This window comes from Cryptomeria japonica, chromosome 8, assembly GCF_030272615.1.
Source record: "Cryptomeria japonica chromosome 8, Sugi_1.0, whole genome shotgun sequence".
In the NCBI taxonomy this organism is placed as follows: domain Eukaryota; kingdom Viridiplantae; phylum Streptophyta; class Pinopsida; order Cupressales; family Cupressaceae; genus Cryptomeria; species Cryptomeria japonica.
This window is the reverse complement of record NC_081412.1, coordinates 481,937,683-482,514,398: the sequence shown is the minus strand read 5'-3', so window position 1 is coordinate 482,514,398 and position 576,716 is coordinate 481,937,683. Positions and strand designations below refer to the sequence as shown.

The following is a 576,716-nucleotide window of genomic DNA, read 5'->3' as shown; positions in this document are numbered from 1 at the left end:
TCACCACCCGAGCCTACCCATCCTCTCCACCCTCCCTCTGCGGTGCAACCCTCCTCTCTCCAACTGCTCCCCTCCTCCTCCGTCGGCCTCTGCCACCATCATCTCCATCATCATCCCCATCCCCATCACCATCTCCATCTAGTAGCTCTCCTGGATCCGTCAGGCGTGGGAATGGATGCTCGGCCTAGTATGCTGTGTACTCGCCATCCATGCCAGCATCCTTGATCTCCGACCACATGTCCCAGGGTAGGGGCATCATCTCTACAAGCTGTGTAACAGCCTGATCATATGATAATAGGGGCCCAAACTAAGCCTGATCTCTCACAGTCCGTGCATACATGCCTGAGCCCCGTGGCATCTGCTGAATCCTGCCAAACTGCCTGCCAACCCTGTCTACTAGTTGCCTCTCTAGCACATAGGGTGTACGCCCAATCAGGTACCTGCTCTGGAAGGTGTAGGGAAGCTCTACCGCATCATCTTCCCACTGCTTGCATCCCAGGTATGGCCTCCATATGACCATGTCAATATCATCAATCACCCGCCGCCAGTGCTCTAACCTGCCAATCCATGGCTGCGATGTGATCATGTCGTATAAGTGAACAAAACTGCATCTATGACCTCTGCCTCTGAAGTGTATCGGTCTCGTCACTGACAGATGCTCATAGGCCCACACCTGTAACAATGTTACCCCGCAACCCAATCCCATTGATTCGTGGTACACAAATTGATGCAGCTCATAGTAGAGGTGTGCCAGCACACATGGTCCCCAAGCATATCTGGTGTGCTGTGTCACTAGTGTCTCCAGTGCACCTCCCCAGCCTACAACCAACCCTCATGTCGCTCTATCTGGACACAAGAACCCACTGATTGCTCCTCCTATCATTGCTGGCAGCGCTAACCCTGTAGCTGTCATAGTATCCCAAGCCACATGTCCAACCCTCATCTCCAGTCCTGGGTCCTGGAACACTCATCTCAGGACCTCCCTATCTCCGTCTTGATCGTAGGGAATCAACTCCCCATCAATCTGTATCCTCAAGATCCTGTATACATCCTCTAGGGTGACTGTCATCTCACCCATCGACAAATGAAAAGTGCAAGTCTCTGAGTGCCATCTCTCAGCTAAAGCAGTCAGCAGTCCCATGTTCACCCAAAACTCAAGCACATACAGAATATGTCTCAGACCCATAGCCTCAATAGCGCTCGGTCCTCGAAGGCCAGCTCAGGTCGCAATCTCTGTGTCGACGGGAATCTCTCCCGTGACTCCAACATAGGCAAATACTCCTGCAGTCAAGCAAATCAATCATGTCAGTCATCGTGGCATTCAATGTTCATCACAAAATGCTACTTTTTATCTAAGTGCATCTGGCTATCTATCCTAGTGACACTCACTGTTCATCACAAAGTGTTGCTATCTATCCTCGTGACACTCACTGTTCATCACAAAGTGTTGCTATTTATCCTAGTAGTACTCCCTATTCAACACAAAGTACTATGTGTGTGACACTTACTGTTCATCACATTTGCACTCCCTGTTCATCACAAAGTGCTGCTCATATTTTAGTACTCCCTGTTCATCACAAAGTACTATATCTTGGTACTCACTGTTCATCACAAAGTGCCTTGATCTATCCTATCTTAGGGCCTCTGCTTGAGTGAATCCTCTTGAGTAGTTTCTTAATTGACAACATATGTTCTATCACAGAATTGTGAATCTTGGCCCTATTTGCAATCCTAGTCTTCCCTAGAGGACCTGCTTGAGTGTATCCTCTCAGCAGCTTATCCAATCGACAGCGTATGTTCATCACAGAACTGCCGATTTGACCTAGAAGACAAAAATTCACATTTTTGGACATAAACGCGCTTTCCTGACATAAACACGCATTTATTACATTACCTAGTATGCATTAATGACAACAATAAATGCATCAAAGTACAAGGAGGTTTTGTGGTACTTACTGGCTCTCCTGCCTCTGCTGGCCTCTGGAATCGGCGAACGCGGTCGAATCTGTGAACGAAAGCCATCACTGTTGACTGCTACTGCTCTCTTTTCGCTCTGCACTCTGCTCTTGTGGATGTGTAGATGACAATGAGGATGTATTTTCCCCCGTGGTCTATCTTATAGACTACCCTAGCCCTAGCCCTCGTTTCTTGAGTCAACCTTCATTATCCCATGACTCTATCACTTTATCCGGTCAGTCCATTCTAGCCTCTCATTCTTATCGAGAGATTGTCTGCGATCTTTTCAGACATTTTCATCCAATCTCTCGAGGGGGCATATCATTCCCATCTTGGGGCAACTCTGTATTAGTTCATATTATCTTCTTTCAAACAACGCGACAAGCCGCATTGTCTCAAAGAGGGGCAAAATGTAGACACCCAAAATTGTCCAGTCTAATTAAATAAATATTTTATTTATTTAATTATCTAAGCTTAGTTCTTCTATTAATTAAATAAATCTTTATTTATTTAATTAATTCATTTATCCTCTTCTAGCCTTATTTCTCATTTAAATAAATACATTTATTTATTTAAATTATCCTTTTCCTAAATTAAATAGATATCTTATTTATTTAATTGATCCCACTTCTTCTATTAATTAAATAAATATTTATTTATTTAATTAATTCATTAACCTTTTCTACCCATGACACATGTCATTCATCTCTTAATTCATACACTACCTACCCCTTTCATTATTTTATTATTTCTTTTACCTACCCTCTAATCATAGCCGACCTCCTTTTACACCTCTCAATCTTATCCCTCCATTTCATATTGTGTCTTCTATATAAGGAGATGTTTCCTTCATTATCAAACCCTAATCAATCATCTTAAGGACTTGACTACACTACGATCCTACTTGCAACCACATTCCGTTCTTTGTTGAGCTCTTGTGCACATAAAATCTGAGAGCAAATATATCAAGCAAGATCAATGGAGATAGGAAGAATGGAGATCAAAACCCTATTGGACAAGTGATGGTATAATCTTTGTGATTTCATTTGATTTGCATTGTCTTAGGTAATCTTCATATGTTATGGTGGATCTTTGTTGTTGTTAGGCTAGGGTTTTGTGGTTGAATTCATTTAGCCTTTCAATATCGTTATTATTGTTATCCATTTTCACCATATACAATGATTATAAATGAACTGACACAAATTGCACCAGTACAAAATGTAGACCCATTCACACTAGCATCATCGGAAAACTCAACAGTGATTGAAGAACAACAACATGTGAATGTAAATCAGAACAAACCCAGGTATGTAAGATTGAATCATTTAGAGAATCAGATAATTGGAAACAAGAATCAAGGTGTTATGACTAGAGGAAGACTGACAAATGAAGAGGTATGTTTAATTTCTCAAGTTGAGCCAACATCTGTTATTGAAGCATGTCAGGATGAACATTGGATAAAAGCAATGGAAGATGAATTAAAATAAATTGAAAAGAACAACACTTGGACATTGGTTCCCCGACCTAAAGGCAAATTTGTAATTGGAACCAAATGGGTATATAGAAATAAACTTAATGAAGATGGCGAAGTAATCAAGAACAAAGCAAGATTAGTTTGTAAAGGTTATTCACAGAAAGAAGAAATTGATTATAATGAAACCTTTGCATCGGTAGCCAAAATTGAGGCAATTAGACTATTTCTTGCATTTGCAGCTCATAAGAACTATAAAGTTTATCAGATGGATGTAAAATGTGCATTTTTGAATGGAGATCTTGAGGAGGAAGTTTACATTGAACAACCTGATGGATTTTCTTTGACAAATAATAAGTATATGGTTTGCAGGTTAAGGAAAGATTTATATGGATTGAAGCAAGCTCGCAGAGCTTGGTATGCTAGATTGGATAAACATCTTTTGAAGCTTGGTTACACAAAAGGTAATGCTGACAACCATTTGTATTACAAAGATACCAATGATGATATTTTGGTTATTGAAGTATTTGTATATGATATCATTTTTGGAGGTGAAGATGGATTATGTAAGGACTTTGCTAACAAGATGCAATTTTTTTTTGAAATGTCTATGATTGGAAAGATAATTTTTTTTCTAGGTTTGCAGATTTCACAAACAGATAAAGGTATATTCATATGTCAAACAAAGTACTTGAAGAAACTTTTGAAGAAATTTGGTATGGAAAATTCCAAACCGGTAAGTACTCCTATGACTACAACTGATAAATTGAGGATGATTCAGCTCCTATTAATCCAACAAGATACAAATCTATGATTGGAGGTTTACTGTATTTGACACAAACAAGACCTTATATAATGAATGCAGTATGCATTGTATCTAGATTTCAAAGCAATCCTAAAGAAAATCATGAATTGAAAGTTAAAAGGATTTTCCGGTACCTACAAGGCACAACAAATCTTGGTTTATGGTATCCTAAAGATGAAAATTTTGATTTATGTGCATACACCGATGCAAATTGGGCAAAAGATGTAGATGATAGAAAGAGTACCACTGACAGTGCATTCTTTCTTGGCAGAAGATTGATTTCATGGATAAGCAAGAAGCAAACTTGTACATCATTATCAACAACAAAATTAGAATATGTTGCAGCAGCAACTAATTGTACCCAAGTATTATGGATTAAGCAAATGTTGAAGGATATAAAGGTAAAATGCAAAGAACCAATAATCATTTATTGTGATAATTCAACAACAATTGATATATCAAAGAACCCGGTATTTCACTCTAAGACAAAGCATGTTTCTATTAAGTATAATTTTCTGAAAGAGAATTTTGAAGCAAATGAAGTGAAATTGGTTTATGTGAATACTGAAGAGAAAATTGCCTATATCTTTACAAAGCCTTTGCCTAAGGAAACATTTGAATATCTCAGAGAGAAGCTTGGGGTAATTTCCCCACCAACAGAGACTTAGATGTTGAAGATTGGCATCAAACCGACAAGGACTAACAGAAAAATCTTGTTCTGGCTTTGATGGAGGAGAACTACTTCTCAGGGGGAGTAGTTGGCAGAATGTTATGTTTTGTTTCTTAACTGCTTTGACATTTGATGTCAAAGGGGGAGAGATATCTATGGAAAAAATTTGTATTTGGGAGAGATGATCATTCTACTTGGAGAGATATACTCTTTTGGATATATGTATTTTTGGTATTGGTTTATGTTTTTGTTACAAAACTTTGTATCGATCTACCTTTGGGAGATTGTTGGTCTATTAGTTTTTGGCATTCTGTTTTTGGCACTTAAGATGTTTTTCCATCTAGTGTTGCTATCAATGCCAAAGGGGGAGATTGTTGGTATTATGGATGACTTCTTCATGTTTTGCATTGGTTTTGTCATTGATGTCAACACTTGTCTTCTTGGAGGTTTACATTATGTTCACCGGTAGGGTTAGTGGCTTATGCACAGTCATCGGTATGTGTTCACCAACAAGTTATATTGTTCACCGACAACGATGATGACTTGTTATCATCTGGAGATCATTTGGTTATGTCAAAGACATGGATTGGATGTTTGGATTTGGTATTTTTCTTATTATCGGGTTGACAGATTTGCCTTTACTGACATATAGGTCTAGGTTATGAATTGGTACTCCAGATCAACACGACACATTATGGAGATTGTTTATTGATTGGTTATTGTGGTAAATGTATTGAGCCGACATGTTGTATCGCATCAAGACTTATTTGTAATTGATTTAATTGTAATATCTTTAGTGAGCTAAGCTATACATTTGGTGTTAGGTTTTGTATAAATGATTGTAAGATCTTGTTGAAGATCGGGATATAGATATAGTATGAGTGTATTCGAATATTGAAGAGCGAAAATAAGCAGATCCTTGTGTGAATCACGCAGACATTATTTGAAGGTTGAAGGAAGGTTATGAAGGTGTTTTGACACTCATGTTCAGAGCTTAACCAGTACTGAATCCAACGTTGGAGATGCTATTTTGAGCAGTACATTGTCATTGGATTTAACCATCCAATTGTGTAATCAGTGTGACTCCTTTTTTTTGATTGAGCAGTGAGCTCTAGGCAGTTGGCCTTTCTGCTTTTGCAAACCCCATTTGTATACACATACTATCTGCAGTAGTATCATTTGATTGTGGGTAAGGTTTCCTACCATGGTTTTTCCCTTATCGGGTTTCCACATAAAAATCTCTGTGTTATGTGTTGTGGACATTGTTTCTCTTTATGTTTTATGCATTAAGTTAAACCGGTATTGCTATAAATGTTAATCTATTTTACCGGCACTTAAGTTTGTTTTACCGACATTTAAGTTTAATTTGGAATAATTTGCATTTGGATTACAATTTATTGACAACTGGTTCACAGCTGATTCAACCCCCCCCCTTCCCAGTTGTCCTTCCTGGGACGTAACATAAGTGCCATTCTTTCACTTCCCCTGCCAACACACAAGAAAGACCTACAAAGCTTCCTGGGTAGGATCAATTTCGTAAGAAGCTTCATCCCATATATTGCTGATTTATTGAAACCCCTAACCTCTATGTTAAAAAAAAATATTTCATTGAGCTAGTAAAAAGAGGGAAAAAGGAGTTTTGAGCTTATTAAAGAAGCACTTGCAGCTGCTTCTACTTTGATGAATCCATATTTTTCTAAAGATTTTTCATTATATGCATATGGGGGAATTGATAATATTTCAGCTATGTTAGTTCAGGAAAATGAGCAGGGATTAGAGCAGCCCTTAGCTTTTTTCAGTCAAGGCCTTAAAGAATATGAAGAAAAATATTCCTTTGTTGAAAAGCATGTGCTTGCTATTATCAGAAGTTTAAAGAAATTTATACACATGATTTCTAACAACATGATTAACTTGCTGGTTGCTCATCCTTCAGTGAAGGAGTTTATGTTGAGAAAGGACCTAAACGGTAAGAGAGCCGGTTGGATCACAAAAGTGATGGAGTATGATGTGCATATTAAGGTAACCAAGATCATCAGAGGTAAGGGATTATGTGAAAAACTTGTTGATCACATACAGGACAACGAGTAACAAATTGAAGAAGATTTCCTAATTCATGAAAATGAATAAGAACCTAATATAGCAACACCTCCTATAAGTTGGGTTCAGGAAATGATGCATTATCTTCAGACTGGTGAGTGCCCTAACAGATTGAATAATGAAAAAAGAAGGTATTTTAGGCTTAAAGCAATCCCTTATGTCATTTAGGATGGGATTTTATTTGGAAAATATTTTAATGGGGTATTCTTAAGATGCATAGATTCAGATCAGACTGATAGAATATTAGAAGAGTTTCATAATGGACTAGCTGGTGGTCATTTTGCACCTAGAACTACAACACTAAAAATCATGAAGGAGGGGTACTTCTGGCCTGATTTACATAAAGATGCTTATGCTTGGGTAAGAAAGTGCAAGAATTGTGTAATTTTTGTAGGAAAGTAGAAAATGACAGCTTTACTCTTGCAACATGTTCAGGTTGAACAACCATTCATGAAATGGGGCCTTTATTTTATCGGAGTCATCAATCCACCTTCAAGTTCTGGGCATAAGTGGATCCTAACAACCACTGACTACTTTACTAAGTGGACTGAAGCTGTGGCCTTGAAGGAAACAAATGAGAGTGCAGTCCTAAATTTCTATCAAGACTTAGTAGCAAGGTTCGACATCCCTGATTCTATTGTTTTAGATAATGCATTGGCTTTTGTAGGATTTAAAATAACTGATTGGGCTATTTATAACAACATATTTTTAAGCACTTCATACAAATATTGCCCTCAAGGTAAAGGATAGGCTGAGTCCATGAATAAGAAGTTGATTAGGATAATCAAGAGGAAAATAGAGGACAATAAGAGGAATTGGCACACTCAGCTGAAGCATGCATTATGGGCTAATAGAATCACCCCCAAGAGAGCTACAAGTATATCTCCATATGTTCTTGTTTATGGTAAAGAGGGAAGACTTCCAATTTCAGTTGAATTACCTATATTAACTCTAATAAGAGAGCTAGAAATGTTGCAAGAGGAACCTATGCAAATCAGGTTGGTAGAACTAATGGAGTTGGAAGAGGTAAGAAAACAAGCATTACTAGCCATTGAAAACCACCAAGCTCAAATGAAGAAAACATTTGATAGAAGAGCAACTTTAAGGGTTTTCAATGGGGGAGATTTAGTTCTGAAATGGGATGAACTGAAGGGCAAGCCTGGAAAGCACACTAAATTTGATGCAATATGGTATGATCCCTATGACATTACTGAGAAAAAACAACATAATTCTTTTCAGCTCTAAAAGATGAATGGTGAAGTCCTTCCAATCCCAGTTAATGGGATTGATCTCAAATATTGCCTTTGAGATTTTTTTTTAGAAGCTAATAAGTGCTGAGGCACATTTGTTTTCTGTTAGTTATTTTGAGTTTCAAGAATTGCTCATGCTCATGTTCGTGGTCTTTGTTTTAGACAAGACCATCTATAGTTTCCCAGTATTCTGTTCTATTTTACTATCATATTGTTAGAGCAGTTGAGTTTCAAGAAGTTTCATTAAAAAGAGGGTTGAGAATGACTCTGTAATCCCAATGGATAAGCCATGACTGGTCTTTAGTGTTTAGTAGGCAAACACTTCACAAAGGTCACCAATTTGTTGCCTATTTTCATCACAACTCAAATAGGTAGAGTTGGAATTCATTCACATTCTACAGATCTAAAAGGTACACAATTTGTTTTTCATCATTATTGCCATTTTGAGTTTTATGCAAATACATAAAAAGAAGAATATTCAACATTTGCATAAATTCTGTATTTTGTATTCATAATGTAAAATTCAGAGTCCCACACAAGTCGTGAGATTAGCCGCATTTGATTCATGATGCATGAAACAAGTAATTAATACATTTGATAAATGTAAATGGTATAGCTAACTGTAATGGAAAAAATAGAAGGGAAGTGTTCCATCATTTCCTATGTGATGATATCCACACTTTTGTCTTCCTTTAGTGGTGGTTGTGCATCTATAGGAAAATAGCTCCAGGTTCTCCAAGTCCTGCAAAATGAATAAAAGATATAGGGTTAGAGAAAAACTCTAAACAATGATGAAACAAATACAATCTGCACTTCTACATCACAATTAGACATATCACATACAATCATCAGAGACATCCATTAAGTGTTCAGTCATTAGGTTCAAAAGGAAGAAGAAAAGCACAAAGGTCACCGAAGCTTTCAGCTTAGTCATTGGTGCAGGAGCACCTCATCCTTTCAAGGGCCCATATGTGGGGCATGATTTAGTTTTTTTTTTTTTTTTGTTCAAATAAGGTCTATTTAGACCCAACATGATGTAATAAGGCCAATAGTGCCAATAAAATGTAAAGGTTGAGTCAGTTGAGTCATATGTCCTGAAAATTGTCAAATTGCTCACATAGGGCCTAGTGGTCAAAACAAGTCAAAATGGAAATATCAAGGTTGTGGGGAGTATTTTGTGTAATTTTAAATGTTAGAACATTTTATTTAACCTATTTTGGGTATTGGATGATCAAGAAGTACAATAAACCAAAATTTGTCAAAAAGCAAGAAATGATGTCAATGCAACTTTTCAAAGTTGCTTGACAACATTTTGCAAAAAGGTTAGTTTTGGGTGGTTATAGTGGTTGGTCGGTTGGGAATCCTTATAAATATATAAATATGGTGAAAACACTCCTCAAAAGAGGTAATTTTTTAAATTGAAGTTTTTGGCAAGATTAGTAAATGGTTTCCTTGCACATTTTGTGTTTTTTTCCTGAACTTTCCTCACATTCAGTCTGCAATTTGTTAGCTTTCACCATTGATATGCATTGAAGGTTCATTAAAATGGTTTGAGGGTTTAATAATATTAAATTACCTTTCATTTCCTTCAGGTTTCATTTCATTTGGTATTGTTTTGGCAAAGATACAATAAGTTTTCTAAAAATTGTCAAAACCCAGAACTGAGGCAAACCGAGACAAAGATAATGCTATATCTTTTTGTTCCTGGTTGATCAAGCCACAAAAATTGGTGGAAACATGTAATATTATGTATATTATCATTCCATTATTGTTTTAGGGTTCTATGATAGGTTTTCTCATGGTTTGAGGGATGAAAGTGACTGAAAACTTGCCTCAGGAAGGTTTGACTGTCATAAGAAAATACAGTCCCAATACAGGGTCAATATCTCAATATTTAACTGTTGGATCTTTCTGATTTTTTAATATGTTCTTCAAGCCCAAATTTTTTAGAGTCCCATCAGAGGGATCTATAAAATATGTCCAATTTAAAACGTTATTCATCTCTGAGTGCGCATGTGTCAAAGAGACCAGTAAGTTCTCTTTTAACAGTAATCTTTTGTACATGTTGAGGGTTGGATTAGAGGACATGGTGTTTGATAATTAAGGGTTGATATGAGTTTTGAGAGGGTGTTTGGAAGTCTCAAGGCCCTGTATAAATTTATGGTATCCTTCAAACAAACTTAAACTCCCTTGGTTTATGACTGTCCTCTATGCCAATAAACCTATCCTAGTTGGTCTAGAAGGTATGATTGAGTTCATAGGCAAGAGCAATATGTGTGGAGTTTATTAAATATTATGGAAAACCTTCATAAGGGGAAGTATTTAATCATTGTGAAACCTCAACAATGTGAAGTAGATTCCTAAAAGGTGTAGGGCTTGTGTGTGTGGGTGTGGATGCTCTGCATCAAAGCAAGGGAGTAGTTCTTATTTAAGGTTGAAGGGAGTGAGACAAGATGCCTCCAAAGAATGCAGGTACAACAAAGGAGATCCAAGAATTGAAGGAGAAGAACATAAGGTTACAAGAGTCTTATAATGCCCTCTTAGCAAGGCTTGAAGCCTTGGAGACTAGTCGGAGAAGAAATGTTGATGCAGGGAATGTTAGTGAAGAAGAGGAAGGAGATGAAGAGTTCCATGAGGCAAAGGAAGAAACTAAAGAGAAGATAGACCCTAAAGAACAAAGAACACTCAGACTTCTTAAGGCAGTAAAAGGACACAAGTACAAGGTAAGGGGTGATATACCAATGTATGATGGTAGTTTGAAAGAGGAAGAACTTTTGGATTGGATAGCAACAATGGATGCTTATTTTGATGGAGAAGGCATACCTAATGAACAAAAGGTCAGATTGGCAAAGACAAAACTCAAGGGGCATGCACTCCTATGGTGGGATCATGAAGAAGATGATAGAAGAAAGAGAGGAAAGACCAAGGTTACTTCTTGGGATCGGATGGTGGCTAAACTAAAAGGTAATTTCCTTCCTAAAGACTATGAAATTCAATTGTATAAGAGATTGCAAGGGTTAAGGCAAAAGGAACAAGATGTTAAGGCATATATTGATGAATTTTTAAAGTTGAGTATAAGGTCTGGTAGAGAAGAAGATGAAGTTGTTAAGTTGCTAGATACCTAGGAGGTTTGAGATTTAATATTCAAGATGAGTTGGTTGTGGCTAACCCCATTAATGTCAAGGAATGCTATCAATTAGCTCTCAAGGTGGAAGAAAAGATTAAGAGGAGACAAGATAAGGCTGCAAGAGGTAGAGGCAATAACAATGGCAGGGGTAGAGGATATTTCCTTCACATAAACCAAACAATGAGGAAGAAGGTGAAGTAAATAAAGGTAAAGAACAATCATTTTCTGATTTTAGAGGTGGTTTTGGTGGTAATAGAGGTAGATTTGGTAGGGGTTTTAACCAATTTTTAGGGAGATGTTACAACTGTAATTAGTATGGGCATCCTTCTTTCAAATGTCTTGAGAAGGGAGCAGCAGCATCATCATCCTCTAGAAGGGTTGCATATGCTCAAGAGGAAGAGGTTAGTGATAGTCCAAAGGCAATTGTGTGTATGAGAGAAGTTGGTGAGTGTTTGATGGTAAAGAAGTCCCCGTTGAAGACGTCAACACGACATGAACCCATTCAAAGGAGAAACCTCTTTAGGACAAAGTGTAAGTGCAAAGGTAAAGTTTTCACTTTGGTTGTTGATTCAGGTTCAAGTGATAATATGGTTTCAAATGAAATGGTTGAGAAATTGTAATTAGAGAGGATACCTCATAAGAATCCATATAAAGTATCTTGGGTTAATGATGATATTAGTTTGTTGGTTAAAGAGGAGGCAAGAGTTCATTTTCAGGTTGGTGAATACAAGGAAAGTGTTCTATGTGATGTTTTACCCATGGAGTGTAGCCATATCTTACTTGGTAGACCATGGCAATATGACAACTATACACTCTACAATGGTAGGGAGAACACTTATACTCTTGAGAATAATGGAGTACAATATACATTGTTTCCCATGAGTGAGGATGTTAAGGGTAAAGGTAAGATTGTGATATTTGGTAAGAAGACATTGGTTCAAGCCAAGGAAATTGAAACAAAACCTACACAAGAGAAGGTAGACCACAAGGATAGCATAGGGGTAATGATTGGTTATATTTGGTGTCCTACTAAACCCACTCAGATCAGTACACCTATTATGAAAAGTGATCCAAATCAGAGTGTTCTAGAGAAGCCACATGAACCAAGCCAACCGGTTCAAGTTTCTACACATGCACATACCGGTTGCCTACCAATGGGAAAGTTCTTTTCTGATCCTTATTGTGTGAATTGGATTGCAGGTTCTTATCCTTTTTTTGTTGTAGGATATCAGATGATTCAAGGTCCCTTTCATGATGGATACTCATGGGGCATGAGTTCTTTTCCAAGGGGAGTATGGTGCAGGAGCACCTCATCCTTTCAAGGGCCCATATGTGGGCAATGATTTAGTTTGTTTTTGTTTTGTTCAAATAAGGTCTATTTAGAACCAACATGATGTAATAAGGCCAATCGTGCCAATAAAATGTTAAGGTTGAGTCAGTTGAGTCATATGTCCTGAAAATTGTCAAATTGCTCACATAGGGCCTAGTGGTCAAAACAAGTCAAAATGGCAATATCAAGGTTGTGGGGAGTATTTTGTGTCATTTTTAATGTTAGAACATTTTATTTAACCTATTTTGGGTATTGGATGATCAAGAAGTACAATAAACCAAAATTTGTCAAAAAGCAAGAAATGATGTCAATGCAACTTTTCAAAGTTGCTTGACAACATTTGCAAAAAGGTTAGTTTTGGGTGGTTATAGTTGGTTGGTCGGTTGGGAATCCTTATAACTCTATAAATATGGTGAAAACACTCCTCAAAAGAGGTAATTTTTGAAATTGAAGTTTTTGGCAATAATAGTAAATGGTTTCCTTGCACATTCTGTGTTTTTTCCTGAACTTTCCTCACATTCAGTTTGCAATTTGTTAGTTTTCACCATTGCTATGCATTGAAGGTTAATTAACATGGTTTGAGGGTTTAATAATATTAAATTACCTTTCATTTACTTTAGGTTTCATGTCATTTGGTATTGTTTTGGCAAAGATACAATAAGTTTTCTAAAAATTGTCAAAACCCAGAACTGAGGCAAACCGAGACAAAGATAATGCTATATATTTTTTTTCCTGGTTGATCAAGCCACAAAAATTGGTGGAAACATGTAATATTATGTATATTATCATTCCATTATTTTTTTAGGGTTCCATGATAGGTTTTCTTGTGGTTTGAGGCATGAAAGTGACTGAAAACCTGCCTCAGGAAGGTTTGACTGTCATAAGAAAATACAGTCCCAATATGGGGTCAATATCTCAATATTTAACTGTTGGATCTTTCTGATTTTTTTATATGTTCTTCATACCCAATTTTTCTAGAGTCCCACTAGAGGGATATTCAAAATATTTCCAATTGAAAAAGTTATTCATCTCTGAGTGCGCATGTGTCAAAGAGACCAGTAAGTTCTTGTTTAACAGTAATCTTTTGTACATGTTGAGGGTTGGATCAGAGTACATGGTGTTTGATAATTAAGGGTTGATATGAGTTTTGAGAGGGTGTGTGGAAGTCTCAAGTCCCTATAGAAATTTATGGTATCCTTCAAACAAACTTAAACTCCCTTGGTTTATGACTGTCCTCAATGCCAAGAAACCTATCCTAGTTGGTCTAGAAGGTATGATTGAGTTCATAGGCAAGATCAATATGTGTGGAGTTTATTAAATATTATGGAAAAACTTCATAAGGGGAAATATTTAATCATTATGAAACCTCAACAATGTGAAGTAGATTCCTAAAAGGTGTAGGGCTTGTGTGTGTGGGTGTGGATGCTCTGCATCAGTCATGTTTTGCTAACTTGTTTGTTCACTGTGTAGGTATAGGAGAAGCCTTATTATTGATTTCAGATTATGCATGTGGGATAAAATGGGCCCCCACAAGGGTTGAGACCAGTGTGCAAGTCACCACTCACAGGGTGACATAAGTGATCCAAACAGAAAGAGCTCCATTGTTGCATAAATTGTCATTCAATGACAATGGGAACTGAGCATACAACAACAATACATGCAACAAAGGAGATGGAAGCCATGTCTGAAAAACACTAATGCCATAATAGAGGCGATAACACAATACAACATGTCACTATCAAAAAGATACATGAGAGCATAACTGCAACTATAGGAGAATAAAAATACAGTCATAGGACACTTTGCTATGATAATGCGACATTCATGAATCATTATGAATAAAAATATGAAGGTGCATGGTATCCAAAGACATACAGTGAGTAGAGAAGTAGAGTCTTTTTCATAAAGAACACAATCCATTAACAATGAAAGAAGGATTGCAATAATGAATGACATTCATTGAAAGAACATAGATATATTCATACATAGTTACAACAGATGCATAATATAGTGGAGAGTATAAAGCTATGGAGTGTTTTTAGAACAACAATAAGTTATAATCACAAAAGACACATGAAATGATAAAGTATTATGGATATCCATGAGCATCATAAGTGTAGTGTTACCAGAAGTACAATCATTGCAGCCTTTTTGATATTCGAAATGTTTAGCCATACATAATGGCAAGAAAACATGAAAGAGAATTTCATCATAATTTTAGACTTGTGAACAATAGAGACATGTATTTCTAACAAAGCAGTAAAAAGGATATTCAACATTGCCTAGATTTTCAGATTAATGTTGAAATCCAAAATGAGATCTATATCATGTTGTGTATCATCTATACAAGGTATCAATGCCAGAATAATGTAAACAGTATTGTTGTTATTATGTGAGAAAATCGGCAAATGATTACAACTGAGAAAGCAACGACAAAAGATAGAATAAGTGGTAACCCTTTTTGGGTTCCTAAAGAAAAAGTAAATCAAAATCACAGTGCCTTGGCCATAGGGTTTGGACTATAATATATGCTACTCAATCATAGGAAAAAAATGTAAGTTCAAGCCGAAAAGCTGAAACCCTTCTTAGGGTTTTTTTGAAGAAGAAAAATAATAACACAAATCTTTTCTTTCATAATAGAGGAACCCAAAAATCAAGAAAATATAGATCTATATGCATGTCGTGCCATTTGCACAGTCATATTGTTAGAAAAGCATGAAGGAGACCAAAAATAATTGCATGTACAACTAAAAATAACACTAAAGGATGCAATGCGCAGGGTACCTATCAAAAAGAGCCAGTTTGGGGTACATGCTAAAGATTGAAACTCATCATGAGGGGGAGTTATCATGCAGTTTGGGGTCAGATTTGAGCTTAAGTGGAGTTTTGGATGAGTTTTTCTCATGATTTGGAGGTGTTAGTGCTTGAGTTTGAGTACCACATGGGTCAACCTTCAGTTGACCAAGAGTTTGAGCTAAGTTACACACATTTTTGCATGATTTGAAGCCTATTTTCATGGCTTTTTATTTCTGCTCGTGGATCAGTTTTGGAGAGATATTTTCAGTGGGAGTTCATCTTCAGTTGATTTGGAGTCATATTTTCTTTGCCTTTTGGAATGCTTTTTGTATTAAGTGGAAAAATGTTTATCTTTTTTCACTGGTTCTGGATTATTATTCTCATGCTTTTTGCAGAGAATTCTTCTTGTAGCTTATATTTGCAGTTTATGACAGATTATGGAATAAAATCCTCATCTTTTGCCTTACATTTTTGAGTTCATCATTTTATGTATGATTGAGAGTTGTTTTTATTGTGTTATTGATTAATGACCTTTAAAATTCCGTCTCATTCATAAAATCATAGGTTGTGCTTTGTGATTGATTAATTCTTCTATTGATCATGAAATTTTTTCCTTTCCTTTCAAGTTATTGAATTAAAGATCCTATGCATGAAACATTTATGTGTTGTGAATAAGAGATTATTTTGTGCAAATTGGTGGTTTAATAGGAAAAATGTCTCCATACAATCAACAGTGGCCTAAGCCTTATTGATGGTGAATGGTGGAACACACAAATCTGTCTATTACTCTTTGCATTTGGAAATCAAAGCAAGTGATTCAAGGCAGGTATTTGGGAACTATTGTGAGAAGATGAACATAACACAACCAAAGAGGTGAATACATGACAATTACGTGCTAACGTACCAAATTTAAGAACATATGAAGCTTATAATTTTAAAGATTTGAAATGAAGTGAAAGGCTGCATTTCCAACTACTAGTAACTGGGTTTTTACACAATTTTTTATTTTGATAGGGATTATAAAAGAGGAATAATTCAAGGTAAATAAAATGCACATAAAAGTGGATTCTTGTCAAATATTTGATGAAATGTCAAATATGGCATATTGGCAGTTAGAGCATTTTGAGGGTAAAATGTTAAATGGTAAACTCTGCAAAGAAATTTCAAATGTCTAGAGAGATTAAATTTTTGATGAATATGCATGATTAAGGGGATTTGAAATGCTAGCTAGGTCTTTTTTAACCAAACATGAAAATTTTCACTAGTAATTTGGTAATTTTAGCAGTTTAAAGTGGTTGTTAATTTGAGGTGAAATGTTTCACAAGAAAGCAAAAGGAGAAAATCTAATTTTATGTGCAAGTAAAGACAAAATAGTGATATAAGAAAGTTCTCAGTTGTAAATCAGTGGTGGTAGAAGAAGATGAATCATAGTAAAGACAAATGAAGGGGAACCAAACGGTGGAAAAGCATGTCTAATTTATTTTGTTTAAATATTTGATTTCCTTGTTTTTTATCAGTCATATTTGGGTTAGGTTTTGATTTAAAAATGAATTTTTCCTATCTAAGTTATGCCTAGACTATAGAGGCAAGTTTTGTAAGTTTTGTAAGTGATTGTGAAAATAGTTTTTGGACAAAACTTTGTCTTTGTATAGGTGTTGTAGCTTAGGGTGTAGGATGAAGTTTTTGATTTTGTAAATGAATGATTGTTGTAGTAACTTTCTTTACTAGAATACAAAATGGAATTCATATTCTATTTGGTTGTGTCTAAAATGTACAGTCACCATATTTTGAAATGAAATTGATTAAGGGTGTTTTTATTTCATCTCTATAAATATTAGTACAATGTTTTAGTTTGTTCCTTGCTTATTTTCAAGGAAGAGATTAAAATTTCTTTGAATAACACATTAAAATGGTAAATTGTATGTGGAGGATCTAAAATAAGAGTTGTAGTACATCCAATAATTAGGGGGTATCGTTGTAAGGTATCAATAGTTATAACCCACTAGTTAAGAGTTAAATTGCTAGGGTAGTCCATTTGCTTGTTGAGAACTGACTCTACAGTCCTAAGAAGGTACCGATATAGGGAAATTATGTCCATTATTCAAAACCATTCTTAGATGATACATAATTTACTACAGTTTTTATCTTTTATTAGTTAGTTATAGTTAGTGTGTTCTCTATGCAAGAAAATGAAGATTACCCAATATCTAAGTGATCATTGATTTTATCTTTCATATCTCTTGGCATGTATGGGAGAGAATTATCTATTATGTAATACCTTTCTTTGTATGTGAATGAATCAATTGGTATCATAAAAAAGATTAACCCCTAGGTCCTACCCCTAGGTGCTAGAGAGATTGAAGTGTAGAGGAGGTGTGTTTATTATCCATCTCATGTTCGTTGGCCAATTTTGGCATTAAATCCGAGTATGAGAAAGTGGCCATCCTCTAGGGTTTAATGGCCTGTTGATTTGGGAACCAATAGATTGGTGACTCCATTGGGGATTCAGTGACATCTATGAGAAAAGAGTAAAGAATTTGATGAATCTAGACATTTGGTTCAAATTTGTGAATGCCTTCATATTTTGAAATTTTTTTTGTTGTAGCATACTGCAAGATTGTAGAAATGATGGTGCTATGTTAGTAGAGAGAAGTCAGAAATAAGTATGCATGGTGAATAAGTTCCAACATCTTAAATATTTTATCCTCTATGAAGAGAGGTGGCGACTCTGTTTGAAAGATCCTAAAGAAGACTTTAGACTTGAAAAATCTCCAGTCAGAAAAACAAGTAGATAATAGCTACAACTTGCTTCCAGGTATTTTACTTGTTTTATTTTTCAAAGAAGGATGATATTATGTATGGAGGTTACTTGCATGAAATATATCGAAAATAAATTTCTTCCCTTACCAAGTGAAGTTAGCACTAATAGAAACGGGAAGATTAAACATAAGATTTCAAAGTTTTATATTACTTCATTGCAACCTATATATTATGTTGAAAAAGTATGGTTTTTTTTTGAATGTTCTCATTAAAGAGATATTAGGCATAAACAAATCTAATTGTGCATTGTAATTGCCTAACGTCATGTTGTAAAAGGAATTAGAGCTATGAATGAGTGAATGTAAAGATGATATGAAATATTTGTAAAAGGAAATCAAGATGTATTACCAACATATGTATCTCAATGGGATTCCAAATGTAACAATGCAAATATAACAACCTTAGTCATGTCCACTAATAAGATTGTATGTTTTGGAAAAGTACAACTCTCTGAATTTTTATAACATTCAGGGTTTTCTAAATGAATTGCCTCTTGATATTAGGGAGCATGGGCATAAATTCTATCCAAAAGGTATTTTGAATCTATAATTATGCATTTAGAGTCATTTTGTGATTTTGTGGAGGACTTCCATATTTATGTATAGTATGTAGTTATGAATCTTTGTGTGTGGTCTCTGAAAGATGATATCAAAGAGTGGTTTAATGGTTTGCCCATGCAATGTATACCTCCATGGAAAGAACTCAAAATACTTTTTATAGATCAATTTGGTGAAGATATTGAGGATTACTTACTAATACTTAGGCCTCTATACATTCTAAAGAGTGAATGGATATTACATGAGAAATATAAATGTGTGTAAAAGGTTGATAATGCATATATCCCTGTTGTTCCAGTTTATCCACCTCAACATCTTGTACACCATAGTGAGATGCATGCAAGTTATGAGTAGAATACAAGTAATGTAGATCATATGATGTATGATAAAGCACTATTTTACATTAGAAGGTGTGAATATGAATCACCGTATTCATTATATACAAGGTTCGTGGATGCACTCATAAAAATCCCTAAAGGTTTCAGACCTACAAAATTTGATTGTATTAATTTGTTTTGTAAAATGTATGAGCTAGGTTTGAGCACCTTGCATAAAAGGCTAAAGCCTAAGAGTCTTGATGAGATACATGGTTGAAAATGGATTATTGACAAGGTCAGAGAAAATATTACAAAAAATGTCACATCTTAAAATGTTAAAAGCTCTTGTCCTTGGAGTGCTGATAACACTTTTAATATTCCTTGTTAAGAGAAAGGTGATAAGATAATGCATGATGAGGATATGTCTGAAAATGAAGTTTCCTCTTGCATCAATGAAAACAATATTTATAATCAACATACAAACATGATATGTTTGTGAAGTAAATGATTGTGTTGATAATATTGATATATTTGATTTCTCATTACAAGTTAGTGTTGATATCAGCCAGTAAAAGTGAATGTCTAAACATTCATTTTGTGGATCCTCAACATAATTTAAGGATTGATGAATTTAAGTATGATGCTAATTTCAATAAATGTGAACCTAAATGTTTGTTTATGAATTATGAATGCAATCTGTTATCCCATGAAGAAGAAACTGGATAGTCCCTACGAAATTTTGTTCAAATTTGTACTTCAACTCTCTAAGCTTATTTTTCGAGGCATTTATTCGCCTTGTTAGTCTTTCAGGATCTTTGTAGTTGTTTCCCATTCCTAGTTTTGGTGGTTAATTCGGAAAAATAACTCAAAGTTGTCTTCTTATGTTTTTAAGTCTTTTGGTTTGAAATCAGAGTTTAAATCGGAAATTGCACACTCTTTTTTGTCTTTTAGTGCAAAGTCGAAGTCTAAGTCTAACATTGCATCTTTCTAGCCTTTTTAGGTGCAATTCGGACCTATAAGTTTGATTTACACCACTTTGGTCTTCTTTGTACAAATCGGACTTATAGGTCTGAAATGCACCTTTTGTGTTTTCATGTGCACCATGATATATTTCGGGTTTGTAAACCCAAAACACACATATTGATGAATTTTGGGTTTACAAACCCGAAAATTCATATTTATTTCGCATGTTTAGGGGCATTTAATGGTCTAAGTCTTTGTTTTCATTTTGATTTTTATCTTCTTTTTAGTCTTCTCTTCGGTTTCTTTAATCATGTTTTGCTCTTGATCTTCAAGGGTTTGTATTTTTAGAGAGCTTTGGGGCTAGAGATTTTTGTATCTTCCTCTCATTGATGTAAGTTTCTTTATCTCTTTTTCCTTGCTTTCATTATTTCTCTCACCCGATTGCTTAGGTTTTCATGATTTTCATGTCAGTTTCAAAACACCATTCTTTTGGGTGTATGTTAGGAATTCAATTCTATCATACACCAAATTGTAATTTGTTATAGTGTATGGCGGGGTATAATCCCCAACATACACTATCTTTGAATTACTGTTTGCCAAATTAACATCCTACATGATAGGGTGGATGTCGAGGTCGTAACCCCGACATACACCATGTTTTATATGGTGGATGTCAGGGCTATGACCTTGACATTGTTGTTTTTTTGTAAACTTAGTTGTTGGTATATGGTGGGGTCACGACCCTAGCCTACACCAAAGGCTTTCCATTTGGTGCATGTTGGGGTCGCGACCCTGCCCTACATCAATATTGATGTTCACAATTTTTTGCACAAAACTCATTTCTTGTGGTGTGTGGTGGGGTTGTAACCCTGATCTACACCATGGTTCTTCCTTTGTGGTGTATGGTGGGGTTACAAACCTGACATGCACCAAGCCCAATGACACCTCTTTGCTATGGTGTAAATTGGGTTTGTAAATCCAATTGCCACCATTACTTTTTGTTTGACCTTCCCTAGGTGCAAATTGGGTTTACAAACCCGATTTACACCAATATGTTCTAAAAATATTTCCCAATGGAAATAAAACTTATAAGTTTGAAATGCATCTTTTTTGAGCCACACCTATGTTAGGTGTAAATCGGGTTTGTAATCCTGATTTGCACCAAATGCACACACATGTAAATCGAGATTACAAACCTAATTTACACCCAAAGGCATTTTTGATCTATCATTAAGTTAGGGTTTTTGAAACCCTAATAAGGTGATTCTGATGAGCTAAGCATGGTGGTGATCTTTTTCAAATATTGCAATTGAGATCACAGGAAAATGATGGAGCCATCACCAAGCAAAAAATCTATGAAGTTCAAGAAGAAAGACCCTCGTTTGGTTTTCCCATCTTCATCTGTGTCATCTAATATTGACAACATCAAAGATATAGAGATAGGACACATAGATCTTGAAGAATTCCTAAAGAGATTCAAAGAGCCACCAGAGTACTACAAAATGGAGGCATCCATTAACAGTGGTATTCATTTGGTTGTGGCTTTCCCAATGTCAGCATAGAATCCTGAGTTTGTGTTAGCATTAGCTAACATATATGATCTAGTAAGAAGGGCCATCAAGGACACATAGGGCAATAATACTCTCATCAAGTTGGATGAGGATTTATTTGGTACTATCTTCAAGTGCCCAAACATTGATAAATATGCCAATATTGACATGCGGTCAACACAAGCATACTATGACATAAATTCAGATAAATGCAGGAGAAATATCAAAGATAATTGGTTGAAGACTCCAAGGCCAACTCTTGCAAGATGGCCTAAGACTATACATTAGAGTGACTTCATTGAGGAGGTAAATGATTTGTTTACTCTTCTCAGTAGAGTAAAGGAACTTCCTATTTTAGATACCTATCATGATTGGAATCATGTATCAATACATCCATATCATCCGACAAAACAAGAAAAAGATCTATTGGGGTGAGCAAATAAGTGATGCTTTGTGCGAGCAACTAACCAAAGTTCCTACTATTTTGAAGTTCTATATGACTTCATACCTAGTCTATGCACAGCCTCGATGAGGCATTTTCGAGGATTATTTACCGCTTCATTTTAGGAGAGCGAATGATGCTTTCTATTATCATTATATGTGAATTTTTGATAAAGAACTTTAGAAGAAGAGAGTGTCAGATGAAGCTTGGAATGTGGTGATGTATGTTATTACAATTTCCCACTTTTACTTATCTTAGAGTAGGATGCTATGATGATGAACCCTTCATGATTCCTAGGTACCCATCAGTTAAAATTATGCTCATGGAGTTGGCTTGTCAGATGGTTGCAGTGCATAAATGCCAGTCAGGTTCACACAAGCCTGGTTTCAAGTTCTCTCTCACTATTGGGAGATATTCAATCAATTCCATCTACAAATCCAAAGCCATAGATGAAGAGATAAGAAGGCTAACAATGAGGTACTTCAAAGTTAAGAAATATTTTGACTACATTGGTATGAAGAACAAGCTAAAGAAAAGATACACTCATGTTCACCATGTAGAGGATATTTGGATTGATTCTAGAACATAAGAAGATATCATTTAAAGGCTTGACTACTACCACCTTACTATGGAACAAAGTGAGAACCTAATCTTGCTGATGTCCCCAAGGATCTTGAAGATGATGGAAACATTCTAGATCTAGTGTACGAAAATAATAAGATTGTGGGTTCACCTTTACCTCTCATTCAATGGTACCAGAAGGAAAACACTTCAATAAGGACAAGGTTTTAGAATATTCTTGCCAATACCAATGCATGGTTGACACAGAAAGGGATCTAGTTAAAACCTTTCCAACCGGATCAGAGGATGATACTGTAGGACTAGTTAGAAAAAACTTCTCAGTTGAGAACTAAGAACAGGCAGGATCCAACAACCTCAAAGGATCCTAAATTAGAATTCATTGTTGGAAAGGGTAAGATAAGATTCACGGGGAATCTTTGGCTCAGGATATTCAAACATAGGATGAAGTTGAAGAAGAATTGAGTGAGGAAGAGAAAGAGCAAGAAGATGAGGAAGAATTAGTGAAATAACAAGAAGAGTATGACGAGGAGGGGTTACCAAAGCCTCCTAGTACTTCCCAATTTGAAAAGACACAAGAAATCATTCCTCCCACATCTTATGATACTCTAGGTACATCTCCCCCTCTAGCTTCACTTTCTAATCCTATTCCTTTTGTTTCCACAATTTGTTATGTGTCTGAGAATCTTTGTGTAGTGATTCATACCATTCATTCCTCAACAACCAGTGAGTCAACTCTAGATACCCCACAGGATAACATTGAGAATATATTCCTCCCAAATTTGTCTGAAGTGTCCTATTTTATGTTAGAATATTTTGATAAATTCATGTCAGAAATTGAGCTTCCTCCCAAGGTTTCAGTTGTTGTGAACCCACCTACAATAGTAACCTCTACTCCTATTGTGACCACAAACATACAAAATCAAGAAATTTCATCTCAAGTGCTAACCATAGGAGTACAAGATGATACACCTTTACCACCCTGGCTAGTCTCCAATAACCCCAAGAGAAAGAAACATGCCATCTCCCCAGATGACTTTGACTTTAGCCAATTAGTTCTTGTAAAGCCTAAGGTTATAAAGAAGGCTAAGACCTTATATAGGGTAAAGGTGGATAAGTCAAAGAACAAGTATGTAGAAATGGTAGTGCCTCCAGATAAATATATAGACAAGATTCAACTCACATATTACATTATTAACATGATTGAATTGGGTAACAAAACTCATGAAGAAACTATAGAAGATGCTCAATCATCTTTTGATAATCTTGTGGTAGGGTATAATGAGGAAAAAATCAAGAAAGACAAATTAAAGAAATGGGTGGAACAACTCACCAATGTGTTAATCAAAATAACAAAGTCTTCAGAGGTAATTGAATCAGTCACTTCATCAGTTGATGAATAGGTCATCAAGTAGGCTAAGCAAGTCAGTTCACAAGGAAGATCAGTTGGTGAATGGATGGATAGGATGCTGAGCCAAGGAACACATCTCTTATATTCTGCAGTTTCTCTAATAAAAAATCTAGAGGGTGTCAAGTCTGAGATAGATAAAAAATTGGATCTATTCTCATAGGAATTGGAAACACAAGAGAAGAACTTCAACTCATGGTTGAAGTTAGAAGATTTTCAATTAGATGTTTTGGTTGATAATGTCATTCTTCCTTCAAGGGACATGTACATTGAACAAAGAGAAGAATTAGAACATCAATTAACACCCTGGAAATTCTTATTAAGGATATGAGAAAGGCCTAGAGAGAATGTAATGACAAAGGTAAGGAAATCATTGAGAAGATATTGACACTTCTTTATACAGTCCTTGATGGAAATCAAAAGCCTCATCATGAAGATGTTATCGTCAAAGAGTTTAGCTTACTCGTAGGAGAGGAGGTTGACAAAGATTTTTTCTCAATATATTTCATTGATAAGCTAATATATATTCCAGCTAATCTGGATAGCTTGGCTTCTCTTTTAAAGAAACACAAAAGATGCTATACTAGCCTTGAAGAATCTATCACTTGGGTCAAGGTTATCATGAGCCATGCTAAGGGACGTGATGAAGAACAAATGAAGATTTCTTTGCAAAAGTTTAAGGAATTCATGAAGCAAGATCATAATGGAGTGTTTGGCAACACTTAGTAGTTTTAATTTTTCTCAAGTTGTAGGTGCATTTTTGCAGTTAGAATTTGACACTTCAAGTGTCATTTTGTATTCATGTTTTTGCATCTAGAATATGTAGAAGTGCTAAGTCAAGTAGGACTCATTTTTTGACTTAGTCCTAGTTTGTTGTAGCTTTCCTAGATTTTCTCATTGCACCTCACATATATATATGAGGTTGCTCATTGTAACTATCATCTTTAATTTTAGGCAACAAAACTTTGTCGAAGTGAAAAGCAAAGTGAGACTTTGAGTTCATATTGCTATTTCACAAATTTGATCAAATAAGAAGACATATTTGGCATTCAAACTTTGTGTTGAATACATTGTGGTATATGGTGAGAATGTTCTTATGTCCTTCTTGTTGTCAAAATCTTGTTTTGATCAAATAAAAACATTGCAGAGAATAGTATTAAAGAGTAGAACAAATTTTGTCTTGTAAACTTGGTGTTACAATTCAACGTTTGTGAAATAGAGTTAGTAAAGATATAAGCAATTGAGACTTTGAGCTTCTTTTTTTTATTTCAAGTAAAGATGATCAAAATTCTAATTAGATACAAATACGAAGAATTTGTTCTTTGTCTTGTTATCTTGGTAAATATCGTTGGTTACAAAAGTTATTTGTAAAAGGTTGATAGGATTATAGTGATTGTAAGACTTTGTGCTTGAACACTATTTTCTCGTCTCGGAGAAGCAATAGAGGACTTTGCGCCTTTATGAAAACTTTGTTTCTCTTTATTTGTATTTTTCATTAGCATACTTTTGAATTATTACATATTAGTTTCAAAGTTGTATTAGTCACTATTGCTCCAAATTGTAATTTATTTTCTAAAAAAAGAGTTCTAAAAGAATAACATTTGCTCTAAAAGAGAGAATAAGATGATGTAATGCCCAAATTTAGATTAAGGTTCATAGTTAAAGTTGTGTTCTAAGTAGAGAAGAGTAGTAAGCAAAAAGGGGGAGCCTTCCCTTATAATTAGGACATATTTAATCTCGCATACTAGGTTGAAACCATAATTTTGTGAACTTTGCCAGTTTACAAAATTTTTACCCAACACAATCATAAGATTGTTTCAATGATGTTTGTCTTAGAAAATGATGCAATGACATAAATGTGGATGAGGTCACATACTCATAGTTGTATGAAAATGATTCATATGATCTTGATCATAATATTAGCAATGAAATTGGTTATAACCCTAATGTTCTTGATTGTTATAAATATAAAAAAGAGAATGAAATGTTGGTTTCCCATTATGAGGATACCGAGGTTCATGATATTGGGAGTGATGTTGATGTTGCAAATATGCTAGATCATGCATGGAGAAACTAAATGATGAAGTTAATGGTGATGAAGAATATGGTTGTTTCCTTTCTTATGTTGATTGTCATGATAGAGAAGAAATGGACATGTTTGTTTTGAGTGAAGAATGCATTGATACAAATACTAGAAAAGATACATATGCAATTGTGAGTGATCAAATTTGCTGATATAATTAGGATTTATTGTGTGAATCAGTTGATTATGAAAAAAGGTTGAAAAATCTTTCCATATATTCCTCAATTGAATTTGTTAGCTTTAAAAATATCAAAGAAGGTCAACATGTTGCTTAGTCTAGTGATGATATTTTGAATTTTTAACTACAACCTCTTATTAATGATAGTAAAAATGAATGTATAAATGATCAGTTTAATGATTATGAAAATGATTTGTATACTGAAAAAATTTCCTTGTGATGTTGATCATATTAGCTTTAAGTTAGATGTTCTTGAAAGGGTCAAGGTTAAAGATGAGGCAAATCTCTATAGTGATACATTGCAAGAGATAAGTGGTGGTTTGAGAATTGAATCATATTTTATTACTAAACTAGGGATGAGTGTGTTTATGCAAGTGTGGGATTTTGATGAAATTGAAACCTTGCATGAAAGTTATATTTCCTTTTTATTACATAAATGATTGTAATATAGATTAATTTCAATTAAAATATATTGAACATGTAATAGTATGATTGAGTTAGATTTTACAAATGTATGCCATTACCAATGTGATATCATTCAACTGCAAGAGATGCCTGTGTATGGCAACTTTCTTTTTGATGGACCTAAAAGTTGTTTGTATAGTGTGCAACAAAATGATTATGAAGGCTTCATGTTTAGTATAAATACTAATGATGAAATCAAATTTCATGACACTAGTTGTATGGTGACATATGACTGTTTTGAGTTTTAAGTTCAATTGGATGGCCTTTTGGTGAAACATCACAATGAGATAGATAACAAAAAATATTACACTTAGTATGAATATGTATTGTTTTATGAGTGTAATATATGATCTCCACATGATAAAATACCTGAGATATTTCAGTTTGTACTTGATTTTAAAATGCAGGTTGATAGAGATTATATTGCAAGTGCTAAGATTATTGTTATGTTAGGAGATGTAAGAGATAATGTGTCTGGTTAGACAAATTATAGTAGTGTTTTTAGATCAGATTTGGTGCAATTATATGAGAATCGAGTCTTTGACAGAGGCAAATACATGTTATTTAGTTTTAGTGGCTCAAGGTCACCAAATGAAGTTTGGATATTTCAGTTTCAGTTCAGGCAGTTTAAAGCAGATGTAGAACTGTTCTTGATGGAGTAGGCACTTGGTCTACATCTTAGGGGTTTTTGAAATCTCTCCATGCTGCATTGAAGTATGCGTCCCTAAACATGAGCCATTATTGGCACCTGGAAATTTGACACACGTTGCAGTGCTTGGGTTGTCAAAATCAAAATGCGAGTCAGTATTCGTCTTCGCTAAATCTACCTGAGTAGCCAAATTTGATGACTCAAAATTTGTGATGTAAAACCCGTTGGTGAAAATTTTATTAAGACACATGTAAGTATTACTGTTTAGTTTCATTGTTCTAGGGTGAGTGTTGACATGCTTTTTAATCCATTTGCGATTGTTGACAACATTATTGGAGTCCCAATTTTTTAAAAAAAATTTGCAAATCGAAAGGCAACCCATTTGTTATTTTGGCCCCAATAGTCTGTAGTTTCAGTTTGATAGCAATTTGAGTCCACATAGTTTAAAAATGTTTTTTTATAGTCAGGGCCCTCGTCGACAAGGCCCGTTTACAAAGGAGGTCTCTAGATTCGATTTGTTGTGCAAATTATGATCATCTACCCATGTTTTAAATAATTGATTATGTCTCTCGACAAAGTTTCATTGTCTTAGGACACCCCCTATTCTTATGGTGAAATTTCACCATTTGTCCTAGAGGAGAAATTAAATTAATTATTTTAAACCAAATATTATTAAAATATTTTATGGTTTAAATATTATTTAAAAATAATTTTTTATGATTTTTGTATTTGGGAAAGTCAAATCAGGTGTGGGTTGACATGGAGGATAAATAAGTTTTTTCAAAAATTAGGCTTTAATAAAATCGAAGATAAAGTGATTTTTTTTTAAGTCAAACTTTTAAGTTTGTCTTTGCCTCTTGCACTCTTACAAGGGAGATATGAGCAAACCAAAAGTTGGGCGCCTCTTCCTTCTTCTTTTTCTAGTGTTTGGATAGTGTTGGGGGTGTTTTGGGTGTCACTCTTTGTTGCTCATTGCTTTATCTATTGGCATTGTTTTTGGATCATTTTTTGCACTGTTTTGGGTGCCATTATTGATTGCAAATGGTGGGATTATTTTCTCTCACGTGTGCAAGATTTAGGAAAGGTTTTGGAGCTATTTGCAAGGATACACGTGCTATCTTAACCTCTTAAAACTTGCCTAGGACCTTTTCAAAGCCTGGAAGGATGTTTTAGTGATGTTTTGGATGAATTATTGTTGCTAGTAATATAAAAATGTCTCAATACAATCAATAATGGTCCAATCCTTTTCTCAATTGTGAATGGTGAAAAACATAAATATGTCTATTATTGTTCACATTCAAAATTCAAAGAAAGTTATTCAACGCAGGTAGTTGGTGATGAATAATGATGAACTACTAAGGTCCTAACCAGTATTGAGAGGGGGGGTTGAATCAGTACACACAAAAACTTGCTCCTATGCTTTGACAAATCAAAAAATAGATAATCAATTGTCTTCACCACTGTACTTAACCATAGCAATATCGGTTAAATAGAAATACTTCAGACAACATTCAACAGATCTCAAATCTTGATAGCTACTTCACCAGTTTAATCATGCATGAGTTGTACCGATAAAAACCACAACCATTAAATAATGTATACATATCTAAGTTAATCAAAAACCACACAATCATCACATGAAAAACTCACAACCCATAACACACAGATTTTTCACGTGGAAACCCAAATAGGAAAAACCACGGTGGGGATGAATACCCACAAGCTTGTTTGTGAACTCCACTCTGTTAGGAGCCTAGTTAAGTTAAAGAATTTACAATAAAGATTCTGTTAGGAACCGATCCGGTTAAGGATCACCTGGTTAAGGGATTGCTATATACCCTGTTAAAGGTTGAAACCATGTTAAGAGTTACCTCGCTAGAGGATTTAAAAAACTCAATAAACTTGAGCCACCTAGTTAGAGGATTTATAACAAAGCCCGTTAAAGCTACCCAGTCAAGGGATTTACCTTCTCTTGAAATGGTTAGAAGACAATAGGTACAACTCCGATATGATAACAACACTCCTTGCTAAGGCAGATCCTTTTCAGTTCCTCTCTTCTGCAATCACACTCTGTAGATTCCTCACTCTGGTTTGGCAAGTATCAAATCTCCAATATGCGGACACAAACACAACTTTTTCCAACCACTACAATAACAAAACTCATCGACCTTATAGACAATATTTAGGTTGGTAGCATAAACCCTAAACCCTAAACATTTTAGATTTACAATTACAAGTGGTCCAATCCTGACCGTCAAATACATTACATAGAATGAAATGATCTAAAACAGATCTCAAGTCATTCTGCATCGTCCAATCTTCACTGCATCTGGAAAATAGTAACCCATCACGCGCTTTTCATATATCGTTAAGAAAAACACACATTCCCGAGGTAGACATTCAATGCATTCGATCTTCATGCGCAAGATCCTCAAAGAAATCCTTCACGTGCACACATCAGATGTGGCATCTTGATCCTTATGCTTGATCTTAACTAACTCATCACAAAACATCATTGGTTGTACCACACAAGACAAACTAGAAACCCTAAAGCTGAACTGAGACTACCAACCGGTAGTCACACTTAGTGAGCCCCGACACCGGTCCACTCATATGATTGACCATAACCGCTTCCGATCTTCATTCTAGTGCATACTGGTTCACCTGCTTGAGCACTTATTGACATCAATGACAACATACATTATCACCGCTTCATCATATGTGAACAATCTCCCCCTTTGACAATGATGACAATACTCAATGTATCATTGCTCAGTATCTACACCATCCTCAATAACATATACCAGTTCAACTTGAAAGATCACCACCACCACTTGGACTGGTCAGTGTGCACTCAACCATATATCCTTTCCCCCATATATCTTCATCATCAGATATCTTCTCCCCCTTTGACAACAATGCCAAAGTGGAGGCACAAGCTTCCAAACTCCACTATGTTGCTCCCCCTATGGAGTACCATCCTTCAACACATCAATCTTGTAAGATTTGACATGGTAGTACCTGACTGATGTGGAGCACACATCTTTAATTTACTTCATGAAGGGGCAAAACCCCTAATTCACCTCTCAAATAGGTAAATGTAGTCTTCGGTAAGGGCTTAGTGAATATGTCTGCTAGTTGGTCCTTACTGGAAACATGTTCTAATACAACCTCCTTATTATAAACCTTTTCTCTCAAGAAATGATACTTGAGCTCAATATGCTTTGTCCTAGCATGCAATACCGGATTTTTGGAAATATTGATTGCACTAGTATTATCACAGAAAATACTCACCGGTTCAGATACAGTCACTTTGAAGCCATCCAATACATGCTTCATCTAGATTACCTAAGTATAGTTCATAAATGCTACCACATACTCCGCTTCAGCTGTAGACTGGGAAATATACCTCTGCTTCTTACTCGTCCATGAGACTAGTCTTCCACCAAGAAAGAACGCTCCATCGGTTGTGCTCTTCCGGTCGTCCACATTACTTGCCCAATCTGCATCGGTAAACACTTTTGAGATCAAATTTGCCATTGTATGGATACCACAATCCATAATCAACTGTCTCTTTCAGGTATCTAAGAATCCTCTTTATCGCTACCAAGTGGGATTCTCTTGGACTCTTCTGAAAATGGGCTATTATGCCCATTGCATGAGCAATATCTAGTCTAATGTGCACCACATAGTGCAACTTACCAATCATTGACCGATACTCCTTCTCATTCACCAACGATGTATCATCCTCCTTTGTTAATTTGCAGTCGGTCACCATCGGTGTTCCAACCGGTTTGCTCTCCTCCATGCCAAAGGTCTTCAATACCTCTTTGATATATTTGGACTGGGTAATGAAGATATCCTCTTTCATCTGTTGAATCTGTAGACCAATGAAAAACTTTATCTATCCAATCAGAGACATCTCAAACTCCTTTTTCATCACATCTACAAATGCATGACTCATATCATCATCTCCACCGAAGATTATATCATCTACAAATACTTCACATATCAGAATCTGATCACCTTCAGATTTCAAGTAGATGTTGTTGTCCTCACTTGTTCTTTGAAATCCTATCTTCACAAGGTGAGAGTGTAACTATTCGTACCATGCCCTTAGCGCCTATTTCAATCCATACAAGGCCTTGTGTAATCTGCACACCATGCCACTATCTTCCCTCAAATCAAACCCATCTGGTTGCTCAATATACACTTCTTCCTCCAAGGTTCCATTCAAGAAGGCGAACTTCACATCCATCTGGTATACCTTAAATCTCTTGAATGCTGCAAATTCTAGTAGCATTCAGACACCTTCCAGTCTAGCCACTGGGGAAAAGGTTTCTCCATAGTCTTCTCCTTCTTCCTGAGCATATCCCTTGCATACAAGTCTTTCCTTGTTCCTTACCACTGTGCCTTCTTCATTTAATGTATTCTTGAAGACCCATTTGGTACCTATGACATTCTTGTGTTCCGGTCTGGGTACCAAGGACCATGTTACATTCTTCTCTATCTGGTCCAACTCCTCTTCCATTGCCTTTATGCAGTCTTCATCGATAAGTGCCTCTCTAGTGGTCTTAGGCTCAAATTCTGAAATCATGCAAGAATTTTCTTTCACCTTTCTCCTTGGAAGTATTCCTACATCTTTGTCTCCTATGATTTGCTTTGGATCATGATGCAGTCTTACATACCTAGGAATGACTGTAGTTGGTTCAACTTGCTTTTCCTCTTCTTTTTCCACTTCATCTTCTTCTTCACCTACTGAAGCTTCTACCAGTACAGAAACACTGAGGTCTTTGTAGTGTTTGTCACTTGTTTCTTTCTTAACCAGTTCCTAGAAGGCTAAACCCGGTTCATCTTCCATTTTCTTGCTGCCAGTTTCCTTAGGCTTCTCAGGGGATTCATCAACCCTGACATTGATACTCTCAAAAATCTTCTGAGTCCTCTTGTTGTAGCACTTGAGAGCTTTGCTTTTAGTGGAACATCCTAGAAATATTCCTTCATCACACTTAGCATCAAACTTGTTCAGGTGCTCACCTCTCTTGATATAGCATTTACTCCCAAACACTTTGAAATAACTCACATTGGGAGTTATCCCATTCCAGTACTCATAGGGGGTTTTGTCTTTACCTTTCTTAATGAGTACTTAGTTCATGGTATAGATTGCAGTGCTCACTGCTTCTCTCCAAAATGTGTGAGCTACATTTCCTTGGATCAACATAGTTCTGGCCACTTCAACCACAGTCCTATTATTTCTTTTTGCTATGCCATTCTGCTGTGGTGTCCTTGGGGCAGACAATTGTCTCTTAATCCCATTCTCCTCGCAGCACTTATTGAATTCATCAGAAGTGAATTCACCTCCCTGATCGGTTCTTAGGCATTTTATCCTTTTGCCACTCTCCTTCTCCACCAATGCTCTAAAGGCTTTGAAATTTCTAAATGCCTCAGATTTGTCTTTCAAGAATGTGACCCACATCATTCTTGAGAAATCATCGGTAAGAATCATGAAGTACCGATCTCCCTGAATGCTTCTAGTTTTCATCGGACCACACAAATTGGTGTGCACTAGATCAAGTAAGTTCTCTGCTGAAAAGGACTTACCTTTGAATGTTGAGGAAGACATCTTCGCAAGTCGACATTCTCTGCACAAAGCATTCTTCGGTTTGTTTAGCAAAGGCAATCCTCTTACTGCCTTGATCTTACTAGCCTTTACAATATTGTCAAAATTTATATGACAAAGTCTCCTATGCCATATCCAATTGTCATCAAATTTTTCCATCAGGCATTGACTAATCTTGGCATTCAGTTGAAATAGGTTTCCTCTGGTCTGCTTACCGGTGACAATAAGCTCACCACTCTTTCCAATTATTCTGCAGATTCCACCTTTGAAATCCAGAATGAGTCCTTTGTTGTTCAGCTGAGCAACACTCAAAAGGTTTTTGCTTAAGGCTTTCCACCCAGTAGACATCATCCACACTACTCTTTCCATTCAGTGAGATGGATTATTTTTCTTTCACCATGCATGGTGCATCATTTCCAAACCAGACAACACCACCATCATATTCTTCAAGAGTCAGAAACTTTCTCCGATCACCGGTCATGTGGTGAGAACACTTGCTATCAATGATCCACTCGTTTGAGTTATCAATATGTGAGACAAGGGCTTTCTGGTCAGACAAATCTTCCTTGACAACCAGAAACACTATGTCCTTATTCTCTTCATCCATAGATTCCTCATCGGTAACACCTTCATCCACTGTAACAAGACAATTTCTCCTACCTACTCCTTTATACTTCCTAAACCTCTCTGGTTTATCCTTATTGTCATTGTTAGGACAATTAACAGCTATATGTCCTATCTTATTGCAGGAAAAACACTTCAGAGGAAGCTTACCTCTGTATTTTTTGGTGCCTTTTGGAAGTCTCTTGGCAAGAAGTGCTTCAAACTCCATCAGAATCTCCTCATCGTCCGTATCTCTGCTTGGCCTAGATTCATAATTGGTACTGACCTCTTTTCCTTTCCTAGTCGGTGCAGAGAAAGAAGATGCTCTAAGGCTGGCTCGGTCTTCTAAACACTACCATCATAGCCATTCAATTTATATGCAGTCAACTTTGAAATAATAGAGTCTAAAGATACCTTAGTTTTGTCGATAGACCTTAGCTCCTGAATAGGGGCAACCCTGATTGCATAGACTGGTAAAAGTGATCTCAAAACTTTACTGACAATAGTGGCATCATCAATTGTTCCACCGGTGCTCTTGATCTCTCCAACCATTGTCTTGATTCTTATGCCATACTATTGAATGGTCTCTCCTTCAACCATCCTCATATCTTCAAACTTTCCTCTAAGGATTTATTCCTTAGCCTGCTTGACATGTTCATCACTGCCATAAATGGATTCCAGTTTGTCCCACACATCTTTCAAATTGTCCTTATCTTGTAAATCAATGAACTCTACATCAGACATGCTGCTAATAAGGGCTTCCATGACTTGTCCATTTTCTTGTATCTCTCTTTTCTGATCATCAATTAGAATCAGAGGGGATTACCTAGGCATTCTCCACATAGTTCCAGTGTTGTGCACCCAAAATCTTGATGTATATCTTCATTCTATCCTTCCATATTTTAAAGTTATCCCTATTGAACTTAGGACCTTCCCTCTTCATCATTAAAGCATGATATTTTGCCTCAAGCGGTTAAGCTTATATCACCGAGAACCTAGATGTGCTCTGATACCAATTGATGAATAATGATGACTACTAAGGTCCTAACCAGTACTGAGAGGGGGGGGGGGTGAATCAACACACACAAAAACTTGCTCCTATACTTTGACAAATCAAAACACAGATAACAGGTTGTCTTCACCACTGTACTTAACCATAGCAATACCGGTTAAACAGAAATACTTCAGACAACATTCAACAAATCTCAAATCTTGATAACTACTTCACCAGTTTAATCATGCATGAGTTATACCAATAAAAACCACAACCATTAGACAATGCATGCATATCTAACTTAATCAAAAACCACTCAATCATCACATGAAAAACTCACAACCCATAACACACAGATTTTTCACGTGGAAACCCAAATGGGAAAAACCACGGTAGGGATGAATACCCACAAGCTTGTTTGTGAACTCTTTGAAGTTCGCTCTGTTAGGAGCCTAGTTCGGTTAAAGACTTTACAATAAAGGTTTTGTTAGGAACCGATCTGGTTAAGGATCACCCAGTTAAGGGATGGCTATATACCCTGTTAAAGGTTGAAACCCTGTTAAGAGTTACCTCGCTAGAGGATTTAAAAAACTCAATAAAATTGAGCCATCTGGTTAGAGGATTTACAACAAATCCTGTTAAAGCTACCCGATCAAGGGATTTACCTACTATTGAAATGGTTAGAAGACAACAGGTAAAACTCTGATCTAATAACAACACTCCTTGCTAAGGCAGATCCTTTTCAGTTCCTCTCTTCTGCAATCACACTCTGCAGATTCCTCACTTTGGTTTGGCAAGTATCAAATCTCCAATATGCGGACACAAACACAAATTTTGCCAACCACAACGATAACAAAACTCATTGACCTTATAGACAACATTTAGGTCAGTAGCATAAGCCCTAAACCCTAAACATTTTAGGTTTACAATTACAAGCGGTCCAATCCTAACCGTTAAATACATTACATAGAATGAAACGATCTAAAAAAGATCTCAAGTCATTCTGCATCATCCAGTCTTCACTGCATCTAGAAAACAGTAACCCATCACACGCTTTTTAGATACCGTTAAGAAAAACACACATTCCCAAGGTAGACATTCAATGCATTCAATCTTCACGTGCAAGATCCTCAAAGAAATCCTTCATGTGCACACAACAGATGTGTCATCTTGATCCTTATCCTTGTTCTTAACTAACTGATCACAAAACATCATTGGTTGCACCATACAAGCCAAACCAGAAACCCTAGAGCTGAACTAAGACTACCAACCGGTAGTCACACTTAGTGAACCCCGACACCGGTCCACTCATCCGATTGACCATAACCACTTCTGATCTTCATTCCAGTGCATACCGGTTCACCTGCTTGAGCACTTATTAACATCAATGACAACATACATTATCACCGGTTCATCATATGCCAACAGTTGGAAGCTATTGTGAGAAGGTGAACATTTCACAAAAAAAGAGGTGAATACATTACAATTACTCGCTAAAGTGCCAAATTTAAGAACAAAGGAAGCTTCTGATTTTAAAGAATTCAAATATAGTAAATGGCTTTATTTCTATCTACCAGTAACTAGGTTTTTACACTCAATTTTTTATTTTGACAAAGATTATAAAATAGGAAGAATTCAAGGGAAATAAAATGCACATAAAAGTGGATTCTTGCGATTTATTTAATGAAATGTCAAATATGTCATATTAGCAATTAGAGCATTTTGAGGGCAAAATGTTAAATGCTAAAGTTTGTAAATAAATTTCAAATGTCAAAAGAGTTTAAATATTTGATAAATATGCATGATTAAGGGGATTTAAAATTTACATTATGATTTACGATATTTAAGTGGGGAATAAAGTACTTTAAAATTTAAAATAGGATAGAACCCCAAATAATGTTAAAATGACATAGTAGAAAGCACAGTAAAGGAAGGGGCCCAAAGAGGAGTGTGAAATTGTAAGGGGTTACAATTTATGACTTACACTTGAAATATGCCCAAAATTGTTAGACTAATGAAAAATAATATTAAAATCAAACAATGGTGTAATAATTTGTTTGCTAACAAAGTTATTTCTTCTTTTCAAATCCTTTATAAAATCCACAACCTTATTACCAAAATGATTGCAATTAAAATAATTTCTGTAAAAGGAATGATTAAACCTAGTATTGTACTCTTGTCATCTCGAAGCTTTTTTTTTTGAATCTCCTATTTTGTCTATGCACTTGAGTTAAACCATTATTTTCATTCTTGCTCTCCTTGGTTGTCACAACTTGTTCAAGTTTTGAACTTTAAGATCCATTCTCTTCCAAACTCTAACCAACCGACTTCATAGTATGCTCAACTACCTTCTCCTTTTGTATTTCTACAAAACCAATTCCCATTTTGATATGTGGCAATCATTGACTTTCAATTATCTAACCCAAGATCTCAATGCTTTTCTCAAACTTCAACTTTAGTTTACTATTTGTTTTTTCTATATCTTTTATAAGTGACACAATCTCGACCTCAAGTTTTCCACAGTCCTTATCTCTTGTCAATGACCTCCTATCATAACTTGTTCACTTCAATTTTCTTCTTCCACATGAATCTTTAGGTCAATGACTATATTTTTTGCCTTCTCAATATTTTGATCCAACTTGTCTTTAGATTTTACTTCTTTAATGATCCTCTTCTTCAACCTCTTGATCTCTTTGTCAGTGCAAAGAAATTCTTCCACAAGATCTTCCTCCTCCTCCTCCTCATAATCATGATTATTTTCAAACTTCATTCATAGATATTTTTCTAATTCATTCTAGGAAGTGCCTTGGTCATCATCATCAGATGAATGAATTTCCTCTTTAGTGAAGAAACTCTTTTGATTCTTTTGAAACTTCTTTCCTTTGTGAAATGACTTCTTCCCATTATTTTGATCATAATTGTGAGAATCTTTGTATGGACATTTAGCCATAAACTATCCCACTTCACCACAATCAAAATATTTTAAAGGTAACTTACCTTTATACTTTCTAGAACCTCTCTACAATTTTTGACAAAGTTTGCTTCCTCCAGATCTGGTTTGTCATCTTAATCTAAATCTTCTTGCTTCTTGAACACTTTGAATGCAACTTGTTTCCTTGAGAGATTTTTAGCATCAATCCTCATCCCATAAGAAATTAAAATGATATAAAACTCTTCCATCGGTATTTTATCCAAATATTTATCTTCAACAACAGATACCTTCACATCATTTTCAAATTCATTTCTTCAACAAGTTGTTTGATAGAGTTGACAACTTAATCAAACTAAAGTAGGAATGTAGCAATATTCCCCTCTTCCTTCATTTCTTCACTCTAAAATTGACTTTGGTAGGTCTAGAGATTTTCATATTTGACATTTCCATCTTCTTAATACATGTTGTGCAACTTAACCCATACTTCCTTTGCTATCTTGCAATGCATAATCTTCACACACTTAGAGTTGATAAACCACATAAAATAGCATTCATTTCCTTCTTGGAGGACTATCAGGAATTTCATAACTATCGACAAGTGATTGCGAAACATCAAACCTTAGGACCATCAAATATGCTTCCAACCTTACAATCGAAAATGTTGAAGTTTCTAAGCTCTGATACCATGTTAAATTTTCAAAGCTGTGATACCACATTGAATTTTGCAACACAAGCCTGCAAGTTCAAATGGAAAACATGAACACCTTCCACAAATGAGACACAAATGAGAAATGCACAAATGAATGCTATATCAATCAAAAGAAAAGAATATAGAATTATAGGTTGAGTTACAATTGTATAATGAGGTTCTTATAAAGGAAGCACAAAGCTAAATTTAGGAGAACTAAAGTGCAAGCATGAGGAGCTAAATAAAGCTCAACTCTAGCTAAAGTAGATGCACAAAAGCTAAATTAGATGTACAACTAAAATAAGCACTCCTAAGTAAACTTGAGCAAAAAAGGAAAAATGCATAATTAATTGTAAAAAAGAAACTAATAGCTAAATATGCTCTAACATCCCCCCTTAAGTGACACTTAGGGTGAGAAAAAAAATCTAAATGCATAAATGTAGAGATAGGTCTTGACAACAAAAGGCCTGATTAGGTACCCATGTACATACCAATGAAGTCTCTCTAAGTAGGGAAAAGGAGAAAAACCACTTGGGAAAAAACCCCTCTCCAAAAGCGAGAGATGCAATACATGAAAAGAAACATGGTCTGCAAAAAGGAATGAAGAACTAAGAAGTGTCCAAGAAAATGTCCCAAAAGAATAGCAACACAAAGAAAATCCTCAAAGCACAAAGAAGCTATAGACAACTATTGAATTATAACTACTATAGATTTGAATGAAGAACCTCCTCTGAAACCAAGATTATGATCAAGATAAAGAAGATAACAATCTACATGAGTTCCCCTAATGACACTAATCGAACAATCAAATGGAAAACAAAGGCAAAAACATCTATCAATTGAAGATATAGATGACACATGAATCTGTAAGAGTAACCCCAACAAAACTACTCAACCATGCAAGAAAAAATTGGTAGTAAAAAATACAAGTGCCTATAGTCTGAAGAACACTGATCAACATCAAAAGATGGAAGGTCTCCTCCAAGACAAAACCAATGAAGCATTAGCACCAATGGTAGAAACCCCTCCCCTCTATAATGCTAATAAGGGAGAGGCATGATAGATCCACTAAAACTATGTGTCACCATGAAGTGCATGAAGGAGAATCTAAATGTGCTCAAGAAAGTACCTGTAACTAAAAAAGGGCATGTAACCAATGCTCACATGCATGGGACAAGAATCATTGGGATTCGATGTCGTCATGGAGGGACACTAACCAAACAAATGTGTGATGGCAAAACAAAAGGCACTATACAACCCCCCATGGCACTTTATAATACAGTGCATGTAAAATATAAGGCAAAACGTAATGTGCAATATTCCCAAAAAACCATACATAAGAGTTGCACTTTATCTCAGTGTGTTTGCACCATAGAAGTGCTTAAAGAGGATGCTCAAAATGCCCAAATAGGGAATAATTCTGCAAATACATGTAGGACAACCCAAGAGAAGCCATCCACTAAAAACTAAAAGATTATAAGAGCCAAAATGACCAAGTAATCAACCATGAAGTGAAAAAATAAAAGAATGAATAAAAATCACCTAGAGAAAAATCTAGAAAATATAATAGTTGATCTAAATAGGTGACTCTAAGAGCTTTTCAATGTTTGTGTGGAAGTTAAAAAATGAAGTTCGTTTACCCAATTTATGGCCCCAGAAGTGCAAAAAACAAGACTGACTTTGGAGGCCTATAGCAGACACCTAGAGTAGAATTTGATAAAAATACTACCATGTACAATCCAATACCGAAATGGGATTTCTGAAGATATGTGGAAGTTAAAAAGCGAGGCTTGTACGATCAAGTTATGAGCAAAAAACCGAACAATGCTTTTTAGGCCTTAGAGGGTCAAATTGGTCAAACTGGTCAAAGTCAACCTACAGACTTGGCGCTAACATGGTGCTGATTGTACCTACCTGTGTGGAAAAATATTTGTGGAATATTCCAAAAATAAAATTCATTTATCATAAAAGACAAGTCCCCTTCGATGCTAGAATATTCTCAAAGATTCTCTCTTTCTTAGAAAATTAGAGCAACTCCAAACTTAGGAACCACTAAATTAAGGAATTGCCAAAAATTATAAGTTAAAAAAAACTTTAAAAAAAGTTGATGTCAATAGACAAAAAAGATGCATGTACTTACATTAGACTTGCGTACCCTTGTACTTTGCATTAAAGTAGCCCCCTTTGAAAATCAACCTCTCTTTTCTTGACTTTTGCAACAAAATATTTATGTAATTTTTTCTCAAAAAAATAAACTTTGCAAAAAGTCAATGGCTTTTTTTTTGGGCTCAAACTTGAGAGGAATTAATGGCACTACTAGTACCGATGTGTATGTATGGTACGAAAATACCGTATGTGCTGGAACCTCGGTAAATGAACCACAAAAAAATTTCACCAATTTTTTTTGATCTTCAATTTTGACGATTTTGATAGGCAATCTTAAGGTTTTTGGGCCTTTTGAGCACGATGATGACCTTTGTTTTGCCCCAAACTGACCATATTTTTCAGCTACCCTTGGGACTTGCCTTGAAAAATGTATCCTTAGCCAATTTGACTCCAAATTTCAACTACTCAGATTTTGACGAAATGATAGTCAATCGTAGGGTTTTTGACGTTGTGGACATGATTGTGATGACCATTTTGCTCCAAAGTTGATAAAAAATTAGCCCACAACCAAATCCACAAAAAAAGAAAATTTGGGACCCTGCAATGCTTCTTAATAAAGAAGCCCTCAAAACTTGAGAAGGGGCTTGCTGAATCCACACTCTAATACCATGTTGAAGTTTAAAAATACTGATACCATGTTAAATTTTTAAATCTCTAATACCATGTTGAATTTTGCAACACAAGCCTGCAAGATCAAACAACAAATAAGAACACCTTCCGCAAATGAGAGTTGCACAAATGAATGCTATATTACTCAAAAACAAAGAATACAAAATTATAGGATGAGTTACAATTGTACAATGAGGTGCTTATAAAGAAAGCATATAGCTAAATTTAGGGGAACTAAAGTGCAAGCATGAGGAGCTAAATAAAGCTCAACTCTAGATAAACTACATGCACAAAAGCTAAATTAGATGCACAACTAAAATAAGCGCTCCTAAGTGAACTTAAGCAAAAATGAAAAAAAGCATAACTAGTTGTAAAAAAACAACTAATAGCTAAATATGATCTAACACAAAAATCATAATTAGATCCATCAAAAAGTGGTGCCTCATTTCAAGATACATTCTTGAGCAACAAAGGTGCACCATCCCAGATCTACCTCAAGCTATTAGGATTCTTCCAAGGAACTTAGCTCTGATACCAATTAAAGGACACAATATACTAAGGGGGGGTGAATAAATATATGCCAATTTCAAACTCATTCAACAATAATTACCATTAATAACTTCTCCAAGAATCAAGACCAAACTCACATCCAAATCATTACAATATTTATTGGATCTTAGTTTATCATTAGTGCAACTAAGTGAGTAGTAAACACATTCACAAATCAACACATAAGAACGCTAGATATATATGGAAACCAAAAGGAAAAAATCATGGTGAAAATAGCTACTTAAATCTACTACCCAAATCCAGCCTCACAAAAATAATGCATCACTTACAATATGAAGTAGGCACCAACCTATCAAAAAAATCAATCTAGAATTACGTTTGCATGCACCGACCTGTAGGAGACATCAATCCCCTACTCCAATACCTAAGCACGAACTCAGCAAGTGAGACACCAATCCCATTGGAATACAAAAGTTATGAATTGTAGACCTTCAAACTAAATACACATCTGTATTATTATTTGAACAACCTTCATAATACTCTCTCTTAGTATATATGATCTTTTGATGAAACTGCACAATGATTGGGATGCAATTCACATAACATCACCCTCATACTTCATGTTAATCATTCAATTATTGGATATTACATTAATATGGACACACACACACACAAAATAAACTTAGAGAAAAAATATATTTGAGCTACAATGATTATTACATTCACATGCCAACCTAAGAAAAGACTAATGCATTTTCAAGTCGACCACAAACATAAACCTTCACCAAATGTGTAATAGGCTAGGTCCAAAAGTCCACACATTTCTCCAGAAGAAAGAATATACTATGTGTTATCCATTGTAGCCTTATTAGGTCCCAATGGTCATCCACATACTATATTTGGTGTGCACACATTACAATCCTCTAGTGCATCAATTCAAAACAACAACCCAACCGACCAACAAGCATAGTGATCATTTTGTCACTTCTAACTTTTTGTCCAAAGAAGATAAACTCTTAAAACTCTTGAATCTAACACAACATATGTAGACATGCTCTCCTTATAACTCTCAAGTGTGGTAGAATGTGAAACCGAACAAGTTGCTAGTGTAAACACATTATTTGAGGAAAAAACCTTAGTAACATACCGTAGTTACTTTTGGATCACCTTCAACACCTAGAATGGATGCAATATGATATTAAAATCATACTACAATTGAATTCCCCAACATAGATTGTCATTGTACTTATAGATTGTCAGTGCAATCCTTCCAAAACTCAAATGCTTAGGCATGGTTATGACAAGAATTATGATACCTATGCCTATACACCTATATGCTAATTTGACCCTATAGTGAGCTCCTTTGACATCATGTACAATTACATTTAAATATGTTGATTCCTCTATCATAATTTTGACACACCTCTTACATCATTGACAACATATTATACCTTTTCATCAAGTTTCCATATGGGGTTAAACTCTTTGACGCTATACACTTTCTTTCTACTAAACTGCTTTGTCAAAACGTGACAATGAAAAAAATTTCTTACATACTTTTTTATTTCCTCATTGATGTTTTAACACTCTTACAAGTTTACATTGTATTTACTCATTTGTTTGTTATTTTGTTTCATTCATATGTTCCTCCTTCAACTTAATACCTTCTCCAATCACCATTATGCACCAATGATGGTTCTCCATATTTTGAGTCTTTTTTCAATATTTTGGCATCCAATCAATCACCTATGTAAGAAAAAACATATTTTAACCAAAAGGATCTCATATGGAGGTTAAGTTTTTTTAATTCGAGGTAGTGTATGACTATTTATTTTTGGGTTCTTTCTAACTACTTCCATTTGTGTTTCAATTATATTGCTTCCACAAACTTCACACTCATAAAGGATAACCAACATGTCACATTAGCCAAAAAGGTTTTTCTTAGTTTTACAATCCCTAATCTAGCATTCCTAGATCTATCATATAGTTTGTGTAATTAATATTGGCCTCTAGTAATCTTTTTGCACTACATGTCTTCTAACTAAGTTTGTTGTGGAAATTGATCTCGAGGACTTATCAATAGGGAAAGCAAGTTTCAAACCAAAATACTCAATTTAATAGTTCATGGTGTTACTTTGAGGCATATCATTGAAATGTTTAAATCAAATAATAGGAATCTTGTTGTTTTGTGGACTTAAAAAAAATCCTTTGACACAATTCCTAAGAGTAAGTTATAGAGAAAAATGAAGGATACTGACATACCAAAACAATATTGAGTGATAATTCATAGTCTTAATGAGGAGGTTCAAGTAAAAATTAGGAGTCAAGTCATCCTCTTAGAAATATTTGGGAGTGACATTGGGGTTAGGAAAGGATGCTCACTATTCCCTATAATATATGTTTGTATATCAACAAATTAGAAGAATAATTAAATCTGCAAGAAAGGGATGATATTCTTTTGGGAAAGTATGTTTTAAATATTCTTTTGTATGCTTATGATCTCATTTTGATTGCAAGTTCCACTAAGGGCTACAAAATCACTTAAAGGCCTTGGAGCACTCTAGCAAGGAGGTAGGTATGTGAATTAACACTAGCAAGACCAAGACCAAGATCATAGACTTTTTAAATCAAAAGAGAGAAAAAGAAAATATCTTAACTTCCATTTTGAAGGGGATATCTTAGAAGTAACAAAATATAAATATATTTAGATACACTTCAACAACAAGCTTTATTGGAAAATTTGCAAAAGGGAGAGAATTTGGGAGGTCAGAAAGCACTTTTTACTTACAAAAGAAAAGCAAGTACTAAGTTATGGGATTAGAAAATTATTTGAATTCTATATGTGTAAATAAAGGGATAGAAACATTTCCTCAACAAATTGGAGATAAATAAAGAGGATTACAAAATGCTTCATCACAAGAAAATTCATAATAAAAGCTTCAGTTCCTTATGAGCTTCTTCTAGCAAAAATAGATACCTTCCCTATTGAAGCAATTGATATGGTTCATCTCTTAGGATATCTAAAACATTTAACAAATGGATGTAAATAGATAACCGAAGATTGACACCAAATTTTTTTTGAATGAGGGAAAAAAGATAAATGAAATAAAATATGAAATGAATGAACAAATGAACATCAATTTGACAATAGCAATGCAATAAAGATATTTGTTATGGATAAATTTTACAAGTTTTTATGGAAAAATGAGTTAATGAGAAAAAGGAATTATTATCTTGATACATCACAAAGGATCACCATCAAAAGGTTTATATAGGGGCAAATATCGCTTGGAGAGAAAAGATGTTCATAATTGAATGAATAATGAAATTATACATTTACTTAATTTTTGCACAACCATTAATCTGATTTCAAACTTACAAAAATAAAAAATATTAGTATAATTCCTACTTTTACTTCATAATCATTATATTTTAATTTATTAGAAAAAACAATGAAGGCATATAGTTTAAACACTTGTTTTAATGCATATATCAGGTTTGCTTTTACATCCATGATTTATATCCAAATAAACATGTTATACAAGATATAGATTCCTAAATATAGTTTCAATAAAATAATTTAACTTTGACATTTTCATAAACTAGAAAGATTATAAAGTGAGTCTAACTTTAAGTACAAATCTAATAAATCATGGAATGAACTTGCAACTTTACTAACTCTTTAGCAATAGTAAATCATTTATTCTAATCATAAAAAATAATTCATGATTCTATATACTCTTTTCTTTCAATACAATAGTAATTATTTAGCTTAAGCATTAATAACAATGAGATTTCTTATAAGCAAGTTTCCTTTCATGTATTTAATTCTATGGATTCAAGTTCAACATATGATACTCTGTACATTCATTTTTTCTTTCACATAAATTTTGAAATAAGACACAATCTCAATTCTTTTTCTTAATTTTTTTTTGCAACAACAGTCTATCTCATATTAATGTCACTTTATAAACTTTTCAACGTTTAAAGGAATGTCAATCTTCCATTGACAAATATCTAGCAAACAAATACATTAATAGAGAAAAATAGGTTCCAATAGGAGCTCACCTCCCAACCATAGGGGTGGAAACAACCCACCCCCAAGCTTTAGGGAAAGGTGCAACCCGGTTCTTCATACAAACAACAATCAATACATTTTTTTTTGCGATTTAAACACACACACTAATAATAATATATAACATCACTTAGCTGATAACATTACACCCAATCACTATGAGAAATCTTTAGGAATTTGTCTCTTAGGGAAGGTCGGGGGCACATCTTAATGAATGGGATAATTTTTTTTTCAAATCTACATATCACCATACAATTTACATAATATCTCCAATCAAATCTCTATATCAAGAGAAGAATGCTCATAATCTATAACATAATAGCTTGGGTACTCATATCCACCATGCCATAATAGTGCCAAACCCAACTCCCACAATACAACGAGGATCTCCAAATCCAAATGGAAAAGGGATCATTCACACATTAACAAATAAGACACAACAAAAAAACTCAATTCATAATATTGAGTGAAAATTTTGTAAACTGATGAAAGCTCACAAAATGTGTGTTTCACGACAACACACAAAATGATATCTTTTAGAAGGCAAGATATAATCCCTCCTAATTATAAGGGAAGATTTCCCTTTGTTATGTTACTACTTATCAAGTTGCCATTAGTTTCATGTCAAAGTTATACTATATACTCTAGTCGGTTACTACTACCGAAATATTCAGTTGGTATGCACAGTCTAGTCGGTTACAGAAGAAAGTAGTCTCAAAGCGTAGTATACACTGAGCTATCTACTGAGTATCATTCCATGTCTACTGAGCAACAAAGATGACACACCGAGTTGATATACACCGAGTTAAACGTGTTACCAGATTCATTGAACCTGGACATACATATGAAAACGTGTTACAAGATCAAGGAACATCTAACTATTATCACATTGGAAATTGCACTTAAAGATTGTGTATGATTTTGAGGTCATCTAACCAATGGAATATCTTGCATGGTTATTCATTCGATAAATCATATTTGTAAGATCGAAGCAATGAATGGATCACCGACATAAGAGATCTATTTATACAACATGAGTTAAGAATTAACTAGGTGTGTGCATGAGTGTAAGAAGACTATTACAAAGACATAGAGGTCACCGAGAAGGTTTTTAGAGAATAGTTAAAGAACAGAGTAAACAAAAGGGTTTACCGAGTTACTATATGGGTTACCGAGGTATGCTATAAGCAAGGTAATCATATTCTGAGCACATAGAATCTGCTATAACATTCCAGATGTAAAGTTGTAGATATTTGTAATGATTTTATTGTAATATTTTGAAGTTGTAAGAGAAACCTTTAATAGTGTAAAAGACTCTAATCAAGTCTTTAAATTGTAAAGCCTCTAACCAGGTGCAACATTTAGTTTAAGTGTTGTAAAATCCTTTAGCAAGGTAGATCTAATAGATCTTATTACTCCTAACAGGGTAAGCTATCAGTTATAGCTAAACATGTAGCTCTAACCGAGCACTCTTTATTATTGCAGTAGTGAAGTTGTGGGTGCCATCCCCACCGCAGTTTTTCTCTCTAACCAAGAGTTTCTGCGTAACCAAAACATATGTGTTATGGAGTGAATCATGTATGATTGTTATCTATTTGTTTTAGCTTTATATTATGTTACTGCACTATTCGGTTTATGCATAACAATAAAGTTCTTATTGAAGAAAAGTTTTGAAGTACTGATTCACCCCTCCCCTCTCAGTACATTAGCTTTCCATATTGGGCCTAATATGTTACTGCAACTATTTTCTATTTTTTCCTACCTACTAACTTTACACTAATCCAAGGTACAATAACATCTTAGTTCTCTTCTTTTAGAACCGGTTTTATCTAATTCTCTTGTAAGAATAGACTTTTCCTCAATCTTTAAATAACTTGAAAACTTGCAGTAATATTATACTAACTAACTTGGAAAGTAAAGTGTCCATGAAAGAAAAAAGTCTTCCGTTACTTTCCTTTTCTGAAAATGACATAGGGACAAGATTTTGCATACTTAAGAACTCAAATATTCTTTCTATGTACTAAAACTCCTATCAACCACTATAACCCAAATATATTGTTAGTTCAAAGACTAATTAATATATTGAAAGATATTATACTCTAACCAAATAGTCCATATAGCACAAAGACTTTACTTCTTATCCTTTAAATGAAACTCAATAGATAAATTGTAAAAGCTCAAAGACTTAAAGCAATCTTATCTCAACTAATTCCCAATTTCTGAATTTCCAAAGCAACTCAAAGATTACTTGTAAAGACTCAAAAGTTCTTCAATATTCAACACCAATGACTATAACCAACTTTAATCATTAAAGAACACATGATACCAATGACATAAGAACATTAATACCACATAAAATATTGAACTTAAAACAAAGTTTGAATGCCAAGTTTATCTCCTTCTTGATTAAATTGCAAATTAACAAAAATAACACAAAGTCTCAATTTGCTTTTCATTTGGGTAGAGTTTTGTTGCATAAACATAGATCGAAAAAAGATCCTTATTACAATAATAACCCTCATATATATAGAAGAGGGGTGCAACATGAAAATAGGAAATTATAACTAATCCTAAGACTAAGTCAAAAGAAGAATTCAAATTGACTTAGGACTTGTGCACTCAATAGGTGCACAAGAGAAAATAGAAAAGGACACGTGAGGTGTCGATGGATAAAATGAAATGCCACTGGGAAAAACATGAAAATGACTAAGTGTCATTTTTCCTTAAGCTGAATTTCGCTTCTAGAACTCCTCAAACTTCTGAAAAAGCATTCTTCATTTAAATTCTATCAGTTCGCTAGGTATTGCTAGTGATGGCTTTGAACCTGGTGATGGAATATTCCAAGTTAGTGCAATACTTCTTGTGCTTCCTTAAAATAGTATCCAAAAAATCCAAAACGAACTAGAGATCAACTAATTTATCAATTGAGAATAAAGAGAAATCCTCCCTATCAACTTCAGTAGTCATGATCAAGCTAAACTCTTTGATGATTTCATCCATATTTAACACCATTTCATTCTCATCAAGTAAGGCACATGGAATCTTAGAGATTTTTGTTGTATTCTCTCTCTTCTTTTTGACACATTCTTTAAGGTCCTTCCTCATATTCTTGACTAGGTGCTCAAGAAAATTCATCTCGTGTTCCAAGGCCTCTCATGCTCAATTTACATGCCCCATGAAGGAAGGACACCATTTTGGATGAGATCATCCGAATCATAATCTTTAAAGTTCAACCAGGCTTCAAAATCCTTCTCTTGTGTTTCAAGCTCCTGGGAAAAGACTTCTATGGTGTTATCTATCTCTGCCCTCATTGCATCAAGGTTACTGACGATGGTGTAGGCTGAACCTAAGAGTCGTGTGCTTTGACTCAATACCCAATCCATCTATTATCCTACATCTCTACTTCATGATGTTGCTTGCTCAACCCGTTTAACAACCTGTTTGTCTAAGGATGAAGCTACTGGTTCAACAAATTTTGAAGACTTGGTCACTTTAATAAGAATTGAGGTGATTTTCTTAATTTGTTCTTTGAGTTGATATTTCTTGACCTTATCTTCACCGTACCTTACAACAAGATCTTCCAAAGCTGATTTGGCATCACCTGAAGCAGAATCATGAGTTTGTTTTCCCAAATCAATCCTTTGAATGACATAGTCTGAATCTTGGACTTGACAATTAACTACATCTGGAGGAGGAACAACAACCTCAAAATACTTGTTACTATTCTTGTAAACCTCTACCCTTGACAAAGTATTAGCTTTCTTAATAGTCTTGGGTTTGACATGAACAAGTTGGCTGAAACTAAAATCTTCAGGAGAGATAGCTTGCTTCTTTCTCTTTGGCGCATTAGACATGAACCAAGGTGGTAAAGTCAAATCATCATTTTCACCTGCTCTCACATCCTAAGAGGGATCGATAGAATCCTGAATGGTGGTGGTTACTATAAGTGATATTATTGTAACAAAATGGGAAAGATTTTCAAGGGATGACTTGTTAGATCTAGGAGCCAACTCATTCATGAATTTATCAAAATCATCCATCATAGTTGCAGACACTTCAGACAAAGAAGGAAAATATGAGAAGACATTCTCAATATTGTCATGAGGAGTGTCTAGGTCAGACTCACTAGCACTAGTGGAAGATACATGGATAACATTTGAAGGAGAAACACAAGTAACTACTAGGGGCTCAGGCTCAGAAGTAGAAATAGGAACCTATAACATATATGAAGAAGGAAATACCTGAGGTAAAGATTCATTTGCTTGTAACAACTCTTCATCATTAAGTCCACCTTGTTCTCGATCATCTTATTTCTCTTCTTCCAATTGATCAACATCAATCAGTTCTTCATCAGGATGCTCATCCTCCTCTTGTTCATTTGGTGCTTCAAACTCTTGTGTCTCATGAACATTAGAGGCCGATGGCTCTCCTTGAGCTTTTCCTTTCTTAGTTCCAATTGTGAATTTCAATTTGGGAGTTTTGGCTAGAGTAGTGGGATCATGTCTATTCTTGGTTCTAATTTATGATCTTCTTCCCTTTGGGCTAGTAGTTTCATCATTGGAACTAGAAGAGAAGGGTCTCATTGAAACACCATGTAGGGTCAGCCATATATTGGTATTTATAAGAATACTTTGGAACCACTCCCTGATGGAAATACATTCCGTTTGCGACTATTGAATGAGAGGCAAAGGAGTAGAAGAAACCTTGTTCTTCTCATATGTAGGATCTGAGATATCCCCATCTTCCTCAAGATCATCGGGAACGTCAACGAGACCAAAGTTTTCAATTTGCTCAATTATCAACCGACAATAGTCAAGTTTCTCACATCATGCTTGGATCTACAATCAACCCAAACATCCTCAATTCAATGCACATGAACATATGCCTTCTTCAACTTATTTCTCATTCCTCTACAAATAAAAGTCCTTTCTATCCTTGAAGAACCTCATGGTAACTCTCCTCATCTCCTCTTCCATTGCTATGACTTTAAAGATAGAATTGATGGAATATCTACCAATGGTAGGGGATAATTTTAAACCTATTTTATGAGAACTTGTTTGGGCCTCATGTGCTACATTCATTTGACAAGCTAACTCCATCAATACAATCTTATCAGAGGGATAACTAGGGAGCATGAAAGGATCACTAGTGAGGCAACCAACCCTGAGGTATGTGAAGGTTGGAAATTGGAGAAACATGCATCCATATTGGTTCACCACCTCCCAAGAATAATTAGATACCCTTTTATTGTATAGGTTCTTATTCAACATAACCATGTAATAACCAAAGAATGCATCATTTACTCTCCGAAAATGACTATAAATATTCTGAAGAATCAACTGGGAATAATATTTATGTACCTCAATCTACCTCCTATCACCAGTTCTAGACAATCCAGGGAAATGTCTCATTGAAGTTGTAGCGTGCACCAAGTATGAGGTCATGTAATACTTGAGTGTGATAGGTACCTTGGACAACTGCTCACAAATAGCATCAATGATCTATTTTCCCCAAAATATTTTCTCTTTGTTTTGTCCGATCACATGGATGTACTGATACATCCATTTATAGAAGGTATTATAGGTGGGAAGTCCTTTAACTCTACTCAAGATAGTTATCAAATTATTGATTTATTCAATGAAGTCACATCTGGGAAGAATTTCTGGCCATCTTGCAATGGTATGTCTCAAGGTCTTCAACCAATTATCATTCATGTTCTTTCTACACTTGTTAGAATTTCTATCAAAATAAGCTATAGATGATTGTATTGTAATATCAAAATATTCCTCAATACTGGGACACTTAAAGATTGGATCAAATAATTCCTCATCAAGTTTGATCGATATCTTCCTAGTTTCATCCTTTACACTTTTACTGACTAGATCAAAATGATTTGCAATTGCTACAACAAACTCAAGATTTTGAGTAGACATTCAAAAAGCAACAACCAGATGAATTCCACTGTTGATAACAGCTTCCATGTTACAATATGAAGGTGGTTTCTCAATTCTCTTAAGAAACTTGAATATGTCAACATTACCTATCTATGTATCTCTTATGTGATCAATGTTTGAATTGACTGAAGAGGACGTAAAGATCGGATGAGGATTATGCTTCTTGAATTTTATCCCTCTTGCTTGGGGAAACCTCAATCATTTTTATAATGATAACACTGAGAAAAAGAAAATCATCAGTATTATAATAATACATTTGATCAATCCTTTTATTCATCTGAATTGAGCAATTTTGAGAAAATATTACATTTGAAACCATTAGGGTTTCCAAAACCCTCTTTGATAACTTGATATTTCTTGAGTAAATTGGATATAAAATATCAATTGACATGTGTGAAATAAGTGAATTTCAACTTTATAGGATTGAAAAATTCACCTATTAAAAAGTGTAGATCAAGGTGTAATTAGGGTTTATAAGCCATAATTGCACTTAAGAAAAAACAAACATAAGTGTAATCACAAGGTAGGTGTTGGGCAGGGTTAAAAACCTGCTGAACACCTTTAGGAACAAAGCTAGTGCAATTCAGGTGGAGGGCGGGGTTACGAACCCGCCGAACACCTCAAAGAAAAAAAGATGGATAGTTGGTGGTTGGCAGAGTTACAAACCCACCAAACACCAAGTTCGGCAACATGAAAAGCAATGAAACAAGACGATGGTGGTGGATGGGGTCACAAACCCACCGTGCACCACAGTGTGGTGTGTGGCGGGTCGACATCGCCACCCAACACCATAGGGTGGTATCACAAGTAAAAATAAATGGAGGTGGTGGTGGTCGGGGTTGCTGACCCAACACACACCATAATATGGTGTGTGATGGGCCGACAACCCTGCCCAACACCACAGTAGGTAGTAATAAACAATAAAACGCATGGAAGGATTAAAGTGTGGGGGGAAATTCGTAGACCCACCACACACCACAATGTTGTGTGTGATGGGCCTATGGCCTTGCACCACACTGCATTGATTTGGCATAAATTGGCTTTAAAAAGAGATGTCGTCTGGGACCATTAACTCAGATGACAACTTTTAAGAAAGATGTCATTCAGACTAGTGATCCCATACGACATCACTGTGATATGAATTGAATTAAAAAATAAAGCATTCAAAAATAAACAAAGGATTTTTAAAACCCTAAAAATTGAGAAGAATAACATACCTGGATAGGGATTTGATGAAGTCTCCTCTCCTAGCTTCGAACAAGATTAAAATGTAATGAATGCATATTAAAATGACAAAGGGGGATTTAATAAACCAAGTAAAAACACTCCTATTCGAATTAATCAATCGAGTAATTAATAATTGAAGTATATTAAATATGTGTAAATCGGGTTTGTAAACCCGATTTGCACCTAAATGACACACTTGGTGTAAATCGGGTTTACAAACATGATTTGCACCTAAATTGCATGAAAGTGAAAAAGGAAAATTAAGTGATAAAAATATGCCAATGACAATAATAATGTCTCGTAAAGTGTGCAATAAGCATCAAAACCACAAAAAAGCACAAATTTGTGGGGTACCCTCAGATTTTCAAAAAATGAAAATCAAGGATAACACATAATTTCTCCATAACCCAAACACATATGAACATGCGATTTCTACACAATTACATTTTTTGAAAAATAAAGTAATATAACCATAAGGGTGAGAATCAACTACATGTTAGTGTCTTCTACTTGTCGATTTGCTACAATCCTTCCTTCTTTCCTTGCTCCCTTTCTTTCCTTCTCTCCAACATTTTCACTCCAAATTTTTTTTGCCAAAAAGTCCCTTCCAAATTTTCAATCATTCTTTTATAGAATAAGAGTAGAGATCTCTCATGAAAGGAGATGGTGACACATGTCACAAATCCTTTCTATCTAACCTCTAAGGTGGAGGTTTGGAGAGGAGCTAATTCTCTCACTCCCTAGACACCCACCTAGCTCTCTCTCTCTCTCTCACACACACACACACACACACACACACACACAAGTGTGCTTCCACTCATCACTTGGCCCAAGATTTTATTTCCTCGAACCTCTTGGGAGGGAGGGGGTTGGGATGGAATATTATCCATCTCGACCACCTCAAAACCCGCAGGGAAATAAAAACCAAATTTAAAAAGGGTCAAAAATAAAAATTAATTAATAGGGCCCACAAAAAAACCCTAACCCTACCTATATGGCCTAGTGGTTGTTTTTCATTTTCAAGGGGTGATTTGGTCCATAAAGACACTTGTGAATGGTTGTATAATTGAGCACAGATAAACAAAATATCATAGACAAATCACATCACATATTTACAAATGAAAAAATATATACAACATAAAAGAAATGGGTCTTAACCTTTCCAAATAGGTTAGAACTATCTTCACCAGTATAACATAATTAGGGTTTCACCTTGTCCCCAAATGCCCATTGGTATTGGCTTGCACACTTAAAAGAAGATGTTAGTACATCACAAGTTATATATAGTCGAAGCACATGCATGAAACATAATAAAACACATTATATCACATATGTACTAACTATTAAATTCCATCAATTTATAGTAATCATCATCAAAATATATGATTGGAAACTACATCAAAACATAGTATAATAGAACTATATCTCAAATCAGTACATGTCACAAGAAATATCGATGACAAATATCATCCAGAATATGGTTTTGTAAATCTCACCATGAGATCACTGTATGAATATTATGAGCTGGAGAAGAAAGTAGCATAAAGTAACACATGCCCTCATAATATCCATAACATGAAATAAAATGGTTCATAAATCAACACATAAACACTAATGGTCCATACTCAACACATAAACATTACACCATAGTAAAATGCTATAAATAAAATGTAATTGAAGGTGGGGTCTCACATCCTCTCCACTACAAATGGGCTTCCTCCTATAAGTCCCCAAATAAATGAGGGCATTGTGTCCTCATTTGGGAGGTATTATCCCGAGTAGTTGTTGTATCATCATAACTATCCCATTGGACCTTTACATGGTCCGATGTGAGCCCACAAAGAACTAGGGACCTTCACATTAAGAGACGGGTTGGCTCCAATGCCAACTGCTCTCTCTGCTACACTTGTAATGAAGTCCAACCAAACACATGATAACTATCATGAATATATCATCTCAACACAAAAACATAAAATACATTGTAGATGCATGAAAGGCTAGTTGGCAAGGCTAGACGATAAGCAAATCCTCTTAAGGATTTCAAATAGTCCCACAAACCGAGGTGCTATCTTAGAGCCTTTTCCATAATGGATAAGTCTCTTTATTTGGTAAAACTGTCAAGAAAACTTGATCTCCCATAGTGAAGCTATGATCTACCCTCTTAGAATCTACATATTTCTTGTATGTCTTATACCTCATGGAGTCTTTGTCTAATCAAATTAATTTTCCTCTGCATCTCTTGTACCATCTTAGAACTAATAGAAACTCTATCCTCAATTTGGTTTTAACTTAGGGGAGTCCTACAAATTTTGGCATAAAGAGCTTAGTATGGGGCCATGTCAAGGGAACAATGATAGTTGTTATATAAAAAATCAACCAAACTAAGATACTCTTCCAATATAGGCTATTGGTCCATCGCATACATCCTGAGTGTGTCCTCTAATATTTGATTCACCCTCTCTATTTTTCTATCGGTCTTAGGGTGATATGTCCTACTAAAATGAAGTTGGGTACCCATGACCTATTGCAATGCTATCTAAAATTTTGAAGTGAACATTGGATTTGTATTAGAGATAATCTAATTGGGCACTCCATGAATTCTAACAATGTCCTCAAGAAAAAAATGAGCCACTATTGGTGATGTATATGTAGACCTAATTCGTGAAAAATGTGCAACCTTGGTTAATGTGTCCATTTTAACCATGGTGTCTAGAAGACATATGCAACTCAATTATGAAATTCAATAGAAATGGTATCCCATTTCAATTATAGTATCAAGTGAGGTTGTAGTAAACCTTCCAAATGATGATTCTCTGCCTTCACTCTCTAACACTTAAAACATTTGGTGTCAAACTTGTCTATGTCATGATGCATACCAGCCCAATGATACAACTGTCAAAGATTAGCATGCATATTCTTAACCCTAGGGTGTGCTTCATAATGTTCTCAATGAGCCTCGATCATAATAAATGTACGGATGTTGATGATGTTGAAATTGGGAAAACTAATTATTGAACTTTAAAATCCCAACCATAAGCCAAGATTCAAGAGTAAAATCCACCATCATGCCAATGAAGTCCATCCCAATGAATACAAATGCAAACTAAATATCAAATAAATACACAAAAACAAATGAATTCAATGGATTATCACTCCATTTCCCTCCCATATACCAAGATCTTGCATTGGATACTTCGGTGCTCTCAAATTTGCAAGCACATATGCACAAGAAGTTATGGAGAACGAAGATTAGCTGTTTGATAAGAAAAATGATTTGAAAATATGCAATGTATATGAATTCTCAAAACAACATTACAATGTCCAAGTTTCAAGAAGCGAGAGAGAAGAAAAAATGAGAGGGGGGATGGATTTATAAGCATGTCCATGGGTGGATTCAAGTTTGGGAAGAATGTGAGATTATTGGATGAGATAGAGAGATACGTTATTTATCCCACATTGGTTGGGTAGACGAGATTTGATGGGCGTGGAAGGAGATAAATAGGATTGTTTATGAAGTGGTAGGGATTAAATGCATTAAGTAAATAATGGATATTAAAGGAGAACAAATTTATCAAAGAGAATAGAAAAGAGTTTAATAAAATAAATTAATTAGATAAACATTAATATCTATTTAATTAATAGAGTAATTAAGATTATTATGAGGAATTTTTTTTATGTGTCTATAGATGTCACCATGATGGGGAACATAAATAATCCTTGATGACACAATAATCCAACTGAATCAAGAGTATACCTTGAAAATTTACCCTTAAGTTCTCTATGTATATAAATCTATTATTAACCCTCATTGAACCACTAATCATGAGGCAACTATTAAAGAATACTAGACTTCAAATATGTACAATGGTAATCATCATCACCTTGCGTTATCGCCTACTCAATGCATCAATGACCACATTCTCCTTACCTTTGATGTATCACACATCAAAGTTGTACTCACACAAAAACTCCATCCTTCACCATTGTTGAGCATTAAGGTCGAGTTGCATGAAGATATACTCGAGGCTATAATGGTTTGATTGTAACTCAATGTGATGACCAATAAGAAAGTGTCTCCATTTGGTGAGTGCATGAACTATAACCACAAGCTCCGAGTCATTGGTAGGATAGTTAAGCTCATGGGACCTGAGATTACATGACTCATAGGCTATCACCCTACCCTCTTGCATCAAAATTTGAAATTTTAAACTCTAAGGTTGGATAGAATAGGAGCACTAGCGAGTTACAACTTGAGAGTCTGGAATACTCTCATGCACTTCTCTATCCATATAAAATTATTTCCTTTTCTCTAAATGAAGTGATGGGTGCACTATCTGAGAGAATTGGACTCAATAAACCTCTAATAATACCCTACTAGACCCATAAAAATCCTAAACTTTGATACATTAGTGGGTGCTGGCTAGTCCACTATAGATCGAATCTTTGATGGATCTATAGAGATGCCATCACTAGATATAATGTGCCCAAGGTATTGTATCTCCATCTGCAAGAAGGAACATTTATCCAAGTTAGCATAAAGATGATACCTCTTAACCTATCATAAATGGTCTTCATGCTCCTCTATAGTTTGAGAATATACTATATTGCCATCTAGAAATATCACCATGAACCAGCTCAAATGGGCATGGAATACCCTTTTCATGAAGCCCCTGAACACATCAAAGGCATTAGTCAACCCAAAGGGTATCACAATAGAAACATAATGACCATAATATGTCCTAGATTTCTACCTCCACAAACTTGAACTAATGATAACTCGACTTAAGGTCAAACTTAGAGAATAATATGGCTCCTTTATTCTATTAAAAATTCATCTATCCTAGGGAACAGGTAATGATTCTTAATCATTATTTTGTTTTGCTACTAGTAATCAATAGAAAAATAAAGGGATCCATCCTTCTTATTATTCAAGATCACAAGTGCAACCCAAGGGGATATGCTAGGATGAATGTGCACCTTCTCCAAAAGCTCCTCCAACTAAATCTTGAGCTTATTAAGCTCCTATGTAGTCATCCTACAAGGTAATCTCAAAATTGGTTGCACTCCAGGAACCAAGTCAATATAGAAATCAACTTGCATCTTAGGTGGTAACCCTGGTAACTCTGAATGAAATACATCTGTAAACTTGAAAATAATATAATAATAATCCAAGGAAACCTCTATCACATCCTCTGAAGACTCCAATAATTTATCACTAACCGTGATAAAAAATAACTGGCACCCCTTCTGCATACACCTCTTAAGCTACAAGACAAAGATCATATGAATTGGCCTTTGAACTCCTGAAATCTCTTTTACTGCTAAACCAAGGTCATGCAAACATTCTATCCTATTATGACAAAAATCTTTTAGCTTGATGTGCATCAAACCAGTCCATGCCCAACACAATGTCATATGGACCCAAATAAGTCATTTGGAGATAAACTAAATTAAGCCCAAACAATAATCAACATCCTCTAACTGTTGTATACATTGGTATCTTAGCCTTAGAGGATAGCTCTACCTCCTACCTATCATCTTGACTATTTTCCACTAGACTGCTATAATCCACTAAGTAAGGAGACATAAAAACATTTGATGCTCTTTAATCAAATAAAATAGTAGTAGAGACACCATTGACCATACCTTGCACCTCAATGATGGTATCCTGATGGTTGGATTGGTGGTTATCAATCACTGCAAATACATGGTGGGACTTTCCCACATCATCGATAGTCTTTTTTGACATTATCGCATGCTACACACTCCCAAAGCTCCGTAGGTACTTGTGTGCCAAATGTCTAGTGGCACCACAAACAAAAACATGGTCCTCTAGACTAAACTTGGATTGATAGAGCCTTGCTATTTTGAGACATATTCAACCTTATTGATCCACTAAATTCTCCATGATGGAGTGGTTGTCCCCTAGGCAGAGGTGAAACCTATTTTTGTGAGCTTTTATCCCTATGGGGACCTTGTGCTTCCCATAGTCTACTCTGAGAGCCCTGTTGTTACCTAGGCCTCTAGCTCTAATGCTATGATTGTTGTCTAGATGATCTAAATTGCCTTTTTGAGGGATGTTGGGGTGTATAAAAAGAATTACCATGATGTCCTTGATTGTGGTTCTTGAACCACTATCTAGCCTCATGATATTTCTCATGAATCTCCTCTGCAATGTAGGCCTTGTCAATTGCCACTCAAGGACTCTTAAGTTCTTCCATATGAATTGGACCCGATATGCTTGAGTTGAGACCGTGACAAAATGGTTAATGAGTTCTTGTCTTGATAGTAGTCCACATACTGCAATTACTACACGTGTGATGAAAAATGTGCGTGTGAATACAAAGGATAAAAGATAAACTAACTGACCAAAACAAGCAGAAGACATCATGCACCTCAAGATTGAAATGGTAAAATCAAAGCAAAAACACAAAGAAAATCTATGCAAACCCCAAATCCTTGCTTCGATTCAATTATTTCATGATTGGATGTGTGCTCATGATGTTGATTTGGATGCTCGATTGTGCTCCATGATTTGATGAAGATGATAATGCAAATGAAAATGGATGTGTGAGTGTGAGTAGTGATTTCGATAGAGTAACGATGCATTGAATGAATAGTGGATTCTTTGCATAATAAATGGAGGGTTTATATAGAAGATGAGAGGAGGGATAGGGGGTGTGAAGAGGAGACACTTGTCCTCAAAGGGGACAAGTGGCTCAACTAGAGGGGAAGGAGTGACATATGTCTCTAAGGACACATGTCCATTTTGGGCAAAGCTACCCAAAATAGGATATTTTCCCCCAAAAGGGGGAGGTTAGGATGGATAGGGTTGGTTAGAACCCTAGGGTTAGGACAAGGGTTAGGTTAAGGTTAGGATCCATGTGCTCAAATAGGATTTGAGTCTAATTAATTAATTAAATTAATTAATTCATGGGGGTTTTGGATAAAGGGATATTTAAATAATTAAAGGTAATTAATCAAATGGGATGGCTAAAAGGGAATTAATTAACTAGGTTAATTAATTAGGAGGAAATGGGTTGGGGTTAATTAATTAATTAATTAATCAAAAGCACAGGATCGGGGATTAATTAATTGGAAGAACAGAATAGGGAAATTAATTAATTAGAGGAAAGGGATTTAAATTTGATTAAATTAATTAACCAAATTTAGGTGTCTACATTTTGCCCCTCTTCATGGTGGCGCTAAGATAGCATCGATGTGAAGAAAATTAAAACACCTGAGAGTGAGGAAGCGAAAAAAATGCCCCAATCCCAACTGAGAACGAAGGACGAGGGAAGGGGTGCCCCCTGGAGAGGGTGCATGGGAAAAAGGGGTCCAAATGACGTCTAAAAAAAGACAACTCCAACCAACGAAAAGAAAGGGGACAAAAAATTGAACAAGCAGGCGAAAACAACACCTTAAAAGGAGGCTCGAGGAAGATGAAAACAACATCCCAAACGGAGGCTCCAGGAAGGAGATACTCAAACCCGAATCGAGAAGGAAGAAAACTGGGGGATCGAAAGAGGGGGCCGGAAGAGGGGACCAGTGGGAGTGCAGCCTTGTCAGAGCGGGGACGCAACTTGCAAACGCGAGGGTGCAACCCTGTTGGTGCAGGGGTGTCACCCCACAAATGCGGGTGCACAACCCCGTAAGGGCGAGGGTGCCACCTTGCCTTGCAGCATGGGGGTACCACCCTGCCTCGCGGGGGCACAACCTCGCAAGGGTGGGGGTGCCACCCTGCCTGCATGGGGGCTCCACTTCGCAAGGGCGGGGGTGCCAACCCGCTGGCATGGGGGCACAATCCCACAAGAGTAGGGGCGCAACCCCGTCGGTGCGGGGGCAGAACCCCACAAGAGCAAGGGGCAACCTCACCGGCGCAAGGGCGCAACCCCGCAGATGAAGGGTCCAGCCGAAAGAAGGAAGAAAAGAAAAGAATAGAGAGAGGGAAAAATAAATTTTTCCCTGTGGGCAGACGAGGTCTCGCAAAGGGGAGACCACTAGACAAGCCGATGAATTTTTTTTTTTCGTCGAAGAAGGGAAAGCAAATTGCAGAAAAGGCGAACGGGGGGACCCGAAAAGATGTTGTTGGCAAGAGCATGTGCACATCCCAAAAATGAATGGAGGGAGTGAATGCAAAAGGATATGCGATGGACATGGGGATGATATGGATGAAATGATCATGGAGCGTGAACACCTGCAAAACTGGACGCAATGCAATGAGCACTTATTTTGATTTAGCAATGTCTGTGAGTCACCAAGGTATAAGGAACCAGGGTGGAATTTCACAGCCAATGCATGGACTAACACATATAAACAAACACATAGGCTAATCTAGCACCACACAGAGTTACAGAGACCCTACAAGCAATGGTGCTAGAAGAACACTAAGCAGAAGATATGCCCCAATGTAACGTGAAATGACATAGATCGCATGAGGGTACAATAAGAGACACATCCAAAAGACACACCAAGAAAAACCAAAAGCAACAAGATCCCGTCCCGAGCCTTGCTATTCCTAGTGCACCATGATATAAATTATCGTGGCGACCAAGAGGAAATATAGCCCTCAGGAGCTTAAAAAAAGATAAACAAAGATAAAAAAGAATTAAAGCCAACATGAGTGTCTCAAATGTCTTTTGCCAAAAGGATGACTGATGGGATGAGGATTTGATGATGTCTGACTTGAGGAATGATACATCCTGCATAGACAGATGATGGGTGTTGGTGAGAAGGATACATCTCGGAACAACACCAGGATGAAAAATTAACGGTGGGACGACAAAAGGTATCTGATACGATCATGATGACAAAGATGCTCAAAGATATTTTAAAATAACCAGCTAATAGGATATGATCTTGAAGGACAGGACCGATGGACACCTATGTACAATGACACCTATATACAATATGTACAAGAGATATGGATGATGGAAGAAGATACCGGGATAGGCATGATTTTTCCCTAGTCAAGAGGAAAAGCAATGAGAGATTGAGGACAAATATTGTGAAGGAGACATCCCGACGATGATGAGAGGATTGCGATCAAGGCTTGAGAACAAGACCAAGGATGCGATTGGATGATCGAATGAATGGTGTAGACACCCAAAATTGTCATGATCAATTAAATAAATATTTTATTTATTTAATTATCTAAGCCTAATTCTTCTATTAATTAAATAAATTTTTATTTATTTAATTAATTCATTTATCCTCTTCTAGCCTTATTTCTCATTTAAATAAATACATTTATTTATTTAAATTACCCTTTTCTAAATTAAATAAATATTTAATTTATTTAATTATCCCACTTCTACTATTAATTAAATAAATCTTTATTTATTTAATTAATTCATTATCTTTTTCTACACATGACACATGTCATTCATCTCTTAACTCATACACTACCTACCTCTTTCATTATTTTGGTATTTCTTTTACCTACCCTCTAATCCTAGCCGACCTCCTTTTACACCTCTCAATCTTATCCCTCCATTTCATATTGTGTCTTCTATTTAAGGAGATGCCTTCTTCATTATCAAACTCTAATCACTCAGCCTAATCGACAATTTGGAGGACTCGACTACACTACGATCCTACTTGCAACCACATTCCGTTCTTTGTTGAGCTCTTGTGCATATAAAAATCTGAGAGCAAATATATATCAAGCAAGATCAATGGAGATAGGAAGAATGGAGATCCAAACCCTATTGGACATGTGATGGTATAATCTTTGTGATTTCATTTGATTTGCATTGTCTTAGGTAATCTTCATAAGTTATGGTGGACTTTTGTTGATTGTTAGGCTAGGATTTTGTGGTTGAATTCATTTAGCCTTTCAATATTGTTATTATTGTTATCCATTTTCACCATAAACATTTTGCCACACCCCGTGGGACATGGATTTTTCTTAGATCTGTGTTTTTTGCAGATTTTTCTAACCCTATATTGCTATTTTGTAAAACAATTTGGAGAATAACCTTGTGCAGCTAGGGTTTTGGACACAAAATCAAGATCTTGGAGAGATTCGATCATATCTCACAAACGGCTAAGAAATTTTGCACCAAATTGTTTTTGTAGGTTGAAGAAAGTATCAGGAGCTCTCAATCCAAAATTCAGAATTTTTGGAGCATATTTTCATTTTCTAGGAATTTTTAATGATTTTTCATAAAAAATTAATTTTGAGAGCAAATGAGAGAATTTTTTGGATTTTATTATATTTTTGGAAACCTCTCATAATTATACATAGGATCTATTCTTTGTGATTTTAATTTTGATGCAAAATATTTCCCTAAAAATCAGATCTTTAAAAATTAGGGTTTTTCCTTATTTTGATCAGATCTCACAAACAGTTTCGAATTTTGACATAAATTTTTTTGTGCAAGTCAGGAAACATATCAAAAAGATTTAGTAAAAATTTTAGATTTTTTGGATCTATTTTGCATTTTGTATGAATTTTTTATGATTTTTCATAAAAAAATTTTGAGAGAAAATTAGCGAATTTTTCGGATTTTCTTACATTTTTGGAAATCTCTCAGAATTATACACAGGATCTATTCTTTTTTATTTTAATTTTTATGCAAAATCTTTCCTCAAAAATCAGATCTTTTAAAATTAGGGTTTTGCATTACTTTACTCATATCTCACAAACTGCTTGGATTTGTTGCAGAAAATTTTTTGTGCAAGTTTGGAAGAGCATCAAGACTCTCCAGTAAAAATTTCAGATTTTTTGGATCGATTTTGCATTTTATATGAATTTTTTATGATTTTTCATAAAAAATTAATTTTTGGAGCAAATTAGCAATTTTTTTGGATTTTCTTACATTTCTGGAAATCTCTTGAAATTTTACAGGTGGCCTTTTTTTATGATGAATCGGATCTTTGAATTGGTCAACAAAACGCATTGTTGAAGGCCCCTATTTCACAAAGTCTTTTGGATCTAAAATTTACCTAACTTGTGTGCTTGCAGGAAGGGGTGATTATTTCAAACAATCCAAACTACTAATAAATCTTTGTTGCAGGTCCTTGGCAAGGGTTTTTTGGATTTTTATTGTGTGCCTTGTTTTCATAGACTAGCAAACACTTCAATTGGTGCACTAAAATTGAATCATTGTCTTTTGTGTCTTGAGCAATAGGCGCTTTTTGTTTAATCTTTAGAGGGCCTGTCTTCCCGTGTGGTCATTAGGACTACTAGTGAGAAGAGAATGACCCAAGTGGTAGCGAGGAAAACCCACCTCATCCGAACCACTATAATCAAATGTATTCATGGTAAAAACTATGAATAACGTGTGCTGATTAGTTCATACCGACACTATGTCTCCCCATAAACCCGTTTGATCAAATTTATTTGATCAGTTGTAGGGCGTAACCCCTACCGGCTGGGAGCCTTCTGTATTTACAGAGCTGAAAGTGCCGCATGTATGGCCACACGAGCGGATGCCCTTACTAGCACCTTTTTGTTTTAGAAGCACAAATCCTTCTAGTTGTTGGGGCAGGAGGTCGGACCTCTGGTAGCGGCCCACACACATACGGTTCTTAGTAGAGATACAAAGTTCACCATGGGGAGTTTTCATGGGGACTGATGCTTGGCTGACCCGAGAAGTGAGTGCCGAGGGTGGAGCCAGTGAGGTCAAGCATCTAAGTATCCGCTCTGAATAGCGTAGCCTCGGGGGTAAAACCCCATGTGGGATCAACAACTATTGTCTTGGCCAGCCATAAGAATTGTGCTTGACTTATTTTAAACATTCAAAATATTCAAGACCAAACAACAAAACATTGTGTCTTTTGTGTTTTCAAGTGTATGCAAAACAATTTTACATCAAACAACACACTTTCTTGGAGTCATTTTGAAGTCTAAACACTTGCAAACATTGAGTCCTCAACAACATTGTGTCCTCTTGTCACAAAAAATAGTTAAACATTCAGATTTGGTCACAACCAACAACTTCACAAATTGGAAAAATTTTACAGTCCAGCAAACAAAAGAAATCAGTTTCGGAATACTTGAGCTTCCTAGGTTGTTTCTTCAGGTTTCATCTAGCATTCAACCTGTCTTTGGGTCTCACACAGCCCATCATTGCTTTACATCTCTCATTACATTCACAATTTTCTAAACTTGAGTCAAAAGGTCACTTGCTTGTCCTCACCATACTTTGTCAACACACTACATACAACTACACTTTGCTAAGTGGTCCCTCATCAAGGTTTCTTACCTTTGGGTCTCATTTGGTCTTACTTAGAGTCAAGGTCAACTTACCTCATCAAGAGAAACTATCCTCTCTTTGGAAGTCACACCTACTCTACTACATACATACTTGGTCTTACACTTTGGACATTTGCAAGTACACCTTAGATTCATTTACACTCCATACAACTCTTGGTCTTCCATACTCTTTCCATTTTCATCTAGTCTCTCACATCTTGGTCAATACCTAGTTCATGGTTGAAACCCGTCTTCAAAAATCTAGGAGAGAAACTAAAGAAGCTCAAGAGTCCGCAAACATGAGTTCTTATGAGTATGACAATGATTTATTTTTCAATCCTGAGCACACTACATTGCCTGACATGGATGTTTATAGAAACATTCCAAATGTGGAAAACGCAGACACTACAAACAACAATGCTACACACAATGACAATGTGGACAACTTTTCAATACATTCAACAGATGTAGAAGAATCCATTACGAATACCCATTTCAATAGATTGGTTGAAGAAATAATGAGGAGGGATAGACAGTACTTTTTACACATGATGGCACAAAGTGGAGCCAAGATACCTCATGATTTTGACATGTCTCAACTTATGGAAAACCGACCTTTGCAACAAACTCACTCCAACATGGATCAAAGGAGACCTAATAGTGGAGGAAATAGAGGACCACATATGGTACCTGAATCACCATCAGCATTGCTTCAAAAACCAGAAGTCCCACATACACATGCTCAAACATATGATACTTACCTTCAAAGACCATTATGGAAACCTTATGCAGATAGATATGCTCAATCACATGCTCAAGCTATGGATCAATCAAAACAAGTGGACATTCAAAGGCATACTCAAAATTTGGACACAAGGAAACCTCATGTCAAATTTGGGGGCAACACAATAGAACATGACATGCCTATAGAATATGGTATACATGCACAAAATAGATATGGGGTTCCTCAACATGAAGCTATACCAAGTGCTCCATATATGCCGCATCAATATAGACCTCCATATGGACATGTCTACGATCAATATCATCCATACATGCAACAAGCTCCTCCTCAAATGGGTGTTTCAAACACGGGGTATGTTACAAGAAATAGATCTCCTCCCAAGAGCAATTTGGAGCAACAAATCAGAGATTTACAAAAGAAAATGGAGGACATGAGTACACCAAAACCAACATACACTATGAGAGATATATGTCCTTATCCATTTGATAAGAGCATCCCAATGCCTCCATTTCCTGCACACTTTGTGACACCAAAATTTGATAAGTATAGAGGAAAAGGAGACCCCAAGGCACACATAAGACAATTTTTCACAGCTTGCATTGAGGTAGCAGCAGAAGAAACATATTTGATGAGGTTGTTCCCGCAGAGCTTAGGCGATCAAGCTATGGAATGGTTTTCTCAATTACCTCTCGGTATTAAGTCATGGGGCGACTTAGCAGAGGCATTCATTCAGCATTTCTCCTACAAAATAGAAACAGATATCTCAGTCACTACTTTGTGCAATACTAAGCAAAAAGAGGGAGAATCTTTTGCGTCATTTTTACAAAGATGGAGAAATCTAGCCAGCAGATGCTCTTGCGAAATCCCACAGAAACAAATGGTAGAAATGTTCACTCAAAACGTTAACAAGGATATTGGCTATGATCTAAGGAAAGCTTGTTTGTCCACCTTCAAGGATGTTATTGAAAAGGGCTTAGCAACAGAAAAGGTCCTAATTGAACAAGGAGTCATCAAGCTATTCAGGGAAAACAAAGATGACTTTAAAGGAAAAGACAAGCCAAGATTTTGGAATAAAAACAAGAACACAGTCAACGATGGCGTTGTTGATGCCAATACAGTGAGACCCAAGTTCATCTTTTCAGGATCAAGTTATACAAACAATCAAGTGAATACTCAAACAACTTCCAGATCACGAAGGAAGTACACTCCATTGGGAGAACCACTTGAATCAGTCTTCAAAAAGCTAGTGGCAAACAAAGTGATCACAGTTCCAGATTTTCCTCCATATGAACCAAAGGTCAAACCAAATTGGTGGAATGATGATGAGTATTGTGAATTTCATAAGAGCAAGGGTCATAAGACAGGAAATTACCATCGACTGAAGAACATCGTGCAAGATCTCATTGATAGAGGTGACATTGAGATTGAGGGACATTCATCTAATCAAGAACATGAGATGTTTAAGGAGCCATTCCCAAAGCATGACAAAGGAAAAGCCCAAGTCATAGATGATCAGGCCAACTATACTAGAGCACCTTACAACTATGACTCAACCATCAATCACATCTCAATGGACAATCATATCTCTACTATTACCATCAAGAACAAAAATCCTGAGAATCCTCCTCAGAGACCCAAGATTGTTCTAAGAGGTGTGGGATCTTCGTCCGAGTCTACCTCTGAATGTCATGTAACAACTCGTCGAGGTAAAATTACTTTGCCAGGTGCCTCCACTAAAAACACCTCTTCTTCATCTACTAAACCTGAGTATGACCTTGTAGAACAGTTAGGGAGGACACCCGCGCTCATCTCCATCCTTGAGCTCTTACGCATATCCCCTGCTCATAAGGCTATTCTTGACAAAATCTTGAGAGACACCGCCGTTCCTACCGATCTGAACGTGGACCAGTTTCAAGCCATGGTGGGATATCTTTCCATTCCACATTCCCTTACATTCACAGAAACCGATGACGCCTCCATAAGTCAGCCACATAATGCACCATTACATATTGAAGCCTTCATACACAAGCATCGAATAAAGCGAGTCCTGATAGATGGAGGAGCTGGTCTAAACATTTGTACGTTGAGCACCATTAAACAATTGGGATGTTTCGATAAAGCTGTGAATTCTACAAATCAAATCACCATCAAGGCCTATGATGATGAAGAGCGCTCGTCCAAAGGCACAGTCACCTTACCTCTAAGAATTGGGCCAGTTACAAAGGATGTGGTTTGTCAGGTCCTGGATCTAGATCTCACATACAATATATTGCTAGGATGTCCTTGGATTCATGAAATGAGGGTAGTCCCATCAACATATCATCAATGCATTAAGTTTCCTCATAATGGAGTCGAGGTAATAGTCAACGGTGATCCAAATCCATTCATATATTGCAATAACCTGAGATCACATACTGAGACCATCATTCCCAGTAATCGTGAAGCTGTTCCTTCTTCGACATACATTGACCCTGAGTCATTGAAACCTTCGACATCAAAACAAGGTGAACTTAAAGGCAAATTTCAAGACAAAGGCATGGGAGAATACACTCTAAATCAGACAATGTATTTACGACAAGTCGTGAGCTCTCCAAAAGAATATGGAAGGCCACATCCTAACAAACAAATCTCCATCATGGCATTCAAATGGGATCCTACTACCTTTCAAAGATGGGGCGAACTGGAAGAGGAAAATTTATACAAAATGCTTTACAAAGACATTGAAGAGGACACACATGATCAGATCAATATACCTTGTGAGAACTATGGCAAAGGCTTCAAGATTCTACAAAGATTCGGGTATGATGGAAAAAGCCCTCTTGGGTTACGCAAAGAAGGCGTCATGGAACCCTTACAACCTAAATTGACTGTAAGAAGGGAACGCTCAAAGGGACTTGGTTTTCTGACTTCCAAAATACACACTAAAAGGACAGAAGAGGCATCGCAAAGCAAAGTTGCCAAAGTTCAACAAGAAGATTACTATTCCACAGATTCCAACGAATGGGAATGGGGTTCAGACAAATCCTCCAGTGACTATGAGCTCACCGAGACATTCAGAGAGCTAGATGAACCAACAGAAGAAGAGGAATTTTACAAAAAATTCAGAGTTGGTCAAGAAACAACTCATAGGGATTTCCCACAGTCTTCGTTTCAAGGTCTTAGGTTGAAATCACATAGGATGAGGGCACCTGTCCCAGAATGCGCTACTAGTGACGACAATTTGGATTCTCTCACGATCGAAACTGACGACGAGAGTGCCATCGATGACCTCGACGATTGCCTCGATATACCCGAATATAACCATATCTTCACTCTTAGCCCCGCAAACTCTGAAAACATTAAAGGCCTTCCCCTTGTTCACCACCAACTCATTGACTGGGATTATGAAGGACCAACACAATTTGACACATTTCAAAATGACGAAGCTATTATCGACTATCTGGGCATACGAGATGATCTTCCCCCTGGGGACCACAAAGCAGGATACACCATAGAACTCAACAACGTGGCATATTTTGGTGAGGGTGTCGGACCTTCTAGTCGCAAAAATGTGAAAATAAGAACAAAACAAGGGTCTTATGGCGAAAACCACACCGTGGCGCTCTCTGACTCCAAAAAAGTAAAAAGAAAGGGCGTATTTGAGGGCGAAAACCTCTCTGAGGCACCCGAAGATGGAAGGCTCGACATTCTCCTAGCATCATATGAGGAAAAATCATCCATGTTGGTAGAGGAGACTATCAAAACAAACATTGGTACAGAAGAAGTTCCACACAACATATTCCTGGCTCAATCCTTGACAGAGTCCGAAAGGGGAAAATTCATAAGCTTCTTCAAGGAACGACAAGTCAACTTTGCATGGTCATACGCTGATATGCCTGGACTGGATCCGGATTTGGTAATGCATCATTTGACAGTCAAACCGGGGGCAAAGCCAGTGAAACATAAATTAAGGAAAATGCATCCACAAGTGGCATTACTAGTCAAAGCAGAGCTGGAGAAATTACTGGATGTCGGATTCATACGCCCAATTGATTATCCCAAATGGATCTCCAATTTAGTACCTGTCAGTAAACCAGATCGCAGCATCAGAATATGTACAAATTTCAGAGACATCAACAAAGCTTGTCCGAAAGATGACTTCCCATTACCAAATATCGACTTGATTGTTGATCTCATAGCAGGTCACGAAATGTTATCTTTAATGGATGGGTTTTCTGGTTATAATCAAATCAGGATTGCACCCGAGGATCAACACAAAACATCATTCACTTGTCCGTGGGGAACTTTCTGTTGGAATGTCATGCCCTTTGGGCTAAAAAATGCAGGTGCTACATATCAAAGAACGATGACCACTATCTTTCATGATCTCATGCACATAACCGTGGAAGATTATGTTGATGATCTCTTAGGTAAATCAATAGACAGAGATACACATTTGGACATGCTTTCAGTCATCTTTGATTGGTTGGAAAAATACAAGGTAAGATTAAACCCCAAGAAATGTGTCTTTGGAGTAACCTCCGGGAAGCTCCTAGGATTCATTGTGTCCAAAAGAGGAATCGAAGCCGATCCAGCAAAAGTCAAGGCTATCTTGGACATGCTGCCACCGAGGAATATCAGTCAACTCCGATCCTTACAAGGGAGACTCCAGTCCATACGAAGATTCATAGCACAACTTGCAGATAAGTGTAATCCTTTCCAGCACTTGCTACATAAAAACATCAAGTTCAAATGGGACGAAAACTGTCAACAAGCCTTTCAGACGCTCAAAGACTATCTTTTGAATCCGCCAGTTTTGATGCCACCAATTCCAGATCAACCTTTGTTATTATACATATTAGCTACTCCAATAACACTGGGGGCACTCCTAGCACAACAAATAGTTGACGGCAAGGAACAAGCAGTATACTATATCAGTCGCACATTGGTAGGATATGAGCTAAACTACACACCGATCGAGCGTGCATGTCTCGCTGTGGTCTTTGCTTCGCAAAAATTATGACATTATATGCTCACTCACAAAACTAAGTTGATTGCAAGAATTGATCCATTAAAATATCTTCTCAACAAAGCTACACTTACTGGGCGGCTGGCCAAATGGGTAATGATCTTGAGTGAGTTCGACATTGAGTATGTGGACAGAAAAGCAATAAAAGGACAAGCAATCACGGATCAATTAGCAGATGCTCCCATGATAGATGATGCTCCTCTAAATTCAGAATTTCCAGATGAATCCATTCTAACAATATCACATGCAAAGCTATGGCAATTATATTTTGATGGTTCATACACACAGCATGGGGCAGGAGCTGGCATTCTCTTTATAACTCCTCAAGGCGATTTTATACCAAAATCATACCACTTATCATTTCCTTGCACTAACAATATAGCGGAATATGAGGCATTAACAACTGGATTAAGAATTGCAGTTCAATGGAAGATCCAAGAACTTCGTGTTTTTGGGGATTCTCAACTGGTCATCCGTCAAGCAATCGATGATTACCACACAAAAGATAAAAAACTAATGCCTTATAAACAACTGGTAGATGATTTGAAACAACACTTCATAAAGATAGATTTTGAGCAGATACCAAGAGAACAGAATCGCGTCGCAGATGCCATGGCTACAATTGCTTCACTAATTGATCTACCTCAGAATGAGACCTGCTATGAGTTCTTGATAGACAACCTGTTGGTTCCCTCATACGAGATCACTCCTACTGAAATGATATGCGTTGTTGGTCCTGAATCCCAGTTATATGGTTCCATATTCACATACCTTCGCGACAATATCTTGCCTCCTGATCTATCAAACAACCAATGCCGCACTTTCATTCGCCAATCTTCTCGATACATCATTCTAGCTGATATCCTATACCGACGAGGTCTAGATGGCACTCTTCTTAGATGTTTAGAAAGCGACGAAGCTCAGATTGCGTTACGGGAAGTGCATGAAGGGATATGTGGTCCGAATACTAGTGGTCCTACCTTGGCCAAGAAACTCATTAGGACTGGATATTACTGGCCTACTATGGAAAGAGATTCATATCAGTTTGTCAAGAAATGTAAGCAATGTCAAATTCATGGAGACCTCATACATGCACCAGCACAAGAACTACAACCACTTGCATCTCCTTGGCCCTTTTGTTAGTGGGGACTCGATCTCATAGGCAAGATTCACCCTCGTTCCTCTAATGGTCATAAATTCATTATCACAGCCACAGAGTATTTTACAAAATGGATTGAAGCCATGCCTCTCACACAAGTCACTAGAAAACAAATTGCTACTTTCATCCTGAACTACATCATTTGCCGATATGGTATTCCCAATTCCATTATCATTGATAACGGGCGTCCCTTAAAAAATCAGGATGTTCGTGAACTCTGTGGGCGCTTCCATATCTCCCATCGTTTCTCCACACCATATTACCCCCAAGGTAATGGCCAAGCTGAGGCGTCCAATAAAACAATTCTTAAAATCCTCAAAAAGACAGTCGACGACGCTGGCCGTAACTGGCACATCCAACTCAATCCTGCACTTTGGGCCTACCGCACAAGTGTCCGCACACCTATAGGAGCTACACCCTACTCATTTATCTATGGCGCTGAAGCCATCTTGCCTATTGAGGTCGAGTTACCTTCTTTATGGGTCTCTTTGTGAAACATCATCAACGATGAAGACTACAGGGTCTCCCGCTTACAAGAACTAGAACTGTTGGATGAACGGAGACAAACTGCTTTTAATCATCTTAAGGCTTACCAACAGCGAATAAGTCACAGCTACAATCACAAGGTCAAGCCTCGCACATTTGAGGTAGGTGACTTGGTTCTCAGAGAAAACCCCAAGAATCAGCAAGACAGAGATAAGAAGGGCAAGTTCGAACCAAACTGGCTTGGTCCTTACATCATCACAGCGGTATATGGATCTGGGGCATATCAGCTCTCAACTACAGAAGGTGAACCTTTGGAGGATCCTATCAACAACATGCACCTTTGCCGGTTCTACACATAGCTCATCAGAGTATCCTAATTCAAAAAATACAAAAAAATTATAAAACAAAAAAATCGTTACTTGGTGAAAACCTGGCAAACAGGCGCCTTGTGACACAAAAAACATTGAAAAATAAAAAAAGTAAAGAGAAATAATTTCGTCCAACGGTGAAAACCACTTCGGTGGCGCCCTGGGCAAGTACCATGGTGAAAACTGGGTCACCAGCGCCATGTGTAGAGACATTGCTCCTCCCTCCTTCTGGATTCTCTTTCATCCTTCACTTTGCACACACTCACAACCTATTCACTCATAATAAGCTTACCTATTCCCATCATGGCTTGTTATTGATCTACCTGAGATTGGTTAGCCATTCATAATAACCTCCCTTTTCACTCCCTTTCCATCCATAATAAATCAGCTCCTATCTGTGACTAAGGCAATTCCTACGTCTAGTGATGGGTGTGGAACTATGAACATCACATGTTTCGAGGAGTACAGTTTGTTCCAGCTTTCTTTAGTCTATCTGTGCACAATCCGCAATAAAGCAACATTTGCATCACAGATCCGCAATAAAGTTTCATCTTCTCCGCAATAAAGTATTAGTTTCATGGATTCAGTCAGTTTCAGATGAGACACAGCAGCAACAATGGGCCTCAACAAAATCAAATCTTTCAACAGACTCAGACAACATATGGTTCAGTGTTAATCTATCCTTTTTGTGAAAGTGAACATTGTGACCACAATCAAACATGACTTATACAAGTGACAAGAGACACTAAACTTGAGGACTACAGTGGATGTTGGTGTCGAGTCTTGGTTTTCTTTTGATTTTATCTTTTGGTGACATGTCTTTTAGCTTTTCCAGGATGTCTTTGACTAGAGATTCTATCTCCAGGATGTCTTTGACTAGAAAGGTGAGGATGGGGTATCATCACCTATTTTGTTTGCTGTCTGTGGATTGTCTTTTAGTAATGCTATGACTTGTCCAAGGATATGAGGACACTGTGAGTCTAGTATGAACTGGGGCATTCCTTGTTTGTGACTGTCTTATCTCCATGCAAACAGGTACAATGACTTTCTGGGTCGAACATATGCCTCGATTGTCATAACCTATTTTGCCATAATAAAGCTCAATGATGATAATGCACAAGAATCTCTTTCACGTTCATATCTTCTGTCTTCCATCCCCCTTTCTTGATTGACTTCCATTGTCCTTCTCGAGTCCGCGTAGCCCGCTATCACATGACTGAGTATAATGACACACCAAAAACACTTGCATTTCATATAGTTACACCTGCATCACCACATATAAGTATTTCATACATACAAAACATCCTACACACAACACCAGTTAGCACAATTTACATTTGCATTATCATATTCATCCGCATTACATATATTCACATTTGCATCATGCATCACATATAAAACATAAAAGAACAAAAATATTGCATTGTGTCATATACATATTTGCATCCATATCATAAGCATCACATAAGAACATATCATCACATAGGTACACATGCATATAGCTGCCGCAAAAATGAATCATCTCTCATATATAATCAAATGTGTCATGATACAATGATGTCAAAAGAATCATATGGCTACAAAATCACCTGCAGGTGTCTACAATACAAAAATGGTACATATACTGATACAAGGGAGCCCTCTATGGCTATGATGAACTCCCTCCCTCGGAGTCGCCTGGCCTCGACGGACGCTGAGCTATAGAAGGACCCGCTCCAGGATCACCCTGCCTGTCTGGTGGTGGTGGAGGACCCATGACCCCACCACTAGATGCCTGCCTCCTCCGACTCCCTCCCGTAGCCGTCGCTGTGCGTGATGGTCTATGGAAGCTCCTCGCCCGCTGATCCGCTGGCACTGCACCATAGTACAGGTCCCTCCAGTAGGCGATCTCCTCTCCGGCTCGCAGCACATATGCGTAGCCTGCTCCTGTGTCCTCCGCCACCTGTCTCCCTGCCCTCAGCGCGGTCTCAGCCTCAGTATAGCACTGAATCGCCTGATCCCTCTCCCACTCAGTATCCCTGAGCCTGGTCCTGAGTCGGTCCCTCTCCCGCTCCAGATCCTGGATCTCATTTGCCTAGCCCTGGCAGATCTCCCTGAGCTCAATCAGCTCATCCTCCTCTGGATCCCCACCCTCTGCCCCTGCCTGTGGCTCTCCCTCTGCGGGTGCCTGTACCTGTGCTGGTCCCTGTACCTGTGTTGGTGCCTGAATGGGTACCTGTCTCTGTCCATGCCTAGGTCCCTGTCCCTCTCTCTGATCCTGCACCTGTGCCTGTACTGGCTCCTGTCCCTGTCTCGGTCCCTGTGCTCTAGGACCCTGTGCTGCTGGTACCTGCAGGGGCAATCCACGGTGACCCCTCACCACCTGGGCTGGTCCCTCCTGTCCCCCCTCCCTCTGAGGTGCCACTCTCCTCTCCCCCACTACTCCCCTCCGCCTCCACCGGCCTCTGCCTCCATCGCCTCCACCATCCTCATCATCATCTCCTCCAACCTCTCCCTCCAGCAGCTCTCCCGGATCTGTCAACTGTGGAAATGGATGCTCTGCCCAGTAAGCTGTATACTCTGCATCCATGCCTGCATCCTCAATCTCCGGCCACATATCCGAGGGTAGGGGCATCATCTCTGCCAGCTGTGTAATGGCCTGATCATAGGACAACAACGGTCCGAACTGCGCCTAATCCCTGACTGTACGGGCATACATACCCGAGCCTCGTGGCATCCTCTGGATCCTGCCAAACTGTCTGCCTACCCTGTCCACAAGTTGTCTCTCCAGTATGTAAGGCGTCTGCCCAATCAGATATCTGCTCCTGAATGTATAAGGCAGCTCCACTGTGTCATCCTCCCACTCCTCGCACCCCAGGTACGGCCTCCAGATGACCACATCAATGTCATCTATCACATGCCTCCAGTGCTCTAACCTGCCAATCTGAGGCTGTGAAGTGATCATATCGTAAAGATGAACAAAACTCCGTCCATGACCCCTGCCTCTGAAATGTATCAGCTGTGTGATAGGCAGATGCTCGTATGCCCACACCTGTAGCAGTGTCACTCTGCAACCCAAGCCAACTGATCCATGATAGACGAACTGGTGAAGCTCATAATACAGATGTGCCAAGACACATGGACCCCATGCATACCTGGTGTGCTCAGTCACCAATATCTCCAGTGCTCCTCCCCAGCCCACTGCCAACCCCCGTGTCGCCCTGTCCGGACACAGGAACCCACTGATGGCTCCTCCGATCACAGCTGGCAAAGCTAACCCTGTCGCGGTCATGGTATCCCATGCCACATGCCCTGCTCTCATCTCCAGCCCGGGATCCTGAAATACCCGTCTCAGCGCCTCTCTGTCTCCATCTCGATCGTATGGGATCAGCTCTCCATCGATCGGTATGTGCAAAATCCTGTATACATCCTCAAGGGTCACTGTCATCTCCCTCATCGGCAAGTGGAAAGTGCAAGTCTCGGAGTGCCATCTCTCCGCCAGTGCAGTCAACAAACCCATGTTTGCCCGAAACTCAGGCACATACAGTACATGTCTAAGGCCCATCTCCTCAATCGCAGCTCTATCCTGAAACGACAACTCTGGTCGCAGTCTCTGTGTAGATGGGAATCTCTCCCGTGACTCTAGCATCGGCAGATACTCCTGCAGTCACATAATCAATCATGTCAGTTATCGTGGCATTCATTGTTTATCACAAAATGCTACTCGCTATCTAAATGCATATTGCTATCTATCTTAGTAGTTCTCCCTGTTCATCACAAAGTACTACGTGTGTGACATTCTCTGTTCATCACAAAGTGTTACTCACATTTAGCACTCCCTGTTCATCACAAAGTGCTGCTCACACTCTGGGTACTCCCTGTTCATCACAAAGTACTCTATCGTGGTACTCCCTATTCATCACAAAGTGCCTTGATCTATCCCAGTCTTCCTAGAGGACCTGTTTGAGTGTATCCTCTCAACAGCTTATCCAATCGACAACGTATGTTCCTCACAGAACTACCGATTTGACCTAGAAGACTGAAAACTTGCATTTTCTGACATAAACGCGCTTTAAACTCATAAACGTGCTTCTTGACTGCACAAATGCGCTTCTGCAACGCAGACGCGCCTTTTGAACATAAACGTGCCTACATTATGCACAAACGCGATTTTGGAACCTAAACGCCCCTATAGGGCATAAATGCGTCTGAACTGCACAGACGCGGCCGCATTCAACGCAAACGCGGTCCCATACGTAAACGCGCCTAGAACTGACACAGACGTGCTTGGCGGACACAGACGCACCTGACACCGACACAGACGCGGTTGCACGTTTTTGCACTTTTTTTGTGCCCTATTCCTAAGCGCATTTATTGCTAGCTAGCATGCATTAATGACAAAATTAAATGCGTCAAAGTATGAGGAGGTTTGGTGGTACTTACCAGCTCTCCTGCCTCTGCTGGCCTCTGAAATCGGCGAACGCGATCGAATCTGTGTACGAAAGCCATCGCTGCTGACTGCTGCTGCTCTTTTCTCGCTCTGCACTTTGATCTCGTGAAGGGTGTGGATGACAATGAGGATGTATTTTCCCCCGTGGTCTATCTTATAGACTACCCCTAGCCTTCGTTTCCCGAGTCAGTCTTCTTTATCCCGTGACTTTGTCACTTTATCCGGTCAGTCCATTCTAGCCTCTCTTTCTTATCGAGAGATTGTCTGCAATCTTTTCAGACATTTTCATCCAATCTCTCGAGGGGGCATATCATTCCCATTCTGGGGCAACTCTGTATCAGTTCATCTTATCTTCTTTGAAACAACGCGACAAGCCACATTGTCTCAAAGAGGGGCAAAATGTAGACACCCAAAATTGTCATGATCAATTAAATAAATATTTTATTTATTTAATTATCTAAGCCTAATTCTTCTATTAATTAAATAAATTTTTATTTATTTAATTAATTCATTTATCCTCTTCTAGCCTTATTTCTCATTTAAATAAATACATTTATTTATTTAAATTACCCTTTTCTAAATTAAATAAATATTTAATTTATTTAATTATCCCACTTCTACTATTAATTAAATAAATCTTTATTTATTTAATTAATTCATTATCTTTTTCTACACATGACACATGTCATTCATCTCTTAACTCATACACTACCTACCTCTTTCATTATTTTGGTATTTCTTTTACCTACCCTCTAATCCTAGCCGACCTCCTTTTACACCTCTCAATCTTATCCCTCCATTTCATATTGTGTCTTCTATTTAAGGAGATGCCTTCTTCATTATCAAACTCTAATCACTCAGCCTAATCAACAATTTGGAGGACTCAACTACACTACGATCCTACTTGCAACCACATTCCGTTCTTTGTTGAGCTCTTGTGCATATAAAAATCTGAGAGCAAATATATATCAAGCAAGATCAATGGAGATAGGAAGAATGGAGATCCAAACCCTATTGGACATGTGATGGTATAATCTTTGTGATTTCATTTGATTTGCATTGTCTTAGGTAATCTTCATATGTTATGGTGGATCTTTGTTGATTGTTAGGCTAGGATTTTGTGGTTGAATTCATTTAGCCTTTCAATATTGTTATTATTGTTATCCATTTTCACCATACACAAATGGTATCCGATAACTGAGGAAGATGGATAGGATTTGCATGAGATGATGGATTGTGAGGAGCAGATGGATCGAGGGAATGCAGGTACCATGGAATACCACGCTGAAAAGATGCAGATGCGATGGAAATGCAATTGGGAGGTTGTCGAGAGCTAGATACCAATGACAAGGGATGAAAGAGGTAGATGGGAAGATATGAGAGGACACATGAAAGGATGAAGAATAGGATGAAAAATATGGAGATGGAAGTACTATGGAAGTGGTTGGGAGATGAAAGGATGAGGGATGAAGGGATGATGGGGAGAGGAACATGTTATGGATGAAGGGATGGAGGAACTAGGAGGTCTAGGGATGGGTGGATGGATGAATAAGATAAGATATGGAGGAAACAAAAGATAAGGATTTCTGGATGAAAGGATATGATAAGATGACTGACATGAGGATAAGAAGTTGAGGAATGTGGATGGAAGATATGGTGATAAATGGATAAGGACCATGAAGGTATGAGGAAGGATTATACAAATGGCAGTAAGGATGAATGAATGACCAACCTGATAGGGACATGGAGGCTAAGAGGTGTCCAAAGCATGTATATATAGGGACCTTTTCTTTCTTCTAGATCCAAGGGAGGATGAAGGAAGCGAACTGGATAAGATATGATGGGTATGGTAGGTAGATGGAAATAGAGCATGAAATGGCTAGATGGCTAGCAAAACTTGCCCCCAAGCATGGAGAGAAAAAATGATAAGGAGAATTATGCATGACGCCTATTTGCTAGGTTTTCATCATGGTACTTGTCCAAGGCGTCTGTTTGCCAAGTTTTAACCGTTGGACGAATTTTTCTCTTCTTGTTTTTTTTTTTTTGGTATTTTCTGATTTTGGGAGGAAAATCATGGATGGAAATAGATGAGGATAAATGGATTTGGAGGATAGGTGATAAGGGAGATGGATGAAGGACTTAAGCATCAAGTTTCATATCAAGGTAGTAGGAGCCCATTTGGAGTGATCACTGGATGTTGGTACAAATTTATTAGGAAAGAGTGGATTATGCAAAGTCTTGGATTAGATGGTTTTGATGGGGAATGCATGTAGTGTAAGGGATATGGTATTGGCAAGTCTTTGGATGGAAAGAGGGAAAGTGCGTGTGATGGGGGGATGTTGTCAGGACCAACATTGGCACATGTTGCAGAGGATGTGGGATGAGTGGAGGGGAGGTGGATGTAGCATGTGGATATGATGGAAGAATTATGATAGGTAGCTTTGGGACATAGGGACCCAGAATAGATTTAGGAGATGAAGGGGAAGCATTTTTAGCTTGTGGGATAGCAACTTTGGATGCATTGTTTCTTTTTGCTTTGGGATCCACATTGTTTTTTCTTTTTCTTTAGTGGGCCTTTGGGGCCTTTGGGATTTATTGCATTTTTGTATCAGCTTTTGCACTATTGGAACATGTCTTTTTGAGTGGACATGCTCATCTTTATATTGTTGGGAATGTTTATCTTTATGCATTTTTGATTTGGCATCCAAATTTCTGCTAGTAGCCTTGGAAGGAGTGTGCAGAGGTGTAGGAGATGGAGGATTTATGGATGAAATGATGGATGTACGATGTTGGATGGAATGTGAGGACATGTGCTTTTGTTGATCCTGACTAGGAATGAAAGGAATAGGATGTTTATGATGGGTGATGGAGATAGTATATTTGCGCATGGAGGGACGAGTAGGAAAAGATGGAGAATGAGATTTTGGGATATAAGGGCCCAAAATGGATTTAGCATGCAAAGGACATATGAAGGTAGATTTTGGGATATAGGGACCTAAAATGGATTTAGAAGATGGAGGAAGATGGATGGTTGTTTTAGCTTTATATGATAGAGGAGGCATAATGGCGATAAATGATTTGGAGGAACAATGGGAAGATGAGATGGTAGGTTTGGAAGCATACATGGATTTTGTATTAGTTGTACCAACATTTTTATTTGAAGCACCTTGGGATATGTAATCGAGACCATGAGATTCTAGATGTGCTTTGACATGGATGGGCTCCGAAATACCTTGCTCATGTAGGCCTAAGCCTTTACCTTTATAGTTCATTTTTTTGAGCTTTTTTTCTAAAGTAGGATACTTGTTCTTTGGGTCAGAAGATGTGAGTCCTTTGTTAGATAGAGGAAAATGGGTGGTGTATATGAGACATTCTTCTGCTGCGAACAAACTGCCATGGATGAATGTAAGTGAACCAAGGGGATAAAGTGATGGTGGTGGGATGGTTTGGATAGGAGGAAAAGGAGGATCAAGAAGTGAAGTACATGGGATGGGAGGATCTTGACTAGGAATAAGGGATGATAGGGGATCTTGAGATGAAGGGGATGGAATGGTAGGATATTGACTTGGCTACAGGGATGATAAGGGATCTTGATTTGGATCAATAATTTTTTCAACATGCTTTGGAACAAGATCTTTTCATGAGGGAATTGGTGTGGATGGTGTGACAAGAGATGAGTGGGTGGAATCTTCAGAGGGAATGGATGGAACGATGGAAGATTCAATGACATGGGTGAATGGACAAGATGAGAGATTCTTCAATTGGGATAGATGGAGTAGATTTCAAAGGATGGGGAGTTTCTCAACTGGGATAGATGGAAGGACGAGAGGTTCTTCAGCTAGGATAGATGGAGTGGATGGAAGGACGAGAGCTTCTTAAACTGGGAGAGATGGAGTGGATGAAAGGATGAGTGGATCATCAACTGGGGAAGATTGGTTGGATGGAAGGATGAGAGGTTCTTCAATTAGGATAGATGGAGTAGATGGAAGGATGGTAGATTCATCAACTGGGAGAGATTGAGTGGATGGAAGGATGGGAGATTCATCAATTGGGAGAGATGGAGTGGATGGAAGGATGAGAGGTTCTTCAATTGGGAGAGATAGAGTGGATGGAAGGATGAGGGGTTTCTTGGATTGAGTTTGAATGACTGTAGGAGTAGGTGATGGGGATTGTGAGGGAAGAATCTCAATGGATGAAAGGTCTTTGACGATGGTAGGAAGTGGGAGAGGAATGATAGATGTGGGAGTTGGAAGGGAAGCTGGTGGATTGAGATAACATGCGGTGGATGGTGGAGGATTGAGATGAGATGAAGGATTGCGAATGGTACCATGTTCTTGTTCATGAATGTTCATCACAACAATGTGCAAAGGTGGTGCCTATAGATAATTGAATCACAATCGTAAAACAATAGGTTGTGATGCTACTTGAGGTTGATGTTTCGGGGCACTGATTGGATGGGTGGGGGCGTAGATGATAATGGCATTGTGTAATTCATGCCCCCAGTCATAACTTGTGTGACAAATGATGGGAGCTTAGAATTAGACAAAGGATTGAGATAGGATGGAAGATTATAATCAGATGGAGAATTTAGATAGGATAGAAGATTAGAATTGGATGGAGAAGTGAGATAAGATGGGAGATTAGAACTGGATGGAGAAGTGAGATAAGATGGGAGATTAGAACTGGATGGAGATTTGAGATAAGATGGAAGATTAGAACTGGAAGGAGAAGTGAGATAAGATGGGATATTAGAATTGGATAGAGAATTTAGATAAGATGGACGATTAGAAGTGGATGGAGAAGTGAGATAAGATGGGAGATTATAACTAGATGGATAAGTTAGATACGATGGGAGATTAGAATTGGATGGAGAAGTGAGATAAGATTGCGACGTGACTTGGAGATCTGTCTCATTAGGTTGATCAGCCATACCCTCGTCATCATCAACATGGGATGAAGTGGAAAAAAATGAGGAATGATAATACTCATCATAGTAGGATTGAGGGATGACTTGGATATATGTGTCATCAAGTTGCTCAACCATACCTTCATCGTCATCAACATAGGGTGAACAAGAAGAAAATGAAGGGCAACCAAACTCATCATAATAGAATTACGACATGACGATTAGTTGATGAGTTGGAGAGATGAAAGATGAGAAAGGGTGATAGACCAGAGACCAAGATGAGATGGGGACTGACTTTGCAGATGTTGGACAAAGGATGAAATTTGATGTTCAATTTCAGATATTTGATGATCAACCTCTAACTTAGGAAGAAGGAAATGATGATGAGAATTGGGACACAAGATATGACGATGGACGATAATCCTGATGCTGGGAGATATGAGACATAAAGTGATCTAATCGAAAATTGGTAGCATCTAGATGCGAATGGGACACAATGAGCAAATAGCGTGTGAAGCCAAAAACCAAAGGATACTAATCGAACAAGAATCTAGAGACTCACAAACAACATAACACCTAGACCAAGGACATCTAGGACCAGAGAAACACACAAATAAATATATCAACTGATGATAATCCAAATATTTCTACCACAATGCGGACAACATAACGGTAGCGTAACAACATCGAAAGACCAAGATCATAAAAAGATAGATCCTGAAAGATGGTAGATCAAGAAGTTTCTAAGACAATGCAGATAGTATAACAACAACATTGACTTCTAAGGAAAAGACCACGCAAGATAAGTCGTAACTACTGAAAGATCAAGAAATGTCTAGCACAATGCAGACAACATAACAACAGTTTAACAACGTCTAAGACCAAGGTCAAACAAGGTGAACTTTGAATGCTGATAGCTTAAGGATAATCTGACACAAAACAAACAACAGTTTGACAATGTAACAACATCTAAGTTTCTAGACCATAAAAGATATATGCTAACTGCCAAGCTATCAAGAAGTGTATAATGTAATGTGAACAACATAATGATAGTGCAAATAGACGTCTAAGGACAAGATCATAAAAGATAGACTCTAACTGATGGGGAAATGTAAGATCGTAAATCAACGAAGTGAAAATCCGACAACATAACAAGACCAAACTAACCAAAGAGGACAAGACAAAGCAAACTCACTAGGACACGGGTGCAAACCCGCTAGAACAAGATAGACAAGACTGATAAAATGTTTGGACAACATATCAACACCAAAAACACAAACCCGTTGTTTCAAGGTACAAATCCGTTGTGTAATGGAGCAAATCCGCTGGAACAAGGTGCAAGCTTTCTTGAACAACACAATAGAGAGTATCAAAAGTGAACCCGCTAGAACAAGACTAAAAAATAGCTAGAGAAAACCAGCTAGAATAAAGAGCAAACCCACTAAAACAAAGAGAAAACCCGCTGGTTGAGAAAATGACAGTGACTATGCTAAGTATGTCAATTCTGGATCAAAGTTGAAAACATTCCCGCTAATATAAGACTGCAAACCTGTTGTTATAGACCACATACCCACTAGAACTAACTTCAAACCTGCTAGACTGATATTTTGACAAAGGACTTGACACCAACCACATAAATCATGAAGAGATGACCATAAAATATAAAAAATCAATTAAGCACAACCCTGTGGATAGTCAAATGACAGTATGTGTTAAATCTCCTTGCCATGAATACCACATCCAACCCGATAGATAGAATCCTGATAGCACCGACTCTACCCTCGACACACACTTCTCGGGCATGCCAAGCTTCAAATTCCTGGGTAATCACTTCCCAATGAATTTTCTATCTCAAATTAGGGGGTACATGAGGAGTTTCTTCGGTATGCGCATATCACAACACTCAAGTCAACACATAGAAGGATTTTTGGATGCTAAAAAACAATTGGCTCGTAGTGGGGGAACTTTTAGGGTGAATCAGGTAGTCATACATGTGGTGGCTAACTCATTTAATAGATATACCAGCCCGTAGAACACAGATTTTACACATCTACCACATAAGCACCAGAGGATTTTGACTTGCATCAAGACCACAAAGGTATTTGCATAATGATACTGAGGAAAACTATCGGTATAACATAGCATTACCAGTTAATTTATAGCATTCACTAAAATCATAAATATTTATATAGCGGACCGAAAGAAAGTACCGCTTGGGTCATTCTCCCCTCACTCGGCCTTATAGGCTACTCGGGGGGACATGCCCTCCTACTTAGAAAGTAAAATCGCGCATCGCTAACACTTTTCTCTTGCACCTACGACCATGAGAGCCAGATGGAGAGGATAGTGTGTGTATATGGTGAAAATGGATAACAATAATAATGATATTGAAAGGCTAAATGAATTCAACCACAAAACCCTAGCCTAACAACAACAAAGATCCACCATAACATATGAAGATTACCTAAGACAATGCAAATCAAACGAAATCACAAAGATTATACCATCACATGTCCAATAGGGTTTGGATCTCCATTCTTCCTATCTCCATTGATCTTGCTTGATATATTTGCTCTCAGATTTTATGTGCACAAGAGCTCAACAAAGAATGGAATGTGGTTGCAAGTAGGATCGTAGTGTAGTCCAGTGTATAAAAGATGATTCATTAGGATCATTAGGGTTTGATAATGAAGGAAGCATCTCCTTATATAGAAGACACTATAAGAAATGGAGGGATAAGATTGAGAGGTGTAAAAGGTCGACTATGATTAGAGGGTAGGTAAAAGAAATAATAAAATAATGAAAGGGGTAGGTAGTGTATGAATTAAGAGATGAATGGCATGTGTCATAGGTAGAAAAGGTTAATGAATTAATTAAATAAATAAAGATTTATATAATTAATAGAAGAAGTGGGATCAATTAAATAAATAAAATATTTATTTAATTTAGGAAAAGGATAATTTAAATAAATAAATGTATTTATTTAAATGAGAAATAAGGCTAGAAGAGGATAAATGAATTAATTAAATAAATAAAGATTTATTTAATTAATAGAAGAATTAAGCTTAGATAATTAAATAAATAAAATATTTATTTAATTAGACTGGACAATTTTGGGTGTCTACATTTTGCCCCTCTTTGAGACAATGTGGCTTGTCGCGTTGTTTCAAAGAAGATAATATGAACTGATACAGAGTTGCCCCAAGATGGGAATGATATGCCCCCTCGAGAGATTGGATGAAAATGTTTGAAAAGATTGCAGACAATCTCTCGATAAGAAAGACAGGATAGAATGGACTAATCGGATAAAGTGACAGAGTCACGGGTTAATGAAGACTGATTCGGGAGGCGAGGGCTAGGGCTAGGGTAGTCTATAAGATAGACCATGGGGGAAAATACATCCTCATTGTCATCTACACATCCACGAGATTAGAGTGCAGAGAGAGAAAAGAGCAGCAACAGTCAGCAGCGATGGCTTTTGTTCACAGATTCGACCGCGTTCGCCGATTCCAAAGGCCAGCAGAGGCAGGAGAGCCGGTGAGTACCACAAAACCTCCTCGTACTTTGATGCATTTATTGTTGTCATTAATGCATGCTAGGTAATGTAATAAATGCATGTTTATGTCAAGAAAACGCGTTTGTGTCCAAAAATGTGAATTTTTGTCTTCGAGGTCAAATCGGCAGTTCTGTGATGAACATACGCTGTCGATTGGATAAGCTGCTGAGAGGATACACTCAAGCAGGTCCTCTAGGAAAGACTAGGATAGATCGAGACACTTTGTGATGAACAGCGAGTACCAAGATATAGAACTTTGTGATGAACAGGGAGTACTAAAATATGAGCAACACTTTGTGATGAACAGTGAGTGCAAATGTGAGCAACACTTTGTGATGAACAGGGAGTGCCAAACACGTAGTACTTTGTGATGAACAGGGAGTACCACTAGGATAGAAGCAACACTTTGTGATGAACAGTGAGTGTCACTAGGACTGAGATGATTGATTTGTGTGACTGCAGGAGTATTTGCCTATGCTGGAGTCATGGGAGAGATTCCCATCAACTCAGAGGTTGCGACCTGAGTTGACAGCCGAGGACCGAGCTACGATTGAGGCTATGGGATTGAGACATATTCTGTATGTGCCTAAGTTTCGGGCAAACATGGGGTTGCTGACTGCACTGACAGAAAGGTGGCACTCTGAGACTTGCACTTTTCATTTGCCGATGGGGGAGATGACAGTCACCCTGGAGGATGTATACAGGATTCTGCAGATACCGATCGATGGGGAGCTGATTTCGTACGATTGAGAGGGAGACAGGGATTCCCTTAGACGAGTGTTTCAGGATCCGGGACTAGAGATGAGGGTGGGACATGTGGCATGGGATACCATGACATGGACAGGATTAACACTACCAATAGTGTTGGCAGGAGTTATCAGTGGGTTCCTATGTCTGGATAGGGTGACACAAGGATTGGCTGTAGCCATATGTATTTTGACATCATTGTATCATGACACTTATGATTTTGATATATATATGAGATGATTCATCTTTGCGGTAGCTATATGCATGTGTACCTATGTGATGAGATGTTCTTATGTGATGCTTATGATATAGATGCAAATATGTACATGATGCAATGCAATATTTTTGTTCTTTTATGTTTTACATGTGTATGCAAATGTAATTGTGAATGTATGTAATGTAGATGAATATGATAATGCAAAATGATTATTGTGCTAATAGGTGTTGTGTGCAGGACGTGATGCAGTTGTGATATCTATATGTATGTATGAAATGATTATATGTGGTAATGTAGGTGCAACTACATGAAATGCAAATGTTTTTGGTGTGTCATTATACTCAGTCATGTGATAGCAGGCTACGCGGACTCGAGAAGGATGATGGAAGTCAATCAAGAAAGGGGGATGAAAGACAGAAGATATGAAAGTGAAAGAGCTTCTTGTGTGTTATCATCATTAAGCTTTATTATTGCAAGTAGGCTATGACAATCGAGACATATGTTAGACCCAGAAAGTCATTGTACCCGTTTGCATGGAGATAAGACATTCACAAACAAGGAATGCCCTAGTTCAGACTTGACTCTCAGTGTCCTCATATCCTTGGACAAGTCATAGCATTACTAAGAGACAATCCATAGATAGCAAATACAAATAGGTGATGATACCCCATCCTCGCCTTTCTAGTCAGAGACATCCTGGAGATAGAATCTCTAGTCAAAGACATCTCGGAAAAGCTAAAAGACATGTCACCAAAAAAAAGATGAAATCAAAAGAAAACCAAGACTCGACACCAACATCCACTGTAGTCCTCAAATTTAGTGTCTCTTGTCACTTGTATAAGTCTTATTTGATTGTGGTCACAATGTTTACTTTCACAGAAAGGATAGATAGCACTGAACCATATGTTGTCTGAGTCTGTTGAAAGATTTGATTTGTTGAAGCCCATTGTTGCTGCTATGTCTCATCTGAAACTGACTAAATCCATGAAACGAATACTTTATTGTGGAGAAGATGAAACTTTATTGCGGATCTGTGATGCAAATGTTGCTTTATTGCAGATTGTGCGCGGATAGACTGAAGGAAGCTGGAAGAAACTGTACTCCTCGAAACATGTGATGTTCTTAGTTCCACACCCATCACTAGATGTAGGATTTGCCTTAGCCAGAGATAGGATTTGATTTATTATGGATGGAAAGGGAGGTGAAAAGGGAGGTTTATTATGAATGGCTAACCAATCTTGGGTAGATCAATAACAAGCCATGATGGGAATGGGTAAGTTTATTATGGATGAATTGGTCATGAGTGTGTGCAAAGTGAAGTGATGAAAAAGAATCCTAAAGGAGGGAGGAGCAATGTCTCTACACATGGCACTGGTGACCCAGTTTTCACCATGGTACTTGCCCAGGGTGCCACCGAAGTGGTTTTCACCATTGGACGAAATTATTTCTTTTTACTTTTTTCAATTTTTCAATGTTTTTTTTTTGTGTCACAAGGCGCCTATTTGCCAGGTTTTCACCAAGTAATGATTTTTATATTTTAAGATTTTTTTGTATTTTTTGAATTAGGATACTCTGAAGAGCTATGTGTAAAACCTGCGAAGGTGCATGTTGTTGATAGGATCCTCCAAAGGTTCACCTTCTGTAGTTGAGAGCTGATGTGCCCCAGATCCATATGCTGCTATAATGACATAAGGACCAAGCCAATTTGGTTGGAACTTGCCCTTCTTCTCTCTGTCTTGCTGATTTTTGGGATTTTCTCTAAGAACCAAGTCACCTACCTCAAATGTGTGAGGCTTTACCTTGTGATTGTAGTTGCATTGTTCCTTGACTGAATGATGTGTAGCTTGATTGAATGTCTTCCTCGATGAAGGAACTGAAATAGAATTACTAGTGTGTGGACTACACAGGCCCGTATGCGTGTCACCTGAAGAAGTTTGGGCATCCTTGATAACAAAGTCTTTCAAGGAAGCTCCATTAAAGGTCCATGATGTATCACCAGAAGGGAAAGGATGTGTGGAACAAGTAGATGAGTGATGAAGGCTTATGATTGCGAAAAGAAGTGAAAGTAGGATAGCATGATGGAGACTTAGGATCAACAAGTAAACTTTTTGACTTGCAATTGTAGAATTTTTGCCCCCAGTTATTTTGATATTAGGGGAGATCAACTCTTGCTCTTTTTCTTTCATTGGATTTTTATCCTTGACCTTGATTTTTGCAGAGTTCAATAGCTTTTTATTTTGATTTGGACTAAAGGACTTTCCTTTAGTTTTGACTTTTAGATTTTTCTTTTCAAAGCTTGATTTTTCATCCCCAATGAGTAAGGGCTTTTGTAATTCTTGTTGATCCAAGTCTGGGAGTGGAGAGGAAATGGAATGAGTGGATGATATGGTAAAGCTATGTGAGTTCTTAAGAGGGCTGGCGATACGCTCAATAGATTCTTCACTAGAATGACTCTTAGGACTATTGATATCAAGAGTTGCTTGCACCACTGGAGGAGATTTGCATTCAGACTCAGTAGCCACAACACTAGGTGGTTCACACCCAATTCCTTGTAAATTGTTTATAGATTGTTCCTGTCGATTGAATACCTTAGGAGATAATGGGATTTGATCAACATGAAAGATATACTCACCACATCCCATGTCTTTAATCTTGAAATTTTCTTTGATCTATGCTTGTTTTGATGTAGAAGCTTTCAATGATTCTGGATCCACATATGTTGATGAAGGAATAGCCTCTTGATTAGCTAGAATTGTTATTTCTGATTTAGGTCGCAGATTATTGCAATATATGGATGGGTTAGGATTAGCTTTGACGGTCACTTCAACTCCATTGTGTGGGAACTTGATACATCGATGATATGTTGAGGGAATAGCTCTCATTTCATGAATCCATGGACGTCCTAGCAATATGTTGTATGTGAGATCCAGGTCAAGTACTTGACAAACCACATCCTTTGTAGCTGGACCAACTTTGAGAGGTAAGGTGATTGTGCCCTTGGATGAACGTTCTTCATCATCATATGCCTTGATGGTAATTTTGTTTGTAGAATTCATAGCTTTATCAGAATATCCCAATTGTTTAATAGTACTCAATGTACAAATGTTTAGACCTGCTCCTCCATCTATCAGAACTCATTTTATTCGATGTTTGTGTATGAAGGCTTCAATGTGTAAAGGTGCATTATGTGGCTGACTTACGAAGGCGTCATCGGCTTCAGTGAATGTAAGAGAGTGTGGAATGGAAAGGTATCCTACCATGGCTTGAAACTGGTCCACGTTCAAATCAGTAGGAACGACAATTTCTCTCAAGGTTTTGTCAAGAATGGCTTTATGTGCGGGGGATATGCGTAAGAGCTCAAGGATGGAGATGAGCGCGGGTGTCTTCCCTAACTATTCTACAAGGTCATACTTAGGCTTGGTTGATGAGGAAGTGGTGTTTTTAGTTGGAGTACCTTGCAAGGTGAATTTACCTTGACGAGTTGTAACATGACATTCAGAGGTACGTTCGGAAGAAGATCCAACACCTTTTAGGACAATCTTGGGTCTTTGGGTAGAATTCTCAAGGTTTTTGTCCTTGATGATAATGGTAGAGACGTAATTGTCCATCGAAATGTGATTGATAGTTGAATCATAGTTATAGGTTGCTCTGGTATAGTTGGTTTGGTCATCTGTGGCTTTAGCTTTTCCCTTGTCATGCTTTGGGAATGGCTCCTTAAACATTTCATGTTCTTGATTGGATGCGTGTCCTTCAATCTCAATGTCACCTCTATCAATGAGATCTTGTATGATGTTCTTCAGTCGATGGCAATTTCCTGTCTTATGACCCTTGCTCTTATGAAATTCACAATATTCATCATCATTCCACCAATTTGGTTTAACCTTTGGCTCATATGGAGGAAAATCTGGAATTGTGATTACTTTGTTTGCCACTAGCTTCTTGAAAACTGACTCAAGTGGTTCTCCCAATGGAGTATACTTCCTTCGTGATTTAGAAGTTGTTTGAGTATTCACTTGATTTGATCCAGAAAAAATGAATTTGGGTCGCACTGTATTGGCATCAACAACACCATCATTGACTATGTTCTTGTTTTTATTCCAAAATCTTGGTTTGTCTTTTCCTTTAAAGTCATCTTTGTTTTCCTTGAATATCTTAATGACTCCTTGTTCAATTAGGACCTTTTCTGTCGCTAAGCCTTTTTCAATGACGTCCTTGAAGGTGGACAAAAAAGCTTTCCTTAAGTCATAACCAATCTCTTTGTTAACATTTTGGGTGAACATCTCTACCATTTGTTTTTGTGGAATTTCACAAGAGCATCTGCTAGCTAGATTTCTCCATCTTTGTAAGAATGATGCAAAAGATTCTCCATCCCTTTGCTTGGTGTTACACAAAGTAGTGAGTGATATGTCTGTCTCTATGTTGTAGGAGAAATGTTGGATAAATGCCTCTGCTAGATCACCCCATGACTTAATACCAGGTGGGAGTTGGGAGAACCATTCCATAGCTTGATCACCTAAGCTTTGTGGGAATAATCTCATCAAATATGTCTCTTCTGCTGCTACCACAATGCAAGCTGTGAAAAATTGTCTTATGTGTGCCTTAGGATCCCCTTTTCCTCTATACTTATCAAATTTAGGCGTCACAAAGTGTGTAGGAAAAGGAGGCATTGGAATGCTCTTGTCAAATGGATAAGGACATATGTCTCTCATTGTGTATGTTGGCTTCGGTGTATTTATGTCCTCCATTTTCTTTTGTAAGTCCCTGATTTGTTGCTCCAAATTGTTCTTAGGTGGAGATCGACTTCTTGGACCATGCCCCATGCTTGAGGCACCAATTGGAGGAGGAGCATGTTGCATATATGGATGATATTGATCATACACATGTTCATATGGAGGAGGTCTATAGTGATGTTGCATATATGGACCACTTGGTATAGATTCATGTTGAGGAACGAAATATCTATTTTATCCATGTATACCATACTCTACAGGCATGTCATGTTCTAATGTGTTGCCCCCAAATTTGACACGGGGTTTCCTTGTGTCCAAATTTTGAGCATGCCTTTGAATATCCAATTGCTTTGGTGGTTGATCCTTAGCGTTGATATGTGATTGAGCATATTTCTCTACATAAGACTTCCATAATGGTCTGCGATGCTGAGTATCATATGCTTGACCATGTGTATGTGGGACCTCTGGTTTTTGAAACAAAGATGATGGTGATTCAGGTACCATATGTGGTCCTCTATTGCCTCCACTATTAGGTCTCCTTTGATCCATGTTGGAGTGAGGTTGTTGCAAAGGTCGATTTTCCATTATTTGAGACATGTCAAAATCATGAGGTATCTTGGCTCCACTTTGTGCCATCATTTGTAAGAAGTATTGTCTATCCCTCCTCATTATTTCCTCAACCAATCGATTGAAATGGGGATTCATAATGGATTCTTCCACATCTGCTGAATGTACTGAAAAGTTGTCCATATCATCATTGTGTGTAGCATTGTTGTTTGTAGTGTCCATGTTCTCAACGTTTGGAATGTTTCTATAGGCATCCATGTCAGGTAATGTAGTATGATCAGAATTGAAAAAGATATCATTGTCATACTCATAAGAACTCATGTTTGCGGACTCTTGAGCCTCTTTAGTTTTTCTCCTAGATTTTTGAAGGCGGGTTTCAACCATGAACTAGGTATTGACCAAGATGTGTGAGACTAGATGAAAATGGAAAAAGTATGGAAGACTAAGAGTTGGATGGAATGTAAATGAATCTGAAGTGTACTTGCAATGTCCAAAGTGTAAGACCAAGTATATATGTAGTAGAGTAGGTGTGGCTTCCAAAGAGAGGATAGTTTCTCTTGATGAGGTAAGTTGACCTTGACTCTAAGTAAGACCAAATGAGACCCAAAGGTGATAGACCTTGATGAGGGACCACTTAGCAAAATGTTGTTGTATGTAGTGTGTTGACAAAGTATGATGAGGACAAGCAAGTGACCTTTTGACTCAAGTTTAGACAAATGTGAATGTAATGTGAGGTGTAAAGCAATGATGGAATTTGTGAGACCCAAAGACAGGTTGAAAGCTAAATGAAAACCTGGAGAAACAACCTAGGAAGCTCAAGAATTCCGAAACTGATTGCTCTTGTTTGTTGGACTGTAAAATTTTTTCAATTTGTGAAGTTGTTGGTTGTGACCAAATCTAAATGTTTGACTATTTTTCGTGACAAGAGGACACAATGTTGATGAGGACTCAATGTTTGCAAGTGTTTAGACTCAAATGACTCAAAGAAAAGTGTGTTGTTTGATGTAAAAATGTTTTGCATACACTTGAAGACACAAAAGACACAATGTTTTGTTGTTTGGTCTTGAATGTTTTGAATGTTTAAAATAAGTCAAGCACAATTCTTATGGCTGGCCAAGACAATAGTTGTTGATCCCACATGAGGTTTTACCCTCGAGGCTACACTATTCAGAGTGGATACTTAGATGTTTGACCTCATTGGCTCCACCCTCGGCACTCACTTCTCAGGTCAGCCAAGCATCAGTCCCCACGAAAACTCCCCGTGGCAAACTTTGTATCTCTACTAAGAACCGTATGTGTGTGGGCCGCTACTAGAGGTCCGACCTCCTGCCTCAACAACTAGAAGGATTTTGGCTTCTATAACAAAAAGGTGCTAGTAAGGGCATCCGCTCGTGTGGCCATACATGTGGCACTTTCAGCTCTGTAAATATAGAAGACTCCCAGCCAGTAGGGGTTACGCCCTACAACTGATGAAATAAATTTGATCAAACGGGTTTATGGGGAGACATAGTGTCGGTATGAACTAATCAGCACACGTTATCCATAGTTTTCACCATGAATAGAGTTGTTTATAGTGGTTTGGAAGAGGTGGGTTTTCCTCGCTACCACTTGGGTCGTTCTCTTCTCACTAGTAGTCCTAATGACCACACAGGAAGATAGACCCTCTAAAGATTAAACAAAAAGAGCCTATTGCTCAAGACACAAAAGACAATGATTCAATTTTAGTGCACCAATTGAAGTGTTTTCTAGTCTATGAAAACAAGGCACACAATAAAAATCCAAAAACCCTTGCCAAGGACCTGCAACAAAGATTTATTAGTAGTTTGGATTGTTTCAAATGATCACCCCTTCCTGCAAGCACACAAGTTAGGTAAATTTTAAATCCAAAAGACTTTGTGAAATAGGGGCCTTCAATAATGCGTTTTGTTGACCAATTCAAAGATCTGATTCATCATAAAAAAAAAGACCACCTGTAAAATTCAAGAGATTTCCAGAAATGTAAGAAAATCCAAAAAATTTGCTAATTTGCTCCAAAAATTATTTTTTTATGAAAAATCATAAAAATTTCATATAAAATGAAAAATCGATCCAAAAAATTTGAAATTTTTACTGGAGAGTCCTGATGGTCTTCCAAACTTGCACAAAAAATTTTCTGCCACAAATCCAAGCAGTTTGTGAGATATGAGTAAAATAATGCAAAACCCTAATTTTCAAAGATCTGATTTTTGTGGAATGATTCTACATCGAATTTAAAATTAAAAAGAATGGATCCTATGTATAATTCAGAGATATTTCCAAAAATGTAAGAAAATCTGACAAATTCACTAATTTTCTCTCAAAATTAATTTTTTATGAAAAATCATAAAAAATTCATATAAATTGAAAAAATGATCCAAAAAATTTGAAATTTTTACTGAATGCTTCTAATACTTTTCCTGACCTGTACAAAAAATTTTATGTTAAAATTTAGAGCCGTTTGTGAGATCGGATCAAAATAAAGAAAAACCCTAATTTGTAAAGATCTAATTTTTAGGGAAATATTTTGTATCAAAATTAAAATCACAAAGAACAGATCCTATTTATAATTATGAGAGATTTCCAAAAATGTAAGAAAATCTGAAAAATTCTCTCATTTGCTCTCAAAATTAATTTTTTAATGAAAAATCATAAAAAATTCATAGAAAATGAAAATGTGCTCCAAAAATTCTGAATTTTTTATTGAGAGCTCCTGATACTTTCTTCAACCTGCAAAAAACTTTTGGTGCAAAATTTCCTATCCGTTTGTGAGATATGATCGAATCTCTCCAAGATCTTGATGTTGTGTCCAAAACCCTAGCTGCACAAGGTTATTCTCCAAATTGTTTTACAAAATAGCAATATAGGGTTAGAAAAATCTGCAAAAAAACACAGATCTAAGAAAAATCCATGTCCCACGGGGCGTGCCAAAATGTATATGGTGAAAATGGACAACAGTAATAACGATATTGAAAGGCTAAATGAATTCAACCACAAAACCCTAGCCTAACAACAACAAAGATCCACCATAACATATGAAGATTACCTTAGACAATGCAAATCAAACGAAATCACAAAGATTATACCATCACATGTCCAATAGGGTTTGGATCTCCATTCTTCCTATCTCCATTGATCTTGCTTGATATATTTGCTCTCAGATTTTATGTGCACAAGAGCTCAACAAAGAACGAAATGTGGTTGCAAGTAGGATCGTAGTGTAGTCCAGTGTATAAAAGATGATTCATTAGGATCATTAGGGTTTGATAATGAAGGAAGCATCTCCTTATATAGAAGACACTATAAGAAATGGAGGGATAAGATTGAGAGGTGTAAAAGGTCGGCTATGATTAGAGGGTAGGTAAAAGAAATAATAAAATAATGAAAGGGGTAGGTAGCGTATGAATTAAGAGATGAATGGCATGTGTCATAGGTAGAAAAGGTTAATGAATTAATTAAATAAATAAAGATTTATATAATTAATAGAAGAAGTGGGATCAATTAAATAAATAAAATATTTATTTAATTTAGGAAAAGGATAATTTAAATAAATAAATGTATTTATTTAAATGAGAAATAAGGCTAGAAGAGGATAAATGAATTAATTAAATAAATAAAGATTTATTTAATTAATAGAAGAATTAAGCTTAGATAATTAAATAAATAAAATATTTATTTAATTAGACTGGACAATTTTGGGTGTCTACAGTGTGTGTTAGCAGTAGGACCACTCTATAGATGCACAAGCGTGCAAGACACAAAAAGACATGGGGTTCATTTCTTTACTTGAATTAAAGTGTGCCTAATTACTCAAAAGACATAACATGTTCATTCCCTTAATTGAATTGAAGTATGCCTAATTATGCAATAAGACACAAAACAAAGAAGGAAATGAAACAAATGAAATGAGCAAATTTGTTCCAACAAAACTCCACTTTCTTTAGCGGTCCTACAAGCAAAAATGTCAGTGTTTAAATGCTTAGGGGTTTTCTTATAGCCCACAATGCTGCACAAACATTAGCAAAACCATCCAACAACACACAAATTAGCTGATTGGTACTAAAATAAAAATATGGAAAATCATGTAAATGATAATTAGTGATCTCGCTACTGTGTGGCGCAAACACCCTGTTTCAAGACGCAAACTTGCTGGTTTAAGCGAACCCGCTAGTTGTCTAAAACGTGTCCTGTTGTTTGTCTAAAATGCTAACACACAAGTTAGCTGATTTGTACAAAAATAATATTCAGGAAAATCATATAAATGATAATTAGCGATCCTGCTACTTTGTGGCACAAACCCATTAGTTTAAGCGAACCCGCTGGTGCAAGGATGTGACCCCGTTGGTGCAAGAACGCGAACCTTGGTGCAAGATAGCGAACCCGCTAGTGTAAGAAAGCGAACCCACTGGTGCAAGAACACGAACCCACTGGTGTAAGATAACGAACCCGCTGGTGCAAGATAACGAACTTGTTGGTACAAGATGGCGAACCTGTTGGTGCAAGAACATGAACTCGTTGTTTCACAGATAAAAGCCAATTATCATTTATAAAAACCTGAAACTTAGAATGAAACTTTTACCTTCCGTACAAAACTGATGATGGCGATCCCACTGTCATATGAAAATGATAATAGTGATCCTGCGGTTTCAGGGCGCAAACCTGCTGTTTCAAGGTGCAAACCCATTGTTTCAGGGTACAAACCTGCTGTTTCATGAAATCGTGGGATTGAAAAAATAGGCTTTCTTTGTGGTGGAAATCAACTTGTAGATCCACTTTTTTGCCTGCAAGTGCTCAAAATCTGCAATGAAAAAGCACTAAAACAACAAATAAATTTTAGAATGACCCGTGAAGTGGTCCCACCGGACGTGCCAAAATGTGTGTGATGAAAAATGTGCGTGCGAATACAAAAGATAAAAGATAAACTAATTAACCAAAACAAACACAAGACATCATGCACCTCAAGATTGAAATGGTAAAATCAAAGCAAAAACACAAAGAAAAGCTATGCAAACCACAAATCCTTCCTTTGATTCGATTATTTAGTGATTGGATGTGTGGTCATGACATCGATTTAGATGTTTGATTGTGCTCCATGATTTGATGAAGATGATAATGCAAATGAAAATGGATGTGCGAGTGTGAGTAGTGATTTCGGTAGAGTAATGATGCGTTAAATGAATAGTGGATGCTTTGCATAAGAAATGGAGGGTTTATATAGAAGATGAGAGGAAGGATAGAGGGTGTGAAGAGGAGACACTTTTCCTCAAAGGGGACAAGTGGCTCAACTAGAGGGGAAGGAGTGCCATTTGTCCCTAATGACACATGTCCATTTTGGGCAAAGCCACCCAAAATAAGATATTTTCCCCCAAAAGGGGGAAAAGAGGTTAGGATGGATAGGATTGGTTAGAACCCTAGGGTTAGGACAAGAGTTAGGTTAAGGGTATGAGCCATGTGCTCAAATAGGATTTTAGTCTAATTAATTAATTGAATTAATTAATTCATGAGTGTTTTGGATAAAGGGACATTTAATTAATTAAAGCTAATTAATCAAATGGGATGGAAAAAAGGGGATTAATTAACTAGGTTAATTAATTAGGAGGAAATGGGTTGGGGGTTAATTAATTAATTAGAAGGATATGATCCAGGATTAATTAATTGGAAGAACAAAATAGGGAAACTAATTAATTAAATTAATTAATTAGAGGAAAGAGATTTAAATTTGATTAAATTAAATAACTAAATTTAGGTGTCTACACTACAGATTATGGAACTCATCGATTTGATGCCGATGAAAGTGCTCAGAGATATATCTCTCCCTAAATCACTCCAAGAAAGTAGACCATGTAAGAGTGTCCAATGATAGGTTATGCTTCTACTCCTCTTGGTGCCACCAGGTAGAAGTGGTATTCCTCAATAAATGAACAACCACATGTGCCTTTACATTACTGTCATAAGTGTGAAGGCCAAAACATCTCTCCAAACTCAAAATCCATGCCTTTGCCTCTACTCCATTAGTGGTCTTGGAAAATTGGGGTGGCTTAAGTCACATAAGCTCTGTAACAAAGTTACTTGGGTCCTTTTGTCCTTGTATTGGCTGATCCACTGGACCTGAACATGGTGGTGGTAGGTGCACCAAATCCTCAACTCCTTCCTCACATTGAGCCTGAGAAAATTTCAAACTCCTATTACATTGTTGATGACTAGATATGTGCTCCCTATGTGATAGAGGTGCCTAGTTCTCTTCTTGATTACCTTGTTGTTGCTGCTCCTGATATTCCTCCTAATGAGCCTCCCAACAAGCTCTTGCAATTGGGGTTAACATCTGCTCAATGACACCCAATAGATTCTACAAGGCCTGAAGTATATGTGGGCCTAGTTCTTGTTCTCCTAGGACTTAGTTTTTCTCCACCCGTTGTGGTCCATCTTGATTCTGTTGACCACTCCATCCTCTCAAAGCCCTACCTTGGTCAAGTCCTCTCCTAGTGGGAGGAACCATCTATATAAAGGAAAAATGAAAGTGAAATACTTAACTAATAAAATAATCAATTAGTTAAACAAACAACCTTCTAAGGTGTGACCCATAGAGCCAAGTGTTGAAAACCTAGCTCTAATACATAATGTCATGCCCACATTTCACATGGTGGAAAACGTGACACAACCTAAACTCACCTACAATTTTTTTGATTAAAAACCTCAAATAGAACTCAAATGAAACACAATTTGATTTTTGAAGTAATACAAAATTTCCTACAACTAGTTTGGACACCTAGTGGTGCACTCTTGGCATCATCATTAGCTCATCACCTCAAAGGCTAGGAGCCATAATTAAATTATATAGGCTTAAGATCCTTTTGTATTATGCCCTAACGATGGTAGGGATCCTAAAAAGTAGATAATAGAATAATTATTTTGTTAGGGAAAATTTTATTTAAGCAATTTTTTTCCAACTTATATACATATTGTGAAACAATCCTCTTGACGATTTCAAATAAACATTTCCATAATAAGAATATACATTTGCATTACCAATATAATTACCTAGATTAATGAAATCAATAAGCAATATCTTAATGAAATCAATAAGCAATATCTTAATTAATACTTACAAATTCTTAATTTTATTTTTGTACATTTTTTCTATCCTATGGTTAATCATTTTATTCATCAATTGCTTTTTCCTAAGGCTAAGGATGGATAGGCCTATTAATGGATCTTGATGGGCTAAACCATTTGACAAAGAGAATGTAGAAGTCGTATGGGAACCACCAAATTATGAGTGGATCAAAATCAATTTTGATGGGGTCTCCAAAAAGAACCTAAGGTTATAGGGGTTTGGATGTATCACCCAAGATTGGTATGATAGCACTTTAGCATGGAGCTCTCAATGGATGGATGAGGGGGAAAATTAACAAGGTAGAAGCGAAAGTGGCCTTGCTCGTCGTTGAACTAGCAAGCAAACTTTCAGCGAACAACATTCACTTCGATGGTACTCTTAGATTATAGTCAACACTTTAATCAAAGGAGAGATGTCTATTTTGAAATTAAATAAGATTATTCATATTATAAAAAGTCGGCTCTCCAATTTTCAAAATTTTAAAATAACCCACAATCAGATGGTGAGAAATACAGAAGTCGACGTGTTGTCCAAGTGGCTGGTAGGTCTCACGTTGGATAGAGAGCAGGTGATATGGGATGATCTCAGGGATGTCCCTTTTGAAATCAATGACATACAAAGTATAGAGACATTAATATGAAGGGACGAGAGTCGTTGCTCTCGCATTGCCCAAGTAAATAGCCATGTGAGGAGTAAATATGAGAAGTTGGTGGGCATTTTTTTCATTCAGTGGGCTTTCAACGAACAAGTTTAGTAGGGCATCGTCGAGCATAGAACCATGAAAGACAACTTTTCATTCTAGACAACAAAACAAATGATTTCATTCTAGGGAAGGGTCTGGGATGAGAGGCTTCACAATGTATTCAAGTTAGAGAATCCCATGTTCTTACAAATGGTAAAATGATGCTCGGTGATGAATTTCTGAAAGCAGAATATAGGTATCATTCCAATATCAACATTTCTTCTCTATTTCTTGTCTGGTGCCTTGAATTAGGCAACAAAGAAGATGCCCATTGGTTGACGAATTAGTGTGTCAAGGATGAGTGGTGCTGGGGAGTTGGTACCTTTGTTGCAATTTCCAGAGCAGGGTAGGTTTTTGTTGCTCCAGGTGGCGATTGGCTTCATGTGGTAGAGGCCACTTATCCACTGCACCCTTTCTTCATATGGAGTGCTGACAGTGATATGGAGGATTGCAGGGCAGAGGTCCAAATTGGGTGGAGCAATTTTAAGAAGTATATCCAGGAGATGGATGCTGAGGAGAATTTGGGTGGCGCTGCAGGAAGGAAGGTTGCAAGGAATCAATTTAAGTTCGAAAAGTGTGACTACTGGGATGAGAGACTGAAGGAGAAGAACAAGGAGAAAGCCAAATAGAGTCCTCAACTGTGTTCGCATTTTTTGTTAAATATATGTCACTACTGACATTATATGGGTGGGTAAATTTTGTGGTATAGATGATAGGGTAATATTTGATGGTGGGTGTTCTAGTTTTCTAAATTCAAAGCTGGACTACATTGTATATTTTGTGATTAAGGGTATATATTTGTTAATAAAAAATTGATGTTGTGATTAGGTGAAGGAGCAATTGTCATAGTTTTTGTTGATACGAATGTAAGTTTTTGTAAATAGGGTTTGTGGTTATATTTATTTCTTTAAATGTATCCAAACATAAATTTTCATTAATTTTAACTTCAAATTCAAATTCTTTTAATTTAGTTATTTCCTAACTAACCAAAGTCAATAACCCACTTTCTTAAAAAGCCAAATTCTTTTTAAAAAACCACAACTTAAATCCCATGGGAGGAGCATTAAATTTCAAACCTTGGATTCTTTTAAACTCCACCCCTAGATTTTAGGACTCCTTCAAACCTTAACAATTCTTATGAAGGCAAACAAGATAGATTTTCTTACACATTTAATCTTTTATTTTGTTTTCTTCCTTTTTGTGCATATAGGGTTGAAGAAGAGGATGGTTTCTTCAACTCATCCATGGTTACCACTTCATTGAGCTCATCAAGGAATATGTGTCCGTTTCCAAGATTTTTATTGAATGTAATAATGTAGGTATTAGGTGGAAAAGAAATCTCTAGATTTGATTTTTTCAATAATGTTTAAGGGTAAATCTAAATTTATTGTTGTGATAAGATTTTTTTTTTAGATTTGTGGTATAAAATTGAGTGCATAAGAATGGGGTTTAAGTTTGTATTTGTATATAAATATTTTTTTTAAAATTATAAATAAATTTAAATGCATTTTATTTTTGTGGAGCCGCCACCCCCCACTTGAAGGAGGTCATAGTGGAGGCTACACGCCCTTTGGGAGGGGCCATTGCACCCTCCATGGGGAGGCTATGACCTCCTTCATGGATGACATAGTCCTCCAAAGGTTGCATCCCCTTCTTATTTTGTTAAATATTTTTGTTTATATATATATATATACATATACATATACATATTAATACTGTTATATTCATATCTATATACCACCGTTACTAATATGTATAGCAATAAATTATATGCATATGAGATCACACACACATACATTTATATGTTTGTAAACACATACACACATACATATTGAGAGTACACAAAAGAAATGACATAACTTTAATATTTAACTAATTATGTATGATATGTATAGATAATAAAATGACTTAGGTTTTAAATTTAATGAATGATGAAATTATGCATTTATCTAATTTCTGCACAACCATTAATCAGATTTGAAACTTGCAAAAATAAAAAATCACTAGTATAATTCTTACTTTACTTCACAATCATTCCATTTTAATTTATTAGAAAAATGAATGAAGGCATATAGTTTAAACAATTGACTGAAATGCAATTTTTTTTTTATATAAATCAGATTTACTTTTACATCCATGATTTATTTTCAAGTAGACATGTAATGCATGACATAGATTCCTAAATATATTTTTAATAAAATAATTTAACTTTAACATATATTTTTTATAAACTAGAAAGAATATGAAGTAAATCTAACTCTAAATATATATCTAATAAATCATATAATGAACTTGCAACTTTACTAACTCTTTAACAACAATAAATCTTTTATTCTAACCATTCATTTAAACTTTATTTTATTTCATTTATGTAAGCAAACAAATAATACATGATTCTACATGCACTTTTCTTTCAATGCAATAGTAATTATGCATCTTAAGAATTATCAATAACTAGACTTCTTATAAGCAAGTTTCCTCTCATGTATTTAATTCTATAGATCCAAGTTCAACATATGATACTCTTTTACATTTATTTTCTCTTTCACATAAATTTTACAATAAGATACTAGTTAAATTCTTTTTTTTTGGCAATAAAGATCTATCCCACATTGATGTGCACTTAAAAAAATTTTAACTTTCAAAGGAATGCTAATATTCTACCAACAAATCTGCAAAAAATAAATACATGAATGGAGAAAAATAGGTGCTTATAGGAGCTCGCCTCCTAGCCATAGGGATGAAAAATAACTCATCCTTGAGCTTGGGGGCAAGGTGCAACCTGATTATTCATATACACATACAAGAATATCACTATTGGAATCAATGAACATTGAGAGTGGGGGGGGGGGTGTAAATCAATGTTTTACAATAAAAAAACTTATTAAGCTGATTCTTAAACCACTGGATGCATAAGAATGAAAGTAAAGTGCAAAAACATAAAGCAAACAACCATACAACCATAACGCTAATATTTTCACATGGAAACTCGAAAAGGGAAAAACCACAGTGGGATTTTAACCCACAATATTATTATACTATGGCTATAAGTATGATAATATTACATAAGGGGAATGCACTTGCATTCAAGCACACTGCCTAGAGCTCAATGCTCAATTACATAAGAGGGAAACAACCCCATAGGACTCACTTTCCTATAAATGAGATACATGAGTAATTACAATGTCTGAACTGTAATATAGAATCTACAAATGCCAAAGATCAATCCTGGTTAAGCACAATCTGACTGTCAAATGCTACTCTGCCTTTATGCCTTGTTCTGTTGCATGGTCATCTACCAAAGCACCAATTCTGCATTCTGATGCTTATTCACATACCATATATCCACATTCGCATATTCCATCCCTAAAATGATCATCTGGACTGACATTATATATCCACAGTGCCAACAAAATAGATCTCATCCAAGTCAGCTTCACAAGACTGCAAAATATGAAATGTGTAGTGACTTGTCAGCTCATAAATCCATATGCTAACCTAAATAGTATGGAAACAAGCTTCATATACGTCAGCACAATCATCTTGAATTTGACAACAACCATCAAAATCATACCATGTATTTCGGTTCACACGTTACACCATCAAACCCAAAGAGAACTCTGTTCTTCCAGGATCACCAGATACCAGAGCTTTAATCATGTTCATGAATCAACACCAGAGGTCAAGAATACAAAACTAAGCTACCTCGAACATCCAATCATATATCTCTAATACCGCAACCAAAACTATACAATCGGAAATGAGTTATACTCAATGAATCTGCACATTGTGTTCCACTGTCCAAACTTATGCTTGATGAATAACCAAAACTCCTTAAGTCTTCCAGTAACTCAAATCTGCATACACTGGATAAGATTTATTAACTGAGTTGCCATCAATGACAACTCTTGATCAATCTCCATGCATCAATATTCACTGGTATAATGTCTCTTGTCAACAATCTCCCTTTGGCATTGATGGAAACATTGTGAAAAATGAACTCAAGAACTCAAAACTGCAAAACTCCGAAAATAGCTCCCCCTAAGAATATGCCTCATTTTTCACCGCACTCTCTCTCCCTTTGACATCAATGACAAAGGTAGGAATCCACCAAAACTTATGAAGGATATGTACAATGACTCGCAGAAATTTAAAAATATCTGCATAAGTTGTCTTTGGGGACTTCAGATACTCATTCCATCCTCTGAGAAAACAATCCAATTTTTTTATCAAAGTGCTAAACACATAGGCATGTACTTCAATGCCTTTGAGATTTGGGGGTACAACCTTACCCAGAGCACTCACTGCATCCTGCTGGCTATCGAGTAAAGTGTCTAACTGGGGAGTGATAAGACTCCTCAAATCACCTACTCTGCTTATAGTCCAATCCCTTTCCTGATGCAAGCTCTTGATTTTGTCAGTTAGGTCCATAACTTGAGCTTCAAGACTATTGGCAAAACTTGAATGAGGGGCAAAATATTATGAAATTGCAGCTAACCGCCCTTTATATTCCTTAATCTTCCTGTCAATGTCTAAAGTAAATTTTGGCAAAATAAGACATGGCTTATATATCTTACTACCTTCATCTAAAGAATCCTCAATACTCTTCACCATAGTTTACAAAACAACCCTATCACCCTCAACTGTTTTAAAAAATGATTGCAATCTCATTACATTAAATCTATTCAAAACTGTTATATCTACCGCTTTCTTCAAGGACACGAAATGAGAATCAACTGGATGTAGCATATTCCTAAGCTTACCAGAGGATGCATCAGCTGTATCCTACTTGAATATAGGAAAAATCTTCTCTAAAACATCAGTAGCAAGAGTTATCAGCTCCTTGTCTTTTGAGTGGGATTTGAGCAATTCCTCACTTGCCTTAGCTTGGGCAAGGGTAACTAACTTTAGTGTTTGGATGGGAGTTAGAGAGCTTAAATCAATCAACCCATGAGAGAAGTCATATTAAACTGTAGCAATCTGCTTCCCCTTATTGGATACAGTGGCTCTTGCCTCATCAAACTTCTCTCCTCTCTTTTCATTCTCCGTATTTGCATTCTTTTCACCCTTCTCACCATCATCTTCTTCCTTTTCCCCATCAACTGCCTCCTCAACTGTCTTTTCTGAAACAACTTCTATTACCAAGGGATCCTACACAACTTCACCAAAGTCATCAATATTAGCATTATCAAGATTATCAACTGCAACTGTGGTCTGTTCATTTGGTTGCCCTGTCGGAATGGACTTATCAGATGATTGATTTTTTTACTTATCAGGAACAACTGCATGCACTTCCAAAACAAACGCATCTTGTGATTCCTCTCCCAATTGAGTGTCATCATGTGTCAGATTCACATCATTTCAATGATCTATCAAAAAATGTCTCAAAATTTTCTTAGTCTCTTTTGTCACTTCATCTATTTTGACGAGCATAAGTTTATTGACCCTCTTCTTGCTTCAGAATCTTTCCTTTGCAAGATTTAATAATCTAACAACTTCATCTTTAGAAATGACACAGGATAAATTTATTAATACACACTCCTTTATTCTTTCATCCTCTAAATTTGTTGTATGCCTCCTTGCATCCAAAATGTCATACAGGCATTTGGGGATCATGGATAACAATTCTATTAATGCCTTAATATAAATATCCATGTACTGAACAACTACTTCCTCTAAAGCTCTGTGATCTTTATCATCAAAATTTTCATAGTATATAGGTACATTTTTCAAGTTACCGTCCTTGAGTACCTCATTAATTATTTCTTTCAAAGTTATTGGGGGCACAACTTCATATGTACCTTCAACTTTTCCGGATTTTAGAGCTTCATCCAATTCTGACTTCTGATTTTTGCTTGCTCTAGCTCTACTAAATGGTCAGCTTCAGCTCCTGGCTTCTTTAATGGCTGGGCTCCACCGAAATGTGGCTTCTTCACTACTCTAGCATAAATGGTTGTCTTCTTTACTTCTCTGACCTCTTCATCAAATTTAGTTTCTTCCTCTGCAACTACAAATTTCCTTGTTGGCTTCTCTTTCTTTCTCTTCTTTTCTCCACTAGTTGATGTTGTTTATGGTTTGGTTGGAGGAACAAGCTTTTGCACACTAGAGGTAGGTGCAAACTCACTCTATCATGGCTTGGTCTGCTTTTGAGGAGTGGAGACAAGTTTAGTCTTGGAATTCACCATGTCTTCCTCCTTTTGTATGTTTTTCTCCCTAGCCCTTTGCACAACTTCTTTGGTTATTCCCATATTCTCTACAAGCTATTCAACTTCCTTTTTGACTTTTCTCTTCCTTTCCGGTTCAGTAAATTTCTTGTGCAAGTCAAGATCCTTCTCTTTGTATGTACCAAACCTTTCTTCTTTCTCATCTATCGGCTGACTCAACAGGTGTTGAGAATATGCATCAAGTGTATTTGCATTTACCTCATACCCCATGGGCATGATCCAAGCAGTCCTCGATTCGAATGCTTCCATATGCCATTGATCCTTATCAATCATGAAGCAAACAATTTTCTCGTATTTCTCTACAATCTCTTTTGGGATCCTCTCTCTGCTTTGCATAATGGCTTGAAACAATTTAAAGTAACCCCACAAAGCAGTTTTTTGAGCTACTATGTCACCCAATCCTTCTAAACCTTCCTTTCTTTGGACTGCCACCGATTTATCATAAGCCCACTGAATCTTTCCAATACCGGGGATCTCATTTAAGAAATAAAGTGTTAAACAAATAATCAGAGAACCAAATTTGAAAACATGCTTCTTTTCCTGTTTTATCTTCTTTATGTTGCTCATCAATTCACTAAGAAGCACTTCACACAAGTCATACCTTTTATCCTCAAGCATTTGATAAGTTGCAAATATAGCAGTGCCAGATATCGAGTTATGTCTGCTGGACTAGTAGAATTTGTATCCTAGGACCATTGAGGCAAATCTCACATCAAACTCAACAATATCACTAACAATCATAGACTTGGATCCGGTTACCTCCATTACAATAGTGTTCTTTACATGCCTAAGTCTAGGGATCTCACTGGTTGCATTCAAAAATGTAACTGCTTGAATGACTTGCTTTGTGATTTTGTGAGGTCTATCTAGCCATATAAATTCATCGTAAATTCGACTCAGAACATATCTCACCCCTTCGGGCTCATCAAACACCGGGAAATGAACAAACTGAATAAAACCCTTATCTTGCAATGCCTTGAAGTTAGATTTCAGATTCCCAAATCATCCATCATGTGTTTAGTGTAAAGTGACAACATATCCGCATTACCCAATTCCTCAATGTTGCAATGTATGTATGCTCTAAAATTTTCATTATGCAATACACCGTAGGGTACAAAGGAAAACGCTCCGTTCGGATCGTATTCAATCGACTTAAATGGGTGTTTCTTAAACATGGGCCTCACTCTCTCAATGATTTCAACGACAAGTGGAGTTGTGATGCCAGAAGATGATGCCATTTCAAAAAATAGGGTATGAACAAATAGATCGTAAATGGATAAATACCTTTTCAATCTCAACCAGATGCAAGGAGTCACTATTGGATCACTCTTAAGCTTTGATTTCTCTGCAAGATCTCAGTCGCTTTGTTGCTCTACTCTCTCTCTTCATTCTCACTATGAAGAATGAATAGAAGAATTCCTTTTATCTTCTGAAACCCTAGCTTTTAGTTGTAATAAATGCATAACCCTAAATGCTTTCTGGATACCTCATTTTTGCTGAATTCATTCATCGGAATCTCAAACTGCCATGAAATATTCCATATATTATCTACATAACTGATCTTGATCTTTTGCAACCTTTTGCAACTGGTTATAGATATCTAAGAGGGGGTTTTAAGGATTTGCATGATAAGCTTTCCCCCTAAGGGATTTGGCCTCGGAATCAGGTGTGGAGCCATTCTAAACATTTGAATCTTCCTTCTTAACCCACATCTTCTTATGCTGATCTCTAATCTCTTCCACCTTAGCTTTTTCCTTTTCTTCTGATTTGTTATTGTTCACCAGACTATTGTTGCTCATGTTCTCGCTTCTTCTGAATTTTGCATATGTGACCAGATTTTTTACATGCATAACAAAAAACATTTCTCTACATAGGCCTAAAATTCATCTGATTTTGTCTCATCCTACATTGGTTAGAAATGTGTCCATACATTCCATAGGCATACCATCTCTTTTTCTGAAAATTATTCATCATTCTGCACATATTTGACTTATGACCAAAGTTGTTGCATTTGAAACATTGACCGGTAAAGGTAGAACCATTATTCATCATCCTATTATTCATCTTATTTCTGCATTGACTTGCCATATGACTGAATTTACCATAAACAAAACATTTGCCATTGAATTTATAGGCATTAAGATGTCTTACTGAAGATTCCTTATTGTTCTGATAATTGCTTTTTCCAGAACCAGAGGATTCTCCCTTCTCATATTCAGGCCTCACATGCATCTCCCATATCTCTAACTTTCCAACATCTCATCTAACCGGGCTGAGCTAGCTTTGAATTTTTCTTTGTACTCATTAGCAATAGAAAGCTCATCTCTCAGAATTATGATCTGCCTTTCAAGTTCTTGTCCATCATTCTTGCATTGCACTAATTCAAGTTTCAACTGATCATTCTCATAGTTCAACCTACAACATTCATCTAATCTATCCTTCAATGACTAAGTCATATTTTCTTCATTCTTCTTCTCGTCTTCAATCTCCTTTGTCAGCTTCATCACAATGGATTGCATCTCATTCTTCAGGACTGCATTCTCTCTAACAAGCTTCTCACATTCATCTATCTTGTCTTGTAGGGCTTGATTGCCAATGCTTTGTTCTTCTTTCTCCTTCAATTTATCCATCAGTTCCTTTCTCTTCTCTCTTGATGTGCTCAGTTATTCCTTTAGAGTTTCAATGAATTTTTTAGCTGCTTCTAGACTTCTCCTCAGGCTACTCTTCTCTTTCATAGTTGCATAAAGATCTTCAAGTGCCATAGTAAGTTGCCTCTGCAAACCAGAATCCATTGATTCAATCTTTCGGATCTTCCTCAAGCTGCTAGGATTCTTCCAAGGAACTAAGCTCTGATACCAATTGTTAGAATCAATGAACATTGAGAGGGGGGGTGAATCAGTGTTTTACAATGGACAAACTTATTAAGATGATTCTTAAACCACCAGATGCATAAGAATGAAAGTAAAGTGCATAAACATAACTTGCAAACAACCACACAACCATAACATCAATATTTTTACATGGAAACCTGGAAAGGTAAAAACTATGGTGGGATTTGAACCCACAATATTATTATACTATGACCAGAAGTATGATAATATTACATAAGGAGAATTCACTTGCATTCAGGCACACTGCCTAGAGCTCACTGCTCAATTACATAAGAGGGAAACAACCCTGGATGACTCACTATCCTACAAATGAGATACATGAGTAATTATAATGTCTGAATTGGAATATAGCATCTACAAATACCAAAGATCAGTTTTGGTTAAGCACAATCTGACTGTCAAATGCTACTCTGCCTTTTTGCCTTGTTCTGCTGCATAGTCATGTACCAGAGAACCAATTCTGCAATTTGATGGTTATTCACATACCATATATCCACATTCGCATATTCCATCCCTAAAACAATCATCTGGATAGACATTATTTATCCGCACCAACAAAATAGATCTCATCCAAGTTAGCTTCGCAAAACTGCAAAATATGAAATGTGTAGTGACTTGTCGGCTCATAAATCAATATGCTGACCTAAAAAATATGGAAACAAGATTCATACACATTGGTACAATCATCTCTAACTTGACAACAACCACCGAAATCATCCCACATATTCTAGTTCACATGTTACACCATCAAACCCAAAGATAATTCTATTCTTTTGGGATCACCGGATATCAGACCTTTAATCACGCTCATGAATCAACACCGGAGGTCAAGAATACGAAGTAAGCTACCTCGAACATCTAATCATCTATCTCTAGCCAAAACTATACAACCAAAAATGAGCTATACTCAATGAATCTACACACTGTGTTCCACCATCCAGACTTATGCCTAATGAATAACCAAAACTATTGAAGTCTTCCGGTAACTCAAATCTGCATACAACGGATAGGATTTATTTACTGAGTTGCCATCAATGACAACCCTTGATCAATCTCCATGCATCAATCTTCACCGGTACAACGTCTCTTGCCAACAATCACATCACTTGGTTGATCACATTAAACCCAATCAATATGGAAATCTTTAGGAATTTCTCTCTTAGGGAAGGTTGGGGGCACATCTTAATGGATGGAATATAATATATATATTTTTTAAATCCACATATCACCATAAAATTTATGTAACATCTCTAATCAAATATCCATCACAATATCAAGAGAAGGGATACTCATAACCCATAACATAATAGCTTGGGTACTTATACCCACCATGCCATAAGAGTTCCACACCCAACTCCTGCAATACAACCAGTATCTCCAATTCCAAATGAAAGAGGGATTACTTGCACACAAACAAATACGACATAAAAGAAAACTCAATTCACAATTTTCCCATAACCAAACATATATGAACATGATATTTCTACACAAATACATTTTTCATAAAATAAAAGTAATATAAACACAAGGGTGAGAGTCACCTACATGGTAGTATTTTCTACTTGATGATTTTCTACAATCCATCCTTCCTTCCTTGCTCCCTTTCTTGCCATCTCTCCAAAAAATTCTCTCCTCCAAATTTTTCTTTCCAAAAAGTCCCCTCCAATTTTTCAATCATTCTTTTATAGAATGAGAGTAGAGAGCTCCCATGGAAGGAGATGGTGACACATGTCACAATCCCTTTCCATCTAAACTCCAAGATGGAGGGTTGAAGAGGATCTACTTCTCTCACTCGCTAGACACCGACCTAGCTATCCCTCTCTCTCTCTCTCTCAAGTGTCCTTCCACTCACCACTTATCCCAAGATTTGATTTCTTCCTACCTCTTGAGAGAGAGGGGGTTGGGATGGAATCTTATCCATCCAACCACCTGAAAACCCGTAGGAAAATGAAAACCAAATTTTAAAAGGGTAAAAAATCATAGAAATTAATTAATAGGGCCCCCAAAACACCCCTAATGCCAACCAATATGGCCTAGGGATTGTTTCCCATCTCCAAGGGGTGATTTGGTCCATAAAAACACCTATGAATGGCCGTATAATCCAACATAGGTAAACTGGATATCATAGATGAATCACACCACATAGTTACAAAAGAAAACACATTCACAAAAAAAACAAAGGAGTCCTATCTTTTCCATATAGTTTATAACCGTCTTCATTAAGGTAACATAATTAGGATTGCACCTTGTCCCCAAGTGCCCATTGGAAATGACCTACACACTTAAATGAAGATTTCAATATATCATAAGTCATATATAGCTGAATTACATTCATAAAATAATTAAATTACATCAAATTATACTAATCGTTATTAAAAGAAATGATTGGAAATTGCATCAGAATGTAGAATGATAGAACTATATCTCAAATCAATACACGTTACAAGAAATTTCCATGACAAATATTATCCAGAATATGGTATCATAAAGCTCACCATGAGATCACTATATGAACATCATGAGATGAAGAACTTAGTAACATAAAATAACACTTGTCCTCATAATGCACATAACATGAAATAATATGGTCCATAACTCAACACATAAACACTAATGGTCCATAGTCAACACATAAACATTCCACCATAGTAAAATACTATAACTAGAATGTAATTGAAGAATGGGTATCACATCATGTATAGAGGAGTGCATCAACACATGTGAAAGTGATATATGTTGGTCACCTATTGTTTCAAATTTTAATGAGGATACTGCTAATTATGAAGCTTTCCTCTTTGAAGTCCAAGCCTCTTATGTTATGGATAATTATATACTTTAATTGGAGTCCTATATGCGGTTCCAACATATAAGTGACAATATTGCTAAGAAACAACACATATGTGTAAAGAAGAAGATTACCATGTTGTAACCCAACTTGACAATGTACCTAAGATTGAGATATTCGAATTTGGAATGAAAGGTGATTTCCTTCCTTGTGTTGAATAGGGTTGTATTTAGGTATACTTTTCCTTTCCATGTGATTTAGAGGTGTTTTATTTTTCCTTGTTACATATGACGAGGTCAACAAGTATAACAAGGTTGAAGAATTTTATGATGGACATTTACTTTTATCCAGAAATGATGATATTAACCTAGATTTGATTTTTCTATCCCTTGTTTGCAAGCATACATAATATATAATGGAATATGTCCTACACCTATTATTTGTGGATTTCCTATAGTAAAAAAGTTAATCATGAAGAGACTCTTTTGTTTTTTGGGTAGTTCTTTCAAGTTGATGCATCTAGAAAAAAACCACTTGTTGCAGTTGGGTGGTGGATATACTTTCAATTTTAGGGAGATTAGCTCATTTGACAAGCCCATCATTGATAGAGGTAAGTGATTGTAGTATTTTATCCATTTATTTGTGTCATGGATCTTCTTGTAGGGTCTAATTTGCAATAACATTTATGAGTTTTGTAAATACAACCATCCCTTCCAATTCCTTTATACCATCATGTCATTGGTTGTAAGTTGTCTTGTACATAATCCATTGTTGTGTTGTCCTTGTGTACATGTTTTTTTTGTTTTTCCTCTTAGTTAACCTCTCAGAGATAGTCAAATTATTGTTGTGACTACAAGTGTGTCCCCAAATAGAGCCACTGTTGAGACCCACTTCAAAAAATTACACAATTAGCTAAATTCTTGCCTTATTTTTTCCATTAGTTATACACAATTTGAGAAATATTTAATAGGACTCTTTGTTGAGAATACTAAAAACCATAAAATTCTAATTTTGGAAGTATTTTCAATTTTATAAGTGCTATCTGTTCGGAGGTTCTAGGGTTCTTGAACCTCTCAAACCTCTAACAAATATCCAGATAAGATGATAATTTATAAGGAGCAACGATGTTCCTAAACCCTTAGAACCTCCAACATAGTTCAAAATTTGTTGAAATATTTGATAAAGGCATAAGAAAGACCAAATTTAAAGTATTAGTGAGTTAATTAATTATTGAACTCACCAAAAGTATGAAATGGATGAAGTTGGAGGAAATAAATGACTAAGGGTAAGAATGTCAAATATTTCTAGAATTCTCAAACTTTTGGACATGATTTAAAAGGTGATAAATTTTTTGGCATTGAAAAAGAATAAACTAAAAATAGATAGGGTTTGAAAGTATGTTGATGAGTTCAAGAGTTCCTAAACTCATCAACATGGTTCAAAGATGGCCAAAATCATTAACGAAGATAGGGTTTCATGGAGTTTCAAAGTGTCCAAAATCATTGATGAAGAGTTTATATGAAGGAAAAATAGATATCGGAGATGACATAAGGATAAAACCATGTTTATCCCTTAGGCCATGCATTACATCATATCACTAGATTATTGAATACATAACAAGTTGTCATATTTTCTTACCACTATCATATGCTACAAGAATTTTTTCTTCAGAATAGTCTTTGAAAAAACATGATATGAAAGACCTTGAAAAATAATTCTTTGCAATCTTGTCTTAGATGTCAAGTGACATACAGATGATAATCCAAGATTGCAATGCTACAAAAGATAGTTGAAATTATTTGAAGAAGTATGAATGTCTGTCAATGCAATAATTTTGAGATCTAAGATCTAACATTTTGCAATGATGGAATAGTATCTTATGAGAAAAATACTTAAAAAACAATGTAGTTTATCTTATTTTGTTCTTAAATGCGTGCATAATATCATTAAATATTGGTTTTTAGATTATCCTACATATTATGACCTTTGGTTTCTAGATTACCTTATTAGCTATACATTCTAGCATGGATATTTTATTAGTATATTTGTGAAAAAAGGAAGTGTACTTGTAGATGATAATCAAAATTGTTCCGTGAAACTATGACCAATGTTGAGGAGTTGAATGCATAATGCTCAACTTGCATTTAAGAAGTTTTGCAGTGATGGATGTAGCTTCTAAATAGAATTCAAAGATATGGGAATTCCAATTGCTTGCATCAAGTTTGGAATATTTCATGGTTCCTATGTGGGTTTATGGGTTATAATCTTAGTATTTGCACTATAAAAATACCTTAGGGACAATGTGGAGTGTGAGAATCCTAAGAAGGATAATCATCTTGAAAAATAGGAGGATAGTGAAAAGAGGGATCTATAGTTCAAAGAAGATAGTTATATGACGATGATAGCCCATTAGGGACAATTATGGTTTGTTTTTGAAGGTATATTGTGATCACATATATGTGAAAATGACAATCAAGAAAATAGTGCATTAAAATATTCCATGAGAAAATAGTCATGAAGGGAAGTGTTAAAAAAATATCCATGAGCAACAGAGGCAAGGACAACATAGATAATGTTGAAGAGAGTATAGGGTGTCATAGAGAGATGATAGTCATCCCATACTAGGGTTATTTGTTGGCCATAATAGTGAAATTAACTTATGCATGTCATCATAGGTAAAGGGAAATTGAGTGATAAAGAACAATGAAAGATCACATAATCATTCCAAGAGGCCAAGTATAGATGATAACAATAAATAAAGAAAAGTAGGGTAGTGTATTGTGGCATGATAAACCAAATGACAATACTAGATAAAGAGATCACATGTTTTCATTAGATGATAGTACAAACCTAAGAGGATTGAGCCTAGGACAATCTTAGAGGTCAACAAAGGATTTTTTGATGACAAAGGGTAACATGACAATCTTTAAGGAATTCAAGATTATATGATAGTCATGGTAGGGTAAAATGAAGAGTAAGACATGACAATCTAACCAAGGGAAACCAAATAGATGAATTCATGCATGACAAAGTATAACCATAATGAAAGAGAGAATAGTCATGTAAGCAGTGTTTGCTGTTGCAAAAGGACAAGTTTTGTGAATAATGATCCATAGAGCATCAAACCATGGTGTCTAGTAGTGAACATGGTAGTTTAGTCATAATAATGAACAATTGATAGTCCCATAATTGTAATAGTTACCACACAAATATCCCATAGAGACCTTGTCATGATAGTAATATTAACAAAAAATAGTGTTGTGACAACGAATAAGAATCGTTCAAAAGACAAATAAAAGGATAGTAAGTGTGGTTCTTTGGGAAAAGACAAATCATGACAATATAATAAGGAGATAAGAGGGTGAAAGAACAAACATGTGCTACACTTAGGCTAGCTAAAATATTTCTATTGAAATATTTTTGGTGGGGAATGTTCTGATCTAAATTATTGAAGTCAAAGCCACGTGGCTTGTATATAGCCCACAAGGTTTTAGGTGAAAGGGTTTTATCTGAAACCCAAATTCATATTTTTCCCGTTGTAGAATTTGGGTTAGTGCAAAATTTACTTTTATAGTTTTGCCTAGAACTATCTATATGGTTGCCTAGTTGGCAACCACCTCATTATTTTTTATATTTATTTGAAACTTTCCACTTTAATTGAACATTTATTCAGTCCAGATGGATTATTTCAAAAAAATGAAAATACCCTTTTGTAGATCTTGGAGTAAAGAATATGAACATGTAATTTTTTTTATGTTTTGATTATTTTTAATATGATTTTTTCCTAAAATATTGCAAGTAGGTTATTAAAATAAATATGGGGATTAGAAATTAAAAGAAAAATATTAAACCATATTAAAATATTTTGCAAAGTAAATGGTGCATTATAGGAGAGAATCTTCTCCAAAAATGTATAATTGGTTTTTTGATAATGATAAAATATTAGACACAAATTGACGCTAAATGAAAACTAGCAATTTCTTGTAAGTTTGACTTTAAAATATTATTATGAAAAAAATATACATCAAAAATCAATTTTGTTTCCATACAATATATGTTAATGTTAAATATTTGAAATATAAAAATTAGAGAAAAGTAAATTTGTTTTCATTTTTACTTGCATACACAAAGATAAAAAATTCCAACGACATTATAAATTGGTAACCATACTACAAAACTATTTCCCCACCCTAAAATCCAAAAATATTGAGGAGGTAGACTTCTATATTTTTTCCCTGGCTTCATAATCATTATATTTATACATTAAACCCTAAAATCCCAAAGTGGTATATAAAGGTTGAGTTTATTCTTCTAAAATAAAAAATCTTGATAAAAATAGGGAAGTTGATTTTATTTGTATCTTCATATTTGTTCAAAGAAAAACTATAAGATTACATTTGGGTGTTAGTTGAGATAGAACTATTCTATATAGGTGTCAAAATATGTAGCTACAATTAAATTAATTATTACAATCAAGGATTGGTTGCATGGAGCATTTATTATGAGTACAAAATTTGGATACAAATCTTAATAGGCTTTAATTAATGTAATGAACAATCATTTATTATGACAAAAAAACATCAAAATCAACACAATTTTTTTCTCTAACATGAATTAAATATATTCAAATCAAATAATTAAATACACATAATTAAGTAATCAATATTATTCTCAATAATAAATAAAATCATATTGCATTTGAATTCATTGGAATATACATGCACCTATTTGTCAACATAGCAAACAACTTTAGATCACATGGATTTTACATTCCTTTTAGTATATATATGAATAAAAATATTTTTTCCTTCTTGAAAACGTCTTTGATCATCTTTAGCTGCATGAGGGAAAACCTCATTCAAATGCTTTATCTCCAACAAATTAACAATCCCCTGCACATCTTCCAATTTGAAGTGGCCCTATCTTTCATGGGGGCAATAGATAAAGGAGTATGCAACCATATCATGCCATTTGAGAATTAATATACATACAATCTATGATACAACCATATATACCCTCTAGCTAATTATGATAACTTTGATTGGATGCAACCTCTTAGACACAATGAATAAAGAATGCAAGCAACATTTACATTACTTTGGAAAAAGTTTTAAATATAAAAAATCACATTCCTCTATGGATATGTTCATTATAGTTCACACATCTCTTTATCAAATTCGTCATTAGATGACATTAGTGTAATTACACGAACACATTGGTAGATCAGAAAGATAATTTCATCAATTTGGTGAAAAAAATCCAAAACTAATTGTAGATCCTCTATATGCTAGGACTAGTACAGTCCCATGTATCTTTTTAGCTTGCAAAAATTTGTTGCATTTTGGTTAGCTAGAACTAATAATATACTCCATCCTCTGATTAAGCCTATACAATTAATTATGAATGCACACACATGTGTGTATGGATATTTATTCATACACCTATATAATTTGTTATACACTTTTTTACACCATTATTGTCAATAATCCCCCTTTTTCCTAAAATAAAAAATTTCATTCCAAATTTAAAACTTAAAGTATGCTTTAACACATAACATCAACAATAGATTAATCTTAAGTATAAAAAATGAAATATCTTAAAAAAATTGAAACAAATTTTCTTTTACATTCTCTCTTCACTTTACATAGTTTCTCATAGTATTAAACTTGCTTAGTTGGCTAACCTATTATTCCTTTTATTTGTAAGTAAAAACCAAGTCTTCCAATTTATACTACATGTCATGTGAACATGTCTATGTGTGTATGTGTATTTATACTTATATTTACATTTACACGCACTCACATAATTCATGCTTGATTTATATATTGTTAATCAATGTCTTATATGTATTTAGTTCAATAATTATATATTGCAGTTATTCTCAATATTGACATAGCAAGATATTTTAGGAAAATAAAATGGAAAACATAAATATTTAGCATAATTATCATAAAGCAATCGTAAATTAAATAGGAAATAACAAAGTATGAGTACTAAACTGCAATTACAACAAAGAGGTACTTAATATGAATCATGTATGAAAAACTTTATCCACTCAGTGATATTATAACAAAGAGGTGATTATCATGAAATATGATACTTTGAATTACACCATAATTGGAGATATGCATGACTAAGTGTATGCACTCAAGTATACTAGAGTGCTAATAAATAAATAAGACAATATATATTCTCTTGGCTACACTAGAGTGATGATAAAATATATTTGATAGGGCCTTTATAATCAAAATTATTATAACAAGCATAGATATCCACTACTTCTCTTTATGGTGGCCGGGCCAAGAAGAACAACAATTTTGTTTTCTTAAAAAATTATTAGACTAGCTATTCATACTATATGAAATCAGCATACTACACTTCACTAATTTTGAACAAAAAGGTAAAAAGTTATTGGTTAGGTTGATTGGCTTCAAAAATTAATATATTATAAGGCCAACTTGCATATAGACATCTTCAAAAGAATAGAAATTATCCTTGCACTCTTATGGAAAATAAAAGTAGACGTGTCGTTGGCATCTTCATCAATAAATAATTTTTTTCATGGCAATTTTATGGACTTTAAGAACTAATGATTTCATGACCTACGATTTCCTCTATGACTTGCTCTTTCTCTCAACAACCAATATAAAATATGGTATATTTTAATTTACTATGGGAAAAAGGTTAAATGAATTTTTGGACATTTTATATTATGTACATATTGCATTTGTATGAATATTTATACATGTGCATATACACCTATATGCATGCATTCATATTTAGACATAAGGCATGATTGGTAAATAAAAGCCACAAGAGGTATTAAATATGAAGCCAATAAAATGGCGCTACAAATAATTTTTACTAACAACTGCAAAAAAGGTAATAAAAGAGATTTCATAGAGTCAAGGTAATGGCTCATACAACATCACATACTACAACAATGTCACAAAAAAACTCTTATTTCCTTATATACCTATTTTCTTTTGTAAAAAATATTTAAACAATTCTAGGTACATGAAACATATTCTAGCCAAATAAATAAGAGAGAAATCGACACCTACAATTCAGTGTTCTTTCCCAACTTTTCTTCCCTTTGTGCTCTCTCTCTCTCTCTCTCTCTCTCTCTCTCTCACTCACAGAGAGAGAGAGAGAGAGAGAGAGAGAGAGAGAGAGAGAGAGAGAGAGAGAGAGAGAGAGAGAGAGAGAGAGAGAGAGAGAGAGAGAGAGAGAGAGAGAGAGAGAGAGAGAGAGAGAGAGAGAGAGAGAGAGAGAGAGAGAGAGAGTCTTCTATTAATAACATTACCCCCATTCAATTTCTTTTATTCTCCTTTTATACATTAAAATGACATGCCATTTCTTCCCTCTAGTGAAGTTATGACTCCACTCTAATTTTAGTTGCCTTTGCCTCTTTTTTGGGAAATGATATGGAGTGATGATGGATACAACAAGATGTTGCAATAAGTATCAAGGTGAGACTATTTTTCACATACATTTTTTATATTTACACAACATCATTTATATTATTTGTACAATATCCTTAATTAAAATTAAACTTTTCCATTTATTAAAAAACTTAAACAAAAGCACAAACTCTTCTTCTGAACCATTCACCTACTCATTTGGTAACTAAAATAGGATAATCATGAAATGACACAATAACATATCTAATTTTGTAACGAAAATGCAATCAGACATTGACAAATACAAAACATTGCATAGAACTAATAATTCTAATAATGATAACATCTTGTGTGCGTATGTGGATATCTAATTCTCAATGGCATGGTACATTGACAAAGATGAAACATTGCATAAAGCCAATAGTTTTAATAATGATAACATCTTATGTGCATATGTGGATATCTAATTCTCAATGGCATGGTATGATTACTCATTGTCTTGATCTACCACACTCTCTCCAATCATATCTCCCTCCTCTATGGGAGGGGATTTTTTCCCCTATGATTTACCACATCATCACAAAGGAGTTAGTCCATAAATCATAATCATGTCATAAGATAATTAATAAACAAAAATCACGTTAATGATTATTTGCAAAATCATTCCCAATTCTTATAGTATTACATTGACATCTATAACTAATCTTGCAATGAATCATAAATTTACATTGAAATGTTCAACACAATAGAACTATAGATTTTCACATTTTAAATCTATATTTTTCATACATGAAAAAAATACCACAAAAGATACTCTATCGAAACATTTAACAATGATGCATGATAGTTGATAGCTAAAATTACAACTCTAGAGATGCTATCTTGCTTAAATCTTAGCTATAATCTTATACCCAATTTTATTATGTTGTCATCTCTAATATTAATAAAGATATTAAGAGCATTGAATATTATAAGAGTTGGCTATCATGAAGATATCCACACAAGATCTAAGAGGGCCAATGGAAAGCACAATCAAATGAAAAGATCAATACAACAAGAATGAACTATATTCCTATCAATGAATGCAAATATATGATGAATTATCAATTGAGATTACAAAGGTAACCCCTTAGTTATATAGGCCAAGATGAGACATAGGATATCATAAAATTATGAAAACGTCTTTTACGAAATGATGCATATTAAAGTAATAATCATTTTATATATACCGTTAGTGAACTTAAGTGATAAGGTGTGAAAGGACCTAATAGTGGAACAAGTAAGGTAATGCCTTTATACACACCAAAAAATATTACAAACAATGAAAATCCATCACATTTCATTGACATAGAGTATTTTTTTTCCTTATGTTCAAAATAGTTCATTTACAAGTACTAATGTGTTTAATGTAGACATGGAGTGAGACAATTGCGAATGTTCTTGGGAAATCAAATTAGCATTTAAGGGTTTGAGTATAATAGAGTTTTGGTTTGGAACAAGCTAAGAGTGGCAAAGGTTATAATGCTAATATCAATACTATAATAAGGTAAACCCGAAAATATTCAAATGCAAGGGGACTCCATGTTTGACTTATTTAATTAGCTTAATTTTAGATAAAGTTTCTCATGATTATTTATCAAGAAAGTATACAAAATAGAATACATTGTCACAGGATCACTTTTTAAGATAGGGGATTGTTGGTGACCTACCACTAGATTAGTGAGAAATGATTTTTTTCTTCAAACTAGGGTTTCTTTAGGTTATGGAGGATTTTTTCAATAATGATTGATCAAAATTTTCTCACATAAGTGAAGTCAAGTAACATGTTAAATTAGTCCAATTATAGCTCTCACATCCTACCAAGGAGCTTGTGAAGGATGGTTTATTACATCCAAATGAGTGTCAAATTTTAGCTATGTTTGCCCAACACCAATAATTGGTAAAAAATTATTATGTATATAGGGATTGCATTATGTAAATAAAGTAAACTTTGTATGAAATATACCCAACTAAAACCCTTAAAAAATCTCATATCTTAGTGTTGAGCTAAAAAATATTGCTTTCCTTTGTTAACATTTGACATTCTATTTGTAATGCCCCGCCAGAAACCCTAAAGGAAAACCACACTACAAGGCAACTAAAGGGTACAATATTTTTTTAAAAAAAAGAGTAAGTTCATTAATATCACATTGCACATATAATAACACAAGCGAAATTCTAACATTGACATCATAAAGGGTTACCAACGAAGATTACTTCGAACTAAAATAACACCACAATGTTAATTTAATTATCCATCTAATTAGGGAAACTCAAATACAATAATTAAATCAACTCATAAACTGATTTCCACATTGAAAGATTTAAAGGGTTACTATATATTTACTTCCAATGATTCATTGACACATAAGAAGAAAGATAACTGAAATAACAAACATTTCATTGAATTAAAATTACAACATTCAATAATTACATGGCTTCAATAGTACAAATGAAGTACAGAGGTTACAATGCCAAGGTTACATAGTTTATTGATACAATGACCACATGGTCTCAAATATACAATAATCTCGAACATGAGCTGATACAAGAATCACGAACCAAGGAACACCAACGAAGCCGATCCTCGCATGAAGGTAAGAATATAGATATCCGATGGGAAGTGGCACTACCACCGGACCATGTGATCCAAAAATGGAACCACCCCACCGTGCTAGGAGATAGCAGAAGACCCTCAAGCAAGCAATAAGACAAGTACAACAGTACAACATGACTCCACAGAACTCAAGTGACTCAACTCACAAAACACTAGTGACCCTAAAGAGAGAGTGTCATCACATGGCTTAAGATGGTTACCCTAGGTAGATCTCCATAGGTCTCGACCCCCATCCTGGGTTATCCTAGTAACCTTTCCCAAACCCCCGACTCCATCCAAGTATCATGTGGACCTTACCAACCCTTCGTGAGGACAAAGTGGTAAGTATACCATTCCAGGCCTTCTCACAACATCTTGAGCCTAAACAAGCACTCAACCATGTGCGAGGTACAATATCTTAATTAACATTATAACTACTCACCCCCTGATCAATTATTAGGTTATCACTTATTAACTGACTTTCGAGGGGTTATCCTGCCATCCTCTTTGGGTGTGGCCCCCGCCCAAAAGCCACTCTCTCATAGGACACTAATAGGAAAGGTCTCTCTATGAGAACTCTATGGCGAAACTGACAACCATATCTAATCCCGACAAACCATAGGTGAAGGATACACAATCGCTAACCCAGGATTGACCATTTAGAAAACATAACACACAATGGTTCATATCAACAGGGTTATACAATGACACTTGACTAAGTTATAAAAACAACCTTTATGACAAGACAATAACTCAAAATTAGATTACAACGAAATATGCTTTTACCGAAGAATACCCTTTATTCTAAAGATCCTATAACAGGTAATCTTTTTAAAACAGTAAAAAGCATTAATTACTTGCAAATGCAGATATTTCAGAAAAGCAGAAAATACATCTCATTGATAAAAGAAAAGCATAATTGTCATTTGATCAATAAGGCTAAATTAAGCACATAAAAATTAACCTTCTAATGTATTTCCAAGAATAAATATAGAATCTAAAAATATAAGCTTTTCTGGAAATAACCAAATTCTGAATTAATTATATATATATATATATATATTTTACATAACATAAATTAATAAAAAACTATTTTTTTCATTAATGCCAAAGGCACACAAACCAGGGAGCCAATTAAATGTGTTCAAGTTGTTTTATCTGCTACCCTACGGTAGCATGTACTACCGTAGGTAGTACTGCTACCTTACGGTAGCAGGTGCTACGGTCGGTAGCACTGCTACCGACTCCCTCCCCAAAACCCCATTTTTATATATATATTTTAAAAAAATTTAAGAATTAAATTTTAATAAATGCCCAGATTAAATAGATAGGTAAAAATTTCACAAGCACCCTTAATTTTTTTAAAGAAAAGTATTCACAGAGAATAAATAAAAATATCAATTTTTACAAAATGTAAAGATCCATTTTCACAGAGATTTAAAAATCAATTTTCATTGGGATTAATTTTTTTTTTTTTTTTTTTACAGAGATTTAAAAATCACTATACACAGATATTAAAAAAAATCAATGCATCTCCACTCTACTCCATTTTTATTTACACAAATATCTTCCATAATCCAATATTTTTCTTCACCCAATTTTTAATAAATTTCTTCAACTAGGAAGAACACAAAAATTGCATAACACACAGAGAAATTTTGCCAGCATAACCTCCTATAATTTTCACAATGCCCAAAACTAAATCATACAGGAAAGAACCAATAAACATGAGAATCTCCACAACAGAGATTGGAGATTCAAACAAACTAAGTTATTTTTATTTAAAAAAGACAAAAACTAGACAAAGCAACCCAACTTGTGAAGCTTTCCTAGAAGATACACGTGGATGAGCTCAGTCCTGCAACAGGGTTTCTAAGCCAATCCCTCTTCCAACAATCCTCTGGTAATTTCTTCTTCAACAAAATATTGCTTCCAAAATAATTTCTTTCTCCCAAAAATCTCTCCTCTTCCCGTGCACCCCCAGGAATGAAAATTAAAATATATTTAACCTAAACTTCTAGGTTGAAAAATATATTTTCATAAAAACATAATATTAAATTTATTAATAAAAGGAATATTCTTTTCTTTCCTAATTTTCCAAAAAAGATAAATAGAATGAACTAACAAAAAACATTATTTGTTTTTTTTGTTTTTCTTTTCTTTTCTCATGTCAACTAATTAACTTTTTCAAAAAGAAATTAAGGCAATAATTTAACTCTATTTTATTTTTAAAAACTAGAGATCAATAAATGCAATTGATTTAAAATTATGTAATGCAATTTTATTAAGTCATTGTCTGTATATGAAAATGCCTCTGCGTGCGAAAAAGCGATGCAATGCATTGACATCCTTTTTAGAGCGTTCTTATCCGCCATGGGGAAATTACAGAGGCTTTGCAAATCGATTTGCTGTTTTGGCTTATAACTTTGGGATTGAGGATCTTGGTAGGGTCATTTCGCGGACCCGCGATCAGGAGGCCTTCTTTGCAAAAACAAAATACTCTCTGGTTAATGAGGTTAGGGCTCACCCTCCTCTTTACAAGGGTTGGGATCAGGACTAGCATTTGGTGAGCTGTAGAAATAAAAGAGCTTTAAGGCAACCAAACGGCCACAAACGGATTTCCAATAATTGTAGGGAGGAGGGTTTTGTAAAACCTAACCAGTCAAAGAGATCCTCTGCTTACCAAACTATCCCTCCATGAAAATCTCTGGATAAATTATCAGAGGATGTAGAAACCCCTGGCTGTCACAATTCTAAGGAAGTCAAGCACCCAATGTTAGATCTACCTTCAAATTCCCCAGCTACCCCTAACGGGTTGGTCATTGAAATTGATAATTATACCCAGGCCAGGTATCAAATGCATTGCAATGACATAATGATCTTTGCTCGGTGGAAAGGTTGGGGGATCCCATTTGAACAAATTGCCAATTGGGTGTTGTCCTCCTTCAATAACCAGGTAAAAATTGACATCCTTCTTGATAATTTATTAGCTATTGAATGTGGTAATAAGAGTCTGAGAAATTCATTGCTAAACGGGGATATATTATCATTTAAGGGTCTAGGGTTTGATTGCTAGGATTGGCAACCTCTCTTTCTCCCATCTCAATTCAATTCCTGCATGGTTAACAGAGTAATTTCACTTGATAAATTTCCTGTAGAATTGCGAAATAATGACTTTTTAAGAATAATAGGCAACAAAATAGATAAATTTGTAGAAGTCAAAAAATCAGCTCTAAGCTTCTTTAACCAACTCTTAATCGTTAATATGAATATTAACATTAAATCTTTAGAGCCTATAACTCTGAAATGCGATAAATCTTGTTTAACCCTAGAATTACCCTTTTATAATGGTCCCTTTGAAGATTCTAAGACAAGGAAGATCCCCTTCGAGAAACCCTTCCCTGAATCGTTGCTTAAGTCTAATGGCGCACCATTTAGATTCGTGGAAGGAGGGGGTTTCACCCTAGAGGGCTATAAGATTGATATTAACCCTAATCAACTCACCACGGACCGATTTCCTCATAGCTCCCCTGTTAAGCCCCCTCATTCCCCTCTTCCTCCACTACTCACTATAAACTCACCTATAGCTAACTCTCTTCTCAAGGATCGAGATTTGGAAGAAGGTGAAATCAATGAGGTTATCCCTTAGAAAGAGCAGCTCAGTCTGACAAATATGTCATCATCTAGCTCTCTCATCCCTCCAAAGAAGCTGAGTCCCTTGGGGTCTCCCCCTTTAATTAAACTAATTATCCCTAAGCAATTAGCAGTAATGAATAAGCTTTCCCTAGATCCAGGAATGGTATCCTTGCAGGATCATCCAATCTCTCTAGCCTCAAGATTGGAGGGCTTTGAGGAGGCAGAGGCTCGCCCTCCACCTTTGAAGGCTATTTTTGATTCAATTGTATAATCTGAGAGTGATCGAGTGGCTAGGGAAGTTAACATCATTGCCAATTTTTTAGGGGAAGTCGTAAACGACCTCATGGATCAATTGGTTGCTAAAATTTGTGATGATGAGGAGTTGGAAAGACAAAGGGATCTCTTAATCAAAATCTAGTGGATGTTACTAGAGTCGACCTAGAAACAAATGAATTATTTATAGTATTAGATAACTTAGAAAATGATAACCCAAATACTCTAGGCATTCTCAGCTCTGATAGAAGTAAGGACTCTCCTGACTGTGCTAAACACAGTAAGAGAAGAGGTAGGAGATCCCTTGCTAAACTAAGATCAAAGGATGGAGATGCCAAGGGTCAGTCTAAAATAACTACTCTTTTTAATGCAGGGGAGGGGAAGTTCCTCCCCACAGAGCCATGAAAATCATAACATGGAATGTTAGGGGTCTGAATGCCCCTAATAAACAACACATATTAAAGCGTTGCATCTCTGATTCTAAACCAGATATAATGTTAATCCAAGAAACCAAAATGAACTCCTCTGAGATAGCCCTTTTCGAGAAAAAACTAGGCGTTAGACAGCTAAAGCACTTCCTTGCTATAGGGGCCTCTGGGGACTTAGCCATCATTTGGGACTCTAGATTCATCTCGTTTACACCTTTAGAGATTAAGAAAAATTGGATGGGAGGAGAAGTAGTAAGTTATAAAAATAACCTAAGATTCAAATTGATTAATGTTTACGGTCCTATCCAAAATAGGGATAAGGCTAGGGTGTCGGTGGAATTGGAGTCTTTCCTCAGAAGTTTCCCAAATGATGTATGCATCATTGGGGGAGATTTCAATTCTATCACTAAGGTAGTAGACAAAAGAGGAGGTAGCAACAAACTTCCTCCAACGGCTGTAGATTTCAATCATTGGATCAATAGGAACTCCCTGTTGGAAATCCAGACAATAGATAATGCCTTCACTTGGAACAACAAAAGGCTTGGTTTCTGTAACATTGCTGAGAAACTAGATAGGTTCTTTATCCATGGAGGGCTCTTGGAGCTTAACTTTACCCTGAAGGCAGAACCCCTCCCTTTAGCAGGATCTGACCATTTCCCACTCCAACTAATCTTATTATCTGACCACTCCCCTAAAAAATGTCCCTTCAAATTTGAGAGCATGTGGTTCAGAGATGATAACTTTTTAAACTTAATTGAGAATTGGTGGAGAAGCTCTATTTTCTTTGGTTCGAAGATGTTTATTATCACAAGCAAGTTAAAGCTTATCAAAAGGAAGCTCTTAGAATGGAACATGACTAATTTTGGAAATATTTTCGATAAAAAAATCCTAATAGAAAATGATCTTAAGAATGTTAACATTGAGGTTCTTGAGAAGGGGATGGATGAACATCTCTTCCTCAAAGAAAATGCTCTACCCTCTGAATATGAAAAGATACTCTCAAATGAAGAGATCTTTTGGAAACAAAAATCAAGGGAGACTTGGTTGAGTGATGGGGACCGAAATACTAAGTTTTTCCATAATAGTACCAAGCAGAGGAGATGGGTCAATCGAATTTCTAAAATTAAGAATTGCCAGGGTTCTATCTTGTCTGAACTGGATGATGTTGCCTCTGAGGCAGCAAGGTTTTTTGATAAAATCTTAAACAATATTGAAGGCTCCAACCTTAGAGGCCAACTCAATATTACCAAGAATCTTCCAAAACTCATTAATGATGACCACAACAAAATCCTGTCAAAGAAATTCTCTGAGGAGGAGGTTAAATCTGTCCTTATGAAGATGGATCCCGACAAGGCCTCGGGCTCGGATGGCTTCCCCACTAGCTTTTTCCAAAAATGTTGGGGTTTTATGGGGACAGAGATCACGGATGCCTTAGAAGGTATTAGGAACTCTGGTAAGATTCTCAAAGAAATCAACAATACCTTCTTAGCTCTCATCCCCAAAAAAGAGAATCCTAAAAGCTTTAATGACTTCAGACCCATAGCCCTCTACAACACTCTGTACAAACTCTTAACCAAAACCCTAGCAACCAGACTCCAGAATCTTCTCCCCATTATCATTAGTGAAGAACAAACCAACTTCATAGTAGATAGATCAATCTATGATGGGGTTATTATAGCCCAAGAGGCCATTCATTCGGTCCAACTCAATAGAGCCCCAAGTATGCTAGTCAAATTAGACATAAGCAAAGCTTACGACAAAGTTGATTGGCACTTCCTATGCAAATTCTTGGAGGCCTTTGGATTTTCCAAATCCTGGATCAACCTAATCTTTGAATGTATATCCACCCCCAAATTCTTGGTCTTGGTTAATGGTTCCCTGAAAGGTTTCTTTAGTAGCTCAAGAGGGCTCAGGCAAGGCGATCCTATGTCCCCCTTCCTCTTCATCATCATGGATGAAGCCCTAGGTAGATCCATCTCTAAGGCCAAAGAGGAAGGTGGGATCCAAGGAATCCCCATTACCAGCGGCCTCCCTCCCTTTACGCACCAGCAATTTGTTGATGACACGATGCTTTTTGGGTAGGGAAGTGTAAGGGAAGCGAACGCCTTCAAAGGCATCTTTAATTCCTATATGCTAGCCTCGGGTCAAGAGGTGAATCTAGCCAAGTCTACAGTTTTTATGTTCAACACAGACCCCTCCTTAGGAAAAGTGATCAACAATGTCCTGGAGATTAGTGAAGGAACTCTTCTTTGCAAATACCTAGGCATTCCCCTTGACAAGGGTAGAAGACCCTCAAAATTATGGGACAACTTGGTGGATAAAATCAAGTCCAGGATTAACACTTGGAAAGGAAAATGGCTCTCATCTGTAGGTAGAGAAACCTTGGTTAGTTTGGTCTTGTCAGCTATGCCCATTTACCAGCTCTCCTGTCAACATTTATCTTCTTTTAAACTTGCAGAGCTCAACAAGCATCTCAGGACTTTCTTTTGGCAAGGTGCTAATGACAATCATAAAATATCACTCATATCCTGGGACAAGATATGCAAACCTAAAGAAGAAGGAGGAGTTGGCATTAAAAACCTTCATGATTAGGGCAAAGCCTTGGGTGCCAAGTTGGTCTGGAGGATGTTTAGAACCCCCCACCTCAAATGGGCTCGCTTGCTACACCACAAATACCTTAATGGGGGGAATCCTATCCAAATATTCAAAAAAACCAACCCTCCCAGAGGGTCCTGTCTATGGAATTTTATGTTAGACTGCAGGAGGATTAGCTCTGACAGACTTACTTGGAACCTGGGGTCTGGGGATAAAGCTCTTTTCTGGTCAAATTCATGGGGTGGATATAAGGCTATTGATAATATCCATGACTTTGGTGCTACTCGAATCCTTATTGAAACTCATAGAGGACCCCTGTTAAACAACTATATCTCCCCTTAAGAGGATGGGGCTGGTTGGCAGTGGATCGAGAAGGAAGATGAGGATATCTCGGTAAGGGATAAACAAAAAATTATGGCAATTCTTAAATCAAGGAACATTGCCTTAGGTCAGGTTGAGGACAAGCTCGTCTGGGATGGCTCCCTAAGAGGAGAATACAACTCCAAGGATGGGTACTCTCTCATCTCCAAATCGTTTATAAGACCTATGACTGAGCTTCCCTTGAAACTTTGCTAGGATAAATATTGTTTGCCTAAGGCAGGTATCTTCTCCTGGCTTGTGGTTCAAAACAAGCTCCTAACTACGGACAAATTTAGAAGAATGGGGTATGAGGGCCCTAGTAGATGTCCTCTTTGCGAGGCTGATGAGGAAGACACCAATCATATCCTCCTCAACTGCCCCTTTGCTCACAAATGTTGGATCTGGTTCACCAACAAACTTGAATGGTCTGTAGCCTTCCCCCACACCATCTTTGGAATGCTCAAGGCATGGCCTCTCCTCAGGCATGGCTGTCTCTTTGAAGGTTTATGGAAAACTCTTCCTTCTTCCATTATGTGGGAACTATGGAAGGAGAGAAATAGACATCTCTTTAAGAATGAAAAACTAGAGGTTCCCAGAATCATTAACAGGATAGAGTCAGCTATCACTGAGCTCATGAACAACCAACTGTCATTAGGAACATTGAAGAATGCCTCTATCACTTATTGGGATGAAAAGATGATGAAATGTTGGGAAGGCTTATCCTTTCCTCCCTTTGTAGGAGATGGTCCTATTGCTAGTCTTCGATCAAGGGAGGCATGCAGATGGTAGCCCCCAGGCAAAGGTTGGATGAAGCTAAACTTTGATGGGGAATCCCATGGCAACCCAGGGCAAGCAGGGGTAGGATGTGTTGTTCATAATTGGGAAGGCAAGGAACTAGCAACCCTTGCCTCTTCGGTTGACATCAACACCAACAATTGGGCGAAACTTATGGCCCTGGTGGAGGGTCTGCATTTATGCAGGAAACTAGGAGTTAAGAACTTGGAAATTGAAGGAGATTCGACTATAATTGTCAATGCTCTGAGGAAAGGTAGTATGCCTAATTGGAGACTAAATAATTTGCTGTCAAAAGCTCTTGACTTATGCAGAGATCTTGAAAGGTTCACAGTCAATCATATTTATAGGGAGGGCAATAAAAGAGCGGATGAGTTGGCCAACTTGGGAGCCGTTGGCATCAATCTCCTGTCTGTGCCACCTTAAGGAAACCCCCTCTTTTATTTTCGTGTCCTAAGTGGTCATTAGCATGTTCCTCCTTTCATCCCCTTATGTTTCTCTTGCCCAGACTCTGTTTTAACCTCCTTATTTATTCCTCTTCCTGCCCCCTGTATTTTTGTTAGATTCTCAGACAAACATTCAGTTGAAATATTGGCTTCTCAACATATAACCGTTAACTAACACTTTTATTTTGAATATCACTTCGATCAAGTATTTCCTTCATTCATCGATATACTATTTTCGGTCGCTAGGGCTGTCTCCTCACCACTTCCTATTTGATATCCATCGGGTTTTTATATCGATGAAACCATGGGCTTCGGTGACCTCCTTTATTTTTCCACCGAAATACTTCTTCCATCGATATGACTATGGCCCGTTGATGAATGATCTATTGTCTCACCGAAGCCTTTCTTTATCCTCTCTTGTCGTCTTCCACCAATAAAGTTGTATCGGTGAAACAACGCATATCGAAGACATTCCTTTTAGCCTCCTCAAAACCTATCTCCTCATCGATATCTTTTATCAATGTATCTGCCTTTTGTCTGATCGACCTTATTCTTTTGTTGAGAACATTTCTTTCAGTGAGTCCCTTTGCACCGATGGTATTATCTCCTTGAAGACCTTTTCCCGTCGATGAAAACCATCTCCACTTTCCTCGATATCTTTTATCGATGGAATTACTATCTTCGATGAGTCCTTTCTGAAGTTCATCAGTGTTTCCTTTCTTTCGATACCCTTTTTTTTGATGAGACATCGTTGGGTCTCATGTCGAAGAAACCTTGGGCTTTGGTAACTTCCTTTATCCTTCCATCGATACACTTTTTTTATCGACATCACTACAATCCTTCGATGAATGGGTCTATTGTTTCATCGAGGCCATCTTTCTTTTGATGATTTGCTTCCACTATCATCTTTCATCGATGAGCTCATTAGTAATCTTCCTCGATAAAGTTGCATCGGTAAAACCACACACATCGGTAACATGCCTTTTCGCCTCCTCGAAACTCATATTCTTATCGATATCTTTTATCGATGTAGCTTCCTTTTGTTTGATCGAGATCATTCTTTCGATAAGAACGCTTCTTTTTGTAAGTTTCCTTCATGTTGCGTCGATGGTATTATTTCCTCGGTAGCCTTTTCCCGTCGATGAAAACCATCTCTGCTTTCTTTGATATCCTCTTTTGATGGAATCAATGCTTTCGATAAGTCCCTCTTAGGTTCATCGGTGTTCCCTTTCCTTCAATACCCTTTTTATATCGATGAAACTCTCTTATGTTTTATTGACCTTTTATCTTTTGATGAAACTGTCACTGTCAGCCAATAACTTTAGTATCTCTTCGACACCCTTCTTTTCTCGAACAGTCCTATCGATGAAACCTTCCCTAGTTTCTTCAATCTTATCATTTTGGTAGAACTATCTTCTTTGGTGAATTCATTACATGTCCTACCGATACCGTAGTTTCTTCGGTAGCCTTGCTTCATTGACAGAACCTCCTTTGGTTTCTTCGATATACCTTCTATCGATGAAAAAAAAATGCTTTCAATAAGTCCCTTATAAACTTCATCGAGGCCCAAGTCTATTCGATAAATCATCTTATCGATGAAACATCGATAGGTTTCTTTGATTCAATAGGTGTACCATTTCGGTAAAACTAGACATTTCGGTGAGAGGTTAGTGTGTACATTTGATGGATTTGGTTTGGGCGATAACTTTTAGGATTCTAATGTCAGTGGAAGTTTCAAGGGTTCTATCAAAACTCTTAAGGGCATGCTTGATTTACTTAAAGCTTTCCCATGACACTCAATTAGGGCCTTGAAGGCTCTCGAACCATTTTATTTAGGATGGTAGCTCCCAACGACCTCTCTGTAGAAATATTTATGGAATTTGCCTCATTAATATTTATTGAGTTTATGCTCTTCGATGGGTAATCTCTCTCGCATTTTGTTTCTGGAGATTTTTTGAGACTAATATTTTGAGCTGTGTATCCTAACAGGGTGACCATCCAGGCAGGTATGATATATTGTATAAGTTGACCTATTCGGTTTTCTTTTTCCTAAAATTCTGGTGAAAGATTTTCTTAAGATTTTGTGCAGCATAAGGAGCAGAGCATATTTAACCATGTGTTTCAAGAATAGCAAGAACTGTCACCCACAAATGACAACATCACCCCAAGAGATGGGCAATCTGCTGCTCAACTTTACATAGAGGATTTCTAAATACAATCTTCATTATTTTGGACAAGTCCCCTTTGTGATCTTGTACCTCCATTTTGTATTGCATTCTTCATTTTTCTTATCCTTGAGGGATCTGGGTTAGACTAGAGGTTTTCTTCCCTCCATTCTTTCCTATCGATGCCCACACCGAATGGAGGTCTAAATGTAAATCTATCTATTTTTTAAATTAATAAAATTCTTTGGCCTTGGCCTTTTATTGATCAAAAAAATAAATAAATGCAATTGATTTAATTTATTTTCTACTAAATTTAAATACAATTGCAAACCAAATTTAATTACTTCATTTAATTAATTAAATCCATAATCACAAACGCATAATAGTACATAATTTAAATATACCAACTATGCAATGACGTTATGAACTTAAATAAATAAACCAATCCACAAGGGCACGCAAACTGAGCAACCCCAAATGAAGACTCTGAAAAAGTCAAACAAGCTAAACTCGAAGATCGAACCAACAGGAAGGACAACTAACTGACAACACTCACAAGAGTGTAACAGAGGTAAAATTAGGGTCAACTAGTATCTCCTCCACTCCCATCGAACAAATAAGGCACGCTTAGACCGTACCTACCCGGTACTTGTACCTGCAATGTCCTGCATCATCGAACCATGCATGTATGTATGTATATATATATATATATATATATATATATAATACACAACATACACACCGACGAAGGAGAATTGTGACGTTCCTTGTCTCACTGGAGTGAGTGAAGGAAAATCATCCCCTCGCATCCAATACACTTGCAAACACGCAACATATAATTTACACATCGCATAGATAAGGTGAAGTGTTAGTACATAGCAATAATCCCTAAAATACCACAATTCACAAGTACTGAAATACTGTAAATAAAGCATGCATCCCATATCCAGATAAAGCATGAAATAATGTCATATAAGTCTGAATAACACATAATGGTAATGTATCCACTGAAAGTAAACAATAGCAAAATATGAGTCTAATAAGTTCAATCGAGGAGGGGTACTACACTATTTTTCAAAAGTCTATTGCTCTTTTTGCATTGACATTTAATAAAAAACTAGTTATATGCTAAGTGTTTTCATTGTGTTAAGTCTCGTTGATGTGTTATGCCCTTGGTGCATTGGCACACTAGTGAAAATTGAGATTAAATCATTTTATGTTGTAGTTGTCTATGTAAATTGGGAGGTATTAGTGAGCACACTAAAAGGAAACAAAGGTGAAAAATATGTTGCCTACATGAATCTATGTGAGGAGGTATGTGCATAAATTAATTTGTACCATACAACAACAATAAAATTGTAAGACTTGTCTTTGAAGAAAGCCACCCAAGATCTAGAGGCCTAATGGAAAGAACGAGAACAAGAGAGAAATAATATGACAAGAATAAACTGTATTCCAGTCAATAATGCATTAGAATTGATTAATGGAATTGAATAGTACATAAGATATTTCTTGGTTAAATAGGCCAAGGTGAAACATAGGACTGTTGAAGGTCTCGACAACTGAGAGGGGGGGTGAATCAATTGTCAATAAATTTTTTAATTCTTCCACAGATCTAGAAAAACCAACTTATAGATTATTTAACATGAACAGATGTAAAATTTGTTGAATATTCAGGCAACTTAGAGGGGGGGGAGGGGGGTGAATCAGTTGACATCAAAGATTAATTTTAAGCTTAATTGTCAAATCCATAATGATTAGAAAAAATAATAAAACAAATAAACACCAAAGCACATGCACATGACCGATCAGAAACTAGAGACACCATAATTTACATGGAAAACCTAAGAAGGGAAAAACCACAAAGAATACTAATTCTCTATATATAACACCGGTTAAGGTGATTTTTATAAAAGGGTAGCTCACTACCAAGAGGGCTCACTACCTAGAAAAAGGCTCACTGTTGAAGAAGAAAGAAAGATAAAGAGAATACACCACTGAAACACGATTTGCACATACAAAAATGCTTCTAGTAACAATTTGCAACACAACTCTAACACATCAACTGGAGTCTTTCAATCTCGCATTTCTTCAACACAAAAATCGATACTTCCACTCATCCAAATCAACCTCTATATATACTGTCTCTGGAAAAATATGATCCTTAATATCGGCCAAGACAAAGATCCAAAATAGGTCTCCACTAAACATTTTGGTGGTGCAAAGGAATGAGAATTAGACCTCATCACAAAATTCCTCATCAAACATATCAACATGCTACACACTTCGCCAAAGCTGGACCCAAAATATCATCCATACGCTACACAATTGTCATAGAATGATTTCGACTTCTGGACCAATATCTTGACTTCCGAGTTAAACCAGACCTAAGAATAGTACTGAATAATACTAGCAACACATCTTTCAAAAATACAAGTCATTCAAGAATTTCGGGAAACCTCCAAATGCACAACACCATCTCATACATATGCTGCTACTTAACATACCACATCTGGACCTAATTCAGACCACACGATTTGACATCAATGTCAACATATAACATAATGCTAACAATCTCCCCCTTTGTCATTGATTGCAACATCCATCAAGACAAAAAAATCATACAAGCATATACAAACATTATACTGTCTCTCCCCCTTTGACAACAATGACAAAGGCAGGCAAAATTCCCCCTAAGAAATTCACTCCCGATCCCCTTGAGAGAAAGCATCCAAGCATCAGTCCAGTGCGGGTTGCTCACTAGATCAATGCACATTAGTTCAAATTGGAACGAGGTAATACCCCTAACTTCTGCCGAAGATACTCAAAAGTATCTTGCACAACACCTTAGTGAATATATTTGTAATCTACTCTTTTGTAGGTACATACTCAAGTCTGACTTTATTATCCAACACTTTTTCCCTCAAGAAGTGGTACCTGATAGTATATGCTTTGTTCTAGAATGTTGTATTGGATTATTTGAAATATTTATTGTACTAGTATTGTCACACATGATTGAAATAGGGTCATCAAACTTTACACCAATGTCCTTCAAAGTCTACTTCATCCATAGGATCTAAGTGCAACAAGAAGATGCTGCAATGTATTATGCTTCTACTATAGATAGAGACACTGAGTCTTTCTTCTTACTTGACGAAGCAACCAACCGAGAGCCAAGGAAGAATGCTCCTCTACTTGTACTTTTCCTATCATCAACACTTCTGGTCCAATCTATATTTGTATAGGTTGTCAGGGTAAAATATGAGCTCATGGGATACCACAAACCAAAATATTTTGTGCCTTTAAGATATATGAAAATCCTTTTTTACTACCACAACATATGATTCTTTTTGTTCTTGCTGAAATCTGGCAGCCAAACATACTGCATACATGATATCCGATCTGGTACCAATCAAATATAACAGTCCTCCTATCATTGATCTATACTGACTCACACCTACCTTAGGAGATTTATCATCTTCGGTTAACTTGCATCTCGTGGTCATAGGTATACACACTAGTTTGGAATTCTCCAACCCAAACTTCTTTAACAATTCTTTGATGTACTTAGACTAAGAAATGAATATTCCTTTGTCATTCTGATTAAATTGCAAGTCGAGGAAGAAATTTAACTCACCAATTAAGGACATCTCAAATTCTTTCTACATCTCAGTAGGAAATCTTTTGCACATACCTTCATTTCCTTCAAATATTATATCATCAACATACACTACCATAATTAAGATTTTATGTTATTCAGTTCTGAAGTATAAGTTGTTGTCAGCCGAACCTTTCTGAAATCTTTGTTCAATTGGATACCTGTCTAATCTTCCATACTAGGCTCTAGGGGATTGTTTCAGTCCATAAAAAGCCTTTTTCAGTCTGCAAAAAATGTTTGGATCATCTCTTAACTTGAAACCTTCTGGGTTTTCAATGTAAAATTCTCTCAATTCTCCATTCAATAATGTTGATTTCACATCCATCTGATAAACCTTGAAGTCCTTAAAAGTTGCAAACACCAAGAACATCCTAATTGCCTCCATCCAAGCAACTGGGGCATAAGTCTCATCAAAGTCAATGCCTTCAATCTGTGTATATCCTTTTAAAACCAACCTTGCCTTGTTTCTTACAACCTTACCATCTTCATCCAACTTGTTCCAGAATACCCATTTAGTTCCAGTCACATTCTTGTCTTCTGGTCTGCTAACTAATTCCATGTCTGATTTTCTCAGTCTGATCCAATTCCTCTTTCATTGCCTTCATCCAGTTCTAATCATTACAAGATTCTTCTACTATCTTTGTTTTAGATAGTAAACATAACAATACTTGTTCTTGAGTTGCTTTTCTTCTTGTGATGACACCCTTTCTCTTATCTCCAATAATCTGATCTTCTGAATGATCCTTTTGAACATACCTTGGGGTTTTGGATGTAGATGTCGGAGCATCTTGATCATTCTTTTCTTCACTTTTGTTTTCTTCTTCCTTTTTCTTTTCTCTAGATTCATCAGATTCATATCCTGCTGCTATTTTAGAGTCTTTTGAGGTACTTTCATCAACTCTCATATTTTCACTTTCAAAAATCTTATTCAACCTTTTGTTGTAACACCTGTATGCTTTTCTCTTTGTTGAGTAATCCAATAATATAAATTCATCTTCTCTGTTGTCGAACTTTCCAAGATTATCCTCATCTCTCTGAATATAGAATTTTCTTCCAAATACCTTGAAATATTTCACTGTCGGAGTTCTACCATACCAAAGTTCATAAGATGCCTTCACATATTTACTTCGGTAGTAATCAGTACAAAATTATGTTAAGAGTATATGCTGCTGTGTAAATTGCTTCTCTCTAGTAAATTTCTGGTAATTCTGTTCCTTTTATCATAGTTCTAGCTGCCTCTTGTATAGTCTGGTTCATTTTTTCCACTACACCACTCTGTTGCGGTGTACGAGACATTGATAACTGTCTTCTAATGCCATGTTTATCACAGAGTAATTGAACTCATAAAAATAAATTCTCCTCCTCTGTCAGATCTTAAACACTTGATTTTTCTATCAACCTCATTCTCAACCTTAGCTTTGAATATCTTGAACTTCTCTAATGCCTCAGACTTCTCTCTTAAAAATGCAACCCAAGTCATCCTAGAATAATAATCAATCAGTAACATGAAATACCTTTAACCTTGCAAGCTCCTTGTTCTGGTCGGACCACATAGATCTATGTGAATTGCAATGCTTGCCAAAATACCCTAGAGAGATATATCCAACTATCTAACAAATAGAGATAATTTTTTTTAAACATCTACTAATGCAACATAGATAACTCATACTCAAATACAATTATCTATTCATCTAATAGATACACATCTAATCAATTAACATAAACAAATGAATATATTACACAAGCGGAAATATACATAACTCAACATATATCATTCTTCCCTAGGGTATCTCAACGCCATTACTTAAGTAACATAAACATACATCATCACATTCACTATTCACATACAACTCTACTTAAACATTCCTTTCTATCATTATCCATTTCACATTAGACCATTAAAGTATATTTTAGAAACACCAATACCAAATGCTCCTAATCCCTTTTACATTTAACATCAAGTCATTAATAATCATAAAACCTACAATCTGCTTAATCCATTTCCTTTCTAGAATGTTCAATTATCCATCATGATGCCAATGAATAATCTTAACCAAAGACAAATAAAACTAAGTAACCAATTAACCAATTAAGAACATGTACTTCAATTCATCCAAATATAATCAAATGGCATCTTTTTATTCAATCATGCATACACTTCCTTATTCATAAGAACCATATCCATGTTACATAATAGATCTAACAATGATTACAACCACATGCCCTATTACATCATTCTCTCTACCTAAGGTTACAAGATCATCTTACATCAAATACATAGCTCAATTCACCAATACAATTATTTCATAGTCTTTTATTACAAATACCATACGAATCATAATACATCAATCTGCCACAAAAACCATCCATATGTTGAAGAGATTAGAATCCAATCCACGCTCAAGACATCCAATGAAGAACATCCCAATGGAAGAAGGAATCAAACCACTTGACCATGTGGAACCAAAGGAGCCAACCCCCGTGCTAGGAGATGACACAAGGTCCCACTCACACTCTAGACCTAGGCTGACATCTAAAAACCGAAGAGACTATAACAATACTAGAATCTCAACTATAAAGCAACCACATAAAAATAAGCCAAATCACATCACAAGGCTAATCATAAAACATCGAAACTCCCAAAGACATAACAACAATCAAGGTATAAGGAACAAGGACACATGTAGGGAAAGAGTGTCATCACATGCTATCCTCACATAGAACGGAATAATGCCACAACCTGATAGACATGTCACTGATTCTATCCTCACAAATAAGAGATAATACCAACCCTGATAGACATGTGGAGCCATCTCAACCTATGATAGAATCAAGGGAGAATGACTTACCATCTGTATGATCTTCCCATTCTCATCGCGAGTCTCCAATCAAGGGCCATGAGGTGGGGCACCAATATCCATTTCATTATCTTGTCAGGTGAATCCTAATTACCCAACCCAACTAGTTAATTATTATGGTTATCAATTATTTAAATTGAGAGAAAACCCCAACGTGTTCCTGGTGGTCTAGACTACAAGCATCCTTACAAGGAACCTCTTGATAGCCTATTCTCTTCTGACCCCGACCATCACATGGAATCCCACTCTCCCTAACCATGTTCCAAAACCTTAGGGTTACACAAAACATAATAAAAACAAGGAAGCCCAACAACATGTCAAGAAGGTATCCATATTACATACACAATAAGAGCAATAACCAAATGCTAAAATACCAACTTATAACCAAGAGCCTCAATAATAATCAACACAACAATAAACAAGAGTAAGGAATGAATTCCTTCTTACTCAGCCATGAGCAATATTAGATCCTCAACAACGATCTCACTGGAGCCATACAATCCATCCTCTACAACAAGAAAATTTACTTCTTGCTGGAGCTAGCACAACATCCTCAACAACAAGGCACCAAATCTCTTGCTGGAGCTCAAAACCATAATTAAAATAGCCAATACTGAACAAAATATAACTCTGTGAAAATCAGGAACTTCAACAAAAGCCTTTGGTATAAAATAGAATAGAGAAAATCAGCTCAAAATACCAAAATTATTAAAATACTACTGCCATAGTAGATTGACATTTTCACAGAATAGAATAGCACATTTGATAGTTACATTAACTCTTTTGTCCAATGGTATAGCACTTTTTCTAGACAAAACAACGCTTTTGCCTAATACAATAACACATACAACAAATATAATAGTGATTCCACCACTCAGAATGGTGCTTTCGACAATCATAACAGTGCATATCCAAGGGAGAATAGCACATATGATAAGAGTAATAGCGCTTCTATAGTTTTAGCGCATTCACGCTGAGACTCATAAAAACGGACTAACAAAGTTACAACATCTCAGAGAAATCGTTGAGGCTTGAACATGTCACAAGAACCATTTAATTGGGAACGTGAAAACAATAGTAAGCCAAGAAAATTTTACAGACATCAAATGGAAAATCGAACATAGAATACTAATCTCAAAAGCACAATACGACTCTGACATTACACAAAAAGCTGATGCCCACACAAAAATAGGTAGAACTTCCAAACTCACAAAATATTGACCCCTCTTTAAGCGAACAAACATTTAAGATGCATAGATAGTGTAAAATTACACTTCAACATTTCTCAGATGAAACCACAAGGCCATTCACAACAACATTCAACCAACACACGGAATATGTATATATATAAGTTTTCCCAAAAACCTTATAATATAACTTTGATAATATAATATTTAATAATTTCTCCCAGAGTACTCCCACAAACAATCTTTATTCATGCACAAAGCATACAATCTTTCCAGAACAAAAATGTAGAGAAGAGAAAATGCGACCGACCTGGAAAAATAGAAGTGATGACAAAATGAAACTGACGAAGCACAACCAATTTCTAGGAAGCTCCAATCCAACACAAAACCAAGATCAAGCTCCAAACAAATCAGAATTCCAATAGTGCATAAATTTTTCTCAAAAAGACAACCCTGACAATCGCATAGGAAAGCAAATAAATAATAATACATTCAAAAAACTACACAACAAAATCAGCCAATCAAAATAATGCAAAATACTATATTCCATACCAACCCCCTTTCCAAATTCAAGGCAAGAATATAAAATAATATTATTCACTTACCCCAAATCTCAACCAATAGAAATATATAGTAGGTAAGATTTATATAATATTTGAATCACCCAAATAGTAAGAAGAGGAATACAATAATATAAATAACTAATAATTAAATAAACATATGGGTAAAATAAAGAAATACCCAATTATATATAAAATCATAACAACATAAAATCATAAATAATCAAACAATAAATAAATATCAAATAATCATTAAATCAACAAATGAATACTAAAGCGCCAAATAAATATAAACCAAGACTTAATAAACATTAATCAAATAACATTAATAAATATTAAACCTAAAAAATAAATCATCCAATAATAATTAAATAACCAGACTATATAATAAATCAATTGTAACATTAATAAACTATATTAATCAAATATTAATTAAATAAATAATCAATACTCACAACACCTCAATGCAACTCGACATTAGGTCGAACATCATAACACAAGATTCTAACTATTGACTCAAGCCATGACACCGACTGACATGGATGACAACTTAAGCTTAGAGTGTGTAGAGGAAACTCATGCCATCTCCAACAACTTGCCATTGGGATAAAGACACACTCAAACTTGCGGAACTAGGTGGAGTCAATGTCTGGTACCTGCAATCCTGCAACCACCAATAACCACGAGAGAATATATACAATAACATATATCATAAATGATCAGACAAGTGAAGAGAATCACGACATCATATCATGCTCGCAGTGAGAGATATGACATCATTGCTATCACGAATACAATATGAAGACAATCACAACCATCACAACATCCATTCAATCAATGTAATTAAGGAATAGGGTAAGCATAATCAAGATGTCATCACAATCACATAGTCAATATAATCCATTATAAATAATGAGCACATATACATCAACAAATGTAAGTCCATCATCATAATATCCAATATATGTTATCATCCATGTGTGTCATCAAATAACATTTGTCCATATAAATGTCTAGCATCATGAAAATAAATTCTGAGATATAAATAGAGTCATAAGCATAAATCAAAACATCATCAAAGAGTCTAAATAAGTCTACCAGAATTTAGATAATGGGAGCTTCCCACATTCAAAATGATCAATTGAATATACTATTTGATTATGGGATCTTCCTAGCAAGGTCTATGTAAGAAGGATTAGATAATTTTGAGAAATGAGAGATCAATAAATCTTTTAGATGGTACTCGCGTCTCTCCCTCATATACCTCCATTTGATGTCTAATGAATGGGATAGTAAGCTAGTAGTGGAGTTAGTGTCAAAAGAGTTGCCCAAGGGGATGCTTAATCATATCTAATTATGGACTCTATTTAAATAGGAAAAACCTCAATTCCAATTATTGCATATTTAAGGAATACTTTGCGAATTCCTTATTGGAGATATTGAAGTTTGAAAGACATAGAATAACTAGGGAGGTCCAAGACTTGCATTGAAATAAGGCTTAATAGGAGGCTTGTTGAGAAACAAGGTGAAACTACTACAGTAATATCTTCTACAACGTGTCTACAAATCTGAAATATGTTTCTTTATCTAAGATTACCATAAAATAATACTTTGTAGATGCATAAATTATAAGTACCAATAAAATAAAAAACCATATAGACATAGGTTTTACATGGAGAAACCATTTAAAAAAATCCAAAAGAGAAAGAGGACAATTATGTATTAATCTTGAATGTACATGATACAATATCAACTCACTGCCACTTTGCACTTTGATAGCACTTTGAGAAGAACTATGTTACTCTAAAAAATTATATGAAACCACCATCTCATACATCCAATGTACAAGAAAGGAGATAATCCAAAACCACAAATGGTTTTACCAAAACAATGGATACCAAAATCATGTATGATGTAGAAACCCCATGCCCACCTTGGAGAGTATATTTTGTGAATAGTAAAAGCAACAAATAACTTTACATGGGTGTCAAATGGGCTCAATTAATGAGTCCTCAAATAAAAATTATAACCACAAATGTATCTTTAACCAAGAACTCCTTGGTGACTCACATCATCAAGTCTAGTGCTCCATTTTGGAGTCCATCAACTCAAGTGGGTCACATCTATTATAACAAGATCCTCTACTTCTTCTATTTCTTAGGAATGGGAAAGTGTCTTAAATGATCTTAAAGTCAACCATAATCATCACTGTTGTGCTCCACCCCCTTCATGAATGCAAAAGACAATAAATTGCAAGAATGCAGGGGAATAAATATTACGAATTATTCTTCCAATTACACCCTATATGTCAAGTACATAGGTTCTAAGGGTATTTATTGCAAGGTAAATGACACCTTAATCCTAACTTTCTCCCACTTCAAATTATACATTATGAATACATTCAAAGAAAATGTAAATTATGAAAATAAGTATAAGAACCAAGGTCCATGACCTTCTTGCACTAAGAGAAGCTATCCATACACATCGGCTTTGTGATGAAATTTGTAAAATTTTCTTGAGTTTCAACCTTCTATAACACGATCTTACCATTTTCTACCATTTATTCCATAGAGATATTGAACATCAACATTCTTGGTAAGAGCATGTTACATGGGACTCCTAGACAAACTAATAGCACTCTTAACTATCACAACCAATTCTAACAACCTTGCAATCAAAACCAATACTTGCATTAAGTGTTTATAACCAAATTACCTCTTTAGAGGTATGTGTACTAGTCATATACTCTACTTTTGTAGTGGATAAAGAAACTTCGAACTTCATTTTACTCATCCAACTCACTACACCACCAAGCAAAGAAAACACAACCACTAGTGGACCTTCAACTATCCAAGTCACCTACCTAATTTACCTCCAAAAGACCCTATATGTCCAATGGATTATTATCATTAATAAGTCATGATAACACAACTAATATTTATACATCCTAGGCGAATACCTAGAAACCCTTATAACATAAGTCTAATGCTCCTTACCAAGTTTAGATGTAAACTTGCTCAAAACTCTTCTCTCTTGGGTAATATTTGGTCTATTGTCTTGCAATTATTGATAGTTATATTATTCAATATCTAAAGGTTTCTCTTGATGTTGTAAGAGATTCTGGATGATTTATCATAAGATCAATTTTAAATTGCATATCATTATCCACCAATTTAGCATTGATCTAAGATTTGATTGTTATCTATTAGTTTGACATTGATTGGTCTTAGAGTAATTTACCCAGTTGACATTGATTATATATGCTTGCTATTTTCTAGTGGTATTGATCATATCTACATATTTATCTTTAATTTTAAACTTGATGATTTGTGGCTATAAGTTCTAAAATCAATTATTTATTGGCCATATTTGAATTTCCATATGCTCCCACCTTGCCTTTATCAAGATGAGCATCAAGATCTTGTGTTGATTTTAAAACTTGGTTAATTATATATTCATGCCAAGGGACACTATAATAGATGCTATGCTTGAGATACTAATTATATCAAAAAAATAAAACAAACTTACTAATTATGTTGTTGGGTTTTGCAAACCCTACCTTGCATATGTATGGGTTTTATTTGGGGTATAGTTTAGGGTCGGGATGACTTTGATTTCTTAGGGTTCATCCTAGGCACCCTAGGTCCCCTATGGGTCCTTCATAGGGACCTATAAGTAACCCAAGGTGTCTAGGGTGTAGTTCCTTATGGGTGGACCTAAGAAAACTTGAGTTTGACCCATAAATTGCTAGTCCAAATTAAAAAAAAAATAAAAAAAATAAAAAAATAAAACCCCATCTCTAGTTTCCTCCTATAGTGAGGGAGCTTAACCTCTTTTGCCTTATTTCACAAACACAGGTAAGTGAAACATTATTTTTACCTATGTAAGGAATTATAGTGCACAACATAGAATAATGCAATAAATAATAAATAACATATTAATGTTAATTTATTATGTTAGTTTTTAGTTATGGGTTAGTCAGTAGTTAATGGTTTGGGTGGTTAATAAATTGAATGGATTTATAAAGCCATAGAATGTAATCATTTGAGAGTTGAAAATGAATGATTAATTTGTGGTATTAGAGTCTTGTGCTCTTTGTTTCTAATTTACAATATTGTTTCTAATTTTCAATATTGTATTAGAAAATGTGCCTTGTGATTTGTTTCTCTTTTATTCACTTTTCTTTCCTTCAAAGTGGTGCATATAATGATCAAGCAGTGCAAACCACATGCAACAACCATTATTATTTATCCACCATTCTCGTATTTTGTTATCAAAGTTGTAGTGCAAACCATGTACAAATCTACTAGCATTCATCATCCATCTACATTTGGTTTCTCTACTCTCTCCATTTTGTTCATTGTTTTCACATTTTTTCATTCCAGTTTGTTCATTTTCATATAAAAATCTAAAAAGTAATAATTATGCATTTAAAAATGCAAAAAACTAAGGTCTTGCGAAAAAGTGCAAGGTTAAGGTGGTTGAGAAGAGGTTTTTTATCTTTCAGTTACGAGGTTTTATTTGTTTCAATATTGGCATGAATTTTGTATGTTGCTCTTTGATGGATAGTTAGACCATGTAAAGGAGGAATTATGTTATCAGTAGGCACTATTCTAGTGTTGGTGATTTTTATGATTTTAAAATGATAGTTTAATACAATGTCACTAAAATTGATATAAATTTCTCATTTCTCAACAAAACTTAGAAAATCAAAATGTTTTGGAAAGTTGTTAAAATAAGCACAAAATCTAAAATGTATTTAAGAATAATATTAACATTTAATTCATATTTTGATGCGAAGACAAACATTTGAATATTATTGCTAGTTTAATTTATTTTATTTTTATGGAGCCGTAAGGATGTAATAGATTTTGTATTTACACATTATAATAGGATGAATTACTAGTATAAATCAACATCTAAAGAAACAAATTCATTGAAGGGGGACAAATATGAGTCAGGCCAATTGTTGAAACTGCAACACTAGAATAAAATCTTGACGTAAACACTAAAGGGAGGCATTAGGAGTTATGGTGCATGATATAAAATAACGAAATAATTAATAAATTCATGTTAATTTTAATTTGTTATATGTTAGTTTTTAGTTAGTTATTAGTTAGAAGTTACTAGTTTGGGTGGTTAATAAGTTGAATTGATTGAGAAAGCCATATAATGTAATCATTTGAGACTTGAAGATGAATGAAAAATTTGTGGCGTTAGTCTTGTAATATTTGTTTCTATTTTTCAATAGCCTCCAAGTTGCCATTTCTATGTTTTAAAAGTTGCTAAAAGAGAAAAATGTACACCAATCTAAGAAAGAGTTGCTTGGAGAAGATTTATCTATCAAAAGTGAGCGAGCCTTGTAATTTTTGTTGTTTTGTTGTATTTTTATAAAATGACTACTAGTTGTAATTTAGTTGCTTGACATGCAAAGAATTCATATAAATTTGTTGCAAAGTCACCTCTTTCACAAAATAAAACCAGGATCGAACAACTTCTTGGTGGTGGGGATTGTTGTTGGTGTTGTAATGAATGTGTGACTGAGTATAAGAGCTTGTATATTCAAGTGAAAAGTCACATCCACACTATTAATGGATTAGGAATAAATTTTCTCAGGGCAAAGAAAAAAGTTACCAAAGCAACAAATAATGGGATACATCAAAGAACAAGAAGGTGCCAAAATGGTAAATAATAGATCAAAATAAAGAGTGTGTTCTTTTTTCAATAAATGATCATAGAAACCTCCTACTATTCTTAACACAACCTACTGACCTGCATCCTTTCATGCCACCTTCTTTTTGAGAAAAGAACACTCCCTTTTTTTTATTATAGAAGAGGTTCATTGAAGAATATATTCAAGATCAAGGAAGAGGTTGTACGTTGGTATTATTTATTGTATTATTGGAAATATGATTCCTTTAAACCTTATTAATCACCATATTGGTAGGATATGGTGACAACACTCATCAATACACTTGTTGATTACATTAGTTTTGGGTATAAAAAGATGTAGCATAAAACTTTTGTAGAGGTATCGTTGACAACAATCAAGGATATATAGCTTGAAATTAGCATGTCTTATTTTTTTATGGACGAATAGATTTTAAATAACATACTACTAATCGATGTCATTGTAGTCTCCTTTAAAAGAGCGATGCTTTTTAAGGAATTAGATTGTGAGGGCCAAGTAAAAAATGCAACTTTTATCGTCAACATTTTCATACAATATAATGAGATGGTAGGCCCTGAAAAACATTAACCAAGTCATAGCAAACAATGCTAAAAAATGTAGAGGAATTGATTCAATAGTTGAGTATACATATAGACATTTTTCTGGAACACCATGTGATGTCACTTAATTTTATATTAGAAAATATCAATATGTAGATTGAGTGGTTTAATGAAGTCCATAGAAGGCCAAAAATTAAAATGTTTGGGACAAATCATTATATATCACAAGCCATCTTCAAGGTCTTCTTTAACTTATAGTTGTTGAGATAATTTTATTTTTCAATATATTATTTAAATTTTAAATTTTTTAATGTTACCTACCTTTTAATATTTTAATTTTATTTATTTTTTGCACTATGCTAAGTTGTCAAAATCAATTTGCACCACACAATCATTTTGAGACAAGTTGTGAAGATGTAAAAGGTGTCATGCCCAAACTTTTGAGCACAAACGGAATAATTTTTTTTTTAAATATAACCTAATGAAGCTAAGTTTATTAAAATAATGTAGTATCAAGTCTTGTCTTAACTACGTTTGAATTCTTCTTCAACTAAAGTTAATTTAAACAACTATATTAAGTAAGCGGGATAATCTAAATTACATGCGGAAAATTAACTCTCCAAAGAATTTATTATTATCTCATCGATTAATAAATAATAAATTCATTTAAGCAAAAACCCCTAAATTAATTGACAAGAGATATTATTACTCTCAATTAATCTTTTTAGTTATAGTAGGAATTAATTAAATTAACTCTGGCAATTGGATTTTTTAAATCCCATGAATTATTTTAACAATAATTATAATGTGTCTAAAATTCGACTAAAGGGCTAAATAAATCCATAATAAAATTTGCCCTATAAAGTTTATTCTCGACAAGCCTAAATTTAGGTGAACTAAAAAATAATCCCCTATGGCCAAAATAACTTACGAAGTCATTATAAACTTCCTAAAAGATTAAACTCCAAAATAATTTAAAATTTAAAACATCATATTTAAACATTTATATAACATATGTATAAAATATGAATGGTTAAATAAAACAATTAAACTCAAGTTAATTTTATACATTCATATTTTAAACTATATATATATATATATATATATATATATATATATATATATATATATATATATATATATATATATATATATATATATATATATATATATATTCTATAAACACATATATTTATACATGAGGATATTTATTTTCTAAACAAACATTATTATAAAAGTATCCATGTAACCTAATTAAAAATGTTATTAAATATCTTGCAATCTATATTTTTTTTCTTTACCACTTCAAAACTACCCTAACCCGAACCGGGTTAGGGTTTTACGTTTTTGTGCAGGGCCGAAGTGGGAGACTGGGCGGAGGGGTTTTAGAGCGGCTGCAGGGTTTAATGAAGGTGCGGTGAGGGGAGGTCATGAGGGGCTCCCCGCAGGGACGGCCGTAGCCGTGCCTGTAGGTCATGACCCACAGTGGCGGCCTTAGCCACCGCTGTGGGACGCGGTCCGTAGCATGGCTGTCGCCGCTGTCGAGGGGCGCCGCCCATAGGGGTAGATTTAGTTTCAAATTTAACTAAATATGAATTTATTTTCTTTGCTTTCTAAAATTATACAAAAATTAACAAAGTATGGACAACATGGAAATAGAGGCAAAATTTCTTTTATTTACTTTAAACAATCTGTTTATTTTTTTTTTTCTTCCTAAAATCACATAAAGTGGGTTTTCAAAACTAACGGATTTAAATGAAGCATTTTTTTTCTATTGACAATCCAGATGCTAACTTTAGAGATAGACTGCTAATTTTAGATTTATTTTTTGCGATAAATAAAAGGAAAAATGACAGAATTTAATAAACTATATTTAGCAACTACATTAATCTAAAATTATTTAAATTAACCTTAGAGACAGGCATGTTAAATCTATTAAACCATGATATGTATTTGGGAATAAATGATTAGGACTAAATGCTTAATTTTCTCTTACTAACATGCAAGCTTACTACTTTACTCATTTCCATTATTTCAATATGCATAAAGAAATAAACTAAACTTTTATTTTCAGAAATAACATGCATACAACGAATATTATTTCAATAACTATAGGAACTTAATCCAAAAATAAACATTTCATTTTTGCAGTAATAGCTTAATAAAAATAATGCATTTCTTTAAAGCATATTTAAAATACAATATAGTCAACATTACAAATGGGTGAGATACCCATCTAGTCTCTCATTTCTATTAAATGAGGACTTTAAACAAAATGAATACATTTCTTTTTCAAATAAATACAACATATAGCTTTTCTTTTACATTGCTGCAACTAAAATATAAAATATCCCATTCCCTAATCTTTTTCTGCAAATCAAGTAAATCCAGCAACTCCTAACTTGTCTTTTTCTTTTCTTTCCAAGCAACCTGCAAATAAATCATGAGGCTATGACCATGGAGAGCTCACCTCCCAGCCTAGGTTTTCTAGAAGCCACCCCTGAGCTTGGAGAACCAAGCCCTAGACAGGTTACACACAGACAAACACAACAAGCAAGGGAAAACATACAACAAACACTTTCCCAACCAAAGCTACACTTCATCACCAAATGTGATGTTTTTACATGGGTGGTAGTGGACCAAATACCCTGAGGAGACTGCAAGAATAGTAGATCACAAAGCCATCTCATGGCAACAAAGATATATCATAAGTTCATTAACCCTACATCTTTATGCCCCCCCAAGGCATTCATGCCATACTTTCTCTCCTTATGACCTCCAAATGCATAAACCAGGCCATGCAGCAAGGGTCACATATACACCCCTTGAGATCACTCTCATAATGAGAGCCTCTCACTCGAGGGCTATCAAACTCCTACCACCCACAAGACCATCCTACTCTCCCAAGAGTAGAAGGCCTTGGTTACTCCCAAATCACAAGAAAATGCATAAAAGAAGTAACAGATAGGTCACATAATAATTTTCGCAAAGGAAAATACAAGAAACCAACTTTTACATACAAACAATCTTTCCAACATAAACATGCAACGTAAAAAGAAACAAAAGGAGAAGATGAACCAACCTTCAATCTGCCCAAAGGTTTGCTAGAACTAGTTTGAGGATGAGCAACCCAATTCCAAAACTATTTTTTTCAAAATTGCATGATCTCCAAAAATAGAGAGTGGGTGATTACCCACAGAGTCTCTAATCCTTGCCTAAAAAGACCTCAGTGAGAGTTCTCACAGGTTACTAAAACTGAAAAAGGAAAAAGTAAGAAAAAGTGGGAAAAAAAAATCTCACATCAAAAAGGAAGGTTATCTAACCTAGATGACACCTTCTAAATTGAATTTTCGCTCACCTTAGGAAACCCACTTTTTGAGGTGACTAAACAGTCACATGGGAGTAGTCACATGCCTAAAAATACTCCTAACCCATAGGTATACTTTATAGGCCTTAGGAAAAACTTTTAAACTACCCCTAGGAGTCCATTTGACCCCTTAGAAACCCATTTGAAGTTAACTTTCGGGTCAAACCTGAGTTGACCACTCCAAAGACTCTCTACCCAAGGAAAATTTGGGAGCACATTCAAATGTTTGAAAAGGCTATGGTTAAAACAACTTCTTCCAAGAGACAAGTCAAAAATCAAGACACAAATCAACACGTGTCAAGTGACACAATAAAATACATTACAAAATTACACATAGAAATTGTCTCTTGTTGGATTTAAATAAATCAATAAATAAAATTTAACACACATGCATCATTTACTATTACAAATAAAATACGATACATACGGGGTGTTGTCTCTCCAAATAGACAACCCCTGGTTTTACGAACGTACATAGGTATAGGTTTGGTTCTCCATAATATTTCCATGGTCACATAGATAATTTTTCTACGCATCTCAATTACACATTAGTACTTCCAAATAACCTCATATAAAATTAAACACATGAATAAGAATACACGTCAAACACTCTGCATACAATTGACATTAAACAAAATCAATATATCTTATATCAAAATAAATCCACATAAGTAATTATCATAATCCTCATAATTTTGATTCATACATAAGACATGCATCCTATTTCTATCATCATAGTAAAGTCCTGCAAATCCAATAATGACATATATCATCACAAAGTTATCCTATTATAGAATCATATAGAGTTCTATATCTATAATGCATAGAAATGAAACATCAATATATATAAATGTTATCCAAATCATGGAATTTTATAAGTTCTAAATCCATAATGCATAAAAATAAAGCATCCGTAATAGTCTCAACATGAAAATCACTGAAATGCTAGGATAAGTCGGTGTAGGGCCTCACAAAAGGCATTGAGAACTATGGTCATCAATACTTTATAGAGTGCATGGAGGAAGTCAAATAAAAAAAAACCCAAAAGTCAAAGCATTAGTTAATGGATGACAAGCTCACATGGAATATGTTTTAAATTTTATTGAGCCCATCATCTTTATGAATAGGTATGCTAATATAGATTGCCCATATTTGGATGAAATTATTGATGTCATGGAATCCTTAACTGAAAATATAAGAACCATGATAGAAGCCAAGAAGCATGATTGCATTGAAATATTTTTAAGAAGGCCGCAAAAGATCATTTTTGATTGTTGGAACAAGATGGTCATGCCCTTGCATCTCTTAGCATTTAATATGACACCATATAGAGATAAAAGGTTTGTTGTTGGCTACAAGATTGCATTTAGAAAATTATTCTTAAATGTAAATTTATAGATTGTTGTCTTGAGTGAGTTTGGCCACTTAACATTCTAAAATAATCATAATGTTTACACTATTTAATACAATCATATATAATATGCTCATAACAAGAGATACATACATACATGGTCAAAGCTCTATTTTTTTTGCAACCTCTCGCAATAAAAGTTGCTCAAGTAGCATATCTTTTTATGTTTTAACTTTCTCATTTTTTAATTATTATAATTTATGTTTTGTAATTGTCAATGTTGTATGCAAATCTAATAGATTGCGAGTTCTTTTTCAATTGAGCAAAATTGAAGTACATATTCCTTTATTCACTCAATTAAGTGCAATTGATTGAGTGTGAAATAATTAAAAAAAATGATCTTCGTGCACCCCATTTTATATTTCTTGTCAAATAAGAGAATTATAATGGTAGGGTGATGAAGAATTGAGATCTAGCTCTTGAGTGTGCCGACTTAGATGACATAGTTGGATAGCTTGCCCAAGTCTCTAATGAGACAACTTCTACATATAATAAGATTAATGAGAGTCACATTATAGTTGATTGTGGTTTATATACAATTAAACTAAATGCTAACATTAAAGCTCTCAATTAAGAGTATCATGAAAATTATTAAATATTGGTTGTATTTTTTTGCAAAGGGTCTCTTTTTTGGTCTAGTTTATCACATATCTCTGTAGCCCGGTTTCATGTGACCTAGGTTGATATATCAAAGGCAATCATGTGGCTTCTTTTGTAATTTTGTAAACTTCGTATGTAAATATTATTCTATAATCAATATAAATATTCAAGCTTATAACCTTTTACCAAAAAATAAATATTGGTTGTAATTTTTATTTGTATTTACATTTGACAAATCACTAAATTATCATATTATAAATTTATGAGTATTTTCTTGTTTCCAAATTATAAGGTATTTAAATATTTCATTTATCGACAATTATACGTATCAACTTCTTATTATATATATAAGGCTATACCTATATACAAGGAGAAAAAATGTTATATTGGTGTACCTAGAACGACCCTAAACTTGTACCCATCTCCGCACTTACACTGACAATTTCATACTATTAAATTCAATAAATCATAATCTAATAACTTCATGGTTTTGAGGTTCTGGATCAAGATAAGGATAGGGTCCCTGATGGAACTGCTCTTTTAGGTTCCAATGGTGGATTGCCTTTGATCCAGTCCCCACTCTCTCCTGTATCTCCTTTTAATACTCCCGTAAAGAGGGGTCGTAAACCTAAACATGTTAAGACCCAGCTAGAAATTGATGCGGGTATCCAATCAACTCTTCTTTCTCCTTTGGACTCTTCCAAAAGGAAGAGGAAAAAGAATCCTTTTAGTCCGCCGGTTACAAGAGCCTTGGCTTCTAAAAGGAGTCTCCAGAAGCTACATGTCAATGGATCTAGGATGTTTCAAATAGTTAAGAAATTGGCTTTTCTTAAAGGCAAGATTAGAGATTGGAATACTTGGGGAAAAGGCTAGGATTCAGGAGGAAATTGAGCAAATTAACGAGGTTATTTTGGTTTCGGGTATGGATTCTTTGTCCTATGATAGGCTTAAATGTTTGAAAGCCCAATTTGAGGAAGTTTTGGCCCGGGAAGAATCTTATTGGAGGCAGAAATCTAGGGATCTATGGTTATCAGAAGGTGATAGGAATACTAAGTTTTTTCACTCTTCAAATAAGCTAAAGAGGCAGTGTAATAGAATTTCTTGTATTCATGATTCCGATGGGAATTGTCTATCTAATGATGGTGAAATTGCTTCAGAGGTTGTTACATTTTTTAAGTCTTTGCTGTCTACTGAGTCAATCTCTTTAGATAATAATTTTGTTAATTCAGTCCCTCCTCTTATTAATAAGGATGATAATAAGATGCTTATGGCTCCTTTTACTATTGACGAATTAAGAGAGGTGATCTTTTCCATGCATCAGGAGAAGGCTCCGGGGCCGGATGGGTTCACGACTTTGTTTTTTCAGAAATGTTGGGACTTTGTGGGGAATGATGTTTTATTAGCCCTTGAAGAGTCTAGGCGGAATATAACTATTTTGAAAGAGCTAAACACTACTCTTATTGCCATTATTCCTAAGGTGGACAATCCTAACTCTTTCTCTGATTTTCATCCTATTGCTCTTTATAATACTTTGTATAAAAATGATTACTAAGACAATTTCAGTTAGGTTGGCTAAGCTCCTTCCTAGGATTGTGTCTATCGATCAGGGTGGTTTTGTTCCTGTAAGGGAGACTTCAGAGGGTGCAATTGTTGCACATGAGATTCTATATTCCATTTCACTTCAAAAGACTCAGACTATGATTCTTAAACTTGATATGCTTAAAGCGTATGATCAGGTTGACTAGCATTCCTTAGTTTCTGTTCTGAATCGCTTTGGGTTTGCTTATAGTTGGGTTAAATGGGTCCTTTCCTGCATTTCTTTTGCTCGTTTTTCAGTTTTTCTTAATGGTTCTCCTACTATTTTTTTCTCTTCCTCTCGAGGGGTTAGGCAAGGGGACCCTCTTTCCCCCTTTTTGTTTATACTTCTAGCTGAGGCTTTAAGTAGGGCTATTTCTGATGCTAGATCTTCAGGTCCATGGAGTGGTATTAAAATTGATGGGTATCCTACTTCGCAATCCCATTGTCTTTTTGCGGATGATACTCTCTTATTTGGTTCAGCCTCTCTGGTAGAGGCCAGAGTTATCAAAAAGATTATAGATGACTACTCTTCCTTTTCTGGGTAGAAAGTTAATAGTCTTAAATCAAAGGTGTTTTTTCTAAATGTTTCCCCTCTGGTTAAGAAACGATTGACTCGTTTTTGGGGTTTTCAAGTGGGTTCCTTCCCTTGTAAGTATTTAGGCATTCCTTTTTTTGTTGGTTCAGATAAGACAATGTTTTGGGATAAAGTGGTTCATGCGATATCTTCTAGAATTTCTTCTTGGAATCATAAATGGCTCACTTTAGCTGGTAAAATTCTTCTGATTAAGTCAGTGCTTAATGCCATTCCTATTTATTTGATCTCTGTTTTGAAAACTCCTCCCAAGGTTGTTCATGATCTCAAAGTGTCTTTAAGATCCTTTCTTTGGAATGATAACATTGGGGGTAAAAAGAAGATTCCTCTTTTAGCTTGGGATAGGGTGTGTCTTCCTAAGGAGTTGGGGGGGTCGGGTATCAAAGACTTAGTTTCTCAAAACAAAGCCTTGGGGGCTAAATTTATCTGGAAACTATAAATGGACCCTTTTAGTAAATGGGCTTCCATTATGTTTGCTAAGTATTTGAGGGGGGCTCCTAGAGAATAGCTTTTCACAGCCTCATCTCTCTCGAAAGGATCAACTTTTTGAAATTTTATTGTTAGTTGCACATTGGTTATCCTTCCTCACCTCTCTTGGGTAGTTCATAATGGGAAGAAGGCTCGGTTTTGGGATGAAGTTTGGAATGGTCATGCTGCCTTATCTTCCATTTGGGATTGGTCTCCTTTGTCTGATATCCTTTTTGGTCTCTGGGGTGTTTTTATTGCTGACAATTATAATATTGATACTTCGGGTCCTTATCTTGTTTTTTGATGGAAATCTATTGATTTTTTGCCCATTAGTAAAGACCTCAAAGTTGCTTATGAATAGGAGCTTGAAAAGAGATTTCTTGTGTTTCAAGATTGGGATGATGCTTTGGTTTGGACTAGGAGTGCTTCAGGTTCTTATTTTGTAAAGGAGGGGTACAAGGTCTTGTCTCATTCCTCTTCTTTCTCCCCTTGGCCTTCTTAGCTCTTTTGGCATTCGACTTGTCTTCCTAAAACTGGTTCTTTTGCTTGGCTCACAGTTCAAGATAGAGTCTCACTGGGATGAGATTAGATAGGCTTGGGATTATTGCGGTCTTTTCTTGTGTGTTTTGTGGTTTCTATATGGAATCCATGGATCATGTTTTTCTGCATTGCCCGTTTGCTTTGGATTGTTGGTACTGGTTGTTTGGTATGCTTGGATGGTCTTCTGCCATTGGTCCTAATTTATTGTCTCATTTTTTGGCTTGGTCTTTGTTGTATTCATCATCATTTTACTCCTCTTTGGGTTGTTGCTCCTTCTATTGTCATTTGGAACATCTAGCTTGAGAGGAACTCTTCAATTTTCAAGCATAAATCAACTTCATTGTTGGATGTGCTTGATAGGATTCAATCCTCCATTTCTGAGGTGGTGCTTTCTTACATTTATAAAAAATTGGATCATTTGTGCTCATTTTCTCATTGGGATAATTGGGTGACATGGAAATGGAAATCACTTCGAGTCATTCCATCTTATGGGGCTGTAGCATCAGGCTCATCCTCTCTTGCCAAGCATAGGCTTGCTAAATGGTCTCCTCCGCAATTCTCATTTAAATTAAATTTTGATGGGGCTGCTAAGGGTAATCTGGGAAAGTCGGGGATTGGAGCTGTTCTTTTTTATCACAATTTTAAGATTGTCAAAGCTGTGTAAATTTATCGGTGTTGGTTCCAACAATTCTGCTGAATTTCATGCTTTATCTTTTGGTCTAGATTAAGCCATCTCTTTGGGCATTAAGGATATTATCATTGAAGGGGTTTCAATGTTGGTCTTTCAATCGGTCTCTAATAAGAAATGTGTTTCCTGGCACTTACAATACCTTTTAGATCGAATTTTTGCTCAATTGAAGTTTTTTACTACTTTTACTATATCTCGTTGCTATAGGGAAATAAATTGTATTGCTGATTATCTTGCTAATAACGCTGTAGTTGAAAGTGTTTAGTATTTGGAAGTCTCCCCTTGGGATATTCCCTCTTCTTGCATTAGTGTTCTTTTTTAAGTTTTCCTTTGGTTGAAGTTTGGGATCAAGGGTCTCTTGTTTGATTTAGTATGGCAGGTGTATTCTAATCTTTGATGGGTTGATCTTTTCTTTGGTTGGTTGGTTTTCCTTTTTGATTGTTTGCGATCTGTGACTTTCATCACATTTCTTGTTGGTTGTGGATTTTCTTTCGTGTATTACATTAGGGAGGGTGTTGTCTGGCCTTATGACAACATTTTTGTTGATGGCATACTCGGTAAGTATTTCCTCAACGAGTAAGGAGGGTCATGGAGCTTCATCCATACGGTTTGTATCTTGTTTGTCAAGTCGGATTTAGTTTATCTTTCTCAGGCTTTGATGCCCTCACACTTGGTTATTATTATTAGTGGGCACTTTGTTCTGCAGGTTGGCTGTTTTTGTTTTGGTTATCATGGTGGGAAGCTTTCCTTATCTTCATCACATTAAGGAGGATGGTAACTTTCTTTGATGATGACATTTACGACAAGTTCTGCTTTTTTGAATGTGGTGGGTGCTTGAACTTCATCTGTGTGGCAAATTGGGTTTATTTGGTTAATCATAGTTTTGACGCTTGGGGTTTATCTGGTTAATCATAGATTTGTTGCCCGCACACGCTCTTATTTCATCTATTCATTATTATGAGTTGGCATTTCTTTAGCTTGATTCGCAATTGGCTACTTGATTTGGTAATCATGGTGTGATAAGCCTGAGTAAGTTGGCTTGCGACAACTTTTTCGTGATGTTGTATCGGTCAATCATTTTTTTGGCAGCTATCTTTATCATGGTTTGCAGTCTGCTTGCTTGATTGAGTAATTATGTTTGGTTGTGCTTTGTTCATTCCCTTGGCAAGTGAGTTTTGTAATTATGCTTCAATATGTTGGTTCTTTTGTGTTGTATCGTGCTTTGCCATGGTTGTATTCATGATGGTCTCTCTCACTTGGTTTGGCTTATATACGAGCTTTGGTTGTTCTTTTTCCATGCTTTTCTCTCCTTTATTCTGGCGGCTCTTCTCATATGTTAAGATGATCTGCTTCATTTGAATGATTTTGTTAAGGCTTGGAAGATGGTGGTTGTCTTCGGGGCCTTGAAAATTGCAGGTGGTTTGGTATATGTGGTGGTTTCTCATCTCTCTTTTGCTAACTTGGCTATTTCTATGAGCTATTCTTTGGCTTGGCCTCATTTTGGTTCCATCAGGTTTACAACATCCCCTCCTTATATGGATTATCCTGTGTTTGCTTATTTTTTTTGTCTTGGCAGGCTCACTTGTAGTGGTTTCTCTTCTTGTTCTTTGTCTCATGCTAATCAGTGGCTTGGAGACTTGTTCTTTATAGGCAGGGGTGGTTCGTGGTCGACTTTTTTGTTGTTGATTTTTCAGTTTTTTGGTGGATGCTGACTTTCCTAATGATTAGAATGGCAGGTTATGCTTGTATGCCTCTCATGGCAACTTCTTTTGTGTCTAATGAAAATATTATGTAATATGGGATGGGATTTTGGTGGAATGTGCCCATGAGGCTTTTGTAATGGGTAGGTAGGCTTTGTGATTTTTGAGCAATACTGAAAGGTTTTCTTATTGGTTCTTTCCCTTCAGTGCTCATTGAATCGGATACCTTGTTAAAAAAAAAAATTATATATTAATATATTTCTGTGGTATATCCACTTTTATTAAAAAAAAAAAATACTTTAACTGAATTTGTATTTTCTATATTGACTCTCTTTTAATGTGCTATAATAATTGCATACAACTATTAATTTAATTTAACACATTGTGAATAGCGTGAATACATAAATAAAATTTAAGTACAGTAAAGGTGAGTAGTTTTAGTCATTGACCAAGCTGGCTATCAATTTGGCATATAAGATCCCTTTTAGAGTCCAAGAGGAAGATCCTGTTTTGACTTGACTTTACAATTTCTCAAATTTTGTAATCCTACATTTTGAACTCATGACCAAGTTCAGGGTAAACCCAACCTTTGCTATAAGATGGAAGTGATGATGTGCCAAATTAATGAGCTTTGTATGGAATGGTGGAAGTATTTACCTCTCATTGTTAAGAATATTTCTTTTATATGAACAAAATGAGTGCTCCAATAGTGATAATTGCACTGTATGTGCATTTCAAAGTTACATATTTTTATGTTTAGTTTACTAATGTATGTGCTGAGCTCCAGTCTTGTGCAAGTGCATAGTTCTTTTCTTTTGCATTTGCTTTCAAGGTGTACATTATGGTCTCACGGTATCAAACATAACAAGCCCTCATAAGAACTAATATTGCTTTAGCTTGAGAGCAGTAGAAAGTCTCCAAAATGTCTAGTTGAAGCATAAACCATTAACCCAACTCTATGTTGCTCTCAAGGGAAGTGACTAGCAGCAACCTACGAACATTTTCAAAATTTATCTTAATCAATTTTTCATGGCAAAGGAACGATTATGTTCATCAATGAACAATTTTTTCACATTGTTCATTAGTTTCATTGGCAAAAGAATTGTCACACTTTCATCTACGATACTTCTAAATCTTATTTACGGTTCTTTTGGCACAAGAATGCTTGCATACTCTTGCTTGGATATTTGTGAATTTGGCTCAAACCTATCTTTAGCAGAAAAAAAGTGTTAGGTTGAGTATCTCATGGCAAATATGTATAAAAAAGAGTGCCTACCAAATGATATGAAAGATGTGTCAATCATCATTTTCTTAGTTGATATTATGTCAGTGTAGAGTAAGGAAGAGAAAGAAAATTTGCTGATACAAAATCAACTATCCACAAAAGTTGAAGTAGATAAACAAGTTCCTCACAGAGTTAGCCCCCACCCGTCAAAAAGTCTTTAATACTTTGGGAAAACCCATCAAATGTGAAGAAGGCATCTAGTCTGCAGAAAAATTAGACCTTGCAAGTGAGATAAATAAGCATAAAACAAGAAATACATAATTTAATAGCCATTGAAAAAGTCAGGGACACATAAGATAAATAATACAATACCGCCAAACTTTTGTTGCAGAATATAAATAAACATTTTGTTTCCTGTACCGACACTGTAGTCGTCTTAAAGAAAATTATATGCCGTGGCTAGATTTGAAACCCATAAAACTTTATCTTAAATATAAAGGTTTCATTTATATCTATAAGAAATCTCTTGGATCAGTAACAAATCCAGTGAGAGCTGATGCTGCTGCTGTGTATGGAGAAGCCAAATAGATTTGACCCTCCTTATGACCCATTCTCCCAGGAAAGTTCCGATTTGTAGTGGAAACACAAACCTGTGGAAAACCATCATTCACAAACAGTCAGCACACTCAAAAAATAAGACCCTTCAAATCATGTAGACATTTCAAGAAAACAAAGGAAAACTAGAAAAGTTGACAAAGCTTCAATGAATTCAATAATGAGAACATAACAAACAGAAAAATTTATTCTACTTTTAACTAATTTGAGGGCTTTGTTGCCCTTAAACAGAAATATCCACTCATTAAGAAATATATGACAGAAATTTGTCTTTGAATTTTCACAATGGATGATGTAATACGATAACACTGTCCACTAGAAATCCAATTTCTGTATCCATAGTAACACTTATTTAATTATTCTATGTTTTATCCCTATCAATGGACTAAGAAATCCAAATATTAGCTGCAGATGTGGTATGCAGTTTGTATCCCCTCATTTATTCAAGTCACACGTTAGTAGATTGTCTTCAACTGTTTTTCAAAATTTAGGCAAGAAGGTAGGACAAATATTGTAAAATTTAAAAATTGTAAATAACTATATTTTGCATCAAGCATCTTCTTGGTCAATATTACATTTCATCATGCATAGTTACAAAAATTGGTAAAAAATAACAATAAATTGCTATTAATCAGCAGTCTATTCTGCCACCAAATTTTTTGCCAAAAAATCTTGAGTTTTGAATTAAATGGTCAAATTGATTTTTTGGTCAATAAGTGTAATTAAATCATCCTGCATTTTTCTTGATTCAATTTCTGGGTCATTTTCCTCATTTTTGTAGCACTTATTCCAAGGCAGTTTCAAACAACAAAAGTTGACAGTTTGACCACATTTCACGGAGCAACTATTGAAAACTATAAGAGCATACAAAATTCTAGATTACAACATGATTGCAAGAGAATACAAAAAATATATTTACTGATTTCATGGGATCTATTTTACATTGTTTGCATTAGCTTTATAAAAGCCTCTTCCATCAACCACCCTGCAACTACCTCGAGGGAAATTCCCACACACTACCACAACCAACAACATAATACGAGCAACATCATTAAATAATAATAAAAACGAACATGATCATTTTATTTATAGACTATATTAACTACAAGTACAGATGTAAAATTAATTCCAACAGCAACATCACATTCGACCAGATCAACTCTACTGTCAGTAGCTTCACATCTTGTACCCACTTAAAAGGGTTTTTAATTTTTTTTAAAGTTATTATTCATTTTAAACCTTACTTTTACCCAAACCCTAATCATAGACCTAAAATTTTTCCAAGGTTTGGGTTAAGGTTCAGATTTAATTAAACTGTATGCTCTAACCCTAACCTTAAACCTTGAAATTTTTACAATTTACAGCTATAAGAATTTTCTACAAGTATTAAGCACCCTAACCCTAACCCAGAACAATAATTAAGATTTAAGTAGGAATATATTTTCTGTATGCTGCAGTGCACTCTAACTCTAGACCTTGAAATTTGTTTTTAGTTTAGGGTTAAGGATTTTTAAAGGTTAAAATCAGGGTTGGGAATTTTTTTATGCTTTAGCACATCTAACCCTAACCGACACCATGAATTGTTTCAAGGTTAGAACTAAATAATTTAAATTATTTTTAACATGTATGTAATTCTTGCTAAGTTGTAAAAGCAAATCTATTATGAAAATCTAGCACATAAAGAATACCAAGATATTCATTAATAAAATAAGAAGCAAAAGATTTCTTATATATGATATTATGATTACAAGTACATAAGACAACCCATGTTATGAATGTGGGACAAATTAAAAAAAATACTAAAGAGAAATATAAGATAAAGTATATCCCATAGTTGGAACAACATTGTTAAATTCTACAACTAAGGCTAATCAACTATTGCTAGATAATAATTACTTTAAGACCCCTTTAATATTCAATTGACGCAGGGACTTCACGGGGTCATAACTTTTGACTCGGTTGTCCGATTGGACTGAAATTTTACGTGGACGTAGATCTTGAGGAGTGATTGAATTGCCGACAAACCAAGTTCGGTAGGGCCCCCAAAACTTCAAATTTTTAGGGCCGAATTCCTTCATCTAAGGCCTCAAAATTGGCTTTTACTCTTTTTTTCGGTTTTTTAGAAAGTTGGTTTTTTAGTTAATTTTGAGCTCGTTATCTTTTTGAGATTAGAAAGTTGTTTTTTTGTGTCGTAGGAATGTTTTCTAGATTTCTAGAAGATTTCATGATTTTTGGGATAGATTTGAAAATTTCCTTAAATGGCAATTTTCAAATTTTGTAAAAATCTGCCCAAAAAGGAAATTTTTGGTGATTGTTTAAAATAGGGGCTTTTTCATTGTAATGGCAGAATGGTTGGAGTTGCAGAAGAATAATGAAGAACATTTGATCTAGACTTGTGTTTATTTCTGATTATTCTTTGTTATATTGGTTATGTTTTAACTAGCTACATCATCTGGTATCAGAGCAAGAAGATGGTTGGGAGAGGAAGAGGAAGAGGTCTTGCTCAGATGCATAGAGACATGCAAAACCTCCAAAGGCAGGTTGTAGAGCTCACGAATATAATGGAAAATCAGAGACTAAGGCAAAGGGAAGATAATTCTGATGAAGGTTCGGATGAAGGAGATACAGATCAGTTTGAAGAGTTTGAAGAAGAACCAGTAAATCATGGAAATTTTGAAGAGAGGATGCTTAAGGCAATAGAAGGGAAGAATGAAGGAATTAAAGTTGAAGTTTCAAAATATGCAGGTAGTATTAAACTAGAGGAGCTGATTGATTGGTTGAATGAGATGGAGAAATTTTTTGAGTGGAAATCTATGACAGAGGAAAAAAAAGTTAAGTTTGCATGCATTGAGTTAAAGGGTCATGCAATGATTTGGTGGGATCATCTACAAAAGGAGCGAACAAGGAAAAGAAAAGAGAAGATCAAAACCTGGAGCAAGATGGAAAAGAAATTAAGAGAAAAATTTTTGCCTTTAGACTATGCACAAACTCTGTTTCGCAGATTTCAAAATCTGAAGCAAAACTTATCTACTGTATAAGATTACACAGATGAATTTTACCAGTTGTCCATTCAGGTTGAGCATCAAGAATCTGATGAACAAATGGCTGCTAGGTATGTAAATGGATTGAAGTTTTCAATTCAGGATGAATTAAGCATGCACCGGATCGACAGTATGGAAGAGGCCTATCAGCTAGCTCTAAAGGCAAAAGAAAAGCAAAACAGACAGTATTTTCAAAGGAATAGAGGAAGAAGGGGTACTTCATCTCCTTCACGTGGCGGTTCAAGTTATGGTAGGGGAGATTCATCCCAAGGAGTAGAGAAGCAAGATGATACCCGCCCAGAATCCTCTAATCTACAATGAGGACGAGGGTTTCAAAGAGGAAGAGGTTATGGTGGCGGTAGAGGATGGGAAAGCCAAAGGAGACCATTCACTTGTTTTAGGTGTGGGGAAGAAGGCCATTGAGCATTTGAGTGCTCAAATTTTAACATGCTAGATAGAAATCAAGGAGGACCGTCCAGGGTGATTTTAGCTAAATCTGAAAATGATGGAGCAGATTTAGAAGTTCTCCCAGATGTAGGAGAAAACCTCATGATAAGGATAACCTTGATAATCCCAGAGAAGGAGAAAACACAAATTCAAAGCTTTGATGACTCATGGCTTCGAACCAATATTTTTCGAACTAGATGCACCTCAGGAGGAAAGGTATGTCAAGTTATTATTGACAGCGGTAGTTGTGAGAATATGGTTTCCAGAGAGATGGTAGATAAGTTGAATTTACAGTGTGAGAAACGTCCTCACCCTTACCGTATTGCATGGTTTAAGAAGGGGAATGAAGTTACTGTTGATAAGAGGTGCCTGATCAAGTTTTCTATAGGCAAAACTTACAAAGATGAGGTCTGGTGTGATGTCATCCCAATGGATGCATGTCATGTATTATTGGGGAGGCCTTGGCAATATGACAGAAAGGTCATGCATGATGGGGAAAGGAATACATATACATTTTGGAAGGAGGGATCGAAAGTCATCTTATTACCCCTTAAGGATGTAGGGGAAGCTAAGAATATGTTGTTTGAAAGAGAGCTTGTTAAGGAGATGAAGGTGACAGGATTCTGTTATGCATTAATGGTACAAAAGGAGGAAGGAGGAGGGATACCAATACCTGCTGAAGTAGCAAAGGTACTCAAAGAATATAGTGATGTTATACTTGATGAGCTACCTGATGGTCTTCCACCGAAGCGAGATATTCAACATCATCTTGATCTAATTCCGGGAGCATCTTTACCTAATCAGGTAGCATATAGGATGAGCCCTACACAACATGTAGAACTCAACAAGCAGGTGATGGAGCTTATGAAAAAAGGTGTTGTGCGAGAAAGCGTGAGTCCATGTGCTGTACCAGCATTATTAACACCAAAGAAAGATGGTACATGGATGATGTGCATAGATAGCCGCGCAATCAATAGAATTACCATCAAATACCGGTTCCCTATACCTCGCTTGGATGACATGATGGATGTTCTTGCATGGGCTCAGTATTTCAGTAAAATTGATTTGAGAAGTGGGTATCACCAAATTCGGATCTGAGAAGGGGATGAATGGAAGATTGCTTTCAAGACTAGAGATGGATTATATGAGTGAATGGTGATGCCATTTGGGTTGTCTAATGCGCCCAGTACCTTCATGCGATTGATAAATATAGTACTTCGACCTTACATTGGTAAGTTGGTTGTAGTTTATTTTGATGACATTTTAATTTTTAGTAAGAGCAAAGAGGAGCACTTGCAGCATTTGCGGATCGTATTGGATGTGTTGAGGAAACAACAACTTTATGCAAACCTGAAAAAGTGTAGTTTTATGCAAGAGAGTCTGGTATTTCTGGGATTTATTGTTTCTGCAGAAGGTATCAAGATGGATTTAGAGAAGGTTAGAGCAATTCTAGAATGGCCTCGTCCTAAGAGCATAACAGAGGTAAGAAGTTTTCATAGTCTGGCTACATTTTATCGAAAGTTTATTCGAAATTTTAGCAGTATTGTTGCACCCATAACAGATTGTACCAAAGGAAAGGAATTCATGTGGACCAATGAGGCTGAAGAAAGTTTCAAGTTTCTAAAGAAGAAGGTAACAAAAGCTCCCATATTAGCATTACCAGACTTCGAAAAAGTTTTTGAAGTTGATTGTGATGCCTCACATGCAGGTATTGGAGCTGTTCTTAGCCAAGCAGGTAAACCAATTGCCTTTTTTAGTGAAAAGTTGAATGAGGCAAGGAAGAACTATTCCACATATGATCTAGAGTTTTATGCACTTGTGTAAGCCTTGCGACATTGGATGCATTATTTAGTGCCAAAGGAATTTGTCTTGTTCACACATCACATCGCATTAAAATATCTGAACACACAAAAGAAGTCGAGTAGTAGACATGTAAAATGGGTTTCATTCTTACAAGGATATACATTTGTTTTGAAACACAAATCAAGAAAGCAAAACCAAGTTGCAGATGCATTGAGTAGATGCGTTGTACTTCTAACAACAATGGAGAATGAGGTAGTTGGTTTTGATGCAATCAAAGATTTGTATGAGTCTGACAATGACTTCTGGGAGATTGTGGAATAGTTGAAGAACCCAATAGCTGGACATATGTCTGATATTCAAGATGAATACTTTATGCAAGATGGCTATCTCTTCAAAGGGAAACAATTATGCATTCCGGTTGGTTCCATGAGGGAGAATATCATCAGGGAATTTCATAGCAGTGGTTTGGCTGGACATTTTGGCAAGGATAAGACAATAGCCTTAATCGAAGATAAATACTATTGGCCAAAGATGAAACGAGATGTCACCAGATATGTGGCACGGAGTAGGATCTGTCAGGTTGTTAAAGGACACTCACATAATACAGGGTTGTACATGCCACTTCTCGTACCTCTAGAACCATGGACAGATTTGAGCATGGACTTTGTTTTGGGATTGCCAAATACACAACGACGTAATGATTCTAGTTTTGTGGTTGTTGACAGATTTAGTAAAATGGTTCATTTTATTGCTTGTAAGAAAACTAGTGATGCAACACGAGTGGCCGAATTATTTTTTTCAGAAGTTGTTAGGTTGCATGGTGTGCCAAAAACCATTGTCTCTGATAGCGATACAAAGTTCTAAAGTCATTTTTGGCGAACTTTATGGAAGAAAATGGGGACTAAGTTGCGGTTTAGCAGTGCCTATCACCCTCAAACTGATGGGCAAACAGAGGTAGTCAATCGTAGTTTGGGAAACCTGCTAAGGTGCATTGTTGGAGAGAAGCCCAAGCAGTGGGATTTGGCATTGCCCCAAGCAGAGTTTGCTTACAACAGCTTAGTGAATAGATCTACAGGTAAATCCCCATTTCAAATTGTTTATGGTAGGAATCCTAAGGGTGTTCTAGATTTGGTGCAGTTGCCCCCTGGCGAAAGAATCAGTGATGATGTAGTAGCATTTGCAGAACACCTTCACCAATTGCAAGAAGAGGTGAGACATAAGTTGCAGGAAAGTAATGCGAAGTACAAATCTATAGTCGATGTTGGTCGACAACATCATGTCTTTAAGGAAGGTGATTTAGTGATGGTTTATCTCATGAAAGAGAGGTTTCCTACAGGCACATACCACAAGTTGAAATATAAGAAAGTTGGTCCTTGCAGGGTTCTCAAGAAGATCAATGACAATGCTTATCAGGTCGATCTACCACCTGATCTTGATATCTCTCCTGTATTTAATATTTCTGATCTATACACATTTCATGGTTACATTCATGATGATGGCGGTGAGGAGGAAGTAGATTGGTAGCAGACACTCCCTAGTAAGAAACGGCAGAAGATTGCACAGATTCTTGACAAGAAGACTGTTCGCACTCGGCAAGGAGAATACCATAGATACTTGGTACAGTGGGATGGATTAGCACTAGCAGAGAGCACATGGATTACAGAGTGGGAATTGCAGCAGTTGGATCGAGGTCTGTGGCAGCAATTTGAGGACACCCACTTGCAAAAGCTGCGTTCTTTTCAACCAGAGGAGAATGATGCAGGGACTTCACGGGGTCATAACTTTTGACTCGGTTGTCTAATTGGGTTGAAATTTTATGTGGACGTAGATCTTGAGGAGTTGATTGAATTGCGGACTGAAACAAGTTCGGTAGGGCCCCCAAAATTTCAAATTTTCAGGGCCGAATTCCTTCATCTAAGGCCTCAAAATTGGCTTTTACTCTTTTTTTCGGTTTTTTAGAAAGTTGGTTTTTTAGTTAATTTTGAGCTCATTATCTTTTTGAGATTAGAAAATTGTTTTTTTTGTGTCGTAGGAATGTTTTTTAGATTTCTAGAAGATTTCATGATTTTTGGGATAGATTTGAAAATTTCCTTAAATGGCAATTTTCGGATTTCGTAAAAATCTGCCCAAAAAGGAAAATTTTGGTGATTGTTTAAAATAGGGACTTTTTCATTGTAATGGCAAAATGGTTGGAGTTGCAGAAGAATAATGAAGAACATTTGATCTAGACTTGTGTTTATTTTTTATTATTCTTTGTTGTATTGGTTATGTTTTAACTGGTAAATCATCAATCTACTAATACACCAAGCTTATCCCAAAATTTTACAAATTTGTCAAGACCTAAATACTTGGTAAGAATGTTTGCATTTTGGCTCTCTGTTGGACAATGTTGCAACAAAACAAATTGACCTTCTATAAGTTGTTTGATGAAGTGACAATGTATTTCCACATGTTTGGTACACTCATGGAAGGTTGGATTCTTGGAAAGTTTGAGCACCCCTTGATTGTAATAGAGCAAGGGTGAAGGCTCAATTTGTGGCATCTTTGTGTCTATCAACATCCTTTTGAGCCAAATTGCACCATGTTGCTTTTACTGCTACTCAATATTTTTCTTTAGTTGAGGAAAGAGCTACTGCATGTTACTTTTTGTTGGTCCATGTGATTGCACCTATGCAAAGGCTGAAAATATATCCAAAAGTGGGTTTTCTGTTATTCATAGAACCTACCCAATTTGAAATTGTAGATCCACACAGCCTAGCATCTTTTCTTTTGTTGTACAAAATGCCAAAGTCAAGTGTCCTTTTCACATATCTCAACATTCTCTTTGTTGCAGTCCAATGTTCTATCTTTGGTGTCGTCATGAATCTGAAAATGAAACTCATAGAATAGCTTAAATTAGGTCTAGTGACTATAAGATATATTAAAGACCCCACTAGTTTCCTGTAAGCTAGCTCATTAATTGTCTTAGAGTTAGTTTTGGCTGAAATCTTTAGTCCTTTCTCCATAGGTGTAGATGAGATTTTCTAATCTGTCATTCTATGTTCGTCAAGCAAACTCATAGCAATTGAATTGTGAGACAAAAATGTTGCTAACTGTTTGCCAAACTTCTACACCAAGGGAGTAATGTAAGAGGCCTAGATTAATCATGTCAAAAGCTTTACTCATTAGAGTTGATGTATCCAATAGAACGTGCCTCACTAGCTATAATAATGATTTCATCTACATACATGGTTAGTAGAATGAGACCATTACCTATAATTTTGAGTATAGATTAGAATCTAGAAGAATTCGTTGGAACCCCCTATTAAACCAAAAACCTATCAATTTTGATATATCATGCATTGGATGCCTACTTTAGGCCACAAAGAGATTTCTTCAATTGGCATACAAGATGCTCCTTCTCTATAACCTGAAAATCCTATGGTTATACATGTAGACTTCTTCCTACAAATCTTCACTAAGAAAGACACTCTTCATAGCCATTTGATGGATTGTCCAACCAAACTAAGCTACCATGACTAGGCCTAATTAAATGGTTCTCATCTTTGTTGTAGGAGCAAACATTTCCTCATAGTCAATCCATTCTCTCTTTATGAACCCTTTTGTGACCAATGGTGCTTTGCACTTGTCTATTGTACCATCTATCTTGTACTTGACCTTTTACGCCGATTTGTAGGCAATGGGTTTCTTCCTGGGTGGAAATTTGTGAGGTCCCAAGTCTTGTTTTCATATGACTTATGTTCAATTGCCATGGCCTTTTCCCATTCAAGTTTTCCTTTTGCCTCCTCAAACACTTGTGGCTCATAATCACCTTGAATATTGGTCATTAAGTTGACTATGTTCCTCTTGGTCTTGCCTCTCAATCATTTGACATACTTGAACATCTCTAATTGTACTACACCATCACTTTGGTTTCTTCTTAGTATCCTCTTCATCCAAATCAATGTTGTCACCATGACTTGGGCTACGTATATCTATAAATTTTGAATGCTGATTTAGGTTGTCATTAATAGATTTGGGGACTTTATATACTTGGGAGAGTCCACATGTTCAAAATCCTCCCCCCTTCAAATGGAGCTACCTGAAGCTGAACACTTGAATCCTTAGCCACAACATACTATATTTTCGTAGTTTTGAACTTTGGAGAAGTTTGCAAAAGACTAGCTTCTTCATAAACCACAACATCTTGGCTGAAGGTCAACGATTAGTGTCAACATCAACTAACCTAAAGGCCTTATGACTCTTGTTTTACCCTATGATCATCAATTTTTTATTCTTCGGATCTAACTTGGTTCTCTTCTCATTTAGAATCCGGGCATAGGCAATGGAAACAAAAACCTTAAGATGAATGACTTTGGTTTTTCTTCTGAACCATGCTTCCTAAGGGTTCTTTCGCTTCATTGCCTATGTTGAAGATCTGTTTAGTAAATATACTATTGTAAATATTGCCTCAGCACAAAACCACTTGGGAACACTCATATTCTCCATCATACATCAATCCATCTCCATGATTGTGCAATTTTGCCTCTAAACCACTACATTCTATTTTTGAACTGTCTTTTTATACAATGTCACAAAATTTGCAAATTTCTTTTGAACAAAATTCTCCATTATCAGATCTAAGATTGGCCATGTAACAACCCGAGTGTTTTTCTACTAATGCTTTGAACTTTTGAAATTCATTAAATATGTCTGATTTCATTTTCAAAAAATACATGGACATTTGCCAACTATAATCATCAACAAACTAAATAAAATACTTAGCCCTAGTGACACGTGTTCATTGGGCCACAAACATTTGCATGAACTATTTGAAGGACTCTCTTGGCTCTCCAAACTTGTCCGTCATCCAATGGAGATTTGTGCTACTTCGCTACTTGACAAGCTTTGCAAACACCTTGTATCTATTGTTGGATGTTAGGAAGTCCGTCTATCAAATTCTCTTGGGCCAACTAAAAGAGATAAGATTATTAAGATTCCATACCACTAATTTCAAAGTGTACTAACGTTTGATGCACTCTTGGTAGCCAATGCATGCTCCCTAATCTATCCAATGTCAATCAGTTTGTATAGTCCATGATCTTCCACACTAAGATCAATAGTCTTCTTGGTCTCTTTGTCAACAATGTAGCATTTGTGGTTGCTATAGATGACATCGAGATTGGGGTAATATCTCATAATTTGACTCATTAAGAGTAGATTAAGCTCAATTGCCAACTCATAGTACACATTAAGAAGTAAAATTTTCCCTCTAGAAGATATTTGCACATTCCCTCTACTGACCTGTAATGTCCCCACTTGATTCCTAAAAGCAAGCCTACCAAGGATGTAATGTCCCCATTTTGCGAGCATCAGAGTTTGTAAGAATTAGCCTATCATTTGACCCTCGTAGGCTAATAATTATTGATAGAGGGCCTCGTGTGGCAGTTACTTGGTGATTAGAGACATTACTCTTCAGCTGGATTCAGGTTTTGGCCTTTGCACAGGTTTTTTGACTCAGTTCCACATACTTACTATTTATAGTAAGTCACTATTCAGGGTTTCTATTTTTAGGCAGGCATCCAATCACATGGAAAACGGGGAGAGTCGACTCCTGGCTCAGACGGTTTAGCAATTAGACAAGTACATCAAGAGATATTAAAGTTTAAGTGACTTAAGTGATTTATTTAATATTTTAATATTATTATAAAGTTCTAAAGTAACTTTATAATAATAAAGTCACTTTAATATAATAAAGTGCGTTAAGTGAATAATTTAATGTGGGAATAAATCTTTTATCCCACATTGGCCAGGAAGGTGTTTGAGCTCTCTTAAGGAAAGAATAAAAGGAAAGGCAAGAGTTCATTCTCGATATCCAGTTGATGAATCGTATTTTGATTGATTTTTATTGTGGAGCCTAGGGCTTTCGCAATTTTCTTCTTTGATCATAGGAAACGAAAACTTCCTATTGATAGCAATTTTGAAGGTGTGAAATAACACCTGAATTATTGCAGTTGTGGGAAAGAATAATTCAGTTCTTTCATTTGTGCAAATTGGTGAAGTTTTCTACAAGGGTTTGAAGTTTATTGTTGAAGAACATTTATAGTTGGTTGTGAATCATCCTTATTTGGCAACAAATTATTCAAGGTTTTAAGAGCAGATTGCAAGTTTGTTCTTGCTGCTACAGTGCGCGTGAACAGTGCGCATGAACAGTGCGCTACAGTGCCATGAACAGTGCGCATGAACAGTGCCGTGAATAGTGCGCTACAGTGCCGTGAACAGTGCACATGAACAGTGCGCTATAGTAGTTGGAGTTCTATAGAAGGGGATTTAGAGAGGTTGAACAGCTATATATATGTGACAAGGGATTTGCATATGAGGAGAATCAAACCAATATATCAAGGCAGCCATTGAAATACCAGGTTTTCTATCTATGGTCATTGTATTAGAAAATCATTACTTCATTGCATCATTTTCTATTATGATTATATCATGAAATATTTGGAGGTTGCATATGTTTAATGGAAATATAATTTGCATATTCCACATTCATGGTAACATTCAACGTTGATCAGCCATTTAGCTTTCATGCCAATTGTTTGCTTAAATGCCTAATGGCTGTAGGTGTACTTTGGGATGCATGACAAGTGTTTGTCTTAATGTCAACTAGCTGTACTAGTTAATTTCAGTCATTACATATGTGTGGAAAGGTCTAAAACAACTAGTATATCATTTCTATAACAACTTTGCATTGTTAGAAGCTTTCCATAACTTCATTTGCAGCCTACAAACCCAAAGAAGACAAATAAATAATTCACTACAGCGGCTTCAAACATTGTATGCCAAATGTTTGACAATATTCCTTGGTGTTCATATAAGCAAAACAGGGTCAAATTAGCCAAGGGATATTACAAAGGACAATTCCATCCACCCAAGACATACCGAATCAGGGGCGTTACACACATCAAATAGTTAAGTTTAAGTTATCGCTGACCAAGAAGGAAGACTCAAGTCCGATCAAGGGTTAATTAATTAGTTAATGGTATTATTAATAAACAGAATAAGCCTGATTAAAGATATGTTTGATTAAACTGTTTGAAAGAGACATGATGGAAGAGATACAACTCCTCACATCATGCCCACTCAAAAGATATAAGAGGAGGTTTGTTCAACCAGAAGGGCATGGAAGACTTTATTTTATCATTAAATCCTAACTGTGAATAGCTCTACACAAGCAGCAGGTTACATATATGGAAGAATTGTAAATTGGAATATAATTACTCAGATTGGAAGTGCTCTTTAGAGCATACGAACCAGTCAGGTAAGGGTGGCATATGATCCACCTATTACAAGGCTAAGGACGCACAAGCTCATGGAGAATAGTCAGACAAGGCATCAAGGAAACCACAGGAGTATAAGGATCTATTCAGGAACATTGATTCAGATAGAGGCATAGCCTCTCACACAGACAAATGCATGGTCTTAAAGATATAATTCAGGAACAGTGATTCTCAAACCATTAATCAAATCAGACTGCATTATTTCAAACAGAGCTTTAGAATTTATATCAGATTTGGCCTCATCCAATATAAGAGGAATGGCATTATTATTGATTACATAATCATTCTATCTTCTTCTATTAATATCTAAGTCTTCAACAATCAAGACTGTTGTTAATCAATTCAATTTAGAATCTGTTTTAAGTAAGTCGAAGGTGACAAAGTTGATATCCATATCCATACAACTTGATCTAAAGCTATTAGTTCCTTGCCATATTGGATATCTAAATCTCTGAGATTATAGGCAGAATTTAAGTGTCTCACAAGGGACATTACATGACCACCATGTATTCCCCATCGTTGAAGTTCACTAAAATCAGTGCAAGGAGTGCACTCCTCGAACCAATCTTGCTTATTGATGAAGTGACATGATGCTCTTGAATCTATAAACCATGCAGATCATTTGGATTAATCTGTTGGTTTTTGGCTATGAAAGCATAAAGGTAGACTCCTCATCTGCATGCTTTGCAATATGAGCTTTTTGTTGAGGCCCTCTTTGGTTAGATTCTTGAGCAACCAACCTTTTTTCATGTTGTTTCTTCATATGATCCATCTTACCACAATAATGATGCGATGTTCTTTAGATTCTGTTGCATTCTCATTGCTACCCTACCCATTCTTCTATGACCATTTTTCTTTGCCCTTGTATTTGGCTGCAAAGGCCTATTCTACACCCTTTGTCTCATTGCTATTATTGAACTATTTCTTCCATCTGCTGTTGTAAGAGATTATTGCATAGCTCTTCAAACTTCAGATCAACATTCGTAGACGTAATATTTAGGTTATCAAAAGTGTTTGTAAGCACATAGAAATCTTTTTAGCATGATTAACACCATATCTTCCTCTTCCATTTTTTGACCAATGGCTGATAATCAATATTTGATGTTCTTGATCTTGAGTAAATGCTCTTGCAATTAATCTTTCTCATCCGTCGTGATTGAATATAACATATTCTTCAATAAGAAGGCTCTATCCTTGTTTGAAGTCTCATGCAAATTTCATAGATACTTCCAAATTATAGTTGAATTCCAGTCTACACTTAAAGAAGCATTTCATCCATCACAAACAATTTAAATGACATGATTTCTTCTCTATCACATAAATCAAATTTATGGTGGTCTTTATCTGCAATTCTTGGACAAGAATCTTTATTAAGGACAATATTTGTGAAGCATCTGCACTTGAAAATAGTTAACACACGTTGCTTCCATGTATTATAATTTATACTAGAGAATCTTTAGTTGTATTACAACATGATGCTAGGTAATGAGTCCATTTGTATTGGTCTTCCCTCTTGCAACCTATAGTCTTGGAGTAAGAAAAAATATCTCCTTGCAAATCTATGCCCTAGCCCACCAAAGAAAACAATTAGAAATTCACGTGCTCAAGCCCATAGAAAAAAAAAAACACTAGAAAATTACGTGCCTTGGCCCACAACCTAAAAGAAAATGGATTTGGTCCACAATTTTCCAAAAAACCCTTGATTTTTGTTGAAAAACCCTCACACGAACTTTGATAACAAGTGAAAAATTCAAAGAAAGAAAATAGCCAAAATGCTAGTAGTATTTGATGAGATTTTCATCACTATATTAAAATATTACTAAATTTTGGCCTTGAAAATTGCCATGATTTTGCTAAAAAAATGCCTTGCTTTTCCAAAAAATGAATCCCAATCTTCTACGTAAAAACTACCCATGCAATTTGCCAAAAAAGCTCACAATTTTGTTTTTATTTCCTTGATTTCATATAGATTTGACACATGGATCCTTCTTTTGGATTTTTATTGTGCTGTGTTAGAGATCCCTCAATATATCTTTGTTGGCACCAAGCCTTATATGTCTTCACACTTTCACAAACTTTGTGGCTCTAGTTAAGCTTTGATATCATATTATGGAAATTGAGCACACGAAGATTATCAAGATATTTATTGATAAAATAAGAAGCAATTTTTTTTAATATAAGATTACAAGTATAGATGACAACCTACATTATGAATTTGGAATAAATAAAAAAGAACATACTAAAGAGAAATAAACAATCAAGAATATTCTAAAGTTAGAATGAATTTATTAAAGCCTATGACTAAAAACTAATTGACCATTACTAAATAACACAAAACTGCATAGGTTGAAAACACACTCTTCCTTCTCATCTCTATTTCTTCTTCTAATGATATGCCATACTAAGTTAGATTCCCCATAAAGGGTCTTGTGGATTGAAAAGTTATGACTCCAATAACTAAACATTAGATAAATAGGAGACCCTTAAATACCATATCTTTCAATGCCACTCTAAGTTCTCTCATAGCCCATTGCTCTTCTATATCAGTCTCTTCAATATATCATTAGGTACATCTAAAGGTTTGGTATATTGAGAGAATTGATCTTTTGTATGCTATCTTTACGGTATATAGGGAAGTGCAATATATTAGACAGTTTGACTTACCAAAGATATAGGCATATCGAAAGGGGGGAGCGATAGGGTTGGAGCAATAAAGGTTTCTTCTAGTAGTTAGAAAGTGTTGTGATGTTTTCACACATCGCTCCATTGCATATGGGGACCCCCACTTTTTTTTGCTTTCTAGGATAGTTGTAGAGTTGTGTAGCTATTAGCTTTTATTTGGAAGAAGTGCGAAGTTGAAAATCAAAAAATTGGCCAAGGCATAAAAATGATCTAGGCTTCCAGTGCTTTCACAGCCCCCTTCCAGTGCTTTCGCACCCCCCTTCCATTGCTTTCACACCCTCCTTCCATTATTCTCGCACCCCCTTCCATTCTCATGGACACCTCCTTCCAATGATATTGGCACCCCTTGTCAATCATTGCGATGAAATAGGAAGGAAAGCAAGAAATTTAATCAAGTCAAGATTGATTATGGAATGAAAGATGACGATGTTTTACGATGCGAGATGTTATGAATAAAGAGCCACAATGCATGTGATGCATTCAATGACACTAAGCTTGCACGATGAAATTTTGTGATATGATCAATGCGAGTTGTAAGTTCAATGAAGAATTCAAGTGATAGATGTAAGGCATTTAATATGAGAGGCAAAGTAAAATGAATTCGTTTTTCCAAGATACCACAGTTTTGAATAAGTTGCTTTCATTTACAAACTAAAATCGACAGCTATGCAAACATTAAATGAAGCCGACTAGCTGGTTTTAAATGCATCGTATTAAAGGAAAGTCATCTAACAGCCCGTGGTGAGGTATTGCAAGCAATTTATATTGATCATTTCATTTGATCAATATTGCCTTTGCTAAAAAGCAGCGATTCAAATATCAGCAAGTGTGACAGAGAATACATTCATTCTTGGCCACAATTTGGATCAAGGCCAGGCACAATTAGACAGCGAATTGCCTGCAAGGCAGCGAGTTTGTTATAGAGGCTGCGCTATTATAACTGTGGACACCATCCTATCCCTTGCAAGCGACTTGAATTGAAAAGCGATCATATCAGACATATCGAACTGTATGCATCAAAGTCTAGAGATTTTCATTTGTGATCAAGCACTTTCAAAATCAGTGCATTGCCTTCCAGCGATCCTCCTTTCATCAGTGATATGCATCAGTAGTGAATTTGACTACCAGTGATCCCCACTCAAACACTTTGAAGCAAATACACTCTTTTGACATCAAATTTCAATTAAACAGTAAACGCGATTAATGAGGGTGGCGAATTTGATCAAGACTTCAAGCGAATTACCTCTTCTTTGGTATCGATTTAGAAGGACAGAGCAGTGATTTGGATCATCAAGTGCAGCGAATTTGTGCAAGGCCTTGAATCCAGTCATCATTAAGTCAGTGAATTGCCTTTATTAATCATCGAATTTGTTATAGGAGGCTGTGACATTGTTGTATTAGGGACTAGAGAATTCTATTCTTGATCAAATCGTTCAAAGCGAAAGCAATCTTTGCCAGCGATTTTCAGGCCCAAGGGGATTGGTAGAGGAAGTGAATTTAATCATTAGGGGAGAGGGACCAGTAGTCGTTAGGGCTAACTTCGTCAACATGTAGCTGTCACATGGAATATTGTAAGACCTCTGTTTTTTTTTAGAAATGTAAAATGGACACTTAACTATCTACAACTAAGGTTTGAAGATGTGACTCATCATGCAACTCCTCAAAATAACACGTCTACTGCGAAGTGTCCAAAAAATGACTTTTTAAAGATTCAACCAAAACTTAAACTAAAAATGTCTAGTAATTGAAAAATATATGTCATTTCTTATTAGTAAAATATCATATTTTTATTTAGAGTATAACTTATATGCAACATAAATGGACCAAATACATATTAGTAACCATAAATATTTGTTATCTCTAACTTGTAAATCCAACATAAATGGATCAATAGTTGAACAAAAAAGAAAATTTGTTGTTATAGAAAAAACTTATTATTATATAAAATACAACTCATATCCAACACAAATGGACCAATAGTTGAACACTAAAACTTGTTGAAAATCCTTCTCATTTCATGGAAAAATACAAGGTATTTTTTGTGCTCACCTTTTATTTTTGTGATGGGACAAACTATTAATATGAAATACTTCAATGAATATACATTGCTACCCCAATAGTTGTACACATAGGAATACTATTTTTTCACCATGACAACAATACTTGCTTAAGCAAGTATTTTATTTTATTGAATGACCATCTTATTTTTTCAATGACACTTTTTTTTTTTTTTTAAAACCATGCCTGGTAAACTTTTTAACGTGACCGGTGACGCTGGCAAGACACACCCTCCGGCTCCACGTGAACGCTTTTGACCTGGAGCTATGAACTAGTGAGGCCACAAACGGGGGACCTCATCCCCACACTTCACTTGTTCAAATCCGCAAGCACAACGACCCAGCGAAGGCACAATGCCTTGCGAGCACAGTGGCCCAGCAGGGATTTGAACCTTGGTGGCCGCTTCACCAACGAAGTGTTTTAACCGAGACACTACATGTCCGAAGACTTTTTCAATGACACACTTATAGTGGATAGTTATGATATTTTATTTCAAACAAAAAACTATTTATTTCACTTGTTAATGAATGTATATTTTAACTTTTTATATAACATTTACAGGTTCTCATGTGTTCAACTATAGGTCTATTTTGACCAACATTTGGTCTTTTTTTCAATTTACATGTGGACTATTTATTTATAATATATAGTATAAATTTGTGGTAAGATTGGATGTTATGAGCACAATTGCTATAACGACTATTGGACCCTGTTCAACTACTGGTCCCTCTCCCCTATATCTAGTCATTAATCAATTTCAGCCTTAGCAAGGTTTATTTAGTATATTGTGATCATCTTTTGAGCATTTACAGAGATTTATCATTAGGAAAGGTGATCATTTTCATGATAAAGGTTTGATATCATTCTTAGGGTGATGGATCCTAGCCTAGACTATCAGGTTGTTTGCAAGAAAATATCATTTCATAAAACTAACTTGAGCATTTCTCATAGGTGCAAAATGGCTGGAGCTGTAAAGTACCAATTTTTGGAGAAGAATCGATTAATTAATTTAATTAGTTAAGTTGCCCAAATAATTATTATTTTTCATGGATAGCTTAATTAATTATTTTAATTAATAATATTAAGTTAATTATTTATAAAGTTATCAAATAAATTAAAAAATTAAAGATGACTTTATATTTAATTAAATTAATAAAGTGACTAATTAAAAAAATATATCATAAAGTCACTTCTAGAAGCTTCTAGATGTTGGGGTGAAAAAGAATTGAAGGAGATCAAGTTGAGCTTCAAGGCAGCCAGGAGTTGATAATTGAATTGATTGGATTTGTAGAACCAGGAGGTTTCTGCAGAAGAGTCTCTTTGAGAACGAAAACTCCCATAGATAGCATAATTGAGGGAGTGAAAGACCTTCCGAGGGGTTCCAGCTGAGAGTGGGAGACAAATCAGTCTTCCATTTAGAGCTCATTGAGTTGCTATATTTCCATGGTGGATGCATTCATGGTATTTTCAGATTTTCAGATTGAGTGCCCATTGTGTATCGATTTTGATTGGAGGAATAAGGTGATCCTATTGAAGAGCATTTTGATGTGAATTTGTGTGTTTGCTGTTAGGAATTACAGGTCTGAAGCAAGTTCATATTCTTTCCTCCTAACCTACAATTTGGGTCATATTTCACCAATAAGGCATCAAATCTTCCTACTAAGGCCAGCGATAATCTTGGAGGAGTTAGGCAATTCTTTTGAGACATTTTTGAGGGTGCATTGTGGAAAAATCAGTGCTATATCAGTCTAAGACAAAATCGTGGTAGTCAGCCTTCAGCCTCGATTTTGCTCATAACTCATCCATTTGGCATCAAATCTCATCAATAAAGACAGCGCTACACTTGTGAAGGAAAGGCGAACATTTTTGGAAAGGAGATTGAGGACTAGTAGCTGATCCTTCATTCATGATCAGACCTCCATGAACAGCAGGGGCGATATTGGGAACACTTCATTTTGATGATGGAATTGGCTCAACAAATAGGATATTGATTGCTTCTTTATCCTTACATCAAGGCGTCTCAACCAGGTTCATTTTGGTGTTGATTTCAATGAATGTTTGATGATATTTATGTATGAAGTCATGGCTCTCTTTGTACTCAGAAAATTATGAGTCAATAATAGGTTGAGTTTGGGTCATTATATTATCATTGTAAGGACTTATTGGAACATCCTTTTGAATGAAAGAGAAGAAATAAGGTTGCATTCATATTTCATTTTTGTCTGAGGTCTCATGCCAACTGTTTGTCAAAATGACAGCAAGCTGTTGGTGTATGTAAGTGTGACTAAAGTAGCATAGAACTCTATAATTTAGTAGCAAATGCATCTTTGGTAATTGTCCAATTTATTAGGAGTCATTTATGGTTGATCATTTAGGAGAAGTATGTGTTTGATGACCTCCATATCACATTGAAATTTTTTGAGACACTCTGTCAGCATAACACGCAAACACCAAACAGCATAACACGCAGATTGAAGAGTCAAGTTTTCAGTAAATATTCCTTGTTTTTCAGTCAATTCACTACAAGGGATATTTCAGGAGCAAGGTGAACTCTTATCTAGAAGGGCATCACACTTCAAGTCTCTATAAGACGGCTGATAGGATCATCATCAAAAGCAATCAGTGTAAAAAGCAACTCTCAACATCAAGCGTTCAAGGTGGAAATTTTCACAATCTTGAATTTCCTTTGGAAATCCAATAATCATTGTCAATATAGCCAAACAAAAGCTCTAGAATGCAAGTAATTAAGACAAGAGATGACTTCAGAAGAGTTAATCAAAGTTAGAGATTCAACATGAGCAAAGTAATCATCACATTAGGAGCTTGGAAATGTTGAGTATCAAGAGATATGCTTCATTAATTCACACACTTGCGATGAGTTACAAAGATCGATCAAGATGAGGTGGCGCCTAGTCATCACTTATCCAATCATATCATTTTAAGCTAACACGTCCAAATTCAATGAACTTGACTCATCCATCAAAGAAAATAACCATCACATTGGCACAGATTTGATGTACGTACCGCCATCATCTATTGGTTGAATTTTCTAGAAAGGACATGTGTCCCATCAAATGTAATTTTGTCATTGGTCAAGCATTAAATGCTTTGCAATAGGATTTCTATCTTTCGATCTTGGCCATTGATTGTGAATCAATCTAAGCCACTGAATTGTAATGAGAGCACTATATAAGGCTTCACTTCTTCATTTGTAAAGGTTAATACATAGCTATCAATAAGTTAGCAACTAGAGTAGGAAGGGAAGGCAAAGATTGTTGCCAAATTATTGTTGCAAAAGCCATTTAAACTTCATTGCAGACATGGTGAATTCTATATGTTGATTCAACAATTTGCATGGTCTCTATTGTCATTTTATGACACCCTGGGTCCATCAGTGAGAACCCATCAAAGATATGTTCCATGGCCAGCGCTGCCCCAGTTGATCAAGGAGAAAGGTAGTGGATTTATGAAGTGTGAAGTGTTGCTGCCTCTCTCAATTCCCCGGAACCTCGAGGTTTCGAGGTTCTTGCCTTTCCTTGTCTCCTCTTCTGTTCCTCGGAACTCCAAAACCTTGAGGTTCCGAAGTTCCTTCCCTTTGCCTTCTCTTCTTCCCTTTCCCAGAACCCCGAGTTCCATAGTTCCTCCCTTTCCTTCCTCCTTCTCTTTAGTTCCCCGAAACTCTGGAACCCCGAGGTTCCGAAGTTCCTTTCCCTTGCCGTCTTCGGAACTCTTGAACCCCGAGGTTCAGAACTTCCTTCCTTAGCCATTTCTTTCTTTCCTGGAACTCTGGAACCCTGAGGTTCCAAAGTTCCTTCCTTGCTGCCTTTTCCCTCTTCCTCGGAACTCCGGAACCCCGAGTTTCCAAAGTTCCTTTCCCTTAGCCCCTTCTTCCAGTTCCTCAGAACTCCGGAACCTCGAGGTTCCGAAGTTCCTTTGCTAGGTCTCCCCTTTTCTTTTTGCTTGGTCTCTTCTTCCCTTTCCCAGAACCCCGAGGTTCCGAAGTTCTCCTTCCCTTTCCCTAGAACTCCGGAACCCTGAGGTTTCGAAGTTCCTTCCTTGCCTTCCCCACTTCAGGAATCCGAGTTTCCGAAGTCCTCAGACTTCTTTCCGACTGGCAAAAATTCTGGATGGCGTGATCAACACTCAAAGCTTTAAATGCTCCGACGACTTTTGTGACTTGTACACCTTCTTTTGTGGAGCCACAGGGGTGCATTTAATGTTTTTGGCAGGATTTCCATCAAGAGAGGTACAGGGCCATGCTTGTCATGGTAACTTATGTCATGTCTGCATGCTTTGACTTTGGAAGGTCAATCAATCCACCCTTCTCAGGATTACATTTCCAGGGTATGGCTAGGTTGCTTGCATGTATAGAAAGTCAAGTGCATGCACTTCCCTGCACACACAAGGGTCATGATCACTCTTGTAACCAATTTTCTATATAAAGGTTGTTAAGCCTCATTGTAAAGGGTTCTCTCCTTGTTGGCTTGAGCTATTCTATGCTCTTTCATTTCTCTTGTATTTATCTGTAGCGTCCTAAAATTGCGACAATTGCAATTTCGACTGCATTTGGGTCTTCACGATGGCGATGCAACACGGAACCTGAATGGAGACCCCGAAACTTGTTCATGACATCAAAAACTGCATTTCTCAGCACCCTGGCCTGATCCTCCTTGCACCCTGCTGTCCCTGGAGGTGGGACCATGGCGCCCAGCGCCCTAGTCCCTGGCCCTATTTTGGGCCCGGTCTCTTATGGGGCTTCGGGTCTTTTAGTTTGCAAATTGGAAAATAATCTTCCTAGGTCGGCCTAAGGTCGGAAAAATCAGTCTATCAACCCTAATTGGCAAGTATATAAACTACATTTCCTCTCCCATTTTGGTAGAGGGAAATAGGCGCAAGCAATATTCAAACATTCAAGCATTCAAGCATTCCTTCAAGCAATTGAGCATTCTAAGTCTCCATTCAAGGCTAAGTGTTGCATTCAAGACAAGGATTCAACCATTGAAGAGGAGATCACTTACAACATACAACGTACTACATACATTACACCTTCGCATGTAAGAATACAAACATTCTTACAACAAGGTATCAGTACTTGTTTACATTACAAACATTTACATTTACAGCATTCTCATTTCTTGGTTAATTCCAAAACCGGGGTTTGACCTAAAGGCAAACCCCTCATCCCTAACCCCCCCAATCGTCCTCTCTTTTCTGTGTGTAGGTTGCAGGTACGCGGCTGTAATTGAAGATCTGGAATCCTTGTGTAGAGACGAACTGATCCCCCTTCGTTTCGCGGATTTTTCGGAGGACCGTGTGCACGCCGGGCGCCATCGTCCCGTCAACTTTCGCTCAAATTTGCAGAACAGCACCGTCTCGACATTTTACTACTAATTCCAGGTCCGCAGCTTCATCCTGTATCCCTATCTCTGTTTATAAGCGAATCTTTCCTGCTTTACATGCATTCCCAGTTCAATCTTTCTATCTACATTTCTTTACAAAAGAGGGTATCCTTGATGTCTTAACCCTTGAAACTCATTCAAAATCCAATCTTGCATTGCGTGGGATTGGATCTTGTGGGTTTCAACCCCTCTTTTGAATGTAAAGTATCTCCTAAGTGAAAACCATCAACCCTAGGGACTCTCCCTTCTCTCTCCTTGGAGTTGGGGAGGGGAGAACTACTAGGGTTCGATTTTTCCGCTTTACATTTTGGTGAACCCGACGTGAACATCCTCATTCTAATTATTCATGGTTAGATCTGAAAATTTTGTTTCCTTAATTACATTTCCATGTTTGATCTTTTGCAAATTTTAGAGGCTAATTGCATAAAAACCCTAAAATTTTCTTTTTAGTAATTAAACTTGTGAAATGTTTAATTGTTAATGCTTGTTTCAGATCTACCCTTCTATTACAAATTGTCAATTCATATTTGTGCTTTAATTCTGAAAATTAAGTGGTTAAATGTCAAAACCCTAATTTTTAAGACCTTCTTGATTCAACCTTTGACTGATAATTTCACTAATCAAAACACCTCCAAATCGGCTGTAACTTTGGATTCCGCAATAAAATCACAATATCTTTCATCCCTGAAAATTTGGAAAAAAGTTGCGAGGACCGTGTGCACCCCGAGCGCCATCGCCCCCGACATTTTTTCCGAGATTTCGGGAGCGAGATCTTACTGTATTTTTCTGCTAAAATCCAGAATTTTGGCTGATTTTATCAATTTTAACACTTTCAAAATTAAAGTCAAAGTTGGTCTAGCGATTGCTTGGATTGAGGCTTCTAATCATTCAAAAATTGTTGAAATTAAAATTCATGTCAAAATTGTGTTTCTTACAGTCCTAAATCTGAAAAGTGTGTTAGCATTCATCCGAAATTTTAGTGCTTTATTCAAATTTTTGCAGTTTGTGACTTTTGAAATTAAGTGTTTAATTGCAACAACCTTGATTTCCACTTTCAAATTCGAATTTTGCACGAAATCGAGTCAACTTTTAAATTTCAAAGCCTGCATTGCTTTCAGTATTCCCTCTAAAATCATAAAATTCAAAATTTCAGTTTCCCTCTCTTTTTCAAAATTCAAATTTTACATTTTTCAACAATCTTGGTAGGGTTCAATTTCGAGATTGCAACTTTAATTTGGCCTATCTACAGATCGTAAAATCACTCAATTTTTTCAGATTAGCTTTAAAATCATCATAACTTTCATCCCTGAAAATTTTGAAAAAAGTTGCGAGGACCGTGTGCACTCCGTTCGCCACAGTCCCGGACATTTTTTCCGAAATTTCGGGAGATTGTCCTGATTGCATTTAACAGCTTAAATCTAGGAGATTGGCTGGTTTTATTGAAATTTGCTACCTCTAAAATTCAAAATCTTCTCTCTCTCTTTTGTGCATGAGTTTTACAACAAAAAGCCCTTCTTACACTATTCCCGTTAGATGAAGCCTTAGAATTAAGTCTTTCCAAGGTGTAATTACTGAGGAGATGGAACCTAATTTGAATGGCCTATTTAACGAGGACATGGGTAATTCCTCTAATCCTCTTAATGATGAAGAAGCTCTCCATGAGGTTTCTGTAGAACAACTTTCGAAATTGGATAACCAATTTGATGATTTTCGACAATGGATGTCTCAAGAATACCCTGATAGCGAAGCTCTTTCATTAATTGAGGGTCTAAAACGTATGGTTCAAAGTGATAAGAATGGAATTGATATTTTGCGTGGTATTGCACACATTGTGGATTCGAATGTGATGCCTATGAAAAGTTGTGCCGAAACCTTAGGTTATACACAACCTCCTACTCAAGTTAATCATTCTATCCCTTTGAGGACTCCTATTGCTAGTATACCTACTTTTACATCAAACATAATGACTACTTCAATACAAGACATTCCCCCTATGATCACCAGTCATGGGGGCAATCCCTCTTCTTCAATTAACCCTCTTCCTTCAATGAGTGTTCCTATTATATCTCCACAAATGAACATGACGCAAGGGGGCAATTCGTTTAATCATTCCATTCCTCCTTGTAGTGTTCCTCCTTTCCAATCATCTCCTATGACTAACTATCATAGTGTCCCACCACCTTACTCTCTACCTTCTTTCAATAACATAACACCTCCATCACAATCTAACACGTCTAATATGAACTCTTCGACTGAAGCGACCATTAACAATCTTGCACAAACTGTCTCTTCTTTACAGCAACAAATTGCCTCTATGAATCAATCTAAGTTTAGTGTGCCCACATTTGATGTTGCGAGCCCACTTTCTCTTGACATTGGTCGAGCTATCCCCCCTAAACATGTTGAAATTCCACATTTGGAGCTTTATAATGGTAAGGGTGATCCTCTAACACATGTTAAGACCTTTCAAACAATATGTACCGATTTTGCTTATGACCAAAGGTTGCTTGCAAAACTGTTTACTAGAATATTAAGAGATAAAGCCCTACAATGGTATTACTCGTTGCCTTCCTATTCTATTTCTTCTTTCGAACAACTTGCAAATGCTTTCATTCAACAATTTCAGAACAATATAAGTCCTAAAGTTACTTTGATTGATTTAATGCATTGTAAACAAGGTGTTAAAGAAAAAGTGACTGATTTCATTGGTAGATATAAGCATTTGTATGCTCAAATTTCTTTTCCAGTACCTGACAATGACATTCAAAGAATCTTTATTTCTAATTTACAAAAAGATATTAGAGAAAAACTCTTGTTTTCTGAGTTTACTTATTTCCAAAAGTTGTGCGCAACTCTTCACAATTATCAACTGACTGTGAGTCAAATGGAACAAGCAAATCCTATGGCTCCGAGTGATAAGGGTGATAGTAGTCAACAACAATTTGGGAAGTTTAAACCGAACAGAGAGTCAACTAAATTCAATGAAAACATCATCAACAACAATGTGAATGCAGCATCAGGCGTGCCTCCTATTTCTAAGTTTTTCAAGAAAGAAAGAAAGTTTACTCCTTTGAATGAATCATTGCATAGTATTATGAATAAGTTATTGGAACAAAATGTGCTTACTCTTCCTCCTATAAGGCAAATAGATCCTGCAAAGATTAATTCACCCTATTTTGATAACAAATCTTTTTGTCAATTTCATCGTCATCCTGGGCATGAGACTGAAAAATGTTTTGCTTTAAAGGGTAAAATTCAAGATTTGATTGATAATAATACTATCTCTGTTTCTGGTGTGAATGATAAAGGCAACAAATCTGTAGCTCCCCCAAACCAAAATCTTCAGATTTTTACTGATCCATTGCCTTCTCATACCTCTAATGCGATTGATACTAATGATTCCTCTGTCTCACCTGATGATCTTGTGTCTATGACTCCGAATGTGATTAACTTTGTGGAACAGCAGAAAATCCCTAAAGAACCTTCCATCACATTTGATTCCAGTGAGACTATCAGGGCACCTGATGGTCCTTTATATATAGTTGCAAAAGTCAAGAATACACCTTGCCGTGGAGTGCTTATTGATCCTTCTTGTATGGTTAATGTCATTACTGAAGAATTTCTTTTTACTTTGCAATTGAATCAAGTGATCTATGACGAAACAAATGTGGTTGTGAAACTATTTGATGCATTTTCTTCTCCTGCAATTGGTTCTATTACATTACCTATTGAGGTCCATAACAAACCCCTTGATGTGGACTTTGCTATTATTCCATCGTCCGAACAATTTCGTGTGAAGCTAGGCTATCCTTGGCTATCTTCCATGAAAGCTATTGCTTCTCCTATTCACAAGTGTTTGAAATTTCCCCATAATGGTGAAGTTGTTACTATCAATCATAGTCTCTTTAAACCAGCTGAAAGAACTTCTAGCGTTCCTATTGATTACTTTTGGCCTAAACAATTCCAATCTCTTCCTCCGCGAAGTGATCATCTTTTCAAATCTTATCAAAAGTGGAAAAAAGACATGATCCTATCTCTAAGTGAACCTAGAACACCCAAACTTGACATTCCTATTATTCTTGAGAAGGAAGTTCTTCCTTTGAAAGATAAAACTAATGTCTTTCCTCAAGAAGATTCCCAACCCATCCCTATGGATGTGACTATGCCTATATCTAATAAACTTCCTAAAAGTAGACCTATACCTCCTCGTCATGATGGGCTTGGTCTCCTTCCTAAACCAAATATTCCTCCCTTATATGGAGCAGTTCCTCCTCCTTCCTCTTATGGAGAGAAGAGAGCTTCCTCTTCTCCTATTGTTCAACCTAAGAGACCACAACCTAAACACCCAAGTGATAAGGATGAGAACATTCCTCCTCCTCACTCTCCTCAACTTCCTACTAAGACTAGACGAAATCGTTCTGCACGTGAACGCCGATGAAAGCGTCGTCTTAGAGCTCAGGCAGCTGCTTCTCAAACTTTGCAATCCCCAAAAACACATCAGCCAGTATTATTTCATTTTCTCCTCAGCCGACAATTGAGCCAAAATCTCCTAAACATAAGATGCATGATGGTCTTGATCCTGTGCGAGTTAAAGATCCTATTTTTCTAAATCTTGATGATGATATAGATGAAAATGTTATTCATGATGAAAATGTTACTCCTGTTCATTCTGACAGTGAATATGAATATGTTGATGTTGATAACCATTTATCTAACGCATTTTCTAAAGCACTTATCCTAGCTCCTAGACAAGAACACCGTGGCTTGGGATATGAACATAGCCCTTGTTTGGATCTTGTGATAGCTCCATCTGCTGTGTTAGATGTTCCTCCTCTAGCGTGTTTCCTACCTTCCCGAAATACTGATCAGCAAGATCGGGGGGTAGATGACGTGCTAGACTAGTTCATTAGCATAGCAGATTCTCTCCTCCTCTCTTGATCTTTTGTTACTTCTTCTATGTGTTATTCTCATTCTTCTATTTGTTGTCCTTAGTGTTGTCTACTTGAGGACGATGCAAAACATTGAGATCTCTTTTGGTCTCTCTCATGTTGACTCAAAAGACACGTGTTCCCTTCTTCTAGGTGACCTTCCTTGATTGGGGAATGAAGAACAATTATGCATACATACATATGATATACATGAATTATCATACAGCATACTGACCCCGAGGAAAGCGAAGTCACCTTGTGCGTTGTGTTTTGTGTCTATTATCCTTGGGCTTATCTCACACTTGGGGGCTAAATCCTTGTGATAACGTGCTCCTTTCCCTTCTAATTTCTTATATGTATCACTACCTTAAAGCAATCACCCCCGGTGAGGCGTGTGCGATCGCTTTAACGTAGGGGGGCATAAATCCCGTTCATATCTCTCCAAGATACTTGAAAATTTCAATCGAAGTCGTAAGATCCTTAGTCCACTGGGGGCTTGGTGTATCTTGCCTCCTTGACGTGGTGAAAGTTTTTCAATGTTGTTTCCTTGTACTTTACCGGAAGTATGAGCGTACGCTTATACTCCTGCTAAAGTGGGGGCTAAATGTAGCGTCCTAAAATTGCGACACTTGCAATTTTGACTGCATTTGGGTCTTCACGATGGCGATGCAACACGGAACCTGAATGGAGACCCCGAAACTTGTTCATGACATCAAAAACTGCATTTCTCAGCACCCTGGCCTGATCCTCCTTGCACCCTGGCCTGTCCCTGGAGGTGGGACCATGGCGCCCAGCGCCCTGGTCCCTGGCCCTATTTTGGGCCCGGTCTCTTATGGGGCTTCGGGTCTTTTAGTTTGCAAATTGGAAAATAATCTTCCTAGGTCGGCCTAAGGTCGGAAAAATCAGTCTATCAACCCTAATTGGCAAGTATATAAACTACATTTCCTCTCCCATTTTGGTAGAGGGAAATAGGCGAAAACAATATTCAAACATTCAAGCATTCAAGCATTCCTTCAAGCAATTGAGCATCCTAAGTCTCCATTCAAGGCTAAGTGTTGCATTCAAGACAAGGATTCAACCATTGAAGAGGAGATCACTTACAACATACAACATACAACATACTACATACATTACACCTTCGCATGTAAGAATACAAACATTCTTACAACAAGGTATCAGTACTTGTTTACATTACAAACATTTACATTTATAGCATTCTCATTTCTTGGTTAATTCCAAAACCGGGGTTTGACCTAAAGGCAAACCCCTCATCCCTAACCCCCCCAATCGTCCTCTCTTTTCTGTGTGTAGGTTGCAGGTACGCGGCTGTAATTGAAGATCTGGAATCCTTGTGCAGAGACGAACTGATCCCCCTTCGTTTCACGGATTTTTCGGAGGACCGTGTGCACGCCGGGCGCCATCTTCCCGTCAACTTTCGCTCAAATTTGCAGAACAGCACCGTCTCGACATTTTACTGCTAATTCCAGGTCCGCAGCTTCATCCTGTATCCCTATCTCTGTTTATAAGCGAATCTTTCCTACTTTACATGCATTCCCAGTTCAATCTTTCTATCTACATTTCTTTACAAAAGAGGGTATCCTTGATGTCTTAACCCTTGAAACTCATTCAGAATCCAATCTTGCATTGCGTGGGATTGGATCTTGTGGGTTTCAACCCCTCTTTTGAATGTAAAGTATCTCCTAAGTGAAAACCATCAACCCTAGGGACTCTCCCTTCTCTCTCCTTGGAGTTGGGGAGGGGAGAACTACTAGGGTTCGATTTTTCCGCTTTACATTATCTTGCATTTTTGCAACTGTAAGTTTGGCCATTGGCCTTATAATGAATTGAAATCACCATTCATGCCTTCCTTCAACTTATGTATGCTGTGTATGTTCCTAACCTTCATCATAGGTGTATGTTTTGTGGCTCTTCTCTCATATATGTTGTGTTAACTTATTTCTGAGTGTGACTTGTGGGAAACTTTCTCCCCTCTTGACATTCAGCGATTTCTAACCTCCATACATGCATTGGGGTCACCCATACAACTGAAGTTTGTGCATCTCTTGGGTATTTCAGTTGATTCTGTGTCATTTCGCGTAGGGAAAGAATTAATCTCTTCTTGGTGCATCACCTCTTTTTATTTTAAGAATTTCTCTCTTCTCTTTTCCTCTACAAGTTGTTAGGATAGGCTTAGGAGTAAGTTTTGAAGTGTTGAGTTGGTTCAACACCTGCACCTGGATTGAGAAGGAAGTCAACCTTCTTCGGAGATTCAACCCCCTTGCGCAAGGTCCGACACTTCGGGTTGTTTCCATGTTTCACAAGGTTGCTGAGTTGATAGCTCAACAAGGGTGCAAGCTTTTGTAATAACAGTCTCTACTTCTCAATTTTATTTTCATGTTATTTAGATGAATGGAAGACTTTGTGTATGACCAATGGTGAAATTCGTACATCCATACTACTAAAACCTTGCCGATGGTAAAGTGCCTTGCGTGGTCAACTAGAATCATTTAGCTTAAGCTTAACTTCAATTATCGCTTCTTCATTCATCTGCATCAACTTGATGGTGTCTATGCTTGTGGTGATGATTTGAAAATCATAAAGCTATCCTTAGGAGATTGCACTAGCCTTATGGAGATGTTCGTTGCATGTTGAAGCAAGACTTAGTTGAATTTCATCAAAGATTGTCCTTTGCTCTTACATTCTTAGAGTTCGAATAGCCTTCTAAACCTTATCGTTTTTCCTTTTTTTTAAATTCCATGTTCTAGTATCATTCCAGAATTCAAGCATTCAACGTAAGTCCACCTTGTGATCCTAGCAATATCACATCATATACAATTGAGTCTATCCAAGAGCACGTCAAGACCTAACATTCAAGAACCTTGGGGTCATCCCACTTGATCACGTAGCTTAACATTTGGGAGTCTTTTTTCGAGTGAGGATAGAATACTTAGTATTTTATTCTGTGTTGCATAGTGCGTAAAAACACCATCAACAAAAAGGAAAATTTTAAAACAATTGAAATCTTCAACCTTGATGTTTTGGAGGATTATGTCATCATGTTGTATGAAAGACTTTGCATAGACATATAGCCAAGTCATCTCTAATACAAATCCCAATGGTAATTTTTGCAGTCTTAAATGCGATTAAGGCATTTGCCAAAGATATGAGACCATGATGTGAAACCTTGCAAACATTTCCCTCTAGTTGTCACCCAGGTTTATGGATATCAAACAAATAATTAAAGGAATTAATGAGCTCCAAAAGGATTGTAATTTGGAGCCAAGATACCCTAGGATACATGAAGAAGGATTTCAGAGTGATGAAGACTTTCTCAGTGATTTCAGGAGCCCTAATATCATGGAGATTCAACAAGATGATAGCACTTGGGAAAATCATCAAGATTGCAATTTCATTGGGTTTGAAAAGAAAATTTTGCATGATGATACCTCCCATTTTGGATGAATATTTATCTTTTGATAATCTCATTTATGACTCTTCTTAAATCAAGAAACAAATATGGTGACAATAGCAAGGTATGGGATCCAAGTGATTGTTTGGGGTAACGCAAGTGAATTTCAAAGTAGAGGGATGGTGAGGTGTGCTCATCTTTTTTCCTTTAGCCCACATGCAAATAATTTAACCATGTTGTCGATGGCAAATAAGAGTGACAAATAAAAGATTTTGTAGAACACTTTGGTATGAGGTGTTTCTTTCTATAGAAGAGTCCAAATTTTGTGATTAACTCGTATTGGCAAATTATTTTGGGACTCCAGAAATGAATTTAGGAGAACTTTGCATTGATATTCTAGTGTTAATTAGAGTGGTGCAGCGAAAGCATGCTATAGTGTTCTTGAGGTTAATTTGGGATCCTAGAATCTTAGAAGATTTTGTAATGGACACCCTAGAATGCCCAAAAACTAAACCAACTGCTGATAGGAATTTAGTCAAACAGTTTGCATCCAACTCCTTATTTCTTCGTTTAATGTTTAAACCTCTTCTGGCTTCGGAAATGAAATGTTTGTTTGTTTTTAAGTCTTTGCATAGGTTTAAAATCACATAACATGAACTAGAAGGAAATTACAATAATATGCAACATGAAGATTGAACTACTGCTGATATGATATTATTTCTAGAATTAATAAAGTCAAATACATAGCAGATTTTTCAACTCACTAAATACTCCAACATTTTTGACATAATGTTCCAACAATGACTTCCCATCTTGCTGCTATAGTAACATGAATAGTGCCGTGCTACAGTAACATGAATAGTGTCGTGCTACAGTAGCGTGAATAGTGTCATGCTACAGTAACGTGAATAATGTTGCGCTACAGTGCTGCTATAGTATTAATTAGTCTTCAATCACTCCAATATCTTCATAAAATCATCCCTTCAGAATGGCATAAGCATTGGTCAAGAAGTGAAGAAGGTATGAGCAAAACACCAAATCTGGCTGTAGCTGGAGATGCACCCAATCTGCCTGTTAATGAAGCTGATAGCAATGGATTCCAAAGGCCAAACCCCAAGGGAATGATGTCTAGAATGTCACAAGAGAGGATAGACGTCCTCTAATGCCAAGAACGGATCTGCAACTCACACATCAATTTCTTTTCATATTCAGCATGTTGAATGAAGCCACAAAAGCTTCCTTTTATTCTTTCTCCAAGGGTCGACCCAACTCACTTGAGAAATGTGGGATAAAAAATGTGCAATATAAAACATATTAAAATATTCACTTATGTCTCCCTTGGGTGCCCCTTTGATTTGCACACATCTCCATAAAATAAATATTAGAGTACCACTTTAATATTTTACAATTAAATTAAATGTTACTTTAATAACACTTCAGGCATTAAAATATATTAGCAATCGGACTCCGAATAGTGCGAGTGATAGCTCGTCGGAAAGCTCTTGCCAAGGAGTATCGAATCCAATCACCAAAACTAGCCTCCGTTGTGTCCTGCTGACTTACTAAAAATAGTAAGTATGCCTGAAACTAAGTAAATCAACTCCGTTTTGGCCCAAACTGGAAATGACTAGGCCAAAACACTCCAGGATCCCCTTAAACCCTTCGTTAGCCCTCGGGACAATGTAGAGCTAGGCTAACGCACATACACTTGGTCAACTGCTAAAGTGGGGACATTACAGTCTGCCCCCCTTGAAATTGCTTGTCCTCAAGCAATCTCAGTCCAGCCTGTTGTATCACTTGCTCATTCTCCCATGTAGCATCTTCCTCCGGCAGGTCTCTCCATTTGACCAAATACTCCTTCACTATCTTGTTTCTAAGTTTCCTCTCTCTGGTGTCCAAAATAGCCTCAAGTACTAACACGAGTTTCCCCTCCTCATCCAAAGGGGGTAAATCTGCAGAAGGTACTACACTCTGACCAATGGCTTTCTTAAGCCTAGACACATGAAATACATTGTGTACCCGACTGCCATCTGGAAGCTCAAGCTCATAGGCGACTTCGCCCACTCTACGAATCACCCTGGAGGGACCATAAAATCTAGGCTTCAACTTCTCTGCTCCGCTCCTTTTGAGCGATGACTACCTATATGGCTGTAGCCTCAAATACACCATGTCCCCCACCTCGAAACTGCGCTCTACCCTATGTTGGTCAGCATACAACTTCTGTTGATTTTAAGCCTACTGTATATTCTCCTTGAGCGCTCTTAGGATATCTTGACTATCCTGCAACAGATCCTTGGCTTTGGGCACTCTGCTGTCCCCCAAAGCCAAATCCATGAAACTTGGTGCTTCATACCCATACAATGCCATAAATGGAGTCATCCTGATGGTCATGTGATATGTGGTATTGTAACAATACTCCCCCATGTGTAACCACCTGACCCAAGCTCTCTGCTGCGCAGTCACATAGTTCCGTAAATAACCTTTCACCCATTTATTTACTATCTCCGTCTGCCCATCTGTCTGAGGATGGTAGCTCATACTAGGTGTAAGATCTGTACTGCACAGCCTGAATAACTCCTGCCAAAAGGCGCTCATGAACTTGCTATCCCTGTCACTAACAATAAATCTCGGTAGCCCATGCAACCTAGAAATCTCTGAAGAACAAATCTGCCACCTAAGTTGTTGTGTAAGAAGAAGGAATAGCAAAGAAGTGAGCAAACTTCGTCAATCTGTCTACCACCACATAAATGCAATCTCTTCCCTGCACTCGTGGTAAACTAGTGATGAAGTCCATAGAAATGCTTTCCCATTTCCTGTCCAGAATGGGCAGGGGCTGTAGTAAACCTGTGCTCTCCCTTATTCTGCTGACAAACTGCACACTCACTGACATACCTCTGAACATCATCCTTGAGCCCTGTCCATGAGAACTGCTCTCGGATCTGCCTGTAGGTCTTGAAGACCCCTGGATGCCTAGCTATAGGCACATCATGAAATGCCCTCAGTATCGCCTCTCTCAACTGTGATGATGGAATCAAATAAACCCTGTCCTGAAATCTAATCAATCCATCTATCACCTCATAGCGATCATCCTGTATAGTACCTGAAATCAAACCAGAAGCCCAAGTATCTCCAAGATACTCTGCTATAATCTTATCCCTCCAATCTCTTGTAATCTTTGCAAGAGCACAAATGTGAGGTCTTCTAGATAAGGCATCAGCTACTACATTCTTCTTCCCTTTGACAAACTCAATGTCAAAGTCATAAGCCTGCAATTTACTGACCCACTTCTGCTGCCTGTCATTCAAGTCTCATTGGCTCATGAAATACTTTATGCTATTGTGATCCGTCTTGATCACAAACTTCCCTCCAACCAAGTAGGATCGGAATTTGGCCAAGGCATACATGATGGCCAACATCTCACGATCATAAATAGAATAGCTCCTCTCCACACCTCGGAGCTTCCTACTCTCAAAAGCGATGGGGTGCTTCTCCTGCATCAATACTGCTCCAATCCCATCACCCGATGCATCACAATGAAGCTCAAAAGGCTTCGTGAAGTCTGGTAAAGATAGGACTGGACATGAAGACATCACCTGCTTGAAATGCTCAAAACACCTCTGTGCTGCCCCTGTCCACACGAAGGCCCCCTTCTTAGTAAGATCTGTCAAGGGAGCAGCTGTCTGAGAAAACCCCTTAACAAACCTCCTATAAAAACCACATAAGCCAAAGAACCCCTTAAGCTGAGTAAGGTTCGTAGGCGTGGGCCAATCAACAATAGCTCTAATCTTTTTTAGGATCCACCCGAACTCCCTTTGCACTGATAATATGACCAAGGTACAAAAGCTCTGTCATCCCGAACTCACACTTAGACTCCTTGGCATACAGTGACTCTCTCTCCAAGATAGATAGCACCTCCTCAAGATGCTGCAAATGCTCCTCCCATGTCTTGCTAAAGACCAAAATATCGTCAAAGAAAATGAAAACGAATCTCCTCAAATGCCCCCTGAACACCTGGTTCATGCAACTCTGAAAAGTAGTAGGAGCATTGGTTAGCCCAAATGGCATAACTAGAAACTCGAAATGATCATAGTGACACCAAAAAGCTGTCTTCTCAATGTCCTCTGCCCTCATACTGATCTGATGATACCCTGATCTCAAATCTTTGTGAAGAAGCATGCCCCATGTAGCTCATCTATCAGCTCATCTATCCTCGGAATGGGGTACCTGTTCTTAATGGTTTTCTTGTTCAAGGCCCTATAGTCAATGCACATGCGCATTGTTCCATCCTTCTTAACCAAAACAATTGCTGAAGCAAAAGGGCTTTTGCTTGGCCTAATGTGCCCCATCTCCAACAACTCCTTGATGGATTTCTCTATCTCATCCTTGTGTTTCTTTGGATGACGATAGGGCGTGATCATAATGGGCTTAGCCCCCTCTTCTAACTCAGTGACGTGCTCTATCCCCCTATCTGGAGGAACGCCATGTGGAATACTGCCAAATACCTTGGCATGTCTATCAAGGATGTCCTGCATATCAGGCGGATGACTCTTAACCTGTGGCTCTGGTGATGTTGGCATAATCAAGCACTCCGTTGCCCACTCAACATCATCATGTCTGAACAACCTCTCCATCCTCCTCAAAGAAACTACCCTACAACTGCCATCTGATAATCCTCTGAGTACCACGGTCCTGTCCTCATGCTGGAACCTCATCTCTACTCTCTCCATGTTGAGAGTAAACTCTCTCAACGATGCCATCCAAGTCATCCCTAAGATAACGTCATAATCACCCATGTCCACAACATAGAACTCATCCTGGAGCTCATAACCATCTCCCAATCTAATGCGAAGATTTGTAATCTTCTGTGTGCATAGTAACTTGTGACCACTAGCTACCATGACTCGGAATCCTAAATGTTCTTCAGTTTGCCACCCTCTCCTAGCCACTAACTGTGAATCTATGAAACTATGTGTGGCCCCAGTGTCCAACAAAGCAACCACCTTCTGTCCCTGTATGGTGCCACGCAGCTTAAAAGTAATTGCCTTTTGAGCCCCTGTCAATCTAGCTAGGGACTTCTCATTCCTTGAACCCTCCTCAGTGGCACTGCTCTCACCCTCAGACTTTGATTGCTGCTCCTCATCTTCAAACTGTGACTCCTCAGCAGAGAAGTATTCCATCTGGTTGGCCTTAGCCTTCAAAGGACACTTGTGAGATAAATCCCACGGTTCCCTACACTGAAAACATAGTTTTTTCCGCCTCAACTCGTTCAGGGTCTCATCGTCTAACCTCTTTGATTCTTTTTTCTAAGGCTGAGAATCCTTATGTAGAGGTTTCTTATCCTTATCCCTCTTGAAGTGTGGATCCTTAGGAGTGAACTTACTCCTAGAAGCGGAAGGTGCAAGATCTCTCGCCTTCCGAATGGCATCTTGCAATGTGAGGGGATCATGTCCCTTCACCCAACCACGAAGAGGCTCTGACAATCCATCCACAAACAATACAATCAACCTCCTCTCTGAAATGTCTGTAACCAACACTGATTGACTCTGGAAATCTGAGATGTAACTGTCGATAGGACTCCACTGTCTCAACTGAGCTAACTCCTTGAAATGGAGTTCTGGATCCTTTGTATCAAACCTGTCAATCAACCTCTCAGTGAACTCTGCGTATGTGTCTATCTGATTATGGCCCAATGTGACCATACCATGGTGCCACCACTCGTGTGCACTCCCATCCAAGTGCAATGCAGCATACTTAATTGCATCCTCCGCAAGCATGGGATTAAGCTGGAAATAAGTATCTAATTTCTGGACCCATGTCCGTGCTGAAGCCTTCCCTGTACCATCATAGTATGGAATAGACAACTTTCCCAACTTCTTCCTCATCTCATGATTCTATTGTCGGTTTCCTCTCATGGGCATATTCTTGAGTCTAACATCCATATATTCCCTGAATGTCATCTCAGCCTGTAACTCAGGGCTAGAGTCCCTCCAATCATCCATAATCATATCTTGAATCTCTTGTTGTGTAGGACTGGCATTATTCTGGTCATTCTGTCTCGGAGGAAATTGTGGCATGAGTGGTCTCGTAGTAGAAGAACCTGCTCTATCATATGTCCTGGTTCCCCTGTTAACCGATGCGTCTCCATTACCTCCATTACCCTGTCCACCTCCCTGGTTAGCATTATTACCTTGATTGGTATTATTACCTTGGTTGCCATTATTGCCTTGATCTGCTCTCGTCAAATGTTGTGTAATGGCTATAGCCATCTGCTGCAATGTAGCTTGGAGCTCCCTCTGACCCCTAGCAAGATCACTGAGCATCTCCCTAGTGCTAGGTTCTCCCCTTTCCCCATCTCTGTCACCCATGGCTGGTGCTGAAAAAGGGTCACCCTCCTCTTCAATCTCTGGTGAATTCTGTAAGTTTAGGTTTGACCTGTTTCTCCTCAAGTAATACTGATGTGCTGGACGCATGAAACCCTCACAGGATGGCAGGAAAAACAAGCTCTGATACCACTATAATGGACACCCTAGAATGCCCAAAAACTAAACCAACTGCTGATAGGAATTTAGTCAAACAGTTTGCATCCAACTCCTTATTTCTCCGTTTAATGTTTAAACCTCTTATGGCTTCGGAAAAGAAATGTTTGTTTGTTTTTAAGTCTTTGCATAGGTTTAAAATCACATAACATTAACTAGAAGGAAATTACAATAATATGCAACATGAACATTGAACTACTGCTGATATGATATTATTTCCAGAATTAATAAAGTCAAATACATAGCAGATTTTTCAGCTCACTAAATACTCCAGCATTTTTGACATAATGTTCCAACAATGACTTCCCATCTTGCTGCTACAGTAACATGAATAGTGCTGCGCTACAGTAGCGTGAATAGTGTCGTGCTACAGTAACGTGAATAGTGTTGCGTTACAGTATTAATTAGTCTTCAATCACTCCAATATCTTCATAAAATCATCCCTTCAGAATGGCATAAGCATTGGTCAAGAAGTGAAGAAGGTATGAGCAAAACACCAAATCTGGCTGTAGCTGGAGATGCACCCAATCTGCCTGTTAATGAAGCTGATAGCAATGGATTCCAAAGGCCAAACCCCAAGGGAATGATGTCTAGAATGTCACAAGAGAGGATAGACGTCCTCTAATGCCAAGAACGGATCTGCAACTCACACATCAATTTCTTTTCATATTCAGCATGTTGAATGAAGCCACAAAAGCTTCCTTTTATTCTTTCTCCAAGGGTCGACCCAACTCACTTGAGAAATGTGGGATAAAAAATGTGCAATATAAAACATATTAAAATATTCACTTATGTCTCCCTTGGGTGCCCCTTTGATTTGCACACATCTCCATAAAATAAATATTAGAGTACCACTTTAATATTTTACAATTAAATTAAATGTTACTTTAATAACACTTCAGGCATTAAAATATATTAGCAATCGGACTCCGAATAGTGCGAGTGATAGCTCGTCGGAAAGCTCTTGCCAAGGAGTATCGAATCCAATCACCAAAACTAGCCTCCGTTGTGTCCTGCTGACTTACTAAAAATAGTAAGTATGCCTGAAACTAAGTAAATCAACTCCGTTTTGGCCCAAACTGGAAATGACTAGGCCAAAACACTCTAGGATCCCCTTAAATCCTTCGTTAGCCCTCGGGACCATGTAGAGCTAGGCTAATGCACATACACTTGGTCAACTGCTAAAGTGGGGACATTACAGATTTCATCTAGGATTAGTCAAGCATTGAGTTGTGATTTCTTGGGGACAAGCAATCTTTGGGGAGGGAAGACTATGATGTCCCCTTTTTATAGCCTTTTAGTATCTTTAAGGACTCTAACTTTCTTGGAGAGCGCTAGTCTTTTGGGATTAGAGTTTCAACAATGGTAGCGAGTTCTAGAGATCAAGGTGAGCACCATGGTAATTTTTTAGTATAATTTTGACATTTTCGATGCATTCCAAACTTCTTTGAGAAACATTCTATTTTTGGAAGGTATCAATTTTTATTAAGTTGGATCTCCAATGAGCTTCTATGTATGTTGGTCCATTCATTATTCACCTTTGGGCTATTTTTGTATTTTTCACAACTCTATGTGTATGTGTAGATTGATGAGAGCAAATAATGTTGCATTTTATGCCATATTCTAGCCTATTTCTTGCACCCTCATACCCATTTCCACATTCCATTCCCATTCCATACCATTTTGTCACCTTTATGTTGCATATGGTTACGTATATATAAGAGGTATTTAATATAGTTTTGAGATTAAATTATGAAAATTAAATATTGATCGTCTTTACTAATAAGCATTTTTATTTCAAGTCTTGGAGAATATATTTTGCAGCATGCTGAGGAAAGGAGAAGAATGGAGATTTCCTACAAACTTCCTGTCACCTTCTTCACCACAATACAACTTGTGCTTACTATTGTAGTTTCCAGTTTCCATGATTGGAGCATAAGTTTCCTGCTTATATTCTCTAGCCGCATGGATGTATTTCATGTGCCAGTAGTATCACTTGTGCAACCCGTTATTTCATATATGTTGAACCAAGTCGCCACTTCAGCACATAGAAGTTTCTATTAATTGTTTTATTACTGCCACGTCAGATTCCATTTGTAGGAGCTAATTGAGGAGAACCCATAATGTATGTTACAACTGTTTGGAAGAAACTGAAATCTTCCTATTTTCTTTTTTTTTGTTTGATGTTATAACCGACTGTTGTTATAACAAATTTGTTTTTAATCCCCGGACAATAGTAAAGGTCTCACGTAGACCATTGTATTATTTAGTATGTTGGTTGCAGGCAAAAACCAGTAATGTATTCTTGTACACATTTATTAGAGCTGCGTATATAGAAGTAGTGTAAAGTAGATTTTTTGCAGGCAGATTTATGTATGCAGATTATTGTATGCCGATTACTGTGTATCTTCAGATAAATAAAAGGGTATTTTCATGATCATCGCAGCGTAAGAAAGTCATTCCATTTTATCACCAGGGAACTAAGGAGGCAGGGCCCACTTCTTGGGATGTCTGGTGACTATATAGTTTAGTAGTGTGTTTATTTCTGTTTTTGATTGAATGTTGTTTTTGTATCATTTGCAAGCATGGTTTGTGGTTTATTTGAATTTTGCAATCATTTTAAGTTGCCGTTGTTTCTGTTGCCAGGAAGTGACAGTTCCTGTCACTAAATTTATTTTAAATTGTTGTAGGTTTATTTTTCATAGCTGCATTCATAACCACTCATCTCACGACTTTCACCCCTTTGTGGCATACAACCCCGACACCTTTTGCAAGTTTACGTCCCGGATTGACAAGTAGACCAAGCTGAATCTAGTGATTAATTCCTCTAATTTCTTTACCCTAGTGTTGGCCTATCACAGATTAGTTAAAAATATTAAATAATTAAAATTCAAGTTGTCAAAAGGTAAATTAAAAGACATCTTATATTAATTATTCATAAAGATGAATTTTAAGTGACTAAAGTGTTGGAAAAATTTATAATAAAATTAAAAAAAGTAATTTAAAATTATAATTATTGGAAAGTTTCAAGAATGCTTATAAAAAGGGAATTGGAGGCGAAGGAATTCATTTTGAGCATCTGATATACTATTGAAACCTCAATTGTGGAGTAGAGTACATTTCTTTCGTCGTAGGACAAAAACCTTGAGGCGATTACTTTTGATGGTGAAAGATTCCTCCCTAGCCAATATTGTGTGATTAAATCAAGGTCACAATTTGTGTAAAAAAAATTTAAAGGCAGATTCGGTTAGAGTTCATGATTATGTTGAAGGTTCAAGAGAACAAGGGATTGTTGGTAATGAAATATCTTTCCAAGAGATGTATTACCACAAGTAATAAATTTATAAAAGTTTTGTAAGAAAATATAAATTTATAAGCGTTGTGTGTGCAAGAATTGAATGAATTAATATATATATATATATATATATATATCAACTAGAAATTTTTCTAATTGTACCCCTTTTTAGAATGTTCAAAGAAGCCGTACATTTCTAAATCCCACATAAAGGGATTCAAGTTTGGAAAAGGCTTATAAGCCTAAAATACTACTAGCCAAAGCATTTGAGTGAAGTAATAAAGTCAATGCAAAAAATAAAAGGAAGATGAACATATAATAAGTTTGTCGTATAGCCTATGAGACTGCCACAACACTATGTCAAGGGTCCGTACCATAGTTGAAAAATTCAGACTCGGCAATAACTCAGCAGGCCCAAAAATTTTAAAAACTTTGGACTTGGCAAAAACTTGTCAATAACTCAACAAATTTATCGAACATTTTATATACATAAATGTTTAAAAATATTCTTCAAAAACACAAATATTACTAAATTTGTTGTTTCCATCATATATCAATAAAAATTAGACTTTAATACATACCATAGGGAAAAAAACAAGTTCAACTCTAAATGAGTTAAAATGCCACTTCCACTAGCTATGTCATATGTAGAAGTTGTCTCATCTAAATGATTTTTGGCAAGTTGTGCAATAATAATGTCTAAGTAGGTACACAAAAAAGTTATATCCCAGTTACTTATCACCCCGTCATTGTAATCAAGTTTTTTATTTGATAGATTCCAATAACTAGTGGGGATTTGTGTAGTGACTCACCCCAATCTGGAAATCTGATTTTCTGTTTAAGCTCTTCTTTTTCTGATTTTTTTTGTGTTTTTTGATGATTTTGCTGATTTTTTATGAGTTTTTCAATTTCTGATTTTTTTGGTTTTTTGCTTGTTTTTTTTGATGAAAATGAAATACAAAATAAAGAATGCAGAAAGGAAATGGTACCGCAAGAACACACAAATAATGGATGATTTCATAAGCCTTTACTGAGATAATTGGTCAGTTACATACTCAAAACAGCACGTACAGGTCTGATACAAATCTGGGACAGCAATTTGGTCACATTGAGCCTAATTTATCACCAATGATTGCTTCCCCTAGGTCTGATCTGCATATGCAGACTTATATAAATTCTGATCCACTGTTGAAACCCTCAAAGTCCCACCTACCAGCTAAGTTTTTGCTGCAAATGCACAAAGGAAAGTACAGCTGGCTGGGAATTGGTAGGAATACTAGATAATGGTGCTAAAACAGTCCATATCTGCAAAATACTTCTTTAAACTTGCTCTCCACACTTTCTGATCTTTGATTTTCCCACCAACAAATCTGAAAATGGAGTTCTTCCAGTAAACCTGTTAATGGTGACCTGTGAGAATACCCTTGGGTGATCTGTCACACCTGTTGGCACTCAATCCTCTAAGAATTTTCGTTCTCAAAGACTGATTTTTTTCCAGCTGGAACCCTTGTCTCCATAAGAAGCCAAACTACACAAATTTCAATGGCAAGAATGAAGAAATGAAACCTCCAATGTTACTTTATTTCCTCCCAAACCCTAATCGATCCATTTAGGGTTGCAAAAAAATTGAGTTTATAAAGCCTTCTAAGGCTGGTTGTACCTCTTTTTGAGGCCCCTTATTAATCATTAAGTTGTTTTTAAAAACAACTCTTTATGTCTCCTAGGACCGTACCCTCATGGTGGCCCCCTTATAAGTTTATTAAATTTTATAAAGTAACTTTATTTAATAAAACACTATTAATTTAATTAAAAATATTAAAGTCATTACTTTGATATTTCATTTTTATTTTGAAACCATCACCCAACCTCTCCAACTGAAAACTGATGTTGCAAATGGTCCCAAGGTGATGTCTGAATGAAGTAGGCCAATTGCCAGTCTCCTTCCAAAAAATAGGGATTCTCCTAAAAACTAGGAGATTGTCTCTGATCATCTAGAATGGCTTATAAAGCACCCTACAAGGCTCCACAAGCTTCGAGGGGGTCAGGCGAACTGCCAGTTTCCTCCTTAACAATAGGATCTCTCCTAAAAAATACAAGATTGGCCCTAAGCTCTTGAAATGCCTCCCAAACCTCCCCAAAGGATCACAAGACCCCTAAATGGGCTCCCTATCCATTGTATTAACCTACGAGACCCTTGGTGATAGGCCAACATTGCTAGAAACCAACTGCTCTTAGGAAGGGGACATTATAGTCTGCCCTCCCCGAGATTGCTTGCCCTCAAGCAACCTCAATTCAGGATGCTATAGAATCTGCTCGCTCTCCCATGTTGCATCCTCCATTGAAAGATCCTTCCACTTCACCAAATACTCCTTAGTAACCCTCCTCCCCAATCTTCTCTCTCGGGATCAATAATGGCCTCAGGGACAAGAATCAATTTCCCCTCCTCATCGAGGGCTGGTAGAATTGTAGGAGGGATTACATTATGCTCAATTGCCTTCTTGAGGTGAGACACATGGAAGACATTATGTACTTGACTGTCTGTTGACAACTCTAACTCGTAAGCCACCTCAGCAAAGCATTTGATGATCCTGAATGGTCCATAATAATGTGGCTTAAAATTCTTTGCTCCACTCTTTCTAAGAGTGGACTGTTGGTAAGGGTGTAGCATAAGGTATACCATATCACCAACCTCGAATGAACGCTCAACCCTTGTTTGCCACTACGACTGATAAATTAAATACAAGAAATATAATGTACAAGACAATGCATACCAGACATAGCAGCAAAATATAACTTTATTCGCACATGCAATTATTACAGAGGAGAAGACCGGAGATTACAATAGATCCGACTATACCATACCACCTTCCTTGGCGGTACTCGACATATTTAAAGGACCCGATGGTTGCCGAGAGGTACACAACTGTCAACCAACTGACACATAACTACTTGAGAGTGACGACCCACTTAATACAATTAATTAATACATCGTCCGATAACAAATATTATCAAACATAACAATAGACAATTTAGGTCGACTACATCATCCCCCCCAAAAGAAAAAAGTCGTTTTCCAGACAACAAGTAAACATCGAGTAATATCTAGAAAGACTAATGACAAGGGTGTAGGCAATGACTTGTATTGGACAACCCCAACTTGCAGTGTACTTGCCAAATCAAATGGGGGTTTGGGGGCAATGCACCCAACGGGGTCAAGGGGCAGCGCTCTGTTGACGTATCTAAAGTAGCATCGCTGCAAACTCCACTCAGCCAACGTAGAATAGAATGTACTCGCTGAGTATCCTATCCTCTCTTGAGATAAGGAAATCCCTAATGCTAGTTTTGTTGATCAAAGGGGACGACCTCAAGGTTTTGATTGTCAGGTCTTGACTACGGGATTACTCAGTGGTTTGATGTGTTTTGCTGGAAACACAAAGGGGACTTACAGTGAGATGAACAACTTTCAGGTGAGTTCCCTAAAATTTTACAGTCTTGTTATCGGTTGATTTCAGTTGGATTGATACTAATTCAGTTGGATTGTGGTTTCTTCTTAGTAAAAAAAGGAAAAAAGAGGGATAGGGAAAAGAGATATAGAAAATTTGACTAATTAACTAAGATAGCATGTTCAAGAAAAATAGACAGACACCTCCAAATAACCAGATTTAACACTATCAGCTATTTAAGCACAATGTTTGTAAGAATCTAGTGCGATCTTCAAGGAAAACTAGATTTTCATGCTATTAAACATAAATTCAGAATTTTAACATTCATTCACTAACTGTTTAATAACCCAACTGAGCATATAAGACGGTCCAGATTAACCATGCGAAGGGAATGACAATCAGTCAGTCCTTAATGGTATGAACAACGAGGATTCTATCAGATGTTTATCCTAAAAATGCTATTGAAAAATAAAAGACATAACAAAATAATTTAAATGGTGAAGAAGGAGACCATGCACTCACAAAGAAATGAAAACAGCCTTAATTTTCCATTAATCTTGTGTAAATTTCGCCAGAGCTTCAGCAACAATCCTTGAACTTCTTACAAAAATAAGGGAAAACCAATCCCTTTAAATAGATTTCCAAAAAATAGATGAATGGCCAAGATTCAAACTAAACAAGTGGCCCAGATTCATTTGTACAAAAAGGTACCCATACCCATAAATAGAAGGTAAATATCAGCAACCACCCAAAGGGGAGCAATAACTACCTAAAAAAGGTAATTAAAAACTATCCATAACAACTCAAAAAGTGCACATGCACAGAGTTTAAAGTTTACAGCTGACTTGGCAGTCAAATATGAACTTTTGACCAAAAAGTGCTTTTTCAAATTTAAAAGAAAATGCATTTTATGAAAGCACTTTTTCTTTTCCAGTTGCACATCCCTTTACTAAAAATTGATCCTCGCCATGCAAACACTCTTTCCAAAGGTCCCGACCTGCTGCACGTTCTTCATGAACATACTCTTGAAACCTGATGCATAGCTGGAACAACACCGTGAACTAAGGCATAGGGGGGTGACGTATTTTATACTGCATGCCTTCCAGATGACGATCTACGTGCTTTAAACCATCTTGCCAGCTGGACCGATTAGCCTCAAAACGCAAAATGTCTAAATGTAATTTACCGGCAAAATCTAGATCCTCAGTGGAGTAGGCGATCTTATCCGTTCTCAATCTTTCCTCCCAGTCTGGTTGCACTACGTCATCAGACAGATCATTCTTCCAACCCAAAACCATTGATCGGATGTTTGTCTTGCCGATCATTCTTCCAACCCAAAACCATTGATTGGAGGATTGTCTTGCCGAGTTCCTCCATGTTCTTCAAAATTTGGTCACATTCCGCCTGCTCTTTGTCAATGGTTTCTCTTGTCGCGCTCTTCATGGTGATGATCTAGTACCATTCTTTAAAAATGTTGATGTCGTGGGGGTCTAGGATGGCGGGCAATGTAGGAATCTGTGCTTGGGTCTAGAAAAGAGCCCTTATGAGAGGAAGAGTTGTAGCGACTACCTCATGAACTTTGAGGCACTCCCGCTTCACCTCGAGCAGTTTGACCAAAATGGTCTCTCAATAGTGGGCCATTTCCTTTACCTCTTCAATGATTTGCTCTCCCCTCTCTTTAATGCTTCGCATCCATTTCTTGACGACCTTGGTGGTATCTCGTACTCCTTCAAATTTAGTGGTGGTCCTTTGCGCCAATGCTGTAGGGGGAATATGGGATTTGGGGGCATTATGCAATGGTCTTAGTAGTTGATCAATGTACCCCTCGGCCTGCTCAACACGAACTCGATACATGTCTTTTTCAGCCGTTATCTCTTCGAGTTGCCTGAGCATGTTTTGCATGGAGTGCTTGAACTCCTCCCTTTCCTGTTCCTTGGTGGCTCATCCGATTGGGACGGTTGTGATGCTATAATCAGCCAGTGTAACTTGATCTGCTGGCTTATCGGCAGGTGGGGTGGCGATATGGAGGGTACGGTTCCTTTGTTCATCCTTGGTTATTCGGGAATATGCTTTAGGCTTTTTCTTCCCTTTGGACTTTGCTTCGCCTATGCGTGAGAAAATGTCCTCCAAGTCGATGGGTGACTTGGTGGCTGCCTTCCGCTAAGCTCGAGCAACTAACCAATCTTGAGGTATAGTTTGCCCTGATGCTATGGCTAAATTCCCACTCTGTCATCCTTGGCAGTACTATGCAATTGCAATTCATGGCGGCTCCCCTGGGTGGGTTCACGCAATTCAACCCCCTGAGTGGACGAAATTTCTCCTTCCTCAACTTTATTCTCAGGTTCGGCAGACTCAATGACCCTCACCTCTATATTTAGCTTGTCTTGTTCAGGAGGATCATCAGCTCCGAATGCATCAACATCGCTCTAGGAAGGCGGAGCAGGTTTATAATCTAGTTCAATTACATCATCAGATGAACTGGGGTCTTTTGATGATGAAGTGACCTCTGGTCTCCTAATAGGGATCTTCTCCCTTCTTGTCCTTTTAGATGTCCGAGTCTCTCTGCTGGCTTTAGCTTTCTTCCTTCTTTCGGGGTTTTCAACCTCTTCCTTTGGTGCACTCGAGGTTCCCTCATCTTCAAAGGACTGAGAATCAAGGCTACCCATCATATGGTAGGTGAATTGGACTCCCTCATGAACTAGCCGCTCAATATGCTGGTGCAACCACTGATCAGTGTACCTTCCTGGGGCTGCCATGACTACCTCAAAATCAGTGATTGGATCTTGTGACCAATCGATGCTTGGCAAGAGATGTCTTACTGCCTCAAATTCCCGGACTTGTAAGCAATTTCCAGAATCCGTTAATTGATCCGAGATCCAATGGTATTCATAAAGTCACATTTGCTACACACCTATCCTTGAATATTCGCGCCGTCGGACCTCATAGTCATCAGAGCAATTCTTCCAATAATCTTCAACTGATTCCTTTGCTCTGTAGCGCCTGTCGTAGGCTCTCTTCGCCAGATTGTCATGATCGAAACATTTCCTTGGGAAATGTTCCTGTAAGCCATAGGAGGCTAACTCAGCAAGGGATTCTTCGGCATGAGCCGAATTCTTCAAATGGACATCGAGGTTACCTATAATCATAGGGAAGGCGAATCTGGACTGCTTCTTGTCTCTGAGTAAACTGTTCACCGGACGTACCTGCCTTGCAATTTCCAGAAGAACTATTTTGTCGGTTGGATATCGTGGAAGTTGGAAAGGAGCACCTTCAAAGCGAGCTATTCGGATGTAGGAGAATCTTGGGAACTGGATGAACCAGGCGTCGTACCTCTGTACCGGCATGGTAGCTTGCTCTGAGAGCATTATGTGTAGTTCCTGTTGACGTGTATTTTGTACACAATCATACACAGAATAAAATACCAATAGGTATCTTATCCTCTCTTGAGAAAATAGTCTCTAACTGCTGAAGATCTGCAAAAAGGATCAGTTAGATGGACTCCAAGGTTCTTTTAGTGGGGTCTCCACGTGTGGACAAGCTTTTTAGTGGTATGATGTGATTTGCTGTTTCCTCCAAGGCATCTTACGGATTCCAAAGGCTCGAAGATTCTACTAAACTAAAGGAACTTTTCAAAAAAAAAAAGCAAAAGATAGGGTTTAAGGAAGTCTAATCTAGCCTAACCCTATGAATGACTTAGCATGAATGAGATTTGGCAAGACTCAACCAACTTCAATTTTGCCATAAGATAACAACTCAATTGAAATTAGTGCGATCTTCTAAGGTAATAATGATGTTCAATGCATCAAAGACCAAGGACACTACTACGAAGGTACATATCCTAGGTATGAAAATGCTTGAAGGTTGGGGACTCAAACTGTTCTCCAGTCGACCACGCAAGGCGTTCCTACAATCAGCAAGAAGCTAGTGGTTTGGATAGCGAATCCTACCAAATATCAAATGTCACACTTAGTCTTTCAAATTAACAAACTACTTTGATTGAGCGTGATTCAAGTACATCCAACAACCATGAAGATAACTTAAGAAATTTGCAACAAAACACCATAACTTCAATATTTTATTGATTTCCAAGTCATCATATACAACAATTGCTTGAATTTCTCTCTTCAAGACTCAATCTTGCTACAAAATGAAATTGCTTCTAATTCTAATCTCTCTATTTCACTCCTATCTGACTATTCGACTATTAACTATTCACTATTACCAAATGAAATGAAAAATGGGGGTATAAATAGCATCCCCAGTTACAATGAAAGGTCCAGATTGAAAGTAAATCAACGGACAAGATCATGACACCTAAACCCTAATTAGGGTTTGTTACAAATGACCTCCTTTTTACTGAACAATATTAAATACATAGCCAAATATTAAATTCGGCACAAAAATCTAGGAGGTATCAACCAATGAGAAATAAGATGTCATGTCATCTGTAACAACCTTTCATCTAGAATCTTATTCCCTTTCCAATTCTCTTTCTTAGCATATGCAATGAATTTTGTCACGATTCCTTCGATTTCTGTGATTGGAATCTCGGGAAGATTCTTGATACTCTCTTCTAAGTGGATGACCTGATCGAATGCATCTAGAAGAGCTGCGTCCCAAGTAGGTTCAAGTTCCTTAGTTCTATCAATCAGGAGCATGGTGGCATACATCTGATCATACTGCTCATCTGTAACATCTGCGTCCTTGCGAAAGATGATCTTGATTCTATCCTCAAATTCTTGTATATCCACATCTGTCTCGACCTCGATCCTTCTGCCAAGAATGGTACGAAGTACCTCAAATACTCTGTCCTGGATCGGATTGATCACCTCCTCAACTTGACCACATCTAACACTGATGTCCTCGAAGAGAACACTCTTTATATGGAGTAAGGTTGACCACTGAAACAAACTGTGAGAATCACCTTCTAAGATCCTCTCCTACGTTAAAATTCTTCTGGATGTGTGTCTTATTACTTTCAAGACAGGGACGACAACGTCCTTGGTATGGGCAAATGCAGCTACTGTTGCCATCAATCTGTGGATTATCTCAAGAACTTGGATAGCCTGATGAATGATCTTCGACATCCTTGTAACAAATTCTATGGCCACTGTATGAGATCTATCCATCCAACTACATGTACGCTGGACCAGGTTCCTCAATCTTTCTGCTTCATTGATCGATTGAAGGGGCAATGCCTGCACTGGTGATCTAACTGGATCCTGACGTCCCAAAGGTTCATTGATGTGACTGAAATATGTCCTCCATGCACCGACCTCTCTCTCAAGCTTTCTATTCTTTTCCACCTCTTCTCTAAACTTGTCCTTCAATGCCTCAAATGTGTCGATGGCATCATCTAAAGTCTGCTCTGCTGTGGATGGTCCTAACTCAAAAGTCTGTATATCATAATCCTCTGCTAGGATCTCACCCTCATATTTATCTGCTGCCGGTGTAGCTATCTGCAGTTTTCGGGATCCAGTCTCATCTCGAATCATCTTGGACATCTTTGTAGCCTTCTTCTTCTCTGTTGTCATATGTGAACGCCCAACAAGGCTCTCTAAATCAATTGCACTGTCCTCGTCCTCAATTACGATCACCTTAGTCAATCTTTCCTTCAACCAATCTGGGATATTCGATCTTGTCTCTTGAACTTGAATTTCTTTATGTACTATTTCTTCTTGTCTGGGAGGAGATGTTACTTCATTATCCTCTTCTAACTCATAATCTTGGAGAGATCCATCTGATGAAACATGCTGTGCCTGTCCTTCCTCCTGTCTGTCATTCTGTACCATCGACTCCATGGACTCTTCTACTCGAATTGTACTATTCTCTGGTCTAGAAGAAGTACCTGGTACTTGATCTTTGTTGGCCCCTTGCTTTTTCTTGGAAGGCTCTTTCTTTTCTGATCTTTCCTTTCTCTTCGAACCTCTTGAATGGAGATTGCCCTCACTGGCACATCGAAGGTTACCTTCACCTGAATTCCTAGGATTAGGATTGCCTTCACTAACACTGGCTCCACCTTCGGCTGGTTTTTTTTCCGAAGTAAAAGACATAGCTATGCCTTGTTCTCTCAACTTCTGATGCTGGACGTCTACCCATCTGCGAGTACAAGACAAGACTGGTGCCATCAAATCATCTAAATCCACGACCTCGGGCTCATTCCAATTCAAACTTATTGTTTTGCTTTCTCTATCATATGAGGACTGGATGTGCCTGCCATTGTCCTGAGCTTGGTCGGCCACTCTGTAAATCCTACATTTCCTGATGAAATCCAAAGGCAATCTAGAATGTATCTTACGTTTCACTTCAAGATCATCTAGGAGGTTCATCATAAAATCTTCAATTTGGTGCTCATGTCTAAATCTTCTACCGACCGTCTCCTCTAAATGTCCATGTGGATCAAAGCTCTCTCTCCAAGCAAAAGATGAAAAAGAATACAAGGCTAACTCCTTCTCTGCGTCATCCATGGCTAAGACATTAGGACATACCTCAACTGAATTACCCAAAATAATAGGTACCTGGACTCCATTCTGATGTCTGTGTCTGAATGCCTTCACATATGTTGCCAATTGCCTTGTTACTTCAAGTAACACAATTCTGTCTGTCGGATACCTCGGCAACATGTATGGAGGTAAAGGACATCCATGCACTCTAATGTAAGTGAACTTGGGAAACTGAATGAACCAAGCACCGTACCTCTTGATGAACTCCTGGGCATCCTGAGATAATCTGTTGTGAATCCCTCCTTGCAACGTCCTTGTGATGTTCATCATGAAAGTATCATTGACTAACTTGTAGTTTTTCCCTGGCGGATGATGCAAGTAGGTATAGGATTCACAAGCTCTGACCTCGCCGGGTCCTCTTCCAATCACTCCTCTGTGAGGTAGTCCTGCGTATTCAACGCTCCTGATTAAGGCATAGATGACGTATGAACTCATGTGGAAGGACTTAGTAGCCCTGAGTCTTCTCAACTGTACGTCTAAGCAATGGCTAATTATTCTAGCCCAATGTATCGTACCCTTTCCTTGAACAATCACCTGGATGAAGTAAAACATCCATTTCTCAAAATAGAAGGCATGAGGTGCTCCTGTAACTCTGTTGAGCATGGTAATCAAATCTCTGTACTCCTCCTGGAAATCAATCCGGTGCGGTGTGTTACGTACCTTGCTTAGACGGGGACGACTCTTGAGTAGCCAGTTCTTGTTGATTATGCTTAGGCAAGCATCTGGATCATCATCGTACACTAATCTGGCTCCTTCAATGCTCTTGTATATCATGTCCCTGTGCTCTGGAAGATGGAAGGCTTCACTTATGGCTTCCTCTGAAAGGTACGCCAAAGTGTTTCCCTCATTGGACACAATTGTCCTGGACTGTGGATTGTAGTGACGGGCACACTCGATCATCAACTCGTGGCACTGAATAGCTGGAGGAAAACCGGCCGCCTTAATGATGCCACTCTCTATTATTCTCCGGGCGACAGGTGATGGCTTGCCGATGTAAGGGACCTCTCGGAACTTCTTCGTGCTAAAGTTCCCCAAGTTGGTATCTCCAATGTTGCTCCACTTCGACACGATCTTGGTCTCCACTTCTTCGGTCTTCTGATCTTCTTTCATGAGAGCTGAGCGGCTGGTGGATGCTCCCGCCTTCGGGGTCGCCATACCTACACAACTTTTCATTATAAGAAATAGATTTTGCAAAAAATAACGTAAATAAGAGAGATAAATTTTTTTAGGAAACATCATGATAAGTCTCTAGAGTTATCATTTCCTAAAATAAACGATTGAGCTAAGAGAAATTCAAAAATCAAAATTTCAAAACTTGAAATATGACGATGAATGAATAAAGCAATAACAATTAAAATCGCCATACCTCGATACAGAGCTAACTCTAGAATGCAAAAACAAAATTTGCCTAGGCAAAATTTGAGGTATAAAATAGTCTTCAATGTGGTCTCCTCAAAATTGACTTTGCCACCCTTGGAGTGAACGTGATCTTCAAGTATCGCCTTAGACGTGGTCTTAAATGATCTTCAAATTTGTCCTTGACAAATCGCTCAAACAAATCCTCCAAGTCTTTAGCAAATTCGCCTTAATGTATCCTCAAGTTTGCACTAGGTGTGGTCTTCAAATTCGCACCACCCTTGATAACTAAGCGCCACCCTTGGTTTGAATTTGCACCACCTTTGAACACACTTCGCACTATATTCGCCTCTTCTCAATTAGCATGAAGAAAGGTAAAAATGATTATGTGAAAATGAAATCTCTCACCCTTCATATATAGCGCGCTCATCCTTTCACCCCTTAGGCCGACTCGCTTAATAAAACCATTTTTTAAATGATTTGCAATAAAATAACAAGGCCGACTTGCTTAATTGGGCGCTTCAAATCGATTTTTATTAATTAATTAATTAATTATTAATGCCTTGCGTTTTTTAAATGTGAATTTCGATTTTTAAATAAAGGCAAAAAATAATTAATAAAAGATAACGCCATATTAAATGCTAAATAAAATGGATATTCAATTTTTAAATTGATTTAGCATTTGAGGAAAATTCGAATTGCTCACTTGGCGCCAAAATTGGAAAAAGGAAGGGACGTACCTCATCGCTCTGGTCCCTTGGAGAAGGACAGGAGTGATCCATGATTTTGGTCTTGATTTTGCATTTCTTACGTCCAACTCCTTCATCTTCGCGTTGAAAATCGATCATCATGATGAGTCCTTCGAATTTGATCATCTTGCATGCGTACTTAAATGCCTTTTGAGTGTTCATCGCCCTTGTCCCTTGGAGAGGGACAGGAGCGATCTCCTTGTTTCCACGTCCATCATGCATCTTTGTTCCTCGATCTTTCATTGTTAGCGAATAACATCTATGCTCATTCCTTTTGCGCTTATTCCGTTTGTCTTCATTATGTGTTTGGACGTATTAAAGGGACCATCGCCCTTGTCCCTTGGAGAGGGACAGGAGCGATCCACGTTTTCTCCTTAACCTTGGCAACTTTACACTTTGATCCCCTTTGCGATGTCCTTCAAACGTCGTCCTTCACCTTACCTAACTTCACTTAGCTTTGATCTTGAAGGAACGTAAGTATTTTGATAAGATCGCCTTGGTCCTTGTCCAAAGGACAGGAGCGATGTGAGTCTTTAGCATGACTAGCAACGTTTGGACGTTCAAAACTCTTGCATGTTATCTTCAAATGATGCCATGGACCTTGCATAACCTTGTGAATCTTTAACTTAGCACGCACTTGGAACAAAACGAGGAATCCAAAGCAAATCGCCCTGGTCCCTTGGAGAGGGACAGGAGCGATATGGTCCATATGTTCATTTTGGTGATTACTTTACGTTTGAAATCTTCATGCATCACCTTTCTATCTATCCATGGACCCTCCAAGACGTTGCGAACCCTTGATCTTACGTAAATCTTGCATAAAATGGCCAATATATCCAACATCGCCCTGGTCCCCTCCTGAGGGACAGGAGCGATCTAGGCTATAGGGTGCGAATTTCATCATTGTGACGACCTTTTAATGTTTGTGCTTGCTAAAGACGTCTTGAAGTGTCCCTCGCCACCTTGTCTTGACTTGTATCGACCTTGAACTTGCATAGGAAGTAACATCCCCACTGTATCGCCCTGGTCCCTTGGAGAGGGACAGGAGCGATCCTTCTTTTGTAGCCTTTATCTCACTTTGCCAGGTTCCAAGTTTATATTCAACGGACTCGTCCTTCCTCACTCCATTCGTCCATGCCTTGACATCATCTATAACTTTGCAAGAAAATCATTTATATCAAAAATCGCTCTGGTCCCTTCCTGAGGGACAAGAGCGAACTAGGCATTTAGCACTGTTATGGACGTCCCAAAAATCTTCAATTTATATTCAACGCATTTATCTCATGTCTTTCCTTGTTTTTGAACGTAAACTTGCCTTGACCTTTGTCTGGATTTTGCATAATGAAGGAAATCGCTCTGGTCCCTTGGAGAGGGACAGGAGCTATAAGGTATTTCGCCCTAGTCCCTTGGAGAGGGACAGGAGCGATTTGGTCAATATAGGTCATTCTCCTTCGTTTTTGCATCTCAAATTATATTCATTTGGCAAAGCATCTTCTTTTGGACGTCCTTAAATCATTAAGTCATCAAAATTTTGCAAGGACAAGGTGAAATTTGAATTGTAGCTCCGGTCCTTCACTGAGGGATAGGAGCGATTTTCCTCCTGGAGGCATTTCTGTGCTCATGAAAATCTTCAATTTATATTCAATGGAAAGATATCGCCGTTCTCCATCACTTCCAACTTGAAATTTGTCTGGACTCTGCAGGGATGATGAGATATTTGAAAATGAGCTCCCGTCCTTCACTGAGGGACAGGAGCGATTTTGCTCCTACAGGCCAAGATAACATGATTTTTCACATTTTAACACTTCACGAGGCGAAAACAAATCAATTCCAATGCCCAGGATCAAAATCAAAAAAAGTCAAAATTTGGTCAAAATATTCAATCAGACAAAAATTCACATTTGACTGTCAACACTTATACAAATTTAAAGCTCTGCATCAACATTCCAATTGAAAATTAGACCATTTTGGCGAATTCATTGCATTCAAAATTTGCATCCTAGAAAAGGAAGCTCAAAAGCTCTCAAAAATGACTGGATTTTGGCTTGACAAGACAAAATTTAAAACCCTAAGGTTTGACCCTAAATCCAGACGGCTAACTAACTAACAAAATCCTAAAAACGAAAGCAAAAGCGAGCGAAAAACAAGCAAAAAGAGGGGGTCCCCATTTGCGATGGGGCGATGTGTGAAATGGTCACAACAGTTCCCCTTGCATCAGCCTGACCAAGCGCATTGTGAAGGCATCATTAACACGCTCATACTGACCAACTGCATAAGTGGGGCTGTTCTTTTCCCTTTGATCTATGTCCTGATAATGTAATTGTGGGTAGCAATCATACACCTTCACCTGATTGGGCCCATTCCCAATTTCACCCTTCATGATTAAATCTGGCAGTGGCTGGTTTCGGGCAAACATATAGACTAGATAGGATGTCATGGTGAAGTACTGTTTCTCTTCAAGTTCGACCAACTGGGTATTGATGTTGTCACTTATGATCTGGGCCCAGTCGAACTTGGATTTCCCAACGAAGACCTGCTCTGTAAAGTAGAACATCCGCTCTTCAAAGTAGTTAGATTGGGGGAGTCCCATAACCCTGCTGAGCAATGTGACCGTATCTCCATGCTCATTGTGAAAGTCGCTTCTGGGGGTCTTTTTACCAATTTTGATGCTTGGAGGTCTTCTCTCTTTATACCATTCCTCATTTATTAATGTCTTGCATTTGGCAGGGTTCGTATCATATACCACTTGCGCTTCATCTATAGTTGTTGCTATGGGGTTGTTCAGGAAGGGGATATCAAATGCGTCGCCAATGGCCTCAGAAGTGAAGTCAGCTAGGACCATATTCTCAAGGAGTACCAATCTGGTGTTTGGTTGGTAATGTCGGGCAGCCTCTACTACCAGCTCATAATTTTGCACTGACGAGGGAAATCCTGCTGCTTGGGCAATACCACTTTACATCATCCGCCTAGGCCTGCCATAGGCGTTAGGGGAGAAAACTCTGTCTCTGAAATCTTGAATATCAATGTGGCCTAGGTCAGTATCTCCTACACTTTCCCATATGCTCTGGACCTTTGATTCCCTCAGTCCTCCTCTCTGATATTGATATTTCATCTTTTCGACTCTGCGAGGGATATCTGATTTGGATGCTCAGGATGTTTTGGCTGCACCAGGTGTCTTTGAGGACTCTACCGCAGATTTAGGCATCTATCTTGCACAGCCAGATGCGGATTACGAGATGAGATAAAGGAAACAAAATGGGTTAGATAAAAGGAATACATTAGCACACAAGGATTAATTTGAAAACCGAATTTGAAGAAAGCAGGATACTTCAACTAAAGAGCTTGATTGATTTGAACATGAACATTATGAAGCTCTTTGATTACAAATTTACTTATTCAGCTGTAGTTCAAGGACTTAGGTGATTTCGATTGCTAAATTTGCACTTAGACATTTTAAGATCAATTGTCAAAATGGATGAGGTTTAAGATTCCCTAAGTCCGAAAATACATTTCTGGTTAACTCCTAGGAACAGACTCTGATTTTAATTGCTTTGCCTAATGCCTTTCAAATGGGAAAAGATGAGGTTTAAAGACCTAATCATTTAATCAATTTTGCAAAAACACATCTATCCAATTTTGCATGCATTTTAAATGATTCTAAGAGAGACAAAGCAAACTTACCTGACAAAATACGATGTCAATCCGCACAATCTGGCCTATAGGAATGATTTCCTTTGAAATTTGAAAATGCCCCTCTTATTCCCTATGCTTTTGAAAAGACAAATGCACAGCTTGGAAATTTGGAATGGGAGGGTTTTTGCAATTTCAAATTTTAACGGTTAACTCTATGTCTCTTATTTTGCGCCTAAATTTGGAGAAGAATGCAGTTTTAAGGACTTAGACTTAGCGATTTTTTACCTTGATTGGAATTCAGCGATTTCACTTCTGCTGCAAGCTCTTACTTTGCGATTTTAATGGCAAACTTTGGGGGTTGCAATGTTTTCAAACTTTAACCTCTGCGTTCTTCCTCTATGGCGTCAAACTTGGGCATTTTTACAGCTCTCAGCAAACTTCAAACTCTCGCGATTTTACCTTTGGTGTTAAAAAATGGGTTTGTGATCTCTTGAAAACCTTCAAACTCAGCGATTTTTAAATGGCGATATAGCTCTCCTTTGAAAAATTCAAACTTCTGCACGATTTTTCCTTCACGCGAACTTCGACAGACTCAATAGCGATTGCAAGGTTTATAACTTTAGTGTGATCTTAACCCTATGCGAACTTCGGCAAATGAGGGGTTTGTGAAAACTTTGGCAATTTGGATCTTGCAAACTCTACTCTTTTTCGCGATTTTACCTTACTTCGGGATTTTGGACGTGGTTGCAAGGTTTATAAACAAACTGCGATTTTCCTTTCACGCAAACTTCGGCGGAATAGAGCACTTTGACAACTCTTTTAAAACACTTCGCAATTTACCCTTAGGCAGCGAAAATCGGGGTTTGGAAGGTTTACGCAAACTTTAACCTCGCGATCTTACCTTTTAGTGCGAACTTCGACATTTGGAGATGGTTTGAAAACTTTTTAACTTTTGGCACTTACCCTCTATAATGCGATTTTCGACGTCTGGAGTCTCTTTTTTTAACTTTGTCAAAAATCGCGATTTATCCTCTAGATGCCGAATTTCGGCTATCTTAGCCACTTTGCAAACTTAAAACTTTTGCCATTTCACTCTCCGTTAGCAAAAATCGGGACTTTAGGTGGTTTTGAAAACTTTAAAATTTATAAAAATTGCGATTTTGCCTTTTGGCTCAAACTTCGGCGATTTTACTTGGTTTGAAAGCTTTATGAATTTTAGAAAACTTTTGACACTTATCCCCTAGAATGCGAATTTCGGCGTTTTTGGCAAGTTCGCAAACTTTCATTTTCTTGCAATTTTCCATTACTGGCGAATTTCGGGGATTTCACCCATTTTGTAAACTTCTTATAAACCTTTGCAATTTTCCCCCTTAGTGCGAATTTCGGGATTTTGGGAGGTTTTGTCAACTTTTGACACTTTAACAATTTTTTCTCCCTTCTATATCCTTTGGTGAAAATCGGCACTTTGGGTACTTTAGTGACCTTTAGACATTTCATTTTTTTTTTTGGAATTTTGCAAGCTTCTGCCATTTCTCACCTAACTCAGGCGATTTTACAAGTTTAAACGATCTCTTGGAATTTTAACACCCGAATGTTAAACTCACCTTGCGGATTCCCAAGCTTTCGCTCATGACATCATCATCTCCTGGACTGATTACGGGCCTGCTCAAAAAAGGATGCGAGACACCCTGTGTAGAACTCAATAGGGTGAAGGCGAAAAGACCAAAAAAGAAGGGGGACCCTATCGGCGACAGGGAGCGTGTGCAGCGCACAACACGCTCTTCGTGGGGTCAAAGGGCACATGATTTTCGTGATTTTTTACGACACCAAAAGCAATACTAACTAGGTCAAAAAATCGAGATTTTGTAGAGTTAACCCATGGCTCAAGTGGCATTTTCACATACGGCTTGCAACTTTGACTCACTTGCTGCCTTGACTCATCCCTCACGTATGGGCTTGACTGCTTTTCTACATACGGTTTAGTGGTTCTGTATGATGTTGTATTGTACGGTGTTTGGGATTGACGTCGTACTGAACATGTCTTTCATGTTCTCCACGTCCTTTCCATACGACCTTTTGTGAACTATCCCCACATACGGTTTTCGCTTCATGTCGTACGAACTTCTTCAATTGCCATTCTTCTTACGGATTTTCTTCCTTTCGAAACTGTACATGCTTCTCCAATCGGCGTACGGACTCCTTGTACGGATTTGTATCTTCATGGCGTTGTTTTGCTTCATGTCGTATGAACTTCTTCAGTTACCATTCCTCGTACGGATTTGCTCCCTTTGGAAACTATACATGCTTCTCTAATCGACATGCGGACTTCTTCAGATGCCATGAAAACTCCTTCTATGGTTTTGTCCGTACGGACTTCTCTTCCTGTACGGTGTACAAATGAATCCGTTGGTATGCTTGTACATGTGTTTGTACAGTGGATGGCATATGCCATTTTGATCGTATGGTGGATGACGTAAGTTGTTGTGTCTGTATGGTGGATGGTGTACGCTGCTGTTGTGTCTGTATGATGCATGACATACGTTGTTGTTGTGTTCGTACGGTGAATGACATATGCCGCTGTTGTACTTGTATGGTGAATGACCTACTCCTTGCATGATCCCTTCTTGCCTTCTGCTGTTGTGCTCGTACGATGAGTGATCTACTCCCTATACGACCCCTTCCTACCTTCCGTACGGTGTGTTGTCCTCATTTTTGTTTCCAAAAATGAAGGACCACTACATGAAATTTTTGTGAAAAAATGAAAACTTTTACTCTATGGCATGTTTCCTGAGGCAGAATTTCGACTAATCCTTGGACTGGCTTAATCCTCAATCCATCCTCGAACTGCGTTTCGAATGTCGTCAAATTCTGGGTTCGTTTGCTATGTCTTTACTTCAATTTTGGGTTTTAAAAACCCGACTGCAGGTGGAGAATTTTCTTCAAACTACAAGTTTTAATGATATTCATTGTTTTGGTTGTTGTAGGGGAATTTTTAGCTTATTACATGTGCACTTTTATTAAAAGATGTTACTTGCAATTTCTTTTAAATTTCCCTTTCTTGTTTTTGTCTTTTTTATTGTTTTTAGTCTTGTTTAGTTAAAATAGGGATTTTTTGGCTCAATTACAAGTAAACTTGCAGTTTAGTCTAAAAACGCCTACTTTAATGGTTTTTACATGTAATAGGGATTTTAAATCCCCATTACATATGTGCAAGTATTTCTAAACTTGTTGTAGGGATTTTATTTCCCTTTTACAAGTAATTAAAACTTGTATTCCTCTCTAAAAAACCCGATTTTGCCTTGCAAGTGCATTTTTGACAATTTTAAACTTGTCATTTGTCTAAAAAATCCCGATTTTGGCTTGGTAAGTGAAAAAGTGAATTTTAAACTTGCTATTTGTCTTAAAAATCCCGATTTTACCTTGTCAGTGGAAAAAGTGAAATTGAAACTTGTTTTTCTCTCCCAAAAACCCGATTTTCATTCCCTTATGCAAAATCGAACTTGTCTTTTATTCCAAGAAACCCGAAATGCAAGGAAAAACGGTTTTTGACCATTTCAAGGCAATTTTTGTGGAGAAATTGTTGTAGGAAGGCATTTTGGCTTGCATCCTATTTTCATATTCTTGGACACCTTTCACGCCATAAGAAGGTTGCATTGACTGTTTTTTTGCCCTAGATCAGTAATCACGTTTTTCTTTAATGCCACATTTTGGTTGATTAAATCTCCAACAAGCTGCAATCTCCTAAATCATTTTGCCCTCTCTCACCTAGGCGTGGAGTTTGGGAGGATTTTTGAGCTATTTATTGATGCCATTGAAGATGCAAATGGTTGCCACGTTTTTCTCCACTTGATTCCTTTGGCCATGTTTTGCAAACACTTGTCACCATTTCTTCTACTCCTCCTTAGGCGTTTTGTTCCAATCCTCTTGGGTGTGCTCTCTCATTGGCATTTTGGTTCTCCAAGTTTGGAATTGCTGCTACATTTATCAATTTGGGGCATTTTTTGCAAAAACGTATTAAGGGTTTGGCATTGCTGATTGCTTCTCTTAATTGGTTTTCCTTCTTTCCAAAAATTGGATGCATTTTTGGAGAAGCATTTGCATTTTCAAGAAAGGTATGTTCTCTTTCCATTCTTTCCTTCTTTTTGTTATTTTCTTGTTCTCTTGGTTTTCTTTCTTAGTTGCATTTTTGGCACGTGTTGTTCTTCCCCCAAATATCGGTTTTTGTGAGAGAAATCTTCCCGTTGGTATGCAATTTTCGAATTGCATTGTTTTTCCCAAAATTCCCTCTTTACTTGTATTCGGGATTTTTAATCCCGAATACAAGTTCGCTGGAAATTCTTGTTCTTCCCCTACGGTTAAAGAATTTAACCATTTTTGGTTGAAATTCCAAGTTGAAAATTGTAAAATACCTCTCCCTTGCAAATTTGGGTTTTGAAAACCGGATTACATGTTGAAGAGTTCTTCCCATTTTCATGAAAATAACTTTCCCGGATTTTCCCATTTCTATCCATCCATGTTCCCCATATCCATACTTTCCATTCCCGTCATTTTCCGCAAGTCAAAATCTCATTTTTCGTCCATTTCTCCATTTGCGAATTTACAAGTGTACTTGTAATCGGGTTTTAAAACCCTGATTGCATGTATGTCCTTTCCAACTTGTATACTTGCGAAAATTCTCCCAAGATCCGAAATTGGTCAAAGTCAAGATTTTCCCATTTCTACATATTTCCCCTCTTCCTCTCACAAAATCGTAAAGCTCACGAATCAAACTTTTACCCATTTGGAGAAGGAAGAATGATATTTGCAGCTGACTATGATGTTGCTTAACTCTTTTAAGTCTTCATCACAGTATCCTAGGTTCACAATCAATGTCAGATTTGCTGGCATCTCCAACTCCAAAGAAGATGAAATACAAATATGACAAATACTAGAACGAGGTTGCACCTTCCCAGGTTTCTTCTCCTTTGGATCGCATCAGAGACACAGAAATAGGGCACGTTGATATGTCAGAATTCGTCAAAAGGGTAGAAGATCCACAGGATAATAACTTGCAGCGGCTATTGGACAGCCATATTCACCATGCATCATCTTTCCCGGTGGCTGCCCTAGAACCTGAGTTCGTTCTTGCATGTGCCCATCATTTTGACAAAGAGTCAAGAGTCATCAAAAATGATGATGGCGAAGCTATAATCCGTCTTGATGCAGATATGATCGAGAAGGTTTTCAGAATACCTCCTGCACCTGTTTATATGGAAATCTCCAAAGAAAGTGCAGCAGAGTATTATGTGAAGAGGGAAAAAGATTGCAAGCGACACATCAATAGGTGGATCCAAGAGCCACGAGCCTCCTTCTCAAGGTGGGCGAAGTTGTACTGCTGCGATTTCAAATGGGAGATTGGAAACACCATAACCCTCCTCAGTAGGATGATGGGCCTTGAGCATTCCAATGTCTTTGAGCCATGGATGTACCAGTTTATCATGTTCATACGGCAGTCTCATCACATTTCATGGGGAGAAGTCATTAGGGATGCCTTGTGCGAACAACTTGCAGTAGTTCCTATCACCATGACCTTCTTCATGAATTCATATTTGGTATACTTAGCAGCATCACTTAGACACTTTCCAGGTCTTTCTACCAAGGGTGATCGCTCACTTATACCAGTTTGGGAATATTACGACCAGTTGCCATTGAGACCCAACAGACTGCATTTCAAAAGAGTCCAAGATGCATTCTTCAGATATTTCATGTGCCAGTTTGATAGAAATCTCAAGAACAAGAGAGTATCAGATGAGGCATGGGGTAAGGTGTGCGACTATGGATGTTTGTTTCTGCAGTTTCCCACCTTCACCTATATGAGGATTGGATGCTATGATGGTCAGCCATACATGCTTCCCAGATACCCAACTGATAAGATCATTCTTATGGAGTTGGGAAGACAGATCATGGCTATTCACACTTTTTAGTCTGCTAAGCACAAGGTTGGAATGGGGATCTCTACCATAAACCCATTGAAAATTGGTTGGTACTCCCTTGTCACATCTGTGAAGGCTAAGGCCATGGAGACTGAATTGCAAGAAATCAAGCTTAAAAGGTTTAAACCTAGAGCTGATTTTGATTATAGGGGTATGAAGGAGAAGATCAAGAAATCTTTTGTGCATGTTCATCGCATTGAAGACATTTGGGTAGATCTCTGCACAGAAGATGAAGTTCTAAAGATGGATTACTGCAGGCTCACTGTTGAGCAAATGGTTGATTTGAACTTGGTGGATATCCCACAAGGGATGATTGATGACGGGCATATACTTGATCCTAAATACACTTCATGGAGGGTTGAGGAAGCTCCACTTCCTTTGATCCAATGGTCGCACAAAGAGTGCATATCCATCCTTGACAGATTCCAGCCTATCTTGGCCAACACCAACTCATGGCTGAAAAGTAATGCTGTTAGACTTATAAAAATCAAGGTTGGTAAAGAAGATGATTCTACGGGGCCTCTTGGATTGAAATCTGAGATTCAGTTTGACAACAAGGAGGGTGCTTCATCTTCGGGCACAAGGATCAAGTTGTGTGTCAGTCGTGCACTAGTGCTTCCTCTTGAGGAGACGACTGTTCATGGGAAGGAAAAATCACGATTCAATGTACAGGTAATTGATTTGGATAATCCAGAAGATGGGCAGCAATCTGATGATGCTCCCAAATCTCAAGTTTCAGACTCACCTCATGAGATCATTCCACCAGTTTCTATTGATACACCTCTTTCTCCTCTTGATTTGCTTGTGGAAGAGTCTCCTCAAAATGCAATTCCCATTTCAGCATACGAGCCATCTCCTGATCATCAACAAGAGGGTGTGTTGAAAGTTCCTGAGAATATTCCTACTTGCATTCAGTTATCAGAAATTGATATTTCTACTTCTGGTTTTGAAGAATTCATGAGGCAATCTTTATGCCCGTTAGTAACTGAGTAAACCGTGGTCGCTGTCCAAACAGATATTCCTCCCAGGATGACCATGATGATTCAAATAGAAACTGCTTCTCCTTTGCCTATGGCTGTGATTGGAGGGGAGTTGATGACTTTGCCTCCATGGCTTAGTTCTTTTACCCCGAAAAGGGAGAAGCAAGAAATCTCACCTGATGCCTTTGATTACCAGCAACTCAAACAATCTAGATCCAAAGTTGCTAAGAAGGCCAAGACTATCTCCAGAGTAACTGTTGATAGTAACAAGATGAAGGTAGTTGAAATTGTGGAACCTATTGCAGATAAGCCACTTGATGAAATGTCAGCTGGTGATTATAAGGTTACAAGGATAGAGTTGGGCAAGCAAACGCATGAGGTCATTAAACATGATGCTCAGTTTTCTGTTGCTTCACTGGTGCAAAGGTGTGATGACCTTCTAGCAAATAAGGACAAGCTAGAAGAGGAAAATCGACAACTTATGGCAGCCGTTCATAAAATTACAAAACCTGCTGCTAAAGGGAGTAACTACATAGGTTCTTCTGGTTCCCAAGAATCAATTCGTGGAGTGGAAAGAGCTGCTCAGAAAGTACAAGCACTGGATTCCTGGGTTGATCAACTTCATGATCAATGTGTACAGGTAATGAAAGACATTTTTCAGATAATGTCTAAGTTGGAGATTGTTGAGGAGAAACTGGATCAAACTTCTAATACTTTAAAAAAGAATCTGGAAAGTGTTGAAGAAAGTTTGACAATCTGGCATACCATGCCCCAACAACAGTTGAGTGTTCTATATGAGCACGCCATCATCTCTTCCAGGGTCATGTACTTGGAATTTGAAGAACTCCTAGAAAACAAGACCCTTGTTCTTGAATCCCTCATTGAGGAGATCGGTGATGCAAGGAGATTCCGGGGTGAAGTTTTCCGAGATATTGTCTCACATTGTGAAAGGGCCTCTTGCAACACAGTAAGTCAGGATGGAGAGCTGATTCCAGAAGAAGAAGTTCTTGCTGATTTACAGATGAGGATTCATATTGAATGGAGGAGCGAACAATTCTCGACAGCTTCAATTCAAGCATTGATGAAACACCAAGCCTTTCTACATGAAATCCACTCTATCCTGGATAAAAACAATTTTGTGCTCCTCCGCTGTCACGACACTATTGTGAAGACTATGGTTGTTGCCAAGAACACCCATGAACCGAATCCCGATGAACTACAAGCGAGCATCCAGAAATTTCAAGGATTTGTGTCTTCACAAAATGCAACTTAAGTGTTTTTCAACACTTAGTTGAATTTTCCTTCTTTTGTAATCTTTAGTTGTATTTTAGTTTTGACAAGTTACATGTAAAAGTATTTCTTGTAAAAAGCGAGTTACACATTACTTGCACTTTTGTAATTACATGTAAGGCAACTACAAGTTGTGTCCGATTAGGACTGTAGTTGGAATAAGTCTTAGTTAGTTGGAATAACTCTTAGTTAGTTAATGAAGTCTCAGTTAGTTATTGAATGAGTCTTGGTGGTTGAGAGAATCTCTCAAGTTAGTTAGGATCCTCCCACCTTTTTCTCAAGGCTCCTCTTCTATAAATACTTGAGGGGTCTATTGTAATTTTTATCTTTTGGAAAGCAAGCAAAAACTCTGCCAAATTTACAGCAAGAAGTCTTTGAGCTTATGTATGTGAATTGAAGGTTTTGAAGAATAATAAAGAAGGATTACTCAAATTTTGAGTCTTTGAGCTACATGTTTGAGTTTGAATCTTTTTATTTCTTCTATGCAAAGTGTGTCTAAAGGAGCTTAGTCCAATCTGATTTGAAGTCTTTGAGTTGCAAGTAGAGAAGATTAATTAAAATAGGAAAATCTCTTGAAGAAGCAGCAAGTCTTTGAGCTTGTGTCTATTCTTGAGGAAAAATTACTGTTTGATAAGAAATATCAGCAAGTCTTTGAGCTTGCATTAGTTCTTGTTTTTGTGTTGAAAGAATAGATTATTCCAGTCTTTGAGCTTGCATTAGTTCTTGTTTTTTATTCATTGTAAAATTTAATATAGCAAAGGGTAGATAGGATTTCCAATAGTCAAGTCTTTGAGCTTGATATTGCTGTCCCGTCCCGAAGGAAGTGACGGAAGTCTTTGCGCTTTCAGGAAACTTCATTTCCTTTCTCTCATTTCACTTGAAAGTAGTTACTGCTGTTCATATTCAATCGCTATCCTTTTCTGTGAAGAGAAAAGGATATTGTCTTTCTTGAAGAAAGAAGAAAGACTGCTGTACCATCCTGTTTTTATTTCAGTTTTAGTTAGATAGGGGGAGCCTTCCCTTAATTAGGAGAGTTTTTACTCGTGTGCTATGGTTGAAACCACAATTTTGTATATTTCCCCAAGTGTACAAAATTTTCAACCAACACGGTGTACAGAAGTAGCCTTGTGACCAATCTTCGTGCTTTCCATACGGTGTACAGACTTCCTGTATAGTGTTCTTGTCTTTGCCTGTACGGTTCCTTTTGTTTAATTTTTTCTCTCAATTCCATATTTTTTAACAATATACTTGCATATGATTTGACTCCATACGGGTATGATTTCCTTTTGTGCAAGGTCCCTTGTTCGTATTGCCTCTGATCTTCCTTCATGGGTATTTTCCTTCCACTTTCCATCTTCGTACTACCAAATCTATCATCCATAACTTTACATGCTTCCATGGGTTGCTCTTCACTGAGAGTTGTAGCTTCAAGGAAATTACATGGCGAAAATACCTCATAGTTTTCCATTTGCCAATGGAATAGTCCATTCAAGAAACTCGTCTCATCTTTAGAGCAATCTTACAGTTCGAGCACCCCTTCATCGTTAGGTTCCATGCCCTTCCTCCCTTCCTCCATACCTAGCTCTCTACCCTCGAACTCTGAGTCAGAGATGCCATTTCTTTACTCATCGTCTAATTCCTCAAGTCGAGGACGTACCTCCTCCCATCACTCTCAATCGAGAGTGTGTTCCACTTCCAATTATGATTCGACTTGGCCGTAATCAACCATCCTCTCCCAAGGAGTGCGCCGTAGACCTTCTTCTGCGATGGAATGACTACGAAGTCCAAGAAAAATTGTTGTGTCCCAATCATTACATTTTGTGCCATCAATGTTCCCAATGGTTCAATGTCATGCTGGTCAACACATACCAAGTGGAAGGTTGACAGCCATAGTGTTGGCTTTCCCAAACATTTCCAAGTGTCCTCTGACAACACATTAATCCCTGAGCCCTTGTCGAAAATGGTGTTTGCCAACTTTTGGCCCGTTATTTCCATCTCGACAACAACCGGCTTCCTCTCGATGCTCACCGTCAACAACATTGGATCATTAGCCTCATTCCCTTCAGGTGGTGGTTTTGCCATCAGTTCCTCCTCTTGTGGCTTACATTGCTTCTAGATGGCCGTGTTGTCACTGTCTGTGTTGGCAATTGCCATTCTCAGTTGTGGCATAGTTTGAAGGAGGCCTGCCACATTGATGGGTATGGTTGTCTATAGCACCTGCCGAACTATGTTCTTCTCTGACTCCCACAATGACGTACCTGCAGTTCCATTGAGGGTTACTTGTTCCTTCGCCAGCACTTGTTCTACTTCGGCTCTACCTTTTCGGAATCGTTCCTTCTCCATACAAGAGTCCGAATACATCCCCTTCTTTGTCTATGCTCTTGTGATTGGCAAAACTACATCCTCTTGTTCCTCCATGTCCAACATATTAATACCCTTCTGCTTCAAGCAAATGGTGTCTTCATGGTGACCTTGTCCACACCATTTGTACAATATTTGTACGTTGTCTTTCTTGTTATAGCAGTCTCTTGCAAAGTGTCCCCATTCGCTACATTGTCGGCACTATATGATAGGACGTTCTCTGGAGTCGTATTGTATTTGATTTCGCCCTCGTTGATTTCCATTGCCGCTAGGCGATACATTTTGTGGTTTCGATGGGCTAGATTCTTCCTATGTGAAGAGTACTTGTGTACTTCTAGTCTTCAAATTATATGGACACTCCACCCATCACCTGGCAAATCTCACAAAACATCTGTTTAGGACAATTACCTTTCGTGTTCCCCTCCCTTTTACATTCAGTACACCATAGTTCATTACTTTCTTTACTGGTTCCTTTCTTGGCCTTCAACTCTTTCATCATTCTAAACATATCCCGTCGAAGGGCTCATACGATTTCGGATTCTTCATCGGTGCTCTTGTTATTGTTGATCCTCCTCTTCCCCTGAGAGGAGGTTTTGTTTTCACTCTCGATGTGCATCGCCAGATTGTAAAAATCAGTGTACGAGGACGAAGGCACTGCTTTCATCTTCTTCCGCAGTGAAGGGATCAATCCCTCAGTGAACCACCTCTTCTTCAACCCGTCAGCTGGCTGGTTCTCCATCTTGTTTAATAACTCTTTGAGCCTACGGTTATAAGAGCGTACACTCTCATTTTTACCTTGCTTGGTATTATAGATTTTTGCTACAATCTCATTGTCATCCCTCGAGAGTTTGAACTCTTCTTCAAACGCCTTCTTTAGATCAATCCATCTCGCCTTGCACTTGGCATTGAGGTCTGTGTACTGGTCAATGGCAATTCCCATAAGGGTGGCGGGAAATGCCTTCAACCAATAGTCTTGGTCATTTAGGCCATTCGCCTCCCATATCATTATACATGTTTTGCAATGCCGTACGGGATCCTCCGATCCATCCCTTGTAAATTTAGGGATTTTTTGCTTCTCCTGGGTGTTCATCATTGTTTTCACTCGAAAGATACCATAGGGATCTTCGGCTCAGTTCCTCGACGAGGGACAACTTCTGACAAATTGGTTTCTCTCCTACTTACTCCCTTGTGTACCGGACTTGGGGGACTGTTCTGATTGCTACGTTCTGGTGCTTTCCCTGCACTCTCGGCCATGCACGCGTCCTCTACACATCCCCAACACTCGGGGTACTTCTAGGTGTGCCAGACCTGGGTGGACTGTTCGACCGCCACGTTCTGATGCTTTCCTTGCACTCTCGGCCACGCGCGTGTTTTGTACATGTCCACCTCCAGCGTGCCAACACTCCGGGTACTTCTAGGCTTTGACTTGTTCTTGTGCTCCCTCCGATTGAGGATCGACAAAACACCTAAATGCTTGGTCTTGACCACCCTATGGCCTTTTCTCACCTTTATTGGGGCCTACGGACATGAATCACTCAAGGCTGACCCAATTTCTTTTAAGGCAACAACGCCAAAATTTTTACCGCTACGAGCCTACGACTGATAAATTAAATACAGGAAATAATAATGTACATGATAATGCATACCAGACACAACAGTAAAATATATCTTTATTCGTGCATGCAATTATTAGAGAGAAGACCAGAGATGGCTGACCAAGGATTACAATAGATCCGACTATACCGTACTACCTTCCTTGGCGGTACTCGACATATTTAAAGGACCCGACAGTTGCCGGGAGGTACACAACCGTCAACCAACCGACAGATAACTACCCGAGAGTGATAACCCACTTAATTCAATTAATTAATACATCGACAGATAACAAATATTATCAAACATAACAATAGGCAATTTATGCCGACTACAACCCTGCGTTGATCTGCATACTATTTCTGTTGATTCTGTGCCTTTTGGATGTTCTACTTCAAGGACCTCATGATATTTTGGCTGTCCTGCAATAGGTCCTTGCACTAGGCACTCTCTTGTTGCCAAATAGCAAATCCAAAAAGTTGGGTGCATCATACCCATATAGCGCCATGAATGGTGACATCTAGATGGACATGTGGTAGGTCATATTGTAGCAATACTCGCAAAAAATGGAGCCACCTACCCCATGCCTTCTGCTGACCCGATATATAATTTCGAAGGTATCCCTCCACCCACTTGTTGACAATCTTTGTCTACCTGTCAGTTTGGGGGTGGTAATTGGTGCTCGGGGTGAGCTCGGTGCCACTGAGTGTAAACAACTCTTGCCAAAAGTGACTCATGAACCTGCTGTCCCTGTCACTGACTATGCTCCTCAGCAACCCATGAAGTCTGAATACCTCCCCGAAGAACAAATCTGCCACCTCTACCATTGTATATGTAGTGGTGATCGAAAGAAAGTGTGCAAATGTCATAACCCCTCTTTGGACATTGGATTATTGTGATTAAATAAATACGATAATTAAAACATTTATTAATTAACATTTAATAATATGGGAAAATCGTCTCATTTATGAGACTTCACGATTTTCCTCTAAAGTGAGAGGGTTATTATAACCCCACATCCTAGTGATGTAATTAATACTAGTTTTTGTGATTCTTCATCATAATAATAAATTATCATTTATTATGTAATTAATTATTGATGTTAATAGTAGTATTAATCATTCATTAAAATAAAAATAAATTAATAAAATAATCATAGAAACTAAATACAAATATATAAATATATAATTAAAGCAAGATATGTTATCACAATATCATATTGAATACGATTCTTGGACTAAGGAATGAGGAAAAAAGGTGCGATTAAAGATTATGGAGGCAATCCGATTATTAGTAATTAGTTAAGGCTAAGATTGCTTGGTTAATTATTTGCAAAAGATGTGATGATAAAGCCATAACTCTTCGTATCACACCCCCATCGGTGGGTATGTAAGGGAATGGGGATTAATATATTTGATACACAGCGGGGTGCTAAGACAGGGAACGAAGGTGGTGTATCCACCATTCTCCAAGGCCTTTTAAGAAGGATTAAGCAAGCATGAATAACATCCACCCATATCGCATGGGCACAAAGATCAAGATCAGACACAGAAGCATACTGAGACATATCCTCTCCTTCAATCATCATATGGTCATATGGAGATAAGACTAGAAGAACAATCAGACATTATACTCAAATATATGATTGCTCAAATGCATGGTCATAAGCATGGTATTCCAGAAAAGCGATCAGACACAAGTACTAGGAGCAGAACCGTAACTGTGTGCAAATACATTTATATAGGAATTCAATCGATTTCATAAGTATCCACAACATTTATAATGATATATCGGCTCAGTCCACCTGTATGCACAATGACACTCCAGTCATCACGGATAAGAGTGAAAAGTAATTCAGATTCTGAAATAGAACACCCAGGTAAGTTATGCTAAACTCTAACCAAATGAAATATTAATGGCACAAAAGGATGTTATTGAATCAAACATAAGAAATAATAATCAGGCATATTATATCAAGACTATATATATACATTTCTCACCAATAACTTCATAAAATATATGGTATATATTAACGTGTCATACTAAATTTATAACAGTAATGCACAGGAATGTGTTTAATACGTATGCTTAATATATAGGAAGTCTAATAATGATTGAATGCAGAATATTGGGAGTAATATTAATACAGATTGCAACACGTATGACAGTCTTTCTTAATTTCTTAAATAGTGGCAGACCAGATCTGACGCATGGTCAGATCTGTTTGTCCTTACCCCCCACAAGATATATTATTGCTTTTTAGGTAGGGATGGTATTATTAATTTATATATTTGGTAATTAGAAGATACATAAATATTGGATAAGATAATTCAATTCCTTTATTTATATTCAGGTCCGAAAAGGATAATAGATTTATCTATATAATAATTGATAGTAAGATATTGGCAGTATTGGTGGCATGCACGGTGATGTATTCAATATGATGAGTAAGATTGGAAGCTCGATAATGATCATATGCACTTGCAGAATTCAATAATAGTATAAATATAGATATTAATATAATAATTATTATAATATCTTTTAGAAACTGTTATGCAGAAATGCAAAACAATTCATATAACGAGTTATTAATAAATATGTAAATGTTTTATAATGAATCAGAATAAAATCAATTATGTAGTATGGTAAATTAGCAAGTACTTGATAGACAAAGGAAAGAAAGAAAATCATAGATTTGATTCACATTAAGATAGACTTGTCTCTTAATCAAGTTAGTTCAAGTCATAAGTACATAGAAATAGATTAATTATGGTTATAACAGGTCTAAAGCTAGTAGGGGACATTACAGCAAACTTCGTAAGCCTATCCACCACAACATAGATGCAATCTTTGCCTTGGGCTTTGGGCAAGCCCGTGATAAAATCCATCGAGATACACTTCCACTTCCTACTTGGAATGGGTAGGGGTTGCAATAAATCTGCTAGAGAAGTGTGTTGTTTATTCTACTGAGAAGTAGGACACTCACGCACATATTTAAGGACCTTTGATTTGAGCCCCTTCCAAGTGAGCCTGTCTCGTATCTGCTGATATGTCTTGAAGTAACTTGGGTGTTTGGCCATAGGTCCTTAGCATTCTCTGCAAAAATCAACCCTTGCCAATCATCTGCAATCTTCCCAATAGAGCATAAATGGGTTCTCCTCAATAGGGCATCAACAACAATGTTCTTCTTGCCCTTCATATAAGCAATGTCAAAATCGTAAGCCTATAGCTTACTCGCCCACTTTTGCTGACGGTCATTGAGGTCCCGTTGATTAAGGAAATGTTTTAGGCTGTTATGATCCATCTTAACCACAAATTTGCTCCCAACCAAATATTGCCTAAATTTAGCCAATGCATGCATAATGGCTAACATCTCCTTGTCGTATATGTTGTACCTCTTCTTTGGCCCCCTCAATTTCCGACTCTCAAATGCTATAGGGTGTTTGTCCTGCATTAATACTGCACGAATCCCCTCTCCTGAGGCATCACACTATTGCTCAAATGGTCTCGTGAAATCGGGTAAAGAAAGAACTGGGCATGAGCTCATCAACTACTTAAATTGATCAAAACATTGTTGTGCCCGCTCTGTCCAAATGAAGGCCCCCTTCTTCGTCAAGTTTGTGAGAGGTGTTGGCCGTTGTGAGAACCCCTTGACGAAGCGTTTGTAGAAACCACACAGCCCAAAGAATCCCCTAAGTTGGGTGAGATTCTTGGGTGGAGGTCAATTAACGATAGCCTAGATCTTATCTGGATCAACCCTGACTTCCTCTAAGTTGATAATATGCCCCAAGTAGAGAAACTCTATCATCCCAAACTCACACTTGGACTCCTTGGAATACAAGGACTCCTCTCCAAAATGCCTAGCACGTCCTCTAGGTGTCTCAAATGCTCCTACCAAGTCCAACTGAATACCAAAATATCATTGAAGAAGATCAAAACGAACCTCCTCAACTGATGCTGGAAGACCCTGCTCATGTAGGATTGGAATGTGGTTGGTGCGTTGGTTAATGCACATGCAAAGAGTCCCATCCTTCTTCTTGACCAATACAACTGTTGATGAAAATGGACTTTTACTAGGCCGAATGTGACCCATCTCATGTAGCTCCTTAATTGTTTTCTCTATTTCATCCTTGAGCCGCTTAGGGGGCCTGTATGGGTAATGATGACCGGCTTGGCACCCTCCAACTCAATAATATGCTCTATGTCGATGTCTGCAGGTCGACCAGGTGGTATATCACTAAACACTTTATTGTGTTTAGTTAAGATTGTCTAGATGTCCAAAGGATAATCCCACTTCGACCGCTCCACTGCTATAGGCATTAAAAAACACTATGCAACCCACTCTACCTGATCATGTCTAATCAACCTCTCCATCCTCCTCAAAGAAACCATACAAAGACTCCATCTACCATCCCTCTCAACACGTGTTTCCTGCCATTTACCTCAAACTGCATCTCCATAGTGTGCATGTGTAGGTAAAACTCCTCAATCATATGAAGCCACTTCATGCCCAACACAATGTCCATTTCTCCCATACTCACCACATAATAGTTAGCTTGGAACACATAGTCATTCAACTGGAGAGACAAGTTGGGAATCATTCTATTGGACGAGAGAGAGAACCATTGGCAAATTTCACTCTAAAACCATCAAATTCCTCAGTCTTAAGCCCTCTTCAGGCCACTAACCCCTCATCGATGAAGTTATGTGTAGCACCCATATCCAACAGAGTGATTACACGTTGTCCACCAAGAACCCCCCGAATCCTAAAAGAACCCTCTAGCTAAATTTTAGAGAGTTTTGCAATGGGTCTATCATCCTCCTATTCCTTCCCCGACTCCTTGGATGGACTTTCTGCTTCACTTTCACTTGTTTCAATTTGCTGATAAGAATTTTCAGAATTAGTCTCATCAGTTGAATAGAAGTCCATCTTGTTTGCTTTCCCTTTTAAAAGGCACTTATGTTTGAGATCCCATGGTTCCTTGCAATTGAAACAAATGTTCTTACATCTCAAGTCATTTAGTGTCTCATCATCAAGTTTTTAGAACGTTTTCTTTTGCTGGTCAGAATCTTTGTGAAAGTATTTCTTGTCCTTATTACTTGAGAATGGCTTGGATGAGAACTTGCTCTTAGGGGCAGCAAGTTCCATACTCCTAGCCTTCTTCATGGCCTCTTGTAAGGTCGGTGGATCAAAGACCAACCATGTAGAGGCTTTGAAAGCCACCCAGTGAAAAGAACTTTCAACCGCCTCTCTGAAATGTCACATACCATCACAAAAACCTCTAAAAATCAGCAATGTAAACCTCCAAGGATCTAGCTGCTTGAGCTAGGCAAGCTCCCTAAAATACATCTCAAGATCCTTCTGGTCAAAACGATCAATGAGTTTATTAGTGAACTCATCATAGGAGGTGATCGAGCGATGACCCAAAGTGATCAAATTGTGGTACCACCACTCATGAGCCATGCCATCCAGGTGCAAGGTAGCAAACTTAATCGCCTCCTCCTCTATCATGGGTCTCAAAGATAAGTAGTTGTCGAGCTTATGCACCCAAGCCCGAGCTATACATTAGTCTCCCCCGTCATAGTGTGGCAAGGTTAAGTTGCCCACAATGTGCTGAAAATCCCTATGACCATGCGAAGCCCTATGATCTGTTCTATCAACTGAGCTTGCTCTGAGTCTTTTATGTCCTATGAATTGATCAAGGGTCAATAACTCCCTGACCTCCGGTGGCAGGGCCATGTACTCCATATAATGTTGTCGGATCTTTTCTGCTATAGAGATCTATGGTTCAAGCCCTCAGCCTTGCCGAGTGGGTGACTCCTCACGCTGGTTGAAGATAGGTTGTAGAGGTCTCCGAATTGAACCGGTAGTGGTAGTGTGCTCTTTGAAGCCACCATTCTGTCCACTCTCACCCTATGTCCTGCTAGTCTCACCAGTATAGGTGGTGTGCTGAGGCTGGTCCCACTGCTAAGGGTAATGCTTGGACATTTGTCCTAATAACTGAGACATCATATCCATCATCATGTCAAATTTCCTCTCAATCCTAGTGTTAGGGCTGATTGACATAGCCCTTTCCATTTCCTTCTCGGCCATGGTACCTCTACTAGCCTCACTGCTACTAGAATCAGCCCTGTGAATCCCAATAATACCACAAATTGTCTCACCCTCTGAAACCTGGGGTGGTTGCCATTGGATGTGATACTCTTCTCTAGTGTAAGTATGCAGCTCTTTGTCACACATCCAAACCCCTAATTAACAGGACGGTAGGAAGTTCTGTGCTCTGATACCACTATAGTGACTCAGCCCAATCCGGAAATCTGATTTTCTGATTTTTCTTTTTAAGCTCCCCTTTTTCTGATTTTTTTGTGTTGTTGATGTTTTTGCTGACTTTTTTTTAGTTTTACGATTTCTGATTTTTTTGTTGGGGTTTTTTAATGAAAATGAAATACAAAATAAAGAATGCAAAAAGGAAATGGTACCTCAAGAACACACAAATAATGGATGAATTTCATAAGCCTTTATTGAGATAATTGACCAATTACATACCCAGAACAGCAGGTATAGGTCTGATACAAATCTGGGACAGCAAATTGGTCACATTGAGCCTGATTTATCACCAACGATTGCTTCTCCTAGGTCTGATCTGCATATTCAGACTTATATAAAGTCTGATCCACTATTGAAAGCCTCAAACTCCCACCTACCAGGTTTTTGCTGCAAATAAAGGAAAGTACGGCTGGCTGGGAATTGGCAAGAATGCTGGATAATGGTGCTAAAAGAGTCTAGATCTGCAAAATACTTCTTTAAACCTGCTCTCCACACTTGCTGATCTCTGATTTTCCCACCAACAAATCTGAAAATGGAGACCTTCCAGTAAACATGTTAATGGTGACCTATGAGAATACCCTTGGGTGATCTTTCACACCTGTAGGCACTCAATCCTTTGAGAATTTTCGTTCTCAAAGACTGATTTTTTTCCACCTGGAACCCTTGTCTCCATAAGAAGCCAAACTTCACAAATTTTGATGGCAAGAATGAAGAATTGAAACCTCCAATGTTAATTTATTTGCTCCCAAACCCTAATCGATCCATTTAGGGTTGCAAAAGATTTTAATTTATTAATTTTTATTGCCTTCTAAGGCTGGTCGTACCTTTTCACAAACAGGGACCCCCCCGGTTTGTGCCTTTCTGTCTTTGCAGAAGAGGAAGGGGATATGAAGGGTCAAGTTAGTGAGTGATGGAGTCTGGAATGTCATCTTGATCTCCAAATGCCCTGAAATTTGGCTAAGTCTGGAATGTCCTGACCCTGAAATTTGGCTAAGTCTGGAATGTCTTGATCCTGAAATTTGACTAAGTCTGGAAAACTGAGGAATCCTCCAAAAACTAGAATTTGCAATATAACTCCTGGAGTTCCAAAACCACTCTCAAACATCCTGAAAGTATATATGGATTCTTATACTTAAATGTTATATTCCATAAAATGATCCTTCGGCGAGACCTTGACAAACTCGCCCAAGTGCCCAAGCTCGCACTTCTTGAGGAAAAAGCTTAAAATGCCCAATTTTGGACCTTGGGGCGAAAACTGAAAAAATGCGAAATGTTGCAAAAACTGGGTTTAGGTCCGAATTTCACTTAAAAATGCCCAATTTCGGACCTAGAAGCTAAAACTGGAAAATGTCAAAAAGTTGCAAAAAGACCCCAGAGGTCCGAATTTCACTTAAGTCCTCCAATTTCGGACCCTGGGGCTAAAATGTGAAAAGGTTCAAAAGTTGCCAAAAGACCCTTTAGGTCCGAAAATCACTTAAGTTGCCCAATTTCGAAACTTGGGGCCAAAATTCGAAATTTTGATAAAGTTGCAAAAAGTCCAAACACTCTGAAATTTGCAAAAGGTGGGTTTAGGTCCGAAATTCACTTAAGTTGACAAAACTGGCTAAAGGTCCAAAAAGTGAAAAATTTGTAAAACAACCCCAAATGGTCCGAAAATGCTTTCTAAATCTTGCAAAAAGACCCTTATGGTCCGAAATTCACTTAAAATGCCCAATTTCGGACCCTGGGGCTGAAATTCAAAGTTGTGCAAATTTGCAAAAAGTGTTAAATGGTCCGAAAATGCCTCTAGTTTGCTAAAAACACTTAACACTCCGAAATTTGCAAAAGGTGGGTTTAGGTTCGAAAATCTCTAGCTCGCCAAAACACCAAACATCCGAAATTTGCAAAACACATCGAAAGGTCCGAAGTTTTTTACGAAAGACATTTAGGTCCGAAAACTTTTCTAACTTGCAAACATGTTTAATGCTCCGAAAATCTTCAAAATCCCAAAAGCGTGGAAAGGTCCAAATTTATCTTTAAAACTGCGAAATTGCCCAGAGGGCCAAATTTCGGACCCTAAGGGCAAAATAAAAACTTGTTGAAATTGGCAAAAAACAGGAAACATCCAAAGTTCGCAATTTCCTTGTGAGTGCCGAAAATCGCTAAAAAGGGAGTATTGCGGGAGAGTTAAGTTAAAGAGTTTAAAATTTGCGAAATCGCCAAAACCTCTCCAAGGTCCAAAATTTGCCATAGTGCCCAGAATCGCGACGCACAAGCCCAAATATAGGGAATTCGAAATTGATAAACCCTCACCCATTATCCGAAATTCACCAGAAAGGGCATGAGTGTTAGGATTTTGAAATTTGTAGAAGCTCTTCAAACCTCCAGAATCACGCTTAAGAAGTTTTCAAAACGCCATAAACCCATTCAAACGCACAAGACTCCAAAGGTAAAATCACGCAGAAGTAAATCGCCCAAACACTATCAAGACCAAGGATCAAATTTCACATTCGAAGAGAAAGGAGAAGCATTTTCAAGATACATCTCACAAAAAGCTTCTCAAGCCACACGTTGTAATTAAATTTAATGTTTGTTAAATTAAATTATTTAATTTTTCAAATTGATTTAATGAAATGAAATTGGTTGATTGATTGCAGGACATCATTGGAGAACCAGGAGAAAGACCTGAAACGCAAATCGAAGAAGGATCGCAATCAAGGCCAGGCGCTGAAGACTGGAAAAGAAAAGATGCAAGAGCGTGAGAACAACCGAGCATTGGGAACCGTGCCACTGAACAAAGATGAAGTCCACCGACGAGATTGAAGGCAAAAAGCAAAAGAACACTCATGTCTATGCATTCTCAAGAAAGTGCACAGCTGGATTTAAGTCCAGAAATTCAGTTTTAAAACTGAAACTGCTTTATTGTAAACTACCTGTGGGTCCCGCACAAGATATTTTTGTGGATAACTATTCCCAACCACCAAGAAGATTGGATAGACCTGAATTAAAGCCAAATAGTGGCAGGTAGTTGAGATAGTTGCTAGTTGAATAACTGAGAATTAACTCGGCATGGGTTAAAGCTGCCAGCTTCTGGAAGGCAGATCAAGACGCTTGGATGCAGTCCATCCTAGCCTTTGATTCAAAATTGTAATATCTATAAAAGGCAGAGGCCTTTCTTCTGTAAAGAGTTAGATAGTTAGATGGTTAGATAGTTAGAGATTGTTAAATAGTTAGACTCTAGTGAGAGAGTTAGATTTTAGAGTTAGAATAGGTTAGATTTTAAGCAGTATCATAGAGATGCTGCAGAAATTGTTGTAATAGGCAGCTGAAATCAATATATAGACATTGATTTGGTGTTTATTGTCTTGTTTTTATCCTGTTTGCATGGTTTCTCTCAGCATTTTAGATAGATCTTTCTATTTTGGGTGTGCAGGTATTTGATAGATTCAGGCTCATACCATTGAGGATATATTGATTGTGTATCCTTTTGTATGCTTAACCTGAGCCTTTAATTGTGCTTAGTACAATTGCAGGTGTCCGTCTGAGTTGCGCCAAAATTGGGTGCTTAGCCGTGCGTCTTGTTGTGACATTTTCACACATCGCCCCATTGCAAATGGGGACCCATGTTTTTTTGCTTTTTAGGGTTTGTTTTCTAGGTCTTTTAGGGTTTTGTTAGCTGGCCTTTGCATTTTGAGTGCTGTCGGGGAGATCAATAGGATAGCAGGTCCTGCTGGAGTGAAGTCCTGATCCTGAAATTTGGCTAAGTCTGGAATGTCCTGATCTTGAAATTTGGCTAAGTCTGGAATGTCCTGATCCTGAAATTTGACTAAGTCTGGAAACTGAAAAACCTCAAAAAACTAGATTTTGCAATATAACTCCTGGAGGTCTGAAACCACTCTCAAACATCCTGAAAGTATATATGGAATATAACTTAAAGTATATTCCATAAAAATTATACTGATAGAGAGTTCAAAAAGTCAAATTTCGCTCCTGTCCTTCATTGAGGATCCAGAGCGAATTTCACTCATGTCCCTCTCCCAGGGACCAAGGCAAAGCGCTCCTGTCCCTCACCAAGGGTCCAGGGCGAAAAGGCTTATTTGAGTCATTCCTGACCTTGTTTGGTCAAATTGAAACATCAAAGACACAATGAAGGACGAAATGAGCATGATAGACCATCTAGACTTGACAATGAAATGATGAAGTTTTTTGCCTAGAAGGTCAAATTTGCTCCTGTCCCTCACTGAAGGACCAGAGCGCTTTTCTTTATATGCACAATTTTAGACCTTTTTTGGACATTAACTTTTATTCATAGCATGAAGTAAGGTGAAATCTTCCCTAGCAAAGGAGATTTGAGATGAAAATTGTAGTGATTTGGCCTTGAGGACAAAAATCGCTCCTGTCCCTCACTCAAGGACCGGAGCTTGAATTCCGAATTTGCATTATCCTCGCAAGATTTAAGTGATTTCGCGATTTGAAGAGGTCAAAAGAAGTATGTTTTGGCCGTTGAATATAACTTGAATAGGCCACAAAGGAGAGAATCAACCCAAGTTGCACTAGGCGCTCCTGTCCCTCTCCAAGGGACCAGAGCGATTTTCTCACAAGACAAACTTCGGGCAAAGGCAAAGCAAGTTTTATGTTTGAAATGAATGAAAAGGGGTGTGATTGGTACAATGAAGATAATTTCGAAGGCTCATAGTTGCAAAATCGCTCCTGTCCCTCTCCAAGGGACCAGAGCGAAATCTTCAAAATGCCTAAGTGCCTAACATTTTGAAATGCTATTTCTTGTTGCCAGGACTCAAGATGAAGTGGGGAGTGATGTTCTAGGTCTAGAAAGTAATTCGAGGTTGATATGATCAAGAGTTTGTGCAATGAACCAAAAGTTGCTCCTGTCCCTCACCAAGGGACCAGGGCGAAAATACCTTAAGGCAAGCTCCTTCCAAAGATCACATGAATTGAACTTAAAGTTCCAGATAAAATGCCATTTTGAACGTCAAGGATGAGGTTTTGAACGTAAAAAAATGAAGGATGGAGGACAAAAATGCAGGAGCGCTCCCGTCCCTCTCCAAGGGACCAGAGCGAAGTTATCAAAATTCATTATTTTTTGCCTTATTTTAGCAAATCGCACTAGATGCCAAGTTCGCCAAAAAAATTCGAAATATTTTTAAAAATTCTAATTAAATTGGCATTTAATGAAAATCGCATAGCATTTAATAATTAATTTTGAGCCTTGGAAAATCGTTTTTTTTTTTATTAATTGAGGCATTTTGAAATTAATTATTATTAATTTAAAATTTAAAAGAAGAGCGCTTGAGGTATCATTTTTTATTGCTTAATTAAGTCGGCCTCTTCCTTTTTAGTTTTATTTTATTTTTTTGGCTTATTTTGTCAAGTCGGCCTATGGGAAATGAAATGGTGAGCGCTCTATATATTTGGGGTGTGTTTTTTTTTCATTATCCAAGTCATTCACTCATTATTTCAAAGTGCGATTTGGAGGGCAAAGAAGAAGTGCGAAAGCTGGCCTATTTGGAGCGAATTTTCCTCAAGTGTTGAGGACTTAAGGTGGTGGAGTTGATGCTTGTGAAGACTAAAGGAGGCGCACTTTGCTAAAGGGAGTCTTGATCTACATTTTGCCTAGCGAATTCTCCTATTTTTGCATCATTTTTTTTAGAATTAATTCCCAAGTGGATGTATGGCGTAATCACCTTGGCACCATTTTTGAAGATTTAAATTTTGCTTTGAAAATCCTAAATTAGGAAATGATAACTCAAGATTTATCATGAAGTTTCCTAATTAAAATCTTGAATCTTCCTTTTAAAGTTTAATTTTTAGATTTCAAGATATATTACTAATTTTGAAATATTGTGTAGGTATCAAGATGGCGACTCCAAGCTCGAAAGATCTACAAGTCGGAAGACTCTCCTCAAGGAAAATCAAGCCAAATCAAGGACGATCAAGCAAGGACAAGGGCGACCTCCTCCAACCTAGCATCGACAAGGACGGCCTTCTTTGGACTAACGTCATCAAGGGCGACTTTTCCAATCCAGTATTCCAAGGCGAGGTACATCAATCATCCTGCACATCAAGGACACAAGAAGTTAGAACAAGGGTTCGTTGAAGAAGCAGATAGTTCCAGATGAATTAATTAAAGCTAGCTTCTCAACAACATCAAGTTGAGTATCTACCAAGTTACAAGTGTCAGACGAGGTGGCATCCTAGTCATCACTTCTCCAATCAGTGTGGTCCACCTCAGCATTTCCAGATTCAATGTACCTAACTCATGGAAGGTGGCACAAACTCCGATGTACCTACCCCAGCTATCCATTGGTTGAATTTTCTAGAGAGGACATGTGTCCAAGCAATACAATTTTATCATTGGTCAAGCATTAAATGTTATGTAATGGTTGTAACAAACCCTAATTAGGGTTTTCATTGTTGAATTTTGGCCATTGATCTCGAATTGATCTAAGCCATCGAATTGTATTGAGGGCACTATATAAGCCCTGGCATTTCATTTTGTAAAAATAGTTAGAATATAGATAGAAAGCAATAGAATAGAGTTAGTGAATAGAGAGTAGTTAGAAGGTGATTAGCTAGTTGATAGAATAGCAATTAGAGTAGAGTAGAGAGAGAAGGCAAAGATTGTTGCCAAGATGTTGTTGTAAAAGACTTGTAACTTCATTGAAGAAATGGTGAAAGACTCGACAATTTGCATGGTCTTTATACTTCTCATGTTTGATTTCATGTTATTAGATGAGTGGAAGAAATGTGCTTGATTGATGGTGGAATTCGTATATCCATACTACTAGCAGTTTGTTGATTGCAGACTTGCCTTGTGTAGTCAACTCATTCAGCTTAAGCTTAACTTCAATTGTCGCTTCTTCATTGATATGCATCAACCTGATGGTGTCTATGCCTGCAGTGATGATTTGAACATCATAAAGCTTTCCTTCGAAGATCGCACTAACCTTGTGGAGATGGTCCTGTGATGTCAAAACAAGACTTAGTTAGAATTTCATCAAAGATCATTCATTGTTTTTACATTCTTAGTGTTAGGATTAGATCCTTTCCTCGCCCTCATCTTTTTCCTTTTTTTTCAAATCAAAGTTAGTAAGAGCCTGTGTTCCAACAATATTCAAAGCAGATCAGACATTCAATCATCAAATGTAAGTCCCCTTGTGATTCCAGCAAATCACATCATACCACAGAGAGCTTATCCACACGTAGAGATCCTACATACAAGAACCTTGAAGTCATCCCGATTGAACGTTTTCGCGATATCTTCAGCATTCGGAGACTTTATTCAAAAGAGGATAAGGTACCCTTGGGTATTTTATTCTGTGTTTGATAGTGTACAAAATACACATCAACACGTCTCCAGTCTGAAAATCTTCCAAGTCCCTTTGAAGATTGCACCATTCCTGTGAGGTTGTGAGCTATTCTGGCCAAGCAGGAATTGGTTATGTTGAATCCATCTACCCGCATATCCGTGTTGTTAGTTTTAGATCTCCTAAACCTTTCATTTTGCTCTTTATTGCGTAATTTGAGAATCACAGCAGACCAGTTTGTTGCAAATCGTAAGTCCCCTTGTGTTTCTAGCAAAAACACATCAAACCACTAAGTAGTCCCGCAATCAAGACCTGACAAAAGAAACCTTGAGGTCGTCCCTTTTGATCAAACCAAAAACAGCATTAGGGACTTCCTTATCTCAAGAGAGAATAGGATACTTAGTTGGTCATTCTATTCTGTGTTGGCCGTATGGAGTTTGCAGCAATGCGACTTCAAACACGTCAACAGAACCCCAGTGATAGGCTAACCTTGCTAGAAACCAACTGCTCTTAGGAAGGGGAGATTACAATTTGGGAGTGGGGAACCCAATGAGGTTGAGGGGTAGTCTTCCCCATGGGGTTCTAGAGGCAATGCCCCCAACAAGGTCAAGGGCCAATGCACCTTGTGGAGGTTTGGGAGAAATGCCCTCAACGAGGTCAAGGGCAGCTCCCCTGGTGGGGGTTTGGAGGCAATGCCCCCAACAAGGTCAAGGTGCAGCACCCCTCGTGGGGTCCGTGGGTAGCCAAGCCCAAATAAGGCATTTGAAACCTTTACCACCGATGAAAATCACATTTTTTTTACTCTAAGCAAGAAAAAAAAATATTTGCAAGTTTTATATCAAAAAATTGCTACAGGTTTTTCAAAAACAAGTTGGAGAGTTTTTGGGTGAGTAACTTGCTTGACGTTTTGAATCGAGAGTACTTGGAAGTCAAAAGAGTGTTTGGAAAGTTTTTCAACACTGGTACGTAGCAATACTTGTGATCGCACAACATTGAAGGAGAGTTTATTGTGAGAAAGGTTGTTTATTGGCTCATGTGGCATCTGCTAATTGAGGTCAGAAACTTGGTTTTGAGTAATGGTGATTAATTTATTTCTATTGTTGTATGAAAATTCTGATTATATTATTTTATATAAAAAATTCTCAGAGTTTGATAAAAAAATATCTTCTATTAACATAATTTAATAATCTTTGTGAAATGAAGTTGCATTCAACAGTTGGGGATTGAGAAAATATTTTCTGCTATAACTATTTTGACATTGTGCCAAAATATGACTACATGTAAACTGTTTGATGAAATGCCCATGCAATAAAAATTGTGCAAATTGCAATTTTGATGAAAAATTCCCCACACTTAGAAGGACCATGTTTGGGATTGGTTCTATTCCCTCCCACACAACTCCAATCATTCTTTCGATGAGTTGGCCCATGCCTTTATGCAACACTTTCAGGTCAAGATTGGCTTGCAAGTAAATTTCATAAACTAGTACACTATAGGTATAATAGAGTGTCAACAAAAGAATAACAAATTTTGTGGTCTACTACCAATCTATCCTTTCTTAAATCTCTTATTATCTTCCTAACAAGTAAAAATGTGTATTTATAGGTAATCTATTGCCCCTATCCAAGATAATACTTTGCTTCAAAATATACATCTTTTCCTAAACTATAAATACAAGAATATAAGATTTGGCTATGGAATTAGCCACCTTAGAACAAGGAGCTTCAATGAAAGCACAAAGAAACCAACAATGAGAATAATTTTATTCTATTAAAGGATGCAAATGATACAAGACTCTAGATTGGTTTGGATTGGACTGCTTGGATGAGAGCTACAAGCGGGGATACACCACCAAGAGATGCAAATGTACAACCAATGTGGGATAATAAGGGATGCAGTCACATATGTACACAACATCTCCACCAAACTAGGATGTACAAGGCACATGATGCAAGTACAACCTACCTCAATAGATACCTACCTAAACAAGCTTATTCTATGATAGTTGCACATGATGCAATAAATTTATTAAACTAGATGCAAAAATAAAATAATGCATTAATCTAGCCCCTTTTTTTATTATCAGTTTTCTTACATTCCCAATTCCAATCCAAGCCATCTGCAAATTTCTTTTTCATATATTCTTATTTCCAATCTATTCCAAATCATGCCAATTTCTTTTATTTTCCCCTCAAACTAGGTTGACTTATAATGGAGAGGATAGATATTATAAATGACTCTTTATTTTCTACATACTTTTATTTTGTCATAACAAACATTTACATATTTTCCTTGTGCATTTCCCTTATAGATAAGGAGCACATATTAGAAACAAAGATAGGGGCATAACCACATATATCCATTTTCAGAATCCTCAAAATTTCAATTATTTTAAGCAATTTACTTTAGCATATTATACAATATAGTGTCATAAGCCTACTTAAGTAGGAACAAAATGTAGAGTAAAAAAATACACACTCTGCAATTCGTACTCTATGTAACACATTCATTTTGGTGTCCATTTATCCAAATCTTCAGCCCTTCACTACTTGTCACGATGCCAAGTACCCCAACACTCATCAATTTTTTATTTTTGTGCATTCTACTAAATTTGTTTAATGCCTATACCATCTTGGATGCTTAACACAATTGCAGTAGTGAAATATTAATCACTTTAGTCATGATAGTGTTTGTAGTATTTGAATTTTGAACCATTTTAAAATGATCAAAAGTCAAAACCTATGACATTTTTTCTTTTTAGAGTAACATTCATTCACATTGACTTGTTAGATTAGCAATTCCAACCCTTAACCTCTTCATTTAGTAAACTTCTCTTCTCAATTTCAAGAGTTTTATAAAATTTTGAGGCAGCAATTTGTTGAAGTAATTCTCTAGATTCTAAATATTCCAGCCTATTCTCATGAACATCTCCTTGTGAAGCTATCATTTCCTTTCTTTCGATACCATTCCTCTATAGTTTGCTTCCATTACCCTTATTGCTTTGTTACTTAATTGCTCCCATTATTCTCATGTTATTGCTTCAGTATTCCTACAACTCCCTTTTAATCGCCACCCTAACAACTCCTTCAAAAACTAAACATGTAGCCTTACACCATATATATACATGTTCTTTTAATTATTCCTATATAGTTTTAGTAATACATTATTAAAAATGTTTTCTTTATCTGTATTTTGGATTCATTCATACAGTCTATTTGTTTTCCTCTTCAAGGACCATGTGGCAGGTCATGAAAAAGAGAAGCTAAGAAATGCCGCACTCTCTCACTCACAGAAAAAACAAAAAATAAATTATCATTCATATGAGTTCATTAACAAATGTCCAGCAAATATAAATCACAGACCTGAGGTTCATTCACGCGGGCATACGTATCTCTAGGCCCCCCCATGCAAGCTCCACAGTTAGGACTTGCTGGGGTATCACAACCTGCATCCTCAAAAATCTGGGCACAGGTCTTGCCATTGGCTCCTGGTACAGGAATAGTATAGAGATCCATCCACACCTGTGCCAATAAAATCGCAGGCAAAAGTATACCTTCAGTATAGAGTTATTATAAAGAAAATAACTGAATTGTTAATATAAGACATTACAAACCTTTTGAGTGGCAGGTACTAAAAAGGTCGGCACTTTGACCTTTTGTCCCTGGGACAAAAATAGAAATTGATTAAGCCAGAAAGATGAGGATACAAAGGCTAATATATAATATAATAACAAGTACAATATATAAAATATTAACCTCATTATCCAAATTCAGCCCAATTAAATATAGGATCTCAGATTTGAAATGTGTCAAAGACTAAAACCATCCTACATACTTATGCATACATATGTACACAATCACATGCATGTGTGCACACAAATTCACACACTTGGATATGTATACATTCATGTGTATACATAGTCTATGCATTCACGTACATAGGGAAAGAAGTTCAAGAGATGAGTATGGTCAAAAACACATTCAAATACAAAAGAAATAAAGTTCAAGAGACAAATATGGTTGAAAACAATTTGCAATTTGTCCAAAGCTAACTTCCTTCTAAGCTATATTCCAAGCCGAGATTCTGACACTGACTGCAAAGTTTACACATTCTAACACAATTATAAAATAGTAATAAAGATACAAAAGTGATGTGGGTACCTGCTCACAAGCCATTTTAGAGTACATTTACTGAAATCAACAGTTCTTCTAGACAACATCAACCAAAAAGCCTTTACCACATACTAAGGTGGAATATCTGCTCTATTATTATTAAAAATCAAATGGCAAAATAATTATGGGAAAGTATGAATGTTCCCGTTCACAAAACATTCTATAGTACAAACTTGAGAAAGACACAGTTACAAGACTATTAACATTCTTCCTGGAGATAAATTTTCCACTTCTAGAGGTGATTCAAGATGACACAAAAATGCACACTATGTAGTTCTATAGCTCTCCTAAAACAAACTTTACAATTTGTGGGATCCCTCATTAGTGTGCCACGAAGGATGAAAGATGGAACACAATAAATGTAACTTCTAAAACTTACAAGTCTTCGTAGATCAAATTTAATATTTCATGGATAAAATTTTAATCTTTTTCTAATTTTCTGTGATGTTAAATTTCTTGTAGAGATCTTTAAATTTAGGAAACATAACTTATTATACTTTATAGAGAATAAAAGATATTTCATTTCTCATTGAAAAGAAATTTGAAAACATAGCCAAATTACAAAAAGTAGACATGATATACAATAAAATTTGTCCACAGTTATTTAAATGATTTTGTAGCATTTACCTTATGTAGTACACCTACTCCGTATTTTGAAATTCAAAAAGATCTGATAGCACTATATGTTAAAATAGAATTAGTCATGGTTTAAATCTTTTCCTGATCTATGTTAAAACCTCAGATGTTGTGTTAATCATATAATAAATATATAAAAAACCTTATTTTCAAATGCTGGAAGCAAGACTAACAATTTATACAGATTTATAACCTACCGAAGAAGAAAAAAGTTTAGCAACAGACAAAAAGTCTTCTGTCTTTCCACCAGTGCATGAACCAATGTAGACTCTATCTATCTTAACATGCCTGCATTCCCTTGCTAATGCACGATTGTCAGGTGAGTGAGGCTGTACCACCAGTTATAAAGAATAAGTTAACTCCAGTGTGGACAAGACCAAAGGCAATAATAAAAAGAAACAAAAAATATTTGTGAATTCCTGTAAATGGGAGGATAGAACAATATTGATGAACTTAATTACCCACGAGTCCATAAAAGAACAAAATGTGCATGTCATTATATTATCATATGAATTTTAACATGATTGATTTCAAATTATACTTGACGTGAATGCTCTCTCATGGCAGCACACAAATGGTTCTCACAAAAAATAACAGCTCACCTTTGCAACTAACGGTTCTAATTTGGAAACATCAAACCTATATTCTTTGAAATATCTGCAAGAAATAGATGCAATATACGAGTAAACATTAATTCTGACCTTAGATCAAACACATTCCAAGAAAAAATAAAATTGGAAGTTATGAACTTCAAGAACATAAAATACACCATAGCAGCTGATGAAAATACAGCCTAGTAATAATACTAACATAAAATAATTGCTATACACATGGGTCCGTTAAACATGTAAACGGGAAGGAAAATCAACTATCTGCAATCACATAATATCATTGATATTTGAAATTTGAATAATAATAATCAGAATTATTTCCAGCCATACCAGTGTCATTGATTGGAGATACTATTAGAGTGTGAATCATAAGACCACTCCTAGCCTGAGAGTATGAATCATAAGACTAGTCATAGCCTGAATGGCTGGAGTCTAGCATACTAAACACGCCATGACCCGGACAAGATGATATTTCTTGTGTATTGCATGTCAACATATCCTGGTCTAAGATAACAATCAATTTTAAACCATTCTCTAAAATAGTGTGTATAAGACCCACCTATAGCTTATAAGCATTTCAGGTATCATTCCCAGAGTGAAAGGCAACGAAATTGGAAGTTGGAACAGATATATAGAAATGTGTACAGGCACAATGAATGAGTAGAATTTGATCATATTAAACAAGGGAGATAGATTCGTGTAAACACACAACCGCCATTAGGATCTATGGGTAGATCACACCCCAATCAATAGGGAGATTAAACAAGGGAGATAGATTCGTGTAAACACACAACCGCCATTAGGATTTATGGGTAGATCACACCCCAATCAATAGGGAGATAGGGTCTCATGGAACTTTGATTTTGAAGGATAAATATGTGATCATACAGGATTGAAGCAGCTCGGACTAACTCTATATCTGCTCACCAATCTGAATTTCCTATCATCTGGATAGGCTCTGTTGGAAGAAACATAACAGACAATTCAAAAGCTTTTAAAACTTTAGTTTTAATTTTCTGTAATTATTTGAGAGACTTCAAGGTCGAAATAGTGTGTATCTTTCATATTTCAATGATGATGCTTAGTGAGAAGCTTCATCCTCTATATTGTGTTTGAATATCATTCTGCAATCTCGTGATTATCATTTACTTACCTCCATTTTAAGCTCAGAATTTTCTTGTTGATGTTATTGATATTAGTTACTATGTGTGTGTTTATGAGCAAGTATTGAGGTTAAATCTGGTTTGGCATCTAATAAGCCCATTTACCTTTCCAAATTCTCTTATATTCCCTTTCCCTTATAATTTCCCAAATTATTTCAAGATAGGGGAGATGGCATAAATCTGGAGTTTGCTTCATAGGAATCTCATATTCTGAAGTTTTCCATCCTGGTAAATAAACTGTGAGGCACATTTAGATGAATCAGATAGTAAGGCTATTTTTAGATGTCAACACAACTATAGTTTTAAAATTCATAGTGTTCCACGGAAACACGTCCCCCCTCCTCAAGCCCACGTCTCTGTGATGGGGAGACACGGACATGGCGTCTCCTGCCGTTCTGCCACCGCCTCTACCATTGGTGCTCCACCGGAGATGCAGAGATGTCTCCAAGGAGTCTTGGAGACGCCATAGCGTCTCCAAGACTCCTTGGAGACATCTCTGCATCTCCGGTGGAGCACCAATGGTAGAGGCGGTGGCAGAACGGCAGGAGACGCCATGTCTTGGAGATGTCATAGCATCTCCAAGACTCCTTGGGAGACGTCTAGGCGTCTCTTGAGGGGTGGGGAGATGTGCAGGAGTCTCCCGTCCAAACATGTCAAAAAGCGTTTGAAATTTGTATTTTTTTAATTTATTTTGAGCAATTTTGGGGGGTAACCCTACTTTGAAGTGGGCCCCACCCCTTCCCCGAATGCAATACAAAACCCCTAAAACTATTGATTTCATTCACATTTCTAATTCTGATTTTTTTACCAGCTAGCTGAAGAAGAGGAGAAAAAACTTAGAAAAGAGTGATTGAAGGAGTGAAAAGAGTGAGTGCAAGTGTAGGAGGCATGAGGAGCAAGAAGAAGAGGAGGAAGAGGATTCTACAACATTTTGGAGAGATTGTTCAAACACAAGGTAGGTTATTTCCTGTTTTTGTTTGTTTTATTTTTTGATTTTCAATTTCTTTATTGTTTAAACTTGTTTTTTTTCATTCATTTCAAAATCAGATTTGATGTTGAATCTTGAGGGCAAAATGATGAATGAATCATTTCATCATTTTGCCCTCAAGATTCAACATCAAATTTTAAATTTTGTTCTCAAAATTGAAATTTCAAATTTATATTATTTGTTAAACTAGGCTGAAGTTACATGTGATGAACACAAGTGGGCCGCTGAGAGGGGGTGAATCAGTGGTAATAAAAAAACTTGAACTTTCTTAAGAGATTAAAACCTTAACAATTAAGATAATAAACCTATGAGCGGAGATATTCAACCACATTAACACACACACATAAAATGCAAGCCCATAACACAAGATGTACGAGGAAAACCCAATGTGGGAAGAACTTCGGTGAGAATAGCTGCTGGAGTCTACTACTCCAATCCAGCCTCACAAATGAAACTGATTACAATGTTAAGGGCACCAACCCAAGGAGCACCTACTCAAAGGAGCACCTACCCCTGGCTTTAAGGGCACCAACCCAAAGGAGCACCAACCCCTGATTTGAGCACCCACTCAGATGACTTACAATGATTAAATATTCAGATTACAAATAAGCACCTTATTACAAATGAAATTTTGTAACACCTTACTGCTGCCCTGAGATAATATCTCACTAATGCTTCATCTCTGCCTTCTTGTCTCTTCAACAACTCTCTTTATTCTACACACTTTGTGTGACTAACCTGCTCTATTATCTGCCACAACACACATCTCTTTGGTTTGTGATCTTTTCTCTTTGTCTTTTGCTGTCAACCCCTTTTGCCAACCTTCTGTCCTCTGCTCTCCTCTGCACACTGCTCTCTGGTTGCAGCTCAATCAATCCTCTTCATCACAGTGTATATAACTCACTGTGTTATATACTTAGGCTCTGCACTCTCTGGTTTTTCTGCAACTCTATATTTCTCCTCTTTTGCTCTGCAACTTTCTTCAATTTGCAACCCTGCAGCTACCTCTATCCACTTTTGTGTCTACACTATTGGCTTTTCTGAATGCTCTATCTCAATTCAATACTCTCTATTCTCTACGTCTGATAAAAGCCTTCTTTTCCTTTTTCTTTTTACCATAGCTGAATAACCTTCTCTATTTTGACCACCGTCCACTTCTTCCTCTATCAGCTCAACTGTCTCATCTACCACTATCAAATCTCATTAAACCTTCTCTGTTCAGTCAGCTCTGTACATGCAAGATTTTCATTTTTGCCTACTCAACAATCACACCTACCCCCTGGCAAATCTCATCATTCACGGCATGTACAAGATTTTCCCTCCAAATTAGAATTTAAAAATAATTATTCTCGAGCTCCCGAGAAATCCCATCTACATATTGATTTGATCCTCTATACAGATTTCTTAAATAGGTAGCTGCCATTAATAAACTTATCCCTTTTGTCTCTTGATTTTTCCTCTGCGTACAGATTACATCTCTGATACTAGATTACTATGTTTAGTAATCTTTGACCTGATTTTTTTCCTCGAGCTCCAAAAATGCTCTGCAATTGGGTCGCTATAAATGCTCTTCATCTCCTCTCAGAACAACTCTGATTGGATAGACAACAACTTCATTTACGTCCACCATCTCTGCAACCAAAGGACTGTAATCTGTTCTGCATGTGCCACGACATCAGTATCTCCTTCTGAGTTACTGAGTCAGCCACGGTCAACCTCCCCAAGCGGACACTTCAACAATTTGGTTGCGTCTATGGCTTCAAAATCTTCGTTTAGGTCAAATTTTTCAATTGGGCAAATTTCGCTGAGACTCTATGCAGCTATACCGAACTAAACCCCTGCGTGGTATCACAATCCCCTTGGCGGTTTGTATGAACCATCATGCAAAACCGCGACAACAAATATCCCTTTTTGCTATATCGCTGGCGGTTTTCTCACGAATCAGCGAAGTCACTAACATCTCTCCCCGTGGTCACGTTTTCTTTCACACCGTGGTCAATCTTTGTCGATGTGACAGTTTCCGTGTCACATCGACATTGGTATATCTCTATGAGTTTAACTAGCCGACAAGAAGCCAAGTGAGTCATAGCGAAAGACCAAGTCATACCAACAGAGAAAAGCTTCATCGGCCAGACATTTTTCTCATTACACCGAAAAGAAACTTATATCAGCAAGACAGGATGAGAGTCATATCGAACTTGGAAAATCGGCATAACAAAGGGGGTTCTATATAAACCGAAACCGGTCATATCGAAAACCAATGTCTCACCGATCAAGAAGATACATCGCCAGGACATGTCCGTTGTCACACCGAAAAAGGGATTGTTAGGGGTCAATAACACATGTTAGTTTATAGTTGGTTTGGGTGTTTATGTTTTGTTATGTATGAGTTGCCGAGAGGTTCCCGTGGGGTAGTTGGTAGTGAGTGACGGTTGGCAACTTGGCCAACCGTCGAGTCTATATATGGTATGGATGGAACCTCGGCAGATTATGATTGTACTGGCATAATTAAGAATCCAATAAAGATATTATTATTTTGCCATAACTGTTCTGTAATTGTTATTTATGCTTTAATATATGTTAATGTTATTGTGATATAAATTGTTGGTACGTGTGGAATATCTCTGTTTATTTGTGAGTTTACCAGCCTCACCGTAAGGACTAAACATTTTGGCGTCGTTGCTTGTACGAACCTGGAGATAACTATGGCTGCAAGCGGAAGGAATTAATGGGCCGACCATTTAACCAACAATTAACTGTCGTAGACAGTGACACACATGAAGAAAGTACCACGGAAGAGGCACGAGAGGATCAGTTGACGACAAACTTGGTAGAGTTGTGGGACGTGTCGGTCATGCAGTACGTGCAGAGGGAGGCTCAGGAGAGAGCCATCTCTGAAGGCATGGTACGTGGTGAACACACTGTCAACACTCCCGTCTTTGATCTGCTCATAAGTATTCCAAGGTTGCTCGCCAAAAATCTGATTGCACTCCAAGACCAAAGAGAGGAAACTGCACAGGAACTCCATCACCAACAAGTACTCCAAAGGTACGAAGAGCAGAACTGTAGGGGGGAAGAGGAAAGGGATCCAAGCTGACGCCGTACCCCTGACACTTAATGCCCCCCTACAGCCCAACAAAGACAAACGTACCACTACCACCAAGGGAACCGTATGGAGATCCCTCCGCATAAAAGAACAGGTCGAGCGGAGACAACGGCTAAGGGAAGTTGTTGATTCAAGGAGCTCTGAGGAACGTAGCAGAAGTCGGAGTGTGAGTCGGAGTCGTAGTCGGGAGAGACAAAGACCGTGTATGTGGAAGGGGTTGGAGGAGGTCGCCAGGAACCTGCCACTTCCAAACGTAGCGGAGGAGGATCTCGCCGACCAGGCCCCACACTTGACGTCGAGTGAAGAAGGCTTCGAAGCCGAGTCGCAGCGCAGCTCGTTGGAGTATTCTGAACAAGGGGAGGAGGCAGTACGGGATTTGCACGAAGAGATCGCCAATATTTTTGAAACGACATTATCCCGCATCAGGAATTTGTCATTGACGAAGGAAACCAAAATATGAGGGTCAGATCTTGAAACCCCGGGAAGGAGGGACTATAGGAGTGAGGGTGACCAAAGCCCTGCAGACAAGGATCCAATCAGGTCAAACGCGTACGGTACCTTCCAGACATATAACACCTTCCAAGCATATAATAACTTCCAAGTGCTGCATAAAACCCTCTAGACAAAAACAATGGCACACACTCCACAGAAACAGAAGCTTCCGAAATTCATGGGCGACGGGTCGAAGGACCTTGTACGACATTGTAAAACATGCATGACCATTTGGGAGGCAAATGGCCAAGACGACCAGGATTACTGGTTGAAGGCATTTCCGGCCACCCTACAAGGAATAGCAATCGACTGGTATACGGAACTGGATGCCCAATATAAAACATCATGGAACAACCTGAAGAAGGCTTTCCAAGAGGAGTTTAAACTCCTACGGAATGACAATGAAATCGTGGTGGAGATTTACAATACCAAGCAGGGAAAAAGTTGAAGTGTGCGAGCCTATAACAGAAGGCTAAGGGAACTGGTCAACAAAATGGAGAACCAGCCGACTGATGGCCTGAAGAAGAGATGGTTTGTTGAACGATGGGTACTATCCCTCAGACGAAAGATGAAGGTGGTCCCTCCGCCCTCGTATGACGAAGCATACAACCGCGCGATGGATATTGATAGTGAAAATAAGACATCCCGAGGGAAGCGTCGGGTGAATGATGGTGATAGTACAGATAAAGACAACGATGGGGAATCCAAGACCGTACAAGCACTCCGAAGGGATATGATGAGGATGATGAAAGAACTAAAGGCCGACAAAGAAAATGGCAAGGAAGGAAAGGAACTATGGTGCACCGACTGTAAGATAGAAGGGCACACTAAGGGGAGTTGCCCTCGAAAAGCCTTATGTGACATTTGCCAAGTAATGGGACATTCCATTAAGGAATACCCGTACAACTTGAAAGCACGGAGCACCCAAGTGCTCTACGCCCAACCCAACCAAGTCACACTGCCAGTGACACCTCTGAAGCCGACAACAAACCCGAACGCCTCTCCTGGAGGGTACCGAAACAACCGACGGGGTAACAACAGGTCCAACAATAACACACCGAGGAGTAGAATTCAGTACGATGCAAAAGGACGACCCATGATCCAATGTCGGAAATGCAACGAATGGGGTCACTTTGTGCAGGAATGTCAAAATGGAGATAATGTGGGGAGTTTGCTGTGCAAATGGTGCGGTTCAGGAAATCATGAGGACACAGAGTGTCCAAAGCAAAAAGGGGTGAATATGCTGGAGGTAAAAGAACCAGAGGAAGGTGTACTGGCAATCACAAGATTGCAAAACAAGAAAGCCACGTATCCTGACCCTCGCATGGAGAAGGAAAGACTCCAGGAAGCCAGGGCAGACATTGAACGTGTGATGGCAGAAGAATGGAGGGCCTCGCATATGGCTGCAAGTACCCCACTTCGGTTGGGACCAAAAAAAACTAGCATTAAGCAAATGTTACAGACCACTATACCCGTATGACTATTCGACCTCCTATAGACCATGCCGCAGTTGAGGATGGCCTTGACAAATGCAGTCGGTGACACCACCTCTGACCAGGAACACCGAACGACGATAAAACAATCTAGTACGACTTCGGTGGCGGAACCTGGTACGGATGCCATAGATCCTATGCTGCTCACCGTAAGCATTGGACGGAAACCTGCTGTGGTAAAGATGGAGATAATGGGGCAGAAGCTCACAAACACCATTGTGGATGAGGGGTCTGGAGTCAACGTGCTATCAAAAGAAACTTGGAGGGGTCTTGGCAAGCCTACCCTCTAGCCACCAACATTCCACCTCGTCGGTGCAGATCACCACGGCATCAAAACCCTCGGGACTCTCATGGCACAAAAGGTGGTGATCGGGACACAACAATTCCTTCTAGACTTCGTAGTCATCCCACTGGAGAGAAAAGCATACGACGCCCTCCTTGAAAGGAGATGGCTGATCATGGCTAGAGCCAATCATAACTGGAAGAAGAATACACTCTCAATCGAGAGTGAAGGTCATAAGTATGTGATTGACTTGAGGAACCGGGTCGTCAGTGAAGAGCTTGTGTCGTCTGACTCCTACTCAGAGGACTCAAACACATGGGAGTGGGGTTCCGAAGGAGATAGAGGGAGGGAACCCAATGAGTAAGGAGTGCTGGAACTAGACAGATGCTCTGAAGATGGAACTAGTTCATTGGCCGGACTCTTCCATTGGCAAATGGAGGACTACAAGGTCTTCCACCCAGAGTGCCACGTGCTGCAAATATGCGAGATTGGGGAATCAAGTGGCAGTACAGAAGAGCAGTCATTTCCCCCGAAGTACGGTAGGTACCAGGAAGGGATGGCACAGGTGGATGACACACCAGCTCACTGGTTTGAACCAGACAAACCTATCAAGTACGAGGAAAGGGATGTGAAAAAAGTCAATCTAGGCAAGGACGAGGACCTGCAGGTGATACTCGTAGGGGATGATTGGAACCCCGTACTGAAGGCAGTGGCCTTTAGGATATTCCTGGAGTACAAGGACGTATTTGCCTGGACCTACAAGGATTTGAAGGGAGTACCTCTAGAACTGTGCTTGTACCGCATATCCCTCGTACCAGGAGCCCAACCCGTAGGGAGGAGACCGTACAGAACGAACAAGAACTACGCGGACAAGGTGAATGAGGAAATCAACAAAATGTTGGAGGCCGGGATCATATTTAAGATGGAGATAGGTGATTGGGTCTCCCCAATAGTCATTTCTCTCAAGGAAGAGGCTAACCAAATAAGGATATGCGTAGACTTCAGGTACCTAAATGCAGTAACAATCAAAGACCCATTTCCAATCCCATTCACGAACATCTTGGAAGAAGTAGTTGGGCACAAGATATACACGTTTCTGGATGGGTTCTCGTGATACAATCAGATAAGTATTGCGGAAGATGATAAACTAAAGACTACATTCGTTGTGGAAGAGGGGGTGTACGCCTACAATTGCATGCCCTTCGTAGGGAACTTCAGGGCGTTCTTGAATGACTGGTCTATTTTCAGTGATCGGGACACTCATCTGAAGGCACTCGGAGAATGTATGGAGAGGTGTTGAAAAGCTAGGCTAGCTCTTAACCCGAAGAAGTGCAGGTTTATGGTACTGTAGGGAAAGCTCCTTGGCCACATTGTTTGTAAAGAAGGCCTAATGACAGACCCAGATAAGATAGGGGTGATCATCAACATGGAGAATCCGATGAATGTAACAGGGTGAAGTCATTCTTAGGCCACATTGGCTACTACTGGAGATTCATCAAAGGCTTTGCACAAGCCTCTAGACACGCTGACAAGGAAGGGAGAATCGTTCGTATGGGGTACAGAGCGGGAAAGAGCCTTCAAGGAACTGAAGGATCGGCTAGTGAGTGCACCGATACTGGTGTACCTGTATTGGAATAAAGAGTTTCAGGTACATGTCGATGCCTCCAACTTCGCATTGATGCTACCCTCACGCAAGTGGGGACGCAAGGACTGGATCACCTCGTTTTTTTTGCCAGCCGACTTTTGTCAAGGGCCGAATGAAATTACAACACAACGGAGAGGGAGGCACTCGAGATGGTGTACATGGTACAAAAGTTTCGCCACTACCTGTTGGCTACTCCGTTCACGTTTTACGTGGACCATCAAGGACTAATGTACTTGGTGAATAAACTGATCATCCAAGGTCAAGTAAGCAGATGGTTGTTGCTCTTGCAAGAATTCACCTTCACCATTATTGTGCGGCCAAGGAAGTCCCATGTGATAGCCAATCAACTATTAAGGATCAAGTCAGGAGAGCCGGTCGAAGGAGTGAACGAGGACTTTCCGGATGCACACTTGTTCCAGATTGCAGTACTACCATCATGGTACAAGAAGATCGACCAATACCTCTCTACTTCCACATTCCCAAAGGAGATGCCTCCGAGGGAACGGCAGAAGTTGGCACTAAAGAGTAAGACTTTCCAACTAATCAATGGCCAGAACCCTAGAAGGAAATCTCGATTCATTATGCAAAACTCCCACCAGAACATCCTTGAAAACTACGAGAACTCCTCCTAGATAATAGGAAACCTTAATTTCCACTTCCAGTTAGCCTACGGGCCTCCAAGAAAGCTAATGGCCACTGAGTTGCTTACTACTGAGAAGGGGACATTATAGTCCGCCCTCCCCGAAATTGTTTGTCCTCAAGCAATCGCAAGCTGGGATGCTGCAAGATCTCCTCATTCTCCCAGGTAGCATCCTCCACAGGTAAGTTCTTCCACTTCACCAAATACTCTTTAATTGTCCTTCTCCTCAAAGAGCGTTCTCGTGAGTCAATGATCTCCTTCAGAATCAATACCAACTATCCTTCCTCATCTAAGGGAGGTAAATCTGAAGAAGCTACAACATTGTGTCCAAGCGCCTTCTTGAGGCATGACACGTGGAAACCATTATGAACTCTGCTACTCTCTGGTAGCTCCAACTCGTAAGCCACTGCACCAACCTTCCTAGTAACTCTGAATGGTCCATAGAAACGTGGCTTGAGCTTCTTTGCTCCACTCTTCTTGAGAGAAGATTGTCTAAAAGGCTGAAGTCTAAGGTAGACCATGTCTCCAACTTCAAATGATCTCTCTACACACTACTGATCAGCGTACAGCTTCTGTTGATCCTGTGCAAATTGGAGGTTGTTCTTTAAAGCCTTCAAAATATCACGACACTACTGCACCATATTCCTAGCTTGAGAGGCTCTACTATCACCAAACATCAAATCAGTAAAGCTAGGGGCCTTGTAACCATACAATGCCATGAAAGGAGACATCCTAATGGACATGTGATATGAGGAATTGTAGCAATATTCCCCTAGATGTAGCCATCTCACCCATGCCTTCTACTGTTCCGAAACATAATTTCTGAGATAGCCTTCCAACCATTTGTTTACAATTTTTGTTTGTCCATCAGTTTGTGGGTGGTAGCTTGTGCTTGGAGTAAGCACTGTGCCACACAAACTGAAAATCTCCTACCAAAAGGTGCTTAGGAACTTGTTGTCCCTATCACTTACAATATTCTTGGGTAGCCCATGCAATCTAAACACTTCACGGAAGAACACATCAGCCACTTGAGCTAGTGATGGCGAAGAAATGAGAAAACTTGGTTAATCTATCCACCACCACGTAAATGTAGTCCTTACCATGAGCCTTTGGCAGCCCCGTGATGACATACATCGAAATACTTTCCCACTTTTGGTTGGGAATAGGCAGAGGTTGCAACAAACCAGCAAGTAGAGTGTGCTCATTTTTGTCAATCTAACAAGTATGACTCCTTGATGTAGTTCAACACTTCATTTTTTAGCCCCTTCCAAGTGAACCTCTCATGAATCTACTAATAGGTCTTGAAATAACCTTGATGACCAACAAGGGGAATGTCATGGAAAATCTGTAGAATCTTCTTTTTGAGCTGAGATTCAAGTAACAGAACGATTCTACCCTTGTAAAGTATCAAACCATCAATCACCTTGTACCTTTCATCTTGAAAAGTACCCTCAATAATGCTGGTTGCAAACTGATTTTTGGCATAATCAGCAAGCAATAAGTCTTTCCAATCAGCAGTAAGCTCACACAAAGAGCTCAAATGGGGCCTTCTTGAAAGTGCATCAACCACAATGTTGTTTTTGCCTTTGACATACTCGATGTCAAAATCGTAAGCTTGTAAATTACTTGCCCATTTCTGTTGTCTTTGATTCAAATCCTTCTGCTGCATAAAGTGTTTGAGGCTATTGTTGACGTCTCTAAAGTCGCGGAAAAGTCGCGGAACTATGACCTCATCCGGCCAACGCTGAATAGAATGCTAAGTATCCTATCCTCTCTTGAGATAAGGAAATCCCTAATGCAGTGTTAAATTGACCAATGAGGAATGACCTCAAGGTTTCGGTTGTCAAGTCTTGACTGCAAGATTACTCAACGGTTGATGTGTTTTGCTGGAAACACAAAGGATACTTACGGTTAGACAGAGTTGGTTTCGCATAGGTTCCCTAAAATCTTACAGTCCTATTTCATCTTATTTGCTTTTAATTGATGCTACTTCAGCTTGACTTGGGGGTTTCTTTTTAATAAAAAAGGGAAAAAGAGGGGGATAAGGATAAAGAGTAAGTAAGAACAGCTAGCTAACTTAACTAAGACAGCATATTTGAACACATAGACGGAAATCTTAAAATAACTAGAAATTACTTTGCCAGCTAATTAGCACAACTAGGTAAAAACCAGTGCAATCATCTAGGAATTTTGAATTTTCAAGCTGCTAAATACAAATGCTGGACTCTTACACCCATTCATTCAAATCTAACAAACGAACTTAGCACAAAATTGGGCTCAGACTAACCATACGGAGGATATAATAATCACCTATTTCCTAATGGTGTGAACCAAGATTTCCATCAAATACATGCATAAACAAACTGTCTAAAAAGTAAATATAGTTGCAGAAATATAAAATAGATGGAGAGGAGCTCAAAATTTACAATAGCTTTGGTAGTTAGGAAAGAACTTTATGTCTGAAAAGTGCATTTTAGATTTAAACAAAACATAAACTTTTAGGAAAGCACTTTTCCCTTCCCGAGGTAGACTCTTTTAGGAAAGCACTTTTCCCTTCCCGAGGTAGACTCTTTTTTCACAAATTCGACCTTGTCGCACAAGTATTCTCCCCAGATATCCCGATCCACTAAACGTTCTACCCGAACGTAGTGCTGGAATCTTAGGCACAACTCGAACAGTTTGGTTGCTTGTGCAATAGGAGGATTAAACATTTTATATTGAATACCCTCTAGGAGGCTATCTACATTCTCCAGCTCTTCTCTCCAGTATGATTTATGATTCCCAAAACACAATATATTTGCCTGCAGCCCACTAGCAAATTCCAGGTCCTCCATGGAGGTGACCTTGGTTTTCAGCATCTCCTCCCACTGTGGTTGTACCTCATTATCTATCATACTACTTTTCCAGCCAGGGACCAATGATCTAAGGATCTTTTCACCAAGATCCTTCACGTTTGACAAAGCGTCATCGCACTTATCTTGCACTTTGTTGATATTATCCTTCATGTCATTCTTCATGTTGAGAATCCAATACCATTCCTTGAAGGTATTGACATCATAGGGATCTAGGATAATATCAAGTGTGGGGATTTGAGTGCAGGTCCAAAATAGCGCCCTTATGAGGGGTAATGCCTTGGCAATCGCCTCATGAGCATTATAACATTCTTTCCTCAGCTTACACATTTTGATAAGAGTGGATTCCCTATGGAGAGCCATTTCTCGCACATCTTTGAAGATTTGCTCTCCCTTTTGCTTAATGCCTTGAATCCATTCCCTGACGGCCTTGGCGGTATCACACACTCCGTCAAATTCAGCTGTGGTCCTTTGTGTTAATGCCAATGGGGGAACATGGGATTCAGCGGCATGTTGCAGTGGCCTCAGCAAGTGGTCTATGTACCCTTCAACTTGCTCAACACGAGCCCAGTACATATCTCTCTCAGAGGTCATTTCGTCGAGTTGTCTAAGCATATTCTGCACGGAATCTCTGAACTCTTCCCTGTCCTGCTCTTTGGTGGCTCGCCCTATTGGGATGGTCGCAACACTGTAATCAGCTAATGCAATCTGATCTGCTGGCTTATCTGTAGGTGGGGTGGCAATATGAGTCGTGTGGTTCCTTTGCTCATCCTTAGTGATCCTGGGCTTTTTCTTACCTTTGGATTTTATTTCTCCTATGCGAGAGAAGATATCCCCCAAGTTAATAGGTGGTTTGACAGCTGCCTTTCACTGTGCACGAGCAATTAGCCAGTCTTGAGGGATGGTCTGTCCAAATGTAATTGTCAGATTCCCACTCTGTTCTTTGGAGGCTTCGGCTAGCTCACTGCCTACCTGCAATTGATCGGTCATAGAAAGAATGGATGCAATATCCAATCCCTTACTCATGGCTGAGTTCTCTCCTACCTCGTTGAACAACTACCAGGTATCCTCCTGTGATGGTTGCTATTCGGTTTTGTCGGGTTCCTGAGTCTCATCCCCCTTTTGTTCTCCCTCAACAGTGGTGTCATCCTTGCTGCCACTATTCAATTGCAATTCATGCCTACCTCCCTATGTGAGCTCATGCTTACCAGTCTCGTGATCAGGTGCAATCTCTCCCTCTTCAGCTTGATTTCTAGGTTCATCGGAGCCAACGACCCTTACCTCTGCTTCTTGCTTACTTTGTGTCTGAGGATTATTTGCCTCGAATGCATCAATATCACTCTGTGAAGACGGAGCGGGTATGTAGTTAAGTTCAACAACATCATCCTCCAAACTGAGATCCCTGGATGATGAACTAACCTCCGGCCTCCTGATGGGGATCTTTTCTCTCCTTGTTCTTTTTGATGTTCGAGTCCTTCAATTGGCTCTTGCTTTCTTCCTCTTCTTTTCAGGTTTCTCAACCTCTTCCTTTGGTGCACTTGAGGTTCCTTCATCCTCTGAAGACTGGGAATCGAGACTACACATTAGATTGCACGTAAATTGGGTCCCTTCATGGGTCAGTCTCTCGATTTGTTGGGATAGCCAGTAATCGATATACCTCCTTGGAGCTTCCATAACTGCCTCAAAATGTGTGATTGGGTCTTGAGTCCAATCAATGCCTGGCAAGAGGTTCTTAACTGCCTCAAATTCTCGGACTTGCAAGCAATTAACATAATCCGTTACTTGATCTAGGACCTGGCAGTACTCATAAAGCCGCATTTGTTGAACACTCGGCCTAGAATATTCACGCCGTCGGACCTCAACGTCATTGGAACAGTTGCTCCAATAATCCTCTATTGATGCCTTGGCCCTGTAGTGCCTGCCATAGGCTCTCTTTGCCAATTTATCACGATCGAAGCACTTGCTAGGGAAATGTTCTTGTAGGCCATAGGACACCAATTCAGCAAACAACTCCTCAGCTTGCACCAAATTTTTGAAATGAGCATCAAGGGTACCCAAAATCATGGGGAAGGTGAACCCGGATTGCTTCTTATCTATGAGTAGACTACCTGCTAGATGTGCCTGTCTTGCAACTTCCATGAGGACTATTTTGTCTGATGGATAGCGTGGAAGTCGAAATGGTGTTCCCTCGAAGCCTGCTATTCTGATGTAAGTGAACCTAGGAAACTGGATAAACCACGCACCATATTTCCGGATCAAAATGATAGCCTGTTCTAAGAGCCTTATATGTAATCCTCCTTGCATTAATCTGACCAAGCGCATTGTAAAGGCATTATTGACATTCTCATACTGACCAATTGCGTAGGCGATGTTATTCTTTTCCCTTTGAGCAACGTCATAATAATGCAGTTGAGGGTAGCATTCGTACACCTTCACCTGATTCGGCCCATTCCCGATCTCACCTTTCTTGATTAACCTTGTCAGTGGCTGGTGTCGGGCAAATATGTAGACCAAGTAGGAAGTCATGGTAAAGTACTTCTTTTCTTCAAGCTCAATCAGCTGCGAATGGATATTGTCGCTGATGATCTAAGCTCAATCGAACTTAGACTTCCCAGCGAAGACCTGCTCAGTAAAGTAGAACACCCATTCCTCAAAAAGATTAGATTGAGGAAGTCCCATGACCCGGTTAAGTAAGGTGACCATATCACCATACTCGTTATGAAAATCACTTCTAGGGGTCTTTTTACTGATTCTAATGCTTGGGGGTCTTCTTTCTTTGTACCATTCTTTGTTTATCAACGTTTTGCATTTAGCAAGATTCATGTCATAAGCGACCTGCACTTCATCAATAGTTGTAGCAATAGTATTATCTAGAAATGGGATATCAAATGCCTCCCCAATGGCTTCAGGTGTTAAATCAGCTAGGACCATCCCCTCTAGCACCACTACTCTGGTTTCTGGCTGATAATGTCTAGCAACCTCAACCATTAATTCATAATTCTGCACAGCCAGAGGGAAACCAGTTGCTTGAGCAATACCACTCTCCATCATTCGTCTGGGCCTATCATAGGTGTTTGGAGAGTATACCCTGTTCCTGAAATCTTGGATGTCTATTTGGCCCAAATCTGTGTCACCTATGTTCTCCCATACACTCTGGACCTTCGACTCCCTAACTCCTCCCCTTTGGTATTGGTACTTCATTTTCTCACCCTTGCGGGGAATGTCAGACTTAGAAACCCGAGACGTTCCGGTTGCACCAAGTGTCTTTGAGGATTCAACCGGCGATCTAGGCATCTATCCTGCACAATCGAACATGGATTACGAGACGAGATGAAGAAACAAAATGGGTTACCCAAAACAAAGGACGACGTTAGCGCTTAAAACCAATGATCAACGAAAACATCGAATTTTTAAAAAGCATGACGTTTCACTACAGAGTCTAATCACTTGGAAACTAAATACTTTTTTGAAGCAGAAAATTACGTTGGTTTCGTTTAAATTTCGTTGCTTGGAGCGGGTTTCAAAAATGCTACTTCCAATTGATTATGGTGGCAAGAGCAAATGTTCTAGCCTCAACTCAAGGTTCGAATGCTTTGATGATTGCCAATCTAAAATGCACTTGGAAAAGAGTTTTGCCTAAGTTTAGATTTAAATTTTCAAAATTTCTCTGTCTGAAATTCCATTTCAACAGTTAATTTCCCTAGCTAGTTGTTGCTGCATGCTATGTTTAATGCTTTGTAAAATCATAACCTACAAAACTTCACTCTCTCATCCACTCTCCATCCCCTGTTTAAACATTATGACCAATTTTGCACAAATTAATGACTGAAAGGAGAGAATCGAATCTTACCTGGCGGATTGCCCAACGTAGAATGATCTTCGGCCAAAAACGACCTTTTGCAAATTGCGTAGCAAAAAAAATGCCCCCCTCTTTGTGCGATTTCTTGAAACTTCGGAGACTTGGGCGGTTTTGCAAAATCTTTGTAGGTTAAGCGCCTTTCCTTTTTTTTCTTTGACGTGACTTCGACCTGCAAGGGCCTTGTGCGAGTTTGGCCTTGCAAGGAGAGTCCTCTTTAAAATTTTAACACCTTACTCTCCCTAACTTGCATTCACGGGATGGAGGGCTCTTGCAAGATTCTGAAGTAAATTGCCTATCACGCGATTTTCGGGCTGGAGGGACTCTGCAAAAAGCAAAAGTTGAAAACGCCCCTACTTCACGCGATTTCGAGCTGGAAGAGGCTCTTGCCAAGTTCGAAGTTAAAACGCTTTACCATGACTCCATTTTCGGGCTAAACAGGCTTTTGTAGAGTTTATGTTAGACGATTTTCACATCATGCGATTTTCGAATTGTGAATGCCTTTCGCAAAGTTTTATGAAACGCCTTACCTCATCACACGATTTTCGGCTTGTGAATGCCTTTCGCAAAGTTTTATGAAACGCCTTACCTCATCATGCGATTTTCGGCTTGTGAATGTCTTTTGAAAAGTTTTTTGTTAAACGTTTCACCTTATCACGCGATTTTCGGCTTGTGAATGCCTTTTGAAAAGTTTTTTGTTAAATGCTTCAGCTTATCACGCGATTTTTGGCTAAAAGGGGTTTTTGAAAAGTTTAAGTGAATAACGCCGTATTAAAAAAATCACACGAGGCCCAAATTTCGGGCTGAAAGAGGCATTTGAAAATGTCTAAAGTTAAATGCTTTTTTCATATTTCACATTTTTGGCTTGAAGAAGGTTTTTGAAAAGTTCTATAATGCCTTACCTTCATTTTCGAGTTAAGGGGGACTTTTGAAAAGTCATAAAGTTAACGTTTTTCACATTATTCTCCATTTTCGGGCTAAAAGCCCCTTTTGCAAACTTTATAAAAATAACCTTACTTCTCATTTTAGCGATTTTCGGGCTAGAAGGGTCTTTTGCAAACGCCTTTAAGTTTTAACGCTTTTCACATGATTTACAAAATTCGGCCTAAAGTGGCCATTTGACAAGTTTTAAAGTTAAGCGTTTTACCTTCTATTCTCCATTTTCGGCCCAAGGAAGGCTTTTGAAAAGTTTCCATGTTAAATGCTTTTTTGAAAAGTTCACGCAAGGCCCTATTATCAGGCTGGGAAGGTTTTTTTTTTTTAAATGTTTTCAGTTAAAGCTAATTTTGGCCTGAAAGGCCTTTTTGAAATACTCATGGATAACTAACATTTTTGCCTATTTAGCCAATTTTCAAACCTATGCAAAAAATAGTCTCCCTTTTGAGAATTCTGAACATTAAAATTATGAGACTCTCTGCAAATTCACCCCTTGGCCCTACAACTTAAATTAACAGACGCCCCATCTCCTTGTACGGTTCATGATTCAACCCTCTCATCCCGGACGGGGTCATGCCTGACCTTTGATACGAACTCCTCAGGACTTGAGGAACCGGGCAGGCTCACTCTCCTGCAGGATCATTTCTTCATACTACTACCTGTTGCATCTCCATGGTGAATAGAAATCAAAATCCCACACCAGGGGCGAAACGAAAACCAAGAAAAGAAAAGGGGGGACCCTGTCGACGACGGGGAGTGTGTGCAAGCCACAACAGCTATTATGATCAGTTTTGACAACGAATTTGCTACCCACCAAGTATTGCCTGAACTTGGCTAATGCATGCATGATTGCAAGCATTTCTTTGTCATAGATGGAGTAAGTTCTTTCAGCTTCTCTTAATTTTTTGCTCTCAAACACAATAGGGTGTTTCTCTTGCATCAAAACAACACCAACTCCTCCTGATGCGTCACATTGTAACTCAAAAGGCTTGGTAAAGTCTAGTAGAGCCAGAATAGGGCACGAGCTCATAATATCTTTGAACTTATTAGGCACCACTTGTGCTTTTCCTGACCATACAAAAGATCCTTTCTTAGTGAGGTTGGTGAGGGGGGCAGCCAACTGAGAATAACCCTTCACAAACTTTCTGTAAAAACCACATAGGCCCAAGAACCCCTTCAGATGTGTCAAGTTCTCAGGTAGAGGCCAATCAACAATTGCGTTGATCTTTTCAAGGTCAACCTTGACTCCCAATGCACTGATGATGTGATCAAGGTAAAGTAGTTCTCTCATTCCAAATTCACATTTGGACTCCTTAGCGAACAAAGATTCTGACTCCAGTATACTGAGCACTTCATCCAAGTGCAACAAGTGCTCTTCCCAGGTCTTGATGAAGATGAGCATGTCATAAAAAAATATTAACACAAACTTCCTTAGCTATTTCCGAAAGATCTTATTCATGCAAGATTGGAATGTTGCAAGAGCGTTAGTCAAGCCAAAGGGCATGACTAGGAATTCAAAATGCCCAAAGTGGCACCTGAATGCAGTCTTCTCAACATCTAACTCCCTCATGCAAATCTAGTGATAGCCGGATCTAAGATCAATCTTTGAAAAGTAGACAGCACCATGTAGCTCATCAATCCTAGGAATAGATACTGATTTTTGATGGTCTTTTGATTGAGAGCTCGGTAATCCACGCACATGCGCATGGTCCCATCCTTCTTCTTTACTAAAACCACTGCTGAAGCAAAGGGGCTCTTACTCGGCCTAATGTATCCCATATCCAGAAGCTCCTTTATTACTTTCTCTATCTCATCCTTCTGCTTCTTTGGGTACTGGTATGGAGTAGTGATGACCGACTTAGCTCCTTCTAATTCAATGATATGCTTGGTCCCTCTCTCAAGAGGTCTTCCAGGGGCCATATTTTCAAAGACCTTGCTCCTTTTAGTGATCAACGCTTGAATGTCAACAAGATAGTTTCTCTTCTCATCAAGTGGATTGGATGGCATCATCAAGCATTTTGCTGCCCACTCCACTTGGTCATGTCAGATCAGCGGCTCCATTCTCTTTATTGGTACAATCCGAAGGCCTCCATTAGACATCCCTCTTAGCACCACTCTCTTCCCTTCGGACATAAACTTCAGCTCCATTGTTTGCAGATTTAAAGTGATCTCACCAAGAGATCGCAGCCACTGAATGCCAAGAACTGCATCATCAATTCCTCCAATGCTCACCACAAAGAAGTCATCCTTGACTTCATAGTTTCCCAACTTCAGAGACATGTTGGAAACCTTTCGGTTGCAAGAGATAGTTGAACCATCAACTACCATAACTTTGAATCCATCAACCTCTTCAATTATCAAGCCTCTTTTGTCCACAATCCTTTCATCAATGAAATTGTGAGTCGCTCTAGTATCTATGAGGGCAATAACTCAGTGCTCTCTAAGCACTCCACGGACTCTGAATGACTCATTTTTATGAATGCTAGAGAGTTGAGCAACTACACCCCTATCTTCTTGGTCACTTTCAGGCCCTTCTGGAGCCTCTTCATAGTTACTTCCCTTCGAATCAAGTAGTTGTTCTGAAATTTCAGAATCTGATCCATTAGCTGAATATGCCTCCATTTGACGAACATTACTCTTCCCATGGCATCTATGACCCGAGGCCCAAGGTTCTCTGCAGGAATAACACAAATTCTTCCTTTGGAGCTCTTGACGGAGCTCATCATCCATCCGAGAAGGAAACTTCTTAAGGCTGATTAGAAAATTTCTTCTTGTCTTTACGAAATGAAAAAGGCTTCGACTGAAATTTGGACTTAGGGGCAGCCAACTCCATTCTCCTAGATTTTTTGATAGCTTTAGCCAAGGTGGGTGGATCAAAGGCTTTAACCCAACCTTTCAATGGTTTCTCAAGTCCTTCACTGAATAGAACCACCAACCTCTTTTCAGAAATACTACTAACCATAACTGAGAGGGTTTGAAACTCAGTTATGTAAGCATCTAAAAAGCCCTACAATTTGAGTTGTGCAAGCTCTCTAAACTTCACCTCCGCATCCTTGGTATCAAATCTTTCAATCAACTTGTTGGTGAATTCAGCATAGGTATTGATCGAGGTATGGCCAAGGGTGACCAACCCATGGTACCACCACTCGTGAGCAGCCCCATCCAAGTGCAAAGTGGCGAACTTGATGGCATCTTTTTCAGGCATAGACCTCAAGGACAAATAGTTGTCCAAAATCTAAACCCAAGCTCTAGCCGTACACTTATTGTTCCCATCAAAATGAGCTAGAGTCACCTTTCCAAGAGCTTGTTGATAGTCTCTCGGAGCGGAATAACGGTTATCATATCACCAATCCCTTCTCTTCTTTTGGTTCATGTATTGGTCAAGGGTGAGGATGTTTCGAATCTCCGCTAGAAGAGAGCCATACTCCATGTAGCTAGCCCTTATCTCATCGACCATTGGAACCTCAACTTTAGGTGGCGGTGCTTCCTTAGGAAAGGAAGATGGGTTGCAAAGGTCTTGAAGCAGACCCAGCGGGGGTTCAACCATTGTTGCTACTCTGGTTGCTTCCATTCCCATTTCCTCCGGAGTTGTTAGAGGTGCTGGCATTGTTTCCATTGGTGTTTTGGTTTTGAATCCCACCAGCATTCTGAGTTAATGTAGCCAACAACTGGGTACATCATATCCATCATAGCATCAAACTTCTTTTCAACTCTCTTTGCAACCCCATTTGAATCTGACGTTCTCTCTGCCATTGTATCAATTGAATCAGCTGAATCCACTACTTTCTCTCTGTTTCTCAATACATTTGAAAATGTCTCTTCCACTGGGACTGAAGGAATTTGATACTACTGCCTCCTTTATTCTCTGTTGTAGTATCTGATGTCTCTCACTCATGGAGAACCCTTATCACACAAGCTGGTAGGATAAGTGGCTCTAATACCACTGTAATATTCCCCTTAATTTTTTTTTATATTTTACACAACAAGATTCACTTGTTAAGGTTAGAGTAGTGAAATTTGTGCAGAAAGGAAATGCTGAAAGTAACCCTTTCACTTTCTGATCACTGAGAGCCCAGTATGGGAGGGTGAGAGCATACGGTGTCAAGGGGATCATTAGCTCAAACAACTGTTGGAAATGAAATCTCAAAAACATTACTGGGCGGCAAGCCAACCCTTCCGCTTATCCAGCGGGTGTAAGAACTTCTACAGCAGTATGGTGATGCAACTAGCCAATTAGAAGATTACAATTGAAAGAACAACAATTATTCGACCGCTCATGTAGCGGGAGGACTAGAAATGGAATTACAATCAACTCTACCGCTTATTCAGCGGGAGGACAGTGTTACAATAGATAAGAAGGCGGCAAACTAGCCTCTTCCACTTATGTAGTGGGACAAGTGCAACAATCCAAGTATATAGTTGTTAGCACTACTAATCAGCTTTACAATGCAAACATGGGTTACAATATTACTAGAATCATTGTCCAAACTAGGCGGCAGGGCCAGCCTCTTCCACTTATGCAGAGGGATAGCAAAAAGCCAAAATGTTGTTGTTAGTACTACTAACCAGCATTACAAACAATATAAAATTTGACAACCAAGTGCTGATTAAGAACTAACAGCTGCAAAAAGAACTCCAAACATCCTCTAAAATCCCCAACAAATCACACTCTCAAGAACTCCCTCAAAATCCAACTTTCAAAAAATCTGATAGAAAGACAGCAGGCTAGAAATGAATAACCAGCAACACCAATCCACACAAAAATGCTACTAACTCACTCAAAACTCACTCAAATCTTCCCCCAACACTCCCAAACCGACAATATGCATAAAGCAACCAAGTAAAAACTAGAAATACAACAACAACATGACCCCAGACAAACAACACGCATCCCAATGCACCCCTAAAAAGTATGACTAGGCTGAAATGTACAATTTGCATTTAAAAATTGAAGACTCAAAACTAAGGGCTGAAAACTTACAAATTCCATTGCCTAGTGCATAGAAATAATCAGAGCCAATACCCAGAATCAACAGGAACCCACACGGAGACTTAGGAGTGAAAATATGCTTTAGCCATGACGCCATCCAGCAACCAGAAAACACACAAACTCACACAGAAATCAGAAAACTAACTGATGCAATCCATTCTCAATATCATATATCTATTCCTCTAAATGAGAAATAGTCTCTCCACAGCTAGCTGCTATGTCTCAAGCACGAAACTGACGCAAGCTAGGAAGCTCGCAACTTCAAAGCACAAGTTTGGCACGATTCCGACAACACTTCTTTATACAAATTTCATGGATAGCCAAAATGAGAGCCCAACGCTCCAATTTATAACTTTTGCCAAGCCAAATTCAAATTCAAATCCCTTAACATGGCGCCCAAATGCAATTCATTTCATTTCACCTCCTAGGCAAATTTCGACCCAATGCCAATTCCACCACAAAATCGCCACTTTTGATAAATAATAATCTATAACATAAAGTGTAAAGTGGGCGCTCAAAAAATGACTTCAGAGGAATAATATAACTTAGGCATAAAATTGCCCCATTCACTTTTTAGTTATATTCTTTGATTAAAATACCATGTTGAACCCCTTAAGTCAAAACACCAATTATGCCTAGGCCAAGGATAATTAAAATATTTTATTAAAAAATACCTTTTCCCTTCCAAATATTGATTACTGCCAAAAAGAGCCAAGACTAAGTCAACTGACTTGAACAACTTAACCTACCAAATATAGAACTGTCGAATATAGTACATACTAAAAATAGTAAGTCCAGGAAACTTCACCAGAAGACTGTTCTTCGAACCCTGTGGCCCAACTCCAGAAACCCAAAAAAACCTAGTAATCATGACAACTGACATCAACTTACTAAAAATAGTAAGTTCTGCAAACTCCTCTAAACTGATTACATGTCATACCACTACGAAGCTTACAGAAAACCCAGAAGGAAATCTCAATTCATTTTGCCAAACTCACACGAGAACATCCTTGAAAACTGCGAGAAGTCCTCTGTAACGGCCCCTTCAGTGAGGAGTAAGTAGTGGTCCATTGGCCTATTTCGGAGACCGATACGCTGATTGGAATGCACAATTAGGGTTTCCTATTTTTGTGGAGTTCTGCACGAGCCATTTGAGACCTGTCCAATGGGATTTCTACATTTCTGTTTGTGGATTCCTTTTGGGCTTTTCAATAACTTCGCAGTGGTATGACATGCAATCCATTCTGGGGAATTTGCAAAACTTACTATTTTTAGTAAGTTAGTGGCGCACGTTAGGGTTTTGATATTAGTTTGAGTTCTCTGAGCTTCCTCTCACGGTTCGAAAATCAGTTTGTTTCGAGTTGTTTTCGAGACTTACTATTTTTAGTAAGTGCCATTTCAGGCAATTCTATTTTTAGTAGGGCAGTTCAGAACTCTAGTTCAGTCCAACTGTTGCTTTAGCACTTCAATCCTCAATCCAGTTGGTATTGATAAGTTTTTGGCTTGCAGAAAGATTTATTAAATATTAACACTGCATTCTAAAGCTACTATTTAATTATTTGGACGACTTTGGAAAGTTAATATTTAATGGTTATTTGGACGACTTTGGAGATATAAAGCATGTTTTATTTAAATGATTTTTATTGCTCTCCTAAGTTGGGCGTCTTAATGAAATAATGCTTTAAGTCGTCAAGTGTGGACCTTGCAAAATGGACGAACTTGTCTAGATGGTACGAGCTTCTACTTGGGTGCCCATGTGGTGAAATGAAATGAAAATACAACGCCATTTTGAAATGAGATGAAATGTAATTTGATTTGGGCGAATTTGAGAGCAACTGAATTTGAATTTGGTGGAGCAAATGTTATAAATAAAAAACCTTGGGCTCTCATTTTGGGCATCTGGGGAATTTACACCGTTATGTTGCCGAAATGGTTAGTGACTGAACTTAGAAGTTGGAAGAGCTTCCTAATTGCTTCAGTTTCGTACTTGAGACATAGTACCTAGCTGGATAGTTGTTTTTGGAGTGTTTGATTCAGTTTTCAGTGTGAGTTTTGGAGTTTCTTGTTGCTGCTGTGATTTTTGCTGTTGCTGGTGCATTTTGGCTGGAAGTGAATTTTATTCGTGGCTGCCTGTGTGTGGAGAGCATCATTCTGGTTATCGGCTCTATCCATCTGCACTTCCTAGGCGATAAGGTTCACCAATTTGCAGATTGGGATTTGGAGATTCCGATTTCTAGTTGCAAATCGAAATTTATTGGTGGGTTGTACCATTTGGGAGGTGCCTCGGTTTGCATGCATCACATTTGAAGCTTCCAAGTTGCAGGTTTGAGGTTTGGGATTGGTTGCCTATGTTATATATTTCATTTGTCTTTGATTTGGTGTGACTCCGTGTTGATTTGAGTGAGTTGTGAGCTTTTTGGTGTTGCCGGGTGTGGCTAGTTCTACGTATTATTGATTTTCAGATTCAAAACAGCAGTAGTGTTTTAATGTTGTGTGATTTTTTATAGTGGATTCTTGAGATCAGCATTAAGTTTCTTATCTAATCTCATACCTCTATTTTGTAAGATTGTTTCAGTAGTACTGATCAATCATTTTTGTTGCTTCTTACTTGTAATTCTCACTGTGCAAGTGGAAGAGGATGGCCTGGCCGCCTTCTATGTTTGTAATCAGGAAATGATTTAAGTCCTTCCGCTGAACTACTGCGGTAGAGTTGTGTTGACATGGCTAAAATCGCATTGCTACTATCTCTATTTTGTAAGATTGTTTCAGTAGTACTGATCAATCATTCTTGTTGCTTCTTACTTGTAATTCTCACTGTGCAAGTGGAAGAGGATGGCTTGGCCGCCTTCTATGTTTATAATCAGGAAATGATGTAAGTCCTTCCGCTAAAATACTGCAAGAGAGTTGTGTTGACATGGCTAAAATCGCATTGCTATGACTCCATCCAAACAACACAGAATAGAATGCTAAGTATCCAATCCTCTCTTGAGATAAAGAAATCCCTAATGCTGTTTCAATTTATCAATGCGGACGACCTCAAGGTTTCGATTGTCAAGTCTTGACTGCAGGATTACTCAGTGATTGATGTGATTTGCTGGGAGCACAAGGCGACTTACGTTTTGCAACAAGCTGGTCTGCTGCGATTTTCGGACTGCGAAATAAAATCAAAAGGGAAGGGTTCAAGAAGCCTAAGGACAAGGATGATAACAGTTGATGTAGCGGGTAGACAGATTTCCATAAACCAGTTCTTGTTTTTGCTAGAGACACCCTCACAACTAGACAAGAACGGTGCAAGCTCCAAGGGATGAAGGATTTTTAGACCGAAGACACTCATTTTAGGCACCCAATTCTGGCGCAGCCTAAAGACAAACACCTGCAGTTGAACTAAGCACAGTTTGGGTTCAGACTAACCATGCACGATGACCTACAATCAGCAGACCCCCAATGGTATGAACAGAAATGCATCAAATACCCCTCTACACTTCACCATTAAAATCCCTGCACTCTAAAATTAACCAGTTGAAAGAAACCATGCAAACAGACTCAAAACAAGATGATAAACACCAAATCAATGTCTATATATTGATTTCAGCTGCCTATTACAACAATTTCTGCAGCATCTCTATGCTATTCCTATGATCTAACCTATTCTAACTCTAAAATCCCACTACAAAATTCTAACTAACTCTTTACAAAAGAAAGGCTTCTGCCTTTTATAGATTTTACATGCCTAACTAGTGGCCAAGATTGACTGCATCCAAGGGCTACAACCTGCCATCTAGAAGTTGGCAGCTTTAACCCAAGCCCATTAAACTCTCAGTTATCTACCCAACCACTCCCCTCAGCTGCCTACAACTGTTTGGATTCAATTTGGGTCTATCCGGTGGTTGGACATAACTGTCCACAACTGACCTATTTCCCCTCTATATCAAAATATCTTGAGGGGGGCGGACAGGCAGTTTTACAATAAAACTGTTTCAGTTTTCAGAAACTGAACTTCTGGAATTAAATCCAGTTGTGCACTGAGAATGCATGATTACCGCATTCAGAGTGTTCTTCGGCCTTTGGTCTCAGTGATGGACTTCAGTTTTGTGGTCTGGTGGCACAGCGACACACTTCCCAATGCTCAGTTCAGATCTCACGCTCTTGCAGCGCATTCCTGTATCTTCCTCTTCAGCTTTCAGCGCCTGGCAAAAACTCGGGGGTCCCCTGAAGCAGGGGTGTGTGTGCGATACGCACAACAAGTTGATTTGTTGTAATAAGTCCTCCCGCTGAAATACTGCGGTTGAGTGGATTTTGTTGTAATAAATCCTCCCACTGGAATATTGCGGTTGAGTTGATTTTGTTTGTAATGAGTCCTCCTGCTGAAATATTGTGGTAGAGTTGATTTGTTTTGTGTGTTGGAGTTTTCTCCTTGGCTGGTTTACTACCAAGTCTTTTGGTTTTCTATCCTGTTGAAAAGTGGAAGGGGTTGGCTTGCCGGCCAAATTGTAATCAATTTCAGTTTTCAAGCTCCTAACGATCCCCTCAGTAATGTATGCTCTCACCCTCCCAGGTTGGGTTCTTGGTGATCAGAAAGTGGAGGGTTACTTTCAGCAGTATTGTGATTATCTTTCCTAACCTTAATGGGTGCATTGTAGTGTTTGATGTGTTTAAAAAATCCAAAAAAATTAAGGGGAATATTACAATGGTATCAGAGTTGGTTTTCCTGTCAGCCCATGAATTCAGAGTGATTAGAGTTCTCCACGAGTGACAGAGACATTCGTTACTACAACAGAGAACAAAGATGACAACAGCATCAGATTCCTACAGTGCAAGTTGAAGAGACTTTTTCAAAGATTCTGAGAAACAGAGATAAGGAAATTGATTCAGTTGATTCAACAGATTCAATGGGAGAAAGAATATTTGGTCAGAATGATGCAGCTGTGGCTGTGGAGAAAATAGAAAAAAAAATTGATACTATGATAGACATGATGTCCCAAATGATAGCCACCTTTAGAAAGAGTGCTGGAGGAGGGCATAGTCATGATCAGAATCAGAATATGAATGGAAATAATGCCAACACTTCCAACAACTCTGGTGGTAATGGGAATGGCAGCAACAATGGTAGCAACAGTAGTGGAATGCATGTTGGATCGGTGACAAGGCCATTGCAACCAGTTTTCCGTCCAAGGGAAACACCACCTCCCGAAGTTGAAATCCCTGTAGTTGATGAGATCGGGGCTAGTTTTGTAGAGTATGCATCACTTCCCCAAGAAATCTGTAATGTCTTGTCTCTTGACCAATACATGAATCAAAAGAAGAGGAGGGAAGGAAGATATGATAATCGATACTCCGCTCCAAGAGATTATCAACAAGCTCTTGGGAAGGTTACTCTGGTACATTTTGATGGAAGTAGTAAGAGTACAGCTAGAGCGTGGGTGCAGAATTTGCCCTTGAGGCATATGCCCGAAGAAGAAGCCATCAAGTTTGCCACCTCGTACTTGGATGGAGTTGCTCACAAATGGTGGTACCATGGGTTGGTCACCCTTGGACATAACTTGATAACCACCTATGTCGAATTCACCAACAAGTTGATTGATAGATTTGATTCTAAGTATCTGAAGGTGAATTTTAGAGAGCTTGCTCAACTCAAACAGCAAGGCTCCTTGGACAATTACATAACTGACTTCCAAAACCTCTCAGTTATGGTCAGCAGCATCTCAGAAAAGAGGCTAGTTGTTCTTTTTACAAAAGGTCTTGAAGAGCCCCTGAAAGGATGGGTCAAAGCTTTAGATCCACCTACCTTGGTGGAGGCCATCAAGATATCTAGGAGTATGGAGTTGGCTGCCCCAAAGAGTAAATTTCAGTCCAAGCCTTTTCCTTTCCGGAAGGATAAGAAGAAGTTTTCAAATCAGACCAAGAAGTTCCCTTCTCGGATGGATGATGAACTCCGTCAAGAGCTTCGGACGAAGAATCTTTTCTACTCTTGCAGAGAACCTTGGGCCCCAGGACATAAATGTCATAGGAAGAGCAATTTACACCAAATGGAATCCTATTCAGCTGATGGATCAGATTCTGAAATTTCAGAACAACAAACTGAAATTGAGGACAGCGAGTATGAAGAGGCTCCAGAAGAGCCTGATAGTGAGCTAGACGATAGAGGAGTGGTTGATCAACTCTCGAGCATTCACAAGAATGAGTCTTTTAGAGTTCGGGGAGTGATAGGAAAACATCATGTCATTGTTCTCATTGACACAGAAGCGACTCACAATTTCATTGATAAGAGAATTGTTGCGAAGAGGGGGCTAATGGCTAAGGAACTAGAAGGCTTCAAAGTCATGGTAGCTGATGGCTCCACTATATCATGCATCCGAATGATTTTCAACATGTCCCTGAATTTGGGAAATCATGAAATTAGAGATGACTTCTTTGTGGTTAGCATTGGCGGGACTGATAATGCAATCATTGGGATTCAACAGCTGAGATCTCTTGGAGAAATCACATTAAATCTGCAAACCATGGGCTGAAATTCATGTCTGATGGGAAGAAGGTGGTATTGAGAGGAATGTCAAATGGTGGTCTCAGAGTTGTTTCATTGAAGAGGATGGAGAGGTTGATCCGCCATAACCAAGTGGAGTGGGCAGCAAAGTGTTTGATAATGCCATCAAATCCACTAGAAGTCAAGGGCAACTACTTTGCAGACATTCAAGCATTAATCACCGATAGGAATAAGGTCTTGGTGAAACCACCTCTTGGTAGATCTCTTGAGTGTATGGTCGTGCCATCTAATGCACTTGAAAAGAAGAGAAGTTATCCCGATGACATTCAAGCTTTGCTTACAAAAAGGAGTAAGGTGTTTGAGAATCCGCCTCCTGGTTGACTACCTAAGCGTGGTGTGATGTCCCCTTCTAGCTAGAGACATCACTCTAGCTTGTGATTGGCCTATCAGAGACCCTCGTAGGCTAGTAGGATTGGATAGAGGGTCACCTTGGCATGGAGATCTTCCGGGGGACAGAGCAGAGTACACTTCTGGGTTGCCAGAGTTTGTTTATGATGAGTTTTGCTTTGAGTTTGGCTTGGCCAGGCTATTTTTAGCAGTTGGAGATGGACCCCAGCTATTTTTAGCAGACATCATGGTCATATGGGTGGTCAACTAGTGAGCTCCAGTTTCAGACGGCATAGCTAAATTCAAAATATTCGTGGAGTTAGACAAGTTTGAATGACTTAGCATTTATTATTAAGTGATTTAATAATAAAGTAATAAAGTGACTTTATATTATAATCACTTAACTTGAGGGTCAACTCATCATTAGACGGGGCCATGTTTTTAATTAAATTATCTGAGCCAGACTATTGAAATATTAAAATTAAATGCCCATTTAATGATTAAAATCATTTTTGACACCCAAAGTGAAATTAAATGAAATTACAAGCAAAATTGTAATTAAGAGGATTAGGGTACGACTTGCAAAAAGGATAAATAGCGTTGAGTTTGGAAAGAAGAGGATGGCTATTTTATTTTGACATTGTGAAATTGAAAGGGTTTTGCTCTGGAGACTAGGGTTTTCAGCCACCATTGGAGGACGTAGTTGCTTCAATGTTCACCATCTGAGCTGATGAAATATTCAGTGATATTTGGTTCCAGGAAGACTTCATTCAGAGGTCTTATTTGCATCTAATTGCGCAAGATTGAAGAATAAATTCACGAGAAATTATTGCAGATTTATTGAAGAATTTTTTGTGATTAACAAGTACGGTACGGATTGCTACAGTGTCGCCGTACGGACTGCTACAGTGCCGCGTGAATAGTGCAGCCGTACGGATTGCTACAGTACCGCGTGAACAGTAATTTTTCAAAAAAATTAAAATTTGCAGTTTGCAGATTTTTTTCAACTACTGGGACAGCAAAAATCAGGTTTTTATCTTACATTGTAATGAATTTGTTTTCCAGGCATATTGGCCATAAAACAGAACAAACATTCTCTTGATAGTCTTGTAAATTAATTCCAGCAGTAATATTATTGTTTCAGTATTATTTTAAGCATAGGAGTTTATTCCAGTATTGTTTCATTGCTCATTATTACCAAAAAACACAAAAAAAATCTATAAACATTCAAAAACCAAAACAAATTCAAATCTACTGCATTCAAAAGAAACAGTCAGCAGAGGAGAGCCAAGTTGGGTTCTTACACGTGGTACTGAACACATCATTGAGTTGGAAGAAGGCACTAAGCCTATTATGACTACTCCTTATCGATACCCACAAAAGCAGAAGGATGAGATTGAGAAATCCATTAAGGAGCTGCTGGACATGGGTTACATTAGGCCAAGCAAGAGCCCTTTCGCTTCGGTTGTTGTATTGGTGAAAAAGGATGGGACCATGCGTATGTGTGTGGATTACTGAGCACTAAATCAGAAAACCATCAAGAATCGGTACCTTATTCTGAGGATTGATGAGCTACATGGTGTCGTGTACTTCTCAAAGATAGATCTCTGATCGGGCTACCATCTAATCAGAATGAGGGCATCTGATATTGAAAAGACTGCTTTCAGATGCCACTTTGGGCATTTCAAATTTCTAGTCATGCCTTTTGGCTTGACTAACGCTCCTGCCACATTCCAATCTTGCATGAACAAGATCTTTCAGAAGCAGTTGAGGAAGTTTGTGCTCATATTCTTTGATGGCATCCTCATTTTCAACAAGTCTTGGAAGAAGCACTTGCAGCACTTGGATGAAGTGCTTAGCATACAGTTTGGTGGATGGTTTAATAATGTATAAGGGTAGAATCTTTCTTCCACCTAAATCTAAGTTGAAGGAGAAGCTATTACAAACTTTTCATGACATACTCCTTGCTGGTCATCAAGGAATTTTCAAGACATACAGGCAGATCCGAGATTCTCTTGGAAAGGGTTTTCAAAAGATGTCTTGAAGTACATCAGGGAATGCCATATTTATCAGAAGAACAAGGATGAGCACACTGCACCCGCCAATTTATTGCAACCATTGTCGATTCCCAGTCAAAAATGGGAAAGTATCTCTATGAATTTCATCACTGCATTGCCTAGGGATAGTGGGAAGGATTGTATCTATGTGGTGGTAGACAGATTAACAAAATTTGCTCATTTTTTCGCTATAACCGGCTCGTTTACAACAACACAAGTTGCTGAAATGTTCTTCCATGAGGTTTAAGCTACATGGGCTGCCTAAAAACATTGTAAGTGATAGGGACAACAAGTTCTTAAGCACTTTCTGGTAGGAGATTTTCCGATTGTGTGGTACTGTGCTTACCTTGAGCACGTGTTATCACCCTTAGACAGACGGGCCAACAGAGATAGTAAACAAATGGCTGGAAGGATATCTCAGAAACTACGTTTCAGAGCAGTAGAAAGCATGGGTGAGATGGTTGCACTTGGGTGAATACTGCTATAATTCCACCTATCACATGTCTATCAAGATGTCACCATTCATGGCGTTGTATGGTTATGAGGCTCCCAGCTTTGCTGATTTGTTTTTTGGTGATAGCCAAGCCCCTCAGGCTAAGGACATGGTTCAACAATGTCAAGATATTCTGAAGGTATTAAGGGACAACCTTCAGATTGCACAAAACCAGCAAAAGTTGTACGCTGACCAATAGAGAGTTGAGCACTCATTCCAGGTTGGAGATATGGTCTATCTGAGACTACAACCTTTCAGACAGCCTACTCTTACGAAAAGTGGAGTGGAGAAACTCAAGCCACATTTTTATGGTCCATTCAGGGTCATCGGAAGAGTTGGAGTTGTGGCTTACGAGTTGGAGCTACCAGTAAGTAGCCGCATACATAATGTCTTCCACGTGTCACGCCTCAAAAAGGCACTTCAAAACAATGTTATGGTCTCCACAAATTTACCTCCTTTGGATGAAGAGGGAGAATTGGTGCTCATTCCAGAGGAAATCCTTGATATCAGAGAAGGATTTGTGAGGAGGAGAACCATCACAGAATACTTAGTGAAATGGAAGAACTTACTAGTTGAGGATGCTACTTGGGAGAATGAGGAGATTCTGCAGCATCCAAGCTTGCGATTGCTTGAGGGCAAGCAATCTTGGGGAGAGCGGACTGTAATGTCCCCTTCTCAGTGAGGAGTAAGCAGTGGTCCATTGGCCTATTTCGGAGACTCGTAGGCTGATTGGAATGGAGAATTAGGGTTTCCTATTTTTGTGGAGCTCTGCACGAGCCATTTGAGGACTGTCTGGTGGGAATTCTACAGTTCTGTTTGTGGATTCCTTCTAGGTTTCTCGAGAATTTCACAGTGGTATGGTATGCAATCCATTCAGGGGAATTTGCAGAACTTACTATTTTTAGTAAGTTGGTGGCAACTGTTAGAGTTTTGAGATTATTCTAAGTTCCCTGAGCTTCCTCTCACGGTTCAAAAATCAGGCTGTTTGGAGTTGTTTTTGGGACACTATTTTTAGTAAGTGCCATTTCAGGCAGTTCTATTTTTAGCAGGGCAATTCAGAACTCCAGTTCAGTCCAGCTGTTGGTTCAACACTTCAATCCTCAATCCAATTGGTATTGATCAGTTTTTGGCTTGTAGAATGATTTATTAAATATTAACACTACATTCTAAAGTTAACATTTACTTATTTGGGCGACTTTGGAAAGTTAATATTTAAATTATTTAATGGTTATTTAGACGACTTTGGAGATATAAATCATGTTTTATTTAAATGTTTTTTATTGCTGTCCTAAGTTGGGCGCCTTAAATGAAATAATGCTTTAAGTTGTCAAGTGTGGACCTTGCAAAATGGGTGAACTTGTCTAATGGTACAAACTTCTCCTTGGGCACCCATATGGTGAAATGAAATGGAAATGCAACGCCATTTTGAAATGAGATGATGTGTAATTTGATTTGGGCAAATTTGGGAGCAGTTGAATTTGAATTTGGTGGAGCAAATGTTATAAATAAAAGCCTTGGACTCTCATTTTTGGAATCTGGAGAATTTACATCGTTATGCTGCCGGAATGGTTAGTGACAGAACTTCGAAGTTGAAAGAGCTTCCTAGTTGCTTCAGTTTTGTACTTGAGACAAAGTACCTAGCTGGATCGTTGTTTTTGGAGTGTTTGATTCAGTTTTCAGTGTGAGTTTTGGAGTTTCTTGTTTTTGGTGTGATTTTTGGTGCTGCTAGTACATTTTGGCTGGAAGTGAGTTTTATTCGTGGCCGCCTGTGTGTGGAGAGCATCATTCTGGGTATCGGCTCTATCCATCCGTACTCCCTAGGCGATAAGGTTCACCAATTTGCAGATTGGGATTTGGAGATTCTGACTTTTAGTTGCAAATGGAAATTTACTGGTGGGTCGTACCATTTGGGAGGTGCCTCGGTTTGTGTGCATCACATTTGAAGCTTCCAAGTTGTAGGTTTGAGGTTTGGGATTGGTCACCTATGTTATATATTTCATTTGTTTTTTATTTGGTGTGATTCTATGTTGATTTGAGTGAGTTGTGAGCTTTTTGGTGTTGTCGAATGTGGCTGGTTTTGCGTGTTATTGATTTTCAGATTCAAAACAGCAGTAGTGTTTTAATGTTGTGTGATTTTTGATAGTGGATTGCTTGAGATCAGCATTAAGCTTCTTATCTAATCTCATATCTCTATTTTGTAAGATTGTTTCAGTAGTACTGATCAATCATTCTTGTTACTTCTTACTTGTCATTCCCATTGTGCAAGTGGAAGAGGATGGCTTGGCCGCCTTCTATGTTTGTAATTAGGAAATGATGTAAGTCCTCCCTCTAAAATACTGCAGTAGAGTTGATTTGTTGTAATAAGTCCTCTCGCTGAAATACTACGGTTGAGTTGATTTTGTTGTAATAAGTCCTGTCGCTGAAATACTGCGGTTGACTTGATTTTGTTTGTAATGAGTCCTCCCGTTGAAATACTGCGGTAGAGTTGATTTGTTTTGTGTGTTGGAGTTTTCTCCTTGGTTGGTTTACCGCCAAGTCTTCTAGTTTTCTATCCTGCTGAAAAGTGGAAGGGGCTGGCTTGCCGGCCAAATTGTAATCAATTTCAGTTTTCAAGCTCCTAACGATCCCCTCAACACTGTATGCTCTCACCCTCCCAGGTTGGGCTCTCGGTGAACAGAAAGTGGAGGGTTACTTTCAACGGTATTGTGATTATCTTTCCTAACCTTAAAGGGTGCATTGTAGTGTTTGATGTGTTTAAAAAATTCAAAAAAATTAAGGGGAATATTACATCCTCCCAAATAATGGGAAACCCTAATTTCCACTTCCAATTAGCCTGCAAATCTCCGAGATAGGCTAATGGCCACTGACTTGCTTACTGCTAAGAAGGGGACATTACAGTATATGTAGAACAACCTGATGGTTTTGTTGTGTCAGTGAATTGGGATTATGTGTGCAAGCTGAAAAAGGCACTTTATGGCCTCAAACAAGCACCTTGTGCTTCGTATGACAGATTGAATAATTATTTGCTTCAGCAGGGGTTTAGAAGAGGGTGTTACGGACAACAACTTGTATATCAAAGCGGAAGGTAAACATATGATAATTGTGGTGGTTTATGTTGACGATTTAATCTTTGGAAGTGATTGTGTGCAGATGTTTGAAGTGTTGTCAAATAATATGGAGTTTGAAATGTCAATGTTGGGAGAGTTGTCATTTTTCCTTGGGCTGCAAATTCATCAATCTAAGGAAGGTATATTTATTTCTCAGACAAAATATATTAGAGAAACGTTGAAGAGATTCAAAATGGGAGATTGTACTCTTGTTAGTACTCCTATGGTGACTGGTTGTAAACTCAGCAAGGATGATGTATCTTTAGATGCTAATCAAACATCTTATAGGTGTATGATAGGGAGTTTATTGTATGTTACAGCTACTAGACCTGACATTATGCAGGTTGTAGGTTATGTTACAAGATTTCAAGCTGCCCCTAAGGAGACACATATTCATGCAGTCAAGAGAATATTCAAATACCTTAAAGGTACTATGGAGTATGGCCTTTGGTATCCAAGTGGAAATGACTTCTTGCTTACAACATACCAAGATGCAGATGGGATGGTTCAATTGATGATCGGAAGAGCACAAGTGGAGGTGCCTTCTTTCTTGGTAAATGTTTGGTTTCATGGCACAATAAAAAGCAAGCTTCGGTTTCTCTTTCAACTGCTGAAGCAGAATATATTGCAGCAGTGTCCTGTTGCACACGAGTTCTTTGGATGAAGCAAACGTTGAAAGACTTCAAGGTAGATTTCAGTCATCCTATTTCTATATTATGTGATAACATGACTGTTATTAATATATCTAAAGATCTTGTTTTGCACTCTAGAACTAAGCCACTCCAATCAAGTATCATTTTTTGTGTGAACAAGTCAATGATCAACAGGTAAAGCTTGAATATGTTTCTACTAAGGATCAGCTTGCAGATGTTTTACGAAGCCTTTGCCCAAAGATACTTTTGAAAGGTGAAGACAATTGTTAGGAGTGGTTCCACGTCATTGATGAAGAGTTGTATTTCTAAGGGGGAGTATCTAGTGCATTATTTCATGCCCCAATTCAGTTTTTGCAGGTTTGTTCATGGATTTTTATCAATATGCAGCCTTGTATCAGTCATTTATGTCAAAGGAGCAGGATTTCAGGGGGGAGAAATGGAGAAGTTTTATTCTTTTGGTTCCAGGTGAAGATGGTGTTGCTATCAATTAAAAAATGGGGGAGATTGTTGAAGTTTTTAGTCATTGATATCAAAGTTTTCTTTTGTAATTTAGTTGAGCTGCTTGAGCAACTTAACTAGCTTAAGCTAAGTGTTTGCCTACTTGTCTTCCATCAGCAGCTTAGTCAGTTTCTATGCCACTTTGGCTTCTTGTTGAATTTTCTACATTGCTTTGATAGCAGTTCTTTTAGTCTCTTTTGCCACATCACTCAAACTTGTGTGACCTGACTCTCAGCCCCCCTTATGTGTCTCTTTTAAAGGTTGTGGGCTTTGAAAAATCAATTCTACCGATTTTTTTTATAAAGTCTTGGCAGAGGATACTTGATATAGTGCTGCCAATTTTTAAAAAGGAAATGTGCGATACAGAAATCGACTATGGAGGATATATGGTAGTGGAAATCTTTGCTGCAGTTAATCATTTTTTTTTTCAGAGTCATGGCCTCTATCTTTGTGGAGCATCTGGAAGTTTACCTTTTGAAAAATATAGGTTGGCTGGGTGTTACTTTTACACTCCTAGCTCACAAGGAATTTATTACGTGTTGCAAATAGAGATATAAAGTTTTTTTTTGTGCCATGGGAGAGGGAAGATATACGACATTTAAAAATAGTCTGAAAATTTTTGTGGTGTGTGCAAAAAATTCAATGGCTGAAGTCGTGGCTGAAGTCATGGCGGCAGACATTTTCTTTTGGCAGAGTTTGTGTTCGACGAATCTTTTTATGCAGAAAAATCGTGGCCTGCACTTTTAGTTTTGGATGCGCTGTTGGAAGCAATAAGAGATATAAATTTGTAATTGCGTTGTGATCTCCTTTCGAGAATGAGAGAAGAGTATCGACATTAAGCATGATAAAATATTACAAAACTTTAATGTAATGGCGGAGATTGTAGATGTAATTGGCTAATTGAAAAATTCGGAGTGAGAAGACTTCATCCATGGCCGTCAGTTTTGATGAGTGTGGGAATTTAACCTTCTGAAGGAGCCGTTTCAAGTGTGGGTGTATTTTTCAAAAAATTTGAGACATCGTGTTTTGAGAAGTGACTGAAGTATGGGATCATGCAGATGTATGTTTTACCTTTGTAGATGTGCAAATACCTTTTTGTGAACGATTCATCTTGATTTTTGGGTCTTCTGAAAGGTGGTGTGATCTGAATAAGGAAGATTTTGAAGCAGCCAACTTTTTTAGTCAGTCTGAGTTTGAGTATTCTATTGATGTTCTGGTTCTTAGTGAATATGTATTTACTCAAAGTGACTCAAACTTTAAGTTCTTTTTCAATCTAAGCTTAAGTCTTTACTAAGATTGGTGCCTTGATAGTTTTGAGTTGTTGCTCATTGTTTGGAGTTGGGTTGGTGCCCGTTGAGAGTTGGTGCTCTCGATTATTTATCATCTTGTAAACTGGGTTAGTGCCCACTTGAAGCTAATGAATGTCTTTTGATGTCGTGGTTTTTTAATCCGAAAGGGTTTTCCACCAGAAAATTTGTGTCCTAGTTATGTGTTATGCTTTCACATTCATGTAACTATGTTTATTGAATTTTTTTGAGTGTGTAAATTTTTCATAAATCTAGAACACTGATTCACCCACCCCCCCCCCCCCCCCTCCCTTCTCAGTGTTTCTTGTGTGCATTTTTGAGCATTCATGAACATTCTACATGAGTTCATACATGATCTACATGCTGGCAAGATCTTATAGATATAGAGGATTGACATGTAGAGGACCCGTGGCGAATAAAGAATGTAAAATCCCTTAATTATCTATTGGATTTATGTCCAGTTCATCAGTAATATATTTTTCAACATGGCCAGTGAGTTATTGGCAGAATAATGAATATGTTCAAACAGTGATATTTTTCATAAACACAATCTTAGTTTCCATTCCATTGGCTAGTATTTCATTCATCGACAAAACAAACATTCATCATTCAAGAAGAATACGTAATAGTGCACCCGGTAGCCATAGCATAACTGTAGATGCCCTTCACGTGTTGTTGGTTATCGGGTGATATTTAGGATTTCATCGTAAGCATGACAGGCAGCGGTTTTTCTTGGTTATATACTTTTTGCTCTTGTTCACGGACCTCCTGTGTGTTCAAGGATACCTTCAGGCGTAATTTCTACTCTCGATACACCACGCAAATGTTACCTCCGCTACTCCACGATATTGTTTTATTCATGACTGCAGTGTGTCGTCGTTATTCCTTCCTGACTGCAGGAACACCGGACCTCACGTGATTGCAGTGCGTCGTTGTTATTCCTTCGTGACAGCAAGGGCACCGGGACTATACCTGATATCGGGTCTCGGGACGATGACACTCCTGATAGCCAACTCTGTTCCACCACCGACAGGGGTGCCTCCCTTATACCACCATCCATGGCACTTCTGTCACTCCACTGAGCCTTCGTGAATGCAGACGGGAACACACCAGACGTCGAGCCTCGATCTCACGCGAATGAACAAGAGTTCGTATTGAACTACACCCGATATCGGGTTCTTCTGACGCGATAGAAAGAATAGCTTTATGTGCTTCACGCTAAATCTCAGGTAGTCTCTGTGATGAATGAGAGTGGCGTGCCTTCTCTGTAAATCACCCCATGATCATTGCTTCCAATAGGCCAGTTAAAGCTAGTGAAAGGAATTCATTTCTACGCTTGATATCTCACAAATTATCAAACTTCACTTCAGACATTGCTTGTATAAAAATCCGTATCCTTCAACTCGAGTGCCCATCCTTTTATTATCATCAGTTAGTTAAAAAAAAAACCCGTAGTAGTTAAGACTATTTACGGTTAAAGCAAAATACATATAATTAAAAGATATCCCTTGTAAATATTAATTATTTATATAAGTGAATGGGGAATTTATATAAAATAATTAATATTTTCATACATTCGTCAATCACTTTTTAGGGGACATGACAGTCTCCCCTACGTCGTGTTGCTTGCCCTCAAGCAACTCCAAAACTCTTTCATTTTCCCAAGTAGCATCATCCTAAGGCAGATTTTTCCATTTGATGAGATATTCACTGATAGTTCTGTTCCGCAATTACCTATCTTGAGTTTCCAAAATTACTTCTGGTATCATTTCAAGCTTCCCTTCATCATTCAAAGGAGGTAAATCTTTGGACACTGACACCTGTTGCCCTAGAGCTTTCTTGAGACAAGATACATGAAATACATTGTGTATTTTGCTATCCACCGGTAAGTAAAGTTCAAAAGCAACTATACCAACCTTTCGGACTACCTGATAGGGACCGTAAATCCGAGGCTTTAATTTTTCAGATCCACTACATTTGGGAGAAGATTGTCGATAAGGTTGCAACCGGAGAAATACCAAATCTCCCACTTCGAAATGGCGTTCAACTCGCTTTTTATCTGCATAGATTTTCTATTGATTCTAAGCACATTGCAGATTCTCCTTAAGAGCTAACAAAATGTCTTGGCTTTCTTGAAGCCAATCACGAGATTTAGGTACATTGCTTTGCTCAAAAGCGAGGTCAAGAAAAGAGAGTACATCATAGCCATATAATTCTTTGAAAGGAGACATACCAATTGACATATGAAAGGTGGTATTATAGCAATATTCACCCAAATATAACCATCGAACCCAAGCCTTCTGATGACTGGCTACATAGTTACGAAGGTAACCCTCGATCCATTTGTTCACTATTTCCGTCTGTCCATCGGTTTGTGGATGATAGCTGGTACTATGATTCAACTTTGTACCTGTCAATCTGAAAAGCTCCCCCCAAAATATACTCAAAAATCTGTTATCCCTATCACTGATTATAGTCTTTGGTAACCCATATCAATGAAAAATTTCTCTGAAGAATAACTCTGCAATCTGAACTGCTGTAAATTTTGTAGTGATAGAAAAGAAATGTCCAAATTTAGTTAATCTGTCAACCACAACAAAAATACAATCTTTACCTTGGGATCTTGGTAAACCTCCGATAAAATCCATTGATATACTTTCCCATTTCTGATCTGGTATAGGTAGTGGTTGTAATAGACCTGTAGGATAAGTTTGCTCTGCTTTATTTTGCTGACAAGTGGTGCATTCCTTGATATAGCGTAGAACATCATTTTTTAATCCTTTCCAGGTGAATCTTTCTCTTATCAGTCGGTACGTTTTGAAGTATCCAGGATGCCCTGCTAGAGGGATATCATGCATAGATTGGAGAATTTTATCTTTCAACTTCGATCCTGGAACTAAATAAATCCTGTCCTTGTAATAAATAACATCGTTAACAACTTTATATTTATCATCTTGTATATTACCATCTAGCAAATCACATGCAAAAGAATCCTTTGAATACTCAACCAGCAATAAAGATTTCCAATCAGCTGTTACTACAGATATCGCATTGATTTCAAGCCTTCTAGATAAAGCATCTGCAACAACATTATTTTTACCTTTTACATATTCAATCTCAAAGTCATAAGCTTGAATCTTACTGATCCATTTCTGTTGCCTGTCATTTAAATCTTTTTGTCCCAAGAAATATCTCAGACTGTTATGGTCAGTTTTCACCACAAATCTACTACCAACCAAATATTGTCTAAATTTGGTCAATGCATGCATGATTGCCAACATTTCCTTATCATAGATAGAATACAATTTCTCAAGCTTATTAAGTTTCCTGCTTTCATAAACTATAGGATGTTTGTTTTGCATTAAAACAGCCCCTATTCCTTCACCAGAAGCATCACATTCCAACACAAAAGGCTGATTAAAATCTAGAAGATCCAGTACTGAGCAAGAACTCATTACCTCTTTAAGTTTCTCAAATACCTGTTGAGCTTCCTCAGTCCATCGGAAAGCCACTTTTCTGGTAAGATCTGTCAAAGGTGCCCCAAGCTATGAAAAACCTCTGACAAACCTCTTGTAATAACTGCATAAACCAAAGAATCCTCTTAATTCTGTAAGATTTCGTGGTGGTGGCCAATCCAAAATGGCTTTTATCTTTTCTTGATGAACCTATACCCCTGTTGCACTGATCATATGCCCTCAATACAAAATTTCAGTCATACCAAATTCACATTTAGAAGCCTTTGCATATACTGACTGAGATTCCATAATACCCAGAACTATGTCAATATGTTTCAAATGCTCTTCCCAAGTTTTGCTATAAATCAATATATCATCAAAGAACACTAGCAAAAATTCCCTTAATTGTTTGTTAAAGATATGATTCATACAGGATTGAAATGTTGCCGGAGCATTTGTTAGACCAAAAGGCATAACCAAGAATTCATAATGACCATAATGACAGCGAAAAGCAGTTTTATGAATATCTTGTTCTCTTAACTTAATTTGATGATACTCGGATCTCAAATCAATTTTATAAAAATAGACAGCACCATGTAATTCATCTAACAATTCATCAATTCGAGGAATAGGATACCTGCTTTTAATTGTTTTCTTGTTAAGTGCTTTGTAATCAATACACATACAAAGAGTTCCATCCTTCTTTTTTACCAATACTACAGATGATGCAAAAGGACTAGAACTAGGTCTGATATTGCCCCATATCCAATAATTCCTTAATTGCTTTTTCTATTTCATCCCTGAATGTTTTAGGGTGTCTATAAGGAGTAGTGATAACTGGTTTAGCACCTTCTTCTAATTCAATAGTATGTTCAAATCCTCTATCAGGTGGGACTCCTGGAGGAATATCACTAAAAACCAAATGATGTGAATCTAATACTTTTAGCAAATCATCTTGATAAGATTCGGATTCAAAGCCTGATACCTTGTTGGAGATTAAACATTGTGTTGACCATGCCACATCTCCATGTCTGAAAATAGCCTCCATCCTTTTTGCACTGACGATCCTGAGACCACTGTTAGACATACCACGAAGGACTACCTTCTTATCATCAATTTTAAAAGAGAATTCCATTCTTTTAAAGCTCTGTGTATATTCATCTAATGTTTCCATCCACTGTATGCCCAAGACAACATTAGTGTCAGCCAAATCAATCACATAAAAATCATCAATAACAGTGTAATTGCCAAGTATAATATTTAATTTAGGAACTTTATGAGTACTGGAGAAATTAGTTCCACCTGCTACTCTAACATCAAATCCCTCATGTTTTTCAGTCTGCAAACCACGTCTTTCCACAAGTGTTGCATCTATAAAATTATGAGTTGAACCACTATCAAGCATAACAATTACATGTTGTCCATTCAAAACTCCTCCGACTCTGAAAATATTATAATGTGGAGTTCCTGTAATAGATGCTATTACTCCTCCTTGTTTAGTACCTATTTCTGACTCTGTCTTCTATGATGCTCGTTCTATTTTAGGATCAACATTCTCTTCATATTCACTGTCAGACATAACCTCAATATAATGAATTTTTCCCTTCCCTAAACATCTATGTCCAGGCTGCCATGCTTCCCTACAACTAAAACATAGTTTTTTCCTTCTGATCTCTTCCCTTTCCTCCTTATCTAACCTGTTTTTAGGGAAATTATCTTTGTTGAAAGGTTGTTTGTCTTTTTCTGGTTTAGGAGGTGGTCCTTTATTAAAAAAAATTCCTTTTGAAGATGGTTCTAATTCTCTTGCTCTTTTGACAGTTGTTTGTAAGGTAAGGGGGTTTAAAGACTTAACCCAACCTTTGAGGGAATCAGACAATCCATCTATAATTATTACAATCTTATGTCTTTTTGAAATTTCATTAACTAAGACAGCCAATTTTTCAAATTCAGAAATATACTACTCAACAGTTCCAATTTGCTTAAGCTGAGTCAAATCTTTAAGATGTAATTCAGGATCTTTAGAATCAAACCTATCAATAAGTTTCTCAGTGAACTCAACATAAGTACCTATCAAATTATGACCCAAGGTTATTTGCCCATGATGCCACCATTCATGTGCTACACCGTCAAGATGTAATGCAACATATTTTATTGCCTCCTCTTCCAACATAGGGTTTAATTGGAAGTATGTGTCTAATTTTTGCACCCAAGCCCGAGCAGTTGTTTTACCTGTTCCATCAAAATAAGGAATGGACATTTTTCCAATTTTCCTTTGCAATTCACTGTTGTTACCTCGCTGTCTTCTTGGCCTATGTTTCATTCTGACATCTAAATATTCTCTAAATGTCATTGTTGATCTGAATTCTTCTCCAGAACCTAACCAATCTTGGTGTATTTCTTCCTGTATTTCTCTTATAGTAGGTTCATTTTCAGGGGGCTGGTTTCTAGCAGTAAATGTAGGCATAAATGGTCTTGTTGCTCTTGTTCTCTCCAGCTGATTATTGACTAACTGTTCATCTCTACCCCCATTATTTCCCCCATTATTTTGATGTTGATTATACTGTCTTCCATATTTTGGTGCTGATTTATATTATTAGCCATAAATTGGGTCATCAAGTTGGTCATTCTGTTAACATTATCTTGCATATCTTGCTGACTTCTGATTAATGCAGCCAATAGGTCCCTATTGTTATCTGGGTCTCCCATGTTGGTTTCAAAAATAAATTCCTTGTCAGTTTCGGTGTGGCTATCTTCAATTACAAACAGAATAGATGAACTACTCTGAGTTAAAGGTGAGTTTTGGAATCTATTTTGACGGGCCCTAGTACTTCAAAAATTATAATTTTCCTGGTGCATACTCAACTGTACAATAAGTTTTCATGAAGTTTCAACACCCTATAGGCTGGCAGGATTCAAAAGCTCTGATACCACTGTAAAATCCCTTAATTATCTATTGGATTTATGTCCAGTTCATCAAAAAATATATTTTTCAACATGGCCAGTGAGTTATTGGCAGAATAATGAATAAGTTCAAACAGTGATATTTTTCATAAACACAATCTTAGTTTCCATTCCATTGGCTAGTATTTCATTCATCGACAAAACAAACATTCATCATTCAGGAAGAATACGTAATAGTGCACCTGGTAGCCATAGCATAATTGTAGATGCTCTTCACGTGTTGATATTCAAGATTTCACCGTAAGCATGACAAGCAGCGGTTTTTCTTGGTTATATACTTTTTGCTCCTGTTCACGGACCTCCTGTGTGTTGAAGGATACCTTCAGGCATAATTTCTACTCTCGATACACCACGCCAATGTTACCTCCGCTACTCCACAATATTGTTTTATTCGTTACTGCAGTGTGTCGTTGTTATTCCTTCGTGACTGCAGGAACACTGGACCTCACGTGATTGCAATGCGTCGTTGTTATTCCTTCGTGACGGCAGGGGCACCGGGACTATACCCGATATCGGGTCTCGGGACGATGACACTCCTGATAGCCAACTCTGTTCCACCACCGACAGGGGTGCCTCCGTTATACCACCATCCACAACACTTCTGTCACTCCACTGAGCCTTCGTGAATGCAGAGGGGAACACACCAGACGTCGAGCCTCTGTCTCACGTGAATGAACAAGAGTTCATATTGAACTACACCCGATATCCGGTTCTTCTGACGCGATAGGAAAAATAGGTTTATGTGCTTCTCCGCTAAATCTCAGGTAGTCTCTGTGATGAATGAGAGTGGCGTGCCTTCTCTGTAAATCACCCCGTGATCATTGCTTCCAATAGGCCAGTTAAAGCTGGTGAAAGGAATCCATTTCTACGCTTGATATCTCACAAATTATCAAACTTCACTTCAGACATTGCTTGTATAAAAATCCATATCCTTCAACTCGAGTGCCCATCCTTTTATTATCATCAGTTAGTTAAAAAAAATCTCGTAATAGTTAAGACTATTTACAGTTAAACCAAAATACATATAATTAAAAGATATCCATTGTAAATATTAATTATTTATATAAGTGAATGGGAAATTTATATAAAATAATTAATATTCTCATACATTCGTCAATCACTTTTTAGGGGACATGACAAAGAAAGACAATTCAAAGTGTACGAGTGCTATCCTCAATTGCACCTCCATGATACTGCTCATTTCAGGAGAGTGAATGATGAATTTTCCATGTATATTGTCCGAGCTTTACAAGGAGGCACTCATAGGCAATTATCACAAGAGGCTAAGGAATTGGTGAAGATGTATGGATTGTGGTTTATTCAGTTTCCCAAGTTCACCTACATTAGAATGCAAGGATTTTCATCTTCTCCTTACCAACTTCCAAGATATCCCATTGAAAAGATGATTTTGTTAGAAGTAACAAGGCAATTATCCATGTATGACAAGATTCAAAAGATAAGCGTAAGGCTAGGATAGCCTTTCCAATCATTATGGGAAATTCAATTGACGTATGTCATTCAATCCAATCAACTGAGGCATCCAGCGAAGAATTGCAATTCTACTCCCTTGTGACATCTAAGTCAAGGATGAGTTTTGATCCTTATCATAAGATTAGGAAAGCTTTTGGAAGGAGATATAGGGACAAGGAATACCATGAGGATTATTGGGCCAATGCTATGGATGATTTTGAGATAAGGAAGAGAGTGTGTTGTAGGTTATCAATACAAATGGTACTTTGCATTGATGGTAAGAATGGAAACTTTTGAGAAGGCAAAGGAGGATTGCAATCAGTTAAGCACCATGATCAAGGGAATTCATGATAGGAACCTCATTGCAGCAGAGGTTGTGCTTGGAAGAGAGGTGATTGATGAGAAGGATATGGAAGTGAATCAGTTTAAGGATAAAATGAAATCTATCTTCTTCAAGGCAAAATTTTTAATTTCAGAGGACCATTTCGAGGATGCTTGCTCATTAATGATTTTCATGAATGGTGTCCATGATCAAGGAATGGAATGGGAAAAGACATTCGCCACATGTACAATTGGCTTGGCATTCATGGAGTATAAGGTGGAAGCTACGCCAAGTGCACCAATGGAAGAGCTCAACATCATCGTGTCCAGATTCATTGCATTTGCTATCAAGAAAAAGGATAAGCGACACATCATCCTAGATGATAGTTTGTTATAGTCTTAGGTGGCATAGATTTTTCTTATTTGCTCTTGTTCCTTGCATTGTTTGCCAGGGAGGATGTTTTATTTTCCATTGGCTGGTATTTCAAGAAGTTTGGAGATTAGGTAGTTAGTTGTAACTAACCCTAATTAGGGTTGCTTTGAATAATCTTGGCCATTGATTTCAAATCAATCTTGGCCCTTCACTTGTAATAAGAGCTCTATATAAGACTTGCTCATTTCATTTGTAGCAAGGGACTTTTGTGAAATTGTTGCCGAGATACTATCAAAATCAATACAAACTCATTGAAGCTTGGTGAGCCTATGTGTTGTTTTCGGTGTTAGCATGGTTTCTTACTTCTCAAGTTAGATTAAGAGTTATTTTACATCAGGTTACTTAGTCAAATGGAAGATATTGTTGTTGATTCGTGGTGAAACCTACATGTTCATACCATTTGTGATTTGTTGATTTAAAGTTGCAATGCATGGTTAGATTGAACTCCATTAAAGCTTAATTTCAATTGCTTTATGCTCATTGATTCACATTGTCTTTGGTGTTAATGTGTGTGGGCAATTTGAAAATCATTTACATTTCCTTAGAATTTGCATCATCTTTGTGTAGTCGTTTCTAATGGAGAAAAAAAAAGCTTAATTTGGTTTCACTAAGTCACCAATAGTTTCTTACATTGTTAGAGATAGATTAGATCCCTAAACTTCATCCCTTTGCATTTTATTTCAAAGAGCACTCATAGACTTTGTTGCAAGAGCCTTATTGCAAAATCATAAGTCATTTTGAAGAGAAAGAATTGATAGAATCCTAGAACAATAGTGTAAGTCCCTTTGTGTGAATCAGCATATCACATTTATACCTTGAGTCTATCCATAATTTAAAGTTGATCATTCACATTGTAAACCTTGGGGTCAACTTGTTTGATCACAAAAGATCAGCATTCAAGGTTTCCTTGTTCAAGAGAGGATAGAATACCTGGTATTTTATTCTGTGTTTGAAGTGTCCTAAAAAACACAATCAACAGGTGTATTTGGCTTTCTCCTTTGTCAAGCCTAGTCCCCTCAGCCATAAACATTCTTGAAAGTACATTTTCCTATCCTACCTCATGTGTATAGACAACCATATTCTTACTTCTTTCAATCTGTGCTTAAACATAACACACTATATTGTTAGATTTCTTCCATTGTCTCCTATTTGGCCATCATCAACTCTATGTTTCTCTGAGGAGTTTTTCTCTTGCAAGGCCATTTATGTTTGCAACATATCTTAAAACTCAAGGCTTAACCACTTTAAGTTTACCACCTCTTGCTTTGTTAACTTTGTTTTGTATTTTGTTTTTAGCTGTTATTTATAACCTAAAGTTCATTTTACCAAAGTATTTCTCTTTTATAACTGATTTTACTTTTTGAGTTCCATTGACCTGTTTTGGTCATTCCTGAACATTAATATTATTTGGACTTCAATCAGTATTTCTTTCTTATTGAGGGTCCTGCCCTCATAGTACTATTATGCCTGGCTCATCATTCAAGGTTTAACAGTATCAGGTTAAACACATTGCTATGTTTTTGTTTGTTTGGTGCTTAGTTGCCTTTTTGTAATCTAAAGCCCCTCACCCTAGCACTTCTCTATTAAAATCAAATTTACTCTTCAGAGTCCCAATGACCTTATTTTGGTCATTTGTGAATAGTAGTAATTCCTTTCTTTTTCTTTCTTCTTTCTTGATCCTTTGCCTATTTTTCCCATTGAAATGGGCCCTTGCTTTCATGTAAAAGTGCTTCCAATTTTTAGCACAATTTGCATTTGTTTTTTGTTTTTCCCTTCTGACCCATGTGGAGCATGGCCACAAAATTATTCCCAATGGTCAACTACTCTTGATTTAAACTAATCATAAAATTTATTAATTAGTTAGATATAGGAAATCTTAGGCAGAATTCAGCCAACTTTTTAAAATGTTTGAGATTTTGCCAAGTATATAAGTGTGAAATCAACTCTCACTCTTTGGTTTGTTGTGTTGCCCCTAGGTTTGAATCATGTGACCATGCTTGGGCCCTATTTCTTGTTTACAGTATTTAGAATCACCATCGGAACCAAGTACAGTTACAGGTAAAGAGATGGGTACAACTTTAAAAGAAAGGGGACACCATTTTCAGAATCAAGGTCCTGGGATAAGTAGATACACTGTTTGTCTAATATATATACAAATACATGTTTGAAAATATAAAAAATATCAGAATTAACTGGCATAAACATTTGATCATAAAATAAAATGAGATTGCAACTCTCAGTTGTACTCCATTGTGTTATAATTTGCCTCGCAAAATGTTGCCTGAACCTGAAATTTCGTTTAATCTCTCTCCTTTTTAAAATAATTTTGCTGACTAGTTTTTGGTGATATCTAAATTCCCTGCAAATTTCCTTGTTTAAATGAGAAATAAATGGCAGAGTTCAGGCCTTTTGACCTTTCTGAGTTTTAGGGCATTTCATAAACTTTTTGTTTGTGTTTTGTTCCTCCTTTTCTTTAGTTTTTTATAGCAGAGCATCCATTGAGGTATTAGTGTTGGAAGTTGTTGTTGATGTTAAAAGCAAGATGGATTGTCATGGATATCAAGTGTGTGAGCGAATTGATGTCAAAAGTAGCAATATTGTTATATGCAAGGTGTAAATGTTAACATTGGAATCATCATGATCATTCAGCAGCATATCTAAGGCAAGTTCGATCGGTTTAATAAGATGAGCTGGATCAGCTTTTGGGCAGAGATATAAGGTTAATAATAAAGTTTAAATTGTGACAAACTGATGAAGCTTAATGAGAATAAGGCCGATTATGAAAGAGAAACAAAATGGTATTACATAGACTGACTATACGAAGATAGCACCAAGATAATGTTTAAATTAAAGATTTAAACATCAGTCGGTCTAAGCCGAGATTTAATAATGGCCAACTTCCTTATTAGTGCACGTGTTAGAGAGAATAAAGTATATAAATATATTTTAAACACCCAAGTTGAATAGCCCAAATAAAGTGGTTAATGTAGCGATTTCTAAAAGTAATAAGGCAGCACTTATTAATGAAATGACAGTGATAGTTTATCTAATAAGCAGCGATCCAAATATACATATATAAAGCAGCATTGAAACTTGAATATGATTATTGTTGAAGTAAAGTTTTTTGGAGGCAACGATAAGGAAGGTTAAAGGCAGTGACAAGTTTGAAGGAAGCAATGATAAATAAGTTTCAAAGAAACAAAGATAAGCTAAAGTTAAATTATATTTACAAAAACCCAGTGGTGATAATTTGAAAGGAGAGTTGTGATTATCATTCATTTAACAAGGCAAAGATTAACATAATCAGCCATTATTCTAAACAAGAGGACAACGATTAAATATATTTTAATTTTATATATATATATATATATATATGTATACATATATATAAAAATTATATATATATATATATATATATATATATATATATGTTTTGATGCATTTCATGCATCATAAGGGGCAAAATTAGGGTTTAGATGTTAAAAAAAATTTAAAAGGGTGTTTTTTTATTTTTTTTTGTGTTTTTATGATCCGTGGGCCCTGTTTTTGGGAACCCACGGGCCTTGGTTCTCCTGGGTCCGTCCAGGTTCTCCCTGGGTTCCTCCCGGGCCCTACCCAGGTGGCTGGTTTCTCTGTGGGTCCTTCGTGCAGGACCCACAGAGAACCCAGCCACCTGGGCAGGACCCGGGAGGAACCCAGGAAGAACCCGGGGAGAACCAGGACCGGACACAACCCATTTTGCCAAGAACCGGTATCTTAGGAGATAAACAAAGATCACATCTAAAGGAAATAAAGTCTCGAGAACAACAATTAGCATAACCAAGAATAATGTCTTCTTGAAAGGTTACCTCTTTTCTAAGGGATACCTCCCCTCATGAAGAGGCATAAGGAAGATATAAATGTATATAGAAGTTGGAGAGAAAGAGGGTGAAGAAAAATGAGATATCTTTTATACACTAGCAGATCTATATAAAGAGTATATAATAGAAGATCATTCAAAGGCAAAAGTTGTGAAAGAATGGAGCAGATTTGTGAAAGTTTTGTGAAGACTCTATGGGCAGATTCATGAATAGTTTTTGAGCCGATATATGAAAGTTTTGAGCAGACTTAAGAGAATGAAAGAATGCAGATTTAGAGCAAAATTATTTTGAAGGAAAATATTAATGAAAAAGCTATAAGTTGAATTGTGAAAGAAAGCATAGGTTGTGCATCATCTTAAAAGTAGATTGATGTATGAGAATAAATGAAGATTTGAGAAGAAGAATACAATACATATTTGGTAAAAGAAATAAATGATAGCATCATGGAGTATATACGAATGAATAGGAAAGATTTATGACAGATCTATAGAGGAGTATAAGCAGATTTAAAAAGAACTTGCTGATTTGAACGTAACTGTTCATCATCCATTAAAGAGGACACTCACAAGAAGATAATTGAATGAATATAACCTATATGAAGATCAATTCAAGATGAAGCAAATAGATGTGGAACAATAAACATGAGATATAAATGACCATCACTCATTGAAATAGTAACATAGAAAATGGAACTTCGATTTGGAAGTTGGTGCTTCCCAAAGTGGAGATTGGTGTCTCTCCCTAAATTGGTGCTTAGCTGTGGGGGATGGTGCCTACAAATTGAGGGGATTGGTGTCTCCTGTGGGTGGGTGCCTACAAAGTTGTAAGAAGATTTTATATATAAGCCATATTATGTCGTAAGAGTTTCCCCGTAAAATCATGTGTTCTACTTATGTTGCATAATTATTGCATCTATTAGAATATTTAATTATATTTAGTCAACTATGTTTAGTTGTTCTATTCAAGGATGTAAAAATCGTCAAAAAATCAAGAAAATCGCGATTTTTCAAGAGTCATTTGTCCAAACGATTTAATTGCCATTTAAATCGCAACCGATTTATTCAGAAAAAATCTTGATTTGCAGTCGTCAAAAATCGCGATTAAAACGTAGAAACTCAGCATTTAAAAAACAAATTTAAAAAAAAGGTCGCAAACCCTAAAATGTAAAAAAGGGTCGCGCAAAATGAAAAAAAAAAAAGGATTTCTTTTTCGGAAACTTCCCTAATACACGACTGCGGCTCTGTGATGGCCGACATCCCCGACTTGTAATGCCCCGCCAGGAAACCCCAAAGGGATAAAGCTAAAACATACAAACAGAGTGCAATAATTTTTTTTTTAAAGATACACAACATTAAGATACAACAAGCTATCAAAGATTCAGATTACATAGCGGAAGACATCAACTAACACCTAAAGAGTTTCCCAACGTGATTACTTAATTACGCATTTAACTTAACTCACACTAATGAATCCAATAAGCTGATTATCTTAAAAACAAGATAATTCTTAAACAAGGATAATTTCTTTCAGAAGATGAAAATATAAATCACATGCTAATGTTTATCCATTATGATTTATCTTTATCCTTCATTCAAACTTTTCATTAAAGTATAAGCCATGCATCTAATATTTTATCACACAAGAATTTCATCATAAACTTATGAGATCTTTCCATGCATACTTAATTTCCTTAACAATAACTGAATATATTCCATTGCTCTAATCTACAATCTACCATGATCCCATTTCAGCATTTAAAAGATGACTGCATACATGCATTTAAGATTAATTTCATCTTATCCACTTATACATTCTATCGAAATGTCATTCATACATGCTAGCACTAAACATGAAACATAAAAATAAAAGCATCACATAACACCAAGATGATCTCGGAGTTCACCCCTAAAGGGCTATATCTCCGGGTCTGCTCAACTGCAAGACCCCTCTGATAATTAATAAAGTTAAGAATATATGAGGTTCTCATAATTTACAATCCTACCATCAAGGCGAAACATAATCAATATACAAACGACCACATCGGTTAATAAATACATAAACGATCCCTGAAAAAGAAAGGATCCATCTGAAGCATAAACGAAGCAAATACAAAGGTCCACTGGAGCATCAACAAAACTAAGTCATCACCACCCAAGGTCTAACATGAAACCAGGTACTCACAAGGGCATAGACAACAAGACGACTTCACAAACGTGCTCCAAGCAAGACAATACAACCACACACTAGCGAACGTAGGGACAAGTGTCATCACACAACCTGGTATGGCTACTCTTGCAGGTCTTCATAGGTTCCGGCCCCATACACTGGGTTACCCTAGCAACCTAATCCGAACCTCCGGCCCATCCAAGCCTCATGTGGACCCACACATCCTTTCGTGAAGACAAGGATGATGGTTTGCCATTTCAGGCCTTCTCACAGCATGTCGAGTCTGTGTTAGCACTCGTCCCATGTGTGAGGCACAATTATCTTACTTAGAGATTAACATTCTAATCTACTGTTAGGTTATCACTTATTAGACCCACTTTCGATGGGTTACCCAGCAGCCACTTTGGGCGCGGCCCCCAATTGAAAGCCACTTTCCCATACGACACTAGACTATACTCAAGCGACCTCAGAAACCAAGGAACACAAATGGTCAAGCAAACGGAGTTCAAAAGGAGGGAACATCCATCTGGTCAGACACGACTCAAAAGAGGTACACTTACTGACGGTACTCTAACCAGAGACCTGACCAACTATGGTCAACCACGAATCATCATTCGACACCCACATAAAGGATATGACCAATAAAACACCACAACCAAATAACAGTCAACTCGAGACCAAAGACAAAAATAGGTACCCAAATCAACCATACGACAGGGTCCTATCAAACAAAGCAAGGCTTGCCATTACTCAAGCAAAAGCGAATACAGAAAAATTAAACTCGGATAGGCAATAACCAGCAGATACAATCTTTTACCAAATTGGTTTAAACATTAAATGTCGATCAAGTTTTCTAAATGATCTAAGTTAGATTGCAGTTATCTACTTCATCTAGGTACAGGTTGTTCTTGGTTTTCTAACTCTCTAAGGTTCATTTGCATCGAACATACATAAATACGCCATTATGAGTTCTTAAACCAATTTCTCATAAATATAATTAAACAACCATTAACTAACTAAATATGATATTTAATCCTCAATTAAAACATCATTGTCATACTAGTTCAAGAATAATTCCTCCAAATTCGTCTTTTCAGAACCAAGTTAAACTATACGGAACAAGGAAACATAAACATATAAGGAATCCAATTAACGATAGTCCATTCCTAACTTAACAATTATTTCCTTATGCATATAGAAAATTACCAAAATTAAATATTAATTAATATATATTTATTAATCCGCAATTAATAAAATATATACAATTGATAATAACAAAATAACAAATTAAGTTTCTAATTAGAAAATATGCATTAATAATAAAATACAATTTGAAAATTAATTGAAGTATATTGCCACTATACAATTAATTAATTACAAATATCATAATTTATTATTTAAATGCCATATTTAAACTTAATTAAAAACTTAATTAAAATTTGCATTTAATAATATTAATTTATTATTATATATATATATTTTTTTACTAAAAAAAAAATTAAAAAAAACAATTTTTAAAACTACAAAATGAAAGGGGGTGGCGAGGGCGACCGGGCCCACCTCCCAAACGCGGGGGTTGTGTCGGTCGTGCGCCGCGCTACGCGGCCACTGCGGGGGACCCTGCGGCCACCGCTGTGGCCGCAGCACCTTCTCTCCTCCCCGATGGCCGACACATGACTTCCCTCCTCCCCGACACTTCCAGGTTTGGCTCGATATTACATTGTAACCAAATTTTCCAATGGCACCCTGTCTTTTGAACAATATCCAAATTTTAACAAGCCAATGAGGGTTGTGTCCCATCTCAAGATCCAAATTTTTTGATGATGCCCTGTCTTTTGAACAATGGTCACTACGTTTTGCATCTTCTCTTCCTAAGCAGAAAGAAGTCAATAAAGTCAGACAACATAGTATATATACTTCGATAAAGCAATTGAACTTTGAAGTTGAGAGATAATAAATGCATATAAAGGAACTTGCCTCCTTTTTTAGTCTCTTTTCTTCCTTCTATCATTGTTTCTCCTCTTCTTTTTCTTGCTTATGTCTTGCAATCTCTTCTTGTTTTTCGATATATAACTATATAGTATGTATTTGACTCAAACTATGATTTATATATGATGGAAACCAGTAATATGTTATTGTGTTCTATAAATTTGGTGTATATGTGTGTTTTTTTATAATATTTTTAAGAAATTATATATTTTCAAATGTTTGATAATTTTGCCGATTTATTGCCGATTCCCGAATTTTTAAAAAATATCGGCCAAAAGATTTGTTGTCGATTAAGATTTTTACATCTTTGGTTCTATTAATGGTCATTTAGTTCATTTAGTTTGTTTAATTTGTTTAGCTTAACTGTTGCTTCTTTTATTAGAAGGCATAGTTAGCTTTTTAGCAACTTTTCTTTTTAGCTTTTTAGCTTCACTTAAACGGTTTGTTCTTTTTAGAACATCGTCTTGTAATCTTTATTTAAGGAGCCTTCGTCTCCTTTGTTAATACATCGATTATTTCAGAAATTAATTTTTCATGGTATTAGAGCGGGTCGATGGTGTTTTATAAGATTTGGCGAATTTTTTAATAAAAAAATTCGTAAGCCTCTCTACCTGGAATTTATTTCCAAAAATAGTTCAGATTTTTTTAATGTAAAATTAGGTGAAAAAAATTTATTTTCTAAATTTTTCAAGAGTTTGTAGAAGATTTGCAGGTTTCTTTTTAGGGTTTGTGTTTGAAGAATCGTGGATTTTTTGCAAGAAAAAATCACGAGGGTTTCTAGAGCTAGTGTTTTCTAAAAGTTCGTTTTGGCGCCATTTTTTTGTGCAAGGGTTTTGCGAGGCTCCGTGTTTCTTGTAACCGACGGATTTGTCTATATTTTTGCTCACAACCCTGGTTTCCCTTCACGCGCTTAGGTTCTTTTGTTGTTTTCGTGCCTGTTACCGTGCGCATCTTTCAAAGCCGACGTCTGTATTTTCCATGGTCAAGGCTTAGTTTTTTCTCTCCGCAACCTTCTCTGCACGTCATTGCTTGTTTTTTTTGGTTTGCAATTTTCAAGGATTGAACTACGTGTTTTCCGTGCTTGTGTTCATGATTTTTTCGCACTTCTTACCTCACATTTTTTTCTGCCCTGATTTTGGGTGCTACCACTACACATTTCGACAGAAGGGTTTATTTTTGTCCGTGATTTTTTTTCGGAACTGTGATTTTCCAACGATTGTGGGATTTTTTGCGCCTGCGTTTGTTTTCCAACTAGTATTTCTTTACTGGACAGGTCTCATTTTTCCTCACGACCTCAACATGTCTAGACTAAGATTACGTGACAGGTACGAGGAAGATTGTGTCGATTCTCTTTTTTTCACAGTAGCGTCTGGGTGGTTCTTTTAATTGTTTGCCCTTAAAAAAAATTATCTGATGGTTTTTATAATTTTTGTCCTGAAAAAATATTAAGTGGGTTTTATGATTTTTTTTCTCGAAAAAATTATTTTGTGGGTTTTTCTAAGTTTTTGTCCTCAAAAAAATTATTCCGAGGTTTTATACCTTTTCCCTTAATTTTTTTTTGTCAGTTTTTTTTTTTTTCTCCTCAAAAAAATTATGGGAGGGTTTAGCTTAATTTTTCCTCAAAAATCAATGAGTAGTGTTTTGTTGCATGATGTCTAGTGTTTTTCAAAATTAGTAGATATTTTGCTGCATGAAGTCTAGTGTTTTGCCGTGTGATGTTTGGGGTTTTGCCAAGCGATGTTTCAGGATTTTGTTTGATTTTTTCCTCAAAAATCATTTCAGGGTTTTGTTCCTGTTTAGGGTTTTTTTTACCCTTTTTTTTTCCAGAAAAAATGATGATTTGTAACTTCGGTTTTGGAGGGTTTGCCAATTTTTCCTCAAAATCGTGGTTTCAAGTTTTAGTTTGGTTACCCAACATCAGGTTGGGATTTTGCTGATCGTGATCATTAACACTTTGCAGATCCTAGGAGGGTCTCCGTCGCAGCAAAGTGTTCTTTGCATTTGTGATCAAAGACCTGGACTGTCTTTTGTAGGATAATTAGTTGATACAATGACCATTAAGAGAGGGTATTAGAATATTTAATTATATTTAGTCAACTATGTTTAGTTGTTCTATTAATGGCCATTTAGTTCATTTAGTTTGTTTAAATTGTTTAGCTTAATTGTTGCTTCTTTTATTAGAAGGCATAGTTGGCTTTTTAGCATTTTTTCTTTTTTTCTTTTTAGCTTTAGCTAAATGGTTTGTTCTTTTTACAACATCGTCTTGTAATCTCTATGTAAAGAGCCTTCATCTCCTTTATTAATACATCGATTATCTAAGCAATTTATTTTTCAGCATCTTATGTTATTGATATAATGCAATTGATGGTTTTGGGATTGTTAAATTTAACAAGTGAAAATTGTAATTACTGATTCATCCCCCATCCCCTCAGTAAATCATGTGCTCTTCAATTAGGAGATATCAAGAGACACCACTTCCCTACTAAAAATCTCTACTATTACCCATCTCTTGTATGTCTACGCATCTCCAAGGCATGTTCTAGTCTCTGAGTTGTCTATCCTACCACTTGGTATGCATCTTCCATTTTCAGTGGCAGTAGTTGACACTGTATATGCATCTCGACCACCACAAATAGGTATAATTTGAAAATGGAGGTAAAAAAAAAGGGAAACATACTACGAAGATTTGGCTTCAGAAGATAAATTATTTAGTTATTAAACTTAAAAGGATATAAGTTTGTATTTTAATTATCTTTAGAAGATTTTAAGGTGCTTCTTGAAAAATATTGTACTCTAACTATAATCTTAATATTTCCTAACCTATGTTTACTACCTAACTCTACTAGTTATAAAAGTAAACGGAAATGTACATTAATAGAACATAGGAGTATAACAATATAGCTCACTGTGCATATTCGGAAGATGTACCTTTTATTACCAAGTAATAGTTATGCAATTAGTACATAACATCCAAGAGAGATCCGTCCCGACTACAACTACATATAAATAGTGTACTGGCTTGGTTAAGGCTACCAACCCACAAGTAGTCGAGAACTAATCTTCTCGATTACAAAACATAGAAATTATTTGTTTAGCCGACTACAACTATATATTTTTGCCGACTACATCAGCCCCCCCAAAAAGAAAGTTGTTTTCTAGATTGTTGTGATCATTTCACACATCACCCCATCAAAAATGGGGACCCCCTCTTTTTCTTTAAGTTTTAGGTCTTAGGTTAGTTTAGCAGAAGTCAGATCCTTTAGATTAGGTGAGGTTGAGTTGATTTACTCCTCAACACCTTGGCTATGAACGATATATGATGATCATTTCATTTGATCATTATCATCAAAGATGGAGACAATGAATGCAAGTATGAAGATCAATCATGAGAATTAGATTATGAATGCAAGATGAAGGCTTAAACAACATGGAAAAGGCTTTGATGATGATGAGGACCCTTTGAGTTAGTGAGGTGAGTGCCACTTCTTGCAGATTTGAGCAAAGTTGAGTCACTATTAGTGACCCCCCAAAACCCCACCTTGCCTCAGCCTATTGTCAATGCCCCCTCAAAAGTCCGATCAGCTCATGGGCATTTCCTATGACCCTCCAAAAGTTCGACCAAGGTGAGGAAGTCCTTTTACTTAGCAAGATGAACATCCCTCGAGGAAAGCGCTTGATGTTTTGAGAGAGAGGTGATTGAACAAGCAAAGTTAACATATTTTGGCTCACTGTCAATGAGGGGTGAAAACCTTGACCACTTCCAGTTAGTGCACCATCAAAACCGTGACCTCCTTGAGCAATTGCCAGTGCATGCTCAAATCCCGCCCAAGCTTAGAAGAGATAATGTCTAAGGCGATGACTATGTTAATGATGAAAGAAAGATGAATTCAATGTGTCAAGTAAGATAAAGGAGAGATCAAAATGAATCATCAAAGAAGTTTGAAGGCATGAACATAATGGAGACTGGAAGCTTTTACTTTCACCAAAGGCTTAACCACGAGCAAGGCATTGTCAATGCCTACACAAAATCCCGACCACTTCCTATCAATGCCCCATGAAAAACCCGATCTTTTTGAGCCACTGTCAATGACAATGCAAAAGTCTGGCCAGTTTTCAGTCAATGGGGTCTCAAAAGTCCGATCTCTTTTTGGCATTGTCAGTGCTCATCAAGAACCCCGATCATTTCTAGTCGATGCCTCCCTAAAACTCGGATCATTCCCAGTCGATGCTCATCACAAAGCCTGAACTTCCCATGCATATCGAAAATCCCGATCACTTCTTGTGATCATCAAGATCCACGATCAAGGGGGAGGAAGATATGTTTGAGCACTAATGATTGAAAGAGGGGCCCGCCTAGGATAGACGTTTACTTTTGAATTTCAAAAAACAAAACAAAGTCGGCCTAAGCATTGGGAATCAAAAAATTGTAAAACATTAAATGAAAGAACACAAATCGGCCTAATTCAATCAAAAGACACACCCCTTCATCGCCTATAAAGATAGGTTGATGATTTCATTTGATCAACAAATGATTTGCAAAGCGAATTACCATCTAAGTACAATGTTTCTGATCATTGCAAACAGCGGTCTGGTTTCCATTCAAGCAAGGCGAATTCATCATTGTAAAGATCAGTCAATTCACCTTCAAGAATCAGCGAATTGATCACAATCAATAATCACAGCGAACTTGCACCTTCAAAAGGAAGCAATCAACATCAGCAATCAGCGAATTCAAGGCTCAATATCAGTAATTACCAGCACCGTCACAGCGATAGCACATTGAGACAAAGATAATTTTGTCAAATTGAGGGCAGATTTGAGGTTACCAGTCAGTTTAAAATTCATTTTCAGGTCTGAATCAGGTTATTTTTTATCATTTTGTTGAAATCAGACCTTAGAATGATGCTGATACAGCTACAGGGTTAGGATATTAAGAGGATTCAGTCATAGAATACTTCTTGCATCATGCTTCGATACCCTCGAATTAATCATTTAACATTCTTTAATGCAAATTTCATTATGATTAGATGATTATTTTCAGATTGACAGTCTAGGGTTTATATTTATGCCTAGGGTTTTAGCAATTCATTGAGATCTTAATAATTTAGTAAACTTCTAAGAAGAAATTGCTAACCTAGATGCATCTTTAGATGTTGTAGACATTAAGGTTATATCAAAACCCTAACTTAGACACCTCTTTCAGGTAGAGCATGGCAGCCCCAAAGACAGGAGCAATCTCAAGGCAAACCCTCATCAAGGAGGACTCAAGAGGAGTGATGCCCGAATAAAAGATCACATCATTTTGGAGCAATGTAGGAGACACCAATCTTGGCCAAATTAACATGAAGAAGTTCCAAGGATGCTTATACACAAGCAGTCCATCCAGATTCTCAAAGACGATGATCGAGAGTGGGATAGTAAATGCAACAAGCTTCCTTCCAGCCATCCAAAGCAATGAATTGATATTTGAGTGTGCTAAACACTATAATGTCGGCACTAGAACAATAGTAGCACTTGATGGTAGAGTACTTGCCTACCTATCTGAGACAGCTATTGGTAAAGCCTTCCGCATTCCGGATCACAAAAGCATGGTCTACAAGAGAAAAGAAGGAGCACAAGCAATCTATGATGATGATCTCGAAAGATACCTAGGCATAATTGACAAGTATTGGGTATTGAAAAGAAGACCTGGTATATCAAAGGTACCCAGCAGGTTGCACAGAATTGATTTTAAGGAAGAGTTTGGTGATTTGATCACTCTACTCAATCGAGTTACGAGAAGTTCTCAGGCATTTCAATTTGAGAATTGGATGTTCTACTTCATGGAAGTAGTGTCAAGTGGAAGAGAAAAGATCAATTGGGTGAGAATCATAAGTAACAACCTTGAACTACAGTTGACGAGGCTTGAACGTACTAAGACGTTTTACATGAGCTCATACATCACATATTCACTTGCCAGAGCTCATGAATATGCAGGATTAATGCATAGAGGTCCAATTGGAATGGGAGCTTGAGAGATGAGAGCATGTGAATCCTACACACAACTACACTACCCTGACAAAGCATATTATAGGAGGGTGAACGATGCTTTCACCATGCACTTGACAAGAACATTGCAAGGCGACATCCATCAAAGACTATCCCCGTATGCAAAAGAGTTAGTAAAGAAATTCGGAGCTTGGTATATCCAATTTCCCAAGTTCACCTATATAAGAGTTCAAGGATGCTCTAGTCCACCATACATGTTACCACGCTATCCTACCAACAAGTTGGTGTTACTGGAGTTGGTGAGACAATTGATCACATATGACAAAGTGCAAAAGAATAGACACAAGACAGGGATTGTTTTTCCCATCTCGGTTGGGCAATCAATAGAAGTGTGCCCATCCTCATAGGCAATTGAGAAATCGGAGGAAGAATTGAGATCCTACTCTCTTATTCCATATTTCTCTAGAGAAAACCTTGATCCTTTGTAAGAACCCCTATCCTTTCTGCACTTATATTTTCAATTTGTGTGGTTTGACATTTTATCAAACACATGGCATGTATTCTCCTTAGGACTGATTTCTGAGTTTTCCTGGAGTTAATGGCTTTGATACCACTGTAATAGGCAGTCCCGATATGCACAATTTTGCTTGTATTTTCAATACTAATGCAAGAGATTATATGACTAAGATTTCTAATAAACTTCAGCAATAAGTAATTCCAAATATATATTTATGTAACACCAAACTATGTTCAAGAATGAAACCCAAAAATCTGAAACACCATTCAGTCTTATATTGACTTGTGAACATAACATTACAACTTCTTTAATAGAAAGATTGCATACCCGTGCAAGCTATAAGCTCACCAGGCGCTGTCCATGAATAATCTATTCAGCTTCAATTGATATTCTCAGCATGTACAGGTCTGTCCATGGAGAATGAGGCCAAAAACTCTTTGAACAGAAGATGCACCCCCTAGTTGCCCTCTGAATCAGTATTACTCAGCCCTGTAAGTCTAAACATGTTCAGACGATAGCTTATAAGTCTCTGGTAATACAAACCCAGCAATGAATAACTTAGCAATGTGTGGCAACACTTAAAATGCAGACTCACAACGTCCCCACAATGTCTGAGCTGTAAGTATGTATTTGAACCTTTAAATCTCCTTCAATCTGTAGGTCTCTATAGTGAACAGCAATGTCCATACATGGCCATCAATTAAGAAATAATATTAAGCTTCAATATGATGTGTCTGGGCCAGCAAGAGCTAGATGGCTGGAAATAACAATGACAGAAAGTATGGCTTCAAATTCCTTCATACAACTACTCCCAAATCTGCTATGAAGTTCGAACTATCAAACCAGAAATACGATCCTTTGAAGTATATTTGTTACCTGAATGCAAGCACCAATTGAATCCCCAGCCAAACTTCTATTGAATGAACAATTACAAGCAATGGTGAATTCTGAAATGAATCCACTCTATCGACGAACTGGAATTTCATCCAATGCAACAAGACCCAAGGGTTTCTGTTCTAGGGCACGAAACTGAAAGCATGAAGTTCCCAAATTCTCCAAGAGAAAAAATAATAAACCCAAGCATGCTAAAAGAGGACTCTTCAATCTCTTCTATAACCCTTTTCTAAGAGATCATTCACTCCTCTTGTCAATGTGGGATAAACAAAATCACCCTTTTTGCTCTTTCCTATAATTTCAGGATTTTTGCTTTTTCGCCCCTATTTTCTCGTGATTGTTTTTTGGCCGCGATTGTTTTTTCTTTAATATTTCTCATGCCATGTAACATTATTTTCCTTCAACATAAGTCCCCAAACACTTTTTTAATGTCTCCAATGTATTATAAAATAAAAAGGGAACTCTTTTATTTCAATATTTCCCACAACTATAGACTATGCATTAATAAAGTTAAATAATTAAATTTAACTTTCTAAAATAACTTTACTAACACACAATAAATCACATCAATGATAAATAAATCTTCATGTCGATTTTAAATAATTACCATCGACATGTCACCGCCACTAGATGTCCAGCCATGTCCAGAATGACTTACTATCAATAGTAAGTGTGCCCAAAACTGCCTCAAATCACCTTAGGATGACTTGCAACTGAAAATGCCTAGGTGAAATTCCTCCAAGATCCCTTTTGTGTCTTGGTTAGCCTATATTACCATGGAGAAATAGGCTAACAACCTCATACAACATGTGCTAGAAAGGGGACATTACATCCTTACGGCAACATGAGAAGAGCTAATGGAAGAAGGCATAAGTATAAGCTACAATTGGAAGACTATTGGATGAACGCCCAAGATGATTTAGAGATAAGGAGGAAAATGTATTCAAGGCTACCAATTGACATCGTTAGGATGTGTAAAATTTTCAATATTCCAAATCAAGCACAAGATAGTGTAAACAGTAAAACGCTTCCAGTCTGTATATGAACAAGAGAAAGACAAGAAGGTAGAGGTCAATTGGATTGATGTTGAGATCACTGATTTAAAGGACTTGATGAAACCAGTCTCAGCATACACATGACAATGGGTAGACATCCAAACTCAGAAGTTGAAGAACCAAAATGCATAGTTGGCATTTGATTTGATGGGAGAGTCAGACTCATCAGATGAAGAAATAGAAAGCATGAGCATGAGTGGAAGTGCCACCCAATCAGCTCATTCTAGAGACTCAAAGAGGAAAGGAAGTCATAAGGAAGGATCATCACATGAGGCATAAATCAAATTCAAATCGTCCTTCTACTAGTACTTCCATACATGAAGTAGAGATGAATCAAGCAACCAACAAAGAGAGTTAGCCACCCAAGGGAAGCATAGATCATGGCGTGAATGAATCCATGGAGTCTACAATCCAAAATAACAAATGTGAAAAGACAATCAAAGGGAAACAATCTCAAGTACAAGACAATTCAGTACCACATGAGCAAGATAATAGCAAAGCAGGTGAAGATGAATATGTGGATATAGAGAATGAAGATAAAGAAGTAACCTCTCCACCCCGAGAAGATAAACAACTCAAGGAGGTGCAAGTGGGAGAAGATAGATTCGCTATTCCAAAATGGCTTAAGGAGAGATTGGCAAAGGAATTCGTAGTGGTGGAAGAACATCCTATAGATGATTTAGACAGCTTCCTAAATAAAGCTCCCACTAAGATATCCAAGATTACAAAGGATAGTACAAGATCTCGAGTGATACAAATTGCCACTCCAAGGGTAGACAAGCCTGAAGGCGAGATCACAACAGAGGAGTATGTCTTGGAGACTATTGACTTAGGTCCTCCCACCACTGAGCAGGCAATGGAAGACTTGAATGACATCGTGAAAATAGTTCATGATATGTTGAAGCTCAAAGTAGAGAAAAACAAGAAGCTCGAGAAAAAAGTGAATGCATTGAGAAACTACCTACAACAGTTCAAAGAACCGATAAGGTAACATGATCCGTCAAGCACACCCCCACCGTTGCTTCCTCCAAATTCAGTTGCTAGTTTAGAAAAGATGAGGACTTCAACTCATCTGATGGAGAATTGGATAGATAAGTCTTTCAAAAAGGCGAATGCATTGGTGAAAGAGCTAGTAAGGATATTTGATAACGTTTCAAGTGTTCTTGATAGAACCCAAACCCTCATGGCAGCTTATCATGTTTTCACTTTCACCAAAGATTACACTATGCCAAGACTGCAAGCATTGAAGAATTTACCTAAACAAACTTTGGTGAACAGAGGAGTGTTGAGAGAAGGACAATCACATGATTTTCAGCATTGGTATAATTTGCTCCAGATTAAGAAGGTCATCTTCAAAAAAATCAGCAATGGTTGCACTCAAGTAGACAATGCAATAAATGTGATACACGATAAAATCGTGGAAGTAGCTGAAATTATACTTAAGAAAGAGATGAATGAAGGAATCAATATAGATGCCAATCAGCTTATTGAGAGAGTAAAAGTCATATCCTTTGGGATAGTTGGATCACCTTCAGAGAAACAGCTAGAAGACATACACTCATTCATGGTACTTGCTGGCAAGACTAAAGATTTCAAGCCAGGATGGGAGAAAACCTTTGCTTCTGCCTTAGACGAGGTGAGCTTCATGGAAGATCAGTTGAAGAACATACCTGCTACTCCAATAACAGAGATTGAAATTACAATGTCCAAATTCATTGAATTCACAAAAAAAAGAAAAGGATAAGGGAAACAAGCTTCTAGAAGAAAGTTTGTTATGATCCCATGTGGCGTCTTTTTTCTCATTGGAGGATTTTCCCTCAAAGTTTGTGCCAAATGGATGTTGCATTCCCATTGGCTAATATTAAATAATTTGCAATAGTTATGTATTTTGTTGTAACAAACCCTAATTAGGGTTTAGGTGGCAAGATATTGGCCCTTGATTTTGACTCAATCTTGGCCATTCATTGTATTTGAGAGCACTATATAAGCTCCACTCATTTCATTTGTAAAGGATTGATTAGAAGAGTTTTGAAAAATTGTTGCTATGATGCTGCCAAAAATAATAAAATCATTGAAGTGTTGGTGAATTATTGTGTTTTGGAGCATTTGCTTGTTTCTTCATCATTTTATGAGAGAACTTAATATCTAAAAAGACAAAAAAGAAAAGATAGAATAGAATTTGCTTAAGTATTTAGATGAATGAAAGATTCATGTGTATGATTGATAGTGAAACTCTCATTGTTCATACTAATATTTCATTGATGCTGAAGTATCTTGCATAGTTGACTGAACTCATTTTAGCCAAGCTTAACTTCAATTACTACTTCTCATTGATATGCTTCATCTTGATGGTATCTATGTTTGTAGTGGTGATTTGAAAATTAGTAGCTATTCCTAGAAGATCACACTAGCTTTGTGGAGATGTTCTTTGCATGTTAAAGCAAAGCTTAGTTGAGCATCACTTAAAATTGTCCATTATTCTTTTATTCCTAGTGTTAGTTTGGCATTCCTAAAACCTTCATCCACTTTTACACTTTTTTATAAAGAGATCATTAGTAGTAGTAGGAAGAACCTCATTGCAATATCATTCGTAAGAACAACATTCCCTGTGATTATAGAGGTTTCATCTCTTTGAAGAATAATTACGTAAGTCCCTTTGAGGAGCAGCAAACACATCAAACCATTGAAGCTATCCAACACGTCAAGACCTGACATTGTGAACCTTGGAGTCGTCTCAAGTGATCCTAGCACTCAGCACTAGAGAGGTCTTTGTTCAAGAGAGGATACAATATTCAATACTTTATTCTGTGTTCGATAGTGCATAAAAAAACACATCAACATAGACAATAGAGACAAAACTGGGAGCTGGACACAACAAAATTGAAGAGAATATCTATTGAAAGAAGTGAGAAAACATCATTGGGTGTATGGAGGACATAGGGGTGGAAGCCTGAGTGTTGTTGCTGAAGTCGTTTAAGGCGTTGATTTGGTCACCAACTCTCACTCTCAGGTTGCCTTCACCATATAGGGAGTCTCCATCAAATGCTTCTTGGTATTCTCGAGCTCCTATTCCTTCTCCAATTACTTACTATCCCTCTCTACTTGGTCCTTTTCACCAAGTTGGGTGGTCCTCTCTACAATTGTTTGTCCTCCTCCGCCAACTGGCTCTCTTTCTCAACCATTGTCTTCTCTAATGTTGTAACTCGGTTATGCTATCAAATTGAACTTGCGAGTTCTTCCTGAATCTTTTGAGGACAAAACCTCTCTTTAGATTTTTGGTTTCAGATTTGAAAAATAATCCCTAGCTAGACCCAGTATGGCTTCATTTCAAGAATTACCATTGTTGGAGATTGAAGTTTTAGTTTTGCTTTCTATCATAAAGATTTTTGCAATGCTCTAAGTTGCGAGTTTTTGGGTATGATTTAGCATTTCTTTTCAAAGGTTTTTAGGTGATTATGAAGATTAGTTGATGAGTTTGTAGGCAATTTGAAGAGATATTTCCCTACTAGGTCATATCTGTACCTGGCAGTCCAACAGCACCTTGCATGAGGGTTTGATAAGAAGTTTAGGTCTACTATTTTCAGCACCTTATGACTAACATTGCAAGCCAAACCCATGGAGGATATGGAGAGTACAAATGACCAACCGTACATGTAGCCTTTGCTAGTTGTACTTCAATGAGCTAGGTGTGTGAGCTTAAAGGGAAATCGATGCAGATTTAAGACTCCACTTGTATTTGATGGTGTTATGTATAGACCTAAGTTGTAGGGTTCATAGGGTAAGGGTGTCGATATCGGTCCGTTCCGGTCCGGGTCCGGATCCCAATCCATTTTGCCTATCAATCCAGCCATGGTCCATGCCCAAGTGGGTCATTTCATCCTGGGCGAACCTAGGTGTCCAACTGCCCAAAAAGACAATTTTTTTTGGATTCTGTCACTTGGAGAAGGCAAATGTAACCCTAAAAGTGACATCTAAAACACAAACTGAGTTCATTTTCCCTCATTTGTTTTGCAAACATCAAATTTTTCATTGCAGGTTGAGCAAAGTTTGGCTTCCAAAATCAAATAGGAGTTGAAGATTGATTTTTGAAGCTTGAATGTGTTTAGTTTACCTCTTTTTTCATTATTTTGTTTTTGTTTTTGAATGTGTTCATATAATTTCTTGCCATAGGAACTAGAATGGCATCTACCTCTTCCTCCATAGGCACAAATGAACAAACAAAATAGAAGTCGGATCCAAATTCTCCCCTATGGAAGTATGTTGACATTATATGACCACTTCCAGGAGATGGGGGATTCCATTGGAAATGCCAAGGATGTGACAAAGAACGTAATAGTTCATATTATTGGGTGGTAGGCCATTTGTGTGGATACTAGGAAGAGGCATCAAAAAATGCCCTAGAAAAAATGGTGTGCCTATACCACAAGAGACAGTGTTGAAATATATTAGGGAGCATGAAGAAGCAAAGGAGAGAGAAACCCATAGATTAAATTAAACCATACAGAAAAAACAAAGGGAATTCAACCCTCATCTAATCCCAATGTTGTAGTAGAAAACCACCCCTTTTTTCCACAACTGAGCCTGAAAGTGAAGCACCCATTGCATGCAAAATATCAAAGGGGCCTTTAGAAACTGCATTTCAAAATGAGAGTCGAGACACTGCCGACCAAGATGTAGCAAAATGCATATATGAAAATCGATTGGCTTTCAATATTGTTTGCTCCCCATATTGGGAAAAGATGTTAAAAAGTGTTAATGAAGCTCCAAGAGGGTATAAGGGCCCAGGTTATGAGAAGGTACATGGAACCTTGTTGGAAAGAGAGGTGAAGGGGGTTGAAGATGCATTGAAGCCCATAAGGGATTTGTGGGCTGAGACAAGTGTATCCATTGTTTCAAATGGGTGGAAAGATTCCAAAAATCATCCCTTGATCAATGTCACAATGGTGTATGCAAAGGCTAAGGACATCCAAATGTTCATCACAAACCACAACATGTCTCAAGGGATTTTTAGAACTTTTTTGAGTTTGGAGCTATTGAAGGTAAGTGAAATAGTAATTTAATTTTACATTTTCTGCCTTTTTTATTTTCAATGTTCATAATTTGATTGTGTAAGATATAATGTGTATTCTTCTTTAAAGTTTGTCTTTATTTATTAATCATTTTGGCTTTAATTTTTGTTATAGGTTGTTGAGACCTGTTTTGCATCTAACACAATCATCTTGCGATGACTTGTGAAAGTTAAAGTGGCACTTTGTAATATGGTGATTAGCCAAAATTGGACTAGATGGAAGCAAAGCAGCACTGAGAGGGCAACAAGAATTAGGCAAAGGATATTGGATGACTCATGGTGGGATCTTGTGAAATATCTCCTTAGTTTCAAAGAGCCCATTATTAGCATGATTCGCTACATTGACATAGATAGGCCTTGTATTCGAGAGGTTTATGATGGGATTGACTCTATGTTTAAGCAGAAGAAGTGCATTATATATGCAAAAGAGCAAGACCCTAAGGAGAAATTCTTCAAACAAGAGCAAACAATTGTTGTAGAAAGGTGGAATAAGATGACCACTCCTTTACATCTTATTGCCTATTCCTTGACACTAAAGTATTATAGCAATCAATTTCTTGATCAACCATGAAGGCTTGCACCATGGAGAGATTTCGAAGTGTCTGATAGGTACAAGGCAGCATTCCTTAGACTCTACCCTGAAGATGATGTCCGAGACGTGATTACAAATGAGTTCATAGAATTTGTGAACAAAAATGGTCTAAGTGTTGATGCTCTTTGTCATAGATTCAAGAAGGATGCTCATAGTTGGTGGTACTTCCATGGCACATGCTTCCAAAACCTACAACCCCTCGCAATCAAAGTTTTATCACAAATTTAATTAATTCTATTTTATCACAAGTTTTATTTATAGTTTACTTTTTCTTCATAAGTTGCTAGTAATTTTTAATTTTATAAATTTATAACTTTAATTGTTTACTTAGTCTTCATAAGTTGCTAGTTAATTCGCATTAGAAAGAAATTGGAGCACATACTCTTTCATCCACTCAGTAAAGTGCAATAGATTGCAATCAAAAAGAGCGAAGAATTTAGTATATGTGCATTCCAACTTGTGTCTTCTTTCACACAAGCAACATGACTACAAGCAAGGGGAGTCGAAGATGTAGGATATAGAACCAGAGCATATTGACTTGGATGCTTTCACTTCTCAACTTGTTGCGTTTGATGACTCGGAAAGCGGGCAAACTAATAGTGCAAGTGCAAGTGGCGTTGGCATTGGTTCATCTAATGTCAATGTCAATGACGAGGATGAGAATGATAAGAATGATGATGATGATGATTTAGAGAATCCATTTGATGATTTAACTTTAAAAATTAAAACTATAGTTCCAATTGTTGAAACAATGATACTTGAACTCAATATTATTAATTTATCATTTTGATATTGAACTTGATGTATATGATGCTATGATGGTATGATCATGATGCTATGATTACAAGTTTATGTTGGTTTTGTTGCTTATATGATGCTATATGACATTCTAATCTTAATTCATGCTTTATATATATCTATTGTTTTTGTACTAATGAACCCAAAACGAACCCAAACCCTTCTCAAAATTCTCTCATACCGACATACCGAGTTCTCAAATCCAAACCTGTAATATCCCCTAACAAATTCTAAGTTAAAATCAAATTAATATATTAATTCTTTTATATTAGTTCCAATTCGCTAATATAAAATAATTAATTAGTAAATGTCTATTATAATATTAATTATATAAGATAATTAATAAAAGTTTATATGAATCGTTGGTTAAGAGAATTGGTTCGATTCAGTTGAAGAACCACCATCTCGGAACAGATTTAACAGGGAAGAGTCTCGGCAAAGGGGGAAGCAGATTGGAATCATTTGTGAAATAGGATACGAACAGAAGCAAAACTCCTTTCGTCAGTTGTCAGCTGACCTATTGGACGCAGTTCGAAAATTGATTCGTGTTTGGCATTTGCAACGGTGGCATGAGTCGCAGTCCGGAACTAAAGCCTTGTTCAATACAAACGGTGGCGGCATGAGTTTTAGTCTAGTGCACCCTCCTTTGGTACACGACAGAAATAAGAACTCTAGACGCAGGCGGAAGTCGGCTTGTCGAACATATCCCTCCGTGGCTCTGAAACCCGATATCGGGATATGGTGCGCGGGTATTTCTGTGCGGAATGAATCACAAGCATTGCGCAGTGTATTCGGGAGAGCAGTAAGCACGCAGTAAATAATAATGGTGCTGCGATCCAGTATTAACCCTCAAGCATTCCGCAGGATGAAGTTCGGGTTGTAACGTACGCAGTGTAGATATCACCTTTACCCTGTGACCGGTGAACATATGAAGAATTGTCGGGAGGCTACAGCAATAAGTTGGCATCACCAATCTCCGCGGACTGACAGGTGCATCTCGAAAAAAAACCTTGAATTGTTTCAGGGTATAACAGTAAACCATTTGATATTTGAATAATGTCATTTCTTCTCTCAATTGAAAATACTATGTTTAACAGTAAGCCTGAATGTTAATTTGAGACTGCACATGTTGAATAATAATACTGTTAAAAGATAGTCATTGGCATGTCCATAATCCACTGGCAGTGTTGTATAACACGTCTCTGTTTAAATTTGGGTATATTCATCTATTTGCAAACAGTTTTAGTCAAGGAACTTTACAAACCGGTGCCTTAACCCGAACTGGCAACTTAGGTACATACCAATCATTCTCCAATGTTTTTCATGATGGTCCAAGGGTATAGTGCAGATATATGAGCACTTGTTGCTTTTCTGAATAAACCAGCAACCTTTTCACTGCATCCATACTTAGCATAAGTTCTGGGCAGAATTGCCCCCATTTCCTTGAGTTTTGATTGCTATTTGGAGATGTTGGGTGTGTATAATGCTGATTGGCGATCTTGGGAAGTGTTCCTTGAGGGATTGGAAAGTGTTTGGTTGGCTGTAGTTCATCAGTGCTGCATTTTCCATATCAAACCTGTTACATCACTCATATTGTGGTTTCCAGCCTTGCCACTAATCATTCCAGCACTTACTGCAAGGTATATCATCTGTATTTCAAGTTGGGTGGCTTTCCTTCATGTTGGGTGTTGCTTGGTGGTGTTTTCGATAGTGTTTCCCAGGTATATCAATGCCGCAATATTCATATCAGACCTGCAGTAACTGTTACCAGCCATCAAAGAGTGTTTCCAGTTCAGCATTTGATTATCCTACTCATCCAGGCAACATATATTATTGTTATTTCCAGTTGGGTGTTGGGATTATGCATTTTTTACAAGTCTGGAAAGTGATTTTATCAATATTTTGTATCAGACGTATCAGCACTTCATCACAGAAACCATTGCTTATATGTTTATGTTATGTTGAGCTTACACACTGTCAAAAAATAAAATAAAAATTGAGGATGGTTTTTACATAATATGTATTCAATGGTCCACTAATCATTGTATAAATCTTCAAATACTTGTGCAAAATTATTTTCACATGCCAATAGTTGATCAACAACTGCTCCAAATCTATGAAGACAGGTTCCTGCTAATATTAAAGCAACTAATAAATCACAGAAGTCTCGTTCGAAAAACATGATAGAAATAACATATTTCACTTTATAGATGTTGCATTCAATATGCCTGAGTTGAGGCTTAAACTTAGGTTGCATTCAATATGCCCAAGTTGAGGCTTAAACTGAGAACTATTGTGAGTTAATATTGACATTGAGCAATAAAATAACTTGATCATTGTACCTGGCTGCTTCATCACTATACTGTGGTTCAAAACTAGACATTGTCTTTCCCTGCATCGAATTGAACAGTTGAATTACTTTTTTCTATATGCCAAAGTGACCTTTTGCAAAAATTGTGGGGCTTGAAGATTATACAAAAATGACCTACATACAGATGCTTAAATCCAATGTAACTTGGTGCATCAGATAGAGTTTGTAAATTTTATATGTAAGTGATATTCACAAGTACAATACCTCAAGATAATCAAATGTTATCTGATCTGCTGCAATAACACCATTCTTCCCTCCCGCTTCAATTACCATGTTGCATAATGTCATTCTATCTTCCATCTGTTATATATCAAAAATGCAGCATGTAGATAGTATTAAGGAACTCAATGTCTTGGATTAACTTACTAGTGATCATTATATCAAATATGTGGACAGCAAGCATATGAACAGCATAACACACATAAATTAAAGCCCTCACAGGAGAAAAGAAAAATACAATTGCTAGCATTTTAGTGAGTACTAACCGTCAGTTTTTCAACTGCGGAACCTGTAAATTCCATTGCTCGGTATGTTCCTCCTGATATAGTTATTTCACCAATAATCTGCAACACTTAAAGTATCACGGCTGTTAAAGATTGAATAAAAAATGTGCAAAAATTTTAACGCTGGAGTGCATTTAAACAGAACCAATACATGAATTTTTAAAACCAAAATAAGAATTTCAGCAAACCCTAAGACAGCATGCATATAGCAGACTAAGAATGAATAAGAACAGAAAAAAGACAAATTTAGAGTCAACAGCCAGCAAAACTAGGACATGGAGCTTACCTGTAAAATAAGATCCTTTGCAAGCACGTAATGTGGGATATCTCCATCCAAAATAAATCTCAATGTTGGTGGTACCTGCAATTAGTACACCCCAGTCAATCACACATTTTCTCTAGAGATTTCAACAGTTAGATCAATGTACACCGCATGACCCTTTAATCATAGCAGCAAAAATTGTTTGGGGAAAAAATTGGCAAACCAAAAGTATAAGTTTTTTTTTAAAAAGTGGGAAAAAATCAGATTTAAAAAAAACATAAAACATTATAGAAAAAGAGAAAAAATATTTCTTTTTTAATTAAGGGCATTTCCATAGCATAGAGATATAGGGAGCAGGTAAAATAGAGTTTAACCCATGAATTGTAGAAAATAATTTTTTGTTGTTTATATTCATATTGCTGATTACATAGGCAAGTCACCAAATACACCAAATAGTTGTCCAAGTCTGAGATCAAATATTAAATTAAGTCTATGAAGTAACTAAGATCAAAACTTAACAGACAACAATCCAACTACTGTGAGGAATTTAGTAAAAGTGGAAGCCATTTTGAAGTGATCCAAGAATTTCATTGTGATTGAGGCAAGGAGTTTTGTAGGGTTAATTCAATATTTTAGAAAGCTTATCAAATCATATTCTGCAATTGCAATGCTTTATATCATAGCAGCAAAAATTGTTTGGAGAAAAAATTGGCAAACCAAAAGTATGAGATTTTTTGAAAAAATGGGTAAAAAATTGGATTTTAAAAATCATAAAAAATTGTTGAAAAATAGACACAAACTACTTTTTTTTAAAACTTAAGAGCATTACCATAGCATAGAGATATCGAGAGTTAATAAAATAGAGTTTAACCTATGTTACCCCGAGTTTCCAAGACAAGGGGACGGGTTTCCAGGATGTTTTTTTTTTCCCAGAATAGGGGACGACAAGGGACAGATATATATATATATATAGGGAAATCTGAAATTTATATAACATTGTAACACAGTAAACATTCATCATAGCAACATAATAACATTTATAAATTAGAATCTAGATTCTAATTCTGAAATCATTGAATCAAACACTTCATAGTCTTCTTTTTCCCTCTTTTTCCTTGCTCAAACCAAAATCAAAATGAAAATCAAAAAACCCTTTTGCCTTTCACACTTCACGTCTTCACCAGTTTTGTATTTCTTCCCTTGTTGAGCGCTGCCATGAAAGCTCCACCAATGTTTTTTGTATTTTCTTTAAAACTGAGTATGACTTTTATCGATATAAGATTATATTGATATCAATAATATGGTATCGATAGCTACATAAAAATAATAAAAAAGTAATCGCTAAGTTTCTTTCGATATTAATAATTATTAAAAAAAAATAATAATCACTTTCTGATGCTCTACAAAAAGGATTAGAAAATCTGTTTGATGGCAACACACATAAGAGCACAAGAAACAAACATTAGTGTTAGCAACAAAAGATTATCCTAAACAGGCATATCAAGAGAGATATTAAGCATGAAATAGAAAGCATATAAACATAGAATAAAATAGCTAATCAAGATGCTCATAGTTGCTCCTCCCTTGTTCCTCTCCTCTCCAAGTCCCAAATGAGTGTAGCTCTCAGCTTTTAGCACTAGCCATGGATGCCATATGGAGATTCAAGATGGTTGAATATGATAAGCAAATCCTATGCAAGTGTAGATAGTGATGCTATGAGAAAGCTCTATGCTAATGCCAGTATAACAACAATACTCTAATGCTTCTCTTTTTGCTTGAGGAGAAGGGTTCTATTTATAGAAGAAATGGGGAAATGAAGGGTTAAGATTGAATTGTTTAATCAAGGGCCAAGTTTGAAAGTTGGGGATCCATGTGCACAATTGGCACCAATAAAATGGTGACAAGTGTCAACATAGGATTGGGTTGAGAGAAGAGGTTGGAGGCATTAAAGGCCTGAGAAGACCTCATGGTTATCTAGAGGCTAAGGGTCAAGTCCAAATTAAGATTACCCACTGGATTAAGAGTTAATCCAAGGATAAACCTTTGTGCAAATGTTTAAGAGATAATCATGGTCAAAGCATTAATGGCCTGATGAGACCTTTGGGTTGGGTAGAGGTTGAGTCAAAACAAATGTTTTAACCATGTGGGAGGGTTTGAGGTAACCATTAATGGTTATTGGAGACTTTGGGGATTAAGTGGTTGAAGGTTGAAAGCCTTCAATGGTTATCAAAGACTTTGAGCCATTTAGTGGTTGAAAGTTGAAAGCCTTTAATGGTTATCAAAGACTTTGAGGGTTTGAGAAGTGACTTCCTTTTTGCTTAGGAATGTGACAAAGTTTAGAGAAGGGGTTAGGTTATTTAGAAGTGATTAGAAAATTCTAAAAGGGGTTTAGGCATGCAAGTGGATTTTGTAGGAAAATGCAAGTGGGAGAAATTTTGGTATTTTCAATTAAAATAAAATCATTTATTTCAATTAAATGGTGTAATTTACATTTGGATAAATATTCAAATAAATATTAATTTATTTAAATGAGAAAAATGAAGATAAAGCATTAAAATGCTTGAAGACTTTGAGGGAGACCATTAAAGGCTTGAAGACTTTAAGGAAAACCATTAAAGTCTTAAGAAGACTATAGAAGGAAGCCATCAAGTTTGAAGACTTTAAAGCCATCAAGTTTGAATACTTTAAGAGAAACCATTAAAGGTTTCAAGTGGGTGAGGATAAATAGGATTTTAAATAAATAATTTATTTAAAATAGTTGTGCAACTTGCTTTTGTAGGAAAATACAAGTGGGTGGAGGATAAAGGTGATTTAAATAAATTATTTATTTAAAATAATTGTGCAACTTGCCTTTGTAGGAAAATACAAGTGGGTGGAGGATAAAGGTGATTTAAATAAATGTTAATTTATTTAAATGTGAGAGGTGGGATTTTGAGGGATTTAAATAAATATTAATTTATTTAAATGTGAGAGAAGATTTAATTAAATAAATATGATTTATTTATTTAATTAATGGTCTGAATTTGGTTAAGTGAATTAAATCAAATAAATTGAATAATTTATTTAATTAATAGGAGAAGAGGGTTAAGATGAATTAATTAAATATTAATTTAATTAATTATTAATTGATGGTTAAATAATCAAATAAATATTAAGTATTCATTTAATTAAGTGGACAGATTTATGTGACTACACTTTCTATCAACGATTTTCATCAAAAAAAAATTAATTGCTTTCGTTGATGATTTTTATTAAAAAAAAAAATGAAAAATATTTTTTATAAAAAAAATTGTTTTGTAATTGTGCCTACTGCCGGAAACAGACATCCGTCCCCAGAAGGTTAGGGGATAGCTTGGGCGTCCCCTGTTGTCTCAAGGACGGTCAATGGTCCCCGAAAAAAAGGTTGACCATTTCCAAGTTTCCGAGACGGTTTCCGAAAATTTTCGGGGATCGGGGATGGCTTGGAAACATTTCCATACGTTGCCAAGTCCCCGAAACAATTTATGTTTCCAAAACATGTGCCTTTATGCTGGAAACGCATTTTCGAGTAACGCTGAGTTTAACCCATGAATTGTAGAAAATAGATTTTTGTTGTTTATATTCATATTGCTGATTACATAGGCAAATGTTCAATTAACTTTTTAAAAGGGCAATCACCAAATACACCAAATAGTCGTCTAAGTCTGAGATTAAAGATTAGCTAAGTCTATGAAGTAGCTGGGATCAAAACTTATCAGACAATGATCCAGCTATTGTTCAATTCACTTTTTAAAAGGGCAATCGCCAAATACACCAAATAGTTTTCTAAGTCCGAGATCAAAGATCAGCTAAGTCTATGAAGTAGCTGGGATCAAAATTTCAGACAATGATCCAGCTATTATTAGAAATTTAGTAAAAGTGGAAGCCATTTTGAAGTCATCCAAAACTTTCATTGTGATTGAGGCAAGGAGTTTTCTAGGAGTAATTCAATATTTGAGAAAGCTTATCGAATCATATTCCACAGTTGCAATGCCTTCTATTCCCTGATGGCAATTGGTAAGTCTTTTATATGAGGTAGAATTCAACAAAAGGCATTTGTTTAGTTGAAGTAAAAGATTAGCAAGCCACTAGTTTTGGCAATACCTAGCTTCCAACTGCTATTTTAGGTAGAGACAAATGTTAATGATTGTGTTGGAGATTGTTTTATTACAAGTATGTAAGCTTGTTTGTTGTCATTCAGATCTATTTCATGGAGTACTTTGGATGTATTGCTCACATAATGAATAGTATGTCTTTGTCTGAGCAAAAATTAACCATATCAATTATAAATTTAAAAAACATATATCTATATCTATATATATTATATATGTCTTTGGACGTTTAGTGTCATGGTAGAAACACTTTGTTGGTGAGGCAGCCAACAAGGTTCGAACCCCTGCTGGCCATTGAGCTCGCAAGCCTTTTACCTTCGCTAGGCCGTTGAGATCGTGGGTTTGAACAAGTGAAGTGTGGGGAATGATGACACCCCAAAAATGGCCTCATGGGAAGAGATCCTCTGTAAATGGTCTCTTTGGGATCAGACAAAGCTCAAAACCCAAGTTTCCTCCATCAAAAAAACATATATATTATATATTATATTAAAAATTGAATATGTACATTATAAATTTTACGTTATTTTTAATTTATAGCTTATTATATAACTATTAATATATATTCATAGTCTATAATAGTTTAAATTTTAAAACTACTTTATAGTATTAATTATAAACTATAGGGGTTTGCTCCTTCCCCATCAAAGTGCCATCTATAATAGTGCATAATAGTATTGATATTAAAGCTAGTGTACAATATTAATTATATACTTGTTCGCATTATAGTCCATGGGACGGGGTGTGCAGAGGGCTTGAGTCATATCAAAGCCACAATTTAGAGCAGATTTGTCAGCTGCTTTGATACTATCTCATATGCCCCCCATGATTTAGGATGATTGAGGCCCTTTCAAATTCGGTTGATGACCGCCATTGCTCCTCCCACTCCTTTATTTAGGGATTTTCAGAGGTTGGAAAGAAAACTATGGGACAAAATAACAAACTGTTTCAACGTTGATTCCACATTGGCTCTGATTCCGTCTTGGATCGGCCTTATTTCTGAGCAATTCAGTAATTTCATGAGTTTTTCTAAGGTTTTGCGAGTTTTTACAATGATTTTTCCACTTTTTTTGCCATTTTGGGGTTTTTAACATGATTTTAACGTAATTTAAATGCAAAACTTCGTTGAAATTGGATCAATGATTGGTCAACAATTTTTTCGTGAATCGGGATTTTTTCAAGGAATAAATCGGCTGGCTCCAGGATTCGGGATTAATCGGGTGTAATCGTGATTTTTTGCAGACTATTGCTTCTTTAATTTAATGTTGCTCCCTTTGAGAAGTAAGCCTTTTTATGTCATCCGATTTCCTCCTTCATAAAAACAAATAGAGGCATCTAAAAGTAATGACAATTATCACTCAAAAAATGTATGCAGTGCTTGCAGAAGATGTTACCTTTATTAATAATTTACCAGTACCCATTATGAATCCTGCATCAGTGTTTCCAATTCCAGTTGCAAACTGCCCAAATGCACCTGCATTGCATGTGTGTGAATCTGTCCCAAAAAGAACCTAAAAGAGAAAAAAAAGGATGAATAATTGTTAGCATACAACTAGGAGACCTTATAACAAAACAGAGACATAAACATAAAAGTACCTCGCCAGGTTTGCAATGGCCTTCTTGAGCAAGAGCAATGTGGCAAACTCCTTTATAATCTGGATTTGCCTAAAGCAAAAAAAATTCCAAGCCATTAAAAATAAATATTGATTGCTATTTATCGATAAGTACTGCCAACAAGTCCTCAGAGAATGTGAAACCATATTAGCATTTCACTAAAAATACCTATTATTAACCCAAAGTAATCACAACATAATGCATTTGCTGTGCCATTTCCCAAGCTTTGCCCAAAGTTTTTCAAAAAATAATTTTGGTTTATATATTGTTTCTCAACTCATTTTTACAATTAAATAAAAAAAATAACAGATTAAAGGCAGGCTACATAATTTTGGCACAGGGTTAGGGTATTATAAATTTTCTTTAAATTTTACTTGTGAATAGATTTCTTCTAAAAGTTTAATTCTATACTATGATGACGACTTTTCTTTTAATTTAAACCCTGATGAGGGTTTAAGTAAAAAAAAAACACAGGGCTGCCCCTGAAACAGTAGGCCATGCTTCAAGATAGAATGACATACTCTTTTAAGGCCAAACATATGCTTTTTACATAAACCCTCTAAGATGAAAGCAAAATAGATTTTTTAAAAGCTGTATGCATTTTTTTATAATTAGCATTTTTATAGTTTAATGTCTGCTTTAATCTATACACACTATACTAGACATAAATAACAAAAATAATTTTTTTCTCTATTTTTACAACTAGTACATTGTTACCAAGTTCCACAGATTTTACCAAGCTTTTCCCATTTTAAACCTAGCTAATTAGATTCCATTTATAATTTTACACAGCCATGTAAATGGAAACCTCCCATGCATGAAACATAATATAACAATGGGGCCAAACTTCCACATGTAGAAATAAGAGCCTATGACCATCTCAGAAATGAAATAGCATGTTAATGTGAAAAAAAAAATATTGATGTGCGTGGAATGTTGAAAGACAGAGTTACGAGGTACACCTAAAATTCATTACAATCTCTGGTGTCATTAAAAAAAACATAGCAGAATGTCAAAAGACAAAATTGCAAGGCATACCTTGAAGTTGCTACGATCTTTGATGTCATAAAAGTACTTGATATTCTGCTCCTGGGCAAAATCTCTTATTATATCCACATTTCTATTTGCACGTTCATCATTAGTAAATATATAGTGGTCAGGTATTATAACAATCTTTTCATGATCCCAAACCTGAAAGCAACTTCACAAAATAAGGAACCGATATCCTAATACAGAATTAGAAGAAAAAGAAAACTGCAGATTAACACTTTTTCATAACCTAATACCATGTTATTCAGTTTTTGCTAGAAAACTCAAAATCCTACACAATATGAAAAGCAATCGACTACAAAGACAGATAGATAAAATATATTGAAAGAATACCTTTCCAAAGACAGTTATAAGGATCTCCCTGTCTATTACATGTCTTCCAGTGGACCTCTTATTTCCTATTTAAAATACCCTTGCATCTTTTCACATATGGCTCAATGATGCTTTAGCATGTTAATAACTTTCTAAGAAGTACAACTAATATTCTTCTGCTTGCTTTTAATTATTGATAACACAATATTATCTTTCCAACAGTTCTCACAACCTACATAAATACAAGGCATTAGTTCCTGATTTGCATTGATTCCAAGATTAAAAAATCCAGAGTTCAAGATACTTGAAGCAAGCTAAGTCCACTTTATAGAAATTCTTGAAGAGTGATTTATCAAACATCAAATTCTCAAGTTCACAAGAAGTTTATATGGCAAGCACCTTGTACTTCAAATTACAACTTCTTTCATAGCTGTGATATTCTATTTAAAAATGTATTAAGATGTGAATGAACTTGGAATTAATTTGTAATCAGGAGACTAGGGCTTTTTCAGAAGGAAATTAGCACTGTCTACACTATGTTGAATGATGATATTTTTGGTTCATCCATGTAAAAAGATTTAATCTGTTGCCTATTCACATATTCTTCAAAAATTAAGCTATAAAAGGTTCACACATGAATTACGAGTGAGGCAAAAAGTCTTCCAAGATAAAATAATCTTTCAAATGAATCTTTTTACTCACTATTATGTAATGTCCCCCTTCTTGGGCCAAGTTAGCAAGGGTGACCATTAGCCTATTTCCTAAGTTCTCATAGGCTAATTGGTTTTGTTAATGGGACTCTGCAGTTCTTGAAGTGCATCGTTTCAGTCTTTCTTGGTTTCTATTATTGGAATTGAGCTAAGTTGGTGTTGTGAATTGCAATGACACTTTCAAAAGCGTTTTAAGACTCTTGGGCTGTTCTCCAAACTTCTTAGAGGGCACGTCTATTTTTAGTAAGTCCCCAGACTGGCACTTGACATCGTCCCTCAATTGCAGTTACATCACGGCATGATCGATTTTGGATTTGATGCCTCGATGGTGCTTTCTGCAATTTGAGTGGAATTTTTAAATATACACTGTAATTCACAGAGTTCGCCGAACTTCTGGCTTGGAGTTCGAAATTCGGCGAACCCATAAACACTGCCAAAAAATCGTAAAAATACGCCTAAAGTTCGTCCCGGTTTTCGAAGCATTTTTTTGTGGGCGCTTTTTAGGGTTTACGTCATTTTTTTTAAATAAATATGATCGCGCCCCGCGGAATAGGGTTTTCTGTTTGTTTTTCCGCTCGCGTCGTGCCTGTGCGTCACGTGTTCGTGCCGTGTTCGTGCCTGACCCTGCGTGTTCGTGCCTGTGCGTGCCGTGTTCACGCCTGCTGTTGGCGCCTGTGTGTTCGCAGTTTGCACCCTGCGTGATCTCCATTCGAGCGCCTGTGTGTTCGCGCCTGTTGGTCCTTCCGTGATCTCCATCACCCTGCATGATCTCCATTCAGGCTTGCGTGTTCAGGTGGGCCATTATTTCTTCCCACCTTTTTTTTTATATTTTATAATAATTTATTAGATATTATTAATATTTTATATTTATATAGATTATTATTTATTTATATTTATATTTATATTAAGATATTAAGATGTTTTATATTTATATTAAGATATTTTATATTTATATTTAAATGTTTTTATATTTTATATTTATTAGATATTAAGATATTCTCCAATCTTTTATATAAATGTTTTTATATTTTTATGTTTTATTAGATATTAAGATAAATTTTATATTTTATAATAATATTTGTATTTTAGATAAATTTTATGTTTTCTAATTTATATTTTAAATAGATGTTTTTATATTTTATATGTTTTATATTTAATGTTTTACATAAAAAGATAAAACATGTTTTAGAAGATATATTCAGATTTTATAATAAAAATTGATATATTTTTGTTTTATGCTTATTGAAATATAATTTAATATTACTTTTCCTTTTTAGAGTCAAAAGTAAAAATTTCATATATTTAGTTTTGATGTTTTTTAAATAGAATGTAAATAATTTAAATACTAAATATTGTTTTTCTTTTGAAACATTACAAATTGTAACAAAATGCCTACTAAAAAATCAGATTCTCTAGTACGGAAATATGTGACACGTGATGGTAATGAGCTCTTTTGTAAGGAATGTAAGAAACCTTTCAAAGGAAGTTTAACAAGGGCAAGAGACCACTTACTTGGAATCAGTGGGGGTAAAGGAGGAGGTGTTACTGCATGTCCAAAAGTGACTGCAGAAATGAGAGCTGGTTTAGAAAGAGAACAGTCCTCTTCGATTGTAGGAATGCTCAAGACGACACAAAAAAAACAAAGAATTCAAGACGATGTGTCCAGGTTCACATCTATCTCTTCCTCTTCCAGTTTACCCAATGCCTCTTCCAGTTTACCCAAGGCCACAGGTGCATCAGGAGAAAGTGGAACATTGAAAAGCTTTTGGAAACCGGTAGAGAAACAACAAGTGGATGATGCATTGGCTGATTTGTTTTATACAAGTGCCATTCCATTCAACGTGGCAAGAAATCCTCATTTCCGTAACGCAATTCAGAAAGTTGCAGAGTTTGGCAAAGGGTACACACCTCCAACTTCAGAGGCTTTCAGAACAATTCTTTTAGAGAGGTCAAAAGATAGAGTGACAGAAAAGTTAGCTGAGGTCAAAGCTTCTTGGAAAGTAACAGGTTGCACCATATTGAGTGATGGATGGTCAGATATATGTCAAAGGCCATTGATTAATGTTTTAGTAGCTTGCCCTGAAGGTGTTGTCTTCTTGAAAGTGATTGACACCATGAACCAGAAGAAAACTTTAGAATATATTTTTCAGATACTAGATGAAGCCATTCTTGAAGTAGGGGTGGAAAATGTGGTTCAGGTGGTTACTGATAGTGCAGCGAATTGTGTGCGTGCTAGGAAGCTGATTGTAGAGAAGTACCCACAGATATATTGGAGCCCATGTGCATCCCATTGTCTAGATTTGCTACTTCATGACTTGGCAAAATTCCCATGGATACATGAAGCAATCCATAGAGGAAGAGCAGTGGCAAATTTCATTAGAAACCACCGTCTCACATTGAGTCTATACAAGCAACATGCATCTAGGGAGTTGTTGAGGCCTTGTGACACAAGGTTTGCTTCATTTTATATCACTTTGAAAAGAGTGATTGAAGAGAAAGCAACTTTGAGATTGGTTGTTTGTTCCAATGTGTGGGAAAGTTCAGCACTTTCTAAAAGTGCTAAGGGGAAGAACATAGAGCAAATCATTTTGAGCAGCAACTTTTGGTTAAGTGGAGCAAAAGTTTTGAATATATGTGGACCAATTGTTGATGTTCTTCGTATGGTGGATGGTGACACTCCTTGCCTTGGCATGCTTTATGAAAGCATGGACCGTTGTAAGCAATCTATTCAGCGAGCACTAAATAATGTAGAAGAAGAGTACATGGAGATTTGGGAGACAATTGAGTCCAGATGGAAGATGATGCACACACCTTTGCATGCAGCAGCATGCTATTTGGAGCCTAAGTTATTTCATATTGATAGACAAGCTGATCCTGAAATCATGCCAGGGTTTTATGAAGCCATTAGCAGGTTTGAACAAGATAGAACAATTGCAGGTCTAATTAGAGACCAAAGTTGGAAATACAGGAGAGCAGAAGGGTTGTTTGGAATAGAAGCAGCCCGAGATGATATGACACGAGATGAGGTACCTGGCTATAGATGGTGGATGAGCTATGAAGCACAAAATCCTGAACTACAACGCTTTGCCATTCGAATATTGAGTCAGGGAGCCAGTTCATCAGCTTGTGAGAGGAACTGGAGTTGCTTTGACCACATCCATTCCAAAAAGAGGAACAAGTTGCTGTCCGGAAAGTTGGGAGATCTTGTCTACATTTGGAGCAATTTAAAATTGTTCATGAATAGATCAGCAAATGACTCCACATCTTCTTCACAACAACGAATTTCAGAAGGCATGGTAACTGGAGTTGCAGATGAGCCTGAGGATGACTTTGTGGATGATGAATTGGGCAGTGATACTGATGATGATGATGCTACAGCAGCAACTCAGCCATGTGCTCTTGACGACCTGGAGCTTTTTTGAAGCTCTATAGTCTTGAATTTTGATTATACCTTTTTGACTAAAAACATCTTCGCAGTCTTGATGACTTGTAGGCTTGTAGCTTTTTTGAAGTTCTAAAGTCTCGACGTTTGATTGTATCTTTTTGATAAAAAAAACTTGACAATCATGATATCACATGTTTCCTATGGTTTATATTAAGAATGTTGCATCTTTCTATAATGATTTTGAATCTATTCTGCAATCTTAAGTATATTGATAATTTGTTGGATATATTACTAATTTAAAAAAAAATTTATATAAGGCGAATTTGATGCCGAATTTTTTTTCCGAACTTTTTGCCCTTGCCGAACTTCATCCGAACTCCATAGCTGCCGAACTCGAACTCGAACTCGAACCTTGTGACTTAGTATACACTTAAGTTCTAATGTTTAATGTTATATTCTAAGTCACCGCGTTCAAATTCGAATTCAAGTTCGGCAACCATAAAATTCAGATGAAATTCGGCAAGGACAAAAAATTCGAAAAAAAAAATTCAACGTTAAATTTGGCCTTATATAATTTTTTTTTTTTAATTAGTAATTTATTGAAAATGAGTAATATTAATGTAGTAATATATTTTAATCTATTAATAAAGTTAAACATAAAAGAAAATAAATAATAAATAAAGTTTAAAAATTTAATTTAAAATATTAATAATATATTTAATTTATATATTAAATAATAAATATATTATAATAAAAAGTTTAATTTGAATATTTTCAAATTTATATTTAACTATAATATAGTTTTATATTCTTTAAATTTTTTATAATTTTAATATTTATATTAATTTATTTTTAAATTATTAAATATACGTCCATCTTAAAATATGACCATGAAAAAATAGACAAAATATACATATTTATAATTTTGAATTATTAGTATATATTTATTCATTGTTTACTTAAGAACAAAAATAGTAAACATTTTAATAATAATAATAAGGTAAAAAACACCTATTACCTTAAAATTCAAAGTAAATATAATTAGAATTCCTTTTTTGGAAAAGTCTAGAAATAAATATATTTATCGGTGATGCTATAAGCCATTTGGTGTTTGTTTTGGCAGGCACACACGGCAAATGAATTTAACCAAAAATATTTTCCCTTGTTAGATCCGGTCAAACAACAAATTGTCTGTTAAATTCTTCTCCAGCCTAATTCCCTGCAGTGTTTTCTTGTTTATCGTTGTGATTTGGAGGTGGTTAAATATTATATTTATTTATTTCAGAGAATTGAGCAAAGCGAAAGTAAATTCCTCCGTCAATGTGTTGTGCTGGCATGAGATTTCCTAGCATGATTTTCCCGAGGCGAGGCATCTTCAAATTTCGCAACAAACTTCCCCGTGTTACTGGGCACTGCTAACTCCCGACGATTGGCAAAGCTTTCTTCTCCCTTTGACAAAGCTTTCTCTTCCAACGGACATTTTTTAAAATATACTTTATTAAAACAAACTTTGCCCTTTACCATACTGAATATATGGTGAATTTCAATGAACTTTTATCAATGTTTTGAAATCCACAGAATTTCGAACTTCATGATTGAAATTCGCCGAATGCGGTGAACGGGTTATATTATTTCACTTAAGTGTTATATTTTTATAAAGTCAATTTATGTCCCCTCAAGTGGATGCCTAGGGAAGGGGAACTTGCACATGAAGTCATTTTAACAATTTGAAATAACCTTTTTGGTGGGAAATAAATTATATAATTTCAAATTGGCTTATTTTTCCATCCAAAGCTATAAAATGAGGTTTGGGTCTCATTTTGCATAGGCTGGAGAGTACGCATATTCATATGCTGCCGGATTGAACCTGTGTGATCTTCCTTGAATCTTTTGAGGATGAAAACCTTTCTTGGATTACTTGTTTTGAATTTGGAAGATAACTCCTAGCTGGCTCGGAGTGGTTCTACTCATGAATCACCTATGTTCTTCATATAGCTTTCATATTGGGGTTTCAAAATGAGGATTTTTTAAGTGTTTTGACTTGCAGATTTTGGGAGAGATTTAGCATTGATTTCCAGAGATTTTTGTTGTGTTTAAGGCATTTTCAGATTGGTTTTTTGTAGCCATACAGTTTGAGAATTGAATGCTTGCCCTAGCTAGCTATACCACTCACTTCTCACAAGGAAAGTTGTGTTAGAGTTCCAAAATCCTCAAACGTTGTGTTACTTGTGTTCCTCATTGTTAAGAAAACCTTTTAAGGTGTTTTTTGAGGTTGTTTGCAAATTTCTTGATTTCCTAGAGAGGCAGTATCACATAACAGAGACATCACGAAGCATGGCATGAGAACCCTAGAGCCAAGCACTACTGGGTTTTCGGAGGTGTTTATTCATCCTAGGTGGCACCTAGTTTTGTCCTCATTTTTGTTTCCAAAAATGAAGGACCACCACTACATGAAATTTTTGTGAAAATGAAAAATTTTACTCTATGGCATGCTTCCCGAGGCAGAATTTTGACTAATCCTTGGACTGGCTTAATCCTCAGTCCATTCTCGAGCTGTGTTTCGAATTTCATCAAATTCTGGGTTCGTTTGCTATGTCTTTCCTTCAATTTCGGGTTTTAAAATCCCGACTGCAGGTGAAGAATTTTCTTCAAACTGCAAGTTTTAATGATATTCATTGTTTTGATTGTTGTAAGGGAATTTTTAGCTTATTACATGTGCACTTCAATTAAAAGATGTTACTTGCAATTTGTTTTAAATTTCCCTTTCTTGTTTTTGTCTTTTTTATTGTTTTTTGGTCTTGTTTAGTTAAAATAGGGATTTTTTGGCTCAATTACAAGTAAACTTGCAGTTTGTTCGAAAAAACCCTACTTTAATGGTTTTTGCATGTAATAGGGATTTTAAATCCCCATTACATATGTGCAAGTATTTCTAATTTGTTGTAGGGATTTCATTTCCCTTTTACAAGTAATTAAAACTTGTATTCCTCTCCAAAAAACCCAATTTTGCCTTGCAAGTGCATTTTTTGACAATTTTAAACTTGTCATTTGTCTAAAAAAACCCGATTTTGGCTTGGCAAGTGAAAAAGTAAAAATAAAACTTGTCATTTGTCCAAAAAATCCCAATTTTGGCTTGTAAGTGGAAAAAGTGAAATTGAAACTTGTTATTCTCCCCCAAAAACCCAATTTTCATTCCCTTATGCAAAATCGAACTTGTCTTTCATTCCCAAAAAACCCGAAATGCAAGGAAAAACGGTTTTTGACCATTTCAAGGCAATTTTTGTGGAGAAATTGTTGGAGGAGGAAGGCGTTTTGGCTTGCATCCTATTCTCATGCATTCTTGGACATCTTTCATGCCAAATGGAGGTTGCATTGACTGGTTTTTCGCCCAAGATCAGCAGTCACGTTTTTCTTTAATGCCACATTTTAGTGGATTAAATCTCCAACAAGCTACCATCTCCTACAACGTTTTGCCCTCTCTTACATATGCATGGAGTTTGAGAAGAGTTTTAAGCTATTTAATGATGCCATTGAAGATGCAAATGATGGCCACGTTTTTCTCCACGTGATTCCTTTGGCTACGTTTTGCAAACACTTGTCATCATTTCTTCAACTCCTCCTTAGGCGTTTTGTTCCAATCCTCTTGGTTGTGCTCTCTCATTGGCATTTTGGTCCTCCAAATTCGGGATTGCTGCTAAATTTATCAATTTGGGGCATTTTTGCAAAAACATGATAAGGGTTTGGCATTACGGATTGCTTCTATTTATCGGTTTTCCTTCTTCTTTCCAAAAATTGGTTGCAGTTTTGGAGAAGCTTTTGCATTTTCAAGAGAGGTATGGTTTCTTTCCTTTCTTTCCTTCATTTTATTATTTTCTTGCTTTCTTAGTTTTCTTTCTTAGTTGCATTTTTGGAATGTGTTGTTCTTCCCCGAAAAATCGGTTTTTGTGCGAGAAATCTTCCCCTTGGTATGCAATTTTCGAATTGCATTGTTCTTCCAAAAATTCCCTCTTTACTTGAATTCGGGATTTTTAATCCCGATTACAAGTTCGCTGGAAATTCTTATTCTTCCCCTACGCTTAAAGAATTTAACCATTTTTTGTTGAAATTCCAAGTTGAAAAGTGTGAAATACCCCTCCCTTGCAAATTCGGGTTTTGAAAACCGGATTACATGTTGAACAGTTCTTCCCATTTTCATGAAAATGACTTTCACGGATTTTCCCATTTCTATCCATTCATGTTCCCTATATCCATACTTTCCATTTCCGTCATTTTCCGCAAGTCAAAATCTCATTTTTCGTCCATTCCTCCATTTGCGAATTTACAAGTGTACTTGTTTTCGGATTTTAAAACCCTGATTACATGTATGTCCTTTCCAACTTGTATACTTGTGAAAATTTTCCCAAAATCCGAAATTGGCCAAAGTCAAGATTTTCCCATTTCTACATATTTCCCCTCTTCCTCTCACAAAATCGTAAAGTTCAAGAATCAAAGTTTTACCCATTTGAAGAAGGAAGAATGATATTTGCAGCTGACTATGATGTTGCCTTAACTCTTTTAAGTCTTCATCACAGTATCCCAGGTTCACAATCAATGTCAGATTTGCCGGCATCTCCAACTCCAAAGAAGATGAAATACAAATATGACAAATATCAGAACGAGGTTGCACCTTCACAGGTTTCTTCTCCTTTGGATCGCATCAGAGACACGAAGATAGGGCACATTGATATGTCGGAATTCGTCAAAAGGGTAGGAGATCCACAGGATAATAACTTGCAGTGGCTGTTGGACAGCCATATCCATCATGCATCTTCCTTCCCGGTGGCTGCCCTAGAACCTGAGTTTGTTCTTGCATGCGCCCATCATTTTGACAAGGAATCAAGAGTCATCAAAAATGATGATGGTGAAGCTATAATCCGTCTTGATGCAGATATGATCGAGAAGGTCTTCAGAATACCTCTTGCACCTATTTATATGGAAATCTCCAAAGAAAGTGCAGCGGAGTATTACGTGAAGAGGGAAAAAGATTGCAAGCGACACATCAATATGTGGATCCAAGAGCCACGAGCCTCCTTCTCGAGGTGGGCAAAGTTGTACCGCTGCGATTTCAAATGGGAGATATGAGACACCATCACTCTTCTTAGCAGGATGATGGGCCTTGAGCATTCCAATGTCTTTGAGCCATAGATGTATCAGTTCATCATGTTCATATGGCAGTCACATCACATTTCATGGGGGGAAGTCATCAGCGATGCCTTGTGCGAACAACTTGCAGCAGTTCCTAACACCATGACCTTCTTCATGAATTCTTATTTGGTATATTTAGCAGCATCACTTAGACACTTTCCAGGTCTTTCTACCAAGGGTGATCGCTCACTTATACCAGTTTGGGAATATTATGACCAGTTGCCGTTTGACCCAGCAAACTGCATTTCAGAAGGGTCCAAGATGCATTCTTCGGATATTTCATGTGCCAGTTTGATAGAAATCTCAGGAACAAGAGAGTATCAAATGAGACATGGGATAAGGTGTGCGAGTATGGATGTTTGTTTCTACAATTTCCCACCTTCACCTATATGAGGATAGGATGCTATGATGGTCAGCCATACATGCTTCCCAGATACCCAACTGATAAGATCATTCTTATGGAGTTGGGAAGACAAATCATGGCTGTTCACACTTTTCAGTCTGCTAAGCACAAGGTTGGAATGGGGATCTCTACCACAAACCCATTGAAAATTGGCCGGTACTCCCTTGTCACATCTATGAAGGCTAAGGCCATGGAGACTGAATTGCAGGAAATCAAGCTTAAAAGGTTTAAACCTAGAGCTGATTTTGATTATAGGGGTATGAAGGAGAAGATCAAGAAATCCTTTGTGCATGTTCATCGCATTGAAGACATCTGGGTAGATCTTCGCACAGAAGCCGAAGTCCTCAAGATGGATTACTGCAGGCTCACTGTTGAGCAAATTGTCGATATGAACTTGGTGGATATCCCACAAGGGATGATTGATGACGGGCATATACTTGTTCCTGAATACACTTCACGGAGGGTTGAGGAAGCTCCACTTCCTTTGATCCAATGGTCGCACAAACAATGCATATCCATCCTTGACACATTCCAGCCTATCTTGGCCAACACCAACTCATGGCTGAAAAGTAATGCTGTTAGACTTATAAAAATCAAGGTTGGTAAAGAAGATGTTTCTACGGGGCCTCTTGGATGGAAGTCTGAGATTCAAATTGACAACAAGGAGGGTGCTTCATCTTCAGGCACAAGGATCAAGTTACGAGTCAGTCGTGCAGTAGTGCTTCCTCCTGAGGAGACGACTATTCGTGGGAAGGAAAAATCACGATTCTATGTTCAGGTGATCGATCTGGATAATCCAGAAGAGGGGCAGCAATCTGATGATGCTCCCAAATCTCCAGTTTCAGACTCGCCTCATGAGATCATTCCATCAGTTTCCATCGAGACGCCTCTTTCTCCTCCTGATTTGCTTGTGGATGAGTCTCCTCAGAATGCGATTCCTATTTCAGCATACGAGCCATCTCCTGATCATCAACAAGAGAGTGTGTCAAAAGTTCCTGAGAATATTCCTACTTGCATCCAGTTATCAGAAATTGATACTTCCACTTATGGTTTTGAAGAATTCATGAGGCAATCTTCATGCCCATTGGTAACTGAGTAAACCGTGGTCACTGTCCAAACAGATATTCCTCCCAGGATAACCATGGTGATTCAAACAAAAACTGCTTCTTCTTTGCCTACGGCTGTGACTGGAGGGGAGTTGATGACTTTGCCTCCATGACTTAGTTCTTTCACCTCAAAAAGGAAGAAGCAAGAAATCTCACCTAACGCCTTTGACTATCAGCAACTAAAATAGTCCAAATCCAAAGTTGCTAAGAAGGCCAAGACTATCTCCAGGGTAACTATTGATAGCAATAAGATGAAGGTAGCTGAAATTGTGGAACCTATTGCAGATAAGCCACTTGATGAAATGTCAGCTGCTGATTATAAGGTTACAAGGATAGAGTTGGGCAAGCAAACGCATGAGGTCATTAAACATGATGCTCAATTTTATGTTGCTTCACTGGTGCAAAGGTATGATGATCTTCTAGCAAAGAAAGACAAGCTAGAAGAGGAAAACCAACAACTTATGGCAGTTGTTCATAAAAATACAAAACCTGCTGCTGAAGGGAGTAACTCCATAGGTTCTTCCCGTTCCCAAGAATCAATTCGTGGAGTGGAAAGGGCTGCTCAGAAAGTACAAGCACTGGATTCCTAGGTTGATCAACTTCATGATCAATGTGTACAGGTAATGAAAGACATTTTTCAGATAATGTCTAAGTTAGAGACTGTTGAGGAGAAACTAGATCAGACTTCTAATACTTTCAAGTTAGAGACTGTTGAGGAGAAACTAGATCAGACTTCTAATACTTTCAAAAAGAATCTGGAAAGTGTTGAAGAAAGTTTGACAATATGGTGTACCATACCCCAACAACAGCTGAGTGTTCTACAGGAGCACGCCATCATCTCTTCTAGGGTCATGTACTTGGAATTTGAAGAATTCCTGGAAAACAAGACCCTTGTTCTTAAATCCCTCATTGAGGAGATCGGTGATGCAAGGAGATTCCAGGGTGAATTTTTCCAAGATATTGTCTCACGTTGTGAAAGGGCCTATTGCAACATAGTTAGGATGGAGAGCGGATTCTAGAAGAAGAAATTCTTGCTGATTTACAGATGAGGATTCATAATGAATGGAGGAGCGAACAATTCTCGGCAGCTTCAATTCAAGCATTGATGAAACACCAAGCCTTTTTGCATGGAATCCAGTCTATCCTGGATAAAAACAATTTTGCGCTCCTCCGTTGTCACGACACTATTGTGAAGACTATGGTTGTTGCCAAGAACACCCATGAACCGAATCCCGATGAACTACAAGCGAGCATCCAGAAATTTCAAGGATTTTTGTCCTCACAAAATGCAACTTAAGTGTTTTTCAACACTTAGTTGAATTTTCCATCTTTTGTAATCCTTAGTTGTAATTTAGTTTTGACAAGTTACATGTAAAAGTATTTTTTGTAAAAAACAAGTACACATTATTTGCACTTTTGTAATTACATGTAAGGCAACTACAAGTTGTGTCCGATTAAGACTGTAGTTGGAATAACTCTTAGTTAGTTAATGAAGTCTCAGTTAGTTATTGAATGAGTCTTGGTGGTTGAGAGAATCTCTCAAGTTAGTTAGGATCCTCCCACCTTTTTCTCAAGGCTCCTCTTCTATAAATACTTGAGGGGTCTATTGTATTTGATATCTTTTGGAAAGCAAGCAAAAACTCTGCCAAATTTACAGCAAGAAGTCTTTGAGCTTATGTATGTGAATTGAAGGTTTTGAAGAATAATAAAGAAGGATTACTCAAATTTTGAGTCTTTGAGCTACATGTTTGAGTTTGAATCTTTTTATTTCTTCTATGCAAAGTGTTTCTAAAGGAGCTTAGTCCAATCTGATTTGAAGTCTTTGAGCTGCAAGTAGAGAAGATTAATTAAAATAGGAAAATCTCTAGAAGGAGCAACAAGTCTTTGAGTTTGCATCTATTCTTGAGGAAAAATTACTGTTTGATAAGAAATAGCAACAAGTCTTTGAGCTTGCATTAGTTCTTGTCTTTGTGTTGAAAGAATAGATTATTCCAATCTTTGAGCTGTTATCTTTTATTCGTTGTAAAATTTAGTATAGCAAAGGGTAGATAGGACTTCACATAATCAAGTCTTTGAGTTTGATATTGTTGTCCCGTCCCGAAGGAAGTGACGGGAGTCTTTGAGCTTTCAGGAAACTTCATTTCCTTTCTCTCATTTCATTTGAAAGAGGTTACTGATGTTCATATTCAATCGCTATCCTTTTCTGTGAAGAGAAAAGGATATTGTCTTTCTTGAAAAAAGAAGAAAGATTGTTGTTCCGTCCTATTTTATTTTCAAAGTTGTAGTTAGATAGAGGGAGCCTTCCTTTAATTAGGAGAGTTTTTACTCGTGTGTTGTGGTTGAAACCACAATTTTGTATATTTCCCCAAGTGTACAAAATTTTCAACCAACACTAGTCATTGGTGGTCAGTTTCTAGAGTTTGGAAACAATGCACAGATTTAGAAAGAGTTGTGTATTTTTCATGGCTGATCACCCCAGTTTCAGCACCCCAACCTTTTGCTGCCATCTTCTTGATTTCTGAGAGTATTGGACTGTTGGGGTAAGTTTGATGACATTTGACAACCAGTAATGTCCCCTTCTCAATGATGTTCATTCAGTGGTCTAGTGGCCTATTCTGGAGACCCATAGGCTATTTGGAAAGAAGAATTAGGGTTTCCAACTTTTGTGGAGTTTTGCACGAGCTTTTTAGGATTTGTCAGGAGGGAATTCTTCAGTTTTGCTTATGGTTTCCTTCTGGGTTTTCCATGAACTCCAGGGTGGCATAACATGCAATTGATTCTACGGTAGTGTGAACTTACTATTTTTAGTAAGTTAGGGTTTGGTTGACCGGATGGTGCAGTTATACTGAGCTTTCCAAGCTCTTTCTCTGGGTGCGATGATCATGCTTTTCGGAGCATTATTTCATGACTTACTATTTTTAGTAAATGGTAGTTTGAGCATTTCTATTTTTGGCAGTCTTGGATAGGGTCCCGATCTAGTTCAGTGGTTTTCATCGCACAGCTTCATCCTTGATTTTGATGATAATCAGTATTGGAGTTAGAGGTTATTTAATTAAATATTATTTCCTTATCCTAAGGTTTAATATTTAATTATTTTATTACTGATTAATGCTATTGAGAATTGTGCATAATATGATTTTTCCTAAGTCTACTAGGCGAAATATTTGTGTTATGACGGGGGACACCAAAGTGAATGAGGAGACTTTATTTTAATTGACAAAGTATATTTTCATGCCAAAAATTGTGGTCTTCCTGCTAGGCGTGTTTTTGACTTGAGGGGGACGCCATACTTGGGTCCACCATGGGGGAAATGAAATGCAAATTTGAAGGGGTGAATTTGGAGGCATTTGAATTTGAATTTCACACTTGGAAATCTATTTATACAGGTGCTTGGCCTCTCATTTGATCATCCGGAGAAATTATAATGTTATGTTGTCGGAATGACTCTAGACTTCTTCGAGGGTGAAAACCTCCTAGATTATCCTTTGCAGTTTCGAGTGTGAGACATCACTCCTAGCAATGGTTCGATATTGTGGATCGCTTGGTGTTCTTGTGGATTGCGTTTTGTGTGGATTTGAGGAGTTTGTTTGCTGCTGTGTTTTTTGGTGTTGATGGACGTGGTGGCTGAAGCATCATTTTATTCATATCTCCCTGTCATTGCATTTTGGGTACTGGCTCTATCTCACCGTACTCCCTGGGCGATATTCTTCACCAATTTGCAGATTGGGACGTGGTGATCTTGATTTTTGGTTACAAGTTGAATTCTACAGCAAGCCGCACCATTTGGGAGGTGCCTTGGGTTGCGTGCATCACTGTTGAAGCTTCCATTGTGCTGGTTTGAGGTTTGAGATTGATCGCCTCAATTGTTAGTTTCATTTGCTTCAGTTTTGGTGTGATTTAGAGTGGATTGGAGTGAGTTGTGAGCATTTACAGTCTTGCTGGTCCAGTTCTGGAATTGCTGTTATTTTATATCAGACTTGTTATTTTGGTGTTAGTGGCTTGAAATCAGCTGTAGTTGATTATTCTAATCTTGTAGTACTTCATTGTAATCATCCTTGTATCATTGGTTAGTAGTACTAACCTCTATATGTGAACTTGAAATGCTCATTGTAATTCCCCACTGCATAAGTGGAAGAGGTTGGCTTAGCCGCCTAGTGATTGTAATTCCAGTTTGTAACTTTTGTCCTTCCATAGAGTAAGTGGTCAAGTGATATTGTCCTCCCGCTGAAACATGCGGTAGAGTGATAGTTTCTATGTATTATCCTCCCGCTGAAATATGCAGTAGAGTGATTGCATTTACATTTCTTGTCGTTTTCCTTGGCTGGTTTACCACCAAGTAGTTTAGTTTCTACCCTGTTGGATAAGCAGAAGGGGCTGGCTTGCCGCCCGTGCATTGTAATTTCAGTTTGGTTAATGGTGCTAACAATCTCTGGAACACTGTATGCTCTCACCCTCCCAGATTGGGCTCTCGGTGAACAAAAGGTGGAAGGGTTCCCTTTCAGTTGTTTTGGATTATTTCTCTAACCTTAACGGGTTATTGTGTTTGCTTTGTAATCTGACTTTGAAAAAATCAAAAAAAATTAAGGGGATTATTACACAACCCTAGGAAATGCTCTAGGCAAGCTTGGAGGGAGTTGAAGGACCTTTTCGTTTCTGATTTGGCTTGCAACGTGGAACAACAATCATGCAACTTCTGAAACAATTATAGCAGTCCTATAGGAGTTCATTTCAATGTGTACAATTCTGTACCTACCTGTTTATAGCCTGCATTCAAAGTATTTTTCTATGGGGAAACCTTTAATCTTGTTCAATTCATATATTTGCATCCCTTTGGATGATTGTACATCAAAATTTTGTAACAACAGATATAAGATCTCTGATTTTTTATATCAAACATGTATGACAGCAGTTGCAGCTCATTTTAGCAAGCTTATATTTTTGTTATTTCATTGGAAAAAAATTAAGAAAAAACTAAGGTGGTTATTACAGTGGTATCAGAGTTGGAGATCTTGTCAGCGTGTGCCCTTAATCCATTTTTGCAATTGCTATATTAACTATAAGTAACAGAGAATTAAGATATTATACCAGATAACAGAAAAAGACAATGTAACAAAACCCACAAACTCCAGTGAGAGACCCTTTTTCAGAAGTGCAGAAAGTGCAAGGGGGTTTGGGTAGTGACAGTGACAGTTATTCACATTCCATAAACCACATCCACCTAGGATCATGGTAGACAGAAATAACAGAAGAGCTCGTTCAGTTAGTCCAAATACTAGAGCCAAAAGAAAATTTGATTCCATGTTGGACATGATGTCTTAAATGTTAGCTAAACTCAATCAGAATATGTTACAAGCTATCCCAATCCAAAATGGTGAAACAAGTTCATCAAATCAGCAAAACACTAATGGACGTACTGTTGCAGTAGTATCAGGGTCTGTTTCTAGACCACTTCATCCTACCTTTACATGTAGGGAGGAGGCTCCATCTATTCTAGAGGGCCAAACATAGACAGCAGATGATGTGAGGGATTGTTATGCAAAGCATGCTATCCTTCCACCTCAGATTAGGAATATTTTTACTTTCGATCAGTTTATGAACCAAAAGAAGAAGAGGGGCCGAAGAGTAGAGCAAAGAGGACCAGCTATGCAGAGGCGCTACCAGCAGACACTAGAAAAGGTGAAATTGGCACATTTTGATGGAAGTGACAAATGCACTGCTAGAGATTGGGTACAGAAGTTAGATAATTATTTGAATCTTAGACTCATGTCAAAGGATGATAATGTTATGTTTGCCACGTTGCATTTAGATGGAGCAGTGCATGAGTGGTGGCACCATGGCTTGGTGACACTGGGCCACAACTTGATCACCACCTATGATAAGTTTACAAACAAGCTCATTAGAGATTTCATAGGAAGGATCTTGAACTGCACTTTGGAGAGCTTGCACATTTGAAACAATACAGTCCCCTTGATAACTACATCTCAGAGTTTCAAAGACTTTTAGCTATGGTTCCAAATATCACTGAGAGGGGAATTGTCGTCCTTTTCAGTGAAGTACTAATAGAGCTTATTAGAGGATGGGTTAAGGCATTTGACCCACCAGCTTTACAAGAGGCTATAAGGAAGGTAAGGAGTATGTTGCTTGCTGCCCCTAGAAACAAATTTCAGTCAAGGGCCTTCTAGCATAAGAAATACATGAAACATTTCAACAAAGATACAAATCAGTCCAAGAAGAAATCATCAAGAATAGATGAAGACCTCCTAAATGACCTGAGAAATAAGAAATTATGCTTCACTTGCAAGGAACCATGGGCCCCAAGCCATAAGTGCTCTTGGAAGGCAAAAGAAAACCAAATAGAATTTTGTTCAGCTAATGAATAAATATCAGAAAAATCAGAACAACAATATGATATAGAGAAGAAAGGGGAAGAAAAGTCATCAAAAGAGTCAATAAAAGAGAAAGAAAGTGAAGGAACTCTTTCCCAAGTTTGTAGTTTGCAAAAAATGAGTCTTTTAGAGTCCATGCAGTTATTGTGGGCAGTGAGCAGTGGCTTTGATTGATAGAGGAGCTACACATAATTTTATTGATGGAATGGTGGCTCATAGAGGACTCAAGATTAAAGAGGTTGATGGATTTAAGGTTATGGTAGCTGATGGCTTCACTATTACATGCACTAGAATAATACCCCAATTGAGCCTACAATTGGATAATTATGAAGTCAAGGATAACTTCTATGTAGTGATCATTGGTGATCTGGATGCAATACTTGGCATTTAGTGCTTGTGATCATTAGGGGAGATCACTTTGAATTTTCAGACCACGAAGCTAAATTTCAGTCACTAGGTAAGAGGGTTGTGTTAAGAGGGATGTCTAATGGAGGGCCACGAATTGCCACCTTCAAACATATGGAGAGGTTGATTAGACATGATTAGATTGAGTGGGAAACAAAGTGTATCATTATGCCTACCACCACACAACTAGAAAAGAAAATTTATCATACCAGTGTGCAAGCTCTGCTATCCAAGTGAAGCAAGGATTTCAGTGGAATACCTCTTAGGAGGCCTCCTAAAAGAGGCATAGAGCATGTGATAGAATTGGAGGGAGCCAAAGATGTCACTAACACTTCCTATAGGAATCCAAAGAGAGACAAGGATGAGATCGAGAAGGCAATAAAAGAACTCCTGGAGATGGGACATATTTGCCCTAGTAAGAGCCCCTTTACTTCATTAGTATTGTCGGTAAAGTAGGATGGGACTATGTGTATTTTCATAGATTACAAACCTCGGAACAAGAAAACTATCAAAAATACATATTGTTGTGACGTTTCCACACATCACCCCATTGCAAATAGGGACCCCCACTTTTTTTGCTTTTTGGGTTAGTTGTTGAGTCTTTTAGCTATTAGACTTTGCTTGGAAGAAGTGTAGTATCTCAGGTGGCTAAGATGTAATCAAGACAAGGCTCTCTCTGTTTAGGATGAAGCCAAGCATAGCACTTCCTTTGCTCAGCAAAGCTTCTGACCTACTTCTCCCAGCACTACTAGTGGGTGCCCAAGTCAATCACCCCCATTTCCATCTCCCCTCTCATTTCCATTTCCCCTCATCCATCTTCCCTTCCTATCTTTTCACTTCATCTCCATCCTACATTTCTACTTCCCCTTCACTTCCTTCCATTTCACCCCATATGTCGTACCTTCCACCCATCCTACTTCCTCCATCTTCTATCCTCCATCTCCCCTCATTTTATTCCACTTCCCAACTCACTTCCCTCACCTCCTTCCATTCTTCCTCACTTCCTTCTTTCCATCCTTGCTTCCCTCCATTTCCACCCCCTACACCTTCTTACCTTTCCATCTCATTCCCCTATCCTTTCACTTTACCTTTCCCATTTCCTACACCTTCTTATCTTTTCTTCCTACCACTCCAATTCACCTTTCCATCTCATTCCCCTATCCTTCCACTTTACCTTTCCCATTTCCTAATTTCATCCACCATCTTTTCCTACACCCTCTAACTCTCATCCCATTTTTCTTACCCCCTTTCTTTCCTTTATCTCACACCCTCCTACCTTCCATCACCCTCACTTTCTAACTTTCTTCTACCTCTCTTACCTCCCAACCCCTTGCTATTTCCTTATAACTCCCCAAGTCTCGGCACCTCCCTTATTACTCCCACTGTAGCACCTAACTTATCCTTCACTACCTCATTACCCCCTTTTACTTCCTCAACCCCACAGCATCCCCTCCAAAACTCTTTCCTTTTCACCGTATTTCCTTCAACCCTTCCGCAACCGTGTGGTATTGTTTAGGCCCCACAAAACATTACGAAGGAGAGCGAATAAGATTTCTAAGGCATTAATAAGGCCATCTCAAACACCGACTAAGCCTTGTCCCATTTTTATTGCCAAATAAAAGCGCGCCTTAAGAGTGAGCGACTCCCTTTAGACAGGTCAGTGAGAAGAGAGTTTATATTTGCAATGGTTAAGCTTGAGCAATTCACCTTCAATTTCAAAATTTGGCTAAGGCATAGAATTCAAGGGACATCCCATCCTTTGACCAAGGACGTTTCATTCTTTGACTTCGAGTGTTTATACAATTGCATGATCAAGCCTTCCTAGGCTAGGAACACTTCGTCCCAGGCTAGAACCATCTCGTCCTTTGACCAACGCTACCCATCCTAGGCTAGAACCATCTCATCCTTTGACCAAAGCCACCCTTCCTAGACTAGGAACGCTTCGTCCTTTGACTAAGTAGCTCCATGATTTGAAGTTTGAGCGACCTATCCTGGTAAAGGCAAGCACGTTTTGGGCTAGCTTTGCCTAAAGACACATTATTTAGTGAATGCCACTCTTGAGAGATGATATTGCCTTGAATTTAAGATGCAAAGCAGTCCATTTGATGAGATGCAATCAGCTCAAAGAGCCCACCCTTCGTCCAATGTGTACAAGGTAAAGCATTTAAATTTGTTTCGATCACTGTGTGAATAGGAGGAGCCCTTTTCCTCGTCACGATGCAACTTCTGAGATGCATTTAAATATGAATTGCAAAGTTTAAAGATCGATTTCACAGTTTAATTGTGAGGCATTCAATTTAGTAACCACAACTCGATTTGATCAATTTTGATATAGCCGGTTGTTGGTATTTAAAGTTTGAATTGTAAAGTTCTAGGCTCGGCTATAAATGATTATTATAACACATTTAATGTGATGTCCCCCATATAGGCATTCCACAAGCCAATACCGATCATAGCTTTAAGATCGATCTTATCAATGGAATAACATTTGTTGTAATGTCCCCTTCTCAATAGGAGTAATCAGTGGTCCATTGGCCTATTCCGGAGACTCCTAGGCTGATTGGAATGAGGAATTAGGGTTTCCTATTTTCTAGGAGGATTCTTCGCAGTTTTCAGGGATGTTCTGGTTAGAGTTTGGCATAAAGAACTGAGGATTCCTTCTGGGTTTTTCAAGAACTTCACGCTGGTTTAATATGCATTATGTTCTGGAGTGATTTCTGAACTTACTATTTTTAGTAAGTTGGTGGCAGCTGACTGGATTTTGAGGTTTTTCTGGGTTTTCCGAGCTCTCTTACAGGGTTTGACGAGCATGTCTTTCGGAGATGTTTTCATGACTTACTATTTTTAGTAAGTGTCAGTTCAGGCAATGCTATTTTTGGCAGTCTTGAGTAGAGCTCCAATCCAATTCAAATTAGTGTTTTCTGCACTTCCGTTCACATGGTTGATTTGGCAACAATCAGTGGTTGATTTTTAATTGTTAATTAAATATTATTACTTTATTCTCAAGTTTAATATTTAATTATTTCACTGATTTATTCTGAAGGAACACTTAGGAAAGGAAATATAATATCATTTATCCTAAGTTATGTTTTATTTCTCAAGTTAGAAAAGGGCGCCCAAATTGAATATGTTTTATGTATCTAATATTCCAATGTTGCATGTGTGGACCTTGGGAAAAGTACGCCTAGGCTTACCTGGGAAAGTGGACGCCATGTTTGAAGGGGACATGAAGATGAAATAAAGTGAATTTCAAATGAATTTTGGGCGCCATTTCATGTGAATTTGAGATTCAAAATCTATAAATACAAGATTGGGCGCCTCATTTGAACATCTTGAAGACATCATATTGTTATGTTGCCGGAATGGTGAGTGAACTTGACCTTCAAAGTTGTGGCTCCCTAGATCAGCCAGTTTTGTACTTGAGACATAGTACCTAGCTGAGTGTTGGATTGTTGGTGAATTTTTCAGCATGCACTTTCAGATTTTCAGTGTGTGGTGTGGTTTTCAGTGTTGCAGGTTTTTGGTGTGGCTGAAGTGAAGATTTGATCGTATCTCCCTACCTGTGCAATTGATCATTCTGGGTATTAGCTCATTGGAAGCATATGAGGAAGGCAATTATTCTTCTACTTTGGCATTGATTTTGGTGTGCAATCTGATTTTTAATAGCGAATTCTACTACTGTTACTGGTCGTATTTTTTGGAGCTGCATTGGGTTGTGTGCCGCTTGTTGGAGGTGATTTTGGTGTCGGTTTGTGATTTTATCTTGGGCATCTTGGTTATACCATTCATTTGTCTGTGTTCGTGAGTAATTTGAATCTATTTCGTGGGAGTTGTGTGTCTTTCAGTGTTGTTGGTCTAGTGCTGGAGTCTGTTGGTATTTTATATCAGATTTGGTTAATTGTGTTTTAGCTTGTTTTTTTTCTCAAGAATTTCAGTATTGTGATATTTAGTACTGCAATATTCTCTTCATTGTAATTGTTGGTTAGTAATACTAACCTCAACTGTGTTTGAAGTACTCGTTGTAATTCCGACTGCACAAGTGGAAGAGGCTAGCTTGGCTGCCTTCAGTGTTTGTAATTCGGTTTGTATTCAGTCTTCCCGCTGCATAAGCGGTGGAGTGATTTCTATTTGTATTGTCCTCCCACTGCATAAGCAGTTGAGTAGATTTTGTTTAGTAATAAGTCCTCCCGCTGTAATATTGTGGTAGAGTGATTTGTGCTTGGGTGTGTTCTTGTTTATTTGGCTGGTTTACCACCAAGTTCTTGGTTCTACCCGTTGGAAAGTGGAAGGGGCTGGCTTGCCGCCCATTATTGTAATAAGCATTTATCTGAAGTTGTATCTAACGATCCTCTGCCACCGTATGCTCTCACCCTCCCAGCTTGGGCTCTCGGTGAACAAAAGGTGTAGGGTTCCTTCTAGCTGGTTTTGGATTTCTTACTCTAACCCTAACGGGTGTGGTTGTGTTTGTAATCTTGTTGAAAAATCAAAAAAATTGTTGGGGATATTACATTTGCCTTTGAAGACATCAAGTATAGTTGAAGGTTATCTAAGGATTTGGCAAGTATCGATCAAGGATCAATGACTTAGAAAATAATAACTACTATCGGATTACTTTAAAGTTTAAACCAATGACTAGTCATCACATGTGGGTAAAACAGCAGCAGATACATAAACTGTTATATATCAGAGATTAATAAGGGATCGGTGATGGAAAGAAGTGTTGAAAATTATGATACAATAATGACCATAAATTCGTTATTAAATGAGGAAGACCTATCACTAAAATACTCAAGGGCGCGATTGTAATCTTAACAAATAAATGTGTCCCTATCTCCCAAGGGACACACCCGATGGAATATATGAAGATATATTAGCAATCATTTCATTGAAAAAGACATTGAACAGGTTTTATCAAGAATTCCATTTCCAGTTTAGGCGAGTATAAAAGCAAGGAAGGTCGAGGACCCAAAATCGAATATATACTTCAAGCAACCGTACCTCAGGATTAACTCCAACAAGGGGCATCAGAAAAAGGGAGCAGATCGATCAAAAGCTGATATTTCACAATATCCAAAAAGGAAGAGATTATTATTATTACTGGTTCGGATCTGCTCAATCAAGCATCTGCCTTGGGCTTACTCAGGTTGCTCGGATTAGAAGTCAACAATCAGGAACGACACCATTATCTGCATACTTCAAAGGAATAATGGGACACAGCTATTAGTGACAGAGAGAACGCTAACAACATAAGTTTACAGTTGTATCAGAAAGAGCAGAAAGGTTTCTCCATAATATAGATCAGCCCATAGACATTGCATAGTCCCCACCGTCATATCAGACATAACAGAGGTATTACATGTTATCAGATTGATAAGGATCATACATTACAAATTCTGAATAAAACATTCATTGTAATCCTTAGACATCAGCTGTATCAAGTTAGAGTCATAAATATATTCATATAGCAGATTATAACTATCATTCTTATTACAAGTGGTATCTACTATCAACTATTTCAGTTTATATGATGATTTTGAGTTAATTATTTAGAAGGAAGTCATCTGGGATTAAAGTGTAAGCTAATAGTCCCTTATTTCTAAGGATTCGCAAAAGGGGGCATTACATTTAATATCTGGTGTTTTCATTTACAAAATGGTTACAATGCGTCTACATTTAAGATTTGAATTTTAAAGTTCTAAGTCCTCCACATATGCATTGATCGAACCTCATTTAATGTGTGGCATTTACATTATAAATTGATTGCAAGGCATTTAATATGGGCAACGATTTGTACTAAATTTTATTTCCAAGCACCACGATTTTTGAAAAGGATGCTGTCATTTAAAATTTGGAATTGATAACTGTGAAATATCAAATGAGTGCAACTAAATCGCCCCATTGTTTTAATTACAACACACTTAATGAGGGATGCCAGACAACTTGTGATGGGGTATCAGATCTTTCAAATGATTATAAGCTTGTATTGATTATTTCATTTGATCAATTCAAGATCGATATTGCCCTTCCTAGAGCAGCGATTAAACTCTCAATTGCAATATCAACAAATTTAACAGGGAATTCATTCATTATTGACCACGATTTTGATCAAGGTCAAGTGTGATTATACTAGGCATCATCCAACATTGAATTGCCTTTCAAGTACAGAAAATTGCCACGGGAGACAGCGGCATTCGTCAACATTCACAAGAGACAGCAAATCCCTAAGAGCAAAGATCGAATGTCTAAGATCAAAGAAAAGCTAATCCCAAGCACATCTTGATCCAAGGCGATACTGAATTCATTCTCACTCAGTCCGATTTGATTAAAATTATGACAAAGTCTTGCAGAGAAGTGGTTCTGATCTAAGACACAGCGAACATTGTCAGGGTCAGAAGTGACTTGGACTGAGATCAAGGCAAAGGTATTAATAAGGCAAGCAAATTCAATCATCATCAACAGATACCACCTTTGCTTCATTAATTGTGACGGTAAAGTAGCATGGGACTATGCATATTTGCATAGATTACAGGCCTCTGAACAAGAAGACTATCAAAAATAGATACTGTTGATGTGTTTTTTATGACACCTCGAACACGGAATAAAATACTATGTATTATATCCTCTCTTAAACAAGGAAACCTCATATGCTAAATGATGTCATCAAATAAGGCAACCCCAAGGTTTACAATGCGAACAATCAACTTTATGTTGGATAGACTCAATGAATTGATGTGATATTGTTGGTAATCACAAAGGGACCTACGCTTTGCTGGAACGTGGAAACTAACTGACTCAAACTCAAACAAAAGACAAGAGGGAAAGGATTTGGGAAAATCTAATCTAACACCTAACAATGCAAGAAATAATTGCTGACTTAATGAAGCCAAACCAAGTTTTGCTTCACCACGAGGAAACAACTACACAAACATGGTGCAATCTCCTAAGGGTAAGCGAATGATTTTCATATCACTTATGCATATCAACACCATGAACAATGAGCATAGAGCAATTGATGGTAAGCTTTCAATCAAGTTTAGACTAACCATGCACTGCAATTTGCAATCAACAAATTCCAAATGGTATGAATATATAGGCTTCACCATTAATCAACAATAAGATCTTCCATTCAACTAATCAACTCCAAGTAAACAAATCTAATTTGAGAAGTAGAAACCATGCAACATGTTGAAACAACACACAAAATCAACCATATCTTTAATGAAATTATATGTTTATTCCAATATAGCTTTGGCAACAATTTCTTTCTCCTACTCTACTACTATTTTAACTCCTCACTCTAATAACCTTTACAAATGAGAAGATTGAGCCTTATATAGAGCTCCCGATTACAAATGAATGGCCTAGATTGATTTGAAATCAATGGCCGAGATTTAGACAACAAAACCCTAATTAGGGTTAGTTACAACTAACTCCATTTGACCAATGATAAAATTACAATGTTTTGAACACATGTCCTTAGAGTTCGAAACAATGAGAAATGAGATTAGGTACATTGAATGTGTTGCCCTCCACATGTATAGTTGATGAGTCAAGTAAATTGAACTTGGACGCCTTGACATGGAATATCCCTAGCAATATCTCTTGATACTCGACGTCATCCAATTGCTTGATGTGATGGTTCATATTCCCAAATTGCATCATCTTTAATGATCAAGTTTCCAACTTTGCTTAACTCTTCTAAAAGTTTATTTAGTGACAGTTGTTGGGGATGGATTATATCCTGCTGTTCCGAACATTCTGATCTTGAAGGCAGCCAAGTTGAATGTGCCCAAATTTGTATCGCTGATCTCCTTCCACCTAGAATTTATCTGGGAAACCAGAAGAAACCCCTTCATCTCTTCTTTAATCTATGCTTGCCTGGTGATGGTAGCAGCCTTGTTTGATTCTGCCATCCTGAAAAGCTTCTTGGAAATGATGAAAAATTCACTAAGTATGACTTTTTACTTCTTCTCCAATTCTTCTTGCTTGAAACTCGCATGCGAAAAATGAAATGTGTTTCCATGCTTATATAGAATTTCTCAAATCCTGTTGCTAAGCTGGGAGGCATCAATTTTGGGAATTGCATTCATTATGCGTCATACTTTCCCATTTATCTCGCCATGCACATGGAATCTTCCTTGTTGTTGAGTTCAACTTTGGAAATTCCTCTTAATGCACTGAGTCATGCGTCATACTTAGAATAATCCTTTGCCAACTCATTAACTTTTCATTCTTTCAAATTTTTGGAGGGAAATTGGAATATTCTTCAAGATTCACCTGATTTATCATCTTGACTTGACTTTTCCTGTTCCGGAGGGAATTTTTCATGCTTCTCGAACATCTCCTATTTTTTAGGGATTTCCTTGAAATATAGGACCCAGGTCCAATAGAGAGAGAAATCTCTCATGATTCCAAATTTGTAAAAATATTCAGATGTCTAAAAATGGAAATTTCAAAAAAATTCCCCAAGGGATTTCTGCTTTTCATTCCTCCTTGACCCTTAGATTTTCATGCCTTAGACAAATTTTTAGTTTCCCGGCTTGGGTGTGGAGTTCACTTTGTCACGGAATCTCCCCATTTCCTTTTATTTTCTTTGACTTAGCCATTTCATCATCTTTTCCTTGGCTGGGGCATATCTTTCAATTGGAGGAGGAATTTTATCAAGTGTTCATTTTCTATGCAACCCCCACTTTGGCGCCCTTCATCATCTTTAGGCGCTAATTCTCCATGAAGGAAGAATTCATGAGTTTGAGCATTTTCCAAGGCATATTAACTTTAATGCCCTCCCTTGGCTTGGAGCGGATTTTTGCATTGGTCAAGGAATTCAATGATTTTGTATTCCTCCATGGCCTCTTGACTTTGGTGCCTTCTTGAGGAGTAGGGCAACATTTTGCTAGGAGTAAGGAAATCTTGGTCTTTAGTATTATCCATGCCAATCCTCTTTTGGCGCCCTTCCAAGACCTTGGGCAGAATTTTGTATTGAAGGAGGAATTTCACCTTTTGTTGGATTTTCTCTTATCCCTTGAGTTTGGTGCCCTTACCATGCATTGGGCAGATTTTTGGTAGGAGAAGATTTTGGCAATTTAGGATATTTTCCTTTGCTTCCCTTGGTTTTGCGCCCAACCCTCATCTAGGGCGCCATTTTGCATTGAAGATGGAATTCCATCCACTTCATGAATTCCATGGACCCTCCATTTTGGCACCCTATCTCTTTCCAAGGCACAATTTTGACTTTGTCATGGAATTCAGTGCATTTCACATTTTCCCTGAGTACTCCACTTTGGCGCCCTTCCTTGTCTTAGGGCAGAATTTCTTCATGAAGAAGGAATTCATTGTTTTGTCTATTTTCCATGCATCCTCCTATTTGGCACCCTCCTGAGGAGTAGGGCGGATTTTGCACTTGGTGAAGGAATTTCAACTTCTTTCAAGATTTCCTTGATCATTTCCGGATGAAGTGCTATTTGAAGTGGATCTTGCTAGACTTAAAACACTTTTCGAGCTTTCCACTTTAGGAATGAATGCCAACACTTAACAATTTTTGACTGATTTTGTCTATTTTTTTGACTTTCCAGAATTAGAAGTAGTCGTGAATGCTTGATCTTCATCACCTTGCCTGAATGATCCTGTCAGAAATAAACTTCCAAAAATAGAAACTTTTCAGAACGTCAGTGTTAGAGCCCCAAAACAGGACGCCTTACTATAAATAGAAACTTATTAAAAATAGTAAGTTTGATTTTTGGCAAAATGAAGACATTCTGGGACTCAATAAAATCCCTAAAAAATAGGAACTTTCTAAAAAATAGAAAGTTGCTCCGTTTTGGCTCAAATTTTACTGGGAGGGTCTTTGAAGGGTCCTAATTCCAGTTATATGTTTAGTTTTTCCAAAACCCTAACAGAAACCCCTAAAATCTAGGACTAAAGGCAAAAACCCTAATATTGACGAAACAAGCCCTAGACTTCACCAAATTCACTCAAACGAAAAGCAGACTTAATCAATTTGACCCCTGAACACTCACAAAGCAAAGAGACTAACGAGACTGCCACCAAAAGACCCCAGAAACCAAAACAAAAGAGCGAGAGGGCCTAAAAAGTAAGGGGTCCCCATCTGGGATGGGGTGATGTGTGATTAGGTCACAACATGTCCCCATTTGCAATGGGGCGATGTGTGAAAACGTCACAATAGGTCCTAGTGACTTGGTGCCCAATGGATTCTTAAGGCTTCTGGATTCCATGCTTAGCAAGCAAGCATCCACAAAGGTCACCAAAATGTTCATTTTGTGACATCCTTGGTCCATCAGTGGAACCGATCAGAGATATGTTTCATGGACCACTGCTACCCTAGTTGATCATGGACAAAGCCAATGCTCATGAGGTGTTAAGTGTTGTCTTCTCGAAAACCAAGTTCTAAGCCTTTTCCTCATGACCTCAGAATCTCGAAACCCCTAGATTCCAAGCCTTTTCCTCATGACCCCAAAATCCCGGAACCCCCAGGTTCCAAGCCTTTTCCTCATGAACCCGGAATCCCGAAATCCCCAAGTTATAAGCCTTTTCCTCATGACCCCAGAATCCCGAAACCCCAAAGTTCCAAGACTCCTCTCCCCTTGCGGCAAGACCCGACATCCAACTTCCAACGACTTGTGACACTTCCAAATGACGTGCTCAACACTCAAGGTGTAGTATCCCCACAATTTTTTTTGATTAATTTCCAACAGAACAAGAACCCATTAAGGTTAGGAAATCGAAAATACAACAATGCTGAAATTGTAACCCTTCCACTTTCTAATCACCAAATGCCCAATATGGGAAGGTGAGAGCATACGGTGTTGAGGGGATCGTTAGCTTCAAATAACTGGAAATATTGCAATGCTTGGGTGGCAAGCTAGCCCCTTCCACTTATACAGTGGGTGACAGAAATACTGAAGAAATCACCTAGCTGTAAACCAGCCAAGTAACTGAAATAACAATCACTCAAACGCTTATCCAGCGGGAGGACTGGGAATGAAATTAACAATCAACTCTACTGCTTATGCAACGGGAGGACAATAATACAAAATAAGATATAGGCGGCAAGCCAGCCTCTTCCACTTGTTCAGTGGAAAATGAAGAGCAATTCCAAATATAACTTGCCGATAGTACTACTATTCAGCATTACAATAATTTTCATGTCTGCAACAAAGGTAAATCACTGAACACAGCTGCACATATTGCTGAATTAGCTCCACAAGGTACAAGGGACTCTCCACATAAGAAAATCACTCCAAACTCAGAAAACTCTAAATCTGATAAACTTCCAGCACGCTGAAAACACACAGACCAGCAACACCAAATCCCACTAAAAACTCACAACTCCCTCAAATCTTAACCAAATGACATGAGACTGAAAGCATATGACTCCTAGGAGGTAGGTGATCAAGCCTAGAACAACAAACTACAGAAAACTGACTCAAATACATTATGCACGCATCCCAAAGGACACAACCACATGGTACGGCCAGCTAAGGGGCAATTTGCAAAGATAAAATCCAAGACACCAAATTAAGCTCTATAAACTCACAAAATTTATTACCTAAACCTAACAGAGAGAGTAAATACCCAAAACGAGAAGAATAACACACTGAGACTTACAAACAGAAACCTTCTTCAGCACCCCACACGAACAACAACCTTAAAACACTTCCAAAAATCAGAAAACAATACAGAAATCTACGACATTATCTTCAATCCACTCCTCTGAGATGAAGAGCAGGCTCTGGCTCGACTAGTTGCTATATTGCAAGCAAGAAATCAAGCAATGGCTAGGAGTTAAGCGTCCCCCGAACCTTCACTCTGCATTTTGACATCACTTCGTTATAATATTTGCAAAAGAACACAGATAAGAGGCCAGCAATCATTTTTATAGATTCTGAAGGCTCAAATTCAAATCCAAATGGTGCCCAAATTCCCTTCATTTCATGACACCTTCTAGATTTGGCGTTGCATTTCATATTTTCCCCTTAGCATATGGCGTCCAAACATGACCCCCTCCCTAAGTCGAACTTTCGGAGATGACTTAAGGTGTATAATAATAATGCATTTGTACTTTGGCGTCCAACAAGAGGGTGAAATAATTCGCCCAAGTAGACTTAGGATAAAATTATTATTTTCTCCTTTCCTAAGTCGTCCAAAAATAATCAAATATTAAAACATTATGCCTAAGGTATTAATACATTAAGAATACCTTCTCCTCAAATACTAATTATTGCCAAATTGAGTCAGAGACTGAAGTGCTGGAAATCACCAAAACTAAACTGAGTTGGAGCTCTGAACTGAATTGCTAAAAATGGTACTGCTAAATATAGTGCTTACTAAAAGTAGTAAGTCCTGAAAACATCACCAAAAAGATTGCTCTTTGAACCCCATGAATGAACTCAAAAAACCCAGGAAAAACCCTGAAATCTTGGCAGCTGCCTCCAACCTACAAAAAATAGTAAGTTTAGAAAACTTCTCTGAATTGAATGCATGTCACACACTGCGAAGCTCTCGGAAAACCCAAAAGGAATCCACAATTTAAACTATAGAATTCCAACTCGTCAATCATCAACTCTTGCAAACCTCCACCAAAGTTGGAAACCCTAATTTCTGCTTCCAATTAGCCTACAGGTCTCCGAAATAGGCTAATGGCCAACTAAACCTCTCATCATTGAGAAGGGAACATTACACAAGACTCCTAATACTCCACCAACCCTTGCAACTTGTCTACTTTCATTCATGGAGGTACAGGGGCACATTTAATGTTTTTGCAGGGTTGCCATCAAGTGGAGTCCAAAGCCATGCTTATTTATGCTTACTTGATGACCTTTTTGTCAAGCCTTCTTGCTCTAACTTTGGAATGTCAGACAATCCACCTTCTAGAAGTAATTTTCTTCTTTGGATTGCCTTGTCAGGGTATGGCGAAGTTGCTTCCATATACACCATGTCAAGTATGTGCACCTCCCTGCCTTCCCTAAGTGACATTCCTTTATGCACACCAGGGTCAACGCTTCCTCTCTGTTATGACATATTCACACATCGCCCCATTGCAAATGGGGACCCCCACTTTTTTCCACTTTTTTCCACTTTCTTGGGTAGTGGCTAAAGACTTTTGCTATTAACCTTTGCATTGGAGGAGGTATAGTTGGTTAAGAGGCCAGGAGCCAAGAGGATAGCTCTTCTTGTGAAGGGTAAAATGAAGTGTTATGAGATGAGAGAGTGGTCGTGAACTTGATTGGTCAAGGCCTGCAATGGCAAAATGGTGAAGAGGAGAGGTCAAATTGAGCATAGAGAGAAGGAGGTTTGATGGAGGAGCCTTTTATATCAAGCCTAGTCAACATTGCAAGTGTTTCCTTCGTCATTCAAGTAATCCAATTGCACTTCAGTGAGAGGTGAAGTAAGAGAGCAAAATTTGACTAAGTATCTAAAAATTTCCTTTGCTCCCCAGTCGAAGCGAAATCCTCTTCCATCGCCTCTATTTTGGAGCAATTTGAAACTCTTAGGCATATTTGAGGCTGTTGAGCTAGTCTAGTGCCTCCACAATCACTTTGATCATGCACATTCATCAAGTGCATCAAGATTTTGACTAAGGAATGGAGAGAAGAAGGTAGATTTGAGTCACTTCCTTTCCTCCTCTCTAGGAGCGAAAAACACTTCCTTTCCTCCTCTCTAGGAGCAAAAAACACTTCCTTTGCTCTCCTTTGAGAGCCAAAATCTATTCCATTGCCTTAGGTTGAGAGCGAAATCATATTTAAAGCATTCATTGAGGTCTTTTGATGCATGAAAGCAAAACTTAAGATATTAGGTGATAAGATTGAGTTCAAGGAGGCATTTTGAGATGACCTTCAATTGCTCAAGACTCAGGGCGAAAATCACTTCTATTGCTCCCCAATTGGAGTGAAATTCACTTCCTTTGCCCTTGGTTGTGAGCAAATTTGCCTCTAGAACCCTTCATGAGCATGGTTTGATGTATTTAAGTCGGGGGAATGAAGGTAAGTGAGGAAAGGTGAGTTAAATTTCAACTTAGGAGCTATTTCCTTTGCTCCTCAGTAGGAGCGAATTTCACTTCCTTTGCTCCTTTGTAGGAGCTAATTCTCTCCAAGACCTTCCTTAAGGCTAATTCGACACATTTACACACTAGGAAGGATCAATCATAAAGTCTAAGTTCATGCAAAGGCAAAGAATCGATTAAACCTGGCTAAGAGATAAGTTTGAGGCCTACTTCCTTTGCTCCCCTTTGGGAGCGAAATTTGCTTCCTTTGCTCTCCCATGAGAATGAATTCACCTCTAGAGCCTCACTTGAGCATGATTCAATGTATTTAAGTTGATAGAATGGGTAAAAAGGAGCTAAGTTACAAAGTGAAGTTCATTTCCTTTGCTCCTCGGTGAGAGAGAAAAACTCTTCCATTGCCTTGGTTTAGGAGCGAAATCCCTTCCAAGGCCTCCTTTGGGGTCAATTTGACATGTTTCCACGTGCAGGTGGCTAAGGACTAAAGGGTTTGAGTCAGGGAAATGAAGGTAAGTGAATGATATTGAGCTAGGAGTCCAAGTTGTAATGACTTCCTTTGCTCCTTGATTGGAGCGAAATTCACTTCCATTGCTCCTCATTAGGAGCAAAATTAACTTCTATTGCTCCAATCTTAGAGCAAAATAACCTTCAAGACATTTGGTGGAAGAAATTTCACAAAGCTTGAATATGAGAGATGAGTTGATGAATGGAGAGCAAAAATTTGACTAAGTACCAAAAAATTTCCATTGCTCCTTGTTAGGAGAGAATTCTACTTCCATTGCCCTTCTTTGAGAGCGAAAATCATCTCCTACGCACTTTTGATGAACATTTGGAGCATTTTCACACAAGGAAGATAAAAGACTTAAGGAATGAATAAGGTACAAGAGATCAATTGATGAAGAGGTGATGAAATTGCTCCAACTTCAATTGCCTATTGTTGGTTGAAAATTTTGTACACTTGGGGAGATATACAAAATTGTGGTTTCAACCACGGCGTGTGAGTAAAACTCTCCTAATTAAGGGAAGGCTCCCCCTATCTAACTACAATTTTGAAAATAAAATAGGATGGGACAGCAATCTTTCTTCTTCTTTCAAGAAAGACAATATCCTTTTCTCTTCACAGAAAAGTGATAGCGATTTGATATAAAACAGCAGTAACAACTTTCGAAATGAAATGAGAGAAAGGAAATGAAGTTTTCTGAAAGCTCAAAGACTTCCGTCACTTCCTTCGGGACGGGACAGCAATATCAAGCTCAAAGACTTGATTATATGAAGTCCTATCTACCCTTTTCTATACTAATTCTATCAAGAACAAATTATAACAGCACAAAAACTAGAATATCTTATTCTTTTCTACTTAAAACAATGGGAAGTAGTATAAGCTCAAAGACTCACAGCTATTTCTCATAAAATTTGCTTCTAAACTCTCTCAAGAATAAGTGTAAGCACAAAGACTTTGTCATGTCCCCTTCTTGATCGTTATTTATAATCTAAATGAAACAATTATTATTATAAATTAATATAATCAACAAATGATTATTTGAAATTATTAATATTTAGTTATTAAATATTATTATTAATATTTAATTACTAAATATTATTATTATTATTCACAAATTAATATTGAAAATTATTATACACAAATTATTTAGTAATATGTGAATCACATTTTATTATTAATAGAATTATTCACAATTTATTAATATTGAGCATTACCTCTATCAAAACTTGTTTATTACAAAATCACCGATCATATTATTAATGCATCGGGCTGTGTTTAATAATGACAAATTTAAATTAGAGAAGGCACGACTCAAGGGGGAGTCATATCCTTTAGGAAGGGTTGTGGCTTGTCAAGAAAATTAAATAACCTGACCACCTTCCTCCAGCAATACACACACGAGAAGAAGGAGAGACTCGGTGAAGGAAAAATACCACAGTCACAAACTTCTGGAAACCCAAGGCGGAAGTCTCAGGTACGTATGCACACTCAGGAAGTTAGTGAATCGGTTCAGAGGTTTAATTACTCAGTCGGTCACTGCATCCTATTAATACAATAATACTATGATTACAATTTACCAAATCCATATATGATGATAATAATATGAACTACATAAAGATGTGAATCGTTTTATCTAATCCATACCATACGATAACGAAACAAGAAGGAACATTATCGGCACATACGTAGAAACCATATGAGGGTTTTCGGACAGGTAAGAGCCCATCCGCTTAAAGATTCAATTCAATTATTGTGTGAAACCAGTATTTATAATTCTACAAATGAGTACGTTTTCAAATGTTCATAGTTTAATTCTCTGATAATAAGACAGATAAGGGTCTGTAAGAAACAGACCGTATTAATTAAATCCTTAACACGCATGGATAGTTAACAGTGAAATGAAATTCAATATCTAAAAGAATTGTATTAACTTAATGATCTGTGAATGATATGATATTAATAAAAGGAAAACCATAATTAAGAAGGGAAGAATATACTGGTTAATTATTCATAAAATTAATATACATTACGGAATTAAATAGATGAAAATGTTTTATAACAATTGATTATAAAATGAGCCTCTAAACTGTATGTAGGAAACTACTGAAAATGAACACCTGTCTGGGAGGACAGCAGACGTGTAGGAGGGATAGTGACCACCCGAGTAGACCACCTACTGGTTCATGTAAGATCAGTAGGCCAGTTGGGCATGTGACTGCTACTAGATTTCGGCCTGGCGGAATTAAGCCCCTTCTACCATCTGCTGCCACTTTGACATAATTTAACAAATTAAGTTGTGGGACAAGGGATGATCAAGGGGATAAGACCCACGCCACAATAAGTAAGCCAAAAGGGCATGATGACTGCTTTTGGATCCAGAGTGGGACGGATGGGCTAACCAGATCATACCCTGTGTCTTCTCAATTTAAGTAATCAAGGAATAATATTCACAAACTGTTTAAGAAGTAATTAATTCAAAACTCTGCTGCATATGTATAACTTATAAGAAAATATTTTCTGTATGAATTAGTAGGTTTTCCTTGGAGGAGAGTTACTTTTTGTACCATTTCTGATTTATCTTTTTAATCTGAAATTCAGGCAAACATCTTTGTGCTTATATATTGAGTAAGGGACTTTACAGACTTACAGCTTCTCTCAACAAAATATTTATTTTAATCCATATCAACCTCAAATACTTGCAGCACAAAGACTCCAAATCAAATGCGATTAAGCTCTTTAAGAAACACTTGCAAGAAAGATAATATAGAACACAAACTCAAGTATGTAACACAAAGACTCAAAGCTTGAGCAATTTCCTTCTATTCCTTTCAATTCTTGAATTTACACATAAAAGCTCAAAGACTTTTTTGCTGTAAATTTGGCAAAGTTTTTGCTTGCTTTCCAAAAGATAAAGATTACAATAGACCCCTCAAGTATTTATAGAACAGGAGCCTTGAGAAAAAGGTGGGAGGATCCTAACTAACTTGAGAGATTCTCTCAACCACCAAGACTTATTCAATAACTAACTAAGACTTATTCCAACTACAGTCCTAATTGAACACAACTTGTAGTTGCCATACATGTAATTACAAAAGTGCAAGTAATGACTTAACTTGCATTTTACAAAAAGACTTTTACATGTAACTTGTCAAAAGAAAAAACTACAACTAAAGATTACAAAAGTGGAAAAAATACAACTGTGTTGAAAAACACTTAAGCTGTAGCACGTGAAGACATGAATCCTTCAAACTTCTGGATGATAATTTAGTTCATCAAGATTCGGTTCATGGGTGTTTTTGGCAACAACCATGGTCTTCACAATAGTATCATGGCATCGGAGGAGCGCAGAGCTGTTTTTCTCCAGGATGGACTGGATTTCATGCGAAAAGATTTGGTGTTTCATCAACATTTGAATTGAAGCGGCCGAGAATTGTTCGCTCCTCCATTCATTATGAATCCTCATTTGTAAATCAGCAAGAACTTCTTTTGGAATCAGCTCTCCATCCTGACTTAATATGTTGCAAGAGGCTTATTTTCCCCGTCATCTCATTGTATCACCAATCTCCTCAATGAGGGATTTAAGAACAAGGACCTTATTTTCCGGAAGCTCTTCAAATTCCAAGTACATGACCTTGGAAGAGATGATGGCATGTTCCTGTAGAACACGCAACTGTTGTTGAAGCATGGTATGCCAGATTGTCAAACTATCTTCAACACTTTCCAGATTCTTTTTGAAAGTATCGGAAGTCTGATCCAGTTTCTCTTCAACGGTTTCCAACTTAGACATCATCTGAAAAATGTCTTTCATCACTTGTGCACATAGATCATGAAGCTGATCAACCCAGGAATCCAATGCTTGTACCTTCTAAGCAGCCCTTTCCACTCCACGAATTGATTCTTGGGAACCGGAAGAACCTATGGAATTACTCCCTTCAGCAGCAAGTGTTGTGATTTTATGAACAACTGCCATAAGTTGTCGGTTTTCTTCTTCTAACTTGTCTTTCTTGGCTAGAAATTCATCACACCGTTGTACTGATGAAGCTATAGAAAACTGAGCATCATGTTTAATCACCTCATGCGTTTGCTTACCTAATTCTATCCTTATAACTTTGTAATCAGCAGCTGACATTTCTTCAAGTGGCTTATCTGCAATGGGTTCAACAATTTCAGCTACCTTCATCTTGTTGCTGTCAAGAGTTACTCTGGAGATAGTCTTAGCCTTTTTAGCAACCTTGGATCTAGACTGTTTAAGTTGCTGATAATCAAAGGCATCAGGTGAGATTTCTTGCTTTTTCCTTTTTGGAGTAAAAGAACTAAGCCATGGAGGTAAAGCCATCAACTCTCCTTCAGTAGCAGCTGTAGGCAAAGGAGAAGCAGTTTCTGTTCGAATAACCGTGGTCATCCTGGGAGGAATATTTGTTTGGATGGCGACCACGGTTTGCTCAGTTACCAATGGGCATGAAGATTGCCTCATAAATTCTTCAAAACCAAAAGTGGAGGTATCAATCTTTGACAGCTGGATACAAGCAAGAGTATCCTCAGGGACTTCTTGCACACTCTCTTGTTGATGATCAGGAGGTGGCTCGTATGCCGAAATAGGAATGGCATTCTGAGGAGATTCATCCACAAGGAAGTCAGGAGGAGAAAGGGGCGTCTCAATGGTAACTGGGGGAATAATCTCATGAGACAACTCCGATGCTGGAGACTTGGGAGCATCATCAGATTGCTGCCTTTCTTCTGGATTGTCCAGATCGATCACTTGAACATGAAACCGTGACTTTTCCTTCCCACGAACTGTCGCCTCCTCAGGAGGAAGCACTACTGCCCAACTAATTCGCAATTTGATCCTTGTGCCCGAAGATGATGTGCCTTCCTTGTTGTCAACCTGAATCTCAGACTTACGTCCAAGAGGCCCCGTAGAATCATCTTCTTTTCCAATCTTGATTTTTATGAGTCTAACAGCATTACTTTTCAGCCAAGCGTTGGTGTTAGCCAAGATAGGCTGAAATCTCTCAAGAATGGATATGCACTCCTTGTGTGACCATTGGATTAAAGGAAGTGGACCTTCCTCAACCCTTCATGAAATATATTCAGGATCAAGTACGTGCCCATCGTCAATCATCCCTTGTGGAATATCCACCAAGTTCAAATCAACAACTTGCTCAATAGTGAGCCTACAGTAATCCATCTTCAGAACCTCGACCTCTGTACGAAGATCTACCCAGATATCCTCAATGCGATGCACGTGCATGAAGAATTTCTTGATCTTCTCCTTCATACCCTGGTAATCAAAATCAGCTCTGGACTTAAACCTTTTGAACTTAATTTCCTGCATTCCAGTCTCCATGGCCTTGGCTTTAACGGATGTGACAAGAGAATACCGGCCAATTTTTAATGGGTTTGTTGTAGAGATCCCCATTCCAACCTTATGTCTGACGGACTGATGAGCGTGGATAGCCATGATCTGTCTTCCCAACTCCATAAGAATGATCTTATCAGTTGGGTATCTAGGGAGCATATATGGTTGCCCACTATAGCATCCGATTCTCATATAGGTGAAGGTCAGGAACTGTAGAAACAAGCATCCATACTCACTCACCCTTTCCCATGCCTCATCTGATAACCTTTTGTTCTTCAGAGTACTGTCAAACTGACACATGAAGCAACTGAAGAATGCATCTTGGATTCTTCTGAAATGCAATATGTTGGGTCTTAAAGGTAACTAATCATAATATTCCCAAACTGGTATAAGCGAGCGATCACCCTTGGTAGAAAGACCTAGAAAATGCCTAAGCAATGCTGCCAAGTACACCAAATATGTGTTCATGTAGAAAGTCATGGTGGAAGAGACTGCTGAAAGTTGTTCACACAAGGCATCATTGATGACTTCTCCCCATGATATATGATGGGACTGTCTTATGAACATGATGAACTAGTACATCTAGGGATCAAAAACATTAGAATGTTCAAGGCCCATTATCCTGCTGAGGAGGGCTACGATGTCTCCTATTTCCCATTTGAAGTCACAGTAGTACAACTTAGCCCACCCTGAGAAGGCGGCTCATGGCTCATGGATCCACCAGTTGATTCGTCATTTACAGTTTTTTTCCCTTTTCACATAATACTCAGCTGCACTCTCTCTGGAGATTTCCATGTAAACAGGTGCGGGAGGTATTCTGAAGACTTTCTCAATTGTGTCTACATCAAGGCGGATTATTGCTTCGCTATCATCATTTTTAATGATTCTTGTCTCCTTGTCAAAGTGATGGGCGCAAGCGAGAACAAATTCAGGTTCTAGGGCAGCCACTGGGAAAGAAGATGCATGATAGATATGGCTGTCCAACAGCCGCTGCATATTGCTATCTTGTGGATCCTCAACCCTCTTGACCAACTCTGACATATCCACATGCCCTAGTTTTGTATCTCTTATGTGATCTAAAGGAGAGGAAACTTGGGAAGGCACAACTTCATTTTGGTACTTGTCATATTTGTACTTCATCTTTTTTGGAATTGGTGATGACGGCAAATCTGACATTGATGGACAACCTGGAATATTGTGATGAAGACTTAAAAGTGTTAAGGCAACATCATATTCAGCTGCAACTAACATTTTTCCTTCTTCAAATGGGAAAAACTTGGACTCTTGCACTTCACGATTTTTGTGAGAGAAAGAGGGGAAATAAAAGGGAATGGGGAAATCTTGACTTTGACCAATTTCGGATCTTGGGGAAATTTTTGCAAGTATACAAGTTGGAAAAAGCATACATGCAATCGGATTTTTAAAACTCGAATGCAAGTACACTTGTAAATTTGCAAATGGAAAAATGGATGGAAAATGAGAATTAGACTTGCGAAAAATGACGAAAATGGAAAGTACGAACATGGGTGACATGAATGGATAAAAATGGGAAGATCCGGGAAATGTCATTTTCATGAAAATGGGAAGAACTTCAAAGATAGGTATTTCACATCTTTTCAACTTGGAATTTTAACCAAAAATGGTTAAATTCTTTAATCGTAAGGGAGAACAAAGATTTCCAGCCAACTTGTAATCGGGATTTAAAATCCCGAATACAAGTAAAGAGAGAAAATGGGGAAGAACAATGCAATCCAAAAATTGCTTATGAAGGGGGAAAATCTCTCTCACAAAACCAATTTTAGGGGCAAGAACATATTTACAAATTTACAACTAGAAAGGAAAATAAGAAAATGAAACAAGAAAAGAAAAGAAATCATACCTTGCTTAAATCTGAAATGCCTCTTCAAAAAGATGAAACAATCTTTGAATGAAGAAGACAATCCATTAAATAAAGACAATCCGCAATGCGAAAGCCTTGCCACGTTTTTACAAAAACGTCATAAACTGAAAAACGTGGCAGCAAATCCAAATAAAATGGCCCAAGGAGGGGTTGAATCTTCATCCACCTTCAACGCCTAGGCAAGAGAGGCAGAAATGACTTTCAAGAGGAAGGATTCGTGGCATTTTGTGAGAGAAAAACGTGATTTTTGGTAAAAACGTGTTTGCATTTTTGACACCAAGAAACCAGCAATAAATCGAACTCCCAAAACCCTAGAATGGCGTGAAAGATGTTTGCAAATGCACAAGAATAGGGAAGAATCCCAAACGCCTCTCCTTCCTAGAAAATCTCCACAAAAATTTGCTTGAAATCTTCAACAAAAACGTTTCTCCTTGCTGGTCGGGTTTTTTGAAGGAAATAGCAAGTTCGAATTTGCATGTATTGTTGAAAATCGGGTTTTTTGGAGGAAATAACAAGTTTAAAATGCACTTTATCTCATTCCTAGGCAAAGTCGGGTTTTTTAGGCAACATGACAAGTTTAAAATGTCACTTTTCCCTCAACAAGGCAAAATCGGGTTTTTAAAATGCAATTACATGTTTAAAATCCTTCAAAAATGCACTTTATATAGAAAATCGGGTTTTTGGGGCAAAATAGCAAGTTTTAAATGTCACTTTTTCTCATTCCTAGGCAAAATCGGGTTTTGGAAAGAGATGTGCAAGTTTAAAATTACTTGTAAAGGGAAAATAAAATCCTTATAACAAGTTTTAATTCACTTGCACACATGTAATAGGGGTTTAAAATCCCTATTACATGTAAAAACCATTAAAGTAGGGGTTTTAGAAAAGAATTACAAGTTTACTTGTAACTTAACCAAAAAATCCCTATTTTATCTAAAAAAGCCAAAAAGCATCAAGGGGGAAATAAAAAGAAAATTACAAGTTTTTATTTTTCAATAAAGTGCACTTGTAATTAGCCAAAAATTTCCCTACAAGGACCAAAACAATGGAAATCATTAAAACTTACAGTTCAAGGAAAATTTTGCACTTGCAGTCAAGGAGGAAAAACCCGAAATTGAAGGAAAGACATAGCAAACGAATCCAAAATGCGACGAAATTCGAAACATAGTTCGAGGATGGACTGAGGATTAAGCCAGTACAAGGATTAGTCAAAATTCTACCTCGGGAAGCGTGCCATAGAGTAAAATTTTTATTTTTTCACAAAGTTTTTATGTAATGGTCCTTCATTTTTTAAAACAAAAATGAGGACAACACCTATCCTTAGGAGCGCCCTTCTCTCTAAATGAACTCATCAAACCTGCAAATCACATAAAATCAGAAATTACATCAAATTGGGAGGTTATATAGAAGGTATATATCATTTACGCTTAATACCATCCTTGTTTATTTTGCAGGTAACAACATCAAGAACAATTCAAAAGCATGGAAGAAGATTCAAGACGTTGTAAAGGTGAAAAGACTTCAAACATCTCAACCAAGATCAACACGAGGGAGTCAAGACCTTGGAGCATGGAGGAGACAACTTATTTGTCAATACATAGAGGAGTTAACCCGGACCAGGTGCACCATTAAATGTATCATGAACAAGGGAGGATCAAACAAGGTCATCACACAGTCTATATCAAGCATGATCAAGGAAGCAGATAGTTTCAGAAGAGTTAATCAAAGTTAGAAGATCATCATCATCACTACTGAAGCTAGATAATGTTGAGTATCAAGAAATGTTATTCAATACTCATTTATGATGATCTACCAAGTCTGCAAGTGCGAGATGAGAAGTCATCCTAGTCATCATCCCAGTCACTACTCCAACAATCAAAGAAGTTTCACCTCAACACGTCTAGATGCAATGAACTTGACTTGTCCATGATGGCACAAACTTCGAGGCACCTACCCCCGTTTTCTATTGGTTCACATTCAATGTTGAACGTGAATGTAATTATTTCATTGGCCAAGAATAGAGTTTGTTGTAGCAAACCCTAATTAGGGTTTCATTGTAAAATCTCTGCCATTGATCTCAAATCAATCCAGACCATTCATTGTAATGAGCTCTCTATATAAAGCTCGAGCTCTTCATTTGTAAAGGTGAATAGAAGAGAGATAATCGGAAAATAGAATAGAGGAATAGTTTATAGAGAATATTTATTAGTTCAATAGCAATTAGAAATTAGATTAGGAGAAGGCAAAGATTGTTGCCAAAATCTTGTTGTAAAGAGCATTTGATTTCATTGAAGCTATGTGTTGACGTGTCTAAAATCGCATTGCTGCAAACTCGATACGGCCAACGCAGAATAGAATAACCAGCTGAGTATCCTATCCTCTCTTGAGATAAGGAAGTCCCTAATGCTGTTTTTTATATTTGATCAAAGGGGACGACCTCAAGGTTTCTTTTGTCAGGTCTTGACTGCGGGATCTCTCAGTGGTCTGATGTGTTTATGCTGGAAACACAAGGGGGACTTACGTTGAATGGGTAATTTATAGATAAGTTCCCTCAAACTTTTATAATCTTTCTATCAAATGATTTCGGTTAAGTTGATACTATTTTAATGGGACTGCAGATTTTCTGGATAAAAAAGGGGAAAAAGGAGGGAAGGATAGGGAGAGAGAGAGACATGAAATGTAAATTCTAACTAAGATAGCAAATTCAGTCAAGCAAACAGACACCTCCAAGAAACTAGATTAAACATCACCAGCTACTTAAGCACAATGTTTGCATAAATCCAGTGCAATCTTCAAAGGAAAAACAAGATTTTCATGTTATCAAGTACAACATTAGAACTTTTACATTCATAGTATGTGTTTGATAACCGAACTAAGCATGAAAGGTCCAGATTAACCATGCAAAGAGAAAGGCAATCAGTCGTTCCCTAATGGTGTGGACTGCAAGGATTCTATCAGATGCTTGCTTGAAAATGCTATGTAAAATAAATAGAAATAACTGAAAGATTTCTAAATTAAGTGAAGAAGGAGACCATGCACTCACAAGGAAACTTGAAAACAGTCTTAATCTTTGCATTAATTCCTGTAAAATTTCGCCAGAGTTTTTGCAACAATCCAAGAACTTCTTACAAAATAAGGGAAAACTAGTCCCTTAAATAGACTTCAAAAAAGGATGAATGGCCTAGATTTAATCTAAACAAGTGGCCCAGATTCATCCATAGAGCATGGCTGCCCATACCCATAAATGGGATGCAAATATCAACAACCACCCCAAAATGGGCAATAACTACCCAAAAAGGGATAATTAAATCAATTTGAAATAATCCAAAAAGGTGTATCAATAAGTTTTACATTTTGTTGACTAGAAGTCAAATGTCACCTTTTGGTGCAAAAGTGCACTTTTAAGATTTAGAGGGAAAAAAGCACTTTTGAGAAATCACTTTCTCTATTTCACTCTCACACTCCTTTTCTAGAAATTGATCTTCGCCATGCAAATATTCCCGCCATAAACCACGACCTACTACCCGTTCCTCACAAACATATTCCTAGAACCTGATGCATAATTGGAAAAGCAGACTGAACGGAGGCATGGGAGGATGGCGAATTTTGTATTGCATGCCTTCGAGATACTGATCCATGTGCTTTAAACCGTCCTTCCAGCTGGAGCGATTACGCTCAAAGCATAATATGTCTGAATGGAACTGACCAACAAAACTCAAGTCCTTAGCGGAATAGGTAATCCTATCCATTCCCAATCTTTCTTCCCAGACCGGCTGGATTGCATTATCGAACAAGTCGTTTATCCATCCCAAAACCATTGATCGGAGGATGGTCTTACCTAGTTCTTGCATGTTTCCCAGAATCACTTCACATGCGTCACTCTCTTTGTCAATAATTTGTTTGGTGTTGTTCTTCATGGTGATAGTCCAGTACCATTCCTTAAGAGCACTAATGCTATGAGGATCTAGGATGGCAGACAATGTAGGAATCTGCGCGTGTCCAGAAAAGAGCTCTCATGAGGGGAAGGGTAGTGGCAGCCACTTCATGCATGTGGAGGGATTCCCTCTTTACCTCTAATAACTTGACTAGAGTGAGCTCTCGATGGAGGGCCATTTCTTTTACTTCCTTAAGGATTCGCTCTCCCCTTTTCTTGACGTCTTGTATCCATTCCCTGACGGCCCTTGCGGTGTCCCGTACTCCTTCAAATTCTGTTGTGGTCTTTTGCGCCAATGCCATCGGAGGAATATGGGATTCGAAGGCATTGTGTAGTGGCCTTAGGAGCTGATCGATGTATCCCTCGGCTTGCTCAGCACGAGCCCGATACATGTCCTTTTTAGCCGTCATCTCTTCGAGCTGCCTGAGTATATTCTGCACTGAATCCTTAAATTCTTCTTTTTCTTGCTCTTTAGTGGCTCGTCCGATGGGGACAGTTGTGATGCTATAATCTGCCAGTGTAATCTGATCTTCTAGCTTGTCTACAGGCAGGGTGACAATGTGGAGAGTGCGGTTCCTTTGCTCGTCTTTGGTCACTCTAGAATATGCCTTGGGCTTTTTCTTTCCCTTAGCTTTTGCTTGGTCTATGCGCGAGAAGATATCCTCTAGATCAATAGGTGGATTGGTGGCGGCCTTACGCTGAGCTCTGGCAATCAACCATTCTTGAGGCACTGTCTGGGCTGATAATAAGGTTAAGTCTGCATTTTGTTCTTTGACGTTTTCAGCCGACTCACCACAGATTCGCAGCTGCTCTGCTACCGGAGGAGTGAAAGAGGTGCGAAGTTCTTTGCTTGCAGCGGAATTTTCTCCTATTTCACTGAAGAACTGTCTGACATCTTCATGTGATGGTTGTTCTTCAGTTGTTTCGAGCTCATGAGTCTCATCTATCCTTTGCTCTCCTTCGACGGTGGAGTCATCTTTGGCTGTATTGTGGAGCAGCAACTCATGGCGGCTCTGTTGAGTGGGTTCATGCACTTTGATCCCCTGGGTGGATGGAATCTCTCCTTCCTCTATTTGGTTGCCCAGTTCGGTCGATTCGAGGGCTCTTAGCTCAGCTTCCAGCATGTCAGGCGCGGGAGGATCATCAGTTCCAAATGCATCAATGTCACTTTGAGAAGGCGGAGCAAGTATATGATATAATTCCACTACATCGTCGGACGAACTGGGGTCCTTTGACGATGACATGACCTCTGGTCTCCTTTTAGGAATCTTCTCCCTTCTTGTTCTTTTGGACGTCTGAGTCCCTCTGCAAGCCTTAGCCTTCTTTCTTTTCTCTGGTTTCTCAGTTTCTTCCCGGGGTGTACTAGACGCTCCCCCATCTTCGGAGGACTGAGAATCAAGGCTACCCATTAGTTGGTAGGTGAATTGGACTCCTTCGTGAATTAGCCTCTCAATCTGTTGATGTAACCATTGATCTGTGTACCTTGCTGGGGCTGCCATGACTGCCTCGAAATCAGTGATTGGGTCCTGGGACCAATCAACGCCTGGCAAGAGATGCCTTACTGCTTCAAATTCTCGGACCTGGAGGCAATTCCCTGAATCTGTGAGCTGATCTGGGACCCGACAGTATTCAAAGAGTCGCATTTGTTGCACACTTAGTCTAGAATATTCCCGCCTCCTGACCTCGTAGTCATCAGAGCAATTCTTCCAATAGTCTTCAACTGATTCCTTTGCTCTGTACCGCCTGCCATAGGCTCTCTTCGCCAGATTATCATGATCGAAGTATTTTCTTGGAAAATGGGTTAGGCCCAATATGGAAAGCTAATGTACTGAGAGGGGAGGGGTGAATCAGTACTTCAAAACATTTCTTCAATAATAACTTTACTGTTATGCATAAACCGAATAGTGCAGTAACATAATATAAAGCTAAAACAAATAGATAACACTCATACATGATTCACTCAATAACACATATTTTCGTTACGTAGAAACTCTTGGTTAGAGAGAAAAACTGCGGTGGGGATGGCACCCACAACTTCACTACTGCAATAATAAAGGTTGCTCGGTTAGAGCTACATGTTTAGCTATTTCTGATAGCTTACCCTGTTAGGAGTATCAAGATCTGTTAGATCTACCTTGCTAAAGGATTTTACAACACTTAATCTAAATGTTGCACCTGGTTAGAGGCTTTACAATTTATAAACTTGATTAGAGTCTTTTACCCTGTTAAAGGTTTCTCTTACAACTTCAAAATATTACAATAAAATCATTACAAATATCTGCAACTTTACATCTGGAATGTTATAGCAGATTCTATGTGCTCAGAATAAGATTACCTTGCTTATAGCATACCTCGGTAACCCATATAGTAACTCGGTAAACCCTTTTGTTTACTCTGTTCTTTGACTGTTCTTTGAAATCCTTCTCGGTGACCTCTGTGTCTCTATAATAGTCATAACACTTAGTGCTTTCACATGTCTTGCTTCATATAATTCTATATCTTCCTTTCTGTCATGCTACATGTATATATCTGATCTTAATCCATGTTGTATAAATAGATCTCTTATGTCGGTGATCCATTCATTGCTTCGATCTTACAAATATATTTTATCGAATGAATAACCATGCAAAATATTTCATTGGTTAGATGACCTCAAAATCATACACAATCTTTAAGTGCAATTTCCAATGTGATAACGGTTCTATGTGCCTCGATCTTGTAACACGTTTTCATATGTATGTCCAGGTTCAATGAATCTGGTAACACGTTTCACTCGATGTATATCAACTCGGTGTGTCATCTTTGTTGCTCGGTAGACATGGAATGATACTCGGTGGACAGCTCGGTGTATACTATGCTCTGTGACTACTTTCTTCTATAACCGACTGGACTGTTCATACCGACTAAATATTTCGGTAGTAGTAACCGACTAGAGTATATAGAATAACTTCGAACATAAAACTAATGGCAACTTGATAAGTGGTAACAAAATGAACCTATAGGCCATAAGAGGCCAGCTCTGCAAGGGATTCCTCTGCTAGGGTAGGGGTCTTCAGGTGGACATCATGGTTGCCTATGATCATGGGGAATGTGAATCCAGCCTGCTTACTTTCTCTGAGTAAGATGCTGGTCGGACGTGACTGCCTTGCAACCTCCATAAGAATTACTTTGTTGGTTGGGTACCGTGGAAGTCGGAGAGGGGCACCATCAAAGCCTACTATTCGGATGTAGGAGAACCTTGGGAACTGAATGAACCAGGCTCCATACCTCTGTGCTAGAATAGTAGCTTGCTCTGAGAGCCTTATATGTAATCCTCCCTACATTAGCCTGACCAGGCACATTGTGAAGGCGTCATTGATGCGCTCATATTGGCCAACTACATAAGCTGAGTTGTTCTTTTCCCTCTGAGCTATATCTTGGTAATGCAACTACGGGTAACAATCATAGATCTTTACCTGATCAGGCCCATTCCCAATTTCACCTTTCATTATCAAACCTGGCAACGGCTGGTTCTTGGCGAACATATAGACCAAATAAGAGGTCATGGTGAACTATTTCTTCGTTTCAAGCTCTATCAGCTGGGTGTGAATGTTGTCGCTTATGATCTGGGCCCAGTCAAATTTAGACTTCTCAGCAAAGACTTGCTCTGTGAAATAGAACATCCACTCTTCAAAGTAGTTGGATTTAGGGAGTCTCATAACTCGGCTGAGTAATGTGACCATATCCCCAGGTTCATTATAAAAATCACTTCTGGGGGTCTTTTTCACAATTCTGGCGCTTGGAGGCCTTTTCTCCTTGTACCACTCTTCGTTGATCAGTGCTTTGCATCGGGCCGGATTCATATCATATGCACCTTGTGCTTCATCTATAGTTGTGGTTGTGGGATTGTTTGGAAAGGGAATGTCAAATGCATCGCCAATGGCCTCAGGAGTGAAGTTGGCGATGGTCATGTTCTCAAGGAGCACCAATCTGGAATTTGGCTGATAATGTCGTGCAGCCTCTACCACTAGCTCATAGTTTCGTACTGCTGGAGGAAATCCTGCCGCTTGGGCAATGCCACTTTCCACCATCTGTCTAGGCTTGCCATATGCGTTAGGTGAGAAGACCCGATTCCTGAAGTCTTGAATGTCAATATGGCCGAGGTCGGTATCACCGACATTGTCCCAGACGCTCTGCACTTATGACTCCCTCAATCCTCCTCTCTGATATTGATACTTCATCCTTTCAACCTTGCGTGGGATATCTGATTTGGATGCTCGCGATGTCTCGGCTGCAACAGGCGTTTTTGATGATTCTACCGCCGATTTAGGCATTTATCCTGCACAATCGGACGCGGATTACGAGGTGATACAAAAGAAGTAAGGCGGGTTAGATAGAAAATATTCCAACATGCCAGGATCAATTCCAAATTTAGATTGGACATGGAGCGACATTTCTAGCTAAAAGGGCTTTATCAATTTTAACCATAGCATTCATGAAGATTTTTGATTGCGAATTTATACTTAATGCTTTCTGGATTTTGGATTAATTTTCAACAGAGACAAAGCATGAAAAATTCTCCTAAGCTTGAAAATGCAATTTCTGGCTAAACCTTAGGAGTGAATTCTAAATTTTGACTGCTTTGAACAACGTTTTACAAGCGAAAGAGATGCAGATTTTGAAAATTTAGGCATTTTAATCAGATTTCGCACATACGTCTGTTTGATTTATAAGCATTTCAGATGATCAAGGAAGACAGAGCGTACTTACCTGACGAAACGGATGGCGAAGAATTGTCCAGCCTTGCTGCGTGAAGGCGAATGGACATTTTTGCAAAGTTTCGAATTCAAACGATTATCTCCTTGATTTAAATTTCTCGCGGCTGTTGGATGAAAGAGAATTTATCATTTTAAATGGTTTTTACCCTGGGTAACTGGCAATCTGAATTTGAATGATTTGGGATAGTTTATGCAATGTTTACCTTGAATTACTTTGGATCGCGCGAAATTAGCTTTCTTTCACTTTCAAAATCGGATTGTGATCTCCTTTACACGAAATGCAACAACGTGGAGGGGGTTTTTCAAATGTGAATGGCGTTTATCTTCTCATTTTCGGACCTAATGGATAGTTTTGTAAATTCTGCGTCTATCTCCCACCTCGTGGCCTTGGGGATATGGAGGCCCTTTGAAATTTAAACTTTGCTTTTATTTTAACCTTAAGGGCGAACTTCGGACCCTATGACGCCTGTTGCAAATCATACAAACCTCGGAGCTATGCGTTCTTCGTGATCTTCGCGCCTTTGGAGAATTTTGGGGCATTCATTAACCTTACGCCTATGGGATTTTGGAGATTTTACCAGAACTTCGGAGTTTCGGACATGGACTCCTCTATGCAAACTTCGGAGCATTCATCGCGTTTGGGATTTTCGCAATTCAAGCTTTTGGCGAGTTTGAAAAACTTTCGAACTTTAAACATGTTTCGCAATAAACTTTGGACCCTAGGCCCATGTTCGCAAGCTTCCGCCTTCTCGAATTTCGGAGCTTTAGCGCCTTCTGCGATTTTGGAGTTTTTGCGATTTTTGCAATATATTTAAAAACTTCAGACCTAAAGTATGATTTTGCAAATTTCGGAGTTCTTGAACCCTTTTGCAAATTTCATCACTTTTTCAACTTCGGCTCCAGGGTCCAAATTTGAGGGTCTAAGTAAATTTCGGACCAAATAACATATTTTGCGAACTTTTTTTTTTTTTTAAACTTCGGACCTAAAGCCACTTTATGCAAATTCGATACATTTTGAAATTTCGGAACTAGGGTTCCAATTTGGAGGTCTAAAACGAATTTCGGACCGAAAGGGTCTCTTTGCAACTTTAACATTTTTCGCATTTCACCCCAGGGTCCGAAAATGGGGACTTAGTGATTTCGGAGATAAAGCGATTTTTGGCAAACTGGGAATATTTTCGAACCTAAACCCATCTTTTGCAACATTTCGCGTGCACTTCACATTTTCTAATTTTCGTCCCATGGTCCAAAAATGGGCGTTTTAAGTTATTTTCGAACCTAAGGTATGATTTTGCAAATATCTCACTTCTTCCAGTTTTCGCCCCAGGGTCCGAAAATGGGCGTTTCAAGTGATTTTCGGACCTAAGCCCACCTTTTGCAATATTTAAAAAGCATTTTTGGACCAAGTAGGAAACTTTGAATTTTGAAATTTTCGCCCCAGGGTCTGAAATTCAGCCCCCTGGGCGATTTTAGCAACTTTTTAACCTTGTGAAATTTTAACCTTTTGGCCTCTGGGTCCGAAATTCGGCCCATAAGGCAATTTTGGGAACTTGAGTAAAATTTCGGACTCCAGACCAATTTTCGCCAAACTCTACAAATTTGGATTTCGGAGGCTTCGGAATTCTAAGGCATATGGGCAAGTTTCGCAGCCTCGGCATTTTGGCCAAGAAATTCGCTCCTTCACCAACAAGGGAAAATCATCCTTTACTCAAATCCCACAAACATCGCCGAGACAAACCTTATGCAATCTACTTCGTAGCTGTTGTGCGAAAAGCGGCGACTTTGGTCCTCGTGCAACCTTTAGACGCACTGCTCTTGCTTGGCGAGCTTTGCCAATTTCTATCACCTTACGCCTATCCAAGGCAATTTTCAAAATTTCGAACAAACTCTTGGCACCGTGCCCAAGGGCTAGACTAGCCGGATGGATTCATCGAGTCATTTCTTTGACATCATTACTTAACGGACTAGTCGTGGACTCACTCAAAAGGACGCGAGACACTATGCGCGAGACTCAACAAGGCGAGGACGAAAGGCTCAAAAAAAACAGGAAGGGGGACCCTATCGGCGACAAGGAGCGTGTGCAACGCACAACACTATGGTGAATTAATGTGTCATTTCAACAAGTTGCATGGTCTCTACTTCTCAATTCATTTGCTTTCATGTTGATTAGATTGAATGGAGGAATTTGTTGAATGCATTTGTGTGAAATCCATTTAGTCCATACCACTAGCCTCTTGCTGATTGTAAGTGTGCCTTGCGTGGTCAACTGGAATGATATGAGCTTAACTTCAAATTGTTATATATCCATTGTTTATGCATTAACTTGAATGGTAATCAATGTTTGATGATAATGATTTGAACGTCTTTGAATTGCACCTTACGAGATTGCAATGAGCTTGTGTCAAATTGTTTAGTTTGATGGTGAGACCTTGCCCAGTAGGATTCCATCGAATCATTCACTCTTCTCTTGCATTCTTAGGATTAGAATAGACTACCTAAAGCCCATGCCTTTTGCTCTTTCTTTATTCTCCAAGCAAGTAGATAGAATCTAAGTTCCAACAATTCAAGTATTCGAATGTAAGTCCCCTTGTGATTCTAGCATAATCACATCAACCAAGTGTGCTTATCCACACGTTGTGACCCGACATTCATGAACCTTGGAGTTATCTCAAGTGATCCATATGCAAATCTGCAGCATTTGAGAGACTTTGCTCAAGAGAGTTTTGTGTTCGTATGTGCATAAAAAACACATCAACACTCTCCTTGACCATTGGTCTCTTCTCTACAACCAATTTGCTATATATAAGCTATTAAGCCTCATTGTAAAGGATTCTCTCCCCACTAGCTTGAGCTACTCTCTGCTCTTTCACTTCTTTTGAAGATTTGTATATTTTCTTGCATTTTTGCAACTGTAAGTTTGGCCATTGGCCTAAGAATGAATTGAAATTATCATTCGTGCCTCTCTTCCACATATGCATGTTGTGCATGTTTCCTTACCTTCATTCCAAGCATATGTTTTGTGGCTTTTCCTCATCTATATGTTGTGTTAACTTGTTTATAAGTGTGACTTGTAGGAATCCTTCCCCCCTTTGACACTCGGCAAATTCTAACCTCCATACATGCGTTTGGGGTCATTCATGCAACTGGAGTTTGTGCATCTCCAGGGTATTTCAATTGATGTTTTATGTCATTTTGAGGTGGGGAGAGGAACATCTCTTATATTGGTGCATCACCTCCTTTCATTTTAGTATTTCCTTCTCCCCTTTTCCTCTACAAGCTGTTAGAATAGGTTTAGAAGTAGAATTTGGAGTGTCGATTTGGTTCAACACCTGCACTTGGATTGAGAAGGAAGTCGGCCTTCCCTGGAAAATCAACCCCCTTGTGCAAGGCCCCATACTTTGGGGTTGTTTCCATGTTTCATGAGATTGCTGAGTTGATAGCTTAGCAAGGGTGCAAACTTTTGTGACAACAATCCCCATTCGCAATGGGGCGGTTTGAAAACGTCGCAACAAATAGCCCATTCTAAGGATTGGTGAGCACATGGAGTTGTCTACTTCTCAAAGACAAATTTGAGATCAAATTATCACTAGATAAGCGTTCGTAAGGTGGATATAGAAAAGAAAGCCTTCATATGACACTTTTGTCATTTTGAGTTCTTGGTTATGCCCTTTGGCTTAACCAAATCCCCTACCACATTTCAGTCTTGCATGAATCGTGTTTTCAATAAGCAGCACAATTTGTTTTTTTTTAATGTTCTTTGATGATATTCTAATTTTCAGTAGGACATGAGAGGAGCATATGAGACATTTGAATGAGGTATTGAGCACTCTTGAGGCAAAGCCATTATATGCAAAGGAATCCAAATGCAAATTTGGTTGACAAAACTTCAGTCTTCTATATCTTGGCCATGTAATCAGCTCGAAGGATGTTAGTGCTGATCAAGAAAAAATCAAAGCAATTTTCGATTAGCCTCCATCTACAAATCTCTCACAATTGAAGGGTGTAAAAACACCCCTATATATTTTTTTGGGGGGAATTTTGTCAATCAATAGGTCATGATAATACAAAAATAAAGCTCTTTGCTGATCTGAATTTGTGATTTAGATTTGTTCAATGTTTTTTTCAATGTATTTACAAAGTTAATGAAGATTTAACCTTACATTAAAACATAACAATAGAAAATGATAGCATAAAGAACTAACAACCAAACACATCAAAATATCTCAACCAATTTGCCCAAATTGAATTAACAAAGATCAGCAAGAGGATAGTTCTGAAAAAGATTCCAATATAGTTTGTTAGCACCAATAATGCCCTATTCCAATCTCTAACACGCCACAACCTTCCTAACAGTGATCTCCAACAGGTTAGAAGACTTTCAGATCGTTAGGCATCATTGAAATGGCAAGAATAAACTTCCAGATGGGTCTAGTGTAATTCCAGCAAGGTAATCAACTCTATGGACTCCCAATCATAGGCACAGGTCTAAGAAGAGCCAAACTCACCCCCAAATTGCATTTTCCCACCCCAAAGGAAGCAGCAACTATCATATCATCTCTTGGCTTCCCAAATAGAGGCTAGAAAATGCCCCAAACCTCAGTGCTTGCTACCACAACCCTCACATCCAGCTCCACCAGTCATGTACAAGTAGCCCCAAAAGTTCAACCATCACAATTAAATCAAACCTTGCATTTAAGTGCTCAAAAATACTAGAATATTGTCACCTAACTATTTGGAACCCTTTGAAACAATACCCACAAAAATTTGTCAACTCTAAAACCTAGGCATGGGACAATGTAGGTTTTTGGACCTCCAGAATGTGAACAACTAGGCCCTGAAGGTTCTGCAAATTTCTGAAAGAGAACGCCAAAATGCCACAAACCCCTACAATGAAATACCCCAAAAGGAGATTTTGATCTGCACTCAAAACACCATGAAGATTCTCATTTTCCCCTAAAATCCAAATCCAAAACTTCAAAAAAACCACCATAAATGAAGAACCAGCATAGACCTTGAATGAATCTATCAACAAACACCTAGGGAAGATCTCTCACCACTGTAGATGCTATTCTTTGTGAAGTTTTTTGTCTTCAAGAAAATCCTAGAGAAACTCTAGTAGCATGTTCATCAGCAAATTCTCATGCATAATGCAAAATGAGCTCCAAAAGTTATTTTATGTCCTTCCCAAATCCCAATGCATGTAATATCCCCTACTCATATATGACTGAAAGTGTAGGGAATATTAACAAACAAATGTCTGATAACTTGCTGTTCTAATTTTCAAACTGTATAACCTGCGTGTTATGTGGGTTTGGACAGCTGTATAATACTGTGTGTTATGCTGTTTGCCTTGGTTTTGCTTGCAATGATTTTAAGGGATGATTGATCAACTAATTAAGCATACAAACATCATAATCATCAAGTTGACATTTTGTCAAACAATTGTCATGCACCCTCAGATTTGAACAACTGATTACAGCATATATAAAACTCGCAGCTTATTTATTTAATGCAGTCCTGATTATAAAATACTTAAGAGAGGGCCAAGACAATAGATGACTGATGCAAATAAACACTTACAGCCAAATGACATTATGTCAAACAGTTGGCACACATGCTGATCATAAATGCACATTTACATCAAATGTTAGATTCCTGACAACAGCCCCTTATTGAATGCGTATTCCAAACAACTATGAAACACCCAGCCTTATGGCTTACAACATAATAGTTTCCTGAATTTCTGAGTAACAATGGCAGCCATGAATTCATACATATATTACTGAAAACTCAATGTAAACAGTGCCAAGAGAACCTGGAATAAGCGCCTGGGTATGTGAATGAAGAAGCAAGCAATATCACTCCACTTTGAGCCCTTCCCTTCCCAAATCGAGCCTTCTTTCAAAATTGCCCCTGTTCTGATGCAAATGATAATAATAAATTAATACCAGCAGTTACAGCTCCTTTCAAGCAACAAACCTCTTCGTTGACCTACTCCAAGGTGGGCGCTCCAATTAAGGGATGGAATCGATGCATAAACAAGGAGTTATGAGCAATTCATGATGCGGGTAGGACTGTTCGAATTCTGTCTCAGACCTGATATATGACTGATTTCTCCTTAAAAATCACCTCCAAATTCCTTTTAAGGAAATCGCCAAACCCTTATAAGTGTGCCGATGCAACAGTGAGCCAAAATGAACCAAATCGTAGCTCACCTCCAATCTGATATAAAATCTGGAAATTACTGAGATAGGTACTCAGAAATAAGTGATCCCAATCAGCATTCAATACAGCAAATTCATTGTAGACACCAATGCCAAAATGTCTCCATTATGAACCCAGGTGAAATTGGCCCTCGGCCACCAATGAAGCTCGGATGAAAGGACTGATTTGTCCTTCCCAACCTGCAACCCTTCAGTGGGTCTTTCACCACCTCAGTTATGCTATCTATGGGAGGTATCGTTCCCAAAGACAAATTGATCAACCGCAGAAAACTTCAGCTCCACAAGTTAGTCATGAAGAAGAGATATCAAACAACCGATGCCAAACAATGAGCCACATCCCCCATTTATCCTTTTCCTCACATGGATCGGTCAGCTTCTAGAAGCTTCTCTTTTAATAAAATAATACTTTAATATTATTTCTTAAGTGACTTATTAATTTATTTATTTTATTTTGTACTTAGTCACTTTATTAATTTAACAAAATATAAAGTCATCTCACGTATGGTTTTAAATAAATATAATGAGACAACTTATATAATATTAAATTATATAATTTTCCCTTATTTCTCCAAAAATCAAACACAAACAATTCCAAGCCAAAACGGGGACATTACGATGCACTACTTTGGGGAGTAAAATTGTACTTCTTATTAATTCCTTGTCCCCTTTTTTAAACGCCCATATGAAATAAATAAACAATATTTAATTTTAGAATATGCGTTACATCCCTTGGGCACCCATTTCCATAGTCACTTTTAATGTTTAAATAAACACTTAACTACAACTTTACAATAAAAAAGTTATAACTTAAGCATTTATTTAAACGCATCCACTAGCCTTGTGGAAACACCAACGGAATATCGGATATTGAAACCGAATGTGCCAAGGTGTAACTGATGACAAGGAATCATGATTGAGGTTGAAACAGTGACTATCTAAAAATAGCCATGGGCTCCAAGAAGTGTGGAGCACAAACCGTGTGGCTGAAGATTCTTCTGAAAGCATCACCACAAATCTCACTAACATCAAAGCTCAATGCCACAAATAGAAATGTCGAAAGAACTAAACTGCAACAACATTAAGAATTGTGGAGTTCCCTAACCAACCACATTAGCCTACGGGAACCCAAGGAATATGCTAACAGTCACCAAGCTAACTAGGCTTAGAGAGGGGAGAACAAAGTCCTCCCTCCCTAGAATTGCTTGTCCCCAAGCAATTGCAAATTTGGATGTTGTAAAATTTTCTCACTTTCTCAAGTAGCATCCTCAACTGGCAAGTTCTTCCACTTCACTACGTACTCTTTGATAATCCTCTTCCTTAAAGTACACTTTTTGTAATCAATAATAGCCTCTAGAATTAAAATTACTTTCCCTTCCTCGTCCAATGGTAGCATCTCAGAAGAGGGAACTACATTATGCCTCAAGGCCTTCTTGAGACGCGACACATGAAAAACATTGTGCAACTCGCTACTTGCCGGTAGCTCCAACTGTAATCCACTTCTCCAATCCTCTTGGAGATTCTGAATAATTAACCTTAAATTTGGATGCATAATCATCCTGTGTTCAACAAATAAAATTGCTATAGATGGACACTTTTATTTTATGATAGCTTTCATATAATTTAGATACTATAATTAGTTTTAGCTTTCCTAAATTTAGGCACACAAGTATACTTTTTGACACTTTAAAACCTATGTCACCCCAAGATTCCAAGACAAGGAAGGTAGGGGATAAGGGGATGAGTTTTGGCGACAAGGACATTTAATATATATAGGAAAATTTTATATCTATAGGAAAATTTAAAATATTCATTTAATAACATCGATAAAGCATTCATATATACATTATAGAACCTTAGCATATAACATTTGTGTCAAATTGAGAGTTCATGTGAGAGTCAAACAAGTTAGCAAATGCCAAAACTTAATTGAAGTTGCATTCATGATTCATTGTCAATATGCATGTGATATTAAAAAATAGTACACAAATTACAATAAAATGCCCAAAGGCTACAAGTCTCGCTTTTAATTACAATATGAAAATACAAAAAAAGAATACACACTACTATAAGGTGGGGAAATTAGGGTTTCACCAATTAGGATAGTAAGACCACCAATTTCACAAGATCAACCTTACATTCAAAAGGGGAGGGAAACTCTACAGATCTAGCCTCAATTCAATTAGAGAAGAGGGTTGAGATGCTAATTGGATTTGCCTGTTTATTGTTTCCCCTTTTAGAGAGTTGAAATTGGATTTGAATTGTAAAGTGGGATCTAGGGAAAAACAATGGAGAATTGAACCAAAATAGTGATAATAGAATGTTCCAAACTTCACACAATGCCATAGATAGATATTTGAGAAGAGAGAGTGAATCAAAACCTGTAGCTGAAAATTCGTGCCGAATTGTCAGGACCAAGAGGGTAGGGCGACTTTGTCGTGCAACTTCTAAGCAAACAAGCAGGATGTTTTCCGAATAAGGAAGATGCCCAAGATCCATTGTTGAAAGATCAGACAAAATTCTTGAGACCAGGGCGGTGGAGCTACCTAGTCCTCCGCTTTTCGCACTTATAAAAGTTGAACCTATTTGTCATCATCTATTCTATTAGAATCTTCGATCGCGGCACCTGAATCAATTTCTTGCACACAGAAAGAGAGAAAAGGGTTGTGGATAGGGGTTTTCCTTAGGTCAAACCGCGGTTTAGGAATTAACTTCAATTGAATTGAAGTAGGAAATGTAAATACTGACGTAAATGCTAGAAGATATACCTCAAATCTGCAATGGTTTATAGAAGATTGAAGATGCAATGCTCTTTGGATGTGATCACAAATGCTAAATACAATAACATGACAAACACATGAACATGAATGACCTAATAAAACATACATGCTTGCATGAAGATTGATGTGACTTTGCTCCATGATGCTTGAAGGATATGGTGGGATGAAATGCTACCTTGAGTGCTTGAGAGTGTTTGATGTTGAATGCGCGAATGCTATGGTACATTGTGGATGTCAAAATGAATTGATAGGATGTCCTTATATAGGGTTCCCTAGGTAAATTACCGATTAGGCCAACCTCCAACAGTCAAGTCGAGCCACGGGGACCAAAATCCATTGGAGAGGGGAAATGCCCACCCATATTTGAAATGGGACTTGTTTAAGGAGGACCAGGGCGGTGGGGGTGCCCTGGTCCAGACAAGGGCGCCACAACACCCTTGTCCTCCAAAAATAGGACAAACAGACCAACAAATAAGGAGGCATAGCTCCAGGATGGGGTCCACTCAGTTGTACAATCAAGTGACATTAGATTTGGAGTGAAAAGGAGCCAAAACGGGCCTAAGGGGAATGAAGATAGGACAAGCTAAAGTAGGAACACAAATATGAGGTGTGAATTGTCCAAGTTTACAATTTACGAAACTACAACTACTTCCCCTAATCTACATCTCTCAACACTGAATCAAAATTGAAGTCCTCCTCTAAGTCGCAACCACTATGAGGGTCCACCTCATCCAACAGAATCCCAACCAATCCCCTATGGTGCCTCCTAATAAACCTGAGCAGCATCTTCAAGATCAACATCTCATTGCAAAGTTGGAGTTTATCAATACTTTGAATTCTAATGATCTTAAAGTCAAAGAGCACTATGCATAGTCGCTAGCTTCTCTATTCATATAGAACTAAGTTTGTTCCTCTTGATGGAGTGAACAAAACTATATGTGGATGAATTCTTCTCTACAACAGAGGATCAAGAAACTTATGAAAGGAGGTGAATGACAAGCATCCTCAATTGTGGTGTGTCCTTCCTGTGTCCAACATCCAATAGTATCAATTTGAGCTAATTTAGCTGTATCTATTTTCATCTCTAGTTTATTGAATGTTTGACTACGAATATTTGTGAAAATAAGCCATTGTGTGTGAGGTATTGTACACTCCTCAACTAAATACATCTTTCAAAAGGCCTTTATTAGTCCTTTCACCTCTTCGTCACCACAAGGAGGCAACTTGCCAGCCTTTGGTGCATACCATTTGGGATTTAGAGCAAAAGCTACCATATGAAGTGAGGTATTCATTGTGTTCCACCTCTGCATCACAATGGGCTTAATATGTTGCTCATATAATCCCAAAGTAGTATCCTTAGACAAAATTGTTTGTTTTATCTTTCCAAGCATGTTGTCATATGTCTCATTTATATTTCCAACACTAGGAAAGTCTATATAAACATATCTAATGACATCTACAACAGGTGAGATGAAAGAGAACATATATGCAAAATGCAATAAAAAGTTCATAAGAATTAATTGACGAATTAAAACACTTAAGTTGAAGCATTGTACAATAAAATTAAAATATTAAAATAAAAAATTTAATATAAAAATCAGCAATTTAATAATTATTATTTAATAAAATCTGCAATGTCTCACCTCATAATGGACCACCAATCGTCATCAAAGACCCTTTGTTTGATGGTTTTGCCTTTAGTAAAGCTTGAATTAGAACATCTACTCCACTCTTAATTCACCATCATCAATTGTCGAGACTCATACACCTCAAGCATCCTCTCTAACAAAGTGAAGTAATTGGCATATCTTGTATCAACAAGATTGAGGAATTCCTTCTTTGAAAACATCCTGAAGAGAGCAAAGTGTGATGGTTGCAAATCAATATTTGAATATTTCTAACTTTGACCACCACTTGCATCACCTAATCTATTTTCCCTATGTCTTTCAATGCATTGTTTGATGCATAGACACATGGGGTCCAAAAGATGTGCTTGTATGAACCCTCCACCATCATACCAGCCAAGTTGCACACACGTGTTGAATCAATGATCACGTGTACAACATTTGAGGCTCCAACCTCATTTATGGCTTCTCCCAAAACGCTAAACTAGAAGTCCGCATCCTTACACTTTCCTAAACAATCCATGGCTCTAAGAAAATAAGATTCACCTAGGCATGTGACTATGATATTGATCAAGGGCCAATGTCTAATAGTAGTCCACCCATCCATCAAAATAGAACAACCTGTCTTGATCCAATTTTGCCTTGTTGGACTAAATATAATTTACTCATATGCTTAAGTTCCACTTAGGTATTAGTTGTCATAATTTTATATTTTCTATGTCATAGGTATTTGTACCTAGGCAGTTGGATGGTACCTACCCTACCTACCCTCACACCTCATTGGTGCTTGCATCCTTGCCTTTGCCTTTATAAGCAAGGCACTTGTACATTTTATATCATCTCAATACAATCATCATTTTTGGTGAAATATTATTTCTCTCAGGGGAAGGTTTATAGTTGTTTGTGCTCCTTAGAGGTTGATCACTCCAACATGGTATAAGAGCAGTCTCACAGTGTCTCCTTTTGCAGCATTTGAGAAGCTTCCATCAGTGTAAGCTAGAGTTCCCGAGAGTTGCAATTTTGTGATACAAGGACCATTTCTTTTGATGTCATTCTCAGTTAATCGATTTTGTAGACTAACGGTTTATTTGTCTATGGTTGGCATTTGCATTATTGGTTTCTATCATTAGATATCGGGTTCTCTATTGGCATTTTACATTGGATCGGTGTGTTTATTGGCTTGCCTCGATTCATTTTATGGTTGACGGTTTCATTGGTATTGGCCCTGTGTTGGCTTGTGGTTCATGTGATAGACAATGCTTATTGTTGAATTGCTCACAACCCCACCATCCTCACTATCACACACTGATCATTGGATTGGCTGTATACGATAGAATCACCTAGAGATTACACAGAGAGGATCGCGGGTTGTAATGTTTCGTACGCAGTACAATCCTCTTGAAACGCCACTACTCCGTGTACGGTGGAATTAATATGGCCTCCTTAGAAAGTACGGTGGGCGACCGTACGACATACCCCCTCAACGTGGATCAATGACCCTGACCGTACGGTGGTATGTTGCTTTGACTGTACGGTTGATGTTTGGTCGTACGGTTTGGGCCTACGGAAGTGGGACGTACGGGGAGTGAATTTGGTCATGCGGGTTGGCCGTATGGTGAGTGAATATGGTCGTACCGTAGTGGTCGTACGATGAGTGAATATCTGCAGAGTTCTACCCTTGAGCCCTCCAAATGCTTAGTCCATACAGAGAAATGGAATGAATTATTATTATTCCAAACACAAGAGACTTAGATGAAGATTCGCACATGCAAAGAGAAATTATATTGATAATGATCGCACAACATTATAAAAACTCCGAACAGAAACAGAATAGGGTGAGGAGAGACTCCCACCGAAACTGCGGATGCCAAGTAGGGAGGATCTCTCACCTCCAAAATGGAAGGCAATCTGAACTCCAACTGGAATTCGCACATACAAAGAAAATACCAAATTCGCATACCTACAACAATGACTAACTTGCCCATATATATGGGCTCTAGGAAGTTTCCCAAAGGGTTACAAACGGGCCGACACCAAAAAATTTATAACTAACTAATTAATAAAAGGGGCCTTTAATATTTTATTAAATACGGGGCCGTACAATAAATTATTTAAATTGACTATCTAATTATATCGGGGACATTACTGTCCTCCCGGCCCAAAAAATTGCTTGCCCTCAAGGAATTGCAGACTCCGATGCTCCCCGATCTGTTCGCTCTCCCAGACGGTGTCATCATTGAAAGATCCCTGATGGATCCCCTTGCTGATCTGCTGTAGTTTTTAAATTAATAAACTATATCTTCCTATGATGCCTTTGATTTGTTTTAGAGAATAGACAGAAGTTGCAGAAGGTTTGTTTCTTTTTGTGTATTTTGATAGTTTTCAAACAAGTAATGAATAATGAACAGTAAACATGAAAGGAGACTGAAAATAAATAAGAACATACAGCCAAATTCAGAATTGCTACAAGTTGTACCAGACAGATTTCTGATTTGTAAAACCAAATAATAATTCCAATGCAGATCCAAGGAACTTACATCCAACAATGATGCCAAAATGAAAGGTGAATAGTGATCATGAATCAAGAATACCTCTAAGGCTGAATACATGCATTCCTTACATTCCACGTGGAATGTTCCTGCTGCAAATGGCAGCCCTAAGGCTGCAAGGATCACACCCAAGCTAAAGAATCAATCTACCATGCTGAAACCCTTACTCTGCAACCTGAATCCACAATGAAGAATGGCGTACTCAATCTCTGTCAACAATGCACTCTGCTTGAAGAATCCAATGCCAATAACTGTTGAGGGCTACGTCCCAGCCAGTCCAGATCTTGGGGTTTGCGTCCCAAATGAAGAATTGCCCACTTAGAGCTAATTTGCAAAAATAGGTTTGATTGTGTAAAAAGATAATGAACAATTTGGTCTTCATCTCCTTATATCTCCTTTCCTTTCCAAGCCAAACCCTAAAAGGGAGTAAAGTTGGTGCATTATGAAAAGAGTTTTATTTTCTAATTATGGCATCAACTATAGGAAAATAACACTAAATTGCAAATAAATAGCTTTTGGCATCCAAAAAGACTCCGGAAGGTGAGAATCATGTAGCAAAGTTCAAGACCTTTCCAACGAGCTATAGCAAGTAGGCATATCAACCCAGATGAAGCCAGAAACCCCTTATTACTCCGAAATGACTAAATACATAGCCTTATTTTAATTTATTTAACGCTAACTTAGGAAATATTTAAATATATTAAAATATCTCCAGATATCCAAAAATAGCCCAAAATGACCAAACAATCATGAATATAACTTTGTCACCTATCTGTGACCGATGCCGGAAAAGCTAAGCTAACTGGCAGTCCCATCCCTAAAATCTAGGGATGCTCCTAGAAACTAGGAAACACACCCAAACTCCCTGAAACTGAAACCATGGTATGGTCCCGTGGAACCTCAAATATGGAAACTGCCACAACCTCCTAAAAAGTAGGGAATCTCCCTAAAATCAAGGAACTGCTCCCAATGGCCCACAAACTGCCTGAAACACCAACTTCGGATATTGAATACCCTATGTGAGTCTCTATCCACCACTGCCAGCCTACGAGATCCAAATAATAGACCATCCCACTACTCTTCTCCTGTCACCTAGAAAGGGGACATTACAATCATGTCTGAAGATTGCCTCCATCCGTCTGGCCAAAACTTCCCTCACGCGGCCATTGGACATTCCCCTTAGTACCACCTTCTTGCCATCCACTTCAAATGAGAATTCCATCCTCTTGAAGCTTTGTGTGTACTGATCAAGGGTCTCCATCCATTGAATGCCCAAGATGACATCTATATCATCCAAATCAATCACGAAGAAATCATCTGTCACTGTGTAGTTTCCCATGGTGATGCTGAGTTGTGGAACCAGATGAGTACATGACAATAGATTTCCTCCCACTACCTTGACTTCGAACCCCTCATGCTCCTCTGTATGCAAACCCCTCCTGGTGACAAGTGATGAGTTGATAGAGTTGAGAGTGGCCCCACTGTCCAACATGACTATGACCCATTGCCCTTGGAGTGTACCGCGAACCCGAAACACATTGCACTTTGGAGTGTTGGTCAAAGCGGTAATGGCACTTCCCCTACGAACTAGTGTGGAAATTCTCTCTACACGATCTATGTTTTCTTTAGCCTCCCCTGTGCTTTGTTGACCATCTTCCTCATTCTCTTCTTCGTTGTCGAACACCACTTCAATGGGTAAGCATCGATGCCCTGGTCCCCACGGCTCCTTGCAGGTAAAGCAGAGTTTCCTTCTCCTGAGTTCCTACCTTGTGGCTTCATCTAATGATGGCTTCTTCAGGGGTAGTGGTGGTTTGTCAGGCGAGTAACTCTCAAAGGAAGAAGATGAGGTTGCCATGTCACGCGCCTTCTTAATCGCTTCAGAGAGTGTGTTGGGATTGAACCCTTTCACCCAACCCTTCAGTGGTTCCATCAATCCGTCCATGAGTAGAACCACCAATCTCCTCTCCGAGATATCTGTTACCAACACGAACTGACTCTGGAATTCCGCAATGTAACTATCCACAAGCCCAGATTGCTTTAATTGAGCCAGTTCTTTGAAGTTGAGTTCTGGGTCCTTTCCGTCAAAACAGTCCATAAGCCTCTCCGTGAGTTCGGCATATGAAGTTATTTGATCGTGGCCGAGGGTGACCATTCCATGATGCCACCATTCGTAGTGACTCCTTCCAGGTGAAGTGCTGCAAATTTGATAGCTTCATCTTCAGGCATCGGGTTGAGCTAAAAGTAGGTATCTTCTTTTTGTACCCAAGCTCGTGCCGAGGTTGCTCCGATCCCATCAAAGGATGACAAATTAATCTTACCAACGTTCCGTTTGGTATCATAGTTGTAATAGCCACGACTTCTACCGCGCGAGTATTTCATCCGGAGTTCAACATAATCCTTGAAGGATATGTCTCCCTTGAGATTTGCATCCTTCCAATCTTGATTCAGTTGTTCTTGCAAATCCTAGAAAGTGGCCTCTTGCTCCCCGCGAGGTGCTTCTGTTCTCTGGGGAAATGTCGGCATTAGTGGCTGGAAATGGGAGCACTGTGGGTTTGACCTTCCAGTGACCGAATTATCGCCATGATCTCCATTTGTTTTACCTACGACCAATTGTCGCAATGCATCCTCCATGAGTTTTTGTCGTTGTTCCCCTCTGATCATTGTTTCATTGAGCTAAGCTTGGCTTCTGGTTAGCTCCCTTAATAGTGCCATAACTTCCTTGGTAGGATCCTGTGGTTCCCCCATTCTATCGGCAAAACGGTACCTCCTTCTGGTGTACACCTGCATCCACTACCCGACAGACTGGCAAGATCACCAGCTCTGATACCACTGTAATGTTTTGTACGTAGTACGATCCTCTTGAAATGCCACTACTCTGTGTACAGTGGAATTAATATGGCCTCCTTAGAACGTACGGTGGGCGACTGTACGACATACACCCCTCAACATGGATCAATGACCCTGACCGTATGGTGAGTATTTGGACGTACGGTGGTATGTTGCTTTGACCGTACCGTTGATGTTTGCTCGTACGGTTTGGGCGTACGGCAGTGGGACGTACAGGGAGTGAATTTGGTCGTGCGGGTTGGCAGTACGGTAGTGGTCATACAGTGAGTGAATATCTGCCGAGTTCCGCCCTCGAGCCCTCCAAACACTTAGTCCATACAGAAAAATGGAATGAATTATTATTATTCCAAACACAAGAGACTTAGATGAAGATTCGCACATGCAAAGAGAAATTATATTGATAATGATCGCACAACAGATTGTACAAACTCCGAACAGAAGCAGAATAGGGTGAGGAGAGACTCCTACCGAAACTGCTGATGCCAAGTAGGGAGGATCTCTCACCTCCAAAATGGCAGACAATCGGAACTCCAATTGGATGAAGAAATATGAGAGATGAAGTCAAAATCTGAGCCTAAGGGTGAATTTCGCTCCTGACACTTCCAAAGGGTCCAGAGCAAAAATTTTTGTATGACCATATTTCTTCACAAAATCTTGAACTAAATGCTAATTTGATGAGCAAATTCACTTGGTGATGATTGAAGGAGGCTTGAGAAGTTATGTCCAAAGCATGAAAAGAAGGAAGGAAGTGAGAAAGGTGCTCAAACTAGGAATTTCGCTCTTGACCCTTCCAAAGGGTCCAAAGCGAAATTCAAATTTCCTCTATTTTGCTCCTTCTTGTGACCAATTTTGTTGACTTCTAAGCATGATTGGAAAGACTTTGATGTGTTCTTGTCTTTGAAAGGTGAATTGAGGCGATGGAGTAGTGAAAATCAACCCAAACTAGGAATTTCACTCCTGACCCTTCCAAAGGGTCCAGGGCGAAATCCTCCATTTAACCTTCCTTTTGCCTTGAGACCTAGGTTAGCCTTGTCTAGAGCTAGTTTTGATGGTGGATTGCCTTGATTGGGGTGGAAGGAAGTTGAATTGAGCAAGTTTGAGGAAAGATTGGATGAATGAAGTGCCAAGTCAACCTGGAAAGAGGATTTTGCTCCTGACCCTTCCAAAGGGTCCAGAGCGAAAATCCTTATAACTCTCATTTCCTTCCTTGTTTTGGATAGGCGTTGGTTTCTAAGGCATGTTAGAGGGTGGATTGGTATGTTCTTGCCTTGAAAGGTGGTTGGACACATTAAAAGATAAAGATTTTGACCTAAGACATGGATTTCGCTCCTGACCCTTCCAAAGGGTCCAGAGCGAAATCCACTTTTCCTCCACTTTGCTCTTTGATATGACCAAGTTTGTTGACTTCTAAGGTGTGATGGGAAAGATTTGATGCACATTTGTCTTTGAGAGGAGATTTGAGCTGATGAAATGATGGAAATTAGCCTGGAGGAGGAAATTCGCTCCTGACCCTTCCAAAGGGTCCAGAGTGAAATCCTCATTTGACCCCCCCTATTTTGCCCAAGGCATTGAAAGGCGAAGTTTTCAGGCTAATTTGGTGGTAAGTGGACTTGATTGTGGTGAGAAGATATTGGTTAAATCAAGTTTGAAGTGAGTTGAGGAGTAAAGAGGTGTGAATCAACCCAAAACTTGAATTTCGCTCCTAACCCTTCCAAAGGGTCCAAAGCGAAATTCTTAGAAGACACCCACTTCTTCCTTGACTAGACCAAGATCTTAGTTTCTAAGGCATATTGAGAAGGTTTTGACATGTTCTTGCCTTAGGAAGTGAATGAAAGCATCAAAATGTGAAGATTTTGTCCAAAATCAAGAATTTCGCTCCTGACCCTTCCAAAAGATCCAGAGCGAAATTCTTAAAATCACTGGAAGGGTCGGGAGCAAAATTCTTAAAATCACCTATTTTTTTCCTTAGAGGAGGTCAAGTCCTTGGCCTTTATGGCGTGAGTGGAAGTGAGATAGCATGTCTTTGCCTTTTGAGGTGGTTTGGAGTTGGAGAAATGAAGAATCAAGCCTAGAACATGATTTTCGCTCCTAACCCTTCCAAAGGGTCCAGGGCGAAATTCTTAAAATCACTGGAAGGGTCGGGAGCAAAATTCTTAAAATCACCTATTTTTTTCCTTAGAGGAGGTCAAGTCCTTGGCCTTTATGGCGTGAGTGGAAGTGAGATAGCATGTCTTTGCCTTTTGAGGTGGTTTGGAGTTGGAGAAATGAAGAATCAAGCCTAGAACATGATTTTTGCTCCTGACCCTTCCAAAGGGTCCAGAGCAAAAATCTCCGTGGACCTCATTTTCTTCCTTGTTTGGCCAAGTTCCTAGTGTCCAAGGCATGTTGGAAGAAAGGTGGACATGTTCTTGCCTTGGGGAATGATTGAAAGCAATAAAAGGTGGAGTTTTTGTCCTAGAGGGGGAAATTCGCTCTTGACCCTTCCAAAGGGTTCAAGGCGAAATTTCACAAAACCACTCTCTTCTCTCAATTTTATGCTAAGTCAAGTATGGGCTAGGGTAAATTAAGATGGGAGATGTCTTTAGGCATGACTTTGAGTTGCTAGTAATCAATGAGTTTGAAGGAATTGAGAAAAATCAAGAATTTCGCTCCTGACCCTTCCAAAGGGTCCGAAGCGAAATTCCTAAGATCACCTATTTTCCTTGCAAATCAAGTCAAGCTTTTGGTTTTATGGCTCAGGGAAGAATGAAGCAAAGTTTCCTTGACCTTTGAGGTGAGTTGAAGTGAGAGGCATGGTAGAATTTGTCCTAGAACAAGGATTTCGCTCCTGACCCTTCCAAAGGGTCCAGAGCGAAAATCCTAAAACCCATCCTATCCTCCAAAATTTGTGCCAAGCCAGGCCTAGACCAAGGTGAGGGATGCCCCTAGGATTGCCCTTGAATAGATTGTTGCCTCCAAAAATGAAGATTCTAAGCTTGGACAAGGATTTCACTCCTGACCCTTCTAGAGGGTCCAGGGCGAAATCCCTTATAGGTCCTGTCCCTCGCCATGTTTTTTAGCAAAATTCTCCTTTTGGCCATTTTTGAGGCCAAGTAAATGTTGTCAAGCAAGTTGAGAGATAGATCCAGAGGTGAGAAGCAAGTTAGAACAAAGTGAGAGGAATGGAGTTGAGTGAGGGAAAACAAGCAAAACATGAATTTCGCTCCTGACCCTTCCAAAGGGTCCAGAGCGAAATTCTTCAAATCCACCATTTTCTCCTTGGGTGAAGCCAAAACATTGATACTTGTAGCATGGTTGAAGGTGAAGTGAGGTATTCTTGCCTTGCAAGATGAATTGAGGTAAAGGAAGTGTAAGATCAAGCCCAAAACTAGAAATTCGCTCCTAACCCTTCCAAAGGGTCCAGGGCGAAATTCACAAAAATGTCCTTTTTCTTCCAAGTTTGTGCTAGGCCAAGACAGTGATCAAGGTGGATTGGGCTTAAAGATTGCCACAGGCATGCCTTGGAGGGGATTGTGAGTGAAAGAAGTGAGTATTTTGAGCTAAGGGATGAAATTCGCTCCTGACCCTTCCAAAGGGTCCAGGGCGAAATCCTTTGAAATACCTATTTTTTCACCTTGTTTCAACTAGGCAAAGGCAAGTTGCAAGGACATGATAACAAGAGCATGGAATAGTGAAAAAACAAGGTTGTGAAGGTGTTGATAGATGGAGTAAATGTACCTAGGAGAGATGTTCAAGCAAGCCTCCTTGGGGTGATTTGAGCCTTTCTCATACCATGAACATTCTAGTGACTTTGAAGAATAGGTGTGCCTTCATCAAATTTTGAAGAAACTCTAACATCTTCTAGGTTTACCTTGTCTCTTTAAAGAATCCACAAGCGAATTTCTTCAAGGCACATTTTTCTTATCCTAAATCACTCATTAAGCCTTATGTTTGATAAATAAAGCAAATATGCCCTAACTAAACAATTGTTAAAATTGGCTAAATTGACCTTTGGGCTTTGAAATTAATAAAAAAAGGAAAAATCTACTCTTTGGCGCCCTATTATATCTTTTCTTAGCTAAGTCGGCCAGCTTGGAGGTGATTTCATTTTATTTTATTTTATTTATGCAAGTCAGCCTATTGGCAAAATGGAGAAATCACCATATAAAGGGGAAGAGATTTGTGAAGCATCATTCATTCATTTGTATTCTTTCTTATGCGAATTTGGGGAGCAGAATTGGAGGAGCGAATTGCAGCAGGTATAGGCGAATTTCTGATTGAGGAAGGCTGATTAAAGGCTAAATCATCAAGGGCGAACCTGAAGTGCAGATCAAAGACCTTTCGTCCAGCACAAATCTTCATTTTTTTATCCATCTTTTCAAGTTGATAGCTAGAAATCAAGGAGAAGGTAAGTACAATCAGATTTTTGAAAGTATATTGAAGATCTGATTCAAATTTCTATATCAATCCTTTTTGAGGTTAAGTCTTCAAAAATCTGGTTTGATTCATAAGTATCCTTCATAATTTTAAGGGTTTATCACTCTATTTTCAAATTGTAATCTAATCATTTCTTTAAAGGTTTCAAATCTCCTATCTTGGGTATTATACTTAAACCTAACTTAAGCCTCTTTTTGTAGGTATCAAATGACGACCCCAAAGGCAAGTGGATCCACTACCCGGCAGGCTCTCATCAAAGAAGATCAAAAGAACGATGATTTGGAGACCAGGATCGTGTCTAAATGGAGCAATATCGGAGACACCAATCTAAGAAACTTCAATGTGAAGAAGTTTCAAGAAGCACTCTACATCGGCAAGCCATCACCCATAGCCAAGAAGATAATTGAGAGTGGCATCATCAAGGCCGCAGACTTCCCTCCCGCAGTCAAATGTCACGAGTTGATGCTTGAATGTGCCCGGCACTATGATTCACATTCAAGGACGATCGTAGCCGAGGATGGAACTGTCTTAGCCTATCTTTCAGAAGAACCTATAAGTGAAGCTTTTCATCTCCCGGAGCCGAGAGATATGATCTATAAGAGCTTGGAAGGAGCTAGGTCCATCTACGAAGATGATCCTTATACCTGTCTGAACTTCATCAATAAGAATTGGTTACTCAAGAGTAGGCCTCGCTTGAACAAGATACCGAATACGCCACACGGAATTGATTTCCAAGAAGAATTCAAGGACTTGATAACCATGCCCAATCGGGTTATAGGTGCCTCTTAGGCCTTCTTCTTTGACAAGTGGATGTTCTTCTTTATTCAAGTGATCATCCAAGGAAAAGGAATGCTCAATTGGGCTAGAATCATTAGCAATAACCTAGACGTGCAGTTGAGGAGGCTAGTCCCTACTAAGTCATTCCACATGAGTTCATATGTCATATATTCCTTAGTAAGAAGTTTTGAGTATGCAGGGCTACCACACAGAGGAGTTGTTGGGAGAGGACCCGGAGAAATAAGAACATGTGATTCTTATGTTCAACTACATCATCCGCCAATAAATGACTACAAGCTAGTCAATGACACCTTCACAATGTATATCACTAGGACATTGCAAGGAGCGATTCACCATCGACTATCTCTGGAGGCACAAGAGCTCGTGAAGAAGCATGGTGCATGGTTCATTCAGTTTCCAAAATTCACCTACATCAGGGTCCATGGATGTCCTTCACCTCCCTATATGTTGCCAAGGTATCCTACAGACATGAATAATATTATTGGAAGTGACTAGACAGTTGGCAGCTTATGCTAAAGCATCAAGACATAAGCATAAAAATGGTATCCCCGTACCCATTCTACTAGGAAATTCAATTAAAGTGTGTCCTAATTCTCAAGCCACAAAGGATGCAGAAAAGGAGTTATCTCTGTATTCATTCACATCCATTTCCTCAAGAGAGAATTTCGATCCTCATGATATGGAAGAGACAGTTGGGAAGAAGTACAAACATGAGTTTCAAGTTGTGTTCCACGAGCGTTGGGGACGGGGGGACCAAGGGCGTAAATTTGGGGACAGCGGGGGGACGGTGGGGGGTGGTGGGGTGGTGGTGCTCATATACATATAGTACTTGAAAAACTAGTTTTGAAAAGATGTATAACAGTATAAGAATTAGATTTCAAATGAAACTATAGGAAATACCAAGATTACTTAGATTAGTAATACTAATTGCTAAATGCTAAATAAAATTTGACAAATGAAATTGTCAAATTGGAGATTTCTCATTTCTATCATATAATATCGAAAAAGGAAAACGAAAATACGAATATCTAATGCCATTGCAAAGTCTATAATAATAAAGATGATTACATGATTCATCATTACAATGAGTAGCCAAATACAAATACATGTAGCAATAGCATTACAAAAGAGACTAGAGTCAAAGACAAAATGACAAAACTCAAAATGTAGCTAATGGAGGCCTCTAATCATCTGCGAACTCCTCACTGGAACTGTTGGACTCCTGAAGATCAAGGTCCCTCAAGCTCACACCAACTAGCCCTGCATCTGAAGTGGTAGGATCATCCTCATCAATCTATGAAGGCTCCTCTGGCTCTACATCCCATCGTGTCGCTAGACTCTCCTTGTACACGAGTGTCTTGCGGTCCATGAGACGCAAAGCACTGTGTACAGCCACAAGCTTCTTTGCTCTCTTAGAGGTAAGTATGTTCCTCTTAAGAGAGTGGATGAAGCTATATGTAGACCAATTCCTCTCAGCAGCTGAAGAACTAGAAACCTGGGAAAGCAGACGGATGGCTAGAGTGGTGGTCAAAGATTTCGAGCCATGACAATTCCACCACAAAAGTGGGTCCTCTTGTGCCATAGTGTCTATATCCATCTTTGCCGCATCTGAATAACCTCTAAGAGTGGCAAATCTTCCCCACTCAGTGCGCATTGTGCCGACATCTCTGGAATCAAACATCTTCTCTATGCACCTAAAGAAACCCGCCTTCACCTCATCATCCTGAATCGGTGTCAGTCTACCCGGTCTAGCCTTCTACCACTTCGGATTCAAGGCAAAGGCAGCCATATGCAAAGGAGTGTTCAACTTGTCCCATCTACGAAGAATGATAGGCCGGATTTGCTCATTGTAGAATGCTAAAGAGGGGTCCTTCACTCGCACAGCAGCCCTCATCTGGTCAAGCATAGAGTCAATGCACTCATACACCTCTCCAAGGTTAGGTAAATCCCCATCCCCATATCTGATCACCTGGAATACTGGAGAAATGATGGAAACAATGTATTTCGCATCAGTCCAAAACACATCACTCTTAACTATCTCCTTCACCCTTCTCCCCTGCTCTGTCTTGGCCTCAGCCCACCTATTCCACTCATTAGTCATAACCATGAGTTGCAATGCCTCTTGCAACTCAATCATTCTCTCCAAGAGAATGAAATAGGATGCATATCTAGTCTCAATTGGTTTCAAGAACTCCTTTGCGAAGGTCCTAAAGAGTGCATGTGAAATGTGGTGGTTGCAGATAAACATCTGCACATCTCTCGCATCAGTGGCCACTCCTCTAATCCAATCTATCTTCCCCATGTCCTTGAGTGCATTGTTCATGGCATGCACACAACATGGGGTCCACCAAATGTGTCTATAGGCTGCCTCAATGAGTCTCCCTACTGCTCTACACACATGGGTTGCATCTGTCACTACTTGGACCACATTTTGTGGCCCAACCTCCTCAATAGCCTCCCTGAGGACCTGAAACTGGAAATCAGCATCTTTACGATGCCCTGTACAATCAACTGCTCTAAGGAAGTATGGGCCCTCTGCACATGTGACCATGACGTTGATGAGTGGACGATGGCTAATGTTCGTCCACCCATCCATAACTATGTTGCACCCCGATGCCACCCAACATGCCTTCATCTTCTCCATCAAAATATTGATCTTGGAATAGCATTTATCCAAGATCGAGGTCCTCATTTTCGTCTCCCCTGGTGGCACATAAGATGGTCCTCCCTTGGCCACCATAGCCATCATCTCCCTATAATAAGGAGACCATGTAACATGAAATGGAATGCCATTGGCAAAGAAGGACTTGCCAATGGATTCATCTATCTCATCTCTCAGCTGCACATTAAACATATCAGCAATGGGGTTGCTCTGTGGTGTCTGCAACCTACGTTTCCTAGCCCTGGCAGCAGTAGAAGTGGAAGTGGATGGAGATCCAAACATCATTCCTCCCGTCTGCGAAGCATGAGAAGTATGTGGCACATTCTGGTTGCCCTGAAGTGCTGCCCTAGCAGACAAAGTAGTAGGCATTGAAATATTTGTGTCATCTAGAACCCCCCAAAGCTTGTTAAACTCAATTTTGTACTATATATTTTTGGCTTCCTCCAAAAACTTACAATGTTTCACGCCTTTTCCTCTCCAAAACAGAAAGTTTGCATTCGCCCTACTAATGCTACCGACCATTCTGTGTCACAAATATTGCACTTCCACTTCCTTGTTCCCCCACTTGAATGTGATGTGCCTTGTACTGATATTCATGAAGCAAACTGTTTTAGAGGAGACTTAGGATCAAAATGACCCCTAGCATATGGTGCCAACAACTCTGAAGGGCAACCTATACTAGTTGGTGCACTCGCCATAGAACTAGATTGGGCTCCAGGATCAGCCCGATGGTCACCCCCCTCATTTTCAGGTTCATATTCTGAATCATTCTCACTATGAGAATGGATTTCCATGTCATCTTCACTCATGCCTTGGGAGCTCATTGTGAAATTGACACTGCATTTCACAAAATAAAAATAAAATGAAAATGAAAATCAGCCTAGTTTAACAATATATTTTTAAATTTTTTTCCTATTCATCTCAAAATGAGATTTGATGTTGAATCTTGAGCGCAAAATGATGAATGAATGCCCTCAAGATTCAACATCAAATCTCATTTTGAGTCTTGAGATGAATAGGGGAAAAAAATCCAAAAATGACATAGAACAATGAAAATCAGAAAATAAAACAAAAAAAAAACAAGAAAAAGTTGAAAAACACTACCTTGTGCTTGAAAAATCTCTCCAAAATGTAGAAGAATCTTCTTCTTGCTTCTTCTAGCTCCTATCACACTTGCAATCACTTTTCTCACCCCTTCAATCAGTCTTCTTCAAGTTTTTCCACCTCTTCAGCTTGCTTGAAAAAAAATCAGTTTTCCAAAATGAGAGTGAAATCTACAAGAAACATGCTTTTGTGTTGTTTTGGGGGGTAGGGTGGGGCCCACGTCCAATTATGGTTACCCCTTTACCCCCCCAAAAGTCATATGTTTTTAAAAATTGCTTTTTTTGGTTTGCTTTGGCGTGGGAACGCGGGAGACGTCTGGGCGTCTCCCCATCCCTCGAGAGACGTCTAAGCGTCTCTCAAGAGACGAGGAGACGCCCAAACGTCTCCATGTCTCCCTGGGAGACGCGGAGACGTCTCCGCGTCTCGGCAGCACTTGGGTGGCGGTGGCGGGACGGCGGGGGACGTCGCGTCCCCGTCCCCCCGTCCCCGAGATGTTTCTGACGAGGGGACGTGCCCAAAACGGGGGGGGGGGGGATGCGTCCCCGTGGAACACTGGTTTCAAGTGGAGGACTTCTGGATGAATGTCCAGGATGATGTAGAGGTGAAAAGAAAGATGTATTCTAGATTACCCTTGGATCTTATTTGGAAATGTAAGGTTTATAGAGTAGCTGATCAAGCCCAAGTCAGTGGTAGATATCTCCAATCGTCCTATGAGAAGGAAGACAAAGAAGTGAAGATAGATTGGAATGAGCGAGTAGTTCCAGACCTAAGAGCATTGATGGACCATGTTTTAAATTGCACTCGCAGATGGGTGGACGTATATCATCAAATTCACCCTAGAAACAAGAACGGAAGAAGGGGAAGCAAGTGTGTGTGAGAACACTTCCCATTCCAAAGGGTCGAAGAGAAAAGAAGGACCTGAGAAGAGAGAACCTTCCAAAAAGAAACAAAAAGTGAATCCTGATCGTCCACCAAGTACGTCTTCTAGGCATGAAAAAGAGAAGTCAAGGAGAAGATCAAAGACAGATAGTGTATGAAATTGATGAGTCTATGGAATCCATGGTGCAAACTGATAAACAAGGCAAAGGACGAACACCTCAGCACTCATCAAGTCAATCTCTCCAGGTTGGTGCTAATGAACAACAAGAAGAAAAGAATGATGATGAAGCAACATCTCCTTTCAAAGACGACAGACCTCTACCTAAGGAAATACAGGTAAGGGAAAGAAAGTCTTCCATTCCAGATTGGCTAAAAGAAAGACTGACAAGGATAGTTGTGGTTGAAGAGGAAGAACAAGTATTCAACTTGGAAAGCGTCATAGGAAATTCCCATGAAGAGATCGAAAAGAAGAAGGCTACAAAGATGTCAAAGGTAATTAGAGATGATGCAGGATCCAAAAAGGTACAGGTAGCCACACCAGTGGTGGACAAATATGAAGATGAGATTATGGTAGAGTAATTAGATCTAGAGACATTTGATCTTGGTCCACTTACCTCCGAGTAGGCCATGGAAGAAGCAACTGATTCACTGAAAGCACTTAATGACAAACTCAAAGAAGAAATGGAAAAGAATAAGAAGCTAGAAAGGGAGGTTAGTGCTTGGAGGAACTATTTTAGCCACCTCAATCAACCATTAAGGCAACAAGATCCAGCAATATCACCTTTGCATGCACTTCCTCCTGAACCAATAAATGAGGCAGAAAGGATGAAGAACTTAGTCCAACTCATGAGTTCTTGGATTGATGAATCTTACAAGGTGGCCATTGAATTTGTAACAAGAATGATGAAAACAGTTCATTGGGCTATCCAAGTCCTTGAGATCATTCATAATCTATTGATAACTGTGGATGCATTCACTCACACCAGAGACATTGTCATCCCGGTTTTGCAAGTGATAAGAAGGACGTCAAGGCAGATTTTAGCACAAGAAAAGATAATGGATGGAGGAACCCATAACCTTCTGCAATGGTCAACTTTGCTCCAAATGAAGGAAGTTCTTTTCGAAGACATCAATACCAGATGCAGCCAAGTTGAAGGCACTATCCACCCTATTCAGGATAAGGTGTTTGATGTATTGTGCACAATCCTTGACAGAAGGATAGAGATCGAGACAGATGTAGATGTCCAAGAATTGGAAGACAGGATCAAGATTATTTTTTGCAAAGAGGAGAACATGATCACAGAAAAGCAACGAGATCAGATGTATGCTACTATGTTCCTGATCGAGAAGACAAAAGAGCTAGAGCCTGGATGGGAGAGAACTCTTCTCGCAGCCTTTGATCAAGTCCTTCACCTGGAAGAACGAATGAAGAACCTACATGAGATTCCCATTGCTGAGATTGAGGGGATTACGTCCAGATTCATTGAATATGCCAGAAAAGAGCATAGAAAAGGGAACAAAATTCTAGATGAGAAGTTGTTGTAAGATGATGTGGCAACTTTATTCCCATTGGGCTATGTTTCCTCGTTATTTGTGCCAATTTCTATTGGCTATGGGTTGATAATGTTTATCTAAATGGGGTTCTTTTTGTAACAAACCCTAATTAGGGTTTAGGTGTCAAAATCTCAGCCTTTGATCTTCTCTAGATCCAGGCCGTCCATTGTATTTGAGATTGCTATATAAGCCCTCACTCGATTCATTTTAGAGAGTTAGAGAGTCAGAGAAAGGATAAATAAGATTAAAATTGTTAACAGCGGAGAAACAAGTAGTGAAGAGAGAAAGTTAAACAATTGTTGTTTTATTTTGCTATGATATCAATAAAATATTGAAGTTATGGTGTTTTATTGCAATCCTTGTGGCTATCTTCATGGTTGTTTATCTTCTTGAATCCCTCTTAATAGAGATAATATTTAAGTTCTAGAATTAGATTGAAGGACAAATGTTGTGTTTGATCTTTGGTAAAACTCATAGTCCAAACCACTAGCTCCTTACTGATTGTAAGTACGCCTTTTGTGGTCAACTGGAGATATTAAGATTGCTTAAGAGTTCAATCATTATTGGAGATATTGATATGTATCTTAGTGATATCGTCTATCCTATTAATGATTCGAAAAATCATTGAATCCCCTTAGAAGATCGCACCAATTCCAGTAGAGTTGTAATCCTTTGGCAATACTGAAATTGGTAGAGTTTTATCAAGACCAGTCCCCATTTAGTCATTCCTAAGATTAGTTTAGTATCGCCTCCTTAAAGCCCTTACCTTTTGACCTTTTTTGAAACATCAGCTAGTATTAGGAGAATTCAGTTCCTCATCGAAAAGTAGTTGCAAGAACAAGCTTTCCCAGACAGTACGTAAGGCCCCTTGTAAAACAACAAACACAATGACCACTGGTGCTTATCCACAAGTAGAGAACCTACATAACAACCTTGGAGTTCCTCCAATTGATCCTTCTGCGAAATCTTCAGCATTTGGGAACTTTATTCAAGAGAGGATAAGATACCTTTGGGTATTTTATTTTGTGTTTGGTCGTGTACAAAAGACACATCAACAGGATCCAATACCCAACACCTTTTGATAATTAACATCTTATTCCGTGTAGGGAGCTCCTTTGTTGTGGCGATTTGCATCACCATGTTAATTCACGGATCTTTGGCTGCCTTCAGGGATCGACCTATACCTGTGATTTTGGAGTAGATCTTCCTGTTTGGTTCAATGATTTGCAGGTTTCCATATGCCAGCAATTTATTATAACATAGTCTGATATGTTGAGAAGACTACGATTGGTGGCAAGATTGGATGTCTGCGATTAATATTCAAAGCGTATTGTGCTTGATCATTGCATCAACGACTTTACACTTTATTGCAGATTTTCATTGATCAAATAGCAATTATCTAGGGGTGCACTATTTGTCATGAGAGGCTCTTACGATTCAAGTTTTAAAAGGGCCCATGCCAGAGTGTTACTTGGCTCATGGTGTTGCAGCTTGATTTCATTTTGGCTGGCAATTTATAGCTCGACGGGGGAGTTTATGTGGTGCCATCAAATCTATGGTTTGTTATTGATAGATCATAGTTTGCCAGGCTATTCTAATTGTTGTATTGGTCTAGTGTGTATTGTTGATGACCAGTATTTCACCTTTTGTAGCATATTCTTCACTCTTCCTAATCCATTGCTTGGGAGAATGCACAAAATTTGGATCTCTTTTGGCCGCATCATATCCGATATTTGTTGAAGGATTCAAGGCTTTTGATTGATTGTTTTAATCTTTATTTGGATTGAAACTAATGCATATACAAAGCCTCGATTTTATGATTCCTCCTAGGGTTTGATTTGTTGTGAAAAGAAGTTCGCAATGGGATCGTGCACAAAAAATGTTTGAGTGGTCTTGGGAAGTTTAATCCCATATTCACCCAGCAAAAGGAGCCTTGGTTGTTTATATTGTGCCCGCTTCTATCCTCCTATCGTGAGCATTGCTCACATATTGATTGGTTGTGATTTGGCTGCTTGAACCTTGCACGTGCTCAGACCTTGATTTGACTTGGTGCTCTCATGGAGTTTGTTCATTGTTGACTTGTTGGCCCATGAAACCACCAACCTATCGTCATCCAGGCCCCATCTGAAATCAAGTGTATCAATTGTTTTTGGATAGTCTATATATTGTGTGATGGCATATCTCTGAATTTTTTGAAGAATAGTTATTGTCAAAAAGGGTTTTTCATTTATTCTCGAGAGGGGGAATTATAGACAACGGCATGATTTTATCATCACTCATCTTAATAAGCGTGATTTATTGCCCTATTTGTATAAAAAAGTTTCCATTCCTGGCACACCCTGGGAGTATAGTATTTGGAAGGGCTATAGGGCTCATGTCTTTAGAGTTATTATTTATAATGTCGATTATGACATTTTAGAGTCGCTTAATCACTTTGAATGCCCATATGCTCTTTGGACTCACATTCAGGAGTTATGTGGTGATCATGATATTCTGCCATCTCTTGATGATCCTCTTTCTGATTCTCATGTGCCTAGCCCATGTTTGTGATCCTTTGGAGGATTTTGAGACTTCGGAGGTTCTTGATTCTTCGTTAGAGGTAGCTGATCCGCCTTCACTGGCAACTTCCATCATTCTTGAGCAGCATGTATATGTTTGTCTTCTTGATTAGGATTGCTATTTGCCAAACATTGGTTCATTGATTGTGGGATCTCACATTTTAGATTTGGAGGACACATAGAAGGGTTTATGTAACCTATTTGATGATAGTTGTGGTACAACTATTGTTACATCTTATTTTGTCTTTGGAGTTTGTTCAAGATTCATTTCCAGTGGTTCCTTGTTTGTCACCTTTCCTTATTATTGCATATGTACCTGACTAGTTCGTGACATCATCTTCCAAGGTCTTGGCGACACGTGAGCAGATTTCAAAGACAACATCATCATCTTACATTTGGATTCCACTTCATAATTCCTATCTAGCATGGGAAGCATTCCTGCATTTGTACTTGGTTTATCTTCTTCCCAAGAGGAGAGATGTTGGTTGTAGACATTGGACTATGTTTTGTCTTCAAGCACTCATCATTTCTACAGGAGATTGTTCATCATGGGGAGGCTATGTAGTCTCCTTTCCTTCCTTGGGGGGATCATTGATTATATATGCATGATATATGTAGTCCTTGAGGGTGTAATTGAGTCCTCCATCCACGCATTTTGTTTCTTTTCTCTCTTTTGGAGAGGAGTTTTCTCCCATGTGGTTTTCTCCTTTTCTCTACTTTGTCAAAGATTTCTATTGCATTTGCATTGTACATAGGTACCTAAAATGGTTTTGTAGCCAGGACCCATATTGCATCTTGCTCATATTGCATCTTGCTTTTCTCCCTAAGTCGCACTTAAGAGGGTGTTTTGGAGTAAATATAATTTACTCATATCTCTAAGTTCCACTTAGGTATTAGTTGTCATAATTTAATAGTTCCTAAGTGCATAGCTATTTGTACTTGGGTAGTTGGATGGTACCTACCCTACCTACCCTCACACCTCATTGGTGCTCACATCCTTGTCTTTGCCTTTATAAGTAAGGCGCTTGTACATTTTATATCATCTCAATGCAATCATCATTTCTGGTGAAATTTTATTTCTCTCGTGTGAAGGTTTATAGCTGTTTGTGCTCCTCGGAGGTTGATCACTCCAACATGCCTCATATCCTCCATTTGCAAATTAATATTAGAATATTATTTGTCTAGGAGGGTAGTGTGGAGTTCATTATCTCTTGGGGGACAAATGAGGGACCAATAGAGGCTACATCTTTGATCATTTGTTTGAAATAAGAGGAATGGGCCACATGAAATGGGATGGCATGGGCATAAAAAAAAGTTGGCAATGGAAGACTCGATTACATCTCGTGTTTGCACATTAAATATACTTGCAACTATCCTTGGCCTCTCACCACCACTAATCCTCCTCTTTCCTCTTGTGGCAATATCACTACTACCACTACCAACCATCAATTTCATAGGAATAGATGATTTTCAACTTGCAAAAATGTACTAGCATTGTCATGCCTTTAGGTCTCATTTCTGCCTCCATGAGCAATCTATGAGCCTCTACCTTTTCATCCTCCATTATGTCTAGACAAACCTTAACTTTGCATCCTGTAACACCCAAAAAATGAGACCATACCCTTGCGTAGATCCCTCTAAAAATTTGTGTTGCAAATGTGACACAACCACACCTTGCTCCCCCTTGAATTTTTCTTTTTGGTATCTAGGGCTGTCACAAGTTGGAAAAGAGGTTTTTTTTGGTTAAGGGCCCTCTGCATAACATTTCAAGACAACAAAAGGGTACTCAAATGGATTTGGTGGTTGTTCACCTGCACCCCCAACACCTCCACACTCTGATGAGGCTGAAACTTCTACCTTTATTTGAGTTTCTCCCACTTCATTGTCACTACTATCATTACAACTAATGAAACTTTAAAGTAAAAAAAAAAGAATCAAACATTTGTTACTTTAAGTTTTGAAAAAAATAAATTAAAAGAATAGAATGACTCATCTCTTTCAAGAAATTGTTGTTTCACTACCAAGTACGCCTTGGATTCAATCTTTCTTACAATTGCTCCTTCAAACCCTGCTAAAAGAATTATTTTTCTATTTAGGGTGACCCACCAACAAAGATTAAATTATTGTTTTTTCAATTGCTCTAATTCAAAAAACTGGGGATGTCCGACCATCCCCTTTTCTTTTCTTCCCATCCCCGAGTTTTGGATATGTTTCTGAACGTTCTGGAATTTTTGGGGATGTCCCCAATGCGTCCCGTGTCCCACGCCCCTTTCTCAAATTGTTCCAAAAATGGGGATGCATCAAAAAAGGCCTAGGACACATCCCCATATTTCCCTATTTAAAACGTGTTTTATTTCTTTTTCTTTTTTGAAAAAGAAAATTATGAACGTGGGACCAATTAGCTTTCCTACTTTTAAAGAGATTCTAAAGCTACAACTTTAATTAACACTTCAATTTTGTTTTTGGATGTCCAAATCAGCAGATCTATTTGATGATTATGGGAGCTCACTTCTGTAACACAGTCTGAATTTTTAACAATTTATTAGTACCAAGCCTCTTTAGCATTATTATCTATAATATTAATATTTATTTCAATTTGAAGTGTCCTGTGTTATAAAAATTTAAGAAATCAGATTTTAAAAAGTGTGTATTTTGAATTATTTTTCTCTGTGTCAATGGGTCTTTGATCTGCTGGTGAAATTGAAAGGTTCTTAATGAACCCACTGAATGTAAGACTCTCGCATTAAAAATAAGACTCTCGCATTAAAAAAGATGAAACCGAAATAGAAAACAAATTTAACAAAATTGAAAAACGAAATTGTGAACAAACCTTCATATAAATAATTGTTTCCCTTTGTTATATAAATAATTGTTTCCCTTTGTTACATACTTTAAACCTGAACCCTTAAGGTTTAACGCACATAAGCTATATAAAAACATAATTATTCCAACTTTCTGTTGAGATAAATGCAAATCCAGGAGATAATTACAAATGAAGAAAAGAAAAATCAAAACTTAGCCTGGGGGCCGAACTCTCTCTTGAAAATGCCGATGGTTCCAGGGCCAGAAACGTCATGAGTCATCAGCGTATCCACATTCACCCACAAATTTTCCCCGGGGCTCACCGTAGCCTTTTCCGCAGCCCTTGCCAAGATCTTTTCTGTCATGGTCATGGCCTGTTTCACCTGCAAATAAATCCCAAGCCATGCTAGTAAACTCCAAAAACTAACAATTCTTAAAACACGATGTTTTAACTATTACAGGTCTCGAGATCGAAACTCACGGTTCCTGTGGAGGCAGGGGAGCGCTGTTGCAGCTGTGTCGGAGCCTTCACTGCTCGGATAACTACACTCTTGTTTTTCGAACATGCCGTGCACGCCTTCTGACGGTTTAGGCCGTCCAGGCTTTCATTCTGTTAACATGAGCAACAAATTCTGATTCACATTGAAATCTCTGCAGAATAACCAGACGAAAATGAAAATGCATATGTTAGTGTATTTTCTTTCTTTGAAGTATACCTTTAATCTTAGCTGTTGGGAAATGGAAGCAGTGCCAATTGTGGAAGCCATTAAAGGAAAGGAGAGATGACGAAGGAGGACTCTTCAAATGGGACTGTATTCGAAGGGACGAACAACGTTTGCGAAAGAGGGAGGCTTTACTAAGCTCTGCATGTTCATATAGAGGTGGTTCCGTCCATAGACACGGCATCGTCATATTTTGATAGAACTGAGTCAAAGATGGCACTTGACATTGAAGGGACATCGACCAAATTTGTAGGACTTTGATCTATTTAATAATGTGGTCTTGACAGCAAAGACCCCTTTGCTGCCCTTAAAAAAGATATTTGATGTGTTCTCTCAGTTTGGCGAGATCCTCCTTGTGGGGGATTTCAATGTTAGAACTGCAAGTGAACAGGCTTGCATCTTTAGCTGTAAAGATGATTGTAATCCTATTTGGCTCCTAGAAGAAGAAAATCATCAATGGGAGAGAGTGTCAGAAGACACCAATGATTGCAACCAATTTGGGGAAGAGTTGCTTACTCTATGTGGCATGTTTGACTTAATTATTTGTAATGGTCTGATTAGATGGACAAATTCCAGCAATTTCACTTGCAACACTTACAATGGGGCGAGTGTGGTTGACTACGTTGTTTGTTCGCATAGCCTATGTGAAAAAATCGAAGATATGGTGATTGGTGAACATTTATGGGACCTCAAATCAAATCACAAACCGATCTATTTAAGTATTGTTTGGGCAGAAAAGAGGTATTATGTGGAAAAAAATCAACCTTCCCTACAACAACATTCAAAGGGCAAAATTCTTTTGACGCAAGAAAATGTTTGTATCTTCCAGGCTGCTTTGGAGAGACTTCTTAAATGGCAGAAAAAGACATTTCATGATCTCAACAGTCATAAGTTAACAAATCTGATCCATGTGGCCCTCTCAAAATGCAAAAGAACAAAAAACAAAAAATCTGAGACAAATTGTTTCCCGGTGAATGCTTGGTTTGATGAGGAATGCAAAATGGCTAGAAGAGGTTTAAGAAAGTCAAATAATAAAGAGACTCACATCAAAGCTTACAAACATATTTTAAAGAAAAAGAAAGCTGATTTTATGTGTACTAGGAGGGAAGAGTTAACTTTTCTTAGCAAATATAATCCCAAACTGTTTTGGAAAGAGCTGCAATCAAAAAAGAAATAGATTGACAATAGTATCACAGCCACTCAATGGTTTGATTATGCTAGGCAACTTTATGAACATGATTTGGAGGTGGCTCCCCCACCCTTGGTCAACATTTCTACTAATCTTTTCACCATACAAGAAATTGAATTGGGTATTAAGAAATTGGGTGTTGGTAAAGCTAAAGACTTAGGTGAACTTCAAGCAGAGTTTCTCAAGTGGGGCATGAAAGTCCTTGCCCCTCATATTGCAAAAATATTAAATAACATCATTCCTCATGGGTTTCCTAAAGATTGGACTACAAGTCTTGCTATACCTCTTTTCAACAGTAGAGATGTCAATAACCCCTCCAACTATAGGACTATAATGATCAATCATTTGTTTGCTAAGTTATTTGGCAGCATGATAGAAAATAGAATCAACAAATGGGCAGAAGAAAATCATAAACGTGCAAAAGGTCAAGCTGGTTTCAAACCTAAACATTCCACAGTTGATCATGGTATTACTTTGAGACACACCATCGAAAAAACCTGGGAGAAAAAGGAAGATGTCTTATGTTGCTTTGTTGATTTCAAAAAAGCTTTTGACACAGTCCCACGTGACAAACTGTGGCACAGAATGGAAGAGCTTGGTATCCCGGCTCATCTTAGGGCTGTTGTTCATAGGCTTTATGAGGAGGTTAAATTGAAAATCAGAACTCCTAATGGCATTTCAACTAGTTTTAGGTGTGATATTGGTGTCAAATAAGGGTGTCCTCTTTCCCCTACCTTGTTTGGCTTATACATTGACAAACTTGAAGAATGGTTAAACATGTAGAATGGTGTTGGTATTCAATTGGGTGAATTTGTGATAAGGCTGCTCCTTTATGCTGATGACCTCATTTTGCTTGCTAATTCCGCCCTTGGTTTGCAAGAACACTTATTTGCCCTTGAGCGCTTTTGCAATATAGTGGAAATGCAAGTTAATATCAGCAAGACGAAAATCATGGTTTTCTCAAGTAGAAGGAAACAAGAGCAACATAAGTTTTACTTTGAAAGTAGCATTCTTGAAGAAGTTGCAGATTACAAATACCTTGGAATTGATTTCAACAAGAGTCTTAGTTGGGAAGGTTGCAGGAAGAAGAGAACTCTAGGCGGCTGGAAGGCACTCTATGCACTTCAAAATAGATGCAGAGAGGCTGAGCTTTGGGATTGGAAAACCATCCAAACACTTTTTAGGCTTTTGGTGTTGCCGGTTATTCTATATGGTTGTGAAGTTTGGGCCAGCAGTACCTTAGATTCTCAATGGAAGCAAATTGAGAGAATTCAAAAACGTTTGATCACAAGCAAGTTCAAAATTAAAAGCACGGTCCCATATGATATCATGTTAAGTGAAATGAGTGCTGCCCCTATTGACGCAGCTGCTATGGTGTGTCTCATTAGCTATTTAAAAACAACCGAGCAAATGGGAGAAGATAGATGGCCTAAGGTTGTTGTCAACGACACTTTGTGCAAAAGGAAGAAGACGTGGATGAAACAAAATATCAAATGGTTGAAAAAATGGGATATTTATTTGAACTCATGCCCCACAAACAGCAAGGAGATAAAGGTCTTCGTTATGGAAAAGTTTTACAAGAAAAATTGGAGTATTGGGTTAGGAAGGAAGAAACAATACTATATTAATGAGTTCAACCCCAATTATGATCGTCTTCAAAAAGTCTATATAGGGGCTAATATATCATGGAAGGCTAAAATTCTAATCGCATAGCTTAGAACCAACTCTCACCAACTTCGGTGTGAGACCGCGTGGTGGAAAAGGCCAAAAGAGATTTGGGAAGAAAGAGTTTGCCTGTTTTGCGTCAGCGAGAGTGTGGAAACTGAAAAACATTTTATCTTGGAGTGCGAAGCACTTAAAGTCAGTCAGGAGAAGTTTGCCAATTTCCTAACTGCCAGCACATGGTATAACCTGTTCAACGAGGAGCATATCATGAAGATGGGTGCTCTCATCATCAGCTTGAATAAGCAGAGATCAGACCTTAAAAAAACTGATTCAGCTTGATCAGATTGTCCCATAGGCTATTCTTAGCCTTGTGGACGTTAAAATTCTTTCTTTCTTTCTAATGTTTCACTCCAGTTAGCGTGCGATTATTCGTGGCTTAGCTAAAATTTCAAATCTCCAATAATTGAAATGAAACAAAAGCTCTTAGTGATGTTTATGAGACTGAACAATTTAGGGGATCAATTGTTGCGAGGGTTGATATCTTTTGTTCTAAATTGTACAAATAAAATCTATTGTTTGAAACAAAAAATATCAATTTTTGTTAGGAAATCTACCAGCAGTTGTTAGGAAATGTACCAATAGTTGTTAAGAAATGTACTAATATTGTTAAAAGTAACCAATCAGGTGATCTCATATCAGCTGCACAACTATTGGGGTCCCTTTTGCACGCCTATTGGTCTCACTTTTTGGGGGATTGTTTTGGACACCTTGGCAAAAAGCATGCTGATGTGGCATCATATTTGATGAGGTGGCCCTGAAACCTTAGTTATAAGCAGGGGACTTGCCAAGTAAGCTACTGTAAAAAAATCGGAGTGATTTGAAATTTCCAAGTAGGATTTTGAGAAGCGCGAAGTTAGGGTGCACAACTACTAGGTCCTTTCCCCTATATCTCAAAAATTAAACTATTCCAAATCCAAGGGAAAAAATTGACAGATAAATTTAAATATCGAGTGAAATAAAAAAAAGTTGGGTTTAATATCTCCTTCTGCTGCATGGTTTAGAAGGTTTTTTTTTTTTCAAAGATCACAAATCTCAAGCGGAAGTTGTTAAGAAACAATTCTGAGAGGTGGGCAAATGCACGTTTTGTGTCTTAAATCGGTCTCCTAACACGATTAATGAAGATATTTTGGCTCTCTCATGCCCTAGATGGTTGCAGATTAAGAATATCTCACCTCTGTTTTGAAAATTCATTCCACAAATTTTCGAACTGATTGGGAGAGTCATTCATATAGACAACTCTCCCAACCTCAACCCCCATTTGGATGTCAGGGTTCTTGTATCTATTAACCTCGTTCGTGGTATTCCCAAATTCATCAATATTAATATTGATGAAGACCCTAGGTGGGATCAATGCTTGCTTCCTCTATTGAAGGGAAGGGCATATCCGAAGGAATTGCCCTATTTTGGTCTCTAGAAGAGACATGGTGAAAACCCATAAGGATGACCAATTGGTTACAAATGGTCATGAGAAGGTTAGTCCTCCATCTACCCCTATTTCCGATGACCCCTCCCCTTTGATTGCCAAAATAGACTCATTAAGAGAGACGGTCAATAAGGTGATTTCCGAGTCTCACAAAGAGCCTCCCACTTTGGATAGCAATGCAGACTTTGGCACCTTTATGACAGACACCCCCCCCATTCCACAATTTTCAAAGCTATTTCTCAAGTGGCGAAAGCCCAAAATGATGGCTTCAAATTTGTGGTGCCTAAAGCCAAAAGGAATAAAAAGAAGATCGCCCAACAACTAGATCTCGATAAGATTAGGGATGTCGCGAAGCTCAGAAAGGATAAATTTCATACAAATCCCTCTAAGCATGATACTACTGCATCCCCCATACACGATGATGTGCTCGATGCTCTGCCTGAGGTTAAATTTGGAGGTAATGTTAACAAACCTTCTCTTTTTAAATATATGGTTAGAGAATTCGAAGGTTTGGATTGCCACATGAATGAGATAGGTAGGGGTGGTAATCCTAACCCCCCCCCCCCCTCAGTGATCCAAAGACTATCAAGGTCTTCAATAAATATGATATATTAGCAGAATCTTCGATAATTGTGATAGAATCGGTTGAACCTTCAAAAACTTCGGATCCCCATAGGGAGGAGGGAATCCCCCTCCCCACTCACCTCATTGATGTTACGGTTTAGTCCTCCCCTGTTAACAACAATGTTGATATTGCAGACTTTGATTTTTTTGAGATCATTACTATTGACCCCACTATTGGTAAAGCTAACCCTAACAATATCCCCACCCTCTCCAATCTTGGCCTTTTTGAAGAGTGGTATAATATGGATAATCATGAGTCTGAGGTTGAGGTTGAGTTGGCCTCCAACTTCTCAGTTGCTACTGGGGAGACAGGCCAAGGGGAGGAAACATTGTATGATTGTGATATCGAAAGAGGTGAACTGGAAGATATGGATAGTGATGGGCCTACTCCTCAACCCAAGAGAAAGAGAGGATGACCTAGGGGATCTAAAAATAAAATCTCTCCCCTTTCCAAAAAGGTGGACTGGAAAGTTGAGCTCCCCAAGTGTTTTAGTAGTTTCAGAATTGCCAAAGAGTCTAAATAACTCCACAGTTAGTGATGAAGTTCATATAATGGAATATCCAGGGGCTGGAGTCCCCTGACAGGAAGCATATCATTAGGAGATTCCTAAATCAACATAGGGATGTTGATCTGGTTATGTTGCAAGAAGTTAAAGCAGTAAACTATACACTTGAGGTAAATTTAGACTTTATATGGAGGGATGCCATTAAATTTTGTACCAAGCATGAAAAATGGAAAGGAGGGACTATTCTCCTAGTCAATGATAAATGGAGAGACTCCATTCTCAATTCTGGACATTCACCCTACAATAGAGTGGTGTGTGTCTCCCTCAAGATCGACAACTCCACCTTTGGAGTTTGCTCGGTTTATGCTCCCAATGATTATAGAGATAGATCAGAGTTGTGGAAATGGTCAGGCTCACTCCCAGACATCTCCTGGATTCTAGGGGGAGACTTTAACATGATAGAGAATCAGATTAACAAGATGGAGGGAGTTGGTATGGAATCGAAAGGCGGTGAAAGGTTGCATTGGGATAGGATGAAGAGTATTAGGAAGCTCTTTTACCCCCTAGAACACATGAGACATATCTACAAGGGTATATGGTTCACATGGGGTAACTACCAAAAAGAACACAATACGATCTATTGCAGGCTTGACAGGTTCTACGCCAACAAGGACTTCTTCTCTTTCACTCCAGATAGTCAAGGAAATTCAATGTTGGGGTGGTTGGTCTCCCTCTCTTACCACCATCCTATTTTAAATCACGTCACTCTTAGAGATTGCATTCCACCCCAGAGTGGTAATAGTGAGAAGGTCTTGTTAAACACTAGGTTGCTAGAGGATCAAGATGTTTTAGCGGCCATATTCATTATCAAACAACTCAATAAGGGGAGCCAAAACCTATAGTCCCACATCAGCAAATGGAATAAAAATGTCAAAATCTGGCAATGTTTGCTTAAGACTGTGGGTCAAAAGAAAGAAAAAGACTACATATATGAGCAAAGACTCCTCACTGAAAAGCTACATTATGCAAAGGAGGTGATCCAGAAGGATCCCAGTGACATTGAGTATTCTCATTCAGTGGCACGGGCTAGAGATAATCTATGAAGGCATCAAAAGTTAAAGATGAAGGAGGCCATGATTAGAGCCAGGACACAATGGTTTATTTGTCCCACACAAATCGGCTTCATTAAGCACAGATATATCCTCGATAACCTTATCGCTAGCTGGGAGGCTATGGAGTGGGCCAAGATCTTTGATCCTGTTTGTTATTGCCTTAGATGCTCTCTTCTATATTTTGAGAGATAATAACCTCTCTCCCAGAATCAAAGGAATCTCTCTTTCGAATAACTCAGACCTAATCAACATACAGTTTATCGATGATACTGCATTGTTCCTTGAACTATCCAACCAGCATATTGATTCCTTGGTTTCCAAGATTAATTTTTTTGGAGAAGCTTTAGGGGCCAGAATTTCTCAAACCAAGTCAACCTTGTTGGGTTGGAAAGATGAACCACCTGACTGGTTGACTCAATATGGCTATCAATGGGGTCCTAACAAATTGGTAAGGTACTTGGGAATCCCATTCTCGATCTTCGCTTTCATGAAATAGATGTGGATGTGGGTTAGAGGGAAGATTGAGGGCAAATTGAAAAAGTGGGATAAGCGATATTTGTCCTTAGCTGGGAGATTATAGGTTTGCCAAAAGATATTGTCCTCTTACAACATATACTATGCATCAGTTTGGATGTTTAGCAATTATCAAGTTAATAAGATTCAGAAAGCGATCATAAATTTCCTTTGGTTGGATGGTTGATGCAAGAGCACTGGTGTAGTTCTTACCGATTGGGCAGTTAGCAATGGAATTGCTTGGAGATCATGGCATTTCTTCATGTTTGAGAGTTTAGTGTTGTGGTTTTGGTTTTATTCCCTTGATTTTGTGGTCTTTGTCATGTTCGAGTTTCATGGCATTTGGATTTGATCCCGGTGAGTTATCGATAATGTTATTGGCCCGGTTGATATGTTCTTATCGGTTAGTCTTCTAGAGTGTTGAGCGAAATTGGATCGGGTCGCGGTTGATTCTCGTGACTTGTGGATCGTTGATTTATGTTTCTTTATGTTTCTCGGAGGACCGCGCGATGTTTTGTGCATTGGAAGTTGTTCTTAATGATTGGAGCCGACTTGATATTGTTTACACGTTTCATAAACCGGTTGGTCTTTGGGCCGACTTGATCAAGTTATTATTAATTGCGGATGGTATAAATAGAAGTTTGTGAATCATTTGAGAAGACAAAAAATAAAAGATAGAAGATAGAGTTTAGAGATCAAGCGAAGATGTAGAACCAGTGAGATTCTGGTCCGGTGGACTGAAGCCGAAAGGGCTAAGGTCCACATTAGGGTAGAACTGGCAGACTATTTCCAAAGGCCGATTTGATTGTAGATGATCTGTGGATATTATAGTTGTGTTGTAAGCATTGTTTGTATCCTGGACTGCGATCTAGCATGTGGCATATGTTATTCTTCAATCTGTTATAAGAATTATTTATATTGTGTACCGGTCATGTATTATGTGTTGTTACCGATTGTTCTTTCTTCTATTTTTGGCATTATGTTACTGGTTACTGGTATACCTTGCATGGTGTTTTTGTTAGGCTGCAAGGATGGGTTGTCCTTCATTGGATCTACCTACCTTGACTGCATCAATGGGAAAAGTAACAAGAAAATGCACTTTGTGAGGTGGGAGTGGTGTTGTTTGGAGAAGAAGTTGGGGGGGTTGGGGCTGTAAGATCTCAAGTTGCAAGGCATTGCCCTGGTTGCTAAATGGATCTTCCATGCTCTAGTAGGCAATGAGCCATGGAAGGTGCTTACTAGGAACAACATTAAAATGGTGTTTCTCAAAGGATCCAAAACTTGGAAACTTCTCCCTTTTAGTGACCTAGTAGTTGTTGGCTTCCCAGTCTCTGTCCCGAGCTCATGTGTCTTCAAGTCCATTTGGAGAGAATGGGAGGTTGTTAGGCCTAAGATTTATAACAATAGGGCCAATAGTAATGATCTCATATGCGGTGAAAGATCTATTTGGTGGAATTTGTACCACAATCCAAAGCCCCTTTCTCTTACTCAGGATTATTTTGCTAGGAGGTGGGTCAACAAAGGTATATGTTGTTTTAAAGATATCATAGTTAATGACTGTCTTATTACTTGGGATGATCTCTCTAGTAAATTTGATCTCTCGACCTCCAATAGGAGGACCTATAATATGATTTGAAATACTTGTCATGGTTTGCATCTTCCAAAAAAGTGCTTAATCTATGAGGATGGATTCCATACATTTACTTGGTCTGATGGTAATCTTCTTGCTAATATCAAGGCTAAATCCGTCTATAATGATTTGACATATAATGAATCTATTCTATTGCATATCAACTCCTTTTGGCATGCCGACTTTTCATATTCACAGTGGCATCAAGTGCTCATGAGAATGTGGCACAACCCCGTGGCTCCCAAGAAGAAATGTTTCAAATAGCTTTTTACTCTCAATAGGCTTCCTTTTAAGAAGAAACAACAGAATGATGATCTTTGCAGTGTGCACAAAGTGACATAATCCGTTAGACACATTTTCTTAATGCATTGTTGCTAGAGAAATTTGGTTCATGTTTGGTTTTTCTATCCCTGCAACTATTAATATTATGGATATTGTTTCTAGTTCTATTCAAGGTATTAAAAAAGATTCTAATCTCTTTTGGTATGTTCTTTCTTGTGATATATTATGGTATATATGGAAAATTAGAAATGAAGACAAATAACAAGGTAAAGCTAGAGTTCTTACTGAGTCTTTTCGTATACTCACATATCATTCAATTATGATGCACGTTGCAATTGTTATGAGATTGGAGAAGAGTAAGTTCTAGAGATTTATTTAGGATGGGCACACCAGGGTATTCATATATGAGTTATCCCATGGATAGACATGGGGAAGGACAAACAGAGAAAGGGTCCATTTTGTGAGTGCACTTGATGCGCTCATGGATAAAATTCAGAGACACGGAGAGGCAGTTAGAGAACAAGTTGTGTAGCTGGTGCAAATGAAACAGGGTAGGAGGATAGTATGGATGAAGGGACCTCTGGGGTGGACTACCTGTATGGAGCTCTAGTCATTTTTTTGTGTCCCAACTGGTTCTTTTTTATGGCTAGTCTTGGTACATTTTGGCATGAACTTAGCCATGCTTGTAATTAATATGTACAGTGTCCAGTGTAGTTTTTTGTGTAGTAATCAGGTCAATGTTTACAAAACTTTGATCCTTTTGTTCTTATTCTTTTCGTATGTCTAATATTAAAAAAAAAATTGCATATTAGAAGGGAAGGGAATGTGGAGGTTGATGTACTCTCAAACTGGGGGGTGGAAAGAGAAAAGGGACTCTGTTTCTAGGGGGGGAACTTTCAAGACTTAGATAAGGTGGTTGAACCTTGCAATGGGTGAAGGCTATTTGATGAGGCTTTGTTGAGTGGATCAATTCAAATACTCGATCAACCCCATTAAGTGTAATCGGGCTTTATCAAAAAAGAAGGGTTGTTGGGGAAGGCGAGATGGGATGGTTTGTGTGTGTAGAGTATGCAAAAAAAATTTCTCTCATGAGCTATCAACAAGATGGAGGGGTGAAGTCCTTACAAGTCAGATGTGATGTGAATTTCACCATGCAATAGTAAGGACGTCGCCACTACTAAGGCTATCATATCTTTCATTTCATTTGGTAATATCGTATTTGAGGAGAGAGAGTGCTATTAAACTTTTCATGCATCTATCAATTGACATCTTTCTCTATTGAAGCATTGTTTTTTGGTTGTATGTGCAAGATTTTATAGGAAGTTGGAGAGGTTGCAGAGTGTGGATTTGTTCTATGACGAAGATAAAGTTTTCTTTGAGTACATTGAAGCAACGAGGAGAATTCAAAGGAATTGTCACAAAGGAAATAATGAGAAACATTTTCAAGATAAAAGATCCTTAGTTCTTAACAATGATTGATTTTCTCTTAGGCGTGGCATATATGAAGTTGACATTTAGATTCTGAACAAACACATATATTGCTTCTATCTGTATGGATTGATGTTTGAAGTTGGGGACAAAAGAAGATGTGAAGTGGGTTATGAGAGAATGTGTGAGGGAGGAGCAGAAAGATGGGCTAAATTACTTCCTTCTTATGGCTCGTTTGGGAGAACGAATCATCACCAAATCTATTGAATGGTTACATGCAACTGAATTCGAACCCCCTTTGAGGCCATTTTTGGTTTGGGGAGCTAATGATGATCGAGAAGCTAGAAGAGTTGAAGCTTAGGAAGGCTAGGACCATATCAAAGAGCACCCGAGGAATAGGGAAGTTACTCTCCAGGATCAGGAGGTTGTAGAGGAGAAGAAGAGAAAGAAGAATCAAGTTTTCAGGAAGGAAAACTACTGGTTAAGCAGAGGAAGACTTCTAGGTGATTCTGCAAATCATTAGTAGTGGGTTTTTTGAAGAGTCAAGAGAGGATTGTCTTTTTTATATATGTAATGGAAGTCATCTATACTTGTCAAGATGTTGGGTGCTCTGAGTGATAGGAACATGTATGGCTTAGCCATTTTTGTATTAGCTTTATGTAATCCTTCTATTATTAATATCAATACAAAAACTTTTTATTGATAAAAAAAAATAGTTTAAGATGTGACAAGTTGACATCACTTTGAATTAAAAAAAAAGATTATCCAATAGAAATTGAATTGGAATTGTTGTGAAAGTTACACTTCAAATAAAATAAGATTCAATTTATTTTAAAAAATAAAATGTTTAATTTTTTAATTTTAGTGGGTTTTATTTTAAATTAAATTAAATTAAAATAATTTAAAATAGATTAAATAATATATATTATTAAAATTATATAGTTCCTTTCATACATAATAAATTGCATTTCTAACTGTAAGTTAGAATCAATTTAATATTTAGTTTTATTCGAACATAGGTCTATTATGTACAAGTTAAAATCAAATTAATATAAAACAATATAAAATTCTTACCTTTTAATTTTAATATAAAATATAGCTTTTTTTCTAAAAGAGGAAAATTGTATGTTTTACTTTTAAAAAAGGTAAAAATATATATTAAAGTAATACCTTATATAAGGAAAAGTAAATGTTTTAAGTGCTTCATTTTTATAAGAACGTAATTTTAAACTAAAACAGAATAAAATGCATGCCATGTGAGCTTACAAGAAAGTTTATAAAATAAAGTCAAACTTAAAGTTTGACTAACTAAAGTTAAAGCTAGGTGGTCATATTAAAAACTAAAAAAAACAAATGCATGAATAGAAGAGCATGGTACCAACACAACTTTAAAAATAATGCATAAGAGTGGAGTTGGTTTTGGTTTGTATACAATTAATCTACTTGTAAAGCAACAAGAATTGGAACAATTACATGCAAAAGTAACACACTAAATTTAGAGTATGATGGTACTATTTAGAGGAGACGTGGAGCTAAAACCCAGGGAGGAATAAGAGAAGTTTCAAGCAATTGGCAGGAGAGGATACATCCTTCAATGAGGTGGCATTTTGGAGGAAGTCGCATTTGAGAAGATATATCACTTTACTATAGTTAGTGAGGAAGATACATAATAGCGAGGGTAGATCAACGCAAGGTGAGTTGTATTTCTTGGACTCACAATAATGACATGCATGTACTTTGATCAGTTGCTAAGAGAACATAATAAGAAACGAGTTTTTATTTTAATTGTTTATCCTACTACTATTTTAGATTTCACACAAATTAAAACCATCATGTGCTCAAATCTGTCCTAGAACCTTCTCCATGGTCATCAAGGTTGCCCTAGATTGCAAGAATTATACTTTTCTTTCCCCATCTTGCAAGTTTGATGTTGTTTCCCCAATCCTAAGTAATTATTGATGTTGCCATTCATTTAATACAACACTGCATTGAGCAAAGTTTAACTATACAAAATCAGTGAATTATGTGTAAGCTTTAATTAGAAATGATTAAGATCAAATGTCTTAAGAATCGAGTCCATCTAGTAAGTATATAGTGGTACAGAAGCTATATAGACTTTTGGTAACTCGCCTCTTATCTACCACTTTCGTTTGCAACAAAACCCTTTTTAGAAAATAGCAGGCTCATTCTCCTATGCATACTTCTATTCTTTTCTTTTTGCGACAACCAACAAGAAGTCTACCAACCAACATAAAAGCTCATATTTTTTTCCTTTGAGAAATTTTGTCAAACCTATAAATTGTTGCATTCCAAATTCAACACCAATTGATGAAAAATAATTGTTCTATACTAAGCACTAGTGATGATTGTATGGAGAAGAAAATATAAAGAATGTATCCATCCTACTTTTTCATCTTTGAAAATGCCAAGGTGAATTGTTCTCTTATCATGCAAAAAATGCCCACCACGTAAAAAAAATTTAACTAAGTGCATGCAATATTTAGAGTGGACTCAATTTTGCATAATAATCTATAGAGTCTAGCATTAAGCATATTTAAGAGATTAAAGAAAGCATAGAATAAGACATCTTAGCTTGAAATAGCCTATAAAAAGTCATAGTTGAAATTTTCAAGGTGATAATTACAAATAGGTATTGCAATGTACTTATAAATAAATTCAAAACTAAGAACAAAACGTAATAATGCAACATAATGGTATGATGATTGCAAAAACAATATTGTTATAAGCAAGGTTTAAAAACTTGTCGAGTACTCACAGGACCCAAGAGTACTCACCGAATTTTTTTTTCTATTAACGCCCCCTTGGTTTTACCAAAAGATAGCAGTGGTTTTCTAAAAAAAGGCTTAAAATTCTTAAACATGCCAAAAAAATTGGGTGAAAAACTCATTGGAAGTTTTATATAACATTTTTTTTTTCAAACATAAGAAAGCAAATCAGGAACCCTACATTGATGATGGTTAGGGGATGGTAAAGAACATCATCCTATGTGCAATGGCTAGGGCATATTTTTATTGCTATATTGTCTTTACCCGTGTGGAATCTAGACATTGATCTGCACCACCATCTATGGTGAATTAAAACTTCAATCAATATTTATATTGATTGCAGTTCTCTTCCCCATAAATCACAGGTCACAAATTAGTTCAACAAACACATGATCTAATTGTTAAAATAGTTAATGATTTTGGGATGACCCCACGCAGCAGTGGTTAGCTGCAAGCCTCCTACATGGTAGTTCTTAAGTTTAAATCTCAAAGCATTGTTAAAAAAGAAAAAAAAATGTCTATAAGTCGAGTGGTTATATCAGACATTAATAGAAGTTCAGTGAACATATTGTATCCACATTAGCTAAACATGTAATTACTTGTGTATACAATAAAGAAAACTTTGATCACCATCCAAATTTGTATCTTGACCAGTATAAAGTAATAGAACTAAAAAAAACTATAAACAAAAAGAATGTACAAAGCCTATAGTTTCTTTTTAGCATCAACTTGTAACAATGTAAAAGATGTGAATTTGGATGTATGTGTCACTGTGACAATCTAATATGCAAGGCTTTTCAATTTTATTATCACTGCAACAACTTGAAATAGCAATAACTTGTAGGTACAATAAATTTGTTTTCCTTGATCGATAAGATGCAACAGAGTTGCAGAGGATTTATATTAATATCATAAAAAATTACATTATCACGGTTGGAGATCCAAGCATAGCTCCAAGATCCAAACATTGGACCAAATTCAATACAAAATTTAACAAAATTCATTCGACAAAATTCCCCAACCATTGGGGGCCCAAATTGGACGCATACTGCTCCTACTATGCCAGAAATGTAGTATACTAAATAAATTTTTAAGTTATACCATTGATAAAAACTTCAATAGCAAAGACATCCAGCTAATAAGAACTTAGGCACCCGTCGGGGCTTTTCCTTTATCCACAGGAGACTGAATGGGTAGTGTTCCCATGCCACCAAGGCTCAAACTAGGTTGTTCCACAGATGCAGCCACAAATAGGTCCTCATCACCATCTGGCATTTCCTCACTAGAATCACTGCTCCTCAATCCATCTAGTCTCTCCTCCCTTTTATACTCAAGCTGCCAAGACTCATCATCATCATCTTCAATTTGTAGGTACAATAGCTGTAGCAATGATTTTAAACTTAATGGGCAACTGTGAAATCGTCACAGAAATGATAATTTGTAGGTACAGTTATATCAGTAAGTTGGCAAGGATATAGTTGCTGTTATAGGGACTTGATCGGCTTAAAATTACCGTAGTAAACTAATATGGTATGCTTTCGGCAAGTACAATTGCTGGTAAGTGTTGATAACCTTGAAAATTGATGTCAAATACACCTAAAACTCTGCAATTAGTCAATCCTTTGTTTGGAAGTGATGAAACTATGCTACAATTTGATAATTTTGATGATTAATGAAGTGCCAAATACTATGACCTTGGTGTTATTTGTTGGATGGCTCCAAATATTATTTGTTTGACTGTCAATAATCAACTTTATGCTTCAAAAATGGTAGCAAGTGTAGTAGCCTGATGAATTTGACTGGGAAGCTACTTATTCTTCAGGATGGTCAGAAAAATGTTTTAAGAACTTTCCTATCGTGAATATTCATTTGGAGAACATTTTCTTTCCATATTGATATTAATGTAGTAATGAGATATTTAAGGTTTTTTTTCACAGTGCTATCTTTTTTATAAATATTTTAAGAAACAAATGTACAGATAGTTGTTTCCATAGAATTTTAATAATATATAGAACGCACTATGGAACAATTATAGTTTGTCTCTCATTGATAAGGATTATCAAGGACATGCTTGACTATTTCCCTTTTGGAAGATTCCCAATCATAATAATAAGCAAAAAAATGCTTATGAATGCATACTTTGCGACATTTATCATGAGAGAAGTACACTTCTTTTCTCATTTATGAGGTGATATTAAGTGAGCTAAGACACTTAATGACAAGGATGCAAAGCGTCAAGTTCCTGTCAAAAGTGTAATGTTTCAAGTTTTTGTTGGAAGTATGAGCTATATAATTATATAAGATGGTGATTAGAATAATTAACAGTGTTAGATTAATTACTAATTAATTAACATATTAGAATAGTTATTTACTAGTTAATTACTGTATTAGAGTAGTTAAGAAGTCAGAAATGAAAAATTAACATATTTATTCAATGATGCAAAACAAGTGAATATTTATGATATTAAATCCATGACATTTATCATTGAATCCATTTTAATATTTAAGTAGAATTGTAAATGTAAGAATAAAAAATTGTTTGCTCCAAAGTACATTATAACTCATTGAAAATATCTGAATCAGATATCATAGAGCAGATGTTGGAGGATGAGCTTGTAATGTGCGCATAATTTTTATAAGTAATGATGCTTGACTTTCCTGTAGCATGAATTGCTTATCAAACTGCAGTAGGTTACCTGCATTAATAGAATTTATTACTATTTGGAATACAAAATTTAAGCCTGCATTCAAAAACATTGTAGATTTTTGTAGCATTCTAAACAGATTGAATATTTTATATGTAATACCTTTACTTCAGATATGTTTATATTGCTCCCTGAAATACTTTAAAAACCAAAGCAAATAAGCTATCTTCTTCATTTAGAAACATTCGTTGATGAAGTTGTTGCCTGTCATGGATCGCATGTGAAGCCTTTGAGTAGGTCCAAAGAAACTTAGCACAATTAATTACTGAAATGCCATTTCATTAGATGAATAAAAGAAATGAAAGTATAAATTGTCAATTGTATCAATATTCTTTAAGTCTTTTGTCTTGGGTCATTTTTTTTTTGCTAAAGAACATCACTTACTTTTTATGCGGTGCAAGATGGTTTAGACGAAGTTCCTTTTCTTTTTCTATTAATACAGATTATTGTGTTGATAAGTTGTTGAAAGCATCAACACCAAAATGCATAGAAAGATACAAATAGATGAAGTAAATATTATCTATCGTGGATAATAATTTCATAATCATATTAACAGCTTGAACCAAAAGTTGGAAGCTGCAGAGTGCTAAAATACTTTCAAATCAATATGCATAAAAGTATGTGAGCACAAAATCGTGTGCAGAAGAAGAAAAAAAAAGTTAAATAGGAAAAATGCATGTTGTGAAAGCCCATAGTAAATATTTAGAGCCCTATTTTGAAAGTGTAATGAAGCTGAAAGAAGCATTTTAAGCATTGAAGCATTCTAATATGATAGTTGATGACATAATTGACCATTGTTCTTTCACTATCACAATGTACGTGAAGCCTCCTCTTCGGCAAGATGCAAACTGTTCAAATAAGTATGTGTAACCCTTTGACATTAACTTTGACTAATTCTCCCACCATTCAACTTTAACCTCAACAAAAATAATTAGTAAAATTAGATCGTAATTTTATTATTTTCTTTGATTATTTTTAGTTTTATACCAATTTGTTTCATAGCCATTTTAGATTTAGGCATGTTTTCATTACTTTAGCCCTCAATTATGACAGAATCTGAAGCAGGCAAGGCTCCCTAGGACTATGTGTTAGACAACGACACGTCTTTAAAAAGTGTTATTATTTTAATTTGCATGTATTGAGTTGTCGTATTAAGTTTGTATCTGCAATGCTTATTCTACCACGTATGTGTTTATTGCTTTGCATGACACACTTGTACTTACCATACCATAATAGCCCTGTCTGAGGATAGTTAGTAAAAGGAGAACCGTATTTGACCAAAATATTTGAAACAGGTAATGGAAGATTTCTGAGTACATGTTTTTTGTGAATTTGGTATCAATTGGAGACTTGGATTCATTGAGGTATACAAATTGGATTCTAATAATGCTTATTTAATCTGTAATTATCTTTAAGTTTGGTTGGTTTTTTTGTGGATTTTATGCTTGATTAACTGTAATCTAGCAGAATATATATATTTCTTGATTGAATTTAATGGGCAATTGCTAAATTGGATTCTAATAATGTTTATTTAATCTGTAATTATCTTTAAGTTCAGTTGGTTTTTTTGTGGATTTTATGCTTGATTAACTGTAATCTAGCAGAATATATATATTTCTTGATTGAATTTAATGGGCAATTGCTATTATATGAACTATAACACTCTGCAATGTCGTATCCTATTGTTTCATAATTTCTGCAATACCAACAATGCCAATCGCTACTAGATGACACAAGCGAGCATTCATGAATATTGGTGTAATTTAATCTACAATGGTTGTTGAATTGCTAGTAGGAGTGGAAACAATTTACTTGAAATATATAATCTTTTGATAGTCTATTTTTTTCAGATGTTTTGCAGAATAAAGTGGGAGAGATCAATAGTCGTATGCAAGTTGTAGTGCAGACCATTCTTCCTCTTGGGTTTAGCAATGATCTCATTTTCAATACCATGTAGCATCTTTTTCAAGTAATGGTTGTTGTTTTAGATGTCCCCTAGCTAAAACCCATTACAGCTTGAATTGAACATTTTGCAATTTTATTCCATTTGCAATATACCTGTGTTTTGAGGAATGAGTTCTAGTTTGTGTGTGGGCTGTGTGCGCGCTTAGGTATATAGTGAGTAGGAGGGCTGGGCAGTTGTTGAAGAAGAATCATACAAACTTGTTGAAACTGGAAGGCATTTTGGGTAAAGATGAACCTTGCTCTCCCAAAGTTAATAGCTTCGTATCTTTTCCCTTGGAAGTTGTCTCTTGAAAGTACAAACCTATGATGAAGTTAATTTTTTTTGTTCCAAATATGAAGGGAAATCTTGATTGGACACGACAGTTTGCTAATCGTAGTTTAGCCAGGAAAACTTTACTTAATATTAGGTGGTATTGTTTTAAGTTTTATTCTAATATAAACTTTACTTTGTATTAGGCGGTAAAACTCCAGTTAGAAACAAAAACAGATTTGAAGATTGCTTTCGATCTAAAAGTCTTTAACTATTGCCTACAAACAATAGTGTAGGTTCCAAGCTTGATTAAAAAAATCTGATTATGCATCATCATTCTAAACAAAAATATATTGTTCGCTTCTTGAATTTAAGTGACACAAACAAAGATTATTATATATCAAGATATTATTATAGATTATACACATTAAACCCTTTAGAGCTCTCATATTTCTATTCTAATTTTGTTGTCAATCTAATAAATCTAGCATTTGTCTTGATATGATCCAAATACATAGTTGGGTATAACTACAATCTAAATAAAGCTAGCATAATAATTAGATTGTGCTACTTATATCTATAGCTAAAACATTAAGGATTTGGATCATATCATTGATGAATAATCTGCAACAACAGTCTTAAGTTTGGAACTTACAAATACCAGATGTATAATCTAGCAAGTAATTAGTATGCAATGTGTTGATCTTGACTAACATATATAGTTGCCATATATATAGTTTAGAATATCTCAGTGACAAATTTAGTAATCTAGTAATTATTAGCTAAAGTTTTATAAGACTTAATAGATAAAAATGTTAGAAACAAGATTATCAACTTCTAACTAATGATCAAATATGACAATCTAGCTTATAATAAAAGTTAGGTTAAAATTCTACAGGGATTGTCATTAATTTGAATTTAAGTCACACAAACACTCATATTCATATATTTAAACTCCTCTCAGTCAAAATATTTAAGAATAGATTAAAACTATAATATTTGTGTATATGCAGTTTAAATCAAAATAAAAAAACCTTTAAGAGACAAAATGTAGAAGGAGATTACTAAACACAACATTCAAACAAAAAAATATTATTGGAAACAGAATTGTTTAAACTTTAAAGTAGTACCAACACACATTCAAAAATAAGGATGTCTTATTGATTGCAAAAAAAATAAGGGCTTTCTTAAAAGGATGCATCTCTAGGATAAAACCTACATACTGGGAAATGGGGATATCCTCCAACCTGGTAACGTATGCGTGTTGTAGGTGTTGCATTTTCTAACTTAATTCTACTTCAATATTTTCATAAATCTAGATATAGGGTTTTGTTATTTAAATATTGTTTAGCAGAGACTACGTTTCCCAGTTCTAAAAGTCATGGATCAGATTTTGGAGAAATAGTCTCCAAATTTTTAAAAACTTGTAAATAATTTATTTTTCCTTGGTGATTATTCACCATAATGTCAGAAAAAAATAATGAAAATTAAAAAAAAAAACGATCAAGAAAAGGTAGCATTTCTAAATAGGCAGAGAAATAGGGTTTCAGCATACTCTAGAAACATTTGAAGTTCAATCGCTGAGAAGAGTTTTGGTTATTTGAAACGGGTTTTGGGCAAGCCAATGATGTCGTTAGCAGAAATAGAGTTTATAAAAAAAATTGTGAAATTTTAAAAAACAAACAAAGAAAGGTAGTATTTGTAAATAAGGCAGAGTAATAGGGTTTCAATATACTACAGAAACATTTGAAAGTTGGGAATAGCAAGAGTAATACATTTCTACCAATTGAAAGTTGGGAATAGCAACAATAACATCTTATTGCCTTTGACTTGCCCAATCTCGTGAAGCATCACAGAGAGCAGTTGATCGAAAATTGTAGAAGCATACCAACAAAAAGCTCCATTTTCATAACTCCACGACAAGAGATTTAACTATCAAAATCAATTTGCTACGTTTTCAACAACTACAAATCAACCAAAAAAAATAACTCCAGCATGGAACACATAACAATGCAGCTTAATTTGAGCTTAAATAACATAATGAGTAAATTTAATCTACAATTAAAAACAACAATAGAAAATAATGTCTTACTAAATATTGAAGAATTTGACACTGCTAAACAAAAATTTAATTTACTATTAATCACATTAATACAAGAAATTGTTTTATAGAGCATTGAAGAATCTGACACACCATTGAGCAAATGATCGGAAAGAGAAAACAGATGAATGGTTATTAAATTACTACTGGCTGGTTTAGCTAACTTCTTTAGAAAACTAGAAAAGCAAAAAAACAAAAAGAGGGATTTCATTTGGGTAGAGAGGAAACAATGCTTTATAGTACCAAAGAAGCATTAATAGTTTGAGGGAATTAATGGGCAAAACAAAAGTATAAGATTCTTTAAAAAAATCTGGAATTAATCGAGAAAAAATGGGCGGATATAGTATAAAAAATAAATATATTTTTAAAATTAAATATAGTATAAATTAAATATATATTAATTATATATTAAAAATGATATAATATACATTATAGATTTAAAATAAATATTATTATATTTACATTTATTAATGGTCTATAAAGATATGAATTTATAATTTATAATTTTTAAATTATTTATATTTCTAATTTACAATTTTATTAAATTATATAATTATTCTATATAGTTTAATAAATGACACACTAATATAATATATAATAATTTTAATTTATAAATTATTTTATATATATTAATAATATATTAAAAATTAAATAATATACATTATAAATTAAAAATAAATATTATTATATTTACATTTATTAATGGTCTATAAAGATGCGAAGTTTTAATTTGTAATTTTTAAATTATTTATATTTCTAATTTACAATTTTATTAAATTATATAATTATTCTATATAGTTTAATAAATTACACACTAATATAATATATAATAATTTTAATTTATAAATTATTTTATATATATTAATTATATATTAAAAATTGAATAATATATATTATAAATTAAAAATAAATATTATTACATTTACATTTATTAATGGTCTATAAAGATATGAATTTTTAATTTTTAATTTTTAAATTATTTATATTTCTAATTTACAATTTTATTAAATTATATAATATTCTATATATTTTAATAAATGACACTAATATAATGTATAATAATTTTAATTTACAAATTATTTTTAATTATATATTAAACATATAGCAAACAATTATATAAATGAATGTAAGGATTGTCGCTTCTAATTTATTATTTTATTAAATTATATAATTATTCTATATATTTTAATAAAAGACACTAATATAATATATAATAATTTTAATTTACAAATTATTTTATAATGTTAATTATTAAATTATTTTTAATTATATATTAAACATATAGTAAACAATAATATAAATGAAGGTAAGGATTATAGGTTTTTTTATTTTTATAAATACCTATATAAAGTTTATAATCCCCCAAATCAGATATCATACTTTTTAATTTAGAGTTGATTTTAATTTAAAGTTCTCAATAATATAAAGTTACCCAAAATAAGGAAACAACGGAAAGCTTATTCTCGTATTTCTCAAGCTTTATCAGTTGCAGAAACGTTATTTCCGATTTTTTATTTATAATTCCCAGGTGAAACAGCGAGACAAGGTGAAGCTCTTATTCAAAATGCAACAAAAATATTTAAGGTTTCAATTTTCAGCGATACAGAAAGTCATTAAAGTTTTGTAGAGGTCAAAACTTCCGGCAAAAAATTAAGGACAAAATTTTTGAACCCTAACTGATTCCATGCAAACTATAATCAGAATCGGTCTATTTTCACAGGTGATTTTTAGGGTTTTTGTCATTTTTTTAGCCGAGCAGATATTTCGCAATTTTTAAACACGATTTTGCAGAGTTCTACCCGCAATTAATCGGCCAAAGTCGTTGACTGATAGTCAACGATTTTTTGGCCCGACTTTGGGAAAAAAATCGGCATCTCTGACGATTCGCGATTATTCACGATTAATCGCGACTCAATGCCGACTTTTGCATTAAGTATTTACAGTAAACTTTGAGATCTCCGAAAAAGCTAAAAAGCAAAATTAAGTAGGAAGAAATTCGGAATATTCCTACAAAGTCAAAAACAATGATGTCATTCTCTGCTTTCGAGTTAGCCTAATTTACAGCGAATAATATGAAAATAAACAAACGGAAAACTAGAAATTTTAATAAGTTAATAGACTCACCGAGTCTTGCTGCTCAAGCAAGAGCATGATAAAGAGGAATTCACCAAAAAAAATGCCAGAATACAAATTTCAAAATTTCCCAAATAATTCTGCAAAACCAGACAAGCCTCCCTATCCAAAACCTGGGGAAATTTTTCTCTCATTTTCAAATCACCAGTAGAAAGCCAAGTGCCTTACATTTAGGTCTTTTCTTTGTTTTTCATTTTTTTTTTTTTTGTTGCGAACACATAGGATATTGAAACTTTAGTCAAATTCTGCACTCTTCCATTCCGAAAATTCCAGTTACTCAAAACTGAACAAACTAAATAGTGTCAAAAAAAAAAAAGGTAAAATACGGTACAACTATGGGTTTTTGAATCTCAAGCTGTGGTGGATTTGTATGCTCCAGCAACCGGTGCAAATATATTGCAGTCAAGAATTTATCCTAGACCCTGATAATGCAGATACTGAACAATTTTAAAACATTTTAAGTCATACAAGAGGCATTTTACAAAAAAATTTGACAGTTCATGCTCAAAAAAGGGATTTTTTGTGTTAGTCTTTACAACAAATATTATACTACAGTAATAGAGTAGAAACAATCGCTTTAGCCATTTATGCCCCTCTTATTGCAAGCTTTGAACAAAACACTGCATTATAAGCACAAACAACAAAGAGAAAAATGATGATTACGCATCTTTATAACCACAAACAACGAAGAGGAAAGTGATGATCATCTTACAGGTTTAGAGGAAGTTTCAATCACATACCCAAGGAAGCTATTTTCTGGAGGTATTAGATTTCTTCAATCCACAGGCTGAATAAGGAATTTCGTTTAACAACAAAAAAAATAAAAATTGAAGTTAGTCCCTATTAACCATTTAATATGCATTCAATGCGAGATATTTTTTTCCGATAACAAATCTGCACAACTGCCACGGTCAATTACCCCATATGTTGTGCAATGTAATTGGAACGTGTGATGCAATTGTCGGACTTAGGATGCAACTACCAACAACTTTCGAATAATAAATGCACACTGCCAAATTAATTTTTTTATAGAATTTCAAAACTCAAAATATAATTTTAACAACTACGGTAGTTCCTATTATCCAATACGAAAGCAAATAAATAATGTTTTTTGAATTATTTAAATATGTATAAATATTTAAACTATACAACTTAGACACAAATTTTTAAAAATCTTTAGAGCTGATTGGTCAGCTAAAATAAAAATGACCAAGGTGAATGCATAAGTATCCGGCTGGCGTAGGAACTAATAATACAATCAAAATATAGAAAGTATAACAATGCTATGATTGTTTTTAGTTGATCAAAGGGTGAACTAAGTATGCATGATAATATAGGTAACCAAGCTAGGGTCTCTAATAGAATGCAAGTAATGGAAGCAAAATATGAGTGATTCATACTAAAGGATCATAGTCAAGTTATAGAAATTTGTCTTAACGAAAAATTTAAAAGAAAGATAAGATGTCCTTCCTCCAAAATTGTAAGTTTATGCTAGATGAGGAAACTATATTTGGTTGCCAATGGGTTATCCAACTTGAAGTATTCAGTTGTAGATGGAGCAATGTTGACTTAGACATAAAGTTTGTTTCCAAGTTATTAAGAGAGAACTATCAAAAGAGATGCACTTAATAGGAGCAATGTTGACTTAGACATAAAGTTTGTTTCCAAGTTACTAAGAGAGAACTATCAAAAGAGATACACTTAATATCCCTTGGCCATTTTATAAGCTTCCTTAAGTGAAATGTTTAATTTAATTTATTTAATAAAAATGGCCAAATAAATCTAATTTAATTCTATTTGATTTTTTCTTTTTGATGTTGTATAGGGGTTATAGAATTTCTTGATGAAGCCAAATTTTTCTATTAAATAATATTTTATTTTCATTATGATGATCCAAAGATGAATCCTACCAACAATCCATATGATTCCTCGATTGTTGCAAGAAATGAAGCTCCTACAAGAATCATTCCTATTGCAACATTGAATATGTCCCAGAATAGATGGATAATAAAGGCAAGAGTCATTACAAAGGATCAACTTCATCATTTTAAAAATGCAAGAGGAGATGGAAAAGTTTTTAATTTTGACTTGGTTGATTTTGATATTGCAGAATAGTTTTATGATCATATACACACTGGAAGAGTGTTTACAATCTCTAAAGGGAGACTCAACCTTGCACAAAAGAATATCAACCATTTAAAGAATGAATGGGAAATCTTTATAGAAAGTAATTCTATAGTTGAGTTGTGTTTGCAGGACGATAGATTAATACAAAAGTAAATGTTTCATTTTACACCAACAAGTGAAGTTGAGAACGTGAAAAGCAATTCTATGGTTGATATTATTGGTGTTTTTTAATCAATCAATCCACCAAACATAATATTCAAAAAAAATGTCACAAGGATTGAGAAAAGAACTCTTCAACTGAAAGATATTTCAGCTTGTATGGTGGAGTTAGCAATGTGGGGTGGTTTCTGCAATAAGGAAGGCCAACAACTCCAAAAAATGTGCAATTTAGGAATTTTCCCCATTCTTGCTATCAAGGCTACATGAATTAGTGAATTTGGTGGAAAATTTGTGGGAACAATTACCACAACTCAACTTCTTATAAATACAAATCTTCTCGAGTCACAACAATTGAGATCTTGGATTGATATAGAAGGGAAGAGTCTAACTTTTCATTATATTGGATAGTCATAAAATCTACCTTATCTTTCACAAAGGTGGACAATTTTTGGTACACAACTTGTCCGTTGAAGATAGGATATAGGCAATGCAAAAAAAAAAGTGAACGGTAATGGAAATGGTAATTAGTATTGTGGAAGATGTGATAAGAGTTTCCCTAAACGTGCTAATAGATATATACTTCAATGCAAAGTGCAAGACGATACTGCTTTCACTTGGAATACTACATTTGAAGAAGTGGCGAAAGAAATTAAGTGTGTTACAACAAAGGAATTAAACATATTGAAGACTGAAGAACAAGATGATGCTAAGTTTGGAGATATTACACAAAAAACCATTTTCAACAAACGTATATTTAAATAAAATAATGGCAGACCAGAGCGGTAGGTCTGGGTTCAGGAAACATGAGGGTTTCCTCTACAGAGGTTGTGCAAGATCCAAATGACCTCTAAGCAAGAGCTTCAACAATGGTTGGAACAACGGTTTTTGAAAAGAAAACGACCAAAATAGATGGACATGGAAGGCTCCGGTGACCTCAAGATGTTATCGGAAAAAATGTATAGTTTAGTAATGTTAATTATTGATAGTTAGTTAGCCGACGGGTAGGTAGTTGGAGTCGCGACGATTGTGTCGCACCCCTTCGGCTGTCATATATTGTACCACCTCCGGGTGTTGGAGGACATGTAATGTTGACGACAAAATATAATATGAACATCTCTTGACATTAATGGAAAGCTTATTCTGGCACTTCTTTGGTATTTGCATTGTGCATTGCTGTTCAGTTTCTATATTCTTCCTGTTTACCCAAGGAGGTAAACACTTGGCGCCGTTGCCGAAATTATTTCGGGAGGGACAGGAATATACTACATGGCACAGGGATAATGGGACAACCATTGCCCGAGGGGACGAGCAGTAAACCTGACGAGGATCACCAAGAACTGTTCGAAGGAGAACGAGCACTCACAAAAGATTTCTCTTGCATCCTTCAAGCGGCCATCGAAACACACGTACGGAGGGAAGCCACCATTGAGGCTGTTCCAGAGGATGCTGTGTGGAGCGGGCTTGGTGTAAGCCCGGTGGTGAATCGGTTAATGAGCAATTTGCCTAACCTTCTGGCTCAAGCATTTTTGGCTCTTCAAAACCGCAGAGAAGACACCTACCGTGAGAACCGACAACAGCAAATCTTACGAGAATTTCATGAGCGCCAGGATGACAGACGTAGGGAAGACCGACGAAGGACAAATAATCCTTAAATTGTGAAGGGAGAGAAATAAAGAACACTGTTAGAAGCAGAAGAATTATGTTGATTGTATACAAAAGAATAAATTAATAAAGACGTGTTGTGTTTTGGTTTATGTGTTGTGAAACATGAAATTGTACCACAATTAATGCCCAATTTATTGAATAAAGACAGAAATAAGAAATTAGAAACCGACGAGTGGGAGGCTGCGCAGAAGGCTTTGATTCTGGAACAACGTGTAGAACGTAAACGGAGGCTGAGGCAACTTGCCGAAGGACGACCTGCCGAAGGGTTGCCCGAAGGGAACCAAGGAGGTGTCACGGAAGGTGCAGAAGCCGAGGGGAATTTCTACGCGTCGCCAGACTACTGTAGAGCGAGAAGCCTCGAAGAGTTTCTGGAGGAAACTAGGTTACGGAGAGAACTAGTTGAAGAGACTCGAGATCGGTTCAAAAACTTATCTCTCACGCCACAGAGGGAGGATCACCGAAGGGAGCTGGGCACGAGTGACAGCGAAGGGGGAGCTAACCGCACGGTAGTCGCTCTCACGCCACAGAGGGAGGATCACTGAAGGGAGCCGGGCATGAGTGACGGCGAAGGGGGAGCTAACCGCACGGTAGTCGCTCTCACGCCACAAAGGGAGGATCACCGAAGGGAGCCGGGCACGGGTGACGGCAAAAGGGAAGCTAACCGCACGGTAGGTACAAGGCAGAACACCGTACCTTTGGTCACCACCACAAGAGACATCAGTGGCATTGGAGGGAGTAGCGTCGGAGGGCAGACGCGGCCACAACCACCTCCAAGTGGACGACTTCCATCAATGGCGACCAAACAGAAGTTGCCCAAATTCAACGGGGATAGCAAAGATGATCCCGCACGGCATTGCCGTACCTGCGAAACCATCTGGACAGCCAACGGGGTGACTGACCAGGATGAACGGATGAAACAGTTCCCCGCCACACTGAGAGGAGTGGCTATTGACTAGTATTCAGACTTGGATAAAACCGGGGTAACTACATGGGATGAATTGAAGAAAGCATTCGAGAAGGAATTTCGGCTTCTCCGAGATGATAATGAGATAGTCTCGGAAATCTATGGAACAAAGCAAGGAAAGAAGGAGACCATACGGGCATATGGCCGCTGGCTAAAGGAATTAGTCGGAAAGATGGAAAGTCAACCGGCTGATGGCTTAAAGAAGCGGTGGTTTGTCGAGGGTCTGAACCCTAAGCTACAACGAAAGATGAAAATTGTGCCTCCGACATCCTACGATGATGCATACAACCGGGCCATGGACTTGGAAAGTGAAAATAAGACGGCCAAAAAGAAGAAGAATAGATCTTCGTCATCCTCTGAAGATGATACGTCGGAAGAAGAGAGTAGCAGTGATGAGAAGCCGAAGAAGAAAGTCACGGCCCTTCAGAAGGATATGGAACGGATGTTAAAAGAGTTTAAGACAATGAAGGGGGCCACAAGCAAGGATGATGAACTGTGGTGCACGGATTGTAAGGAGAGCGGCCACACAAAGGGTGCCTGTCCCAAGAAGGCATTCTGTGACATCTGCCAGATCATGGGACATTCTACGAAGGAATGCCCATAATATCTGAAGGCACGTAACCAGCAAGTGCTCTTTGCACATGAGCAGCCCTCCACATCGGATTCAAACAATAATGCATCTTTCGGAGGCTACCGAGGAAATCGACGAGGCGGACGGGGGAATAATAATAATTCCACTAGAAACAGGGTCCAATACGATGCGAAGGGACGCCCGATGATTCAATGTAGGGCTTGCAATCAATGGGGTCATTACGCACAAGAGTGTAATAACAATGACACCGCTCAAAAGCTATGTCGGTGGTGTGGCCCCGGTGACCATGAAGATGCCGATTGTCCGAAGTCTGGCGTAGGGGCCAATTTGATTGATATCGAAGGCAACACACGGGGTAAAGAAGCCATCCTTGCTCTTACCCGAGGGCAGGCAAAGGAAGCCCGATACCCCCATCCCCGCACGGAGAAGCAGAGAATGACGGAGGCAAGGGAGGAAATAGAAAGGGCCATGAAAGCCCAACGAGGAGGACACACGAATCATCTGGACCCTACTGCACAGACGCAGAGAGGAACATTGTACGACAGATGCTCCAAATGGAGGTACCTGTGAAACTGGAAGACCTCCTACACACCATACCGCAATTAGGGACAATGTTGTTGGGCACAAAGGTTGATAAACCCAAACCGAGAGACATGGACGCTCCCATACTAGGAAACTCGGCAACAAATCCAGTTGTACTTACCATCAACAATGGCCGACACCCAGCTGTGGTGGAGATGGGTATACTGGGCACCATCCTAACGGATACTAGAGTAGACAGCGGTTCCGGAGTAAATGTCCTTCCGGAGGACACATGGAAAAAGCTAGGAAAGCCCACTCTGTGGCCACCTACGTTTAATCTGCTAGGTGCAGACCAGCACGGGATTAAACCCCTCGGCATGTTGATGGCACAACAAGTCACTGTGGGTGCACAACCTTTTGTACTCGACTTCGTGGTCATTCCTTTGAAACAGAAAGGGTATGACGCCATACTTGGAAGAGGATGGTTGGTGGCAGTGAAAGCAAACCACAACTGGAAACGAAATACACTCTCGATGGAGAGCGGAGGCAAGAAATTCACTATTGATCTCCGAACGCAGTTGGTGAGCGAGGAACTTGCCTCTTCCTCGGGATCTGAATCCGAGAGGGAAAATGACCCACGAGACGAAGGGAGAGAGGGGATGGACCCAGATGCCGAAGGCATATTAAAAATCGGAGGTTGTTGTTCGGAGGATGACACAGATTCACTAAACGGATTGTTCCATTGGCAGCAGGAGGACTATGAGATGTTCTCACCCTCCTGTAACGTATTAAGCGTCGAAGGAGAAGGAGAGGAGCCAGATCAATATCCTCCAGAATACGGGGAGTATAAGGAAGGAGAAGCTACAATGGACACCGTACTCGCACATCAATTTAGAAACAAGGAGGCCATGAAGTATGAAGAACCGACGGTGAAACCTTTGAATCTAGGTACGGAGACGGATAAGAAAATCATTCTGGTAGGAGATGACTGGAACCCAGTGTTGAAAACGGCCGCATTCAATATTTTCATCGAGTACAAAGATGTATTCGCATGGACTTATAAGGATTTGAAGGGAGTCCCACCGGAGTTATGTGTTCATCGTATTCTGTTGGTACCAGGCGCAGTACCAGTACGGCAGCGACCATACAGGATGAATAAAAACTATGCTGCAAAAGTACAAAAAGAGATTGAACGAATGCTGGAGGCCAAGATTATCTTTAGGGTGCAGAATAACGAATGGGTATCCCCCATCGTAATATCTCTCAAAAAGGATGGTAACGAGATCCGGATTTGTGTCGACTTCCGACGACTCAATGCAGTTACCATCAAAGATCCATTTCCCATACCGTTCACGGACTCTATTCTTGAAGAGGTGGCCGGCCATGAAATCTATTCATTTATGGATGGATTTTCCGGCTATAATCAGATATCAATAGCGGAGGAAGATACGCTGAAGATGACATTTGTGGTGGAGGACGGAGTATATGCTTACAACCGGATGCCCTTCGGTCTCTGCAATGCTCCGGCAACGTTCCAACGAATAATTCTCCACATTTTTGATAAGATGTCCGTGGGTAACTTCAAGGCGTTCCTAGATGATTGGTCCATCTACAGTGGGGAGGAGACACATCTGAAGGCACTCGGAGAATGTATGGACAGGTGCCGGAGGGCACGACTCGCACTGAACCCTAAGAAATGCAGATTCATGGTACCTCAGGGTAGACTACTCGGACACATAGTGTGTAAAGCGGGACTTAAAACAGACCCGGATAAAGTTCGGGTGATTGTGGAGATGGAACCCCCACAGGATGTCTCAGGGGTAAAATCTTTTTTGGGACACATCGGATATTACCGAAGGTTTATAAAAAATTTCTCCCAGATATCTTACCCCCTGGATAACCTCACAAGAAAAGGGGAACCGTACGTATGGGGAACAGCGCAGTCGAAATCCTTCGAGGAATTGAAATCACGACTATTGGCAGAACCAATATTGGCCTACCCAAACTGGGACAGAGAATTTCATGTGCACGTCGACGCCTCCAACTATGCAATAGGTGCAACACTAGCACAAGTTGGGGATCATGGGTTGGATCACCCGGTCTACTTCGCCAGTAGACTACTCTCGAAAGCTGAGAAGAATTACAGTACAACTGAATGGGAAGCGCTCGACATGGTTTACGCAGTACAGAAGTTCCGGCATTATTTGTTGGCGACACCCTTCACCTTTTATGTAGACCACCAAGCTTTGATGTACTTGGTGAATAAACCTAGTATTCAAGGATGGGTGAGTCGTTGGCTGTTATTATTGCAAGAATTCACATTCAACATTATAGTACGGCCAGGGAAGAGCCATGTGATCACTGACCAACTGTCACGAATCAAGTCGGGAGAACGAGCGAAGGGGGTGAATGATGATTTCCCCGATGCGCACTTATTTCGGATTGCGGTTTTACCATCCTGGTACACTCGTATTGGCGAGTACCTATCGACGTCCCAGTTCCCTTGGGACATGCCACCAGGGGAACGACGCAAACTGGTTCTGAGGAGCCGAACGTTCCAACTGATCAATGGACTCCTTTACAAAATGGGGACAGATCAAGTACTCCGCCGATGCGTGATGGAGGAAGAGATACCGGGGATTTTGAAGGAAGCACATGAAGGACCCGCAGGAGGTCATATGGGGCCGGACACGACGGCCAGGAAAGTACTGTTAGCCGGACTATGGTGGCCAACGCTACACAGCGACACCAGAGAATGGGTCGGAAGCTGTGATACATGCCAGAGGGCCGGAAAACCACTAAAACGAGACTTCATGCCATTAAACCCTTCAGCGGCACAGGAGTTATTCGAACGTTGGGGGCTTGATTTTGTGGGGCCTTTAAAAGTCAGCAGACCGCGGCGATGTACATACATCGTGGTAGCTACGGAATACTTGACAAAATGGGTCGAAGCACGGGCCCTACCTGATAACACCGCCGTGAGTACAGCCAGATTTATTTATGAACAAATTATCACGAGATATGGAATTCTGCTTTAGATAACCAGTGACAGAGGAGGCCATTTTGTGAACCATGTGGTGAGACTCCTTACGACAAAATTCAAAATTTTTCACTCCTTGTCCAGTCCGTATTATCCGAGGGCCAATGGTCAAGCGGAGGCGACCAACAAGATTCTGGTTTCCGTCATCTATAAGTCGTGCGGGGTAGAAAAGGAAGATTGGGAGGAGTGACTACCGTCGGTGTTATGGGCATACTGCACCACCTACAAAGTAACGACGGGCCAGACACCATTTCAATTAATGTACGGACAGGAAGCGGTAGTACCGATGGAGTTCATGGTGCCAAGTCTCCGAATTGCTGTTGAGAATAAACTTGGTGATATGGAGAGCCTGAGGGAGCGCCTGTATGCCCTAAACAAACTCGATGAACGAAGGCTAATGGCACAATGGGTGACAGACGTGGCCCAGCAACGAAGGAAACATTGGCAAGACCAACACATTCCGCGGGCGAGGTTCACCCCGGGGCAGTTAGTCTTGAAATATAATGGACAAAACGAAATTAAACCGGGGAAATTCAAAGTCCGATGGTTAGGGCCCTTCCGGATACGTGAGGTCAACACGAACGGGGCGATAAAATTATGGACGCTGGACGGGAAGGAGATATTAGACGCAGTCAACGGGTCGAAACTGAAGGTCTATCATGAATGGAGGGAACTGGGAACCCCCAGTCAGACAGCCGCGGCTAAAAATTAGAAAATTCGAAAAATGTATATAAAAGAAAATTGAAAAAAATATATATAAAAGAAAATTGAAAAAAATATATATGTAGAATAAAAATAAAAAAAGGCCACAGTACGGTGGACACCGCAGGTGGAATCACCGACGGTGGGACCACCGACGGTGGGACCACCATGCTGTGGAAGCCACCGAAGCCCACTTAAAACGAGATAAAACGCCATGTCGCACATCGCACGAAGGAGACACTACCGCAGGGAAAGGAAACACCACGCGACGCCAGGGAAGGAACACCACCGAAGGCCGAAAAAGAAAAATAAAAATGCCGCACAAACCGAAGGAAGGGAACATCGCCGAAGGAACAAAACGCCAAGAAGCGCGAGGGATAAAAAGAAAACACCATGAAAACACGTAGTCGAAGGGGTTTATTCACAGAGGAGAACCCGCAAGTAAAAACGGAGGTGTGCCAGCATAAAACGAGTTTTCATTGCATCGTGTGGACGAGGCATTTCACCGTGCGGTCAAAGCAGGCTCACCACACCGCGTACACAACCCAAGGACAGCCGAAGTGGTGGATACCGGCTGAACAAATTTGTTGGGCGTGAGCAATTGCAGTGGCTGCATGGTTGTATACCATTGGTCGGGAGTGTATTGGTTCGAAGCTTGAGTCGTGAAGGAGTTCAAGTCTTGCCACCGCATGGTCCCAGCTGCCATGAGGTAGTTAGGCCTGTACCGAAGGGGTTTTTTCGCATCGGCAAAACCAAGAAGTAAGTATCAGGAAGAAGTTAATGGAGTCAGCAGGTAAAAGAAATTGGAAAAAACAGTTGCAGGATAGCAGCCATAGGAATAAGGATACACGAGTTCTTCCTTCGGGTGTTCGCATAGCTGGTAACACAATGCACGCCAGGCAGAAGAGAAAGGCACCACAGCAGCATGCAGCACGAGGGAAGAATGCATTGACCCCACAACATATCACCTTTGAGGGATTGAATGGGTCCGAATGCAGGAAGTGGTGGCAGTATACACCAGATGATGATTTGGTGAAGAGCCTTCGGAAAGCAGGAGTGGAGTGGGCCATCCGAATGCCTGTGTTTGCTATCCGTGAGTATGAGGGAGCATTACGATTCATGGTTGATACCTTTGATAGCCATTCACGGACTAGTACTTTTGAGTACCTTGGGAAGGATATCACGGTATCCTTCAAACCGGTAGATTTTACGAGAGTGTTTAGCATTCTAGGAGTACATGGCAAGAAAGTGGAATTGAAAGCTAAGAAGATGACGCGGGAGGAAAAAGAATATTGGATTAAATGAGTATCCCGAGACTTGACCACAGCAGAATTGGAGAGCATTGTTGATGCCACGAAAAACCGTGGGATGCGTAGGTCTTTTGTTGCAGAGGGCCATTGGCGGTGCATAATGGACGTCATCAAGAGCAGGTTGACGGGGTCTGGTAGGGCATCGGACATCGCTCTCCCACAGATCATATTGATGAATGGACTTCTGAATGGCGTTGTGTATGATTGGGCTACATTGTTATCAGAGCGGATGTGCGAGTTCTTGATGATGGAGCATCACACGTTTTACATGCCCCACTATGCCATCGGATTATTTCTGGAGGCCACGCGAGAAGTAGTACCGGAGGTAGAATTGGAGATACAGCCGCAGAGACCATTGGCTGTAGGTGAGCCTCCTATTATGCATTGGAGACACCTTGACATTGGCCATTCTTCCGCGAAACGGAAAAGGATAGTAGAGACCCCCTCAGTAGAACCTGATAGTGGAAGAGAGACTTCGAGCAGCAAAGAGACTTCGGAGGAAGAAGATTCGGCGGAGGATAGCAGCAGTAGGGCGATTGAAGAGGGGAGGATGGAGCCCGCGGGGGAGCGAGTCTTGTTTGCGCCACCCTCACTACCACTTGGCACACTTGTGAGGTCATCCACGAGAGTGGGAGGCATGTCCATTCCAGCTTTTGGGGAGGGCCGCACACCCGTTGCACTTGGGCCAATGCAGCAGGTGGCATCACCTTCCATCGTACCACCTCCGTAGGCTAGTGCGCCACCCACGGGACCACCTCCGGCCATAGAGGCACGTACAGAAGGCATGGCAGAGTCGTGTGGATCACCACAGCAAGTAGTGGCAGAGGAGGAGCACAGGGAGGTGGTCGACGCAGAGCCACAGGTGCGGTTGGACGTTGTGGCATCCGAGGCAGTAGTGACTGTGTCTGCCTCTTTGTTGGAGGAGCCCCTGGAGAGACACACTTTAGAGGTGGAGAAAGGGCCGGAGGGGTTCAGTACGGATCCATTGGTGGAGGCTATGGGGAGTTGGCTGACCCGGCGATTTCAGATGACGGTGATGCCACCAGTAGGAGTTGCTGTACTCTCACCTCGGCGAGAGCCTCTGACGGAGGTGGTAGACTTGGAGGATTCATCGGGTGAGACACTGGTACCAGCAGTAGGGCATGGGATAGGAGAAGTCATCCCTGCTATCCAGGAGCAGGCGGGGGTAGAGGAGACACCTTGGTGCCAGCAGGATGCAGCAGTTTTGATCCCACTCGAGCCCCCTGCACCTATATCGGGGTCCCAGCCTTCGGGGCAGGATGGGGAGGACATTGAGGCTTACTTAGCAGATATGGTGATGAGGGGTCGGCGAGTGGTGGGAACAGCTCAAACACGGGCTTTGCAACAGGTTGTGGAGGAATTAGAGCAGGTCCTCCAGTTTATGCGGGTAGGTTGTTCGACAGCTTTTGCTGCATGCTTTGAGTCACAGGGGTGGCCAGCTATTCAGACAGATGCAATGCTTGAGGCTTGGAGTGTGCCTCAGCCCGTCGTGGAGACCAGGGTGACTACTCTCGTCTGACAGATTGAGAAGGTGTACAGGGATGCCTACTATGCACTGCGACAGACGCAGCATGAGTCTGCGGTCCGCGAGGCTGCTCGTACAGAGATAGAGAGAGATCTCGCTAGACAGCAGGCTTCTTGGGCAGCCGAGAGGACGCAGTTGTTAGCACAGCTTGAGACAGCCCGTGCAGAGAAGGTTGCGGTTGACATCTGCCTGTCGGAAGGGCAGAGTGTGCGGAGCCTTGTGCAGCAGGAGTTGGATGCTGTCACTGCAGAGCGGGGTTTGTTGCAGACTCAGTTGGTCGATATGACAGAGTCCATGGATACCAAGGAGAAGGAGTTGCTGGAAGCTGCGCATATGGTGAAGACAGCTTTGGAGAAGGTGTTGGTAGCGGAGCGAGACGTGGCAGCATGCACACAGCAGGTTTATGACCTCCGCGCCCACCTAGCGGCCCAGACACCAGCATCCCAGCCTTCGACTTTAGGGACGCTTCCTCAGCCCCCTCCTTGACTTTGTTTTGGGTGTATATATGCATTGTCTCCATTTTGTTGTTAGTCGTCGGAGACGACTTCTTTTTTTGGGGGGATGATGTTATCGGAAAAAATGTATAGTTTAGTAATGTTAATTATTGATAGTCAGTTAGCCGACGGGTAGGTAGTTGGAGTCGCGACGGTTGTGTCGCACCCCTTCGGCTATCATATATTGTACCACCTCCGGGTGTTGGAGGACATGTAATGTTGATGACAGAATATAATATGAACATCTCTTGACATTAATGGAAAGCTTATTCTGGTACTTCTTTGGTATTTGCATTGTGCATTGTTGTTCAGTTTCTGTATTCTTCCTGTTTACCCAAGGAGGTAAACAGTGACCTCAAAAGGATGGAATCATTTTGGTGATCGTGGTGTTAGCTCATCAAGGGCACACAAATATGATGGTTTTGGTGGTTATTAGGACCTTTGGGTAAGTGCACAAAGATGGTGGTCAAAAAGGGGTATAAGTGAACACTTTTTTTCTGAAATCGGGTGAACCTGAACTTGGAGGCAAAATTTGAAAGTCATCCACTCAAGATAAGAAGATAATAAAACAAAAAATATTGTAGTACTCTGAATCTAGTTTCCAAACTACTAAATGTTTTCAAAATTGGATAAGATTAAAGGGGTCAAATCCTTCATGAACAAAAAAAAGGCCCTGATTTTTTCTGAAAAACATAACATAGTGTCTAACGCGCGCATCAAAAAAGTTATAGTTAGATTTAGTACTTTGACAAATCCTTTGGTAAAAAGATATTTAAGCGTGAGCACTATAAGATGTGTATTTTTTTGTAATTTTTTGTTGAGTATTTTTTTTATAATGATTTTTCCAATCTAGAACATCCTAAAAATTAGGTACATGTTCGTGTGCGAAGCATAACTTTCGCTAAAAAAAATTAAAAAAATATAATTTAAATTTTTTTTTGTAGAGAATCAAGTGCACTACAATAATATATAATTTTTTTAAAATTTGGATAAGTAGATCAAAAGTTATTAAAAAAAATGGTACACATATGTCTGTGAGAACTATGGAGACACTAGTAAAAGAAATTCAATAATAATATGTTATTGTTGTTCAAATTTCAAAAAAAAAAATGGTGAGAAAGCTCAGAAGATGGGTGAAAATATGGTGGAAATTTTATAAATACCCACTTGATGAGATGTAAATCTGATGATGACAAAGTCAAGAAACCAAGTTGATAAAATAAAACATGTCAAAAAGGAGGGAAATGGAGGGAAATCAAACTTCCAACCCGTAGCTTTGTTATCCAGGCCTATTTCCAAGCCTAAAAATTCAAAAGCACGTATGGGGTACCTTTGGTATAAAAGCGTGTAAGCGCTACTTCTGTTTAAAATTTGGGAGTGTGTATAATATGATATTGTATATATAATATGTGTATATACATATAGTATATAATTTATATATAATAAATAATATTTATATATATGTATAAATAATATATAATATATTTTATACAATGTATAATGTATTAAGTATATATATACACATATATGTGTATTGTCTCCCTCTCTCCCCCTCTCAAGCGCGTACAGGGTCTCTCTCTCTCTCTCTCTCTCTCTCTCTCTCTCTCTCTCTCTCTCTCTCTCTCTCTCTCTCTCTCTCTCTCACATTTTCTTTACTACAAATAGCACGTACAAGGTACTAAGCCTATTAGTTCGTTGCCCTACCATAACATTTTTAAGGCGTAGGAGCGTGTACGCGCTAATTATAAGTTCTAAGCGCGTACATGGTGAAAAAAATAATGTTAGGCTTGCCAACATTTTAGGGACTAATAGCACGCACACAGTTATTAATATACCGCGTACGGGGTACTTAGACATAGTTTTATTTGCCCGAGAGCCTCAACGACCTTAAAAGAAGTTTTTGAGGTCGATGAAGGCCCCACTACAACTGTGTTTGCACTTCTATCACTATTTTATACATAGAAGTAAGTGAATTTTTTATTTTTGCATGATTTCAAATGATTGAATTGTTGTTCTTATTAGTTTTGTCAATTCTAGCCTATCTTGCAACTTTGCATTGCATGCAACTGACGGTTTTTGCAACAAGCAAAAAAATGCTACCAATTGAAAATGGCTCCGAGTCGTCAAAAACCGAGATAGGCCATTGTAGAGGAGCCTCACCTGACCCCACAAGTTCAAAAGGATCGATCATATGTATCCTGGATTGGAAGAAACAATCTATCAAATTTTGACATTTTTTTGGACTCAGGGCACTTGAGAGATCGTGTCGGTAGGGTATGACTCACGACATTCCGACGCTTTGGGATGCACGAGAGGAGCATGCCTAGCGTAAAACTGCCCACCCGGACGCGCTCGTGATGTCAGTTTGTGCACACGACGAACCAAATCAATTCTAGCCTATTTTGCAACTATGCATTGCAATAAAATGACACTTTTTGCAACAGGCAAAAAAATGCTAACAATTGAAAATGGCTCTGAGTCATCAAAAAATGAGATAAGCCATTATAGAGGAGCCTCACGCAATCCCACAGGTTCAAACAAAATGATCATATGTATCCTGGATTGGAATAAACAGTCCATCAAAGTTTGACATTTTTTTGGACTCAGGGCACTTGAGAGATTGTGTCGGTAGGGTATGACTCACGACGTTCTGACGATTTGGGATGCACGAGAGGAGAATTACTAGTGTAAACTTGCCCACCTAGACGTGCTCATGACATCAACTTGTGCACACGACGAACCAAATCAATTCTAGCCTATCTTGCAACTTTGCATTGCATGTAACTGATGCTTTTCGAAGTAGGCAAAAAAATGCTACCAATTGAAAATGGCTCTGAGTCATCAAAAATTGAGATAGACCATTTTAGAGGAGCCTCACGCGACCCCACAAGTTCAAATGGATTGATCATATATGTCCTGGATTGGAAGAAACAGTCTGTCAAAGTTTGATAATTTTTTGGACTCTAGGCACTTGAGAGATTGTGCCAGTAGGGTATGACTCACGACGTTCCGACGCTTTGGGATGCACAAGAGGAGAATGCTTAGCATAAACCTTCCCACTCGGACACGCTCGTGATGTTAGTTTGTGCACACGATGAACCGAATCAATTCTAACCTATCTTGCAACTTTGCATTGCAGGCAATTGACGATTTTTGCAACAGGCAAAAAAATGCTACCAATTGAAAATGGCTCCGAGTCGTCAAAAACTGAGATAGGCCATTGTAGAGGAGCCTCACATGACCCCACATGTTCAAAAGGATCGATCATATATGTCCTGGACTGGAAGAAATAGTCTCTCAAAGTTTGATAATTTTTTGGACTCAGAGCACTTGAGAGATCGCTCTGGTAGGGTATGACTCTCGACGTTCTGACGCTTTGGGATGCGCAAGAGGAGCATGCCTAGCGTAAACATGCCCACCCGGATGCACTCATCAATCAATTTGTTCACACGAGAACCAAAATTTGACCATTGTGAGCATGAGGGTGTTCTCGCACCACACACATATTGTTGTTTATATTCATATTGTCGATTTGTGTTGTTTATATTCATATTGTTGATTACATAGGCAAATATTCATTTAAATTTATAAAAGGGAAGCCACCATATACAACGAATACACAATAATGAACTGAATACAAGGAGTTTTGTAGGGTTAATTCAACATTTTAGAAATTTAATTAAATCATATTCTACGATTGCAATGTTTTATATCATAGATTTTTGTTGTTTATATTCATATTGTTCATTACATAGGTAAATGATCAATTAACATTATAAAAGGACAGCCACAAAATACAACGAATATACAATAATGAACTTAGTACACATTTATTGGATCGAATATATATATATATATATATATATATATATATATATATATATATATATATATATATATATATATATATATATATATATATATATATATATATATATATATATATATATATATATATATATATATATATATATATATATATAAGGCATGTCTGCCAAGTCAATACAGGTATTACAAAAATGTGGCATATGCCATGTCTAAATCGATATACAATAAAAATGTAGAATATATGTACATTTATTGGTCACTATATGACCACAAATAACACTATATGATCCTAAACTTGTGGTGGATCATCAAAATCGAGCCTCTTCAATGCAGTACACGACTCTGTAGATGGCTGCAAAACCACAATTCAAAAGCCAAGTTAAAATTCTTTTGTAGAAAATAGTTCACAATTAATAACATAACTATGCATTTAACTATAATTCCTTTGCAATTGAAATGTAGATTACCTCATCGGCTGATCTCAGAGCTAATGACTTCGCTCTCCTCTCCTTGTCACTCATAGGAGTTTTCTTGAAGACAAACTTAAAAGGATCCACGTTATGGCCGAACCTCGAAGGGGGCTATTGTAGATTAAATGTACAATTAATACAATGTACTAACATAAATATCAAAAACACTTAAAAGCTATAATATAGAGAAGAATAACGTACCGGTGCCTGAGATACTTCTCCAATGGACTGAGGATGGCTCACCATCGATGGAGAAACTGCAACTATTACCTATACAAAAAATTATCAAAGATTAAATACAATTAATATAATGATAAGTATTGTAGGTTAAAAACAATTAATGTAATATATCAAACAAAAGTGTATCGGATCCTAAGATGCTTCTCCAGTGCACGGAGGAGGGCTCGCCATTGATGAAGCAGCTATGAATATTTTATTGTATGAAAAATTATAAGATTATAATTTATCACAAGTTCACATGTAAACGTGCATATAATCATGAAATCAAGAAAATAAAGTAGAGATAAATACCTCTGCCCTCTCTCGATCCACAGGTGAATCAGGTCCATTCAACAAATCCACATAGCTCATGGTCGTTGTACATGTAAAATAGACAAAAAAACACTAATCAATCTACAAACCCCAACTAAGACTTGATTTCAACATTTTCAAACAATTGTACAACTAAAAATGTGTTCAATTACCTTATTCCCACGTTTTGGCGTCTTTGAGGAATTATTTTCCTTAGGACGAGGCCTAGACACGGAGGGGGTACCCTAAAAAAACAAAATTAACATGAGATATTAGTACAGATAATATATTAAACATAATTTTAAAAATCTAAAATGAAATAACTTGCATATTCCATCAAAACAATACATAAAAAAGGTTATACAAAATATGATAGCGTATAGCCTTGTACGCCAAAATCGATCGCTAAGAGCGTGATGTCATGAATCTAGGACATTTGGTCCACTGTCAACACCTACAAACCAAAAATTGGACCAAGAATTAAAGATAGTTAGTATATCTTGTAATTTTTTTGAATTCAAAGTGTACTATTCTATTTTAACATGTTACAAATTTTATACCTCAGGCATCGAAGTTGCAGCTGTAGTAACTGCGGAAGGAGTATGGGATACCGCTGCTGCATCTTGAAATGCATACTATTTGTATCAATTTAAATCAATGTATAAATAAAAATTCATTTATGTAATTAAAAATTTAAAGTGACTAATAAATAAAATACTATGAATTCAAATCAACACACCTGTGTCTGTCGTTGATGGGGAAACAACATATGCAACAACTCCTCTGTCAGCGCCACATCCTGAGTCGTGTGGGCTTGACATCTACTCCTGCAAATCATGCACGAATGAGATTTGGATCCATCTGCAATGGCCTCGCCATTTTTCCCTAAGCATATCCCTGAGCAACTGACACACAGATGTTGAATGGGCTCTCTATCGCCACTTGGAGCAACTAATGTCTCATCATCCAGTACAAGAGGGTGTGCTAACGACGTCCCATGCTAGATGATGACACCATTCAATGTTGTGGTTGCCTAAAGAGTCTGTATCTCCATCGATTCTTTCAGCTCTATTGGGACAACCTGATGCACCTTGGGTTTGGGTGCTCGGGGGCGACGACTCTGCGGGGCTACTCGCCTACAGGCTCCAGGTCTATCTTTTGCAGAGCCACCACCTCTACTATGGAACTCTCTCATGTGAAAATAGTTTGGCCGCACATTGAGGACAAACTCACAGTATGCTTTTCTCAAAAAATACAATGGCACCTCATAATTATTACAAGGTGGATCATCAAAGACCATCCACCACCTTTGCCAAAAAATATTCTTCATCTGCACATTGGTACACCAATGTATGGGAAACCTCTTTGCATTAAGAGGTAACGACTGACCAGTTTTAGGATCAACAAAAAGGGCACATATTTGTTGTTTACTAATATTTTTATTTTTCACTCCCTCGTATGATAACCCATTAGCATAGTATTGACGACACTTATCCCTAGAGTTTCCCCATTTTTTAATTTGTGTGGAAACGGTTGTGGCACCACTAGCTAATGTTTCTAGGCTAGTGGTGAGGGATTTACGATGCTCAAGCTCAGATGTTTTCAATTTATTAATCAGTCTATTTATTTTAGACATGTTTTGCCCTGACTGATTAATCAATTGCTCATGTGTTTCAGGTGTACAGTCAAAAGGAGGAACTGGAGGTGTATCTTGTGTGTTTTCTTCGGGGTTTTCAGGAGGCACATTTTGTTGTTCTTGTTGTGGATTATCAAAATTTGGTTTTGAAACAAAAAAAATTAAAAACCTAATAAAAATAAACTAAATTAAATTCAAAACGTAAAACAAATTGATTAAATGGGAAAGAAAGACAAAAATTAAGAAAAACTAACCTTGATCCATAGCGTCTGGACGAGAAATGAGGCAACCCATTCGTTGTTTCATGGAGGAAATGGAGGAAAAAATGTCGTGGTCATGGGAAAATAAGACCTAGTTTTTTTTTTAAAAAACTTTTTTTGATAGGTATCGCATATGCAGTTCTTTAGGGCTTATGAGCGCCTATGCACTCACTTTCCTAAAAGCAGCACACATGCACTCACTTTCCTAAAGATAACGTGTACACACTCACTTTCCTAAAAACGTCGCATATGCACTATAGGCTCGGGAACAACGAACTTAAGCGCGTATGGGGTGATTTCAAATTTTAGAACCGCGAATGCGCTACTTGTTTTTTCATGTTTTTTTGGGTGGTGTCCACGTTTCTAACCACCATCATTGTGCACATACCCCTTTAGGCCCGAAGGTGGATTTTCGAATGGTCCAAGAGAAGTTTTGGCGACCAAAACGCTCTTCTGAAGCAGCAAATGTTTTAGAGGTAAACCGTATCGCAGAATATAGTAGGGTTCTTTCTTTAGAAATAGTAAATGAGGAATGGAGGGAGTCGATTTGTTTTTTATCTGATAAAGATATTTTTGTTAAATGGGGAGGAGCATGGCCAACCTTTTCCAAGTTTAAGGACTGGTGTAATAAAAACTAGGGAGAAGCGATGGATCTCAAAACCCTAGGAAACGACTACTATCAGGTTGTCTCCCGAACAGTTCAGGATCGCGACTGGATTATAGAGAATGGGTCATTTTTTTCCTGGAAGGGAAAGGGCTCACCATTTTAACTTGGAAACCCAACTTCAACCCCTATGAGAATTTGGTAGACACTGTCCTCATTTGAATAAAACTGCTTGGACTTCCTCAAGAATATAAGGATTTGGAAACCCTAAAACAAGTAGGCAGCAAACTGGGTGAGTTTGTTATGGTAGAGGAATTTGTAGATTCCTCTGATTTCAGTATGGTTTCTAGGTTGTGTATTAATTGGCAATCGATTCACAATCTCTCTGACACCATAGAGATCAAAACAGATTTGGGATTTTGGAAGCAAAAAATACTTCTGGAGGAAGAGATGGAATCTTGTTCCAAATGTATAACCAAAATTCATCCTTCGGGTTTTTGTAAAAAAGATGAAAAAGGCAAAATAGTGATGCAGAACTAGCTAGTGGAGGAAATCATTCAGTTGTCAAAAGGTAACCACTGGGAACAATACTAGAATGAAAAGGACTGGGAGATTTAGTCTTATTCCAAGTTTAGAAAGACTCGGGAATTGTTTTTTGAAAAGACTGCGGTTTTTTAGTCTCAGAAAGGTGCTATTGATGAGATTTTTGTTAAAGATTCAAACTCCTATTGTTTAACCAAAGGTGATTCTATGAGGCTGGATGAAGAGGTGGACTTTATAATGAGTAGATCTATTTATGCAGTAACTCCTCAAGGAAGGAGTGAAAAGGTAGTTTTTTTGGGTCTAGAGGAGGCCAACTTAGAGGGTAGGGGAAATCTTCAAAGGGATATCATTGTAGATCAGGAAGCAGAAAATATCCCTACAATCCTGGAGTTTATGGTTTCTGGAAAGGGTTTCTCCCCTATGGAGGAAAAGGATGAACCCCTAACAACATCGGTGATACCTAAAAAGGACCTTTCAGTCGTGACTCAAAAGGAGATCCCCATGCTCCCAAACCGAAAAAAGATAAAGATCATTTCAGAGATGCAGATTGACAATCCCGATTCAAATTTGGAGGAACCTATTTTAAAGAGCATTCAAATATCCCCGATAAGAAATTTGGAAAGTTCTTTTGAAGGAGTAAAGGACAGTGGATGGGATTTTCTAGATTCAAACTATGAGGGCAGGTCTTCATTCTTGCAGGATGGAGAGGATGAATTGGGGTTAACGGCCCTTGCAAGAATGCAAGATAAGAGAAAGTTGGAGATGACACTTTCTCTCCAAACAAAAGCTAAGGTACGATAAAAAAAGAAGAGGGGAGCCAAATCTAATAAGGCCAAATTGGAGATGGCGGGTAATGCAGCAGACCAAAGTAAATTGAGATTGGGAAGAGGCTATGCCTTTTTCCGGGAGCAATGAGGACCCTATCGTGGAATGTCGGTGGCTGCAATGCCCTTGACAAAATTCGCTTGATCAAAAGGTGTCTCGATCAAGTTAGGTCAGAAATTATTTTTTTGCAAGAAACAAAAATTAAAGAAGAAGATTTTGGTGTTTTTTCTAGGAAGTTTCAATCATGGAAATATAGTCTTGTTGGACCTCAAGGTTCTTCTGGAGGCCTTGTTGCTCTTTGGCGAGACTCGGTTGTTGAGGAGGATGTCATTAGGACAAATAAATGGTGGCAGTGGCTGGAAATCATATCAAAATAGCTACACACTTGTTGTTTCCTTATTAATATTTATGGGCCTAACAATACAAATTTGAAAATGCAGCTATGGTTTGATTTATCTAACATACTGAGGCATGAGAGGGAAATTTTATTCATTCTTGGTGGAGATTTTAATGCTCTACAATGCCCTTCAGATAAGATGGGTGGTGTGGGATGGAATAGACAGAGTTGTAGATATTTTAGTGCATTTGTGATGGATTCTGGGCTTTTTGAAATTCCCTTTAGGATGGGGGATTTCACCTTGACTAATGGGAGGAGTGAATTTCTGAATATCTCTGAGCGGCTAGATAGGTTTTTTAATGTTGGGGATTGGTCAGATAGTCATTAAACTGTGTTGCTTAAATTCTACCTATAATAGGTTCAAATCATTATCCAATATGCCTCAGAATTAAGGATGACAGTGCTCCGGACAGATGCCTGTTTAAGTTTGAAGCTATGTGGTTAAGGGATAGTAATATTAGAAACTTAGTGGAGTGTTGGTGGCATTATATCCCAGAAAAATCAAGTAATAAAGCTTTTATCTTTTTCAAGAAGCTACAGTTCTTAAAGGAACAAATCAAGAAGTGGAATAAAGAGTCTTGTATTAATATTTTTAGTGAAAAGCTAGGGATTGAAGATGGTTAAAAAAAACTCCATGAACAGATCATCAGTCGTGGAATGGATGAAGAGGTTTTTAATAAAGAAAAAGTTTTAAATAAACGCTACTCTGAGGTTTTAGCCAGAGAGGAAATCTTTTGGCGACAAAAGTCAAGGGAAATGTGGTTGAAGGATGGAGACAAAAACACAAAATTTTACCACACTTCAGTAAAAGTAAGGAGGACTCAGAAGAAGATATTTTCAATTAAGAACAGAGATGGGGTGGCTATCTCAAATATGAATAAGATTAACTTGGAGCCGGTTAGACATTTTTCTGATATTTTTAATGGTGAAGTTAACCTTGGTGGGGATATTCGCCAGATTCTGGAGGTTATTCTTTCATGTGTCAAGGAAGAACAAAACAAAATGTTAATGGATCTAGTGTCTTTGGAGGAGGTGAAAAGAGCAGTTTTTGGGCTAGGATCAGATAAATCCCCAGGGTCGAATGGCTTCCCTGCCCTTTTTTATCAAAGAATTTGGGGCATTTTTGCAAATGATAACACTATTGGGGACATTCTTGCAAATTTGGGTGTGGTGGAGGAATCAAGGAAAGGGGGCTTTGTTTTAAAGGATTTCAATAACACTTTTATTGCCTTGATTCCAAAGAAGGTGGACTACACATCTTTTGATGATTTTCGCCCGATTTCATTATGTAACACTATATACAAGGTGATATCCAAAGTAATGACAAACAGATTAAAACTTGTTCTCGAATCTATGATATCAAGTGAACAAAGTGGATTTGTTCTCGATAGATCAATTTATGAAGGTATAATTCTTGCACATGAAGTTGTTCACTCTATTCGGATGGCAAGGACAGAAAAGATGATGGTTAAGGTGGATATAAGGAAAGCTTATGATGAGGTAAATAGGAACTTTCTTGTGCAAGTCCTTTCGAAATTTGGATTCAATAAGGATTGGATCGCTTGGGTCCATAGTTGTATCAGTTCCCCTCGTTTCTTTGTTATTGTAAATGGTAGCCCTCAAGGTTTTTTTGAGTCCAAGAAAGGTATTCGGCAAGGAGACCCTCTCTCCCCCTTTCTTTTCATCATAATGGTAGAGGTTCTACGGAGACTAATCTTTAAGAAGTGGAGCGAAGGTTTATGGAAAGGTGTTCAAATTGCAGAAGGTGTGAACCCCCTTAGCCACCTGTAATTTACAGATGACATCTTCCTCGCGGGTGATGCATCAGCTAGGGAAGCCCGAATTATCAAGGGAACTTTGGATGTTTATGAAAAAGCTTCAGGACAACACGTTAATTGGTTCAAATCTGAAATTTTCTTTTATAACACCAAACCGTGTAAACACAGGGAGATTTGTAGAATTTTGGGCATGAAGTTGGGAATCCTTCCCAGTAAATATTTAGGTATCCCTTTCTTTGGTGGTGCGAACAAGTCTTATTTATGGAAAAATCTTATTGATAGTTGTCTTTAAAAAATGGATGGATGGAAAAGTAGATGGATTACTTCGGCTAGAAGAATATTAATGTTAAGATCAATTGTATTTGCAATAGCAATCTTCTCAATGATGTCTCTAAGATTCTGAAAAAGGTGATTAGTGTGATCCAACAAAGAATGATAAATTTTTTTTGGAATTGGGCAAATGATCAAGATAAAATCCCTTTATTGGCATCGGATAAAGTTTGTCAAGCAAAGTTTAAGGGTGGTGTAGGTTTGAGAGATTGGCACAAGATGAATATAGCTCTTGGGGTTAAGTTGGTTTGGAATATCTATACTAATCCAGACCAAATGTGGGTAAAAGTTCTGCGAGCTAAATATTTGGACTCCTTAGAAGATCATAGAATTTTCACAATTTGTAACCCTCCCAAAGGTCCGGCTATACGTAATTTCATAGTAAGTTGCAGAGGGGTGGTCACTGACCATCTATCTTGGCAAGTTGGTAAAGGCTCAAAAGCTAAGTTCTAGGATGACTCTTGGGCAGGGTTTTTAGCCATCAAAGACATTGCAGATTTTTCTGCCATTAAGGATCATTTGGTGCCCATTTGGGGTGATCGTGTAAAAGATTATATGGTAGCTATAGAAGGGGACTTTGGAAAGGAATGGGTGTGGAAATATTTATCGTCAACATGTCTCTCATATCAGTCTCAGCGACGTCTCACGGAAGTTTTGTAACAGAGGAAGATTTTTCTCACATCAGAGGATAGGGTGATTTGGTGTGGAGCTCAGGATGAGAATTACTCAGTAAAATTAGGTTATCAATTATTGGAAGGCAGGGAGGAGGTTCATTCAAGGTGTTGGGATCTGTTTTGGAGAAAATATTGCCTTCTGAAAGCTGGTGCTTTTGTATGGTTAGAAATGAAAGGCAAAATTCTTATTGGGGAGAGAAGGAAACAACTTAGGTTTATGGGCCCTTCCAAATGTGTGATGTGTAGCAAGTCAGAGGAATCAGTGGATCATTTATTACTAAGTTGTGATGTGGCTTCGAGGTGTTTCTTAGATCTTCAAGAGAAATTAAACTGGCAAGGTCCTCTTCAGTCCACCCTTAAAGATGTCTTTGAAAGCTCACTAAGACAGCCAAGCAAGTTGACTCTTTCCAAGTGTGTGACATATTAGCCCCTCTTTAGTCATATGGGAGATTTAGAAAGAGCGAAACCGTAGTTTTTTCAGGATAAAGAAGAGGATGTTAGAAGGTTACTGGGCAGAATCAATCGGGCTAATGAAGAAGTTGTTGGTGTGGCAGCCTCATAGTCCCTAGCACTGACAACCCCTTTTACTTTAATGTATAGCAGAATACAAAGAGCTTGGCCTGGAATCAAAATAAGACATGGTTCATGGTCTAATAATAGGGTAAGCAATAAGAAGGTCCTGGGTATGTGTTGGAGACCTCTTGATAAGGGTTGGTCAGGCGAATTTCGATGGGGCAGCACAAGATTGTAGAAATTTGGCAGGGGCAGGGTTTGTTATTAGGGATGAATTTGGGGACTTAATCAAGTGTGGAGAAAAAAGATTAAGGAGGTGCAAAAATAATGAGGCAGAAGTTCATGCTGCTTTTTTAGTTGTTAGAATGGCTAGAAGTCAAGGTGTCTGTGATCTTCATCTGGAAGGGGATTCTCTGATGATAATTCAGGCCATTATGAATGGGGCAATTAGAGCCTAACATTTACAAGGGTTTATTGCTTTGATCATTAAAGAGTTAAATATTTTTGATAATTTTAAAATAAGTCACATTCGCAGAGATGGAAATCAAATAGCAAATAGAATTTCTAAATGGGCTTTATCCTTTGAGCAAGAAGGCGAATCAAGAATTGAAGATTTTCAAGGGGATTTTATTTTGGATGATGTGTTTGTACAATGATTAATAGTTGGATGGTGGTTGTGTGGTGATCAGAAGATGATGTCATCCTACAGTGGTAAATTATGTGGTCCTTTTGTGAATGGTGGTGGTGATGTTTCCTAAATGATTTGGAAGGACGACTCGCTCCCGATTGGACCTTAAATTTGGGAATGGCGACGTTTTGGATTTTTTCATCTTTTTAATGATGGTGAATGCACGATTTTTCTCAGGACAACTCATTCCAAATCCTTAAAAAGGATTTGCAAGCATGTGAAGGTGGTTGGCAGTGTTGAAGTGAATTATCCAAGGATGATGGGAACTGAGATGGCATGTTTCGCAGGGTGGTTTGTCAGATTCGTAATCCTGGTTATAGATGGCATTTAAGGTGATCGACTTTTCTTGGTCCATGATATAAAGAGTTTAATAGTGTCATCTATTTGTAAACACTGGTTTGGGAGGTGGAAAACTGAAAGGGAGCTGCCTGGTTTAAATATCATTGAAGATAATTTCACAATGAGCACAAAAAAACAGCAAAAGGGGTTCAAGGGACCTGTAAGTAAAGAAAGAACGTAGGGCTTGTAAGGAGGATGAAGTTGTCAACACTGCCTTAGGGGTCTTGGGGCCTTATTTTATGGAGAAAAAAATGCAGTGGAAGGATAATTTGGATATAATATTCATGATCATTGCTTAGGGACTAGAGATTGGAGATGACACAGAGATGGTTGAATAAGCTGTCACTTCAATTTTTGAAGAAGAGATGTTAGAAGGATTGGATTCCATTTTGAAGTGGGTTGTGCTTGGATTAGGTCTAGATTATTCAGAAGGTTTTGAGGATGTTAGGGATGCATATGAATTTGGTATTTTTCCTTTGTCAGTTGGGTTGAGAAGGTGGACAAGGAGGCTTATGAGCTGGAAAGAGCGTATGCTTGGGAGAGACTCAAGGAGATCATTCAGGGCCATGAGAGAGAAGACAATGGTTTGACACGAGCATGGCCGAGGGAGATTCCCAGAGGTAGGCAAACCAATATCAGGAGAAGGCAAGTGACTGGAGCAAGTTTTGTTGGAGGTGCCGGAATTGTTTAGGCAGTGTAGTAAAATTGTCATAGTTTATAGGTTTTATGCTGACAAGCGGTCCCCTCTTGTTACTATAGTTTCACATATATGAGTTATTAATGTTGTTATAAGTAGGAACAAGTCTTTTTTGCAAGTTGATGGTTTATAGTGGGAAGGTTTTACTACAGACGGTTGTGGCTTTCCCAGCTTTAAGGGGTTTCTTATGTTTTTATACAGTGTTATGAGTCTATTTTAAGTATGTTCATAAGTTTGTTTAGGTGAAGAGGGCTCTTTCAATGATGTTGATTGTATGGGTTATTTCCAAAGGTGGGTTGTTTTGAAGGCTAGAAAGCCCAGAAATATACTTTATGTAATCCTTTATCTTATTATGATGCAATGAAAATACAAACTATTACCGACCAAAAATAAATAAAAATGCATATTTAAACATCAAGTGAAGAAAGAGACTTATAAGGATGAACAAAGGATTAAGTACACTATCATAAAAATAGAAAATTTTGATTCTTCATGTGAAAAGAAAAACTTAATTAGATTTAATTTCTAAGCTCTAAGTTTTCTTACATTCAACTCCTTGAATGTATATTTTCTTAACAATGTTTTCAAACGTTTCAAACGAACTTATTGGTTATGTCTAATTTACTCGTTCTAATTTTTTCTTAGTTCAATCAAATAGTGTACAATGACAATGGTTGCCTTTAGTGTTGAAATTTGTATTGTTTTAATGGATGTTTATGTTATACCAATGGTTATTTTTTTCTAATTAGCGCAAACTATATTCTCTCACAATTTTTTGGGCATGACTAATTCAAGATTTTTTTTAATTTATTGTACACTTTATTAATTTGACATTTTATAGGGATTATAGACTCTTTATAGAACCAAATTTTCCTTATACTACAAACTTTATAATTATTTATAGTGAATGTCAAAAATCATTTACTCTATAAGAGGATTCGGTAGGATTGTCAAACTTTATTAAATAGTTTTCTACTATGCTAATCATTGTACATACATGCTCATCATTTAAATTGTCATTAATTAAATTATATAGCAACTTGAATGTTTATCTTATTTTACTCTTGTAGGACACAAGTAGTGCGAGTGCGGTGCCGCATGATCCGGGCTCTGGTAGTGCATTCGAAGACAAGGGAAAGGTAATTGAATGCAAATTGGATTGGATTAAGAGTTTAAATAACTTATAATGATTATACATGTCCACATAGATTGATAGTTTTGCATACTTGTCACCTTAATCTACAGAGAATTGTTAGCTTCACATCCTTATTGACTGCACCCACTATACCTGAAGAAGCAGAAGAGATGCCTCAGGTACATGTGTTTATTTTATTTTGTGTTTAGTAAATATAATTTGTTCCTATCATCGATAATTATATGCTAACTTGTATCAATTTTATTTTTGTGAACATATGTAGGTTGTCTATGAAAATATTGATGGCATACCTACTCTAACGAAGAATATCCCAGGAATCCTCCCAAGATGAAGAGAAAATGTGGAGATGAGGTAATCAAGAATTCAATTTTAGAGCTCAATTATAGTTCAATGTATATTAATTTTTATGTTAACTTTCAAATGTAAATTATATAATATAACTAATCTCAATTGTGGTTTGATTTTTCTTGTGCAAGATCCTTCAAGGATGAGTAGTGTTGCGAAGATGATCGATTTTGATGATCCATCAGTAGTTTAGGATGTTATAGAACATTTTGGGATACTTACACGTCTAGTTGGCATGTATATTTTGTATATGGACATACATTTTGTTTGAGTTGGCGTTTATGTCATTTTTGTATATGGACATACACTTGTAATTATTCGACATTTTGATATATAGAAGTTGAGATTCGAATATAGCTTGTTCCTCATGTGCATGGCGTCATTATTTTAAACTTTAATCTTCAATCTAATGATTAGCAATAGTTAAATAATGAACAATAGAATGTTGTTTGTATAATCTTGAGATTGTATATAATTTGTTCCATCTAAATCTTAAGTGTTAAATTTGGTTTCCTTTGGGAACTTCACCAAATTTAATGACCATATTGGTATTGTTTTTAATCATAACATGGATACTTAGTAATGACATTTTAAAAGTAGCAAAGCATCTTCTACAACATAATGCAATTTTTTCATAATCGATTGATTACATTTAGCAACAATCCCTCATCATTAAAGCCATCTTAGCAAGGAGATACTGTGAAGAGGTCCATTTCTACATGTTCCCATTAAATTTAAGACTTGAATATATTAACTCTTAAAAAAAAAATCTTTTGATTGTCATTCAGCTATTGAAAGATACAAATTTTACCTTCCTTTCTTTTACTATAATGTGCAGAATATCTCCACCCCCACTGAACGTAGGCATAGTGTACTTCATAATGCATTGTAAAATAGGCTCCAACATATTTGATTAGGTATTCTTACCCTAGGAATTCTCCTATCCCCCCCCCCCCTCGGTTGAACTCTTAGGGCCATACCCTACTGGCGTCGTCCCTTGAGCGCCTCAAGTGCAAAAAATTATCAAAATTTGACAGGTTGTATCTCAGAATTTGTGGCACCTATGAATGATCCATTTGGACCTATAGGGTCATGTAAGGTCTGTCAACAATAGCCTATCTCATATTTTCAATATTCGGAGCGGTTTTCGTAGGCCAGTGATTTTTTAGTTCATGAAAAAATCATTAGTTTCATTCAATGAAAAGTTGCCACAAAGCCAATATCTCATTCTACTCGTCATGGGCCTGAACCCTCAGTTCCAACACATTTGATTAGGCATTCTTACCCTAGGCCTGCTCCTATTTCACCCCCCCCCCACTTGAGTGAGCGCTCAGGGCCATATCCTACCGACGTCATCCCTTAAGCGTCCTAAGTGCGAAAAATTATAAAATTTTCACAGGTTGTATCACAAAAATCCATGGCACTTGCAAATGATCCATTTGAACTTACAGGGTCACACGAGGGCTTCCTACAATAGCCTATCTCATATTTTCAAGATTCAGTGAGGTTTTTGTAGGGCAGCGATTTTTTAGTTGACGAAAAAAACGTCAGGTTCATTCAATGAAAAGTTGCCATAGAGCCAATTTATCGTTTTTCTCATTGTGGGAACGAACCATCGGTTCTAACATGTCCGATTAGGCATTCTTACCCTAGGCATGCTTCTATTTTTTCCCCCCACCCGGTCGAACGTTTAGGGTCGTACCCTACTGGCAGCGTCCCTTGAGCGCCCTAAGTGTGAAAAAATTATCAAAATTTGACAAGTTGTATCTTGGAATCTGTGGCACCTGAGAATGATCTGTTTGAACCTACAGGGTCACATGAGGGCTTCCTACAATAGTCCGCCTCAGATTTTCAATATTCGGATTGGATTTCGTAGGGCAACGATTTTTCAGTTGACGAAAAAATCGTTAGTTTCATTCAATGAAAAGTTGCCATAGAGGCAATTTCTCGTTTTGGTCGTTTTGGGCGTGAACCATCAGTTCCAACATGTTCGATTAGACATTCTTAGCCTAGACATGCTCTTGTTTTGCCCCCCCACTCGATAGAACGCTCAGGGCCATACCGTACCAGTGTTGTCCCTTGAGTGCCCTAAGTGCGAAAATTGTCAAACAAGCCTATATTAAATGATAATGAGAATGAAAAAAATAAATATAGACTAAAAATCATATATTAAGTTGTGATGAATTTAGGGAAGTAGTAATGATCATGTTCATCAATATTTGCATATATTCTAGACATAATTACCATTAGACTTACATGTGACATCAATGAACATACATAAGTGGGCCATACACATAAGATTTGTTAGTCTATTCATCTTTTTTTATCATTATCAATACAACTACACCAATGTACTCATGTGCAAATACATTGTATATCATCAATATAATTAAACCATTTCACTCTTACAAATACATTATATATCATCAATACAACTACACCATTGTGCTCATGTGCAAATACATTGTATATCATCATAACAAAGTTACATCAATGTACTCATATACAAATACAACATCTCACTTTATGTGCATCAAATATCCTCATGTCCTAAGAGCCAAGCTTACGTAGAGCAATGCCTACATATAAATGAAGAGCAACGTAAGTAACGTGAACATCAAAAAGACCTCCATTTTTTAGAATTGTTAATCTACACATTAAAAACATGATAATAAATGTAGAGGTGGGGGGGTTCACCCCGCAGCGTGACGGTTAAATCACGAGCCCTAGTTTGGGGAGGTCAAGTGTTTGAATCCCTTGCCAGGCGTTTGCGTTGATGACAGACAAAGGAAGACAGACTATACTCCCCGCACAGGAGCACACAGGTAATACTGCCAGGCGCCATGCACACGTGATCACCAGTGGAGTGATAAGGGAGGCCAACGATGCGAGGCGATAAGGAGACAACTGTGGAGTGATAAGGAGTTGCAGTGGAGCTGTTGTGGAGCGATAAGGAGATAGTTGTGGAGTGATAAGGTGCTGTGTTTGGAGAGATAAGGAGCAGGAGATATAAGGCAAATTCAGAGATAAGCTATGGAGAGATAAGGAGAAGGGAGATATAAGGAGTATTGTGGACTGTAGGATCGATATGCTGCATGAGACCCCACTGGTTCATAGCTCCAGTCAAAAGCGATATATTGTAGGGGCAAGACCCCATATTGTCTTAGGTTAGTGGATTGTTGTAGAGCAGCTGAAATTGTAATACCTGTTACCGATCAAAAATAAATAAATGTAGAAGTGGGATTATATACCATGAAGATAAATCCTTTCAAATTATAACGAGTGTACCCACTATGTTGATGCAAAAATCGAGACGGAATAGTATTGTATATCATCAAAAAGACCTGCATTTTAAGAATTGTTAATCTACACATAAAAAGCATGAACATAAATGTTTTATGTTCATTATTTGAAATAAAATGCATGATAATAAATGGAGAGGTGGGATTATATACTGTGAAGATACGTCCCTTCAAATTATATCGAGTGTACCCACTATGTTGATGCATTAGTGTTTGTTGGTGTAAATAATTATTCATCTTGGATATTATTACACCTTACTTAAGTTTACTTAGGAAATGCATTTTATAGTAGTTTGTGTATGAGACACTTAGGTGTTTATGCCACATTGGGATAGTGTGTGTAGGAGAATTCCACCTTTTATGGTGTGATCTTGTTGTTACACTCCACATTCAGTGGGTGATCCACCTCATGTGGACTATTATATTATTTCTCCTACCTACCCACACCTATTTCCTACCTACCCTTGTTTCTTATTGAGCCACATGTCATGTTTGTGTGCTCACATATCCATAAGCCTTGCCTATATAAGCAGGCTCATCTACATTGTATGTAATTGAATGCTTAATGATCCAGTTGATCATATTTTTCATCTTGATAGAATACAGTTTATTTCTATCATCTATTTTGTTCTCTCTTATTTGTGCTTTCCATTGCCTCTTGATCTTGGCAAAATCTCACAGTATTGTATATCATCAAAAACACCTTCATTTTTAAGAATTGTTAATTTGCACATAGAAAAATTGAACATAAAAGTTTTATGATCATTATTTGAAATGAAATGCACGATAATAAACAAAGAGGTTGGATTAATGAAGAGGTTGGATTATACGAATTATATTCAAGTGTACCCACTGCGTTGATGCAAAAATCGTGATGTAATAGTATTGTTCATAAAAAAGTTGTGCATTTTACTCAACCAATAAAACATATGAGCATTCTTGAATTGACCCGTGCAGTTATTTGACAATATGAGATGTCCGTCTATTATAATACCTTTCTCCTACAAGAACTCAAAAAAATTCTCGAAACAATGTTGCACATACTCGGAGTTGTGAGATCTATCATCACTCATATAAAAATGATACTCCATGATTATCTAAGTGTCCTCTTCTGTACTATCAGGGGCATGTCTATATGTTATGTGAACAAAAATAGCAATCTTAATTGAATTGTAATACTAAGCCTATACCTCATTTTGTGGTTGCAATGTATAGTTTTCTGCAAAATCAACCACCGATATAATAGTGTCAATCGGGAAAGAGTTCTTACACATCCTTAATTGTTGATCCAACCACTAAGACCTATGGGTGTGCCTTGCATACTTTTAGAAAATATTTTCCTTAAAATCCAAAATAAAATCAGCAATACTAACTTCTCTAGAGACCAACTCACATCTAGATACTTCACCTCCACTCATCAAAGTATATTTCACTGTCTCGTATCTTTTCTTCTTAACAATATTCTTTCCAAACTTGTGTTTGCTACCCTCATGAAAACACGAATTTTTTTTTGACAACCCACCACATTGTGAGCACTTCTCATTCAAACAATCATTTCTATAGAAACAACATCCATCATCTCTAGGACATAAAAATTGATCTAGCATGTCTCTTGATGATCTCGGAAATTGCATTGCACCGCACTCTTGAAACATACCATTAGTATGCATCGTAGAATGAATATAGCATAAAAGTTCATGGTACATTGAAAACACCACATGGTATTTGCAACAAGTATTACTAATCTTAAGAGGTACAGAATAAAATGGCTTCAAAGATTCAAAGGCCCTTTGCGATATTTGCAAAGTAGGATGTGTTTTGTACAACATTGTTTGGCTTGATTCGAAGAAATGTTTGGGATGCGATGTGTAGGTCTTGGTTGTCAATTCTTAACTTTAAAACATCCTTTACATTGGGTGATACTCTAGAATTAGAGTGCCCAAATTTTTGAATTTCCTCCTTCACATTGTCGGTCAACTTCTTATCAACACGTGGAAGCCTCCCACAAAAGCCCATGCATCATGTTGAAAGGGATCATTGAGTCTTTCTCATAAAGAGAGCCTTCCTCAAATGATGACTTACCAAGGAGGTTGTAATCACTCTTCGAGTGGCTCCCTTATCTTTTTCCTTGCTATTCTTTCCAATAGAATTGAGAGCATTAAAAATATTCTTGACAATAATAGATTTTTTCTTCATTTTCTTGTTCATACAAATCTTCAATTTGGATAGCAATAGTATCATCATTTGCATCTTTAGCAATTGAACAAAAAGTTGGCATTGCTTAGTCAATGTCTTATTATTAAAATATTGGTTGAAAAGTTGTGTAGCTCACAATCGAACGGTTCGTGTTCACCTCTTGCCTTCAAGATTGGCGTTAATGTTCTCATCACTTTCAAGTAACCAATTTGGGGATCTTGAAGTTCTTGAATTTGGAATTTGTCTTTCGTCGGTGTTACATATTTGTTCACTTGGTTGAACAATTCCACCTTCAATGTCAAAATTTTCCAAATTTCCACCTCCAATGTCAATTCCAAAATTTTCACCTTCAATGGCGACACCCAAATTTTCACCTTTATTGTCAATTCCCCCATTTTTACTTTCAATTCCCACATTTTCATTCGTAAATTCAATATCATGTTGAACATTTTTAGTATCTATTTCAACATTGTCATTCCCAATTTGAATAGCATGTTCAACATTTCCAATATCAAAATCTACATTTTGATTTTGATTTTGATTTTCAATAGCTTGCTCAACATTTTCAAATTCAATTTCCTCTTCACTTGAAATAACATTTGCAAAGGCTTCACCAATATTTGGCATGCCTTATCTTCGCCTCCTATGACCTTCTCTATCTCTTTGTCTATATACTTCAATTTGCTCATTTGAAAGATTTCTTTTACGTTTATGCTTTTGACGACTATTGTTCTCCATTATACCTCCACAAAGATGCTCCAAAATGATTGACAATGACAAATTTGTCTACAAGAATCTCTCAAAAGAATTTTTTTGTCAGTCTATCTAGAAACCCGTGAGTGTCGCCTTCAAGATGAATGTGTGAGCTGTTGCAATGCACAAAACGGTCCACAAACCTATTTTGTGTGGTCCACAAATCGGATATTCAATATTTATACATATTTTGTCTATGCTACACAAAATTTCCATTGGCACCCATTTTTTTGAACATTGGTTCCCTAATGGAAATAAATTGGATATCGAATTAATATCCAATATCCAATTTGTTTACATATAGGTAAAATGATAGAGATATTTGAGGGATATAGGGAGAGGAATACTGATAGAGAGAGAGAGAGAGAGAGAGAGAGATTGGCGAGAGGGGAAAGGGAAAGGGAGAGAGGGAGAGAGAGAGAGAGAGAGAGAGAGAGAGAGAGAGAGAGAGAGAGAGAGAGAGAGAGAGAGAGAGAGAGAGAGATTGTGTTCTAACACATGTGTGGGACCTTAGGACACCATATGACCCCTAACGACACCATATGACCCTTTTTAACATCCTAGTACATGACATGACCCCTTATGACACCATATGACCCCTTAGAATAATATGTTGTCCACATGGGTCACCATATGACCCGTTAAGACAATATGATGTCCAAATGGGTCATATGGTGTCATTAGAGGTCATATGGTGTCCTTAGGACATCATATGACCCCTAACGACACCATATGACCCCATTTAACATCCTAGTACACAACATGTCCCCTTATGACACTATATGACTTCATATAGTGTCCTAAGGGGTCGTATGGTGTCCTAAGGGGTCATATGGTTTCCTAAGGGCTCATATAGTGTTCTAACACATGTGGGCCTAATGCAGGAGCATCCCCGATTCATAGCAATCTTGCATCAACCAAAAATATTATTTTTTATGTTTGCAGTCTCAACATTTCTTTCTGTTTGTCTCGGATTTGGCTCACCAGAATCTGTGGAGTTGGATTTTGCTTGAAGACTTGATCCTCTTCATTATTTTCAAACCATAGAGTATTTGGATCATTTTTTGTTAAGTTATCGCTACCGGTTTCCAAGACAATTTTTTGTTACCGGTTGCCTGGACCTATTTGCATTGGTGATCTACCGGATCCCTTTCGTAGCTTGCAGAGCCCTGAGCATTGATTTTGATGTTCCTTAGCATGTGGTTGAGCTTTCCCCGTGATCTACACTTCATCTTTTGGATTTTCCTAAAGAATTTCTTTGGTGGAGGCTGACCTTGTTGGTTTTACATATTAGGTCTTGTTCTTCGGGTTTCGATCCCTTTTTGGCCGACTGGATCCCCTTGGATCATATAAATCATTGTAATAGAGCATTAGAATGTAATCAAGAAGTTAGACTGAGCATAAAAGATAGATATTAAGATTTGAGGTCCCGGTTATGACCTGTTTTGTATTTTCAGCATGTTTTAGCAATCCTATGAGCCAGTTTCTGTAACTTGGTTGTTACTAGTTGGTTGTGATCAACTTTCATGATATAATTCAATTTGTTCGGCATTGCCTCCATCATATCCTTGTGTTTTTGTTGTGTTTACTCTTGCTGACCAGTCTGGACTGATCTCTTTGAGGTCCCTCCTAGTCAGTGACTGCTTCAAGTGGTATCAGAGCGAGCTTTCCTTCTGGAGATTGCATTGTCCTGAGAATTTTGTTGTAGGGTGACAGACTGTGGATCCAACCTACAGCTGCAGAGGACTAGTGTAAAGATGGCTTGAAGAGGAACTAGGAATTGTGGAGCGCATGGGAATGCAGACCCTGCTGTGATGGAAATCTTGCGAGGAATAGCAGCCCGGTTGGAAGTTGTGGAGACAATCTAGAGAAGAGGTCGACACATTGAATATGTAAGTGAAGATGAAGGAGAAGAAGCCATGGCAGAACAAGTAAACCCATCAGTGGTTGATCCGGATGAGGAAAGGTTTTTGAGGGTTTTGAGTAGGGTGAATACTAAACCTCATTTTACCCCACCAAAATATGATGGAAAGTTGGATTCCGATAAAATGATGGATTGGATCTCAGAGTTGGAGAAATATTTTGATTTTGAAAACATTGCAGAAGAAAGGAAGGTGAAATATGTCTGTACCCGGTTGAAAGGTCATGCATCTTTTTGGTGGGAGCATTTGCTGGTTGATAGACAGAGAAGTGGTAAAGAGAAGATCAAGAAATGGGATCAGAAGGTTGCTAAGTTGAAATAAAAATTTATGCCCAGACGACAGAAGATAAGATAAACAAAAGACATGAGCAAAGGCAGAGAGGTAGAGGCAAAAAGTTTTCAAAAGGAAGTTTTCAAGGAGGAAGAGGATATATCAGAGGTAGAGGAACCTGTACAGATCAGAACAAGGACAAAGAAGTGAGAAAAGAAGGCAATCCATACAAAAAAGATGATAGAAATTTCTACCAGATGCTACCAAAATGAGAATTTTGGAAGAGATGACAAAAGACAAGACAAGAGAGTGTTTAGAGGAAATTTCTATAAGTGTGAAGGACAAGGACATCGTGTTTTTGAGTGTAAGAAGACAGAGAATACCAGAAGAACAACAGTGGTGGAAGAAAACCCCACTGGATCAGATAATAAACTGGAAGGTGGAGAACTATTGATGATGAGGAGAGCTTTGTGTCATACCAGGAGAGATGAAGAGCCCTTGCAGAGAAAGAATTTGTTCAAGACCAGATGTAAGGTATCTGGTAAGTGTTGTAAAGTTGCTATTGATAGTGGTAGTTCAGATAATCTTGTTTCAGAAGAGATGGTGAATAAGTTGAATTTGGAAAGATTGAAGCATCCCAAGCCTGATCAGATAGCATGGATTCAGGATAAACATAAGTTGTTAGTAAGTGAGAAATGTTTGGTGAAATTAAAAATTAAGAATTATCATGATGAAGTCTTCTATGATATCATGCCTATGGATATTTGTCATCTTTTGTTGGGTAGACCTTGGAAGTTTGATAGATAGGCAATAGATGATGGGAGGAAGAATACATACACTATTGTGGCCAATGGGATGAAGCAAACCTTGTTGCTCTTGGAGGAACCTTTGAAGAGTGAAGTATGTACGAATGCTAGAATCTGTTTGGTGGATGGAAGGAAATTCCTAGATGGATTCAGATATGAGAATGTGTGTTTTGCCTTAGTACTTAAGAAGACTGAGAATCCGGAGCATGAAGAAGAACAACCCGAAGAGATAAAAGATTTGCTGACAGAATATGAAGACATTATCTCAGATAATGTGCCTGATGGATTGCCACCTATGACAAGTATCAGTCATTGCATGGACCTCGTTCCCAGAGCTAGTTTGCCTAACAAAGTTACAGACCGGATGACATCGACAGAGAATGAAGAGTTGAATAGACAAGTGCAAGAGGTGTTGAAGAAATGTTTGATCAGAGAAAGTTTGAGCCCTTGTGCAGTACCAACAGTATTATCACCTGAGAAGAATAGAGAGTAGAGAATGTGTATCGATTCCAGAGCAATAAACAAGATCACAGTGAAATATCGGTTTTATTTGCCTAGGATGGATGACATAATGGATTCTTTGAGCGGATCCAAATACTTAACAAAGATAGACTTGAAGATTGGATGTCATCAAATCAGGATCAGAGAAGGAGATGAGTGGAAGACAACGTTCAAGACAAATGAAGGATTGTATGAATGGTTGGTGATGCCTTTTGGGTTAACTAATGAATGAGGCTGATGAATGAGGTATTGAAGAAATTATTTGGTAAGTTTGTTATTGTATATTTGGATGACATTCTGATTTTCAATAAGACAAAAGAGGAGCATTTGTTGCATTTGAGACAAGTTTTGATGAGGTTGAGACAAGAAAAGTTGCTAATAAATCTTAAGAAGTGTACTTTCATGAAAGATAAATTAGTCTATTTGGGATTTGTGATACCTAAGGATGGTTTTAAGATGGACCCTGAGAAAGTAAAAGCAATTGTTGAGTTGCCTACACCAAAATCATTGGAGAGGTAAGATCATTTCATGGATTGGCTAGTTTCTATCAAAAGTTCATCAGAAATTTTAGTTTAGTTTGTAACCCTACGATTGAGACCATGAGGGGAGATCGGAAAGAATTCAAGTGGACCACTAGAGTAAACAAAAGTTTTGAACTGTTGAAATAGAAAGTGACTGAGCAGCCTTTGTTAGCTTTACCAGATTTCAATAAGGTATTTCAAGTAGACTGTGATGCAAGTTGAACAACAATAGGAGCAGTCTTGAGTCAGGAAGGGACAACAGTAGCTTATTTCAGTGAGAAATTGAACGATGCCCGAAGGATATATTCAGTGTATGATCAAGAATTTTATGTCATAGTTCAATCCTTGAAGAAGTGGAGACATCACCTGTTGGCTAAGGAGTTTGTGTAGCATACAGATCATCAAGATTTGCAGTATTTAAACAGTCAGAGTAAGTTGAATCAGAGACATATGAGACGGGTAGAATTTTTGCAGAGTTACACCTTTGTGTTGAAGCATAGAAGTAGGAAATCTAACAAAATTGTTGATACACTGAGTAGGAGAAGGAATTTGCTGATAGAGATGAGAGTGATAGTATTAGGATTTGAGGAATTGAAGACCTTGTATGATGATGACTCAGATTTTCCAAAACCTTGGAGAGCATGTAGAGAATCGGTTATGGTAGATAGAAGCAAGTGGTTGGATTACTTCATTCAAGATGGGATGTTATTCAGAGGGACATAGTTGTCCATACCTAAGCGTTCTATGAGGGAGAATCTGATAAAAGAGAAACATAGTGGAGGATTAGCCAGACATTTTGGTATTGGCAAAACAGTAGCATTGGTGAGTAAGCATTACTTTTGGCCCCAGATTCATAAGGATTTTAGGAAATATGTGCAAAGTTGTAGAGTTTGTCAAGTTGCAAAGGGTAGTAGTCAAAATGTGGGATTATATAAATCTTTGATAGTACCGGTAAGACCTTGGGAGCATATAAGCATGGATTTTATACTTGGATTGCCTAAAACGCAGATTCTTGAAGATGACTCATTTCATACCTTGTAAGAAGACATCAGATGCATTACATGTAGTAGACCTATTTTTCAAGGACGTAGTGAGATTGCATGGATTACCTAAGAGCATAGTTTCACACAGAGACACTAAGTTTGTTGGCTATTTTTGGAGAACACTTTGGAAGAAGATGAACACAAATTTGAAGTTCAAATCTACTTTTTATCCACAGACTGATAGATAGAGAGAAGTAGTTAACCAAAGCTTGAGAAATTTGTTGAGATATTTAGTTAGAGATAAAACCGGAAGTTGGGATTTGATTCTTGCACAAGCAGAGTTTGCCTACAATAATTCAGTAAACAGGAGTACCAGAAGAACACCTTTTGAGATTGTTACCAGAGCACACCCTAGAGGTATATCAAAATTAAGAGATATTAGCAATGAAGATCGGAGAAGTTCAGAAGCAGAAGAATTTGCAAATCACATGAAGGACTTACATATTCAAGTTAAGCAACATCTAGAAGACATGAACAACAAGTATAAGGAGAAAGTAGATGAGAAGAGGAGACATAAGAAATTTGTATTTGGCGATGAAGTGATGGTGTATCTGAAAAAAGAAAGATTCTCGGTTGGAACTTATAACAACTTGCAGATTAGAAAGTTTGGACCTTGCAGGATTTTGAGAAAGTTCATTATTGGGAATGCATATATGAAGTGGTGTTACCAGATAGTCTTAGTATTTCACCTATGTTTAACATTGCAGATCTTCATCAGTATCATGAACCAAAATTTAGTGAAGACAGTATTGCAAACTTGGAGAAACAATTGCCCCAGAAGGAATTGGATCAGATTGAAGACATTTTGGACAGTAGGATTGAGCGTAGCACCTGGAGCAGTTAGTGTAAGGAGTACCTTGTGAAGAGGAAGGACAGACCAATTGAAGATTCATCTTGGATTTCTCAGCTAGAGGTAGACCCCCTTGGTTTTCCTCTAACCCCAGCAAAGTGAGAAACTCCCTGTTTCAACAACCCCAGATGTTTGATGCAGGAGCATCCCTTGTTCATAGCAATCTTGCATCAACCAAAAATATTTCCTTTCTGTTTGCAATTTCAATATTTCTTTTTGTGTGTCTCGGATTTGGCTCATTGGAACCTGTAGAGTTGGATTTTTCTTGAAGACTTGATCATCTTCCTTATTTCCAAACCGTCAAGCATTTGGATCACTCCGGCAAGTTATCGCTATCGGTTTCCAAGACAATTTTTTGTTACCGGTTGCTTGGACCTATTTGCATTGGTGATCTATCAAATCCCTTCCATAGCTTGCAGAGCCTTGAGTGTTGATTCCAATGTTCCTTAGTGTGTGGCTGACCTTTCCCTGTGATCTGCACTTCATCCTTTGGATTTTTCGGAGGATTTTCTTTGGCAGAGGCCAACCTTGTTGGTTTTACCGACCGGATCCCCTTGGATCATATAAATAATTGTAATAGAGCATTAGAATGTAATAAATAAGTTAGACTGAGCATAAAAGATTGATCTTAAGATTTGAGGTTCTGGTTGCAACTTGTTTTATATTTTAAGCATGTTTTAACAGGCCTGTGAGCCGGTTTCTATAACTCGGTTGTTATCGGTTGGTTGTAATCAGTTTTCATGATATAATTCAATCTGTTTTTTGCATTGCCTCCATCATGTCCCTGTGTTTATGTTGAGTTTACTCTTGGTGACGGGTCTAGACTAATCTCTTTGAGGTCCCTCCTAGCCGGTGACTACTTCAGGGCCCTTAAGACCTCATACAACCGCTAACGACACCATATGAGCCCTTAGGACACCATATAACCCATTTTAACATCCTAGTACATGACATGACCTCTTATCACACCATATAACTCCTTAGGACAATATGGTGTCCTAAGGGGTCATATGGTGTCTGAACATGTGTGGGCCCTTAGTAGACCATATGACCTCTAGTGACACCATATGACCCCTTTAAACATCCTAGTACACGACATGACCCCTTATGACACAATATGACCCCTTAGGACAATATGATGTCCTAATGGGTCATATGGTGTCCTAAGAGATCATATGGTGTTCTAACACATGTGGGCCCTTAGGACCCCATATGACCCCTAGGACAATATGATGTCCTAATGGGTCATATGTTGTTATAACACATGTGTAGGCCCTCAGGAGACCATACAACCCCTAACAACACCATATGACCCCTTAGGACACATATGACCCCTTTTAACATCCTAGTACACAACATGACCCCTTATGACACAATATGACCCATTGGGACAATATGATGTCCTAATGGGCCATATGGTGTCCTAAGGGATTGTACGGTGTTCTAACACATGTGTGGGCCCTTAGGATATCATATGGCACTGTATGACCCCTTAGGACACCATAAGACCCCTTTTAACATCCTAGTACACGACATGACCCCTTATGACACCATATGACCCCTTAGGACAATATGATGTCTTAATGGGTTGAATATGGTTTCCTAAGGGGCCATATAGTGTTCTAACACATTGTGGGCCCTTAGGAGACCATGAACCCTAACGACATCATATGAGCCCTTAGGACACCATATGACCCCTTTTAACATCCTAGTACACGAGATGACCCCTTATGACACAATATGATCCCTTAAGACAATATGATGACTTAATGGGTCATATGATGTCCTAAGGGGTTGTATGGTGTCCTAAAGGGTCATATGGTGTTCTAAAACATGTGTGGGCCCTTAGAACCCTATATGATCCATTTTAACATCCTAGTACACGACATGACCGCTTATGAAACCATATGACCCCTTAGGACAATATGATGTCCTAATGGGCCATATGGTGTCCTAAGGGGTCATATGTTATTCTAACACATGTGTGGACCCTTAGGACATCAAATGACCCCTAACGACACCATATGACCCCTTAGAACACCATATGACCCCTTTTAACATCCTAGTACACAACATGACCCCTTATGACACCATATGACCCCTAAGGACAATATGATGTCCTAATGGGTCATATGGTGTCCTAAGAGGTCGTATGGTGTCCTGAGGGGTAATACGGTGTTCTAACACGTGTGGGCCGTTAGGACACCATATGACCCCTAACGACACCATATGACCCCTCAGGACACCATATGACCTCTTATGACCATATGATGTCCATATGGTGTCCTAAGGGGTCTTATGGTGTTCTAACGCATGTGTTTCCCCTTATGACTCCATATGACACCTAACGACACCATGTGACCCCTCAGAACACCATATGGCCACTTACAACACCATATGACCCCTAATGACAATATGATGTCCTAATAGCTTATATGGTGTTCTAACACATGCATGACCCCTTAGGACCCCATATGACCCATAATGACACCATATGACCCCTTAGAGCACCATATGATCCCTTAAGACATCTATAATCTCACTCTCCCCAAGACTCTCACCCTCTCTCTCCCTACCCCTAATTACTCTCTCTCTCTCCTACCCTCTCTCCCTATCCCCTTATCTCTCTCTCTCTCTCCTAAACAACTTGTATCAGATATTTCTCTCCCTCTACCTCTCCCCCTATTCTAAACAAAGTACCTAATATCAGATATTATCCAATATCTGATATCTTTTATTATTAATATATTAATAAAATATTAATAATATATTTTAATATATAGATTTATATATTATAGTATTAATATATAGCTTGTTTACTATGTATTAATATGTTGTATATTAATATATTATAACATACGAAATATTATTAATTTTATTCATAATATAAACTTATAAAAATCGGATATCCGATTTCTCTAACAAAAATTTGAAATCTTGGTATTTGGCTCAGGATTGCTTTGGGATTTGGCTAGGAAATTTCAACCCTGGAAAGTCAACAAAAAAACATGTTTTTGGGTATTCCTTGTTTTTCCAGACTTCGCCTTAGTGGATGACGACTTTTTTTAGCCGAAATTGATAAAACGAAAATGAATTTTTACGAAAATTATCAACTTTCCAATAATATAAGGTTTGCCTTATTTTGAGTTTAATAAATAATTATTTTTAATTGAATTCTGACTAAAGTCGTGATTAATAGGCTGATTGAAAAACACCCATAACTTTCAAACGGTATCACATTTTTTGAATACGAAACATGTGTCACATTCTATGCTTCGTCTACTGTAGGATAAAGAAAAATTGAATTTCATAAAGTTTAGACCAAGTTAAGGTGGTCAGATGTACGAGTTTTTGAATTTACGAAAAGTAGTAAAAAATTCATAATTAATTATTTATTTCAAAAACAAATACAAAAAAATATGTGTGACATTCGGACATGAATCTACTACTTATGTCAAAAAAATTAATAAAAAATTATTATGATTTGATTCTGGTTAGGGTGGTCAGACATACACCTACTTCTTATCTTTTTCCTGAAATTTTAGTACTATTGCATTGAAACTTCAATTTTTTGTCAAATAGAATTTTTTTCTTTTTTTCAAAAAGCAACTAGTAGCTTATAAACTACATTCAATTTTCTACAGATTCTCTTCTTACATATTTATAAAATAATGTTCATAACTTATTCAAATTTTCATGTCAAGTTGCATAACTCTGATTTTCTAAAATTTTATTGCCACTTAAGAGCCTATTTTGGCCCACCATGATCTTGCACATACCCCTACATTTGAGAAGGAGATAGAAGATATTTTGGACAATCATGTGGGTAGGAATATGAGAAATATATAATATAAAAAGTACCTAGTTAAACGGAAAGGAATATCTCCTGAAGGTTCATCATGGTTATTGATGGTTGAGGTTAACGTCTTAATTTCCCTCAAACCCCTGAGATGTGAAAATCTCACTTCTCAAATTACCTTAAGTGTCTGATACAAGAGCATCCATGGGCGTAGAGAGATCTTGCATTAACAAAAAATATTGTTATTTTAATTTTAGTTAAGCTTACATTAATAAAAATAAATACAAGCTTCTATAGGTCTCAACGTACCTTTGAAAGTGTTCAAAGGGACATGAGTAGTTGACATAATTTAATATTTGTAGCCTATGTCAAAAGGAAAATGTAATTTTCATAAGTGGACACCTATTTTTATCATTTACAAGGCAAAATAGAGAAAATACCTATCTTGGCATCCACATCTAGAAGTGACAGTTTGCAGATTTGTAAAGCCAACTTGACTAATATTTTGAAAGTTTTGAAAATTATAGTTTTCTATCTCATTGGAGTAATAATAAGCAAGTAGTTTCTTCTTGCATTTCTTGTCTTGTTATAGGGTGGAGTAGTCCTTCATAACATCTTTATGTTCCCCTGCTTATCCTCTTGGAGGTGCTTCTAAGAAATTAGGCATTACAAGTCTATGTGTTGTTCTATTAGTTGTCCTAGGGTTGTTGGCTAGAATATTAGTGTTACTAGCCTCTCTTCCATTGTTTCCATTTGTACTATTATTACTTACATTGTCTTTGTTGGCATTATTATTTTGAATTGTTTGAGTGATCAACTGAACCAATTATTGTTGTCCTCTAGCCAAGTCATTTAGATTTTGAATAATAATAAGATTTTGTAGATCATCCCTATCACCCATGCTCCCTATAACTCTCTTAGCAAACATATTTGCAATAGGAATTTCATCTTCAATCTCTAGTTGTATATAGATAGATCATTTATACTTCTAAGAGTATCTTTATGTACCTTCTGATTTTGTAAGAACATTTTTCTTACATAAACTCGCATAAATTTCCATTAATTAACAAGATTCATTGCTTTGTTACCATTGTAATGGTCTAACCAATTTTATAAACCAGACTTTTTGCTACTTTTCACAGTTTCATTGCATGAGCATTTCATATACATACTTTTTTAAAGAGATTTATGTTTACAATGCATTTGGTAAATATTCCTTATGATTTTGAACAAGTTTTGTAATACATTATAAAATTGAAGGCAATACATCAAACATTATTGTTTATGAACAAATAAAAGGAGTACAACTTGCTATTATGAGTATTAGCAAACTCGTATTAACATACATAACGTCTGACCTTAAACTCCAGTGTAGTCCATTGTTTGATAAAAGCATTACCCAACTTCCAACGGATTTCTGTCTTCTAAGGGTATTGCCCGACACTCCCAGCTGCTCCCACATGTACCACGTCACTTTTAAGTGATGTTGCAATACTTACCCCAACCTCCTGAAGGTATTTTCGACCAACAAAGGGTCACCCAAACTCCATGATTTCCTTGTATACTATGGTGCTTCAAAGTTGAATGGAAGTTTAACTAACTAAAGGGAATCTAAAACCCTTAAGTCTACTTCCAATAACTATATTGGGCTGTCAATAATGGTGCTAACTGAAATGAATACCCGCACACCACTCTTCCACGTGAATGGCGGCTAGTTCGAGCCAACAACCTGCAACACACCTCCTAAAACCCCTGCCTAGCTTGACTATAGTAATTGTGGCCAAGAACAATAATGTTAACAACCCAATATCACCCAATCTCCTATCACCCAACAAAAATGATATCAGTCAAGCTATAACCCTCACACCTAGCATATCACATGCAGCACCACCACCATAAAATGGCGTCCATTTTTATCACTTAGCATTCACCATGCATAATATTTGGGAAACAATCAATATCATAACAATTCATCCAAAAATCAAAGAACGGTATTTCTCAAGAGTTCCATAATGCCTCGCATTTTTGCTTCCCTCTCTATTTCATCTACTTTGAATGCCGCAAAATGGCACTCCCCTCGCTCGATAGGATCCAGAGGTTTTGGACGCAAGGAATGCGGATTCTGCTCCAAACTGTACCTGAAAAACCTCTTTTAAGGAGGCTTTGTGCAGCAACAATGCTCATGGTGCCCTTCTAGATATTCTCTGGCAGTGTCCAAACCTTAGCCCGTGAGGTTAAAATGGGCGGGAGCAGCGCTTTGGCTCGGTAGATGTTACTCTATGGCATTTAAATGACTATGTCGTCACCCTCCACTCCTTCAAGTAACTCACATTATGGCTTGGGCATTTTTTACTTTGGGGATTTCGTGGTCTCGATTTGCCCCATAAATTATATCCCCAAGATTCGCCTTGATGGATTGCCACCTGATAGGGAAGTGATTTTACAGAAGACTTTTTGAAAGAAATAAATCTAAATTTTCACCTGTGCCAAGGGTTCTTTATTCTAAAATTTGAGTCTTTTGCGAAGAAGATTTGGAAGCTGGAAAATAGCCCTGGATTCTCCAAGATAATTTCCTTTGCTTAAAGGCTTGGTATCCTTCCTTTGATCTGTGCACTAAGACCTTCTCTTCCACCCTTTTTTTTGGTACAATTACCATACCTTTACTTCCAATTTTCGGAATTAGATTGCCTATAGGCAATTGGCAATGACTTAAGAAAATTTCATTCCAATTTAGAAGAAACATTAAACTACCAAAGCTCCACCTATGCTCAAATATGTGTGGAAATGGATTTGTTCAAAGGGTTCCTTGCAAAAATTCCTTTCAAGGTGTTGTCTTCATTTTTAAAATTCAAAAACGTGATAACCTTTACAAATTTTTGTTTAAATGTGTTATTTTTTGTTTCCAAGGCATATTTTACAAGGTGAAAAACTCACATTTGTTAGTGTCAAATAATTGGGGGTGTCTTTGCCATCATTGTCCAAGGTTTGTTGAGTTTCGGTCTTGCAATCATTGCACGCTTCTTAAGGCAAAATTTTTGTTTTTTGTTGAACTGAACTAATCTTTGGTCCATCCTCGATTCACGTTTCAAATTTCATCACGTTTTGAGTTCGTTTGTTATGTCTTTCCTTGAATTTCGGGTTTTTTCTTCCTAACTAGAGGTGGGAAATTTTCCTTTCATTGCAAGTTTTAATTTTCTCTTGTTTTAATGTTGTAGGGAAATTTTAAAACAATTACAAGTGCACTTTATTTAAAACTTGTCACTTGTAACTTACTTTTTATTTCCCCCTTGCTTTTTATGTCTTTTAAGTCATTGTAGGGTTTTTTTGGACAAATTGCAAGTGAATTTAAAATTACAAGTTTAATGAGAACTTGTAACTTCTCATAAAAATTCCTACTTAAATGATTTTTAGTTGTAATAGGGATTTTATTTCCTTATCACAAGTCTTTTTGAGTTTTTTAAGTCTTTACTTGTAATGAATTTTATTTCCCTATTACAAGTTTATAAGTTTTTATTTATTTTAAGTTGTGTTTTTTTAAACTTGTAATGGGCATTTTATTTCCCTATTACAAGTTGTTGCAAGCCAAGAACCTGACCTTCATCTTTCTTCTTCCAAGTCCGTTTTTGGTGGCTTTTCTTCCGTAAAATCGGCTAGGGTAAAAACAGTTTGCATTGTTGGAGGCGTTTTTATAGACATTTATATAGGCGGATTTGTTGATTGTTACCACGTCTTGGAGCTTAAATTTCGGTTTCTTGTTGATTGCAAACATGTCTTTCATTAGCAAGTGTTTGGAGCCAAGTATCTTTCTTCTTCAAAAAACGTGGTGATCTTCAAAAAACGTTTTTGGTGGAAAGCTTTTAAAGCAAAACTAATTTGGTTTGCTGGTTGCAATCAAGACATGAGAGCTTACTTCCCTATTTAAAGAGGATTTCAGTTTCTTTCTAGTCCATTTGCTTTGATCTACGACATTTGCTCTTGATTTCGAGTTTCTTCAAGATCTTCCCCAAATTGATAAGTTATTTGCAAAGCAATTTGTGAATGTGCAAGATATTCCCCCTTTTCATTTTTACTTGTATTCAGGATTTCAAAACCCAATTACAAGTAGCTTTGGTTATGTTGTCTTTCCCCCTTTGGTAAAAAGAGTTACCCTTCCTTTTACAAAAAAAATACAATGTTGAGAGTTTTTCCCATTTTCCAAGTTGCCAAGATGAGAATGTCCCTCGCCATATCTATCCATGGTCACATAAAGTTTGCCATTACCAGTTGGTATCATTTTTCCCTTTACAAGTCCACTCGCAACCGAATTTTAAAACTCGATTACAGTTGTGTCTTCACTTGCAACCAACCTTCCAAAACCCGAAATTGGTCCAAAATGCACTCAAAAAACACTTGAAAATGAGTCTTAAAGGTCCAATTACAAATGCAAACTTGTGGTTACCCATTACACATATGAAGTTGCATGTGTGTTCTCTGCACTTACAAGTTAATGCTCTTGTTTTTCCTCACATGTAGTGCAGTTCTCAGAACCCAAAATTCACTTGTGAGCCCATTTTTGCATCAATTTATCCCTTCCCTTGTCAGTCTAGTTTGCACACTACTTACCAAATCAATGAATTAAGGCATGGGCCTTATTTTGCAAGCATATTTCAAAATTGGAGGATGATACAAAGAAGAGATACAACAACAATTCATTGATGCAAATTATAGAATGCTTTCAAGACAAAGATGGTCATGACATGAAAAGAGGAAGGCAACCATTTCCCTCTTGAAAATCCAGTACTACCCCAAGCAAGAAGATAAGGTTGAAGTTCGTTGGCCAAGGATACAAAGATCATTAAGGATGCAAATTCTCGTTCCAATTCAAGATGTCTTCACCAATCCAGAATACTTCAAGTTCTAGCATCCCGAACCGGCATGAAGATCATCACAGACAAATGATGATGTAGTTGGAGTCGTGTCTTTGGACACTTAGATTAATTATGTATTTTGTAGTTTTGTTTTGACAAGTTACATGTAATGTCAAAAATTGTAATTGCAAGTGTCACTTTTACTTGCATTTTGTAAAATGTAATTACATGTAAAGCAACTACAAGTTGAGTTGAATTAGGACTATAGTTGGAATAAGTCATAGTAGTTAAGAGAATTTCACAAGTTACTCGGGATCCTCCCACCTTTTTCTCCAGCCTCCTCTCCTATAAATACTTGAGGCGATCTATTGTAAAGTTCATCTTTTGGCAATGCAACAAAACTCTGCCAGTTGCATGTACACTCTAAAACTTTGAGCTTAGTTGTAAATCAAATTGCAGTCAATTAAAAGAGAAAAATTGCTTTCAAACTTTGTGTTGGTTCAGGTGTTATGTGACGGCATTTTCTAGAGATTGATAATGAGTTTTGAGGTGTTATACAAGAGGGATTCAAGCTAAATCTTGCAGACTTTGAGTTGCTTATTGTGTTTGGAATTTTAGATTAGTTTTAAGATTTGATACTCCAGACTTTAACTTGCTTGTCACATCTGAAACTATTGTAGGACTCTCAAACAAAGGGGTCACTTGCAGACTTTGTGTTGCTTTTAATTTTTGCTTGTGCATAAGTTGTGCACCATATGGACAGAGTTTGAGCTGATGCGTGTTGTACATTGCTATCATTTTGAGAAGGTTGATAGGACAGTAAAAGTACTGAAGACTTTGTGCTTTTATTTTTGTTTTCTCGTCCCGGGGAAGTGACATAAGTCTTTGTGCTTTCATGGAAACTTTGCTTCCCTTTCTGTTCCAAATCCTATAAAACAAATTTTTATATTTGTTATTATTTATTTCCAATTGCTATTACTTTTTTGTGCAGAGAAAAGAGTATAGTTTTTCTTGAAAGGAGAAGAAAGACTGTTGTCTCACCCATATTAGATTAGTTTAGTTTGTAGGCAAGGGGAGCCTTCCCTAAATTAGGAGAGTATCATACTCACACACTGTGGCTGAAACCACAATTTTGCACATCCCCCGAGAGTCAAAATTTTCAACCAACACAAGGTTGGAGATCATTGTTGATTGCAACCAACAAATTATGCAAAGGTGACCTTCCAGTGCAAGAAATGTTTTTCTCCATAACTAATGAGCACGATAATTTGAACTCAAGCAACAAACCCACTATCGATGGATTGGGGTTTACCCACTATTGGTGGATTGGGGTTTGGGGTTGAACCTCAATTATCATATTGGTAAGAATTTGAATTGAGCTATTCTAGATAGCTCTAAAGTGCCATCTACCCCTCCTACCCTGGAAACATTTGTTTCTAATAGAGGGGATGCTCCTTTTAGCAAACACAAGATAGTGATTCTATTATCTCTTGAAATATTTTGCCAACATCTCTAGAAAACTCTTGAGAATTGCACTCATCCTCACAAGCTTGAATCAACGATCCTCAAATTGATCAAGGTTGGACTAAAGAAAAAAAAAAACTCAACCAAAAACGAAGAATCAATTGACTTTAAGGTCAACAACAAAATAGGAAAAGTTGATTAAAGTAAGAAAATTTGATTCTCCATTATCTTTAGGTCAAGACATGCATGCAAAGTGGAAATTTGGATGCAAGTAATTTTGGGATAATCAACTCTCAGAAGTTGGATACAAATGTTTTCAACATGTAAACTATCTTTTTTGAATTTTTATACGAGGTACAACTACCTTATACCCAACTTACATAAAAAAACAAATTCAATCCATGCTAATGAGCTTCCAAATCACCTTTATAAATTCTCAAAGGACTTTCTCAAAAATACTTTTAATTCCTCTCCTTGAAATAAATCAATAAAGCACTTTATAAAGTGACTATAATATCTTGTCCTTTTGAATCACTCAAGTCACCTTTTTAAATCAATTTATATAAAGTCAATATGTGCAGCGTCTGGATTCAATTGTGTGGATGTTTTTTGATGAAAAAACACTCACACAATCGAATCCAGAAGCTGCACATATCAATCACATGGTTGTGGAAATCTATTAACATTAATATGAAGTCATCTAAAAAATTACTTTATTACATAACTCTACTTAATTAAAATTATTATCTAGCCTCTAAGAATTAAATTAGCCAAAAGAATCATCTCTCACTACTCAACAAAAGGGGACATTACATGACTCATAAACTACTAACCTAATCTTATGCTCAATGTTGTTGGAAGTTAGGCCAACAAACAAGAAAGACTTTTAATTTGTTTCCTTTGCACTTTAGCCTATGTAGGACGTAAGAGATTTCCTTTTATGACACTAATTGTAATCATGCAACAAATCTATGACTCAAAGCCTAACGGATCACTTCTCATATACCTCTAACAAGTATCTGAACATTATATCATAAAATATGCATACTCCTTGTAATCCATTTGATTTAGATATGATAGAAATAATTACATATAACAACTTGCATATAGTTGGCTTTAAATGTATTGTTTTAAAATCAATTTTGAAGCTATAGGAGAAACACCTATTCAAGGTCACAGAGTCGCCAAGACATGCATCTTCATTTCATTGCACATCAATATACTTCATGACCATTCAAAAATTATCACTCCACAATAATCCAAGCTAATGTGAGCTTACAATGTAATCTTACTTCAAAATTCATTTTGTTACAACGATATTCTTGTTATTTTCGATGAAATAAATTATAGTGCTCCTTGAACACAAATTAAAAATGAAAACATAAATACAACAAATGTGCATTGGACTTTACTATCTTTGATTATTTTCTCCAAATAAATATTACATCACAAAGTGGAGACAACACATTAAAATGTGTATTCATATATGCCTCAACTCAAAGCATGCAATGGTATTACAAAGTATATGTATAGATCATAGACAATTATTTTCCACAATACAAACTTAGAACATAATTATCCCATCTAAAAGAATAAATTCACATATTCTCATAACCCTCTAAGCCTTCAAAACATTCAAAACCCTATAACTATGACAAAACTCTTTTTAAAGGCAAAAGATAACCTATAACAAACAATGCTTTCAGTACACTTTCCCGTGAGAAGTTAAGAGTGTCAACAAAATGCCACAACTCATTTCTACAATAAAACTAGAGATATTTGGTACCTCATCTTCTCATGCAACTACTATCCCCTTTGATGGTGTGAAAACAATCTATACCCTAGTTAATCAGCAATCAAGAACACATTTTTGAAGTTTTGTGAAAACCCACGGTAGATTGAGATCATAATGAAAATTCTAGATTGTAGCCAATATTGCAGAAATTATGAAGTATGGCGGATATATCCTCATGCAGAGGAAAGTAAAATGTGACATCCCAAAGTTTTGCAATATCTAAAACAAGCAAAAAATTCACAATTGCATAATTTCCTCAATTTTGCTTGGATCTTCCCCAAATTTGAAATGTGACATCTCGGACGCTACGAAAGCTTCTCAATTGCATAACTTCGTCAATTTTGCTCAGGTCTTCCCCAAATTTCAAATGTGACATACCCAATTGATGGCTATACAAGATCAGAACCTTGGCAACCCTCACACTTGAGCATTTTTTTCAATTTTCAACTTGGATACTTAGGCTGGAATGAAGGTTAGTGACTAAAAGTACCTCTTAAACATCAAAAACCCATTAAGACTTTCCCAGCTCAGTTATACACAATGGGAAATGAGATGGGACCATGAAAACTTGCAAGACCTAACATAACCATTGACCTAACTCTGTTGCTTTCAAAGGTAGGTAACTACTAGCAAGCAACCAACATTTTCAAGATTTATCTTAACCAGTTTTTCCTGGAAAAGGAACGATTTCATGCATTAACATTTTTTGACGTCATTTATCACTTCCATAGGCAAATGCATTCTCAAACTTTCATCTACAATACATCTAAATCTAATTCATGGTTCTTTTGGCATAAGAATGCTTGCATTCTCTGGCTCAGCTATTTATGAATTTGATTCAAATCTATTTTAGCAGAAAAAAAGTTGTATGTTGAATATCTCATGGCAAACATAGAGAAAAAGGATGCCTACCTAATGATGTCTAAGGTCTGTTAATAGTCAATCTCAATCACGATTTCCTTAGTTGATATTATGTTCTTAGTGTAGAGCCGAAGGATGAAGGCAAAGAAATTGTGCCAATGCAAAATCAACTATCCACAAAAATTGCAGAAGATAAACGAGTTCCTCACAAAATTAGCTCCCACCGGTCAAAAAGTCTTAAAACTTTTGGGAAAACCCATCAACTGTAAATAGGCATCTAGTCTGCAGATGAATCTAAACCCTGCAAGTGAGATAATAAGCATAAAAAAAGAAATAAATAGTTCAATAGAGATTAAAAGAGTCAAGGAACGTATAAAATAAATAATAAAATACCGCCAAATGTTTTTCATGGAATATAAATAAACAATTTGATTTCTGTAATGACACTAAGGTCGACTTAGAGAAAATTATATCTTGTAGCTAGATTTGAAATGCATAAAACTTCATCTCAAATATAAAGGTTTCATTCATAATTATAAGAAATCTCTTGGATCAGTAACAAATCCAGTGAGAGCTGATGCTGCTGCTGTATATGGAGAAGCCAAATAGATTTGACCTTCCTTATGACCCATTCTCCCAGGAAAGTTCCGATTTGTAGTGGAAACACAAACCTGTAGAAAAGAATCATTAAAAAAGTCAGCATGCTCCAAAAATAAGACCCTATAAATCATATAGACATTTCGAAAGTACAAAGGAAAACTAAAAAAGTTGAACAAAGCTTCACGGCATTCAATACTGAGAACATTACAAACACAAAAATTGTTCTACTTTTAACTAATTTGAAGCCTTTGTTGCCCTTAAACATAAATAACCACGGCAGATCAATAGCTTTCATTAACAAAATGGGCACCAACCCAGATTACATAAGTGAGCACCAACTCCTCGAAGCACCAACTTCAGTTTTCACACAAACTCAAATACGCTGAAACTTATTAACACTTTTCATAATACACTGAGAACTTCAATCACCATACAAAAATTACACACATCCCACAGAAATAGTTCTTGACTTCTTATCTACAAGTTGAAAAGACAACCAAAATATATACCACACCAAAAATGAAGACAGTGATTAACAGCAGAAAAATAATCTTGAAAAGCTTAACATGCAGCACACATGCTTGTCTCCATAAACTCTGAATGTCATTCATCTTCCCATCAGTATAAATCATCTGTCATTGAGAATTCTATCCTTCCTCTAGTGATGGATTCTCTTTTGTCAGAAAATGAAAGTTACTTTTCATATGAAGGGTCCTTGCCCTTAAACGTCAGCAGTCCGTCTAAAATCAAGATTATTGTTGATAAGGACTGCAAGCGTACTCTTTCAAGCTCCTGGTCATTTTCAAATTGGAAGTTGCCCTCTCGCTTCTCTGAAGCTCTAAAGGTAAACAAAGGTTTTTTAGAGCACTTTAAATCTTTTCCTTTGGAGGGGGAGTTAGCCTCTCTCTTAAAGGACCATCTTGAGAAAGGAAGTGATCGAATAACTAATGAGGAAGCTACACTATGTGGGTTGCCAGATCTGCTTCTTAACAACAGGCCCTTCCAAGATTTGATGAAGCCTTTTTAGGAATCTGCCAGCTTGGAAAAGTGGGACTTGCGGGTTCCTGATGCAGAATTTTCTGTTAGGTTAACCAACTTGGTTTCAGCACTCCACCCTCTAAACTTTTCAGAACATCCGCAAGATGAACCTCCTCTTTTGTTAACATATCATAAGAAAGAGAATGACCTGTATTCTCTAATTTATGATAAGTCCAACTCTTTACAAAGTTTTCAAGATCTTTCTTCTGAATCTCCTATTCAATCATCTCAAGGATGTTACGAGAGTAATCACCTGCAGACCCTACAAGATTCTTCCTGTGAGTCCCCTGTGCTATGCTCTATTTATCAAACAAGGTCGAAGAAACTAAAGCCTATCCTGAAGCCAAAAGGGAGAGTTGGCAGGCCCCCCAAGAAGAAGAGGATGGTAAAAAAGACCTCAGAAGATATCAAAGCAAGTTTGCAGACTACATTGGATGATAAATTTAGCCCTGCGAGAGTGGAAAGCTCTCGAGGGCAGTCATGAAGATTGTCCTTGGAATGTTAATGCCCCTAACAAAAGGCGCCTTATCAAGGCTCGGATTGAGGGTTGTCAGACATTATGCTGATTCAGGAGACCAAGTTCTCTCAAAATTCAGAACTACAACCATTCAAAAAGTGGAAAAATTGGAAATACATTGCATCTCAGTCCATAGGGGCTTCGGGGGGCCTTGCTATTCTATGGAAGGAGACTAGTGTTATTGTAGAAAGCTTAGAGGTCAAAGCTAATTACATCTTGGCAAGTGTTACTTCTCCACAGGCAGTGTTTTACCTGATTGTTGTTTATGGTCCAAATTCAACTATGGGGAAACAATACTTATGGGAGTCCCTCTCAATCTCCTTAACCAAATTCCCTGATCTGCGTTTTATTATTGGGGGGATTTTAATGCAGTTCTTTCCATTTGAGATAAAATGGGTGGCATCATTCCACCTCCAAAAACAATGCAAGACTCAACAATTTTGTAGCTAACAATGGATTGAAAGATTGTATACCTTGTAATGGCAACATGACTTGGACAAACAGGAGATGGATTCGGTCATAATGTTGAGGCTGGATAGGTTCTTTGTCAACCCCAATTGGTGCTCCAACATTGTTTTCCCGACTTATAAAAATTATTCCTCTCACAGGATCAGATTATTTTGCCATTTTTGTGGAGATCCCCTTCTCTCCTCAAACAAAAGCCAGCGGATTCTTTCAAGTTTGAGCAAATGTGGTTCCATGACACTTCTTTTCTGCCACTTCTACAATCTTGGTGGCTGAATGCTCCCTTTTTTCATGGTTCCAAAATGTTCTAGTTCTGCAAGAAGTTAAAATTGATTGAAATCAAAGGTCAAGGAGTGGAACTCTTTGGTGTTCAAGAACATTTTCAAGAACAAATTCTGAATATCAATAATGTTATCATTCAATCTGGGATCAATGGGCAATCTTATGATAACCTGAAAAATTTGAATATTCAGTTGGAGGAGGTTCTTCACATAGAAGAAATTTATTGGAGGCAGAGGTCTAGCGAGACTTGTCTGCAAACTAGAGATAGAAACACTAAATACTTTCATTCCTCAGCAAAAATCAACAGAACAACTAACTAGATTTCTCAAATTAAAAATGGAGCAGGTGTCATTCTCACAGATAATGAGGATATCAATCTTGAAGCTATGAATATTTTCTCCTCTTTGTTCTCGAACCCAGATGTTTTGAATGTAGATCCACATCTACATGACAAAGAGTTGTTAGATCATATTCCTCCTTTGATTTCAGATCAGGACAATTTAGATCTGCTGAAACCATTTTCCTTGGAAGAAATCAGAACAGTTATTTTCTCCATGCAGCCAAATAAATCTCTGGGCCCAGATGGATTCACAGCCATCTTCTTTCAGAAATGTTGGGAATTCTTGAGTTCAGATATCTGGCAGGTTGTTGAGGAATCTAGGAAGAATGGGAACATGCTAAAACAATTCAATACCACCCTCATTGCATTGATTCCAAAAATGGCAAACCCAAAATCATCTCACAACAACAAGGTGGGTTTGTCCCAGGTAAGGATACTTCGGAAGGAGCTTTGGTTGGTCATGAGGTTATTCATTCTATCTCCTCTCATAATGTGGAAGCAATCCATATGACAGAGTTAAGTGGCCATTCCTTCATCAAGTCCTACTTAAGTTTGGTTTTTCACCAAAATGTTGCAAGTGGACTATCTTTTGTGTTTCAGGTGCAAAGTTCTCAGTCATTGTGAATGGGAGACCAGCTGGTTTCTTTTCCTCTTCACAGGGTATTCGCCAAGGGGACCCTCTGTCCCCCTTTTTGTTCATTATTCTTGTTGAGGCCCGGAGTAGAAAATTTTTGACACTGCATAATCTTGGAAAGGGATTATAATTCCACAAACTCAGCTATTAACTCACTATTTGCAGATGACACCATGCTATTTGGGGAAGCTTCTGCCAGGGAAGCCAAGGTAATTAATAAAGCATTGGACATGTATTGCTCAGTTTCAAGTCAGCAAGTGAATGCTTCTAAGACAAGGGTATTTTTATTCAACTGCTCCCCCACCTTGTTGAGTAGACTAACTCATATCCTTGGCTTCAAACAGGGATCTTTGCCTTGTAAGTATCTCAGTATCCCTTTATTCTCTGGGGTTAACAAATCAGGATTTTGGTCTCCCATTGTAGACTATTAAGAATAGAATTGCTTCCTAGATGAACTCTTGGCTTTCCTTAGCAGGCAGAATTCTCGTGATCAAATTAGTGTTGGCAACAATCCCAAACTACTTAATGTTTGTTCTTCCTATGCCCAAGAAGGTTAAGTCTGTAATAGAAACTATTATGAAGAAATTCCTTTGGAATGGGAATAAGGAAAATAAAAATAAAATTCACTTGCTGGCTTGGGATTTTGTTTGTTCCTCCAAGGACTTAGCGGGTGCAGGGATCCATAGTTTTGATGAGAGAAATCTAGCCTTGGGCGGGAAACTTGCTTGGAAATTGTACAAGGACACTAAGTCGGTCTGGTCTTCAATTATTAGAGCAAAATATTTAGACTTTCAGGACCCGGAAAGAATTTTTACTATGGTAGATCCCCCTTTGGGAAGCCAAATGTGAAACTTTTTGTTGAAATGCAAAACAAGGTTTTTACGAAACCTCTCTTGGATTGTTCGTGATGGTAACTCAATAAGATTCTAGGAGGACTCCTGGAATGGTCTCCCCCCTTCAGAACAACTACAAGGCATTGAGGATCTAAAAAATTCAGCTAACGTCTTCATGGGGTTGTCTGGTTAAAGATTACTTTCAATGCTTTTGGAGGGAGGGGTATTGGTCAGTTCATGGGAAAAATTTGGACCTTGTTGCGGCTCCTTGTAATCAAAAGCAACTCTTATGGCAAGAACTCAAAAAGAGAGTGATTCATCTCAACAATACTACAGATGAACTTGTTTGGTTACCTTCAAGAACAGGGGCATATTCAGTCAATCTGGGCTGTAAGTCTCTAATGACCTATGACAACGTCCCCTTTTCTAGAATTTTTTCCTTCTGTTGGAAAGAGGTCGACGATCAAAAAGCAGTGGATCCCTTAAACAACTTGTTCTTAATTTAGAACATCATCTTGTAATCCCTATATATACCTGTATATCGTTGAATAGATAATCCAATTATTTGAGCAATCAATTTTTCAAAAGGGGCAATGTTCTTGAAAGCGGTGGATTGTGAGGGGCAAGAGAAAGATACAAGTTTCATTGTCAATAACCTCATAGAATCCATTGACATGGTGAGGCTTGAAAATGTTCAAGTCATAACGGACAATGCTAAAAATTGTAAGCCAACTAGGTCTATAGTGGAGGCTACATGTGGGCATAGCTTTTGGACACCATGTGCAATCCACCTACTCAATTTGATCATGCAAAAGATCGGCACACAAATTGATTGGGTGAAACAAGCGTACGCAGAGGGCGAGGAGATTCAAATGTTTGTGACTAATCATCATATGTCACAAGCCATTTTTAAGACCACCTTCATCTTGGAGTTGTTGAAGGTAATTACTAATTTAAATTCTATTTTTTAATTTCTTAGTTTATATTTTTTATAGTTGATATATGATGTGTATTTTTTTATGTCATGTCAAGTAGCTGAAACATGATTAGCATCTCACACGCTTGTCTTAAGACTACTTGTGAAGGTGCAAGAGGCCTTGAGTTCTATGGTCATCAACACCTTGTGGAGTGTATGGAAGTAGTCCAACGTAGAAAGAGCTCGAAAAGTAAGAGCATTGATCCTTGAAGAGAAATGGTGGGATAATGTAGAATATGTTTTGAATTTCACCGAACCCATCACGAGCATGATTAAGTATGCTGATACTGATCGCCCATGTTTGGGTGAAATTTATGATGCATGGATTACATGGTGGAGAAAATGAGAGTGGTAATACAAAAAAAAGGAAAATGGTGTTAGCCAATTTGTATCTACAAAATATCATGATGTTGTAGCTCTTCAAGCCAGATATGGGATGGATGTTGATGAGTGCTGGTATGTATATGGTCAAGGCTCCATTTTCTTGCAGCCTCTTGCAATTAAACTTCTCGCCCAAGTATGTATCTTTTTATTTTTTATTTTTATAGCTTTCCAATTCCATTTGATGTTATCATATTAAAATATTTTTATTTTATAATTTATAAATTTCTAATTATGTTTGAACTTTTAACAGGTTGCAAGTTCTTATTCAGCTGAGCAGAATTGGAGTACATACTCCTCCATCCATTCAGTCAAACGTAATCATTTGGGTGAAAAGAAAGCAGAGGATTCAGTTTACATACATTCCAACCTTTGTCTACTGTCACATAATACCTGAATATAATGCAGGTGCAACAAGGAATTGGGATCTAGCCCGAGTGTGCTGATTTAGATGCTACAGTTGCACAGCTTGCCCAAGTCTCTATACATGAGGCAGCTATGGAACTTGAGGGAGACATAACTAGTGGGAGTGCCATTACAATGGATTGTGGTTCAAATGATCCCGAATTTGAACCAAATGATGACCTTGGGCTTGGGCTTGAAGCTTCAAATGAAGATGAATATGGAGATTAAATCCCATAGGCCATATGGCTTGTAATTTGAATTTTCATTTTAACATGACATTTTGAGACTTGAAAGTCGAATATTATCATTTTTGCAAATTATGAATATAATACTATATTTACGATATATGAACATTTATTGGCAATTATGGATTTATGATTTATCATTTATGTATGCGAAAGTTACATTGTATGGATTGTATCATTGTAATAATGGTAGTGATAGTTTATATTTTATAATTTGATGTTTGAACGTGTGTGTGTGTGTGTGTACGGACATACCCGTACCCGTACCCATACCCGAATCAGTAACCTAGGTCTAGACTAATCCATTGTCTATCTAGTGATCTGCAACTTTCCAGCAGATTGTAAAAAAATGCAGTTGTCTGAAATGCAATCTGTTCAACTGTGCAGTAACAGAATTTATACATGCAATTTGAAAGTTGGTACAAAGTCCATCGATATATATGTATATATATATTCTCTAAAGCTTACATTTATTATAGTTGTGTCTAGCACAAAGGACCTGGCCTCTCCACACACTCCCATTCTTCTATAAACTATATGTGTGGTTGAAATAGACCAAAAAAGGACCTGACCAAGAGTGATTTCCAAACAATCACCGGCACTTTTCATGTCTCAGATACGCCAGTTCAGAAGTAATATTTCTTTGTAGAAACAGTAGAGCAGAAATCTACAATCACGGCTAGGAGTTGGAGACAATCATGCACATCCTCTAGAAATCTGAAGCCTGTCTATGCAGAGGTTGCCACAGCACTGCACAAGTCACGACCACAACAGGGGACACCACTGCAAAATTTTCATTTTTGTTCCAATCTACAATATTTCCGTATTGTGCACACTTCATTTTCTCAATATCAAGACACCACTGCAATGATAATATCTAACCTCCAGTCTTGAATCAATCTATGCATTGCCAACAGTCTCCTAGTACATCAAATTTCACACAGGGAATGTTTTACGTAATTCATCATCTTTTCAGCGCTTTCTTGTCATAACATAGATTTTATATACTCTTAGCATATTTGTTTAGAGAATGAATGTAGTTTATCTTAGGCAGATATACAACTAGATGAGACAAAACTTCACTCTTTATTGCTGTCCTAGAAAAGCTGTAAGTATTATAACTTTATTGCACATTAGGAAGTTAGCTAGGGGAAGTAATCCATTTTCTCATCTACATTTATTATGTACCATATACTGTGAGTCGTGATGCTTCTTTTAAATAGGATTGTTCCTTGATAGTTTTAGTAATCCATTATTAAAATTGGCCTTTTATCTGTATTTTCACTTCATATAATACACTCTATTTGTTTTCCTCTTCAAGGAACATGTGGCAGGTCATGAAAACGAAGATAAGAAATGCCCCTCTTAAAAAAAACAAAAATAAATTATGACTCATGTGAGTTCATTAGCAAATGTCACAGCAGGTATAAATCACAGACCTGAGGTACATTCATGCGGGCATATGTATCTCTAGGTCCCCCTAGGCAAGCTCCACAATTAGGACTTGCTGGGGTATCACAACCTGCTTCCTCAAAAATCTCGGCGCACGTCTTTCCATTGGCTCCTGGTACAGGAAGAGTATAGAGATCCATCCACACCTGTGCCAATAAAATCGCAAGCAAAAGTATACCTTCAATATAGAGTTATTATAAAGAATATAACTGAATCATTAATATAAGGCATTACAAACCTTTTGAGTGGCAGGTACTAAAAAGGTCGGCACTTTGACCTTTTGTCCCTGAGACCAAAACAGAAATTGAATAAGCTAGGGAGATGAGGCTACAAAGGCTAATATATAATATAATAGCAACCATAATATATAAAATATTAACCTCATTCTTGATTTGTACTATTTTTTTGGGTAATCTATGCTCAGTTCAAAACAACTATTTACCTAATCTTATCCAAATCATTAGTTCAGCCCAATTAAATACATGATCTTAATTTCAAAATGTGTCAAGAACTAAAACCATTCTACACAAATGCACACAGGTGTGCATGCACGTGCGTGTATGTGTGTATGATAGTGCATGCACTCACATAAATAGGGAGGGTGTGTGTGTGAGTGTGTGTGTGTGTGTGTGTGTGAGAGAGAGAGAGAGAGATACATAGTACATGCACTCACATACATAGGGAAAAATGTTCAAGAGACGATTATGGTCAAAAATATACATTCACGTACAAAAGAAATAAAATTCAAGAGACAGATATGATTGAAAACAATTTGCATTTTCCACAAAACTAACTTCCTTCTAGGCTATATTCCTAGCTGAGAGTCTGACACTGACTACAAAGTTTACAGTTTACACATTCTAGCACGGTTATAAAATGGGAATAATGATACAAAAGTGATGTGGATACCTGCTCACAAGCCATCTTACAATGAATTCACTAAAAACCAACAATTCTTCTAAACAATATCAACCTGAAAGCCTGACCCACATGATAAGGCCTAATATCTGCTGTATTATGAATCAAAATCAAATAGACAAAGCTAAGAATAGTGGGAAAGTTAAATGTTCCTGTGCGAAACATATTTTCAGACATTCAGAAAAATTACAAAAAGCAGCTAGACATGATATTCAGAAAATTTTCTCCAATGCTAGTTATATGATTTTATAGCATTCACCTTCTGTACACTTACTCTAAATTTTGCAGTTCAAAAAGATATGCCAGCACTATATGTTTATGTAAAGCTAGTCATTGCTTAAATCTTTCCCTGATCTATATTAAAATTTCACATGATATGTGCTTCAAATGCTTGAAGCAAGACTTATAATTTATAAAGGAAAAAGGATTTATCACCTACCGAAGAAGACAACAGTTTAGCAGCAGCCAAAAAGTCTTCCGTCTTTCCACCAGTGCATGAACCAATGTAGACTCTGTCTATCTTAACATGCCTGCATTCCCTTGCTAAAGCACGATTATCAGGCGAGTGAGGCTGTACCATCAGTTTTAAAGAATAAGTTCAATCCAAAATGGACAAGACCAAAGGCAAGAACAAAAAGAAACAAAAAATGCATGTGAATTCCTGTAAAAGAGAGGATAGAGCAATTAATGATTAGCTTCATTACCTACGAGTCCAAAAATAAATAAAATGTCCATATGAGTATATTATTATATTACCACATGAATTTTAACATGATTTCTTTCAAATTATATTTGACAGAATGTTCTGTCATGGCAGTACACACATGATGCTTGCAAAAATACCGGCTCACCTTTGCAACTAATGGTTCTAATTTGGAAACATCAAACCTATATTCTTTGAAATATCTGCAAGCAATAGATGCAAAGCATGTGAGTAAACATTAATTCTGACCTTAGATCAAACACTTTCCAGTCAAAAATAAAATTGGAACTTATGAACTTCAAAACCATAAAAGCACACCATAGCAAACAGCTGATGAAAATACAGCCTACTAATCATAAAACATAACCCAACAATTAAACTACAACACTGACACAAAAGAATTGCTATACACAAGATTTTTAGAGTACTTCCCATGCGAGTGCAACCACTATACCTCCAAAACTACATTTGTCTCTCCAATTCCTACCACATAGACATCAATTGTCACTTTCTAGTTGCCTAACATGTTGCTTAATTGTAATATGTTTTTGGTGCATGACATCGTAAATTCATTTGCAACCATCACATTGAATTCTTCAAAATCTTCCAATTCAAGTCACTCACTTTGCTAGTAGGTGCTCATCAATGAAGTTGTGGGTTGCCCCACTATCATTCAGAATTCTCACTCTCTAACCCTAAATATTACTCTAGCTCAAAATGATTATACATGGGTGTACCTATTAGACTGGCAAAAGTTCCTATTGAAACACCTCCAACATGGTGGTCTTCTGGTTTAGCTTCCTCTTCTTCTTTCTATTCACTCCTTGAACTAGCTTCTTTTTTTTCCTCTTCATTATCAAAGATAAATTCGATGTTGTGGCCTACTTTCCATGGTTCTTTGTATGAAAAAATAAAACTTATTTCTATGTAATGGACACCCCCTGTTCGGCACTAAATTTATGTCCTTTTTACTTAGTGTAATTTTGTCAAACAATTGGCTTGCAAGCTGACTACTGGATTTTTTGGTTCTTGATTTGCAATAGGATAAATTGGATAAATTGATATTTATTGTAAAGCTTTCAAAGTTTATTCAATATAAAAACAACCAGACATATCAAATACCAAAAACAAGAAGATTAATGCTGATGGTATTTATTTAATTCCAACCCCAAGCATACAAATCAGATCTGAAGAATATTACAGACCATATGATAATAAACAAATTCAAACCTGAACTCCACAAGTATAGACCCTGCTGAAAACACTGTTCACACACTGTAGGTGCACTATTCACGGCATTGTTCACATTACTGTTCACGGCACTCATATATCTTCACTATCACCTTCAAACTGCTCCAAAATCTTCTTAAATCTGCCCTGTGAAAATCTAATGAACCCAGCGTGTTTCCTAAATGAAACACCATAAATTCTCCTGACTGTATCTCACAACAGCGGGAAGAATGTTGACCAAGAGGGATTTCGTCCTCCAAGCCCAACGAAGATTTCTCAAGAAATCCAACAACAAGATATTAAATCTTCTCCAAACATACCCCAAAAGAGAGCTCTCAACCTCAATTTATATCTTCTTCCTGGATGCAAACACTTCATTTCCTAAATGTAGGATAATACATTTTAGAATAAAATATTATTTCCCACAATGTACACATTAAAGGGAACTTTTAATATTTTAAACATTACTTTATATTCCCAACCTTATAATATAACGATAAAGTTAAATATTTAATTTAACTTTACACTTTATCGTTAAATATTAAAACATTGTTGATAATCCCCTTTAAATCATTGTCGCCTTCAAATATTTTTCACTGATAATTATGCCAACTAGGGAAACACTAAAAATTTCAAGTCACTGCTTGGAGACTAACTTACTATAAATAGTAAATGTCTAGAAACCCTGTCAGAGCAGCACCGATTGGCCTGAAACTGAAAACACCTAAGCCAAAACACCTCAGGATCCCACCAATGTCCTTGTTAGCCTTCGGGACCGTGTCAGAATAGGCTAACGACACCCCATATCATGTTGCGCTAAAAAGGGGACATTACATTCTACGCAACTCATTCTTTGTTTCATTGTCCACGGTTGTCTTCTTAGGCCCTTCCTTCTAAAAAGATTTCTTATCTTTCTTTGATGGAAATGACTAGGCTCGAATTTATTTTAGGAGTAGAAAACTCCATGTTTCTTGCCCTTTTTATTGCAACTTACAAAGAAGGTGGGTCAAATGCCTTCACCCAACCTTTGAGTAGTTCAATCAACCCCTCAATAAAAAGAGCAATACATCTCCTCTTTCCCGAACCATTATTGAAAGCCTTTGAAAATCAAACACATAACTATCAACTAAGACATACTATTTCAATTGTGCAAGCTCCCTGAAATGCAGTTTTATATCCTTCTTATCAAAGTTGTCAATGAGACTCTAACTAAAATCGGAATATGAATCTATGAGACTATGCCCCTATGTCACCATCCCATGGTACCACCACTCATGGGCATCCCCTTCCAGATGAAGTGTGGCATATTTTGTTGCAGCATTTTCAAACATGTAATTTAATGAACAATATGTATCTAGCTTCTCGATCCATGAATGTGTTGTCATTTGTTAGCGCCATCAAAAGAAGGTATGGACAACTTTCCTATTAGATAATTAATTCTTTTAGTCAGTTACCTTCTTTTGTGCTTCTATTAATGGTCATTTAGTTAGTCATTAGTCAACTATTGCTTCTTTTATAAGAACGCATAGTTTGCTTTTTAGTTTTAGCTTTTTAAGCTTTATTTAATATTTTAAGCTTTTTAGCTTTTAGTTTTCACTTAAAACGACTAGTTCATAATTAAGAACGCCGTCTTGTAATCTCTATATATATGGTTGTATATCGTTGAAAAGATAATCCGATTATTTTGCGCAATCAATTTTTCATGGTATCAAAGCGGGTCGATGGGATTTTTTGGAGTTTGGCGAATTTTTTAATAAAGAAAATTCGTAAGCTTTACCTAGAATTTATTTCCAGAAACTTTTGGTTCGATTTTTCTTATGAAAAAATTCGAGGGTTTTTATTCACATCCTTGTCTGAAATTTCTTGAGGGTTATTTTCCCTTTGAAAATTGCGGTTCAGTTTTGCAGGCAGTTCGTGGGCATCTGAAGTTTTCGAAAGTTCTTTTAGTGGAATTTTCGCAACCTACAAATCACGTTTTTTTTTGTGACAGATCGTGCCTTGTTATTTACATTTTCCAGAACCTTTTGTGTGCTTTTCAGTGCGCTTTTCTGCTCGAGCGGCGATTTTTTCCGACGTGGTTCTTTACAGAATTGGTCATTTTTTTTGGCGCGATTTTTCGTCGGTATTTTTCACACACATTTTTCGCGATTTCTGCAATCTTAGTTCACGATTTTCTGGGCGTTCAATTTTGGCACAACCTCCTAATTTACGCGACGATTCTGATTCACGTCGTTTGCCTGTGATAGGGTGGCTTTGTACCCTACCGCATGACGAAGTTTTGGAGCCGCGATCTGGGAGTTTATTTTAGCATGCGTTTGGTGGTTTTCGACGACAGCTCCGACTCTTTTGATCTAGTGTGTTTTAAATTGCGACGGGAATGTGTTTTCTATAACTCCCAACCTAGGGCTTTTTGCTTTTGTGGCTCTGTGCTTTGGGCATGTTTTGAATAGCCACGCTGAGGTTCTCAGAATCATGGGTTTTAATAATTTTTTCCCTTAAAAAAAAATTAGTTTTGGGTTTTAAAATTTTTGTCCCTTCAAAAAAAAAATTATTTTATGGGTTTTATTAATTTTGCCCCTTAAACAATTAATTTTGGGTTTTATTAATTTTTTCCACAAAAATTATCTTTTTCTGGGCAAGGTCTCTCATCCTACATCCCAAAGTTTTCACAATTTTTTCTTGAAAAATTGTTTGTCAGTTTTCTGATTTTTTTCCACAAAAAATTATGGGAGGGTTTTGCTTGATTTTTTTCCTCAAAAATCAGGCTTTTGCCGCGCGATATTTGGTGTTTTGTCGTGCGACATTTCAAGGTTTTCACGATTTTTTCCTCAAAAATTGTTCACAGGGTTTATAATTTTTTGCTTAAAAATTATCATCTATAATCCACAAAGTTTGCGTAGAATTTTGGTTATCTGGGTTTTACCATCTTTTCCACAAAAACGATGATTTGTAACCTCAGATTTCTTGATTTTTCGATTTTCTCCTCAAAATCGTGAATTCTCTTTTGGATGGTTCCCGTTTCAAGGTTTGACGGTTTTTTCCTCAAAAATCGTACTTTGTTGCAATCAGTTTTAGGTCACACTACTAGGGCGAACATCTACAACCGTGGTATCTTGCAACCTGTTTTGGAGTTGCTGGAGCAAACAGTGCTCAGTACTCTTCTGCAAAAGGGTTTGTCGATTTTTCCTCAAAATCATTGTCTCAAGCTTCTGTAATTCACATGTGCCGGTTCTATAATTCGCGTGTGAGAATTACATCAGTCATCTAGAATCAGCTATTCTTGGTCATTAACACTTTGGAAATCCTAGGAGGGTCTTTGTAGCAGCAGAGTGTTCTTTGCAATGCATTAAAGACCTGCAATGTTTTTGTCGGGTACTTAGTTGATACAATGACCATTAAGGGAGGGTATTAGAAAATTAATTCTTTTTGTCAATTACCTTCTTTTGTGGTTCTATTAATGGTCATTTAGTTAGTCATTAGTCAACTATTGCTTCTTTTATAAGAATGCATAATTTGTTTTTTAGTTTTAGCTCTTTAAGCTTTATTTAATATTTTAAGCTTTTTAGCTTTTTAGTTTTCACTTAAAACGACTAGTTCTTAATTAAGAACGTCGTCTTGTAATCTCTATATATATGGTTGTATATCGTTGAATAGATAATCCGATTATTTTGATCAATCAATTTTTCATTTCCAAACTTTTGCTAACAGCTATATATAAATCATAATTAGGTGTGCCCTTTTCCCTAGCAAAAACCAGTCAAAGACACAGTAGCAGAGAATTCATCTCCTAATGATTGATATTCATGCAAATAGTCCAGATAACTTTCTCCATTGTTTTGTTGTCCCCCGTTACCTTCTGAAATTTCTTCTCTGCTTAGAAATGTGGGTATCGAGAGTCTAGCTGCTGATCCAATAACTAATAGGGTGTTGTTGTTTGATCTATTCTTTCTATAGTTACTTGCTTCCCCATTATTATTAATGTTATGATCAGCCCTAAGAATATTCATATTTTGCAACATCTTTATCAATAAATTTGCCAACTATTGTTCCTCTAACATGGTCATTAAGTATTTGTTCCGTGTTATTCCCTTCAGTCCTTTGCCTATTAGCCACAGATTCTTCTGCCTATATCCAATATATGAGAGGTTATGACTTATGTATCAAATATATTGTCCTGTTGCATAAATATTATTGCCTATATCAATATGTGAGGAATTATGTATCAAAGAATTATAAGGCTGTATACCACAAAGATGAATAAGATTGCTATTGTCTGCTATATATAGTAAAGCTCTGATCTGATCGATTTATATGCTTGATTGCTGTTGTCTTTGGTTGGATTGATTGCTTCCTTCATTATTGATTTTCACCTTTGTAGATACAGATGTTATTCTGATTCCATGGCTTTCTTCAGTCAAAGTCCCTCCTTAAATATCCTTCTCTTGCCACTGAAGGGTTGTGTCCCTTCCTGCGGTCACCCTTCCTTCAATAGTGGTGTCTCTTCTAAATGCCTATTTTTCCTTAACTAATCTTACCACTGTTGTTAACATATTGAACTTGCTGCCTTGATTATTACTGGGATCGCTGCCTCATTAAGAATGAGATTGCTGTTTGATAAATAATGAGATTGATGCTATGTGAATAATGAGTTCGCTGCACTAGTCTGCTGCCCTAGTCTTCTGTAATCGCTGCCTGGATTGGTATCCCTGCTCTGCAATATTTAAATGTGTCTTTTTTTGTATATTGCTTGTTGTACCTAAATCATCCTATGCTTCGGCCTTATATATGCCTTTGCTTAGGGTTTGAGTATGGAGACGGCCAGCATATCAGTCGGTCCTTATTGAATTGACTTTATCTTGCTTTCAAACTACTTTTCCTCCTTAAATATTTTATATTGGGCAGTCAAGGCTAGGTCGGCCCTCAGTCATTTTAATCATTTTGTTTTTTGTTCCCATAAAGGTCAGCCAGCATTTTACTTATTTTTATCGAACTCAAGTGCTTACGTAAGGTAGTTGGCTAGACATTAGAAAGTTGTGATGTCTTATAAAATAAGACAATTTTCTAATCAGCTATGTATATAAGATTTAAGAAAGTATCAGTGCAGAGGCATGACATATTTGTTGGGATTGCTGGACGCCAAGGGAAAGTATAGCTGATATGTGAGCTTTCCATGTGGTGGGCGGCTGATTATTGGATGCAATAATCACTTATATGCTGTGCATAAGACACGTCTCTATTCTTCTAAGTGCTACAACACAATTTTCAGAATTAATGTATGTAACCTTGGTCACCATCCAACCATTTACAAATTGGTATTTACCATCCAACCATTTACAAATTGGTATTGGCAATGAAAGGTCAGAATTTTGTATTACTGTTCTTGTAATTCTATATCAGTTACTCAATATTTAAAAGGGAATATTATCATTTCAGTACTGTGCAAATGCTAATCTTATTGTTCAACCATTATACGTTTCTCTACATCTCTCAGCAAAGAAATCTAATTAAATACATACCAAAACATTTGAAACATTACATTCGTACTATCAAGAAAACTACTAAAAGGGGGCAAAACTTTTGGGGTCACAATTAGCAGGGGTTCTTACAGTTCTAGTTAGTTTAGACACAATTTTCATTCATCCAATTGTGTAATGTCCTCAGGTAATAGACCAATGTGATTGGCAATACAAAGGCTCCAAAAAAGGTAGTGTGTTTATCCTCAAAAATTCTCCTGCTGCTGCATTGTCAATCAGAACTAGGACAACATTCTTGACATCCACTTCCATGGCCACCTTCTCTAACATATTGTACAAAGTCTCAACATTTTTCACTTTGCATGAGGCATCAATGGACTTCAATTACCCTAATTAGACACCTAAAGCCACTGGAAATTTTATCAACATGTGGTTCCAAATTCCATCCATCCTTCCATCACAAAATATACAACTCTTTTTGTACCAATATCTATTATGATCCTCTAGTATCACCTTTGTATTATCAAGGCTTCCGTCTACAAGACCCAAATCAAATCATGTAGAGTAAGTACCTAAAACCCTTCACCAACAATAGTCCAAATATTGACCATTAACTCCGAATATAGGCTCACTGGAACATGGAATGCTATACTATTATAATATTAAAGAATTGCAACAATTATCCTTCTAGGTACTTCCAGTTCCAAGTAATACCTTAGAGCCAAGATTGCACACTAGCAGTATTTTGAGAAACAAAGAATACCAATGAAATCAATCAGCTAGAAATTTCTGCAGTCAATGAGCCCTGTAACCATGGCACCATGACAATATCTAAATCAAGGAGGGAATTTATCTCACTTGGAGCTGCCTCTAGTGTCCTATTTTCTGTTTTCTTCTCCTTGTAGCTAGCAAGGAGATCTTTTGTCTCTAATGTAACCTCATATTCCACTACAATACACAAATACACATCTTGAACAAAGATTCATGCAAAGTGATATTTGAGTTGATTGATCTCCCTTCTCATCTGAAAACCACAATTATAGCATACAACCATTCCTCACTCCAAAACCAGTTTTCCATGCTTCCAAGCAAGGTCCTTCCTACACTTGCTACAACTATGACTAGCCGAGGATTGCATTTCTATTCACTGCAAAGTTGGAAACCCTAGTAAGAGAATCAAAATAAAGTTCTAAAACTTTAAACCCTAGCAAACAAAGACAAAACTGGAAGAACAAAAAGAAAATCTCAAAATTTTGAAACCTTACAAAAACATTAAAATGGAAGAAAAAACAGCAAAATCCTAAAACCAAAAAAGGAACATTCATCTTAAATCTGATCAAGAAATCCTCCAAATTCATAACAATCATTTCAAGGCAAATGAAAACAGATGAGATGGGTGCTTTTTGGATAAAGCGCAAAGTGAAAGATAGACAATAAAAAAAATAAAAAAATTGAAGTGTTTGGTTGGCACTAAAATGGTTGAAAATAAGATTGTAATAATTAATTAGAGGCAAGTGATTGCATTGGGATGGATAAGGTAGTTGGCCTTAGGAGGAAACAATTAATAGGTGTAAAGCAATTAACTAATGTAAAGGAGAGCCTTGCAAACTTATGTAAGTGTACCTCCTATTCATTTGTAATCATTAGAGATGTCATATGTCATAGTTGGTACACGGAAGAGCTAGTACACCTTCTATATGATCAATTTATGACTGAAGCAGTGGATGTAACAGGTGGATTAATAGAGAAGTTTGTGGTGCATATTATGTTTCATTGATTTATTTGTGGATGGTCTGTTCATTTCTTTCCTTCTTTTCGTGCATGCATGCAGCATAGGTAGGTTTAATTGAGGGTTTCTAATCCCTTGCACACCTAAGGTGAGAGGAATTCAAGCTAATATGCTAGTGCATTGGGTTTTCTAAATGATAGCCAATCAATCTAGCATGTGCAAATGTATTTTGGCTAACATTTTCGACTTGTTGCCAAAACCCTCAAGTAATTTGTAATGTGTTACGTATGTTGTAGCAAGTGACACACAATGAGATAAATCATAAACTGATGACTTCAGAAAATTTTAGAGTTTGCACACCAAGAGGCACCAAATGAAAATCACAATGCAGATGGTGTGAGCACGTCTTATATACAAGTTATATTCAGAATTTTCACTAAACTGTTTGGAACATCTGATTGAATCATTATCATTGTGAGTTCAACATTGCGGACGATATCAATGAATAGTAAAATGGACACACACAAGTATCGATCAATTGCAAAAAATAGATCTGATCTCAACATGTATGATTGATATTTTGTTAGAGGCATCATTGAAGGCTATATATTAGAGTTTGCAATAACTACATCTTCATTGTTTGATGAGGCACTTTCCAAGTTTCTAACTCCCTATTGGAAAAAGTTTTATAGGCAGATTGCATTATGGGTGAAAATGTTGCTTATTAATTAGCACATTGAAGAACTTAGTATGGAGCAGCACTTCTCCGCACATTTGGGTGAGGCACTAAGGATGACACATTTTGATGATTCAAAGTGCAACAATATAAAAGAATGAAGATGGAGGATGGAGTGTCAATAAAAATGAAGTCAAAGACAAGAGGTTGAGATTGTTGCAAAAGAAAAACAAAGGATACAACAAATGTTAAAATATTCAATATTATTAAACAAAAGAGCGAGAGCTCTAAATAAAGAATTTACAAGAGGCGATGTTTCGAAAAGAAACAATCGTTAAATGAAGCTGAAAAATAGAAACTAACTAAATAAACTAAAGACGACTAAGATGATTGAGATGACTAAGATGACCAGATGATTGAGATGACTAAGATGACCAGATGATTAAGATGACTAAGATAACCATTAAAGAAACATTACAATATTCTAATACCCTCCCTTAATGGTTATCGTCCTAACTACGCAAACAAAAACAAATAAGGCTACCCCCTTCTTCTCAGACTGTTCTGTGACATGAGCCTACCATTGAACCTATCACTGACCCTTCCAAAATCAAGAGAACTTCTGCAAAATACAAATAATCCACAAACTTTTGCAGATGAGCATGACGCCCCAAAATAGAATGCAAGAAGGCACAATTTTTAGGGAAAAATCGCCAAACTCAAAAACTGAAGTTTCCAAAGCATCCTTTTTTTGGAAAAAAGGTAAAAACCCTAAGACAGGAACACCTGTACCCATGTTTTTTGAGGAAAAAATCAGGCAAAACCCAAAATCCCATGCGAACATCGGAAATTACCAAGGTTACCAAGAGATGGGGATACTTAGGTACTTTGGAGACAGGTATTGGTACCGGTACGACAAATTTTCAAAAATAGGAGACAGGGGTACTTGGAGACAGCAAATTACTTTTGTAATATAATTTTATAATTTTCAGTAAATATTAGAAGTCATAACATAGAATTTTGAAAACAAGAATAGTGGAAAAGTTTAACAAATATATATTAACTTTCAAGTTTAAATACACATATGTCAAATGTCATTGTGTCAAAAAGACTGAAAAGTTCAAAACTCACACCACATATTTGATAAAATTTTACGAATACTTAGTATTCACTATTAAGTATTAAGTTATTAACACTTTTATAACAAAATTTAAAAGAATTAAATTTTTACAATAACATATAAATAGAATAAATCGAAATTATAAACCATAAATGCTAATTAAAATTATAACAAAAATTGATTCATTAACTATTAAATTATTAATAGTAGTTATTAAAAACAAAATAAAAAAATATTTGAAGTTTCAAACAAAATTGAAAAATCAAAAATCAAAAATCAAAATATTGAAGAAATCTGGGCACTTACCTGAGTCGAAACCTGTCGGCGTCCACTTGTTTTGTGTTGCACCTGCACCTGTTCAACTGGCCGCAACACTTGTCTATGCTGCGATTTATTTTTTCCGTCGATTATTTTTGTGCTGCAATTTAGGTTTTCCGTTTTACGACTTTGAAGGGTGTTTATAAAAAATCATCAAGCGTTTTAAGTTTTAAGTCAATGAAAAAGGCCATGTGTTTTAGGTTTTCGTCGGATCATTTTTCGTCACGTTGTGTCGCGTCAGGGTTTTTTTTTAAAAACAACTTTTTTATTATTTTTTGTGACGGGAAACGCCACATTTTTTATGGGAGATGCAGGAGACATGAGGAGACGTCTCTCCAACGCACCCACCTCTGAGAGGCGCTTCCAGAGACGTCTAGGAGACGGGAGATGTGTCCCAGTCTCCAAGACGCGTCCTAGGGGTCTGGAGACGCGTCTCCTGGTAATGCTGGAAATTACAAATGACCAAACACAATTTTTGAGGAGAAAAATCGATCAAAACCGGAAACGATTTTTGAGGTGAAAAATCGATCAAAAGCCAAGACACAAAATCTGAGACATGGAACAAAATACAAAACTTTGTTTTTGAAGAAAAACGGTAAAACACAACAAATTATTTTAAGGAAAAAAATTATTAAAACCCATGCAGAAAGTTTCTTTTTTAAGGAGAAAAAATTATTAAAAAAACCCACCAATAATTTTTTAAGGAAAAAATTATAAACCCATCATATCCCTCATTGCAGAAGGCACGAACAAAACAAGAATGCCTTCAAAAAACCTTCGACATCATACATAAACCCTAGGTCGCGGGTACCACAAGAGCGTCGAGCAAAAGCATAGGAAATCGTGTAGGTCACGGAAGCTGAAAGGGCAAACACAAACCTGATGCCGAAGTAAAAAACGGAAATCACGAAAAAATCGTGAGCAGACATAAGCCTCACAAATCGTTACCGCCTAGGAAATCGCCCAAAAAAAAATCTTCCAAAAAAAAAAACTCGACGCCATAGCAAACTCTGTCCACAAAATTGCACACAGGAAGACGTGCGAGAAAGTCATAGCCACCGCAAAAAACCTCCTGTTGAAAACAAACATGGCCCAAAAACACAGAAGTTGCGACACACAAAAGGGTTTCGAAAATCAGAAAGCACAGATAACGCACGCAACCACCGCACGCAATGATGGTTCCACCCGGGTCCTGCCTGGGTGGCTGGGTTCTCTGTGGGCACCTAGGCAGGATCCGAGTGGAACCCGAGGAGAACCCAATTGGACCTACGAGAACCAAGGCCCGTGGGTTCCCAAAAATGGAGCCCACGGGTCATACAAGTCAAAAAAGTATAACCAAACATGAAAATTATAGGTCAAAAAATTCAAAAATGTATAAACAAACTTGAATCAGTTTGAAACTTGAAACTTGAAACTTGAATATTATCTTTTTTGCAAATTATGAATATGATATTACATTTACGATATATGAATATCAGATTATTTATTGGCATTGGCAATTATGGATTTATGATTTATCTGTTATCATTTATATATCATTGTATGGGAAAGTTACATTGTATGTTTCATATTTGTATGTTTGAAGTTTTGAACTGTGAACATATATATTTATAATTTTGATGTTTGAACATATATATAATATATGACATATGTATATATATATGTGTGTGTGTGTGTGTACGGACGAACCCGTACCTAGGAATTTGTTTTTTTTTGCCAAATCCGAACCTGAATCCAAACCCGAACCGGTAACTTAGGGGAAAGGGTTGAAGTTATCAGCCAAGTCTGATTCACCTAGAGTATATGAAACCAAATTCAGGCAACTAGTAGGCAGCCTCATCTACCTTACTGCCACTAGACCTTACATCAGTTTTGATGTCAGCTACATATCTCGCTTCATGAAAGCCCCAAAAGCTGATCATTGGATTGCAACGAAGCGAGTACTGCGATATGTGAAAGGCACTTCTAACTATGGCACTTTGTATAGCAGGTGCAACGATCCAAAGCTGATTGGTTATATTGACTCAGATTGGGCATGATCAGTGGATGACATAAAATCCACTTTTGGGTACCTATTCAGTTTGGGTACTGGTGTCGTCACTTGGAGCAGCAAGAAGCAACAAGTCGTGGCTCTTTCCTCAACCGAAGCTGAATACCGGAAACAGTCAAGGTCGCATGTGATGCAGTTTGGCTCTGCAGGATGCTTTCTGACATGCAGATGCCGCAAGCAGGTCCTTCTCCCTTGTATACCGATAATCAAGGGGTGCTCAAACTAGCCAAAAATCCACTCTTCCATGAACGTACCAAGCATGTCGAGCTTCATTGTCACTACATCCGCAAGCTGGTAGAAGACGGATCAGTTCAGTTACAATACGTTTCGACAGCGGATCAGACTGCGGAAGGTAAGTACAAGAGAAGTTGATGAATTAGACGTTAGAACACTTTAGAGATTTTGCACAAAAGAATCCACATGTTGAAGATTTTATAAGAGAGCAACCAGAAGTAGATGAGATGTAAAATCAACAACCAATTAATGAGCCCATACAACTTAATGTCTACATCTTCACTAGAGATGAAGATATCACACTATTGCCCAACTTGTGAGATTCCAAGGCGTGTGTGCAAGGTCACTAACCTTGTGCATCAAATCCATTTGTTTGCAATGACATTCAGAAAACACATGCAAGATTAGTATCTAGATTTTGATCCTATAGGTTACTGAGGATGTCCAACAAGAAGTTACGGATGCATTTATAACAAAATTTGATTATCTAGAATTTGCACACTAAACTACAATTGAACTAAATATTCAACAAGTTCCCATCAAGTCTATGTGAAGTACTGATTAGCACTTCAAATACTTGATAACCAAGGTACCCAATAGGATCGATCTAGCACTACTAAAGGAATGATTTATAGTCATCACTCATATATGGCATGAGTCGGTTTGGTGCCCAATGCCTACATAGAACTTGAAACTACTCTCCAACTTGAAGCTCTCAATGAGCCCAACTTGTGTCACATCAATCACTCACCTAGGAGAAATGATTGGAATGATGATTGATGTATCTAACAACTTGCTAGATGGCCAATGGAGAAAGGGGTTTGTGGTGTATGACAAGCCAAGGTGAGTAGCATACTACTTCTAACCATCCCGCAGTGAAAGTAAAAGCGATCAACAAAATCCTTCCCTCAAGTGGTTCACACATCATGTGTTGCACTAGTTGCAAGGAGTGGCATGAGACAGCAACTTTCCGTCTACTCCAAAAGAGGAAAGGAATAATTGTTATTTAATAATTGTGAGGTCTACAATAGTACTACGGTCTACCCATAATGTGAATATCTATCAAGTTGTTAAGACACTATGTGAATCATAAAAAATGCAAGCAATTAGCACACAGTAGAGGAGCAACTTGGAAAGAATGTCCTATGATTTCAAAGAGGAAACAACTAAGGTCAAGCCAAACACTAAGGTGGATGGAAATATAATTCTTACACATACAACAAACACCAACATGCATGCGAATATTGTAATAAATTTCCCTAGTGCAATTACTGCGATGGAGATCACCATATTGAAGATTACCAAATCCTTTTTTTCAGAAATGAGATGAGCAAAAGAATCTGCACAAATGATCTAAAAATGCACCTCTTAATCTAAAGTTGTGCAATTCCTCACCCACAATGGTGCTAAGGCACTACAATCGAGGGTTTCCTCACAATTGAAAAAAATTAAGCCAGTTGAAGGCAATGCACCAAAGATGGATCCCATGCAATGACAAAGTCTTTATCAAGAATGAGCAAACATATTATATTCAATATATACTTGTGGCATCAAGCATCATAGATGTAGAACCTAAGGTGGCCTTCACAATTCTATGATTATTGTGCCAAGGTGGAGTATTGCAAAATTTTAAGATACTCTTGGAAAATTCAGTTCTCTCTAAAGAGGAGCACAATCACTACATAGAGGAGCACAATCACTACGTTCAACGTGGTAACAAGCAGACACAACCTATTCTCCAATGTGACATTTAGCACACATGACAATTTTGTGATAGAGAACTCCTAAATACCTTGATTATGAATGGGTACCAACTAAACAACATTTTGATAAATACTGGAAAAAAATGTTTGGATTGCCATCAATTGCATACTAGAAAATGTTGAGGTAATTATTGAAGGTGTAATTTTTGGTATTGTTTTTAAAGTATTAGATATTGTAGAGGCCAATCAATGTCTAGTTCTAATAGGGCACCCGTTTTGCTTTGTTCTCAATATCGATGTTCGATTCAAACATTAGGCTATAACCTTTGACAATGCAAATAAATACATGATTGTTCCTTTAGATCCTACAGAAGGTCTTTCCTTTGTAGAACTTGTCCACATTGAAGAGAGAGATTGGAAATATTTATAGGATCACAAAAATCGGTGTCAATTATATCCAAGCCTCCCATGATGATGTGCTACAATGGACCAATGCATCAAAGACAAATTGTAGCATTCCTTTGACAAGGTAACTTAATGGAGGATATGAGCTAACCAGTAAAATTTGCACAAGCGTGTGCACATTCTAAGGTTTTGTCAATCACTACAGCGACACCTATCAACAAGAGTGACATTCATTAGCTCCTATGACATGTCACAATCGCATGCCCGCACACAAGACAAAGCTTAAGGATGACCCCTTCTCAATCTCTTCTGCGGCAAGTGCATCACGTTACTTTAAACGATTTTTATTTTCATGCACTTACAAAGCCTATTGAATTATGTGTTGTGATAGAGAATGTATTTCCACAAGAAACTTGGAGCATACATTCTATTAATTATTGTGTGACAAGCACTACAACACCCTAGCAGTATGCACGTCAACCAAATACAAGTTGGTTGGATTTCAAGTGCAATTTTTTGCATCATCTTCCTATTATCCTAATTGTTCATGGTCCTAAGTTTGCTGATGACACCTCCAATGCACACATTGCTACTCGTGAAGGAATTTCAGGCCCTCTACTTGGAAAAAGTTTGATTCCACAAGTGATGATGCTTTTGGTTCTTCGGGTTCAAATTTTGCTACACATATGACATTGCTGATCCTTATCATTATTTCTTGCTTCTATCTTTGTCAACTGCAAGCATCAAACCATTAAGTGCCCACTCAATATATTTGATTTGCAACCAGAGGGAAACAAATCAACAACACAATTGCAGCTTTACATATTACTGTTGTAGCACCCCAACCTTCCAATTTCACACTAGGCAGCATGGATTTACTTTGGTTTGGCATCAAGGGCTTTCCTCTCATCCACAACACGAATCCCAAACTACCATAGGTTCATTGCTCTCAGATTTTAGGAAACTCTCTAGGGGTGTATTTAGGTTCCTCCTAAGATTGCCAAGCCTGTCCCCTCAGCCTTGAATATTCTTGTAAGTGCATTCTCATGTCCTTCTTTAGGGGGATAGACAACCATATCGTTAGTTCATTCAATCTGTACTTATACATAGACACCTGATAATTTTTGTTTCCTTTCATTGTCTCCTATTTGACCATCATCAACTCCATTTTTTTGAGAGTTCGTCTCTTGAAATGCCATTTATCTTTGCAACATATCTTAAGGCTCAAGGTTTAACCAGTTTGAGTTTAGCCCCTCTTGCTTTGTTCAACTTTGTTTTGTATTTTGTGTTTAGCTGTTTTTTATAAAAAAAAATCATTTTACCCTTGTATTTCTCAATAGTAACTGATTTTAGTTTTTGAGTTCCATTGACCTGTTTTGGTTATTCACAAATATTAATATTATTCCAATCATTATTTCTTTCTTTCTTGAGGGGTCCTACCTTCATACAACTATTATGCTTGGTTCATCATTTAAGGTCTAACGGTATCAGGTTAAACAGATTACTATGTTTCTATATGTTTGGTGTTTAGAACTTAGTTGCTTTTTTGTGATCTAAGGCCCCTAACCCTAGCACTTCTCTATTAAAAATCAAATGCAGTCTTGAGAGTCCCAATGACATAATTTTGGTCATTTCAGAATAATAACATTATTTTTTTCCCTCTTCTTTCTTCGTTCTGGATTCTTTGCCCACATTTCCCTAGAGATGGGCCCTCACCTTCATGTAACTGTGCTTCCAGTTTTTAGCTCAATTTACATTTACTTATAGCTTTCCCTTCTAACCCCTTTGACACATGGTCACAAAACTATTCCAAATGGTCAAGTACCCCTCATATAAACTAATCATGAAATTTATGAATTAATTAGATTTAGGCAGTCTCAGGCAAAATTTAGCCAGCTCTTTTAAATGTTTAAGGTTTTGCCAAGTTTAGAAGTGTGAAGTTAGTTCTACTTCTCACTCTTAGATAAGTTGTTGGGTTCGCCTGTTTGAGGCCCTTAACACGAACCAGGTTCGTGTGGGTCCCGGTTCGTATTGGGTCCGTGCTCACCCCAGGGCGACATGCATCAGACAAATTATGTATCTACTTATTCTGGTACCTTGATTCTGAAAATTGTGTTCCCAGTCTGGTAAAGGTCTACCCATCTCTATGCCCGTAACTGTACTCGGTCCGGGTGGTGATTCTAATTATTGTAAACTAAGAGTCAAAGTTACCAGTTCGAGTTCGAGAGCGGGTTCGAGGACGCAAACCCGGTTCGTGGGTTGGGGCAAATTTTTTTATTGCCTTTTGGGTTTGTGGGTTGGGTTCTTCCGTGTATATATATATATAAAATTTGCCCCAACCCACGAACCGTATATATATATATATATATATATATATATATATATATATATATATATATATATATATATATATATATATATATAATTTGCCCCAACCCACGAACCGTATATATATATATATATATATATATATATATATATATATATATATATATATATATATATATATATATATATATATATACACGGAAGAACCCAACCCACAAACCCAAAAGGCAATAAAAAAATTTGCCCCAACCCACGAACCGGGTTTGCGTCCTCGAACCCGCTCTCGAACTCGAACTGGTAACTTTGACTCTTAGTTTACAATAATTAGAATCACCACCCGGACCGAGTACAGTTACGGGCATAGAGATGGGTAGACCTTTACCAGACTGGGAACACAATTTTCAGAATCAAGGTACCAGAATAAGTAGATACATAATTTGTCTGATGCATGTATAAAAAAACATGTTTCAAAATATAAGAAAGTCAAAATTAACTGGTATATACATTTGATCATTAAATAAAATGAGATTTCTCCTCTCAGCTGTACTCCATCGTGTTATAATTTGCCTTACAAAACGTTGCCTCAAATTGAAATTTTGTAAAATCTTGCTCTCCTTTTTGCTCGTAATGTTGCTGACATGTTTTCTCTGATATTCTGAGGCAACGTTTTCATAGACTTTTTGTTTGTCCTTTGATCCTCCTTTTCACCTGAGAATTTCCTTCTTAAAATGAGAAAGAAATGGCTTAGTCCCAGAATTCTGAACTCTCTGAGCTTTAGGGTATTTCATAGACTTTTTGTTTGTCCTTTGATCCTCCTTTCCTTCAGTTTCTTATAGCAGGGCATCTCCTGTATGTCCAGACATCACCAAGACACGTTCCAGTCTCTAAGTTGTGTATCCTACCACCTTGTATGCATCTCCCTGTTTCACTGACAGTATGGCATTGTGCATGCATCCCTATCGCCACATATGGGTATAATTTGAAAGTGGAGGGAGAAAAATAAGGAAACATACTGCATAGGTTTGGTTTGAGAAGATTCATTATTACGTTATTAACCTTAAAAGCTAAGATATAAGTTTATATTTTAATCATCTTTACAAGATTTTAAGGTTCTTGTAGTACCCCTCCTTGATCAGACTCTTTTTGTATGTTTTTGATTGACTTCAGTGGAACATTATTGTATATTGATTCAGATTTTATGCGATGTTATTTCATGCTTTATCTGGATTTGTGGTGTATGATTTTATGCAGTATCTCAGTGCTCGTGATTAATGTTATTTTATGGATCATTATCATGGACTGACAATCTTACCTTATATGTGTGATGCGTTATTTATACGTTGCGTGTTTGAAGTGTATTGGGATGAGAGGGGATGATTTTCCTTCACTCACTCCGGTGAGACAGGAAACGTCACGATTCTCCTTCATCGGTGTGTGTGTCGTGTCTATATATATATATATATATATATTTGTCTATATGCACGTGTGGTTCTTTGGTGCAGGAGATTACAGATACAAGTACCGGGTAGGTACGGGGTATCGACTCCACCTAGTTTCACTGGTCTGAGCGTGCCTTATATGTCTGATGGGAGTGGAGGAGATAGTTGTTGGACCCTAACTTGACCCGCAGTTACACTCATGTGAGTGTTGTCAGTCGGTTGTCTTTCCCATCTAGCCGGTATGCGAGTCATAGTGCTTTGGTTTGGTCTTTAGTGAGTCGTCATTTGATCATCCTTCGTTGTGCACGTCTCCGTTTATTTAAATGGTTATTTAATTGAGTAGATGATGATATTTCTATGTTGGCGTAATTAGTTAATTAATATGTCGTGAGATTATTCATTTAATTAATGATTGCTAGATTAAATGGTTAAATGGCTTATTTTATTGTGTAAAGTTGCATTAATATATTTAGTGGAAGGAAATAAATAATTGTCTAGCCATTTAAGTTTTAAATGCTTGTGTGGGAGGAAAGTATTGTGAAAAAGGAAATGAAATAAAAATAAAAAATCTTTTCTTTTTACCTTTCCATTGACTTTTGTATTTTATTTATTGGAAAAAAAAAAAAAAAATTTGGAAAAAGAGTAAATCTGATTGCTTTTTACTTTTTAAATAATTTAATCTGATTGGTGGAGGAAACTTTTAACCTAGAAAGTTTAGGTTGGAATTATTTTTCCCCATATATTCCAGGAAATTCACGGGAAGAGGAGGCAAAGAATTTGGAAGAGAAATTTGGAAAACCATTCTAAAAGTGGAGCTGGAATTTGATTTGGTTTGCAAGGATTGGGATTTCTTCCATCATTTTGATTCTAGTTTGCTTCAAGGTTGGATAATCTCTTCTTGTTTGAAATTTAAATTTGAATATTTCGGTTGCTTCCTATGTGTTAAAATAAATGCAAATCTCTTTGTAGATTCTTGTGGAATGATTGGAATGGAAGAAAGAGTGCATGTTATTGTTGATTTTGAGAAACTTATATCATATATTTGCTTATAGGAAAGAAATGGTTCATTTCTCTATTTGCTGTGTGTTTTGTTCTTGAAAATCAACTTCTTAAATTACCTCTTCTATTGGGAATAGAAAGAATTAGATTTAGATTGTTGTGTGCTTTCTAGTATCTAATTGCTCAAGATTTGAGGTTTATGTTGGCAAAAATTGGTTATTGTCTTTTTCTAGATGCAAGGAGATTTATTTTAACCCTTCTCCTACTTGTTGAATTCTTCTATTGTTGCCTAAATCGTTATTTATTGGGTTCTTGTGTGATTTTATTTCACCATTTACCTTATTGGTAAATATCCCTTTGTAATTTGGATTTTGGCAGTGTGTGTGTGCCCGTGAAATGATCAGGGAATGAATCGTTTTCATGTTAAATTGACTTTGTATCATATTGATTTTAAATGCTAGGGAAGCATGAATTTATTTTATTAGATGACCTTACCTTAACACATGGCGGGCTAGCCCCACCACGCGGGTTGGTAGAGTCTGCTACCCGCAGGTAGCAGTACTATCGGTCAGCAGTACTGCTATGCGGTAGCAGCACTACCGGTCGGTAGGACTGCTACCGGTTGGTAGCAGTGCTACCGGTCAGCAGCAAACTACTGGCAGGTAGTGCCTGCTGCCGCGACAGCAGCACTACCGCGGGTAGGCCTTGGCCCCCGTGTGACCTTGTACCCTTCGCGGTACACCTTTTTTTTATGTGTCGTGAATTTTATTTGTTTATAATGAAATATTCTTAAAGTTGGTTTTTAATGTTAAATAAAAATAGTAATTTTCAAAGTGATTTTATTATGTGGTTTAATAAATTTATTTATCGAAGTCAAGGCATAAATTAGAAATTCAAATTGGTAAATTTGGATATATTCTAGAAATGAATTAAAATGCCTATTCAGTTGAATATTTAATGTGGATTTTATTCTTGATGGAATATTGATTTGGAAATTGAATAGATGTGAATGTCGTAAAAGAGTGTTTTATTTAATTTTCAATCAATGAAATTGCAAGTGCTTATGATGCTGATTTTCTCAAAGATTGTCTAAGTGCGGACTTAGTGAAATTAGTTTTCCTTGCAAAGAGTTATAATTGAGTTATTTTTGGTCTGTGGTTCAGTCGTCCTGTGGTGGCGTATTTGGTACCCTTGACCAAGTGATATATGATGACTTCATTGTCTTAACCATGTAGTGTATTTGCCTTATGGTTAACCAAGAGTCGGTATGAACTTGTTTTGACCACTTGTTTTTGGATAGTGGTGTTATGGTTGTCTGCTTCGCCATAGGGTCCTTGTGGAGTGACCATGTTTGCTTAGTGTCCTTTGAGAGAGTGGCTTTCGAGTGGGGGTCACGTCCAAAGTGGTTGGCAAGATAATCCATCGAAAGTCAGATAACAAGTGCTAATCTAATTAATTGATTAGGTGGATAGTTCATAACATTAAATAAGATATTGTACCTCGCGCATAGGTGAGTGCTTGTACAGGACTCATAATGTAGTGAGAAGGCCTGGAATGGCAAACCGATCACCTTGTCTTCACGAAAGGCTGGTAGGGTCCGCATGAGACTTAGTTGGAGCCGGAGGTTCAGGAAAGGTTACCAGGATAACCCAAGATGGGGGTCGGGACCTATGGAGGCCGACCATGGTAACCATCATAAGCTATGCGATGACACTTGTGTTTTGTGATGTCGAATCACTTGTGTTTTGTGATGTCAAGTCACTTGTGTATTTATGATGTTGAGTCACCTGGAATATTGTGGAGTCGTATTGTGTTGTCATGGAGTCATATTGTTTTGTCGACCATGTCATGCTTTTGCCTGCTTGAGGGTCCTCTGCTATCTCCTAGCACGGTGGGGTGATGTCCAGTTTGGGATCACATGGTCGGGTGGTAGTGCCACTTCCCATCGGATGTTCTTGTTTGTACCTTCATGCGAGGATTGGCTTCGCAGGTGTTCTGTGGTTCGTGGCTCATGCTTATCTCATGTTTGGAGATTATTGTTATTTGGAGACCTATGTGGTCATTGTGTCATGATCTTATGTAACCTTGTATTTGGTTAAGTTGTAACTTTATATGAATATTGAGAGCCATGTATTGGAAGAGCAATGTAATCCTAAGTTTGGGATGTTATTTATCAGTTCCCTTTATGATATGTGTAAATGCTTATTGAAGAGAAATTATATGGTATCCTTTCAATCTTTCAATGGTGTAATCTGTTATTGCATATGGCTTAATATGTTCTATGAGTTTTGAAGGATTATTGGATTAACCTTAATTGTGGAATTTAACTTTTGGTTTTAATTCTTCGTTGGTAACCCTTAAGGAATTATGGTGAAGTCTTCCACCTATGTTATTATCGTGCATGTTGTGTTTTATGCACTTATTATGTTTATACTTTAAAAAAAAAATTGTTTCTCCCTTGTTGTGGGTTTTCCTTTGGGGTTCCTGGCGGGGCATTACAGTTCTTGGAAAGTATTGTAGGCCAATTCTAAACTTCATATCACCTAATCTAACACCCATAATTCTGATTTTCCATTTAATATGTATGCAATGGTCTACTGATCAGTGCATAATACTTCAAAAACCTTTGCAATATTATTTTCAAATAATACATTTTCACATGCCAATAGTTGATGAATCTACAGAGACAAGTTCTTGCTGACACTAAAGCAGCTAACAGTTTATAGATCTCATTCAAACAACAATATAGAAAGGACATATTTCAGTTTATAGTTGTTACATTCAATATGCCCAAGTTGAGGCTTAAACTGAGAAGTATTTTGAGCTAATATTGCCATTGTAATAGGAAGCAATAAAATAACGTGATCATTGTACCTGGCTGCTTCATCGCTATATTGTGGTTCAAAACTAGATGTTGTCTTTCCCTGCACAGCATTTCACAGTTGAATTACTTTTTTTCCATATGCCATAGTGACCTTTCGAAAAAATTGTGGGATTTGAATATCATACGAAAAAATGATCTTCATACAGATGCTTAAACCCAATGTAATTTGGGAATAAGATAGAGTTTTCAAATTTTATATGTAAGAGATATTTGCAATTATGATACCTCAAGATAATCAAAAGTTATCTTATCTGCTGCAACAACACCATTCTTCCCTCCCGCTTCAACAACCATGTTGCATAATGTCATTCTATCTTCCATCTGTTACATATTGAAGATGCAGCATGTAGATGGTATTTAGGAACTCAGTGTCTTGGAGCAACTTACTATATTTCATAAAATCGATTATGTGGACAGCAAGAACAGGGACATCAGATAAACATAAATTTTTGCAAGAATTATGTTCTAAAGTAAAAACGCCCTCGCAGGAAAAAAAAATACAGTTACAACCATGTTATAAGTACTAACCGTCAGTCTTTCAATTGTCGAACCTGTAAATTCCATTGCTCGGTATGTTGCTCCAGATATAGTTATTTCACCAATAATCTGCAACACTTAATGCATCATAGCTGTAAAAGATTGAATAGGAAATGTGCTAAAAATCTAACCCTCAAGTGTATTTAAACAAAACCCATATATGACTATTTAAAATCAAAATAAGAATTTCAGTAAATCCTAAGACAGCAGGCATATGGTAGACTGGCAATGAATAAGACAGAGGGCATAGAGTAGACTGACAAATTTAGGGTCAAAAGCCATCAAAGCCTAGGACATGGACCTTACCTGTAAAATAAGATCCTTTGCAAGCAGGTAATGTGGCATCTCTCCATCCAAAATAAATCTCAAAGTGGGTGGTACCTGCAATTAGTTCACCTGAGTCAATTACACACTAGCTCTATAGAATTCAAAAGTTACATGAATGTCTTGTTAAATATTTAGCTTCATCTTTTACAGCTAATAACACTATTAATAGAGCATACCTAGTACACCACATGATCCTTTTAAAAAAACAAATTTAATAATGGTGATATATGTATTCAATATTCAACAATGTATTCATCAGAAGATCCACACTTGTCACGAAAAACGAGACAAATGTTTAATCAATCATAAGAGGATAACTACACAAAATAAACTGGACAGAAGTTATGCTTAACAGGACAGTTCATTTACAAAGACAGGCTCCAGAATGAGTAGATAAGCATATATATATATAACCAAAATAACTCGTCAATCAAAGGGAACCCACATGAAATAAGTTAAGAATGGACTACCTCTCATTCAAGTTTTGTGACATAAGAAGTCTCATAAATTTGTGTAGCTAGTGTTCAAATCATACTATTTTCTGCAATGCAATCTAGAAAAACATATCTGCACTCTTTATGAAAACATCCATCTTCTCAAAAATAGGTGCCTCAAGAATGATCTATCAGCATCTTTTACATAGATTTATCTAAGAAAGGTATGCTAGTTTATTTTACTATAAGGCTATTTTATTTACTTTAGGGTTAGGATTTTTATATTTAAAAAACAAATGTCATCTCTAAATAGTTGTTCTTTCATGGTCACGACATCAGATGCTTCTCCCCCCTGCTGCCACCATAGGCTACACCTCTCGGAATAATAATTTCAGAAATGTATCTCTTTGTAACTGATCCATAATCTGATCAAACTCTAATAATAATGCAAGTGTACACTTAGAGGGATACAATACAAATAACACATTTAGAATTCCAGAAAAAATTCACATTTTCTGGTATTCCAGATTATCAAGAATTTGCACAACATCCGAACCTTCAAGCTTTATCGCAGCATCATTTAGAATCCCAAAGGTCTGAGTATAAAACAAGATTTTCCCAAGCATTAAAACTTGTAAAAACTCATTTTATTGTTGTTAGTGGTTTCAAGCCTTAGCAAGACATTAAAGATTCAAGAACATTCAAAGTGCTAAAAGGCTACCAAAAAGTTAAGAAATCCAGATATGAAATAATAATCTGTCTAATTGTTTCAACACCCTTCTAGAATTTAGGAAAATGAGATCACAACTAAAGAATCTAGGAATCAATAAAAACCAATAAACCTAGATAAAAATGAAGTTACGAAATCGGAATTGGCTACAGGTATGGATAAGTGGATACAATATGCCAGTATGACATCCTCTCTTGACTCTTAAGTGGTTGGGTATGTCCATACTAAAAACATATAAATCATAAATATATACATATTTGTAGTTGGTGTGAACATACTCAGATAGTATACCAAACAAGTTTCATATTAATTCATCTTCATACTTGTATACTTAAACTTTCTTGTTTACATTTTGTCTCGTACCATAGGATAAGACACTTGTTAAGATCTTAGCATGTCTATTAAGGTTTTATCCTTGCCTTTATAACACAGATTTCCAAATTGTATAGTGTACTAGTTTCATTTATGTGTCTAAAGAATTGTCTAGCTTTATAGCATTCCCACTGCTTCTCTCTTGTATAAAAAAAATTTTGGTTGCAAGTGATCCTTGGCTCCTATGGAGCTGATCAACAACTCTTACATAGTGCCAAAGCTTCAGATCTTCAATTCCCATCCCTTATGTGGAGAGTTTTCAACAAAAAACTTTTATACAATGCATCCCAACACAAACCAAACCTCACGATTGAGCTCAACAAACCCAAAAAATCATAAAAAATGATATAAACTTGATAGGGTTTGGCATTGCCGATAGTGGCATGGTGCGATGGTTAAGTTTTGGTGTTGCTGTTCTTACGATCAAGTTTCAACCCCCAATGGGATGGTATTGTTGAATGTTTAAATAGAGATGGGGTCCCCCGATTGTGACATCACTGATTCATAGCTCCGAGTCAAAAGCATTTACCCCTTAAAAACAACAGGGTTTGGCACCAAAAAAATTAACCATTTTGGCAGTTTGCCAAGATTGAATTTTACCAATTCATGCAATCGTATGAATCCATACGGATGTACATCATCATATTGCATTGTTGCATGATCATCATTTTGTCAAGAATACTCCTCTACATCAAAGCTAGTACTTGTATGATTTTCAATTTTATTTTTTAATTATTTGGCAACTACAACCATCATAGGGTTGATATTAGCACCTGCACAAGACCAAAGGCCTTGGTCATAGTAAGGGGAAGATCCCAGTTATGACCAGTCCACAAGGGCTTGAACCCTTGCAATTGCTGAAGAAATGAGATCCACTACCTCAGCTAGTGGCTTGGTCCTAGTGCCCAAATCTAGCAGCACCCATCCTACCACCTCTACTCAGTCAAAGCCAGCAACGTCACCACAGGGTCACCTGAATAGTACCCTAGCTTGATTTTTGATGCCTAAAGAATTTTTTTTCTGAGAGACATAACTTGGGCATGTGGTATCAAATGTTGGCAAGCAAATAGGCACTGGAAAATTGGTTCCATGTACTTTGTAGCCATCTACCTACTTTTTCTTGATTTTGTCTCAGGTACCTATTGTTTTAGTTTTAAGTTACTTTTTCTATTTCGACTTATACTTTTAATATTTTCCAAAATATGGGACCAATTTTTTATGTTGTGGGAGTTCTGATTTCACATGTTTTGATCTCTAATCTATATGTTACTATTAGGAGCCTATCATTGTAAATTCATGGGTTTTCCAATTCATCCACCAAAATCACCCTGAACAAAGGAAACTATAAGTCTTGACAAGACGGCACCCTCAAACATCTCAAGTGGCTTCATCTCTTGCCTCATCTCTATGGACTGGTTGTTGAACCAACTACACCTAATCAAAAGATAGCATGGGGACACAGAAATGATCATGTTTGAATTAGTTGGTAGCAGTGTTGATTTTGACACTATATATTCCATCTTGCATATTGAGTTCCCACACATTCTTTGGACCAGAATTTGGGAGATATATGGAGACCCACATCACTCTTTATTCCCTGTAGATCATGTTCTAGGCAGTCTTGTGCCCCTTGATGATTGTGATAACCTACCATACAACAATGATACAGAGATTTGTTTGATTATTTGGTAGGTCTTGATAGTTCTAATGACATTGAAGCTTCAACTGATTCTCCTTCTCCACCTATAGAGACACCGATTGATTCTTTAGCTTCAACGACTCCTAATCCAAATTCAGAGGCTTCATCTTCTTTATCTATTAGTCACTATCAGAAGACTGAGGATTTTTGCTTTCCAACACTACCAGATTCATCTCTAGATGTTCACACTCAGATATTTTGTGTCGACACATCATCATGGCATGGTTAGTATAGTCGGATGTCATATATTGAGATAACCTTTCCACCTATTGTTTTTTTTTAAATACATTTCCATCTATGGATAGTATACATTTCCATTTATTGTTGCTTAGATTGATTCTTTGCAGCCGGTACATCATAATCTTTCAAATTTGGTACAATGCGATGAGTGCTTGACAAGTATTGCAAGTTTGTTTTGTGAATCCCATCTCACAAACTTGGAGGACACACTTGAGGATGTTCATCATCTCTTTGATGTTAGGTCCATCATAGTTGGGGTCACACCATCTTTATCTTTGGATCTTTTTTGTCATTCATCTCCACAAGGCCTTGATTTGCAACCTTCTTCATTGATTGAGCTTGTCCCTAATTTGTTTGTGACATAATTTCATACCAACGTAGCAACATTTGAACAACATCATCATACATCATGATCTTCTTCCTCATGCTAAGACATCTTACATATATATTTTGATTTGTGTATTCCCATGGAGAGGAACATGGTTCAACGTCCTTGGATTTTCACCACCATCCTTTGTCAAGCATCTACTATCATTGCAAGAGATTATATATTTTGTGAGGGTTTATTAATTATAAATACGTGTTTCTTTTCAAATCATGTCAGTTGCTTTCTTTTCTTTAAATCATAGCAATAATTTTTGAAGCAATGAAGGCCACAACTAGAAAATCTTTCAGGTCTGGCAGCTATGGCACAGGTTTTTGACAATTTTTAAATAAAATCGAGTTTTTTTTTAACATTTTCTACAAATCCATGGCAGCTAAAGTTTTTTTATTTTTATTTTTTGTCAAAACTACGACAGCTAGGGTTTTAGCTGTATCTTACAGTATTTTTTGGAGGTTTTGTAGGTATGAAATTTTATTTTAACCAGGGCTAGGGCATGGGGTTTTGCAACTAGAGCAAAAAGTGAAAGATTTGTAGGATTGCAAACAAGGATTTGAAAGGTTTTTCTTTAAATTTCAGTATTGGCAAAACTTGGATTTAAAATAAAAAAAAAAAACCAAGGTTATTAGATCAATGTGCATAGGGAGGAATTTGTTTATTTTAAATGGCCTCATTACCTAAAGTTTGAAGAGCTATGCAATAAGCTCTTACAACAAGATAGATGAAAGGAACAATTCAGTAGCAACAGTGAGACGACGAGTGTGGACCAAGGATTTGCAACCAAAGACAAAGGTACAGGCAAACGATCACACAAGAAAAGATAAGGTCACAGGAATGCAATACAAAAACTGAAAAACATCACCTCATTATTGTGGTAAGTTGGGTCATATGAAGAAACAATCTAAAAAAGGGTTTGCAGAATAGAAATCCAACCAAGGAGGGTCTCAATAGAATCTGCAAAAAGCTCACGTTGAAGAGCATTCAGATGAGAAGGCACCAACATTCTCTGCATTCATGGCCAAAAGCCCAATAGATCAGTCAAATTTATCTACTCGGTACATCAATTCAAGAGCATCACGTCTCTTCACCAACAAGCAAGACTGGTTCACATAGAACATTGCTCGGTCTGATTCAGTGATCTTTGGTGGTGGTGAGAGGTACACACTTCTAGGCAGAGGGATTGTGCAGATAACATCTGGATGGAAAAAGTTACATTTTTCAATGTGTGCTATGTACCGAGAATGGAGCTCAATCTACTTTCTGTAAGTCAGATTATGCAACATAATACTAATCTAGATGTCATTTTCAGTAAACACAACTGAAGTATTATTGACAAGGAGACCAAGAAGACTATTGCTTTTAATATAAAAGATCATGGACCGTATAGATTGGTTGAGATTAGACAAGTCAAGGAACATGCATTAGTAGCCAAGAGTGCATCAGCCATTACAACGCTTTGGAATTAACCGTATGGACACCTCAATTCATCCTACCTCTCTCAATTGGCTTGAGTGAACTTGGTAGATGTTATTCCTGACATTCAGCAACAAATACAAGGTGTGTGTGGTGCTTGTGAGGAGAGGATGCAACATAGAAGGCCATTTAAAGATGCACATGCTTAGAGAGCCAAGAGAATCCTGCAGTTCGTTCATGCAGATATTTGTGGACCAATGAACATGGCATTAATCACTAGGTGCAAATATTTTCCTTTGTGGATGATTTTAGTAGGAAAACGTGAGTATATTTTCTAAATTTTATATCCAAGGTGTTTAATGACTTTCAAAAATTCAAAGCAATAGTAGAAAAAGAGTCAAGTGTGAAATAACCACTTTTGTATCTAAAAATGGAGGCGAATTTTGTCAAATGAATTTAGCACCTTTTGTGCTAAACACAACATCAAAAGACAATTTACCACACCTACACTCCACAATAGAATGGCCCAATGTATGATGAAGAACAAGGGAGTTCCCAAGAGGTTTTTGTTTTGGTAAAATATTGAATGAATTAATGAAATGATCAAACGATCATTTATAGAATACAACAAGGATGTTTCCATAATGAAACAAACATCCAAAATAGAAACAAGCTATAATTACATTATTTTTACATTATTAACCATTAATAAGAACTAATAAAGATATTATTCTAATACCCTCCCTTAATGGTCAATCTATCAACTACACCAAGTTGTCCCCTAAATATTACAAACTTATCAAGGCTCAGAGATTTGGTGAGAATATTTGTTGTTTGATCCTCTGTCGGAACTTACAACAACTGAACTGATCCGTCTTCAACCAACTTCCGAATGAAGTTCAACATGCTTGGTTCTTTCTTGGAAGATCAGATTCTTGGCCAATTTGAGCACCCCTTGATTGTCATAGTAAAGGGGAGTAGGACCTGCTTGAGACATTTGCATGTCTGAAAGCATCCTCCGAAGCCAAACTACCTCACAAGCTGCCTTAACTATTCCTCAATAGTTTGCTTCTATCGAGGAAAGAGCCACTGCCTGTTGCTTCTTGCTAGTCCATGTGACTGCACCAGATCCCCAACTGAAAACATACCCACTTGTTGATTTTCTGTCATCAATGGAACCTGCCCAATTTGAGTCTATAAAACCAAGGACGAGCTGTATGATACGCATCTTGGTTGTAAGAGCAAAAGTCTCCTCATAGTCAATGCCTTCCTTCTATGAGAACGCCATAGCAATGAGACAAGCTTTGTCCTTGTCAAGGGTTCCATCAACTTTGTACTTAACTTTATACACCCATTTGTAGCTAATAGGCTTCTTCCCTGGAGGAAGAACAGAAAGGACCCAAGTGTTATTCTTCAGAAGACTATGGTAGTCACCCTCCATAGCCTATTCAATGCCTTCAATCTGTGAGAACCCCATGACACGAGCTTTGTACTTGTCAAGGGTTCCATCAACTTTGTACTTAACTTTATACACCCATTTGTAGCTAATAGGCTTCTTCTCTGGAGGAAGATCAGAAAGGACCCAAGTGTTATTCTTCAGAAGACTATGGTGGTCAGCCTCCATAGCTTGGTCCCACTTAAGAATTCCTTTAGCCTCATAATATGTTAGAGGCTCAAAAACACTGTGAATGTTGGCCATGAGAGTAAAGTTGACTGTAGTTTGCTGCTTGCTCTTGTTTCTGGAAGATCTACCCTCGATGAGCTCATCAGGATGAAGATCACTTATGGTCTCAACCAACCATTTAGGCCGAAGAGTAGAAGGACCAACATGAGATGCAAGAGGAATAACTGGAACTGGATCTATAACAGGTTCAATAGGTGGAAGATCAACATCATCCAGAAGAAAATCAAGTTAAGCATCATCAAATTCAGATTTTGCATCGCCCCTACCATCAAGTGGACTACATATGCATGCTCTCCTTGGTAGCCACATCCTTGCTAGCTGATAACAGATATTCAGGCAACATGCTTGTGCATTAAACTCTCATCGTAGAGATTATAGTGTTTTCCAATCACAATCAAAACCTGCGAATCTTTCCTAGCTGTGAACTCACAGTCCAAACTCATAATAATAATGCTAGACTATCCATTCAATTACCCAAATGTTTAATTTATTTCCCAAGCCTGGTATTTCACAGGTGTAGGAAATGTTGCAAGAGAGGGATTACGTCCTCAAATGCCAAGAAATCACTCCAGCAAATCTTCCAAAAAAAACAAACTCCAAGATACACAATCAGCATTAAAAGCTCTTATTTATAACTCCATTTGGGCACATTTCCCAATACATCATAAATGTGGGATAAAGAATGTTATAATAATATATTAATATCCCCTTATGTCTCGACAACGAAAGGGAGCTTTTAATTTTTCCCTTTAAACATTAGTCCCAACATTAAATAATCACTAAAGTTAAATATTTAAATTTAACTTTAGGAACTTCAAATTTAATCGCCTAATTAATTAATGGCTCACTAAATTGGCAAACCCGATGAAGAATTAAATGCACCAAAATACTGACATTCAAAAATGTTTCAAATATTTCAAGTCACTGAGCCACGGCTGACTTACTATAAATAATAAGTATTTGAAAACCCTCCTAAAACACCTCCAATTGGCTTGTAACTGAAAATGCCTAGGCCCTCCAGACCAAGGCAAAATGGGCTAATGACACATCATCTAATAACAAGCTAAAATGGGGACATTACAATAGTATACATTGAGGAATATAAGATTCCTCCCACCAGACTGTATTTGAATATTGCCCTTGCCGACAACAATGTACTCTTCACCTCCTCCAAAAAAAACTGAATCAATGAAAGGTGAGAAGTTTGTGAACCAATCACGCTGATGATTGAAGTGTCGAGATGCACCGGAGTCTATGTACCAAGCAGAAGACTTCACATGATCTGCAGGTCTTTTCCCCATGAAAACATAGAAGGCAGATTTTTTCTGCTCTGAGTGCTCTGCGACATTGGCCTTACGCTGAGACCCTCCCTGCTTCCTCTGGTCGGAAGCCAAACGATTCCAACAGTCCTTTATCAAGTGACCATACTTATAGAAACTGTTACATTGGACTTTCTTCTTCTTTGAGCTATCCTGCGGCTAACTGGGGCCTTTCTGCTGAGAAGACAGAGAATTGCCTTTATCCTTATGAAAGGATTTGGCTGCGAAGACTTGTTCTGTGGAGGACAAAGTGGCACCGCTACCAAACTTTTGTTCCCAACAATCTTGCCGTAGAAGTTTGGTGCACAACTCTGGAAAACTTCAAGTCAACATTAGTTGAAGTAATGTTGATCGTTTCTATAAAGTGCTCATAAGATTTAGGTAGACTCTTCAGGGTGATGACTACCATATCCTCTTCCTCCATTTTTCAACCAATTGATTCCAGTTAATCTCGAATGTCCTTAATCTTCTTCAGATGCTCCTGTAAGGACATACACTCATCCATCATAATAGAAAATAGCCAGTTCTTCAGAAATAACACACGGCTCTTGTCTAATGTCTCATAGAGATCCTTCAAAATAGTCCAGATCTCTATAGTTGTCTTGTCGAATGGCACTTAAGGCAGTTGAACATCAATAACCGAAAGTTTGATAAGCATAACCACTTCCTGGTTGCGCTCATCAAACTTATCCTAATCTTGTCCAACTACGGTAGGACGAGATTCTTTACCTAGAACGAGATCATCTAGGCAACAATATTCAAAGATTCTCATCGTTCGCTGCTTCTACGTGTTGTAATTTTTGCCATAAAATCGCTCACTACCTTCCAACATTATGTTGGTCAAAAATGCCATCTTACATGCTTTCAGAGGCACGGACAACGAAATTCACTAAAGAGGTGAAAAAATGATTCCTGAAGAGCACAAAACCCGAGGCACATATTCCAATACAAAAAATAAGGCAAATTCAAGTACAACCTCCGAGACTAAAAGTAAGGCTAGCACAAACCCGAAAAATTTGACGAAGACCCAAAAATCTTTGTAAAAAACCCACAAGGAAACTGTTGTTTAAAACTAATTCTAGCAAAAAAATCAAAGGGTTTATCAAAAAACCTTAGTCGGTAGAAAGAAGTAGATCACGATTTTCTGAAAAACGTGAAAAACTCTTCGCACGTTTTAATCAAAATACATAGGCAAACGGAGGTTGTGGGCGCCAAGCAAGAGATCACGGGTTGTAGATAGAAGAAACACGACGGAAATCGTGAGCAGAAATCCCATCAAAGAAAACCCTAGCCGAGTTGAAAACAGCTCCGACCAGAAAAACAGGAAACTCGAGGTCATTTTCGCACACAGACAAAACACGAAGATCGCTCAACAGAAGCCACAAAGGTCATGGAAACCAAAACACGTGAGGGCAGAAACTGATGGAAAAAGAAATGTCGTTGCACGAAAAAAGAACAAAGGGCTCATGGGTAGAAAGGTGCCCACGAACAAACACACAAGAAGCAAGATCACGAAATGCAAAACAATGCACAGATGGCCCTAAAAAAAATCGATTTTTACTGGACAAATTTTTCAAAAAATACAACGACGATGTTTCCATAATGAAACAAATGTCCAAAATAGAAACAAGTTATAATAACATTAAATTACATTATTAACCATTACCTAGACCTAATAAAGATATTATTCTAAGAGTTTTGACACTATATACTGCAGTTTATTTTCTAGATAGGTCTCCCACACAGGCAATGAAACATAAGACAATCCTACGCACCCATTAGTTTTGATGGAGTTCGCGAGCCCTAGCTCGGGAGGGCTTTTAGAACACCCGCTTTTAGAATGCCTGTTCGTTTCACCCGATCCGCTTGCTTTGATGGGATAGAATTTCCCTATTTAGTCCTTACTCCCCCGAAGGTATGTTTCATGCGCCGGCCGGGCCCCAGACTCTTACTTACCATGGGTGGGCGAAAGTAGCAAGCAGAAAGAATCGAAGCATTAAACCGCCGCTATTTAGAGGTAGGGGCAGCAATACGTTACGCCTTATTAACCCCAATCAACCAAATCATAGCACTGCTGCCCCAATAGTCTAAATATCCTCAGCGTAAAATGCCGCAGATGATGAAGTAAGTGATACTGCTGATGCAAATGGGATGATCGTCTCACTACTTTCAGAAATGGCGGAGAAGCCTCTTGGGAGGGTCCCTTCCCTTCAGTCGGGGCAGGCCGAATAGGACAAGGGACGAGCACCCCCCTAACAGGGGGGGGGGCCCAAAATGAACAAAACAAGAGGAAAAACTAGATAGGGTATAACGTATATGATCAGTGGGGTGTAACCTTCATTAGGAGAAGATGAAGTCTGGGTTCGAATCCTGGGTGATCAGGTAGAGATAGCATGGTCAAGGAGGAAATCAAATGTTAGTCATTTTAAGATCCTTGGTTCCATTGCCTATGCTTGGATTCCAAGTGAAAAGAGAGTCAAATTAGATACAAATAATAAGAAATTGATACTTTACGATATAGTGACAATCATACTGCCTACAAGTTGATTGATGTTGACACCGACTGCTTGACTCTTAGCAAAAATGTTGTAATTGATAAGGAACCAAGTCCTTTCCACACATCTCTAGAGTTCTAGATTACAAAAGATCTGCCTATTGTGGCTAACGATTCAGGTATTCAACTTCAAGAAGCTCCATCTAAAGGTGAGATTCAGATCACAAGGAATAGACCTAGTTTTCATTGATGATAACCTAGATCAGCATCAAGGTGACAAAAATACAGGTAGCCCAAGTCATGATGACAATGCTGATTCGGATGTAGAGACTTTCGAGAGCAGAACAAGAAGGTGGGAGAGCACCATTGGAGATGTTAAGATAAGCAAAATGATCAAAGGGTAGAGATCACAATTTAATTCCAACTCAGTTTTGGTGCTTTCCAAAACTTGGGTGCGTTATTGAATAATTAATTAATATTTCACTAATGTGGTCTAATGTTGAGAAGTAATAAAAGAACTACTTAGTGTAATAGCTCATTGGAAAAGTAATTAAGTGTTCTAAAATTTGGACATGTAGTTAAGGGAGCCTTTGATTAAATGTTATTTTTAATTCAAAAAGTTCATTTATTGAGGGAAAAGTAATTATTACACTTTTAAATTAAAAACTTCCATCCAAAAGGCTACAAAAGGAGTTTGAAGATTTCGTATGTTGTTATGCTGCCAGATTGAACCTCTGTGTTCTTCTTGAAACCGTTGAGGGCCAAAAACCCTCATTTGATCCTAGTTACGGATTTGCAAGATGATCCCTAGCTAGTTTTGTAGTGGTACTATTCAACAATCACATTGTGCTTCAGCAAAGTTTCAGATTTTTGGGGTTTGCAATGAATTTTGAAGTGTTTTGATGTTTCAGATTTTACTAGGGTTTGGTGAATGTATTGCTTCTAGTTTTTTTGCAGAGTTTGTTGAGTTGGGTGATTGAAGGGTTCCAACATTGCTGGTCATAGCTGCAACTTGCATGTGGGACAATATATTAGAATAATTAATTCTTTTAGATAGTTACCTTCTTTTGTGGTTCTATTAATGGTCATTTAGTTAGTCAATAGTCAACTATTGCTTCTTTTATAAGAACGCATAGTTTGCTTTTTAGTTTTAAGCTTTTTAGCTTTAATTAGCATTTTAAGCTTTAGTTTGACAATTCGTTCCTTTTAGAACACTGTCTTGTAATTCCTTTATATACGGTTGTATATTCGTAATTAATTCATCTGATAGTTCAATATCATTCAATTTGATCCAATTATTTTTCATGGTATCAAAGTGGGTTAATGGGATTTTTGAAGATCTGGCGAATTTTTTAATAAAAATTCATGGTCTCCTTTCTGGAATTTTTTATAGAATTTTTTAATCGATTTTTTTAATGAAAACATCCTTAGTGAGATTTTTGAAAGTTGACAACGATTTTTTTAGGGTATGTGTCCTACGTGACTAGGGCACATTCTTTTCTGCAAATTTTTGTGACTTTGCTACGTCCGATTCTCATCAGAGTTCAGTTAGTTTTTTTCTGGCGACGGTTATTTTTCATGATTCATGGGCAAACTTTCTGCAGTTCGTGGGTGTTTTTGCTGCGACGCAGCGGCAATCTTCTTTTCGATGCGATATTTTCGCTTTTTTTTTGCAGGTTTTGTGGCGCATCCGCTTTTTCATCTATCTTCCACGATTTTTTTGCACTTTTTCTAGGATTTTTCTGCGCGGGCATAACAGTTTCGGCAGTTTTTTTCCCGCGATTTTTCCTGCAAACCTCGAATTTTTTGCACACAAAATGCACTACCCTGCATGCATATTTTCCAAACAAGTTCCTAATGGCTGCAGGGTTGATTTCGGCAAGTGTTTGGGCGTTTTGACACGTTTTTTCTGTGGATTTCGGTTTTTCGGCAACAGCAGTTTTTCTTGGCATGATCTCTAGCTTCTACGATATTTGTTTTGTTTTTTTAAGATAGTGGTTTGATCTGCATACTTTTTGTGGAGAAATTTTTCGGGGTTTTTCATAATTTTTCGTCCTTAAAAAATTATTCTTTAGGTTTTTATAGTTTTCCCCTTTAAAAAAATTATTCTTTAGGTTTTTATAGTTTTCCCCTTTAAAAAAATTATTCTTTAGGTTTTTATAGTTTTCCCCTTTAAAAAAATTATTTTAGGTTTTATAATTTTGGCATCAAAAAAATATTTCAGGTTTTTTTTTTTCTCAAAAATAAAATTTTGGGTTTTAATAATTTTTTCCTTCAAAAATTATTTCCAGGTTTTATAATTTGTGTCCCTTAAAAAAAAAACATTTTCAAGTTTTCTTGTTCTGGGTATTATAATTTTCCTCCACAAAAATTCATGGGAGGGTTTTGCTTGATTTTTTCCTCAAAAATCAAGGTTTTGCCACGTGATGTTTGGTGTCTTGCCACGCAACATTTTAGGATTTTTAGATTTTTTCCTCAAAAATTTTTTGCAAGGTTTTGACGACTTTTTCTTGAAAAATTGTTGGCTAGGTTTTCACGATTTTTTCCTCAAAAATTGTTTGGAGGGTTTATAATTTTTCCTTTAAAATTATCATCTGTAATCTGCGATCTTCGTGTGGGTTTTTGTTATCTGGGTTTTACCCTTTTTTTCCACAAAAATGATGATTTGTAACCTTAGATTTCTAGGTTTTCACGATTTTTTCCTCAAAAATTGTTTGTTGGTTTTTTCCATTTTTTCCTCAAAAATCATTTGTAATACGTTGTTACCAGAATTGCCCCGGCAGCCTTGGAATCGGGTTTTGATTTCTTATGGAACCTGGTCTGAGCCTGGTCCCCTGTGATTCCACCTGGGTTCCTCCCAAGCAGTTGGGTCTCTCCTGACATCGCTCTTGTTCAGCTATCTATTGTGCCTCGGAATTCACAGTAATGGATATCCGTCTGTTAAGGGATGTAAATAGTTAGATCCCCTGTTTTTAGTTGTTTAGGTAGAACCCGTTAAAACTATATCGATTCTTCTTCCACAACTAGAGAAGGTGGGACTCTCGTAACATGGGGCATAGGTGTGATGGTCCTACAGGCGTATCTAGCCATTTTTATTGTAGAAAATTATATGTATATATAGATAAATTGATAAAAAAATATATAAAAAGTATAGAAATCTCATAATAAAATAAAAATAAAAATTACATATAACAACTCTAAATAAGTTGGTCAACTTTAAGACCTGTCATGGAGAGAGACAGAATTCTTTCATAATGAAAGGACCTTTTTAATGAGTGTTATAGGTAATGCTTGCAATTTGTTTTTGTTTTTTCTCTTTAAAATCGCAAATGGACAAACGTTTTTTACTAAAGATATTAAAATTGTGAAGGGTTACATATTTTAACGATTATATAATTATATTTTATAATTTTGATGTTTGTACATATATGTGTGTGTGTGCGCGCGTGTGCGGACGTACCCGTACCCATACCCAAGGAAAAAAATAATTGTCGATTTCTCAATTTTGTACCTGATTTCGTATCCGTATCCATACTCGAAGTTCATGTGGTATTTTGTGATTCGCGAAGTTCTCAAGGTTTGACGGTTTTCTCCACAAAAATTGTGGTTTCTTGTAGTCAGTGTTGGGTCGCACCTAGAGTTGTCGGGGTGAACATCTACAACCATGGTACCTTGCAGTTTGTTTTGGAGTTGTTGGAGAAATCAGTGCTCAGTACTCTTCTGCAAAAGGGTTTGCCGATTTTTCCTCTTCTGCAAAAGGGTTTGCCGATTTTTCCTCAAAATCATGGTTTCAGGCTTTAGTAATTCGTGTGTGTCAGATCTCTAATTCGCATGTGAGGGTTATATCAGTCATCTGGAATCAGCTATTCTTGGTCATTACCACTTTACAGATCCTAGGACGGTCTTCGTAGCAGTAGAGTGTTCTTTGAATTGCATTTATGATCAAAAGACGTGCAATGTCTTATGTTAAGTACTTAGTTGATACAATGACCATTAAGGGAGGTTATTAGAATAATTAATTCTTTTAGTCAGTTACCTTCTTTTGTGGTTCTATTTATGGTCATTTAGTTAGTCATTAGTCAACTATTGCTTCTTTTATAAGAATGCATGGTTTGTTTTTAGTTTTAAGCGTTTTAGCTTTATTTAGCGTTTTAAGCTTTTTTAAGCTTTAGTTTAACAGTTCATTCTTTTTAGAACATCGTGTTGTAATTCCTTTATATACGGTTATATATTCCTAATTAATTGATCCAATAATTCAAATATCATTCGATTATTGATCCAATTATTTTTCACACTATTATGTGCTTTTGGGCACTCACTTTGTAAGTTATGCTCATTCTGACCTCCGCTCATATTGAAGTCATTTCCTAGCCTAGCCATAGAGTTTGGAGCTGGTGGGTAAGTTTTGGACAGGCCGTATAGTTTGGGAATTAAGGTAGTACCTTATATCAGCTAGGCATGGGAGCTGTTTATAGTGTTTAATTTCAATATTTAGAGTCGCCCATAAGTGGTATGCAGGTAAAATGTCTTTCCAGAATGTAGAAAAGACTTTAATGAAAATTATTGCCCTTCCTTGGTTGCTGTACCGGCAGAGATATCCCCTGTTTTCAGTTCCAGAAGTTCTGAACACTATATGTCTAATTTGTTATCTTCTGGCTCTATGTTTTGAGGTTGGTTTGAAGTGTTTTTTTAGAGTGTTGCATGCTAAATTTCAGCTTAAGGAAGGTTCCTTAAATTGGCATGATATTTGAGGGTGAATAAAGAATTGATTGATGTATATCAGTGCTGCTACAGAAGTATACCAAATGTGCAAGTTGTTGTCTCCTGCATTTTGAGGCTGACTGGCAGTGCTGGGTGAGTGTGAGAATGTTTGGTAACCTTTGAAGGTGTTTATTGCAGGATTGGAGGAGGCTCTTGAAGGTTTCACACAGCTGTTTGACTTGCCAACAATGTATATCAGAATTGCAAACATTTCATACCTGTTATATTCACACAGCTTTCCAAGCCTGTGATTGCATACTTTGATAATTGAAAAAGTGTTGGTTATAGTTCGTTGTGTTTGGACATGATGGCACCAAACCATACCAATGTTATTGAGCTGGATATACTAAGTGTTTTTTGAGCACATCCAGTTAGCATCCCAGTCTGTTCTGTCCTTGAACAGCAGTCTCAAAGTGCAATCGGACCTCCTTTGCAGCGCATCGCACCTCTTTATTCAAGGTACATCATTGTTGTTTCAATTGGGTATTTGTCTAATGTATTTGGGCACTGTGCAAAAGTGATCTCATCAGTGAATGACATTGTTGGCATACTTATGTTGGTCTATCAATCTATATAAAAGTAGTGATTTATTGTGTCATGTTGCATGTTGAGTTTACAGTGTTTGGAAAAAGTTTTCAAAAAATAAAAATCTAGGGTGGTTATTACATCAAATCTGACATCAGTAAAGCTTTTGACATGACTGATTTTGGCCTACTACATTACTGTCTAGCTTGTATAAGTTTCACATCAAAGTGGGTGTATTTTTATGTCTCAATCCAAATATAACAGAGTTTGCTCAACAAATTTAGAATGATAGATTGCAAAATTGTGCCAACACCGCTAGAGAAAGGGCTGAAACTTTCAGCCTAAACTGACTCAAAGGTAGCTAATGAGTTGGTACAAGAAACTAGTGGGCAGCCTTATATATCTTATAGCCACAAGACCTGATTTGAGCCATGCTATGAGTTTCTAGGGCGTAACAGCCCCTGGCATGAAATCTAAAAAATATGTTTCCTAGTGAGAGTTTGAGTCCAGGATTGACCTAAAAACCTGAGAAAAAATATAGCAATCCAGGAGTCGAGAGTAGGGTGGGAAATGGAACTTGGAATAAGGGAGAAGATGATGATTTGACACAAGCCTTTAGAGCCCAAGGGGACGTACGTGTTGAGAGGAAGAAGGAAACGAGAACTAGGGAAAGAATCAATTTGGAGACCAAAGGTGCATAGTTCTACTAGGGACCCGAGGCACAAAGTGGACTTAGCATCAAGGCCCAAGAAAACAGCCAGTTCGGATTATACTTGATTAAATTTTAATGTTGGCTAGTGGCAATTAAAATTTAAATACATATTGTAATAACTTAAAACGATTACAATAATGTAACTTGTAATCATATGAGACTGGTCCTATTTGGGTGTAACATGCTAAGGCAACATGCAACTTGTGATGACATTATAGTTCAACACCTATTCATGTAACTTGTAAATAGAATTCGAATTTATTGTATTTTGGCGCCAAGTTCATTATAGCCGACTAAGGAAAATACGTTACTTGTATCTCCTATATAAACAAATCAATGTAATCCATCCTACACACCATTCATGCATTCATCCAATTCAGCGATCTGATCTGCAAGCAATTCAAGACACAGCGAATATACATTGAAGGCCTGCCATTATACTCTGGGGTCAACGAACTCACTTTGGAGAATAGCAAATTCATTCTAGCTGAGTGAATCGAGTCAAGGGTGGTGATTATCATCAGATTGAAGGACAAGTCAAATTCTGATCAGAATTCAAGATTCAAATAAGTCAGTTTGTTCATGCCCTAAGTGGGTGAACTTGTACTTAGCTATCCCTTGATATTAATATAATCTGATCTGAATCTTGTTGCTGGGTTTTTCCTCCAAGAGGGAGGTTTTCCCAAGGTACTGTTGCATTGTTCTTGTGTTGTTTTGTACTATTATGTGTTGCATTTTCAGTTTCAGTTATTTACCTTCAGTCTGATTACTAAAAATTACATGGTATCAGAGCTTGGTTCATAAATAGTTGTAATCAGATTTGTCAATCTTTTATTGTCTTTCAGTCTAACCTACTGTTCAAAGCTTAGACTACATGGCTTCTTCTCTTAGGGCTGAAGACAGGTTGGAAGGTTCTGCAAATTACACCTCTTGGAAGGATTGTATGATGATGACCTTGAATGATCTTGTTGAATACGTTAGCAAGGATGCTGAAGAACCTACTAATGAAAAAGAAAAGGAAGAATGGAAGAAGGACTTTCAAGCTCGAAGGTTGATCATTGATTCCGTCAAAGACCATATTGTGTCATTTATCTCTAAGATGAAGTCCGCTAGAGAGATGTTCAACACATTGGAAAAAATGTATTAAGTCAACAACAGTAGCCGCATTCTTGCCTTGAGGAATCAGCTCTTCTACATCCGATTGGAAAAAGGTGAATCTATCACTTCCTACTTCAAGAGAATGACCGATCTAAAGGATCAACTTTCAGCAATAGGGAAGGAAGTTGAAGACAGCGATCTTACCTTGACTGCCCTCAATTGTCTTCCTCCAACTTGGGAACCATTCATTCAAGGAATCAGTACGAGAATTGAGCTTCCCAAGTTTGAAAGATTGAGAGGAGATTGCATCCATGAAGAATCTCGGCTGGTTGCTAAGGGGGCAATTAGGAACTCTCATGGAGGAGATCATCACATGCTTGCAGCCCAATCAGTCAAGAAGAAAGGTGGTAATTGGAAGAAGGGCAACTTCAAGAGGAATAGAGATTTCAGACCTTCAGCAAGTCATGATTCAAGGAAGAAGCCAAGAGATCTCTCACGCATTCGTTGCTTCAGGTGTGACAAGTTTGGTCACTATGCGAAGGAATGTCAAAATCAGCTCAAGCAAGGAGAAGCGAATATCAATGAGGTTGCAAAACAGAAGAACAATGAAGACTTCCTCTTCATCTCCGCCTTGTCAAGCAATGTACCAACTGACTGCAACACATGGTTGATCGACAGCGGCGCATCTAGACATATCACAGGCTACCGAGAGCATCTTTCAGACTTGATAGAGAAAGAATCCAATCTTCATGTGGTAATTGGTGATGATGTTCGATATTCAGTAAGAGGTTTCGGTACTACTTCATTAAATTTAGATTTTGTTATCTCTCTACATCTCAGTGATATTTTATTTGTGCCTGGAATTAAAAGGAATCTTATCTCCATTTCTGCACTAGAAGATAAGGGTTATCAATTAGCATTTTTTGAGGGTAGAATACTTGTGTGGCTTAAGAAATCTAGTTTTAAATCTGCTCGTGTCATTGGTAATAGATATGATAGCTTATACAAGCTTTCAGCCAAACATGTTCAAGCTCTCATTCATGAAGCTCCTGAGATCAACAAACTATGGCACAGGAGGCTTGGTCATCTACACTTCCAAGCACTTCCCTCACTTGAGAAGATGGTCAAAGGTATGCCTAAACTTAGCCAATTTCATGATGATACTTGCAAAGATGTGCTTTAGATAATAACACTAAAAGTCCATTTTATAAAAGTGAAAGTAGAGCTAAAGAAAAATTAGCACTTGTTCATTTTGATTTATGTGGACCTATGTCTGTTGCTTCACCTAGTGGATGCCTATACTATGTTATATTCATAGATGGCTTCTCTAGAAAGACTTGGATTTACTTTCTGAAAATTAAAGAATTTAAGGCTTTGGTTGAAAATCTATTTGGAAAAAGAATTAAAGTGCTAAAATCTAATAATGGAGGTGAATACACCTCAAGTAGATTTCATTACTTTTGTGTAGAGACAGGAATTAAGAGGGAGTTTTGTGTTCCCTACAATCCTCAGCAAAATCGGGTGGCTGAAAGGAATAATAGATCCATTGTTGAAGCAGCTAAAGCTATGATCCATGATCAGGATCTACAAACCTTATTGTGGGTTGAGGCATCTAAGACTGCAGTATTTATTCAGAATAGCTGCCCTCATCAAGTGTTGAAGAACATGACTCCTGAAGAAGCCTTCACTGGAGTCAAACCTAATATCAGCCACCTAAGGATCTCTGGAAGCCCTGTCTATGTTCATATACCAAAGGAAAAGAGAACTAAGCTAGAGCCTTCCGAGAAGAAGGGCATCCTTGTTGGATACAGTGAAACTTCCAAAGCATTCTGATTCTACATCCCAAGACAAAGGTACATTAAGGTGAGTAGAGATGTAGCTTTTGAAGAAAATATTGCTCTTAAGAAATCTAAAGGTTCCTTGGTTGATGATGATAAAGAACTTAATGGAAATCAAGATATGGATGTTGATACTAACCCTGTGATTCAGAGGGAATCTATTGGGCCTTGTGATCCTTCTAAGCCTCTGGATCCAACTGATGGACCCAGAGACATTGCAATTAGTAAGAAGAGACCACTTTGGGTTAGGAACACCATCCAAGAAGCCAAAAAGTTTGCAGCTCCTCAAGGAACATTCAGAGAAAGCAAGAGACCTCAGAAGCTCTCTAACTATGTCAAAATGATGTGCAACATTATTGAGACCAAACCATCAAATGCAGAAGAAGCCATGAACTAGCGAGCGTGGAAGTTAGCCATGGACGAAGAATATCAATCCATCATCAGGAATGATGTCTGGGATATTGTATCCTCTAAATGGTTGTTTAAAATTAAACATAATGCTGATGGAAGTATTGAGAAAAATAAAGCTATATTTGTAGCTCGTGGTTTTTCTCAAAAGGAAGGCATAGATTATGAGGAAACATTTGCACCTATTGCTAGATATACTTCTATAAGAACTATTATAGCTATTGTTGCAGCTAAGGGCTATAAGTTACATCAAATGGATGTAAAGACTGCTTTCCTTAATGGTGTCATTGAGGACGAAGTCTATATTGAGCAACCAGAAGGATATGAGATTCATAATAGAGAATCTCAAGTGTGTGCAGATTAAAGAAAGCTCTTTACGGCCTCAAGCAGGCTCCTCGAGCTTGGTATGAAAGAATTGATAAGTATTTGGTTAGTTTAGGATTTTGTAAGAATGATGTTGATTCTAACCTTTACTTTAAAGTATTTGATGGTAAAATGCTAATTCTGGTTTTGTATGTGGATGATTTATTTCTAACCGGTGAAGATAGTCTCATCATTAGATGTAAGAAAGAATTAGCTACAGAATTTGAAATGAAGGATCTAGGCCTAATGCACTACTTTCTAGGTTTAGAAGTATGGCAAAGATCTAATGAAATCATCCTTAGTCAAGAAAAATATACTATTGATATATTGAAAAGGTTTGGAATGATGGACTACAAACCTATGTCTACTCCTACGAAAACTAACTTGAAGAAATTGAGTTTATCTGCAGCTAACTCTAATTTTGCAGATCCATCGGAGTACAAACAGCTGATTGGATCTTTAATGTATCTAGTTAACACTAGACTGGATATTTGTTATGCAGTGAATGCCCTCAGCCAGTTCATGAACAAACCAAAGCATTCATCTTGTCGCAGCCAAGCATATCCTAAGATATTTGCGAGGCACAATTGGCTACGGGTTCAAGTATCCAATCAACATTGTCATCACCTTGAAAGGCTACTCTGATTCCGATTGGGCAGGAAGTGTAACCAATAGGAAGAGCACTTCAAGAATTTGTTTCAATTTGGGTTCTGCTCTTATCCCCTGGGCCAGCAAGAAACGGTCCTCAGTTACATTAAGTACTGCAGAAGCTGAGTACATTGCATCAAGTGTGGCGTCAAGAGAAGCAGTGTGGTTTCGCAAGCTTCTTGCTGGGTTGTTCGGACAACCTTGGGAACTGTCGTGACCTTTTCACACATCGCCCCATTGCTAGCGGGGACCCCCTCTTTGTCTGCTTTCTGCGTTGTTAGGTTAGGGTTTTGGCTGCTTAGTGGGCAATTTTGTGTTTCCCGTGCCCGAGTCTCGGAGTTTTGATCATGCCTAGTGTCGTCTAGGGTTTTTGAAGTTATAGGATCAAGTTGCAAAATGTTGATATTTTAATGATCCTAAGTTTTGTCTAAGTGTAAGACCTATTTGAGTGTTAACGTGTTTTTAAATACGCGCATCAGTGATTTTAAAGTGCCAAGATATTCATAGACCTTTTGGGGTTGTTTTCTCTCTCCTAAGGTATTATTTAAGTTGGTTTCGCACTTTATTCCAATATTTTCCTAGCGTTTCGCTCATATTTTTGGAAAATTAGCCCAAGTCTAGTTTAAATTTAATGTTTCTAAGTGATTTTGAGTGGTTAAAATAATAAAATCCTAAGGGAAATCCTTATTCCAAGGGTTAAAGGTCAAATTCAATGCTAGAGGTGATTTTCCCCTCACATTCCAGACTACCCAACCCATTCCCCCACTCAAAATCCATACTACACATGGGTTTCCCCTGAAATCCATACTGGCTACTATTTTCCCCCACTGTTTATCCATACCTGGGTCGAATTTCCCCTAGAAGTGCTAAAATTTGGCTAAGTGTCAGGATTTATCCAGAGTGCATTTGATTTTCCACCAGGAGTGCGGACTGAAGTGCGGACAACGTTAAGGATAATTCCATGCCTGGGTCAATTTTCCACGAGGATTTTTGTGACAACTAAGTGAGGAATTTTGTCCGGATATTTTATCCAGACAGGGATCGAATTTCCACTGGGAATGTTTTTGAAGAGTTTTGAGTCCGGATTTTCATCCAAACTGAGGTCGAAATTCCACCAGGAAGGTTTTTTCCAAGTTAAGTGAGTTTTGAGTGTGGATTTTTGTCCAGACACATATCGAATTTCCCCTAGGGGTGATTTTTTACAAATTGAGTGCATTTTTGTCTGGATTTTTGTCCAAACTCACATCGAATTTCCCCTGGGAGGTTTTTTGTGTGCATTTTGATGAAGTTATGCATGGATTTTTGTCCAAGCATGGGTCGAATTTCCCTTATGGGGCAAATTTTGACATTTTTATGATTTTTGAAGGGATTTTTCAATCCCAACCTATATCGAATTTCCCTGGAGGCTTATTTTGGATTTAATTTGCAATATTTTAATAAATAAGCCCCATTTTTAATTGCTTTTAAATAATTATTAATGATTATTTAAAATTTAAAAGCAAAATTTAATAACTTGCAAAATTATTTAATATTTGAACCTTCTAGAAGCAAGTTAGGTTTTCACCAAGCAAGTATTTATACAAGTGTTTTATCCCACATTGCTTGTGTGGTGAAAGTGAGAGGTGAAAGCAAGTATATGAGAGGAGACTTAGCATTATTTTATTATTATTTCTGCCAGGTGTCTCCATGAAAGCGATTTTTCTCCAAGTTGGGCAAATTTTTTAGCAAGGCGTTTTTGTGAAGTGTGGGATTGAGGATTTATTTTCCTCCATTTTTTTCCAACTTGCTGATCTATTCCTCTTGGATGCCATTAAAGACCAGTTTCAGAATTTCATTTTGCTAAGTTTGGTGATTTTTTCAAACTTTAGCATTTTTGGGTGAAAATTGGCAATTTCAGGTTTGGAGACTTGGCCGATTTTTCCTCCACCATTTTGCTTGCTGTTCAGACCTTCATTGTTGCAGATCAAGGCTGCCATTAACAACATTTTTTAGAATTCTGAAAATTTCGATTTTTTTGCTAAGGAAGGCGATTTTTTGTGTTTGGGGTATCCAACCCCAACTTGGGCAATTTTTCCAAATTGCTGCCATCCTTGCTGCAGATCTAAGCTGCCATTGACATCAATTTTCAGATTTCCATTTTGACGCCATGCTTGGGAAAATTTCAATTTTGCTAAAGAGGTGATTTGGTGCCATATTTTGGTGATTTTTATTCATGCTTGGTGGCTGCCATCATTTCCAGCCTGCTGATTCGCTTCAGATCTAAGGTTTGCTTCAAATTTTGACCTCCATTAATGGCTGCCATTAATTTTCAGACTTAAGTTTTTATTGCCCAGCCAATTCCAACTTAAACATTTAACATTCGGAGGTATTTTATGGAGTTTTCTGTGCATTTTTTAGACCATTTTATCGCTGTTGCAGGTCTGAAATTCCATTGTTAGGCGGTTGTCCTCAGAAATTTTCATTTCCAGCCACCTACCCAATTTTGGCGAATTTGCTTGGGGTTGTTTCCTTAGCAATTTTTCATCATTTTCAGGGATTTAAACCACTTTGCAAGGTGCTGGTAAGTCTGAAGTATCCGATTTTCAGACTTGTCCTCAGAAAACTAAATTTTACCAGCCATACTTACATTATAGAAAATGATTGTTTTGATCATTAAAACTGATTTTTATTGATTTTATGCACATTTCTGAAGATTACAACATATTTTAAAAGTTTGATTTTCAGGTTGTCTTCAGAATTTTGACCTCCATTGTTGACTGCGGAAGGTGTCTTCAGACATTCATTGTGTGAAAACACAACCTTTCACACTTTTCCTCAGTCGTCATTTATCCGGTGTGATGTCAAAGTCAGGATATAAGGAAAGAAAAGAATTGTTGAAGACGCTAGAGACTGGATTTTATCTAGAGCTTAAGATTTCATCCAGATGGAAGGAGATCGCTGATACAAACATGCATTTCCTAGACTTCGACCAGATGCACCGTCGGATGTTTGGAGTCAGAGATCAGGTTCCTTCCCCAGCATATGCGAATATTATGAAGAGTGGCATTTTCCATGTCGCTGGATTTCCACAGTCCATACAATGCAGTGAGCTTATCCTAGAATGCGCACGATGTTACGATCCGCTCACAAGAATGATTAAGAGTCCTAAGGGTGTTGTCATCACCTACCTTGCTAAGGATGCCATTGCTGAGGTGTTCGGAATTCCACACGGAACAGACATGAAGAATGTGACCAAGGAGGATTATGCAGACAGATACACAAAGAAGATGGGTGTATGCAAGAATTTAATTAACAAAGAGTGGATGATTGAGCCTAGGTCTCATCATTCCAAGGCTCCCAAGACACTCATATGCATAGCTTTTAAGGAGGTATATAGTGATTTGATATTCCTACTCAACAGAGTGATGGGGATGCCGCAGGGAGCAATATTTGATGGATGCATGTTCTACCTCATCCAGGATTGTCTTAGAGGAACACTAATGAATTGGTCCAAGATTATAAGTGACAATCTGGATTTTCAGCTGAGGAATGTAGAGCGGTCCAAGTCATTCACCATGACTTCTTACCTGGTATACCTGCTTGCACGATTTGTTTCATACAGAGGATTAATATGCAAAGGTGAAGTCGGGAATGAACAAGGACAATTTAAGAGTTATGAATGCTACCCCCAACTGAGCATGCATAGAATTGAAGACTATAAGAGAGTGAATGATGCATTCACTATGTACATCACACGGATGCTGCAAGGCAGAATCCACAGAAGATTGTCCAAGGAGGCAACAGAGTTAATAGAAAAATATGGATCGTGGTATATACAGTTCCCCACTTTCACATACCTCAGGATTCATGGGTTTCAATCTGAACCCTACATACTTCTTAGGTATCCAGCCAACAGAATGATATTGTTGGAAGTGGTAAGACAGCTTCTAGAGTTCGATGTTATCCAGAGAGAGAAGCACAGGACAGGAATGATGTTCCCTATTTCAGTTGGGAAAACGTCAGAGGTTTGCCAATCCACCATAGCCGCCAGCACTACGAGTGAGGAACTTGCATTCTACCGATTTTCTACCCATAAGAAGAGAGAAAGACTCGATCCAAACAAGAAAGTCGAAAGGATTAGAGGAGAGAAGTTCACTCATAAGATTGACATAGAAGATTATTGGGCTAACCTGATGGACGAGCAGGCACTGAAGAGAAGAATGTGGTCCAGAATGTCAGTAGATTTTATGAGGAAGTGTGGCCTTTTCCTCATTCCTGATCAAGTATTAGATGATAGAGATCATACACATCCACAGTATGAGAGTGAAATGAAGAAGGCAATCCTATTGCCTAATTGGTCAGAGTCAGAAGAGATTGACCTGAATACATTGATGAGAGAGGTCTTGAATTTCTCCCGCCTATGGGTGGATATCCAGATGAATAACTTAGTTGACATGGGTGTTCCCTTCACTTATGAAAAGATGAAGCCGGAAGAGTCTACTTCCGAGGATGGTCAGAGGACTATCAGTGATGTCAAGATTCATGCAGACGAAGAGAGTCAAGCTCCCAAGAGAAGGAAGAACACGTTAGGAGAAGTCAAGGCCAGAGGGAAGAAGATTGAGGATGTGACGAAGAAACAGAAGACTATTATTCCTCCACTTATCATTCCTTCACCCCCTCGCAGTGTCTCATCAATCGAAGTGATTGAAGTAACAGAACAGAATAAGGAGACTCAACAGTGTTCCAACATAGTGATACTACCAGAGAATATTCAGGAATTCCATGCCATGACATCTGCACCTCCTAATAAGAATAATGATCAGCCGGAATCCCCTACTGTCCTTTTGGAAGTTAGTTTGGGAAATGAGGTATATGATTGGACCAGGAATAATCTTGATGATAATGATGATGTTATTTCGGCATTGAAAGGACTTGATCAAGAAGTATGTCTTGATGATGGTATGGAGATGGCCGCTATTCCTAAATGGCTGAGGAGAAGTATGGAGAAAAGCAAACAAATGATAGAGGTACAACCTATTGATGATATTGATGACTACCTAGCTAGGAGTGCTAAGGGGAAGGAGCCCAAGAGAGCGGAGATTTTGTCACACATAGCTAGAGATGAGACAGGAATTCCAGTAGATTGGTGAGAACCTCCAGGCAATCAATGCAAGGTTAGACAGAGCAGTTGCGGAGAATGAAAGGTACAAAGAAGAAAATATTAGACTCAGAGAGTATATTGCAGGGACAAGACGTGGAGATCCCACCCTTATTTCCCCTATTGCGGTTGTCCATGGAATACATTGACACTACGAGGTAGCGAGAGGTACACACTCAGAGGTGGAAAAGTGGATTGAAAGCACAAGAAAACAGGCAAATGATTTCCTTACTCAATTTGTTCATGCATATGATAGGACAACAGGGCTTATATTCAAGATCCAGTATTTTGAGGGAGTTTGAGAAGAATTCCGGCCTATTCAAGACAAGACTATTCCACGCCTCCAGGCATTGAAGAAGATTCGTAGTTCCACCTTGGTCAGCAAGAACATTGTGCATAGTGGAGACAGATACGATTTCCATGGCTGGTATTGTTCACTAGCCGTGAAGAAATCAACTTATGAGAGCGCCCAATCGAGTTGTATGGAGATGGAAGGATTAATTCAGGACATTCAGATGAAGATCCTTGCCTCGATTGAGGAATTATTGGGCGTTGATGTTAGTGATGCTAGTGGTTTACACTTAGCCGAATTAAGAGACAAGATGAAATTTATGTATTTTTGCCAGTTGGACTCTTTGAAGAAGAGTCAGATAGATGACTTGGTCTCTTTGTTGATTCATGTTCATAGTTCGCAGAAGCTCATGCCAGAATGGGAGAACACTTTGAATGCTTGCTCGGATTCATTGGACGTGACTGATTTACAGCAGGATACCTTGCCTAGCATTTCCATGGAGTTAGATTCAGTATTGGCTAGATTCTTGGAGTATACTAGGAGAGAGAGAGAGATGCAGGGAGGAATCTTCTAGAAGATTCCCTATATGATGACTAGGTATCTTTTCATTGGGCCATATGTTGGTGACGCCATTTTTTATGTAACCCTAATTAGGGCAATTCTAGGGTTTTGTTGGCATGATCTCAACCGTTGATCTTAGATCAATCTGGGCCATCCATTTTGTAAGAGACTCTATATATGCCCCTTTGTCTCTCATTTGTAAGGGAGAGTTTTTGTAGAATTGTTGGTATATGCTTCAGCTATTTGAATCCTAATCATTGTTCAATTGTTGGTGATTTTGCTCTTCAAATGTTGTCTTTGCATTCATGGTTCTCAATTCCTCCAAGTTAGATTAGAATTTAGATTAGAATTTATTTTCATGTATGTTAGATTGAGTGGAAGATTTGTTGAATTTATTCGTGTGGAATCCTTAATCCATGCCACTAGCCTCTTGCCGCTGGTAAGTGCGCCTTGTGTGGTCAACTGGAATTTTAGTGAGCATAACTTCAACTATTACGTGTCCGTTGACAAGCATCAACTTGGATGGTGTCAACGTTTGATGGTGATAGCCTGAAAATCTTAAGTATACCTTAGACGATTGCACTAAGCTTGTGTCAATACCTGATTGTGAGACCTTGCCTAGTTTGATTCCACTAAATCTATTCATCATTTCCTACATTCCTAGTTTTAGAATAGATTTCCTGAACCCTATTCTTTTTCCCCCTTTTTTGGTAAGAAGTAAATCCAAAGCCATATTGATAAATCTTAAGTTGTCAGCACACCTATTCCGCATCATTCATGATAATCCAAACATTTGCGTAAGTCCCCAAGTGAAACACAGCAATTCACATCAACCACTAAACTTACCCACTCGTCAAGACCTGACATGTAGAAACCCTGGAATCATTTTAGTTGATCTCATTCTTAGCATCTGAGGTGATTTTGTTCAAGAGAGGGTAAATTACCTTGGTACTTTATTCTGAAATGTTTTGTGCATAAAAAACACATCAACAGGAACCCACTGTCATTCATTGTGACAATCAGAGTTGTATTAAGATGTTTGCTAATCTCGTGTTTCATGACAGGTCAAAACATGTGGAAACTCATTATCACTATATTTGTGATATGGTACAGAGAGGTGCCATTCAGCTGAAATATGTCAGCAATGATGAGCAGATTGCAGATGCTCTCACCAAGCCTCTAGCTCATGTGAAGTTTGAATACTTCTGAGAGAGACTTGGAGTTGTTGAGAACACAACTTTGGCTAAGAGGGAGTCTCAATCCCAGTGATGCACTAAGTTGCATCTTCCACCCTCCGCGGGCAATGCAAGGTGACATTGGATCCTTCTCAAGGAGAAGGTTGACGTGAAAAACCTCCTCCACCCTCTGTGGGCAATGCAAGGTGGACCCATCCTCTGCGGGCAATGCAAGATGGATACAATGAAAAGATCCATGATGAGATGATCCTCCCTAGCTAAGAGGGAGTGTTGAAAATAAATAGCCAATTCAGATTATACTTGATTAAATTTTAATGTTGCCTAGTGGCAATTAAAATTTAAATACATATTGTAATAGCTTAAAGCGATTACAATAATGTAACTTGTAATCATATGAGACTGGTCCTATTTGGGTGTAACGCGCTAAGGCAACATGTAGCTTGTGATGACATTATAGGTCAACACCTATTCATGTAACTTGTAAATAGAATTCGAATTTATTGTATTTTGGCGCCAAGTTCATTATAGCCGACTAAGGAAAATAAATTACTTGTATCTCCTATATAAACAAATCGATGTAATCCATCCTATACACCATTCATGCATTCATCCAATTCAGCGATCTGATCTGCAAGCAATTCAAGACACAGCGAATATACATTGAAGGCATGCCATTATACTCTGGGGTCAGCGAACTCACTTTGGAGAATAGCGAATTCATTCTAGCTGAGTGAATCCAATCAAGGGTGGCGATTATCATCAGATTGAAGGACAAGTCAAATTCTGATCAGAATTCAAGTTTCAGATAAGTCAGTTTGTTCATGCCCTAAGTGGGCGAATTTGTACTTGGCTATCCCTTGACATTAATATAATCTGATCTGAATCTTGTTGCTGGGTTTTTCCTCCAAGAGGGAGGTTTTCCCAGGGTACTGCTGTGTTGTTCTTGTGTTGTTTTGTACTGTTATGTGTTGCATTTAGTCTAATTACTAAAATTAACAAGAATCAATTTGGAGACCAAAGGTGCATAGTTCTACTAGGGACCCAAGGCACAAAGTGGACTTAGCATCAAGGCCCAAGAAAACACAAGTATTTGAGATTTTTCAAGGAAAACTTGACTTCCTCAACACATGGCGATCCAAAAAGGAACATCATAAAGCACAATTGGGCAAAATTGGCAAGGGTTTAGCTAAAATTTACATTATCCTGATCGGGTCCCAACAAATTTGATTGGATATATAGTATTATAATTTATAGACTATAATTTGGCAAGATCTGTACAGACTTAGCAGTCAACTATGGGTTCCATCTTCTCTTTGGGTTCAATAGTGGTTTCGCGGCTAAGTAAGCTTCTACAAACCATAGCTCTATCCTCCACTGGAGTTGAATTCAAATCAGCTGTGAGTGCTAGTTGTGAAGCAATTTGGTTATATAGAATCTCCATATAATTTTAGCTTCCTCAACACACTTCTACTCCATTTTGCTATGATAATTAGGGAGTACTGAAGTTGTTCAAGAACCCAAAGTATCATACTCAAACCAAACATATCAAGATTAATCATCACTATATTCGGCAACTGGAGGATTGTGAAGACAGTTCTCTTCACTTTTGCACTTCTCAAGAGTTGCTCACTGATTTGATCTTGGTTACTTTCTCAAATTTTGGGACAAGCTGGGTATTGTTTCTGGTTTAGTCATAAAAGGGTTGTGTTAGAAATTTAGAATAACATTGTAAATTTGTAATAAATATGTAATTAGGTGCAGGTCTTTAAATAAGGTTGTTGATATTGTTGCAGCTCTCTAACGAGCTTCTTGTACTGTCATTAATATGGTTATTGTAACATTAATGTGGTAGATGCAATAGTGAAATTCTGCATCTATATAATGCTGCTCTCTCTTTTGAAGGGTAGGCCTCTTTCTCTCTTTTCATTTCCTTCTTCATGCTAACATATAGAGGTAAGCCTCTTTCTCTCATTTCATTTCCTTGTTCATACTAACACATAGAGGTATCTAAAGCCATGATAATTATTGCTCAAAAAATTGGTCCTGATTACTTTCTCAGATTCTCGGAAAAGCTGGGTGTTGTTTTTGGTTTAGACATTTGGGAGGGTATTAGTATATATATTAGAATGCATTATGATTATGCTGTAATAAATATGTAATTAGGTGTAGGTGTTTAAATAAGGTTGTTGATGTTGTTGCAGCTCTTTAATGAGCTTGTTATGCTGTCATCAATATAGTACTTGTAATATTAATGTGATAAATGGAAAAGTAAAATTCTAAATCTATATAATGTTGCTCTCTCTCTTAGAGAAGTAAGTCATTTCCTGTTATCTGTTTTCCTTTTTATAATAAATAAACAAGGGCATCTAAAAGCAATGGCAAATGTCACTCAAAAAAAATTATGCAGTGATTGCAAAAGATGTTACCTTTATTAATAATTTACCAGTACCCATTATGAATCCTGCATCAGTATTTCCAATTCCAGTTGCAAACTGCCCAAATGCACCCGCATTGCATGTGTGTGAATCTGTCCCAAAGAGAACCTAAAAGAGAGAAAAGGGTGAATAACAGTTGACATACAGCTAGGAGACCTTATAACAAAACAGAGACTTAAATAGAACACTAAACATTACCTCACCAGGTTTGCAATGGCCTTCTTGAGCAAGAGCAATGTGGCAAACTCCTTTATAATCTGGATTTGCCTAAAGAATAAAAAATCCCAAGCAATCAAAAATAAATATCGATTGCTACTTATTGATAACTACTGCCAACAAGTCCTCAAAGAATGCGGAACCATATTACCATTACACTCAAAAAACCTATGATTATTCCAAAATAATCATAATATTATTGTGCTGTTTCTCAAGTTTACCCAAAGTTTTTTAAAAACTGGTTTTGGTTTTTTTATACATATTGTCTCTTAACTCATTTTTACACTTAAATACAAAACAAAATACAGATTAAAGGCAGATTAAATATTTTTAGCATATGCTTAGGGTATCATAAAGTTTCCTTAAGTTTTTCTTTCAGAAGATTTCTTCTAAAAGATTTATTTTATACTACAATGAGGACTTTCCTTTTAATTTATATCCTGATGAGGGTTTCAGATAAAAAAACATGCCTGACCCTAAAATAGTAGGCCATGCTTCAAGATAGAATGGTATACTGTTTTAACGCCAACTATATGCTTTTTACATAAACCCTCTTAGGTGAAAATAAAATACACTTTTTAAAAGCTGTATGCAATATTTTATAATTAGCATTTTTTTAATGTCTAGTATCTGTTTTAAACTTTTAATCTATATGCACTATACATAAATAACAATTTTTTTTTCTCTATTTTTACAGGTAGTACATTGTTACCAAGTTCCACAGAATTTGCCAACTTCTCCCCTTTCTAAGCATGGGTAATTGAATTCCATTTATAATTTTACACAACTGTGCATGAAACATAATATAACAATGGGGTCAAACTGCTCCATGTAGATATAGCCAATAGGAGCCTGTGACCATCTCAGAAATGAAATAACATGCTACTGTTAAAAAAATTTATTGATGTGTGTGGAATGTTGAAAGACAAAATTGTAAGGCATACCTTGAAGTCACTACGATCTTTGATGTCATAAAAGTACTTGATATTCTGCTCCAGAGAAAAATCTCTTATTATATCCACATTTCTATTTGCACGTTCATCATTAGTAAATATATAGTGGTCAGGTATTATAACAATCTTTTCACGATCCCACACCTGAAAGAAACTTTACAAAATAAGGAACTAATATCCTAAGGCTCAATTAGAAGAAAAAGAAAAGTGCACATTACCACTTTTTTACAACCTGATACCATGTTATTCACTTCTCCCTAAAAAACTCAGAATCCTACACAATATGAAAAACAATCAACTACAAACACAAATAGATAAAATATATTAAAAGAATACCTTTTCAAAGGCAGTTATGGGGGTCTGTCTGTCTATAACAAGTCTTACAGTGAGACTATTATTTTCTACTTAACGTACCTCTGTGTCATTTCACATATGGCTTGGTGATGCTTTAGCATGTAAATAACTTTCTAAGAAGTACATCCAATTATCTTCTGTTTGATTTTAATTATTGATAACACAACATTACCTATCCATCAGTTCTAACAACTACATAAATACAAGGCAGTAGTTCCTAGCTTGCATTGATTTCACATTCAAAAAAATGAGTTCAAGATACTTGAAGCAAGTTCACTTTCTAGAAGTTCTTGACGCATGGTTTATTAAACATCAAATTCTCAAGTTTACAAGAAGTTTACATGGCAAGCACCTCACCTTGTACTTCAAAGTTAAACTACTAATTTCATAGCTTTGATATTCTATTTAAAAACGTATTAAGATTTGTATTAATTTGGAATTAGTTTGTAATCAAGAGACCAGGGCATTTTCGAAAGGCAACCAGCAGAGTCTACACTACGCTGTATGATGACATTTTTGGTTCATCCATGCAAAAAGATCTAATTACTAGCGAGGCAGAAAGACTTTCAAGACAAACCTTTCAAATAGATCTTTAGGTCACTAATAATCTGACCTCTTCTTGTAGACAAAAAAATGTGTTTCTGCCACCACAAGGCCTTGATAACTACTGCCCTCCAAAACATGAACAATGTTTACCCTTAGCAAAGTATCAAACGTAGACAACCTAAAACATAAATTTCTAAACATAAGCAAAGTATCCATCTTGAATGTTCGCACAAGCACACTACTCCAACAAATGTTCTTCAATATATATATGTTTCACAACCTTCAATAATCCTTCTCCAATTTGGCCAGTGATGAGAAACATGAAACGTGCATTAGGTCGGCCCAAAACACCTCTGTAGGGCAAAGAAACCCACTGCAGTCCTATCCAAAAGATAAACAAGACCAAAAACATCCTTGTCACTCATTCCCAAGCAAGCACATCCATCCAGATGTTGGCACAAATCACTCCAAGTCGGCAACTAGGTGACCTGTAGATGAAACATGTAACCCTTTATCAATTGGCCCAAAAACACATGTATCAGGAGAAATTACATATTGTGGTTCACATCAAGACTTAGGTCAACCCAAAACAATTTTGCCACATCCTCCAAAGCTAGCGCAAACACTCAAATACATGGCACACATGAGAAAGCAAGCCCTATCGGCCAAACAGTCACAAATCCCCTAGAATATCAAAAACAGACAACATGCAACCCCAAAGAGATCCGAATCTAATGTACAGACCGCATAGAGACATTCCAAGAACATTGAGCAACATTCCCATACACTCCTTTCAAATTGCCATGCCAAATTAAGTTGGTGCAAGCAAGCAAATACAAAACACTTCATTCGCGATAAGGCAAAAGACACAAACTTGAGATAGAACATTAATAATCACACTTGCAGTACACTTCAACAATTGAAACTTTAACGGAAACATTGCACTATCAACAATAGCACGCCCACACACTGTCAACAAGAGCACGCCCACCCAACCGCAAGAACAGAAACATAAATGAAAAGAAATGCTGAACATTTCCCGAACCGGTCTAACATACAACCAAACTGTCTACATGCTGCAATTACCAAAACCATCCATGACAACACCATTGTCTTGAAGAGAGAAAGATACATCGTTTAGAGCACATGCAAGCTAGTTTCCAAACCGCAAATATATATCTTCAACTATAGAAAAATGCGGAGCACTCTCCCCGACAATCAGCACTACAACTTATTGCAGTTTCATTTTTTCAACTATAAGCGATTTTTGGTAACAGCAATTCATTACTCAGGAGCAATAAGAGAGATAGAACAACAATTTACAACATGCTCATGACCATCACCATCATGTTCAATTCATCATGATACTTCTAATCCTCATCTTAATATGATATCATGATTACTCACTTTTGCTAACAACAAATATACACAATAGTACAATACCACCTTAGTAAACAAGGCATGATGTCCAACACACCATCAACATACAAGTGCAAGCATCAATGACAACACAACATACTGAGGGTTAACATCAATGACAACACAGTATGCTGACACCATATCAGCAACAGGTTGACAATAGTAACTAGGTTGATGTTCAAAGTGTAGATCAACAAAATACAAAAGTATCAACTATAGATCAGTAAAGTTCTAGTTAAGTTTCAGATATCTCAATGCTACCAAAAACAACCAAATAGCCTAGATGACTTAGTCAAACATTATAAAGGTGCAAGAACAAGTAGTTGCACCCAAAAAACCTTTCAAAGAGAGTCTATCACCCAAAAAACCTTTCAAAGAGAGTCTATCACCCAAAAAGTTTTCATATTATGTTACATTAACGTCCTTCATCATTGATGCAAAGCCTTCCAATTTTGAAGAGACAAACTCAATGCAACTATGGAAAGATGCTAGGACGAAGGACTACTATTCCAATACTTTAAAGTAGTGTTCCACGGGGACACATCCCCCACAAAAAAAACTCACATGCCCTGTAGGGGTGATTTTCCGAGACTTGGGGACTTGGGGGATACGTCCCCGCACAGAAACACCACTTCTGCCACCTTTGCTAGGGACGCCACCGGGTCACTTGCTATATGGCACATGCCATTACGTATTGATTGCAACCTCTTAACTTCATGAAAACTAGTTAGCCTTTCATGGGGCACTCACAAAGACGTTCGATTGCAGATTTTGCCTTGAAGATTTCAACTCACCTCTATTTTTATATCAGCACCGCCCACTCCCCCACCTCAACCACCACCACTTTGCCACCGTCCCTCCGCTACCCCTTCACCGTCACCAAATTTAGGCCCTTGGTACCCCAATCCCTAAAAAACCGTCCCCCCATCAGAAAAATTCATGGAACATTTCTCTAAAGTTGTTTGGGAGATTGTGCCTAGACTAGATGGGAAGTTGCTATGTCTCATTTCTTGGCATAATTATATGGGAGTCCCCCAACCTATTGTTATTTTTTGTAGGCCAAAGGGGTAAGGTGAGGGAAATAATATAATAATATAAGTTAAGTTGTCCTAGTAGCTTTATGTTATATTTATAAGAAAACAAGTTATGAATCTTTTGTGCGTTTTGCACACACACCCCATCCCGGGGACCCCCTCTTTTTAGTCTGATGTTTCACGTAAGAGAGAGAGAGGTCAGAGCATTTAAAGTCGGACTTTCTTCGGCTTTCGAAGCAATCTGAAATACGCTGAAGATGTTGAACAACTCTAAGAAGCCAAAAAACCTAAAATGCAGAGTGATGAAATGAAGTTCAAGCCTTTCCCAAGCGCTTCTCATGTTGCCTTATAAATGTTGAGGCAAACACCGATCAGAAGGCAAAATACATTTGTCTCAAACCATCAAATAGCCCTGAAACTGTCAAAGCAATGCTAATACGATGAAATGAAATAAAGCTTAGGCATTTCATTCAAAAACGAAATCATTCTTTTTGCTATTGCAAAGCCGCCCAAGCCCGATGGAAACCCCAAATAGCAAACACGAGGCAATAAGTTTGAGCTTTTTATCAAAAATCGAACAAAGGAACAAAGTTCAACTTTGTCTTTTGCCTTCCATATCACCGATAAAATGTCGAGAAGAGCTCAATCAACAAAAATGCAAGGGGGAATCACCGGAAATAGTCCCAAAGCTAAAAGGAGGCCAATGCTAACATCTTACAGCAATGAAAACTTAACTTCAGGCAGAGTTTGGTGAAATCGCGAATCTTTTTGCCCCTCTTAACCTCTACAATCTGCCAAAGAAAAGCCAAAAAAAAGTGGTCACGTGCACAAATCATTAAGGCACCAAACACAAAGGGTGAAGTCGCGTTCACATGCCCCCCAAAATCGCTGAAACTCTTCCCGAAATGGCCAAGGTCGAAGAACAAAGGGAAAATTTTGGGCATTTTCTATTAAAAATCGTTTAAGGGCAACATTTTGTTCATTTTCTTTGTCAAAGGCCGATAAAAGGCCAAAAATATCCCTGAAATGAACTAAACTTAAAGTTTAAAGGAGAAAATAAATAAACTTTGGGCAAAATCAAGGGAAATTAAAATTCATGTGCCTTTTTCTATCACCCTTCAAATTGCCCTTTTTGCACTTTTCTCTCTGATCGCCTAACTTTTCCCCTTATTAAACCAAGCGCAAAATAGAAAAAAAAGAGAGGAGTTTGTGGGTCCCAAGAAAGAATTAATTAAAATGCCTTTCATATCGCCTCCTAAAAGGCCGAAAAAGTACCTACGAGATGGAGGGCGATATTAAAGTTATAGCAAGGTGAAGATAAACTTTTCCCTAGGCCACCCAAAATTGCCATGAAAAGGCCGACATGGTCAAAAAGAAATCGCATCATTCTTATGTTTGACCAAAGCAAAGTGCAAGTGTTTTGGTACTTTTGCTTCTAAATGCCTAACTTTTCCCCTAAATGATGAAACGTTGAGTTAAGTGAATAAAGGGGGTTTTTGGAGGAAATTTAAAACATGAAGCGACCTTTTGCATTTGTATCCCAATTTGCCGAATTTCTCCCTTAAGCGACCAAGTGACAAATTAAAAAGAAGCAAAGGGAGACGGTTTAAACGCAAGGCAACACTTTTTGGCACTTTTGTCCAAAAATGCCGAAAATTCCCCTTAAACGTGAAGTGCAAGAAATGAAGTAGAGGGAACTTTTTGGCACTTTTGTTCCAAATTGCCTAACTTTTCCCTTTAAAGTGGCGCGATTTTAAGTCAAAAATGAAATGAAGTAAAGGAGGTTCGAATTGTTTTTAAAAGTACACTTCTTTCATTTTCCCTTCCTTTTTGCCGAAACAGAACCCAACGTTGGCTTGATAATAGTTAATATTTGTCAAAATTACTTAAGTTTTTCAAGGTGATTGATTCAAGTTGAAATCAATTGTTTGCAGATTGATGCTATTGGAAGGAGCTAAGATGGCAACCTAAAGCACAGATTGAAGACATGATCGCAATTGAAGCCAGAAAGTGAAGGTGCAGCGCACAGGATCAAAATGGTGATCATAGAGCATTAAAGAGCGCGCCATAAAGTCGAGACCAAAATTATGTTGTTGTAAGTCTATGAAAGGCATCAACAGAACACTGGAGAGATGCACAACTAGAAATTCCAGAAAATCAATTTGTGCATTAAACAGAGGTGACTTTATTGTAAAATAGCTACCTGTGGGTCCCTGTCTAATGCAATTAAAACAAAAGGGATACAAGTCAGTTATTCGTCAGTTACCTGATTGACCAAATTGATGACAAACAGTTGCTGGTAGATGAGGAGGTGGTTGAAGGTGGCAGCTGGGAAGTTAAAAGAAGATAATAGGCATGGGTTAAAGCTACAAAGCAGATTGCAGCCGTCGGATGCAATCAATCCTAGCCCCTGATTCAAATTGTAAAATCTATAAAAGGCAATGTCTCTCTTTTGTAAAGGGTTAGACTTCAAATAGTTAGAATTTGTTAAATTTTTAGGAGTTCGAGGTTAGAATAGTTAGATGCAGTTTGCATATTAGAAGTAGAATAGAATAGGACTGCTATAAGAAATTGTTGTAATGGCAGTTGGAATAAATATTTGAACATTGAAGTATGGTGTTTGTTATTTTTGTTTTCTCCTGTTTGCATGATTTCCTTTCAGTTGGTTAAGTAGAGATCAATGGTTTTAATGCTATGTTACCCGGAAACACGTTTCCGGCTTCAAGGCACCTGTTTCGGAAACTGTCCCGGTTTTGGGGACTTGGGGACAGCCGGAAACGTTTCCCAACCGTCCCCGATCCCTGAAAATTTCCAAAAAATGTCCCGAAAACTCGGGGACGTTCAACATTTTCCTCAGGGACCGTTGACCATCCCCGGGATGACAGGGGATGCCCAAGCCGTCCCGAAGACAGCTAACCGTTTCCGGCTCATATAGCAATAAAATTAAAAATTCAAAAAATTATTATTATTTTAAGAGCAATTAATTTTTTTTTTAAATTTGGATCCCTGATTGTTGAAGTAATTTATTTATTAAAAAGTAAATTTTTTTATTTTTAAAATTGCTTATATAATATTATAATATTTATTATTTATTAATAATTATTAATTTAATTAATACATAATAAATATTATAATAATTTTATAATTTATAATCTTTAGTATGCAAAAAAGTTAACAAGTTTATTAACTTTATTATCACCAGTGATATCATATGAAAGTTTATTAACTTTATTATTATCACCGGCGATATCATATGATATCGATATCATATAATATATTGATATCATATGGGACAGTCATGCATAAGTAAAAAGAAAAACAAACCACCAATGGCACAATTAGCTAAGGCTTCACCATTTGGGATATGACGAACAGGTGAAAATAGGCTCAAAACCACAAATGGATGTGTTGTATTCATGCATAACTGTACAAACAGATAATAGTTTTCTTATTTACAAATAGGAAATGGATAAAAAATGACAAATCTTGTAATTATTTCTATTGGCGAATAAAAAAAGCACAAATAAAGTTCACCAATATTCACATTTTTTTACTGCGAATTAAAGTTCCATTTTGAATGCAGATACATTTGGAAAGACAATCCTAACCTAAGGTAATATTTAATGATTTATCTTCTCAACGTTATTATGTTGCTACTTGCTATTATTAAATTTCATTATTCACATATATATATATATATAACTAGCCGTCTCCTGTTCCGACAAAAAAAAAAGGTCCCAGAAACCCGTTTCCCCGTCCCCCAGTCCCAGAAACTCGGGGTAACATAGTTGTAATGGTGAAATGCAAAGGTATTTGATTTGATTTCAGGTTCATACCGTTGGGAGCTTGATGATTGTAGGTCACCGTGTATGGTTAGTCTCAACCTTACTAGTGTGCTTAGTTCAACTGTAGGTATTCATCTTAGGTTGCACCAGAATTGGTTGCCTAAATGAGTATCTCCAGTCTAAAAAAATCCTTCATCCCCTTGGAGCTTGAACTGTTCTTGTGGAGTTGTGAGGGTGTCTCCAGCGAAACAAGAATTGGTTTATGGAAATTTGTCTACCCGCAGCACCAACCATTTCTAGCATTGTACTTAGGTCTCCTAAACCCTATTTCTTTTGCATTTATTTTTTGCAACTTGAGATCTACAGCACTATCAGATGCAAGCCAACTTGTTGTAAACGTAAGCCCCTTGGGTTACCAAAAAAACACATCATCGCTGAGTTATCCCGCAGTCATGACATGACATTTGGAACCTTGAGGTAGTCCCCTTTGATCATCCAAAACAGCATTAGGGATTTCCTTATTCAAGAGAGGATAGGATACTCAGCATTCTATTTTGTGTTGACCGGAGAGAGTCGGAGCACAATTTTAGCCACGTCAACAGAATCATTATTAGAAAAGGGTCCAATATTAAAAAGTGTTTCTAGAAAAGGTGGCCAATATGATATAATATTAACAAATAATTCTTGTCATTTTCTGTCATGTCCCCACCAAAACACCAGCAGATTATTACAAAGAAACACTAAATTGCACTCTTCAAGGGAAGAAGGGACTCCTATATACTAATCGGAACCTTAAAAATAATCTAACACTTAGCAAATACTGGTCAGCAATTCTTATATTAAATGGTACTCGATTACACTTAGAATTATCCCAGTCGACAGCCAGGAAATAATTAATTAATCATTACATAACGCTTAGAAAGGGCAGCATATCTTTAAGGGTCATATCTCTCCAAACTGTAGGGTCATGAGCCAACCACCAATGAGAGTATAAAACAAGGAAATCACATTGGGCAAAAAGGCATCGAATGATCAAATAGAAAATAAAGAATAGAAATCTGAGCATCGAATGAATGGAAAAAAGCATTTGATCTATAATCAGAAAATAAGACAAATAAGAGCAGAACCTGATAATAATATCAGCCTGAAATTAGTAAATTTATGTGTGGTAATGCGATATGAGTATATGAATGCAATATCTATATTTTGCCGAAATATATAGGGGCAATCAAGGAATACAGATCCGATTTGAATTACAAGGCAGTAAGTTACAGCAGGCTATTGTATTTCTGAAGTAATTGGTATGCTACATATTTATATTTGAATCTAGTATTTATTAATTTGCAAATTTAGTAAAGAACATATTTATTTATTTAATTAACTTGCCAATCCATCAAGAATCTTTAATTAACTTGCCAATCCATCAAGAATCTTAGGATTAGTAATTACTCATTTGATTTTCATAAAGCAATTATATTAGGAATTGGCAAGGAAACATAATAGGGAGATGCAGGAGTACGGGTTCCCTCAATTAAGTAGACCACCCATTGAGTTGGATTGCTTATGGGCCAAGGGGTCAGATTGACTTGGTTGGTTGTTCAGCGCTCTTGGGCTGAGTTGTGGAGGACAGTCTCCCAGTGCCCTATTGTGCTCTCCCCTCAAGTTTCTAATATGGTTGGTTATTAGGAATAAGTTATAGTGTGCATGTTTACAATAGGAATAATCTTCATTATCAATTTGTTTGATATTAATTGATTATTTTCCTAAATTCAATTGCTATTGTGTAATTTAGTGAAAGAATACTCTTGTAAATAAGTTGTATTATTGGATTTGTTATTTTTTAGCAAAAATCAGGTATATCCCAGAGGCACATCACATTTCAAAATAATGTGGGAAATGTTTTCAATTAAAAGAGGTTTATAAAAGGAGAGGTTGGGCATAGAAGAAATCATCAATTTTATTAAATCAAATCCCCTTTTCTTAGAGATTGAATGTTTGTTCATATTCTTGCTTGAGGACAGAAACTCTTTAGGCATTTAGATTTGAGGATGAAAACACTTTGATCCTTTATGGTGGTTTCATTCAAACATCACAGTGGTGCTAAAAGATTGTAGTTGCAATTTGTGGTTGGGATTTCCAATTGCTGAAAGTTTCAAATTAATTCTTGACTTGTGAAGGCTTATCAAGTTAATATATCTTATTTGATATTGGCAAACCTTGCTTATTTGTATTATTGCTGCAAGTCGAACCTATATTCATTCCTGTCATACCATTTCTACTAATGAAATTAATGACGTGAGGGCTGCTCTAATTTTTTGAAAGTCATATTGTAAATTATTTTAAGCATCGTACAAGTATAAAGGAGTGGCATGACTTACATAGGAGGAATTCATTTATTATTGGCCATCATACCAAATGAAAGGTTGAAAGATCATTGAAAAAGGAATCATATTTTGTTCGTTGTCTGCAGTACTATTCAAGGAAGAAGCCGCATCACTCCAAAAGATTGGACTTTGGCTCTTAGCAACTGCCATACCTTTGTGAAAAGGGATCACAGCATTTCAAAGCTGTGATATTTCACTTTATTGCTGTCATACCATTTCACACTTGGCCATATCATTTGCAGCATCATTTCTGGTATTTTGCTTGGTATTTTCAGTCCTTCCTTGAGTTGTTATCAGAGGTTTATTGAATATTGTAACTGTTGGGGTAAAATGTATGAGTTTTAACTTTAGTATATGCACATTTCCCGCATTGTTAATCTCTAGTTTGGTGATTTAATTATTTGTGGTTCTCCACCAGAGTTGTTAAAGATTTTGTGTTTGTTCTAGAAGGCTTGCCACCAAAACAAGTTAATTTCCATTTTGTAATTGCATATGTTATAGAGCTGTGCAGCTTGCCAACAGCAAGCATAAGGTCTTAATATTGTTAAAACCTCCCTTAGTGATCAAAAGTTGTTAAGGTTCATGCTTTTTCATTGTGAATTTGTCAAAAAATAAATTAGAAATCAGTTCAAGACATTAAACAAGTCAATGGTTGATTCCAAGTGGTTGTACAAAGTGAAGCATGTAAAAGATGGGAGTATAGAAAAGTCAACGCCAAATTTGTTGCACAAAGGTTCTCTCAAAAAAGGGAGTTGACTATGATGAGACTTTTTCTTCAATTGCAAGGTACACTTCTATTAGGGTAATATGTTTCTTGTGTAATGTCCTTTTCTTGGGATATTCCTAATTTGAGGCCTGCAAACAATATTAATTACTAAAAAGTAAAAACTGATATTGACACTATTATATAACATGAAATCATGATAATATTCAAATCCATACATTAAGACATCATGATATCTAGATCAATAAATCATAACATCAATAATATTGCATCATAGCATATTCCTCATGGCAAATCACATCATTAATTTCTTGAAAGTGTTAACAAACCGGCAAGTCCCAAAGCTGTCCTTCCTTGACTTGCTGAGAGCATGGAAAGTTGGTGACCCTTCCATCCCTAAGTTCACCTTGGAGGCTGGCCATCCTCCTTGATCAAGCCCAAGATCATGGAAGGCCGGTCTTCCATTCCACTGTAATGTCCCCAATTCAGGATATTAAGATATACGATTAAAATTAAATTAAATTAAAGATTTTTTAAACTTTTTACTAAGGAAACAATTAATTACAAGCATGATATCAAGAAGCTGTCAATACATCTTGATTGATAGCAATACCACTGTCGGTAATCATCTATATTCTCCAGATAACTATGATGAAGACATTCAACAGCGACTTGAATATAATCAAATTGTAAAGAATCATATTCCATGACCTTTGATGAACTTTATAGCCATATCTCTAAAGGCCGCCAAAGACTCCTTATTGGAAATAGGTAAAAGTCGATATAGTTATTCAATTAATCAAGAGTATATGTGGCAGTAACGCAATCTATCAAGGATGACGGTAATCACCTTATGAAGAGTTGAAATCTTACTGTCCGCAATATTATGTCTCCCTCTTCAATGAAAAAATGTCCATATTCAAGCACAGCGGTAATAAGACTTTGAGAGGGCCTATCCTCAATCAATTACAAATTACTCAATGACGTCCATAATCAGGAGGCACAAATAATTCATAAGTTAGCACAACAAATAAATAAGACTCGAGAGAAGACAAATGATGTGGACATCGATACTCTGAGAATCAATGAATATTATGGGCAAGAACAATGTGCTTTATTCAAAGCGATATTTGTTTCCTTGATGTCTTACGATGGAGAAGATAACAGTCAGCGAAAATGAATTTCACAATAGCACCAAAGGATCGTTTTGAAGAAGCGGTCACATTTAATAAAAGGGACAATGGTTAGTTCCCAAGAAGCCTATGTTAAAACATAAACTAATGCCCTTATCAGAAATTAGTGATTATGAATGGGTGCAAACCCGATTGGGATTAAGGCAGTGATTAAAAGAATTATGGAATGATGCAAGTATGAAAGGACATGGAACGTGTCTTTCACCAAGTGTCTTATCATTCAACAAATAAGATATGAAAGGCATTTAAAATCTCTCAAACATGGATCAGCAATCCTGAAAACTTCAGACTCTTCTAAAATGGAGCTATGATAATATTGTGGGGTTTCCTTATATATCCTCACTGCGATTACTATCTGATGCAAACTATTGAAGATCAATTCAAAGTCAAACAAATATTAAAAACAATGTTAAAGAGATAGCACAACTGTGTGGCTAAGGAGTGATTTGTATAAATCGTGAAGTAGTGCAATTAAGGTGGATGTTAATCTCTTTGGGCATATCATGTGGGATAGCTCAGACTAAGCAAGCGACTTCCAGTCCAGAATCGGATTGGTACACTATTAGTTCTTGTATTCATTCAGATCTGCTCTATCTAGTCAGGGCCAGTAACATATCACCATCAGATATATCAAATACTTGTTGCCAGCAATAAGAAGGAATCAATTGCACAAATTAAAAGATTAATATCAGACACCACACTCAGTATCACCATTGCCATCATTAGTGGAAGAAGTCTATTTCCTAATTCCTCTCGATATATCAGGAAAAGCAAGTGTCTCTACTTGTACAGACATATATATATATATATATATATATCAAACTGTGCATAATTCCTAAGGTTATATCAGGTGTTACCATTAATCATAATTGAAGGAAGGAATACCATGTGGGGGGCCTTTGATCTTGTTAGAATTATATTTCTCTATTATGTTAATGGTCAATTGTGTCTACAGTAGCAGGTAGTTAGAAGTAGGTGGCTTATTTAACATCTAGAGTGTTTTTGTAATTTATATAAATGTAACTTTTCCTCAGTTAACGAATGAAGTTTTTTTACATGTTCATTTCCTGAACATGGTATCAGAGGTAGGGTAAAGGAATTTTTTTGAAAATTCTGTGTTATATAATATTTTCGAAATTTCTCCAGACCCCATCTAGGGTTTTCTATGCCTGGCTCCCTTGCTAGGGTTTTGAGCGAAAAAAACATTTGATCGCACATTCTTGGTGGGTTTTTCGAAACCTCAAATAGGTTTTTCACCAGTGAATCATCTCTGATTTTCAGATGGTATCAGAGCTAGGGCATGGAACCTGTTTTTTTCAGAAAATCACGTTTTCAGCTAGGGCACAGAACCTGTATTTTTTTCCAGCAAATCGCTATATCTCGCAGGGCTTTTTCGCGATTTTTATGTCTGTAAAAAAGCGATTTTTTCGCATCTGATTTTCTGGGTATCCTGAACAGGCCGGATTTTTTTCTGGGTTTTTTTTGTTGCGCGAAAAAGATTTTTTCAACGGCTAGGGTTTTTAAAAAACATTCAAAAATCTGTCACCTGGGTTTTTCTGGGTTTTCGAGATCTGATCTGGGTTCCTTTCCAATTTTTTTGGGTGCATCGTTTTCCATGTCTTGGTTTTTGAACCCGCGGATTTGACCCTTCAATCGAAAAATTATTCTGTTTACAAATTCCTTGTGGGTTTTTTGAGAGCTTTTCTGGGTCTTCTGAAAAAAAATTGCCTCGAAAACCGTGCTAGGGTTTAGGTTTTTGCCTACAAATATGACTTGCAGAATTTTTTAAACCCTTTGTTTTCATCTGCTGGTTTTCGTGCCTTGAAATTTGTGCCTTCACTAGTTTGACCTCGAGGTACGTGATGGCATCTTTGACGAATATAAAGATCAAAAGCAGCCACAAATTCAACGGCCACAACTACAACACCTGGAAGCAGCATATGTTAACAATTTTTGAGTACCGATCTCTTGATGCAGTTGTTCTAGGCACATCTCAACGTCCAACCATTGTCGGAAAAGATCAGGACAAATGGGATGAGCACAATCGCGAAGCTGTAATGCTCATTAAACTCTCTGTCACCGAAGACCAGCTACCTCAGGAACCATCCGACAAAACAACTAAGGATATATGGGATCATCTGAAGAGTCTTCATGAAACCTCTGACAAGAGCCAAGCATTCTTTCTGAAGAACATGCTCTTTTCGATTATGATGGACGAGAGGACACCTCTGCACGATCACTTGACCAAGATCAAGGACATCCATGACCAACTTGAGATGATTGGTTGCCCAATGGAGGAAGAGGACATGGTCGTCATCACTCTGAAGAATTTCCCTAAATTTTATGAGCATTTCATCGAAACACTCAATATCACTTCCATTGACGTTGATTTGAAGTTTTCCGATCTTTGTAAAAAGCTTTTACAGCAAGATCGATGGCGCCAACAGTTTGGAAGTAGTACCAGTTCCATCTCCACCGAGCAAGCGTTCTCTGCCAAATCTTCTGCGAAGAACAAAGGGAAGGCTCAATCTTCTCAGCCGAAAGGCTCTGGTTCCTCTCAGGACAGCAAGAAGAAGAAGAACATTCAGTGCAATTATTGTCATAAGTTTGGTCACATGAAGGCCAAGTGTCGAATTCGTTTGGCTTCTGAACAGAGGAAGCAGGGAGGGTCTCAACAGAAAGCAAATGTCACCAAACACTCTGAGCAGAAAGAATTTGCTTTCTATGCTTTTATGGCCAAGAGGACAGCAGATCCAGTACACTCTTCTACTTGGTATATTGATTCAGGAGCTTCGCGGCATTTTACACATCGTCGGGATTGGTTCACGAAATTTGAACCATTCTCAAATTCACTAATCTTCGGAGGAGGAGAAGAGTACACAGTTGCTCGTTAGGGCACTGTCCAGATTCACTCAGGAGGTAGAAATTTAATTTTTCTTGATGTTTACTATGTTCCAGGCATGGAACATAATCTCCTCTTCGTCAGTCAGATCATGAGACATTCTCCTCAATTAGATGTTGTCTTCAGTTCATCCATCTGCAGCATTGTTGATAGGGCGACTCGTACTACAATCGCTATGGGACTTGAGGATCATGGTTTGTATAGACTTGCTGATTCCGGCAATTCTCAGGAGCACGCTCTGGTTGCTCGGAGTACATCCATCAGAACACTTTGGCATCAGCGTTGTGGGCACTTAAACATGCACTATCTCTCTCAGTTATATCGAGAGGGTTGGTTGTTGGTTTACCTGAGATCCAACCTCAAAATCATGGAGTTTGTGCAGCCTGTCAAGCTAGGAAGCAGCATCGCACACCATTCTTGAATGGTGAATATTGGCGAGCCTCCAAGGTTCTTCAATTGGTTCACACTGATGTATGTGGGTCAATGAACACTCCATATGTTACTGGTTGTAGGTACTTCTTGTTATTTGTTGACGATTTCAGTCGTAAAATGTGGGTGTACTTTCTGAAGAAAAAAAATCAGATGTGTTCTCAGATTGTCACAATAAGGTCAAATAATGGGGGGGGTTGTTCCAATGACTCCTCTACATTTTGTGCTACACATGACATTAAACGCCAACTCACCACACCATACACCCCTCAGCAGAATGGTGTCGTTGAATGTAGGAATCGCACCATTACTGAAATGGCTCGTTCTATGATAGAGCATCGCGATGTTCCTAAGAAATACTGGGCTGAAGCAGTTTACACTGTAGTCTACCTTCTGAATCAGTCACCTAAACATGTCGTTAAGAAGATGACTCCTAAAGAAGCCTAAAGTGGGCCATTTGAAAGTCTTCGGTTCTACCGCTCATGTATGGATTCCAAACGCCAAACATGCTAAGCTGGACTCAAAGAACCAAATACTTATGTTTACTGGTTACAACGACAACCACAAGGCCTACAGGTTGATTGATGTGGAGATAGATCGTCTCATTTTCAGTCGTGATGTTGTGGTTGATGAGACTACTAGTCCATTTATGCCATCTACTACTCTTAGTCCTGCGACTCCATCTGTGAAGACTTCTGATGTTGGTGTTCATCTTCCTCTTCGTCCCCATGATGGGAGGGCTTCAGAGCATTCTGACTTTGAAGATGAGGAATCTACCGATCCAACACCACCTGATTTGTCATAGGATTTGCATCCAAATGACTTTGTTCCGGAAACTCTAGGGGATATTGTTCCTCTAATGCCAGATGTTGGTACTTCTACCCTCGGGCCTAAATGGTGAATAGATCTTCGTGATGATGAGCTTCTCGAGGATAGATCAGTTCAACGCAAGAGAAATCAAGCAGAATACAATCAACTTTGCACTTATGGCCAACATCCACAGCATTCATGAGCCCCAGACATTTTTTGAGGCTAAAGGCATTCTTGAGTGGAAAAAGGCTATGGAGACAGAATACCATAGTCTTCTGAAGAATAACACTTGGGTTCTTTCTAATTTGCCTCTTGGAAAGAAACCTATCTGCTGTAAATGGGTTTACAAAGTCAAGTATCATGCAAATGGTACTTTGGATAAGTACAAGGCCAGATTGGTTGCTTGGTGTTTTACGCAGCGAGAGGGCATTGACTATGAGGAGACTTTTGCTCCTACTGCCAAGATGAGTACAATTCGTCTTCTTCTCACCATTGCAGCTCAATTTCGATGGAAACTTCACCAAATGGATGTTAAGAGTGCATTCCTCAACAATGAATTGCAAGAAGAAGTTTATTTGACTCAACTTCCTGGCTTCAAGGTTCCCGGTAAGGAACATCAGGTTTGCAGATTGGTAAAAGCCCTCTATGGCCTGAAGCAAGGCCCTCGGGCTTGGTACTTCAAGATTGATCAATATTTGGTTAAACATGGTTTTCAGCGCAGTCCTTCTGACACTAATCTGTATGTTAAACTCTCTGGTGATGATATCCTTTTTCTTGTTGTCTACGTGGATGACTTGATCATTACTAGTAATTCAGCACATTTGATTACAGCCATCAAACAGGACTTGTGCGAAGCTTTTGAAATGACAGATTTGGGGCTTCTCCATTATTGCTTAGGTGTCGAAGTGTGGCAGACTGGTGACGGTCTCTTTATTTCACAATCCAAGTATGCCTGTAGTTTGCTTGACAAGTTTCGAATGCAGGATTGTAAACCTGCTTCCACACCTATGGAGAAAAGGCTGAAGTTATCAGACAAGTTTGATTCACCTGCAGTAGATGAAACAAAATTCAGGCAACTGGTAGGCAGCCTCATCTATCTCACTGCCACTAGACCTGACACCAGTTTTGCTGTCAGCTACATCTCTCACTTCATGACGGCCCCAAAAGCTGATCATTGGCTTACAGCGAAGCGAGTGTTGCGATATATGAAAGGCACTTCAGACTATGGCATTCTGAATAGCAGGTGCAACGATCCAAAGTTGATTGGTTATACTGACTCAAATTGGGCAAGATCAGTGGATGACAAAAAATCCACTTCTGGGTATGTATTCAGTTTGGGTACATGTGCTCACTTGGAGCAGCAAGAAGTAACAGGTTGTGGCTCTTTCCTCGACCGAAGCTGAATACAAGGGAACAGTCAAGGCTACATTTGAGGTAGTTTGGCTCCAAAGAATGCTTTCTGACATGCAGATGCCGCAAGCAGGGCCTTCTCCCTTGTATACTGCTAATCAAGGGGTGCTCAAACTGGCCAAAAATCCAGTCTTCCATGAACGTACCAAGTATGTCAAGCTTCATTGTCACTACATTCGCAAGCTGGTAGAAGAAGGATGAGTTCAGCTGCAGTATGTTCCGACAGTGGACCAGACTGCAGATATTCTCACCAAGTCTTTGAGCCTGAATAAATTTATAAAATTCAAGGGGCAACTTGGTGTTTTTGATAGATTGGCCATTAAGGGAGGGTGTCAGAATTATATTTCTCTATTATGTTAACGGTCAATTATGTCTACAGTAGCAGGTAGTTAGAAGTGGGTAGCTTATTTAATATCTACAGTGTTTTTGTAATTTATATAAATGTAACTTTTCCTCGGTTAATGAATGAAGTTTTTTTACCAGTTCATTTCCTGAACAGATCTGACAGAGATATCAGAATTAAGGAAAAAAGGACTTCAGTAGAAATTCAGATTGATTAGTATTAGAATAAGCTTGCCAAAGTGCTTTGTGGGCCCCACACTATGATTATTCAGATTTCTAAAATAAAAGGATCTTCAAACAATGTTTGCAGCAATTCAAAAAGGTTTTGAAAATTTCACAATTCTGTTGTGTTTTTAGCAGCAGCTCCACTAATGGGAATGGGACCCTCTTGGAAGACTTTGGAATATTGGTTGTGGTTCTTATTTCAGCCTCACCTAAGCCTTGCAGATTATTGATTGTGATTTGAACAATCAGCATTACCAAAAGGTCAATGATGGTCTAAGAGGAGTCAACAACATGTTGAAGATTGAAGATTTTTGTTTGGAAAAATTATTTGTGTTTTTTACCCCATTCTCCACAAATTGTGAGATATCAATCAGATAAAAGCTGCAGTAAAACATGATCGACAACAAGAGTCAACACATGGTTTAGAGGGGATGTTGGGAAACTTATCAAGATAAGTTCTTTCTTCCAAAAACTATTCTTAGCATTATGAGTTAAATATTATAGTAAAATGTCTTCAGAATTAATGAAATTATATTTATAAATGTATTACAATTCTCACTTTAAATTAGAAATGTTGTTTCAGGTCTAAATCAAGGTGAATCCCAAATGGGGACATTACATCCACCTCCTGGCCCACAAGTATGTTATGGTGACTGTCCATTCCAACTCAGACAACTCGGGGTGCCGTACTTAACAAGAGCAAGAAAGTCAGTCTTCATTCACCTCTCTTGAACTTGGAAGGCTGAACATTCTTCCTATTTGCAAGACTCACAAATCCAAGACATGATTTCTCAACGAATCTGCTATATTATTACTGATTTAATACCTCTTAATGAATTGATAGGTTTACTCACAAATGGATGCAATAACTTAATTTCTGCAGATATATATATATATATATATATATAGCTGTATATATATATATAGCTGTTCTTAATTTATATTCTTTAACTATTCTTCAATTTGATTTCTGAATATTATTCTTTGCTGCAATCAATATCTATTCCAAATAGATGTCTTATTTCTCAAATCTCCTGAATTGAATGACTACACGATGTGTAATGTCCCCAAATTAGAGAAACCCAATTTCTGCCCTAATTGAAGGAGAATAGGGGTAAGAGATACCCGTTGCTTTGACTAAAAACTCTGATAGTAAGTTAGAAAATATACAATAATCATATTTCACTAAATAGATCTACTAATTAGGAAACACCAATCATGCATATGTAAGATATAGTTCTAATTACAATATTAAATTATGCTTGAGAGTTCAATCACTGAGGGCATAGAAGAGGGTGACTAGATAGGGTCCCCTAGAGAGCCTCTACCCTAGGCCCAAGGGCGGATCTCATTCCCCCTTGGCCTCACATGGCCCAAACCATATGAGGTGGAATTCCTAGTGAGGTATTCTATCACCGTTTTCCTTAACCTTGTCACCCCTATCCTATGTCTAATGATTAACGCATTCATTCACCATGATAGAGAGCATTAGGGCCATCACAATAAGGTGCCTAAAAAGTCTATCCTTCATAGGCCCAAAGGCAGCACCCTCTGTACCCCTTTGGCCTCATGGGACTCCCCGGTCTTATACCATTAAGTGGCGTGCCTAGAATGTAACCCCAACAATGTTCCTCTACTTGCAATCCTCTCTCTCTCTCTCATGGCTGGAAATACTCAGAATATATGCAGATATACTGTTAGACATTGAGAACATATGCAGAAATATATTTGACATACAATAAGTCAATTAAAAAATATAATTTGCCAGATTTTTATTTACTGATTTATATGTAATTCGTAAAGCATTGCATCATAAATTATAAGAATGCAGTAATAATATATGTAATTACAGCACTTTATACTATGCACAGAAATTCATACCAACTGGAGTGTTGGGTCGAACTGATGAGAGGACTAATTAATGATTATATTAAATCAGAAACCTTCGATGATATTTGTATGATTGATTGATTGATTCAATGAATTCCTTTGATTGGATAATTTGAGGTATTGGTGAGTTGATGACTAAGTGATTGTTGATTAGATGACTGATGAGTGAGTGAGTGATTCTTGAATGCTTGGAATGATCTCTCCCTTATACTTTATTGGGGGAATAGTCACCACCTTTCGTAGGAATTGAGGCACCACCTTTCATAACAATTGAGTCGCCACTTTTCATTGCTGCCTTGGAGAGTAATATATTATTCTCCAAATTTATCTCCCTTCCCTCTCTTCCTCAAATGAACCTTCTCCCCTTATATCTTCCCATGTGAGAGAGAGGTCACATCTCTTCATCATGCCTGCCCCTTGGCAAGAGACACAACCTATCACAATTTCCACCCTTCGAAATAGTACAACCCTTCATAATTCTTACCCTTTGAAAGAGACACAACCTTATCTACTTCCCATTCTTTTCTTCCTCTATTAATCCTTCCTTGATTCCCATGCTTCATTCCTTTCTTCCCTCCTTATCTTCTTTCAAATAATCTCTTCTCCCTCTTATATCTCACTTTTGAGAGAGTTACAACTCTTCATTCCATGCCTTTTGACCATTCATTAACTTGATTGCATTTTAATTACATTATATTATTATATTTTAATTTATTATTATTTATTATTAAATCTTATCTCAAAATGGGGACATTACAGTCCACCCCACCCAAAATTGCTTGTCCTCAAGCAATGATCATGGAGTGTTTTAAGATGATTCCTAATATGAAATTGCTTTGGAAACACACATGGAACAAACTTGTTGAAAACCATCACACATTAAATTAGATGATTGATGAGTGAGTGAATGATCCTTGAATGCTTGGAATGATTTTTCCTTTATACTTTACTGGGGGAAGAGTCACCAACTTTCATAGGAATTGAGACACCACCTTTCATAACAATTGATTCACCACTTTTCATTGCTGCCTTTGAGAATAATATATTATTCTCCAGATTTATCTCCCTGCCCTCTCTTACTCAAATAAACCTTCTCCCCTTGATGTCTTCCCATGTGAGGGAGAGGGCACATCTCTTCATCATGCCTGCCCCTCGGCAAGAGACACAACCTATCACAATTTCCAACCTTTGAAATAGTACAACCCTTCATAATTCTTGCCCTTTGAAAGAGACACAACCATATCTACTTCCCATTCCCTTGTTCCTCCAAGAATCCTTTCTTGATTCCCATGCTTCATTCCTTTCTTCCCTCCTTATCTTATTTCAAATGATCCCTTCTCCCTCTTATATCTCATTTTTAAGAGTCACAACTTTTCATTCCATGCCTTTTGACCATTCATTAACTTAATTACATTTTAATTATATTATATTATATTTTTATTATTTTATGTTGTAATTTATTATTATTATTTATTATTAAATCCTATCTCAAAATGGGGACATTACACGATTATTCGTTTATTCCTTGCCCGATGTCTGCTTCTTGAGGAAATGATGTCCATTTTATATCTTGCTATTAAGGAAGTCACAACGTTTCACCACTATTGCCCTTTGAAATGGTTACAACCCTTCATCTTCATAACTACCCTTTCATGGTAAGTTTTAATTTAATTTAATTAAATGCTTTTGTTGTCCAGTCCAGCCAAACCCTTGAGAGAGTTATAATTGTTGTACCTAAATCACAGGCCTAGAGAACACCGTTTGTGGCTGTTAATTCCAACCATAACAGATAGAAGACAGCCTTATATTATCAGGGGCAGATTGCAGCTTAGAAGAATACTGATATCGGTGATGTCTAGGAGCCCTATTACATAGCTTCCCCATCATTGCACAAGGAAGAGTGGCCTTTATTATGGAAGGGAGGCGATTGAATATTAAAACCTGCTGTAATATAAATTTGAGAAGTCACAACCATAGGATTGTCAAGCGATTTCCTCCTAATCACTTTTCTTGTTTCTTCTAAAATAATTCGTCTCTATTTCTTACTTTCGATTAGTTAAATTTATGTTTATTCTGGTATTTTTTGCATTTTCTACCATCCCTGTTAGCAGTGTTTACATTCCCAAACTTTGGTGGGTAAAAACAGGACATTGCACTTGCATCTCATTTTGGTTAGTCTATATACCAGATGGATTTCGAAAGGCAACATGGAGGAAGAAGTTTATATAAATCGGCCTACAGGATTTTAGGTGCATGAGCAAGAAAACCATGTATGCAAGTTGAAAAAGACCTTATATAGTTGAAGCAATCAGCACAAGCTTGTTACTCACGGATTGATGAGTACTTACTCAATTTGGGGTTCATTAAAACAGTTGTAGATCCTAATCTTTATTAATCATTTGATAAACTCTGTCAATTTTAGTCTTCTATATGGATGACATTATTTTTATAGGAAGTAGTGAGAAGCTCATAGGATGGTGTAGGTAGATGGCATCCAAATTTGATATTAAGGATATCAGCCCTGTGCACTATTAATTGGGTCTTGAAGTGTGACAAGGTATGAAAGAAAATTTCCAAAGTTGAGGAAAGTATACAGTGGAGATTCTGAAAAATATTCAACTCATGATTTGTAAGACCTTTGCTACTCCAACGGTTCCAAATCTATAGACTGCAAACTTAGGATCAAATTTGATGGATCCTTTTGTTTGCACGCAATTAATAGGTTCTCTCATTTTCTTGGTAAATACCAAACTTTATATTTGTTTTGCGGTGAACACATTGATTTAGTTTATGGTTGAGCAAAGAAAAATTCACTAGACTGTTGCAAAACATGGGCTCCAAAATTTGAAAAACACACTCCATTATAGGTTGAAGTATATTAAAGATGAAGACTTAATGTTACATGGCTTTGTCGTTTCAAACTAAGCAGGGAATGCTTGTGTTAAGAAGACACTTCAGATTTCTCTTTCAGATTAGGGTTAGGCATGCCATTCTTTTGAGCAGGAAACAAGCAATCATATCATTCAGTTCAGCCAATGCAGAGTACATGGCAGCTTCTTCCACTATTTTGGATGCTACTTCAAAAGTTGATTGCAGAAATTACTAATCAGATGTTGGAGTCAACAACACTATTCTATGATAATCAGAATTGCATCCAGCTCTCTAAAAATCCAATATTTCATTATCGCTCCAAGCATGTAAATATTCGTTATCATTTCCTCAGTGACAGAACTCGAAGAGGAGCAATAGTTCTTCAGTATCTATTCTCAGATGAGCAAGTTGTAAACGTTTTGACAAAACACTTGTAAAAAAGGATTCTGAGAGCTAAGCTGGGTTTGGTGGAGAACAGCTTCCAGAGAATGTTAATTTATGGTGCTCAACTGCTGTTTTTTCCACCTGGTGTAGCTGTGGTGAAACTGAATAAACATCACAACATTAGTTAGCCTTAAAGTTGGACGCAGAAACTTCCTATGTTTAGCAAAGAAAACTGCTATAGATGGACAGTCTTATTTAATATGACTTTCCTAAACTTACGCTCAAATCAACTTTTGGACAGTTTTAGGTTTGTTTGCTTTTTTCCTTCTAAAAAGAATTTATGGACGTGGCAGTGGTTAGCTTTCCTACTTTTAGATAGATTCTAAAGCTTCAGCTTTAATTAGCGCTTTAGTTCTGTTTTTGGATGCCGAAGTCAGCAGGTCTATTTAATGATCATGGGCGCTCAGTTTTGTAACACTACCGAATTTTCACATTTTAGGGTTTTGGTATGTGGAGATATACGAAAAAAGGATTTCAAAATTCCAGAAAAAAGCGAGTACCAAGCCTCCTCATTATTATCAGCTTTAATATTAATATTTGTTTCAATTTGAAGTATCAAAGTGTTAGAAAAATAAAACTAAAAAATCCGATTTTAACATCTGAGCATTTCGAATTGTTTCCCTTTGTTGTATAATTTAAACCGTAGCCTTGCAGGGTTTAACGCACATTGAACGCTTAAGCTATATAAAAACATCATTATTCCAACTTTCTGTAGGGGTAAATGCAAATCCAAGACGTAATTACAAAAGACTTGAGAAGAGAAAAACCAAACCTTAGCCTGGGGGCCGAACTCTTTCTTGAAAATGCCGATGGTTCCAGGGCCACAAACGTCATGAGTCATTAGCATATCCACATTCACCCACACATTTTCCCCGGGGCTCAATGTAGACTTCTCCGCGGCCCTTGCCAAGATTTTTTCTGTCATGGTCATGGCGTGCCTCACCTGCAAATAAATCCCAAGCCGGGCTAGTAAACGAAAAACCTAAAAAATCTTAAAACATGATGTTTTAAAATTACAGGCCCCGAGATCGAAGCTCACGGATCCGGTGGAGGCAGGGGAGCGCTGTTGAGGCTGCGTCGGAGCCATCACTGCTCGGATAACTACACTCTTCTTTTTCGTAAAAGCTGCGCCCGCCTTCTGACGGTTTAAGCGCCCCAAACTTTCATTCTGTTAACATGAGCAACAAATACTGATACATATTGAAATATCTGCAGAATAACCAGACGAAAATAAAAATACATAATGTTATTATTTCCTTTCTTTTTTTCATTTATACCTTTAATCCGAGCATTTGGGAAATGGAAGCAGTGCCAGTTGTGGAAGCCATTGACGTAAGGAAGAGATGACGAAGCATAAATCTTCGAATAGGGCTGGAGTAAAAGGGGGTTAATATTTCAGCGAAACAGTTGGGTCAAAGGAAGGCTTTGACGAGCTCTCTACTGTTTATAGTCGTGGTTCCGTCCATAAGCACGGCTGAGTCACATTTCCATACGACGGCGAGATAAATATGGAGTGATATGGATCAAATTTGTGGGGCTTCGTTTAATTAAGTTTTTCTTTCGAAGTCGAAACAACAGATCCCTATGAGATATTCTTGGCTGATGATTGCAATCCTATTTGGCTCACTACTCAAGCAGAGTGGGCAAGAGTCTCGGAAGACACCAAAGTTACAAATCATTTTGGTGAGGAATTGCTTTCGTTGTGTGGTGTTTTTTTTATCTAATTATTTGCAATGGTTTAGTTAGTTGGGCGGGGAGTTTCACTTGCAATACTTACAATGGGCAAGTGTTGTTGATTATGTAATTTGCTCTTATAGTTTGTGTGAGAAAATGGAAGATGTTTTTATTGGTGAGTAATATTGGGATTTCATAGTCACGAAATAACAGATTTAATTCATAAAGCTCTTGCAATATGTAAAAGAGCAAAAAATAAGAAAGCTAACACAAATTGCTTTTCAGTCAATGCTTGGTTTGATGAAGAATACAAGATGGCAAGGAAAATCTTGAGAGACTCAAAAAAAGGCAGATTTAAATATTAAAGCTTATAAGCAAATTTTAAAAAGAAAAAAAGTTGATTTTATGGTCACAAGGAGGGAGGAGTTAATCTTCCTTGGTTAAAATAATCCCAAAATGTTTTGGAAAGAGCTTCAGCCAAGAAACAAACAAACTGAAAATAATATTAGAGCCACTCAATGGTTTGATTATGCAAGACAACTTTATGAGCAAGATCATAAGGGTATTCCTCCTCCCTTAGTTATTTTTGTTGCAAATTTTTTCACCATACAAGAGATAGAGTTGGGTATAAAGAAATTAGGTGTTGGTAAAGCTAAGGATTTGTGTGAGCTTCAAGCTGAGTATTTGAAGTGGGGTCTGAAAATTCTTGCACCTCACATTATGATCATTTTTAACAACATCATCCAACGCAGGTTTCCTAAAGATTGGACAACTAGCTTCGCAATTCCTCTTTTCAAGAATGGAGATGTTAACAATTCATCCAATTACAGAACCATGATGATAAATCCTCTTTTTGCAAAATTATTTAGCAGCATGTTAGAAAACAGAATTAGCAAGTGGGCAAAAGGGAATGATAAGCATGCAAAGGGGCAAGCTGGTTTCAGGCCTAAACATTCCACAATTGATCATGGTATCACTTTGAGGCACATTATTGAGAAGACTTGGGAGAATAAGGATGAAGTCTTTTGTTGCTTTGTTGATTTTAAGAAGGCTTTTAACATAGTTCCTAGGGATAAACGTTGGCACAAGATGGAAGAACTTGGGATTCCTTTGCACCTTAGAGCAGTTGTCTATCGGCTTTATGAAGAGGTTAAGGTCAAAATCAGAACCACGGATGGCATTTCAAAGAGTTTTAGGAGTGATATTAGGGTCAAGCAAGGGTGCCCTCTATTCCCTATCCTTTTTGGTCTATCTATTGACAAGCTTGAAGAGTGGTTAAACTTGAAGATGGCGATGACATCTATTTGGTGAATTTGTGATTAAGCTTCTTCTTTATTCAAATGACCTCATTCTGATTGCTAAGTCGACTTTTGGCCTACTAGAGCACTTATATATCCTTGAGCAATTTTGCAAAGTGGTGGGGATGCAAGTCAATATCAGCAAAATGAAAGTCATGGTCTTTTCTAACAAGAGAAAACAAAACCAGCTTAAGTTCTACTTTGAAGGAAATGTCCTTGAAGAAGTTACTGATTACAAATATCTCGGGATTGACATCAGCAAAAATTTGAGTTGGGATTGTTGCAGGAAGAAGAGAACTTTGGGAGGGTGGAAAGCGTTCTATGCTCTTCAAAATAGATCTAGAGAGGCGGAGTTGTGGAATTGGAAAACTATCCAAACTCTTTTGGGGCTTTTAGTGCTTCTGGTTGTTCTCTATGGTTGTGAATTGTGGGCCAGCAGCACTTCTGTTTTGCAATGGAAGCAAATTGAGAAAATTCAGAAACGTTTGATCACAAACAATTTCAAAATTAAAAGCACGGTTCCTTATGATATCATGTTAGTTGAAACTGAGGTTGCCCCTATTGAAGCTATCGCTATGATGTGTCTCTTATATTATCTAAAACTAATTGAGCGAATAAAAGATAATAGATGGCCCAATATTATTTTTAGAGAGGCATTATGTAAAAGAAAGAAGACTTGGATGCAATAAAACAAAATATGGATGAGCAAATGGCATTATATTTTTAATATGTGCCCCTCGAATAGCAAGGAGATAAAGACTTGTGTTGGATAAATTTCACAAGCAAATGTGGGGTAGAGGGCTAGGGAGAAAGAAGAAGTATTACATTAATGAGTTCAATCCCACTTTTGATCACCATCAAAAAGCATGTATTGGGGCTAATATTTCATGGAGAGCCAAAATCCTCATCCCTCAATTAAGAACTAACTCTCATCAACTTTGTTGTGAGACCGGTCGATGGAAAAGACCTAAAGAAGTTTGGGAAGAAAGAGTATGTATTTTTTGTATGTCTGGGCACATGGAAACCGAAAGACATTTCATTCTTGAGTGTGTTACCTTCAAGGATAGTAGGGACAGTTATCTAGATACTTTGACAACTGGCTCTTGGTATAATTTTTTCAATGAGGGGTTTGTTGAGAAGATGGGGGCACTCATTACCACCTTGCATAAAAAGAGGATGGAACTGCAAAAGTTAGTTTGAGCTAATGGTTGGTCCCATAGGTTATTTTTAGCCTCATGGACGTTAAAATTTCTTCTTCTTCTTCTTCGATGAAGGCATCAAGTCAAATTTTCAAAGGTTTGAAAAAATAGTTGTTGAAGATGGATTAGATTGTAGAAAAAGTTGTGAAGGAACAATATGATAA

At 37.4% G+C, this 576,716-nt stretch overlaps 4 protein-coding genes and 1 long non-coding RNA gene across 7 annotated transcripts; 3 read left to right on the top strand and 2 right to left on the bottom strand.

The window, feature by feature from the left end:
- Positions 1–7,758: 7,758 nt before the first annotated feature.
- Positions 7,759–8,244, top strand: LOC131857742 (uncharacterized). The gene has a single exon (XM_059210450.1). It carries the CDS (start codon positions 7,759–7,761, stop codon positions 8,242–8,244), a length of 486 nt encoding a protein of 161 aa, XP_059066433.1.
- A 151,227-nt stretch (positions 8,245–159,471) lies between these two features.
- Positions 159,472–408,660, bottom strand: LOC131077288 (3-isopropylmalate dehydratase large subunit, chloroplastic). Of its 3 annotated transcripts, XM_059209670.1 has the most exons (15): positions 408,425–408,658; positions 408,190–408,318; positions 407,923–408,091; positions 326,548–326,702; positions 325,492–325,560; positions 325,290–325,406; positions 319,793–319,867; positions 319,489–319,566; positions 319,208–319,303; positions 318,975–319,024; positions 247,630–247,684; positions 247,225–247,356; positions 245,833–245,880; positions 245,582–245,740; positions 159,472–159,825 (listed from the first exon to the last, which is right to left on the bottom strand). In XM_059209670.1, the coding sequence occupies exons 1-15, from the start codon at positions 408,473–408,475 to the stop codon at positions 159,688–159,690; spliced, it is 1,521 nt and encodes a 506-aa protein (XP_059065653.1). In that variant the 5' UTR covers positions 408,476–408,658; the 3' UTR covers positions 159,472–159,687. The 3 variants fall into 3 exon arrangements, with proteins under 3 accessions (XP_059065653.1, XP_059065654.1, XP_059065655.1); XM_059209671.1 differs by lacking the exon at positions 247,225–247,356 and having other exon boundaries at positions 408,425–408,660; XM_059209672.1 differs by lacking the exons at positions 247,225–247,356; positions 247,630–247,684; positions 318,975–319,024 and having other exon boundaries at positions 408,425–408,660.
- A 16,705-nt stretch (positions 408,661–425,365) lies between these two features.
- On the top strand, positions 425,366–426,650 carry LOC131077290 (uncharacterized). Its single transcript, XR_009358686.1, has 2 exons — positions 425,366–425,717; positions 426,204–426,650. It is a non-coding gene; the product is annotated as an uncharacterized LOC131077290 (long non-coding RNA).
- Positions 426,651–440,157: 13,507 nt separating this feature from the next.
- Positions 440,158–440,583, top strand: LOC131857741 (uncharacterized). The gene has a single exon (XM_059210449.1). It carries the CDS (start codon positions 440,158–440,160, stop codon positions 440,581–440,583), a length of 426 nt encoding a protein of 141 aa, XP_059066432.1.
- Positions 440,584–484,819: 44,236 nt separating this feature from the next.
- LOC131077292 (3-isopropylmalate dehydratase large subunit, chloroplastic) lies at positions 484,820–574,012 on the bottom strand. The gene is made up of 15 exons (XM_058014754.2): positions 573,659–574,012; positions 573,421–573,549; positions 573,154–573,324; positions 549,611–549,763; positions 548,649–548,717; positions 548,442–548,558; positions 517,689–517,763; positions 517,374–517,451; positions 517,071–517,166; positions 516,836–516,885; positions 494,405–494,459; positions 493,993–494,124; positions 492,874–492,921; positions 492,623–492,781; positions 484,820–485,138 (listed from the first exon to the last, which is right to left on the bottom strand). Exons 1-15 carry the CDS (start codon positions 573,734–573,736, stop codon positions 485,001–485,003), a joined length of 1,548 nt encoding a protein of 515 aa, XP_057870737.2. The 5' UTR covers positions 573,737–574,012; the 3' UTR covers positions 484,820–485,000.
- Between the last annotated feature and the right edge of the window lie 2,704 nt (positions 574,013–576,716).

Excerpts from the sequence above, each read along its gene's own strand:
- LOC131857742 (XM_059210450.1), top strand. The coding sequence starts at position 7,759 with ATGAATAAGAAGTTGATTAGGATAATCAAGAGGAAAATAGAGGACAAT.
- LOC131077292 (XM_058014754.2), bottom strand. The coding sequence starts at position 573,736 with ATGCTTCGTCATCTCTTCCTTACGTCAATGGCTTCCACAACTGGCACT. Across the intron at positions 549,764-573,153 it reads AGTTCGGCCCCCAGGCTAAG|GTGTGGGATCGTGAAAAGAT; the intron begins GTTTGGTTTTTC and ends AGTTTCTTTCAG. Across the intron at positions 516,886-517,070 it reads TAACTTTTGATTATCTTGAG|GGAAAGACAACATCTAGTTT; the intron begins GTATCATAATTG and ends AATGCTGTGCAG.
- LOC131857741 (XM_059210449.1), top strand. The coding sequence starts at position 440,158 with ATGGAGTTCATGGTGCCAAGTCTCCGAATTGCTGTTGAGAATAAACTT.
- LOC131077288 (XM_059209670.1), bottom strand. The coding sequence starts at position 408,475 with ATGGCTTCCACAATTGGCACTGCTTCCATTTCCCAACAGCTAAGATTA. Across the intron at positions 319,567-319,792 it reads CAAAGGATCTTATTTTACAG|ATTATTGGTGAAATAACTAT; the intron begins GTAAGCTCCATG and ends TAAGTGTTGCAG. Across the intron at positions 245,881-247,224 it reads CTAAACTTTTTTCTTCTTCG|GGACAAAAGGTCAAAGTGCC; the intron begins GTAGGTTATAAA and ends TTTTTGTCCCAG.